The sequence below is a fragment of the Lepisosteus oculatus genome, chromosome 7 (assembly GCF_040954835.1).
Source record: "Lepisosteus oculatus isolate fLepOcu1 chromosome 7, fLepOcu1.hap2, whole genome shotgun sequence".
Classification (NCBI taxonomy): Eukaryota; Metazoa; Chordata; class Actinopteri; order Semionotiformes; family Lepisosteidae; genus Lepisosteus; species Lepisosteus oculatus.
In genome coordinates this window covers 44,043,801-44,600,756 of record NC_090702.1, presented here as the reverse complement: position 1 = coordinate 44,600,756, position 556,956 = coordinate 44,043,801, and the positions used below count along the sequence as shown (strand labels likewise).

Here is a 556,956-nt window from a genome sequence, read left to right as displayed (position 1 = left end):
GACATGCACCAAAGATTATACTTCAAGAAGTCTGAGACACATTATGCAGCATGTTCATTTCTGCAAAGTTATTTTTTATTACATCCTTATAGCAAATAATGAGCAGTCAACACATGAAGCACACATAATAAAATCAAAACAGTGCACAGACCTTCCAGAAAAATGAAGTCATTAATGACAGCAAGCAGTGGTGTAATGTAATCGAATGCAAATATTACAATTTTAATTAAAATTTAGAAGGCTGAAAAAATATGATTGTATACCTGAACTCTGTATATACAGTCCTGTTTGTGTATCACTGTAATTTTGTTCTACATTATGTCCCATAAAGGCATATCAAATTAATGTTTTTTCTTTCATGTACCTACTTTAAAATGTATTTTAAATAATAATGCATTTATTAAGAATATAGTATTTTTGTTATGTGCTGATTTTTGCACATACCCACGGAGGTTTCCTGGTACTGTAACTCACAAATGTAACAAAACAAATGCATCCAAAATAATCAGCATTATCGTCATACAGTCAATATGTTCATTTCTAGTGCTTCGATAATCAAATAAAATGTATATACCTTGTCTCCTGCTTAGAGCAATGGCTTTTATATACTGGTTGTATAGATGACCTTCTTACTAAAATCAATACAATACTGTCTATTCTGTACGGAGTTAAGAATGATCCATCTACATACTGCACATGAAAAGGCACATAATATAACAGCTCATTAAATTTGTTATTGACTATTGCATTAATGATTTAAAATGTGGCTTTCTCTACTGTATTGCCAGAACTGGATACTATTTTCCATAACATGCTTAACTTTGTCCCTGACAGTAATGGAACATCACAGTGAACAATAATGTATAGCATCCTATCTTATTGCAGAAAGCTTCCTTAACTTTCACTCCTTTACTTGTTTCCTTAAGTAAGTCAGCTTGTTTTATATCGCTTCGGTCAACAAAATTATTTTGCATAATGTTATAAATCCTACTAGTTTTGGCATATCTGAGGCATATTAGTAACTGTCACATCTAGTGTTTAGTTTGCTTTCTTAAAAAAACTAATCTGTTGTTTTGTACTTTTCAGAGTCTTATTCTAAAACCGGACAATGAAAACAGTGTTCAAGAAAATAACACAGACTTTGTGGTTTATTTTTGCCTCATTCTTAATCTGAATCTATGTTATTTGGACTGTCAATTAAACATCAAAATTACCAAGTGTAATTTTTGGTTATATGTAGGAAAGATGAAATAAAGCAAAATAAGGCATCCCTACATTACTGTAAATCAAACTCTCTCAATGCAACATTAAGCTAAATACAAACCGATGATTTTTAATTACTGAGTTGATTCAACCTACAGGTTTTACATTAATTCATTTCCCTTCACTGCCGAATATTTCGAGAATCACCTGCTGGATTGCAAGGAATTCCTCTTCAAAATTCAGACAATAGACTTAAACCAGACAAGCACATCAATCAACATTTAGTTTGGTCTTCAAAGAAATAGGTGCAGTATATAGCATAAGCAGCACTTTCAAAATTAATACAAAATTATGTTGTAATCTGTAAGAAGTAAAAAATTAAAGAGTACTATAAGTTGAGAAACAGCGAAAGGACAATAAGTTACAAAAACCAAGGTCTTTGCTGCATCCTCAAATCATGATAAACACAAGGAGTGTTACAGAGAAGAGAAAGCTCTTCCATCTTATTTGGTTGCTAGTAGCTAATTGATCCAAGAATCTCAGCCAGCCATTTCTTGAAGTGTGGCAGGGAGGGTATAATCTTTTCTTGTTCAAAAAGACTAGATCAATACAAGTATTCCCTCTAGCAAAGACTGTTCTGAAAGAATGAGTACAAAAGCTGTCACTAACTATCGCAGCCATTTCAGTTTCTTCTGCCTGTACTGGGTGGAATAGCTGAAATAACCTTTAAGTCTTTTTTGTTAGCATCATCATCTTTATTATTGTTGTTAAACCCTTATGCGCTTTAATTTAAGTCATTCTGCATCTGTTTAGATAATCTATCTTCAAGAGACAATACGATAGAAATTAAGTAGAAATTGAACAGAATCTACCCCTTTTGCACAGCTGATCCAATTATCTTTTCTTTCTAAAAACTTCCACTTAAGATCCATTTGAGGTCAAAGTGCACCTTCAGCATCTTCAGGAGGATCATTCACAAACAAAGCCAAGCTAGACAATAGAAGATTGTAGATTGGATTGTAATTAAATGTGAATGGCATAGACCCTAACAGGATCAATCAATTTTTCAGCCTGGCATCTTAACGTATGTAAAATCTGTAGACAGCATCTTTTCCAGAGCCCATTACTTTAAAAACAATCGGAGTGGAAAATGCAGTCATATGATTTCTTTCTCATAAAATGTATTCCTCATCGGTTGCATTTTTTACATTACATGCAGCAGCAAACCCGAGATGAGAAAACAAGAAATATGGTCACATCATATCTTATTCTTATTCAAGGTATTTTCCTTGGATTGCAGCATGGAAACATTGCATTGTTTTTTGTTGGGTGCTGCAGATCACTTTGATAACTACTGTAAGATTGGCTGCCCCTGGATGAGGGGTAAACAGCATCTGCCCACACTTCACCTTTACAACTAGCAAGCTCTATGAAAAGGAGAAAGATCCGCCCTGATTCTCTCCCTTACCAATGGCATTGATCCTGACGGAAAGAGTCTTCCATGTAGGAGAGACTCAAAAATGATTCTAAACACATGCATTTCATTGAAACAATTATAGGAGTGGGGAGTAAGCTACAATATACAGCCGTGTTGTTGAAACCTATACCCTGACTTAGTTTGTATTACTTTGCACAAAGAGTTGTAGAAATCTGGAACAAGCTGCCCAGTCGTGTCATTGAAACCCCGAAAGAGCTGGATGAGATCAATAAGCTGCTAACTGTGCATTCCTTTGTGTCTGTGATGGTGCAGATGGCAGGACAATATGGCCGGTGTGCTGTTCTGTGCATGAGTCCTGGAGAGGACTAGGCATGTAGCAGTTGTAAGGGAGAGAGCACTCATAGGGGATAGAGGATGTGAGCAGAGAGAACTGATACTGCTTTAGCCGAGGGGGGTCTCTCCTACATGCAATGCTCTCCCTGCCAAATGCCATTGGTAAGGGAGAAAATAAGGGCGGATCTTTCTCCTTTTCATAGATGTTGATAGTTGTAAAGGTGAAGTGTGGGCAGATGCTGTTTACCCCTCTTCCAGGGGCAGCCAGCCTTCGTTATCAAAGTTATCTGCAGCACCTGGGTTGATTAAGAAATGAATGATCAATACAGAACATTACTTGGCATGCTCAAAAAGTCCTGGAAATGACATGGAATCTGTGAGCCAATGATGACTCTACTCTCAGCAGTAAAACTCCCTTTTCTGTGCTTCCCCGCTGTACAAGTGGCACACTGTGTGCTGATGGAACTCAAGATTTGTGTCCTTAAGCCTATTCTGTCCTGAGAACCCACCAACACAAGTTTCATTATAATACCTTCCCTGGAGCATTCTAGTACTCTGTAAATATTTATTATGTTATCTCTTTGCATTCATGCTGGGGTGGATGTAAAAGATTCCCTGCTGAATATACTATGCTGTTTACTAAGATTGTAACAGACACTTCATTGTAGAGCATTTTAAAACCTATTACCAAGAGCAATAGAATTTTTGGTGTGTACTCTGTATGTCAGTGTGTATATGTATGCAGTGCTTACCTAACACCTTGGATTACTGGTTTCCCATTGTGAATACAGCAAATGAGAACCATAGAAATCGTCTTCTAAAGTATCAAGCAATAAACAACAAAAACAAGAACACCTTTTCTGGATGTTATCAACTCAGCTCATTTTTTAAATAGTAGAAATTGCTTTCCTTATTGAAACATAACTGACAAATAAAATTGGTTTTCCAATCTGTGCTGTCAATAAAGATGTCTCCGAGAATGTTATTTGTACACATTAGAAAGCCGCAAAAAATGCATTAGGTTCATTTTTTTTACAAAATAGTTTTTAAACTGATAGTTATTGAGTACTCAATATTTTAGAGACTAAGTATACAACATGTACATAATTGATTTCTCCAACTCAGAACAGAGGTGTGTCAAAGGGCAAACTTGGGATTTGACAATGGAAAGCAAAAGACAAATGACCTCTAATGTTGTTTTGCAGTCCGCTGACTTTGTGAAGCTAGTCTCCAACACCAACATACCCATGTAGTGTTTTCAGTTCTTGATATATAAAAAGTAAGGATGAGATGAAGGTTGAGTCAGGAACGATAAGAATCAAAATACATCAAAAACCTCTTTCCAGGACTAAAACATATCTGAGGATTGATTGGCAGAGCAGTACAATCATTGTATAATATTACAACCAAAATGTACAATTACAGTATCATAAATAAGGTATTGCTAGTGAATTATATACAGTAATTAAACATTCCTAGATTGTACATTTTAAATATATCTCATAACATTTTGGTTGTCTTTTTTGTTCACATTGCCTTTGACGATGACATTGATATGTTAACATAAACACTTCTCTACTGAAAGCCTCTTTCACAGGTGACTTATACTAATTGTTTAAAAGTACTGTATGTTTATGATAAAAGCATTTAACAGTTTGTACTTGTCCACATTAAATATCATATACCAGGTGTTTTTCATTCTTGAATTTGATCCAAATCTTGGAGGATTTAATTTGCTTCAATAGTGTTTCGGGATCCTACACTTTTGGTTATCAGTTTTAGATTTAGGTAGCTTACTACCTTCACATTTCTGGATTATTGATAGAGATTAAGAAACTCGGTAGCCCTAATACAGATCCCTACCCTATGATGCTTATTAAATCATCTTAATTTGAGCATTCATCCCCTGACTGTTCTCTCAGTTTTCTTTCAATTCCCTAGTTCTCAATGCGAAGACATACAGTACTGTACATTACCTTGAATACCTACTTCCTGCAATTTTAGAATTTACCTTTAATGAGAAGCTTTATAAAAAGTTTTTGAAAAACTTAAAGCACCATAACATATGTTCTATATTTATCCATTGGGCTTCAAAGTCCACACTCTTGTCCTCCCCATGGAATCTGGGCAATGAATAATATAAGGACAACATTGACAGAGAGAAATGTTTTACCCTGGTGTCCTGGCCTCATTTTCACCTGGCCTTTACCAGTCATGGCCTCCTAATAATTCCTATCTATGAATTGGCTTCTTTGCATTGTTCTCCTCCCCACTGAGATCTGATGTGTGGTGAGTGCCACAAAAAAAGATCAAAGGGGGAGATGATAATATTCCTGTTGACATTTTTCATGCAGGACAGGAATTAACACGTCACCTCCATGCTGTTATCAATCAGATCTGGAATGAAGAGATAATGCCAAATGAGTTCAAGGATATCGTAACTGTGACAATATTTGAGGGGACAAATCTAAAATCTGAAAACAGAGAGCAGATCGCCCTGCAGTCTATTATGGAGATCATTATTACAGAAATTTTGAATTGTCTCATTCCTCTTGTGCAGAACTTCATGTAGTGAGCCTTACTAATGGAACCATTATCCCAACTGATTTACCGAATACACAGAATAATATTTAACCTCCAGTGACTATGACTCAAAACTAAAATAACTCATGTATCCTAAAGTATGTGTCTTGACAAAAATCAATATTCAGACAACTGTGAACATATTTACTGAGGCATATGAAAAGAATAGACTTTTTAGCATTCAGAATACCACAATCCATCAGAAAACCCAGTGTCACTGTTTCACTTTCATGATGAGTGTCTGAAGATTGAATTTCTCACATCTTTCACATAAGACTGATACTGTCTTCACCTGACACCTCCTTTGGCCACCTGAAGTAGTGGGAGTTTGTGCCAACATCAAAACTGAAACCAAAGTGATGGTATAGCACGCAGTCATCTTTGTTATATTACTGTATGAGGCTGAAACATGGACAACATGAACAACAGAACGGAGATATTTAAATTAGATAGAGTCATTTCACTAGACACTGTTTGTGGATGATTTTATGTATCACATTATGGGACAGATGAACCAACATTAGTGTTCTCTCTCATGCAGGCACCATAAGTATTGATACTATCATCACTTATCCTCTGATGGGTTGATCATATTGTCTGAATTTGAGACTACAAGCAAGCAAAGAAGATTCCCATTTCCCTCTATAGCCACAGCAATCACACCAGAGGAGGCCAGAAAAGTGTTTGAAAGATCTGGTAAATGCAAATTTGAACAAATGCAAAATCAATATATACTCCACCAGGAAGACTGTGGTGCTTGACCAATCCATGTAGAGAAAGAACATCTAGGAAGAAGAGGCAAAGTGAGAGGGCAGAAGAGAGCTCACCTTGACAGGATCGCACGGTTAATTACCTAATATCTCCCGAGGCAAGACCTTACCAGCCTGACAGAGGGTTGTGGAACACATAGTGGACTTTTTAGTAACCTTCAAGGTCATGGAATACAATCATCTTTGATTGGAAGAGACAGCCATCGTGTGATGTATCCATCACTGCTGTGGCTTGTTCAAAAGAATGCTAACAATTTGGTTGAGCAAGATGAACCTTTTCTAATTCCAGGCCAATTATCTTCTAAAATTCTATGGTAGAGCTAAATTCGAATTATAATTTCATAACCTTACTTGCAATACCATTTACACGTGATTCCAATTACATGATTTTTGGTTTATTACTGGTCAGTTTTACTACCCTTTTCCATCATTCTGCATTAGGAATCTAATCCAGTCCATGTGTTATCCCTGCTCTGAGTCACTGTAGTTTTAACACACTGTAAAATATCGTTTTTCCTTAAACACAACTGGTAGAATACCAGCAGGCCCTAGAGATTTGTCTATCTTAAATGTTTTTAACATGTACAACATTTCTTCTGGTATTTAATACAGAACTTTGCCTTTGTTCAGCCTGAGGCTGATGGTATCTTGTGTTCTTCCTTGGCAAACACTTGGGTGAATTATTCACTTAATTTTTTAGCAATTTCCCTCTCATCGTCAAAAGTTTTCCAATTTTCATCTCCAAAACATGTTATTCTTTATTGTTCTTTTATTGTCGTGATACTGAAAATATATTTTTTTATTTATTTTAGCTTCCACAACAAAATTCTATCTTGCATTTTCTTTCCAATATCCTTTGATACAGTACTTGTGCTTTCAGGTAATTGTACTCTGTTTACAAATCAGTTTTGCTGATTACACACCACAATAGATTTTCAGGCAATCAGTCCTAATCCCACCTCACTTGTCAGACGGAAGGATCCTATCAGTTCAATTAGCGGACTGTTTGCTCAACAGGCCCAAGAATCTACCCTAGGTTCTACTCCAGGGTTAAGATGTTAATTATAATTCAACAGTATTACAAATAATTTCAAAAGAATAGAGAGGAAATGAGTCAAGTGGTTAAAGACGCTGACACCTTCATGGAAGTTTACGGTTTTGAACTGTAGATAAACATATTGCAAAACACATTGTGGTGTTCCACCCCTCGATGCTGGCCTGTCTTGCAACCCTTTACCCCTTAACTTTGACCAGGCAAGAAGGGGGAGCTTCTCCCTTCTTGTAAAGTTCATTGGAGGATTTATTTATTTTGCATTTGTTGTCTCAGTTAGGCCAAAGAAGAAAAATTTCCACTGTATGTGGACAATTATGTTCATTCTGATTCTCTTTGTCCACGTGTCCCTCCAGCGGATGACCCAATCTATCTGTCTCAAATCCAAACTCAAATTGAAAGAGCTATTTTGGCATGATCAATGAATTAGCGTTGCCAAAGCATATACAATTAACACGATCTACACAGACATATTTAGACTTAGAACATATTAATGGACGTTCACATAGGACATTGTGAGCTGACTTTGAATATTTAGCAGCGAGATGGCTGCTCTGCTACATACGACACTCTGACCCAGAATTAGGTCGTCTACATATGACTGAGCTCCGAGTTCCCCATGAACGTGCGATACGGCGATGGGAATGGGGCGGCTGCTCATCTGTCTGCATCCCAGCCCCGACGTGAACGGCGCTCATTGGTGGCCGGGTGGCCGGCTCTCCGAGCCCAACCAGAGTGTATTCCTCAGGCTGGGACAGGACATCACATCCTGGGCTGCAGCTCTGATGAGTTACCTCCCCCACCCCCAGTAAGATAAGAAGCTGTTCTGATTCTGGCAGGTGTGGGAATTCTGAGGTAAGATTTGTTGTGGTAGGGAAAAAAAAAAAGTGCAGCAGAAAGTGCATCTCTGTCAGTGTTCCCTGCTGGCAGTGGGAGCACAACCTATCCCCTCTGTGCAGCCAGATCTGCCTGTGGTGCCCAGTTTGTATGGCCAGGCAGTGGTCACTGAGCCTGTACTTCACTAGATTCTGTTTCTCGGTGTTTCTTACTCTGGTCAGATACCCAGTTAGTGTGTATTGGCTTTTTAGTGTTGTGTAGCATTCACATTTGTGTTGTATGTGTCCCAACTTTCCCCTCTGAGGCTAGCTGTAATGACTAGAGCAATAAGCCTCTGCAAGAGTATGATAAATATATTTTAATAGAGATATGCAGTTAAAGTGCAATGTGAACCCAATGAAATTTACATGGGGGCAGGCCTAAGCTGTTAATTGACAGTTCTATTCAGGCTAGTCTGTGCCACCAGGCGTAACGGTAATAGACTCAGGTAATCTTTCATCAACCTGCAATCTCACTCTCAAAAAATGAAACATATGTCTTACATTTCCTGCTGTACTGTTTTCTTAGTGGGTGATGTTGGTCTGTTTTTGTTGTATTGTTGTGTTGGACCCTGCTGTAAAACCAATTTCCCTCAGGGGATAATAAAGCTCGAATTGAACTGAAGTTTTTGCTTTGTGGCAGGGGTGTGATGTGCTATCTGCTCTCTTGAGAAGGGTGGGGGATTGCGATCTTGTACTTATTGTAATGCGATGGGTACGGGGAGGATAGACACAGGAAGTCAGGCGCTTCTTAACTGAGAACATGGCGCTTTATTAATCGGACTTGCGTCCGGCACAGCAACCACAACAGAGAGAGGGAGAAAGAGGCAAACGGGCTACAACACACTGGGGTTAATTCGGGTACAGTTACACAGATATAGTGTGGTAATTGGGTACATGTATAAAAGGGGTGCAAAACCAGGGAAACTATTAACATGAGCCCGGGCGATCTCGGGACTGTGTACATCTGTTCCGCAATTGGGCAGCGGCTCTCCTACTGCACCCTTCGGCCGCAGCGCCAGGCAAGGGCGCTACACTATCATTCTCTGAAGGGAATGTGGGGGCTATGACACTTTTCCTGATACTTTACAAATAAGGAAAATTACGTGAATTGTTTAGCCATGGAAAATCGTGGTAAATTGGAAAATTACCTTGCAAATTCAATAACGGACAACTGTTCAGCGATATTTTGGGTTATTTTAAACTTGTAATTAATCACTCTATTTGGCTAACACATTTTTTTCCTGGGACCGGGAAGGATAAACAGAGCTTAGAAAAAGTCTATATAAAGAAAACATTTTAGATACTGAAAACCTAACATATAGTCCTACATCCGTTGCTTATCGGGATATACGCCGGCTCTTCTGCGATCATGAATTGGATGAAGCGGTGGACGGACGTAATACTTGTCATCTCCCTGATAATATGACAGGAAAAAATACTAATGACTGGAGTCATGATCCAGGATCCAATGCACAAACCTTGAAAAAGATATAGCTCATAGATCATGAAGCGAAGTCAAGATTTGTTTTTCCACAGCCTTGTCTTTTCGAGTTGAGATTCTTTTCAACCTCAGCGCGATGAGAACAATAAATCACCATGTGCTTAGTGTTTATGGCAAGCAGATGTGAAATTTTAAACAACCAAAGACGTATTTTTTCGCTAACTTACCACGACCCACGACTCGTGGACTGCAGTTAATGCTGAGATGTCCATAAAGAAATAAATGATCAGAATGAACGTACGTTAAAAAATCTAAACATCTAGATTTAATTTATTTGCTTCTGACGGCTTCATATATGCGAGATATTTAAAATTAAACTATTACTGATCACGTTTTAGTAACCGTAACCATACACATGCTTTTCTAGAAAGCCTTAGCAATTCCAAATTGTATTAATTACTTCTGAACAGACATTTGCATATTTAACGTTCGGTTGGTACCTACGACTGGACCTCAACAAATTACTTAAAATCGGACGTCTGACACGTTGTAAAAAGATACTAAGTCTACTGCACCTCTCAGTCTAAGAAGAGAAGCACAAACTTTTACGGTCATACCGACACACCTGAGCTACACTGAATAAAACTCCAACTCCCACAATGCACTGGGAGCGCGTTGCAAGCTGTTGCCTGTTCCGAAAATCACATTGGCGTTTCCTTACTCCGACAGTCCGAAGACCGTATCTTTTAACCTGTGATTGAAGGAATGGTTATACTTTCCCAAAACTTTTCCCAGGGAAATAGTTGTATTCGTGTTGCCATGTCAACCATTAGCCAACACACGAGTGCGTTGAAAGAAGACGATGACTCCCTCACCCAATCAGGGCCCTCTTTGTTCATGTGCCGCGCAGTGTGCTGTGGGCCGGCGGTGAGAGTGTGGTGCCGTGTCGTGTGGCCTTGCGAGAGGGACCTGGTAATACCGTATTGTAGGCAAGAAAATCTTGTCTACTTTGTTGGGATTAATGACACCCCTTTTCAGCAGAGCATAGAAATCGTTTTCGCTGATTGCTGCCAGGTATGGGAGGCAACAGCAGCAGTCGCCGGGTCTCCTTTGAAGCAGATGAGAATGACAACATTACGGTGGTGAAGGGCATTAGGGTGAGTTAAGTCAATGGGACAGACGGGTCTCGGTGACCTTATGCTCGGAAGTTCTGTCGTGTTTAGTTATCCATCGTCTTTATCATGCTCATGTTAATTGACGGCCCAAGTTTCTAAAGTCCCCCATCACCTTTGGATGATTATTTTAAAACTTTAGAACACGTTGTGTCTTGGCGCTATTTCCGTCGAAAGCATTGTCAGTTCTTTACCTCAAAAGAAACGGAAGTTGTACATAAGGTTTGGATTATTAAGAAAGTCACTCGTTTCGTGACGTCTTTGACAGAAGTTTGCAGTATGGGGCAGTTGACATGGCCAATCAAATAAAACATAGAATCTTAAATGTGAATAATTCAGCGAAACACACAATAATATGAATTAACTCCTCTCGTCTGGCCAAAAAAAAGTTAATGCAGTTGATAGCTGAGACTTTGTCTTGAGACAATATAAAAACACTAAATTTTATTTTTAACCCTGTAAAAACGCATTTACATCCGAAAGTGTGTCCAGTACACATCCAATACTGATTGTCATAGAAAATAAAACCCTGGGACATTTTTTTTACTAGCATATTATAAGTATAAATTTCAAAGTTTTAAAACGAATACCATTCTGTGTTTCATTGAAATTGTCATTAAAACTATGAGCTTTTGGAAAAATGTACTTCAAATCGGTATGACAGTGTTGACTTCACATGAAGGTGACACTATCAGGTGACTTCATGGGAACACAGTAAATAGTAAATATTCCAGATCGTCACGTATGTCACTGGCGATTTGAAATTATGAAAATGAGATGGTCAAAAGAGGACATTAGACAATCAAGTTAGTGTTACTTCTGTATTCGCACTTGAGTTTTTAATCCATTATGTTAACTGACCTCTACCTGAGTATTAGGGCTCTTAAGAAGTTAGAGAGGGGGATGAATTAGTCTCAACTCTGAAGCAGTTTCCCACCACCACGTAAGTGTGTGAAATGTGACTAACTGAACACCTGCATCAGGACACTGGACACCATTAATTGGTAACCTTTTTAAAGTGTTCCCAGACAGGAGTAAGGCAGCAGCCACTTAACAAGCAGGTTGGGAAGAGAGTGCGATCAGAAGGTCCTGGTATGAATATGGAATCTTTTTGAAGAAAGCAAACCAGAGGAAATAGGGATACAACTTATCCTGTCCAAATGTCGATATATTCTGAGCATTCCAGAACATATTGGTGTTATATATTGGAATGACAGTAAGTTTGTGCATTCTTTATCATTGATGTAATGAGCAGAAACTTGTTTTATCAAAATGAATCTAGGGATTTGGGCGAAGACAAATTAGCACTAACCCCATTTGCTTTTCTGTTCTCATTTTCCTTTCCCATTCAATGACCTGTAGCTTCTGAGTTTCAGAAGAGTGAAATTAATTTCTAAGTCATGTGTTGCACGTGTTAATGATTCAAAGAATAACAAGTTTTAACTTTGCCCAAAATAAAACACAGAAGGGTGTTAGAATTAGATTATTATAGGAACAACATGTTGAGGAAAACTATTCTTTCCTTTCTGACACAGTGAATAATGTATTATCTGCCATGTCTACCTGCATACCTGTGAATCTTTCAACTATTCAGTTTTCCTTGTCACATTTTAAGTATCAAAACTCGGATGTTATCCTATTGTATGGAGTTCTAGAGATGAGCTTACTTTTGGACAAAAGTTCTTTCTAGGAACCCAAATTTCGTTACACTAGCTTCAAGTATTTTTAGAAATGCACTGAATGTACCTCAGGGGTATTTATTAGAGCTTTACAGCTTTCGAAATGATTCCATCCCTGTGCTGCTGGTCTTGAAAGTGCCAAAATTTGGTGTTTGTTTTATTCACCACGTAGCACAGTATTTATTTTTGTTTAATGTAGTGCATATTGCTTTCCTTAACATCCATCTGTTGTCCTCCGACAGTTGTCTGAAAATGTCATCAATCGCATGAGAGACTCCTCTCCAGCCCCATCAAGGCCACCGCCACGAGTCTCCGAGTCCCCCATCGCCCCCGCAGGTGAGCCGAGCAGCTGTCAATTCAGCACCATCCTTCAGTCACTTTTCCAATTTACCCAGCCATAATTGAACTTCCCAGCCTGTAGTATTGTATTGTAACAGCTCTTTCATTTGCTTTTTCTCTGCTTGATTGTACATTGAGCATTGGCCCTTGCAGACATGATGACTTCTGTTAATTCCTCCTGTATGGTCGTTTGTTCATTTAGAAAGGATTTTAGGAGCAGCAGGTAATAGAGGCAAGGGTTATTTTCGCTGAAGTAAATATTACTCTGCAATGTAATTAAGAAAATTGGTATTGATGTATTTTTAATGGTTGCCCACATATTGTGATTAAGCCCCTTAAGAAATGCGTTTTCTTTTATGATGCCTTCAGGGCAAACCGAATGAGAACGTGTGATGTATTCCTCTGCACAGTTTGGCACATTTGCTAAATTTTGTATAATGTCATATTTGGTACATTCCATGTTGTTCTTTGATTGAATTCAAAATATTCTTTATTTAACATTGCACCCCCTGTAGTATCAGGTATTATCAGCATTTGGCCTTAGTAGGTTGTTTAAATGTTGGTGTGCCTTTGTCTTCTTTTTTGCCTTGATTAACATAATACATTTTTGTACACATAATACATTACTAAACTTCCTGTGGATAGAGGCGTGTTTAACTGACTGTTGAGATTACATAGTGTTTCTAACATTGTCAAAAACAAACATTTTTTTTAGTTGAGAATAAAGAGACAAGTCTTCTAAATTCCTTTGTTTTTCCTTTCATTGTGTAGTTAAAAAAATAGTTCTTGTGAGTCTGTACCACCTTTGAATCATCGTGTTATTTCTTTATATAGTTAGCTACTTTAAGAATCCCATAATAGCAGAACAAAGACATTTATTTTAAGGAAAAAATGATTATACATTGCAAACAAACAAACTTATTTTACCATTTAGAATTACAAGACAAAATGTATTGGTAGATACATTTTTTTGTTTATTCTTAATTTAAAATGGTTTGGTTTCTTAGGCTTTTTTGGAAAAATGTAACTGCAATGCAGTTGTGAAAAGTGACAGAAAGGTTGAGTCTGACCTGGTTCATGTCATTAGCTGACTGTGAGCTGTACTGCCCAAGCAGTGTTGCACTCAGATAGCTCAGATGGGATTAGTCAGCCAAGGGTCTCTCTGCTTGCGATGAAACATCCACTCCTGTATGAAACCACAGCTTTCTAGGAGCCAGGAGGCTTGCAGTGACACAAGGGAGGGCCTCTTCACTCCTCCAGAGGGTGTAACTGAGCAGTGTGGAGCTTACAAAGTCTCAAAAACTACTAACTTTGATGGATCTGGAGGTCCTTAATGTGAATCAAAAAGTAAATAATTGGTAATTGCAAGTTGGGTGAAAATGAAATGAAGCCAAAAGCAATCTGTTACATAAATCTTCCAGTTTTGTGCAGTTTTGATAACTCATTTTTCTTATTAATGGTAAGGGTTTATATGCTGTTTTTTATTAGTCTGTATGAACTCTGTTGCATCAATGTTTTATGTAGTAATTTGTCAATATGGGCTGTTGTATGAACTTGCTTCTCCAGTCCTACATTTTACTCAGGTTACTCAGAGATGACATAAAAGTAATATTTAAGATACTTCAACATGGCTTTGTTGAAAAACATTCTTTCATGAACTCCTTGACAGTATATATTTCATTCGGGTTAGCTTAGCAATACTTTTCCCCTTTAGCAGCACCTAGTGTGAAAGATTGCAAGAGGACTAGGATTTGATTTTCAGGATTTCTCTGTGGTGAATTCGGTTCAAGTCCTCAGCAAAGAATGTAAATGCTTCTTGACTATCTGAGATCAGCAGAGATTGCAAATTGAACTGAAGGCAGTGGAAGAACATGCTGTTTATGGTTGGATCTTTGTATCTTCTCATTTGGAATGATGCAGAGGAATGGTTCAGTGCTTGGTTTCTTATCTCTAGCAGTCCACTGGAAGGCAGGGTTGACATCAAAACATTGTTCAGCGGTCATGTTGAAAACTGTTTCGAATCAGGTTCATCAGGGTGACACACATTTTTCATACAGAATGCACCCAAGGGTTCTTTTTTCCATTCATTGCTAGATATTGTTGTGAGCTTTTGGAAGAAGTAGAATGTCTAATGTCCAAAACTCGACTGAAGATTTTCTTTGTCAGTAGTACCTTGCTATTATTATAAATCTTGAGGGTCTTTGCAGGCTTTTCTTTGATTTAGCTAAAGTTACCAATTTCTTCTGATTCTAATTAAATTTATGTTCGGCAAAAATAAAGCTGATTATCTGTGGTGTTTATATATGTTTTTTTAATTTGTGAGTTTCAACATTGGACAGCCTTCTAGAACACCTGTACTGTGTTTATGAATGTTAGGCTATATTCATCACACCCATTAGGTTTTGAAGTTTTGAATAAAGAGCGTCTAGAGGGGAATCTTTTTTGATGTATGGGACTGTTTAATTGAACTAGAACCTTTTAGAAATAGTAAGCATAAGATTATGCAGAATTTTAAAATATAATTGTAGTTATTCGATTTCGTTGCTGCTGTGTGGTGTTGTAATTTTTCAAAATGCTTATCTTCAGAAGGTCATATGGATACCTTCTGCATCACTTTTACTTAAGTCCACTTTGTATTCAGCAGTTCAGTTTCACTGTTTGTTCATGTAGGTTTCAATGTTCTGAAGCCCCAATCTGAATGATATGCAAGACAGCGAATGTTTTTCGTGCTCGGTGTCCCTTGGAACATGCATTGTGTGATATAAAAGACGAGTTTCGGTACCCTCCCTCCACCTCAGAAGTGTTCTAACTGCTGACCCATGGATTGAGAGCAGATGTCGCAGGATGAATTGCAATTTATGTCTGGAAAACGTATTTCAGGGGACAGTTGGATTAAATGTTACAATGGCAAGTGGAAGTTTTATACATAAAAGGGAGATTGGGAACAATTACATGTCCCTCAACATTTGTGAGAGGGTTAATTATTTACCTTTTAGAGTTTAGGATTAATGCTGTGTGCTTACAGAGATCTAGAGTGCTCACTGCAGTGTACCATAAGTTTGTCCCCCAATGATTTGTGTGATAAAGATGTTGATTTTGTAGTCTTTGTTGGATGTTTAAATGTTTCAACCAGCTGAAACATAGCGTTTATAGCATCAGGGTTCAGATGGATGGCCAATTTTGGTCTTGGAAAACATGTTTTTGTAATTGGTGTTTTTTGTTTCAATAATATGATAAACTACATAGAACAAAACAAAAAAGATGACGTAATCATTTTTGTTTTATTTAGGATTTTAAAATGTATTATAAAAACTTTAATTAGGATTAAGATCTGTAATACTTGAAGGGTATTGGATGTAAAGGATTAGGATATTTCTTTAGTCCAAATATTTAATATCTTGCCATTATATTAAAATGTTTTTCTTACAAAGTGTTTTAAAATCTGCACCACTCATGACCTGAATATATCTGAAGTCACATCACTTTTTTTCTTGTCAGTTTTGTATAGATTCTAATTAGTTGTTTTAATCCTCGGTCTAAATGGCACTGAACAATTCTGGTTTGTTATTGAGTCCTGTGTGTTTATAAATATACCTGGATATGTGATTTTTTTCTTTTCTGCCGAGATTGAGCTGTTTTTTGTGTAACTATTTTCATCCATGAAGAGAGACAATCATAGAACCGATTATATGGGTAGCTGTACTATGATGAGCAGTCTTTGCATGATTATTAAATCAGAGTTCATGTTTTCAGAAAGACAAATTACAGTAGTCCTTATTGTAGTTCTTTATCCACTATCATCAAATGTCTTCTCATACTCCAAGATTCACCTTAACTGTTGTAACAGCTTCATTATTTTTTACGTTTGTCTTGAGATTGTACCATAAGTATATATCTATTTGGTATAAATATCTATTTTCAATTGATTTATGTTGATGTAGTAAGTAAGCCACAAAGGTCTACTTGTATTTCAGTGACAGAGGATTTTAAAAGTTTAATCACTATTTTAGTTTCAAGTATACCTGTTACAGAATCTTTATTTTGCCTTGATTTTAAACCTCATAAAACAGTTATTTAACTGAAATTGTAAATGAACTTTTACTCTGAGAATTAGTGAATATCACTTAGTGCAATGCTTTACTTAAATCTCCTCCCCTTATCCACATTTGCATGCTAGGAAGAGAAATGCTCTTTTCTGGTATCTTTTGGTATGAGAATGGAAAGGATTCAAATCAAGTACTATGCTCTAAAACAATGCTTAGTTGTGACACTTTACTGTATTGTAAAAGTGCTACAGAAACACAGTCCTGCAGAATTGCACTTTTCCTAATTTAGGTGTGTTTATATAGTTTTATAAGATCTGGGAGTGTTACATGACAGTCAAAAATGTCTGTGATCTCACCTCTTCCCATGCAACAAAGTGATGGTTCCTAAAAAGTTATTTCTAACATTTTACTCCTATTTACTGGTGTGAAGGGCCAACATATAATAAGGTTAATTTTCGTGTCCTGGAGTGTGCTGTGTTCTTTTAATAACATCTTAATTACTAATTGGTCTTCTGTAGTTGAGTTACATTTCTTGAGGTTCAGCAGGTGAAATCAAAACACTGAAGGAAAATGATGAATTGCATTTTATCCGATTGTATTTTGAAAATTCATTCCTTATTTAATGGAATCACCTTACTTGCCAGAAATTTTGCTAGGGTGACTTTGTTGACTTACATTTCCTTTCTGTGTAATTGCCAATAGATATTTCTACACTCTGGTTTTTAGAATGCTTCATCTGAAATTACAAATCCTTTCATCTTTTTCTACAGCACTCATAGTTGTAATCATTCAACACACTGGCTTGGTGCACAGACCAATTTCTTTTAAATATCAAAAGATGACATTGTACTTGAAGGGTCCTTATAAAAATGAGTAGTCATGGTTCTGTTTCATCCCCGCATAGAAACAAGACAGTGCTGCATTAATAAGAAATAGTTATTGCTAATGAGGTTTGCATTAAGGATGATTTTTATTCAACAAGGAGTCTCCTTTTTGCAGCATAATTTAATGCACTGAGGAAGATTTAGTGGTCCAGATCTGCTTTCCATCACGTCAGCACAAAAGGAAGAGACAAGGTTTATTATCTCACACCTGCAGCTGCTGCCTTTAAACAAGTGTCACTGAAGCACTCAGTCAGCTGTCAGCCCAGACAGAGTGGGTTATAGTTCTTTTATAAACCTTCCACTTTGCTGTCTATAGTGCTTCTTAAAAAAATCATAAAATGTTAAGCAGTGGATTAATGTTAAATATCAAACAGATAAATTAAGACTGCTATTAGGACACAGCATAGTTTTATTCATGTCCAGAATAACAAAATGGTTATTTAATAAATGAGACTACAACAGCACTTGTATTTGATCAAAATGCATGTTAGAGATAAAGCTATTGTCATAATCCTTTTCTTTCATTCTGTGACGGGTTGGTCCTTAGGGCAATCCACAGGTTTTATAGATAACCTTAAATCAATTTGTAAAGACATGATACACATGTTTTAATCCATTAAAATATTTTTTAGTTTAATTAGTTATGAATGTCCAGCTGTGGTCCTTGAGATCCTTCTTTGTGGTCCTTCAAAGAGCTTGGGTTTTGGAGTGTATTATTGCAATTTTTAAATTATATCATATTGTACTTCACATTCATGAATCATTTTTTTTATATATAGTAAATACAATAAATCATAACATGATTTGAACCTTAATTACCACAATTGTTGTAGTAATTAATGACTCTTAATACTTCAGAAAGTTTCACTGGTCCATGACAATTTCATAATGCACTTCGGGGATACCTACAGTAGCAAAGTATTTTAAAGATGGTTTGTGTTTAAAAAGTACTAGTTATTTAACACTTTATCTGATTGCAATGAGCTTATTAAAATAAGTGTTTATGAATGTCAGTGAATCAGAATGCTAGCATTAACTGTGACTGGCACTCGCAAAAGCAAACCTGTGATACTGTGCAGTGATTAGATAATGGTCAAGATGGAGAATTCTAAATCTTTCATTTATACCTTTATAAATATTCATCTGCAGGCTTTCAAAGAAAGGGATTGGAATTTGTCCTAATAAGTTGCCCAGAAATATTAGGAACATCCACACTTTCACAAAAATCCTGCTTTGTTTCATTTGAAGAATTTTCTATCTGGCAGCTATGATTTTTCCCAGTCTGTTAATTAAGAGTGAATATCAGCTATAGATCTTTCAATGCATCAAGGTTTTTGGATGACCAGTTTAATATAGTAAGCCGCAATGTAGACTTTATCCTTCCAGATCCCATAGGTTAATAGAAGTCCTGATAAGCAATATATTTCACTTAGATCTATTATCTCACTTTCTCATGCTCAGCTGAGATTGAGAGGAAAAAAGTAATTTGGAGACTGCAAGTAACTAATCTTTTAAGGCTTATGTGTCCTACTCAGCATTGACATTGGACCTGTTTGTAACCTCCAGTCTCTAAATTGAAGTTCCTTAGTTGACTAGATGTAGGTCATACAAAAGTCCTTTGCATAATAAAGTAATACTTAACAATATCTCTGTGTGTAGATTGTGTGTAGAGGAACTGAAATACAAGTAAGTAATTATGCATTTAGGAAAATTGCATGCAATCTTATGCTTTTTCTAACCAATAATTTACAGTGAGTAAAATACACTTTTGAAAGGTGGGTATAAACTGAGCTGAAGCATCAATGAAAGTTATCCATTTTGATGTGGAAGAAGATTGGAGAGGAAGCGTATTCAGCAATGGCTTAATGCTTTGAATTACTTTTGTAAAAGCATTGAACTGTTGCCTATCAGTGATATTCTTGCCTACCTCATTATCTCAAATTGAGTCAATTTGGCTTTTTACGTAAAATAAGGTAAACATTCTTTCTACAGATAGACAACATATATTTGCTTGGAACGAAAGGTGCTTGAATTGAAATGTGAAACAGCAGAAATGTTTTTAAAGAAAGTTGATCTGTCATGCCTTCTATTTCTGTAAAGTTCAGCACCATTTCTTTTAGTTTGGCATAGAAAAATGAGCACCTGCATGTATGGCTGTCGAAAAAAAAAATTAAACACAGGTTTTACCTGTGTTGTGCTTTTCATAAGCCAAAAAACATAGTCTCAACACAGACTTTGCTGGAAATGGTCTATTTATATAACCTGTGATGCCACAGGGGGTGTTGTCGCAGAAGGAACATATTTTCTGTGGCGGATTTGTTAGGCATGTTTGCCTGTACTAAGATGGTGGAAGAAAAATAACAGCACTCAAAATGGTAGCATTGCATAGTTACGGGAGCAGGGGACAGGCTTTATAAGGTGAAGACTGACTCAGTAGAGGAGAGACCTGCGAGAGAAGGTAGAGAAAGTTCACTATGCTGGAGCCTCTGTGCACTCTGTGAATAAACGGTTGTTTATATTGGTGAGCTAAGATTAGGGAAATACAGGATATGATGGGAGGAATAATAATGTATGTGGGGAGTACCTATTTGCATGAAAAGCAATAGCTGAAGCAAAGAAGAGAAATAAATTCCGCATAGAAACAAGCTGATGAAGAGAAGATAAATGGCATACAGACTGGGAGTGAAACAGCTACTGCTTTTTCAGCTGAAGAGGAGAGATGGCTCTGAACATAAGCTTTACCCAACATGGGGAGAAAAGGAGAAAGGCAAAACTTGAAAGATGAAGTAATTTGGAAAAGCATGAGGCAGATGAATTGGTTAAAAAAAAACATTTCTTTTTTATGTCTTTTGTTAAAGAAAATAACGATTCAGCATAGTTATTTTTCTTGAAGAATGTAGTTGGGGCCCTGATATCAATATAGGAAAAACCTAACTTAGTCAATTGTTCCAAAAGGGAGTTTTGTTATAGTTTTTCATTTTATGTTTGCATTGTTTTTTTTTAAAGATTAAAGACCAACACGATTTTACTTCAGTATTTTGATTGGGTATGTCTATACCTTGCGTTCCCCTATTTCAGTGCCCGTTGGAAGATCTTACCACCATGGCATCAAAAACTGCAGTATGTAAGGCAGTGGTTCACGACCTGCGGCCCGCCACACACGAAAGTGCAGCCCGCAATGTCCGACCCTTTTTTAATAAATTACATTGGATTGCAGTCGATTCCTTCGATAAAAAAATAATAAAAATAGGTCGAACTTGCAGCCCCACGAGGAGTGTGTTCTATTCACGTAAAAAACGTTTCTGAATAGATTCGCTGGTGATCAGATTAATTTTCCTTAATCTTTAATTTCATTAAAGTGCTGCACGTAGGCTATAACACGCGTCACTAGAACACACTTTCATTTTGCCTTCACCGTCGCGCCCAACATACGTCGGAGTGCAAAGAATAGCGCGCTCAAACCAGGGCCGGCTAGCCTGGTAGCCTGCTAGTTCGTATAAAAAAGAAAGAAAAAATTGATAAATTTGTTGTAAGGGGTGAAAAAAGACATGGGCCAGAGGAAGAAAATCTCAACGAAACAAAGAAAATGAAACGTGCAAACAGAAAAAAAGAGTCGAAGCATCAGCGATGAGGGCAGGAAAGTATTAGAAGAATGGAGGAGCAAATTTGCCATGATTGATAGAGATGGGCTGCCTTTCTGTTTGCTTTGTAGTAAAATGATTGGCGCTTGCAAAATGTACAACGTAAAAAGACTTTGATACTATTCACAAGAATTTTGACAAGCAATACCCACCTGATTCTAGTGACAGTGTCCTAAAATAATTGATCTTGAAAAAACTGCTATTGCCGAGCTGAAAATCATGCAAGCTACTTTAAAAGAGTCCCAGGCGATGATGCTAGCTAGCCATGTTAAACAGTTCATGGCTACTTGCTAAACATGGCAAACCAATCACTGCTGGTGAATATATATATATAGATAGAGGTTGGAAAATCTATGGTGTAGTACACAAAGATTCTTGAGAAATGGGAAGTTTCAGACAGAAGTCCTTCATCAGCTGTGCAACTTCAGAAGCACTTTGCTAATACATCTATACATACACTAGGTTAATAGATATTATAATATTATATATTACTACGAATATAATTACTGTTGTATATTAATATATAATATTAATATTATAATATTGTCTGTTATATACATTATAATATTATAGTAGCTATTATGCATGCAGATAAGGTAGGCCTAGTAGTGATTAATATATGCGGCCTGCGAGATTTGCTTTTAGCCATGGTTGTGGCCCAGTTGATAAAAAAGGTTGAGAACCACCAATGTAAGGTATGAGAGTAGAAGAGCCAAAATATATTAAATTAACTTTTATAGTGGTACCCTTCACAGGACTTACAATTCTAAGGCATTTTTTCAAAGGAAAAGACTCACTGTGACCAATATAAAACAGGGCACTCGCTAACCTAGGGTAGGCAGTGCTCTAGGTAGAAGCCTATGGTAGGTGAGCCCCAGGCTGGGCTGAGAGCTAAGAGCAGTTGCGTACTTAAATATTAACATTGTATTAAAAACAATGATAACCTTTAGGGTTTAACTCAAAAGATTTAAACTTCATTACTTAGTTTCAGGGCTTTTCAAGGGCTTTGCTAATTTTAACCACAGAAGGGAGAACGAGAGCTGCTGTTGGTTATATTGCTGAGAAAAAGTTTAAGTTCTCATTTTGAACATCTTGCATTATTCTTCTAGGAGTATGTTATCTTCAGCAGTAATGTCCAGTGCTGATTTCTCCAGTTTCACATTCAGTTCAATGTCTAATTGTTCCGTTTGTTGAACAACAACAGGTTTTAGTCATTGGCCTTCTTGTGTTCCATCTCACAATGCAGTGACTTTGAGTTTTCTGTGGCTCAGATCCAGTTTCAGTCAGAAATTGATCATAAGCATGCCAAGCACTTGTGCCTTCTTAAATAGTGAAGTGGGGTAGCGAAGGGTCAGCATTGTCCTGTTGCCAAATATAATTCTTCTGCCTGAGCTTGCTTTAATGTTGCAGCTAGACCTGTTGCAGTTGTGAACTGTTACAAAAGGTTGAAGGTGGTGGTAAAGTGTTAAATAAGTCTAATGGTTTTCTTTGAAAGGTAATTAGGTAAAGTTGTACATCACCATTTGAAATTAACTTGTTAATAAGACTGTATGTTTTTATTTAGTTTTGTGTTCTAGTACTGACTAAAATAACTTAAAGTATTGAGAAATACTGTGCAATTATGAGTAAAGTGTCAGCAGTCTAAATTCCATTGTAAAACTGAACTGCATTTCAGCAAATACTGTAATTTGGGAGCACATTAATGTGTAAAAAATCCCTATTGACATGCAGTTTTTCTAATTTGTAGTTTTTAATTCCACTTGTTAAAGGTTTGGTTTGGAGACTTCTGTAGTCTGCATTAATGTTAATTCTGTGGTTGTATAGTAGTGTAAGAAGACTTAAGATTGTGTATTTTAAAATGTATTTATAAATGTATTCTTTCTATATATCTAAGGTCCCTTGTATTTCCATTAGATTATCAGGGCTCTCAAATTTATTTCTAGTTTTCCGTTAGAAGTGCTGTGCTGTTGTCACAGAATTTGTTAGTCATTTCATTCATTAACCAGTAATGAAGTTTTTGAAGAATGGAGAATTGTTTTTAAAAGCAATGTGCACTCTAATTATACTAGCCACTCAGAAACTAAGAAATGGAAGATACCATGTGATATAAATTAATAAAAAATTGATTAGTGCAATTTCCTTAAACAGTACAATAAAGAATGTGTTTTTTTGTATATGATCAGTGTCTGAACCAAGGTGATAGAGAGTGAAGCAGCTACTGGATCTCTGTTCTAGGACCAGTCCACTGGCTCTTCTCTGATCTAGGAAGCAGCCAAAAGAACTGGCAAGCTTCTCTCTGACTCCCTCTCTCCCTGGATCTGGAGCTCGGCCAGCTCTACTGAACCTGCCTTATATCCACATTTTAATATCCATACTGATTCTTTGTCTATACATTTTTGCCACTTTTAAAATTTAACTTTAAAATTCTCAATATAGAAGTCTAAAAGAATTTGAGAACATAGAAGATTTCGCCATTTTTGTTATAACTTTATGTTGTTGGTGGGTTTACTACATTTAGGTAATGATTTGACATTTTAAGCAGTAACACTTTTTCATGTTTATTTGAATGATAACACAAGGCATGGTAGTAATTTATTTTTGTTTTACCCAGTGAATTAAAATGAGCCTAAATGAGTGAGTAAACCCAAAAATCTGATTGTGCAAAGCATTATTGTTTATGGTTTAAGATAGGAGTGTCCTTCTGTATGCACTATGCAAAATGGCAAGACAAAAAAAAATAATCGCTTTTTCATGTTCCATTTAATACAAAACAGTAATATGTTACAATAGACCCTGTTTAATTTGCAAATGCATTGCCAAAACTGGTATGTGAATTCGAAATTAACACTTAATATATATTTTAGGATATATATGAAAGCTTATCTATCAGAAATATATACACATAAACATGTATATTTTGGCCTTCTTTGGTCTGTGCATTTTTCTGTATTCTCCAATATAAAGATCTTTCACAGCACTGCCAAATTGTTAGATTTCATCTTTTTTTACTGAATGTAATTAAGAATCACTCATGTACAGCAAAGTGCAATGTGTAGTAAACTATAGTGGAGAAGACTCTCTTATTGTGTGAAAATGTCTGTTTCATGTTTTGGTTCCACAGATTTTTCCTGGTTGCAAGTTATAAAATCATACCAGTTCATTACATTTGGATGCTTGAGGAAAGTAAAATTGTAACCCAGGAACTGGAAGCATTCACACTACAGAATCACCTGCAGGGCAACAGAGCCTAATACTTTGTTAGAAGGTAGAATGTCCTGGGAATAGTCTGTAAATCCAGACGTATCCTATTGGTAACTAGAAATATTGCTTTAAATTTGGATAAAAAAAATTCATTTTTTTTTTCAAAGAAAATTTGAACTCTTCGTCTGTTATTTTGATTATCTTGCAGCCCATTTTAACAAACTGAATGTCAACTGAGAAGGTTTTTAGTATTGAAAGTTTTTTGGAGTCATTAATAAAATGTTAAGTGATATTGCAGATATTTCCCATCTAGAGTCATAGGTTAATTAAAATTTTGATTAGGCATGCTATTCATTTAGACCTATTATCCCACTATCGTATGCTCACCTGAGTTTTGAGAGCAAGAGTGGAATTTAAAGACAGCAAGTAATTAAATCTGAAGAATCAAGTGTCCTACTTAAAGCTGACATTGGACTTGTCTGTGAGCTCCATCTTATGAAAGTCCCATTTAGTGAACAAAGGAATTTTAATAGCATATTTTTGTGATTATAAAAGTTATTTACATTTATTTAATGGTCATTAAAATCTATATGCATCTAGCATATAGCACAGAAAATGTGTAATATCTGAGGAACAGAAAAAATAATGATTCCCTGTTAGAAAGACCTGGCATTAAAATGGTTATAGTTTTACCTTTTTACTCTAAAATGTGAAAAACTTTGATGATTTTGCCATGTGAAATGACAGCTGAATTGATTTTTTGAAAAAAGTAATAGTATACACAATGTCATGTCTTCCTCTTTAATTTGCAAGCTGTAAGTGCTGACATTTTGTGTAGTAGGTGATAAATAGGAAGGAAACTACAGACAACTACATCTGAAAGCAGTCTTCAAAAATGCTCCACTGACATATGAGCACCAAATCCTTTGTATGCTCTGATTGGCTACATAAATGTGAGTGAATTGATTTGACGCAAAATGTTGCTAACCTGTAACCATACTTTCTTTTTACACATAACACAAGACATATTGATCTTGTAAGGAATGCAGCAAGTCCTCTGCTTTAAAAGGTACAGTCACCTATATGAGATGGGTTCTTCAGCCGGGTGATCTGCTAAAAATGCAGAGAGCCGTGTCCTATGAATATTAAAGGTTTATTTGCTTAATTTCTTTGCTCAGACGGTTAATATATTGAGCATTATTTTAAATAGCCCAAATGCAAATATTTATACATACTCAATGAAGTTTTTTTGGAATTCAGTTTTTTGGACAGTACATGTAGACCACTGAAATTAAAAATAAATAATGTATAGACAGTTCACTATGATTTATACCACTTTCAGAAAATGGAAGTTTCCAAAGCTTTCTAATTGTTGCACTGCTACACCTTTAGTTAATTTGTATGTGTTGCACTTCTTTTAAAATTACACTAATGCAGATAGGATAATTGATCTCAACAAATTGATCTTGAGCAAGAAGCGTAGCAGAACTAAACCTAAATGCCACAATTATAGATAGCCCGAAAAATAAACACCATTTCATACTTATTGGCTTACTGACTGATTCTTTCACTACCTTTGCATCTTAAATGAAAGGTTATTGCACAGAAAAAAGATTGTATCCTGGAATTCCCAAAAAACCTTTATGCTGTGTATGTATAGTATAAAATGCATTGCAGCAAATGGGGCTATTCAACCTAGTAACAACGTTGCAGAAATGCACTATTTTAGTATGATAAAATAATAGTACAAAGTGCTCAACAGACATAGTTGAAGTTGTAAGTATATTCAGAATTCAATATGCAGAGTGAATTCTTTTTAAACTTAAAGTTGAACATTGTACTGAAAATTATTCTGTGGCAAATGGAAAGATGTAGCCTATCTTCTAATTATTTATGTTATCTGACTTAAATTTACACATTGTTAGTGAGGAAACTTGAATTCTGTCCTGAAAGTAGCATACATAGTCTTAAAGCGCCCTTTTTAACCCCTTGTGTTGTAGTGCTCTGTTGTACAATTTTGAGAATTCAATGGTTTAATTAAATATCTCAAATAAAGAGTATATTAGTCTAGTCAACAATAATGTTACATCTGATTAAACTTCTTTCATGATGGTATTTCTACTTTACAATAAAATAAATTTATTGTAGTTTCTATAAGTTGTTTTAGTTGTATCAAGGTGCAATATTCAGTTGTTAACCAGTACATTAATACAGGCATTTTCTGTGGTTTCCAGTTTTGTTGAACCTCCCATTTAAGCAGTGTTTCTAGTAAGAACATAAAAAGGAAGCAAATGAGGGACTTTTTATTTCTTCCATAAAATGTGTTGACGAGGACATAAAAAACTCTACATAAGCACCCAGATCCTTTTCATATGCAATTTCCTGATTTCCTGAATCACCCATCCAATATTTATAACGCATGTTCCTGCTTCCATTGTGGATCACTTTGCACTTATCAGTGTTAAATTTTCTTTACTGTGTGTCTGCCCACTAAAAGATTTTGTGTAAATCTCTTTGTATAGCTCTTGCCACCTGCCTGTGTTTGCCATATCCCCTATTTATGTGTAATATGAAATTTAGCTAGCTAACTTTATCTAAGTCTATTTTTTATATAGAATAGAGTGCCCTCCAAATAAGTCAGAACTATTATTTTGTTTCGTAAGCAAGCCATTTGTATTTGCGCTAGAAGTACAATATAATTTTTTGGGGGTATTTCCATGCATGGATTCATCACATCAGAACAGAAACATACTTTTTATCCAGTGATTTCAAAGGATCATAATACTAAATCATTCACTGAGTTCTTAGTTGCATATCCCTTCGAGACAATAACCGCATGAAGTCTGCAATCCATGCTCGATGCTCTGCCAAGCCTTTGTTGGAGTCGTATTGAGCTCTTGCCCATGCATAGGGTGCTCCAACTACAAGTTTATCATGTAAAAAAGCATGCTCAGTTAGATTTAAATCTGGAGGTCGACTTGGTCAGTCTTAAGGTTCTTCACGTTTCTTAAGAAGGACTCCTTGGTTGCATTGGGGATATATTTTCGGTCTTTGTCAGGCTGCATGGCAATCTTGTCTTCATCTACACAAGCAAGTGAAGTGATTCTGTAAACGACAGCTTTACTGATGGGTTACAGCATCAATAAAAATAGTTTATTCTATTGATGGCCATGCATATTAAACAAAAAATACAATTTTGATTCAGTACTTTTCACAGCACTATAGGTCAGAAAGAGAACTGGGCTTAATATAGTCCTGTTGCACACAACATCTTACATCTGCCCCTTTAGATGGTTTTTCTTAAAAGAGTATACACTGTTTTCTGTTTGATAACCAATGCTTGCTCCATGTGTGTACATTTACCTTTGAATTTGAAAATCAAACTTTCAGAAGGAACATTATCAAAAGCAGTCTGGAAGTCTAAATATGTCACAGTTTAGTTTTATCTACTATCCTTATTACATTTTCAGAAGTTCAAGAAAGTTAAACAGTACCTTCCTTTATCTAAATCTCTGTTAGTTGCTTCTTAAAATTAAATTTTCTAACCATTATTTTAATTTAGCTCTATATATAATTGGCACAACTTTATTTGTAACAGAAAAAAGACTGTTAATACAAAAATGTTTCCTTGTTCTGTTCTGTCACCCTTTTCCTGAATCTACAATTCTTAAATCTGCTCCTGTTCTGTGTGAGAGCTGAACTGTACTAGGGGTCTATGAATAACATCTCTCATTTCTGTGAGAATGATTGAGAAAAGACCATGGGGATATTTATTGGTTTTTAATTTTTTTAATGCTGTGATTAAAAGATATTGTGTTTTTACTGGTAATTTATTGAATTTTTTAGCCACCATAGAAGCTTTGTGTGAGTTGTTAAAATTACCCAATATAGTTTTGTTCTCCAATTTGGGCCATGTTATTGATGTTTTATAGTGTAAAACATATGTGAATTATTTATTTCACATCTATACTGTACATTTACCACCTTCTATTATTAATTTACTACTGTCTTATAGGTTTTGCAGTTCTTTTATTGTACTGGAAAAATGTTTTGTAATATTCTGTGCCTCAATATTATAATGCCTTCTGATTCCCTATAAATCTAATCCCCTATTCTCTGCACCTGTTGTTTACTGTAGATTGTATTAAATTTTTGTTTTTTCTTGTTTTCATGTGGCATCAGTAGAATTCCTTTGAAGACAACCATAGATGGTCTGCTCCTTAGTTTTCAAGCTAAAACTCAAATTGTCCTGCAGTCTTCAGCCTACCGTTCTATGTGATTTGTTCTAGTGTTGACCATGACACCTGAATCCACCCTGGCTCTGGTCAGAAATATGAAATTCCCGTTATTTAATGATATGCTGATTCATTACCCTAACTATAAGACATGTTTTGACTAATATGTGAGCCAAATGTTTATGAACAATTCAGTAGCTATGTGTGCAAAATGAAAATTGTATGAAAAATAAATGGTGTTACACAAGCCTGTATTATATGGAAAATGACCTTATAATAAAAACCTTTAATCTTCTATAATACTATAACACGGTATTTTTCAAATATGATTACATATAGCTGTATACTTGCGTCTCATGAAAACGTTTGCTCCCAAAAAGACAAAAAATATGAAAGCAGACGAAATTGCTCCTTGGCTGCTTACAGGCAGCCAGAAACCCAGGACAAAATGTATATTTTGCCTACAGAAACATACATGCAATACAATACAAACATACAATAGTGCATTTTCTCATGGGAAAAAATGGCCATGAAGTAAATGAAGCTCATCTGTCATGGGCGGAGCGCTGGCTCTGTGGCTAAGGACCTGCGCCTGTGGCTGGAAGGTTGCCGGTTCAAATCCTGCGGCCGGCAGAGGAATCCTACTCCGTTGGGCCCCTGAGCAAAGCCCTTAACCCCAACTGTTCCAGGGGTGCCGTATAAATGGCTGACCCTGCGCTCTTACCCCAAGCTTCTCTCCCTGTTTATGTGTCTGTGTCTCTCATGGAGAGCAAGCTGGGGTATGCGAAAAGATAATTCCTAATGCATTAAATTGTAAAGGGTTAATAAAGTGATAAGTAAATCTGAAAGTGGATCAAATATTCTGTTCTGCCCTGCCAAATTAGATCTCAACCAAATCCATTTGAAACTTTTTAATTCTTAAACTTAGGTCCTGCCAGGAAGATAATCAGAGAAACGTCCAGCATTGAATCTCTACCAGCAATTTCTGTACTGTCATTTACACATTAGATTTTATAAAGACAAAAAAGATCCATAAAAGTCTTCTTAAATATGGTGATTCTTTGTGCATGACAAATATATTCTTCATCGCCCCATCAAAATAATGTTGCCTGGAGTGCAATTCCTGTGTGCTGTCTCACTAACTGCTCAGCAGCTTCCTGCCGGCACCTCTGGCTTGACAGTTTTACAGAAACATAAAAATCAGTCTTTAAGGTTTCTGCCACAAAAACAAAGGGGATCTAGGATTGTGATTCCCAATGGGAGGACTATAATTTTAAGCATTTGTCACGTTTCTCAGATTTCAGACAAACCTGTCTTTTCCCCCCCTGAGTTCTTCCCCTGTGATATGTAAACTTCAGTGCACGTCCAGATCTCGTCGTTTATTGTACTTGACCAGAAAACTACTCCCAAGAATAATGATTTTCAGAGCAGCACTTGATAGATAATACTTTATGCCTATACTTGCCTAGTTTCAAAACTTTTAAAATGTTAAAAGTTCTTTGTGCACGTACGAGGACAAACTGCAAATATTACTTTTGGAAAGATGAAGAGAAGGTGTGATTTTAAATTAGAAGCTCACTAGACAGTTGAAAACCCACAACCAAAATTGACTGAAAATTGTTTTCATATGGGACTATAATGCTCAGTTTTGGACTAAACACATGGATATTAGGTTCACGCAGTGTTTATGAATATAATACAGGATGTGCCTATAGTTAAAAAAATTCAATGTTCCAATGGCCCGAGTACTGCCTGAACAGGAATACTCAAAGTCACCAGTAGCTGCGTTTTACATTTCAAAACAATAACTTCTGTGAATGAACAATAAGCAAAATGGGATGTTTGATATTTATAGGGCTGTTACTTTGTTTCCCTTGGTTCAACACTCCGGTGAGATAGGTTGGACATCAGGTAATGCTGTAAAATAGTTAGTTTACATAAATTTAGATATAACCCACCATCTGACAGCTCCATGATACTGACAGAGTGTTATTGGAACCGCCCTGATATAAATTCATTTTAAAAGGTGCACCAGTGGGTTCAGCCTAGCTATAAGCAGAAGAGATTATTTTTACATAGATAGTATGAACTAGGAAATAGTCACAGTACCTTTGAAAACTTGATTCAAAGTAGTCCTCCTCCAGCAGCTTCATGTGATTGAGTGATTTTGTTTTCAGCATGTTCATATGGTAGAAGACATCTAAAGGGGAAAGGCAACACTCAAGCAATGGCCGTGTATCATTCAGCAGGTTGTTGCTGCTTGTTGTGTTATTGCTTTTCTTCAGTGCTTTAGTGATCGCCAAAATGAAAAACAGAGAAACAAATTGAATCATGTCATGGTTGCTTTATTGTGTTTTGTATACCACAAGGCGGCTAAGCTTTTTATAGGATCTTGTTTTTTTATCTTTTTAACAGCATAAAAGGAGGTACAAGGTCAGTCTAATGGAAATGTGTGGAAGCAGCAAATGCACAACACTGTGACCTTTTGGAATAATTCCAAAAACATTTAGCACCGGCTATATTGCTTGTTCATCTTTTATGTAATCAGAATTATATTTCAGTTTTGGGAGAAAAAGGTATTTGGGGTCAACACAGCACTGCAATATATGAAGGGCAAATGTTGAAAAGCAAATACATTTCTGTTCTTCACTTTTTCTCTAAAAAGATTCCAAAGACGTTTTCCCTGTTCCTGTTAGTATTACTTTGAATACAGTGTTAACTATTTAAAAAATATTTAGGTATCTTTCTTGTACAGTAATCTTGTATTTACCAAGTCCAAATACCAAATGTCCTTTTTCTAGCCATGTTCCGAATACAATAAAATGAAACAATTGTGAAGCAGCGTAAAGGAATGGGAGCTCACACACAAAAACGGGGAAAAGCTGGCTAGTCACACAAGCTTGAAGATGAGAAAGTATCAGACTGATGTTGAAAGTAGGCTACAATTTTTAAGTGACTTTTCAGTCCATTTATCTTTTCAGAGTGCACTTGGCCTACGGGTGCTAAGGGCTTTCTAGAGAGTTCAGGTGGACAAAAATTCATATCTTCAGATATGGAAGCATTTGGTTGTGAATCAGCTTGTTGGTTAGGATTAATCCTTCTGTTCATGGAAGAGACCCGTAGAATACAGCAAAGAAAAAGTCTTTTAAAATATGAGAGTGACAAGTTTTTGTTTTGCAAGAACTGTCATATGCCTCTTTGAACACAATCCTTGCCATCTTTTGATTTTAAATTTTTATTTTGATACGTGCCGATTCTTATGACCTTTTCTCCAGAATTTCCTAGTTAGTATGCTGTGGAATTAAATTGAACTTGAATATTGTACAAATCTTTAAAATAATGCAAAATTAAAGAAATGAGTGGAAAGTGTATAATGTTTGTGGTTTGATCACATCTTAAGGGTTGGATGTATTTAAACAAACCAACACCTTTGATTTGCATTGTTAGTAAGTATTTCTTATTAAAATTCATGTTAATCTGTTTTTGAATTATGTACAGCCCCAAAAAGAAAGTGAACTTGATATGTGGTAAATTTAAATACCTTATGTCCAGGTATGTTTATGACTAATGTATTGTATGTACTACATACAGCCATATATGTTTTGCCTGCAAGCTTTTGTAAGTGTTCAAGATGGCATTTTCAAATTTCTTGAGTTTGATTGATTAATGAGAACACTTGCAGTAAATGAAAAAGTTTTAAGAAGGCATGTTAAGCAAGTATTAAGCCATGAAAGTGTTTATTATACTGTAATACCATAATTATCCAAATATGAGTTTAGCAGTTTCAGTACAATTCCAGCTTTAGGTTTCACAGAAATACCACTGGGATATTTCTGAGATATCAATCATAATTAAAGTAAATGCTATGGCATGTTAAAGAAGTCCACACGTAGCAATCCAACACAAGGCAGATGAACCAGTGTCGTGCTCCTCATCACAATGAATGATCATTGATTCCAATAATAGCGGTACAGTTTTCTTAATGATGAGAGGCTACTGAAGCCTATGGCAGCCTATGGTCCAGTTTGAAACACTATGGAGTTATTTTCCATCTACAGACGTTTTAAAAAGGGGGCACATGTGTTGTAAGAATAAAAAGCAAGAGACACATTTTGCTGATCCTCAAGCTTTGACTGCAGATAGCAAAGATCAATTACAAGAGCACATTTCACGATTGTGTAAAACATGACAAAATGCAACACAAATACGTTTTGTGAAAGCAATGAATACTCAATCAGAAACAAAAACTAACACACTATATATATCAGTAATATACCATTACTGGGACCACCTTCACCCATATTGGAGAGGGGAACAGAGAAAAAGAGGTCAGATGGATAAAGTGGAAACCGAATAATAGGCCAGATGTCAAATCCTGCCACATCAATTAATAACTATGAGCTAAACAACTCATAGGTGCAATCTTCTGACCAGCACTTTGCTACCACTGTCAGGCCCGGATCTTAATATCACTAGGAAAATGAACATCAAAGGAAAACTGTAATAAACCAAGATGCATGAGGAGAGATGATGAAGAGCCCACATGAATATGGACATCGGCAGTCATCAGTAGGGCCTCTAACCAATCTTGTATTACTACAAGAAGCCACAAATACAGTGGGTGTGGACATTTGTTTAGGATTCAGGAAATTGCTGTTCCGCAGAGTAGATGCACCGCAAGAGGAAGCGGATGGAAAGTGAAGGGTCCCTCAGAGGATGTAGCTGGACAACACAGAACAGAGAGAGAATAAAGTAGCAATGTTACATCCTGCAGCAAGCAACCAAAAAAGCCTAGGATAAAAACGTACATTTCCTCTGGGTGCTGTTGGGTAGAACATCGTGTCAAGAAAATAATTATTTACTGTGTTTAACAAGCAGATCCTTTTTTATATAATTTTAAACAATATGAAAGTTCCTATTAAAAGGAGATCTACATCTCACCTTGAAGCACATCATTGTTGTAGTGTTCTCTTTGCACATCGCCTTTCTGACTAATTAGACACCAAACAGTGTTTAACCTGAGCTGACAGCAGGTATGACCATCTAGGTTTTGCAAAATGAGAAAAGGGAATTAATTTCAATCACCTTATTATTTTTATATATGTAAATATTACTAAGTGTAAAATATTTTTTTTCTGTTCAGTGAGAGAAGAAGAACTGAGGAGAAAAATATCTGAAGATCTTGAAAATGAACGAAATAAGAGAGATTCAAAACTGCAAAAACAGTGAGTAAATTCAGATAACAGTATTACTGTTACCTTATTGGCTTGATGGGTATATTTTATTTTTAAAGTATATGTGTTTTTGTGTGCTTCTCAATCATTCATAAGGATCAATTATTCACAATGTTCAATTAACGGTGGTAATCTAGTTTACTTGGTTATTGTTTACAATGTTATAACCACAACGTTTAAAAATGTGAAAGTATTTGATAAATTAGTAGCTGCAATTGTATGGTCTTGGAGATGGATCAGATTTCGGTTAGGTAGTGAAGGCAGCAGAGGCAGCAGGTTGGAAAGCAGCATTAGGGCAGATGTGGTTCATAAAATGGTACAGGTGTTACAGAGCAAGATTGCTCATACACTTATACTCCAGGATACCATTTTCATGTTCCGTTACAATCACTAAGATATCTATGCCCTTATCCAAACCTATATTTGAACAGCAGGTACTGTGGAAAAAAATGATGAAGGGGAACCAAAGTGGTTCTTATCAAGGTTCCCTGAATTATGATGATAATCTTGTCATTTTTGTCCTTGATGGAAAGGATACTGTGAACTATCCAACCATGTCAAACACTAATACCACTGCATTGTTGTGTACTAAGTTCCAGAAAATACATAGCAACACTCACATAATCTTAACACCGTGATCTTAGTTCTGGTTAGAGTTATTACTCTACAGATATGTATTTTTACAAAAGTTCAGTGTTGTGTCGCATTAGTCCCAGGAAGAACTTGTGATTAGTCAGGATCACGTAGTAAGAGGAACAAAGCACTTCAAGCACTGAAGTAATGGTTACATTGACCTGGGATTTTAAAAAGAGACTGGTGCACTGAAACTGTAGTAATGAAGAAAAGTTAACTTGACCTCAGTCGTGTCGTAGGGCATCACATTCTTTGTAACATGCATTTTTTGCTCACAGCAAGGATTTTTTTGTACTGTATATACAGTGCTTGTAGAAGATCTATACACCTTTTTCAAAGTAACACACATTGTGGCCCAACAGTCTGACATCAAGACGCATTAAATCTAGATTTATTTTACCGTTATATTCACATCCTAACACACAACCTCCAAGTCAAAAACAAATGCTCAGATATTGTGACAAGTAATTACAAATGAAAACCTCGAAAAATAGGTCGGATAATTGTACACACCTCTGAGTTTGTTTGTGGTGGAAGCACCTTGTATGACTCTTCTTTTTTAGTTTAAATTACCTGATTGTTAGAGTAAAGTATTTGTGTACATCCCTATATCCTCATTACCTGTAAAGGTTAAATCTTTATGCCTATTGTCTACAGTTGCAAACTCAGCTTAAAACCAGTCACAAAAGGTTATATCTCAACACAGTATTACAATGAACCCAAAAGCATTTTTGACAAATAAATTATTTTTAAAACCCCCACCCCATTTTGAACCAATGATTGATTGTCTTATTGCTTAGTGTTCAATAAAATATTATTTTTATCCACAAATTTGTGCTTGAAGAAGGACCATCTGGATTATTTTGAGGGAGTTAGGAAAGCTTTTCACTTGACATCACAGCCATTGAGGGTTTCACTTTGTAATCCCTCAAGAGTTTGCAGGCGACAATATTCACTAGCTCCACAGACTGTTTGAGTTACATTTCAGTTCTGCAATTTCACAATTTAGCATAGAGTAGGCTTTTTTTGTGATTGCAGGCTTATTCTTGCCAGAAATTAAATGACACCTCCAGACAAATATTTTTTCAACAGACTGGCAATGTGCGGTGTGTTGTGTAAACGTAGCGAAGTGTTTAAAATCATTATATCTATCCCTTCATTTTCATTAACTGCTTAAAACTAAGTGAACGTGGTGATTTGGACCTAACTCAACAGGTCTGGAGTGCAAGGCAGGGCTTTGATCCTGGACAGAGCACCTCAGGCATGCACATTCACATGTGTTTGCTTACACACCTGAGTATATAAGTTTAGAGATGCTAGTTACCCTGAGCAACATACCTGGAAAAAGTTCATACTGATTAGAAAATGATTGTAAAATTAAAAGTCAGTGAATAGGCTGCTGTTACTTAAATTGAGATCATTAATTTGTGGTTTAAAGGATTAGGGGCCAAGTATTGGGATACAGGAAAACTACTGAGCTTTCTGATCAGTTACTGTTTCTCAGCTTTTGTTCACTGGTGTAAAACAGTGTGATAAGCTGGCAGCACAAACAAACTGTGGCACAAAACAGCAGAGAATATTAGAATGCTTACAGTAGGTGTCTGGAGTACTTTGACATGTGTTGTAACTTTTAATTTAATTTACAGTACATTACATTACAGGCCTTTAAACTTTAGCGCAAATTACTCTCATTACCAGGGAAGCTTTTTTGTAACCCCTGCAAAGAAGAATGAATATTATTATTATTGTTCAAGAAGAAATGTTACATTTTAAAATGATTTTAATGCCAGCTGCTATGCCTGGTTCTTGGTATTTAGCTGTTTCTTAATTTACAGATCGGCACCTTTAGTATTAATGTCTTTTGATTTTAAAATGTTCGTGCTGTGAATGTCATATTGTATATGCTAAAAATTACTGAAGCAAGGCTGTTAAAACATTTATCATGTTTACTCAAATGCAGGTATCGGTGCATTTTAAATGTGCACCTAAATGTGTAGCTTACATAATTTTGTAGGTGGGAAATAAGATGTCACACATCTAGTGTATTGCATTTTTGGGAAAGAAGTTTTTCCTGCGCAGATAAGATTTTTTGTGTGCTTTATATATACATAGGATCAAAGTTTGTTAGAGAAGAGAGAATGTGCAATCACATTTTGTGTTTTTTCAAGTTGTGAAGAATTTTTATCCATACCTGAGAGTTACAACTAAGAGAGAACTAATTAGGACAGGAAAAGTAAGTACACTTGTATTCACTCAAAATACCAATGAAAACTATTCATTTTAAGTAAAGAAATCAACCTTTATGCTAGAGCAGCATAACCCTGCTTTATTTTCTATGTGAGCTATTAAGTAGCTGTACCTCATAAATTAGAGTGAACAATATAACCAAAAAATGCAGTGACGGAGTGAGTTGTTGAAAAATGTGTATTGCCCAGCAAATGCCTGCTATTTAATGTTCAGTTAGTCTGAAATGAAGTAGGACCTGCCATCTTGTTCGTTTTAAAACCCTCTACAATGATTCATTTTTAAATTTGAACATGATGAACGACAGTGATTCAGAAATGACCCATTTTGAATTTTCATAGTGCAGCATAAAGTGGGCAGTGTTTAATGTTAGTTGTTGTAAATAACATTACAACAATAAACATTTTGTTTGTACAACTCTAAGTGCTAACTGCATGAATAATGTTCATTTGGCTTCCCTTGTCCTTAATGATTTCCCTGTGAACAGTCATCAGTAGAATATTCTTTGGAGATTTATTTCTTGCCTAATTTTATGTCCCATTGAGCACTTATTCACACCCTTTCATCCTTCAAAAGAGTCTATCAAATCTTATTTTTTCTTTGATAGCATTACTGGCATTTAGTTGTTCTAGCAGTTAAAATTTACATTACATTTAAATCTCAGAGTGGTGCCTTCTTAAGTTTTTGTGTTCAAGAAATGTATTTAATGGTCCATGGAGTCTGGGGAAGGAAAAATAACACGATACATCACTAACTTGAGAACATCTGCAAGAAGAAATGATTCAACAATGACCATCAGCAGTAATAGTGGGGAACGCGCATCACTGAATCCTACAAAATTAAAGATAATTGAGACTTAGCACATCTTACTTATCTTGGTACACGTCTTAGAGAGCATACAGAACCGCCATGTGGTCCTGCCTCAAAGAGGATATTCTCAAAAAGGTTCAGTGATTCATCAACAAAGCAAGCTACAATAAACTGAGCACCAACTGCTAAGAATCTATTTATGCAAATAGCTAACTCATTTTTTTCCAGGCATAGATACATTTGTGACTGTAGAATATTTTAACTTTTTTCATTGAGTAACACTGGACTTTACTGTAAATTAACAGGTATTATTTGTCAATAAATGGGTGAGCTTAGTAGTTCGTTATTCATTTTGTTTAAGGGACGTTTATGAAAGGAGACTGGCAGTGTAATCTGATCCTTCATCCAGATCATGATCCTAGTCATTATCTGCTGTTCATTTAACACTTCAACCCCCTCTAGTGGAATAAAAGAGTTTAAATTTGACTGCACTGAGAGAGAATGCTTTTGTTTCAGCTCTGCTATGAAGTCCACACTTTACTTAATTGGAAAAAAAAGTGTTACATCTATGAAGAAAAACTAAATTTAAAAAATATTTTGATTTGAACCATTTCCAGTATAAGGATTTAGATGATTTTTTATCTTGTACAACCTGAACTGGGATGAAGTATTGCTGTGGAATTAACTGATTAATGTTAGTGACCTCGGCAGCACTAATACCAGGCCAAAGTAAAGATTCTGACATCTGACGTTTTTACCTTTTGAATCAACATATGATGTTGACGATGAATACTTGGAGTTGTTCTTCTTCAAACTCTAGGGCCGTAAAACCACAAAAATTATGTATGGTAATCAGTGCTGAGCACTGTTTAGTGGACTCAAATTCCACACTTTTTGCTCTATATCCAAACATTATTTTCGCATTTTTGTTATTTTGACACTTTATTTTAATTATTAGAAGAATCTACATAAACAAGGCCACCTCTGAAACTGGCATGCTTATGTTTGTTAATTAAGTAACTACTGATGGCAGAAGCAAGTAATTCTGATGTTCACAGAAAAACACCTATTTAGAAGAAATGTATTCTGTATATATTGGGTTGTGTTCAGTGTGCCGCATGACATTGACCCAACGCATGCAGCTAATGCAAATAAAGGAGTGCATCAAGTGAAAAATGTTGAAAGTAGCCAAATCATTTTCCAGTTTTAAATCCAATTGAACATGCATTTTATATGAAATGTAAAAAAACACCACATATAGGCAAGATTTCAAAATTGCGGCAGCAGGCAATTAAAATGATTACACTGAGAATTTGGTAATGAGCTCCACATTGGCTGTCTTTTAAAATTCCATTGTAAAAAAAGTTGAGCTAAAATAGTTAAACTCCACAGCTGAAACATGAAATAAACCTTTGCTTTTTCCTTTTGTACCCTAGGCATGCTGATAATCAGTCTGTGAATGCTTTAGATAAATTGACTTTTAGTTTCTTGATTCAGGCTTGTCCCTTGTTTTCTGAAAGTTTTCATTCTTAGTGACAGTTGATGTGTGCTCACAAAAGGTCTATGAGTACCATCTGGTTTTAAGATGGCCCTAGCTCCTGCAGAACCTCAGTGTCATTTGTTCTGAGATTACCCAATGCTGACGGAGTCCTCATATCTTGTAAAGTATTTTCATTTAGTTTTAAGTTTTTTACCATTACTTTGCTTACTGTTATTTTAATTACTATTACTATTTTAATTGTTATTGATATTGAGGGAAAAAGTGCTTTGCATTCTTTCCTGTCTCTTTGCTGGTCATTCTGTTTTTTTTCAGCTACTTGATTTAATTTTTCAGAATCTTGGATCCCATTTCAGACTTAGACTCGCAGGTGTTTTCTACGTTATTTTATCTTTGCCTTTTAAGCTACCTGCCTAACCATTAAATATTATGTTCACCCCTGTCATCTTTCCCAAATCATTTTTTAGTTTTCTATAATATCAGAATTCCTTGTTAATGCAACAGCCTTGTGTTTTATTCGTTTTCTTTTCGCATAGAGGTATGAGTTTTGAAGAAGATATGATATACGTTTGGTTCTTAGTGTTTGCTTTCCTGATCTTACCAGAACCGGTATTGTTGTTTCCACCCTGTCTCCCTGCTTTCCTTCTTTAAATAGGTCTCAGCTATTGTAGGTGTGCGATTCCTCTATACATCACTGACTTCTGGACCATGTGCAACCCAGCTAGCGTATACAGGTCCCCTGTGTTCCAGAAGAGCCCTTAATGTACCTTACACCTGAAACTCTCTCATCTGCACCAACCTTTTATCCACATTAGAATTTAACCCAACTTCACTTCACTTCAGTTCCTCCTACTTCTGCACACGTGGCAGTGGAAGCACTACAGAGTAAACTCTGTGGATGTTTCTCTCTAGAATTCACAAGCTGAATCCTTGAGTTTGTCATGCAGTATCATCAACCTACCTTTGTTATTGAACTGCTGTATTTAGTCAATGTAGTTCCTTAAAAAATAGCACCTGTGGAATCCTTTGCTTTTTATGTTTTGGTGCAAAGTGTAAGCAGACAGCTCTGAAACAAAATATAAATTAAAGTGAAGTAACAGTGGTTTTTATCAGATCTGCCATCTTCCATCTTCCGCAGAGATCTGTGCTGCCGGCCTCTGTATAGCCTGGACAAATGACTGTTGATAAAGGATTTATTTTGTGTTGTCCGTTAAAATAATTCAGGATATTTGCGTTTTTCTTGATAGAATTGCTTGATGACACAGAAGCAAACAGCTTGCCTGTCATACTCTATCTCCTTGGTAACATCGCAGACGATCCCAGGGAGGTTTATTGACCATCATGTTGTGCTCGGATGGATAGAATCAATATTTTTATTAATGCTGTCTTCCACTTAGGGTATTATTATTTTTATTATATTCTTTTTTGACTACTTTTGTCAGACTGTCTTTATTTTGTCTTCTTTCAAGGCACATAAATCCTGACATTTTGAAGTAAGGTCGGCGATGTTAACGTGCTAAGATATTTCTTTTTAGTAAGGGTGCTTTATATAATTAATAATTAATAATGTACCTCAAGTAAGTTGATGCTGTTTTAAAAACGGATTTTCCAAGAAACCTGTAATACATCAATTTGCAGCAGGTCAGTGAAGTAGTTTGCTTTGCTGAGATTGAATACCTCAATGTGCTCTTTCCTTATTTCATTGAGAAAATTAAACTATGCACATATTATTGTGTTCATATTAGAAAAAAACAAATCCATGTTGGTATTTTAACTACATACAATGAAGTCGCACAATTTTCTGTTCAGATTATTTTAGGTGTTATTGATCTACAATATTTCTTTCTTTAGCCTAACTGTTTAACATTTGACCAACAGAGAAGTTTCTGCTGAAAAATCCAGTTGACTTACATGTCCAGTATATGGACGTAGACGTGGCTCAGGAAAGCAACAATGGGATATTTTTGTTCTTTGCTCTGATAGTGTTATTGTACTAGTGAGGTGGGTCTCTAAAATATACAAGTAATAAACAGCATTATTTGTAAGAGGAAAACAAATCTTTACTGGAAAAGCAATAGTAGTGAAGAAAGTGGGGGCCATTCTGGCTTAACCACTGCAGAACAGGAGTGCCACAGTAGTGTGGGGGCATCCTTACACAATGATGAACAATGCAATTACCCCCTTGCTGGAGGGATTATGTTTTTACAGGGTCTCGCAGCTTTGCAAATGCCGCTAAAAGATTCTCTGTAATGGGCTACATTTGTCTTCGTACTGCAGAGGCGGCTGCGTACAGAGCCAGATGGTGCCATGCCTCATGAACTTTAGAGATGAAAATCTGCTGCTGGTCAGTTCTGAGCTGCTGCTCTGTAGAGTTATGCTGTGTCTCAGCTCAGCAGACCTTCATGTACACCTGTATCCGCTGTACGGAGGAATTGATGATTTTCCTAGTCTTTTTTTTTTAAAGGTTAAAATGCAGTTCAGGTGTCAAATAATCAATCGCAAAACAATGTTGACTGCCAAGGTGTTTTTCTTTTGTTTAAAGCTGTTTAATGCTGTACACATTCAACTAGAATTACAGAGGTCAAATAATTACACATTTGAAATTAAATCAGTTTCCTTCCATTTTTTTTAACATAAACTTGTAAATGAAAAACATTATTTTATATGCCAATATTAATTTATTGCAATTAATATTGGAATACACATTAATATCTGTTTTAAATCTGTGCTTAAAAAGTGAGTTCACTTTCAAAATTACAGAAATAACAGATTAATTTGGATTTTTTTTCATTTTTTGGTCTTATTTTGAATAATTAATCATTCATATCGGGCTGTGTCACGGTCGAGTGAATGACTGATGCTTTAACACTAAATCGCTTCACTAGTGAGAAAATGGTTTGGGCATAGGTGATTTAACCTGTTGAATATCAAGCTTTGGGAAAATCTGGAAAGTTAACTCCCTACAGGAACCAGTATTAACAATTTCTTGCATTAGGAATTTCTTTTCACATACCCCAGCTTGCTCTCCATGAGACACACAGACACACAGATAGGGAGAGAAGCCTGGGGTCAGAGCACAGGGTCAGCCATTTATATGGCACCCCTGGAGCAGTTGTGGTTGAGGGCCTTGCTCAGGCCCTCCCAACGGAGTAGGATTCCTCTGCCGGCTTAGCCACAGAGCCACCGCTCCGCCCAACATAGTATATATTGTTCTGCTTGTATGTCCTAATAGTATGTCTTGCTTATCAAGAGAACAACACCTTTGTACAATCTGTTTGTTAGAAGCTGGCATAGGCCACCTCAGGTGTACTCATGTGTAGTGAAACCTAGTTCTCTTAAGTGATAAAGGTATATCTAGATCATCATCACCTGCGGTGAGTGTGCAGTCTCTATATCATTCAGCTAGTACTGATTGAAAGCAGCCTGACATTGATGTCGTCCTGGGTCCTCACCTGCTGCCATTCCTATGGGATCATCTTGATGTGACATCATTCCAGCAGGAAAGTGTCCTTCTGCTGTTTGTGTAACAGCTGCTTTCTAATGAGATGAGAATGTGAAAGTTATCCCAACTCAATAGATCTGAACACTTGTAGGACGAACCGGAATGATGTGATATTTAGGGTATTTAGAAACCAGTGAACAGACACTTGCATGTCTAGGCTCTACAAGATGGATGGTGCAAGACAGTATCTGTAGCCTTATGTAAAGAATGGGTACAACCTGTATTGATTCCAGTGGTGGACAAACACTGCTTGTTTTATATTAAAAAAAAAAGGTGGACACGCCCAAAATATTGAACATGTGAAGTATGAATATTATAAACAGTGAGGTTTGCAGGTGTAGTTTAAATCTATTGGTCTGCCGAATTCTGTGATTTTACTAAACTAAATGTATTGTCCAGCTGTTTTTCAGAGTGAAGTAATTTTAGAGTTTCTGGTAAAGAGAGGCTACTAGCAGAAAATATTTTTTTTATGATAATACATGAAATGTTTTCGCTCACCTGTACACAGCTTCTGTTTGGTTGCGATTTGCTGAAATCGTCTTCAAACCAACCAAGCAGAACTGCCTTTTTTCACAGATCAAATTAAACCTGCATGGGTGCATAGTCAGCAGAAAAGGGCAGTAAGTACTTATAGGGAATAAAAAAAAGTCATCATGGTCCTGAACGGATTACACTTTTTTGAGAAAAATGCTCTTCAGGTCACGGTTTCTAACCGCTTATTGATAAAAGGCAAAAGCGTGACTGTAGTTTACCTCAGCTATAATATGTTTTCCTCTTAGTGCCAGCTCTAAGTGAGGTATTCTGACCTTATTTTCTAGTATCTGAGAAGAAGAGAAATTAAATAGAGGCATGGTTCTTTGTCTTTTGATGTCATCCTGAAAATTGAAAGAAATTGGTTTGTGGAATATTATTAGTTTTGGTGCTGTGGAGCAGAGTACATTCATAGTCAGCTCCTCATGGTTTTTCGTGTTGGGTATTTTTTCATGTCATGTGAGATGTGCTGAATGATCAGTTCTCTAGGGTACTTGATGACAAACTTCTAATGACTGTACCAACACTGACTGTGTATGTTCATTGATAGTCTTTCTCATGGCTCATTGATTCCATCAGATTTAGGTAAAATTACATCTGCATTAGAAATGAAGCCTGTGAAACTATATATGTTATAACATAAAAGTGGATGTCATTCAGCCCATCTGGCTTATTAAGTTGGAGTGTAACACTTTTTCTATTAATTTACTCTTAACTTGAGTTGATCAATTGCACAATCTGCAGGATATCTGCTGAATTTATCACTAAATAATGGTTGTTTGGCCTTCAAAACTCTCTAAATTGTCTAAGGCAATGTTTATATTGCTTTACACAGTGAAACTCAGAGCCAGTGGACACAAGTGGAGACTACCTGGAAGTGCACATAAAACTGAGAGAAAAAGACAATTCTTTATCCAAGGAGTTCTGGGGATGCAGAACAAGCTACCTGGCTATTTGTTTGAAGCCGATATCCTGGTTTCTTGTGAAAACAGCTGGATGAGATCTTCAGCTCAATTAACCACTAACTTCTAAATGAGCTTGATGGGCCGAGGAACCTCTCCTTTGTAACTTTCTTATTTCTTACGGAATGTAAAGGGCAGTTACTATGAAGAGTCTTTCTTTTACTTTGCAGTTCTGCAGATTTGCAGAACTTTGGGTGCCCGTGTTAAAATACAGTATGCTGAAAATTGTGTTGCGATAAATTCTGCTCATGTAATATTTTTATGCAGCTGGTAATCTACACTACTTTTGTCTCTGGAGCATATTCTGATCTGCTGCCTGTCGTGCAGGTAATACAAGATCCGCAGTGCTTCCTCGCCATTTTTTCCTTTTTAAACAACAATATAGGACAGACACAGATGAAACCGTATAAACAAGCAACATATTTGGTACCTAAAGGAACAATATAAAATTATTTTAGGAGCAAGTAATAGGTTAATTCCATGCCAAAAAGAGAAGAAAAGAAACATAACAATTCGACTGCGGAGCCTTATTTGGGAGTGTCAACTGCTATTTGCTAACTATTCCATTAACAAAGTTATATTTTAAACTATTGGCAACTGGGCTGCTCAGTATCTCTGCTCCTATTTTGAGGGGCTAGTGGACCATTGAGACATGAAATTGGGACAGTACAATGAAAAGTCAAATACTTATATATTACAGACTATATAATATATAGTTATAGGTTGTTACATCCACTTACTGTGCGTCAATGCATGTAAATAGATGGGAAGAGTAGAACGGGAGACAGAGCTTTGTGCTTTGCTGCTCTTGGTTCCAGGGAAGATTGCAGAGTTGACTTCAATGGACTTGTAATGGGACAGGCAGACGCTTGTATAAAACCGTATCAAAAACAAGCTAATGTACTGTGGTTCAGCCCTATCCAACTCTGCACTCAATGTAAGAAAATTAAAAAGACTCAGAAGACCCATTCCTTCAGCCAGTAAGTGTTGGACATTCATTTAAGCCCCTAAATGCATCTGTGGTCTGATTCCAGATTTTTTGTAACATGGCGACCAAAATTGAAACCCATGTTCAAATGGAAGTTAAACATAACATAAGTGTCACAGGGAGATGCAAAATCCTCAAATAAACATGGAACATAGTACATTGATGCAGCACATTAGGACAAATTAACAAAATACATACTTTGCAAAATACATACTTAAAAGACTACTACAGTTCTCTCTTTATCTTCATCCCCAGAAAATACATTTTCACTGCCCTAAATGTTTTTTGTGGCAGTAACTTGTCCTTCAGTACTGCTGATTTATATAAACAGCTTGGGAATAATGTGATGGAGGCATTGACCTTCTAATAACAGTTTGTACCTTATAATCTTGTGATTTTGTTTCCTTATTATTTTTGATTAAGCCCTGATTCATAATTTTATTCCCTTGATTGCTTCTCTTGATTTAGTAATTGTGTATGCAGTGAGGGAGACTTTTCAGTTGTTGAAATGTAAGTTACACTATGGATGTGAAGTGTGATTATTGGTGCTGACTGTAATGCTGTAATTAACATTAGGCCTATGGTATGCAAATCAACTGTCCTTTCAGATATACAAACTCAATACCAGCAGCTGTTATTTTAATTTTTATATATGCTTTTATTGCTTTTCTTTAACCTTCTTCCCAAATAAATCACTTTATTGGCCTAGATACACACAAGAAACACACTACTATACAAGTAATTACTACTTCATTCTAGTGGTTTTTTGATCCACAACATTTTATGAAATGCTGTATTGTAAATATTGGGAGTCAAATGAATATTAATTTTTATGTATAAAACGTCGCCTGTGGCTTGACCGTATTGCTGTTTGTGGAAGGTTGTAAAAATAATGGCGCAGTCTGGTGTTGTACACAGTAATGTTCAATGGATTTCCAGCAAAGATGGAGGTGAAGTGTTTTCCTTGAGTGGAAAAATAAGCTCATATCAGTGTTGGGGTGAAAGGTTTTACTTGAAATGGTATCCCATTGCAGATTCCCATGTCAGCATCAGTGATTTTTTTTAAGTGCTACCTTAACTATCAACATCTCATCCAGGAGGCATTCAGCTTCATTAAATATTAATTCTCAGCATTTAGAAACATTATTCATTCATTAATATTGCATGGTGTCTTAAACTGCTTTGTTCAAAACATTCGGAGATGTTATGCAAGTCTGTCAAAATCCATTTACTGTGTGGCTCATATTGAGATATAATACTGTACTTAATAACAAGCACTGCTCGATTAATGATTGAATACTCCTGGATTCTGTGATGGCAATCGAGGAATCCTTTTAAATCAGACAGGCAACAAAAACCTAACATTGATAGTGTGATAGCATAAGTCGTGTTTGTCATCATTTAGACTAGAGCGTAATACTGTCAAAGAAAGGGGAAAGCAGCAACACATAACATTTTTAAGCAGTGACACAATAAGCTGGTTTTGGTTTTATCCTCCTCCAAGACTACAAGTTTATCTGAGCCCAGATCTAATGAAAGTCATTTGTTTTTGTTTTTATGTTCCTACAGCCATAAACAGCAGTACCTCTTACAAAGCACTGTTGTCTTCCACCCTGTAAATGGTTTATGTGATGATTACAGATTACAGAGCAGTTCTGTGTTTTTATTTATATCAGTAGTATCGAAAGGTTGGGGACCCTGCCCCACAGTCTGTGTAATTGTCCCTTACATGTATTGCATTTCAAACAAACCAGATTTTTATATAGATTTCCATGATCCCCATGGTGTCAAAATTAAGGGTTGTTATTAGCAAAAATGCTGCTTCAGTGCTAGCATTTCTGTTGTTTTTCAGTCATGTGTTATGAAGCCCAGCTTTACTGTAAGTCATCTTCATGATGATTCAAGTTTTCTTTATTTGCCATATATAACAACATATATTGGAATGTTTATTCATTCAGCTGTACCCAATCACATTAGAGAAAAACAAATAGGCACAAATGACAAACAGACATGGACAATAACTTTAGACAATAGACGTTATAATACAGCCAAGACAGGACATAGTGCAAACAGTGCAGTACTTTAAAGTGCAGGTGCTAATTTGAGCTGTTTATGATGCTATGATGCAGTTTCAGAACACTGATCTATTCTTCAGTGTTCTGATACTGCGATACCTCTTACCAGAACCCAGGGGTGAAAACAGGTCATGACCATGGTGAATTGGATCCCGAAGTATAGCTCTAGCCCAGTTGTAGCAGCGGTAGAGATATATGGCCAACAGCCATATCACTCTGCAACTCACGACTGGCAACCCACTGATGCTCAGCAGGTGTGAGCCTGGTCAGTACCTGGATGGGAGACCTCCTGGGGAAAAACTAAGGTTGCTGCTGGAAGAGGTGTTAGTGGGGCCAGCAGGGGACGCTCACCTGGCGGTTCATGTGGGTCCTAATGCACCAGTATAGTGACGGGGACATTATACTGTAAACAGGTGCCGTCCTGCAGATTGGACATAAAACCGAGGTCCTGACTCTCTGTGGTCATTAAAAATCCCAGGTCGTTTCTCGAAAAGAGTAGGGGTGTAACCCTGGCGTCCTGGGCAAATTTCCCATTGGCCCTTACCAATCATGGCCTCCTAATAATCCCCATCTATGAATTGGCTTCATAACTCTGTTCTCCTCCCCACTGATAGCTGATGTGTGGTGAGCGTTCTGGCGCACTATGGCTGCCTTCGCATCATCCAGGTGGATGCTGCACATTGGTGGTGGTGGAGGGGAGTCCCCATTACCTGTAAAGCGCTTTGAGTGGAGTGTCCAGAAAAGCGCTATATAAGTTTAAGCAATTCCTATTATTATATCCAGTCGATGGAGTGTAGTTCACTCCCACTGATTTTCTGCGCAGACCTCACAACCCTCTGTTTGCCTTTTCTGTCCTGTACCACGGCTCCACCATACCACACTGTAATTTACCATTCTCAGTGGTATTACAGTAAATATTGGTGAGTGTTGTCTTGCTCATCCCTAGGGAGTCTCATCTCAGGAAGTGAAGGCGCTGGGCGCTTTAGTGAGGATGGCAACAGTGGTCTCTGACCAGCTCAGCCTCTCAGTGATCTGGAGGCCGAGGAGCCGATGAATTTGACCACAGTACAGGTGGTGATTTTACTTTTAAAAAAACTCAGATTTTTTTAAAAGACCCAAATTTAATATTTGGATGTTAATGCACCACATTTAATTTTCTAGTGTTTTGATAATATGAAAAAATGGGACAAAGTTATAGAGGAATTTGGGCACATAAGTGTTGATGTTCCTGTACTTGAATCTGCTTAAAATGATAGCGGGCCTAAATAAACTGTGTGTGTTCTAGAAGACCAGGGGAATCTGTGTTAACTGAATAATGCTGTGCAGACTCCTATATATTTGCTTTGTATATCAAATTTACTGTCGTTATTTTTATTGGGTCCACCCTATTTGGATTTAGCCACTTGTGTTTTTCATGGCTCGGCTTGCGCCTACAAATTCCACGACCACACACAACGGAGGACGGCGCAGACTCTTCTGACATGCCCACCTCCGAGCTGCACCTGTACTGGAGGAACAGAGGCACGGCCCTCACATGCCTGCAAGGCCTGGGTGGCAGCAGGGGTTGATGTGTTTCTAGGAGCAGAGATAGCTGTGGCCAACTAATCCTGCCCTCCGCTTGGTAGCACTCAACCAATAGTGTGGGTCGCAAAACTTTTCGTTCTGTGTACATGACATCGCAATTAGCAGCCAACAACAGCTCTTTCACTCTTATTTGGACTCATCAGTGTGACATAGCCATCTCTGGTATGGATATATAGTTTATGTTAATTTCCATTAATATATAATATGATCCATTAATTAACCCTGTTATCATTTATTCGAGTTTCCATTTCTCGTGCTCCCTGGTGTTTACACATTACACCAATTTGCTGGTGTAATGTTTCTATGTATAGTAACATTTCTAGATTCTGGGAAAAGTATGAGCATCTGTCTAGGAGGTGAACAGACTGGCTAAGGTTTATGAAACAACATAAAACAACAGCCATGCACAAGCAGGAATTAGCTCTAATTACAGCAGTATGTCTCTCTGTGTCACAGCAGTAGTCACTCCCAGCAGTCATAGCAGCAGTTAAACAGCTGGCAGTCTCTTCCCATCCCACAGCCTACCAACCTTTTATCCGATCCAAACTCTCCCCTGTAGAGGACAGGCTAGGAATTCCCCACTCAGGCTGCTCGTTCATCAGCTTATCATGACTCCCCTCTGATGCCACACACCTGTGAAAAACGCAGCACATACGACTTCTGTGCCTAACATTCAGAATTCATACAGAAAGTGTAGAACAGACACAAAAACACTCTGATTTCTGACATCATGGAACAGGAGGTCATTCTGATGTTAGGACATGAAGTACCTCAGTTAAAAAAAGAAATTATCTGTTGGATTTGATAAATCATATATACTGTATATTCATATATATTTTAATCATTCAAAATAATAATTCACATAATATATCAAATAATTCACATTTTTAACTCTGTGTCTTCTGAGACCAAGACAAATAAAATCTGTGCATTAAACTATACCTTTGCCATTGATTCTATTTCAGCAGTCTACAATTGTATATAGGCATTTTTGCATTCAATATCAGTGCTTTCGTTACAAATAATAGTCTCTTTTGGAAATGTAAAGTTTTTTAACTTGATATGTTCTATCCACAGCACAGGTATGGTCACTTGTGCTGCACTGCCTTTTGCTCCGCCAGTGAGGTTTTTTGATTAGGTGCTGGTTGAATTGCTTTGACATGTTTTTGTTAATTCAAAGTGCCTGTGTGATGTCTTCCAGTATTTGTTCATTATGACTTGTCTGTGTCCTAAGGGGGGAGGTGAATGTCCTTTTATTACTTCCAGACAGTTGCTGTTTTAAAGGTATGAGCAAGGCATTGTTCACATTTTCTTTGTCGAGAACCCTCTTGGCACTGCATTTTGTATATCATGCAATGCTGGTCAAGTAGGAATTTCAGAAACTTTGTATCATCTTGTACTAAACGAAAAGGTGACTGGGGTGGGTAGAATGCCTTTCTATCGTGTAATTTTTTTAGAATTGATTAACTGGTGACGAGCATATTCAGCTTCCTTCTCCGGTTCCTTCAAAACACAGCCATTAACCCTAGAGACATGAGGGGAAACACCTTTGTTGACAACACTTAACTTAACACCAGCATTCCACCTGTGAAAGCACCTTGTGAAGGAAACCCTACCAGCTGTGACAAAATTTCAGGTGAAAGCGTGATCCGTTGTCCTTTTTTCTTAAGCCATTATATTCTGCACATGAAGGAAATAGCACATTCTTGTGTTTATTTTCACTTCAATATTCACTCCTGCATTGATGTTTAATTATGAATATGCGTGTAAGAACAATCTATGCTGTGGTGTTCATTTTCTTCTGACGATATTTTATCTGCCACTATGTGGTTCACAGATGTCTGTAAATCAATTCTTAGAAGGGAATTGAGGTTTTAAAAGCACATTGAATTTGACATGATGACCTCATCAGACTGCTGTTCTAATTTCAGACTCTGTCATAATGGGGCAGTTGATGGATATGGTTCCTGTTGGGAATGAAGGTGCTTACTGATTATTTTTTAAATTTATAAAGATAGTGGTCAGTGCTCATGCATCTGTTTGTGTGTGGCTACTGAAATGTAACTGTGGGGAAATCAATGTGCTTTACACTCTTCTAAGAAATAACTGCAGTTTAATCATGATGCAAATAATGATAGGAATCAGTGTTTAAATTATAAAGGAGGTGCAGTGCAGGCACATTGATGGTGAACTAAATTATTCATTTTGTTGGTATAACTTACAATGTTCATGCTGAGCTGAATCCATGGTTGCAACATGTTTTAATGTTTCGTAATTAAAGAGCCGCCCAAATGCCTTACCCCTTCTCTAAATCCCTCAACTATCGTACGGTCTTTGCTAAATAGCAGTTCAGAGATCTGGGTAATAAACGTCCATTAAAACACAGCAATTCTTTGTCATTCCAAAGTATGTATTTAAGACTGGCAACCTTTCTTCTTTTAAAGAAAATCCTTCATTGCTTTGAAATGTAGCTCTGAGAAGTGCAGGGTGGTTCCTGTAGATGTGAGTTTTTCTGGGTGTATAATCCATTCGCTTTAGAAATCCAGACTGGACAGTAGCTGCCACTTATCCTCCCAGAGCAAGTGAGTTTGTGTTGATCATGAGGAAGTGTGTATGTGAACAACTAAAAGTGTTTAGTTCCGAAGTACACATGAATTAACTGTATTTTTTAAAATAGATGAAAACTTGTTTGGAATAATTTACTGGGTTTAGAAAATTGCCTTCCAGCACGACTCAGTCTTCATTGAATAGCACCTGTATGGTCAGGATATAGGAAATGATTAAAAGGTCCAGAAATGCAAGCTTATGTAATTTCCCTGAGGAATAGAAAATATAAAATTTCTTTGGACATTAAAAACACTTACAATATTTTGAAAACCGTCTGTACGATATAGATTTGCTTAGACAGTCTAGACCTTTTTGATTCAGTTAATTGATTCAGTCTTTGATTCAGATTTAAGTGATGTGAGAAAATAACAGGCATGTAGGAGAAGAATGCAAGTATTAAGGAACAAACACTTTGAAAAGAGATTACTTGAAAAGTAAACCTTTTTAATTTGAATTATTTTAAGAAACGATTTTGCATAGAGTTTGTCATCATAACTTGTTCACCCTGGGAATCAAGGTGCTTGGGTTATGGAAAATGTGTTGCTAAGCAACTGTAGAACTTCATAGCAATAAAGTGATTTAGCTTCTTGTAGTTTGCTTACCCATATTTTAAATGAAAGCACTCTTTTGTCAGTAATTGGTATTAAACAGTGTTACATTTTTCTACAGTTTCCTAATTGCACATTTTTAAAATATATTTTTTTGTAATTTACAAGTTCTTGTGGTGGAAACAGCCTAGGAAAGGTTGTTCATGAAGCATAAACAACAGACTGAGATAACTTTAAATCTGGCTTGAATCTCATACATTTAATTAAACTCTTGTCATAAGAAATATGTAAGAGTAAATGTTCCTTATGTTTTGAAGTTAAAACTTTGTGGTCTTAAGTTCTGTATTGTTACACGTGTGTTTGTAACATGTGTTTGGTAACCTTATCGATGGCATTTCTCACCTGTTTAAATTCACCCCTCTGTGTTATTTTTAAGGTTAGAACAAGATAAAGCTTTTGTTCGTGAGGAAATTGGTAAAGCGCTGGAGAGGGAGCGAGCTGCTGCAGAAGAGAGCATTAGCAGGGCTGTACTGCGGGAAAGAGTGACTGCGGAGGACGAGCGTCTGAAAGCCAAGCGCTTTGTAAGTACAAAAAGGCAATTGTACAAAACTGGCATAGTCCAAGGTGAAAAGACCTATTGAACAGTGAAGTACATAAATGGTTTTACGTAAAAAAGTACCAGCATAAAAAGAGCATGTAACCATATACATGCTCTAGAGAATTCTCCCAAGTGTCCTTAAATCTTTTACATATAAAAATGTATTAAATATCTGAAAATACACATCTGCGGCTGCTAAATTGATGCCCCCATCAGCTTTTCTAATCTAATTTTCTTCATTCATCGCCAGTTTTGACTGAAAACTATTTGTAGGTTGGAAAAAAATTAATTGTTGTACTTCACAGTCACCTTTTAGATTTCTTGTCAGCTTTTGAACTTGGCTCAAGCCTCTGCCCCAGTGGTTTATCGGCATGCTATCCTTTGAATCATGACAAATGTCAGATATGTAGTGAGTAAAAATCTATACCTGAGTCTGAACAGAGGGCCATTTCTAATATCTCCTTCTAATAATGGGCTGGCATTTGCAGCGCAGGTAAAGTAGTTATTTCAGTTGAGGCCTTTAAAATGAGTTGTTGTTAAGGCGTTGCAGGGTGTAAGATATTATTTAGAAACTGGCATGTCACATTCTGTCATGGGAACAAAAAGCGCATGCATGGTTGTTTGTTTCTATTTGTTTGATATTTTCATTTTTCCCAAATCTGTGTATGGAACATATCATTAATTTTATAACAACAAGAGTGTTTTCTGGCTGCAAATTAACTTAATAGATATTTGAAAATTAAAACTCAAATCAGATAATATCCTGAAAGTATTACACGTTTTTTTTAGAAGAAAACGTATATCAGTGAAAATTATTTATAACTCCAATGCAGACGTTAAACAGTTACCGGCAGGTACTGCCCCATACTAAGCTAGTAAACATTGCAAGTAACTAGCCAGTTATGATATATAAAGCTTTGTTACACCATTTTTCAAGATATTTTATAACACTATACAATAACAAAATAGAAACAAAACAGAATTGAAAGAAATAAGGTACAGTAAATGTATTCTGTCTAATCAAGATTAAGATTAAATTACACAAAAGTACAAAGGCCAGAATCAGAAAATGAAGTTTAAAGGCTGGAATATGTTCATGCCTTATGTGCTGAGGTGGAGTACATAAGTATAGTGGAGTACAGCGTAATTTAGTACGCTGGTGCCTGGACATAATGAATCCTGCTTTAAAGTAAATCAGCCATTGCAGTAATCTTGTGTATCAGTATTTCAGTGTCCGGAGAGATGCTAACTGACCAGTGTCCTCCAGGGTAAAATAGATAGCATTGTGATGTTTCTAATGTGCGTCGTATTATACTACAGGGCTAAAAATAACAATGATGTTTGAAAAAAACTGATGTTTGAAAGCAGAAATCATAACCTCCTTTTTGTCAAAGTCAATTTTAAGAAAGTTCTACTGTATCTGCTGTATATCTTAATATCAGACGGATGTCTGTTACGTGCAGAAAACTTCAATGGTAATATATGATTTGGTCTACAAATAGAACAGAAGGTCTTTTGCATAGTGGTGAAACCCAAATCAATGATGTCAAATTATCTGGCTAAAAGGCTTAAGTAGTACTTTGTGAAACTTGCTAAATAACTGGAACATCATCAGATTTAAAGCTTCCAAGGTTTATGAATAACCTTCTGATTGTCAAATATTATAAACAAACAAAATTTCTAATAACCTTAGATCTAATTGTTCCAGCCATCATTAATGACAATTTTAGATGTTAAATTCATTTTGTACAAAAACATGATTCTAATTTCATGTATCTGGTTGTCATATTTTAAGGTGGCTTCAGTATGCTGTAATAGATGGCAGGTTTATTAGAGGAGGTAAAGAGTTCATCCCCAGGAGAGTTTAGAGTGTTTACAAACATATGATGTTGGTTACATACCTCATTTAGCACATTCATCATATTAATAGAAAATGAGTCATTTTTAGATGATTCTGAAATACCAGAGCAGACAGCCTGAGGTGGAATGTATCATTTCTCAGTCTATTGGAAAAAATAAAATCTCAAGTAATAACACCAGGAGTAATAAATATTTTGTCTTCACCTTGCTTTCATACCAGATGTAGAAAAACCTTTGTCAAGTTTTATTGGAAGCAATCCATTTTTTTTAAATTTATGGCTGAAGGTTCTTAAACACACCCTCAGTCATATTTACAGTGTTCATTTTTTTTTACTGTGTGCTGAGTTCATACTGATACTACGTAGTTACACTACATGGACACCAGGCCAGTCCCTGGAGTGGTATAAGACTTTGCCAAACCTAGCTGTGTCTGTATCTGGCAAGGCACCTGAATAGCCGTACTGTATGCCTGGGGCTTGCAGTAACTAAGGAAGAGTTGCTGAGAGCAAGCTCATCCAGAATTCTTAATTAATATAAAACTAGCATTAAGGACTTCACAAAAAACTTTTTTTTTTACGAGGGCAGGCAGGAATTAGAACATTTTATTAAAGAATCTCCCTATTTTCTTGTTTTGTAACTAAATGTAAAATGTAAATGTAACTAAAGTTAGGGTAAAAGTTGTAAATTATATATAAAGTAAGTCAACCTGAAAGTAGGATCGAACCTGGAATTTAGATACTGCTAACAAGCTGGTTACCACTGTTGCCGAAAAGACCCAGAGAGGTGTTATTTTGCAGCTTCAGTGCCTGTACTGTATGTAACGCTGTGCTGCATATAGGATGTTAATGGAGGGTAAGTAATAATAGCCCAATATTAGGCAGTCCCAATACCATATTGTTTGCAAGCAAGTCATGATAGTTAAGCAATGAAGTGTGGCCACAGTTCAGGCCAAATGTCTTCATGTTTAATTTCATATGAAAAGTTATGGAGAAATAAATAGCCAATAGTTGAAAAGTCAAGAATTTATTAATTAAAACTAACAAAAAATATATTATTTCCAGACATCAGTGTATACTGAGTAAGTTCTTCAGAAGGAGATGACCGTCCCATTCATGTACTAAACGCGTGACAAACATTGCAAGGCAGATTTAGAAATATTTCCACCGACATGAAAGATAAAGCTTGTTTCCCTACATTTAAGCTGAGTCCTTTCCATGTGCTACATCTGGTTGGTTTTGGTTTGCCAAATGAGGAGTCCAAGTATTGAAGACTGTAGTCATTTCATATACACTGCTGAGGAGGGGTCCCTTTTAAGATAAGGGGTAAATCGGTATAGGCTTTCCTGAGATAAACTAGGAATGGAGGTTTTCATTGTTGGTTTGTATTTGATGTTTGGAGAAGATAGAAAAATCTCTCTTAAGATGATATTAAAGTGATGGACCAATGGGGGTCTGAGAATTTGATTGTGGTGTCTATAAGTAGCCTAGCTACCTGGCTATTTATAGAGTGCCCATTTATTGAAGAGAAGAGTTAGACCTAGGGTGGAGCTAGGGTAGAGGTAGGGTTGTGTTTGTTTTTTTTTTCACCACACTGTAAATACACCACATTTTATCATAGAGCTGTGTTTCTCAGTTGTCCACCTATTTAAATGGAAGCTCACCACTGAACTACACTCCCGACAATGTCACTGTCCTTATAGTATAATGTTTTCCATTAAGCAGTATTTACGTAAGGATACTTATATAAACATATAAAGGAATGGTGTGCGTTTGTCATTTTTGGAAGAACTCTTCTGTACATTGGGCAAAATTCTCATGCCAGGAACATAATAAAAAAATTGTGCGTTAAAATAATTGGAAAAATGTTTTTACTTTAGTCGTTTTTGTTTTCCAAAAGCATTTTTCAGAAATTGAAAAAAATGTTTTCCTTAATGAAGGAATGGGTGTAAATATGTCAATCAATGTAGATCAATGACACCGATTTTTTCTGCTTTGTCTCCAGCCTGTTTAAGTATTACAGAGATTGAATGATTTCTGTCTACTGTTGGGCTCAAATGCCTATTATAGATGTGTGTTAGGAAATGTTTTCATATGGTAACTTTCATGACAAATTCATGAGTTGTTTGAATATATAATTCTCCTACCTACCATGTAAAACATTACAGTGCTTCTGCAATGTACTTGCAATAAAGCAACACAATAAATATAGAACATTTTGTTTTATTAATTTAGGTGTACAGCACACTAATATACATAAAAAATATGATTTTTTACTATTACACTTACTATTTATAATAAGTAGTATGCTGTAAATTGAATGTAAAAGTGGAAAGTTATACTCTCTAACTCTGCCATTCTTGTCTTTTATTAATATTATTACTTTCTTTTTTCAGTACTGTAACATGTCCTTCTACTGCTGTTTAAAGTGTGAATATAAGATGGACTTGATCAGCTTTTGTAAGATTTGAATAAAGAACCAGAGTTGTACATTAGTGCACTATCTTAATTTTAATTCTTTATGGTCAGATGTCAGCAGTATCTGGAGAAATGCCTCAAAATGCTAGTTTAACAAACTACTAAAGTTTTCTTAGTCTCAATGTTGGACTCCAGACTCTGTTTTGTGATCTGGCAATGATGTAGAACATCAGTTTTCATATGAATTTGCTCTGAAAACCCTGGGTTTTACAGACTTTAAAGTAATATGGGATGAAAAGAGGAAAACTGTGGAGAATAAACCTACACATTTCTTAAATGAGGTTATTATTATGTGGGGAATTCATATGTCTGAAGTTTTCTCAACTTTATACTTTTTCTTAAATCTATTCATAGTCTGTTCTTGTTTTTGCAGCAGAGTATTTTAAGCTTGTCTTCTTAAGTGAATATAAAAGTTAAAGTCTCTTGTGGGATTTAAGTACTTTTTCTTATCTGCTTCTTAAAAACCTACTTTCAGTTCATTGTTGGTAACTGGACTATTAGCATCTTTTAAACAGTAATAGCCTCAGAGGAGCTGAAAATGGTAAAATCAAGCACTGAAAGGAAACGCAAATATGCAAATTGGGGTCCCACACATCTTGGTGGTTTAAAGCAAAGGAGCTTGGAGATTTCAGGATGTCTGATATTTTTCTTTCTCTAAAAATCCTTTTCTCTTGTGATGTTTGAATACATTTGTGAGGTTCATCATTAACAGCCCTCGAGTGTTTTTAGTAAATGTCATATTTGTCAGTTCTTACATAACATCCATTGTTTTTATGTTCAGAATAGGCTTTTTTTTAATAAATAGTTTACTTAAATCATGCTTGATATTTTTTTGGGCAGTATTAACTTGAGAACTGCCTTTTGTGTTGGTAGAGCTTTGGTGAAAATTGCTACTGTGCTCTTTTCAAATTACCTTAGTCAACACAGCAGGAGAATTGTAAAAATTAAGATTTTATTTAGTGCAGCTAGAGATAGCAGCTAGGTACTGAGGGGAGGAGAGAGAGTGGGATAGAAATGGGGCAATAAAACAATTTTTGCTCATATGTCAAGCCAAGGTCAGCTATGAAGTTTGTATTTTTTTCTTAAGAGATTTGGTGGGTTTTTTTGCTATGCCCTTTTGTAGTTAAAAATATTTTCTTAGTTATTCCTGAAATGATTAGAGTAGTAGTAATAACATTTGTTTGGAGGCAAAACCACCTGTGGTGTAAATACAACTAAAGGTATTAAAGGTTAAGTCTTTAAGTAAGTCTGTTCAGTTTGCAGCTTGGTATTATTTTGATAGAAAGATGCACAGTTTACGAGAAATGTGTTGTTACTAAACTGCACTTTAACCATGCATAAAACAAGCCTGTTTAAAACTCCAAATGAAATAAAAGTATAAATTTAACTGTAATTTAAGTTCCTTTTCCAATCAAACAAACACTATTCACCTGTTAGTGATGCCATCTTAGTGATGGGCATAAAACTTCCGAATGCACTTGGGGGAATAGATAGGCCCTGCAGCCCCCGTAAAGCTTGTAATAGCAGATGGTAACATCCTACTTACCATATATATTGTAAGATCTAGCCAGACAGACCATCTGCAGGAGATGGGGTTGCATGGCTTGTATATTCTCCTTTATAAAAAAAACTGGAACCAGTCTTTTCTTTAAATGTGTGGATGCCTGGTTATTTTCTTTTTGCCGCTTCTGTGTGAAGTGGTATTTTACCACTAGCAATGGAAAAATTAATGTTTATTAATGTAATGTTTTTATCAAATTCAGATTTGTTTTACTTGCTACTCGATTATCAACTTATTCTCCATTGTAAATGTATTTTGTATTGTGTTATTTTTGGCTCCTGGCATGTTTCATCACATGTGGACTACAGTAGTCACTTTCTACTGGAATATGGTTAAATGACCAATAGGATAAAAAGTGAGCTGCTCCATTCTGGTCCGAGCAGAATTCATGCACATTCTGAAGACTCTTTTTGACATTTACAGATATAATAATATTGATGATTCATTATCAATCGTTCTGGATAATTTTATCAATGTTGTTGTTCATGTGGGGTTTTACGTTTTGAGATTTACCAGAAGCTTTCTTATCCCTTGAGACCTTATAAAGTGCATATTCAAAATAATTCAGCTGTGCATATGTAGGTTATTATATTATACAGTTATGATTTTTATTTCTTTTAGTGTTCTTCTGGGAATTTGGAAGCAACTACATTTTGCTTGTCTGGCACTACAGCAAAAGCTGAATGAGACATTGTCAGGTTTTGTACTTGTAAATGACAATTCAAAATTTCCCAGTCAGATTAAAATGACTTTTTCTGACAAAGCATTGTGTAAAAAAATTAAAGTCTTTTCATCTATGACAAGTCCACTCCAGAGGACCTGAAAGTAATTCGAACCATCTAAAAGTATTGCATTCTGATTCACTCAAGTGATGCTGCCATCAATATCTCTTGCACATTTCAATTAATTCTAGCACTTAATTTGCAGTGAAAAAATTATGCAGTATGCATAGTATGTGATATGCGATGGTTTCATATCTTGAGTTCATTCATCTTGAGAATACCTCTCCTGGCTCTTCTTTGATAAAATTCCACGACAGGGGCTTGAAGTGAAAAGAAGTAGCTGTATCCTGATAACTCCTTAGATAATAAGCAATTAATAGTTACCAATAAATAGAATAGTACTGTTGTCACATAACTGTAACCATTAAGGACAGAGATTGAAGAGCTTGTAGTGTACTGTTTTTTTTATTAATTGAACTATTCTCAATCCAGATGCACACATTTCCTAGAATGTCTGCTGCCTATATTTGGCGTAATAATCTTTTATGAAGAACTATATTAAAAGCCTTTGGAAAATCTAAACACACCATATTGTATGCTCTTTGTGTATCCATTACTGGTGTTTATTCACAAAACTATTTTGTAAGACAGGGATTCCCAATCCTGATCCTGGAGGATCACATGCCTACTGGTTTATGTTCCAGCCAAGTTCCCTGTCACACAGTTTAACTCTTGACTAAATAGGATTAATATGATCAGTTTCACTCTTCAGCTTTTAAACATATTGCCTTTTAAGTACTGCATTTCAAATTTAAAATAAAATCCCAAACTGTTGAGTAGAAAAAAAGCTAATATTCCAGTAAAGAATTCAGTACATTTACTGGTTTTTACTTGATTTCTGTGAGACAAGAGAGTTGGGTGATGTATAAAAGGTAAGAAATAAAAATGTCCTGATTCCATTTTCCGAAATTGAATAACACCCCTATTTTGAGGAATGTGAATACACGTGGTCTCTTTTTTTCCCCAGAACAATGAGGTAGCACAGGAGGGTAAACCTAGAAGATGAACAAATATTTATGGAACTCAGCACAAATGATTAAATAATTGTTTACAGAAGCAGTGAGTCCCTGAGCCCAGGTCTGCAAATGTCTAAAGCAAGGATGGGTAACCTATAGCGCATGTGCTTTATTGACACTCAAAGAGATTTTTAATGGCACTTGCAACGAAAATCTAAGAAGCCGCAAAGAAATTAAGTCTAAATAATTATTAAAAACGATGCCTGACTGCTGGGTGATTCTCTACAACATGCTACCTAATGAAAGCTAGGAAGAAATGTATTCAGTTGGTTTATTTCCAGCGTTATGTTTAGAAGGACTAGCCTGTTGTTTTCACAGGAAAGCTTGCAATCAGTGCTGCAGTGCTTACATTTAAGTGTAAGGTCAAACATTTTGGGTAAAATGCCGGTTGTTAAGAAAGCCAAGTTAGATGTTTTCTCACTGCATTTCTCTTTTTGAGAGATGCACCATTTACCGCACATCAGGTGTCAAATGACATTTTAAGACAAAGACGACAAACACTTCAAGGATGAGGTGGACACGGCTATCAGATGGGCCACAGCGAGGTAAGGAAAACAAAGCAGCATCTTCACTAATTTCCGTGTGAGTAAAAATCAAGCCACGGAAGCAAGTTACAAAATCGCACAGTGTATTACGAAACATGGAAATTCATTTACAGATGGGGCATGTATAAAAGAGCCTTTTCTCTGAAGAAAGGTACATTTTCACTGCTCTCAGCATTGAGGTCGACATACCTCTGTGAACAGGTATTTTCACAAAGGTCAGTTCTTTGTCTGTCCAATAGCTGGTTAGCAACAGAACCAGCACTGAACTGAACTGAATTAGCTCAGAGACTTGTGTGCTACATAAAGTTACAAGTCTGAGGTTGGAGATCTCAGCAGGATCACACTAAATGATAAGATGTGCGTATCCATTTATTAATTTGAGATATTATATTTTAATATTGCATCTGTATTAATCAAAATGTAAGTAAGGTATTATTGCCACTACAAAAGTATCAATGGCATGCAAATCCTTAAAAAGATAAGATCACTTTATTGACCGTATACAATTTCTTGCATTAGGAATTTATTTTCGCATACCCCAGTTTCCCTCCATGAGACACACAGGCACACAGACAGGGAGAGAGAAGCCTGGGGTCAGAGCACAGGGTCAGCCATTTATATGGCACCCCTGGAGCATCTGGGGTTAAGGGCCTTGCTCGGGGGCCCAGTGAAGTAGGATTCCTCTGCCGGCCGTGATTTGAACCGGCAACCTTCCAGCCACAGGCGCAGATCCTTTGCCACAGTGCCACCGCTCTGCCCGCATGTGGATGAGCTAACTCTTGGGTCGTCCCTGCTGAAAGGTTGCCGACCCGTGGTCTAAAGTTATCCTCCTTTGTCCCCTGAGATGGGCCATGCTGCGATTAAAAGAATCTTGACAGCTTACAAACATCATAAAACTCTACTCTCTAGAGCTGTGTAATGTTGAGAACTCTTTCTCTGTACCCATTCTTGAGATACCAGGGGAATGGTAAAAAAGGAAATGCATGTTTTTTCAACACTTAAAACAAACTCAGCACCTACGTTTTGTGAGGTCTCTTCTATGCTTAGGAATACCTGGACTTTTCCATTCCCCAAAAAGAGATCAAAATGTTGGTGTTTGTGTTGGCGCGCTATGGGAAAGTGGATATCACCAATGTGATTCCTATTATTGTTCTGATCGGCAGGAGAGGAAAAAGAGATACTGGCTTAACTCTCCACCTCATATACAGTACCTGAACTAATCCAGTAGGTTTGGTCAATCACCTGTAAGGCCATTTCCAGACCTGGGTTCCCCGACAACAGGCCTCTTATTACTGAATGGTGGAAAAGGCATTCTGAGCCACTCCCTGTCTCATAACACTCTTATTTAAGTAACATTGAACCCTGTGCTTTGGGGCAGTTATTTTTAATATCTACCAGTGTTTTAACAGACTTACTGTAAGCCAGATTCCACTTTATTATGGAAAATAGGCTCACTCTACACTGAATCTTTTTCCCAAATCTTGCTAAGAGCTGAGTTTTGACCTGGTACCAACTACTATTAGTAAATCTTTACAGATCTGAAACAACACACTTTCACATTAATAAAACTAAAAAGGCTGCCAAAAAGCATGTCAGGACACAAGTGCTAGTGTAAAGGGGGTCTAAGTCTGATTTATTCTACATTTCTTCATTTTCTTTTTCCTGTATTATGCCTTATTTCTCCTCTATTCTTTTTCCTTTTCCAAGTTAGCTAAAATCTGCTGAATTTCCCTCTCCTTCCTAATCTCGGCACATTTCCCAATCAAGCTATTACTGTTTTCTCAGAGTAATTTCTAAAAGATCTGGCCTTTTGCCCTACCTCTCAAAAAAAGAGTGGGTAAAGTCTGTCATCTTTTTCCACCAATCTTATCTCTTCTCATTCTCCTCTCTTCTCTGCTTGCTATTTGATTTTCCTTCATTTCTGCTGTTCTGTCCTGTTGCCGAACTGTCTTTGATCAGTGTTTGACACCTAATCAGAAGTCCACTATAAAATGTCTTTTTTTAGAGGCAGCAGTGTATCTTGCTGCACTCTGTAAACATTTGCCAGTACCAGTGTGCTTTTTCACAGTACCCCCACAACAAGTCAGCGATGTTAAGTACTGTGTATCCACAAAATCTTCAAAAGAGCATATTCGGTCAAAAGGTAGCCAGACACAATTTCTTTGACATTGGAGTATGCTGTTATAGAAACCAACATGTACCAATGCCATGGGTATGATATTTTTGGTTAACACTATTGGCTAGGGAAGGACTCTTGCCATTATATATTTTTTTTGTATTATTACACATTTGAATTGCAATTCATGAACAAATTCAAGTTCACAAATTTCCAAATTCACAAATATGCTTGATTATATTGTTTCTCTGCTTTGTACATTATTTGATTTAGTTTATATGAATGTTATGCTAACACTAATTATTGACTGTTTTCATTTACACAATCTACTGTTAAATTGGTAAATGATGTTTGTTTGATGTTTGCTATCTTTTGTGGTCCAACTATAACTAGAAAACAAATGAAGGGGAGAATCTCACATATGATACTGTTGTGGAATGTTCTGACCACATTCCCCTGTTCTATATATTAAATTTAAGCATAGTGCTTGATTATTAAAATCAATTTAATATTAAAATTATTTAAATCTGGTACATTCACCACTATTTACATGTAGAGGTCCCATTAAAGAACAGCTTAGGATTTTTAAAATTGTGTTTAGTATTTTGATGAACTCATTAGGATATTTATAGTTGTAATAGTGATCGACCATGGTTACATGGCAGTATGGAGCTCCAGCCACACCTGAATAAGCATCAAATAGGTATTTTAACACTGTTTCAGGTCAACATAACATACAAATAACCTCTGCATTTTTGAAGAATACTGTTTATATTTAATCAATATTTTTTATTCTTCAAGTTTACTGCCCTTATATTAAGAATTCTAGTTATATCTTCTTTTTATCAAGATCATATTTTTCTATCAGATTGCTATAAAATAAAATATTAAATTAAATGTGCATTTTAATGTTTACATTATATTATTTGTACATGTTATACAATTACCCAGTGTTATGATCAAAATAACTTTTGTTTTTAACATGTGTAAAGTTTTAAAATTGCTTATTTTAATAATATGCTTAGCTGGCTTTCATCTTATCACACACAGCTAGCATCATTTAGCCTGTGTTCCAATACCACTGGTCATCCTTTCATATATTTTTAGCTGTCTGTGCGGAAGAACAATTATGTTGACCACTACCCTGCTCACAATTCCAACACAACAGGTATTGTTTTAGGAGAGTTAAATGGTGGCATCTTAGACGTGGAGACATTTTTTCAAAGCTGCTTTTTTCCTCTTGGCCGTGTAGCATTAATAAATGGGTAAACCTGGAGCACATTGTGTTAGTTAATGGTTTTTGAGCATCAGCTAACTGGCACAAGCTGTGAAATATATTATGGATTTCTGAGCATCTGTCGCATTCATTCATCATTAGCATGCTTTCTGGACTGTTCAGCATTTGTTTCTCCTTAAGAAGTGAGTTCTAGCAGTAGCAGGTTTAATAAATAGTCCTCCATGGTCCTCCAAAGCTCAATAATCCCGACATATTTTTAAAATGGAAGAACCAGTACTAAAATGATAAATGATATGTTTAGAGAAAAAGTTCAAATTTAATGTATTCCTCATTCTTTAAAATTGTAATCTACTTTAATATAGAATTACTGTCAATATAACTTTTTATACGCATCCTATGATTTTTTTATTTTGTCTATATATATATTTAGTTTGAAAGCATACATTATTTATTTTGTTTTTAGGAGTGGTATGTATGGGAGAATTAATATTTCATTTAAATTATTAACTCTAATTGTAATAAGTGTCTAAATGCACAGTAACCCTTTGATACTTCTGGTGAAAACCAGAAAGTAAACCCTCAAATGTCAGTTTTCTTATTGGTTTTGAAGGTTCAGCATAAAGACAATCTATGTGGGACAGCTGCGCGACCAAAAATAATATTTCAATAGAAAGATGGATGGACTTTTGCTGGGTCTTGACAGCATTTTCAGAAAGTTGTGGTTGAAGGCCATGATTCACTGCGTGCATTAATGGAGGATAATGTGCCGCAGATGGTATCAAGAGATGAAAGGAAAGCAGCCTTAGAATGGGAAAGAGTACCTGCAGCCTGAACCACTTTGTATCCCTTCATTGCAGGGCAGAGCAGAGGTGTTGTATGGTATATACACTGAGGAACAGTGGGAAACTCGTACATTTTGTGCAAAAAAACTTATTTTTAATTTTGCTACAATTATTACTTTCTTGTATGTTATGTCAAAATATAAAATAGATTTTTCTTTGTACAGTATAAGAGATAAGAGAACTCTGAAATTTGAAACTTTCTCTTTATGCCCTAAACTCTGTATTGGTCTTTCTTTATTCTCATTAATTAACTTATAGTTTGCAGTTTTGGTTTTGACTGATACTGACCTTAAAGCTGGCTCACAGCTTGACATTGAATCAATCACCAATGAGAATGTTTTAGGAGAAAAACAAAGCCAGAGGCAGATATTTCAATCAAAAGGAGAGTGATCAATCTTGAGACACAATGATTTAACAGCTTTTACTGAGAAAGGGTTTATGATTTAAAATGGAACTGCTCAGATAAAGATTCTTAAAGTCTTAAAAAGCCAAAGTTTTAAATATGAGGGTAATGTCTTGTAGCACCCAGCTCTAATAAATGTGATGTAAAACACAAAGAATAATTTAAGGCTTTCCTTCTCAGTTTCTCACATAAATGTGGCATAATTTTTAAACAGTGAGTAATGTAGATGTATTTAAAAAAGGGACACATTTCGTATCTTTTAATATTGGTATGGATGTGTTGATGTCAAAGGCTTTGACAAATGTAGTCTGTAGCACATTTTCTTCTACTGTGCAATCTGCAGAACATGCTGTGAATGTAGGCTGTTGTTATCTGGAGTGATTGTTAATATTAGAGGCATTGCTACATATCAGAAATATAGGAGACCCTGGCTCCCCACAGCTCCACCAAAGACTGCATATGAATAGGAAATAAAATATTACATGTGGCTATCACTTTAATCCTGCACTGGACTAACTTCAAATAACCTGCTGAAACCGAACATCTCCCAATATCGAAACCTGAATCTAGAATTACATTTGTCTGCAGCTCAACCTGATCCACTCAAAAAAACCAGCACAATGTGGAAGACCTTACGCATAAGTACATATTCATAACCTTGCAATGGGTAAAGTGGCTAGAAAAGGAATGGCTGGAAAAACCTTTATTGGCATACTATATGCAGTGCCCTCCAAACTCTTTGTGTAATCCTTTAAGATGCTTTGCCTGTTCTTGGCATGTCCAGACTTTATTTTTTTCTTTAGTGTATAAAATGGAGGTTCAGTTTGATTTCAAACTGGAGATGACTTGACAAGAGATTTTTTTTTTCCATTTTTTTCTTCTGATCAACTTCTTGGTTGGACTTCTCCATTCGATTTGGACTGTTGTCATGCTGCACATGTCGCCCACATGTGTGTTGCAAATTTCAGGAAATTGTTCCAAGTTATTTTTCTAAACTTGACACTTCTTCGGTCACCATCTTTTGTTGTATTATCAGTAAAGACAAGTGAATTGTTCTGAAGGTGACCTCTGCATTGTAACACGTGAATGACACAGCCTAATATTTAAATCAATACCTTAAAACAGTATAGTTGAATTTTTAAATCTGTTGAATACAATCCATTTTCTCTTCACTTTAGAATTTGTGCTTTACTGAATGTTAATCTGATGTTTTCATCAGGATTTTAGGTTACAAATGATGTGTTAATACTACCTTAAACAATACATCTCTTTAGTTATGAATATAGAGGTTAGACAGGTGTAATATGGTTAAATCTTTGTAAAAAAAAAACATGAACATTTGATATATTGAAACTTTCCTTTTGCAGTTGTTGGTTTATATTCATTATAGTACAGCATCTAGAATGATGAGCTTGTCTAGGTCACAGTTTTACATTCCCCTGCAGAGTCTGTTTTATATCCAAATTTAGATACTTGTGGAAGACTTCAAGGGAAATCTGACATTGGCTTTCTTTTTAACAGCAAGGACAGGCTTCAAAAGCTTAATTTTCTCTAGAACCAGGGTACTAGCAAGCCCTTTCTGAAGCACATAAGCCATAAAAAGCAAAAAATAATTTGATTTGAATACTGTGTTTACAGCATCCACTGGATGCCTATTAGAAATATAACGCTTAAAATAATAAACTAGCTTAGCTTGGTTATTTTACATGTAATTCTACATTTGCTTGTGCTAACATGCATACCAAGATATGAACTTATTGCGTTTGGGACCATGATATGAAGAGTTTGTCCTTTTAAATGAGAAATGAAGACTAACGAACATGACATGTGATTCACTGTGGGTATGAATCATTCCTGGTCAAACATTTATTTATGGCTAACGCCATCTAAAACCGTTAGTTTTCCTCAAGTCACTCTGCAGAGGTTAGATTGTTGTATAATCCTAGCCATTTTGCTGTCTGCAATCGGCTTAAAGATGCTTCCCAATTACAAGCCCTTTGAAAGGCTACACACTGAAGCAACACCACATGCAGTAACTGCAGAAAATTGTAATTGTAATCCCTTTAATTTTTTTTTCCTTTTATGTCTTTGGCTGTATACACCCATTTTACCATTTCATCTATGATGGTCTATCCGCAATCTTTTGAACTTAATAAAGCTATTCATATACATTTAAAAGGGTAATGGCATTTTCTCCATGTTCAATAGATATTTTTGTCTTGTAATTAATCCATTTAACCACCATGGTCTCTTTTACTTCAGATTTACATTTGCTCACATTTTCAATGGATTTGTTCAGAAAAACCTGAACTGTATCCTTGAACTTTGGTTCCACTCATGTATAGAACTAAATTTTGCTTTTTGAACCTGATTTAGTCTTCATTCTTCACACCATCTACTTCTCATCAGCCATTGCTTGATTTAATATGATATGTAATTATTCTCTTCTTGAGGTGTGTACTTCTTCGCTGGCACCCTAAAATTGATCTTTTTTGGTTCTTAATTTTGCTTTGAAGGTTTTGTGTGTTGAAAATTACTTCTAACCTTAAATGAAAAGAAAATGAACAAAAAAGTGATACTAAATGTCTCTGGGAAACCTGTTTACTTCAAATGTTGTTGCACTTACATACGTGCAACTCTGGCTCTTTCTGATAATAGCATGCAATTCATTTCTCTAAGTATTAAAAAAGCCTTGCTGAGTTATGAATTAGATATACTCGAGGTGTCATTTTTGAAATAAGAACTTGAAAATTGAGGAACTTATGTGATTTCTCTGTCGTCTTCTAGTGTACCTTTTAAGCTTCTTTTAGTTAAGAAGTACGTGAATTCTCTTTTCTTTAAGTAACTATTGCCTGTTTCATGTAATGTCTTTTAAAGAGTTTTTAGTGTGCACCTAGTATTGTATGAATGAACAGTTCAAACAGAATGGATAGTTTTAGTGACTCATAGCTGCTAATTACTTGCCCATTTACCCAAACCTCAAAATTGTAGTTAGCAGTAAAGCATTTTGTTATCAAGTGAAACTTTTTTTTTAATTTGACAGATGTTAACAGAGGCCAAATTGTTTATCTGAGGAGATCTAAACATTTATTTGAAAGAACTTTTATTTTTTCTCTTAGGTCCACATTACACTTGCATACCCAGATTCCAAAACAGATTCTGTTCTGTAATAGTGGTTATACAAGAATGGTGTAAGGTGAAACAACACTCCTTTGTGAAGAGTATCGAAAGACGTGTGTGAATAATTCATACTATACTTAATTGAGCAAATGAAACCGTGTTTTTGAATTTTTATTTTACTAGTTTCCACGAACCAAACTTGTGAAACTGAAAAGTAATAAAGGCATTTTTTTTAATTCATACATGGCAGAAAATTAGAAAATAGTTATGTTTCAAAATGTAGTCTTAAATGCTTGTTATAAAAATTAAGCATATGGAAGGAATGTAGTATTTACCATTTTAGAAGATAGAATCATTAGTATCGTGGATGAAAACTAATAGATAAATAAGGAATTAATTTGAGTTTCATTTAAAGTGTTGAGAGATAAACTGCCCACAAAGAGAAAACATTAATGGTTTATACATTGTTAAAGAATGTAATGCATGCTAAAATGCTATATAAAGCATGTATGAGTCCTTGAGAAATACTTAGAAATACTGAGAAAGTATAGTCAGTATTAAAAAATGTTTGGAATATATTGATATAAAATAATTTTAGACTTGCACTTTTTTAGTTTTTTATGCTTTCCTGACCTTTGTAACAATTTGTCATTTTTTCTTTCTTATGAATAGGACCAGGATGCTTTTTGTTTGTTTTGATTTAATTGTTATCACAAAAACAGTCCTATGTACTGAAGTTATCTCAAACATGATTGTAATTAATATATGTTTGTTTTCAAAATATAGAAATGCTACAAAACAGCAGATATCTCTGTCAGTCCCACAGTGACAGCTGGTGCACACTGACCATTGTTCCATGACAACCACCAGCAGGGTCTGTAACAGCAAACAATTTAAGAGGATTAGAGGACGCCAGCATCCTTTCAGTAGTATTCATTTCCATTTTATTGTTGTCTCCTTTCAGAAAAGCAAGATAAATGCCACTTTTATAATTAGATACTCTAAGCTTTGGTCTTCAAAATATGTTCACTACTGTTGTCCAGACATTCTAAAGGTGCTATATGGAAGCTTACTGCTTTAACTTGACACTGTTTGTCTGCACTCTTAATTGCGTGTACAGTTCAGAACTTATTTCATCCTTGAGCTTTTTAAAACTTCTGGGTGTTTTTATTCAGACATTCAGAGCTTTTCAGACCAGTGCACAGTCCGGCACAGTGTTTCGGAGAGCATAGAAGGTATTTTTAATTGGCAGTGCCACAACCTGGCAGAGAAAGCTTGCTGCTCTTGGTCATTAATTGGCACCGACGGCTGCCAGTGCAGTGAAATATAACAGACTTAGATTGATGGATAGATACAGGTGTCAGAAAAGGCTGCTTTTTGACAGTCAATTTACAACTGTGAATAGGAGAAAATGTATTTTAGTGCATGATTGTATCATAGGTAGGCATTGTAGAGTAGCAGTTTGAGCCTTTGGATTTTGAACTGGAAGGTTGTGGGTTTAATTCTAATCTTAAACCCTTTAAGCTTATGTTCTGCCAAAGAACAAATTTGTGTTGCACAAAGACAAAGAGCAGTTAATGTTTTCTGAAAGAAACATAATTATAGGAGATTTAAATTATATTCCATAATCCACACAGTGAAACTGTCATTTGTGAATGCAAGCAATTCCAGTGATATAATCCAATAATAAATTACATTGAGACTAAGGGCCTTTTGTGTGATTTAAAAATCGGGGAAAGGTATTGCGTCACCATTTCAAGCATAGAATGTTGAATTTGTAGATTCTTGTTTTTTTTTTAGATGAAGGTTTTCATAACTTAGTATTTTAACTTAGTACTTGTTGTTAAATTATAAAATATAAAAAACAAAATCTGTGTTTCTAAAGAAAATGTTACAAATAAAGCCATTAGAGAGCTCACTGTTCTGTAATATAACCTCAATAATTACACCATGCATGATTAGTTCCCAACATTGTATTCTTAATTAAATAGATGTTAAAGCCCAAAGGTTATATATTATATATGTATATGGAATTTCAGCTGGGAACTGTTACTTTAACTGTGCTGTAAGAAATAATTCAAGCACTCAGTCATGTGTGCTGTATTAATTCTATTATGAATTAAGACTCCTTTCAACAATGCAACAATATATTATGAGAATAATAATAATCACTTGGATTTGTATAGTATTTTTATTCCATTTGGTTCTCAAAGTGTTTTACATATGGAAGGAAGCCTACTTCATCCACTACTGAATTGTAGTACCCACTTCACTAACTTGTGTCATCTATTTTGTGCCAGCAGCCAATTAGGTGGAGAAGTAAGTAAATATTTAACCTAGTATGTGGATAATTATATTCAGTGTTAGAAATGCACATGTAAATATATTATTTCATATGAATTTAACTTCGGTAAACTAAATCTAACTTATTTTTCGTTAATGTAACATTTTCTGTGAGGTTCCTTTCACACATCAAAAGAATAGTTTAGAAAAATGCAAGTAAAAATAATGACGTGCCTGTGCTTAAAGTCAGTTGTGTTATAAAGTGCTATGAACTTGGGTTTAAGTGGGTGACATACAGTAGACCAGAGTGAAGTGATCATAAAACAGCACATTTCTCCTCAAAACTGTCTTTGACTTTTTCTCATACATTTGACTGGTTTTTACTGCAGAGAGATGAACCTAACAAACATTTGCAGAAAGTTAACTTTCCTAACCTAAATACCCTGAAGGGAATTAATATGCATGACAGAATTCTCTTGCAATCGTCTTCCTAGAATCAGACACATGGAGTGTCTGCCAGCTGTGATGCACATTGCCCTTGGTCGCAGCGTGCAATTAATGTCAAAAGGACTTCCAAAGGGCTTCTATTTTTCTTCTTGCTTCTGTTTCGTATCTTTGTTTTAATTCTCTTCTGGAAACATTGGTTAAATAATAATGACTATTATTTTTGCTTGACACCAGTACAGTACACTTTTATGTACATTTTTGTAAATCCCTCCTTTTTACTCATGTATCAGAGTTAAATAGGCTAACTGGTTATAATTAGATTCATGTACTACCTGTAACCCAATTTGGATGCAATAAATGGTTAATATCTGTTCCAGAGTGGAGCACTTGGCAACAAACCACTATGACCTAAATTTGGCTGTCACTTCTTGCAATGATACTAGGGAATATTGTATTTTGGTTTTTATTTTAACCTTGATGTTAGTTTTAATTGGATGATGCTTTCATGCAAAGTGACTTAGATTGTACCCATTTATACTGCTGGATATTTTCTTAGAGCAAACTGAGTGCAGTACATTGGTATGGGGTACAACAGCAGTGCCCCACCTGGGATTAAACCTACCCGTAATAGACCTTATAGATCCTTAAAAGATTTAGAACGGGAAGCACAGTAAAAGAAAAAAAGTACAGAAACACCTTGAACCTTGAAAGGTACCTTGAAGTCTCCGCAAATGGCAAATTCACAAATGTGGGACTTGGGAAAAATAGGGTATGGTTCCATGGCTCGTAAAACAAGCATTTCCCTAGCTTTATTGTTTTAGAATTATTTCAGAAATAGTTCTAATATTTAAAACATTGTTTTCCAACTTCAAGTTAATGATATAACTTATGGAATTATAGCTTTTATAGAGTTATATTATATTATAGAGTTGTTTTTTCATTCTTAATGGAGTGCATTCTCTTTTTTACATCTTGTTTTTATTACTATTATAATGCAGCACTGCTGCACAGTAATAAAGTTTATTACAGCCCAGTAACTACAGACAAGAAAATAAATTAAGTATACTCACTCCCTTCCCACTCAACCATCTTATTTTCCTGGTCCTGTGATTTGTCTGATTCTCTTTCTTCTAATTTTTTTTATCCTTTTCTTCAAGATGTGCAAGAATTGAGACTGTGAGGCTACTGTTTTAATGTTTTATTTTTGCAGCACAACACTAACATTGCTCTCGTAACAGGTTTACACACCTCTACTTATTCAGTTCCCATCAAGAAAGTTTTAAAGCATAACATGTGATGCACTTTTACATTAAGATGTTAACTTTTTATTAACTTCCATTACTACAGAGTGCAGGTCAGATGAAGAGGATCCACAAGCTGAATATGCGCAGTGGGTGACTGCATTTACTCTTCTAGTGTGCAATCTCCTAATCTGTGATTTTGGTGTGCAAATGTGCAAAAAGAGTAAATGTAGTACTTCTTTTTGCAAATGCTTATCGCAGTTTGGCACACAACTCTGTCTTCTTTGAAGAAATGGCCAATTGAGAAACTAGTGGTTTCCTCTGGTTTGCCATCTTTCTGATAAGGTTATGCACAAATTTACCACAATTAAATCTGTAAATAATGTGGAAGCAGTTTTAAAAGATGCATGATTGAAAGATGTAGTCTTGTTGTCCCAGGCAGAAATTCAAGCCCTTTGTCTTATTTTCTATTAGTGAAATACTAATGAACTACCTGAAGAAGGCTCCACGGCCGAAACGTTGTGTTTTCTCTCTTCTATTTTTCAGCATGGAATAAACCTATTTCTTGTTGCTTTGTAGCTTACGCATGCTGACGCAGCTACCCACCTGAACTGCTAGTGAAATACTTGTGTTCCTTGAGTTAAAATGGTTATTGTTAAGTGTTATTTAACACAAAATATATAGATATATATAGATATTTTTATGAAACAAGTTATAGGTTTATTCCATGCTGAAAAAAGGAAAGAAAACACAACGTTTCGGCCGTGGAGCCTTCTTCAGGTGTGAGAAAGACAGGGCAGTAGGCAAAGGTAATACAGCAGAACAAAAGCTGGGAGAGAGGAGGAGCAAGAGGTGGGAGCAGGGGACAGAAAGAGAGGCCAATCAAGAGGTGTGAAGTCAGAATGGGTGTAGAGAGGTGTGAAATGAAACCTCCAATGAATGGAGAAAATTTAGAAGAAAAGCAGTCTGTCGTTAAGAGAAGGGGGAAGGTGTGATCCTAGCTGCAGGATAATTTTGGTTTCGGTGGTCCTTCTGATGTATGAGTTCGGAAAACCGTCTTTGAGAACACAGACGGAGAGATTAGAGTGGTCATGGCCGTCAGAGGTTAAATGAGAAACAATGGGTTTGGAGAGATCTTTAATCTTCACAGCCCTAACATGTTCTCTGAAGCGATCTCCGACTCTCCTTCCTGTTTCTCCAATGTACATGGCTGGGCATTTACTGTAAGAGATACAGTAAATAAGGTTGCTGGAGGTACAAGATGCCATCTCGGTGATCTGGAATTGTTCTGATGGGCCTTGAATGAGTGTAGTGTTAGATGTGTACTTGCATGTGATACAGCGGATATTTTTAGATGTTTTATGTTCAATTTGTAAATTGATTTTTCAGGAAAAATAAATAAGATTATGTGGTACCATATACAGTATAATAATGGCCAAATGTGAACAATCATCATGGCATGACAGATTGGTAGCTAAACAAACTTGTAAATCCAACAATATTTTTTAAAACATTCTTTAATACCAAACAGATACATTCCATTCTCTCCTATGTAGTGTTCAGAAACATTGTTTTTTATGGTACTCTTCTGCTGTACGTGTTTAATATGAAATAATCTTGGAATTATTCATTTGTAGTTGTAGATAGAGGAATTGTGTAATTTATGATTGAAACAAAGTTAATGAAATAAATAATTTCAGCCTTATCCCAATAGGTATAATCTTTATGAACCACAGCATATTTCTGTATTGTTATGTCATTTTCTAATTCAGAAATGTATTATGAGAAGACCCAGGATTACCCAGATGAGCCCAGGCTGTTGTATTGTAGCAATACAGTTACTTTATGGGCCATCGGTAACAAAGTCATCTTATTCAAATCAATCAGTTACACCTTATTAACAAGACCTAATCAAAGTGTACTTTCCATAAAGGACATAACTAATTATGGGCTATTTAAAAAGCTGAGTAAAATATTTGATTCCCAAAATACAAGAAGGTACAAACAGTTTCCTACTCTAGAGCATTTTTGTGTGGATGAATTTTGAATACTAGAAAGCATTGAGTACACAACCCACTTAAATGTGTAATTTCTCTCGCCTTTGTGATTTGCAACCTCATTTCTTAGAATAGTACTGCTGTATGCTGTAGACAAATCAGTAACGGACTGCTTCACATTACAGGTCTCAGTCAAATTGATTTTGTGTTAATAAAAACAGATCTCCCATTAAAACAGATGTTATTGAATTGCCGAGTAAAATTAAATAGTTTAATTAATGTTAAATTATTATAAAATATACTCTTCACCATCTTCATAAAACATAATTTCTTAATGTAAGTCCTATGAAAACTGACTTTGGCTACTGCACAAGCAAATTCAGGCCTGCTGGAAAACTAAATACGAATAGTTTCATAGTACCTCAAACTGTGCTCATTTTAAGTATCTAGTCCTTTAGCACCAAATCTTATTAAAACATCTCTCAGGAAGCATTCTCAAAGAAATCAGAAACATTATTTTCATGGCATCTTTGTTCTATCACAATCACAAACACCCAGTCTCACTAAAACACTTTTAAACTGCTTTCTCAGTTATTGACTGTAATGAAGGACTAATTTGCAAGCATTCTTGTAAATGACGAAAAGGGACTTACCCCTGTGTGTGAGGTCCCAGTGGCTGGCAGTATTAGTGGAATAATCTCAGAAATATGGTGTGGACTTACAGTACATAAACTTCAACCTTAAATCTACCACTTGAAGTGATTTTTTCCACATAGAATTAAATGAACTTTTAATAACTTCATTTTCCAAAATACACCAAGAAAGAAAACTCATACAAGAAAAGGGATCTCGCACACATTTAATGCATTTAAGCAAATTATAGAATGACTTAATAATAAACCTTTTATGAAATATAATATTTTTTTATAATTTACTAAGGGATAGTAATCTATTTTTAAATGGGTGTTCTCTGTGTAGTACTAAATTAATTCTGCAGAAAGTCATTACCATATTACTAACCATGAAGCAATGGATTTAACTGTAAATGTGACAAATGACATGCAGTTATATGCCACTTTATTTGACCTTGCTTAACCTCAGAAAATTGGATCATTTTAACCTTGAGAAAAAAAAATATGCAGTGATATTTTCAACCTTCACCTTTAATAAAGAAGAGACCTCCAAGTAAATGTCTTACATTTTTATCACAAGTATTTTTATTTATATCTGTTTTATCTCTGTATTAGTTATATCTCAACTACAAGTAGTTAACACTAGAGATGATGTTATGTGGGGACTGTATCAATAGACCAGTGGTGGTGAATCAGCTCAGTTGAACAGAAAACTTCATTTGTCTGTTTTTCTGCTTTTGGTGTACATGTTATCCCAGTGCTTAAAGAGGTTGCCCAGTAGTTTCAGCATATGGTTGGATTTGTTTAAAGACAGAAAACATTTGAAAGACAGAGTTTACATTTTCTTTAATGCGTAAGAAATGTGTTAAAAAGCATTTAAAACAAAAATGTTTTTTTTAAATGACCGGATTTTCCTCCACGTTACCATATACAGTATATATTCAAAGCAAAATAAGGTACAGTGTAGGTAGCAATTTGTTTAAAAAGCAATTCTAAAAAAGGTAATTAAAGTTGTATGTGTTCATGATTTCAAAATCCTCATGTTGAAAATAGTAGAAACATGCATTTTACATTTGTCCTCTAGTATTTTTCTTTTTATTCACCTTCCCCCTCCCAGGTGGGATTCACCAGTTATTAATCTTCCAGAATCGGTTACAATAACCCTCATAACTGTGTAGGTGAGATAAGAACAATGTGCGGTGTCCTCCAAAACATGCACTGTCAGAGCCACCTGCCGCTTATCCACACTCTCAGTCAGCTGGAAGAGTGATGCAGCTCTCATTGACAGCACTGCACTGCAGCCCAAGACACCTGGCCAACTGGAGCCCAAGATGGCCCAGTGACATTTTACAAATGTGCTACTACGTGCTACTACTAATCCTGATCACCTCTGATAAATATAGGCTATATTTGAATGAAACTCTGGATTGGATATAACCTGTGGTGTAGAAGAACACCTTTATTGGGGGAACCACTTCAGAAATATAAATGCTGGATTTTTCCGTGCAGCTTATACTATGGAGACATATGTTTGTTTTTGTATTTCAGCTTTCAAGTATTTGAAAGCAGTTATTTCTACTTTATTTAAATTATCTGAATTGATTTATTCAATATCATAGTTATAAATATAACATTATTATATTTAATTGAATAAATCGGTTTATATTGCAAAATATTTTTTCAAATATTTCACTTCACCTACAACCTCAGTGATGTAATTTATTCTTAGGTTGGTTAAAAAAGGTTATGCTGTTTCTTTAATATTTTAAAGACTCGTGGATCATTCAGATTCATCTCTGAGTTAAAAAGCTTTACTTTTTTTAATTGTGAAAAGTATTTTTAAAAAGTTAATTTGGCATCTTCATCAGTGTAGTTAATTATGTAAATCATTAAGGGCATTAAGTAAAAAGTTTCTTTGGAAATTACATTCCAAATTTCCATTTATTCATTTGCCAACTCAAATTAGGTAGTTCCTAATGCTTTTCCCACAGTTTCCTTTATTTTTATGTTGGTAGGATATTAAGTTTTTTTTTTGAATGGCAATAAAAATAAAGCATTTCCTCTATTGCAATTTGGAGTCAGTGAACCACACAGCATAATTTCACATTTACAGCTAAACCGCAGGACTCAGCTAATTAAAAACACAGCTACTGTTAATTATTCTGTTCCAGCTAATTGATATTCAGTAAGATCTTGTTCTGCAAACCATAAATTTAATTTGACCATCAAGTTTACACTTCATCAATGCATTTTCCCTTAATGGTGTGTAATGCTTTTTAAACTAACTGCAGTCTCATAAACTGCAAGGGACAATATTGCTCAATTTGCTCTTTAGTATTAGAGTACTGCTTATCTATATATCATTATCCAATCATTTTTTCCTTCTGATAGGCTAGCACTGGCAGCTTTAAAGAACTGAGAAGTATTTATATGCTTTTAATTTTTTTTCTGCTTGTGGTTAACACAGCCTTCTTTTTCTGAACTGAATTATTTTTAACAAGACAGCTTTGTTAGTAATTGGAGTTAAAATCAAAATAATTAATCTCTTGGATTCATTTGCTTTAAAGAGATTTGTCAGGTTTAGGTACTGTTATTTAAAAAAGTATTGAATTATTTTTTATCTTCTGTCATTTTTTTGTCTTAAGAATGGTCTGTATTTTTATTTAACAGCAAGCAGATGTACTTAAATAGATCAGATCAAAATAATGGCTAATGCAGTGGAGTACGGTTTGCTTTACAGTTTCAATGTTCTGTTGAACTTACATTTTAACATGCCCACAAATAGACTACAACAAGGACATCTAAATATAAGTAGAACCCTCAATCCCCATCTCTTCCACCTCAACCAATCCCATACTCAGATGTACATCATCAAATGTCAGACAAACTAAAAGACAAGTACAATAGGAAACAGTCAAGACAATGAAAGAACACCAAACAATATCTATTGTAGAATCCCAGATTTCAGTATTCTTATATAGTAAATGTATGTAAATCTCTTTTCTCATGTAATCCTAATAATGTATTTGAAGAAACTATTTTTAGCATCTGGTAATGAAGCCAATAGGAATAGGATCAGATTTTATTTCTATTTGCTAAGTTTGCATGAACATTGCTGGATTGAGTTTCTGTACTTCAAGATGGTACAGATGCTACAGTACAGCCTTTGGTTTGGTTTCCATCTTCAAAGTGATAGATTAAAAATGCTTGTAGTACACAATACAGCCAACCAGTAGCTGCCGCACCTTCATGTACACAAAGTTTGTTTTCAGCACATTCTAAAGCTAAATTTGTGTCCGTTTTTAATTATTTTGATTACATTATTGTTTTTTTTTTCTTTCATGCTTCAGGAAACTGAAAGTAAGGTAAGAAATGAAAATGTGTCCTTAATCCAAATTCTTTTCTCACATGAAAATATGTAATTACACTTTTTTAAATGTTAGCTTTTTATATATTTGCAGTCTATATAGGTTGTGTTCTGCAATACTCTGTATGCGTTAGCAGTTTTAATGGACATTTTGTTCTAGACCCTGTGGCTTTGTATACAAAAGTGCCTGGTATGTTTCACTCCTTGTGATCACATCTGTTTTATATACTAAGCTTGTAGATTGACTTAATCAATATCTTAGAATTTGTAAATCCTTAAAATGCGCTGATCACTGCTTTAAACTAGACTTTTTCATTAGTGAACTGTGATTGAGATTCCCAAACCTGCATTATTTAGTTTATCCAAAGGATACAAAAGCAAGTCACATTTATTCAGCAAAGCATTTCACTGAAGCAATCTGAGAGAAGTACATTTCTCAATGACACAAAAGCAGTGCCCATTTCGGAATTTGAACCCACAGTATTTCAACGACGTGAACAGAGCCCTAGACACTGCTCCACGTCCTGGCCTGTACCGGCCCCATACGGCTTGCCAGGTGACGGTGAGCTTGTAGTGTTAGCTGAGACAGCTGTATCTGTACAAGCCCACAGCCCTTCAAAATGTTGTTTCAGATGTTATTTTCATATACTGTGCTCATTTAATAGTTTCAGCAGTGGGTCAAATCAGTTAAGCATCTCTGATTCCAAATTGGTGGCTTTAAAAATATTTTCTTCTTAATTAAAACAAGATATCTTTGCAGGGCTCTTTTTTCTTTGCTAATTTTAGACATTTATCTTTCTGCATTCACTAAATGGTAGTGCACAGATTAAAAATCCTTTGTCATCTATACCTTGGACATCATACGTGAGTTTAGATTATACATGCTATCATCTTTCAGTCTGTTTGCATACCCCCCATTACCCCCTTGAGGATTTTCTTAAATAAGGTGAAAAAATGCTTCAGTCACCAAAGACTAAAGACAGGTTTCAATTAATATCATAATTGAAAGTCTTCTTTGTGCTGCAAATTCTTTGAAATTGAGTGTCTGAGCCTCATATATCAAGTGAAAAACTTCAGATGGAATTATCTTTTGGTTACTGTGATCCTGGGCAACTGTAAAACTATAATGTTTCAGAAGCTTTGTGTTCTTCTGTTTTCATTGGTAATTGTATCCATCATTAGTCAGTATATTTCCCCAGTATATTGCTTATTGGTTTATCACTCATAATGCATAATGTCCACTGAGACAACTGTACTAAACTATTGTTCTTAGTGTATTCTGATCTTGATATTTTATATCAAATCTCACTTTTTTCTTTGTGAAAAAGTATTTAATAGTTTTAAATCAGTGTCCATTTTAAATTCTTGGAGTTTTTTTATGATAGTGGTTTAAATAATATTTTAATGTAGGGAACCTTTGTTCATACCTTGTGTATGAGGTATGTAATGTTGACCTTCTCTTTTGTGTTTAAGGCTAAACAACTGGAAGAAAAGGACAGAGAGCTGAGAAAACAAGATGCCTATTACAAGGAGCAACTCGCCAGACTGGAAGAAAGGGTAAGATTAATTAATTCGTCAATTCATTTTATAGATTAAACAGCACCACCACTTCTGATTTTCATTTTAAAATATTCATTACAAGTAGTAGTATAAAGCAAATAAAAAAAGCCATTTGGTGTGTGACTGACCTGAGCCCAGTCACAGTGGGCTAGAATCAGACAACCTTCTGTTGATTTGAAGCTCAGTGTGGAGAGCTGATTATTGGTCTCAGTTCAATATTGTAATCTGTCCATAGCACACAGTACCTCATAAAAATAAAGTTGGAAGATATTTTCATTGTGTGTAAATAACGGAATTTGAGTTGTGTTATGGAGTCATTCAGTAGTTTCAGTATGCTTATTATACCATTAAACTACAAATTAAAGTCCAAAGCTCAAAAGAAGCAATACCTTATCTCATTCTTACAATACCTCAAACTACACAGAGCCCACCTTTCTGTATTCTGTATGTTCTCCCTACCAACCCGCTATTATATATTATTCTGGCTGTCAAGGATTATTAACCTCTGTGTGAGCCTGGTTCACAGTGCTCTGAGCTGTGAGTCAGTGGCAGCTAGAGAAGCAAGTATTAAACAGTATTATTCATCCCATTTGCTGCAGTAAATAGAATTCCACTGTTATGATGTGTCAGGGTTTTAAGAGAAATCCAATTTACAGGACACTAAACTGCCATTTTCACTGCAGAGGTGCTTTATTCCTGGAACTTGCTTTCATATTAATCTTATTGGGAGGAATTATTGGGACCAATCAAGCTGTGGAATGATAATTTAATGATCTCGTTTTGTATCCTCTTATACGCCTCGGAGGATAGGATGCTATGCTACATCTGTGGTAGCCTCAGGGTTCACAATCTGAATTAATGTGAAGTTTGCGTAGAAGGAGACTGCATTCTTCTCACATGTAAGATTTTAGAGAGAAGTGATAGAAATCAAATCCTGTTTGAGATGGGGGGATTTTTTACGTTTCTCTCTGGTTTTTTAAATTTCTTTACAATATTACTTCCAGGTCATACAGAGATAAGATAAGATCACTTTATTGGCCATATACGAATTCTTGTATTAGGAATTTGTCTTTTCACATACCCTAACTTGCTCAGGGAGGGAGAAGCTTGGGGTCAGAGCGCAGGGTGAGCCATTTATATGGCGCCCCTGGTGCAGTTGTGGTTAAGGGCCTTGCTCAGGGGCCCAACGGAGTAGGATTCCTCTGCCGGCCGCAGGATAGGAACTGACAACCTTCCAGCCACAGGCGCAGATCCTGAGCCACAGAGCCACCGCTCCGCCCCAGAGAATTAGAACCAACTGTCCTGTCTTCCAAAGAAAATAAACAGTGAAACTTCATGTCAGTATAGAAGTATTACTTTGTGATCCAGTTATTTTAAACTAGTGAAAACCTTTCTTTGATTCTGGAGAGCAGTGACTGAGCTGCATACAATATGAGTTCCTGATGTGTGGACCTCTTTCTTATCCTATAATAGTGTTTTACAGTACATGTTCTGGTTTTCATTCCATCCGAGTTGTCTTTAGCTTAAGGGAGTATCTACAGATTTCCACCTATTGTCGTGTTGAAAACTATTGAAGCCAGCAGACTGACCAGAACTGAAAAGCACTGCACAGAATTCTTTATATAGTATACTAAGTAGAGATTCAGTATTGTACTGTATATACTCATAAGACTATTCAAGAGATTGAATTGTGCTAGTAGAATGTTATTTACCATACATACATAATGTTCACTTCAGAGTATGCTATTTGAATACTTTAAGTGGGGGAAAAAATAACATTTATGGCAAAGATATATGTTGTGTGGAAAAGACAATATGGTAAGATAATCAGAATATTTGCAAAGACTGCTTTGTGTGACTTAGATTTAATAAAACTTGATTGTAAATAGACATTTTGACTACTTGTATAGCATTTACTGTATTTAGAATTATTTAAATATGATGGGTGAAAAGATAGAGCACAAATATATTACATTACAAATGAGAGGACCCCAAGTCGTCATAATAAAGGAAAATTGTGAAAAGATTTTTTTTTATTAAACTGACAATGCAGTCTGCAACAGCAGAAGTACAGTGTTGCTAAGTTCCTTATAAGCAGCTTGTGGAAAGCTGTGTCATTATAAGCAGGAGCACAGCGAGCGAATCAGAAGAAAAAAGTTCAATATATTACATGTCCCTTTCAATTTACATACCCCATTCATCACAGAACACATTGACAACTCATCAACCGCTACAGACACCATATTGCAGAAGTAATATTTTCATTGCCAAGTTCTGAAAATTGTTTCTGAATCTTATATTTTGTTCAATACGGTCCCTAAATCATATGGTAAAATTTCTGAAAGTCTTACATTTATCAATGCAGCAATCTTTTTTCTGGTTGTAATTTACGGTTTTCAGGATTGATAAAATTCTTATTCCTTTTAACAAGCCACACATTTTAAAATAATCTTACATTTCTCAACTTATATTCCTGTCTCTTAAATATCTATATGCTTTTATATTTTTATGAACGCTTTTTTACTCGTTTAAAATGTCCAAACAGTGACTGAAATAGGAACAAAAGTACATAGCAACATACCCCCCACCCTGCCATATTGGTGTATAGAGTTTAAAGATTCTGGGCTTTAATTGTAAATTAGTACTCTCAACTGCTTAGATCTTATTGCTATTAAGTTCAAACTGGATTTTTTTTTACATTCTCCATACTTAATATAATATATTAAAAAAAGGTTATATAACTGATTCAATAATATAATTCCCAGTAAATAAACATAGCATGACTAACCGCATGAACAGGTTTAAATCCATGGAAGATTAAAAACATGGCTTCTTGTTTTCTATGCATTATCTTGTTATACATGCATAATATAACATTTTGAATGTTTTGATTGTTTACAAATCTGTTGTAGTCACCTTAACAATGAATTAGCATTCTGAGTTACAGGGAGTGCAGATTTAAAGCCCATTGTAAGCATTATCAATACCTGGAAAACATAGTTTAACACAGTGAGTAATGGAGGAACTTTGTAAGACTAGAAAACAGAAAGCTCAGCAGCTTGGTTTTAAATCTCCAAAGGCCTGTTATCTTACATTAAAATCCTTCAAATCAGTAATGTGTGGAAAAACCCAAGCTTTGCACCGAGCCAGTTAATTCAATTAGTGGGATTTATCATCAGATACACAGTATGAGTCTCAAGTATACCACATACTATATCAAAGGTGTTGTCTTCTGATGTTAAGCACAGTAATTAACAAGCTACTGTATTTCCTTTTCCTTTCACTGTCATTTAAGGCTTTTAGGTTTGTAAACCTAGAAATGCATAAACTTATGTTAGAATTCACATGCACAAGCTTCATTTCTTTGGATTAACATACATTACCTTTCACTTATCACTTATTGTACACTGATGGCATAATTTTTTTCATTGTCAGACTAGACCTGCTTGACCTTCGAGCACTGTCGGCTTTCTTGTAGGTGAAATAATGCTATATCTATACTTCCTGTGACACGTGTGCATTCTGTTTGTGTAGTGCTTTCTTTGCTGCTGGTAGTCTATACTGGTCCTGTCTCTGAAGCATATCCTTTTATGCTTCTAACTGCACAGATCAGCTCCTTCACAGGTTTTTCGTTAACATAATAGCATGGGCACCAACAAAACTATCAAACAACATATTCATCAACTATTCTACAACATATATTACCATTTAATGAAGATGAAATGATATTCCAGTCTATTTATTTTCTATAATGTCCTTGTGTGCAGGGCTGCTGGGGTCACTGAGCCCTTTGTACTTTTCTACCTTTGCTGCAAGTTCTATGTCATCCATCTTTGAAATGACTCTTAAATTATATTTTCAATCGGATCCAAGGCGTGTTTGACAACTCATTGTTTGCTTGGCCCATGACCTTTGCAACTGGTTATCCACTTCAGGTACAGGGTTTCAAACAGCAGCCCAGGGAATTGAGTGGCATTTGAGCTTGTATGAGGCTGGTGGAACATTGGGATATGATATTGGGATGGTATAGTTAAAAATATATACATTGCATTCTATATTTAACTTACATGGTTTTATGCTCCACTTAAGAGCATAAGAATAGACTTGAAGCATAACAGCAGCAGGACAGAGAGCCTTGTGCTTTGCTGCGTTGCTGACTTACTGCTCAAGCCTTCAGTGTAGACTGAAGCATTGACTACAATAGGCATATAAGTGGAGCAACAGGCGTCAGTCTGTATAATATTTTGCATGTCATTATAAACTAAAAAATGGTTATGTGCAGAAAGTCCTGTAAGAAGAGCATCCTTTTACTTTTGAAGCAAAATGTATTACAGTATATCTATTGTATTGGGTAAAATGCATGTCTCTGGATGTTTTGTTTGTTTTTACACAACTGGAAGTGTGAATGTTAAATACAACACTACACCTTAATGGTTAAGCAGCAGGTCCCACAAAAAATGTGGTAATGAGCATTTTTTCCATCATAAATAAGCCTGAAATGATTAAATGATGGTGGAAAGAAACACATGCAGAGTCTAGTCTGAGTAAATAAATGACTTCTTAATAATTTGACCCGTGATGTCAAAGGTTTCTCTTTAGTGAAGGAAGAGGGTGGTGGTGTCAGCATCCAGAAATTTGACTGTTGTGCTTGAAGGTTTTCCAATTTGTGAATATTAAAGAATGTACAAGTCATACATAACAATAACACAATACATATACTTTGTGGGTTCAATATTTTTAAAAAGTCTTTTTAATAATTCTGTATTTTGCTTATTCATAGACTTAGCTATGTGATTATGCATTTTACGTTAGAATTGTTTTCAGTCACCCAGTGGTAAAATTGAAGGCATTTCATTTTCATTATTTCTTATATTTTTTTGGTTAATGAGGTTGTTGCTGAATGCATGAAACACTGAGAATCTGGAAATTTGAAATTTGTAAAATTTGCTAAGGAAGTGGAACAAAATGGTAAAGGCCTCTTTGAATTTAAACACTTTCAATAAGGATACTATGTGACACATGGTTAACTTAATTTGCACTTAAGGTCTTTATCTTTGTGTTTGGAAATGCTGTATTCCAGAAACTTTCATAATGAAAGTAATCTTATAAAATCATATCAATGTTAGTTACATCGTATTTATGTTACAACCTTGATCTACTATATTTTCTAAGCTAAATCAATAAAGTAGGTTTCAGAAAAGCAGATTTAATTCTGCAGTTGATGATTTCTAAAGTAATTTAAGTGAATGTTAAGGAACAAAAGGGACATTTCATATCCTGTTTATTTCAGTGAGCTACTTGCAAATGCTCAGTTGCATTGCAGATGAAGATCATCAGGTATTTGTAGAAAGTGTACCTTAGAAATATTTCTCAAGAACTGTTTGATAGTCCCTTTGGCCAGGGATTTTATAAACCCAGAGTGGTACTGCTATTGGATTACTCAAGTTTTATTTCAAGAAAACAAGTCTAGGACTAATACTAATCCTGGTCTATGAGACCAGCCCTAAATTTTGAAATGTCATTTTAAATTGTATTAAAAGAAGCTCCACTGAACTTACTCTATTCAGTCCCACCCAGTCTGCAGAGATTGGTATTGATCTAGATGAATATTCTTGGCAGTGTGCACTAGCTGATTATCAATAGACATTTTTCCTTGCATGTGGTTAAAAACAACTACTCAGCACTTCCTTTCATGCCTGAATACCACAACAGCTGGCTTTTCTGTGAGGTGACGGTATGTCTCGTCTGGGAATATAGCTTAATATGAAATAGGGTAGAAAAGCATTGTTCTTGACATTCATGTTTTCAGGTCCACAGCTTGTCAAGGTTTGATCCTCAGAAGTCGATAGCTCAGAATGTCGGTTCTCCTTCATGTATTCTTTCTTACAAGCCATCAGTTAGAAGTAAACATAATTTAACTCTTACATCGGTACCAGGCCAATCTGATATGAATATGTCCTAAGAGACAGCACTGGAAATTTCCGTATCACGTGTTGTTTTTAATTTTCACCTTTCATTGGTTGCTGGGAAACATAATTTGTCTCAGAAGTAAACACATTAGATGCCAGTCAAAACAACATAGAAGTGCATACTACTAAGACAAAGTAAACAAATCTTGAGGCAAATGTTTTAAATTTGTTTTTGAAATTCTCATAGCCTTGAAAATGCATTGGCTTTAGCCAGAAAAGTGACTCTTGGTTAAAGAGTTAACTTTGATAAGTCAAAAAAAATTAAGGTTTTATTTGACTTTGGTCTTGCAGTGTTATGCTTCTCCTATAATACAGCTGTCACTAATTCCTATGTAAACAACACAGAGATAAATGAAGGGCATCAACAGGATGGGAGATAAGGAATGTAAAGCTGTCAATATTGGCCTTTATCAAGAAGATAACCAACAGGAAATGAGCCAAATTCACTGCCCATCACCATCAAATAATTACCCTCCCCCATTGATCTGCACAATGCCATGACTTTGACTCTCTTATCTCTCTCTCAAAGACAGAAATGCATTACTATCGAAGACTGTTACGCAAAGTAACATTCAAGTTCAAGTTTATTGTCATTATACTCATATACAGGTGTATGGTATAACGAAATGCTATTCAGCTAGCTCTCAGACGATAAGTAGGACAAAACACAACAATACAATTGTATAAGAAAAGAAAGACAGACACAACAGGCAGTGTGCGAAAGAACAACAGATAACAGGTAATGTGCAAAAACAACATCAGATGTGGAAAAAGCATACATCAACAGAATGAAATAAAGGATAGAAAATTATGAGGAGTGAGCTTCTTGAAATGTGAGGTAGAGGTAGATTACACAATGTGTGTTTGAGTTTTTGATAAAGAAGGCACTGTGAGGTTTAGATCGTAGGTGAGAGAGGTTGGGAGTCATACAGTCTGTAGCTGGGGTGTGTGGAGTCTTTGATGATTCAAGCACTGTCTGTCATAAATGTCCTGGATGGATGGGAGGGCAACCCTAATGATGGACTGGGCAGTTTTCACCACCCACTGTGGGGCTTTGCGGTCAGCAATACTGCAGTTGTCATACCACACTGTGATGCAGCCTGTCAGTGTGCTTTCTGTAGTGCATCTGTAAAAGTTAGTGAGGATCTGGGGACATATCTTAGCCTTCTTCAACCGTCTTAGGAAGTACAGGTGCTGTTTCGCTTTCTTGATCAGACAGGTGGCGTTGAGAGACCATGTGAGGTCCTCGATGATATGGACGCCAAGGAATTTGAAGTTACTGACCCTTTCCATTCCAGTCCCATTGATGTGGATAGGAGCATGTCCATTTTGCAGTTTTCTGAAATCAACGATCAGCTCCTTGGTTTTGCTGATGTTGAGGGTGAGGTTGTTTTCGCACCATGTTGTAAGGAGATTGACCTCCTCCCTGTAGCCCTCTCATCATTGTCTGTGATCAGACCTACAACTGTGGTGTAATCGGCAAACTTGATGATGTAGTTGGTGTTGTGTTTGGCCTTACAGTCGTGGGTGTAGAGGAGTAGAGCAGTGGACTAAGCACACACCCCTGGGGGACCCCAGTGTTCAGAATTAGTGTGCTGGAGGTGTGGCTTCCAAGCCTGACAACCTGAAATCTGCCTGCCAGAAATTCCTGAATCCAGTTGCAGAGGGTGGTGTTGAGACCCAGTGCACTGAGTTTCTTGACTAGTTTCTCTGAAATGATAGTGTTAAAAGCTGAGCTGAAGTCGATGAATAGTAGTCTTGCGTATGTGTTCTTTTTATCCAGATGGGATAGGGCAGTGTGTAAAGCAATGGGGATTGTGTCATCTGTGGATGTATTGGGCAGGGAGGCAAATTGGTATGGGTCCAGTGTGTTCGGAATGGTGTCTTAATGTGCTTCATGACCAGCCTCTCGAAGCACTTCATGATGACAGGTGTTAGTGCCAGCGGTCGGTAGTCATTAAGACATGTCACTGTGGTCTTCTTCGGTATTGGGATGATGGTGGTTGTCTTGAAGCAGGTGGGGACAACCGCTTGGGCCAGGGACATGTTAAAAATGTCTGTGAATACACCTGCCAGTTGATTAGCGCTGGCTCTGAGGACGCGACTGGGTATGCCGTCAGGTCCTGCAGCCTTGCGTGTGTTCGCTTTTAGCAGAGATCTTCTCACCTCATCTGCAGACAGTGAGAGCAGCTGGTCAGCTGCGGAGGGTGCAGCTCTGTTGACTGGTTCTGTGTAGCATAGAAGGTGTTGAGCTTGTTAGGCAGGGAGGCATCATAGGCAGATACACAGATGTTCTTCCTCTTGTATTCTATGAGGGCCTGTATACCTTGCTACATACGTCTTGGGTCATTAATGGTGAAGTGTTCCTCTAATTCCTGTTTGAGTGTGTTTTTTGCATGTTAAATACAATTGTTTAGTTTGATCCTGGCTGACCTTAGTTCTGATTCATTGCCCAATTTGAATGCTACATCCCTTGCTTTGATTAGGATGCGAACCTCACTGTTCATACATGGTTTCTGGTTAGGAAAAGTCCTTATTTCTTTTGTGAGTGTAACATTGCCAGCACATTTCCTGATGTAGCTAGTGACTAATGATGCATATTCCTGTAGGTCGGTGTATGATCCCTGTGTGGCTGCCTCTTTAAACACATTCCAGTCAGTACATTCAAAACAGTCCTGCAGGACTGATTCAGCTCCTTCAAGGCCACACTTTCACAGTTCTGACCACTGGTTTCACTCGCCTGTGCAGCTGTCTGTATGGCGGGAGGAGAAACAGAGTGGTGTGGTCTGAGTTTCCAATGTGAGGGAGGGGTACAGCCATGTAAGCATTCTGAATCTTGGTGTAAATGTGGTCCAGAGTGTTTTCTCTTCTCGTTGGGAAGGAGACATGCTGATGGTATTTTGGGAGAACGGAGTTGAGATTTGCTTCATTAAAGTCGCCCGCGACGATAAAGGTTGCGTCAGGATGTGCAGATTCCTGTTTGCTTATGGCAGTGTACAGTACCTCTAGTGCTTCTTTGCCATTAGCGTCAGGGGGGATATAGACGGCGGTGATAATAAGTTGTAAATTCCCTTGGCAGATAGAAGGGGCGGCACTTGATCATTAAAAATTCCAGAGCAGGTGAGCAGTGTTTCGTGATGGTAGATACATTGTTGCACCACGCGTTGCACCATGCATGGACATGTTGTGTTTGTCTAAATTACAATAATGATCCTGACACTGGGTTCCAGGAAACTGATGTATTTAAGATGATGCCAAACTGGGACCTTTTTACTTGAGATTAGAAATATAAAATCTGCATTTTAAACCATGGTCATTTTAGCTTTGCTAAAATATTTGGATCCTGTTTGTAAACTGGATGATATGAACATGTTAAGTCATTATTAAATATAAGATATTTAGCAAAGTTATCAAATATTTTGCTTTCAAAATATTTTAACTAATAACATTCTCTAATAAATATATATAGTGGTTTAAAATCTACAGATGCACTGTAGAAAGTATTTGCACTGGATGCATTACAGTTTGGATGGCAATTGCTCAACTCATGAATGAAAAAATTACAGGAGGTGGTGGAGACAGCTGAGGTCATCACTGGTACAGAACTCCCTTCCATCCAGAACACCTTCACCACATGCTGCCTCAGAACAGAGGATGATATAATCAAAGACCAAAACCACCCTGGGAGTGTACTTTTCTCTCTTCCTTCTGTCAGATTTAGGCCAGGCCTCCAGGTTCAAAGAAAGCTTCTACCCCACAGCCATAAGACTCCTAAACTCCACCTCTTAAATCCTCCCCCCACTTACACCCCTCTGTTTTGCACTGAACTCAAAATACTGCCGCCACTTGTATTTTGAACTGAACTGAAAATACTACCACTGCTGAATTTTGCATACAGCTGCTTTCTAAATGCTGGTTAAATAATTGCTGCTACCCTGTTCCAGTCTCCAAGAATTATGATGTCATTTGTTATGTCATTTTCTACAACAACAAGTAATTCCTTATACTTATATAGTGCTTTTCTGGACACTCTACTCAAAGCACTTTACAGGTAATGGGGACTCCCCACCAGTACCACCAATGTGCAGCCCCACCTGGATGATGCATTGGCAGTCATAGTGCGCCAGCACTCTCACCACACACCAGCTATCAGTGGGGAGAAGAAAAGATCAATTAAGCCATTTCAGAGATGGGGATTATTAGGAGGTCATGATACCTAAAGGCCAATGGGAAATTTTGCCAGAATGCTGGGGAACCCCTACTCCTTTCAAGAAACACCCTGAGATTTTTAATCACAGAGACTCAGTACATCGGTTTTACGTCTCATCCGAAGGATGGCACCTTTTTACAGTATAGTGTCTCCATCACTATACTGGGGCATTAGGTCCCACACAGATTGCAGGGTGAGTGCCCCCTACTGGCCCCATTAACTTCACTTCCAGCAGCATCCTTAGTTTTTCCCAGGAGGTCTCCCATCCAGGTACTAACCAGGCTCACACCTGCTTAGCTGAAGTGGGTTTCCAGTTGTGAGTTGCAGGGTGATACGGCTACTGGCCATATGTCAATCTTATGTCATCTGTTATGTCATTTGTCATGTGAGGAAAACACGCAAGTAAGCATTTCATTGTACATATAACAATAAACGAACTTAAAACTCTTCTGACATGTATCCAAGATTTTCTTTAAAATAATAGTAAAATAGTAATAATAAGCCCTTGTCTCAACTATAATCCACCTACAAAAAGGCAAACTGCTGTTTACTTTAGAAAATACATAATTAAAAATGAAACTTTCTTCACAATGCAAAGTGATTCAAAGTCACTTTTCAAAAAGGAGTTGTTACGTAATGCTATAGCTTCCCACAGATGAAATGACTGTTTCATCAATTATCAGTAATTAGGATTATCAATAATGAGGATTGTGTGACCTCTTAAATAAGAGAAGCACGGGTGCAGAAGAAATTTAAGTTCCTCAGCGTCTTCAAATGCCCTAGCTAACCTTCACTGACTACCCAAAACCATACAAGACAAACAGCACTTATCCGTACTAACTAGTGTTACTAATTCAAAGATCAACTACTTGTGTAGAAATGTACACAACAACCTAAACTAATCCTATACACAAAAGCTCACACAAATACACAAGTGAACTACAAATACAAACGAGAGTAGACATAAGTAACAGGGTAAAAAAGAACACAGAGATTGAACATATAACCCGTTAGGGCAAGGTAATGGCAAAATAAACAAACACAAACAAACAAAAGTACAAAGAGTCGAACACAAACCAACAAAAGTCAAAGCTATACGAAAACAAACACGAACGAAGCGAAGCCGGAGCAAAACCGAAGCTGAGCCGAGCGGGACCGAAAGGCCCCCCATCCTTCAAAAAACCTCCAACTAATATACCGAATAATCTGCGTTCTGATTGGCCGAGAGATAATTGAAGATGATGTCACACAGAAAGAATGATGTAATGATGGACCAATGGGAAAGGGGGAACAATCAAGGTCCTCAAAAAATGGTGGCTTGAAATTGGGTTCATCAGCCAAATATGTTTGTCAGATACTACTATAAGCATCTTCATTACATTGAAGATTATTTTCTGTGTTCCATTTTATTTATTTGAAATAGAATATGTTTCTATTTTCAAGATACACATAATATGATAGACTAAGCATTATATACATCTAAGTTGCCAATCCCTCTTATTATGTATATATAATAGATACAGAGCATTAAAAGTTATCTGCTATATGCTATGTCGTTTTTGTCGTAGATGCATTGGCATTTTATTAAACACACACAAACACATGATAAATGAATTCATTATTCTAGTTAAAATTTGTCTTCAACAGTTTGATCAACATGGTTGTACAGTGCAAGTCTGTGATGCATATGCCTATTCACTGGTCTATGAGCCCTAAATGTCACATGTCCCAGCTCAATGTTCAGCACAAATGTTCAGTGGGGTTCATGTATATAGAGTAGGACATCCGTAGAAAATTATTACACGAGCATTTCATTTTAGTAGACAGGAGAAAGTGAGGTCACAGGACTTGCTTGATCAGTGTATTGCCAAGAAGGCAGATTGCTATAAATCATTACAAGCTACTAAAACCATTAAATGTGGATGATGACACTTGGAGATGTGTCATGATGCATGTCTCCTAGATCAAAGCCTGTAACTGTTGAACTGCATTTTGCTGTAACGTCTTGCCAGGTTACAAATTGCTGACTGTGAACACCTCAGACAGCAAGCAGCATTGCAGTCTCCTAGTTCAGCTGGACTTAGTTCAGTGTCTAATATATGCCGATGGCATGAATCTCCTCTAGATGAGCAGCGCATGTTGGTTCTTGTGTTTTTCTTGCTAGGTCTTCTCCAAGCCTGATGTTCAGCAGGTTAAATCAGTTCTTCGACTGTGGCCAGTCATCTCCCTTAGTAATAAGACGATTTAGTGTGTGTATAATATTCAAAGTCATGTGAGTATACAGTATTTATGGACAGGCATGAAAGAACAATTAAAAAAAGATACCACAAATGTTTAATCAGTATCAACAGTCCCTATATTTATTTTTGTAAAACGTACATGCACAAATAGTGGCTTATTTGGATGCTCAGCATCCGCAAGAGTATGTAGAAATTCTATTGCTTGGTCTTCTCTTGTCTAGATGAGTGCTAAATCATGACAGGTTTAATTGCTCTCAGCTATTAAAATACATTACTACCTGGCTTTTAATGTGTCTGATTTAAAGTGACATCAGCTACTATTCTGTGTAGAAACCTACAAGATAAAACATAAACTCTTATGACAATTGAAAGTATATAATTCAGATATTTGCCAAAAAATACTTAAATAATGTAATTATATATTGATAAATTAATTTTAGTATATTTAAAAATGACTAAGCTTTTGTTAGAGATAAGTAGGGCGTTTCTTGAGAAGAGTAGGGGTGTAACCCCGGCATCCTGGCCAAATTTCCCATTGGCCTTTACCAATCATGGCCTCCTAATAATCCCCATCTTGAATTGGCTTCATCACTCTGTTCTCCTCCCCACTGATACCTTATGTGTGGTGAGAGTACTGGCACGCTGTGGCTGCCATCACATCACCCAGGTGGGTCCTGCACATTGGTGGTATTGAGGGGGGTCCCCATTACCTGTAAAGCGCTATATAAGTGTAAGGAATTGTTATTATTAAGTAAACCGTTTTTAACACATTTCCAGAAACTGTTGCTAGGAAATAAATATGGTAGGTAATATGTATTGCAGTGACGTAGAAGGAATTTAGGCTAGATGTCCTAAAACATTTAGTTTAAGGAAAGAATGTACTAATCCCTTTTGCCAATGATTTAAGAATTATGCACAAACTTTCCCTGCTCTTCTCCATACTTTATTTTGAGGTAATAGTCAAATTTTTCTCTTGCTCAAAGAGCATAGATTGAAAATGTCAAGTATCATTTTTCCGAAGGCCTGTATGCAGTTAATACGTGCTTTTCCAGCGCAACTTGAAAGTGTTTTGGATTAGAGGAATGATCTAAATGTGTGATTTTTATCCACCTGATTGTTTTAAGAGTATTTGCCACATTAAGCAATTGGTAGTTTTGAGTGTATTGATTTTAATCTAAAACAGAGGATATAGTTGTGTGTACAGTATTTTAAAACCAATTTCAACCTGATTTTTTTTCTTGATTGCAAAGATCATCCATTTTCAATGCATTCCATTAAATACATTTTCAGTATTTTTATATAGATTTATTCAACCCAGAATTAAATCACCCAACATTATTTAATGTTTTGGAAACTTTTATCAGTTTTTAAGAAAACACTGATTTCGTAAGGTAAACTAATGTGGATAAATTTACAGTATAAAATATTGCAGAAGAGGTGGATTTATTGTGATATTGATGTAAGAGATCATTCCTCCAAGGAATGCTGCTGAATAGCTATCAAAGGCTTTTGTTTTCCTAAAAGAGTGGGTGAAGACCAAAGAATGAAAGGGTCACAAGTAATTCATAAAGAAGGTAAAAAACAAATTAAAATCTTGGCTGAGATGACAAACCATTTCTTGATAGCTTTGGTTAGCTATGAAATTAGAAATCCACAGCGTACAGAATCTTGACTGATCATTTGAACCGCAATCAAAAGGGCAAATCTGCTTTTTTCAAAAGAAGAGGCAGTGTCAGAAATGAGACTTTCAGTCCTAAAACGATAAAAAATGACTATTGATCCCTACAACTGTTATGTTCATTTCTATTGATCAGATAAAAGAAAGATAAATCACCATCCAAATAAGATTACAGCAGATGTTAGCATGCTGTAGATGACAGTGGGACTGAGCACCATTCATCATTTCCAAGAGTGACCTACCCCCTATATTCAGGTTCAGACATCATCCTGCTGTCTAGTCACGCATCCATTGATTTTGTTCCAACTGCCTAACTTGATCCTGACATTAATTTGATGCCCAAGATGGCTGCATGGCAAAAGGTTTCATAGCTGGCACAATTTTATATTCATGTTATTTATACATAGCATTCATTTATCTTTTTTTTCTCATATCTGTTCTCCTATTCTCCAGAGTGCACAGTTCTATAAAGTCACGACTGAACAATATCAGCAGGCTGTCAATGAGGTCGAGGCAAAATTCAAGTAAGTTATTAAATTCCTCTTTTACTATTGAATTTTTAATAACATGTTTAAAATGTACTCTGAACAACTTTTAAGTGTGATAAACAGTCTTCTTTTTGTACATTTAGTTTTGAATTTAGTTTTTGTGCAGGATTGTTCAAAATAATATAAGAATGCATATCCTTCCAACACGTAGTGTTACCTACCAATACACTTCCTATATTACTGTATTACTCATGGAGGCAAACCACTTAGCCACTCTCAAGCATGGTACAGTATATACAGTATATTTGTATGATGCTTAAAGGCTCGTCCTCACCTCTGTATTGCCATTTCTGTATATATCAAGGTTTATTATTTTTCTAAAAAGTGTTAAACCCCAGGTATTTTATGTGCTATTTTAAGATGTAATTTGGTTTGTGTCCTCATAATAGAGCCAAAGAAAGTCCCATTGTGAACAGTTAGAAATAAGGAATAATCTAATACATTGGTCAAATTGATAAACTAAACAACTGGGGTTTAGTTCCTAATAACTCGTGTAGGCATTTTAAACTTAAGTCTGAACAGTTAGTAATACAGTTCACATAAATATTTGTGGTAAATGACTTTTTCAAGGGAAACAGTGTTCCGAAGTCCACGAGAATTAGACCTCATAGAAGTGCAGCAACAAAAATTTTAAGATAGCTGTATCTTTACATGGGCATGTAGTAGTTTGACTGCTGTAAATTTTAATGATGTTTTTTAAAAATATCATACATTCTCAAAACCTCCGTACAGCCTACCCTTGTTTTCCCTTGTCTTTGCTTTGTGATCACCATTCTTTTCTGTAACATGGTGCATATTACACTTTTTGTGTTCTTCAATAAATCATGGCATCAACTATTACAGTTTAATTGTATGAAGTACATTATAAAATTGCATTCATAATTCTTGCTTTTAGAATATGAGGAATATATGTATGATTATAAGTGTTTTTATAGAAGTCTTTCAGCAGTATTGTTAAAGATACAGTACAACTGGCAGTATTTTTCCTTATTCTCAGCCAAGAGCAGTAAGCCAGACCCTGCATGAAACATCAGGTTTCTACTGTCAAATCCAGTAATCATGTTTGTAGATGTACATCTCATCCAAATGGCGAATCCGTGCAATAATTTATTTTGTTCACATCACCTTCACTTTGCAAGTGAAGTAAGCAGTAAGCAACCTTGCTTGCTGCATGCTGCGTGAGTAGTTTATACTGGGACAGTTTTTTTTTGATAATTCCAGAATACAAATAGCCAAAAGTGAGGTTACAGAAAACCAAAGAAATTGAAGACTTTCCGGTTCACGGATTATTCATGAATATCCAATGCCCCTAAATATATATACATGTAGTCACAGACAATTCGGTACTTAAAAGAACAATAAAGAAAGCAATTTCTCTTAATACCTTAATGCTCTATTGAAAAAATAAATTTAGAAAAAGTAAAATAGGAGAACAGGGTCATCCGCAGATTTTCTGGAAAGCATATTATTGCGTGATAGGTGGCACAGGAATTGCGAGAAGGTGGTCATGAAATGCACGAGCAAATAATTGGATTCCTTAAGATGACTGTCCTTTGTGAAAACCAAAATGTAAACCTTTGCTTAAAAATACACAGATGTATTCCATTGAATACGTGAAGGATGCTTATTATTTCTTCATCCAAAATATATTCTTACAGATTTAAAGCTAGAATCTAGATTTTAATATATTTGAATTGGAAAAGAGGAGGACTCAAGTAGAGACTGCTCATTATGAGCTTCTCTTCAACGAGGTTATATATATTGTATTAAAGGGTCAATGAACTTAAAATATATAAAGAATTGTGCAATTTTAATTGTTAGCCATTTCTAAAAGACTTATTTGGTGGAAGTTTGTATCCCAGCAGGACGGGTACCCTAATCCTAGCCTCGATCCCCCAGTCTTCAATTCCATACTATCGATTGTCTTAAAGACTACTCTTGTCAAGAAGAAAGTTCGTCACTTAGCTCATAGTTGTACACCCTTTAAGAGCAGGTAAATTGAACCTGAAAAATGTCAGAAATGAATTTTAAAACAAGAAAATTATTACAAGCTGAAAAGGTAACAAAGATGGGTTGTGCAAAATGGTATTAAAAATTTAGTATTATTATTATTAAATTTAAAAATTCTTACACTTATATAGTGCTTTTCTGGACACTTCACTCAAAACGCTTTACAGGTAATGGGGATCCCCTCCACCATCAATGTGCAGCTCCAACCTGCATGATGCAGCGGCAGCCATAGTGCGCCAGTACTCTCACCACACATCAGCTATCAGTGGGGAGGAGAGCAGAGTGAATTTATAGAGAGGGATTATTAGGAGGCCATGATTGGTAAAGGCCAATGGGAAATTTGGCCAGGACGCCGGGGTTACACCCCTACTCTTGTCGAGAAACACCATGGGATTTTTAATGACCATAGAGAGTCAGGACCTCAGTTTTATGGCTCATCCGAAGGACGGCACCTTTTTACAGTATAGTGTCCCCGTCACTATACTGGGGCATTAGGACCCACATAGACTACCGGGTGAGCGCCCCCTGCTGGCCCCACTAAAACCTCTTCCAGCAGCAACCGTTGTTTTTCCCAGGAGGTCTCACATCCAGGTACTGGCCAGGCTCACACCTGCTGAGCTTCAGTGGGTAGCCAGTTGTGTGTTGCAGGGTGACATGGCTGCTGGCAAATTAGTTGTTGCATTGTGCACATTGCATTCTATTTTGTTGCCATAACATAAAGGACAATTGCTAATGTACCTTTCAGTAATTTCACTTGGAATTTATGTAAGTCGCTGTTTTTTAACTGCCCAAATACGTTTGACAATACATGCTAGGAAAAATATATACACTGTATTAGACTTTGTGCATGTATGGTGATGTTGTAAGCAAAAATCAAAACAAAAGGGAATGATAAATACATCAGTAGTTTGGGGGAGACAGGGTTGAGAGGTATGATACTTTGACTGATCTTCCTTTCTTTCTGTCTACCTCAGTTTACGCAATTCCTGGATGCCTTGTATTGGATAGCAAGTGTAGTCCAGCATTCTCTTTGAGCTCTAAAGAATAAACATTACAGTGGCAAAGTCCCAGCCACATTACTTGTCTTGCATACCTCATGGTGTGCCCTCTCAACCATAAGGGGACTCTTCAGTCTTGTCTTTCTCACTGTCAGAAGCATATTTTCCACTTAAGTATTAAGATGACTTACACTCTAAAAATAGTTTGTCACTCTAAGAGTTTCACTATATTTCTCATAGCGTTATGTTGAATATCTGTTTTCTGTGTTATACTCATTTGATTAAGCTGACATTTAAATTAATATCTTCAGCTATGATATTGCCAGAAGTGACAGGATTCATTGTTGGAAATCTTTTGCAGTGTCAACCAGCTACAGTGTATATGTACAGTCGTGTGTGTTATGTCTGTTTAAATGGCCTTTACCACCGAAATTGTAGTAATAATGATTGTGATCATAGCTGAAATGTTTTTCCTTATTTAAATGTTTTTTACACAGAAAATACATACCAGAATACCAAAATACTGTATGCACCAGAATTATTAATCAGCGGCTGCCAGATGGTGTATACTTCTTTACATTTCTTCACTCCATCTGCATACTAAAAGAAATTAAGATAGACCCTGCAATTTACATACAAATGTGTATAATATTAAGTTCATTTCACAGAGCAGTTGTGAAGACTGATAAGAAAATACACTTTAAGTAAATGCATTCTTAGGAATCACAAAGTGTACACGTAAACATAATTGGAGTAATCTTTGGTACATAATTCTTAATGAAAATGACCATGAAAAATTATTTTGTCTACGAAGAACTGTTAAAAAATGGATCAAAATCTAAATGAGCAATTCTAGGAGCTCTTACAGTACATAAATTGTGTTAAAAGAACATTAATGTGACATGCTGCCTGTGCTAATGCAGGGCTTGTATTACAAGATGCAGCATTAAGAGTCAAGTGATTAGATTATAAAGATGTATGCTTTGTAATGAAAAGTTTACACAAGAATAACGGAGTCTGATATTACAGGAAGAGTAGGGCTGTGATCACTGACTTCAGCTTTTAGCAACTAATTACATTTTACATATATATTCTTTATTCTTTAATTGGAAGACTGGTACAAGGATATGTAGCAGCTACAATAGTGTTATTCCCTTCCCCTGGGTCACAAGGGCAGGGGAAATATTGAATTAAGGAACAGAAGGATTGGATTTTTCTCTGTCAAAAAAAAACTTTCATGCCTTCAGCTTTCGTGGGTGTTGAAACGTCCCAATGCATGATTCACAGTTCTATAAGGCAAAGTCTTTGTTATCATATCAACAGTGTTTAATATTAATCTTAAGAGACACAAAATACTGTAAAATCTAGTATGTTTCATGTCATTGTATGCTGTTTCTTTATTTACATTCAGAATATTAGCATATTTTCCACAGCATTTTATTCTCATGTGTCACATTATTTTAAGTGTAAAAAGTGAATTGAAGCAGTTTTGTGACGTATGCCCAGTGTCCTCATCTGCTTTCGGGACTGTTTCATTCACTTTCTTCCAAGTTCCCGAAGTTGCTGATGTTTAGAAGTGAAACATTTCAGCTTTCTTACTGAACATTCTGCCATGTGTCTGTACACAAAGGATACCTGTGAGTATATACAATATATTCTTCCTGCACTTTGCTTTCTATATACACCCCTCTGGATTGCTGATGACATCACATACATTTTGAAAATGTTTAGAAGTACACATTTTCAAAATGTTTTCAGAGACCTTCTCCCCTAATAGTTTGTAGTGGAGTGATCATGATGGACTTGTAATCTCTTGCTAGCAACCCAGTCACTCACTGTTCTGCAGTTAACCATTCTGGACCTCTTCATTTAAATACTTGCCGCAAATAATGTATCTAAGAACCTCTTCAGTCCATACTTGCTAACTACTCTGTTCGGTATTGTTCCCTGTGACATCTTATTGTCCCAGTGCTCAGTCTAGCTTTATGATCTTTGTCTTGTTAGAGTGTAATTATTATTTTATAGTTATGATTCATTTGTTGAATTGAAACAGTCTGCTCCATACAACCGTCTATATTGGCTTAAAGACTAAATGCACAGATTAGAGAATTAAAAAATGCATCTGTTGCGTTTCTTAAACTTTGATAAACATTTTAAAGTTATATCAAATACCTCTTGTGCTCATGGCATCCATGATCATTGTTTTCTTTACACCTTATCAATATAGCCACAATCATTAGGCACCTATCCATTTCCTGTTCTTGTCTTTTCTTTTTTATGAGTGGCAGAACAAGGGCAAGGTTATAGAGGTAGTTTAATATGGGCCAGGGGTGTTTGGAAGCCTGTACAGGCTATGAACTTGTTTTTACAATTTGTAGGTTTTACACAAAAGCTGGTCAAATCAGCTGCATTTCCTAGGTGATATTAAGAGTGATTAACTAATTTCACAGATTATGACGCACAGCTATTATCAATTGGGCTCTCAGTATAAAGAAACTTTTATTTGTCTTGTGTAAAAGATCTTATTTTGTGATTAAGCTTTGTTTGCCCTGCTAAAAATGAATGTTAGAAAAGTTAGAATAAAAAAGGACGAGTTAGAATAAAAAAGGACGAATCCCTGGAAGGGATTTTGGAAACCTAAATTACACATCAGCAATCATTTGCTGATTGGGAAAGCATTTAGCTATCCATTTTCAGCTATTTGTTTCTTAATCAAGGTCAGACTGTGTGGTGATAAAGCAGTTTACTTCTGTTGTCGTCTTTGGGTATGTTGACAGTATGTTTATTCAAATTGTAGTTCTCGTTTCATATACTACCAATCTATAAAAATGTAAAATCTTTAGTTTAGTAAAGTAAAAGGTGCTGCTTGTTAATTGGGAATTGAACGTAATTAATTCCTTATTTCTGGATTGTTTTTATACTGTATGTTGTAGAGGCAGGTAGGCAATGAGGAAACAATTCTTTCTGTTGATGAGAGAAGTCTTTGCTGTGGTATTCTGTGTGGTAGTTATTTTGTACTGTATTTAAGAACTGCATCTCGTAACTAAACTGAAGGTGAATTTATTACACAACCAAAGTAATTGATCACCTTTGTTTTTCACTGTCTCATTTAATGAATTCTAAATTTGTCAAATCTCAAATCAAGTTAAGAATCACCTTTCACAGTCAGTATCTTTCAGCTTTTCTTATGCAGCCACCTTTTGATTTGACATTTTAGTTTCACATACAGTTACAGGCCTCTTATCTCCCTTATCGGTCATCTTCAATAATGAAAGACCATCCACTACCAAAAGCAATAGCCAAAATAATACTATACTCACTCAACTAGCAAACACTATTCTAGCTGCATACTGCGTTATCAATGACAAGAATTTGAATCAGCTACTTGTGAAACAGATTTAGGTGTTTACGTTGACATAGGATATACATCTAGAAAATAGGGGGAAGCAAATGAAAAGGCATGCAAAATGTTGGGGGTAGTTAAAAGCGTAAAATTGAAACCAAGGGATGGTATGCTAAAATATATTTTGCTCGCTACTTTATAAAAGTAAGTTATACTTCTCTGGAATTGATCCAGATAATGGCATCCTGACCCATATCGTAGATGTAAATTAGGAAGAGCTATGGTCCTAGTACACATCCCTGTGGTACTCCAAGAACTCACCCAAATTTGAGCATTCACGCCTTGCTTGTGCCGTCTGTTTTCTATCAAACATTTCTCCATTCTAAAACATGAAATTACCCAAATACCTACTGCTTGTAATTTGATAATATGAAAAATATCATCTAAAGATAAAATCTAAATCTAAATAATCTGTTTCCCTACGGGATTAATAAAGTATTACCTTTCTATCTAAATGGAGGCACTATGTGCATCCATTACTGCTTGAACAAGACCTACCTTTTCTAAATCCATCTTGACTATCACCTTGGACTTCATTTTCCTTATAGGTTATCCTTGTGTTTTTGCTTACTAGAATTAAAAAATCTGAAATGTTTGGTTCACTGTAATACCCCTGCACAGTGTAGTAGTGAGGCAGATGGTTCAGCCAGCTGGGTGCTACGCTTCAGTAGTAGATGAACAGGATCCCCTCCTTTGTGTATGAGAAGCACCATACAGATGCAAGGACTTATTAATGTAATCAAAAAGTACAAAATGTGCAAGTCAGAAAGTTTACACAGAGCAGATTTTCACTGTTTAAGGCTATTACTACTAGTTTATCAGACACATGGTTTATTGTTCCATACTGTTTTTCACCAGTACTGTCTTGGCTGTAGTACAGTACATTACACAATAGATTTTGATCTGAGGCATTCATTTTTTTGTTTGTGTGCAACAATTGTTTTTTTACCGTGTTAGTGTTTTGAAGTCCACATTGTGTGTTTTGTTCTTCTCATCTGAATCTAATGCTTTCAAGCAAGTTTGTACAGAAATAGGGTGGGGTCATTGCATTTACAACTCATTCATAGAGACAGGATGGGGCACTGCACTGGAAAAGGTGTGAAGTCAGTGTAAACTGGTTAGTCCTGTTCTTCCTCTTTACGTCATGAATATTTTCTTTGTGTTTATCTCTTAAAAACCATCACCAGAAGCCCCAGTAATATGGTGTTTTTTTAAATGTTTTTGTAGGGCATTCATTGGTATTGTAAAATAGATAAATGTGGATTGTAGAATAACCTATGTTCACTGGAGGTTGGTAGTGACTGTAGTATTCACTCCTGACTGCTTAAATATAAGTTATTTTCCAGTGCCCTTAATTACCTTTGTTAACTACAAATCTTGTGCTGTTTCCAGTGCAGTGGAAATATGATAATTATACATTTGCCCTGTGTTAATTATGGATATCTTTATCTTAGTATGTAATTTTTTTTCCTGTTGACACACACTGCAGCCTCACAAATAATTTCCTTAGTTCTTTGTGGCTCCGTCAGTGGCATATACTCACATGTACATTATAACAGAAAACAAGGCAACATGTTAGGATCTTATCCTTAGGCTTCTCTCGCCAGACTTTTAAAGGCTTTTAAATGACAGTATGGCAATACCATTGAACATTGATTTTCCTCTCGGTTTAGCAGACACAGCACTGTATAGAAGCAATATTCTATATTCTTCGAGGTTAAGCACATCCTCCAGCAGATGAAAGGTAGCTCATTCACAAAAGAGGTATAAGATACATTAGAACAAGTAAAGGTTTATTCCATGCTGAAAAGAGAAAAAGAAAAACAAGGTTTTGGCTGTGGAGCCTTCTTAAGGTGTCAATAAGATACATTAGTTTCCTCAGGGTGAAACACCACCTGCTTGCATGAGCAAGAAACAGAAAGGCTTTTAGGTCTAAGGAACTTCCTGGGGTACATCACCGCTGGGCTGGACCTGTTTTCAAAGTAATGTCTCTCTTTGGAAGGTGGCCTAGAGTTTCTGCAACTTGTGACTCTTGTTGTGTGTGCTTTCATTCCAAGCTTTTTTGCATTTTATATGAAAGAAAAATGTGAAAGTCATGATTGCAAAGGTTTTCAAATCTTTGCTGTCAGATATCTAAATTAATGTAGGTGCACAAAATGGCCTCACCTAGCCACACAATTAGTTGCCTTTGTATGTAAAAACAGTGGTTCACATTTTATTACCAATAATTGATATTTTGTAAATTTCCAATAAATTTCATGCAATGCTGCACACAAAGCAAAAACCTAAACAATTGATGTAAAGGAAAAAATAGATTAATTTTGAGGTCACTCATGAAATGATTCATATGATTTCAGAATAAATATATTTGCTGTATCTCTGAAAGGTTCCACTGCCAGGCAGAAAAGTTCAAGAAAAGCTTCAACCATGGAGCTTTCAGAACAACTCGGGGGTAAAGTTGTAGAAAGGCACAAATCAGGAGAAAGGTATAAAAACATTTCAGTCTCTGAATATCTCTTTGAGCATGGTGAAGTTGATTATTATAAAATGGAAGGAACCCCGACACTACTACCTCTGCCTGGCAAGGTCGAAATTGGTTAAGAATCCCACTGTGGTCACCGTGCCAATGGCGACTTTGAAAAAGTTCAATGCCTGAGATGGGCGAAAGTGTCCATGTGTCAAAATATCCCACTTATTCCACAAAGAGGGACTGATTATAACTGGGGAAAAAAACTTCTCAACTCTGGTATGTGGTTTGCAAGAAAACACAGAAATTATACTGCAAACATGAGGCAAAAGGCTTTGTGGTCAGACAAGACCAAACTGAAACTTAATGGGCTAAATTCAAATATATCTGTTGCAGAACTTAACATAGTTCATGGCAGCATGATTATGTATATATGTTCTCATCAGAAGGGACTGGGAATCTCATTTAGACTCCTGAGAACATAAATGGAGCAAAGTATGGTCAAACAGTAAAAGGAAAACCAGTGTCTGACCTAAAACTAGGACAAACATTAATCTTTCTGCAGGATAATGATCCAAACCATAAAGTCAAAGTGACAACGGAGTGTCTTAAGAATAAGGCAATGCATGTTATTGACTGGTCCAGCCAAACACCTGATAACTGCTGTCCATAAGCAATCCCTTTGTAATCTGAGAGATCTTGAGAAACTCTGTCAAGAAGAATGAACATGAATTACACCAAGCTGGTATTGGTAAAGACTGACCCAAAAAGACTTGCGGCTGGAGTTTCTGCCAAAGTTGGTTCCTCCACATATTGAGTTTAATGGTCTTCATACTTATGCAATCAACATATTTCATTTTTTTTCTCTTCGGTTTTTTACTATAACTAAACTTACACACAGATGTCTCCAATTTGAGCATTCAGGTTATGGATAAAATATTAAGCTTAAAATGGGACACTATAGGAAGGGTCGGAATTGTTTTGCAAGGCACTCTTCTTGTGGCACAGTGTGACCCGCTAAGGAAATTCATATGTTCCTAGGAGCTGTGTATTTTTCAACCAGTCAGTTTTGTTCTTAGCTAAAGAAAACCTTTTTGCTAATAATAAGCATTATTCCTCTTAAAAGAACTTCAGCAGGCTAAGGAACTCCTAGTTTTCCTCTTCCTAAAAGAAGCAATGCTAATCTGTTGTTAAAAAGCTTCATGATGCAATTTAAATTTGTGTCAGAATCAGATCCCACTGATCTGTTAATTTGATCTGTTCCGTCTGTTAAAGTACATGATAATCCAAATAGGAAGGCTTTTAAACTGGGAACAGACGTGACACCCCTCATGCAAAGAGAGGCACTGATAGTTGAATCTCTAATCAGTTAATATTTGTGTCTCTGCATAAGTAAATCACAGGAGAGGGGGTCAGTGCAGCTGCCCCCTTGTATTCCCAGTAGAACATTTGGCATGATGAAGCGATCACAGCAGGATGCCAGTACATCATCACAATCTCATTACATCGCGAGATGCATGCGCAGATGCTGCTGTTGCTACATTAAATAGAATTGATTTAGACCTCTGTCACAGCACATTTTTATCCAGACATACAATTAACCTCTTTGTTTTTAACAGTTGTAAAATTGCATGAAGTTTCAAACTGCGTTACGTGACGAATAGGTGTTTGATCGATTTTTGGGATCAGAAAGCCACTGCAAGCCAAATGCTCGTTTGCTTTCTACAACAGTTTGAGAGACAAATGGAAGTTATTTTCCATATTTATCACGTTGTACCCATCACTTCTTGCGCACTCCCTGCCCTGACTCTACTGGGGATTTGCACGTTTTATTTGAAGACTTCGCTGCAGCTGACACCTGCTAGACTTGGTCTACAACCAGCACTAGATGGGTGTTCCTTTGGTTTTTGATATTTTAAATTAATGAAAGTCTTCTCTCAGCCAAGAGACAAAAACATAGAGAACTGTACATACATGTATTTGCTACCAAATACTTATATGTAGTCTGCCCTTTTAAAAATATAGTAATTATTGTATGTCTTCCTTAATGTCTACTGCTTTTGGTTTTAGTATTATAGATTTGTGTAACTAAACTACTTCTGTATTATCATTTAAATTTGTTGGAAGCAGAATTTACAAAGACATCAGATAGAAGCTGAAACACTTAAACCTATTACGTTCTAATGTATCTTTTATACAGTATGTTGAAACTGTGGTTGCGAGAATGATGCTATTCCCTTATTCTGTTCCCATTTCTGTGCTTCTGAAAACATGCTCTCTAAAGGCAAGAAACTGATCATTTCTGCAAATGTAAAACGATATAAAAAATATTTTTCTCATTGGCTAAGCACTTAAGCAAATTGAATTATGTAAACAAAATATCAGACAATATTCTAGGTATTTTTGAATTCTTGTGATGCTTGTGTATTGCATTTAAAATTACTTTGCAGACACAGCCTTTCTCATTTTGGAGAGAGACATTCTACCTTCTTTTCTTAGACGTGTGACCCTCAAGCCAAGGTTACAAGACCTCTAGTCTCACTGACTTTTCTGTACTGCCTCTTCAGAAGTTTGGGTGGCAGCAGGAAAGTCCAGACGACTAAGCTTATTTCAAGGGTGCAGGAATTAATGACTAGTTTCATGATAGCACTAATACTATTGTTTCTCTTGTTTCGTTTTTTTTTCTGAAATGCAGTATATGCATTATTAATTTTTAAATCTGTTTTAAATCAGCCATCCATCCCACCCCTACTTTCTTCTTTTCATTGATTTTAGAAAATCGACCCCCGTACTGAATGTGTGTTTAAATATACTGAGAGACATTGAAGAAATCCAAGAAAACTGTATACAAGAAATCTTTTGTTACCTGGAGAATCAGTCATTTAAACACAGTAAAGTGACTGTTTTCTTATGTGCAATAGTAGTTATATGGGCAGAGCAAAATGTGTGTGTATGTGTTGTTTTGTGTCTAAGACTATTGTTTGTTTTTAATGTGTTTGTTATGTTGTGTTATGTGTTTTTGTACTTTTGTATGCTGATGCCAAAAATAAGTTTCCACCTTTGTGGATGAACAATAAACAAAACAAAGTGTTGGAACCAAGCCTGTAAGTATTTTTTACAGAAAGGCTACTATTGCTTCTCCATAGCAATCTATAGCAATCTATAGCAATCTATAGCAATTTTACTATAGACCAGTTAAACGATTATAAAACACAATGTGAAGTAATTCTTATTACATTCAGTGACACTTAGAAACTGTTTATAATAGTTGTATAATTGGGTTAAGTGCCGTTTTCCACAATCTGAGTCACTTTTGGATTGAAAAGACATGGGTAACGAGGTCAGTTACAGAATCTGCTAAAACTGACATTTAATTCTCCTGTTGGCAGTTAAGTAATACTGTATATACAACAACTTTATCTTCTTTTTCGTCATAGTAATATTCATATACCTAATTATACACCAGTCTTTAGCTGCAGAAAAGACTAGAATTTAGACAGATTTAAAAACGGTTTCCATTTTTCTTAAACTTTTTTTTAATGATAAAAAGCGGCTGTGTGCATTTATTTTCAGTTTTCCTTTTTGCTTATAGTGGAGACAAATATGGCTGCAGCTCCTACAGGCGTTTCTCGCCAGATTTATTTCTACAGTTCTCTGCAAACAGAGATTCCCAAATTTTTTATTTTACTGTGGGATAAGATTTGTTGTGGCTACAATCCCAATTTTCCTCACACTCAAACTGAGTTGCATTTCTGCCTGTGGCTTTGTTAAAGGATTTGTAGAGGAATGATGTTAAAGAAACATCACTATTTCTGCACAGTCTTAGAAAAAAAAATTGGAATAAAGGTAGAAATGTTTTTAAAATTATTTTGATTAATTGATCAATCATGACAAACTGTGATGCACTGGAGAGACTTTTGACTGTTGCGAAAGCACTTAATCACCTCATTATGGGTGGTAATGAGAGTTGTTCGGGTGATCAGTTGATTTGACCTGTTGAACGTCAGGCCTGATGAAAATGAAGAAAGAAAAGTACAGAAATCAAGCAATATACCCTTCTTGTCAAAGGTAGTGCTGCTCGGCAGCATTGTGCTAAGTCCTCTATGAATCAGGATTTTGTCTAAAGCACACTCATGGATGCCAGTTAATTGTGGCACAGTCTTGCAGAACAGTATGTTAATTGTTGTGGACAACAGACCAGTCAAGGCAGGCAGGAGTGTCTCTCCCACAGGACTCCACTTGTAATTGACTAATCATAACCTAACTGCATGGAATTTCATTTAATATTTTTGTGGTCTTATCCTGAAATAACAATATTCAAGCAAGTCAATGTACAGTTGTAAGAAAATGTTTGTGAACCCTTTGGAATTACCTGGATTTACGCATTAATTGCTCATAAAAGTGTGGTCTGATCTTCAACTAAGTCACAGTAATAGACAAACACAATCTGCTTAAACTAATAACACACAAACAATTGTACTTCTCATTGTCAATATTGAACACATCATTTAAACTGTAAACGTATCAAGTGTATGTCTTGATATAGAGTGTGTAACAAAAGCTGTCTTGCAATGCAAGGCAGGAATGGTACAGTATGGACACTCTGTTGCCAGACTTCAGACCTATCAAACAATAGTGGAATGAGATGTATGGTCTCGGAGACCAGTGTACAGGTACATGATTATCCAGGTATAAATAGCATTTCTGACACATGCTTTGTAGAAATGACTTTTATTTTTTCCAGTGCTGGCCATATGTTTCTACCCTCGGACCGTCATGGTGACACCCCCTGTTCTGCAGCCCTTTTAATCACAGATATTAATCAGGATAATTAATTTTCCTTTGACGTCACATTTTTATAAAATGTGAGTGAACATTCCTGAACATTTTGTATTTGTTGCTATAAGTGATGTTAATTTTGATGCTCAGTATAAATTATTGCCATTAACATTGGTACTTGTCCTAACTTATCTTACATTCAGCAATGGGACTTGTGGTTTTGCACAGAGTAATTAACCTGTACATCTAAAACTACTTTACTAGCTATGTGAATCTAGTACGGTTTTGGAAAATATCTATCTCTATCTATACTCCTGCTACTTATAGACTGATGTTCTTTCACTTAAATTATATATTTCTGCTGTTTGGCTGAAGTTACTGTTAAAGATCACTTGTTTCTGTTTTCTCAAATCCTACTAATTCAAGAGGTTAATGATTTTTGTTGATCTTCTAAGTATATTCTTATTCTCATATCTAGCCAATGAAAAACATTTAGAAAAGTATTTTTTTCACTGAAGAAACAATACTGTTGCTGTAAGAGATGAAGGTAGAGAAAAATAAGAAGAGCCAAAAAGGATTATTTTGCTTATAAGGGTTTCTATTTTTACTAATAGATATAAGTAAATTAATTTAGGTTATTACCAATAATTGTACCAATTGGAAAGCTTGTCAAATATATATCAACACCAGTTGATATACTTCCAATTTGCCTGTCTGTCAGTCAGCATAATCAAGCTGTGGAAGAGCACTGCTTTGAAGTTAAAACTTTGTCATTTGTAGGAGTTATTTATACCTAAAGTGTTTTCTACACGCATGATTGCCATGGGTGTGATGAGAAATGTTAAACATAAAATTTGATTTTTGTATAATTCCCATTGACATTTAATTGCTTTTATACATTTTGTTTCAATCTAACATAAAGCCTTATTTCTCTGTTTTTAGTCTTAATATCATGTGATAATAGTAAAGACAGGAACCTAGTTTTATATTAACTCTGTTTTTAATCCCCATTAGGCTTTACGCATGCAAACTGCTTTGTACATTTATCTAACTAACATAAGATTTTAAGTGAAAAGGTATCATAATTGTCATTTGTAAATTATTAATCTAATGGATTTTGTGAAGTATTACAACAGGGCAGGAATTTACCAAACTATAATAGGGTTTATTAATGGTTTTATCTTTGATTACACTCAGTTTAACCTTTTAAGTGACCTTTTTATCTCTTTTTCAAATGACTTTCTTTTGCAAACATTGTTAGAGCCAAGTGATGACACGGTCATCTCTAAGCAGGAACAGTTACAGCCAAAAAAACATATGGTACTCTTTGAACATCCCAGTGTTATTTTTCTGTATCTTCTTGTACCTTTCCGAAAGCTGCTGTCTTTTGTAATTCTCTTGACACATGTGGAGCATTTTAATTGTACTTAAAAAGTAATTGTGAAAGTATTAAAATTAAATGTTAATTGCATTTATTGTCCACGTTGTCTTAGTTTAAGTGGTAAAAAACAGATTGTTTTCTAATTTATTTCAGATTCCTGATATTAAATTCATAAATATGGTCCTGATGTCTTCGTGTTTTAGGCATAATCCAACAATGTATTCATGCTGAGATAGAATTTAATTTCTGTTTTTTTTCTGAACACATGAATATCGCACCCCAGTATTGTTCATTTTTTTATTATTCTGTTTGTCTTTTGATATACTAAGTGTATGTTATAGACATTAGCCTTGACAAATGACAACAATATGCTCTCTGACTGCATTCATATCAGGAATCTATCTTTTAGTTTAAGCCTCTCTTCTGTTTACAATCCATGTTTATGTTAGAAATCCCTGTTGCTCAAATACTGGATCTTCCAATCCATTCAAGGTGTTTGTATAACAAGCTCTTTAACTGATTGATTAATTGTTGAATAACTTGATTAATTAAGGAATGTACCACAGTAGATTACAAAATTCACTACCTGAGTGCCATTGATTTAGACCATGCCCATTTCTTCAAGCAATGTTTGATGATTGGGCAGCTCTCTTGTATTCCTTTTTCTTTTACCAGTTGGCTCAAACCTTTATTAGAGGGTTATGATTAGTCAGGTGATCCACTACTGCTGTCTATCCCTGTTATTGACTGCAAAGAATGTGAACATTGAAGCTCTAGACGTAAGGGCATTTGAGAAAAGCGTTGGAGCATAAATTAGTAGTCTCTTCATGGGAATGAACTGTTTAGAAAGTGAGGCCAGTGACTCAGTGGACTGTGCTGTGTAATGTTTGTTAAATGAATTGTATTCTGACCAGATGTACAGGCTCAGAATCACACAAGGGATTCCTCAGGTTACCTCTGTGTTAGTGTCTCTTAATAGGCATCATTATTATAAAAAAAAAATTCCAAGTAATGCTTTGTGTTGTTCATTAAAGCAGTGTGATCTGCCAATGTGTTTAGGGTAATATATCTGTCATTTATTATTATTTTTATTTGTTTATAGTCTTTTATTATACTCTCTATTAAAATTATAAACAAAAAGTAAAAACAGTACAGTTTTGCTTGAAAAACAGTGTCAGGAGTTATATGAAAGGTTTTCTGTCTTTTCCAGTAGATGTGGGGAGTGTGTAATACTTTTCACATACCAAATGTGCAGCGAATAGCAACGTCCCTGAATGATTTGCCTAATTTGGGGGATTTTACCTAGAGCTGACAGGATTTTCTTCTTCCTCTTTTCAAATATTCCTCACAAGCTGCAAGAAATGAATACCAAAGTAATGCTTGACATTTTTGCCTACTTCTCTTTCATTTGCCCAGTTTATCTGAATTAGAATGTTCATTACTTTCTTTCATGTGTGTAATCCAGTGCAACACTTCCTGTAACTTTCAACAGCTTAGGTTACGAAGGATTTATATTTATTGAAGCAGACATTGTGTTGTAATCCATTTGTAAGTAAACAGTCATAATGTAGCGTTAATACAAAACATGATGTGACCGATTTTTGTGTGAACCCAAGAAGTGGCTAACTATTTAAGAAAATGAACTACAGAGCTACAGGGATTTATCATAGTTATATTAAACAAATGAGTAGGCTTAATTATAATTTAGCATTTAATATGTGCAAAAGGTTGTGTAAATAAATTAATTTATGTCTGATAAAATCCTGTTTTCTGAATCAGGTAAGGTAGCACTCAATTAATTAAGGGAGAAAATGTTTACTCCATTTCATCCTCAATACCATAGGAAAAAGAAAATGCTAGATCGTTTACTGAATGTTTGTTTATGCTATTTGTGGTCATTTTCTTTTTACTATGACATCCAGTCTGTATAGATGGTTGCCTAACAGCAGAAGCACCAGATTTTGTATCCATTTAAGACCGGTGAGACTAAAAATCATTTTTATGTGGCAGAAGTAAAAAGAGACCAGACATCTGCAGCTTAATATTAAGACAAACCCTCCTTCACCTTGGCAGCACTGCAGCTTCTCAAAGCTCCTACATGTCAAGGAGAGAAATCATGTTAGGAATCTGGTTAGTAGCTTTATATTGGGGAAAGATAATTACAATCTATATTAAACTGTGTTAATGCTGCACATCATTACTTTTTTTTAAAATGTAACTAGACTTTTGTGAGGCTTTGTGCTGCTCTTAATTTATAAAATAGTGGCTAAGAATTGAAATTTACAGTGGGAGCAATATATATATAAGAATTCTGAAAATGCATTGTTCAGTTTAATTCCTTCTTTTTTACATATAAAGATGCATATTCATATGTATTTTTCATGTTAGGCACTTGGCTGGCATCGAACTTTAACTTACTGTATTTGATGTGCATTTTACTTCACCGTGATTTATGCTGTATCACTTTTCAGTAGAAGCACTTCAGAACCTCTGGCTTTTGGCATCTAAAGTGCTGCAGTGAGAATGGCAAACAATAACTCTGATTGTACTGGAAGCAATTTTCACCCTGCTATCTATGCATCTCCAGAAGTGATAACAGCTCCTTGTGCATTTTGAAACATTTCTGCTGCATAAAAAAAGTGGAAGTGAATCTTCAGCATAAGATCACAAAGATTTATGATTGCGGTTCCCAGTAAGAGAACATTTTTTTCACACTGCCTTGACAACACCATTTGTTTTAATTCTCTTGAAGTTTCACTAAATATATTATGAGCTTCCTTAGAGGCAGTGGCAAAGTAAGCTGAATGACAGTGGCTCAGTTTGGCCTGAAAGTGTTTGACCTCAGTGGTATATTGCCGACATTTATAAAGGAGTCACTGGGTACGGCACATTGAGATCTATCGCATTGTGATGAGCCTTAGCAGAATTAATTTGACAAATATTTCAGAATTTAATCTTTTAAGGTTTCAACCATTAACTGACTAAATGTGCTTTCTATACAGAAGGGTGGGTTTTGAACTGAGATTTTTCCTCGGCTTTTTTAGAGACTCAAACTGGCATCAGTCTTCTTTCTCACCCTTATGTTACATCGTGTAAAGCGTGGATCATTGGATTAAGGGTAGTGTTTTTTTATCTCATATTTTGTTCACATGGTGAAAGTGTGACAGTTTACAGGCACTGATTTCCAAATTTCAGAACTTGTTTTGGCAAGGTATATAATCTCTATAGTCAGTCTAATCTAAGAGATGCCCCAACACCTCTCTAAATACTGGTTGATACTTTTGGTCCAGGACTCACAACAGTGGGACTTTTTATGCTGACTTAATTTTTGTAATCGTCAGAAATGCTCCTTTTATTTGTTGTAATAATATTTTGGCAACAAAGAGCACCTAGTGTTATGTAACTCAATCTGTATGTGTTTGATATAATCTTTTCAAACTTTTATTAGTTCTGTCTGTTTGGTGTGATAAGTAATTTAAAGTTTATCCACAAGGAAAGATTCAATGTCAATTATATGGATAAATCTGACAGGTAAACTAGCCTTGCATGTTATCTCAAACTCTTGCTTTTCGTTGCTGTCCAACAGCAAAACATTGGCATAGTTATTGCTGTATGACAAATACGTTTTGACTAGTGGGACATGTTGGTTTTTTATTGAGTAAACTGCATATTACTCTGCTTAGCATTAAAAAAACACACTTATAACAGCAATAAATTCTCAAAGTAATTCTGAAGGTCGTGAAGGTTATATTTTTGTAGCAGATGCCCTGACATTTTATTATATGTGTATTAAATGCACATAAGTAAATTAATGTTGGTTATTAATAATAATCGTACTCATAAACAGTATGTTTTTTTCACTGGCCTATCTGGTCACACGTTGTACCACTTCATCCAATAAATGTTCAGCAAAGCTAAAGTCTGAAGAGTGGAGTATCCATGAGGTGTCATTCTGGGAGAGACGGGACTCTCAGTCCTCTGTCAGGACTCCTAGATTGTGCCCTATTGTTAACAGTGTACATTTGGTTGTAATGTTGGGAACACCCCAACCTGTGAGCTTCAGTATATTAACTTAATATAGTCTGCAAATACCAATTTCATGAAATCATTCTCCTCAATGTAAGCAAGGCATGGGTGTTCCTCACTAGTTTTTTTACTCGATTTTTCACCAAGCTTGACGATCAACAGGTTAAATCACTTCATCGGCTCCTGCCTAATCGGAACTCCCAAATGAGTGATTTTGTGCCTATGCAACAGTCATGCAAATGAAACATGTTCAGTCATGAATGATCAATTAATCATGGCATCAGAAACATTTAATCATTATTCCAAACTGTATTTTTCTAAAAATGTACTTTTGATGCTCAGTATATATTCCCAAATAACAAATCAGAACCAACTAAATAGAACACACATAATCTATTTGAACTAACACAGAACACCCATTAATTAGAAGAATTATACTGTGACATCAAGACACAGAACACACAGAAATTAAAATGGTCAAAAATGATAATTTATTCACCAAGAGATTCCAAAAGATAAAGAAAACTGTGAAAAAAGCACCACTTGAAAGGAAATAAGTTATTCTTTGTTCACAGTAAAGAATATGAATACTGAAAGTTGTTTTTTGATGGTTCAACAAAAACTATGACCTGCTGTACAAAAGCTTATCTGGGCTTTAATCAGTGTTCACAACAGATGCCAATAAATAATTCTATGGGAAGCCCTGACCACCCACTTCTTCAGCCAGTGTAGTTTTATACATGCCTTTGGCTTTGCTTTTCGACACCTGCCTTTATTTATGGCTGAATTCCCTGCTGCTCGACACAATTCCTCATTCCATCCTGACATAACTAACGCGCTAACAAAAGCCATTATAATAACAGTGATGGTAGACAAGTCTAATTTCCTAGCTATTAGCAGCTGTAATCTTACGGTGATGAGGTAATATTGTATTAATGACTTCCTCACATGATGACCTTGAATACAATTTGTTCTGCCCAGTACCATAAACGCACCACTCATCCAAACGATTAGGTAGTGGGTAGCACAAGGGAGTTCACATCCACTGCGTTAAAAGGATTTTTAGATAGTGACAATAGAAATTAAAATTACTTTTATGCACGATTCATGTTTGCTTTACAGGATATATAATATTTTTGTTAGACATGCACAGGTGCAGCTTTGTATTGGTTGTTATTAATTTGGCTGACATTTTTATACAGAAAAGCTAACATTTATACCCATATATACAGTACAGCTGGGAACTCCCAAGATCTTTAATCGCTACAGCACGCTGCAGTTTCCTCAAACAGAGTTTGATTTTAAGAAGGAGATTTGTGCAAACTCTATATTCCCTTTGGTAGATAGAAGGTGACAGGATGGTTTGTGTTACATTTTCTTATGTCTTTCATATGTAGAGTTATTTCTTACTCGGTAGAACAAATCAAACACATCCACTGATTTAACACTAAGAATAGAAATGCATTCATAATTTTTCAAGTGGGGAACAATAAAAAACAATTGATTCTGGGAAAATTATTTATTGATATTCAAAATAAATGGAATAGATTATATTTATTGTCTTCAAAGGTTCACTCTATTGTGTTGTATGCAAGATATTTTCATTTGCATAAGCAGAGATGGGATATATGTGGATGTCTAGTATGTATCTGAATGATGTGACTCTACAGATTCAGTCATTTAGGTTGATATACTAACAAAGTGCGCTTTAAAACCCTTCAGACCTGAGCATATGAGTTCCAGTAATTTATGTCTATGTAATGCATGGCAGTAATCTCAATGGGAATTTTCACTAAACTGGAAGAATGCATTAGAGAGGTTGTACAACAAGTGAAAGTGATCAATATTGCCCCCGCTCACATTCCAAATAAAGTATAATCCCAGCAAATGGACAAGGCTCTCTCTGAAAAAGGAAAGGCATTTACTCAGAGAGATGAGACCCATCAGTGCTGTGCTTCAGTGTGCTAGATGGCATTGAAAATAGTGAATGGATAAGGGCTTCTGAAAGTGCCATGGATGATGTTCATAAGTAGAGTAGAAATGAGGAAGCGAAGTGCACAATTAGCAGATGAAAGCATTGTAACATGCAAGTTAGAAGAATAAGATTCATTCTTGGTTTCGAAGCACTTACATGAGGACATTTTGACTTTCAGCATGCCGTCCTCTATAGTTCTCATTTATCTTTTAAAAATTGTACCTCTGTTTGAGATTTCATAGTAAAACTGCAAATATGTTGAAATATTAGTTTTGTTTTTGCCCTGTGTCCTTCTAAGAAGGTAAGGACATTTCTGTGTCTTTCAATTAATGATATACTTCAGACTCCTTTCTCAAGTGCAACAAGGTTTTCAGAGCTTGTTATCTTCCTTTGCCTTCAAGCAACAGTACTTTAAAGGAATGTAAATGTGTTGTGTGAGTGTCATATTTTTGTACAGGGCCACCAGGATAAGTTATCCTCTTCCTAAATGTGTGGTAAATGCGTTTTTTTTCTTCTCTTTTTTTGGCAGGAAATACAGCTACAACCCAGTGTGTGCTGACCTGCAGAGACAAATCGTGCAGTGTTACAGAGAGAACCCAGGCCAAACCCTCTGCTGCTCCACACTGGCTCAGCTGTACCTACAGTGTGTCAATACTGCTAAACAGGTACGGCAAGTCCCAGACTGCAAAACTGCCCATTTCCTCTATTATATGTATGTTTGGTAGCAAGGATTCCTAATTTTCTCTTAAAGTCATGAAAATAGTTTGCCACTTTTTACTCACTCCTTGAGTTTTTAAACATCTTGAGAACAGCAGTATGCAAAAAAAATATCACAGATGGCAACAAAACCTGAAACAAATGAAATGGAATTTTAATGAAAGTGTCTTGAAATTTCTTGTAACTCTTGTTTATGAGAAAGTGTTATGTTTATTATACTTCTGCAATTAAATAACTTAAATAACTAAACAAACTATGTATAAATCTTAGTGACATTGTAGTTCCATGTTACAGTAAGACTTATCGGGTGAAATCACAGGTCATTATTATCCTGATATTTGCTTTGGCACCTTATGGGTTTTTCCAATAAAGCTGATACTACAGTGCTTTGCAAGAGTACTGTTTGGGATTTCACATTTGTTGCTCTAACGCAGTGGTTCTCAAACTGTGGTACGTGTACCGGCAGTGGTACGTGGCGTGCCGCCAAGTGGTACGCCAAATGACCCTGGAACTGTGTCGTGTGCGCTGAAAAATCGGGACGGGTTTTCATATTTTGTATTTTAATACGTGTCGAATACGCAGCTTACGTACTACGATACAGTGCGTGCTAATAGTTCAGTGGACACAAGAGATACTCTGTAATTCTATACCACTCTATAGGAATGCGTGCTACGGATGCAAATGACCAATTGTATTTAAAAAAAGCTACTGTATCTCCAGCAAATAGGGAGAAAGGAGAATGTGCGTGATTTTGGAACAATGCTAATGTTGTAAATACAGGAATGCATAGAAATACGTGCTACGAACGCAGGTAATCTTGTGAGCACACGAAAGCGTGATAACAGAAAAATATTTAAGAACTGTTCTAATTTGAGAAAAATACACCGAGCGTCTCTGTGTTTCGCTCCCATGCGCATGAAATGAAAACTTTAAATAAATACGGAAATAAAAACGGCAACGTGGAAAAATGCAAGCTTACGGATTGCTAAAGCAGGTAAGCTACACTATTTTTGAAGAACCTTATTTACCGTTGGCAAAAGAGCTGACACGTATTATGTGTAGAGAAAAGGCTGCTAAACAGCTCGACCGGCTGCCCCCCTCCCCCTGAAAGACACAGTCATTCATAGAATTATTGAAATGAAGGATTATATCAAAAGTACACTGATAGAGCGCATTAAGATGAGCAGATGTTTTTCACTGCAATTAGATGAGTCTGTAGTCGATTTGGCCAGTTTGCTCGTTTACGTTAGATACGAGTTTGAGGGCATGTCCCATGAAGACTTTCTGTTCTGTAAACCGCTACCAACAGGAACCACAGGAGAGCACATATTTCAGCTTCTGAATGAATTTATCGAAGATAATGGCCTCGACTGGATAAAATGCATCGGAGTTTGTACAGACGGTGCTAGAGCAATGACAAGCTGACATAACAGTGTAGTTGCACGAATTAGATTGGTTACTCCAGAAATTAATGTACGCATTACAACATCCACCGCGAGATCTTTGCCGTCAAGAAAATGCCTGACGATTTAATATCTGTTAGACTCTGTTGTGAATTGTATCAAGGCTCGAAAAATTAATTCACATCTGCTTTGCTCAACTAAACAGGCTCACCCCTCTCACTGAAATGGTGCTTTTTTATGAGTTGTTGTTAATGTTTTTTTTCTGTAAAACACTTTGAGAAGCCACTTTTAAAGGTGCTATATCAAATTAAGTTTATTATTATAATATTAATTATATGTATGTGTGAGTGTGAGTGTGCGAGCTCATGTTGGTCATTGAGAATTTCTGGGGTTCATATGAGAAGATGACTTGTAGGTGGTACTTGGACGCTTTGGTTAGATTAGGGGTGGTACTTGGTCCAAAAAGTTTGAGAACCACTGCTCTAACGCTTGCAGTCTAGCTTTAATATTTGAGTTAGCCAATAATTTATACTATACTTTGCAAATTTCAAATAAATAAAATCCATGGTTTTATACTGTACTTTGAAGTAGCAATTAAGATTGGTTAGATTACAAATCTACGTCACACATTGAAAGCGAAATACTCAATAGTCATTTGTGTGGACTCTGTCTCCAATTGTCTGTGATTTCAGAATAAATACACCTATTACTTTAAGGTTATGTACTGAAATTTCAACCATGAAGAGCACAGAGCTTTCAGAACAACAAAGGGATGGAACTGTTATAAAGGTACAAATAAGAAGAAGGATATCGAACATTTCAAAGACCCTTAATATTACTTTAATATTACTTTGAACATGGTGACATTGATCATTACGATGTGTAAGGCATCCAGACACTGCCTAGATCAGGCTGTCCCTCCAAACCGAGCAGCCAAACTGGTTAGGGATGCCACCATGAGGCCAAAGGCAATTTTGAAAGAGTTACAGAGTTCAGCAACTGAGATGGGAGAAAATATCCATGGGTCAACAATATCCCAGTCACTCCATAAAAGGGTCTTGTAGGGAACTGAAAAAAAAATCATCCACAGAGAATTAAAAGCTTGTCAAGACAGATGGGAACATGGATTGAGCAAATTACTGGCAGATCCTAAAGGAAAGTCTTGCCAAAGCTATACCAGAATGGCTTAAGAATAAGAAAGTGAATGTCCATGAGTGACCCATTCAAATACTTGAATCCTATTGAGAATCTGTGGAAAAACATGAAAACTGCAGTCATAAACTATCTTGAAGAAACCAGTGAAAATTTGCCTTGAAGAAAAGGCAAAAATTGTACCTGGTGTTGGAGGACACTTAAACAAAAGACGTATGCCTATAATAGCTGCTATAGGTGCTTCCACCAAAATATTCACAAATATTCATGGGTCTGATAACTTATGCAATCAACATATTTGTTTTTTTTCAGCCATTTACAGTAACGTATCTTACCCTTAGAAGTCTTTATTTTAAGTATTCATTTTAATAAAATATTAAGTTTTAAAATTGTATGTATTATTTAGTAGTTTCAAAAAGGGACTCAATAGGAAGGGTGGAAATACTTCTGCAAGGCACTGTATATTGTTTGTGTTTTTTTAGAGAGTATTTGACATTCACTCTGAATGTAGTATTTTCGCTTTCTAAGATACGTATTGAAAATAATGGTTGTCAGTCATTAGCATGTAAAGGCTTTATAGTCATTAAAGATACTTCCTTATACTAGTAGCTGTAAATGCAACCAAAATGAATGTAAATGATCTGTGTTCTAATGTTCCTGGAATTAAGAAATAAAGAGTACTTGATAGCATATTAACATGTAATTCTGCATAGTGAATGAGATAGTAGGGCAGAACTCTGCTATAGGTCAAGGATTTTATTGTAATGATAATTATGACTTTCGTTATCCTTGCATGTAGATAACATTTGGACCTGAGTGCTCTTTATTTCATTCAATGATTTGTAGACCTACAGCTCTAAAGTGTTATACAGATGATTATGTAGTTAATTAAAAAGTGTCTGCAAAAAGCTTTATAAAGTTCATACTTAAGAAAGTTGTGCAACATTAGCGCATTAATTGTGCCATTCAGAATTGGTGATTCTAAAAACATTTTTTGTCAAAATTGACTGACTTGGCATTTATAATCAATTTTACCACTGCCAACTACTGTTTTTTTTTTCATTTTCAGTTGCTGCACTCTATTTACTTACAGTTCCTACAGAAAGTCACCACCATCTTTCAAAATGTTCAACTTTTACAAATAAAATCAGACTTTTTCCAGTTTTATTTACAAATTGTATCTTGCAACATCCAAGTGAAAAAAGAAAGCAAAAATTCTGAAAAGTAAAAATAAACAAGTAGAATAACTGGGTTGGATAAGAGGACACCCCCTGAGTTAATTCTTGGTGAAAGCACCTTTTGCTTGAATTACAGCCTCGAGTCTGTTTGGATACATCTCTACCAACTTTGCACACCTAGACGAAGGAATATTTGCCCATTCCTTCTTACAGAATTGTTCGAGCTCAGTCAAACTGCGTGGTGACCGTTGATGGACTGCCCTCTTCAAGTCATTCCAAAGATTTTCAATGGGATTTAGGTCAGGGCTCTGACTAGGCCACTCCAGGACATTCACCTTCCTGTCCTTCAGCCACTGTACAGTTGCTTTGGCGGTGTGCTTTGGGTCATTGTCATGTTGAAAGGTGAACCCTCTTCCCACTTTCAACTTCCTGGCTGAGGGCTACAGGTTTTCTTCAAGAATTTGCCTGTAGTTTGTACCATCCATCTTCCCTTCTATCCTGACAAGTGCCCCAGTCCCAGCTGAAGAGAAACACCCCCACAACAGGATGCTGCCACCATCGTGCTTTACTGTAGGAATGGTGTTCTTTGGGTGGTAAGATGTATTGGGTTTTTGGCAGACTTACTGTTTTACGTTCTGGCCAAAAAGTTTGATTTTGGCCTCATCTGACCACAGCACCTTTTGCCACTTGGTGCTTTTAGCAAAACATAAACGAGACTTGATGTGGCTTTTTTTAAGGAGTGGCTTTTTTTCTTGCCAGCCTCCCATACAGGCCAGATCTGTGGAGCGCTTGTGATATTGTTGTCACATGCACACAATGACCAGCCTTTGCCATAAATGCCTGTAGCTCGTTCAAAGTTCAAACTCTTGGTATCCCCTCTGATCAGTCTCCTACTTGCTCAGTCATCCAGTTTGGAAGTATGGCCTGATCTAGGCAAAGTCTGGATGGTGCCATTCACCTTCCACTTCTTAATGATGGTCTTGACTGTGCTCCATGGGATATGTAAAACCTTGGAAATCTTTTTATACCCATCTCCTGACTTGTGCCTTTCCACAACTTCATCTCAAAGTTCTTTTGAAAGCACCTTTCTGCCCATAGTGGATTCTTTGCTTTGAAATGCGCTTCCAAGCCGTGGGATCCTCTAGAAAAAGCTGCTTTTATTCTGAACTAATCAAAATCACCACAATTGATCACAGATGGGAGCCGATTAGTTTGTTGTGTGATCTGTAAGGTGATTATAACTGAGCAAGTTTACAAATACAATTGTAAGGGGGGGGTGTTCACTTATCCAAATAAGGTATTTTACTGTTGTAATCTTAATTAATTTTCAGAATGTTTTACATTTGTATTTTCACTTGGCTAATGTAGGTTACTATGTGTAAATAAAAATGGAACAAGCCTAATTTAATTTGTTTTTATTTTCAGAGTGTCATACAACAAAAGGTACAAATTTTGAAAGGATGTGGTGACTTTCTATACCGATTGTATTTGCTACTGTTTTGCCTTGGTAATGGCTTCCTTTTATATTTTTCCATCTTTTTTGAGATTATTATAAGGTTGCTTTTTTTAGATTACTACTTTTTCTACTTTATGACTCCCATCACCCTAATAACTAAGAAGCAACTATTATGGTAGATGTTTGGCGTTTTCAATCTGGTAATCCCATTTGGATTCATTAAGACGCTGGGCCTTTCAGCATCAAGTTAAACCCAAACAATCTCCATTTGTGAACCACACTTCATAGTTAGCATGATTGGTTAGTATTTATGAAGTTGTGCCAGGTTTGAAGCCATGAGTTTTTCCCATTGGTTTTGCCATTGAAAAGGGCAACTGTGTGGTGCTTCCACTGTTGGTCCATGTGCAGATGCTGTAGTAAGGCAGTGTACTTGTGATTCACAAATTACTTAGTGTGCACTTAGATTGATAAGGGTGCTGGTAAAGCATTGCCAGCCTTCTCTAGGAATCTGAAGATTACGTTTCATTTCTTGCAGGTATTCCATCCTTCTTTTAATTGATAAAAATATTAAAAAATACTCCTACTACTGTATTTTATCCATTGTACATCCTTTCGTCAAGCCTTTTATTTCTGATCCATCTGTTTTTTTTACATCCCTGATGCAATGTTTTTCATCTTTTTCAGTCTTTCTTTGCTACTTTCCAGTTGACAGTAACAGTCATTTGTTACCATTTTCTTATCTGAGATTGAATCTTACTTTATGTCATAAAGCACAGCAGTCTTAGTGAGCGTACCAACTGACCTTTTTATTAAAAAGAAGCGAAAGTACTAAAACGGATTTAAGACCATGTAAGAAGCTGAATTTTTCTACTGCTACCCAAAAAACAAACACTGTTTATATAGGTTATTCCCTGGTGGTGGTGTATGTAATGAAAAACCACAGGTCCAGGATAAAACACACTAGGAAACAAAACACAACTCAGAACTGGGAATTCTGGATCCCTGACTGAAACAGACATATTACTGTACATACAATGAGGTTTGAGTAGGGGACAATGTGAGTGTGAAGGCAGCAAACGAAAGAAGAGGTTTATTCCATGTGAAAAGGTAGAAAATGTTTCAACTGTATAACCTTCTTCAGGAGTGAGGGAAAGCAGGAAGAGGAGGATAAGGAGGAGAAAAGAAAAACAACTTTGTATTCCTGTTCTCTCCCTTATTCTTCTGCACACCTGAAGAAGGTTGCACAGTTCAAATGTTTTTCTTCTTTATACTTTTCAGCATGCAGTTCGCCTCTCCACCAGTTCCAGGATATCAGTATGAGAAGCATAATTTCTTTAAAATCTGATTAATCATATATAATCTGATCTGTTTTGACGTCTGAGTGACCCTGTTATATCATTTAACTTGATTATGGAGGAATCCAGCGAGGCTCTGTGTTAGAATCATTTTATTATTCTGTCGGCAACTAATATGTGACTGTCCGCATAAATTTTTCTTACTGTATTTTTTATTCTGTTAGCGTTTTTTGAATCACTGATAAAATAATAAAAATAACCAAATAAAAAAATCTAATCGGATTCACTGAAAGTTCAATATAACTCCTAGGCACTTCTTCAAAGAACATTAAAACCTGGCACAGAACCTGGGGCAGTTGAAATGAGATCCCAGGTTAGTGCAAAGTTAGAGGAGTGGGGCCCTCTGAAATGTCTGATAAATATGACTTGGGGCTAGAAATATTTAAAAAAATATTTCAATCTTTTTTTTCTCAGATTCTTTCCACATAGTTTCAGAATCCTATGTCTGTATCAGTTTAAAATAAAATGACACATAATACTCTCTGTCTCAGAAATGTGTTGTTTACTTGAGTCCATAAATTAAATGTATCCAGGTTGTGTACACCTTTAGAATCATTGACTCGGATAAATTTAATAGTAAGCTAGAAAAATCAAAAGGTCGATGATAGTTAAATTGTTCTTGGAAACAAGAACTGCAAACTAATTTCCATTTTCCTTTCTACAATATTCCCATTAAGATGGATGGCATTATAGGTATTTTATTCCCAAGTATCAAATGCAATAGCCTGTATCAAATTAATATCGATGTGGAAATGCATGTGTGTAGAATCTGTAACTGCTCTTTCCAGGAACATTGAATTGCTTTGTTTTTTTTTCCAGAGCCAGTTGAGAAAGGGAGGTTAACCACCACCTTCAGGAGAAGAAGGCCTCCGCTTTGCTTTCAATATTATTTATCATTAACGAAGAAAACATCTGTTCAAGAACAGTCAAGAATGGCCAGAGACTGCAGCAGCCAGAGATTTTATTAGCATCTCATTTTCTACTTAACCGTCATTGTCATTTTTGTACCCAAATACCTTTACTATGAACGCTGTTAGAAGAGGAGAGGAGTTTGAACAGCTGAAGCTAAATAATGCATTATTTGCTCATAATGTATAGACCGGCTGGTTGCTTTAAAGATACAAGAGATAAATTCCTCATCAGCAGGGAAAAGCACCATGTTTTCTGTTTAATTCAAGGATACCCACGACTTTAGAAGTGAATTATGATTTTTTTACAATGCTGCTGGTTTCTATTCAAAGCTCCATTTTCTTTATGTAAGTTTAAAATGAAGCTTTGAGTTGACTGGCTTTGTTAAATTGGAGTTTCATTAAGTCTTGACTTGTCCAGAAGATTATGACTGTTTCTGAACAAATTGTATCAATAATATATTTTAAAATCAAACTTTTGTCTGTCATTTGTATAATGCCATTGATGTTACGCTTTCCTGAAAAGTATTGTTCAGCATGGAGAGCTGAAAAAACACAGACAGCTGATTTTTGTGAGTTGTGCTGATTTTCTTCCGCATTTCAAGGTGGAAGTTCAATTAAAATAATAGTTTTCCTAAGTGTATTATTTGGATTTCAGCTAGCATACAGCATGAGCTTGAACCTTCATTGCCTTTATTTTTAAAATTTTTTAACACTAGTTTTAAGATTTAAAATCTACATGTATAAATAATCCCCCTATTTAACATATAGGAAAAATACCACTCTTCATACGAGGTATCAATGCTTATGTTTACATTCTAAGTCGAAAATCCAAAATACTATATCAGGGTGATGATGATGTCCATTTTTAATTTGTTGAATGAATCCGCGAAAGTAATGTATTGTGTATAAATTATTTCTGTGCTATTAGATGCCTCTACAAAATTCATTCTAATGATTATTTTTAAGCTCAAATTATTTTGTAGCAATATAACACAAGGCACAGCTATTTTCATACGTGGTTTATTTCATTCGAATTATTTGTCCAACAGGAAGCTGTGACCATTATGAACAGCCTCCAGTGTTAAAAATATATTGTGCTTTTCCACTCAATAAAGCATGTACTTCTGAAAAGTTTCAAAACTAAAATCTGAAATCAGCTGGATTTCATGGGAATATACTGTAGAAAACAAATATCCATAGAAATATTCAGTATCTGAAAAGATAAAAATGGTTACAAACACGAGTAGGCCATTTGGTCTGTCTAGCTTATTCATTATTTAGAAGCTAATTAATCTTAGGATTTCGTCAGACTCCCACAATCCTTTGTGTAAAAAGGTGTTTTTTTCTCAGTTCCTAGTTTTGAATGCATTTCCTGTAATTTTTACCCATGTTGTCTCGTTATGTTATTCACATTTGTTTTACTTAAAATGTATTTTGTAAAGGAAAAGGGTGCAAATCTAAGAGCAGCTGTTTCAGTTAAAAACCATTTAATTTTATTACTTTTCATTAACCTGCCTCTTACTGTTGAAAAATGTGTAAGTGTTTGTCCTCTGCCAAGAAAACTAATTACTAATCCCTCTCCCCAATGCAGCGGTGTTGCTGGTAAACATCAATGGATCGCCACCATTACATTAAAAACTGCCAATTAAAATATTACACTCGACTGAGGTCTTTTCCTGTAGGTACTACAGTACATGAAATAGTTTAATTATAAGTTTTATGTAGTTTAAAAAATATTTTCAGGAATTAGGAAAACATATCCAGTACTGTTTTAAAGCTATCCATTCTGTCTACCGTGTAGCTCATATTTAAGCTAATTAATTATATTTTGTATATTAAAATATTTTGTTTTTTCTTTACAAATTCATTGTCAAACAAGTCCCTCATGCCCTGCATTTGCCAATGTTAATGGTTGTGTGAAAGGATCCCAGATGTCTGGGTTACAAAAATTCAGCTGCAATTAAAAAAAAAAAACAGCAGGTCCTGATGTGTAAAATTAAAAAAAAAAACAACTGAAAAAAAATTCAAATTTTAAACAAAATATTTAAATGCCAAGAAATGAGTAGAAATGCTCATTAAAATGCATCTGAACATACAGTAAGTCAAAATTGCTAGGAGAAAATGCAGACTGAACCAGCAGTGTACAGGTGAACTCAATGCAAAGGCAGAGATGCTTAAATAAAATCACATAAGAAAACTAAAAAAGCTGGTAACAAAATACGAAAGCTGGCAAAGGAAGTGTGGTTTAATGGAAGGCCTTCAGGATTTTCATCTCTCTGTCCAGCACCCTGGTCGTGTTTATCCTCCCTTCACAATCGACATGGGAATTGCTACCTTAATTGAAAACGGTCACACAAACATTAGCAGATATCAAGTTACAAAAATGGAACTCACAGCATGTGTGCTTCCTCTTAGTTTATGCTCTCAGGCAGTCACAGTGCACAAACGTACAATAGTCAACAAACAATTTCAGCCACACAGGTACATTTTATTCAATTTCAGTAATGGAATAAAAGCACAATTGGAATTGTGGAAAATATTAGAAAACCATTCCTTTTTCATTTGAATTGTAATTTGGTTTTATGAAGAGAAGGTAACATTAATTAAAATAATAACAGACCTAATCTGCAGTATTGTCTTGAATTCCGTCTCTTGTCGAATTAATCAAGAAAGGAAATGTGTTGCATATTTTGAGCTGTCACCACCTTTTGTCTTTTGTTAGCTTGCGTGCTTCGTTGCGGCTTAAGCTAATCCTAGGATGGATTTCTCACTGCCTTTGAACAAAAGTAAAGGAGCTGGCCCAATTCACTCTCTAACTACTATTTGATTGAGCTACATCATAGCTCGGGCTGGTCGATATATCCTGATGCAAAGAAATATTAGTAAGGGATGATGGTTGAAGAGACAAGTATAGAAGTGTTTTTTAACCATTCTACATTCTTGCATATCTTTGCTTTTTGCGTAGTGAGGTCCTCCAGTGTTTAGTCTGAATTATGATCTCTACAAAACATCCGAGGTATCCAAAGGGATATTTTTCCCCTTGTTCTGATTTGCACCAGCCTTTCATTTTGCCTTGTGCTTAATCTTCTGTTCTTTATCCATTCAGTAACTTTATCTGATCCTGAGCTGTGGCTTATCTCTTTCTTACGATTCCAAGGATAGTGTTGATAAATCAAAGGTGAGTTCCTTTCTCTCCATCGAAAGCTAATGCTCGTACCTTTCAGCTAGGGTTTTCAGATGCCTCTTTCCCAGAGGACTGCAAAGCCTCACTGAAATTTCTTTTCGTGATGCCTTTGCCAGTTTCCAGGCATTTCTTTTGCTCAGCAAAGTTTTCTTAAAAGGTTTTCTTCTCAACCCCAAGAGGATTTATAGCATCAAACTGCTAAACTACAAGATTTCCTAGTTGTTACAATCAAATATGTTTAACTTTTAACACGTCGCTGACATATTGCTAGCAAGTGACTGAATTCTGTGGGTTTTGATATGTCATTTTTGTCTTGTATGAATATTCAGGATACACTGAGCAGTATGCAGCTTGCTGTAGCAAACACAATTTAGCCCTATAGGCAGAATGCTTGATGTTTTGTGACTCTACAAGAGCCAACGATATTTAAAGTGTCCATTCAGTAAAGCTCCAAATCTTTGCTCTAGGATAAAACATATACTCACAAAAAAAACTAAATGCCTTTTATGCACTATTTAGGCATGCCATTTGGGCAAAAACAGTTCATTATTTTAATGACTAAACAGATGGCAAACTCTTCTATAGTCATAGCTTTATAGCTCAATCCATCACACTGTAACATCGTCAACCATTTTTTTTCAAGTCATTTATAAACTGGTTATTTTTTAAACTGGAGGTTTCCTTTATTCCTTTTAAAACTTAAAAAATATATTTTTATAAGAATGAACCCCGTGGTATGTAAGTGGGTATGAAGGTATTATTAACAGAGCAGAAACTGTATTCAGCACGTATCTACCATATGGAAGCTGAAATTATTTTTGTTGGATGTTATATAAATGTTTTAATTCCTGCAAAAAAAAAGAAAATAATCTTGATGTCACATTAACTCTGGCTGTACATTAACCCCCCATCTGTACACCATTAGACCTGAATTCTCACTCAATTCTCTGCCCACCTAATGATAAAAAAAAATCTGAACTTGATCAAAATAAGGACGATCTGAACATATCGTAGTCACAGCAGTCCTCAAATTCCCACAGTGATGGAGCTGGTTCCCTACTGTAAGGTATCTAGTGGTCAAGGGCAAAGGTAACATTTTCACACAGCAAATGAGTATCTACAGATGTGTAGCTCATGTGACAGAATGTTGAATGAACCTTTGTGGGTGACTGTCACAACTGGCTTGCGGGAGACACATATTTGTTGTACATGAATAAGCTACAGTAATAACGAATTCTAGTTGCAGTGGTTAGCATGGCAGCCTTGCAGAATCGGAGGCCCCAAGTTCAACTCCTGGGGTACTGTCTGTGTGGAGTTTGCATGTTCTACCCTGTTCACATGTCCATTTGTTCCGGTTTCTTCCCACAGACCAAAGACTTATTGGTAGGTTAAGTGAATCCTGGAAAAAACGATCCTGGGGGCGTACCCGTGTCTGTGATGGACTGGCCTCCACCCGTTGCTTGCTGGGAAAGGCTCCTGCCCCCTCACAACCCTGTACTGAATAAAGCAGTTAGATAAAATTCCCAAATTATGCATGTGGATTTTTAAAAACAAGCTTCATATTTTATTAAAAACCTAAATTCTTGAACTGGAGACTTTTAAGGGTGAGATAAGTTGCAGTAAATGTCACTAAATTGGAAAGAAAAAAATGAAACATTTTGATTACATAAGTATTGAGACCAGTATTTGGTGGGAGCACCTTTGGGAGCAATTACAGCGGCAAGTCTTTTTGAGTAAATTACTACTGAGTCAGCTAATTGTGTGTCTTGTTAACGTAATTGTGTGCATTAAATTAATTTAGGTTTGGCACAGTTGAGCTTTTCAATGCTTATGTAATCAGAAACTTTCCATTTTTTTTCATATTAAATATTATATATTAGGAATGTATGAAGTAGGTTGATATCTAAAAAATAATTGCTACTTCAAAGCATAAAAAACTTAAATTAATGCAAATTTAGAAAAGTATAATTTACTACTTCAAATAATAATTCTAATCTGCAAGTTTTAAAACAATGTGAAGGCTGTAAAATGGTATAAAAACTTTCACAGGGCACCATACATTACTGTGTTAGGTGTTTCAAAAATGATCCTGACTGTATCTGAGGGCTGCTTACAGTCATAAACAGCAAAGATTTCTTATTCAAACACATCCTTCATTAACTTACTTTGGATTTCAGTATCCATAAGAGGTATTTGCTCAGTGTTGGGTCCTGGAGATTCTGTCTCTTAAACAGCATAGACATATTTTACTCACCAATGGAAAAAGACCTGGTATTAATGAAAATATTGACCAATGAAACAGTTGTTTAAAAAACACTTTATACTTAATATTTTATACTATTTTAAAACAGAATATGTTTGAGATTTTTTAAATGTTAGTATGTTGATTTTTTACATAACTTTCAAATATGTTGTTCTCCCTACATGGATTTTTAGAAGTAAACTTCCTGTTGATTGTAGTTCATGTGGGTAGCTGCATCAGCATGCATAGGCTGGAAAGGAACAAGCAATAGGTTTATTCCATGCTGAAAAGAGAAGAAAGAAAACAGCGTTTTGGCTGTGGAGCCTTCTTCAAAGAAGAAGAAACATGTGTTTTCTTTTCTTCTCTTTTCAGCATGGAATAAACATTTACTTGTTTCCTTCCTGTTAATTGAACATTCAAATCTATTACGTTGTTATCTCTACATTTGAAACCTATTGTTCCAGAACATCGCTATGAATAATGTTGCGTTTAAATTTAAAACTTTGAGTATGATTCATTTTTTTTATCTTCTTAATCACATTGCATACGGTTTTTGGAAAATGATCCTTAAATTGCTAAATAAGCAGACTGATTCAATTGTCAGTGTTTGGATCTCTTGCTACTATATAATGATTAAATGCAAGAGAAATGGAAGATTCAGTGACTGAACTGCACCTGAGCTCCCCTCCCCCATCTTTTCAGAAGATAAAATGTTTTTTTACTTACATCACGGATAATTAAGTGGGTAATAAAAGAAAACGTGATTTTTATGCAGGAAAAAAAACATTCCATAGCTTCTAGTGCAGTGATAACTAACTTACTCTGCCCTTTGGTTGTAGGACAATGCTTTCATCCTTTCAGTTGCTTTCTGTTGTTTAGAAAATGTCTCTTCTAGGTGGATATAATGTAGTTTAGTGTAGTTTTATATCAAATCAAATTTCTTTAAATGTTTTCTTACTATTGAATTAAAGCCACAAGCAGCTCTAAAATATACTGTAACCTTATGTCATTATTCTTATGGTCTCATAAATAATACTAGTGTGGTTGCATTATTGTATGACATACAACTGAGAGTATTAGCCAACCAATTTTATGTCATACTTAAAACATTAATGCGGAGCCAGGAATGGTCAATTTGTGTTGTCATTTTCACCAGGAAAATGTTCAGATGGCTCAGAGATGCTTTAATTCCTTCATGTTGAAAATCTAAAAAACATTTTTTTTTAAAAAGTGCTTTTTCTTCAACCAGATGAGGCAATTGAGAACACAATTTGAATTTACAAGAACAAGTTGGAGACCCAACTCTACCATGGGACGTCTAGGGGGCGATTTGAGTGAAGTGGATTGCTCAAGGGTATCACAGCAACGTCTCACAGGAGATTTGAACTCGACCTTGCAATCTGGAGTCCAGACAGAGCCCCTTTCCACTCTTCTTCATACTGTCCATTTTGCCTTCAAGCACAATGGACCAGGTACACTGATTGGAAACACACATTGTTTTTAACACAGGAAAATGAACAGGCTATTTAAAAAGTAGCACTAGAACGAATGATGTGTCATAGTTTAAGAGAATCATTTTTAGTGTTTTTGGTTCTGAATGTCAAATGCAAGAAACCTCATCAGCTCCATTTTAAGACTTTGCTGGAAGATCAGCACTGTTAAATTGGTTTTCAGTGACCTTCTTTGGCATCATTATCAGAAAGGTTTAGTCCAACAAAACATCAGTTTGAGGTTTTCCGAGCCTGATAGGTAAACCATTGGAGGCTGTAATATGCTTCTCACATCTACTGTAGGTACTTTATGTACTTCAACCTGGAAGGACTAACAGTGACACAAAATCTTTTTTACAGTTTAGCTTATAAAAAACAATCCCCCAACAGATGCTATACTGTCATTGTAAATACCTTAAATTCAATTTTTTAGTATTAAAATATGCAAGTTACAGGATGTACGGTAACTATAAAATTCTACACATACAGTATGTTGTGCAATAGCAGATTGTAAAAGTGAAGAAGCATGTGTGGTTCATCATACACAAACCCTAGTTAGGTTTTGTGGATATTTCTCAGGTACAGTATGTGGATTAACAACACAGATAAGACATGACCCCTAGAGAGGTACACAAATACGACCTATGCAAAGGGTAATGAAATACTGATGTACCAGGATCCAATGACACAAACTGAGGTTTACCTTTTTGAGAGCTTTTTCTCTCTCTACTACTTCAAGGCCCTGGTGCAAGACAAAATCGTTTTCGATACTTTCATATTATATTCATCTGTGACTGTAATTAACAGCAATTCAATGTTCAATTCAATGAAAGGCAAATACAAAATAATTTGATATATTTTTAATGATTTCTAATTCTCTTACTTACCAGGGAAAAAAATATTCTTTTTTATGAGATCGGATCCATCAGGCCTAATAAAAAAGGCAAGAACTGTTATTTTTGTAAGGTGCTAGTGAAAAAAAAAATGAAATCATTTTCCCCAGATCTGCACAAGTGAAATGGTGGAGGATAAACATTTATATGCTTGTTGCACATATCACAGCATCTAAACTTACATTTTGTCACTGGAGGACTCACCTTCAGAAACACAAACAGCATCCCTGCCTTGAAGATGAGACACAATAACAGAAAAGTTATCTTTTGCTCATTTAAGTTCTTTCACTCAGTATGTGCTCTCTGCCCATGTAAAACAAACAAGCAGGCAGGAGTAGAAATGCCTCTGTTCTGAATTGCTTCTCTGATTTTGGACTTCACAGTAGAATCAGGCTCTATACCGAGAATTCTATAGATCTTTGCAATGCTGATCATCCAGAAGCATCCGGCTATCTTTTGGAGTGTCTTCTTTGCCTAGTTCTTTCCTTGCCAGTGAGATGATGACCCATCTCATTATCAATATAGCTGCATGTCCCAAGACTTGGATAGAGAAAGGCAGGAGCCCCCATTCTTTTAGTGAAGGACCAGCTGCACTGTGCCTTAGAGCTTGGCAGGCAATGCTGATAGCACATCCACATCTGCTGCAGCACTTGATAAAGGAGCATTAAGGCCTGGCGTGTTTATCGCACAAGTTTGTTTTATTTTATTACTGTCTATTACTGCGCTTTATGGGTTTAATAACCTGCACCAGTTCATCATTCATGCTTTTCCACACTTTTGAAAGTTTTCTCTTCTCCTCCAGCCAAAGAAAACACATCAGCAAGATTAATGCTTCTATCCCCATGACTAATGCTTGCGTTTCATTATTTTGCATAATTTAACAAAACACATTAGAGATCAGTGTGTGTGTGTGTGTGACAAGGCATGGCATAAAAACCAAAGGAGAAAATGTTATTGTGTTTTGGGCCAGCAAAGCAGGTCTCCTCTGTCAATAATGCTCTTTTATTCCACGCGTTTCTTTTTTTACTTTTGAATTGCCAGTTATTTTGGTTATATCCACTTCATTTGGAATAGCCAGTTTTGTTTTGTATGTATTGTATCAGCTAGCAGTTACAAACCCAGTGAGGGCACCCAGAGGGGGAAGGGGAAGTGTGGGCGGGATCCTCTGTTTCATCCGCCTTGGAGCCAATCCACTTTTAGCTCATTTGAGGCATCATGGGCCCTCACAGGAAGTGTCCGTCACCAACGGCACCACATGCCAACGACTACCCAAGAGGCCATGCAATTAGCCTGGAGCCAGTATACCTGCACTGGGGGGTGCAGAGGAGTATAGCTGGGGAGAATAGCTGGCGACGTGCCCCAGGTTAGAACAGTGCTATCATAGAGCTCAGCCTGCACTGCAGTGCTTTAACTGGCCGAGGTTCATAGACCCCTCAAAACTTTATTTAAACCACATTGGGATTTAAGTAAATATTTTTTAAATATTTTAAGAATAGTTGCATTTTCCTCAATTTATATATAAAATAGGGTGCATTTTAGATCCTTTGAAGACTTGCATTTTATATTTGTGATTTGATGTTAATACTCTGACAGTGTCCCAACAGACTGTTCAAAAGTTCTTGATATTTAGTTGTCTAGGCAATATGCTTCTAACCTGCTTGTTCAAAGTCCTGTAAAGTAAGAATGCACATAACCTTTGCTGAGGGCCGGATATGTCACATGTAGGAAAGGAATCTAAATAAACACTAATTAATTTCACCTGCTAGTATGTAGCACTGTCATCGTTTTTCTGAGTTTCAGCATCTTTATTTTTGCAATTTCTTATAAAATAGTCCTGATAAGTCTAAGCAGAGACTTAAATGACCAAATAGTAGCAAACAAAATTGAAATATTTGTAAATTCTGAAACAACTGAATTAACCACCTTTATTTTATTCATATAAAATGAACTCTATTGAACATCAAGATACATCAAGATATGTGTCTTGGATATTGAGATTTAATTGCGAAACACAATATCTATTTAAGCCTTAATTTTTTAGATTGTCTTTCTAGAACTTGACTTTTTTTCCACTTATTAATCACAGAAACTAAACTTTGCTATCACAATTTAGCACCTTACATTATCCAACCGAGGGCAAAAAAAACGAACATGAACAGGAGAGCATTAACAAAGTCTAACCGTAAAAAAGATGAAATTTTTCAAAATGTTTGTATGTTTTTCTGAAATGTGTAAAGAACAATAACAATTGTGGTGATCTCTGCCCAGAAGTGCCCAGCAAAAGCTGTCACATCTCAGCCTTTGAGCAAATTGAAAGCTATAACCCAAACCCTAGAGTCTAGACCCCAATCCAGACTGTGATCCCCATTAACCCTAAAAGTAATTGCACTCTCTGTCTAAAATAACATCATACATAATCGATGCAACATATCGCATACAGTAGCACATGGCTTGTCACTTGCTGTCAGTTATATGGAGAAATCCCGTGATATTGTTGCCACTACATTTGCCCGTGAGGGATAAAGCTATTTGTATTATGCATCTTTACGTCAATTTATAATTCAGACCCATTTATACAATTTTTCAGCTCTTTGCCTCAAATTACGTGGACAGAAATCATTTTCTGCTCTTTACATTTTAGCACTGTTTGTGGTGGATACTGATCATTCGTTTCTTATAGGCTCAGAAATAAAAACCCACAAAATCTTTAGTGTGGTATAATTATGATAGTATATAAATGCTTTTCAGGATCTGTTAGCAAGGTGATAAATCTGTGTTTAATCCTACAGTATGTAGGTCCTCTATTTGTAATATTCATACCTTGAATACAATTATCATCGCAAGCTCTCAAGTGCATCAAACACAGCTTAAGCAAATCTTTATATATACAGGAATATCAGGGAAGCAAACAATCTGTTTTCTGCATTGCTGTCATGCAAATATAGAGAGTCATGTGAGAATAACGGCATAATGTGTATAACTATGATGTGTTACATAACTATCTTGTTACAGTTCAACAAATAAAATTGTCTTTTTAAGATTTGAAATTATGATGCTTTTGGACTTAAATAAACTTTTTTAAATATTCATCTTTGAAATGCCTGAAGCAGGAATTACTGTAACAAAACTGTTGCAATATTTAGGGTATAAAAACACAAAGTAATATTTTGAATTATTGTTATGAATTGGACTTTGGGGATCAAATATTAAATCTGGTATAATATTGACGTTTCGTGTCAGATCTTCCAGAAATATTTTTTTCCATATTAAAGCCTATGAAACGTTTCTATGAATCACTTGAAACAGTCATTAAGACATATGTGTGGTGCTGTGTGGCTTAAGGTAGAGAAAGGGACTATATCCCTTTAATCACTGCCTGGAGGATGGACTCAGCCACCCGTAAATTGTATTATCTACTTATTTATTTCTTCTCACTCAATTGACTCTGAATTGCTCACAACAACCTCCTAGATTGCAGCAGGGTGTGATGCCACTTTATCGTCATTAACATGGACAGGAGGTGAGCTGGATTCAGTTCAGCTTTTATCCTCCCTGGTAGAGCCCCCACACACACACACCCCCCAGAAGAACTGACTTTGGATTCTCAGTTTCTGAATGTGTGTTGCGGAAGAGAAAGAGATTGTCTAAAACCAGGTTATTAGGTCTTTGGTTCTAACACAGTGAGCAGAATGAGAGCTACCCAAGGTCTCAGAGATGCACTGTTAAGTACATTGTGCCTGAGAAACCATAGTTCAAAGCAGAACACTCAAGAGGGAGCACTGAAACGGTGGGTTAGAACATTTAAAAAGCCTTCATGGCCCAGCTCTTGTTCCACAGGCCACTTCATGCCTAAACGTTGCCATCTTGCTCTCAAGATTGTTGAGCTGAGTGAGTTAATAATAGTAAAAGAACAAAACAGGGTCGGGTATTGCAGAATGAGATTTTTATGAATGGAGCAGCTCAGAATAGGTTTCTATACTGTAGATAGAACAAGCTACATTCTGTAAATAATATTAGGTCTTGGCTTTAATTAGTGTATTGTTGTTAACAAGCAGCCAGTTTAGAATGGAGTTATTAGCTAATTTATGTTACTCTATAAATACTTTATTAATATATTCCATTTATAAGTTCTGCATATCCGCCACCTGCAAATCTGAGGTGTTACTCCCCAAAAAAGTCAGACGGCACGTCAACACGTGATCGCAAATTATAGTTCATTGTGTAAAATGCAAACATGGAGTGAATCAAATTACATGACAGACAGATGTTTAGAGGCTGCAGGTTGTAATTGGAGATTGATTATTGGATGTTACTGGGAGATGTCAAAAGGCATTAACAAGGGGAAGTGGTTTTGAAAAACAGCTCTCCAAATCTATCACCCGACCTCTTCAGCTGAAAAGATGCTGAAATATTATGGCCCCTTAAGAACTGAGTGTTATTTACAGTTCATTAATTCTGTTTAAGCTTCCAGTACTGAGCAAGCACATGAACCGAAGTGGCAGAATACACTATAGATGGCAATGAAAGAATTAAAATGAAATATTCACAGATGTCACTGACTTCACAAGTGAAATATAAACTAGAATTAATTAAAATTTCATCCCAGTAAAAATGATCATTTTATATTCAAAATAAACAAAACATACAATATGAGCAGAGTATTAGCTTTCAAGAGTGGCTATTACATGTTTATTAAACTGTATTTCTTCTTAAAATTAAACACATTCATTTCCTTTGATGATTTATATTTGTATAACTGTAAAAAGACCTTGTATCAACAACGAATGAGCTGTCGCACTCCAGTTCAATACCCAGCTAGGCCATTGTTTTTTAAAGGATATTTTGAAATAATTTTTAAAATATTTTGAGTATAAATAAACTGCTTGCTTTCGATCCCAAATACAAAATATACAGCACACGCTTTTGCAAAGAGCAGCAATGTAAAAATCCTTTGCTGCATCGTGAACAGTGTGCTCTGGTAATGCAAAAAGAAACTTTTACAGGGACAAATCAACTGCAGTTCTACACACAAATAATACTTAATGTTACAGTTTACTTTTCCCACGATACCTGGACAACTGGGAAATTTCAGGTTTTGAATATACAAATATCGTAGAGCATACCAGGTCTAGTGTAACTGTGTTTACTTTGTGTGGTATTAAAAATCTTAAATGAAAGTAGTCCCTTTTTAATATAATAAAAAATGATTGGTTAGTTAGGGACAAGGAATTCTTTAATCATCACCACAAATTTCTTATTTCAAGGCACCTAGGCATCAGCTTGTGTCAAAGTCAACATATTGCAAAATTATCCAACATAAAAGATTTCTGCTCTCCATTTAATAAGAAAATATTCCACCTGATGCTTTGCCATCCCCGATATATATTTCAGCTTTATCTAATTTGTTTGGAGACAAGGTCACAGCTCACACAGCTTAAATAAAAGAAGACGTGGGAATAAAAGTCACAACATATATTAATCCTTTATGCATGAGAATTTAACACTTCTTTTCAAGAGGACCGTTCTCCCTCCTGCCTGGGCTTCTGATTAGATCAGCAAAGAGGCAAAATTCAATGGTCTAATGTTAAAATCCCAGATTAAAATTTTACCCCTCCCCTACCGCTCACTTCATTGTATTGTTCATATCTTCCTGTGAATATTTGAATTTATACTCAAGCATTAAAAATTGGCAATCGTATTTGTGACATTTTCTTTCTCACACCATGCAGGAATTATAAATCTGAGTGATTTAAAGCTATATTATAGGCACTATGAATAGTGCTTGAAAGATATTTCTTTAAATTATTATATGTAAATGATAGAAATCATACACGTGGAAATAGAAATACAGATTCATGCCTACATACATAATTATTCAGACACATGGATTTACACATACACTAACCCTAACCCTTAGTAAATAGACATACATATAAATTAATTACTGGACATAAATAAAAGAGGAAGTCGAGACAACAAAACCTCAGTATTTCCAGACTATTCTCTTTTCTTACTTAGGACCAAGTGCTACGGGGATGTCATTTCTCCACCACCGGACTTCAGCAGAAGACTCTTTTCGTTCATGAAGTGAGAACGATACACTAAATCCTCAACTTTCCATCCGTCCATTTTCTAACCACTTTATCCAATACAGGGGGTAAGTAGAGCCTATCCTGGCAAGCAATGGGCACAAGGTAGGATAGGTTGTTTCATCCATGATGTGCTGGTACTAATAATTGGTATTGGTGAAGTCAGAATGGGAGCAACTGTACATCAGTATGCATGCTGCAGAAGAAAAAGTCATCGCTTTCACACTAAAAAGTAAAAAGACTGGAGCCTTTATCAATTCTAAGCTTTTCTTTGCCACCTCACCTCTTCCCTTTATGTCTTCCAAGGCTCTTCACATACCAGAAAAGGCAGCCAAAGCCAAAACACTGTGAGTTTTATTGATTCCGTTTGCTTTTCATCTTGGAAAGAAATCTCTACCTGCTCCTTTGTGTTTTTGATAAGCTTCACGCACACTACTAATTTCTGAAAGCTGCCCTTTGATGTTTGAAAGGGACTCCTACCAAAGTTGTGTCACTTTTGATAAACAGAAGCTGTGTCATTAATTTCCTGAAAATGTTTTCATTCATTACTGGACATAAATAAAAGATGTAGTCACCTTTGCTGTGCTACAAGGAAAGTAAAGGCTGAACACACTTTTTGCAGTTTGTTGTACTTGAAAAAAATGTACATTTTCCAGGAAATCTGAGTTGGAAACGTTGTGGTCCTATGGTTGGTTTTTATGTTTTGAACTCTTTGACCAGGTGCTTTTTTCTATGCAACCATGGTGTAGAGCCACCATCAGCAGTAATTAGTCACCCGTAGCACTTAGCAGTGGCATAATGTTTGAGAATACTGAAATCTGAAAGTTTTACAAATAGTCAGCAATGGATGACCAATAGATTTCAATTTGTCAACCTTTAGACATCAGTATTAAAGTTTGGATTTTTTTAAAAATGTATGATCTACAGGAAGGCACTTAATCCTTGTAATGTAGTGCACAGAATTCACTTACTGTATCCAAATAGCAAGACTGTATAATTGGTAGTTTTTAACAACTCTATAGTCAAGCAGGTTTAAAACACATTAGTATTTGACTCCTTTGGACAGAACTATTATACCATGGAGTAAAACTATTCAATTTTGTTTTCTTTTATGCTTGTTTATTGCATGTAATCTGTTTAATTGACAGTTTTTTTTCTTACATTTTGTATAATTGTAATTACTGCACCACTAAGCGGTTTAATTCAGTTTTGATATGCACTAATAGTAGTGAATAATCTGTGGCTATTTCACAAGTGATGTCTCAGCTATTAATGCTGTGTAATCTAGAGGCAAGATTATGATCTCAGCAGAAAGATCATATCAGTCTCTGCTTTCAATCAATAGCAAGAGATTCTAATAGTCATTGATTGCATTAAACTCTGAACCTAAAGAGAAAATGCTGTTAAATAATAGGCATGTGCACTATATTGAATATAATAAAGGGGAAATTCAAAGAGATTAGTGTACATCCAGCACATTTCAAAAATTAACCTTCCTGTGTTAGAGTATAATGTGTCAATAAACCTTTTACCTATCACTTCATCAAAACTGTGCCTAGTACCTTGTGTATGTGTCCATGTTGTGGGCTAGCCTGGGTTATTATGCATTTGAAATACTGAAATGTTTTTCAATTTCATTTTGTTTCTTCCTTTCTTTTCAAGGTAGAGTCATGAACGTGTTTGAGATTGTTGGAATTTTCAATGCGATTTCTAAAGCAGACAAGGACTGAAGATGAAGTTAATGATAGCACTCATGAAGTAAACATTAGATGTCAGACTGTACTGTTTAAAGAAAGACCTGTCACAGAGCATGTCCTCTGACAAACTCTATCCTTTCTCCGGATCCCACAGTTCCATACAGTACCTTCCTGCCCCTGACTACCCACAGACCTATCACTCATTAGGCTGATTACGCTCACTCATTGTGTTGCCTGGAGGGAGATTAATTAACCTGCTGAGACAGCTCTTATAGAGTCTTGCAGAGCTGTGGCATTATCAATTTATGTATCCAAGGAAGTTCTAAAATCTTACCACTCTAGAATCAGGAAACTTTTCCTACCAATAAGGAAACAGTAAGCAGTGATAGTAAAAAGCTTGTGGTCTTTCAGCCTTTAAAAGGACTGAAACGTTTAGGTAACACATTGTATTGATCTCCTGAAATGCTAAATCTTCTGAAATAGTACTAGACTGGAGCATTTAAAGGAGATGTTTGGGGGGCAGAAATGGTATTTGTCCTGACCAGCTATTGATTAAAAGAATACCCTCAGCCTAATACTCACAGCTGTACAGAAGCTCTTCTATTGCATGGTTCTGGCCGAATCAGATAATCGGTTGATAAGGGATAATTAGTCCAATCATACAATCCTGCAGCTGGATGGTACCAAAGCTCTTTAGAGGAATGGATTAGGAAAGGTGATATTTAAGCTCGTTCTTTTAAGCTTCCATAACAGGGACACAGTGAGCGTCTGATTCACAGTGGGGTAGCAACCAGCAGATATCCCAACTCAGCAATAGCAGAGTCTAACATGGAAAGCTACTTAAAAGAAGAAAACTGGGCAGTGGTTCCTGAAGACTTTTTGGAGTATTTTGTATTTTACATAACCATGTCCTCTGGTAAAACCAGGGCAATTGAAGCCAGCAAGCAAGGCTTGGGCAATTTACTACAAACCCTGAAAACCAAATATACTGTATGAAGTATAAAGATCAGGCGCTGCAATGATTTAATTTACTCTCATAAATGGGAGGCATGGAGGCACAGTGATTAGTATTGCTGCCTCGTCACTTTGGGGCCCTGAGTTCATGTCCGGACCTGGGGTGCTCTCTGTGTGTTTGTATGTTCTCCCAGTGTTTGAATGGGTTTCCACAGGGTGCTCAGGTTTCCTCCCACAGTCCAAAAATATACTGGGAAGTGAATTGGCCTCCAGGGACAATTTGGCCCCGGTGTCAATGTGCGCATGTCTGTGTCTGTGTCTGCCCTGTGATGGACTGGCATCCTGTCCAAGGTGTACCCCCACTTTGTGCCCGTCGTGCCAGGAAGGGCTCTGGTTCTGCTGCAACACTGGATTGGATGAAGCAGTCAATGGATGGATAAGTGGAGTTTATTCTCAGAGGTGCTTTGTTATAGCCATGTTTACATATATGACAACGTGGAATTTGATAACTGTTTTGGTGCTTGTACTGTACTTTGCTGGTTATCTGATTACAATGTACTGTATGGTATGGTTTCCAAAAACTAGAAATGTTCCCAACAATAAAGCAACTGCATCTGACTTTCAATACCTTTTTCTTCTCTTAACCCAACTTTATGAAACAGAGGCCGCTATCATGTAAATGATAGTATTCAGGAGGCATTTCAGTTCAGCTAGCTAATGTCACTCACAGTGGACTTTTTGACAGATCTTTTAAACCATCCATGGCAAAGGCTGAGTCCCAAGGGATATTATTAATCCTGATAAAGCTATCTTTATGGGAAAGGCACTGGATTTTCTGAAAGATGCCCCGCAGTTGTTGGTAGACACACTACCACGCTACCAGAGGAAGGTATGCTGTGTGAATATGAAAGCAAGGAATATTCAGAAATCCATTTCAATTAGTATGCTTGAGAAGGCAGTGTCCCAGCAGAGAAATGGATGAGTAGACATACACAGTCACAGGCTATACATATTAACGCTATTGTTCTGTGGAAAGAAACCTTCTCTGCTGTAGCCACTTTGCATGATGTTTACTGAAACTTATTGTTATATGATCAAGCAGCACAATGAATTTACTATATTATTGGACTTTGGTATGAGAGCAAGAGTGTTTACTATTTTGTTTATTTTACAGAACTTTTGTTTTCCATCTGCTAATATTTACTGCCAGTCTGGGTACACATCACATGGCCTGCAAAGCAAGCCCTTACTGCAGAAAAAAAACAAAGAATATACAGTAGTAGCCACACCTGAGTCCAATGATCCCAAAACGTCTGTGTGTGATGGAGAGATTACATTATTTCTGCTTGTGTGTGTTTGTTACAAAAGAATAAAATTCTGCCTCCCTGATTTGAAATCCTGCATGGTATTGATATTTTGTCCTGCAGTATTTTCTGAATATGTTGGTGTCTTTTAATTGCTTACAGTAAGAGTATACTGTATATCTATATTCATTATTTCAAGACTTTAGTTTTTTTATTCAGAAAATGGTACACAGCTAAAGCATTATTGAATATGTTTATAACTCTAAGCTAAAGTATAAGTGTTACCACAGAGAATTCTAAAAAATTAACAAGTATAAGACCATGAACGTACCTTTGAGGTGTCTATTTACTACTGTATGCCATGATTTGACATATGTGTGACACTTTTCATTTGTTCATACAGATATGGACTGCGATATCTGTATGGTTTGTTAAAATGAATGGAAGTATCCCTGACTTACATTTTAGAAAGAAAGACTTCTAGCTGTTCTTTGGAGAGATGTAATGTTTCTTTTCTGACTCTTGCTCTTCTAATTTTAATTTGTTTCTTCACTGAACTGAAAATTGCTTTAATTCTCTCAACATAAAGTCTCTAAAATGGCTTCTTCCTATAGACAGTTAACTCAAACCAAGATGTTTGAGTTACTGCACAACTCAATAAACTGAACTTGAAATTGAACTGAACTCTTTTCTTGACCAGGATCATTATATAGCCTCGGGAGTTTCTGCTCTGTAATTTTCAAGACATTAGCTACCAATGGAGTGCCATGTACCGTATAGTACCATGTCCTAATACCAAACATCAAAGGTTACATAACATTTCAAAATAAATTGCATGATTTTTTCTAAGAAAACTATTCAAGGCTCTATTCAAGAAACACATTCAGACATTTATTAAATTGAATAATGAAAAAAAGATTACATACGTCTATTATACCATAATGAACTGACTTTCTGCCCAATGCCCTGTGCTACTGGGATTGGCTTTCAATGGATTACCGTGATAATCAGCTATTAATAATTGATTGTATTTATATAGCGCTTTTCATCCAAAATTTCTTCACACATATTGTAGCGTTCCCTCATCATCCATCACTGAAGTGCAACACCAGATTGGGTAATGTACAGCAATCTCTATGCGCTAAAGATCCCTCTAACTAGCAGAACAGGGCTTCATATTAGCACTGAAAAAGTAATGACGTCATAAGTCCAAAGTATAACACAACCACTCAGACAAGGTCCTACCGTGTGTATCGGTGGACAATTTTCAGGTTTGCCATTCTGTTAAAAAATGTTGAGAGAATAACAGATGAACCAACAAGGCATTACTTTTTTGGAGACCGAGGACCTTTGCTGGACAGTACTTTTGGATAGGCACATATAATCACAAAGGTCACCCAGCGATACTTTATAATGAATAAATGCACACTCTCAGAATCATCTCAAATGAGATTTAATTAAATATTGATATATTAGTTTGTGCCAGCATCACATTTAGTGCAGTGAGATCATCATGCATTTTATGGTAAAGCAGAACTTTGACTTGACAAATCTCTGACTTGTGATGTGTTCTAGTGTTATTTATATCAGATAGCAATCAGTTTCCCATAAGATTAATCCGTGAGGTAAAAGACACTTTTATGAACATCACCATAAATTCTGTTTCCCCTAACAGCTCATAAACTTAATGGACCTGTAGAATTGTATGTGTAAATTGCACAGGGCCCGAAAAAAAGAGATGCATATGTATATCCCAGTGGGAGAGAGAGATTTCTTTCTAACAGTTACACATCAGATGAATGAAGGATGCTGCCTGTGTACCTAAGCAAGACACTGTCACAGATGTCGGAAAGGACGAACCGTGGAATGGCAGGAGAGCAAAAATAGACCCTATGCGTAGCGGCGAGATGGGGGTTAGCCCAGGCTCAGCTGTTCAGGAAATGCCGTATAGAAACCTATGCCCTCAGGCCAAGGACAGGAGTGACCTGGTGCTGGGTGGGTCTCAGGACACCTGAACCTCAATGCTGAGCGAGGAGCAGGAAGTAAATAGGCTACACAACAAGACACACCAGAAAGACATGAACAATCACAAGGAACTAGGAACAGGAGAAAAGTAGAGCGCCCTCTAGGTGTACTGGACGTGACAGACACTTTTTCTAGAGCTCTAGGAAGAACTCTTGGACAATCTCACTGTCCCCCTGTCAACATCTACGACTTATAATTGGGAAGGAAGGAAGAGACTGAAGAGGACAGAGAAGGCTGGAAGCACAAAGCCACAATGTTTGGCTTTCAAAGAGCATTTTGTTGCATGTCTAAATTCTGGCATCTAGCTATGTAATTATTTGCTTTCCTGCCACAAAGTACTTCCTCCTGAAATTTGTGACAGATTTACATAGCAAATGAGGACATGTCTGTTCTCTCCCTCTAACTAATCAATACCAAGAGCCCTGCCATCAGAAGTATCCATCAGTAAAGCCAGGAGGCTCTCCTCCAATGCCTATGTTCACAGCCTGTCTTAATACAGCAATCTTACGCACACTGCCAAATGTAATGGCATACTTGTCATGGCAACTTTTTTTTGCCATTTTAGTGATTTATGGTTATTACAACACAGCTTCTATAAACAACAGATTCAAACATTCATGTTTTGGTTGCAAACCCACGTTAGTATCAGGCAATAAAACAGCACAAAATAAATAAAACAACGTTATACAGCAAATGAATACATAGACATTACTGTAAAAGTTTGAAAATATATTTTAGTATATTAGGTACTAAATATACTAGTATATTAGGTACTGCAGCATATTTTGTATTAATTCCATTATTTGTGTCTATATGTTAAGCTCCCATTCTAAATGTTAGCAAATTAGAGCCAGCATATCAATTAAGCCAGATATCATATTTAATGATCGTCGTATTTTTGTGCTATTAAACATTTAACTATCATGTACCATATACAGTTTGGTGAGTAACATAATCATGACATTCAGAGTGCCTACGAAGTGGAAAATTCTTGTATTTTTTCATAAAACTCTTCATTAACATACAGTAACTTACACACAGTGGTTTTAACATTCTGGTTGAGTGATAAGTTGTAAATCTCATCTGCATTTTAAGCATGTTCCATTTTCTCGACCATAGAGAAATCCATATGAATACATAGTGTACACACCTACTGTACTACAGTATATGTTCCTTTCTGTGGCTGAAATCCATATTTAATGCAGATGATCTGTAGCACTTGACAGGTGTACATCTGTCTGCTTTTGCTATCTACAGCGTACAGAAGTTAAAATTCACACCAGAAAAAAAATAAGCAAAGCAATTGCTTAGTCTGGCAGCTTTCTTTTAACACTCAGGTAGACGCTGGGGCTTTTTATTACATGGGATGACCAGTCACTAACAAATAATTGTTTTTTTTATCTTTTGAATTTGTCTGGATAGGTTTTTAATTCTTTATATAGATTTTAGATTTTACATCATGATAGGATTTTGGAAACTTTGGAATTTTTTTTCTGTCATCTGAATAATACAAAGCTAAGAAGGTAGAATACTTTTTAAAACAATTAAAAGGACGTCAATGTGACCATCTTACTCCTTGTGATGTAGTTAATTGAAGTGAAAGAGTTGATTAATATGCATTACCATAATCCAATGCCACTATCATTGTCACTGCTTTTAACTCCCACCGTAATCTGAAATGGTGTTCATTCTAAAATAATATACATCCCTGCTGTGTGTGCTTTTGTGTGCTTAGTCTTAAATTCAATTTGTTCTCTTTCCCAAATCCTTAAAAGAGACTGTATATTTTTATATTTCCTTTTATGGTATTTGCTGACCCCTGTGTATTTGTATTCATCTAAAATTCAACAATTTTAAAAATGCCTGACTATGAAAAATGCAAAAGGGTAAATAAAGATTTATGTGGTACTCCACAAATTATAACAGAAGGAGTCAGATTTTCCTAATACTAGTATTCTCTGCGCATTGCCTAGTTTTAAAAAAACAATGGCATATAAAATGAATTAAAGCATTTTATAAACAAACAAACAAGTGACCAGTTTTATTTATTGGATTAAACCTCTGCTCTACATGATTCAGTAACTTTGTGTTGTAACACATGTATTCCTAAAAATGTTTTTCTTGTCATAGTCCTGGAAGTGGCCTTTTGGTTGCTGTGCAACTAAGCTTCAGTTGCAGCACCTGTCCAGGATATGAGTCTCAAGGGACAAAGAAGTGAAATTTGGAAGGTTCAGACCATGAGGAAGATGGCGCAACAGATCAAAGTGAGATCTGTTCGAAGTATTGACTACAGACAGACTCCCAGGGTCCAATCCCTTGTCTGCTTCACATGGTGTGAACTCACAATCTCCTGTGTGACATAATTCATCCTGCAAAGGAGCCATCAGAAGACAATAATTTAAATAATGACATGGAAGGATGACATACAAATCCTGTTGCATGTGATGCGACACTTTAGATCGACTGCACTCCTTTGCAAGATATAACTTTCCAGTTATAATTTTCCTCTCTCTGAAACATGATCTCCAAGCTCAACCTTTCAGTGTTTTGCCACTCCAATGGCTGAGGAAGAGGGAGCCTTTTTGGGTGACCCAGTGACTTGAGCCATGGGGTTTCAAACATTCTTCAAGCATACTTTGAAACCACTCTGACTTGAACCTTTGCTAAGTGCAAGCAGAATCTCAGTGCAAGCTGATACTTTAGTGTTATTTTTCATGTAGAATTTTGTTTCCTTTCACTTATGTTCTCTTGCAACTTTCACTAATGTGCGCAATAACCACCAGCTCTTACTATAAGACTGTCCACCTTTGAGGCGGTGATGTCGGCTACACTGGTTACTTGTAGTCTGAGTGTTAGCTGCTTGTCACTTTGCTAGGTTTCTCCTTCCTTTCCCCACCTGGACTTTCTCACTGTTCTGTAATCTTTGTGCCTTCTTTAAAGTATTTACTAGTCATCCATCCGTTTCCTAACTGCTTTATCCAATTCAGGGTCTATCCCAGAGTTGGGGTGAAAAAATAAGAAGACTTATTATGTCCAGATCTCTTATGAGCCATGAACTTTGTACTCACTCTCTGTAAGTTATAAAAAGCAACTTTTCTACAAGCAAGCTGAGGTAGTAAGCAACCAACATAGCAACTGGTAACCACAAGCAAGATAAGAGGAAGTCAGCGACTACTTTTTAGTAGAGGAAAGTGTAGAAACTGAATAATTAGAAACAAGTGCATAGAGCTACTTGAAAGCAAAATCTTAACGAGTACTAATATGCATGCTCACCATTTACTATTCATTTCCTCCTGTAACAGAGATGTTATTAAAATATGTGAAACATATTGGTTGGTTTACTTTACATTATTAATTAATATTGAAGAATGCTTGCTTTCAAGCCCTAAAACTGTATCACCAGAGATACGGTACATCTACTTCATTAATCAAATGCTAGTCAATCTGATTCATCTGTATTGGATGATCATAAAGACTGAGAACAAATAAAAGCCTTCATGGAAGAGGTTCCAAATAACCTCAAACTTTCAATCCTGGGTGATGTAATTAGCCTGATGTGGCTGTAGTACCGCACACACAGCTATAGCATATTGACAGGACAGGGTGAGGTTGAGTCTGCTTGAATGTCCTTGGCTTCCTGTACAGCAGTGACCCTTGTTGCCTGACTGAAGCCTGTGAACTTGCAGGGATGTCATTGAGAGAAGTGCTGCTCCTCTTGTCCTGCTCATGCTATTTTTGATTCTCCCACTCCTGCTTAGTGAAGGCAGTTCTCATCAGTCATTACAGGAAAAATTGAACTAGCAACAGGCACATACACCAGACAGCCAAAAATAGGTAAGGGCCCAACTACAGTATGCGTACTGTACATATGTTAAAAAAGCACTGTAAAAAGTCCCATACTGGACTCCCATTATTGAGGTTGAATATAGATACTTGTTTTTTTAAAACAAGACTGAATTTCTTCTGAAAACACATGGAAAAGATCAGTAGCTTAAGGCACACCTACAGTACATGCCGCACAAGTATAAAACACTTTATAAATCCTAATAAGAGCTTTGTATCATCACTTGTTATTCAACAAATCAGACAGATGTAATCTTTGAAAACTGTCACGGTCTACACCTAGTTATCATATCTTACAATCAGCTTCCTCACGGATTTCATGGGAATTTTAATTCCCCATGGAATTGTTAATGGTTTTTTTTTGGTGTGAATGGATAAAAGAGTTGCCTCTAGCACATTATGTACACAATTTTACAAAGGAACTCGCCTCAGTCACTGCAAATCACATTGACCACTAATATGATGCATACAAAATGTAATTAATACTTTGTCTTTAATTATTTAGCTTCCAATAATGTTACACGGAGCTCTATTCACAATATAGACAACTGAAAAGCACCATTATCATACTACAGAATGTCTAATAAATTGATGTAGTTGTTCAAATAACTAAGTAAAGCAAAGTAATATTATCTGATGAAATGAATTTCTTAGATGCTTAAGACACGTTCTAGTGGTGTTCACACAGTATAGACTTTCAGCATGAACACGATAAAGTTTTCACCACTAACCTTCACACATTATTCAACAGCCCTGTTATTGAGTGGAGATAATGGCTGCTATGCATTTCTCATGAAGGACACATTTTTTGTAAATTCCAAGGTTCACCGAGCTGCTGTGTGAAGCTTACTGTCTGTGGGTGGCTTCTGCTGTTTAATTGTTACCAGCGAAATAACCCTGTTTATAAAAGTGAAATATTTGCAAGGCCAGGCTTTGATAAAAAAAAATCCTGGATATGGAGGTCATGTAATTGAGATGTATTAAAACAGAGATTCTGCAACATCACTTGTCTAAGGCTAGGTGTTTTTGAAATCCTTTTGATTTGATAGCATAATATTAACCTTGCACATATAAAAAGGTGACAATATTCCAATGACTTACTATGTAAGATTAGAAAAATCTCACCTATACTAAAGAAACCATAAATATTGTAGGTGCACACTTCGCTTAGCATCTGTAATTGAAAGGATATAGAATAAATTATATTTTGTGCTGTGCTGATATTATGTGCTGTATTTTGAAACCATTTTCCAACAAAACTGTTATATTCGACAAAACAATGTTTTTTAAATCATTTGATTAACATATTATTGACAGAAAATAAAGAAAAATAATTATATTAATTGTGAATACGCATGAATTATCACCTGGTAATACGACAGGGAGTTAGTCTTCCATAGTAATAATGGAAATACGCTGCAGTACTGAAGTTTCCTGCAGGTGGGGCTATAATGCAGGGTTTAGGCGGTTGTCATTACAAAGCACTCGGCAACAAGAGAAACGGACATACTGCAGTGCCTTCATTTCAACCTCAAAGGTCTAAAGGAAAAGAGCACCAAAGATCCGGGTTGTAATATGTAAGTTAGTGGGCTATAATTAATATTTTTCTGTGTTTTTGACCCACTTTAGTCTTAACAACTATCGCTTGATCTAACACCAGAATCTATTCGAGTGCATGTTAAAGTTGAATTGTACTTTAAAGTTCAAGAAGCTGTTCTTCCAAGTCTGAAGGAAATAGCAAAATATAACTAAGTCGATATATTTTAGCTATTACAACGGTGTTATCTTACGAGTGTTTAATTTATTTGTATATAAAATACATCAATCTAGGCAAAAATCACTTAATACTTATGATTATTTAAATACGGGACAAACGCCCCTACTGCGCTTATAATAATAAAAAAAAAATAATTCATGTATGACTGAATGAATGCAGAAGTCCATTTGTGTTCAAGATGTTGGAAAGTTTTCCATTTAAATAAGTCTTCTGATTAGCATTGGGTAAGCGGTTTTTTAAATTCTTCCCTGCAGTCTTTCCACGCTCTTCCACTTCATACTCAAAATGTGTGAAAACGACCGTATGTTTGAGCTGCGCATAAACCACTGTCTTTATCAACAAGCTGGACAAAAAAAAACAACATGATTTTTGCAAGCGGTCCTTTCTATTACCGTCACAATCACCGGGATACTTTTTAATATCAAAGTTATTTGCTGAAAGTAAATGAGATACCATGTTACGAAACTTTTTTTTTATCAATTGTATAAACAATTCTCAGTTCGCATACAAAAACTTGGCAGCCTGCCTTTGATTTCAACAGGTAAATGCAATAACAGAATATTTAAGAGGTTTTAAAAAATCCGTCTATAACAGTGTAGAACATTGTAACCCCAACAGCGCCTTAAAACACAATATAGCGAATATAAATCTTTCCAGATAGTGTAGCTCTGACACCTGAACTGTTTTATTAACGCTGTTCAGTGTTCAGTGGAGGAATTAGAAATAAAATAATTAACTCCTGAATTAAAGCATCGTCAAAACTGCGGCGCATATTTCTTAACATACAAAACAATCCTTCCATCAAGCTATTGAGCATTTTCAAAAAGCGTTGCTGTTTCTGTTCTCCAGATTACGTCGCGAAATCCCTGGTGCCATCTCTAGATATCTTTTTTAGACTGTGAATAAATGTATTACATAAACATAAAAATACATTTGCCGTCTTCAAGGTTCCAGCATATGTCTCTCATTCATTGAAACATTGCTTTCAGATTGCTGGCAATGAAATCTTACAATTAGCCCAATCAGCGTTTAGGTTCTAGATGTCACTATAGAGGAGAAGCACTGAAGGGCTCAGTGAAGTAAGGCAGTCGGTCTTCTCGCACTGGCAAAGCACCGATTCAGATCACAACATACTTGGGTGTCAGCTGCTACACTGGAAACTTTAAAGCACCTTCTCCACACCCCAAAGTGCAGACCATCCCAAATCTCCAGGAAGTTCCTTAAGCGGCAGAATTGCGGAATCGTCTTTGCGACGCTTACATCTCTTCAGGAGAGCCTGCGAGTGGGATGGGAGGTGTGTGAGCAAGCCGGGGTTGAGAGTGTTCAGCGCGGCATAGTTGTTGAAGAAGGACTCGCTGATCACAGCGTAGATGGAGATCTGCAGCTAAAACTGCACAGGATTCGGTAGCATTTTTTTTTACAGATTTCAAATTACTGTAGGAAATAAAGGGAGGCGTGTGTGAGTGCCGGAGCCGTTGGATTTGTTAAGAGCGCATTCGTTTTTTTTACACATCTAGATTGTGATTTTGGAGTATCTGAGAATTGGGATTCCTGTGAACAGACCATCTGCAGTGTCAATGCGGCTGTAGTGAAGTAGAAAAAGCAGCAATTACAGGTAAGGGGTGTCAAAGGGGGTATTTTATGCGCCGTCGGTGAACGGATTATGCAATTTTAGGCTAAAACATTATTTTGCAACGGATTGATGAATTGGTTTCAGGAAAGGTAAGGCATGTTACCTGTTTTGCCGTACGTTAAGTATTGCACCATCTTCCTTGGGGATTTTTTTAAGTCTCGTTGACAATATTCTCACCATCGCTACCAGCGCTGTTATCAGTTCTGTAATTTAGAAGCCATTCTTTTTCGACCTGAGGCGTTTTTCTTCAAGGTACAGTAAGTATAATTATTACCCAGTTTTTTAGAACTTGATTCAGTTTGGCCCTTTCTGCCCCAGTATGCATGTCAAATGTTTCAAGAGTGGCTCGACTGGTGAATAGTATGCGGTCTCAGGAGGGATGACAGCTTTATATGTACAGTATATATGTAAGTTAATTTCAGTTTTCTCTTGATCTAATATATGTGGGGCTGGACAACACGACAGCACTTAATTTTCCAACGCGACTTTGTGCATAATGACCACAGAAACAAAAATATAACATATGGCTCAATACAGTCTGTGGTACTCCTTAACAGTAGCTATAACATTTGAGCCGTTATGAACGTATATTGTATTCTGAAAACGGAAGGCGGTGACATGTAAGCAGTTTAAACATACAACACTTACTGTTAACTGGGAATCGTTTCTTCTCATGAAATTAAAAATATATTGTCGTTACCGATATTTCACGTTGGTAGTTTATTCAGTAAAACCCTGTTACTTTCTGCCTTCGATACTAAGTAGTAAGATAACGGCAAATGGAAATAACTTTTCCACATTTTGTCCGCATTTCTTCCCAGACCTCAGAGAGGAGGGATAGTAGCTGTTAAGAGGAATCTCTTCATATGAAGTGACGCTTGACGTTTCCGCCTGTGTTCTGACTACAATCTTGCAATTTACACCATAGAGGTTGGTGCGTTAGTTGTGAAAACCTATTAAACCTGCAGTGCACTGATTCAGTTTAAGTGGTGAATTCATCAAATCAGCATATACTATATATTGTTGGACACGAAACAGAAAATGTCTTGTTGAAAATGTGCACACACGTTTTATGAACACATAAATGATTTTACTGGCTAAATAAATGACGTATTTTGAAGCGCCACAGTCTATACTGGACGAATCTTTGCAAGATGCTCGTTTGCGCGAAAATTATTCGGAATAATTACAAGATAAAAAAAGATTAAGAACAATATATATTTTCTAACGTCAAATATTGTTTTTTAACCTAACGTCATTTTAATGTATACATTTGACGGCTACTTAAGTTATAAAGTACTATAAACAGTAAGCCACAAGGTACAATATTCGGGTACCTGTTAATAAACCGTGAAATGACAGAGAACGTAACATTTGACTTCTTAAAATTCTCAGGTGCGATTTATCGAAAAGTCGAATAGCAACATTATCACTCATGCTCTTGCTGACCAGATGAAGACAACTTTCTCAGATGCACGAAACTATTAAGATTCAATCTTTTAAGGACAGTATCACTGTTGTTACGTTGTTACTGCACAGATTCGGGTGAACACAAAACGCAACGATTATACCAGCTCTGCTAGAAATAACTTTGATAGGGACTTGCAAAACGAGTGGAGATGTTTTTAAAATCTTATAATAGCACCAATACATCATAGTTCCATTTTGTTCTTGCTTACCAGTACTAGACACACCTGAGAAACAGAAGTTAGCAGGAACCTCCTTTAACATGCTCTTAGGTGTCTTTTATATCTATATACTGTACTAGTGTTCATTGGATATGGATTGAAGGTTAACTGGAACAATGATCTTGCAAACTACACTTATTTAAAGGACTCAAGTGTCTTTCTAATTATAATGCCATAAAATTATATATAATATAAAGTAAATTATTATCATTTTTTAAGCAATGACTCTCAAATAGTACTTTAATGTCTAATGCCAATGTTTGAGTGGGTTTACAAAACTTTAATAATAAAAAAATCCCTTAACGTCATTGGGAAGGACCTGTGATGATTTTGCAACTCAGCATTAACAATTCTATATTAATTTCTCATTTTCAGTGGGCATTAAAACTACATATTGGCTATCATATTAATCAATTCTAACACTGTTATCTATGTTCCTTGGTCTTGGTTACCAAAGATGCCATTGAGAATCTTGTCTTATCTTAAATATAAGCCTCTGTCTAAATAATTTGTTGTTTGAACCAAAAGGTGTTAAATTAGCCCATCCCATAAAAGCTTATGAATGTATTTCCCTATTTGTCATAAAATCAGCACTAAGCTATTAGCACAGCGCTATGAAAGCTCAACAATCACTCTATGTCTATCCCAATAACAGACTGAGGCAGGGCATACAGCAGGTGTGGACAGGACTTTTAAATCAGCTGCTACCGATACATCTTTTCTTTGGAAACTCGGTTTGCTGATGACTTTCTTTTATCCTAACATTTGTCTCAGAGTAAGCAAGGTGTATGTCTGCAATACTTCACATTAGCACAGCCCCCACATTGTTTTATAGTTTTGAACATACAATGTGCTAAAAGTCGGGACTTCATACAGAGTTTCACTGAAATTTGTCCATATTTTAAATGTGTCCACATGTTAAATAAAGGTGCTGAGAGCGTCCATATTTAGATTGTTACCATTGGCTAACTGTACTGTTCATCTTGAACATCTGGACATCTGGATTTTACCTTATTTTTACTTAGGAAACCTGCATATAAGACTTCTTACTTAGATTATCTTAGACTAGAAACCTCCAAAGCACTACTCTGAATTTCTCTTTCAGTAGGAGATTCCCTTTTTTTATTTTCATCTTCGGTATGGTTTAGCAGAGTCATGAATTAATAATGAATTGGGTCTTTAGCAAAAAATGCGATTCTGAAATAACTGATATCTTTCTTGTTTTGTTATGCTTGCCATTTGAAGCATTTTGTTTTTGAAGCCTTTTGTGTGTGCTCATTCTTCTTTTTATCTGTAACTTCCATCAGCTGTATAAATATAAGTTAAGGGAGCATTCTTGCAGTTTTTAATGCACTTTCATGAGAACCGTTATAAATTAAAAATGTAATTACCTCGGTAAGAATGCTTTTAATAGCAGTAATACTAAACATGGGATTGTTTACATTCTTTGGAATTGTGATATCTTCTTGTCTTGAAGGTTATGTCTTACCAACCAAAGAACTAAGTAAGTTAGACTTTATGGTCTGGCCAGTGCTTGTTTCTACTATACAATATCTAAAAAGGGCTGAAGTTAAGAACTGAAAGGGAAATGCATGATATGCTTTGCCCATCCTTGTTTTAAAATGAGCCAATCTATATTATTCTTCAATAATAATTTCCTTTCATTGTTCTGCCCACAGCCCCTAAACCTACATGATGTATGTATGAAGATCGCATATGGAGCTCTTTAAAATAAAGAAAAGGCAGGGAAATGAACTGACCCTTCATCCCAAATACAGTCAAAACGTGATCTTCTTTCAAGATCAGCTACAGACCTCCTCAAGAGCTGAGCTCCTTATTATCATTAATAAGCTGTCATGGAGGGAGTAAGTGTTACCCTTTTTTTGCTTGATTCGGCACATTCAGGAAAGCCATAGTTATTATTTTCATAAATGTCCACAAATGAAAAGACGTCTCACATATTATTTTGTCATCTTTGACATTGAAATGTGTCGGCGACCTCCGCCAAGTACTGCTGTGTTGACCCTCGAGGTAAAATTAGCGCTCAGACCATCTGCTTTACAGACTGCATAATTCAAATGAAAACCGCATTTTTGTTCCTCGTCCTGGCTTCAGAGGCTTGGGATATGCTCGGCAACACTTATTATTTAAGCAAATATTGCTCTTCTAAAATATTCTAACCAATACTTTGGTTATTTTTACTTTTTATAGTAAAAATGTAAATCCAGTGTACTGTATATTTGGGAGAAGCTGCATAGTTCCATAGAGGCCACTGTCTAGTTACTTACAGTCAATACAGGGCTCCATGGCTGATATAATATGGTGATCCTAGAGCAGCATTCTACCTAAAGCTAAATGACTTCAGGGTATTTCTGAGCAATGGCAGTCAAGCAAGCCTGCAGAAAATCAAACTAAGTAGCCTGACTGATGATACGTAGCGAAACCGGGTTTTGCTATTACATCCTTATTCATGCCTTCCAATTGCACAAACATAGTATATGATCATTCTGTAGGATGCATTTCTTTGCCCGTTCTAGAAAACAACTTTTCTACAAGCTAGTGAATATGCCACTAACAGCAATGCTTATCTGAGTCGGGAGAGGCTCACGTGTGGTTAGAAGGGAGCCCAAAAGCCTGAGTGATGCAATGTCTGAAGATCTAAAAATCCCTGTGAATAGCTTGATGACCATATTTCTTATGCATGCCAATCTTTATAAATTACAGTACTAGTATCATTTATGTGCAGAATTATTGTTGTGGTTGATGAATTACTGAGAGTAGCGTGTAGCTGTAAGGATTTGACTTTAATTATGGGTTAATTATGCTCCCTTTGGCCTGTCTAGACATAGTAGAATTGGAAAGTAATCCTGGTGTTGTTAAACTTCAGAACTTCAGCCTGAATCTGAATTTAGAAAGATCACATTAAGTTTGTTTATAATGACATACTGTATAGTATTAGATTCTTCCCCAAACCTGGCAGTATTAAACACAAGATGTAACTAGCCAGTTAAGTAATGCTGGTGACTTGTTAAGACTTGGATTCAGTTATAAATATGTGAATTATGTTCTATGCAGAACATGTAAAGTGATAATAGATTTTAGGCAATTGTATAATACATGATTTTATAGTATTCATTTGCTGTGTCTCATTTAAAGTGTTGTAGACATATTTTTTATCAGAACAAAAAATGTTATGCCTCCATGGAAGACCCAGACAGTCATGGTGATTTTCCTCACTGTTACAGATCACACTCCCTGATAATAAACATCTCATTGTCCTCCCTTGTCCTCACCCTAAATATAAAAACGACAGTACATCCGTCAGCAATTAAGGCATGACGGTTGTTGTGAACATTTGACAGTGGTTCCTGTATTATTCTCAAATGGCTTCTAAATAGTAGTATTGAAATGGCCTTCACAATCTACATTCCTGCATGCACAATTACATGTGAGAATGCACACAGTTCAACCATACAGTGGTAGTGCCAAGAAAAAAGGCCCTGGAGTAACTGAATCTATTCTGCAAGAGCCAGGCTATTAACATGCTTACTGCATTCACAATTAGAAATGAGTGACAACATATGACCCAGACAGTAAAACACTGAGTGCAAATGCCCTTGAGTAGAATAATTAGTGCTTGGATTGTCAGGTGTTTGCACTGGACTATCCAGCATGTGGTAGAATTCTGCTGGGCTGGGTTGGGATGTAAAAAAATCTCTTTGGCAGTGTTGCTCAATGGAGTGATCCTTCCCAATTATCACTTCTGCAGATGTGTCAACAGCACTGTGTGGACTTATTTCTGGTTCTTTTCTTGCTCGCATGACATCTCACGCTGGCTTCTTAATGGACCTTAGAACTCACTTTATAGTCTATAAACTAAATGTCCAAGTGTTGTCAGGTTTAATTTTATAGGCTTCAAAAACGTGGGAGGCGTCAAAAGTGATATTAAAACCAAATTATCTGTAGGTTCTGCATATGATGGCGAATTCCATTGGTTTCAAGAAGTCCAGTCCAGTATTCACTGTTGTTTTTTACCCCCTTATCATTTAAGATGGCAAGAAAGCAAAGGCTTCAGATGCTCAGGGCAACTTTTCAGTAATTTAACTGTGACCTTTAGAAAACAGGATTTTCTTTTTTGTCTTGATGCGCGATTGTAAATCTAATTTCGCCATGTGACCGCATTGGAGGGGAATGAAAGGGTTTATTTTCCTCTAGCAAGCAAACTTCTTAAAGATGCAGTCCAAAGTATTTTTTATTACAGATATTTTGGAGCTTTCGTCAAGTTTCTGTTGTTTCCTTTTATTGCTGGTTTTGCTTTTCAATGCCAGTTTTTTAAAACGTTATAACGTTTTATTTTTTACAATGCGTACAAAATCCATCTCTCCCTTTTGTGCCCCTTTGTCATCAGTTTGTGAAATTCCTCTTGAAAATGCTTACAGCACTGTGCTAGCCTGAGCAATCAAATAGCTCTGTACTTAGAGTAATGTTGGTGAGAAGGTTGGTGATTTTCATTTCTAAACTGTAACTAAACCTGTACTAATGTCCTTCAACTAGCAAATTTGGGTTTTGTCAAATTCAGTGCAGTGAACTATACAATATGGCAATATGTCCCTGCTTACGTCATAATAATATCAAAAGAAATAAAACAGAAAAATAAAAGAAAAATGTAAAAAGAGACTGTAACAAAAATATGTACAACAATCAAAGAAGTGTTCTGCGCTTGTACCGCGAAGTCAGTTTCTTCCTAATACTATATATTGTATGTCCTGTATGTGCATTATAACCAGGGATTCCAGGTTTTGTCACATAGCTGCTGAACTGCCTCGTAGCTCATTATTACCTCATTATCCTTTCTAAAGACACAAACAGGTAAGTGTTAAATTCATATATCCATTGAGAGACAGTAGGAGGATCCTCATGTATAAAATGTACGTATAACACATAATTGTTATACATCATTTAGCAATGGTAATTGCTAAACTCAAACAATTATCTACTCGAATAATGGAAAGTGATACTATCACATGGGTTAATTGACAGCAGAATTAACTTAAGGAATTTTTATAATGCTATGCTTAAAATATGTTCTGTTATTAGCAACAAGGTTGATAGATTCAGGTATGGCCATATCATAAGTAAAAAGACTACATTTCCAGTTTGGGACAGAAAGGAGAATAATTTCTCCTAAATACACTTAGTCACTTAGATAAGGCAGATTCTTTGTCACTTTATATTATGAATGAGGCAGTACTTTGCAATGATATAAAAATACAGGATTGTTAACAGATTATCTTTCACTGTTGCACTGGTACACCTTAAGTAATTACCCAATTTATCTATGACATGGTTATTATTGCTTACAGAGTATCTCAGAAAAGCTATAGCTTTCATTACAAATAGTACAAAGTTTCAGTGAAAGAGATTCTACTACTGAATACTTAGTAATGTCCAGAGAGCCCCAACTGCATTGACAGACTGTACGATTAAGTCGACTGTGTCAATATCTATAAATAATATGCAGCCAGTATCTGAAAACTCTAAATTCTCCAGAAGATAAAATGGACGTTTTCTCTTACAGATAAACTGTTTTTTGCAAAAGCTCCTGATGTGCCTATGTATTAAGAGTAGGTTCTCATAGGGCTTGTGTAAGACTACAGTTTTATGAATTGAATGACTAGGGTAGGAAAATATAAGCCAATCTTTATATCACAATGAGTTTTCTCCCATTTTTTATGTGAATGAAGCAACATAGGATTGCCTGTATGTCTTTAAGACCTCTGGAACTGTATCAGTATGCAATCTAAAAGAGATCAGGTGGTTTAAGAATGTAACTTTCCATCTGGGTTGTATGTGTGAGGGTTTAATTGAACACAATATAGTACCTGCAGGTCTAGAAACAGCATATTTTGTTTTAGAATTTATGATTGATTGTCATGCCCACTTGCAAAGCCATTGGTTGGGTCATTGGGTTACTTTCTGTTTTAACAATGTGAAAGCCTTTAACAAAAATGCTGTTTTCTTCTAACTACATTTTTATGTCGTAAATCTGGTTGTAAGCAGTTTACTGAACTGTACAGTATCATATAATAACACTAAAATTGTGTAGTCACAGCTTTTTGAACGTTTTGTTCATTGCTCTAAAATGAGAATAAACATCATAAGAGGGATGAGTCTTTCAAGGATAAAAAAATTATTAGAAATTTTAAACATCTAAATTTGAAATATTAAAGGAAATGTATCGCAACCTTCTGTGAAAAAGTGTCCTGATAATGTATAGGTGAAACAAATGGAAGATCACCTTATTCTGTAATCTGAGACAAATCTATGGCCTTTGTATAAAGCTGATATATCAAGCTGAACGATTCTAATCGTCAGCTTTTAAAAAAATGGAAAGTGTTTCATAATCACCATAAAACCATGATGATCGGGTATTACCTAAGAGGTTAATCTAGTCTGTTAAGTAAGCTTACGTTCCTGATGTGTATTATCCACTAATCACTTGATCATTTACTTATGTTTCCTAACAATAATATAGTATTTTAGGCTCTTTAAGAATGATTTAAAACGAGATCTTTTATCTCTTTAAAAGTAACGTCAGACCAGAGCTGTGTCGGCTTGCGGTACCTCTACTGTTGTTTTCAGGAGCGATGCTTGCCCAACATTCTGAAAGTAGTGAAAAGCTGATGAGAAAGAAAATTGAAAATAAAAAAGTCTGGTGGAAATGAGTCACTGTGCAGTCTGCTTGCTGTTTCCAGCGTGAACTCAAGTCTCACTGCTGATGTATTGCGATGCAGGTGAAGTGATGGTTTTTGTGGGCTTTGTTTCGTGTCCCAGCTGCTGATTCTCCCTGGGTGTGCTGTATCACTTCTTCTTTTTCTGATTAAGACATGATGCTGTTTTTAGATTAGCCAGTGTATTATGTTGAGTCCAGAGTTTTTACGTGCTATTTCCACTTCTACTCACATGCTTTTGTGAAATGGTTTAATTATTTATGGGAGAGAGAGAATGCTATAGGACATATATTTTTTAAAGAACAAACCCATGTGGAACAAAGTAAAGCAAATGTGTTATGTGAATCAAACACCTTAGATACATCCATGTTGTGAAGTATTATTTTTGAAAGTTTATTTTGTTTTTAGCAATTTTCATCACCCACCCAGAATACAATATACAGTATATGTCAGTTTTGGAAGCTTAATAATGTTCTCAGCTTCTGTCATCTCTGATATTGGCACATAGCACATGTTTGGGATTTATGATGCCTGATGAAGCATTTTAGCCTAAGTACACATGTTCTGTATGGTCTTATCTTATTCCAGCTGCTTCCCATCTGAATTGTCCTTAGTGTTTCATCAAACACCTCACCACCCACCACCAAACAACTTTCAGAAAGAAAAAAATGCCAAGCATTGATCCGTAGTCTTTAAGTCATATACTCTGATTTCCCAGCTCGATGTATGCATCCATGGTTACCTTTGAACTTGTTTTTCGGCATGCGTTTAATTGCTTGGAGAAATGAATATACTCTTCAGCTCATCTGTAGTCATAATTTTGACATCTAATTTGGGGGATATCATCTGGGTTTGCTCCTGCTCATTTAGAATAAAAGGTTCCAGAAAGAAAATACATTTTGTAACCTCAGGGTGGCTATGTTCTTATTTATAAACCCAGAAGTAACAACAAAAATGAATCGAGTCTCTGTGATCTGCTAATATTGTGTGCATGACAGAGGTAACAATTATCTGATGCTGAAGTTGTCATTAGGAGTTCACTCACAATAGGGGGCAGCTTCTGTTCATTATAGTCTATGTAGATATTAAACCTTTTCAGGAAAAAACAGTTTGGTACAGTATAATGCCATTTTATGAAAGTTTGTAATGCACGTTTCTTATTATCACCCCAGGAGCATCCCCATATTCCTGTAGATATTGTTTTTTCCTCACTTTCTATTTCAAAGGCTAGTGAAAATAATTAATTTTTTGAAGCCAAAGAGGAGAGCGAATAATTCTGCTAACAGTACTTAGTCTCAGTTAATATCCTAACACCACAGAAATGTTCATAGTTTTGTTTCTGCCTTAATTGATAAATTCTGATATGAAAGTAGTAAAATCATCAGATTACAGTTCTGTCACAGTCTCCTACATCTTCAGATGAAAGCAGATTTTTTTTTTAATAAGAGAGCTGATGGGCTTTGCACTTTGCCAGTTATGCTTATTTTACAAGGTGATTTCAGGCATAATGCATTTTTTTTCTAAAAGGAAATGCTAATTGAAGAGCCATTGAGAAATTGAGTCGAGGAGACAGTTTTAAGCATTCGATAATGTGAAAAGGTTTCTTTCTGTTTAAGAAAATTGTGAAGATATAATAAAGTATGGAATGAAACTAGAAAGGTAGATACTTATATTGCTAAGTATATTTAACAGCTAATGGTGCAGACCAATGTGAGATAAAATAATGACTCTTTAGTGCTTTAGATTTATCAGAAGAGGCATACAGGTGCTAGGTTTTCCATTTAAAGAATGTATTGTTTAAAAATGGACCAATAACCACTGCATACCACATGAGTCCTGCTTTATATGACTAGATTTTTATAGGGGAAGTATGATGGTTAATATTACTGCTGTGCGGCACTGGAGCCCTGAGTTCAGTTTCTGAGGTGCTATGTGCATGGTGTTTGTACTGTATGCTCTCCCTGTGTTTCCCAGGGTTAATTGGCTTCTAGTAAAACTGGCTCTGGTGTGAGTCTCTGCCTGTGATTGTGTCTGTGTGTGCCCTGCAATGACTGCAGTCCTGTCCAGGGTGCGTCACACCTTGTGGCTGTTGCTTGCCAGAATGGACTCTGGCTCCCCTGCAACCCCTGATTTGGATTGGATTGATGTTTATGGACATTAAAGAAAACATTTAAGTAAAACTGATCTAACTAATTAAACATATCTAATCATAATAGCTATGAGGAACATCAGACTGTGTTAATCGTTGCTTTTTTACCTCATGGATTCTATTGCTCATCTAGGGTATAAAATACTGGTACAATGTTTTTAAAATATTGTGGTGTGAAGACAACATACATCATGATGACACCCTCGTCATTTTATTGGTTAATTGAAAGTAGCCTGTTTCCTGACACCTGCACGCCCATGGCCGTCCAATGCATTTGTTCATTTATCTGTGCCTGGGTGGGCTGTACATAGCAGAAACTGTAATTACAGAGTGTAAGCATTCCCATTCTTTTCACAGTAGTGGTGAGATTGTTTATGTGCAGCAAGTTGCTTTTTTGATTAAGCACACTCAGTGAGGTACTTTCTGCACTTAACAGCTGTCTGTCTGATATTAAGATATGGATGTATCCACAACTTAATTTAACTAAACTGCAGTAAGATGGATGTTATGCATATTGGCTCTCAAAAACAAATGTTTTTGGATTATGTATTATGGTGTTGAAATGAAACACCTTGACTGAATTTTGGTGTTGTTTTTCACCTTGTGTTATCATTTAAAGCCCATGCTAAAATGTTACAGGTGTATCATTTTTCCATCTGTGTAACATTTCCAGGACAAGGTACAGTACTTGTTCTTGCTGTTTGATGCTACAGTGCGTGCCTTTATTTAATCAGGATTGGACACTTGCCTTGCTGGGATATTTAGTAAGATTGTAAGATTGTAAATAGGCTTCAGGTCATGCAGAATTCCACAGCTCATGTGCTAACAAAACTATTCTGTGTTAACAATTTACACTTTGCATTCTGTGTAAATAGTGTTAGCTTCTTGTGAAATTTAGAGATTTGTAAGGTTCTGCTGCTTAAATATAAGCAGATGAAAGGCATTTCTACAAGTTACTATGAAGACTTAATGCACAAGTGACTAAAGTCCAATAATGAAGTTTGAGAACTGCTTATTGATATATTTTTTACCCAACATCAGTCTACACATAATGAGCAGTAGAGCCTTCACTTGGGTAGTTCCATGATTGTGAAACATGTGGACAATACATAATACATCCACCCTTCCATTTTCTAACCCCTTCCTCAAGTAACGGGCACAAGGCAAGATACATCATGGACAAGACGCCAGTCCCTTGCAGGGTACATACAAGCACAGACGTTCACACAATCACACTGGGGCCAGTTTTCCCAGAAGCCAATTAACCTACCAGTATGTCTTTGGACTGTGGGAGGAAACTGGAGCACCCAGCTAAAAAACATGCAAACACAGGAAATATACAAACATACAAACTCCAAGCAGATTGCCATAGGTTTACTCATTTTTTGTGGTGATTTTCTTTCGTGATTTTTTTTACTTTTGCTTTTTATATATTATCCATGTACTACAATTTAAGATTGTGGACATGCACATATAAATACAATATTTTTAATATTAACTTTGGGAAAACTGGATGTTGAACAAATGTTGGTCTGGTTATTCAATGATTCTAAGGGCACTGAGTACCTAAATGCTTCTTGTGTGATTGGCACATGGTAATGATTTACAGTAGCTCTGCTTAGACTCCCAGGCTGTATTAAATAAATATTTATAACATAACACTAGAGATTAAAATATTCTTACTTGCTCTGGAAGTGAAGTCTTAGAAAAAAAACAAAAGAAAACTTGTTCATTCCAATGTACAGCCCTAGCTATTAGGCACTGTATCTCTATTTACAGTTGCATATTTAAGTGCATTCAATGGATATTATTTTCTAAATTGGGCCACTCCATGCCAACTCATCCAGAAAAAACACATTGTGTTGCCTAGCCTCTGCAGGAGTATGTTGTGTTACAAAATCCTAGTTATATGCATCTACAGTAGGTGCCAAATGCCAAGTCTTAGCCAGGATAATATCTTTTTGTCCTAGTTCCTGTCAATCATATGTCTCATGTGCATGTGAGATTTTGATATTTTCAAAGATGCTGTTATCAAGAACTTCTCCATGCAAGTTCAAACCAGTTCCACTGGAAACAGACCCTGTAGCATTTTATTATATTATATCTCACCATAAACAAATCCAAAGTTATAGTCAGATCCCCGTTTGGTCAGAACTGTGTATTATCTTACCTTTGCCAAACTGGCTTTAAGCAATACCTGAATGTACAATACATTCACCTGTAGAATAATCCTCAAATCCTTAAAACCTATAATTCCAGGGAAACCAAAATGTTCTGGTTGATTTTTGTAGCTCCTGTGAAGACCCCCTTCCCATCCAACATGGTACAAATAGCAAAAATTCAATTTTCAGAAGGAGATAGGCTTGAAATCAATCTTATTTCATAATTTATGAACCACTTCATAAACCACTTCCTGAAACCAATACCAACACCATAAGGTCTCAAGCCCCTGCAAGGCAAAGTATTTTTCTAAAACTTGAATGAAATCATTTCCTGTGAAATAATAACTTACCAAAAGTAAGTTGGGGACTTCTGATATTTTCCTGTCATATCCTGTGTATCCTGTCGTCGGCAAAGAATATAGTGTGCTATAGAGGCTTGGTGCCACTGTGGCAATTCATAGATCAAGAGTTGCAAATTTGACCTGTGCACACATTGCAGTAACATTTTTGCATTTCTTGCACAGGCATTTCTTGTCCTGTGCTTATTGCCTGCCTTCTCAGTATCAGACCTCTTTGAGGTATCCATTAACTGATGCGGAGTTGTCATTAGTAATTCTAACACAACAGGAGGGCAGTTTCTGTTCATTATAATTCCGGCAGATGTTATAAAGTTATGCATTCAAATTGTATGGAAAGTAAATGCAGAAAATATACTGAAACTACAGCAGAAAAAATGAAGCAGGATGTGCATCACATAAGAAATAAGATAAGAGGAAATTGCAGATGATATTCATTACTGACTTAATGAACTACTGAACATACTTAATTGCATTAAAATATCATTCTGCACAAAAGCAAAATGACATTCACAGACCTTAAGCTCCAGACCTCACCCAGTTCATTACTTTCATGAAATGTCAGTGATCAAAGTATCATTTTTTTGTTTTCCTTGCACCTGATGAAATGTGCAGTATAGTCCAACTGAATTTTGCACAGTTTTGATTACTTGATTACATGTTATTTATGTTATGTTATTACATGTCACTGTTATTGCTATTGTGTTACTGTCTATTGTCTTATCTTCTGTCCTATTTATATACTGCACCTGAGTGACTAATGAGAAACACTTTTCATTATACTATGCACCTGTGTAAGTTTAATGACAATAAAGTTTAATTGAATTGAACTGAGTGATTTTGTGACTTTATATTAAGCGAAACAAGAAGTTGTTTTCATCTAATTGGACTTACTGACTTCAGGAACTGTTTTGCTGGTCTTAAAAACTGAGAAACTAAACCTTTTAACCTTAAATCTTCTCCACCTTTCCTAGCAGGACCTAGAGAAGTAGAGAATAAGGAATTATTTTTAATTCCAGTCCATTATTTTGGTCGTAGAATAGCAGTAGTTGGCAATTCGTCTTATATAGAGCTTGTTTTCTGCATTGGTGGTTTGGTGTATGGTTTTTATGTTGTGATATGAAATGAAAGATGATGAACTATGCCTGGGCAGAGCGAAGCCAGAGGAAATGGTGGTGGAAGTCTATAGCAGTCCTGATGTGCAAATTGGTTGGCCGGCCTGGGTATAGGGGCAAAAGACAAATGGAGCCAGCTAGTAGCTGGTTCTCTTCACGGATTCCCTCAGGGCAGTGTCACAGTTTTATCTGGTAAAGTGAATGACTATAAGTCTCAGACTTCAAGTGGGTAAGTAGCCCAGCCACTGATGTGGAATGCCAGCCACATAGTGGGCAACTTTTGGTAAGGAGAGCTGTCGCTGTGAGATGAACCGAAGGCTGGGTTGAGGCGCCTGATGCCAACGCTCATTAGACTCTAAAAAAGGTGCTGGTTGATATAGACAGGCCCTGACGGTGGCCAGGTACATCGAAAAAGGCTAAGGAGTGTGGAACACCTCGCCAGCCGTATCATCTAGGCCTAGAAATGGTTGGCCCATGCCCTACTTGTCACGGAATAGCCCGCAACTTAAGATTTTAGGGTAATTTAAAGTGCTGTGTAATTTCCTGAGCTCTTAAACTACACATGCGTCCTATCTTTACCCTGCTGTAGGCCTATTGGTGGACTGGTGGTGTCGCCAATAGGGAAATAAAGAGCAGAGCAGTGGAAAAATGTACTTTTTGCACTTCAACACCCATTACATTTTGATAAAACTGTGTACATGACAAATCAACCGTTTGGACTGACATTTAAAATTCACTGCAATTAGGCACCAATGTGTAAGTTGTGAAGCTTTAACGCGATTCCTTAATTGTCCTCAGCTTAAAGGTTATATGGATTCCTAGCAACAAAAGGCTGAATATTACATTTCAGTTTCAGTTTCATTATACGTTTTACCCACCGTGGATATGAATCTCACACAAGTTCACTTGGGATGACAAATTAAAATAGTTTTACCTCACTATCTAACCTCACTAACCTCACTACCTCACTGTCTAAGTACCTATTATATATATAATATCTTGTTTATTTACTGGCTGAATAGTTTGTCTGATGCTGATTTTCCATGGCACCAGTAGAAGGAAGGATATTAGCCTGCAAGTTTGTTTCTTCAGAGTAGACATTTCTGATACCTGTGCTGGGGTTTTTGGAGGACGACCAAGGTGCATACTATACTACACTACTACAAACAAATGTTTGTGTGTAATATTCTAAAATCATCTAGCTGTTGTGAGAGGAGTGAAACTCGTTCTCTTCGTTAGTTGATGCGTTATAGTAAAGAGGTACACTAATAGTATTGGAATGATGGTGAAGGTTTATCCCATACTGAAAATAAAAGAGACACAACATTTTGGCTGTTCAGGTGTAGTTTTCTGCAGTGTGTAGTTTTATATGAATGTATATGAAATTAGTGAAGTTTGATAATATTTGTGGGCCTTCTGGTAGCACTTGAGGCTGATCATGCATGTGAAGGAGGGTGGAGCTTTTGATATATAGGCACAGACTTGAGCCTGAGTGAGTATATTCCTTCCCAGATATCAAAGGGAGCAGAATCCCTGATGCTGAGTGAAAATAACACATTAAGAGCTTCTGTGATAACTTCCTTTTTGTTTTACTTGATATATATTTCAATTTGAGCTTGGATCTGCATTTCATCCACTACCTAGTCTGATGGATAAAGAAGAGGAGTGGGGTTCCTGGGACAGTAAAACTCGATTTGTAATAATATTCAGATGTTTCTCTCATTATGTCAGTTTTATTCCCCCTCTTGGATGGGTCTGGCTTCCTCTTTCTTCTGCTGTCTTTTAGTTCCAGTCCAACAGGAGAATGCAGGACCAGCCAATTACACAGAGCTCCAAAAGAGTGTGTCAGAAAAGCAAAGAAGGAGCAGTCATCTGTGTCTGGAGGGAGGACTGGTTGATGAGTTTAGCACATCTGGCAGAGGATGCTCTAAAAATAAAATAGAAGCCATGTTAAACAACTTCTGTTAATTACTGTATCTGAGGAGAATTAATCAATGTGATTACTCTTCAGCGAAGTTTTTAAGGATTAGAAAAGCTTGTACCATGTTGTCTTAGGTGGCTAAGTAGGCTATTCTTGTTTTCGTGAGGATACCGGCGTTGACAGCACTGCTGTAGAGGAAGCACTAGTAGTGACAAGGTGTGTCGAGTGTCACTCTTGCCAGTTATTATATCATTCAAATTTTAACTTCGCAAAATGAACAATTGCGACAAAACCAATAATTGGAAAAATGACATGTGAGTGACAACCTGGACCTAATTTTGAGGTTGGGTATCCAATATCTACTTTATACCTTGTGCAATGTGTTGTTTTTTTCTGTTAGAATGACAAAATACTATGGTCTGTTTCATATAGGTATGTGAATACAATCATTCTGTGAGGTGTTACAAATTGGTCTTAAATAGGTAATGTTGGTTCTATTAGTTTTTGAAAGAGAATTACTCTGGTAAGAAATGAGAGCTTGTTGAAAAAAATGAAATCATACAGAAGGTCTGGGTACCCAAATTACATAAAAGCTCTGAAGAGTGTCTCTGTGTATATAATTTACATTTATAATGACTTAAAGTCTCTCTCTAAAGTTGTTTTTACCATTATATATAAACAATGAAATATTGAAACTGTAGATGAATTAACCTTTTCTTGATTAGTTTAAACACAGATCCATTAATGAACACATGGTTATATCACAAAGGCCCTTTCTGCTGTGTTGATACATATTGATACAGACATATTTCTTCTTTATGCTTCAATTTGGAATTTTGAAATTGTAACTTGATGCTATTGTAGCAACACTAATTAAATGCATATGACTGTCTTTGGAGCTATCAGTAGTAAACCATTTGCTTTTGTTTGTTATTGCGCATTCACAATGGAAACATGACAAATAATGTGTCATGAGAAAGCTAGATCCTATGGGTACAGTCCCATGGCTGTTTGGTCATTGACAGGGCCTGGGGATCCCAGGGTGCTTTGCCATCAGTACGTGGCCAGTCTGTCTTTCTGTCACAGGGGACTCAAACACAGCAAGAGTGCAGATATAATCTCCAGGTTTTAGTCCCGCATTCTGGTTAGAGGATTTTTCTATTGCTACCCAATTGTAAGCTTACTTGAGCACCATGTTTTCCACCAAATCAAGATAAGACGGAAAAAGCAAATTAAATATAGGTAATGCTTCATAAGTATGCAAATTTCATCTTGAAAAGAATGTAATTAAAAAAATCCAATACAGTCATGTTGCTATGGGATTTTATACTTCTGCTTGGGGTGTATAATCCTGCTATTGGCATTTTGAAGCACATAAACACACTGAAAGTAAATAAAAAATGTTTGAACTAGAAACATGGAGTATAAAATGGCATATGCCCAGTGTGATTTGAAATTTAATTATTAGCACACAGTGATCAACAAGCAAAGACAAATAAAGCTGAATGCGCACTCCTAGTGGGAAGGATAATTAACTGTCAGTGACAAACTTGAGTTTGGTGTCTGAATGGTAAATCTTAAAGACATGAGTCAGATGGTATTTTTTATTTACTTTATTTCATGTACTTCTCTTGTGGTTGAGCTGCAGTTCTTATAAATTAAGGTACTGGATATACAGTACCTGAACAAACTAGCCGAAGGAAATAAATCTTGAAATAGATTTATCCTAAAAGTGTTGAAGCAGGCCTACGCAAAGCTGGCATGGACACAGTTTTGTGGTGTGTTGAGCATTGATGGTAGTTCTTGGCTTTGTCACAGCATATAAACTGCGCTAGCCAGAAAATCCATTTTTGCTAATGGAGTCCTCTCTGTGTGTAAGTGTGAAGTTCACTTCCATATGTAACAAGATTGTCTCTCTGTAGGTTTGATAAATGATTCAAAGATGAATAGCCAGGCTACTGCAGCATTCTATAGAGCTGGTGGTTGTGCATTTCCCTGGAAAATTGACAGTGAGATTTGACTTGTGGAATGTTTTAGGCCGGCTTAGATGTTCAACCTTTCAGTTCACATTCTCCCGGACAGTTTTATTGAGGAGCAGGCAAAAATAGCCAAGGCGGCAAGCATATTTTTGAACCTAAGAGAAAATGAATTAGGAAAAAAAGGCTTGCTGTGCTGCCGATTGCATGTGCAGCCTTCTTATATTAGTGTACAGATAAATCTCAGTGCAAACACATTTTAAACGCATTAAAAACACTGGTGCCCGTGTGGAAAGAGAAGTGAATATTAACAGCGTCCATTGTGGATGTTTTTTTATTTTGTGCTTTGGGGCATTTTATAGAACCAGTCAGGTTTTACACCTTATCAATTACTGTTTAAGGCAAGTGTCATCTTAAACAGTAATTTTAGAAAAAGTTAAAAGCTTTTCTAACAGTATGACTGCTTTTAACTGGAGTCTCCAAAACGCTGAATATGGAGACACGCTTCAGTGGCGAACTTTGTTCGGGCGTAAATAGATTGCGCTGTTTGTCCTGGTTTCAACAGCTGCAGTGCACGACGAATACTGAGAAGAAAACAATCTCTTTTTCACAGGAAAAAAGAAGTAGGATGACAAAGAACAAAAATGTGTGGAGCAGTTTTTAATGTATCCTATTGCATCGTTGGGTATAAGAGTGAAGAAGAAAAAAATCTTAACATCGTGTCGACTTTTACTTGGTGGCTGCATAAAAACTCAGCTTTTTGTCTTGTTCTGTGGCAGAACAGATGTCAGATTTACAACAGTCTTGTAGCTTGTGTCACACTTTCATAGAGTAATATAAATGTTAATCCATATGCATTAGCAGTCTTAACCATTTGATTGTTTCTTCACTTGTTTTGGCATCTGCTGATCGAGATGGGAAGATGATGTACAACCGGGGTTTGCAAGTAAAAACAAAAAATAGTATATTGTGACACATGGCATGTCTTATTTTTATTGTCCATAACATTAACAAAACAATAGGAAGTTACCTGAGCAAATGGCAGAGAAGCTCTTTCAAAGAAAACTACACTTACAAATCCCTCAAGATGTCTTCAAAATGATGAGGCAGTTATATTAATAGTTGTAAAAGTAAGCAAAAGTTAACAAATGTTCTAAATATTTTTCTTTTCCCATGTTTTTGCAGGTCCACAATGATTTCAGATGGAAAAACAGATTTTGATCAAGACCAGCTGAATCTACTGGACTGAGCATTCTTGCTGGGAATAGAAACCGTTCAGTCTTCAGAAATGGCTTCTTTTATGAGAAATTGGACTTTTCTGACCTTTTACATTTTGCCAATTCTGACAGCTTCATCAGCTTCCAGGCAACCTGTCCACATCAACAAGGAATTCAGCACTTTCCATTCTGAAAATTCTGAATGGACTTTCAACCACTTAGCTGTTGATGCAAGAAATGGGAATGTTTACTTGGGTGCTGTGAATAGGATCTACAAACTTTCCAGTGACTTAAAGGTGCAAGTAACCCACCAAACTGGACCGGATGAGGACAACCCTAAGTGTTATCCTCCAAGGATAGTTCAGCCTTGCCATGAACCATTAACCCTCACGAACAATATAAACAAAATGCTGCTGATAGACTATAAAGAAAATAGGTTGCTAGCCTGTGGTAGTCTTTACCAGGGAATTTGCAAACTTTTGAGGCTTGAGGATCTTTTCAAGCTTGGGGAGCCATCCCATAAGAAAGAGCACTACCTCTCTGGGGTCAATGACAGTGGCTCAGTGTTTGGAGTGATTGTGTCCAACAAAGACTCTGCTGACAAACTGTTTATTGCAACTGCTGTGGATGGCAAGCCCGAATATTTCCCTACTATCTCCAGTCGGAAATTAACAAGAAACTCGGAGGCTGATGGGATGTTTGCCTATGTATTCCACGATGAATTTGTAGCCTCAATGATCAAAATTCCTTCCGATACTTTCACAATCATTCCAGACTTTGATATTTACTATGTCTATGGCTTCAGTAGTGGAAACTTTGTCTATTTTTTGACTCTTCAGCCTGAAATGACCAGTCCCACTGGCTCTGCTACCAAGGAGCAGGTGTACACATCCAAACTTGTCCGTCTCTGCAAAGAAGACACTGCTTTTAACTCTTATGTGGAGGTTCCCATTGGCTGTATGAAGAATGGCATTGAATATCGGTTGCTTCAGGCTGCTTACTTGTCAAAAGCTGGTGCTATTTTAGCCAGGTCACTGGGCATTAGTCCTGATGATGATGTCCTTTACACCATATTTTCAAAAGGCCAAAAGAGGAGAACCAAATCTCCAGAGGAATCTGCACTTTGTGTCTTTATGCTGAAAAACATCAATGACCGCATCAAGGATAGACTTCAGTCTTGCTACAAAGGGGAAGGAACATTAGATTTGGCCTGGCTTAAAGTCAAGGATATTCCTTGTAGCAGTGCAGTAAGTTCACTTTTGTTATTTTTGCTCTACAGTACTCTGATTTGGAAAAAAACTATACATGTTATTTTTCTGTGTATCATGTTGGAAGAATGTTGGAAGCATGTTGGAGAGATATGGAAAAACTCAGTAGAAACATAGGTCTGTTTTAAGGTCTTGATTCCATCAGCTTTATGATGTTTATATATACAAGAATCTTTAAAGTTTTGTTCACCTTAAAATCATTTTCAATTTTTAAATTTTTAGGCAATACATAAGCCTTAACTTTATATTGAATATCTGTGTTTTGTGAAATAACTAACGATGCCCTGTATCAATATGAAAATAATCCCCAGTCTCTTCACATGGTTTAATTAGAAGATAAGCATGGAGCCTTTGTGTGACACTGGGGCTTTTAACATGTGCAGTTATTTTTTTCTTTAAAAAGGTAAATTATCTTTTGAGAGATTTTTTATCCCATTCTTTTTTGGTGATTAAAAACAGAACAGCTTAACATACTGCTCCTATTGATACACAAAATTATCTTCCATGGAGAGTCATTCTGTGAAATTTAATGATTTATAATTACATTTCATTTCTTACTAGTCTTGGCTTAATTATTCAATATTTTGGAATGATACAGCGCTTCATTAGTTCTGGTGTAAACAAACCAGCACTGGAGTTTCTACATGTGGTAAAACAGCCAAGCGACAACTGTTGGTTTTAAGGGTTTCATTCACCCACAGTTTGAATTTGTATGAATTAATGGGTGACGTTGATCTGTTCACTAATATTATTTAAACATTTGACAATAGAATGTAAACAACATGTGTCTTTAGTATTTTATAATTGTTTTTTTCTGTTATGACAATCAAAAGAAAATGATACATTTAAATCTAGCAACATTTTTTATATAATCTGTTACAATTAATACAGGTCGAAGGTACCCTGCAATGTAGTCATGGAGGCAAGAGTTAAATAAAAAGCAATGTAAGATAAATATTGCCTGCTTAGCAGTAGCTGTAACTATGGCTGCTAGACCTCCCTAGAGGACAGGTTGAGGCATTTAATTATAAAAAGGAACACATATTGTTTCTACACCTGGATAAGAAAAAAGAAATCTGGGATCAATTTGAGATTAAAATAAGCATTATTCCATCAAAGTAGAGATATCTCAGAAGTCAGAGGAATAGTTTTACAGGCAATTCTAAAGTGAATTCTGCCATCATTTAAATTAGTATCACACAACAAGCCAATATCTGAGGAATATTTCAATTTGAAATGGTTCATAATATCACACAGATGGTTTTACAAGAATCACCACGCAAGCTGAAGTCTCATAGCTGAAATCTAATATTGAATTATGCAAGAAGATATACTGCCTCAGAATACTTCATATATTTTAAGTTATTGTCTGTTTACATCACTCACTGACTCTAGAAACACAGTATCACCTCAATATCTGCTCAGGATACGTCTTATAAAAGCAGAGCTCAGAAAATGCTAAACTGCATGAGAAGTTGAGCATAGTTCTAAGATTTTCCAGAAGCAATACAGATAAAGTAAGAAAATTCCCTTCTCATATTATTGATGTTTTTTTTTGTTTTTTTTTTAGCAATCGATGTCCCAGATATTTCAGTTTCCATAGAGAAAAAGAGGACAATTAAGATATGGAAGCCAGTATCATAAGACTGGGAGAGTGCTTGGGCTGACACCCTGGGCTACAGGTTATGTACTCAGATAGGTTACACTGCATAACTAGTGCTGCCTTTCAGTATTCAGTCTTGTTTTAGAAAGGAAGTATTCTCCCAATTAAGACTCCCTCCTAAAAAGGTTACTAGTCATGCAGCCCATTAGGCTGTTCCTTGTTTTGATTGGCACATACTGTATACTGATACATGTTCTGTACAGCTAAATGAAGCCATCTACTATGTACTGTAAGGCAGTATATTCTAGTATTTGGGTTAATTGAAAACAATGTCTTGCGGTGTAGTCCAACTAGTAACATTGCAGCTACTACTTTAATGCTTTACAATATGTAAGGTTTGTTTCGCTGAGAGGTGAAAATTGGTTATGGTTGCAGAGTTAGGTTTGTGAATGCCTTATCCTTTCTGAAATGCTTGTTCAGCCAGACTGCTGTTTGCATCCAAGTATTGCCTTAGCTATATGTGCTCTGAAGATCCAAGGGCACATGGCAGACCCAGATTAGTGTTATTATGGTTGAGTGGTGAGGTTTCTTCAAAATGTACCCCATCTAATTTTCTTTAAACTTTGTGTTCTAAGACTATTTTTTGAAATAGTTGAAACCATTTTAGTGGCCAAAAAGAAATGAACCCCCCCCCCCTCAAACTGAGTCCCAGCCAGTGAACGTCTTCAGAATTGCCAGTGAAACCTGACCTGGAAATGTTTGGGAAGTGCATTTAAAACTGAAAACAGAAGGCACGATTTACAAGAGCTGTGGAAGTGTGGAACCGGCTACCCAGCCATGTTGGAGACGACACTCTGGTTTCTTTCAAGAGGCTTCTCAATGGGATACTCGGATCCGTTAGCCGCTAGCAGTCAAATGAGTTCGATGGGCCAAATAGCCTCAGCTCACTTGCCAGCTTTCTCATATTATTTTTTGTAAGCCACGGGCTTGAGTGAGTCATTTAAGTCGCTGCCAATTTTAAATTAAATGTATACTTTATGGCAGTTACAAAAGTGTGGATTATATCTTTGGACCCAGACTTACTGTCAATATTTTAAATTTATTGCATAATGTGTTCAGATGAAAGATTGTCTTCACTCTCTAACTTGCTAGTGTTTTTTTTTAAAGAAATGAAAAATACAAAATGTCTTTTCTCACTTATATAGCTAGGATTCATTTTATGCTTTCGGTGCTTTTGCGGACAAGAATGTTGTGGGTTTAAGCTACATTTAATTACAAACTGGATGGATGGATTTTATGATGAAATTTGATAACTTTACTGCATGCCGCTGAGACATGCTATGAAACCGCTTCACAGGTTTAACCCTTCCAAGTGGGCTCAATAGGACACACCAGCATTTGCCTATTAGAGGTGAGGGTGTCTGTTTTTGTTGACAAGTCAATTGAAAATGTTCAGCTATGAATTCTACTGTGTCTTTACACTCCTTTCTTTTGAAGAGTCTGAGATTTTGTTTTCTGTAAACTGAGAAACTGTTGCCAGGTTCTAACAAGTCAAAAACACCCAACTTTGTGAATATAATATGAAATAAAAAAAAACTTATAAGACATACTGGAGGTGTAGCAAGCTGATCTGTCCAGTATATACTATGGAATTTACCACGGAACCCTTTATGACTGAACCAGAAGCAAGGCTTTTTTTCAGTTACATAAAGGGCAATTTGTGTATTTTTTCCATAGTTACCACAGATTGGGTCATCAGTGTATTGAAGGGCTTTTTGTACAGGCTGGATGGGCACATGTCTTTGCTTTTCTTCCTTCCACTGTGCAGCAATCAGTGCGAATTCAAGCAGCTATCCCTTGGTCGACATACTAAACCAATCCAATCAGTGCCAGTTAGTGTCTCCCAGGCAGCCCAATTTGATCAAGTAATCAGGTTTTGCAACATTACTGTTAATTTCGATTTTTCATAACCACTGCTCAGTTTTCAATTTATCCTTCAATAACAGAAACACGCCACTATCAGTGATCAGAGTTTATTTTGTTTGTGCACAATAACTGTGTATTGCCTTCTTATTTTTGTCTCTTCAGTTTGACTGTAGCAAACACATATTCCATCTCAGAATCTAGCATAAATAAATTGTCTTTGCTTTTCTCCAAGAAAAACCCGGGAGTCATTGAAGTATAGCATATTAGAAAATAGATTTTTCTTCTTCTCCAAAAACATGTTTGTGTGCTAATAATCCTGAAAGTGAGCAGTTAAAAATTAAATATTTCTCCGATGTCTTTTTGTGCCTGGGATTTGTGATGGAGCTAATAAGCTTGTAACAGTCTTTCCAGCCATAAAGAATATCACAAAGAAAATTGGCAAAGGGACAACTTGAACATATTCCACATATTAAACAATATCAGGAGTGAAGATGCAGGAAAGGTGGAACTGGCGTGCATTACTTTAATTTGCTGTCAGAAAGTGACATATGAGGAAACCTGAATAACCTGTTGAAAATGCCAATACAAAACTAGATACTGTATGGCATGACAAAGATCTTTGTGAAGAAACTAATAACCTTTTGTAATGCACATGGTCATAGGATGTAAAAATAATTAATTCCTTACTATTAATGAATCCCAATCCCAGAAGATCCCACAGTGCTCACACATACCCAGACGTGCAACACCCACCAAAAAGGAAACACCAGTAGCCCCGCTACACAACAGATCAGGTAGAGCTGTGAGAAACTGCTCCATTAAGGCAATTAAGGTGGAGCATCTTGGAAAGTCTAAAGTCAGAAGAACTCTTCTTGATCATTTTTGAAAGATCCAAGTCAAATTTTAATCTACATTGTTTTAATTACAGTCAAGGGATATCTCTGTTCATGAACAGGTATTTTTCAGTACTTTTTAAAGCTTTTATGCCTGAAAATGACTCTTAAACTAGATTAATTGCTTATTAGTCTCCAGCAATTGATTTTTTCAAATCAAATTTAAGATATTTTATAAAAGTTTGAAAAGTATCATGTAGTCCTGGACACAATCCGTAATCTTCTTTGTAACATTCTTTCAATTGTGTACATAGAGTAAATTAATAAAATAGGTGTGTTATATCTTTACTAAAATTTATAGACTTGCAAAATTTAAATTTAAACATGGACAATGAATTGCTCTTGTATAGACCTATTTTTTATTCATTAACATTTTTTCCCAGCATTTATTCTGTACTGTAATTAAATCTCAGTACATAGAATAAAGAAAAGGTCATAATCCATCAAAATGACATTACACAGTAATTACTCAACTATCAAATCACACATCAGAAAATTATGAATTTCACAACTGTTTTTTTCACATAATTTTAAAATTATCTGTGCTACTGAGAGTTCTTAACGCTGTCTCCTTCTTGGGTAACATAACGTTTTATCATTACTGTCATTTTGGTTACATAATGCAGTTTTAATGTATGGGGTTTTGGGTGAGCTCTTCTGAAAGAAATTCTGAAGACACATTAATGTAATTAATTACAAAATGTCAAATAGTGGTATAATATTCAGATGGCTGTGAATCAATGTCTGCATTTATGTTGTTTACTACTCTCTTACAAAGGTCTCATACTTTTACAAATCTTAATCCTTAGCAGATGATTACTGGACTCAATAGATTTTTCCTGGCTCCATTTTCAGCTACTCCTATTGATTAAATGAGTGCAGTGACATGTCTTTAGATGATGACATCACTGCCATAGTTGGAGGATGTTTAGGACTTTCAGTCTGGTTTTCTGCAATACAAATCGCTTTTTATTCAAGTCTGGATTGATTTCTACTGGCAGTGTAACATTTACCCAACTAATATGACGGAGAAACACTCTTAATTCCTGTGCGATCACATCAAAAAAAAATTGTTGCTATCCGTTATTTGAAAGACTGTTTTCTTATTCATTTAGTTTAATAAATAGAGTTTGCTAAACTTTCCATATTTATCAGTGATGTCTTGAATTCATTCTAGCAATACATAGCAAAGTCTAGACAGCAGATAACAATGTTAATGTCTACTACTTCACAGATATCTTTACACTTTTCTAAGAGATGTTTTTCTTTTCAAAATAAGACAGCTTCAGGGTAAGGCTTACTGTACTGTATATCTTACAATCAATAAAGAACTTACAGTAATGAAACTATTAAATTTACTAGTTTAATAATGAAGAGCTTGCTTTTTAAAATGAATACGAGATAAACGGATTTCGTTTGGTAACTTAACATAACAAAAGTTTCAGTTCTGTGAATACTGATCTCATTCTTTAGTTTTCATTAAAAAATCTGGATAATTTCGAACATCCTGTTTACTGAAGTTTTTACTTCAGTATAACCAAACTAAACTTAATCCAACTAAAATCATATATATTTTCTAAAAAGTCAATAGTTTCATTGACCATTCTTGTTTTTATGTTTCTCCATATAGATAGAGTTCTAGCCAAATCGAAAAAAAAAATCATTTTTAATACCCATTGACTATAAATTGCATTTTTAACATTTTAAGTATACGACAAATCGTATTCATTTAGAGAGCATCATACATAATGTTATTATTATAGAACCTGATATAAAGGAGAAAATAATGTTACAGAGCTCATTAATGTCCAGGTTAATGGTTGAAAAGAGCTGGTAAAGTGTTCTCTGGGTACGGCAGGGAACCATAATATGGCACAATTTCATTTTGCTCTCATCTCTTTTATAGTGCTGTTGTTCTTGAATTCTTTGAGTATTTAATTGTAGTCCTTTGTCCAGGTATATGTGGCCGTTCTGCCAAATAGATTAGAGACATAAAGCAATTGAACTTCACTGGTTCGGGCTTCTTTTCCCAAGAAATTAGCAGTAGCCCAATTGCCCCACTTTTTGTAATTAGTTTCAGAATGGAATGAATGAAGAACTGGATAATTTTGGGACTGCACATTCCTGAACACTCCGTTCAAGGTTTTGTCAGTAAATACTAGAAGCAGATCCACTGCTTTTTTTGGGGGGTACAAGTGTTTATAAAAGTATGATTAGTTGTAAGTTTAGTGCTGGAATATTTAAATACTATATACTGTACAGTACAAAGATTTTCCAAAGTGTGTAGTGGTACAGCACTACTGCCGGTTATCTTGTAAGGTTAAATAGGTACTTTTCATCCCAAGGAAATAAAAGTGGTTTACATATAGGAATGGATCCACTTCATTCACCACTGAAGTGCAGCATTTATTGAGGTGACATCTGACACAATCTGCACCAGCAATACACTGCATTGCAGAATATGTGAATAAAGTAAATAGCTTAGAAATGCAGTCAGATTAGAGGATATAGGAGCTCTCCTTCATTTGTTAGTTTTGTTTATGAAGTAACTACAGTTTTCCAAGGTTCCAAAATGTATTGACAGAGTCTGAAGAAAAACAAAATTGACATAGGCCGAAATAATTGGAATGTGTGAGCCTGATTGCAGTTGAAGACTTGGAAGCACGATGAATCCTGACCTTTTAGACTACTGTTCCAAAAAAAGATAAACACTTGAAAAAGCCGTGGCTGTACATTTTTTTGAAAGGACCAGACAAAACTCATAACTCCAGTGGAAAGAATGCTCTTATCAGACTATAGAAGAGCATAGAGCTACTGCTCCATCATCCATGCTGAGCTTAATAGAGGGCAGCATGGATCACTGAATGGACAGGCCATAGATTTAAAAAAATCAAAAGCAAGACAAATAAAATAACCCTTTTTCCTCTACTCGCAATGTACAGTGTTTGTTTTTTAAAAGGGCATTTTACCTCAGTAATAATTTGAAAATATTTTTTATCTCTGAATACTGTGCTAGGATTTCAATTAAAATAGTTATTTTCCCAGCCTTTTGTTCCTACAGTATAAACAAGAAAGATAAATGATTTAAGAATGATTGCAGTCTTTCCTTGATGAGCATATACATACAGTACACAGTTAAGACATTTCAAGGAGTCATTTTTTGTTTATTGTATGTCCCGTTCACACTTGCTACCTCATTTAATGTAATTTCTTCTAGAACAATCCCAAATTGACATTTTGTATGTTGTGATTTATGGATGAGTCTGTTTGCACTCACAGGTTAATGACTTGGTGGCGATGAAGGAGAATGCTACTTTTAATTTCATGGTGGTGTATGTATGAGGATACTAGCTCTATGATATTGGTGATGGTTTGAAACATAAGCGTATTAAAAAAATTGCAGGAGCCTGAATAAGAAATGAGAGTTGATACTGCTAGGATTGCTAAAGTAGAGGCCTGTGATTGATGTGTTGCTGCTCTTATCATTTGGTTTGTGTCTTTGATTTTTTTTCTTTACTTGAGCTTTTTTTTTATTGCACTAATGTTCACGTACTTTGAAGATCCATATGAAGAATTGTATTTTCATAAAACTAGCCTACATGCTGAAAGCGGGGTGCTTTAAGACTTTCAGGCTGTAACTTGTCTCTTCACACAGCCATCAGGAAATTCTGTGTTTCCAAAGAAACACCCTCTGTTCCAGAAATGCCCAATTAAATTACAATGTACTTAGGGAAATCAAATTGCCTATAACCTTAGAGGCCCTATAATACTAAGAGCCAGAGAGTATGATTAGATAGTGAAAGCATGAAAAAAATCCTAAATATACCTCATTTAGCTTTGTTATCAAAATATATGTTACTTTGTGTTTGGTCACTAAATGATCAGTCAACATAGACTCTTTGTGTCCTAGAGACAGCCTGACTAATCTTATTCTGTTGTTTTGGACAATGAAAAATAGAAATGCCCCACTAAGGCTGTTATTAGAAGTTAAATGTCTTTAGTTTTTTTTTCAGTTTCATATTTAAGGTGTGGAATATAGTGTGGAATTATGGGTATGATGCAAATTTACATTTGTCTGTGATGTTTTCAGAACTCTTAGGACAAAATATGGAAAGCGTGTTCTAAGGTATATAGTGTTTTATTGCTTTTTAATGGAAAAATATATTTTTAAATATCAGAGGAAAATTAATATATGATCAAATATAGCAATCAGAACATATGTGCTAATTCAGCAGGATTTCTGATGACATGATGTTTGTTACTGTATAAAATGGTAAATGAAAGCAAATGAACTATTTTTCTGATCTGAGTATTAGTTCTCAGGTTATCTAATATCAAGAAAACATAAAATTGCTAAAACGTAAGACAGTTTTGTGTGCCAGGTGAATAACTGACAAAAGATCACCTTGTTTCACAAACCCAAGTCAGGCTGTTTTCCTCAGTTGTCTTCAGCCTCAGAGGTCTTACGTGTGGTGTGAACATTAAAAGCCACCTCTACATCAAGGGCAGTAAATTCATAGAGAGGGATGACTCCAGTCTAAGGTGCAGGATGAGATCTCAGTGAGCCACGATATTGTCCTTGCCAGGCCTTACTGGCTTTAAATGCAGCTGCCAGCATCATTTTAGAGCTCAAGTGTTCTGCTGGAGCTACCATGACAGCCCTGTTTGCAGCTGTGGAGCACCACAGCAGACCACAAGATCATCACTGAGTGCCCATCAGTACTGCGCTGACTGGAGAAGGAGCCACCTGGGCACCCCAGAGGGCTGGTTTCTGTTCATTGCTCGTGTTAGGTTACAATATGCTACATGTATGTCATACACAAGAGGAGTGAGCAGCAATCCAATTGCTTTGTGCAAAGACCTGAAATGTAGCTTCTAAAATCAGAGTAATGTGGACGAATCTGAAAATAAAATAAATTTTCTGCAGCTATATACTGTAAAAAGAAATGCACAGCTTTACTGCATACTGCAAACAATAGATCCACACCCTCTATTCACAAAGCTATCTTTTTTTTTGCTTTTATGGTTTGTAAAACCATAGACTTCATGTGGCTACACTGGATGATAATAGGTATATTCCAATAGGTTGCAGGAAAGGACTGTGATGACATGGCTGTGGTGGCCTTTTTCTCCAGGCATCATGTTTTGCAGTTGTGAATTGAACCCATTGGCATTATGAACCATGATCAGAAGACTAGATCTATGAAAAATTCTACAGAAATGTACTGTAGAATGTAATTGCATTACCTTCTCTGAGAATTGGTAAAAATACATGTCTGAGCATTCAGGGATTTTGAAGGAAGAGTAAAAAGAAAGGTTTTTCCACAAAGCGTGTTAAAACATTATTGAAGTCCCCATAAAGGTTAAGACTTCTGTTTTCATAGAACATACCCAAATGTATTACTGGCAAATAAGCCTTTTGCTCGTCAAATATTTTTCCTTGTCATATGCTATTCAAAGTTGTTATCCCTTGTGTACAGACTGCTCATTTTGGTACCAGTTCAGAAAATGTGCACTCACGGTACATACTGTAGGTTCACTACGAAACTTGTAGTGATGGAGATCATTTCTGTCCCCAATAAAAAAACCTTGAAAAAGCCAGGGGTGAACCTGAGACTTTCTATAGGAGTAAGCAAAAGCCAGTAATATACAGGAACAGCTAACGCAGAGCTGATCCATGGCTTCCACAAATGATGTAAGACAGCAGAAGAAAGACTAACATTGCAGAAAGCAGATAAATCATGTAGCAGTTCTTCTAACAAGCCCCCCACTCTAAATGAACACCATTAGTCTGGCTTGGCAGGCAGAGTCCACTGGGCCTAGCTGAGTCTGACAGGAAAGCATTTGTAAAGGTCAGACATTGGGATGAAAAAAATAATTTAAAAAAAATCACGAGTTTCTGTTTCCAAGTAGAAATGTGGAATTATTTCACTATCTGTTACAAGTTTCCACCTTACATTCCATGATGTTGTTTGTTTTCAACATGCCTCTTCCTTTGTCATACTGTACAATACATTTTTCTTTGGCTGTGTCCATTCACTGCTGTGTCCTGCTGTGACCAATAAAAAAATTGTTACAGCGGCCTCTGAGCTTCACAAACTGTGTCTACAGTTGCCGAAGAACTACTTTTACTCTGTACCCCTTTGGCAAATAAAACATTCTGCTCAAATTCTTTGGTTGAGGTTTTATGCTGTATTTTTGCTTTAAGTTATTTTGAGCTTTCCTCAATTTGAATCACAAAAATCATCGTGGTTTGAATTAAATGTCTTGACTTGTTGTCATTAATCCATCCACCCACGTTCAGAAGGCTGCCTGTGAGGGTCATGGGTATTGTGAACTTCTCCAGGAAGCTTAAGGCCCAAGACAAGGACTATACCTTGTATGGGAGACCAGTCCATCACAGGGAAAACACACAAGTACAATCTTGAGACACCAATTAACCTATACAGCTTAGCACTCAGAGGTAACAGCTGCGCATTCATCCTTCTTTACAAACCTGCATTCCATGAAAAGCATTATGATGAGGCCTTGAAAGATAAAAGAGGAATCAAAAAAATGTATTTGGTATAAGAAGTTTAAACCTCGTGTCCTGACAGTCTTGTAAGGTGATTGTCTTTCTACTGTTACAGCAACATTTGCTCTGTAGAACCACGTGGATTAGTGTAACCAGTCTTAGTAATGTAATCTCAAGAATATGTTCTCTCTTCTGTCTGCAGCTTTTAACAATCGATGACAATTTTTGTGGGTTGGATATGAATGCCCCACTGGGAGTATCAGAGCTGGTTCGGGGGATCCCTCTGTTCTCCGAAGAGTCGGACAGAATGACCTCAGTCATCGCCTACGTGTACAAGAACCATTCCTTGGCTTTCATCGGCACCAGGAGTGGCAAACTGAAAAAGGTAAGGCTATCTTTGTCTAAACATGGGACTGGTCTGGGCCTGGCTAGAAGGTTTCATTATAAGGAAGAGTTTTGTTTCTTATCAGATGAGTAGAAAAAAGACCTTATGCTTGGCACTTTATTCAGGCATGGTTAAGAGCATGGTAGCTTGTGTAAACGTTTCAAATTGGGAGGAAATCACGAGATCTTAAATTATTTAGTACCACTGCTGTTAATGTTTTTAGGAATACATTCCTCTGATTTGTAATTTGATTTTTGTAATTGAAAATGCAAAGTTTAAAATATACAGTATTTTAAGGACTGAATGGTGCTCATCAGCCCTCATAAATTCCTTCACTGTTGATGGTATCTGGGAATCCCAGGTGGATTTTGACTTTATTCTTTTGTTTGGAAAACTTTTAAAGAGCAAAATCTTTAAAGTTCAGTCTCAGGTTTTCAAGACACACCAAGAGAAGGAGGCAGTATAAAAGTACGTGAGAGTGGGCAGGCCAGTATGCCAGTTCTTTCGTGAGTATGTGCAATGGGGAGTAAAAAGGCAAAGAGGCCTTGTCACCGAGACTTGTGTAAGTGATGGGCATTTATTTTTGTGCCCTCGGAATAATGCTGCTCTTCGAGGTGCATGATTCTGTCATTGGAGAGTCATGTTTCCTCAGATCAATTTTAAATTCCATTCAGAAGAACAAATGTTCAATATCGTTGAATAATTAAAAGTTGGATTTTTTTCAAGAAGCCTGTGTTATGTTAATAATGTTTGGTTAAAAGCTAATGCGAGTCACACACTTGTTGGTTTTCTGTTTGAACTGGAACTGAATGGATGGAGTAAGATTTTGTATAGCACGTTTAAAATGGTAGTATTACCATTTTAAAGCAACCTGAGAAGGGTGAAAGGAAAAAGAAATTAGACCAATTTTTATTTCTCATTCATTTCAATTTTCACATTATCACGGAAGTGATAAAATGTAAAGTTGTGCTACTCAGTGTATAGTATAAAATGTAAATGCTGATAGAACAAAAGGAAAAAAAACATTAAGATGCTAAATGGGTGATCCTCCTTTCATTTGTGTGGTATGAAGCAATATTTACAATGAAGTACAAGAATTTCAACACCTTTTCTTTTAGTCATACATTGTCAATAATATCAAGATTATCTGGCTTTTGGTCTAATAAATACAAAGAATGTTTATCGTTCATTTGTTTCTACTGTGAAATCGAATACTATAGTATAGCACGGGGAAATAAATATTAATAGGTTATGACATCTCCAGAGAAATTTGCTGTGCTGCATTTTTATATGGATGTGGCATAAATGCAAGAAATTTGAAACTGTTGTGTTTGTGTAGTAGATTGCTTTCTATGTTGTATTGTGGCTAACCCCAAACCAAATGTGGTTTCAGTTTTCTAACTATTTCCTCTTGGATGACAAGAAGAACTTAAAGTATAGATATATGTTTTTATTGCTTTATTTGTGATCCAAGGAACAGTATTCCAATAATTATTTTCAGCGTGTGTCACACGAAGGATGGTCAATCTCTAATTTGTTTCTGATACTGCTTAATCCCAATTAGTAATGCTTGGGCAGTAGAAACCGAGTGGAGTGAGATGCCATGCTGGGTTTCTAATGTTCTGCGACAGTCCTTTGTAAGGAAACATATTCAGTATGATGATCAGTTAATCTTGAAAAAGAATAAAACAGGAAGCGTTGTTGTGGCTTTTTCTTTCCGCAAAGTCTTAGACACCAGTATTAAACAGGAGCTTTTTGTGGAAGTAAAGGTAAAGATGAATATAAATCTTTGCCTGCACATGCAAAAATTCCTTTTGAAAATGGAAATATGGAATTATATTAAGTGGCCAGACACAACAAATAGGGAATGAGATGGTTACGTTCCATTGCTTCTCGGGGGAAATGGGTAAATGAAAGCACATGTTTTTTTGAGTGATGTATGCAATGTAACAAAGAGAGCAACTGAATGGTAAACTATTGTACCCAAGCCATCATTACTAACAAATGGCCGCTCTCTCATTAAAGCACAAGATTCCAGTGACTCGTCCACAAGATATTCATCTCCATCCAGAAAAGAACCACTGTAATATAAAGCTCTTCTCCTCATCTTACAACGTTCTGTTGTTGATTTCAAAAATCCTATTGACATGGAGCTCTAAAATGCAAAATGGTGTTGCTTCTGGGGTCAGAATGTGTTTTAAGACATTACATTTTTCTTTTTCTCTGAAAATGTTAAAAAAAAAAATGTGACTGGGCTCATCTGTTGATGTGTGACGGCAGTGGAGAACCCATGATACAATACAGATTATTTAAATCGTTTCAGGAGCAGCCGTCACTGGAGCAGGGGATTAACTGCTAAGAGCTAATGATGAAATATGCCTTAGGACAGTTCTGTGTGTATTGCAACGAGAATGGTTAATACTTTGTCTGCTGCCTGGTGAGTTTCACAGCAATAAACAGCCATCAACACCACCAAAGCCCTGTAGAGTTCAGTGGTTATTGTTTTAAATTGTTTTTTTTTTTTGCATCCTAATACATACACATGATGTAAATTCATCCTCTCTTGTATTGTCAAAAACTGTCAACAGGGAACGGTGTTTTGCCGAGGGCATGCTGGGGTGGCAGGACATTAGGGCTGCTGCTGTTGCTATTTGTATTTAATACAATAGGGCCCATGTTCTCACTTAATTACTATCTTGACTTACCTAACATGCTTTTTGAGACGTTGGTTTATCAGTATTTTAGAACATAAAGAAACAAGAAGAGAAAACAAACATAAGGCCATCTACTACATAGTTCAGAAACCCTGGTTAGCCTCTAGAGGGCATTGGTTCAGTTCATGTTTTGCAATCATCAGTTTTCTCAAAAATTACACTTTTCTTCATATTTTGGTGAAGCTTCAGGCTCTCTGCTAAAGGAAGAAAATATAATCCACACATTCTGCTGGTCAAGGAGCAGGGTCATGTTGTCCGTCCAGGTGTTTATGTCATACTCAGGAAATGTGAGATTTATAAAACGTAGGCTTGTTTGCTAATATATTTTTGCCTAAACATTTTCGTCTGAAACGTAATACCAAAGGACAGATGTCTGTTGCTTCAGCTCACATCAAGTCATAATTCTCCACAGTAAGCAGGGATTAAATCTAAAGTTAGAGGTGGCCAAGTCAAATTGTACATTCTAGCTGTTTTGCTCTGTGTTTTAGATTGAAAGTATAACCTTTTTTCTTCCTGTTTTGATGAAACCTGCATCAAAAACATTTTTTACCTGGTTTTTCTCAGAGGCACTGAGACGTTTCTACGTAGACTGAAAACCAGCACTATAATGGAGTAATAGATGGCCATTCTTTATTTTTCCCAGTATTCATTACTTTCCTGACAGTCCTGTAACTGTATTGTGGCTCTGAAATATTGAAGAGGGGGGATGGGGTGCCCTCTATTCTCTTTGGGATTGCCTGGCATTTACCCTTGCTGGGCCTTTAGCTATGCTTTTGTTTTTCAAAGAACCAATGCATTGTTTTGCCTACATCTTGTTCTCATAATGACTTTGGGTGTGCTTAGGCCTCCATCCAAATTCCCAAGTTTTTTAGGCTTGTTATGTCAGGAGGCAAACTACAAATTAAAACCGAAGCGCCACAAAGGCCTGGGAACAGAAGTGCCTCAGCCCACAAAAGTGCCCACAAGCAAATTTTGAAGCTACGATTCCAAACAGCACTAATCCATCGCTTTGTTATGCCAGGCAAGTTAAAGGTTAAGAAGCAAGAAATTCTGAGTTGTTCAGTGCAAAGTACTGTACAGTACCTCAATTTGGCTGATCCGAAACTGCACAGTTTAGCTAATGAAGGATAGGAAAAAAAGATGCTTCTTCACTTGACTGTGTAGGGCTGTACCTCGAGACTTGGGGCTTATTTTTAGGAAAGACCTCCTGCAACAGGAAGTGCAAATTGGATTAAAAATAGCTCTGCACCTCATGACTGTGATGTCTTCAAGGAGTTGTTCAGCTGAGTATTTGTGGTTGTATTATTGTTTTTCTGCTTTCATTTTGCCTTTCTCACAGATTAATAATTAATATGAAATAAACAGCCAGGGAAATTGGATACTTCATGCTATATTTATTCTTAAGTACTCTTATCCCTGCCTAATCACTTTTTTACCCAATGCATAATGTGTTCCTATCCTAAACTCAGGGTTGTTTCCTTATTACATTTTTGTTTTAATTAACGCTAATGCTTAAGAATGCTCTGTAAGTCAGACTGCAAAGTTCACAGATTTAACCATTTATTGATATATACAGTACAGTACAATACACTACTCCCATGAAAACAGACAAATAGATGGGATTGTCCTCATAGTGAACGTTTTCTGCGATGGCACTTATAATTTTTATATATTTCTATATAATTCTGCTGTACTAGTTTATTTAATTTACTGAAAAGAAGGGATTTAACTGAAAAAATATTCAAAGTCTGCATTCATTCATAAAAAGAAGGCTTCTTAAAAGCTAAATCATCCTTTAATAATTTGACTGGTGTGACTCTAATCAGAACGGATTAAAATATTCTTATTCTGTGCTCTCATAAGCAGTGATATCTTAATGATAGAACTTCAAAAGCAGAACTACAGTATAACCATAACATTAAAAGGCTGAGTGAGCTGTATTAGACGCTTAATGCTTAAATCAGTTTAATTCAACTGTGCCAACGAACAAATGGTAGGGTGTTATGTATCAATGGGGATCAGCGCTTCATTCAAAGACTGAAGAGAGAGAGAGGAGCTGTGCTGCATCATTGCTGAGGGAGAGCAAAACAAACCATGACTGTTTAAATCACTTTACACACCACAACTACTTCCCTTCTTTCATTTCAATCGTAATTAGCGTGTCTGGGTTCTGTTCCAGAAGAACTGGCACAGTTTTGTTTACTAGGAAATTATTTTAGGGTTGTGAATGAGGCTGCCTTTTTAAGCATTCTTAAACAGGCCATTTACAGGTTTGTTAAACCAGCACTCTGTTGCCGGGAAATGACACCTACATTTTTAAATCGTCTTTTTGACTTTGTCTGCTCCAACATCAATGCTTTTTTGTTTTCTCAAACAGCAACCAAAATTCAAAAAGTCATACATACAGATGTACGTACGGTATTCAAGTGCAGTAGAGTGTGGAATGAGAACATTAGCCAGGAGATGCAATTGTCCTAAACTCAGGTTTTCATTTGTTATTATTTTTCAATCTGTAGGACTTGACATACATTTATGTTTTAGAAGCTAGCATTTTACACATTCTACATTCAACTCAAAGTCAACAGTTCTCTTTCTGGTACACTTGTGTGCCTTAACTAACTCAAACACAGACTCTTCCATGAGAGTCACAACCTCAACAAGGAGGTTGCGCCACTGGTTATCTGTGACAAAACATTTATGGAATATGGAATTATGGAGCATTGGCACTTTCCACCTTCCATTCCAAAGTTAAACCTCAACTGCATCCCTGAGCATGACTGTAAGTGGCAGCGCATTTCATTTATCATAGAATAATTTATTCCACACAAGAAATGCTCCTTTAATTGAAGGCATGTGAGCATGCTTAATTTACCTTTGGATGTATTGCAGTTTCTGAGCAGCAAAATCTATACAATAAGCCTCATTGCCACAAGCTTTGGTTGTGAATGTGGTCAATGCTTCTGTTTGGTAAATACAGTAGCTATCTCCCACTTGAGCACAAAAATAGAGAGAGCAATAGGTCTTGCAATTACTGGACTTGGTGGAGTATTTATTTATTGATTTATCTATTGGTTTTGCACTTTCGCCAGAGTTGTTTATGTACCATTACTCTAACATTGTGATAGGATTGCTTCACCTTCCTAGCTATAATGGTATTGCATTTTCAGGTGACAGCAAAGGAAAGTCATTTAACTGTCAAAGACTCAGTCTTACACCAAGCCTGATTGGACTGTTGATTGTGGTAATGTCTGAGTGCATTTTGGTAATGAGTTTCCACTAGGAGTGTAAGTGCTTCCTGCGTTATGCTTTAATGCCTGTTACCCTCTGACCCATCTCATGCAAAGACAGAGTGTATTAGGTTGCTCTAATGTGTTTTGCTTTCCCCCCTCATAAAAGCCCCTCTCTTCGTTTGCTTTAGAATATATATTTTTTATTTTTTCGCCTTAATTTTTTATCATGTGAAAATTACCTTGATTAATTTAACAGAAATGTGCTCTAAATGTAATAGTTCAGCATAACCATTCCTTAAATAGCTGCTTTAAGAGATGCATGCAGTAAAACCTCTGGAAAAAGCTAAGACAAACCAACCCCATGTAGGCACTATTTGTTAGAAAAATGAAAGATCCCTTTTTTCTGGTCATTTAAACAGGGAAAAAATTGCAGTTTATAGCTGGCACAATTACGGATACTTCCGCCTGAACTGCAGAGCTATTAATCATGTCAGGGGACCTGTTTAACTCAAAACCTTTTGCCATAGGCTTCACAAGTATAAAGAACAGGATTGCAGTCTCCTAAAAAGGGGTATCCAGTCAAAGCATCATTTAGTATCAATTTAGGTGTTTTTTTTAAATTAAGTTAACGATATTCAGGCAAACAAGCATGATAATAACTTGCATTTCCACTTAAAATATCGAATCAATTTATTTTCAGATTGTCTAAGAAACTGTATAATTATATGTTTCAAATACTCTTAAAAAACTGCAACCTTTTTCAGAAAAGAGATAACAGGGAGAAAAAGAAACACATTTTAAGTGCACATCTCCATGTCATAGACTAGAGAGCAATTATTTAGGTCAGGCTCATTTAACATTTACCATGTATAGTGACAGCTATGCAGGCACTGTGTACAAACTTTGGTCTGAGAGGAACAGGGTTATGATGCAGGTTTTGAATTTCAGGCCAGCTCAGTGGAGTGACACATCTGTGCTCTCTTCAACAGTAATGGTTCCATGGAATGAGGTAATAAAGAAAATAATGCCTCTGTTTTAACCTCCTGGCCTCATTCTTCTTTTTTGCAAAGGAAGACCTGCTCCACCATTCCAGAGAAATAAATTATATCATGTAAACAGTAGCATGGAACTTTAAATTCCAATACACATTTCTCATTGTCTGATATGTGTTTTTTTTGCCTTTTGAAATTAAAGCAACAAAATATCTTTTCCTATTTAAAAAAGCAGCATTAGGCCAACATATTTTTGTATTTTCTAAAGGATTGGCAATTATCAATGCATAATATTTATCACAGTTTTTTAAATTATTTTTAACCAGGGCACTATTAAAACACCAGATCTTGTTTGATTTTCAAAAGTGTAAGACTGAAGCCAATAAGATCTAATTTAGGCTAGAACAGATCATGTATCTTTTGGCCTGTGTAAAAAATATGCAGGGCACCAAATACATAAAAGTATACATGAAAGTAATACAGTATTCTCTAGTGATTTAAATATTGTTGCGCTGTTTTCATAGTCAAGAAGAAGATGAAAATCCTGAGGTGAGTTCTGCATATTTTTAACGTGCAGTATTGCAGAATATTTTTCCCCAAACACAAAAGTTCATATTTTCTCTTTAGTACTCTTTTATTACTGTAGGTCTGGAGTCTGTATCCTTTATCCCGGAGAGCTTCAGATTGCACAGTTTCTAAATACGCTTAAATACACACAGAGAACTAGAAACGTTACTTGCCTGCATTACAATAACTTCTAAATATTAAGCCAAATAATGAATATAATGTAAGGCTATACATATATTGATAGGGATGGATGAAAATATCCAAAAATGGACTGATTAAAGTTTCACGAATTCAATATGTGCTTTTTTAAAATACAGTCTTTACAATATTCAGCCTTATTGTTAAAGAGGCTGAGCTGGTAAGAAGCTTTGCTTTGAATACACTAGGCTTCTTGTAGTCTGTTTTTATTCAAACTCACTGTGGTCAATAGCTCTCCGTAAGCATAACTATAGCTGGGAAATCCTGAGATCACTGGGCACCAGTTAGACTTGTACCATGATAGCCTGTTTACTTACTGGTCTTGTCACCTATAAAACTGCTGATAGTTTAATGGAAAGTGTTTTCAAGAACACATGTAAACTGCCCTCTTTTCTCTCAAGGGGTTGTAGCAGGGAGGTGGGATGTAAATATTTGACAGTTCCCAAACTGGCAGACATTAAACTGAGAACAGCAGGTACTTTTTTATGCAAAGGGTTGTGGAAGTACTGTATGTACTTGGCTACCGAGCCATGTTGTTGATACTTGATTCCCTGGCCTTTTAAAAAAAAAAATGGGTGGATGAAGTTCTCAGATCACTTTGATACTAACAACAATGGATTAAGTTGCCTCCTGTCGTTTAAAATAATTCTTATCCATCCATTTCTAAACTGCCTTATCCAGTACAGGGTCGCAGGGGGAGCTGGAGCCTAACCTGGCAAATAGCAGATAGCAGGAACAAGGCAGGATACACCTTGAATGGGACACCAGTCCATCGCAGGGCACACACAGACACAAACACCAAACACTAACGTGGGGGATAGTTTTACAGAAGTCCATCAACCTACCAGAGTGGGTTGTAGGTACTGCAGCTGTGTCAACATGCATAGGTTGATAAGGAACAAGTAAAGGTTTATTCCACGCTGAAAAGAAAAGAGACAGCAATGTTTCGGCCGTGGAGCCTTCTTCAGGTGTCTTTGGACCTTGAGGAAGCCCACACAAACACGGGCAAAACATATAAACTCATGCAGAGGCATATTCCAAATCAAGCTCAACTCTACCTCTGAAGCTTCGTTCATGTTCACGTGTTACCTGTAAGCTTTCCTATGTTCTGAAAAATACAAACACATGTGAACATGAACGAAGCTTCAGAGGTAGAGTTGAGCTTGATTTGGAATATGCCTTGTAAACAACAAAGGAAGTGCAATCTTGATATATAAATATACTGTATATATCACTATATATTATATGCATAGTGATATATACTGTATATAAACATCTGCATAGAACATACACACATAAAAAACTAAAGTATCATAAACAAGTATTAAAATGTTGTTTAGAAAAGATGTAGCTCTTTAGTTGAAGAACAGCCGCATTACTTTATGCTCACTGCTCTGTGCTGTAGGCCGTGAACATTGTTCCAAAAATCAAATTAAAACTAAACTTGATCTACTATAATTAAGCAGTGCTGCAAAGGTTATTCATTGTATTCAGCAAGTAAAACTAGTGTTATTTTAATTAATCTGAAACCATGGTTACGTATGAGGGAGAAGAACTTTCTGACTATTAACATGTTTTTCCTTAGAATCTTTCCATGTGCTGCAATCAATAATAGTACACACAGTTGGTTTTTTTTAAGTTTAGATTCATACTGTAAGTTGCTCCAATCAGCACTTTCTATATTCCTTCCAGAAAGTACCAGATGAATAATCAGTTCATCTGTCTCCAGGCATGAATGCACCTGCTATTGTTGGATTAGGTTTGTGAACAAGTTAGGTAGCATCTGTTTTCAAAGATCACATTCTGAAGGAAGTCATATTTTTACCCTTACTTTTTCATATTAAATAAACACAAGGCTCCATGTTGGGTATATGAGCGATCTGGGAGTGTGGCAGGTCAAGGGGTGCTCACAATATGCTCAATGTGACCCCCGTTATTCTTAATTAAGCCATCCATCCGTGGGAAGATGTAGTTGGCAGCTGGTTAAGATTTTTGCAGGAATTGCACAAATATTCTCACTGAAAAGAAATTCCTGTAATTGGATGGGCGCAGCAGTGCGACCACGTGGTATTCCCAGAACCTTCTCTTTCAGATCTCAAATGCTCAGAAAGGCTGGACCTGGTCAGCCAGCCTAGTACTGGAAAGAAAGACTTCTAAAGACAATCAGGTTGGTTCTGTAAGATTCTTTAGTGGACCAGTAGGTGGAACTCTTCCCTCTAGACCGCAGATCCAAGCCAATGCCCCAGTATGGTGAAACTTAACCTTTGGATAAGTTATTAAATTGAAGTCCTCATTTACGATTGATTTAGCACAGGTACTGAGAGTATGCTAAGCTCATGTTGACTTCCATTTCTCTACCGGTATATTTTTCCGTATTTTTTTATTTTAAATTTTAAATTCTTTTTTCTATACATATATTGCTTTGTATTTTGTATATGTACAGTAAGGGTTGGTGAGGCAGCGACCCAAGATGTCATGGCTACTTGCGCCAAAAGCTGGCTTCCCTAACTTTTCCGCTTGATTCAGCTGGTCAATTTAATTCTCACTTCTCCGCCTACAGATCTCCCTGCCCGGATTTCATTCTTGCTTCCGGGAACATGCACAGCGCCACTCCTTAGATAGTAGATAGCACCTCCCAGATGTCCGGGTCATCACCTGCAGCAGTGTTTTTCACTGTTCAGATTTCAGAGGGCATTGATGTCACTTCTGTAAGTGGCTTATCGCCCTAGAGGTGTGCTGCGCTTCTGTGGAGGTGTGCTTCTTTGGAGTAAGAAGAGCTATTCATTGATCCTCTCATTTTCAGTCTGCTTTTCCTGGCGATCTTCACAGCAAAGTGCTATTCAAATGCAAGCATTATATGATTAATATTAATGAAATGAGTCTGAATCTTGCTTCCTCTTACCTAGGTGTAAATATCACGATTCTATCTTATCCAGTTGTGTATTTTATTTCTGTACCACACTCTATCTTTGGCCTTCCAGCAGCTCTCTGGCTCACCCAGTATAAAACGATGGGGCTCTGTCACCCTCATTCTCATGGCTAGGTTGTTGTCATCTTAGCCAGACAAGTTAAGCCAATAAACTAAAATAATAAAGATTATGCTTCTATGCCTAATTAGGGTATGACCGAAAAACTGAATTATTGTATTGTCAGATTAATGCAGCAAACCATATCTTCAGGTAGCCGCAAGACAGTAACAATCCTTAGGGCTAAGCATCATATAGAATGTAATAATATGTCTTGCAAATCCTATTTTGCATACTCTATGTACAGTATACAGTATATGTATCTAGCATTGTATTAAAAATATGTTTTTCTGTTAAAGCGGTTAGTGTAGAGGGGATTATCAGTCCACCCTTTGAATAAAGGGATTTTAAATGAAATTTCAGACTTATGTGTTTTGTTCTAAGTGTCAAAATTATATTTACAATGTCTTGTCGTGCGTGATTTACAATCCCCAGTTAACAGATGTCATCTCTCTCTGTTTCCCATATGTGACTAAGGAGGATGTGATCCATACCGCAGGTGTGCTTATTTTGGCCAATGCAGTGCCTTTGTAGGTCCCCTGAGAAAACCAGCAGCTTACTGCAGCAATAAAGCAAATTTCTCAACTGGGTCACTCGCCCTGCACACAATAAAGATTTATCAAGTAGGGTTCTGTTTTAAAATACACTTTGGAAACCTTTTTACCGCCTGAAACAGTTTTGTGGAAATTTTTATGTCTCTTTTATTCACTGTGCACAGAAGTGGATGAAACAACAGAGTGGAAAAAAATTTCACTTTCAGGAAGGCGCGTGTCTAGTACAGTAGCGTACCTTATTTTTCATGTCTTTGAAGCTTAAATATATGTGTGGTAGAAAAAAGCTACTAAGATTTGATGCGCTGCCTTGATATTCATTGGCGGGGGGTTCAGCCTTCCAGCCGGGGCTCCTAATGAAGAAGGAATGTGCAGTTATTTATATTTCACCCATTTTATTTTTGCTCCAACCTTAATAAATGAATTCTCATCTCATCACCCCTGGACCATTTACTTACAGTTCTGGGATTTACACTGTGCGGTTTACTCTATGTTAACAATGAACTTTATTTTTTTTACAGCACCTTCCAAGGTGCTTTATGGTAAGAAACAAGCACACGATGAGAGCAGACAGCTGAATTACACAATTAGAGTAAGGGTTTGGAATACGGCAGGAAATTGAAGGGGCAGACACAGAACCAGTTAAACAAAGGCCTTTCTTAAGAAGAAAGGTTTGAGTCTTGAATTGAAAGTACTCAGGGAAGGCAACTGATATCCTTAGGGACAGAATTCCAGAGCTTTGGGACATAACAGTCACCCATAAAATGTAGATGGGCTTGGGGGACGAACAGGAGACCAGAAATAGAGAAACAAAGGTTGGAAAGGGGGGAATAGGATGATAGTAAGTCTGAAACATGTTGTGTTAATTGCATATTTTCAGAAACACGCATTTATGTTTGTCTCATGAAGAAAAGATTTCAATTCAGCTGATAAATCGAGGCCATCCCTTCTGCAATTGAGGTTACTTTCCACCACTTGGTTGGTAACAATTGCGTCCTTAAAAACACCTATGTTCCACATAAAAAAAGTGGCCCTGACGTGGCTGTCTTGATGAGGGTGAGGGGTCAGTGGATGTAAGAGGTCCATTATTTTGATCGGAGCGAGTCACTGTCTTGTGTAACAAACATTATCTAGGCCCTTGCTGACAGCAGGGAGCTGTACACTCACCAACCTTTCCACCCTGCTGCTCCCTGGGGACAGAAAGGGAACGGATTTCATTTCACTAACTGGCAGACCAGACAGAAACACACACACTTTCACCTCCCAGAGTCAGAAGGAGACCCCTCTTGCCTGTCCCCATAGTGTACATATAATCTAATTGCAACTTTTTCCCATTGTCAAAAGTGTCTTCAGTTTGTTTCGCTGTATTATATTAATCACCATACACCTACTTTTTCAGTGTCAGCAACACTCAGGTGTATTGGATTTCATCCAGTATTTTATAGATGTCAAGTAAAATCACATCAAATGTGAACATAAATACCGATTAAAGAATTATTATATAAATCTAAGAAGGTTACAAAACACAGGAGGCCATCTGGCCTGTGTAGCTCGTATGGTTTATGGTAGCTAAGTGTTCTGAGAATCTCAATTGGATGTTTCATGAAAGAAGCCATGTTGACTTTTGACAAGATGGCTGGTTAGCTTGTTCCAGGCTTTTATAATCCTGTATGTAAAAACTTCAGTTTTTTTTGTTCTTAAAGCACTCTCTCGTAGTTTTCACTTGTGTCCCCATAGTTTGAGTCTCACTGTTGATTCAGTATAAAACATGACACACTGCAGATATGAGAGGCAGTATTACAAGTATTAGTATCAGGTATGAATTCCCTGAGGGTAATAGAGCTGTATGATTTTGGATAGTCCTCTCCCAAAATTTGACCTGGCCTGCAAGAATTTTAAATTTTTGGGCTCAAGGGCTTCATTGATTGCAGAACATTATGTTGCTCTCAGTCTGCACCAAAAAACATGATTGTGTTAAAAAAAGATTTGTCCTCGCATACTGTACTGTAGTAATTATTACTTCGCTTCAGTGGTTTACCTTCTCCCAGTGGCTAACATGTTATCCCTGGAGGGTCTCATAGCATGTAACAGATTATTTTCATCAGGATATGCATTTCATTTCTGCTGATGTGGGAATTTCTCATGCTATATGTGATTGTCCTGGGCTAGTGTGGTCTTCCCAGATGTTGTCTGTTCCTCATACAGCTGGTTTGAGCAGAACTGTCATTCAGATAGTAACCAGGTGATCACCAGTTCTTTCGCATAGTTGTTAAAATGACATTTTTGTAATAGTTGTTAAAACGGTGTCTTACTCTAAACAATTTCTGGCAATTTTAACTCAAATATCAACCACTGTGCACCTTGTGTTTAATGTCACTGACCCCGTATTTTGTTATTCCATCTCAAATAATCAACAAACATACTACTGTCACGGTTGTAGTCCCTCCTCCTTCAAGGCGCTCCGGCTCTTGCACTTCGGACCTGATTTTGTGCACCTGCCCCTTGTTCCAGCCTCCTTCCAGCCCCCCTGAAAAGCCAGACGCCCACTCAGTTCGGGGCTCTGCATTGATTCCCGTATCGTGCGAGCCCGGCACCTGGATGCGCCTGGCTCCGTTATGCTTTTAAGTTTCTGTTCCTATTCCCATTCCCCCCACCGGTTCTAGCCCAGTTCCCGTTTTTAACCGTCAGTCACGGATGGTCCACCTGGCTTTGGAGCTTTTGTCCTTGATTTCGCATTGGACCCTGTTTTAGATCGTTTGCCTCGGCCACACCTCCCCCGACCACCAGCACTTGATGGACATGCCCCCCTGTTTTCATCCCCGTATTCCTGCATGCCTTTTTTCCCTCATGTATTCTCACTCAACCCTGGATTGTGTCGTCCACATAGGGTCCGGAAAGAATGCCTTCGTTACACATACAGTTTCTCCTTTCTGTTTAAAACGTAAAGAACATTATGCATGTGCCTAATGGGCTATTTATGTAAAACGTAGACTTTTACACACTTTCTCTCAGCATAAGTACGGTGTATATCTTTAGAGACATTTGGTCTTAGGGAAGAGGTTTTTTGGTTTAGATAAATGTGGTGCAATATTCTGTACTTTTCCTGTCAGCTGACTGTATTCTTTGTGAGCTATGTGCCAACAGAGCAGTTGCATTATCACTGGGGTGCATTCTAATGGAATCTCAGTAAACACCACTGATGAACATTCCAATGGGAATCTGTTACCCTCACTCAAGTACTTGCCAGCACAAATTTCCAATAATGGGTGCCAGCCAACTGAACACTCCATTAATTGTTTGCAGCAATAATGCTGGGCCCAGAAAAAAAAAAAAAGTTCACATACTGTATCTCTGCAATGGAATTGCTTAATATAACAAGAGCCTTGAATAAAGCAGCCTATATTTTGATGTTCATTTAACTGTCATTACGTCCACAGATGCTGTAGTTTTCATTTTGCACTGCAGTGTGAGATCGGTAATTATAGCCATGTTTCTGGTAGATGCTCACTGAGCAGAATAAAAAAACAAAAACTTGCTTGTGTGAGGGCAATGGCTTCCTACATGCAGAGTTGACACTGAGACCGATAAACTACAGTATGCTTTCTCTTGGAAGTGCTGACAGTGATAGCAGACTATTACACAAACAAATTGTGAGAGTAATATATTGACCTTGTCATTACATTGGGTTCCTGACATAGCATGTTCATTTTGCAATTTGTTTGTAATATGATGAAAAATGTTATGCAATATTTCTAAAAATAAAAAAACTTGTAGAGATGTTTCTTATATATAGAGCTGTGTTATTTAATCATTTCCCCACAGACTAAGGTGATTTTAGCACAGTCCTTGATCTTGAAATATTGATGTGCCTCAGAGATTTGTATTCCGGGGACACTTTTGTGGTAGGTATGTTTTTAAAACAGCGGGTTCTTTTCTGTCATTTCAATCCAGGTGAAGGGAGTGCAGAGTTAATTCATGCAACATTTAATCTGACACATTCTTTCATTATGCCTAAGGAGTAAGTGAAGAGAATGTTTATTCATAATGCACTGAACAGCAATGAGCACAAAATAATGAAGAGTCCTTTCTTTCCTTTGAGAAACTAAAATGAAGCCTACAGCCTGGCATATCACAAAGCACTTTAGATTGGCAAAACATCGCCTTGAATTTCTCCCTATTTGATTACCTGTTTTTAGTTTTAGTTGTGAGCCCCGTGTCTCTTTTGTAGCGTGAGGAGAATTTGTGAAGAGGTTATGTTATTGGCTTGTTGCATTTTTTAAAACCGTGACTGCTGCAGCACTGTACTTTTCTTCAATTTTTATCATACTATAAGTGGAAGATATTTATAATAATGGGCGGTTTTGAATGCATACAGATGGATGGAGTGTAATCTCTGTTTCAGACTTTGTATCTGTAATTTACTTGATCAGTCCGATGAATACACTTTGACTTTCTTTTTATTGCCTCCTCCCCCCTCTGTCTGGCTGTTGTTTAAGTCCCCGTTTGACTACTTTCTGTGAGATTCAATAACATCAAGTTATTGACAGGTTCTGACAGTGGGAAGATTCAAAAAGAGCAAACACCCTTTGTCTCAAGGTGTAAGCAGACTTTTTTCAGATGTAGATATTTTGTCGGCAGTTTTCTTTTCCATCCAGCCATTTTCTAACTGCTTTATCCAATACAGGGTCTCGAGGGAGCTGTAACCTACAGTATGACAGCAAGCACCAGGCGCAAGGCAGGACACATCCAGGACAGGATGCTAGTCCTTTGCAGGCACACACAGACACATATTGATACCAGGTAGATTTTTCCAGAAGTCAATTAACCTGCCAGTATGTCCTTAGACTGTGGGAGGGAACCAGAGCACCCGGAGGAATCTCACACAAACAACATACAGACTCCACATGGATAGGACCCCAGGTCTGAAATTCAACCCAGGGCCCCATCTCTGCAAGGCAGCAATGCTGACCACTCACTCTTGTATTACTGTAGTTCATTTTACTTTTCTATCTTCTAAAGTCTTGAGAGGCTCTGGTTTCCGATGACTCACATATTATACATAGCATTTGTTACAAAACTTGTTCTAGAAATAAATTTTACATAAATGCTCACAGGTCTTGGCAATGATAAAGAAAATCTGTTGTTTTCCTATTGCTTTGGTGCACATTTTTGTGTTTTTATTATTTTTTAAAAGCAACAGTAGCATGTTGTAGCACAATGCAGCATAATTTTGTACTTTTTAAACATATATAAATTTCCACATGCATTTCACCAATGCTCATATATTAAACAATTGTGGGTTGATATTGTTCTGACATTAATTTTTATAACTATTACAGAATGCCTGTACAATAGATGAATTGTTGCAGGTTTTCAAAATTTGACAATGTAGTGGTTACACATAAAACCTGCTGAATTCTGTCTCTAATTTTGGCTGCTCTGGCGGGGACAGTATTGAACTTATCTCAATTGCAGAACAAGCACAATTTTTGCTACCTTGCCTATTTATCAAGCAATACTAAATTATAATGCACTTAAACATTTTTTTGATCAATTTATTTTTTCTTTAAAACTTTTTACCTTCATTTCCCCCATTCAGACAGTGTCTGTACATTTGATTATGTTCTGTATCTTCAAACGTAACCATTTGCTTTTACGGCTTCTTTTATTGTAAGCTTTTTTGTAACTGAATTTAGTTGAACAGTATATCAGGGAGACAAAACAGAACTCCGGTACAAATATAAAGACGGGCATTTTTCCAACCTCTCAATGCTTGGGAAAGGACAGATTGCACGAGAGTTGTTTGTCATTCTTTTGGGAGAGAGGCTGTTGGCTTGGTTGTGTGATTATTAAACATGTTTATTAATTTGACTGACAGGTGTAATTTTTGACTGGGATTATTCACTATGCTTCTCATGTGGAAGGATTTGCTCATTTTTCCTTTATCATCACCTTGCACATTCATCTCCCCTCCATAGGAGGTAATAAAATTTGAAATCAGCCTAATTCTGGTGTTGTCAACCCCATCTCATTAAGCCCTTCTCATTATTCGAGTTGTAAGCAGAGAGCCTGGCAGACCTTTAAGGCTTTGAGCATTGGGGCAGTAATAAAGACATTGCATTTCTTTCTGGATGATTACATTTCACGCTGCACACTGTACAGAAAATGGGCCAACACTGACTGAAAGATCCCCTGACCCCTCAATGTCAAAACTCTGTCCAGTGACACTGGGAAAAATCTGCCAGGTCTTAGCACAGAAAAAGGATGCCTTGTCAACTGCTCTTTTAAACAGAGGTTCAGGCTGTCACGAGGGTGCGCCATTGAAAAACCAGCAATTTAATTTCTACACTTAGACACGTCAGTGTTTTACTGAATTAAAATACATTCTTGGTCCATGACCAATAGAAGAGAAGTAAAACAGATCCCAGCGGAAAGAGTTTACTGTGCATTTGTCTGAGAAGAAAGCTGGGAAGATTGCAATAACCATCTTGTGTGCTGAGTCACAGTACTGCCTTCATAAATATGCAATAATATCGAAGGAATGTTTCTCTGTGAGATCTGAATGTTAGAAGAGGGTGATGGAACCAAAGAAATGCTGGGAAATGTGCAGTTCTGCCTAAGCCATCTTTTTCAGATCTGCAGGCCCTTTTGGGAGGAGCAGCTAGCTGCAGGGCTTCTATAATGTTAATTTACTATCACACCTCCTCTTTTAATTAATTGGAACTTCACTTATGAGCCTCTGGCAAGCCATTCATGGTTTTACTTATTGTTTTAGTAAAATGCTATCATATTCCAGTTTTAAATTGATATTTTGTCCTGAGATTTAAACAAAATTAATTCAATTGAATACATGCATAATTAATTTATGATTGAGGAGTGGAATTATAGTAGCTAGGAGTACCCTTTGTATTTTTCTATGGCTATTTGGGGTCATTGCTGAGTTTGCTGGGTTTCAATTAATGTGATTTTAAATCAAGAATTGGAATTGGAATGCAATATTCCAGTTAAATAGAACAAACCTTTTCTTAACAGCTTTGTATAGTATATGTATTTCTATTGTTAAAATAATACTCTTTGCAGCTGATCTTGAGGTGCATTGTTTTGTTCTAAAGGATTTCTGAACACTATATTGTGTGCAAAAACCAGTATTGTGTAAAATGGTCCAACATTTTAGGAAAATGTATGTGTTGTGTTGTATAGTACAAGGCTATACTTTTTAAAACTCAAAAACCAGTTCTGTAGGTACACTATAATTAGGATTCTGCCAGATCATTATTTAGAGATTATAGGTTATAGGCACCTTCAAGTAATCTTGCTACAATAGTCTCAAGGTGCAGAATGTATTATCTTCAAAGAAAAAGGGATCTTCATGGTCACTTTTATTTTAGCATTTTCTAAAACTGCACTCCAGAACAGAGGTCTAATCCTAACCCCCAATACACTTAGTCTTACTCTAAATCTGCCAATTTCTAAACATGAGTAACAATTAGAAGTTATCAATCAAGTCATTAAGCAAGTAATTTGTTCATTTAAGGGAACTCTGGTTCTTGAAGGCTGAAAGATAATCTGATTTCTCATTATTCCAAATGATCTTTTAATTCACTTCATTTACCCAATCCTCTGTTTAATTGATCATAGATGAATTGTTGCAGGTTTTTAAAATTTGACAATTTAGTGATTATATATAAAACCTGCTGGATTAGGGCTGCCTGTGATCAGGGTTGAAGAACCCTTGGCTTAGAGTATTTATCCCTTTGACCTATCACAAAATGACTTGTCCTGTTCCATCCCTACCACTGTAGTCTGTCACCAGTTGTGCCCACCCTAGTATTTTAATAGGAGTTTAAAGAGGCCCAATAATGATACACTTTCTTTGCAATCTTGTTAAAAAAGGTTGCAGATGTTCTTAGAAATTATGTTCCCTCTTAGTTAGAATCCCATTCCCCTCATCTCAAGCCTAATGGACAAGTCTAATGGACTTATTTTCTTAACTGTGGACTAATTTTCAGCTGCCATAGGGGTAACCTTGTGACCTCTCTACCCAATCCATTAGAGCGATCTGCAATTCAGTCCAGTTTCTTCCTCCTTTGAACTATTTCTGTTTCCAGAACTGTTTTCTGTTTTTTGGCTCTTCTGCTTCCATTGTCAATGTACACATGGCATTAAAATGGCCTGGGCAGTAAAGACTTCACTGCAGAAACACATATTGCAGTGGTGGCTGCCATATGGTGTTTCTGAAAAACACAAGCTCTTTCTAAGGATGAATCTCTGCTGTTTGCTATGCCAATAACAAAGACAGGTTCTGAGCACCAGCATATGCCAGTCATCCATATTCAAAAACCACTGGCTTACTCACGGGTAGGTAATTCACATTTTCGTTTGGTTTTTGACAGGGGTGATGCGGTGAAACATAAACTGCTGCAAGTGGAGCTATCGAAATAATACGTCTCTGGACCCCAATTAGAAAAGGAGCATATGGTTAAAGTGCTAGATTATTTTTGTAATCAGCCAGAAGTAGCAAAAAAGCATAATACTTAGAGGGATTTATTGGGCGGTAGCAAAGTAATGGGATGCAAACTAATCAGCTATAAATAAAATGTGAAATGCACTGTGCAGAAGGTAAATGATCCAATGGCAGACAGCAAATGAATGGTTGTGATAAAAAGTGTAAGCCGTCTGTTGTGTGTTTAAAATGTGCTTCTTTGCACATTGAAGAAAGCACTGCTAAGCGAGGAAACGTGTCAGGGTTGTTTTTTTTATAGAATTGTGCGTTCAAAGTTATGGACTGCTTGAGGCAATTAAATATACAGTAAAAGGGTACGGTAACATACAGTAAAGAGGGACTCTGTACTTACAGTTCTCCCTTTGGCCCGGAGAGTTGCCAAACTCCAGCTCTTCCCAGGGGAATAGTAACTTGTGCAGGCTGACTTATAACATTGATCCACACTACACCCAGCCCAGCATGCTCTTTTTATTTCTGCACTCTATTTTAAATTCCAGTTCTTCCCAAATTAACAGCATGTAATGAAATGTTTTCCACATCTTGACCAAGTGTTTCCCACTCTCTGTTTCAGGCTTCTCAGAACTCTGCAAGGGACTCTTTATGTATTGGAGGCATGGTGTTCCACGAGCTTGCCAAAACCAAACATAAAAGCCCCATGATCACAGCACTAAAAGTTGATTAATGCAGCAACAAGTGTAAATTGGGTCATTAATAGAGCTTTAATGGAAGCTGCTGTGTGTGATTAACAATCTTAAAGGTTTAACATTCTACACACATCGTTTCTTCTGTTTTGTTTTTTTTTAGCTGTGGCTTGCTAGTGATATGACTGCAGCTGAGTTGTTTCTTTAATAAGATTGTAATCTGCAGCGTGAAACAGTATGGATTAGTGGTCTGGGCTCCAAACCCATGCCTGGAAGGTGGCAGGCCTGAACTGTGGGTGGGGTAGTGCTGTGTTTTTCCCCTTGAGCAAGGGGTTTGTTTAGATTATTGCAATAAAGTGGCCAGCTGTACACATGGATAGAAATGTAAGTTGCTTTGGATAAAAGTGTCAGTCAGATAAATTGATAATAATAATTTTCTTTATGTTAATGTTGATTGCTGACAGCTCAGTGATTCAAGATTGATTTGGTCTTTTCAGGTTCAGTAGAGAGAGAGTGCGGAGCAAATCTTTACATCATTAGCTCTACTGATGCTGCATTGTATAGAAGCCAAAGATCAGTTTAATATGCCATGCCAAACAGAGCTAATTACTGTATAACCAAAGCATTATTGTTGTGCCTTGGTAACACTCTGTAAGCAAAAGTAATCAACTCAGATTTGTCTTCTCTAAGCTTATGTAAAGCATGAAACACTGCTGAAAAAAGGTTTTGTATGTAAATGCATAACTTAAACTTAATATCGTCTTTATGTTGTGTGTTGATGCCAGACGAACTTTAGGAAAATATCATTAGACGTAAAACATATATTTAGTATAATGTAAGTCTGTCAATTTCAAAGACAGGCTCTTGGCTTTTTATTTTTGCATTTCTTACAGTGACTTTTGTATTCGTGGCTCATACTGTTCATTCATATTACATATATGATGTTAAATATTACAGAATGCTGTCTGCATTACCTCATTATTGACTAGCAAAATGCCAACAGCAAACTGCAAAGCAACAATAATTTCACTTGTTTAATACTAGCAAATGGAAGTCTTAATAATTAAAATAATTTGAAGTTCTCAAAGTTCTCATCTACTGACAAGATGAATAGTATTTCCTTCATTCTCCTTTTAGTACAGTTTCAACATACAGTAATTTACCAGTGGATGCATCATTTGTGCTGCGATGGTTTTACCCAACTTTGCAGCATAATTCTGCCTTTATAGTAGTATACTGTCTTTCCCAAGAGGTCATCACAGTTTTACTCATTCAGTGATTCCAGACTAGGTGGCGTGCCCTGCGGAAAGGGGATGGGAAGGTAACTGAAATGCTTCCCGGGAATGTGTGAGGCCATGAGAAAAAAAAACCTAATTTTGATATTGAATTCCACTGAAATAAACATTTTCAGCTGCACTTAATCACCTCTTGCATTCGCATCCATTCAAATTGTTAATCCAAATGTTAAAAAGTGGAGTAGAACGTAATATTTGTTGAAATTATTCATTGCTGAAGAAAGAGCAAGAGCTTGCATACCTGAGTATGTAGAAAGAAATGAAAGAAAATGAATTTTAACGAAAGGGTGACCCAAGCCTGTGTGTGGATTAGCCTCACGTTCGACCGCCAGAGCACATACTGTAAGTCATCTGGCCACTTCTTGTCACGTCACGACTACACTCGCTGATGATTCAAATAGTCTAGTTGTCCTTACATACTGTACATGGGTGAAGGTTCCTTGTTTAATTATGGTTTTTGTTTCTAAATATTTTTCAAGAAATCTCGATAAAACTATGTAAACTATAAAAGGCAAAGAATGACTTAAGTTTGAAGCTGTAAGGAAGAAACAGAAGACCATCGCATCACTAAGATGCCATCAGAGCTTTCTTGGAGCTTTGAAAGCACGAACTCAAGCTGGACACGTTTTATCCTTTCCCCCATCTTAACAAACTCCTAGCTGCAAAAATCTATCTTGGTCAACATGATTAAAATAAGGTAACAAAATGATGTCTCATTTGGATTGCCTTGCTGGACAGTTCTTGCACTGTTTTCCAGATGCCACCTGAGAAAATCCTGTTTGGAACAATGATGTGGTGTTATATCCTTCATAGAAACAGACTGAAGTGAAGTGTAACTGAAGTGTAACTAAGTTCAGATAAATTGCTTCCCATGTTGCACAAGAACTGCGTTTGGCCATACCCTTTCTTCCACCTATCTTTACGAGCCTAGTTTTTCAGCTCTCGGTGAATTAAACAGTGGAATGGCCCACAAGTGTAAAGCAACTGGTGTTGTGCTCTTTCATCCTTAAAAACGGAAATTTCTGAGCTTGTGAAAACCGGAAAAAAAGGAAAAAAATCTATCACCCGCCTCATTAAATTAATTTGATTTCAATTGCTTCTATTTGCTTAAATTTCTATTTTATCTCCAAAAGTAAATGACTGGAAAGAAGTCATTCTATGCAATGCAGTTTAATCAAGTTAGAGTTGGGTTTCAATTGGTTTGAATTTGGAGCATTTCTATGATATATTGCATTAGTACATCTACATTGTAAGTGTTAATTGCAATATATGTATTTCCTGACAACATTGTTCTTAATTTGGACATTTTCAATAGAATAAAAATGTATAATTTTCATTCATATTTTCCAACACGTTATATCTATGCAACAGACATATGTGTAAAAATATGTGTAAAATATTCTCAGTTGATAGCCAAATTCAAAACTATGATAAACTATATCAAAATATATGACACAACATATAAAATACACAATGCCTTGCAAAAGTATTCAGACCACTTAAATGTTTTGCAGCATTTGAAACTTTCTTAATGGGTCTGAATACTTTTACAAGGCACTGTATAGTCCAAAGTAAAATACAGATGAACAATAATATAAGTATGCATGCAAATTATTACATTTATTTTCGATAAAACAAGAGGTTGCTGAAACAACTTGAGGTTGCAAAGTTTTGGACAACTTTCCAGAATAAGTCTGTTCCTCTTTAAGATACTGACCCAATCTAAAGTGACAATGCAACAATGCAAATATCCTTTCTGACTGATTAATCTCTGAGGAAATCTTTAGTAAGCTTCCCTTAGGAAAGTGCCAAACACTATTATTTAGCTCTCTGTCCATGAAAGAAAGTTTGCCATGTCTTCTTGGGCAATAGTGTTATAGTGAGATGGTGAGTGTTGGCAGAGAAGGGCAGTCAAGTTTCCTAAAGGGTACCAGGAACTGAGGAGGAATTCAGATGAGGAAAGATAGGGGAAAATGATGCTATTTGTTTGCATTTCTGAGACAATGAGTCAACACATTTCTTGCAAAATAACCTTAATGAAATGCGCATATTTTTTAATGGTGAGCTTGACAGCACACTGTGAAGTGTTCTGAAATGAAGGGTGTTTGGAATGTGAAGTCATACACTCCCTGTGATTAGGCAAAGCTATCTTGGCAGGGTACATGGCACCTTTTTTCTAAAGTACAGGGGCACCATGCAATTTAGATCTTCTCTAAACCATGCTGACTGATAACGGATTTAATTTCCCTTTACTACTGATTGTTTGCAATCATCATTTGTCAAGCAAACTTCACAGAGTAATACTGAAAGGAGATAAACATCATCTCTCTTAGTGAATGAGAAAATGAAGTTGTTTGAATCAAACAGATTATGTTTTTACTACTATGCTTCATTATTCATGTTTAACTACATATAGCCTTCAGTAATACCTTAACAGCACCGAAGGCAGTCTTGACAAAGCTACACACAGAGTACTATTTTTAGTCCTGTTTTTTTTCTTACAGTAGTTTTTTTTTAGGAAAAATAAAACAAAACACTTAAACAACAATTAGTGTGGATGAAGGTACTTGTAATTTAACTCCCTGAGGTGTTGCAGAGAATTATTTCCGTGAGGCTTTCTCATTTTCCTTTCAGAAGTGGTTCATAGGCATAAATGCTCTGGGAATATTGCCAGTTTTTTTGCATCTGTTTTTTACAGGGTTATGACAATAACATACACTTGCAGTATTTTGTTACCAGACGAGACCATGAACTGTTTCTGAAGAAATCATAAGGACGTTCTTGTGTAATCCTAAAAGTGGGATTCAAAAAGAATGAAAAAAAACACATAATAAACTGAACATTAAGTGCATTTTTATAACTGATATGAAGTTTTATGACTGGTGATTTATATATTGATGCCTTTTAAGGGATTGGAAAAACCATGTACAAATAGGCTAGTAGGGGGAGAAACAACAAATAATAAATATTGTTATTCTTCACCGTAATCCATAGATTTATTAAAGGTGACAGTGCAGAATAGTGGCTATAGCTCTGCACTCTTGACTGGAGGCTTATGGGTTTAAATTACAGGTGGGAACACTGATGCTATTCCCCTGAGCAAGGTACTTTACCCAGATTGCTACAGCATACCCAGCTGTGTAAATTGTAATCATAATATATTTTGAAAATGTGAACCTATGTGAGCACAGATCAAACATATACAATTTAAGGCAGCATACTATGAGCACATGAGGCAGAGCTTTAGAGAAGTAGAATGGAACAGAATAGATACGGAATCAGTAGGGAACGGACAGAAAGTTCAAAGATACTCGGCTTGAAGCACATAATAGAATAGTTACAAGACTATGTAAACCAAAGGCTTGAAACCAGTGGACAAAATGGTTTGTGCTATCAATTAAGAAAAATGAGGAGAAAGAAGGCGCCTTACAAAATCATTTAAAAAAGAGGATTTAGTTATAGAAATGAAATCGTTACAAATAATTCAGGACATGAGCCAGCCAACAATTAGGTTTCTAAAAAAAGAGCATGTGACATTGTACTGTAATGTATGTTTAGACTTTTAAAAGTGTTTGATAGTGCCCTTCATAAAAGATTAATGAACAAATTGCAGATGGTAAGCATTCAAGGTAATGTACAATTTGTATTTGGATAAGGATTTAAAACTGGCTGATGAATAGAGAAAAGTACAAGTAAGTGACGAAGGTTAAAAGTGTGGTGATGTAATTAGTGTGAGTTTTCAAGAAGACATGACTTTACCCAACAGGTTATGTGAGTGTGGAACACGTTACCTAGCCATGTTGTTGAAGCTGATTCTTTGGCTTTTGTCAAGAAAATTCTGGATGAAATCCTTGGTTCAATTAACAACTAATTACCAAATGGGGTAGGTGAGCTGAATGCTCTTCTCTCCTTTGAAACTGGAGCCCTTCCTCTTTGGTATTAATTTAGATTATGAATAAGTAGCAAACTACTAAAGCTTGCATGTGATACCAGGATAAGAGAAAAAAGGCAAGTAAATGGCTGAGCAAGATCCTTGGTTCAGTTAGTTACTAGCAAACAAATGAGGTTGATGAGTCAAATGACCTCTTGTTTATAAACATTCTTGATTTCTTCTGAGTTTAATCTATGGCAATATCTTTTGTTTTAAAGAAGACTGGAAATTCATTGCTGAATTAGCATAAGTGATAACTGATTACAGGAAAGTGTTGGTGTGTTCAATTGTTGCCCAAATAAATATAAATCATTTTTTGTCACTGGTGACATTCATGTTTTAATTGGTGAGTTCAAGGTTTGTCATTTATCAAATCTGTAGATCCCTCCTTTATTCAGTCTAATTATAAATGCTTACCTCCTTTATAGCAGGAACATTTTTCCATGGATTAGCAGTGACTCATTCTGCCCAATGTCTGATTGTGATTGTGCCTCAGTGACCAATAACTGAGTCACACATTGATTAAATGTCTGTATATTTACCACTAAATAATTTCAATTTGTATACACTTGAAATTACTTTAAAATGGACTAAAGAATCAGGAAATCACTTCAAAGTATTGTTGGGATTTGTTTACAGTAAATGTATTTTGAATATTTAGTGGAAAAAACACAAATTATAACATACAAAGAATAATAATAGCTGAATGTTAACATTGAGAAGTGCACACAGTTTTAATGGTATCATCTCTAGAATTCTTATCTGATGTTTGTTCTGTCAAAGGTTTCATAAGTTGATCCAACTACATATTTCCAGGGCATAATTCTGTAACATCTTTCAGATTTACAATCAAGTAGGTTCACAAAGTCATTACTTACTCTTGAATCCATTCAAGAACCTACCAGATTCTTACTTCTGAAAAAATAAAAGTAAAAAGTGATAAGTATTCATCTTTTTTTATCCCCTTGTGACCTATTGCATCATAGCCATATTGTGCACTGCCAGACAGATAGACTGGTAAAGTGAGATCAACATTTCCTGGAACACAGGAACACCTCACAAATCACGGATGAGCCCGGGACAATCAATCAGGCATATTTTTCCATTCGGTGTGAATCTCCAAAGGGAAGGTTCTTAACCTGGATGAAATTGAAAACCAGTGCTAGACTGTTTAGGAAGACTCAACAGTAGATGACAGAATGATTGTGTGACTTGGTGTTGACGCTGTTGGCAAAAAAAAAATAGCATGTGAGGATTGCTAAGCGACTTTTAAGGGAGATAATAGATCTTTGTCTGGCACTTATTCACATCTTATTGAGCCTAATGTTTCATTACATTAAATGTTGCTCTGTGCGTTTTAGAAAGCTGCAGCTGATGGGGGACTTCTTATTTTGAGCAAAGAGGCAGTGGATAGTTGGGACAGGTACAAAGATGGACAGACTTGTGGTATAGCACTAAAAATATGTCTTTTGTGAGCATGGAAAATGATGCATTGTTTTGTTTCATAAGTGTTTTGTCAGGATATTTTTTCTTCTGAGCTTTCAAAAAAGTAAAATAACTCTTTAGTTGCAAATGGTTTGCCTGAAATTTACACTTGAATACTTTGCTAAGTTATGTAATTATTGAAGTTTTTTCTGTCTGCTAGTGTTTGGCTGCTTTCCTAAACTATCTTATGTCTTCTTATTTCTTTTCTTTTCTGGGCTATTGTTGGGTAACCTGAAGTGCTTATGATTAGCTGAAAAGAATCCAATTTTGTTTGCTGCAATGATACTGCAGCCTCTCTGACATCCTGAAGTCTAGTCAGTGTATTTTTGTACTGGACCAGAAAGGAGAACTGAAAGAAAGGTTTGTGCTTTTTTCTTAAATTACTTTTTCTGGCTTAATTATTTGAGACATTTTTTACATGTTTTGAAATTATGTATTACTCTTCTTACAGTGGAAACATTTTTTTTCCTACCATTTCTTTTCTGTAACTGATTTTATCTGCTGAAAGGCATGTGTGTCTTTCACCAACATGTTATATGGCCTCAGTGACTATCTTTTTCTTTACCCTCCATTTTTCCACCTTTCCCCCTCCGTTTTTTCTGTTTCTAGCTTTTTTTATTTGGTTTCTTTTCTTTCAAGATGAAAGTCACACCATGGCTCCATTCTTGTAATATAAGTAACTTAAATAAAGGAGCTTATTAGAACTCCCATGGGACACTGGGGCCAGAGACAAGTGCATCACATGGGGTTTTCAGTACAGCATGGGTTCACCAAAGATTGGACGATTTATTGTTATAATACTATTGAGTGTTGTGTGCATTTTATATTAAACCATAATCCTGCAGCTGCTCCTGTAGAAACCTATTCTGCTATGGCCCTGTTTGCCTTTTTTGTGGTTGGAGCTGCCCATCAGAGTCCGTTTCAGTGGCATGCCACTGGTGTCACTTTCAGCATTAATGTGATGCACAGCATGTAACTCTTAACCTGTCATAATAAGGGGGTGTTGGTGTTAGTGGGGGTGTCTCTGTGCATCTGTAAGTAGAATGTCCCTTATTTTGAAACCCTGGCTTTGCCTGGCAAGATCTTATTAACCCTTATACCTGCAGCTGGTCTTCTTTGAAATCCTGGCGAGATGTGTTCCCATTGTGTTAATTAGTCTCATTAATACATCGATGCCTTTGTTTGAGTCACATGTATGGCGTGGCATAATGCCTGGTTTACAATTACTGTAGGAGATTAAGTCAGGAGACCAGCACAATTTAAGTTGTGAAAAGCAGTGAAATTCCATCTAGTATACGCCAGTTTTGATTCATTTTCAGAAGGGAGGATGGACCATTTTCTGTTTGTGTCATCTAGGAAATTGCAGCGAGTTCAATGTAAATGATTTCCACACGTCTTCAAAGACACTGAGGTGTGGTACATCAAATGCCAGTGAATTTAACCAGATGAATCAGTAAACTTCAGTACTGGATCTTTTTAATTAAATGTATTTTTATGCTAGCAATCCCAATCTTCATTTGTTTATGTCAGGAGTCAAAAAGGCAAAAGATGTACAATAATTTTAGAAATATGTATAGGAAGATTGCCAACAGAGTATTCATGTCTGAATTCTACCTTTAACTTGTTATTTTTTTTAACTTGAGAGAGAGGAGAAAGCTGGCTGAAGAGATTCAGACAGGCCAGTAATTCATTCAAAATACTCTGTGCCTGCCATATTCTGAAGCAGTTAAACGAGCTGAATTGTCAGGGAGGGGCAATCATTTTACAAGCAGCCTTGATAAATAAAAAGTAATGCTGGGTTCTGTCCTCATGGGCTTTGTAACCAAACCAAAGGCAAATGATTTTAGACAAACTGATGTGAAAAATTGGCTGTAGAGATAGTTTATATAGTGAAAATCTACTTCTGCCGTAAATATTTCAAATACTCTGCTAACAATGCAACTAAAGCAAAATGTAGAATCAAGACAGCACACTAAATAAAGTTCTTTAGTTTGTTTGACCACTTTCCACTGGATAGGCACAGCAATGTGGCAACAGCCATGTTAATTCTTAGTCAGCAAGTTTCTTTCCACCTCATAACAACACGTTTAGTTACAAAACATTAGTATTCAGATGCATCAGCTGATTTGTTTCTTTGCAAAAGTACTCACCCCCTTTTAATTACATCTCCCATTCTAATTACAAATGATGTAAAACCAGATTTTTAATACTGTAATTTAAACATGAATCCTCAAACGAATCAGTTTTACAAGAGTTTTTTTATATAAGATGTTAAATATTTAACATACGAACAAGTAATAGGTTTATTCCATGCTGAAAAAAATGTTTCGGCCGTGGAGCCTTCTTCAGGTGTGTAAAAAATATTTAACATATTTTAGTTGTGGATTTTTCTGTGCATTTTTTGCTGACATTGAACTTATTTCATCCATGCACGTGTTTAGTTTGAGCACGTCTTGATGAAAAAAATGTGCCCTTAAAAACATCATTCATCCTTTGTAATTCAGCAGAATTTGATTTCACTGCAAGGGGGTGGTCCCGTGGTTCTCCATTTCTGTCTCACAGCTCAGTGTGTCCTGGGTTTGATTCCAGTTTGGGGTGCCTGTGCTTTTGGGGTTTACTGTACTGTGTTTGTGTAGAGAAATAGAACGTGGCAAACCCGATGACTTCCTGTCATCTGTGGCCTTTCTGCTTTTCTGTGAAACATACTGTATACCTGTATTGGCAAAACATTGTTTTTGTATTCCATATTCTGTCATCACACTCAGCCTTGGTGGTTGAATTCCAGTAGTTCTGAAACCACTACCAATGTCTTCATGGGTGTGCGGCACCAATGAGCTGAAAATATTTTACATTTTATGCTGCATGACAGCAAGGTCCCAAAGGTGGCATGGGTAAACATTTCCTCCAACCGTCAATTTAGACACAGACCCAAAGAAGGAGTGATAGTATCTTATTAAAGTACTGCTCCGCTGTGGCTCCAGATTGTCACTTTTAAGAATTAGAGCTCTCCGAGGCCTGGCATTTGAACCCCTGGATGATCATCATCTCTTCAAAGCAGTGCAACACATTTTGGCACCAGCAAGGTTCAGCTTATGATACTCTTTCTTGTAAGGCTTGTTCAGATTAAAAATGAATGCTTTTACAGTATCAAAATGCCTGCTCATGTTAAGGTGCTGCGTAAGCTGAGTTAGGAATGAAAAGGGGGATAAACATTCTATGCCTTTGCTACTGGATTTCCCAAGTACTACATTAATTCCGTCGGTAATATAACAATATACTGCATAGCACTTTTACAACTTCAAGAATGCTTCGTAGGATACAAATATTTATTCATGATCATCAGAAAAAAATGACTTGTTTGTCTGAAGAGCGATTCCACATTGAATACCTAAATTTCGAGTAAGGTAATTTCTGAGATTGTCCTAATGAAGCTGCAGTAACAATGAAAAGGGTAACATCTATGGGATGTAGCCACTATTCCATTCTGAATCACTGGACACTTGACTGACTGAAAGGTGAACTAGTTCATTATCATTGCCTCTGTTTCCATTGTTCCCCAAATTTAGGCTGAAAGTGATCCATCCATGGACATTTTAATAAGCTCATACTTCCTTTTCAGGTTGTAATGGACAAGGAAAAACACTACATTGAATTGACCTTGTGAAATGTTGATTCTGGGCCATTTTAATTGAAGAATTTTCCATATCTCTATATTACTCTTTTGAAACAAAAAAAGACTCCTCAAGTTGCAAAAAAGAGATATATTTAAGTGTGACAGTGTGGAATTTTATTCAGTAGCTTTATTTTGTTATTATCTTGATTATTAAAATCTGTGTCGTGATGAAACATTTGTGATATTATTGTGGAATAGATTAAATATCAGTCTTTAGGTTGTTTTAATTAGTGTTTGATGCTGTGTCTTTTAAAAAGTATCTTTGTTTTGAACCTGGACACACTGTATGATTGCAATTTGGCCCATGTTGCTCATTTGGTGGTTTAATATCTAAGTGAATCTAAAATTGTATCCAGCCTGTTTTTGTCCAGTTATAATCCTGCTATGCCCCCAAGCTCTGGAACTCCTTGCCCAAGGATATTAGAGAGTCACCTTCTCTAAACTCCTTCAAATCCAGACTCAAAACCCTCCTTTTCAGAAAAGCCTTTACTTAACTGCTTCCATTCTTCACCCCTCTGCTCTTCTTAATACCATCTTCCACGGTCTCCTCTATTGTTATTGGTGTATTGTTGTAATTATAATTGTGTCCTGTCTTGTGAAATTTTCTTATTTATTGTTGTAGTCTTCTTATTTATTGTTATTGTCATCCTGTAAAGCGCTTTGAGAAGCCACCTTTAAAGGCGCTATATAAAATAAAGTTTATTATTATTATTATATTAATCCTGTATCCTTGTCCTGTAATCCTGAATCCTAAGAACTGGAATCATTCTTGCTGTTCTTCTTTGAAATCTTTCTAAGACTATAATACAGTATACATGTTTGTGCTATGATTAACCAGAACTGATACCCAAACATAATGAGATCTTAAAATACAGTTACTATGATATATGTCTTTCCACATATTGTCCAGATGAGCTCAAATATGTAACCTGTAAACATGCAATATACAGTACACAGCGTATTTTCCTCCTCTCAGTGTCTAAATCAGAATCAGATCGGAATTTAAATTATAATGTATATCATACAAAAACTGGTTAAGTTTTATCTCCCTTTTAATGAATTGGTGTTACACATGTACAGTAGCTCTCCAAACTGTGCTGTGCCCTTTCTGAGTGAGTGTTGAAATATCAAACCTGCTGTAGGTGGTCTGAGTACCATTGCTCATTTTCTTAAATATAAGTGGGAAAATGTGCAGTGACCACATTAGATTTACTGATTTTAATCTGGTTTTGATTTTGTAGAGCCTCAGTGTCAGCTTTTCTAAAATTATCCAATTCTCTTGGAGCTGGTTCTCACCCACGGGGCATGTTATTGAAGTCTTCCCTTGTAAAAACCTGTGTGACATATTAATTTAGCATGCTTATAGTTTTTGATCACTAATCCCCTATTATCCCATATTATTAAACTGTTTACTTCAAATGTTACAGTTCTTTTAGTGTTACAGTAACATCACCAGCAGAAAAAAAAATGGGTTAATTTTTATCAAGGTCTCTATCCAAACTGTTAATTACACCACATTTCTTGCCAGGAAAGCTCAGTATGCTGCAAGAGATGATCAGTGCTAGTTTTTAACAGTTTCTCTTCAAACATAAAAAAAATCCTGAAAATTAGCCTTTGGCATTGAGTACTTTATTTAATCTATGCAGACACATCTTGTCAATGTTCTTACACTCAGCATTTTTTAAGACAGTTCTCCTCACTATATTCTGCGAAAAGATTAAGAACTTTCTACAGTGAGAGTGATGAACTGATCATTGATGAACTGTTGGTGTAGCCTGGCAAGACCCTTAAGAGTGTTTTGAGAGCCCTGTTAACCTATTGATAATTATTTATGAAGCCTGAGCTTTTATTAATATAAAAGCCTCAAACCACAAGCGCAAAGTGTATTTGCACTGTAAATGAATATACAGTTCAGCACTGTTTTCTTTGCCTTGTAATGGGAGGTTAGTATGAATAACCCAGATGTGACCACCTCTTTCCCAACAAAACTCTGTTTATTTGTTTTTGATCCCTTGGTGGATAAAAGGCAATCTATTTGTCTTAAAGGTTTACAGAATTATGTGAATATTGGCACATCCCATTTTTTGGGATGTGGGAAACACAACCTTTCGGCTGTGGAGCCTTCTTCAGCTCCACAGCCAAAAGGTTGTGTTTCGTTTCTTCTCTTTTCAGTATGAAATAAACCTTTAACTTGTTCCTTATCTAGAGTATGAGGCCTCCTGTATATTTCCTCCTATGATGCCAGGCAACATTTACAGGGTACAAAATCTTGATTTGAAGAATTTAGAAGCAAATGAGTTCTTTTTTAAAATGTGGGGTGGGAATACAGTTCCCAGTATTGCAGTAAAGCAGTATTTTTTGCCCATCAATGTGTTTGAAGAGAAGTTGTGATTTGATGTAGTCGAACAGTGAACAGACACTTCAGAAGGTACTTTTGTTTCGCTGAAAGGACTCCTGGGTGATGTCACTCCTTGTGGTCCCTTACTAATAAAGATGGCACTGTGAGCTCAAATACTTTAGATGCTCTTAATTTAGCATATTATTAGTTTCATTGCACCAAGTTACCACCTCTTGTAGTGCTGCTTTTTAAAATTATCTGTCTGGGTCCTATTAGTGAACTAGATCCTAAGTGCATGACAAGGCTTGACAACACTCCAAAAAGGAAAGAATAAAATGAAAGGCTGAAAATGACACTTAACTGCTCAACACCCAGAATTTGCAAACTATGGGATTTTTCCTTAGGATACAGAAGAACACATTCGCCAAACCCGATTTAAAGTGTAACTGATCCAGAAAAAGTTGTCAAAGTTGTCAAAGTATCATACAGTATGCTGCATCACAAGTATATCCCCCAAAAAGCTTTATGCATTGGATGTGGACCTCACATTACCTGCCCTGTGGAGTTGTGCAGTACAGTATGCAACAAGTATAGAACAAATACTAAATAAGGAAAGTGCGCAGAATATGGTATTAGCCCCACTGTCACATAATATGTAAAGAAATGTCAGGTGATATATCCATATTGCTGACAGACTTACTTTTGGAGAGTTCTACAGTATTTTTGTGCTGCATTTTATTTTGGGAAGAACTCAAGGAAAGAACAACTACTGTAGTAGCAGAACTCTGTCTGGATAACTTAAAACAACAGGGCTTCAGTGGGGGTTGGTGTGTTGGAATGTGTAGCTCTTCAAAATGAACACCCAGGTTAAAAAGGTGTTGTTTTCTGATGTTTGTTCTTATGTAACCTAACATAAATGTAATTGTAATACAAGCAGTTCAATGACTGCTAAAGAATACCAATTGAGAAGAACAATTGAAAAAACATTCAAAAATCTTACACTTGTTGTGAAATTTATTAAAATATACAACTTTGGTAAATCTTGATGTTTTCAAAAAGCAAACTGAAGAAATGATTCTATATGGTGAAAAGGTGCTGTTATTGTGCATACAGTTTTTCGTGTAGGGAGAGGTTAAAAGAATGAACCTCTGTTCGTGAACCTAATGTACTTTTTGTTTAAATTGGTTACTTGCATTACATTTAATATACATATTTTTGGTCAATTAAAAGATTATTATAAATTCGTAGTGCTTTTATCTGGGAGATCACACAAGGTTTCATTTATTGTGGATTGTCAAAAGTCGTCTGGCTTGATAAGTGAGTCATGGTACAGTATGGAAGGTTTGGGTGCCTGAGTTTAAATAGCCAGAAGTTTAGGGAAAGGGGCAGAGATTAATTCAGTGCAGTTGATACAAGCAGGACTTATTGCTGTATTTTTGGACTGCAGATTCTACGTACAAACTTACTGATGATTTAAGTGAAAATGCAAAGACTATTCTTTTTTAAAAATGCATTTACCCTATCTCTTTTGTCTTCTTCCAAGCCACTTCATAAAGAAGTGCTCTACTGCTGTACTTTGTAATTCAGTTCCAGAGCAGGAAAGGCCTCATAACACGTCGATGTGTGGAATGCTCAGTTTGTGAGAGCAGTTTAACACAGCTGGGCTTAATTATTTGATTTCTTTGTAACTATAGGTATGGACATATTGCATTCAAGTAATTGTTATTATTGTTTCCTTATTCCTTTTTCCTAGATACTGGAATTCACATCTGTGTATGATTTTCTTGGCAGATTTGATTGTTTTCAGATCCAGACTTTATCTCATGTCCTGTGAGTGGCTAGACACAATGAATGATAATTTTCCTGCCTAGAGAGAGATCAGGTATAAATAATTTAACGTTGACTACCTCACAAGCTCTCCAGCCTGTTATACAGTTCTTTTTTTATCATCATGATGCTATTGAAGTGCGAGTCAGGGGAGGAGCATCATGCAAAGTGTTTTTCTGTAGGATTGCCTGATATACAGACCAGAAAAGTGGAGATAGCAGAGCAACCTTGACATCTGATCTTGGAGTTCCCAAATATCAATTTTGTTTAGCTGTTTGGGACAGAAGCCATCATAACGATATTGCATGTTTTCCTTAATTTGCTGTGATTCTGACCTTTTTTTTTTCCCCTTGGCAAAGGCGGCGTATCAATTTGTTTGACCTGTGAAGATTAAAATTAAATGCTATCCAGCTGTTACCCACCAGAATACGCACACTGCAAATTTCATTACACAATGACAAAACATTCTCTTTACCGAGTTACCAAGACATTAGCTGAAAAAAGGAAAAGCGTTGGAATGGAAATGCCGTGAAGGTCAATCTGGTAAGCACTGTCCCTGTCATTCTGGGCACCTGCATTGCTCAGAATAAGAGACACTGTCGCTTTTGAAAAACCTTTCCTTTTTTGAAGGTTAAAAGCTGTTCTTTCAACAAAAGAGCACATATTCGTTGGCTAGATTATGCTACTCTGATATTCTGGCATATTTTAAAGTATTATTGAAATATACCTTTGGATACCCTTACCACTCTTTGGAGCAATTATTAACTCCTAAATAAAACCAGTGCATAAAAACAAACTTTAAAGATTTTATATAGGTTAAATATTTTAACTTTATACTCTGTGCTATTCCCATTCTAAATGCTAACCAAAACTCAAACTGAACTCCACTGCCTTCTCACAGTCTCACCACACACGCTAAGTATGCTGCAGATGGTGCTGTCCTACGGATAAGACATTGGATTTAGGTTCCTTCTTCATAGTCTGAAAGATTCTTTGATATTAGTTTTAGGAATAGAGGTGTTAACCCTTGGGTCCTCGTTGAATTTTATTCATGGCTTGAATAATCTGGTCAACTGTGAAGTGATTTCTCGGCTGTATAGAGGGTCTGGTTGGGACTAAGAGCTGCAGCATATCCCCCAGGTGATATATGTGAATTACTGATTTGCTAAATTAATATCAACATCGTCATTCTTCTTGTTGTTGTTGTTTTCAATCATCACCCTAATCCTGAACAGAACATCAAGTGTCACGTTGTTAACCTCAGCCCATTCCCTGAAATCCGAATCAGTGTAAGCATGTCCACTGTGCAGTGTTTAGTTTTGATTGTTCTTTGATATAACCCAGTTAAAAAAGTATATATCCTTCTACTACCTTTATGTTTAATCTTAAAAAATCATCAATTGAATTGTTCTAGTTTAAACCTACAGCAAAAAGAAAAAAGTTATTTTGAACAGTGCATCTGTATTGGTGTTTACATTAAACTTATCAGATTTTGTATGTAATGTGCAAATACATTATAAAATACTTTCTTAAAGCATCAGTTGGCAAAATGTAATCCTGCCATGCTATACAAATATCTTCCAAGACCTATCAAGTGATCCAGAATTAACTTAGACCTTGAATTACCTACCAAGATGAATGGCTGCAAAGTCTTTCATTATAAGCAACCATGTATTTTGAAGACCTTCCTTATCTGATGACATGTTATCATCAACAGAAGCTCAAATAATTTGTTGCACTGGGCAAAGCAAAAGGACTAGCTTCCTGTCTTAATTGTTTTCTTTCAGAAATTTCACAGGAACTTTTGTCGGCTGTTACTTTATGTAATAACAATAATAATAAATTGCATGTATGTTGTTTCTATTTAGATTTTCATTTTAAAAGATGTATATGAACTTAAATATTACAGATCAAGACATTTTCAGGAACAATATATATTTTTTCTTCTAACAAGCAAAATTATCAAATGTTTTGCTTATAATTCTTGCAATGGAGCCTTCTCCAAGTGCTCTGTCCATGTGGCTCCCTAGATGCCTTTTTTCATGAGTGTCCAAATATGGCTTCTTTTGGGAAATAGATCTTTTTCTTCGGTGTTTACTATTCTAAAAATGTGTAGTGCATCCTTTTTAGCAGGTGCACCTGTTAAAGGAGGGTTCCAGTCCCGGTTTTTCACAGCAGTGGAAACAAACATGTTTGGCTGGCCCTCACAGTGCTTAAAATGTTGTTAACGCTGAAAATCTCCCCTTTCCCTGGCATCAGTGGATCTTGGCATTTCTATACATTATCTATATGGAAGTATCATATAGGAGGGGACAGTGGAAGCATGGAATGTTTTTGTTTACTTTGTCAGGTCATTATTACACTGTACTTCCACTGTTGTTTTATCATTTAATTTCTGGAATCCTTAGGTGGGAAACACAGAAGTGGATAGCACTCATATGGGGAGTGGTGGTTTATAGGCATGGATTTGTTTAGTCATGTTATTTACCAAACTGCTTTCTACAGTACCAAACGGTGTTGTGGGAAGCCGGAGCCTACTCAGCAAGCAACGAGCGCAAGACAGGGTTCACCCTGGACGGGGCGCCAGTCCATCGCAAGCCAATCATACATGGGGACAATTTGGAGGCCATAGTATAAGCTGAGAGGGAAATTTGGCCCGGACAGTAGGTATAACTCTCTACTCTTATCGAAAAATGCTCTGAAATCTTTAATGACCACTGAGAGTCAGGACCTCGGTTTAACATCTCATCCGAAAGACAGCGCCCGCTACAGTACAGTGTTCCTGCCACTATACCGGGGCATTAGGACCCACAGAGACCGCAGGGTGAGCACCCCCCGCTGGTCCCACAAAAACCACCTCCAGCAGCAACCTTAGTTTTTCCCAGGGAGGTCTCCCATCCAGGTACTGACCAGGCTCCACCCTGCTTACCTTCAGTGGGTAGCCAGTTCAGAGCTGCAGGGTGAAATGGCTGCTGGCTGCATTTGTTAAGTATTCAAAAAAGTATTGGACACAAAAAAGGAGAGGCTCCAGCGGTGGCAACCCAATTTCTTTTTAATCTGCTCTAACAAAAGGAAACATCCATTATGAAAGAGCGACCGTTCACGACATCAGACGACCTGCAAAGAAGAGTCAGGAGCAAGAACTGCTATATATGCAGCCTGCTATATAGAACTGTCAGGAGATATAATTGTGCATTGATTAGAGGTTTTCTTTAAACCCTTTAATGGCTTTCTGCACAGCAAAGTCAAAAGTTATCAGTTTAGAGGAAAATTTAAAGGGACACTACTTATCTCTTTGTCTCTCCTTGTGTCTGAGGTTATGCACATATTCTGAAGGCTGAAGGTATTTACTCCGCAAAGGCAATGTAAGCCATAATTCTCTCTTATTATGTGATAGGATCAGTGGCTTTATCGAAGTCCATGCTTCATGCATTAGTTTCCAGACCAGTACACATGGGCAACACAGCTCCACCTCTTAAAATGTGACATTGCTTGTCTCCTCAATGAAACCTCAGATATGACACAGAAATATTTATCAAGCCAGTGATGTAATTTAAAACTCGAAGGCCTTATTGAAGATTTGAATTTTTGAGACTGGGATTATTCAAGTATATGAGCTACAAGAGTAATAAAACCTGTGATGTAACAAGCTTCATTAAAAATTAAACATCATTTTAATTAATTCCAATACCTTGAGGACTTTTAGGTAAATGTAAGTATTGCTGTTTGATTTATTTTGGGGAGTTCAGAGGCTATGCTTATCAAAATACCCTTTTTTGATTAATAAAAATGTTAGCCAGAAGTTTAGGGAAAGAGGCAGAGGGGCAATTTTAATACAATATATTCTTATTCTTACAATCCCAAGAAAACAAAGGTAAAACCCCAATAAAATGAGAGTTAGAATTTATTTCCTCGTTACCATGAAACCAGGATATCTGCATCAACAACATGGCTGAGTAGGTTGTTACATACTCCCACAATTCTTTGATGAAAGAAATGTCTTCTGCTTTTGGTTTTTAATGCACTTCCCCATAGTTTCACTTGTGTCCCCTGATTTGTGTTTCATTATAAAATCTTGAAGACATCCATAGATAACCCCTTACAGGTACAGGCTGGTATAGACCTTTATTTTAGTTAGCTTCAGTTAAAATGATCTTTGATATCGATTTAAAGTTGTAAGGTGTTTCCCACTTGCTAGTACATCAATCAATGTGATTGATTTCTTTAAAGTGATTTCAAGTTCAGAGTGACCCAGAACAAGAAAGTTCTTTCCACTGACATAAAGCACTTTTCAGAGGGACCATTTTCTTTGCCCTTCCCTTAATTCAGCTTTGTGTGACAGTGCCATTTTCTAGACCAGAATGGACAAGGAAGAGATTCAATTATTAAATTTGATTTGGATTTGCTCAAAAAAATAAATAAGGATGCATTGCTGTGGTATTCTGTGACTTGTTGAAATTTCATTTGGAAATTGTTTCACTATGACTTAGTGTAGTCAAAGATATAAAAACAGCTTTTAATTTGCTTCATGTTTTGTTCTTTGAATCAGAATACTTGCAAAATATTTAAGCCACCAGACCAGATGTAAGTCAGTTTAGCTTTGTATGGATATCCTTGTAAGTTTTTGTGCTTTGCTTTAAAGTGTTAAGAAGTGCATTGGCCTTTTGTTTTGAAATGGTAGGAGATACAATCTAAATTCAGAGGATAGATGTCGCTTCCCTTTTTTTCAGCTCTGTGTCAGCACACTGGGAAGAGCTGCAGACACGTCAAGTGCAGCATTTTTTTTTCCCCGGTGGCAGATTGCCAAGTTACTGCTTCAGTGAGGAAATGGAACAACACTTTCACATAGCTCTCTGTATGACAGTCTCAATCAAGGGCTTGCCTCAGACACAGGGGAAGCAGGCAGACAGGGAAATTCATTGAAGGATGTGCGCAGGTGATTATTTAGGAGAACCCTAGCCCCAATGTCCCTGGTGCTACTTCTTGGCGGCACTCCAGTGACGTGTGTCAGGCCCTTAGGGTATGTTGTGGTGTAACGTTCTGGGCCGGCAAGGATGCAACACATTATATCCCTGGTTTAGTATATGATAGTGGAGCAGGTGGGAAGCATGGAAAATCTACAGCTTTATTTTTATTGATTAAGACACTTGATCTACGAGGTAAATATTTAGCTCAAGCATGCAGCACGCTTCCAAAGAAATATAATTTTTTTACACTCCTTGCATCAGCCAGAAATTAAATTAATTTTGATTTGGTGTTCATATGAAATCTTTTCTTTCCAGCGCTCAGTATTTTCTGGGGGGTGTTTTTCACAATAGATCGCAGGTATTTCAAAAATGATTTACAAAGATAACCAAGTTATACGAAAGATGCCAAAATGTGCAAAAAACTCCCCCAACATTTTTAGTCATGTATTGCTTGCCTTCATCTTAATGCTAAGTGTTGGACATTCTGTATAATGACTTTCAAACTATTGATCACCTCATATCTTAATTTAAGCTTCAGTAAATCATGAGCAATGGGATTAATATTTTGTAATGTGCTTGCATCTGTCTTGATTCCAAGGCTTAATTTTAACTGGGTTGCTTTTCAAGTGCACCCTTTTGATTTATTATGCTGCTTCTGAATCTTTCTGAAGAGGCTCCATGGTTTGAATTAGAATGCAACTTGATTTGTGACTATGTTTCCCGCCAGCAGTCACACGTCATTCGATATGAAAAATGAAATTGCTTACTTATGCTTTCAATAGACATTACCACTATCATGATTTTTCTTCCTAACAGCTACTGTGCATTTTACCAAATATACACAGCTACAGTACTTTGCGCTTTAACAAAATCAATTCAGTACACATTTGTGCAGGATAGTGTATTAAAGCAAAAAGGTTGTTTCTTAGATCTGCCATACAACGAAGATAAATAATATTAAAATCAATAGGAAAACCATTAATTAAATTAATCAGACATTGTGTGTTTTCATAAAACACGTACAGCCATTTTGTTCAGTACTGTTCATAACTGAATGCACCTATAGTGTGTTAGATGTACACAAACTGCACTAAAGGTCTCTATAGACTTCTTACAAAATTACTTGCTTTGTTGTGAGCTTTGTCTTGATAATTCCCATACTCCTTCTAATGAGATAATATTTATCTCTAGCTATCATTAGAACTTGATTTAAAATTATTTGTATAATTTGCAATTATCTAACTAAGACCCTGAGCAAATGTTGAGAGTATTCGCAGTTCTCCTGATGTCTTTTCGTGCAGCCCTGGGTAAATATCAGATGTAAGGATTTTCCAGAGTTTAAACTGGAAGGAAAGAGGAGGTGGAAAGACAGATCTAGTCTGGAAAGTGTGCTGTCATTTGGTATTGTTAGATTAAAAAATGAACAACAAAAACTCAGAAACCTGCAGCCTGTATTCTGTCATGCCTGCACTATCACAGTGACATTCCCCTAAAAGATAGTTTTTTCAGAAGAAAGAATTGTTTAATGCGCTGCATTTAATTATGATGGTAATGCTATAATTAAACATTTTGTTCTGTGTTTCTAAATAATGAAGAGCCATTTTTAAAAATTAAAAATCAATTATTTTTCTACTCTTCTACTCTTCATGTATTTTTCTTCTTCTTTGGATTCTTTGGATACTTTCTTCTACTTTCATTTTTCTCTTCATTCTTCCCTACATCCTTTAACTGGAATTTCACTTTCTATCTACACAATGTGAGGAGTGTAATGTTGGAGCAGTACTTTCACGGTAGTTCTCGAATCTGCACATTCAATGAAAAGCCTACCAGGAGAAAATTATCTAGAGTAATATTGTGTGTTTTTGCTTCAAATGTGTTCTATTAAATTCACAAGAAAAACATTTGTGAGTTACTTTGCCAAGCCTTATTTTATAGTTTATGCAATTTATTGTTCCCAAGGTTGATGAAATGCTTCTTTTATTTGATATACAACTCAATGCACTTAAGTTCTCGTGTATGGCCAACCTCAGACTCTCACATTCACAGGAAGCACTAACCACTTTTTTGCATTAAGGTGACCGTAAAACCACCACTCTTTTTTAAACTTTCTTTCTTTAGTAAACAGAGTGATATTCTGCCCATGATATTTGGAAAATCTTAATTGCTTTTAGATATTTTGTTTCAAATTTGAATGTGTTCATTATGTAAAATTTATACTTGGGTTGTAATCATACCGGTATTGTTTATTATGTCTTTCTTTTATTGTTTTATTATGTCTAATTGAAGAGGCACTGTGCCGATGAGACCTTGCACTCATATTCATCATAGTAATGATTCAAAACTCATTTCCTACAACTCCACCTTTCTCATAATATCCACTTATAGAAAAAAATAGGCTGACACTTGTGATGCCTGAATGTCATTAGAAAGCTTATTAGTAAACAGATGTCATGGAAATCAAAAATTAATTATAAGAGTTAGACTAAAGTGAAAAATGAAAAGGATCAAAGAAAGATAATCTTAAAAGCAATCTAATGTGGATTATTTATTACTTTTTTCTCAAATAGTTGTATACTGTATATTAATCTCATCTATAGTATTGTATTCATTAACAGTTTTCAAAGAGACACAGATAATGAAAGTAATGAGCATTAGTAACTGAAGGAAATAGTTACCTTTCCAGTAACAGAGGCATAGTCTGATAGAAATTATAAAACGGTTTTAAATTAACATAAACTCTGGGATTTGCCATTGTTATTGTACACTCAATTGTACATTGTACATTCAAGTATACTCAAAAGCCAGTTTATAGATCACTTGTACTGGTTAACAGCTTGTTAAAACAATCATAATGAAGTCGTTATGATTAAAGTGCTTTAAGCAGCCGCTTTTAAAGGCACTGTATAAAATAAAGTTCATTATTATTATGTCTGTGGTATAATGTGGGAAAGCACTTGCCAAAGATATCAATAAGAAATTGAAGATTAGTGTTGGGAGTGTAAAAACCAAACATAAATCTTCAAGATAAACTCTAAATTGAATGTTTTTTTCTTTCAGAACTCTGCCTTGTGAGTCAATTCCACAGCTTCTGTTTTTGACACAAGGAATTGTCCTTCCGATTTAATCTGTTATAGAGGATATTTTAAATAAACAGTGCAAAGGCTAGTGAGGAATGCTTCCTGGAAAAAAAAAGTCACAAAATCAAGGAGACCACATATTCGTTTACAGTACATTTGAAGGGATTCAGATTGTGAGACACTGCAGCTCTGATTTTCAGGCCTGGGAAACAACGTACCTCATCGCAATCGACTGGAAGCTTTTTTTTCTAAATGAAAACAGAATCCTTCCTTTTCTACTGTGTGTTGGAACACAATAATAATTATTTCGGAGATGATAGTATTCTGAACCAAGTGAGAATAATCTGCAACACTTAACACAGGCTTCTGACTGATAAGTTTTGACCTTCTGTAGCTTGAGCATTTCACCCCCATTCACAGAGCTGTCAGTAGTGCTATCTTTGACACAAACTGGCTATACATCAGGACCCAAATTAATTAAACTCTTATAAAAATCACCTTTATTATAACACCCACATCACAGTAAGTACTTGGATTGACAGATCTTGATGGCACTCTGGGCTGGCTCTTTTCAAATTACATATTTCGTTCACTTCTCATAATAGGATTTATTCTCATTACCGACATTTCTAAGCTTTTTTCCTCAATATTTTTCATCCAATTTCTAATTTATTTTGCTAAATGACTATGAACATGATACAGAAGATATGATGTAGTGGATTAAAATATATAATTATACATATATATTTAAACCAATTTTGAACATTCCTGCTGATAATTTAATTGTTAAAACATTGGATTTCACATTTTTCTTATGACAAGCATCACAGCCAAGATATTTATACAAAGGCTTTTGTTCAGATTATTATATTGGATTAGTACATGGCCATCCACATCCTATTTCACTTGATTCAATAGTTTCAAAAATTACTAGTGTTTGTAATTTTCCCCTGTCATCTAGAAAGGGTTATCCCAAATTTCTGTTTCATGAGTGTTTTGTTTAATTTTGGTTTTTCACTATCTTGACTAAAGTGCCCTCCTTATTTTTATTGAGTATAAGAAGTGTAGCAGTTTCGAGCACCAGAGCTCTTAGGGACATTTCAAAAGGTCTCCAAGACTACTTAAAGCTCAAGCACCACAATAATTAAGGTGTTCCTTGAGTACACTGAAGAGCATAGGCACATATTTAAATAGGCCAAGAATAATGACAATAATATGAAAAAATCAGCCATGTAAAATAGCACTGGAACATAAAAAGGCTTTAAATGAACTTACTGAGATTAACATGAAAGAAGCTATTGTTTCTGTATGAACTACAGGAAGGTAAGATCCACTTGAATAGGAACAGTGAATTTACAGAGAATAGACATACTGCAAGTAAATACATAGAATTCATGTCTGGGATTTCTTAGATCTCATTCTGCAATCATACATAACACCGTCAAAAGAGTGATCTAACGCTAAGTGGTTCCACTCTAAGCCTTTTTGGAAACCAGCACCACTTCTTACCAAAGAGTTAAAAAAATTAAAAGCAATTCCTAAATAATACAAACAAGTGACTCTGTATAATTTATCAGACTGCATAATGTCTCCTAGCTGTCGTATTTTGCACCACATGTACAGCATTCTGATGACTCACAATAACATGAGGAATGCTACAGCATATACAGTAGAAGAGGCCATTCAGCCTCTTCAGATTTGTTTCATGGCTACTAGGTCCGGAGGGTCTTGTTCATCCATTTCTCAAAGGAAGTCAAGAGAAGGAACAAGCCACGCCAGCATTAACGGTTTAGTTTGTTCCACGCTTCTCACAATCCTTTGTTTAAAGACATTCTTCTTCTTCTCAGTCATAAATGCACATCAGGTTTCTTAATACCATCCTGACAGCAGCTGCTACTGCAGGAAGGATTAGTGGCTGTCTGGACAATGCTGTAATCTAAAGCAAATCTCACTCTGCAGTTACCATTAATGATAAAACATTTCAGGGGTACTTCATGAATCTGTGTTTTCCCCCGAAATAAACTTATTTTTTTCTTATTTATGCTTAAGCTTCTTATTCTGAGCTTTTAGATCATTGATTTACTAGTAGCTAATTGAGATCTAAGCCTTTATTTTTGGCTTAGAAGCTAGGATATCATCTTCAAGAAAATGGCTGGGTTGCTTGTTCCAGACCCTTTTATTCCTTTGGTGTAAAAGAAGCGTTTACTTTCATTTTTAACTTGACAAACCATTTACCTTTCATAGGACTTTTAAGCAGGTACTTACATAAATGGTTTTGCCATGGAGGAGTATTTGTGTGTATGACTACTGTACTACATACTGTAGTAGTCAAGTTTTATTTTAAAGACTTTACATTTGTAATATGTTTTACTTCAAAATCCCCCCTTACTTTCTTTGGCCCTGGAAGTAAAATACTGTATATAACCTACAGTATGGCATCCTGGAAACCATTTTTATTAATTTTTTTTGTTTTATTTAAAACAATTCAATAACCCATTAGAGCTGCTTTACACTAATTCAGCATGTAATCAGACCATAGACAATACAGTATGTAGCTGATTTTTTACTAATAAAGAGTTACACTAATCAGAGGCACACAGGAAGTCTGTCTGCCTTAACTCCTGTCAGCCTGAATGAGTGCCTGGACCTGAGTCATTACAATACAGACAGGGTAAACATTTGTGGTCCACATCTTCACCTTTTCATATGAGCTGTTTGCTTGATTTTAATGTTCTGTTTAAGAAATCGGCTTTTCTTGCATAAAGAACTGTGATCACAGGACAGTAGGAGACTTTACAAATATTGCTGGGGTCAAATGGCGCAGCGATCATCAACCATGTTACCCTGAGAGTTTTGACACAGAATTTAACATTCACGGTTGTCAGAATATCTCTGGTACCCTTCTAATTAACCAGTGAAAAGGTTAAAATGCCACAGTAGGTGTTGATAGCATTGACAATGTTTTGAACAGCAACTTGTATTCAATTGTATGCAAGTTAGTGTATCTGAAGGGGTACTACCACCTCCAAATAAAACTGGTTTCTGCACACACAGAATGAAAATTGCTCAGGTACTGTGTAGGGGTTACGGCAGTTTATTTTTTTGTGGAGGGTCCTTATTATATCATTTGGGAACTGAAAACATTGTTAAGGAAAATAGGTATTATGAAAAGAGGGGTTGAAAATTGAGTTGCTACATTTCCAAACAAAAACACTTCATATGAGAGGTGGTAATTTGCCTGATCAGTGCTTGTATGCAACTAATTAGCTCATTGATCCCTTAAGTTTGCCTACTGCATGTTTTCTTTCAACAGGTTCCATTAATGTAGCAACATAGCTTGGTGCCTTGTTTCACACTGGAAATACCAAAATGTTACAGTTCGTTTTTGAATTCATTCATCTTTCCTTGCATTTTTTAGTAGCCCTTAATAATGTGAAGAATTTATAGAAAAAATATTTGTGGCTCAAATAATTGTTTCACAGTGCAGCAGTGTTTATCAGTTGATGAATAGAATAACTAAGAATAATAAAACGAGCAGAAAATTAGTCTTGAGATGCTGAGAGGTTTAGTTATTTAAGATTTTTAAATGAAATTGTTCTTGAGTTTCACACCGAAGACAAAAGAGTATGTGAACTGCAGGCTTGTTTACATCACACAGAGCACTGTGTAGCCTAATGATTTTTATTTTCCATGTCATCCCAATGGAACTCCAATATGAGCCTTTCATTAAAGCCTTAGGTTGTTTCTCCCAAAACAGTATCACCTGATCTTGTGTTTATTTAACTAGCAGAGCTTTCTGTACACGGAGGAGTTACCTCAACAAATAAACAACTTGGCACAGTTGATCTGAATTATTCAAAGTTGTCAGCTTGTGCAGAGAAACAAATTATACGTCATGTTTAGCAGAGTGGAATGACAGACTGCTTCTAACAAACAGGCCGTTGTAAATTAAAGGTAATTTAATAATTTTCAGTTTCCTGCAACATATGTTTGGTTTGGTTTTTTGGCATGTTATGAAATGAAGTAAAGTAGACTTTTGGGCATTTTACATTTTGTTACAAAATTAATTGGCCCAGTGACTCATGCATTTTCTCATTACCATGGGGCAATAGCATAGAAAAAGTACACTATTCCAAGCAAATTGCCTTGGTATTATGGGTACCTTTCATCTTAGTCTCTTTCACACCAGGAACATAAGTGCTGTCTTGTGGTGGCCAAAGAAATTCAGGTCGGATTTTAACTCAAGCTTTGGCGCAGGGATGGTAACAGCATGCTAAGGAATGGAACGTTCCAGCAAGTCTCTGTTTAATCCTTTCCTTCAGAAACTGCTGAAACAAGCAAACAGCAACAACAAAAAACAAAACACTTCTCACAGTGGAAGAAAATAGTTCTTCTTAGTGCAAGTGAAAGTTTTATTTTTGACTTTACAGAGTTGTCAAAATGTCTCAAGATCCCTATCTCTTTTTTAAACCAAAGGCATTAAAATGAATGAACTCAGTGAAAGAAACTTCACTGAATGTGAATTCCCAAATTTTGTACTATTTGCGACTAATAGTGACGAAGCTCACCGGACTGTATAAAGACTCTATTATATGTGATGTACTTATAAATAAACAACTGGCTAAGTAACTGACTGCGTGATAACTTATGAGGCATCACTAAACAAAAGGATAATGAATTGACCAGCGGCAATTCCATAATGTAGCCTTACTGGAATTCAGGCCCACTTCAGAAGAAATATTTTGTTCCCTCAGTTTAGTAATTTAAAACTACTGGTTTCTCACATTTAATTTGGTCATTCCTTTGGTATTGCCTGGTAAATTCTCTTGTGTACTATGTCCTCTAATGTATTGTCTGACTCTATTCATTTTCATTTGATGTGGCTGATGCAATGTGGATTGATTGAAATTATATTTAGCAAAACATCAGGGACATAAAAAAACCTCTTGGAGAGCTTGTAGACTGCTATACATGAAACCTGGACATAGTAAAAGATGTAGTCAATTAAAAAAAAAGAACTGAAGGGTATTATTTGGTTGCTGTTTATGATGTGCTGTTATGTTTGTACGAAAAACAAGCATAGCATTTCTTCTGTCCAGTGCGAGATCAATGTAATGCATGAAAGTTGACTGAGTTTACTTCTTGTGGATCCACACCAGCCCATCAGCTGTCATTGAAGATAAGAGCATTGCTTTAATTCTCCCTGACAGCAGGCACTTCATCCTGCAGACCAAGAAAAAACTATGAGAAGTTCTATTCCTGATTCATGTTGAGATGACTGGACTCCCCAGCCTTTATGATTTTATTCTGTTGGGATTGAAAGTGCTTCCTTTGTTTTCCTTTTTTGCACTTCAATTATTAGAAAGTGACAGGTTCCACAGAGACACAAAATCTTCTGGTGCATTGGGTCAAAAACATCGCAGAGTGATAGGGTTGTTGGAGGCTTTTAAACATCTGTCTGCATATGGTACAGTACAGTATATTGCATCTCATTCCACAGAGGCAGGCAGCTGCAGCAGTGCCTGCCCTCTGAGGCTCCACTGTCATGGAAGGGGCATTAGGCTTTAGACAGCCCCCATGCAGTGTCTACCCTGCATTATTCATTAACTGTTCCACTCTGCTTTTCAGAGATACATAAATTATTGTTTGATTTTTATATTCTGTTTTTTCTTTTGCAATGTGTGGTCATCTGTGGTTATTAGAATTATTATAAAGTGCATAAGTCTGCGTTTGCAACTATTTTTCTACAGTACCAGTGTGTACAGTATGTAATAGTTTTTCAAGTTGGTAAGGGTCAATTGGTTGATTTCAGGTTCAACTCATCTGTGCTCTCCTGCAATATCACTGTCCAGTGGGAGCATCAACCCATCAGCCATGGGACATGCAGTAAACAGGAACTAATATAGCTCACCCAAGAAGGTTACTCTGGGAAGCCATTTGTTTAGCTGCTTCCTCTACAGTTTTCTAGGAAACCACACTTTCCTATGTGGATTATGGAAGCTAGAGAGATAGAGATCATGTTATTGGCCATATATAATTGCATTAGGAATTTGACACACAGATGCTTGGGGTCAGAGCACAGGGTTAGCCATTGTACCAGCACCCCTAGAGCAGTTGGGGCCTTGCTCAGGAACCCAATGGAGTAAGATTCCTCTGCAACCTTCCAGTCACAGGCGTAGATCCTTAGCCACATAGCCACCGCTTCACTCGCTCGGCTACACCGTATCACAGAGATATTATCCAGTCCAGATTCTTTAAACCTGTTTTGTACTGTATGAATCATAGCTGTCAGCACATGTGAGGAAATCCCGCTAAAGATCAGAGCAACTGTGAATTGTTTAGGATGGTACTGTAAATGCATACCTCTTCAAAACAGGGAGATTCTGTTCTGAGTATCCACAGAACGTGGTAAGTTAAGCTGGTTCCAACAGTTTGACAGAGATGGGGCAGCATGTTTGATTATTTCTTATCCCCCAGCCAACTGAGCCACACTACATTGTATGTACTGGCACTTGTGCCAACAGTTAGAACAATTACTGCCAATTATTCCACCTGAGCCCCCCGAAAGGCAAAGAACTCTATGCCAATGTTTAAAAGCTTGGGAATGACAATGCCTTCTGTTTAATTAGAACTGAGGCAGGATTCTTCTAAGCTGTCCTTGAATATATAGATTTTTTAAGCATGAGGCTATGATTAAACTTTTTAATTTTGATATTGTTTTTATTCACTGGAATGTATCTTCTACTACAAAAGCTATACTGATAAAAATCTCTCTGCCCAGAGACATTTGAAATGGGTTTCCATGGTGTTGGATTCTGGCGTTGGGTTGAGGTTGAATACTGGTTTACTCTGAAACTGTCAAATTTCATTTCTTTCATTTTGATCTATTCATAACACGACCAGAAGTCTTAATGGTGGGAACCCCATACTGTATTTTAATAGTAATTGAATGCTGTAATTAAATCGGAATCTAATCCTGTATCGTCTCATACATCTGTTTGTGAAATATAACATGGGGTTATTTATAGTATGGTATCTGAAAGAGACAGAGAGCAGTCATATCATGGAAACAGCAAAGGCAGTATGGATAAGAAGTACTACAACCCATTTATGACTTTTTGAGAGGGAAGTCTATGATGAATCCTCAGTTTAGCAATACTTACAGTTATTAAAAACAAAACACTAACAGTTCCTGTCTAGGCTTATCTTTATCCCGATAAATTCCTTGTTCATGAAATCTGCTATTGCTGTAGATTGTTTTAACAGTTATATGTGAAAGCTTAAACATGCAGGTTCAAGGACTGCTTTTAATTTTTTTTATTTTGTTCTATTTTATTAAAAATGGTTAATTCTTCTATCCACATTTTCCCTCACCAGAATTATAGCACTGTACTGTATGTATAATTTTGTTGAGAGCCATTTGAACACAGCATATTTGTAGTTACCAATGCAGTGAGCACTTACAGACTTTAGTACAGCTGTTTTTTTAATAATGTGTTCTTCGTAATCAAACAGAGTTGCTTCTATGATGGTACTGTACGTCAACAGAATTCTACAGTGAGTCTGAATGACCTTGCTTGATTTATTTAGTAGAAATGATTACGCTTAGCACAACCCCATTGGGAGGCAGCATCACAAAACGGTCCCTTGGGCTAAAAATCAGTGCTTTCAATAATTGTATAACGCTGTTAGCTCAAGGTGTTCCAAAAAGCAGTGCATTGTTTTGCTATTAAAGAACAGAAAATCTTGACTGTTTGGCTTGCTTAGTCACATTGATTATAACTATTATTATTGATTATTATTATGCATTGCTTTTCAGGAGAAAAAAAAATCAAAGGTGCCGCTGCTCTATAAAGGCAGGACACAAAATTGATTTAGTTGCACCTCTTAGTGATTTTTTCAATTCAGGTGTACATACAGTACAGTATAGCCTAACATACCGTGCACGGATAACTCCTGTTTATTTAAATATGCTTGTTTCACATCGTAAATGAGTTATTATAATTCAAGCAGAAGGACTTTTACAGGAGCTCAGCGTTTTATTGCTTTATTACTCAGAGTGGTAAAATGTGTTGGCGTTATTTTGATTTCTTGATTTGCCACTTACAGTATATTCAGTCTTTCTTCGGCATTATAAAAACTCAGTCCACAGGTTTTGCTAGCAACCGATCCCCTGTGACGTGGATTTGTCACTGTGTCATGTCCCGTGGACAGAAGACCCTGTTGTACTGACATATTGGAGGAATCGGCAAAGGTCTTCTGCTTGAAAAAGTGATAGAATTCTATACATCTGTGGCCATGAAACTCTCCCTTCAGTTGTTTTTCTTTTGGATGCCTTTTCTTTATAGGTTCATCAATCATCCGTTCATTCTCTGGTGAGCAGCATGTGTTTTCAGGATGGTGGTATAAAGTAGGGGTCCACCTGTGTCGATTTAGAAGGCAACTCCCCTCCCCCCCCCCCCACTTTCCCCAAGCTTTCACCTCTAGCTCAGTGAAGCCGGCTAATTACTTTCAGGCATGTAGACTGTTCAGGTTGAATTCAGGCACCTAACACAAGGGAACATTGATCTGCTGATACTGCAAAGCATGTGGTGAATAATAATAATGATAATAAAAATCAAGATTTGATTTTTTTTAAGTGTAAGCCATTAAAGGTATAGTACCTTTTTCAGTTTTTTACCTTTCATATGCTTGGTGTGTATTCATTTTGCTGTACTGTATGATCTTGTGGTCATTTTCATCTGTGCTTGGCAATATTTATCTGGTTCATCCATTTTAATAAGTAAATAATAAGTTAAATAATAAGTTGAAAAGATGGATTTGTAAGATGTAAGTTAATAATAAGAACAGATACCACTTTTAAATCAATATTCAGTGGTTATATTCATTTTTACAGTATATGGCCAGTTGAAAACAGCAAATGGTATGATTTTCTTTCATAATGTAGAGGATGCAGTATTTTGTGCTTTCTGTATAATATTCATGCCAAAATAGATGCTTTTGAATCCTCAAGTGTTCATCAACAGGTTTTATTTTGGAGGTAAAATGCAATGACAGTTTAAAGCACCATGGTCTCTCTCTCCCTTAAGGCTAAGGTGTGAAGAAAATTACATAATTAGAATACGTCTATTCCTCTTTTTGCCCTAAGGCAAAAGCTCAGAGTTACATTTGAGAGTTGCCGTTATTACTGTATAAAACCAAGGAAAATACAGAGAGTGCCTCTGTAGTTAATGGGTTGATTTGAAGGCCATAAACATTTATAGATCTCTGCTGAGAAATGCCACTTTTTCACTTACCTTGGAAACAAATAACGCATGTAAAGCGTCTGACTCGGTCTATTCTTTGTACTTTAATGATTAATGGTTGCTTGGAGTGCAGCAGACTGTTCTGAGAATCAGACAGCTCTCCTCTCCCTTTCACTCCCTGTCTGTCCAGGAGAAATCCCTGCCTTGCTCTGGTCTCTCTTGCCTTCCTTCCTCACTGCCATTTAGCAACACTCCTGAGTGCTAAAAGCAGACGTACTGCTCCTTGCAGCTGGGGCTGTGAGAGACCATTTGGGCTCATAAAACATTTATTATAGAAAATCTCTCTGTGTAGGAAGCTGCTTGCCATGTTTTAAAAAATGTTGCAGACATTTTAGCCTTTTGTAGATAAGAGCAATGATATGAACTGTAATTTTGCTTGATCTAAGAATTTAGTACAATGTGGCTGAAATATACTACAGTCTGTCTCTCAGGAAGATTTGTATTTCACATTATTGTGTCTACTGCAATTGCCTGTAAATGGAGAGCAGGATTGCAGAAAACATTTCATCTTTTTGGATGAATATATAGAAATGAGATAGATGGGCCACACGGCCCTTTGTCATTTGAAAACTTGTTAGATTTCGTACTATATGTTTCATGTTAAATTCAATTTCCTCTTTTATTACTTCCCTTTTATAATTCTAAATTTAGTTTTTTTTCTTTGCATCTTTTGGAATGTTTGCTATCATTCATGAACCTGACTAATTTACTATACTAAGATCGGGAAATGGTCCTAATACAGTACCCTACGGTACTATACTAATTACATCACCCCGATCTGTGCCTTCACACCTTATCTCTACTTTAATCTGTATTTGTTTTCTATGTGTTAACCATTCTTAAACCAAATGTACACATTAACTTGAATGCCTATAGCCTGCAATTAAATAATATATTTTTTTATGCGGAGCATTTTCAAAAGCCTACTGAAGATATAAATCTAGTGTACTATACTGTATCATATGCTCTGTTTGTATCCATTACTGTCGTTGATTATTCAAAGAATTGTAAGAATCTAAAGATAGTTAAGAAAGACCTGTGTATCTGTGTATTGAAAATTGGTGTTATCCCAACATATCCTCCAAAAGCTTATTGCTCTACATACAGTTCTGTGTGATTATATCAATGAATGTACTTTACTATGCGTAAAGAGAACACAAGTGTGCAGGTAAATGTTTCAAAGATTATCTTGCAGCTGTTTCCGATGTGGAAGTGGTCTCTTGTGCCATTTGCCCTGTCAAACTCATGCATGTTTTATGGGGTTTATGTCTGGAAGATGTGAGGAGGGGTAACTATGCCACCATCCATATTGTCCATTTTAGGTATATTATGCAGAATATGTCTCTACTGTCCCAAAGGAAGTGCAGTTGATATTTAGGCATGCCTTGTTGACACACAGGATGTTGGCTGGAGAATATGAAGAATCCTTTTTTTGTACCCATAAAAGCCAGAGACGTTTCATGCTCATTTCTGGTGTATAACAATCCCTGATATGGGTGAGATATTGAAAGGGACTGTCTAATGTCATACTATCTAGGCAATGGGAAGTATATGTGAAAAATTGTATTTGGTATTAGATTCTCGGGTAGCATCACCAAACGTTTTTCATTGTAAGACAGAATCATGCTGGTCTGCATTTTATGGCACCTTGTATCTGTTTCCAACATGTTTATGGTTTAAACATTACAACATTTTTATCAAACTTTCTCTCAAAAAACAGTAAATATTTGTTGTTAATTGTTTATTTTGTTTTCTGAGTAATGGCTCGATTAAGGTCTCAGAAATAGAATTATTTTGCTCAACTGAAGTAGAATCATAACATAATCTAATACTGCATAAGCAGTTACTGCTGCATACTGTGATACAAGCACAGGATATCTAAAAATATTTATTTTTATTTTTTATAGTTTATAAAGGTTTGCAAAAGTATCCCCAATCCATTATTCTCCCTCCCAAAAGTATAACACAAGATCGATATACAATTTGATATGCTCTTTCTGTAGTTTGTTTGCTTTTACCGCGACTAAGGTAGTGCATATTTAAAAGTTATTTAATTTTGTTATTGATTTTAGTTTTTCTCATAATGTCTTTTATTGATGCTTGTTTTGGCTTTTATAAACTGATTGCCAAAGCATTAAATGTAGTCAGATAAAAAAAAAATTCTCAAAGAAGATTAGACTGCCTTTTGGGTCATATTATAACAACTAGAAATGTTTCTTTTAATTAAGCATTTTAAAATATTAATCAAATGTATCCCACCCAAGAGAATGTGCTGTGAACAGATAAAGGAATATGTGAACTGATCCTCTTTACAGGTGAAGGCGAATCTTGGAAAAATGGTTTGAAGTGGTTTCCATTGTAGAGGAGAAATGTCATTGATGAAAGAAAACATTTCAGAAACTAGATGATCAAACTTCTTTCATCCCAACAATCTCACATTTAAAGGAATGTTTTCTAATATTAGCACATAGTACAGGTTATACAGATACAGTAGTTACTGATACACTCCTGTATAGACATCTGTGTGCTTTTTCTCACCAGCATATTTCCTTATTAGTTAGCTGTAAAATATTCAGCTTACAGATGTGATGTAAATTAGGTAAATATTTCACTTAATTGTACTTGTGATCTAAAAATGATGCTTTCAAATTCTTATAACTCTTTGTGTACCTTATTGTTGTGTTATTCTTTCTTTGTGAGCAAAAATTATGTTCTGGGTTAATTTAGAAAGTATCAACTCCATTGGTGCTTTTTATTAACTAATGATATTGGTTTATCTCTTTTAATGTTACTTGAGACATATAATAAGCTGTTTGTGCATATAGACTACATGTTTGTTTATGTTGCATTAAAAGGCAGAAATAAACATTTTGTACCAGCATCTGTCAGAAACCATGTCATTTGTGCCTGGTACTTTTTTTAGATCCAATCAATACAGTAGTCAAAGTGTAAAACTCATACTGAGGTTTTTAATAACATTATGTCTTCTTTTGTTCTGCAGTGGAAACTGTTTGAAACTAAATGACACTTTGCTTAATTGAAAAGGACCTACAAGGTCATCTGGCCACCACTGCAATTAAACTGTAAATAAGAGTAGGAGAGCTAGGCTGAAAGGTCATCCTGGGTCAGCTTTAAGGATTTCGTACTTTCTGTACAGGGTTTGGCTATAAGTCATATCTGTCCAACAGGAGACCAAATTTGGTACAGGAAACCAGTGCAGGGAGTCTTTTGTAGCAGGAAATAGTAACTTTGTTTTTTTAATATTTAAAAGGGTCAAGTGCTCTTTTCAACACAGTACTCGGTAGCTCTCACGCTAATCTCATTATGTATGCATGTGTAGCTCTGTGTGATGCTCAGCTTTCTCAGTGGTTTCAGAGGGAGGGTACTTTTAAACTCAATGTTTGAAGAACCATTCAGTTTGACTTGATTCAGATAGTGATTGCTGTGATTATGTGGACACTGATTGCTGTGATTATGTGGACATTGATTGTAGGTCCCAAATTATGCTTTTTAAATATACCAAGAAATATAGCAAGAAAAAGAAATGCTAGAAAGCTCTATGTTGCCAAGAAAGGGATGTGAGAAATATTGTGAAAAAGTGAACTAACTGAAGAATTAGTTAGTGAAAATATGAAGTTTTAATTAATTAATAACTGCTTACACTTATATAGCGCTTTTCTGGACACTCCACTCAAAGCGCTTTTACAGGTTATAGGGTCTCCCCTCCACCACCACCAATGTGCAGCATCCACCTGGATGATGCGACGGCAGCCATAGTGCGCCAGAACGCTCACCACACATCAGCTATCAGTGGGGAGGAGAACAGAGTTATGAAGCCAATTCATAGATGGGGATTATTAGGAGGCCATGATTGGTAAGGGCCAATGGGAAATTTGGCCAGGACGCTGGGGTTACACCCCTACTCTTTTTCGAGAAACGCCCTGGGATTTTTAATGACCACAGAGAGTCAGGACCTCGGTTTTTACGTCTCATCCGAAGGACGGCACCTGTTTACAGTATAGTGTCCCCATCACTATACTGGGGCATTAGGACCCACATGGACCACAGGGTGAGTGCCCCCTGCTGGCCCCACTAACACCTCTTCCAGCAGCAACCTTAGTTTTTCCCAGGAGGTCTCCCATCCAGGTACTGACCAGGCTCACACCTGCTAATTAGATTTGACCACATCTGTTTTTCTCAATTATTGTGGCATTCAAAAAACTTGGACAGGTAAGTATTTAACTTCCCCATTACCTGCCATGTGTTCAGGTGCTGTCTACAGAGAACACTGACTATGCTGTATCTGTCGATTTTGCATTCTCAGATCATCATAGTTATGGCTAGCTTGGCATCTATTTATGCTAATATTAAATTCCGTTCCCTATAGGGTATTGTAGAGTGGGAGAACATAAGTGCAGATATCCCTGATTTCAAATTAAGGGCAGACTTAGTCATAGACAACAGATGGCACAGAAGTCTTATGCATGGTGTGTTCAGCTTTTTTTTCTTGTTTTTTTTTTCAGTTCCACTGCTGCTGGTAAGATTGCTAGCATACCCTGATTATAAGGTGATGCTCAACTGACTTTTAATTTGCATAGCCTTGTGAGACTTTCAATCACGTTTCTGATGCTTCTTTTAAAAGTAGTGTTAGGTAACACTTCACAGAAGAAGACTTCTGAGTGTACAGTACATTAACTTAGTCTTCCTTTGGAACTGCATACGATTCTTCACTTTGTTTACCTGGGCTTATTTGATGAAGGATGTAGAAAGTGTTCGCAAAAATTAATCAACTGTTCTAGGTAGTGATGAACAATCTCTTTATGTACAGTACAATAAAGCACCCCTGTAATAAACAGGTTACAACCATTAATGCAGCCCAGATGATGTATTACCCTGGTGGAGTCAGTGTGGCCTAATGGGAGGACTGTTTGGTACCTTATAACATGATATTGAGTTGTTTACAAGATAAATGATTAGCAATAGATGTTTAACATTACAAATTGACCATTTATACAACATCAATAAAAGTCCTAACCTTTGTCTTAAAATAAAGCTGTACCACCCCGCCTCTTTGCTTTCTCTAGGGGGTAACTTCTGTGCGGAGAACAGAAACAGAGTGCCCTGATTCTGGAGAGGCAATTGCCTCTTAAATACCCTGAAATAAAACATGACCCCTGCCTTTGTCTCCCTGGAGGTTTAGAAAAACCCAGTCTCTCCGTTTCTTAATCAGTAAGGCTCAGTCTCAGCTCTCCTGCAAACCTAAGATGCTTTGGTCTGATTGTGGAGATGACTTTGATCTTTTCCAGAAGAGAAAGAGATTCAAAGATGTGTTAAAAAATAACAGTAATCAGGATGGAAGATTTCCATGCCCTTGCTATTTGGAGCTTCCTAAAACTGATAAGCTTTTAGCTGATGAACTCATAATTCCGTGCATCTTCAATGCTGCAGCAAAACATAAGACAATATTTTAGAAATCAAAGGGCAGGGTAACCCATGATTTGTGTGTCTTTTGTTGCAGAGGCATTAGCAGGCATTCTCAAAGGAGTGCTGTTTTTTATGCCCCTGTTCTCGCAGTGCTGTGCGGAACAGTGGATTACTGAATTAATGCATTGGTCTTTCACCTCTGAGAAGAAGGTCTGAGCGAGTTCAGAGTAAAGTGACTGCAAATCAGTTGGCTCTGGCAGCTGTACTGGTAGCAGGTGTGACTGTTGCAGTCTGTGATCTGCAGCATAGGAGTGAGCTTTGACAAAACTCCTGTTGTCAGCACTGTTCCTAGTTATGCATCTGTTCTGTGGTAGCCCAGGCAGGATTAAAATTATCTTACATTCAACCTAATTTCTTTCTGTACATAACGTGTGCTTTTAATAGCTATGCAGAATGCAAAGTAGTCAGTTCTTGTACTTGTACTTGGGCATTCTTGAACGTTCTGTGTATGAAATTCTGCTTTACCAGAAACTTACAGTACTCTGAGAATATAAAACCAATAACATTTTAATGTACACATGCATTCAAGGAAATTAATATGATAACTATCCTAATCTTAATTACATTTGAACATATTTTTTGTCAAAACAAATATGTATAATAATAGCATTCTGATGAATTTTAAAGTGTTATATTATTCCACTCAAAAGTATTGTGTTATTCTGCCTGTTTCTTGTGTTACAGGCAGTAGCATGAAGGAGAGGTTAGGGCTCTGTATTATTAACATGAAGAAGTTTTGGGAATATAATTCTGAGTCAAAACCTTCTGTTGAATTATTGAACGAGGTATGTGACTGACTCATTGCTTTAGTGAAATGCACAGAGAAACCAGTTGTATAAAGTGTACATGTATAAGTTGTAAGTTTTACATGAAAACATTAGCCAGATAAGCTTATAATAATATAAACTTTGAAAAACACATAACCAAGGCTTTGGGTTCAAAGGTTGGGCTAACCTGTTTTGTTTTTTCTTTCTTTTGCAGCTTTAACTCCTGTATGGTTCACAGTATAATATTAAGAATCTCAATAAATGCAATTCAATTTATTATTATTTTTTCTCTCAACATGAACACTGATCACAACCATTTTCTACTTGTCCTGGAATGTAAAAGTCTACTCTGTATCACCATACAAAAAGGAAAATGGTTTTGCCATTCAAAAAATGTGTACAACAGACTTTTCTGAAAGAGAAAAGAAATGAGTAGGAAGATTATGGTTCAGTTATTTATTTTTTTAGATCTTTTGTGTCCTTATCAAAGTAAACAATGCTGCCCAACACAGACAGAACACCATTTTACAGGGGATGCAGAGGAGAAGACAAATAGTGGCAAAATAGATACGATCAGAGTTAATCAACCATTATTTGAGTGCATAGGGTGAAAGACAGTACATTAACCTGTTAGAAGGTACAGAGTATATACTGTATATTTTGCAGTCCTGTATAACCTGTTCACACACCACATTGCTTGGTTATTCCTTTGAATATGATTGCAGTTCAGTCTTTGTGACCTATAGTTATCTTATTTACATGTTTCTTCAAACCACAACAACTTGTGATTTGTTAACACTTTTGTTAATCATTTTGTGAGTCTTAAATATAGGTAATTAGACTAAATAGCTTAATTAATTTTAGGAATTTCTCCTCTTCCTACTGTTATATCCCAGATCTAATCGGAAAAAAATGTACCTTTTTCACATGATGTTGGGAGTGATACAAAACTTTGCCTTATTGATTATCAATAAGATCTTTCTTAGGTAATCTCAAACAGAAATTATTTGTTAGAAGCCTGAAAGATCCTAGGATCTGGTATTTAAAGGGGTACTAAGGGGGTTCACTAAAGATGTGAGTTTGTTAATTCCAAAACTGCTAACATAAATCTTGAAACAGTTTCCTCCTACTGTTTCTTAATATATTCATAACCTAAACAACAGTAAGAAGATACCTCTGTACAGAATGTAATGTCATCTAAAAAGCAGTCTATATTTCTGTAGTAAAACATGGGATCCCTAGCTACATTATGTAAAGCTCTCTTGACAATGTCATCCTGTGACTATAAATAATATGCTTTTTTGTCCTTTAGCCACAAATGTATGGATAGAATCAAGACAGCTTCAGCTGGGCTTATGCTGTACTGTATTTTAATGTTGTGGTTTTGAAAGTCTAAGTAAGAATGGGTTTACTGGGGGGTGTTATACTGTAAATATTCTGTATATTTTTCTGGGAACAAGAAACAATTTGACATTTTTGCAGCAGAATAAAATTCCTTCAGAATAAGGAAAGTAGATTTGGCTTGAAAGTGGACAGTACATTGTGAAAATGTATTCGTAATGTGTTCAGGCCCCTGCGTATTAAAGGTAGCTTATCTAAGATACTGTATACAAAGGTTGAAATGAATATAAAATTCCATCTATTTACCATTTCCTATGATACGTGTTGAGATATCTTACCCTTTTCGAATTTTCAGGGGAGTATCCTTACTTTAATGCACCACTTACCGGAACACTATCCATTATTCCTTGCTCAGTGCAGACTGTCTCAGTGGAAAGACTCCTCCAAAAATCACTAGGAGCTTCCAAAGCACTAGATGTTTCTGCTTACTTTGGTTTTCAAAATGTCATAGTGTCCGGACCCAGGTTCAAACAGCCTCTATGAAACTGGAGAGTATACCTTGTTTAAGGTAACTTCTATAATTTCCAAATAAACACTCATAGCATTTATTCTGCAATGAAATACAAGACTGCAAGATCTGTATTTCATTATTAAAATGTCTTAAATAGCTACAGTGGGGCACATTGTGCTGCCTTCAGCCAGGACAAACAAATCCCCTCTCATCAATAAATAATGCCGTGTAGCTGGATTTAACAGCTTGACTGTGTGAAGGTGGTTGAGCACAATGAGCAGTATGAGAACATACTGCTGCCAGGCACCAGAGAGAAAGAGCATCTTAAAACATTCCCTAATACTAATCCAGTCCTCCTAATGTCTACGTACTGTACATAGCACGTGATTGTGGGGACTCCTGGTTCATGCTTTTAGATGTTTCCATGGCTGGGATCAATTACATTTTCAATTAATTAATTAAGTAATTCTCATCATGTAATCACAATATCAGCTTGGGTGAAGTTGCTAATTCTAGTTTAAATTAATTTCTCCTCCATTTGGGTAATTGCAACATTAGGTTGCCATAGATCTTTATATTCTTCTCCTCTAAATCTCCAAGAAATGAAAAAAAAGGAGTAAAACTAGTCCATTAAAATCCTGTATGGCATAATTTAAAAAAAGAACATTCTCCTTTAACTTCTTATATAAATTGAATTATACAGAGGTCTGTTAAGGGAACATTGGCACAGAAATACCAGACAGGGTGTTCTGAGAAGAGTAGGCCCAAGTGTCCTTTGAGGATTTTATAGATTTTTTTTCCCCACAAACTATTGTTAATCCAGAGTAAATACAGTGAAAGTAATCAATGAACATTCAAGCACACATCTAATAATGGATGTGGGGGTTGATGTGTTGTTCTAGTAAAATTGCAGTGGCAGTTAACTTTGTAGCTGCAAACAAATACATCAATAATGCTCCTTTCTTATTTCTGGTACTTGCCAATATGACTGTGGCTTATTTGACGATAGTCATTTTCTTTAAATGCATCAGTAATGGCAAATGCAGTGCTGAAGCAGGGAATGTCAGTAGGTCTTTGGTTTTTAAAATTGAAATATTCATATGGCTGATTTATACCCATTTTTTAAATGTTACAGTTGAAAGTAGGTGTTGGCTTCCTGAAAAAGAAATGTTTCGTTAAAAACACAGGATCGTATTATGATGACCTGAAATTTGTAAGGCTCATTTGTATCACAAGCTTTTAGAATATTTATTAACACTGCCCACAGGTACCTAGACGTACCTGTTTGGTTAACAAAGTGTGAACCTAGTACCTTTTTATAAAAACTATAATTATATAGAAGCTATTAACTTTACTTGGTTTATGTATCATGGTGTTCTCTATCAATTCAATAATATTGACTCTCTTGTAACTTCAAGCTTAAACTTTTAAAACTTTTTTCACCTTCAATTCTGATTGATTGTGCCAGAGGGCATTATGATATGGTATGGGTCTGACTTTATCCAATTTTAACAAATTAACATTCCTGTAATTTGAAACCTGTGTGCAATAATTCATGTACATAATGCTGAAGTCTAAAGACTCAGCATTAATAAAATTAATACATTATTTTACCTGAATTCCAGTGAATACACATAGCTAGTTGTGCATCTCATTCACGGAGTACATTTAAGATACTCTTTAAATCTGCCAATGATTACGCTGTCTTGTGATGTTTTTTTCTTGTGTATTTGTCAAGTAGAAATTGTGGAAAAGTGAAAGGATCCCTTTGATATTCCTGTAGGCATCTTGGTAGATAACCAAAGCAACATAATAGCAACATTGACTAGAGCATCTATTGAGGCTGAAATAAATATACTAGCCAAAATTGGAATCATATGGGGATTGCAACAGACTGAGCCTGTAGATGTATGCAACATATTATAATAGTCACAGACAAAATGCCAGATGAGATGCATGCAGTATCACTCAAATTTTGATAACTCAAAAATATTGAAGACCAAACATTTTTGTATTATTTTTACTATATACAGTACACACTCAATTTGGAATCGCCAGATGTATTTATATTGTATGTCTTCAGCGACAACACTTGCATAACAGAGGGCAAATGTACAACACATGGAGAATGAAGACAGAGCACACAACCCGCTTGCTCATTGAGTCTTTTAGCTTTTCACACGCAACAAGTTCCAACACTGGGGTTAGAGTCGATGGGAGGAGTGGCACAAATCTCCTCACAGATGTCATTGCCAGCCTGTATTTGGCAAGGAGATTGCTCACATTGCTGTTTTGCAGGGAGAGACTAATTCAAACCCTACCTTTGCAGTTGTTGTGCCAGTTGTGTAGTGCTCCTTGGCAAATCTTGGTGACAGTAAGTTAGTGACATGGTCCAGGTTCGAACTTCTGAGCTGTAGTGCTTATACTGCACTGTAATGACAAAGCCATTTGCCCTAGTAGTAATATTTTCTGTATAAATAGTATAAAAAAATTCTGGGTGCATACAGATAATAATAATTTTCTGGACACTCCACTGAAAGCACTGTACAGCCAATGGGGACTCCTCTCCACCACTACTAATGTTAAGCGCACACCAAAGTGTGCTAGTATGCTTACCACACACCAGCTATCAGTGGGGCAGAAAACAGAATGATAAAGCCAATTCATAAATGGGTTTTATTAAAGAGGCCATGAGTGGTAAAGACCTGGGGGATATTTGGCCAGGACACTGGGGTAAACACCCCTACTCTTTTCGAGAAACGCCCTGGGATTTTTAAGGACAACATCCCCAAAACAACAGTGTGCTTTCACTTCAGTTTAAAAGAGTTATGTGTACTTTGAAAATCTGCAAATTCATAGAACCTACACAGTTTTTACACACAACATCTGAAATTCTCATAAACATTTCAGAATCAGTGCTTCCTGACATCTAAAAGACAGTAGACACGTATAATGCCGTGATGGTTATTTTTCTTACATGTAAACCTATTGAGTTTTTTTTTTCATTGAAAGCAATGAGACGAACATGATGCTCTTGCTTCACTTATTTTGTCTCGCAGACACTTAGTGCATTAAATTTTAACTGAGAGGTTGCACGTATAGTATACTTTTGAAATTCTCTTCGCTGGTGGTTTTTAAAAAGGCAATCTCTTCATTCCATAGCTCAGTGTGTTTCTTGTCTTTTCTGCGAATAATTCTGTTAATACATGACTTTGCTTCTCCCCATAAGGCATCCATTAGAAATGCAAAGTATCAGTTGTAATTGAGTTAGACAGGCTTAAATTGTGTTTTGACATACCTTCCCTTGTCGTATGACTTCATATTGACTTTTAAAATTCCTGAAAGGAATACAAGAGGACAGCCTGTGTCAGGAGCCTTCAACACGTTGTCATGACCTCTTTCATTCTCTGGCCACTGTTTTCGTAGTCTTTTCTCATGGCTTTTATTTCAGTGCTATAAATCATATTTCAATTGCTGTAATCAGAAAGGGCAAGTCTTAGGCATTTAGAGTACCTTTAGTCAGAATAAATCTGTCTGTGAATGTGTTCTGAACACACGGAAAACAAGCTCAGTAGAGAATAAGTGGTATGCCTTCTTTAATGGGATCTGTGTATACAAGAGATTGTGAAGCCATGTTTTCTGAATTTAAATCCATAGTAAGCACGTTATACCATGCTTCATTTATTAGTAGAGCAGTACCTTGAGCATGCCTCTTAGAATTGCTTATCAAAAAATGTTTTAAATAGATTTATGTAATTTAAGATAATAAGTGTTATGTTGCATTCTCCACGTGATCTACGTGGGTGGTTTGGTAGCACAGTGATTAGCATTGCTGCCTCACAGCACAGGGACCCTGGTGTGCTGTTTGCGTGTAATTTGAATGTTCTCCCTGTGTTTGTGTGGGTTTCCTCCAGGTGGTCAAGTTTCCTCCCATAGTCCAAAGACATACTGGTAGGTAAATTGGCTTCTTGGGAAACTGGCCCTGTTGTGATTGAGTGGTATGTGTGTATCCTGCGATTACCTGCATCCCATCTAGGGCGATATTGGCTCCGGATCCCCCATGATCTTGTACTGGTTAAAGCTGTTAGAAAAACTGAAGAAAATACAATAGGATGTATTTTCTTCAGTTTTGTAAGACCACAAGAAAGGCTACAAATTGCAGGAGGACATTAAGCACATCTATTTCATTTGTTTCCCGGTAGCTGACTGACACAAGGAATTCATCCAGCCATTTCCTGTAGAAATCCAGGGTATTGACTAATGAGACGTTTTTGCTGGTTTTCTCTTTTGGTCAACAATTTTGTGAGCATACATGTTTGAGGCTACATAAGCTTAAATGTAATTGCATTCTTTGCCTTGAAAGCTAAGAAAATTCAGAAAAATATTTTACGTAGATTGTAACTAAAATCAATAATACTAAAAGCACTTTGCAGAAGGTATTACAAATATATTTTTTGCAAAATGATCAGAAAATTACTTATGGACACAGCCTTGTAGTATTTTTGGTAAAGGAAATAATACCAGACAGGCTTCTTAAATGCACAATGACATTAGTTAACTCAAAATACCTAGGACTCCTTCCATCCCATAAAGCAAGCAATTATATGCTAGGTCCTATCATTTCAGCCAGTGATTAATAAATCGCTTATGTGCAAAATAGGGTTGCAAATCATAAGGAAATGCAAAAAGCTTAAAAAATGCTGCAGCTTTTAGATAAAACTAGGTTGTGTAACCTAATTAGCCTCCGAACCTTGTTTGGCCTGAAACAAGCCTGATTAATTTTAGATATTTTTCCCAAGAGACAACCACTGAACATGCATACATATTTTTATTTGTCAGAAGACCATTGTCCTCTTGCTGGAGGAAATAGAAGTGAAGCTTTGGTGATGTATTGAAGTGAGAAACTCAAATTAACTGCACATAAGAAATGGCCAGGATGCCCTAGAGACGTTGAGTGTGCTTTATGGTGACAGACATAAACAAAAAGAGTGAAGGGAAAAAAAAAGGCGAGGAGCATTTGAAAACAGTTTAGCTGAGTGTTTTGCAATTTGAAAGCTTTGGCTTCTTAGTGTTCATTCTGTTTTTTTTTTTAAAAAGTAATGCATAATCTGATCAATTATAAAAATCTGAAGACGCATAAAAAGTGAATAGGGATATGTTTTGCAGTATGTGAAAGACAATGTTTAGCTCTGAAACGTCTGCCTTGTGAAGTATCCTCTTCACTGATATTGGATCAAACTCTATGAGAAAGGCACTCCTGGCACTTCATCCCAGCACATTTAGGCCACCTGTGTTCAATCCATGCACAGAGAACTAGATAAATATTATGTTGTTTCAACAAGGTGCATATTGTGCTGGATATGTCTATCAATTACATTACCATGCACCAGCTGTTATTGGGCTTCAGGGTGTCTCTGTTGTTTATTTTAAATGTTTGAATTCGGATATCTTGCCAGGATTTGTTTTTTACCATTTTTGCAACTGAATTTTATAATTATCTGTGTCATATCATCTCTCTTTTGCTTTTTTTTTCTTTGTGTGGAATGGAATATTAAATGGTATCAAATTTCCTGTCTCAAAAGTAACTGCTGCGGTGTAATGAGATTCATCACAAGCTAAAGGCGATGTACAGTATTTAGGTTGTCTCGACTAATGCAGGTTGGTGGAAGGGTATGCAGATATATGCAGCCAACAGATTGCTGAATAAATAATTTCAATAAGGTGTGTGTTCTGAGAATTAAGAAAGAAAAACAATCCATCATTGTTGCTGTCTAATAGAACAATATTTTCTTGCTGCACCCAGTATTAGGGTGTCACAGCAACTTTGCATTTCACTGGCATAGTGTGAGCACCATCTGTACCCTGTTTCCTGCTCCTGTCACAGTGATGGATGGTGATACAGGTGATGTGATATTGACACCTGCCAGTAGTTACTGGAACTGCCTACTAGCTCAAACGCTGCACGTTAATTAGTTTGCATCTGTCTGCATAGCTGTACAGCATCTGGTGTCTGTTAACGCTACTTGGATCGAGCTGTTTAGACTGGCAGAATGCAAACTGCAGCACAGTTGGAGCAATTTAGGGTTATGAGCACTAAATGTGTTCTTGGATTGATTTGTAATTAGACTACCCTCTCCTGAGAGTACTGGACATCTGACTGGCTACTGGGTTACTAATGAAAGTGGACTGAGTGCTTAGTATATATATTTTTGGTGTTTTGCAGCATAGCTGGTTTAGCCCTTTTAATTTCTCATCAGTGACTCCTAGTTTTGTAAATTTAAATACAGTAGCTTTTCAGGCACTTCACAGTGCTCTAACAGAGATCTCCATGCAGATATGATGGGAAATAACTTCCTCCCTTTGTTTGCAAAATTGCAGGAGGCTAAGAGGCACCTTTTACTTTACACAAAATAATAAAGTGCAAAGCAGTAATCAGATATCTCGTGTTAGAATTTGTTTTCTATACAGTTTTTAACATATACATCATTGTTCTCCTCTCATTCCTTTCCTTGATTTGGGCATGTAGATGACAGTTAGGTCAGTCTCTTGCCAGGAACTTTTGATTTAACATATTTTTCTCTATACACCTTTTAAAATAAACTTGGAGCTTTGTCACTGACAGATACTGTATATTTTGTAGGTCAATTCATTATTATAAACTGTATCTACAGTTAAACTGTGGAGATCTGGATCCAGACTGAATGCAAGAACATAGTTTTGCTGGCACAGCAGAACTGCCGTATAACATATAATGGTTTAATAAACTTCCACTGGCGGGATTTTCACGAATTGTGCACCCTGGGGATTAAAAATGCCTTCATGTAAATTTACTCTGACATTTTTCAAAGGCAGTACAACAATGCTAGCAGCTTGGACCAGTCAGGTATAGCGAGACACATAACAAAGAGCTTGTTAGAAAATGTAATGAAATATGATCAGATAGATTTGAAAACGTAGGCAGCATTGTGGAGTTGTGGTTAGGGCTCTGATCTCCAGACTGGAGGGTTGTGGGCTCAAGTCCCAGGTGGAAAACTGCTCTTGTACCCTAGAGCCAGGTATTTCACTCCAGCTGCTCTGGTAAATACCGTGCAGGAAAAATGGATACTGCCCAGGTCATCATTGCAAATGAGAATTAGTTCACAGTTGACTTGTCTCATTAAATACAGGATTTAGAAAATTAAAGATGCTTTGCAGAAACATTTACTCATGTAAATGTCTGCATGCTCTTGGGGCAGCCTGGTGGTTAGCACTGCAGACTCATAAGTGGTGCTTGATCCTGGATTCAAAAGCACTTACATATTTCCAAGGACTTAAGGGAATGTTCTACACTGATAAGCTGAAGGAACTGGACCTGTTTATTCTTGAACAGAGAAGACAATGAGGTGACATGATACAAATTTTCAGAATCCTCAAACACATGGGCAAAAGTCAACCCAGCAGATACCTTTCGAATGAACAATAAAAAAGGACCAGTGCACACACGTGAAAACACAAAACTGGAGTCACTGGAGTCAGTCTTACAATAAGCATCCAGACCTTTACATAACATACCCCACACGTTCAAAGAAACAAAATAAAAACAAGTAGACATATAATTAATATGAAAGAAAAATGGAAAAGCTAAGATTGCTTAAGCATTCAGACATGTTGCTGTTAAGTAAGGTACACAGAAATAACTTTTAACGAGCCATGTAGAGTTGTTGGGTGACCACTGTGTGCAATAGTGGTGGTTCATAAGATTTCAGAATACAGTATATACTTCTATCCCTGAAGGAGGAAAATAACGGGCATTTCAGCAGAATGTCTGTAGCTTACCATCTGCATAAAAATGTTCTGCCTGCTTGGAAGCTATTCAAGGGTAACATGTTCATATCTGTTCAGAGCTGAGAGGTGAATTTGCTGTCTTCTGTGGGTCAGAAAATGTCTAAGGTGGCAGCAGGAGGAGTGGTCAGTGAGCATCATTCATCAGTGAATTGTCAGATCTGAAGGAAAACTGCGTGTATGGACATGTCATGATGAGCATTATGTTGACTGTTGTGTTTTTGCAGCGAACCAGTTAGTGAAAGTGTGACGACAGGGGTACAAATCTCCATTAACACAAGAAAGCCTTTGGTGCCGATTGATGGCAACCTCGCTGCTCAGTAGTAGTCAGAGACAGATTGACAAAGACCTTGAGCCATCGGTTTTCCCATCAATCCAGTCAGGAAATGGTGGTTTTCCAACAAAGTAAAACCACAGAGTACTAGGATTTGAAAAGTGCAACTTCAAGAATATAATATTAAAGTCTAGCTACGTCCAGCTTTTCTCCGATTCTGATTTGTTGGACCAACGTAATGTTAACCAGCTGGCAGTAGAGGCAGAGGAAGAGAAGGGGAACATCCTACTGCACTCTGTCTGGGAGCTGATCAGGTCAATGCATCAGAACTCCCAGGATTGCGTCAATAGTCGCAGTAGGCCAGGCCCGCTCTGAATCTGGTATACTTTCATTTTGACAGTATGTGGCATTTCATACACAAAATATATATCATGATGCTTTGATCTGTATTTGTTCACATTTTATGTGATTTTTGTTTTATTGTTTGGTTATTTGTTTTCAAAAATGGATTAAATCGGTAAGACCAGGGCGTTTCTTTTCTTTTGTATAGTAGCACAGTATGTCGGCAAAATACTATACATCTGATTACAAGAACTTTAATTGTAGGAAACGGAAAGTTAAATGTAATATGCAAATAAAAAATGTAATATCCGAATGTCACTTAAGGATGTTGGTTTTTTAAAATGAAAGCTGGCATGGAGAGATTGCAACTTTGTAATTGTCCTAATCTTTTATCCAGTTTTTCTTTTCCATTATAAGGAAATTAATAGCTTGCTCATGGCACTGTGGAAGGTAGATCATAGCTACTGTAGCAGCAGTTCACAATAAACTGAATAAAACAATTTAAGAAATATTTAATTTAATTAGTATAAAGATATATGTTTATTTAAATCAGTGACAACAGTGACAACAATCTATAATAAAAAGGTCAAGTATTGTAAATAACAAGGCTTGACTCCATTTTCCCACTCATGTTATGCTGTCATTTAGAAAATATTGGCCTCATCTCATTTGGTACATTTCTTATGTTCTTGTGTTCTGTAACACTGTTCTTCAAGGCTTTGCAGTATCTGAGGACTATCCTATGCCAATGAGACCCTTCAGAAGTTTCAGATTTGCAAGTATTAAATTTAAGGGGATCCCCTTCAACACCTGTACAGCTCAGTTTTCTTAGCCTTTATTGTTACAGATATTTTAACAACGTTTTACACATTATATTTCATTACAAATTCACTGATTGAAAGTGTTCCCTGGTGGAGTTCTATTGATGTGTCGAGATTTAAGTTGGATTTTTGTCCATACAGTACAGCTTTTTTACACAATCATTTTTTTGTTACAGTTATCTTCGTAGTTGTGCAGTAGAAAATATTTTCTTCGTTGATACTGTCATTTCACGACTGGCACTGATGCTCGCATGTTTGTTTTTCACAGAAAGGCTAATAGTTACTAACTGAAAATACGTTTGACACAGCTGAAGACAACTCATTGGCTCGTGCAATGCAATGAGTATCTCTTCTGGGCATGTGTGCCAGCAGAAGAATGGTATGACATGTTTTTCTTCTGTCTGGTTGTTCTGTTGATCTTTGTAAAGGAATTGCAAACAGCTTGGAGTTTGAACCCGAAACTGACTGAAGAAATCGCCTTACAGTACAGAAGTAAAGTATTCTGCACTTTGTCACAAATCTTGATGAGTACTCAGTAATCTTCATCTCTGCAGCAATAGATGAAGAGACTATGTCAGTAAACTTTCCTTCTTTGGAGTCTTGGCTTTCCCACCCATGTGCCAGTCTTGCTGATCTGATTTGAGTTCAAAGTGAACTGCCAAGAAAACTCATTGGATAGTGAAAAGTAATTGAAGAAAGTGCAAATGTCGTAACTCTGCTTCTGCTTCAAAACACCATAATCCAAGTTAACACTTGTGTCCCCGGGGAAATGTTTAAAAAAATAACAGTGATATTATAGTAAAAACATGGTAGGCATGGGAAAAATAAACATTGGAAAACAGCAAAATTATTATATGAATTTACACTACCTTGGCAAATCTCCTTTAAGGATAGCACATTCTTAAACTGTGATTGATACGGTCAGTTTCCTCATTCCTGAGCAGCATTTAATAAAATGCTTTTCCTTATTTTTTTGCCACTGAAGTTCTGCTAAAAAAATGTTAAATCATTGTTCTAAAAATGGCATTCACAATTTTTGGACAACTGTCATTTCTTCAGTGACAGTGTGCTCCACTTGAGATGTTTTGTAAAGTCCTCAAGTCATCAATCTTCTACTGTCTGCTAAGGAAGTCATACAAATGAATGTAGATGAGCTGTGTCCTGGTGCTGTAACCATAGGGACCTGCAGCATGCATACAGTATACATACAGAATTAAGATTAATTATAAACTGAAATGTTGATAACTTCAAAGTTCCTCAGTTTCTTGTCTGGATACTCATTAAAATTCTGCTGAGGTAAATGGAACTCAGTTCTTGAAAATTCTTAACTATATATTGCTTGTAAAAACAACCTTTTCTGTTCAGCAGGTATTTCAGTTGGCAAATATTTCAACGCAATTTTGTTTTTAAACAATATAGGTGGGTTTTTTTTTAGATTCTTGTGTCAAAATGACTGAACGTTTTACATTTTTCAGGCTGAATATTTTAAAAGACATTGAATCAGGGGTCACAACTGTCAGAGCAGAACATGTTTCTGCATAACTGTATTACATTTATTTTTGCTTGACGTGTATGAATCCTTAATATATTACAATATTTTTCTGATATATTTAAATAAATCTTTTTCCTCCTAGAAGAGATGAGAACATTTTCTGTGATTTAAAACTCTTTCCTTATCAAAGAAAATTGTTTTAATTTCAATGTACTTGTGAAGATGCCAGATCAGCAAGCATAGATTATACAGTCATTTTTAGTCATATAATTTTACACTGCTATCATGAATATACTGTTTTTGCTATTATACAGTCCTTACATAATCAAGAAAGGGCTCAAGTCTATAGTCTCATTCAAGCAATAAATAATACCCTCTTTAGTTTGTAATGTGGTATTGTGATTTCACATTTCATATTTAGTATGATTTTCTTCCAGAGGCACTGAAACATTCACCAAAGACTTGTTTACTTGATTTTTTTTTAGTTTATAACTTCTACAGTATGTGGTTTTATGAACAAAACTTAAAAACACTACGAAAACCATCTGCATGTTGAATGTTCTGTGCATTCCCTAAAACATTGTTGTTTTTTTAACTAAACAACTTTTGTCATATACTGTAACTGTTTTGGTTATATTGCTACCCAAATACATAGAAATGGTAAAGTCTGTCTTTGCTGTTTCGGCATTTCTAACACCAAAAATAAATCTGTGCTGTACCATATTTTGCCTTTATTCTATAACTTCCATATTGCCTTTGTATTGACTTTCCTCCTCCTTATTAACTCTACACATCTGTCTTTCCATATGCTCAGAATTAAGTAGCTGGGTGGCACGGTGGTGCAATGTTTAGTATTGCTGCTTTGCTGCGCTGGGGACCTGGGTTCAATTCTTGGGGTGCTATCTGTCAAGAATTAGTTTTTTCTCCAGTGTATTTGCTATGGTTTCCTCCAGGTGCTCCAGTTTCCACCTACAGTCCAAAGACATCATGGTAGGTTAATTGGCTTCTGGGAGAATCAGCCCTGGTGTAAGTGTGAGTGTGCCCTGTGATGGACTCATGTCCAATCCAGTATGTATCCTGCCAAACGTCCGTTCTTGCCAAGTTAGGCTTCGGCTCCCCGTGACCCTGTATTGGATAAGGCAGTTAGAAAATGGATGGATGGATGGATGGAATATTCCCAAGTTCTGGGTAATACAAAACCATGCAGCTTGATAAACCTGGAATGACCCACATTGCTGTGCAATAGCGGTTTTATAGCTATCCTGCATTGCAATAAGACAGAGAGAAGGCAACATCATTGTTTATATGAACTACAATTAAAGGCCATGATTATTAGAGAGAAGCTCTTATGTAGTTCACGTGGCATTTCATCGCTGGCCTTCTGCATGGTTGACTATCACAGTTGCATTTTGTTTGACCTCTATGGTATGTGACCCTTATACTGCCACTCTGTGTCCTGTGATAACCTTATCGTTCTAAAAGTTTAAGTGTCGCAGTAATGCCACACTGGACATGAAAATCAAATAATATAGTTTTTTTTTTAAAGTCTTAAGATTGGTGCTCACTCACTATTGGCAGGGACTGTTAAACCAGTCAGGCCTGTACAATGCAAAATCAGGATGTACTATACTTCAAGGATTTTGGAAGCAATCTCTAATCAATAATAGGAATAGGGGTTGTACTGTAGGTATGCAACAGCCATTGGATTTCTGGTGAATAAATTTCACATTATTTTAATGTCTTTTCTCTCTTTTGAGATTTTCACACAGAAAGAAGGCCGATGCACTACATGAATCTAAATGATGCTAGAAATGATGTCTTTCTAGTAGTTGCACCCTAGTTGTAAATTCTGGAATGCCCTGCAGCCTGAAAAAATAACATGTCTTGTGGCTTTCTATATTGAAGATGTCTCTTCTGTTAATTATTTACAACTGTCATTTCATAAACATGCTTATTCAGAAGGAACAAAAAGTATAAACTCTTATGCATTATGCAGTATGAAATAGTAGCATTGCCTAGCATGCAAAACAGCTGTAAAACATAGTTTCCATGGTAATATATCATGGCTTAAAATGCCTCACACTTTTTCTATAGTATAATGTGCAGTGGAAGTATGTAGGTGCCGCTAGCAACATGGCCTTCTTGTTCCCTTTCAAATTAGCTTGCATAAGGCAAGTCTGATAAAATACAAACCTTACTTAGTATAGCTTTGAAAGAGACCTTTGTGGGGGTTATATGCCCTTCCAAGTTATGGCCTTTAACCATTTTTCTGTTGTTGTGTTTTGTAGATAATTCTATGAGACATTACTTGGACTTTGAATTTATATTTGGACTACTAAAGGGAGTTCTAGTGAAAGTAACAAAATATTTTATAAATAATGTATTGTACTATAGCACTATACGTTTCTTTTTTAAATCTAAATCGTGGACCCATCTAGCACAGCAGCAAAGCTGTTTCCTCTGTCATGTTTTCTAGAGTGCTTTGTGACACTTTTAATTTGGGTTAAGTTGATGACACATGTTCTAAGACAAGAAGAAAGCCAGAAGAGGTAGCCAGTTTAATTACATTTATTAACAGTCACTACATCCTCACCTGGAAAAAATAGATTTATCAGTGAATAGGAACCTTGTGAATCCTTTATGAGGGAGGAATAAGCCCAATTTGCGTTGAGAGAGGTTAGCAGTGCCTGGCCTGCTGCCATGGTTTCTGCATTAACAATGCAGTTCAGTCTTGACTGCAAGGCCCCAGTAGGCCTTCAATGCACTGCCTCTGTGGACGACAACACAAACCTATACCAGCTATACTTGTCTATACTAATGATGGTGAATGCAGTAGAAAAAAGATGGTAGGCAAAACAGAATATTGCCTGTTGTTTTTCCACTAGTGATATTCAGTCTGGATATCCAATGAGAACACCTCAGGTAAATGGTCATTTGTTTTGCTATTCAATAACTTTCCTATCACGTCAATCATATTTATTTTCCCTCTTTTAATGAAATGCATTTGATAAAGCTATGATACACCTTTCATATGAAACTGCAGAATGTTTGTCACAGTACTAGTTTAAACTAGAAAAACAAGTAGAAATGTTTATTTTAAAAACTCACCCCTGCTTTAAACTATAATTGCAGCTGAAGCTGCAGTAAAATAATTGCAACACTTGTGCCTTTTTAATTCAAATGTATTTCACCATTTCCTTTAAAGCTCTTTCTCTCTATGTGAATATCAGAATTTAATAGGCCTAAATGAACTGAGACAATCTCCCTCTAGCATTTTTATAAAGGGCTTTTTGTCTGGCCTGGGTATTTTTTAGCTATTCTTTGCACAGTTATGCTTTTGAGCATGATTTGTCACAGTAACACAGTGAAAATGGCTTTTTTAACGAAAAGCACAATAATAATAAAGAGTCAGTGTTAAATCTTGCAGGGCAGTGTAACTTTCAGGAACATATGCTACTGTTAAGAAATGTTTCTCTGGCAACAGCTATGCCGGGTCTTGTGATTATGACCCACAGTGGCACATGTTTTGTTTGGTAATAGTGAATGCCAATGCCAAACTAAATATTGGAGGGCACATAGCCTATATGTACAGTACAACACAATAAATGGGATTGTCTGTTGTGTGTAATATTTCCTTTTCAAAACGTTTTGCTTCCCAGCTACCTCTTTATTTTTGGAATAGCAAATATTTTATTGTTTCAAGATAAATAAAATGACCACTGAAAATCAGTTGTCCCTGTAGTTTTCCTCTGCTGGATAGTGCATCTCAAATTAAAGAGTCAAGTATGGGCAACCAGGAGATATCAAAAGACCTCCAGGATAAAGTTGTGGAATGGCACAGTGAAAGAGATAGAGAGAAAAAAGGGTGGCATGAAAAACATTAGACATTACTCTAAAAAGCCCACATTTAGTCGTTTGAGCACTGTAGAGATTCTGAACCTACTGAATGTGGAAAAAAAAAGCTTTGTGGTCTTATGAAACAAGGATGGAACTAAATGCAAAATGTTACATTTTGTGAAAACCCAAAACACCATGTCCCCCTTCACTGTAATGCACGGTGGAGGCAACGTTCTCTTATGGGGATGTTCCTTTGCAGTAAGGACTTTGACACTGGTCTGGATTGAAGGGAAACTGCATGGAGCAAAATATGGACAGATTCTTGGAGAAAACCTGCTGCCCTCTGCAATTTCCCAAAGAAATTGGGAAGGTTTAACGTGACAACTGCTTTAAGCACACAGCCAAGTCAACAGTGGAGTTGCTAAAGAACAAAAAGGTAAATGTCCTCATGTGGCTCAGTCAGAGACCTGACCTCAGTCCAGTTGAAAATCTGTGGAAGGTTGCAGGGGGTCAGTGGTCCCTTTACAATTTGAATGAACCTAGACAGCTCTGTAATAAGGAATGGGAACCTTATCTTGGTGTGCTACAGTATGTTGGTACAGAGCTAGCCAAACAGCATTGTGCCTGTAATTCAAGCAAAAGGTGCTTCCACTAAGTCGTAACTCAGGGGTACATAGTTGAGTCCCATTTTCTAATTTTTCATTTGTAATTGCTTTTCAGAATGTTTTAGCATTTGTTTTTCACTTGGAGGTAAAATGTTACAATGTGTAAATAAAGGTTAAATACGTTTTTATTTAATGGCAGGCTGTTAGGCCAGAAAATGTCTTAGCTTGGAAAGGGTTTGCAGACTTTCTATAGGCACTATAGAAATGAATATGTGTGTTAGGACTTGGCAAAACCAGATTCTTATTCCTAGGCATAAAGAGCTTTCTCCCTGTCATTTCAAGTCATAAAAGGATATGAGGTGCTGAAAAAGGGATGATAAGGTAGACAAAAACAAAGATGTCAGTTGTGTTTCAGCTGTAAAGCAGAAGTGTGGCCCAGAGAGCCAGATCCTGGAGGTTTGTGGTTTTGTGTGAAAAAAAGGAAAAGCGGGAAGCAGACTTTCTTTATTAACATGCATTCTTTTCAAATAAATATTGTACCAAAGCTGTACTGTGTTTTGTTTAAGGCATTGCACTGTAAACAGGCCACTTTCAAATTATTACACTCAACGATGAGCATGAGCATGAACTCCTTTCTGAACTCCAAGGTTCTTGCTGTTTCTGCCATATAAATTCTGGATTCTGTTGAGCACTTTTTGTTGTGACTGTTCTTACGGTTTTCAAAAGGAGAGAGACTGTCTTCTTAACAGACCCCACAGACACACTTGAGATGTAGATCATTTTAAATCAAACAATCACCTGAAATGTGTCAATCAATATCATTTTAACATTTGCACCTTTCATTAAATTATAATATTTTAGTATTAATGTGTATTTAATTTATAGGAGTTTGCAATTCTTGAATTCTGAACACATAGAAGGTGCTGATTATTAAAGGAACATACAGTAAGAAAAATAATGAATTGGAGGAGGCCATTTTGCTTATCTGGTATATTTGTTTGCTTATTTCTAATGGATCCAAAGATTATATTCAGCTGTTTCTTGAAACAAGCCAGTAACAGCATTATGTAAAAGGCTGTATTATTGATTAATGCTCTAGTATTGAATTAAAGGTTGTAGGTTCTAAGTTAGAAAGAGTAGTGGTTCTAATACAAATACCTGTGGTACTACACCTCCTCAGTTTAAGCATTTACAGTACAACTTATTTGTATTGTCAGTTTCCTAACCATTAGGAAGAGACGTGGTCCTAACACAGATCCCTGTGGCACTATATTACCTCAGTGTCAGCGTTAACCCCTTACCTTTACTCTGTTTTCTAACCATTAGGCAGTTTTCGATTTAGATACTTGCAATACCTTGAATCCTAAAGTCTTCAGTGTAGGAGTCAATCTTTTATATATTATATCATTTCATATGCTCTGATTGGATGCATTACAGCTGTAAACGATTGTGCCTAATGTGGAAACTAAATATAGATGAAAAGCTGTTATTTAACCAGTGTTCTCTTGTGTGTTTAAAGGTTCTTATAAATGGGAAACTAATTATAAACTTGCTATTGATTTTTTTTAATTAAGAATGTTTGTAGTTAGTCATTCTCTCCTTGCCTGGAGTTTTACTTCTGTAATTAGGATCCGAGGTTTTTATGTGACTGCTGGCAGAACCCTTACGATCACCAGCTTTGTCATAGATAAGGAAAGACTGTGATCACGGACAGTGATTTACTGTGCACAGTGGACTCATTCAAAACTAAATGATTCAAGGTTTCAGGTTCTATTTTCTGACTTCATTTATTGTAATCCTTGATTTCCTGCTGTCAAGAAACAAAAATGCTGGTATTTATTGTCCCACTGATGTGGCTTGTCCAAAGTGAGGTTAATGGAAATCCAGATGACAAATTCCGATTGGCTTGGCAGCCTTTTCAACCTGGTGTTTGTTTCAAACGGTAAATAATTACTTTCAGGGGTAAAGCACATCTGGGCTGCAGTTACTACAAGAAAATGTATCTTTTTTAGGCAGGAGCCCAGAGTACCCCCACCCACCTAATTTTTGTTGTAAAAGCACTAAAAAATGCTTCACACTGTCTCTCTGACTGTAGATAGAAAAATGTTGGTGTCGGAGAATCTGAAAGACCCGTAAGAAACATACAGTCAAGAAAGTGCTGAATGTTTATTACTTTAATGAGATGTTATAGAAATGCTTTTAAGGAACCTACTATTTTTTCAAGTCACCTTTTGAAGGCATGGCCGTACCACATTTATGAAGACGTGGAGGAGGGGTGGAATAAAAATAAAATGCTAACAAATTAAAATTAAATAGCACCCTTGGGAATCATTCTGCTTTATAGCTGTCATTCCACATTACATTGACCACAGTTGATTTATCGACAGTTCTCTGCATTCATATTACAGTATTTGAGGATTTTTCAGAATAAATTATAACATTGGAGATATATTTATATATTCTTATCTGCAATGAAAAACAATAATGAAATGGCTGAGGCAGTTACTTCATACTGTATAATCCTGTTCTTTACATTAGCACAATTTAGATGAAGTGCCCTGGAAACCCATAATAACACACTCTGTACTGGACAATACATTGGATGCTAGAACAGCTGCCAACATTAGTTCAATTGTATTAATTTAATTGCTTTTATATTTCCTGTACAAAACATGCAGACACTATTATAGAGGTTAATTTTATTTTTAAAACATTGGTTCCAAAACTGCGCCCCTCCAGATTTCATGCAACAAAAGTAAATTGGCCATCTGCTGTATTTCGCTTCCTCACAGAGATCACTGAAACTGGAGTCTGTGTGATGGATGGCTCCAGAGGCATAAAGATACTATCAGGCCTTTGGGGATTTAAACTACAAGAAGTAAAGTACCATAAGTTGTGGAGGTGTTGCATATTGTTTTAGACACTTTTTTCACAAGGACCAGAACAAGCTCCTGTATATTCTTACCTGCTTACTCAGGAATTGTCACCACAAAAGTACAAAACATTCAGAAATTTCCATTTCACCTCCTGATGAGAAACATAAGCTCCTAAAGGTCTCCTATTCTCCCTAAAATAGATGTGACTTTGTGATATACTCTTCCTTAGTTCAGCATGTGCCGTATGTGTGTTTTTTGTGTTTATGGTAATTGTATACATTCAGTATGCAGTGACCTCCTGATGAAAAAGGGAAAAAAATTACATTACGTAAAGAAATGATTTATGGATTGGATGATGTATCCTGCGTTAAAAAATAAAAAAAATGTCATACTGTAACCTTAAAACCAATCGCACGGGGCAAAGTCATATTTGGCAAGTCCAAAAAACACAAAGGTCTCTTTCATTTACACCCCTGTCGTTAGTATTTTGTAAACCTTCATTTGGCAGGGATTGTACTGAGAAGATCTCTTCTGTAATACGCTAAAGTTGTGGACTTTCTCAGGGGGGTTTGTTGACCACTCCTCCAAGCAGAATTGCTCTGAGGTCTTCAGATCCTCTAATTTCAGTTTGTGAACTGCCTTCGATTTTGAACCTTACATGGTTTAATTGGTTTGAGGACTGGGGATTGAAATGGACAGATTTATTTGAGAGCATTACTTTTTGACTTGTGCTTTGGATGATTGTTATGCTAGAATGCCTATTATCAGCCAAGCTTGGTCTTCTTTGGCCAAATTTTCAATAATATGTATTGGGAGTTCATGTACTGTATCCCTCTAGGTTAACAAGGGCTTCATGACTGTACAGTAGGTGCAAAACAACACCAAAATATAATTAAAGCCCCTGTTATATTTCATATTGTGCATGAGTGTTTTCTCCCTTTTTTGTATGCCAAACACAACACTGGTGAGCATGTTTGCTCACTTCTCCTTTTATCTGGCCGTAAAACATAAAACATTGTTCCAAATGTCATTCAGATATTCAGATGTTTAGCCTTTTTTGTGGTTCTTCCTCAGATAGGTTTCTTTGAACCCACCTATGAAGGCTGCATTCATAGATGCTGTATGACATTGAATGGTAGACCTCGACACTTTGTATTCTTATGATGCCAGTTTGTGTTGGAGATCTGTAGCTACTGCCTTTGGAGTTACAGTATGTTTGCCTCATGAACCTCTTGTCTCACAGCCTGTGGAGGCAAGACACACTTGTCTTTTCTTCCTGAAAGAGCTGACCCTGTACCGGTAGCCTTACATTTCTTAACAGTGGACTCTACAGTGAAAAGTGGTAGATGCGGCTTATTTGTGCATTCTTTTATAACCACGCCCAAGCTAGCGAAGATCAATGACCATTTGCCTGCAGTCATCAGAGAGCTCTCTCACCGTAATCATGGTGATGTATGCTCTTACTCAATGTTTTTGTAATGTATTTCTTCCTTTTATACCCTAGGGAACTAGGGAACTAGGAAGGCTTTGGAAGCCTCTTCATTGAACTTCCGAAAAGCAGAATATAGTTGCAGATTCGTTTTTGTTGGATTTTATTTAAAGGGATACTTTGGATACTTAGAGCTGTCAGTGCGGACCTGTGGTAGCATAGACAGCAAGGATGTCTAGCTCCTGACAGGAAGGTCCCAGGTTCAATTCCAGGTAGTTACAAGTGATGGAGCTTGCTCTAATTCCTTCCAGGTGCCTTCCAGGGTTCACTCAGCCTGCTTTCCAAATGATTACCCAGGGGGTAATCCTTCTGTGAGTAATAGGCCGGCTGGAGTATGATGCTATGATGTATAGTATGATCCACATCACCTCCACCTCGAGTGTTGAAATGGTCAAGAAAAATGGTGGCTCTTACCCCCCATTCCCCCATGGGCCTTTGTGGTCTGAAAAGGGGATCTAACCTACCTACCTAGAGGTGTCAATAAATGTGACCCATGTGTTTTTTGGAATTCAAAGAATTATGTACAACCAATATCACTTTGCTCTGTGCAAGCCTATTATACTGCAATGTTTTTAAAATTGTCTGACATTACCCAAACTGTAACTTATTCAGTGTTACAATGCCTTTTGTTCCTATTTCATCATCAGGGGTACGAATAAAACTGATGGGCCCTGTATACTGCTTATACCCACACAGTATGTACGGTTTTAAATAGAGCATATACAGATAAATAAAGTGGTGTATAAAGATGACATTTATCAGCATCTCATTTGACACATAGAATAGACTTGAAGGGCTTCAGAATTTTCCCACATGATAAACATTTGTGGTTCTCTCAGAAAAAGTAGGTCAAAACTGAGGGACTATATAGGCATAAATTAGAGGTAGCAGTTGTATTTAGGTTCACACTTCATGATTGTAATTAAGTAGCAGAGAATTTATGTAGAAAGTGAGAGGTACTCTGCTAAAGTTGAACTTTAATTGGATTATGCTCTTTAAAAAACATGTTATTTATTTATTAGAAGTGCCTCCTTCACAGATGTCACAAGTGATATTTATATATGTGCTATAAACCCTGTTAATAGTGCTGGGAATATGTTAAGAAGTCCTGTGTGGATGATATGAATTCACAACTAGCCAGGGGTCCACAGTGCCCTCAGTCAGACCTAAATCATATTTTCTTGCATAAAAGTCATCAAAACGTCCACACATGGAAAAGCTTTATGGAAGGAGTTTTTATTACATGCAGTGCTTGTAGTGGGTGCAGCTAGATAGGGTGTTGATTTGTAATATTCTTATTGCAGATAAAAGTCATGGCTTTCTGTGGGGAAATTTTTCAGCTACCTCAGCAGAGTGAAAACATGCTATTCACTTATTTGGCTAAAGCTGTGGATACCATTAGGGAAAATATAAACTTTCATTTGCAGTATAGCCACTGAACAGCTGATTTTAAAGTTCAGCCATGAGGTAAATTGCAATTACGTTTCCAATACAGCCACAGCCATATCATTTCATCTCAGATTTTACAAAAAATGAAACAACTTCACTGGAAGAATGCAAATTCGATGGAGGGTGGGTTCTGTATTAATAGCATGAATTAGTATTGTCATTATTTTGTTGCATATTTATTTTCAGTGGGCAATGCATGTGGTAGACTTATCATGAGGAAAATTCAAGCAAAATATTAATAAAGCATTCTAAATAGATGTATAATTTTAGCTGCTGAAAAGCTGAATTGTAATATACCAAACATTTCTTATTCACTATGCATACTGTACTAATGCAGAGCAATAAGTCAAATTACACTTTGTAGTATTTTAGAAGCATTTGACTTAAAATGCTTTTTTATAGTAGAATTTAGTCATATTACTTTCTGCATAAATAGGAAGTATGAAGTATATAAGAAGGTGATGAAGACAATATTCATTGCCTGAAACCATCAATAACCCCTTTGCAATGTTCATTAATATTCTGTGATTTACTTCATACTGTAGCAGCATAGTAAGTTAATGTTTTGCTACAATATTAGAAAACGACATAAGAAGTAAGAATACTTGTATTTAGGCAGAAATATACTAAGAGTTTTTCACCTGAAAAACACAAATTCACCATGGAATTCTTTGTGCTTGGTCAGTAGCAATGCTACTAGTCTTATCTCCTACAGTAGCTCATAAAAACTGTGAAATGCAATGTAATCTTACTTAAGTCATTAAAATCCAGTGTTAAAATTAAAACAGAGCTTTGACATAGTAATGCTATTGATGGAATTGGTGTTTGGATTATGACGCTGCTTAGCACAAATTCTGACTTTTCTCGAGCATGGAAATGGGAGCTCACCAAATGGAGTATTTACCTACAGAAAACAATGTGAAAAGCCAGATAGTCTTTAGGGATTCCTGTTGCTGACAGGTTTACAGCTTTTTGGAGTTATTGGAGGAACAGTGTGTTTGGTTTGGAGTCCAGTTGTGAGTCATTGGCTGTGATTATGGGTTAGGGTCTCCAGAGTTATGTTGGAAAAAAAAGTGTTTCTAAATGTAGTAAATGTAGCCAAAAACTGTAGTTAATGTAGTAAAGAAATAGTACATACCCATAACTTACATGAAGATTTTCAGAATTGGATGGTTGTCCAAACTGTGAACTGGGTTCTTGTAAATACATACAAATGTCCATGCATTCATGAAGAATGCGTGGTTTTGCATAATACTATCCAAATTTTAGGATTTTAGGTTTTGCGTTTGCTTGCATTAAGAGGTTTCAAAATGGCACCATTTACACATAATAAAGCAGACAGACTTCATGTTTTAGAATGTTTACTGTATCTTTACCCATGCCCCATTATTGAATGACATCTATTGAAAATCCCCTTAATAGGATGCAAAACAGTCTAGACATACCTTGTTAGGACGAAATAGTTGATTAAGTGATTGACAAAGTTAGTGGAAAGCATCACAAAGATTAATCATGTGTGGATTTGCATTTTTTAGTTTAACCCTTGCACAAATGCTGTTTTGAGTTGACCTAAAGTGAATTTGACATTACTGAGCCTTCATTTGACTTGACAGAAGAACATACTGCAAGTCAAGGAAATAATATAGTATTTATCTGCACTCGACAGTCCAGAAAATAGTACTTTTTTACAGTGTACAAATTCCAGGCAAAATAACCTGGGTTTTCAAGAAGCTTCCTGTACCATAAATGTTATTGTCATTTGAGCAGAGCCTTTGTAGATTTAAGGCAAATGACATTTTTATTTCCCTCTCATATCATTCCTGTTCTCCTCTGTGGAATTGCCTATATCATTCATTGTTTTTCCTCTTCTTCTTAGTTTACTGAATTTGTAATCAAGAGTGGGTATGCATCTGGGATTGTATTGTGGTAGTGCAGAAAGCAGAAAACACAAGTAAAGCTTTGACCAGAATGAAATTAAAAAGCTATTAATTGAACTGGGATTTTTATCACCACCAGACAGGAGACTGATTCTGGATCTCGGTTTTGCTGGCCTGGGGCTAATTTCCCTAGATGATTGAGAGGTGTTGAGTGGATTAGGGTTTAAGTTTTAGATCTCCTGGTCTCATGGCCCAGTGTACCAGACCGAATTTAGAATTCTTTGATGGGGATTATGCTATTTCTGAGCTTGCTGGTTCTCTAACCTCACCCTTCCCAGAAGGTGTAACACATCAATAATTGGATGGAGTGGGAATATTTTTACTGTAAAAAGGGCAAATAGATATTAGTTAATAATACAGGTATGTCATATTTTAGGTTTAGGTTTACATTCGTGCTGCACCCAATCTCTGATGGCAGTGCTTAGGGACTACTGTACATAGATTGGAGTAGCCTACTCATCAGCATGCTTGTTTTGGACTGTGGTATAAAGTACTGTTCATTTGATCAGGTTTCCTAGCCATACATGGCTTAATTAAAACTTTTCCTTTCAACAGCCTCAAGCTGCTGTTAAGATTGGGTTCATCAATTACCACGAAAAATACACTTCATGCCATTTTTCTATAAAATATTTCACTTCAAGAAAATCCTACTGTACTCCATCTGTATCCCTGTGTTGTCTCTTGCTTGATGTACGCCTTTAAACAGTTACCAGTGTTTCCAGAAAGTGGGGAGAAGAAACTATTGAAAAGCTCCCAATGAATTCACAAAATTCTGAATATCACCCTCTGCTCTTCTTGGAAGGAACAGTCTGTTGATATTTTATTTGTGTTTTGTACTTAAAACTAAGACGAGATAAGAAGGGAATAGAATATATTGGCTTGTGGATTAAGCGGTTTCATAAATGGTATAAATGATTGGAGTCTCTCAATTTATCTCCAGTTACATGAAAAAGGCAGGGCTCTCTGGACCTCGCTAATTCGCTGATTTGACTCTGGGCATGCAGTCAATTATCTAGTAGGCAATACATCATACCCTTCAGTGGTTTATTAGTAAATAAATTGACCCTTGTGCAATTACATTTTGAATGTACTGTTACCAGCACTTCTTCTCCCTGTTTAATTCCCAAAAAGAAAGGGCACTGAGAAAAAGGAGTATCCTAGAGATTGCTGCCATTTTGCCAAGGAATTCCTGTAGCCTTCATAGATACCCTGCCATATACACAAGAATGAGCTAGAAAACCCTTTAAGCAGCTGTTTGTTAATTTCCTTTGGACTCTGTTTGGTAGCATCACATTCTGCTGCCATCATAATGTCTTAGTTGTTTAGCATACATTATCGTTAAACTGTAAAAGGGAAAGCAGAGCTGATAAACAAAGCTATCTAAACCACAATTGTGACTTGGCTGCATCCACTATATTCACAATGTTATTTTCACAAGTATGTTCACGATGGACTGTAAGTAGCAGTAGCATGAACAGTCCATTTTTTATTGGACATTAAGCTCAGAATTTTTCAAATCATCTTCATCCACATAATCGCTTGTTGCTTCTGACAGACGTACAGTATACATTTTATTGGAACATCTTTGATATATACAGTTGCCATGCAGACACTGTCAGATTATGAAATTTATCAAACACCAGTCACGCATGTACCTTAACAGAGTTCACTGCAGCATATAAAACTGACAATATAAGAAAAAATAGAAAAACAATCTCCAAAGCTGATGCTTCTTTCTGCTGAAGTCTTTCTCTCTACCTGATAAGCCCAGGAGTCAATGCTTTTATCTTTGAAATAGCGTCCCCTGTCTACCTTTCAATACACCTTCCTCTCCTCTGTGTTGTCAGTAGGGGCATAAACATTATTAAAATAATTAAGAAACTGTTTCTATAGGGGAGATTCTATAACATTTTGAAACTTTAATAGAATGTGCCATCTCAATTCTATTCCAGTTACCTAAAAAGTACTGTACATACTTTTTGTTTTTGTAAATGTAGTTTTTGAATTTAAGCTTAACATAGGTGTTGAATTTAAAGTCTTGAATTTAATTTGAAATGTCTTCATTTATCTACCTGTCAGAGGGTTATGATACAGATAAGAGTCTTATGTATGTATTATGTTGACTTACTGTAGATGTAGTTTATTTATTGTGCAGTCTTTAGACTATATGAATCAAGCAAAAGAACTCCATGATGGAAAAATCTCGTATACCAGTATTTGAAAAATCTTGGCTTTTTTTCTTTGCCTTTACATTCTCAGCTTAACCAGTGGAGAATATACAGAAAGTCATTTTTTTAGTCCTCTGAGTAAAGTGACTTTTTGTTCTTTTGTCAAGAAGTTGACAAGAACACTCATTCTGGCTTGTGGAGGGATCACAACAGGATATTTTTGCAGAGTTGTCTGTGTGTCATGCCAAGAACTAGGTTATAGAGAAAATGTAACTTCATATGATGGGAAGAAGAACAAACATTGTTTTCTCCATCACAGTACTGAGATAGCTTACACTTTAAATGATGTTTTAATGCAGTGTGCAAGGAGGTGTGGTGTTGTAGACGCAACAAATAGAATTATAAAGTCATGTAGAAAAACGTAGATTCTTAATGAGGTTGTTGCTTTCTTTCTCTGACGTTTACCAGACAGCTGTTACTGTGTTCTGTGATTAACTTTTTTTTCAGGAAAACCAAGTTTTTCCCCTTCCTATATTTGGGATCCTGACATATTTAACTACTTTATGTTAGATTAATACGCACAGTGGTCTACTGTATATATACTGTATAAACAATTGAAATGCAGTTAAATTGAAAGATCTTAATAATTCAACTATGAAACAATTTTTAGGTACAACCCTAAGATGTACGAAGGTGTTCTATATTTTGATTTAAGTCAGGTGTATGTTTGACAAAGGTGAGAAAAATATACAAAACCTTATTAAAAATAGTTGGACATCACCTTTTGTGTAAATGTGTAAATATAGATAAGTCTTTTATAGACTCTTTAATTCATCCTTACTTAAATAATTGTGATTAATTTAGCATCTTATGCATTACTACATTTGGTGTTAACTATATCAGGATCAATATCATTGATACAAACCAGTAAGAGCAATGGTCCTAGTAAAGGTCCCTGTGGTACTCTACTAATTATATCAAGTCAATTTAAGCATTCATCACTTGTCTATACTCTTTCTTTTCTATTAAACAATTCTCAGTTAGAGCATGTACAGTACATACCTGTATTTTCAAATGCCTACAGCCTAAAGTTTGATAATTAATCTTTTTTTAGAAACTTTATCAAAAAGCATTTGGAAAATTTAAATGCACCATATCATATACTTTGTGTGAATCCATTACTATTTTTACTTGTTCAAAGCACTCTAACAAAGTGTTAGGCAAGACCTACAGTACATTTTTCAAAATCAATGTTGACTATTCCCTAGGATCTGATTTACATATAGGTGAGATCTTTAAGTTTAATTCTAATAATTGTTTCCATAACCTTACATGTAATGGAAGTCTGACGTATTGATCTATAATTAATTGGTTCACTTTTGTCACTCTTCTTACAGATGTGCACTACATTAACTGTTCTCCAGTCCTTGAGTGTTACCCTTTTAATTTAGTCAGAAACTGACAGTGATAACACATGAAAGGTTAAAAGCTGTTGGGTCTGATTGAGGTCAGCTCTTTCCCAACTGCACAGAATGAACTTTCTTGCTAGATGACACGTGAGTCCAATGACTTATCTGGAAGCAATACGTCTATCCTCTTGTTACCATTTCAATTCTAGTGTTGCTGTTTCAGGAAGGCAGGCTGAAAAAAAGGTTCAGTTAAGTAAACGTATTGTTTAATTTAAGTATTAAAATAAAACAGTCAATTCCAAGATTATTTGCACTCTTGATAAAAATGAGCAAAAAGGTTCTGTGAAATAAACAACACAAGTAATGAGCTACTGTATATTGTAATTTTCCAACATGTGAAAATATTGTACATAATTTAATGAGTCAATGGAATTAACGTAAATTATACATTTCTCAAAGTATACATTTATAATTTTAAAATTAAGTGCCATAATTATTGGCACCCGTTTCCAGTTCTTTGTGGAATGATAACAGCACTAAGCCTTTTTTTTAATAATGTTTTATGAGATTGGAGAACACATTGGGAGGGATCGTATACCATCCCTCCATAAAGAATCTTTCCAGATTCTTGATATCTTTCAGTTTGTGTCTTTGGTCTGCCCTCTTCAAACCTCAGGTTTTTTATGGAGATCAAGTCTAGAGACGGATATGGCCTTTGCAAAATGCTGAGTTGTTAAAACCTTTAAGTTCCTGCCCTAATAATGGTCAGTGGTACTATATATTTACTCTACCATGTGTCTCTTTTCATTTATGACTTCTTTGCCTTACTCCATGGTGATGGACAACAAAGGGATTTTATATGTGTGTTACGTCATTTTTATACCCCAGTGAAGCAGAAAGCCATGGAATGGCACAATATAGTGTCTTGACAGTGAGATGCACATTAAAAGTATAATATTAATGCAGATTTATTATTTTTTGTTTTATAAGAATCTTTAGAGGTTACCAATAATTCTGACACCTACAGTAGCTATTGAGAAATAACATTATTACTTTGGGAGGCATGGTAATGCAGTGGTTAGCCTTGAGTTCAATTCCTGGGAGGCTATCTAAGTAGAGTTTGTATATTCTCCCTAAGTTATCTGGTACTCCGGTTTCCTCCCACAGTCCTAAGACATACTGGTTGGAAAATTGGCTGTGGTGTGACTATGTGTGTGTGCCCTGTGATGGACTGGAATACCATCTATAGCTCCTCTATGTCCCTTTATTGAATGGATGAATTATTACTCATTAACAAAAACATTTTTCTCTGGGCAATTGCATTAACATACAAGAACATTTAGAATATGTTTCCATATTTTTTAGCATAAAATCTAACTAATTTCCTGTTTTGTTTATTATACAGCCGTTTATGGTCATTTTTATCAAGAGTGCCAATACTTTTGGAGTAGATTATGCGATACCAATCCAAATGTACTACAACAGCTATATGGTAATTGCATTACAGTACATGTTAATTCAGATATCAAACTGAATAAAAACTGTATTTCATACACAATCTTGACTCATAGGTTGTAGCAGCTAGTGGCAGGATACATTCTGCACCGAAAGAAAGTTCTTTACATAGTCTTTTATGAAATAACTCCTCTTACCTTCTTTCCTCTTTATGTGTGGTTTTATCTTGGTCAGAATGTGTGTGGAGCTTGAGAGGAAAAGGTGAAACTGCCGGCAGTTTCTCAGATTCAATTTGATTGCCATCATTTCCATTGTTCGGTGTTCTGCATTCAATTTTTGCCCAGCTGAGATGTCTCAGCAGATGCCTATTTCTGTATTAAAACCGTTTACTCAATGCATTTATCAAAGGTAGCCCATCTCACTCCAAAGTGCCATCAGACTTAGCAGTGGGGGCTCATGTATGAAAAAGGGAATCATTTTGAAAATGCTGAGTGCTCAGTCAGTTAACAGCTTCCATCAATAAACCACCACAACCTACAATACATTTTTTTCAATATTATAATTAACCTTGAGGATTTTAGAAATCTGCAGTCATTTGGGTTTATTATTATTACAGATAATAAATGGCTTTTGCAGTTAGGCAATCAGGGTTAACTGTCTCTGGACACTCTAAAATGAAGCAGCGCTATTTGCATATGCACGCTCTACACAAATACATATATATCTACCCATTTTCAAACTGCTTCTTCCAATTTAGGGTCACTGGGGAGCCAGAGCCTATTACAGAAAGCAATGAGTCCAAAGCAGGGTACACCCAGATCCAAACGAACACGCTGTTATATCAATTGGGCCAATTTCCCCAGAAGCCCATTAACCTACCTGTGTTTTTGGTCTGTGGGAGGAAACCAGAGTACTGAGAGGAAACCCACACAAACAAGGGGACAACATACAAACTCCAGGCAGGTAGATTGGTAGGTCCAGAATTGAACCCAGGGCCTCAACGCTGCAAGATAGCAAGGCTAATCACTGTGCCATTGTGCCATATGCACCGAAAATACGTAAGCATCATATAATTCTGGTATCAATTTGTAACTTTGTTTACATTTGGTAAGATTATTTCTCTGCTTACTTACAGGAGCATTTTAAACTGACTTTAAAGCATGTTACAACGTTTAAAATGACTTCAAAATTCAATAGCTTAAGATGAAAGTTTTATGGGTTAGCTTTTATATACTGTTAATAATGTGTAATAGATTGTACATCCGATCTTTTAAACAGCTTTCAGAGATACAGTTTCTAGATAAGTGCTTTTGTTCATTTTAGATTTTTCACTTGCATTTTTATTGGAAGATACAGTACAAAGGATGATACTTTCTAGCATCTTAATACAGGGCTTTCTGAGCTTCAATACATTTCCACTTTTTTATATGTATGAAATGTGAACTAAAAATGTCTCGCCAACACTCATGCTTTATAAATGAAGTATGGAAACCATGCATCTATTTGGCTTGTGTAGGAAGTCATTGATATCGACATGAAAACAGAGTTGTGAGATGAGAATTCCTGTAATGGGACAACTCTGTCACGCGCTGTACTGCTAGAGGGCGCTCCTACTCTGTCCTGTTCCTTGTTTCTCTGTGCTTTGCTTGTCCTTCCGGTTTATCTTTGTGTGGGGCTATATATTTCTGGGTCACCCTTTCCTCCTCGCTCACCATTGAGGGTTCGGAAGTCTTGAGACCTGCCTAGCACTTGGTCGTGACCTGAGGGCATAGGTTTCTACCCGACATCGTCTGACCTGCTGAGCCCGGGCTAACCCCGTTTTGCCTCTATGCTTAAGGTCTCCTTGTTCTCCTGGCCTTTCCACGGCATGCCTTGCCGACATCTGTGACAGAAAGCTGAGCCATACTTTGACCCCACGAGCAGGTCATTCTAATCGTGGGATCCCACTCCCGACATCCGTACCTGTGAGCAGGTTATTCAGTGGTATGCATTCCCGACATCCGTGTACGAATAACTGGCTTTCCTCAGGTTGTCACTCCTGGCATGAGTGTTTCTCGTGTGGTTTGTTGCCCTGCTCTCCCAAGTTTATTTTTGTTGTGTGTGCTTTTGTACTTTTGTACTGTGCTTTTGTATGTGTTTTTTTTCTTGCTTCCCGGAGCCCCACCTAGATCCCCCTTCCTCTACTCAATAAAGGTTTTTACCCTGGGGGAGGGGGCAGCTCTCAGATGTGGAGATTCCCAGAGGTTTCCTTTCAGTTAAATGAGGTTTTTTCCTCCCCCCAGTGCTGTGCAGCTCTTTTTTTTGGGGCGTCTGGAGCCCCCCAGGAGGGGGGGGGGGGGGGGGACTATCACGCCCTCTACATCTAGAGGGCGCTCCTACTCTGTCCTGTTCCTAGTTTCCCTGTGCTTTGCTTTTCCTTCCGGTTTATCTTTGTTTGGGGATATATATTTCTGGATCACCCTTTCCTCCTCGCTCAGCATTGAGGGTTCAGATGTCTTGAGACCTGCCTAGCACCAGGTCGTCTCCTCTGTGGCCTGAGGGCATAGGTTTCTACCCGACATTGTCTAACCTCCTGATTCCAGGCCAACATCTGTGACAAGCTGTTATTGTTCCACATGGACACTGCTTTCATAGTCTGATCATACTGTAGGTTATAGGCCCGGGAAATACAGTGGGCTCTTAATAATCAATATCTGTTTATTATAAACCAGTAACTCAAGAGAGAATTTCTCATTTTTAATGAACACTGAACTTTGGTTTTCCCACAGAGGAGGCATAAACAGTTATTGTTGATTTAAGCCTGATTATTGAAATAGCTTATGAAAAACATTGTTCATAACTGAACTGATTCTCTGTCTTTTTTGCCTGTGGCCGGAAGTAAAAAAATTGCCTCAACCTGATCAAATTTATCATTATAAAAGTTACTTTTCCTTAAACTCTAAAATAATACTATACTGTGGGGCTTCTAGGTACTGTAGCTCTGACTGTAATTGTCCTGCTTTGATTGATTTAATGCACATCTGAATGTAAGATTAATTTGCTTCTCAAAGTCTGCCTGCCTCTTGCCCACCAACAGCTGTGACAATGAAATTGTGACCACTCCAAAGTCTACACATGTAGAAACATCACAGGGAAAAATTGCTTTATTGTCAAAAGTGCACAAAACCAAGCTTACAGAGTCAATGGGGTATCTCGGCCATAAAATATCTATAATAACAAATATACCAACATTTATACTTGTATTGTTCATTGCACTGAGATGTGATTTTTTGAGACATGGAGCTCTTGTGGTTTGCTTTATGAAATGGAAAGTGAAAAAGAATGAGTTAGAAATGGCAGGACAACTGTTGAAATTGGTTTATTGGTGTGGCTTGTAAAGGGCACACCACTTATAGTATGTTGGTCAATTTACTTTGCAATTGCAAGTGAAGGAATAAAATGCATTGAACTGCATAGAGACAGGTGTGCGCCGACACAATGTGATGAGCACCCAAATTCTAGTGTTTACTAAAATGAAACATCCAAGGCGTTCCTGTAACCCTTTAGTTTCTCAGTTATGTGTCTTCTACTGTATAACAGTAGTCTACAACAAGTCTATGTGGTTTAAACTACTGTCCTTTCTTTTCTCATGAAATAGCTGGATGACATTTTAAGATCAATTGGCTACTAGCAACCAAACAAGCCATATGAGCCCGATTATGAGCCTGTTATTATTATAATGTTATAAACAGTTACAAAACCTAACCTTAGACTATTAATTCTTTATTAATACACGTATGTCCCATTTATGATTTTTGTCATGGTAATTGCAACCAATAATTTGAAATCTGAAGTCCACTAATTGGATTAGTTGTCTATAGTTTGTTCGCCAATTATAACATGATACATAATTCTTCTTGATTTTTCTTAACATGAGGTACCATGTTGTCCTACAGCAACATGCAGCAGCAATCATTCCAAATTTGCATGAAACTCTATTTTGTGTTTTTTGTGACCAGAGGACCCATCTTGCACCTTGCGCTAATAAAATCACTACACACAAGGATTGCTGTCTGATCTCATTAATGTTTGCTTTGTTTCATTCATGTAAGTCTCCTGAACAAATTGATTTTTAAGCATAATCAGTTGATCTTCAGGCCACTCCTTGAATGCTTCATACAGGATTCATTGCTAGACCACCTGAGATGTTTCAAGGGTTTTCAAAGTGCGGAGCTCACAGGGAGGATTTTTAGATGTTCTGCAGGCTCAAGGACATGGCTTATGCATTTCAAAGGCAGTCAAGATTACAACATACTGGCAAGTGTCATATAAACATCACCCAAAGTGTTTCGTGTATTCACCTATTGGTTGAAGTAATGGCTGATGTTTATCTATAATTCCCAGACATTGTTGGAATTTAATCTCATTTATGAATACATGAATTTATAATAATCTTAATTTAAATAAAATCTCTCAAATTAATGTTATATACATCGTAAGGTTCTAGGTTCACAAGCACTTAAAATTAACTTTTTAAAATGAACTAAGAAGTGTATATCTTATTATTGTTATATGTACTGTATACAAACACAAGCCATCATCATCACCATAAGCATCGTTGATTCACTTGTTGGATGATTGTCTCTGGAATATTTATTCACAGACTATCTGCTCTTGCCATGTGCCAAAAGGTCTTATTGGTTAATTTTTCTCTTCTGTATCATTGGTCTTTGTATTCAGTGTACTGTATCATTGGTGCAGCCGTGATCTATTCTTTTTGTTAAGTGACTGGGTTTTCTTGGGTCTTCATTCTCACATTGATCTCTGTCTCTTCTTGGTATTCTGCACATACACATTGTTTGGTACTCCTCTGGGTTGTGTGGAATTTTGGTTCGCTTATTGCATTCAGGGTCACATCCAGGCACCACACCCTGACACTGACAAACATGTTTTGTTAGAGGCACATTGATAATTCCTGCTTTAGAATTATTCTAAACATCTTCCAAAAACAATCTGGGCTCCAGTTAATGCTATTAAAGATTATTGATTTCTTCTATACGGAGGATAGTTATTTCATGTTATAGAAATGTACTGTTCAGTCTGCTCAATACACATCCCCTTAGATTTCTTTGTATTTATTTTGAGATATAACCTGTTCTTGAACTAGTTATAACAATTATCTTGCATTTTGAGCAAACCTCTGTTCTTTATATTTCTATATAAACTGGACTCTTGAAATCTTCTTACAGTGTAGATCTAAACATATTTAGGGATACAAAAATATTCATTTGGGTTTTCAATAGGGAGGTCAAGCAACAACAGTAGTGGATACATATAGTGAATATGATGGAGTGTATTTACATTTTTGGCAAGCTTTTGATAGTGTCATGGGCGCTATTAATGACTCCCGTGTAGTGCCTATTTAGGACCCTGTGCAGACGGTATAATCCAGAAGTGACTGGAAAAGGGCTGCGGGGAAAATTCGGAGAGGAATGGATGGGAGGACTAACAGGGGGCGGTGCTGACGGTGATCCAGGTGCGAGGGGAGCACAGGAGAACAAGTCCAGTGGGAGTCCAAAAGGGAAAAACAGGGTACAATCCAAAGTCCAGGGAGCTGGGAGATCAATCCAAGAGGAAGACAGGGAAAAGGGATCCAGGAACATAGAAAATAAAACCATAACGGAGCAAGGTGCTCCGGGCCCTGGACTCAGATGGTCAGGATGCCTGGGGAAAAGGACTTGCCCTCGGGCTTCTCCTGACCCCGGTGGATAGGCGGGCCTTCAGGCATCCGTCTTCCAGTACTGAACCTAGAGCTTAGGAGGCATGTAACTTATATAGTGATGGGTTAAACAGGAGACAGATACATGTAATAATGAAACCAATAATAAAAGATTGGCACGCCCTCTAGAGGAGGGATGATGACCATGGCAGATAGAGTTTCTCATGAACAATTTATTCTCAAATAGCAGGTGGTAGGCACTCAGGGAAGCTGGTTACTAACCTCTTCTTAATTTCTGTCATCTATGAAGATTCTGCTATAGTTAATAAACTAGTCAACGTTTGGAGATGGCACCAAATTAGGAGGATTAGCAAACACAGGAAAGACAGCAAAGGAAATTCAAAATTATTTAGATAATACTGGCCAAACATCTAAGAGATCTCATTTAATGTAGAAAAGTGTAGGCTTTTGCATGCAGGTACGAAAATGTAAACTGTAAACACAAAATGGGAATCTCCTACACTGGCACGATGAAGGAACTGAACTGAAAATAAAGAAAATTCAGAGGGGACCTGAAACAAGTATTCAGAATCTCCAAAGCATTGACAAAGTCAACCACCAAATGTTTTCAGAATGAACAGTGAAACATGAAGCAGAGAATGAATGGAAACTATGGGGAAGGGCATACAAAACTGAGAACAGGAGGCCCTTCTATGCCCAAAAAGGTGTGGGAGTATGGGCCACACAACTCAGCCATATGGTTGAAGCCAGTACCCTGACTTCTCTCAAGAAAGTCTGGATGTGGTCATTGAATCAGCTACTATCAATTAACTTCTAAACTTAACTTCAGCTTGGTGAGCTAAATGGCCTACTCCCATTGGTAATTGTACTTACTGAATGTTCTTCAAAGGAGATTGTTAATCCCATTGTATTGTATTTTTTGTCTGTACACACTATACATACATTTGTCAAATGTCATATATTTAAAAGAAATGTTCTGAGAAAGACAAAAACACTCAGCTTGAACCTTTATTCACCTAACAATATAAAACATTCCTAAAAGTGGTCCAACAAGCCTTGCAGGTAGGCCATCTTATTGGATAGGGTTGTTGCTATGGTAACCATAAAGGGCCTATCTTACTGTGAGCTCTATTCATTTTACTAACTACTCTTTAGATCAAAGGCTTATACGTTTTTAAGGTTTGGGGTCCCTTGTTTCAGTGTAACATTCTGTTTAATCCAGCTCCCTGGTTCAGAACTGATCAAATGCCAAACTGCTTTCTCAAGCTTTTTTTTTTCAATTACCCAAAGTGGTGAAAAGCAGAACAAAGGATTTGAAGGTCTCTTTATAATGCCAAAGTTATTTGTCTTTAATAAGATCTGAATGCTTAGTCTGAAGATCAGATAGGTAGTTTTATTTTCATTATTTTATGAAGCTTCTTTTTTGAAATCATTTAAAAAGAAAAAAAAGTCTACGCATCTGTCTTTCTATCAGATGTTAAAAGCACATTTTTATGTGAAGAACATATCATTATTTTAGAAATTATTTGTGTATCTGTGTACATCCATTCATTTATTTTCTAACTGCTTCTTCCAATTCAGGGTTGTGGGGGAGCTAAAGCTTATTCCAGCAAGCAACAGGTGCAAGGCAGGCTACACCCTGGAAGGGACACCACTTTGCAAGGCAGACAGATGCAAATACACACTCACACCATGGCCAATTGTCCTAATAGCCAATTCACTTACCAGTGTTTATTCAGTCTTTGGGAGGCATTTGCAGCACCCAGAGGAAACCCACATGAACATAGGGGGAACATCCAAACTCCATGCAGGTAGAAAGCAACCTCAGCTGACCATGAAAAGTTTTGATTCAGCACAAAATTGTGAATGCCTTGAGACACAATCACAATCAACCACCCTTGTGGTACCCATTCCTAACCCTAGAGTTACCTCTGCTTCTGCAGGACTTTGTTTTAATTGGACCCTGAAAGAACAGCACTAATTGCTGCCTGGAACTGATCTGCTTGCTCAACTGCCTGCTGGTTTAGACATTAGATTTTTTTTTCTGTGCTTAGTCCTGGGAAAGTGCAGAGGAAATGTTTTATGATAAATGTTCAGTTATACCATTGGAAGGCAGATTACATTGCAATAATTATTTGTATATTTCTCAAAAGTGGAAATAATAATCTTTTGATATTTTTAGATGTGAGAGCATAGTGAGCAATGCATCACATAAGCACCCGCTATTGTAATATAAACTTGTGTATTAATATAATGAGGCCAACTTTTCTTAAAACTATACAGTAGATTTACTTTTTAAATCAATTTAGACTTTCTATTAGGACAGTTTGATCAAAAGCCTTGTACACAACTTTGTTTATTGTTAACATGTTTACTGTGAATATGTGTTTCCTGGTTACATTCAGCTAAATTGGAAGGTGTTAACCTGGAAAGTAAGAAAAGACAATTTTGGAGGAGGGGGTAATTAGAAAAGCTGTGTAATCAATTTTTCACATTCTGTTTAACTGTTATAAAAGAAAGACACAGGGAAAGTGATTTTTATGATGAATTAGGAATCCATCAAATTAATTACACGCATTCTGTTTTCTGTTAGAAATATACTAAATGCATCAGATGCACATGTGATCCTTTTGACATTAGTAAAACATAAATCAAATTATATTTGTACACAAGTCAACAGATTACATTTTTTTCGGTTATAGCCTGGTAACTGACAAGTTACAGATACAGTACACTAAGCGTGCTTGATTAAAATCTTGAAACAAAGCAAAATAGCTGTGTTTCTAGTGAAGACTGGCTAATAAAATCTGTTCTGCTCATTTACTGTAATGCTGCTTGTTTTCAACTTACAAAAATATAGCTCATCTGTCCTTGTGGATCTTAACTGAGCAGAGAACAACTGCCAAGAATGGCATCACTATTACTGGGGTCAGATTGTATTTCTAAAATAATGTTATTGACTAAATAAATGTATCCCTTTCTCTTTAAGACTACCATACATAGAAGTCTCTTTTTTGAATGTTTAAAAAGTATAAGCTTTTCTTACTTTTGGGTCATGTAGTATTTTGTTGCTTTTACAGTATCTGTTTAAATTAGGTGTAACTACTGTAGCTTGTTTCAGGGTGGCTTGGATTCGTTACTCTCAGTTTTACTGGCTTACAAATATTGGGTTCAGGGGTGCCTTCTGTGTGGAGTAAAGTATGTTCTCTCCATGGCTGAATGGGTTTGTGTCAGGTGCATTGGTTTCGTCGCACAGTCCACAAACACACTGTCTTGGTTAGCTGGCATTTCTAAGACTGCGTGTGAAGACACTGCAGTGGGCTGCCTTCCCATTCAAAGCGTATACTGCCTTGCACCATATATTTGCCAAGTCTGGCTAAAAAGCAACAGCCTCTCTGCTTTACGTGATAGCAATGCGGTGAGCAAACAAGTTATCTATTTAGACATATTTTTGATTTAATCAAATTTAATCAAATATGATTCCTCAAAAATTTCAATATTTTATCATCACAAACTTAGAAACCTCTCTTTTAATTTAATTTTAGGATAAAGAAAAAAAATGGAATAAATTAACATTTTGAAATATGTATAAACCCTTAAAGGGATCCGAAATTCACTCCTTTATCTTTGCTTAGGCCTAGTCAGAGATGTTGGATCAGCAGCAATGGAAGGACTTCTTCAGTCCTGGAATCTAGTCCTGGTTCCAGTGAAGGCATGTACAGTACATGCAGACAGGTCCCTTGCACTAGAATATCTTAAAAGCAAATAAAAGGCTGCAACAGAATGGGATATCCACTCTTCATTCCATTGGATCAAGGTTGCATTCTGTTAAGGTGCAGTACTATGTGTGAAATCTGGTGGACAGTGGTTCCTCCACTAAAAGATATTATCTATGGGTGTCAGACTCCAGGCTCCCAGAGAAGGTTCTTTTCTCCTGGCTTACCTAAGGCAATCAAACCAGAGGAGTACAGAAGACGTGTTTCAGAGATACAGTGAAAGCAAGTATGAAGAAATACAAGATCCAAGTCACCTCAGAGAATATGCTTCTTGACCTAACCAAATGTAGTGAAAAATATCTGAGGAGGAGCTCCGTATTATGAGACTCAAAGGCGGAAGGAAGAACGAGTGGACAAAGTGAGATTGTCAAAGACCCACATATAACCAGATCCTATAGTAAATGAGGAGCTAAATTCCAAGACAACACTTGCTAGAGATGGATCCCATATTGATCTTATCACTCACGTTTGGGTTCATAAATGAATGAAACCCTTGAAAAAGAAATTAATGTTTGTATTTGGTCGTTTCAATGGATGCAACCTACTGCTTACCAGTAATATTGTTTTGTTAATTCTGAGTGAGTTCTTTCTGCTTTTGTTTAAATGGAATAATTATGTGTTCAATATAATTATATATATATACATTTGTAAACAACAAAACAATGCACTTTTAATTTACCTTAATTTAGCTTATTAGATCAAGGTTGCATTCTGTTAAGGTATTGTACTGTACAGTATGTGTGTAATCTGGTGTACAACGGTTTCTCCATGTTTTTACACTAGACATATTAAGCCGGTGTCTTTGCTGTTGATTTGAGTGACACATCAATGCTGCTTTATACAGTCAAGAAGTAAATCTTTCCTTCCATGAATAGTATTTTGTTGTTTCTGCTACCTAATGTTTTTTCCTCAATTGTTTTAGTTGAAGAAAAAACTTGTTTCTTCCCAAGTTGTGGGCTAAATAGAAGATTGTATGTATGTACTTCCCTAAATATTTTTTTTTACAAAGCTCCTAAGATTGCAAGCAGAAGTAAATGCTGGTATTTATCACTGTCGGAAGGATATATTATCCGGAGAGGCAGTCAGTCTCTTTTTCTCAGAGGCAAAGGTAGTTCTGTCACCGCTTTTCAATTATCTTGGCATTTGGAAAATGGAGTTCACAGAGGTTCCTGTGGGAATTGTAGGGCAGTTGTTTTTATTTAGTATTAGTTGCGTCATTTAATTTGGCTCAGATATGTGAAGGAGATTGCCTTAACCAGCATTGGTTAATGTAAATGTTTGAAAATATGATTGTGTTTAACAGATTATAGCAAGAATAGGCATACAGCATGCAAATGCACAAGGAATAAGAAGGGAGCTTTTAGTCATATGCAGAAAATTCCTAATTAAAAATAAGCTTAAATGTTGGAGGTTGTCCAGCTTTTTATTGCAAAAAGAATTTTAAGGTGTGAATTGTGAATGAACCGAAATGCTTCTTTACTAGAAAATCATTGAAAGACTCAACTTGTCCCATGACATCAACAGGCCTGTGCAATAGAATAAGAATTGCTTCTCCTTGTCAAAAGAGCTTAAATACTTTTCTTCCTCTCTTTTTACTCTTCTTCATCACTTTCGACATTGCTCTTTCCTTCTTGCTTTATTATTGGAAGTTTGCTTCCAATGCCACCTGAGCGTATACAGTTTGACTTTTGTGTTGTAGACTCTTTCCATACTCAGTTCAATGCTGATGAACAGAATAAGATTCCACAATGTATGTTTATTAGTTATATGTCCTTCTAAGTAATGTTTTAACTTAAACTTTGAAACTCCAGTTTTAGGCAAGCAAAATGTCACTTAATGTTGTTATATGTCAGAATAGTTTTGCTTCATGATTCCTAGTCACTTTAGATGTGTACAAGGGGATGAAGAGAATGTGGGAGTTTGTTTTCCTTATGGATCTGACAGTAAAGGGAAAGAATAATTGTGTTTTCACTAAGGATAGTGTGATGTGTGCCACTTGTCTTTGTCCTTTAGAGAAACAGTATTTAGTAGCCCTGTATGATTCTAACAAGGCTGTTTACCACACCACATTAGAATGTCAACCGACAGGCAGATAAAGATTTCAAAGAACACAGCAATGATTTAGATTTTAGATCTTTATATGGCAGTCTGTTTTTTCAGTTAATAGATAAATCTCCATTGCTTTTAAAACCCAACATTTTGATTGTAATTTTCAGCATTAAAACTCCCTTTTTGCTTTCACAGGGTTATTGTTTATCGTAGTAACAATGAACTCTTAATTTACTGGATTTCTATTAAATGAATTTGGATACAGTTATTACAGCTAACATTTGTCAGGTTTGTAGCCTGTGAATACAGAAACCTGATTTATATGTTAAGCTCCTTATTTCAGGCTGGCCTAAAGCATGTTTTATTGCTTGTCTTACAAAAGAAATCATTTCCAATGGCACAACTGTGCTAAGAAGCAAAATCACCAGTGGATTGTTTTATTTTTATTTTGTTGTGAAGAAAACTGGGCCCCTTCATTTGAAGATAAAGAAAATAACGGAGGGCCAAGTTATTCTGGTGTTAACTTGAATTTTAGGGATTTTTATTTAATACAGTAAAATATATTTACTACAGTATACAGTATGTGTTTATTTTCAATATAGAAGACCCCAAAGGACTGAAAGCATAAACACATAGTGCACATTTTACATTTTGAAGATATCAGGTTGATAATTTAATGCAAATGCTTCAGCTAACTAGTGATTTTGTTTGTCAGCGTATTGTATGTCTGACAAAACCCTTCTTAAGTTGTAACAGTCAATGCATGTAATAAGCTTGTTAGTATCCGTCTGCAGCTGTTGCAGTTCCCTCTGCATCCCATTAAGCACACTGGGAGCCTTATATTGCAATACTTCTAAAAATGCAGTGCATTATAGAGTACGTGAAAAAGGCATTAGTATAAATTGAACTCTTTGTACAGGTGGAAAGATTGATTATATGAACAAATGTTGCTTTGTTTCAATAAATACAAATCAGTTTAAAACAAATTTTAATATATTCTCTTATGTATTCAGATTTACAACATTGTGGGCGTGATCTGTGACTCACCACCATAGTGTTCACGGTGGAAACAAATTGGGTGGCTAATTGTAGTGTAAAGGTTTAATGAGTGGAGGAGTTTCCTAATTCCCAGCTTCTCAGGTTTCCAGTTGCTTCAGAACAACAACTACACTATGCTCCAGAGGTAATGCCAAATATGAGCCCATCTGCAGCTTTCCTTGAGGACCGAAAGCACAAAAGTTTACATCACGTATCACATTTTCCTTGATTGCATTTTAAAAAGGTTTAAAGGTTTTCCAACAAAGCCACAAATTGCTCTTTATTTCCACCCCTTGTTCCTAATTTAGAATGTATCTTTGTGCACACAAAGCTATTCTACATTATTAATTTCCCTCACTATTGACTTCTGCTACCGTTATACAGTTGGGTGATGCAGAATAAAGCTTCTCATTAAAATGTTAAGGAGTTATTTCAAATAATCCAGAACCACTGCATCCTTAAAGAGATACAGACCTTATTTGGCCCTGGGGCATTACAGTTCTAATTGCACGGCAAGTCCATATCACCGACTGCAGCTACCCACGTGCGGTGTTGCTAAGAAAATGAAACCTCTGGTGTGAAGCCTTACAAGCCGAATCAGCATACTGTAATTAGAGCAGTTTCCAAAGAAATGTGTTTGGAAATCATTTTTTGGTAAACTTGCTTAGGTAAATAATACTCGAAGTTAAATACTTTTATTTTTAAAGACAATGCATTACTAGAATATTTTGTCTTCCAGAATGTCCGTATACTGTATGTAAGATGAATCTGATACTGAGATGTCAGATTAGATGTAGCTCATTTTCAGACATGTCACAAAGAAAGGCCTTAGACTGAATAATTAATGTGATACTTGTTTTTCCACATCACAGATATGTACAATTAGGGGGGAAATCTTATCATAAGGCAGTAACTTAAACCTAAAATACTTTGGACATAGTTTCTAAGACTAAACGAATACCCTGAAAAACCTGTGTTACAGTACATCATTAAAACCCACAGACATTAGAAACTGGCACTAAATGCCATTCAGGACCATGTCTTTCACCATTGTAATGTTTAGAATTCAGGTTATTAACCTTGACATGCATGCCAGCTTGCAGATGGATCTCCTTAGTGGTGCCTATTTCACAGGGCACTAAACCATGCTGCTCAGTTTAGAATGAATGGAGAACACAGGTAGCTTGCCAAATATTTCATTGCACCTGAACTCTGCTTCCTCAGTGCTTCGGCCTCCATCTGTGAGCATTCAAGAGTTACTTCATTGTAACAAAGTGTGCGTGAAGGTAATGGAAATGGCCATCTGTTTGAACTCCAATTGGGTGCATAGTACAAAAGCAACTGCACCAGCAGTTTTGGAAAGAGAATTAAGTGTTTACAGTGCATGCAAGTTCATAAAACATTGACGGGAGTACAGATCTCTTTTTCTTGACTTTCATGATAACGTTTCCCCTTCTTATAAAATGAAAGCTATGCATGCATGTCAGCTCAATAGATAACAGTTTGCATTTTGCCGAGAAGAGCATTTTATTTTCTCAAGTTGGAAGATACGATTCAGTGGTATTAGGAAGGAATGGATTAAAGTGATACCATCATATACATGAATTTCTATAAACTGTTGAAGACAAGAGTTCAGAAACCAAATGGATTGTAATTGACATGAGCTTAATAACATATAGAAGGTTAGAGTTGCTTTTAAACGCCAGATGCAGTCAGGAGAAACACCGGATGTGTATAGAAGCATGTAAATATGATATGCACAGTTTAATTTTTTGTTGTTCTGTTAGCATTTTGTGATACAGATCTCAGAAAAGTATTGACTTCTTTAAATATCTATACTGATTTCCTCTTCCTCCACTGGACTTGTGAATGAATTAGTCAACACATATGTAAATACAGTAAGTTCTATGATTGATTTTGTGTTTGAATTAGCCTTTTAATTTTATGTTTCTACTTGAACCTGAGTATTCGTTACTCAGAGCTGTAGAAAAAAGTATTTACCTCTTGAAGTTTGACAGTTTGTTCTGTCTTCCAAATGTACTAAGTGGACAGAATGGCCTTCTGTTTGCAATTATTGTTATTTTATGTTAAACTGCTTTCTGATATTGCAAATTTAGCTTTTGCATTCATATGTGTCAGCAAAGAGTTGGGCCAGTTTGTGCTGCTACATTATATTCTCAAATCAATATTGAAATAAGCTGGAGTTTTCAAAAGACTACATGTAATCTTCTAGTTTATAATGTGTTTTGTTTTAGGATTTGCATGTATTTTCATTTTTATTGCATTATAGGGAAATACAGAACTGAAAATTGGGAGTATCAAAGTACATTTAGATAATTTGGTAAATGCCTGCCTCCATCTAAAGGAATGAACATGAGATATTGAAGATATTAATAGCTTTTTTTCATTCAATAAAAATGGAATTGGATGACAAGCTCATTTCATATCATTGTATATTAAAGGAAAATTCTCAGAAAAAAGAGAGATAAGCAAAATAGCTTTACTGTAGTAGATAGGAGATTTACTTTTATTTTCTATGCCCTTTTCACATTTATTTATTTAAGTCACTTTAATTGCAAAAGCACTGTACTAAACCCAAAAACTGCTTCAGCAGTAAGTTTTAATACAGGGATAAAAATTGCTTATGATTCTATGACTGTGAATGCCTGTGCTTTGATGTTAGATTTTTAACATCCTCAGCAGCAGAAGGTAGTGTCATTAAGTAGTTACCTGTATCTCTAGCACCAAGGGATCTAGCACAGATTATTGCCAAATTTTAGACAGAAGTGAGCCTGAACGAAAAGAAGACTAATTAGTCTAAAACGTGAAGGTAATTGATGAAATTTTAGGACATTACTATAACTAAGGATATTACTGTTTATTTATTGAAATTAAACATTTATTTAATTTTCCGCTTCCTATTTTTTTTTTACTAATGTAGTCTTTGTTCATCCAGAGTAATTTAGTTGCTTCAACCCAGAAAGCTTTTTGTCATAATTTACTCCGTGTTGTGGGACAAGTACAGTTGTTTTTGGTAACGCTTTAGTTTAGGGGTTTCATAAAAAACAAGCTATTAACATGCAGTTGTCAAGTGATGTAACGAGAACAATCTAAACTTTATTAATATGCATACTATCAATCATTAGTTGGTAATAGTTAATATTAGGCCTTTTACTCTCTATTAATGCTCTGTTAATTTATTTCAGGTTGCAAAGAATAATTTTTTATGGCATTAGTTATTATAGATATATGGTCTCCAAAAGCTTTCAGGAGGTTATGGACCATTTGTTACTGTATATGAATGTTATTGTTGTTTTCACTGGCTATCCAAAACCACTCTTTCAGCATTCATTTGCATTACCTACTGAATGTTGTAAAACCTAAAGCTTTTCAGGAGCAGAACCTTAAGCTTTTTCTCTGCATTTTATTTTTAAAAATACCCTATAACTGGGTTGTGGTGAAATAAAATGACTGTGGATGACAAAATTGTAATAGTCTTCTGACAAAGCAACTTGTAAAAGCAACTACTAGATGCACTCACCCTAGTACTTATGCTTGACATTAAGGATACAAAATATTTTCAGAAGTACTAGGATTCTGTACGAGGATGCTGTGGTCTTCAGTGAAAAATTATTTTACAGACAAGAAAATCTCTTGCCTACATCCTTTAAGTTTTTTTGTGTCTTGCCTCCCCCTCATTTTATAGCCAAGTACTTTGCAGCGTGCCTACTAGTTGACTTAAATTAGATGAGAGACGGAGACTGACATTTGAGAGTGTTGGGAATCGCCCCAATATCAATACTCTCTATTGAGCGATGAGACTACACAGGCCTGTGTTGTTATGATATGAGCTCTAGGTGATTTTCTTTTATTAATGTGGTGTTGGCTGTCTGCCATGGCACAGGTACTGTTGGAGGTGCTTGTGAGGAAGTTTTTTTTTTTAAATTTATACTGCAAGGGCAGCAGCTGCCCTTAAATATTGCCTGCTTTCAAGAGCACGATATTGGAGCACTCTGGTGCAGGACAAACAGGCAGAGGTGATGTAAGGGGATCTCCTCACAGGCACATACAGGTCTCTTTCAGTAATTGCTGAGCGCAAATCTAACATTTGAATTGGTGTTCAAAAGTAAGCCTGTCTTCTTTCCACTCCTTTTTTGTTTCTGAGGAAGCCAAGTTAATTCAAAATACCGCTTATACTGTAGTAAAGTACAGTAGGTAGAAATAAACATTTCACTCTACTGTGAACGCCTGGTCAAAAACTCCCACTTTTTATTATATATAAACAGTTCTCTATGTGAAATAGTCTTTAAGGTTTATGGGTTCTGTTCTTATATGCTAGATAGCACCTTCAAAGTCATGCTAGAGTTCATCTTTGTAATTCCCTGTTCATTACCTTCATGTCCACAAAAGTCCTTAGACAACTAGAGAAACAGCCGGCTTTGTTTAACTCAGCTGGATGACTAAGTTTTCTTACATTTTCTTTGAACCTTTGATCTTAAGTACAGGTTGTACTGAACCGAATGTCTTCCAGTTTGTACTGTATGAATAATTTTCTTTTCATTTTATGAATCTTCACACTGACCTCAAAAACTGTGGCTATTTAGTTGAGGTATATACTGTAATGTGCTCTGTTTTTACTTTTGCTGTTAGGGTTGATGGATAAAACCTTTTTTTTTATTTGCTGCAATGTCTGGCTTTACCAAAGGCTTCAGAAAATTCCCATTGGTACTAGAAAGGAATGAATGATCTTATAGACTTTAACCTTTCCTTTACAGCATTACACCTACATGAATTACAGTATAATATAGGAGTAGTAATTACCCCCACTTCATCCCACATGCCTTATCTTTAGTGAAGAAATGTCATTTGAGTTTAGACATTTCAAGAAAAATAACAATCAGAAAATATTTCTATTTCACTGCAAAGACAACCACCTTAGTGTAACTCTCCCCCTCTAATGCAATTCCATTTAATTCTGGTTTGTAGTGTGCTTTCCTGGAAGGGCACTGCCTGTAGTGCCTTTGGCAGATCAGTGATTGACAGCTACAGGAATAGAACCCATTTTCAAAACTCTACAGCTTATGGAATCACAACACAGATTACAGTGCTGTTTCACTGATGTGCCTCATCCTCTAAAGAATATTCTTCTCTACAGGTCACTATCCTTTCCAAAGCCACTCTAGACATTCAATTGCATTGAGACTTGGTCCATAGTAGTGACAGGAACAGCGTGCTGCCCAGACATGTCTAAACCAAGTGGTTTCAGGAATCATCTGAGGTCTGCTATTAGAATTGCATTTAAAAACAATATAAAACTGTAATAGGCATAGCAAAAGCAGAGAATTTTCTTGAGTCCTTTGCTAGTCAAAAGCAGAATATTGTTTGTAAGCTCAATTCATAGGCTAGTTGTTTGTTTTGTATTTTGTCTGGTCCTGATTTTGGTGGCCTAAATACTCAACACAGTAAATCCTCGGTTTAATGGGAAAAAATTTGTCTGTTATTGCAGAATGGTGTTTAAAATATGAATGACATTTTTTCAAAACGCACTATTATAAGAAAGTGTATATAAATACTGTATATACTATGCTGTATGATTCCTGGACCTTTTTCTGGAATTTGACTTTCAACACAGTCAATGAAAATAGTTCCTGTGCCCTTGTTAAATAAATATAATATACTGTATATTGCTCTTTATTTCATGTATTGTAAATATACTGTATAAAATTTGCTAAAGCACAGGAAACACAAACAACATGCATCGTAAGAGTTTGATTACTTAATCGTTTTTGCAGCGAAAGTCTGCTATTTCTGATTTTGCAGACAAAATTTCCCTTTAGCAGATTTTGTCCATTAAATCCAAAGTCCTTTAAGCAAAGTCCATTAAAGCAAAAGTTTCCTGTATTGTCTGCATACATATTATGTACATATTACCCACTACATTTTCAGCTGTCAACTGATTTTCCATACAGTACTGTATATGTACACTGTATATATCCATATATTGTTTTACAAATACATACAGAATTATAAGGAAATTGATGAAAGCAATTTGGTTAAAGTCTGGGTTTTACTTCCCTGTCATGTTTGCAGGGAAGTGCTTTGTATGTCTTTTGTTCTTTATGTTAGTCACATTCTGTATGTTCTTTTATTGTTCAATATATTCATCTAAACTCAGCAATTTAAATGGCCGTTAATGTTTAGATTTATTTCCATGAAAGTCAATTCTATACATCACATTAAAGAATGATTACTTTTTTGTTTATGTCTTATTACTAGCTTTCCAATTACTTTAAAACTCTCATGATGGTGTATTAGATTAATGTTTTTATGAAAGCACTTGTTGAGTTTGTTGCATGTAGTTTAGTCTGATCTCAGAAGCTAGGCATGGGTGGTCTTGGAAGGACTGGTAAAGGAGACCTCCAATTTGCAACAAAGTTGCTGCTGTAAGTGGTGTTGGTGGACCATTAAGCAGCACGCTTCCTTCTGAAACAGAATTTCAAATCCCAGACAGATGGCCCAGTTCAGCAATCTGGGACACTGTGTTGTAGGAGGTCCAAAACTGATTGCTTGGTCATTAAAGATTCTCTGATACAGTTAGTATGAATAGGGATGATCACCCCAGTTTCTTGGCTGATGCCTAGTCTGGATTTGTACACTCTGACCCACCTTAATTTAACTGGTGATTAGATTCCAATCTGCTGTGTACAGTAGGTGGGCTGTTGCTACATAATGGCTGCCTTACATCACTCAGTTGGGTGCAGCACTTCTGCGGTGGATGATATGTGTCCACTCCTCAGATTCATTGTGATGAAGAACACTATATACAGTACAGTAAATACAATTGATTAATTATACTGTAATGTGTGGTCATTTTAATACTATATTAAAGCACCAATATATTGTTAATAATATTATCAACATTGAATTCTAATATTATTATGGTTATCACATTTATGATATTTAAGTACTTATAATTATTTAATACCAATTAGCCTTGCTCATATATGACCTTTGGTGTTTCAGCCTGAGTTTTCCACATTTGGATTGTTTGTTTTATTGTCTTTGAGAAAATAAAAATGTTCTTCCCTCCCAATAAAGAGAACAGTATTCATTCATCCTTGCCAATTTCAAAAGAAATTGAATTAAAAGTGTTTTTTCACTTTTAAAGCTATGCAGGAGTTACTATACGAGTAAGGTATATGTGTTGGAAAAGATGTATTTGTATGTACACAGAGGTATCCATTGTGCTCTAGAGTCTGCACTCTTGCTAAGTTGTGGGCCCTATTCCTGGGTAGGATGCTGCTGTTTACATCCTTCAGTAAATGTGAATTGTTCTTATTGCTTTATTTAAAACCCAGTTATGCAAATATAAATCACTTTGGGTAAAAGTATTGGCTGCATCCATCCATCCATCCATTTTCACTCTGCTTTTCCTGGTGAGGGTCGCGGTATTGGCTACATTATTAGTAATAATATACTACTACTAATCATTTTCTCAAAACCCTAACAGTGGGTTTTTCCACCTCCAATAGCAATGAGAGCAGAAATATGTTAGGAGTATGGGATAAGCTATTCAGACATGTTGTTGAAGCCAATACCCTGGTTTCTTTCAATAAGCACCTGGCTGAGATCCCCAAGTCAATCAACTACTAACGACTGTAACGGAGAAGAGGACCTGGAGAAGAGGACTCTTGCATTAGACTGCTAGGGGCAGTGTACTGTATAAACATTCCAGAGACTGAATGAATTACCGCGCATTCAGCATGAGGTTCTTTGAGAAATCAGCTTCAGCTGTAGGTAAGCTGATTTCCTTCTATTAAAAGGAATGACTTTCATGAACAGAGGTTATCTAATCCTCTGGGAGCAGATTGGTAAAGTCTCAGGTGAGACAGACAAACTGCTTGTTGATCAGGTTATGCCACAGGGAAAAGGCTTAATACAACGTGGTTGGTCCGTCCTCAGCTGATTAGCTGGTTTACCTTCTATTAGTAAAGAGTACAGTTATACAGTATGGACTTTCATCCTCCAGACCATGATACCTAGAGTGGAGGATCTACTACTAGGCTGGCTGGATGGGCTCTTATTAGTTACTGTTTCTACATTCTTATTGATTCCACTTGATGTTCATCAGCAGCTGCAGCACTTTTCAGCCCACTGCTGGATGAAAACTTCCCCAAGGGTCCTCAACAGATTGTAAATGCGCATCCCTAGATAAAAGTGGATTACATATGTAAGAATTTAAACAGAAACAATTTGTTTTATTTATCCTGTAGTTATTATTTTAAAGAGATTCAATATGCACTAATGGGATTTGAAAATCAGAACCATTGTGTAGTCTCAAACAATTAGGTGGAGCAGTAAAGCACTGCGTTAGGAATTCAGTGTGTATTTCGTTCTTTTGGAATATACATAATCAGAGCGCAGCAAGGCTCTTTGACGTCCTATTGGTGAAAAAAAACAAAAGCTATGAAATCTAGTCGGAACCTTTTTGAACAAACTAAAGCTGAGATAAAAAGATCTTCCGTGAATCCTGGCAGAGAGTGCTTTATTGTAATATAACCTGGGTGAAATGAAAGCCTAAAAGTGTTTCACAAAGTGTAGAAAGGAGAGAGAGATGTACTGTAGCAAAAGAGCCCTTGTTTTATACACTACTGAATGTACTGCTACTGTAACTGTTACAAATAAACTTTAGAAATACCCTGTGTACATGGACATCAAAGGTCCCTCTAAATAAACAATAAACAACAAGTGCAAATAACAAATAAAAATATATTTTAAAAATGAAGTATAACTTTTTTTTGATTAACTACAGTTCTTTTTCGAAGTGTTTTACAGTTTTTTCCTCCATAACACAGTTTGTGGTGAGAACAGCTGGTTATTTTCCTGGTCTTTAGTGAGAACTAGTTGCATGTAAAATATATTGGTTCTCTTTGTGTTGTTACCAGTATTGGTAATAAATTATTGCTATAAAAAGCTTTGAGAAGGCAGTTTTTCCCCAGATGTTACATTGGCCTTTGTTTTTCCCATATTTATACATCTGTGGCACATTCATTGTGTCTTTCATTGCTTTCACCTTTTCTTGGACACAGTCAAATCCTGATTGCAATGCAAATGATGGCAATTTAAATTTAATTTATAACTTCAAAACGCCACTGGGGACAAAAAGCGACTGCTTTATAGTGAGAACAGAAATTGCACGAGATGTACATAAGGAGTAATTTGTCAAATCTAGAAACTACATACCTTAACTTTCACATGAACCCCCCAAAAATCCCTTTCATCCTTATCGGCATAATTCTGTTTCTGAGTGGCTTTCATAGTATTTGAAGTTTTGCTTTTTGGTATTTTTATTTCGAATTCGGATTACAATTGCCTTTGTTGTATTTTAAAACTGGAACTGCCATTATTTTTTTAATTTTGTAATTTGGAAATGCCTGTTGCTGATGAATTAGACATGCTGCTATGACTCTGCTACTGTATCCGCACAGTGAGAAATGAAGACTGTCAACTTTCTCCTCTGTGCATACAGTATGTCAAACCACCTGCCTTTTGACATGGTACAGTCTCCACAGTGCCTTGCAGAAGAATTGGTGAATACTGGGAGGAGGGGCATGTCCCTTGCTGTTGATGGTGCTTAGCCGTACTCTACATTGCTGCTGGGGAAACTGCCCAGTCATAGCCAGATAATAACATTGCTTTAGCTCTCAAGACTGGAATGTCGGTACTGTGGAAATCAGCTCATGCCTCATGCTAGTGCCTTTTTTCACTTTCATACACAAGTTAAACATTACGTGTAATGCTAAGCCTTGATCAACTAGTAATTGTAAATTGTTTTCGATACCATGTCTTTTTCGTGGCACTGTGGTTTGGAAATGCTTGACACCAGCATGTGTTTGGCTTTGTGTTATTGAGTTTTGATCACTACTCTTGTTCATTCTTTCTGGAGGTACAGCATTATTAATATTATATTTTTTATATTAACAGCATAAAACAGTAAGAACAGTTCCTGTACGAATGAAAGGAGGCCCTTTGTCTCAGCAAGCTTTTTTGTTGTCAGTAGTTAACTGATCCAAGGATCTTATCCAGCTGTATCCCGAAAGAAGTCGGGGGAATTGGCTTTAACAACATGGCTGGGCAGCTTGCTCCCTACTACCAAAACCCTGACAATTGTATTTATGTGCTTCAGGCAATTAAAATAAACTTTCTCTTTAATTTATTGCACAGAGTTGCTTTATTATATGTTTGTGCATTGTTTTGGCCCGGCTCTCAGCAGCTAGCAGTTGGCCTTGGGCCTGCCTGAAAAACACCTTGAGGTGGAGATTCTGATTTTACTTTACGGGATGATTGACATTTATACAGTAGTTTGGTGATCCCTTTTACTACTCTGTATACTTGCAACAGGGTTGAGTGTTTCAGAAAACTCTTTCAGAAACCAACACAGCAGTTCCAATTCCTGTTCAATGGCTGGGGCGCTAGCTGTGTGGCATTTGTACTGTATGTTCTCCCCAGGCCTGTGTAAGTTTCCTCCAGATTCTCCGATTTTCTCCCACAGTTCAAAGACATACTAGTAGACAAATTGTCTGCTCTAAAATTGGCCCTGTTGTAAGTGTGTGTATGTGTGTGTGTGCCATGTGATGAACTTGTGTCCCGTCTAAGGAGTATCCTGCTTTTGCTGCTTGCTGGGATAGGCTTCGGATCCTCCTATGAACCTGTACTTGATAAAGCTGTTTAGTAAATGGATGGTCGTGTGCATGTATTTCTTAAAACATGTGAAGACTAAATTAACATCTCAAAAAAAGTATTGGACTGCTGACACAAACTGTGTTCAGAACCTAGTACTGTACATGTACAGTACAAAAGATAATACTATTAGCAATACACATTATGAAACAAGAATGGAAGAAGTGGAGTCCTCTGGTCCTCAACAGTTTGGAATCAAATTGAACCCTTTGCCTTACTGGCTTACAGTATGTTCAGCAGAGAACAGCGTGACTTGTAATACCTACTCTAATTGAAATTTAGGCAGCATAAGAGGATTTCTGAGTCATGACAGACAAATCAGATCTTCTGTGAGAATTTCGGTTTTTTGCTTTCCTTTAGAACATGCCTGACATTCTGTGCAAGACTTAAATGTCTGTGGTTTGCAGGAGACTCGTCAAGATATAGTTAGGTGTCTCATTGTGAGAGATGCAAATAAAACAGCATTTCTCATGTGTCATTCAGGCTTACTGTATTCCAGGTGATTTCAATTCTATAGCCCATTTCTATCTCTTTGAGATGTCATAAATTCACCTTAGATGACAAACACTATCAGAACTCAGCCTCCCACAAGAGAATGTTGTGTAAGTGGAAAAAAAAACAATTCCAAAACAGACAAATCAGTTTAAATACTGTATTACCAAAAAGCAATCTGCTTAATTTACCTTTTTTCTTTTTTACTGTCAAATTCATATGGAATCAAAAGCAGAAGAATTTTCCTTCGGTGTGTAAAATGAGCCATAATTTCAGTTTATATGATAAGGTTACTTGAGGTGTAAGAGCAAAAGACTTTTGCATTATTTAAAGCATTTTTTAAATGAAACTGGAGATTTGTATTAATCAGTGTTATACAAAAATACAAATACTATTTGGGTGAACAAATTAATAAGTTAGGAGAAATTGACTTTTAACCTTTTTATTTGTTTTAAAATATTCACCTTTCTGGTACCACATGAATCTTAAAGTTTTTCTTCAAAACAAGAATTAGTGATGGGTTTAATATTTGTGCAGACAGTTTACTTTGGCTGATTTGGATCTCTGTCCTATATTTATGTAAGTTAAACAATTTAGCATCAGCTAAATATGCTATATATAACAGTTTTTGTCTAAAACATTTATGTATTGAACAAATCAACAGCAGTTGCAGAATTTCTTTTTATGTATTTTTTAGAATGCAGCTGCAAATATAAAAACATAACTTAGGATTTAGAAACTCATTATTTTTCCTTTCCAAAAGTCAGATACTGTAGATGCATTGAGGGCACAATGAGAAGATTGTGTACAGCAATAATGACAATAGAAACCTTTTAGGAAAGACAGCTACTCATAACTCAACTGTAAAGTAATGCATTTTTGAGAACATTAAAAATGTAATATCCTACATCAGACTGTGAAATTTACAGAAGATGAAACAACACTTTAAAAAGATGTGCATTTTGCACAAAGCTCTTAGAGTGCTTTGTTATCTTTGTTTCTGTGCTTTAATATTTTTAAAGAAATAATTCTGTTTTAAATATTAATATATGGTTATATCTTAGCTTTGGAGTTGCATTTTGATTAACATTCCCACTTGCTGTTGGACTTTGGGAATAGATAGAAGAGACTGAAATGGTGATTTTATTATTCAAGTGTGCTGTTTTTTTTATTTCAATAACAATAAAATCCCATAGGCTTGTGTATTTTTTTTCTGCCTACCCATACTGCTATTTTATTCTGGCAAAAGCTTGTAAATAGACTGGAATCTGTCTCCTTGCCAATATTAAAAAAATAGCCATCGGCCAAAAAAACTGTTGATATACAGTACAGTTCCTGTTACAGTTCCTGTTGGGAACCAAAGCCTGCTGCAAAATGAACTTGAAAGTGCAGTGTGAACTTGTTTTCCTGGTTCATTTGCTGCAGACCGGTGTGAGAGATGAAATGTAATTTGCCTAAAGCTTTTAAAACCTCTCAGTATTTCCCCACTGGTGCCCTTTGTTGCCTGCTTGACTGTCAGGGCATGGACGCCTGTAGTCATCTTACTGTGATGACACACAGGCTTCAGAAGAAGCGTTTGTAAACAGAAATCTGAACCCTCTGTTAATCAGACGGCGGTCGAAATGTTAATTTGATATCACAGTGTATTCTATGGGTTTAAGGTGGATGAATTGGTTTTGAACTTTTGACCTTAGGTTCTTTTACTCTGACCTGTTTTAGCCAAAATAAAATGAATCTGCTGTTTACTACAATATAAGCCACTTTTTAAATACACTAACATTTTGGTTTAAACCTACAGTATGTGTATACAGTATGAATGCACAATAATGCAGCGCAGTCTCATTTTTACAGTATTTTAGTAACTCATTGGACACATTAATAAGGTTATTTCTGTCTCAAATAGTAAATATGAATGTTTGCCGATTTGTTTAAGCAGTATTGTTATTTGGGATCACTAAATACTGAGCTTGTCTTGTTATTTCATGGAAACACATGGGGCTCAGCTTTTGGAATTTCAGTTGAATTAAAATGTTCAATATCTGTTGTTTCAAGTTCTGGATAAATATTACGAAAGTCAGTATTTTAGTTAATGCTATGAAAGATATGACCTTGCCTCACTTTAGTAATGAAGATATTCTTGTTTTGTCCAATTAAGCTTGGCAAAAAGATCCCTTTAGCATGGGTTTTCCAATCACATAGATTGAGAAGAAACATAACAGTAGTGTATTTGTAAAAATGATTCCCCAGCATGGACTTGTGATTAGGGATCTGTGTACATTAAAGGCAAAACTCCAAAAGACACAAGCATCATATGTCAAATTTAATTTGTATAAAGAGCTATTCAATAAGATAAGATGTAATTAATGCCAAAACAGTGAAATATACAATGACTTTTTGGTTACTTTTAAGGTGATCTGGTTGCTGTTAGTATTGTTGATAATGTCTTGTTTGTGAGAGGGGTTACCCAGGGAGTAAGATGTTCTTGTTTAAAATCATTGGAATAGGCCTGAAAAACCATTAAACTAATTCTGTGAGGGATAACCCACATCTTAGGAAACAGAGCACCAGATTAGCTCACGACCAATTATCCATCCGCATAATTGCTTCAAACTGCAGTGGCTATGGTATGAGAATAGTGAGATGAATGCCCATAGCTCACTACCTGCATAAATATATATACTTCCATGAATAGCTGTATGCTGGGAGCTCATACAAGAATAAAACAAATATTAGTAGCTGAGCAATGGAATCACCATTTTCTGTGGCCAGAGGTGGCAGAAAAGAGATAGGTGGAGTGTTTTACTGTATATGCCTGTGAAAGACCTGATGGTAGACAATGTGTTGAGAAGTCTAAAGGAGCATTGTGCTGATTAATTGTTCAAACCGATTACAATTGGCTAGCCTTCAATGGTTGGCTGCAGCTGCACAGAACAATTGGCCGAACATCCCACAGCAGTCTATCCAAAAGCTGATCAGGTCTAAATATCAAACATCCCTGTACCAGAATTTAATTCATGCACAGGGAGGTATACCCAATGTTATAATGCATTATAAATGTTATCCTGTATGTCATGTTTAATACTGAAGATTTATTTTATAACCTTTGCATTTTTTGCATCTGTATACCGTATATAAATGTACTATAAATAAATCAGACTGTAATAGGGCAACAGGATATGGAGTGTTGGTTAAAGAGTTAAGCCACCAGAGGGTGTGGGTGAGACATCCTAGATATATGCAGGAATTCATTTATATAACATACAGTACTGTAGGCATGAGCTTATTCAAGAACGTGACTTACTTCACTAGTGTGAAGCCAGACCTGTATAGGGGCAAGGGAGTAATCACTCTAGGTCGACTCAAAGGGAGTTGGACCCTTGCTGATTACGTTTGTCAGCGAAAGACAGAGCTCATGGGAAGTCTCTGCTGGTCTGCTCACAGGGAGCTAGACCAAATGTGGTCTTGCGGTGAGGTGCTGGGAAGCTGAGATCCTCACTGTGGCAGGGACAGTGAGAAACCATGTCCCGTGGTTCTCATCCTGAGATCAGCTCACGGGGAGCTAGACCATACTGGCAGGTGTGTCAGTAAGAAGCAGGTAAAGGTTTACTCCACGCTAAAAGAAAAGAAAAGCGCCACAACATTTTGGCTGGGGAGCCTTCTTCAGGTGTGTGTGTCAGTAAGAAGCCAACCCTCGCGGTGAGAGGCCGAGTTTCCACCTCAGCCCTGGTTTAACATTACAGCCCTGGAAAGGACAGGTTACATCACGGTCCTAGTACAGTCTGGGGGGGATTGACTAATGTTTGGGCAGACTACTCCAGGGAGGGAATAGGACTGTCTGGATAACAGACCCTCAAGGGGAGGCGTCTGTATGTGTCCGCTCCAGTTGAAGGAGCTTCAGGGGAAGCACTGTCTGGTGGTGAGACATAATATATAGTGGAAGACAGTTAAACTCCCAGCTTAGGAGCGAGAAGACTAGGAGTAGGGAGATTTCCTGGGCTTAAATGGTTGAGGTTGTTGAAAGCAGTGAAAAATCTCAGCGGGGTAGCGGCCTCAGTCGTTTCTGTGTTGGCTCGCCAGTAAAAAGACGATGGATATGAAGAGAGATTGGCCAGACAGAATCGACTGGGACAAGTTTCTCGCCACTGTTACTCAAAACTCAAGGAACAGTTTACTTACTATAAGGTTACACTGGGGGTTAATGTGGCAGATTTTGCCCACTCTCGGCTAACTTACAGGGGAGGGATGTGTTACATGGTCCAAATATCTTCTTTAATTTGGACGATTTATAATAAAGGCAAAGAGTCCTTTTTTCACAACATGTGTGAAAGTTACATATATGTTTGTAAAGAGGAAAAATTGTTTTTTTTTGTCTGCATATCATTACCAACCTGCAGTACAAAAAGCATATCTACAGTAACTCTTCATAATTATGGGAAAACATGCAGCATTGCAGGAGTTTTTACATTATATTTACATTAGTTACATTAGTGTTAGTTTGGAATCACAATTCCCCCATTCGTTTCTGTATCCTTTTTTATCCCATGTTTGCTTTACTCTATTAAAAAGCAAACAGATATTTACATCAAATGTGTGTAGTTTGTAATACCCTGAGATATAAAAACCTAATTATTTCTGGACAGTAATTGCCATTCACAAACTGATAAGCCATGGCACAGTGACAAACTGTTAATATAGAATGGTACACTTAAATTGATTCTGCAACATTTCGTTATTGTCCTCCATGTATAATTTCTGTCCTCAATATTTAAGAAATGACATTTCTGTCAGGATCATGGGATTCAGCATTCCTTATTTATAAGATTGAGTAATTGAGTTTTGTGTTGTAGAGCCTTATGGATTGCTGCTGTTATTTACTCTGTGTCATGCTATTTAACTGCCTTATTGTGCACTTAGGTTTTCACATTACATTCCTTCGTTTATTCCTTCTGACAGATTTCATAATTTCCATCTCCTCATCACTCCCCTGTCAAACTGAAATTGATTGGATTAAGTTTCTCATTGTACATGCATATTTTTGTCTTCTCCAATCAGCTAACCACCACCCTTTGACAAGTCCCCCTTAGTATGAATTTTCAATCACAGAGCATTGATAAGAAATATTACACTAACTCAATAAGATAATTGTAAAATGCTTCTCTAGCATGGGCCAGTGTTTGGGGACTTGGATGGCCCTCCTGAAACTAGATCTGTCTGCATCACAGACAAAGTCCCACCAGGCACAAGCACCAAATACATTATTTATTCCTTAAAGGGACCAAGAGTGTATTAGTAATCTGGAAATGGAAGGTAATTCGGTTAAACAATGAGGTCTAATGCAGTAGGTATTAGCTCTTAAATGTGGGTAGGCTTTTGTATGGAATCTAAAGATATACAGTATGTGCATCATTATCTTAATATAGCTACAATATCACCTCAGAAACAGATTGTAAGTCAAACTTTCAACCGTATATACTGAACATATTGTCTTCAGTTACACTATGCATATACTGTATTAAAGATTGTGGTGAAAGGTTTTGTTCTAATTATGGTGAAGTTTAAGAAATTCTAGTAAAACATGATGTTCTGTTGAAGATTCTCAAATACAGAAAGTATATGATGTGTGACACCTAGTTTAAGTCTATTTAAGAAAGAGCTACAGCAACATACAACAGTCCAGCTAATGGTATAACAATGTATATTATGTAATCAAAAATGAATGTGTAAACATTGTAATTTTTGTGATTAATTAAACATTTTATTTTCACTTGTTCCCAAAGATTGGCCGACTCTGACATCAGATTTGGGTTAGGAAGTCAGTTCAGGACATTACTAACGTGACCTCTGGAAACTCAGCAATAGCAATTGGGACTGACAATTAGCTGTGGGGATTCTTAAAAAAGTGAATCAGGAAAACTTCAAGCTCTGTACACACATCACCTGCTTCCATTGTGACTGTGTGCACAATGTTTTTTTCTGCTCAGGCAGGAAACAACTGTCTCCCAAGTCATTAAATGATATTAAATATTAATGATATTTAAATATATTAAAAATAATTAAATGTTCCCCAAACACCCATCAGTTGTGCTTATTAGACTTGTAAAGGCAAGATACGCTGTGAAGAGACTGAAGATAAGAATGAAGTGTGGTCCGAAGTGAGAACAGCAGCCAGGCATGCTTTATAAAGAAACAATAGTGGTTCTGTTCCTGCCAGGTTTCAAGTGCTCTGAATTGGGAAAAGTATCTCTCTAGTAGGCAAACTCACTAGGGTGCGCAAAGGTAAAGGTCTGCTGTGCAAAGATTAAACCTAATTATCCTGGCCTACCTGTACTGCAGATACTGTGGGTACTGTTTTCACAGTTGTTTTCAGCTTGCTTTGCTTCCCTGCGAGCGGTTCGTGTTCTGTGGCATTATTGGTGACAGCAGTGCCGAGAAAGCCAGGACTCACTGTATCTCGCTCCCTAGATTTTCACTCTGACTTCTGTTCTGCTTTGCTATGAAAACAGAAGATTCCCTGTGTTTCAAAGGATCACAGGAAAACCAGAGGGGCTAGCACTGGGGTACAAGTTTCCTTGCCATCCAAGATTCATTGTGGGAAGGGATCTCTTTCCCTTTCTCTTTTGAAACTCGCGATCACTTCAAAGCTTTGATAATGTGCCTCTGTGCACCATGTGTCTACCAGTCTGGATATCCTGCCAGGAATGGTAACTAGTTAAAAAAAGGCTGTATGTAATTCGTTATTGCTTCTTGAGTGGATAATTAAATCCATTAATCAAACAGGAATACACAAACAAAAAAGGGAAACACTGATAATGTCAGTATTCAGATTTCCTTTTTAACTTGGCACTACATGCATTCTCATCATTATTTCACCCAGAGACCGGAGTATTGTTAACAAACCTCTGCAGTGAAGATTAATATTGTGATACTACAGGAATGCTCCTGGGATGCGTCTATGCTAGTATTTTTTTAAATGAATGCACTTGAATGCACTTTCCATTTTTTACATCAAGCATTTTCACCTTCTGTCTTCTTTTTGTGGTTTTGTCACATATCGCAATCATGTGAATGCTGATTTGAATTATAAAACTCTTTTTTTCTAAGAAGGGTTCTGTTGGACTTTATTGATAAAAAAAAATCATAAAATGAGTGTTTCTAAACTGAAAAGTTAACCAGTTAGCTTTTGGAACAGTTGGCATAGGATTATAATTATTATGATCTATTAAAATATACAGGACTGCTGTAAGGCTCTAGATGAAAGATATTTATACTTTACAACTTTACTTTAAACTTCCCCCAACTTACTCTTATGAAAGGCCTTGTCTGTGAAAACTGCGCAGATACTGAAGGTCAGAATTTCCAGAGTTGATATTAATAATCATTCTTTGCAAAGATAATAATTGGACAAGGCCTTTCAGATGGAAAGCATTCAAGATGGGGAGCTTGAGCATCGGTGAGCGCAGAGTTAGGTCTGTCTTGGCAAACCTGCTTTGCTAATGAATGTGAGCTATGAGTTTTTCTGTGTAGATGCTGTGAAAGCTGAGGTTCTGATACGAGGCTGTGTATACACTTCTGAGGCTCTCCATGAGCTATAAGTAAAAGTGTTGCAGTTTTGTCTCTATTCTGAGTTGCTTTTATGCTGGTTTTGTTAGGAAGGAATGCTTCTATTGGTGAAAGGCCAGGGAAAACAGACACTTTATAAGGCAGATATATTTTTGGCTCCTCAGTGGTTATGTACAGTATTTTTATCTCTAAATGAAAGGATTGTTCCCCTTTTTTCCATATATTCATTTTTCTTTGTCAGTTAAGTTTGGCTGAGTACTCAGTCCATGCTGCTGCTGTCTCCGTCCAGACCAGGTCTCTTCTGCATTACTTTGAAATCACCTTCCTGTATGGAGATGTGCACTGAATGCAATCAATTCTGTCTTCCCCATACTTCGCCTGTACCTACCCAAACCATGCAAGCTCCAGTGGGCTCAAATCAACAGGTGTTTGTCTGGAAAGAACTCAACATGATTATTATGTTAACTTGGAGCTTTCACGCTGGCAAAACAATATAATTATATATAGTATATTTATTTTAGAATAAAGAAATATTTGCTAATTTCAAAAACTGTTCATATTCCCTTATGTTCAACAGACAAGGCATTAAACATTCACAACATGAGCAAAACCTACTATAAATACCATACTCAAAAGATAATACTGGAAATACCAAAAGTACACATGCATATTACACTTTTAAATAAAACAGGTTAATATGAAATTGCTCTTTTTTGTGCTCTTTTTTGCATGCCTTATTGTATATTTTAATCAGAAAAGAGTGAAGAATGAAGAGAAATAATCTGAATTGTAGTACTGTATATGTATTATATCAGTACTGTGTATGGCACCTTATCTGCATAAAATGACAATTTTTGAAATATCACAACTTGGGCTTTGATAACTGGATTGATAACTGGGGCTGTTCCCACGGCTGGCTCTGTCTTTCTAGTCATTCTGTGGAATTATGTTTGACATTTTCTTGTGCTGTAGCCTTATGTGCAGAATAACAGCAAACATGCAAGATGTATATTAAGGGAAGTTCTTTGTAAATCATACCATCAGTTCCTTTCAAGTGTTCCAATTCAACATTACCATAATACATTGACATATTATGTCCTTCATAGTTTTGGAATATAGCAAACGTTTTACTACCTGTTATATCTAATATGCTTTTTTTGGATACATTGTTAAACTTATTCTTGTTGCATTTCACTTTGGTACTGACTTGCTGGGAGGTTAAGCATCTCGTCTTGCTTTAAGAGGAGAATGTCCATTTGATACACTCAACCCTAAGGCGACCGTGGAGAGCGGAAATTGTATCATATCCCCCGGAAAGGAATGTCTGATTACTCATTCAAACCGGGATCCTTATGGCAAAAACAGACAGTCCATTGAGTCAGCTGTGTTAATCCCTAAGCCTTGAAGCAGCATAAAATCCTGGCCTGTTCAGATAAAGCTTGGAGGAAATCACAAAAGATCATCACCCTTTAGTTTCACACTCAGGTGTTTTCAGACACGGAAGACTGATATGAGCGAAGCTTGACACTGAAAGAAGGGAGCTGGGGGGTCTAAACATTCAGGTTAGGCTTGTGGATAACTGTCCCCTTTCATATGAAGCAATATTGGAAAGATAAGTCCTTTTTTTGCTTAAGGATAAACCTAGATTATCTAGCCATATGAACCCTGTGGATGGTTTCTATCAGATATTAACTTCTAAATAGGTCATCTTTGCTTAGAATCCCAATGGAAAGCTTGTGAAGAAGTTGAATTGCATTAACCTTTGTGTTGGGCAGCGCTGTCTCTTTCCTGTCTTGTCTTGGCCTCTTGATACCTGTCTGTTTCTCTGCCCTGGCATGCACTGACTTTGCCCTTGCTCTCTCTCTCCCATTGTCCCAGGGGCTATGAGCAGAATGGTGGAGCTAATTGAGCCAGTCCCTTGTGAGGCCATGTGTGCATCAGGTTGAAAGTTTTCATGGTTTTATTCTGTGTAAAAGCAAAAGAGATTGGCACGTCTGGCCTTTTCTGGTAGCACACAGAGAGTCGTAAGGATTTTGGACACCAAAAAAGTCTTTAGTGAGGGAACAACTTTATCTGCTGTGCAACCAAAGTTTTTTTTTTTCCACTTTTTTCATTGGGAGCTGAACAAATTGCTTTTGAACCTTGCAGAACTTTGAGCATGGGACTGGAAAACCTGAAATTACACTATAAAAATAGAAAATACTTTTAATACATGCTGTTTGACAGAAAAAAAGTACATGCAAAGTCTTATATAGTATCCCTGTTCATTATGCTGCATCCTAAAGATAATTTTAATGTGGAATAGATGGCAACAGCTACTAAACAAGGCCTTCATTTTTAGAGAAGAAATTGAATAATCTGAATAAAAAAGTAAATGTAATGATTTGTGAGCCTTGATATTGGCTTGTAGTAGACTCATTTTAAACAATTTTCTTAAGTGGGTGTACAATTCATATTTGATTTTTATAAATGTTTGATTTTTCAAAATGTGCACATGAAATGGTAGTGTTCTTAGCAAGTGCTATTATACTTTTACACGGACTTCAAGATTTTTTATAATGGTGTAATTCATAAATGACCTTCATAAATTAATTGTGTTTGGAGGTACAGCACTTAAAGAAATGAATTAGAACACAGTTCTTTTATACTGCTTTAGATTTGAGAAGGGGCCTGGCAGAGTGAAGTGATCAGGGCTTTGAACTGGAAAGTTGTGGATTCAAGTCTCCTCTGGAGATCCTGGCACTGTACCCCTGGGCAAGGAACTCTACACTCAAAGGCTCATACTGTACTTTCCAGCTTGTATAAATTACACGACTGGGGTCCTAGCTACAGTAGGGAACAGTCACATTCACTGTCGCTGAGTCCAGGATTACCTTTTGCCTGATGAACTACAAGACTCAAGTATTGAGTTTTTACAATGCAGAAAGCAACTCAATGCTTTGTATAGGCTAGCAATGGTTAGAGTCCTTGTTTCTTTTAGTATTCCGTACATTCCTCCAATATTTTTTTCTTGTCCTGCTTTTTTTCTTTTACTTCTGTATTATGTGCCATACTGTGTAGATTCTCATGCTGGTTGAATGGGCCAGTCAACACTATTAAAATCCAGTCTTTTTCAAATGAGGTGATTTCTGCACATCTCCCTGAAATTAAATTTCCATTGTGGCATGACTAACTGCCCTGTCAGTACTGATGTCAGTCACTTGGTCTGTCTTCCAATGTCTGTAATAATCAGAATCATTAAGCAAAGGATTTCTGTCTATCTCAACTAGTTAGTTCAATCCCACTGAACATCAAAAGAACAAGACATACCAACCTGACATCCTGTGATGGGCAACAGAAAAGAAAAATCAGGAAGCATTATTTTTTCAATAACATTGAAATAAATCAGTGGTGGATCACTGCAACCAAAACTTAAGGCAGCAGTACTGTGTTGTGGGAGTGAATGCACTCTGACATTAGTTCTGTCTCCTTTCAGCATTTATAAATCCGGTTAATGTACCTGCTTCTTGAAGCTTATTGACTCATTCTTTGGATGGTAATGTACACAACCTCTGTTATTCTGAATATAATAAATTGAGTGTTACCATTACAAGACAGAGAACTACACATTTAACTGTGGGCAAATTTCTGACAAAGTTAAAGTGGAGCATTCTCTTGAAATCAATAGTTACATAGTTTATCTAAAATCAATGGACAAGCATAGGTAGATCATAATAATGGATAGGCTTTAGGCTGTACCATTTGTCTCTTAACAAACAGAAAGAGTGTCAATAATCTTTCAAACAGCCTGGGATTATACGTGCATAATGAGAAGGATAGATATTGAAAAACTGATAAACCTGTTGCACCTGCCTGCAAATTCTATCACTCTTAGTAGTGGTTTTCATTAAGTATATCTCATATTGAAGAATGAAATACTGCATTATCTTTGCTTTTGTGAAAAAGTATGTTATGTTGTGGTGTATTCTAATACGTTATCACATGTCTTAGTATTTATATCTGCTTCATATTGTACTATTGAAACTACTGAAATATACTATGAAATATATCTATGGTAGTAGAGTACAAAATAAAATAAGTAATTTATTTCACTCCCACTAAAGTCCTTCTAATTCACTGGACAACTTTTGCTGTGAAAAATATGAAACCAATAAAAATATGAAATATGAACATAATATAATATATGTAGAAAAAAGACATTTCATATTTATCATGCTACTAAAAAACCTTAAAATATTTTAAAAGGAAAGCCAAACAAAATGAATTAAGTATTTACTAAAAGTGCTCAGAAACCTCACAGTAGGGGTTCCTGGCCAACTATGAACATACAACATTAGTGAAAGTTTTAGGATGCTTAAATTTCATGTCCATATGTGTTTTATTATCCATTTCTATTATACAAGCCACAGTTCAAAACAGAAAATATTTTATAGTTCTCTTTGATTTATAGGCAGAATTCCACACGAAAAACAATGATGTTTTGCCACATATCTAACATTGTTTAATGATGGAGTAACTATAAAGTCCCATTTAACCAACTGAGATATTTTCCCTGTCAGCCTGTATTAAAAATTAAATAAAGGGAATAGTAACCCACATCAGCAGCCACATTTGGAGTATGAGAAATAACTGGTTGTGTGATCTTTGTCAGGCCTGAGGTTTCTGCTCAGCAAAGGAAGGGGGATAAATTCTGTTTACATGTGGCTGTATTGTCACTACATGAAAAGGTGGTTTTTGTATTGCATTCATTGTATCACTGTATCTTTTCTGAAGCCTATAATATAGACATACTGTAATAATACAGTTGCAAAACTTAATAATTACGGGAATATTACAAAAGTCAAATGCTTACACCTGTCTCAAAAACTTTTTCCAGAATGCTCTTGCATAATTATAAAATTCAGTTGTATTTACCGTACGTAACATGTTGCATATTTCTACTGTTTATTGTTTAAAAATCAAAAGAACATCACTAAACTATGATAACATATTTGTTACATCATAGTTAACATTTCATTTTCAGTGTTTTAGTATGAATTATGTACTCTGTGTGTATTAAGCACGTTGGTTGATACTACCACAGGTTATTTCTACCAATGTCCCTAAATACACTCTTTACCATAAATAATGACTTGCCACAGGGAGAAGATGTCTAATTTTTATAATTTCTCAAATAATGGAAGCGGACCAGTACAATAACCTGAAATACAAACATGTACCTGTCAGGAGAATCACATGGCAGTCATTCTCTGTGTTGCATTCAGCTGTATTTTTTAAATAAAAAACAATTCCCCTTTAATGTGTCTGCAAATCATTTCCCTACATTACTATTGCTGCCTTAAGGTTTTGACTAAGATGGACTGCTTTTAGAAATGGTGTTCAGAAATGAGAGGGAGATAGAAAGGTAAATGAGAAGCAAAATATTTCAAGTTAGTCTTGCAGTTGCTTGCTGTGGCCACTAGGTGGATGTGATGTAAAATATGAACAAACTGTACAGTAACGTTGTTACAGCAGGAGAACACTGTAGCCAGCAGCCTTATGTTTTAGCTGTGTTTTCATTTAGCTTGGCTTTATTTATCTGTGATCTCCTGTGTCTATTACTCACATACACTGTACAGTGGGTACAATGGGAAATGTTTTGCTTGTTTTTCAATAAATATTTATTTATATATACAGTATTTTTAAATGACTTCAATGCAGTAGTGCAATAGTTTTACATTAAGTATACAGTACAGTGCCCTACATGAATTTTTGTTTTATATTCAAGCAATTTGTATTAGTGATCATGGGATTAATATGAATAATAAGTATGATATACAGTAATGTCCATTGTATTTCTAGATAATTCTACGTGTAGCTTTGATCATATTAGAATTATATATTATATATTAATATATAAGAATATACAGTATTGGGACACATTGACTTTTAAGTGTAAAATTCAGTATTTGGTTACATATCTCTTTGAAGCAATAACTGTATGAAGTCCGTGATTCATTGAGTTATCCAAGCTCTTTGATAAATAATTTCAGATGCTTTGCCAAGACTTTGCTAAAGCAAACTTTGACTTTGAGTTTTTGGCTATTCTTGGGATCTTCTGGCTTCAGTTGTTTGTTCGGGCTGTTAAATACAGTTCATTCCCAGTTGGATTGGTTTATCCAGTCTAACACTATCCACTTATTTCTAATAACGAACATCTCGGCTGCACTGGCTATAGGCTTTGGGCCATTGTCCTGATAACAATGACCTCCAGTAATTTTGGAGGCATTTTCTTTCACAAAAACTGAAGACAAGTTTCTCTAAGATTCATAATTACTTCTGAAGCTGCCATCGTAAGTTAAATCATAAAGACAAGTGAGCCGGTTCCAGCGCCCGTCCATGGCTTCCATTCAGTTTCACTCCAGTTTCAGATTGTAGCTTTTGTCCAGATATTGAAAGAAAATTTCCTGCTGGCTCAGGGTTTCTGTCTCCTTGTGCTCTGTTGGACCTTAGTGCTGCCTTTGAGAATTATACAGTGTAAATAATACTGTTGCCAACCAGACTAGAGACGTTTCTGTTTTATGGGTTCTATGGGTTTTAACAGTTCTTTCATAGTTTGAGGTATAGACAACACTTCAAAGCAAATGTGCAATGCTCCTCCTCTACAGTTGGTTATGTCTAGTGCATCCCAGGGCTCTGTTCTTAAATTGTATTCTGATTATATATCAATGACAGCTGAATTTATATTGGTACGAGACCTAGTCTTAATAAAGCAGTCTCTCAAGTTATTTTGATGATAGTAAGTCAAAGATAAAGCAATAGTTCACTACTTGGTAATTCTCAATCTTAGCTTATGTGCTTGTGGTACTGAAATGAGTGCAAAATGTCCTGTTAGGAATTTGAGTGCCACATTTGAATCAGTTCTACCATTTGAGGTGCAGTTTTACACTGCTGTTCTTTTTCACCGTAATAGCATTGCCGTTGTCCACTTGTGCCTTTAATAATCTGATGAAGTGATGTGGTTATCAGCATTAGCGTTTTCCAGGCGTGTTAAAATGCCTCGGTTGCTGTTATGTATAATCATCCTTAATTGGATGTACTGTAGTATGTTCACAATTCAGCTGTATAGGTTTTTAGCCAAAGCATATTTCTGTTTTCAGGACCAAGCATCATTCCCCTGTGGAATTCAGAGTAAACTTTAAAATGTTTTTCTAAACTTTAATGCCTTAAATAGAGGGCACATTTTACATGAGCTTTTCTCCAGTTTAAATTATTGTAATTGTAAATTGAATACATTGCAGATTATGTACATATATTATAATTAAAATATTTTGAATCCTGTGTATACAGTAAGTTAAAGGTTAAGTATATTGTAGTAAATACATCCTGTACCTGATTTTACCATTTACAGTTTACAGTAACACTGTAAATCTTTGCTTGACATTAAAAATGTATTTGAAGTTTATAGGAACGTGACTGTGATGTCTATGTTAGAGATGGCTTCTGCATTAATGGCAACACCTGGGAGAAATTAATAAAACCCTGTGGGATATAAAGACACAAAGTCCCAAGGACAATGAAGTTTAAATTTCTAATCCCATTACAAATAATGCCATTGTGTGTTTGTATAGACTGTGTACATGCATGGATTTGTGTGGGAAAGAGTAGTACACTGTCGTACTGGCTATTGAGGCATAGTAGTTCTTAAAGTGAAAAACTTCTCAGCTGCTGAAAGATGGCCAGCTTAGTGCATTTACTTCCTTGCAGCAGCTTATACAGTGTGTGCAAGTCAAAAAAAGAGTGAGCTTAGAAGAAAGGCTACAGGACATGTTCTGTGGCAGACACGACATGTCTAAATGAACATAAAAGGACTGTTTCATAATGGGAGGACAAAAGGATATCCAGCTGCACTGCTAAATGTCTCATAGGCTCACAGTAGGTCATCGACTGTTTATGGTCTTGGTTCCAAGGCACTGGAAATGTCAGTCATTTATACCATAATAGACATCTAAGATGAACTTCCTGCTGTCTGGATTGACTACTGCTTACCAATGCACGGCATGGCACAGCAGAAAATGCAATACAAATGCTACAACTGCAACAATCCACAGGGGTGTGCATCCCAATGCAACCATAATTATTTGCACCGTGATCCTGAGACTCATGAACCATGCTTGCATTGTGTCTATAACTGACAGTCACTAGCAGGTTCATCTACTGTATATTGAAGTGGGAAAAATAAAGAATGAGTTGTGGTAACTTGCTTACTTGAAATGTTCTCAGTTGTGTTAAAGTTCGTGATGGGGTTCATGCTGGTGTTGTGGTATTATGTGAGTGAATTTAAATCAGCTTCCAAAGAGGATCGACGGTGCACTGTACTATATCTACTGTATGATCTACTGAACTGACCTCTGCATTTGTCATAGACATGTCATATGTTTGTCTCCCTATAACTTTATTAAGATTTTAAAATACTTTGCACTCTTAGGAAACTGTTTTTCTTATTTTTTTCCTCCGTGTATATACCTTACCTTTAGTATTTATATGCTTCCTGCAGTCAGTGAGGAGTTAAAACACCAGCATTATCAGATTTTGTGTCTAATCGCTAAGAACATGTGGAGACCCATTAATGTTAATAGATGTTATGTGTTTCCATAGGTAATTTGTTTAGCAGAGTTGTAATATTCTTAACTGTATAGAACACTTGCCTAAAATCCCAAGTGGCGCTGGATTTTGCCTGCTTAGGTTTCTTGCTTCAGTATTAAGTTCACAAAGCCTGTCTCGACTCTGCATAGTTCCATGTTATTAATCTAATTTCACTGATACAGATACTGCTAAATGTATATGGCATGTTGTAACGGAATACTTCACAAATTACTTATCTGATTAGGGAGATAAGATAACTAGTGTTGAATGAGGCATGATCTTGTACTGCATTTTTCTTTTTACCCTTTTTTCTTTTTTGCTTTCAAACATATTCTTTGAAAGTGTTTTTCTTTTTTGTTTCTGAGCTTTGGTAGTGTTTCACTTTGAGATTCAGATCTCTAACCAGTCGTGGGTCTCATGCTGAACCTGTGCCATTGCTTGAGATCTATCAAAGGCAAAAGCTCCATGAAAATACAGAGCCTGATTATTTGGAATTCCTTCCTTTCATGGAACAAGATCTTTTCTGTATGGTCTGAAAAGAAATGGTTTAGTAATACCTGTGAGTACTATCTGTCTTACATTGTGCTCCAAAAAAAGTAGCAAACAGATGTTTCATCAAGGAAATAAAGTTAAAGTCATAGTAAGTATTCATATGAGTACAGTATGTTATTTCTTCATTGTGAAATACTGAAAAGTGGTATCAACTTCAAAATGTCAGTCAGACTAATTAAACACAAAAAGTATATGTGTGGGAATTAAGGATTATATCTGGCATACTTTATAACACAGGTTAAGAGGTGGAATATCAGAAGAGAGTTTGAACTGACCATTAGGGCACAGTGCCCAGAAGCTACTTTGGTAAGGTGCAATATGAGAACACAAACATGAAACCTGAACAGATGTTTACTTGTTGGAATTATTTGTCACAAATTATTGTCTGAATCCATATTGGAAACAAAGAGCTGCCAAAGCTTAAAGCTATTACAGTGTAAGGCAATAATAGTCATATCGGAAGTGATCTAATATGATTCAGTGCAGATACTTCTCTTAAAGGTCAAATCTTTTTTGCCATACAGAGCTGAACTTTCCGCACTCTAATGGAACCAGTTGCACGCATTAGTGTAATAGGTACCTAATTTGAACTATAATGATCTCTTTTTTTAACAGATCAGAGTGGATGGACCTTCCCATGGTGCCTTGCAGTATGAGACAGTTCAAGTGGTTGAAAATGGTCCAATTTTGCGGGACATGGCCTTTTCAGCAGATCAACACTACCTGTACATCATGTCTGAAAACCAGGTGAGTCATACACTATCTTATAGCAATCACACAAATTACATTTTGTTTTTGAATGGACAAAAATACCAATGCCATTAGAAGGACTATATCAGTTCTAAATGCTATTGTGTGAGGGGTTTGAACCAAAAATAAAGAACCATGTTACAGTTGAAAGAATATACAGCAAATGCTCCAGAAGTCTGCCCATTAGTTGTTTTTATACTGAGCACCTGTTGCAGTAGAGACACAGATACCTAATTGGTTGAAATGGGATCCTTCAAACAGTCTTTGTGTTTGGAACTATTGTGTCAAGAATTCATTTTACCCACTACTTTGTCCCAGTAGTACAATAGTTGTTCATTGTGCAAAGAGATGAGGAGTCTCAGCAACAATGAAATAAAGAAACCAGTTCTAATTAAATCCAGTAATGAAACAGATTTTAATTATTATTCTGTATGTAAGAAATACAGTGGATTAAATGATAGTCACAGTTGATATAAAATGGACATTTACATTACCCTCTACACTAAGCCAACTTTAAATGGTGGATACTTTATTTGTGAAATTAAGTATTTAGGTATAATTCATAAAGCATTTTGTACCTAGCTGCCTGTTAATGTGCCTCTACAGTTACATCCAGTTTCAGTTAAACTGAAAGCTTTTATGTATTCTGTTAGAATCATATTAATTCAGATAATCTAGTATTATATTCAGATCATGATTTGAAATAAAATGGAATAACTGTACAAAAATGTTCAACTGGTTGATGCAATGTTCAGTGTCCCAGGACTGTGATTGGACTGGAGGCTGTGTTTTTACTGGGGTACCCTTTATTCTTATGCGAATGGACGATTATATCAATGAATAGTGGTTTTCAGGCTCACCAATTGCATTCATTTGAGTGCATCCTAAATGAACGTCCAGTGCCTTTTGTCACCAAACTATTATGTGCGCGAGCCTGCATTGGCTATCATTCTAAAAATTAAAAAAATGCCCCTTCACTGAACATTGGTACTCAGAAGCCATGAAGGCTCCTGTCACAGAATAGTCAAAGTGGTGACATGATTCTGTTGGGAATTCTGTTGTAGAATCACCTTTGCCCTGGAGACTTAATGTTTGCTGCTAGCAGTGGGGTTACTGCCTCTTTATTCTTGACAGGTGCTGTATCTAGAACAGGTTTAGGTTTTTATTCTGAACTTATTATCCGAGATATAAATACACCCATTTCCGTTATTTAAAAATGTTTTTTAGATATTAACTATGCTTGTCAAGGTATGGTATTATATACAAAATAATAAATGTTATGTAAAAATGAGGAAGAAACTGAGGAATTATTTTTTGTGCTGGGATGTTGTCTGAAGACCTTTTTAATAGTATGGATATTCATTATTTTGTCAAAGATTGTTAAAAAATCATCTTGATTCTCTGCAGTGGCAGTGGCTCACAAATTATACACTCTCTCAGATTTCTGACAAGGTAGTACAGTATATCGTTTTCACTCTAATTCATGTCTCATTTCGATCAATTCTTACTTCTGAAGAAGAGGGATGTTTTATTTTTCTTCTCAGACACATAGAAAACTGTTTGCTCGAGTACTAACAGATTCTTCCCTTCACTGTTTCTCAAAACTTCATTCAGTGCAAAATGACACTTAGAATACTGCATGATTTTTGTTACCTGAAGATTTGTGTTAGGAATGGATAGCTTAATGAGCCATGAATGTTGAGTATATACTGTATGTGTGTTGTCTTCTGCAGAGGTTAGATTAATTAGGATACCAAATTGGAGGACAAAGATCAGAAAAGTGGCATTTTATTCTAATTGTATTTTTTTCAAAGGGAATAGGGCAATTAAAAGCTTCACAAGGGATTGTTAAATGCATATAACAACACTGTACCTAATGGCTGTTACAATATAGAGAACACAAAATAAATTTTTCATGGTGTTCTGGAAAACAGAAAAATATGTAAATAGTGTTTGTATATTTTGTGTTAAAAAACACAGAAATATGTAACTGATACACAGAGAACATAAAATTGCCATTTTAAATGCTGGCCATGCTCGGTTTATTAAAATATTTACTAATGGTACTTTAAATCTGTTAATTTGATTTAAGGTTTTTTTTATGCAATTACACTTACATGTACTGTATACAATTATTATATATTGTACCTACAACATCACATTCTTCTTTATAATTTTCCATTTTTATTTAATATAAATTATTGTTAACTGATTTGAACTTGCAGAGAAATGTTCTGGTTTACATGCACCTGCTCTTTCCTGGACTTAAAAATAGCATAGACAACATCTTTCCCAAAACAGACCAATAAAGCTTTAGAGTTGGATTTGTACTTCATTTTTAGCTTTTGGCCAGTTATGAACTATGACACAATCCAATTGATGATTTGCAGTTTAAAGTTTAAAATTGCAGTTTTTGTTATTATGTATTGTACAGTATACCGCATATGCAAAGGATGTCTGCAATACTGTAAGTGGTTCTTTAAGTTGCCCTGCAATTTCCACTTTTAGACTTACTCCTGAAAGTGCAGTATGCTTGCTTTCTGCAATGATTAAATGTTCCACTGAGGGCACTACCTAAAAATAACATGAAAAAAAAACAATTGAATTGCATTGAATTGAAATCTACATTCCGTTACATTAAAATGTACTTCCCAGATTGACCCACAGCTGGTTGGTGATCCCTTTAACCTTAAAGCTCAGAGTGTAGGTCTGCACTCTTTAGTGGAAAAGCAGCAACAGTAGATTGAATGAATGAATCGGGTGCTGCTTGAATTGTTGTACTTGTGAAGTACATACTCCCGGGTGGTCTTACAAAAATGCTTTCACTGAATGTTGTGTGGTCCAAAATGGTTCAGCTAATAGCTGGTTTTTCAAATGCCAGTGCTACATTCTCTCTTGGGTTCATTGGATTATTCTTGGAAGGCAGTTGATAATTTTGTTACTCAGCCATGTACTGTACGTAAATACCACATTCAAGGTTTACAGTACCTGAAAAAATAACTTCATCATTCTGTTGCAAAATGACTATACAATAATGTGGGTTTGTGGGAGGATATGCCGTAAATAAAAACGTATTCTACTATTCTGTGTATCGTCTCCGGGTTAAATTTGCCCCAACATTGAAATCAAAGTTTTATATATACTGTAGTACGTAAAGTGAGCACACACTAACAGTCCAGTGGTAAGCAAGGTTCGCAGTGTGAAGCAGTTGTAAATTTCACTATAATTCTCCTCAATCATTTTCTTTTTCATCAAAACAAGATTTTGTAGCAGCTGTAGATAAATCTAGAGAAACGAAACATTTTGGTCAAGGCACATGAGAATTTTTTGTGCTTCATAATGAAATATAGCTACTGTAGGTCCCTTCGTTTTTCCATTTTTGTCGTGGGAATGTGGTTTGGAAAGTTTGTGCTTATTTATTTAAGGGATCTTTAGTACAGTACGTCAAGAGGAGATGTGGAAAGTGCTAACTAGTTTGTGAAATTGGCAGTTCTGTAATTCAGGAATTGGTCTCTTCTGTTTATTGTATTGACAGCTGGGCACTGATTTCTTTAATCCATACAATAAAAAGTGTTGAAGCCGGATTATCTCATATACTCATACTTTCAGTGCCCCCCTAGTTCAGTCAACCCCTGAGGTTCATCATTTCTTTAAATGATTTTTTGTCCCTTTTAAGATGTTAGTTATCGATATACCTTTATGGAAGGGAACCATGATAAACAGTGATAGGGACTTCGCTATACTGACACATTCGGCATGTTAACGAATAATGATATTCCATAGTGTATATACTGTATAAGACATAGTATCATATGCATTATAGCCTGCACTTTATACTGTATGTTCAGTATTTGTTTTATCCTTAAAGAGTTATCAGATATTAAAGAATAAATGTGGACACATGAGTAACAGAAGCATTCTGAACAATTACATGATGTTTTTGTTTACAACTTTGAGGGCATGTCCAATAGGAAGTGTTTGAATCTGGACTGGAGAAGACAAACTGTAGGATAATAGAATAATAGTAAGCTCCTACTAATAAAAGTAGGATGATTTTTTTTTATTTAAGCTTAAATAGTCAAAATTGAAAAACCTTATAACCTCAAGGTTATTTTTTTCTTTCTGTGCTTATTGTGTTTTAAAGTAATCTTATATATATATTAGATTAATACTATATTAATTATTTAACATTATTTTGCCTCCATTTACATATTCATCCCTTGAAATATGAATTTTCAGTCTAATATGATCATTTTTTAAGATGTCCGCTATAGTGGGGCAAAGCTTCAACTGTATTCATATTTACATTGTTGTTTTGCTTTTAGTTTTGTGAGTAACCCAATGGATTTGTTTTGTTTAGAAAGCGATGCTAATACATTTCAGTCTGTAGTTTTTGTTATACTGATTTATACAGAGAGAGAAGGTTTTTTTTATAGTGAAATACAGTAAGTAGTTTGTGTCTTCTTAAGACCATTTCTATATTATATATATGTTTTATATTTTAATGTGTATTTTATATGATTAAGTTCATTCTTGTCTCAAACTGTGACTGTGGAAACCATTTAAATTTAAACAACAACATGCTCTTTGCCACTAGCTCTGACCAGCTACTAACACATGCATTAAATGTACTTTTTTCCTTCATCATCAAGGGCTTCAGTTTCAAAAGAGTTTCCAGGCTCTTGGTGCTGCACACAGTTGATCTGTGATCATTACTGCAGCATACATGAAACTGCCAGCTGCTGTCTAAGCATCTCACCTCTGCTGTACAGGTAGTGTGTGTTTCAGTCGTGCCCTGGGGTTGGCTTCTCCAGAGAGAGGAGAGGGCAGCTCACAGGCCACAGTAATACAGCCCTAGCACTGTCAACAGACGTGATTATTAGTGTCAGTTATGTTGATTGCTCTAACCTACAGTGTGTCATATGGGCATCAGTTGTTTTAACATATGTAGCCATTTCAATCCATTACCACTACAGAGGGAAGCCAGAATGGATTGGAATTAGAGTCTCTGCTCTCTGTGATAAGGGCATTCTAGCTAGAAAATACTAGATCCAATCCAATTAAAATGTATTAACATTTAAACATTGTACAAATGTTTTTTTTTACAATACAAGTGTATGAAACTTACATGGATTAAAAAACAACTTTTATTTGTATGTACAGTGTTTATCTGCACATGCATGAGCACACAAAGTTCAATAATTGTAATCTCAAATAATAATCTATAATAATAATAATAATAATAATAATTGCTTACACTTATATAGCGCTTTTCTGGACACTCCACTCAAAGCGCTTTACAGGTCATGGGGACTCTCCTCCACCACCACTAATGTGCAGCCCCATCTGGATGATGCAACAGCAGCCATAGTGCACCAGTACACTCACCCAGCTATCTGTGGGGAGGAGAACAGTGTAATGAAGTTTTTTCATAGGTTGGGATTATTAGGAGGCCATGATTGGTAAGGGCCAGTGGGAAATTTGGCCAGGATGCTGGGGTAACACCCATACTCTTTTCAAGAAACCCCTGGGATTTTTTAATGACCACAGAGAGTCAGGACCTTGGGTTTACATTTCATCCAAAGGACAGCGCCCTTTTACAATAACGTGTCCCCATCACTAATAATGGGGCATTAGGATCCACACAGACCGCAGGGTGAGTACTCCTTACTGACCCCTCTAATACATTATCCAACAGCAACCATAGTTTTTCTCAGGAGGTCTCCCATCCAGGTGCTGGCCAGGCTCACAGCTGCTGAGCTTCAGTGGGTTGCCAGTTGTGAGTTGCAGGGTGATATGGCTGCTAGCTTTAAATAATTATTATATTTACCCGGCTGATTGTGTTGTATTGCATATAAATGGTCAGTTCCTTTCAAAGACCAAGTCTTTGCTGGGTGATTATTCACAGTTCCTATTGAAGGAAAATTGCAAACGATGTTCCCATGTAAAAACTGAGAAAGAGGTTAATCAAGTAAAAAACAGAAACACTCATAAATGAATGGATAATACTACTACTGTATATTTTTTCTGTCTTGCAAAACAAGTAACAAAACAAGAGCCTTTTGTCACTGTTGTTGATGGCATTTTATGACCATTAATATTCATCATCAATACTTAGAGTATTTATTTTTATGAATTAAATTATTTTTTTATTAATGATAGTTCTGCAGCGTGTGTTGCTTCTTGCTCACATGGTGCATGGTAATGCGTTTTCCATATTTTTAACAACATGTAAATATTAAATTAATATGGTGGAATCTTTGTACAATAAATAGCAGTGTGATTAAAACAAAATAGTAAATGCATTTTTTTTCACAAGAATATAAGAAAGGATAGAACTCCAGCCCAGTTGGTAGTTAGTAGCTAATTGATCCAAGGATCTCATCCAGCAATTTCTTGAAAAGAGCCAAGAGTTTCAGCTTCAGCAAGATTCCTGGATAGCTTGTTCCACTCAATAACAGACTCCTGTGTAATGAAGAGCCCTCATTCCCAGATTTAAATGTGCTTCCAGTGTTGGACATTTCTTTAAGCCCCAGAATGTGTCTGGTAGTTGTTCCTTGGACTGAGTACAGACCAACAATGTATTTTTTGTAACATGGTGACCAAAAATGTACAGTACACAGTATTCTAAATTAAGCTAAATGCTCATGCAATGATCGTAACATTGCTTCATTTCAATTCTATTTTTAACTATATATCCTAATATCGTCTGTATCTTTTTTTCTTTTTTGTTGTCTAGAAAATATAAATTATGTGTTAAACAAAACTGAAGACTTTTTCTTGAGCAACATTGGGGTCAGCATTGCCCCCTTTTGTGAGTTCGTATTTGTTTTTTTCTCTCCCAGAAAATATAGTATTCAGAACTTACCTACATTAAAGATATCTGACAGATGCATGCAATGACTTAAAATGTATCAAAATACAGTGTTTACTAATCTTCCCATTTTTGTATTTTAAGGATATTTGATTAGTTTGTAACTAAACCAGAATCTGGATCATTGACATAAAAATAGTAAGAGCAGTGGTTCTAATACAATACAATACCCTGTGGCAGTCCACTAATTACATCACTCCACTCTCTCTTTATGTTTACTGTTTTCTATCAAACCATAAACTTGATCTTTTATGAGGAACTTTATTAATGCTTTTGAAAACCATGTCACATGTTCTGTGTTCCCATTACTATTCTTGCTTACTCATTCAAAAAATTCTAAAAAAAAAGTTATATCAGTAATTTAAGACCTACAGTACCTTTGCCAAATCCATGCTAACAAAATCCTATGAATTAGATCTAATTATTGATTTGGTTCTTTAGTTTAGTTCTAATTATTTGTTTCCATACAATTATACACTACAAATGTGAGGACTGTTCATATTGTATAATTGTATACATATTGTAAAATTGTATGTCTCAGTTTTTGTCACCCTTTTATGTATGTGCACTAAATTAGCAGTTCTCCAGTCCATGGATACTATTGCATCAATAGCTTCTGAATAATATGTCTTATTTCCTTAAGTATAATTGATCTTATACTATCTGACCTTGAAGATTTATTAATTTGAGTGCTTATAGGTACCTTAAATATGTTTGCCTTTTCTATAATCGTTTGATCTGTGATATTTTGTGATGTTGTGTATCTGATCTTACCTTATAAACATGAATTTTTGAGTAGATGCCTGTGTTCATTAGGAATTGTGTACAGTACATTTGCAAATGCTGGGAGCATTGAAAGCAAAGTTTGAGGTATATTAGTATTTGATCAAGCCTACTAAAAATATCTTCCTGCAATATATTTCTTTCTACAATAAGATGTGAGCATTAGAGGCTTATCCGTGTTGTAAAATGAGATTGTGCATGTAATGAGGAGCAAGTCTGGTCTGAAACACATTTTCAAAGTTCAAACAAGATTAGGATGGGTCAGTGGTGCAAACTGATATTGCTTAAAGAACTGAACAGGAGGAGCTGTTTTGCAGTTTGAATATCCTCTACTGTCCCCTTAATTTCTTCCATACATCAATTTTCTAACCACTGTATCCAATTCAGAGTCACGGAGGAGCTGGACTCTATCCCAGCAAGCAACAGTGCAGGGCAGGATACACCCTGGACAGGACGCCAGTCCATCACAGGCATACACAGACACCAACACACACACACTCACTCTTTTTCCAGAAGCCAATTAACTTACCAGTATGTCTTTGGACTGTGGGAGGAAACTAGAGCACTTGGAGGAAACGCATGCAAACACATGGAGAACAGATAGCACCCAAGGAACTGAGCCCAGGGCCTCAGCACTGTGAGGCAGTAGTGCTAACCACTGCACCAAAGTGCCCCCCCCTTAATTTTTTATCTTTTGTATTTCCCTTTCCATGCCTGTCTCTAAAGCCAAGGGCATATTGGAGCTGTTTCAGTATCTATGATGAAAAATGTTACATGAGTGTTGATAAGCATTAAAAATATAACCTGTGTCAATAGGGTCCTGAATAATATTTCATTATAAACCGCTGGCCTTGATAAATCCTCTTATTTTCTGCAGTTAATTAAAACACAACAGAGGAGTTTCTCAGTAGATCTGTTTTGTGTGTCTGAATGTGCATAGTAATTTACCTCGTCTCTGCACAGATAATTTATTTTATCCTGTCAAAGCAGTGAGTACCAGATAATAGCATTCCGGGTAGGAATCCTTTACTGAGACATCATTTTTTTCGTCTGCAGAATGTGAAAAGATTATGTCCCCAGAATAGTAACAAAGAGCTCAAGCGCATTTTATTTTTCATTATTTACAATTCTTAGTGTAATCTAGGCATGCGTTCCTCGTCTTGGTGTGTACCATTATTAAAAGAGGATAACTAAAGTGCAGCTACAGTACACGTGTGCATGGTCATTCTCGGGTAAATACCAAGGTGAACTGCATTTCTTTCAACATTTATTCAAGCTAATTTTAAAGTTCTTTTTTTAATTCAAATCTCAAGATATGGATATGACAGTTGCGCATTTTGTCCAGCACCTGCACACGGGGGTGAATAAAGTCTAGGCAGAAACATTTTACCCATCCCCTTTGTGGTGCTTGGCATTTAACCTGTCGCAGGAGCTACGTCCCCGTACTGGAGTCTCAGCACTGATTGAAGGAGAGCTACATCTATCACCAACAGCACTGCAACCCTGCAAGGGCCGAGGGGACAGAGCCCAGAGCAGAGACAACCCTTAGCTAATCCTGCTCGTAGTCAGCTGGTGACACAACCCAAGCTTGATTACAGAGCTCAGTCTGGGCTCTGGCAATGGCCTTTAACAGTGGAGCCATTTAGGAGGTGCTGTGGAATAACCATAATGAAGATGTCTGACATGGCTTAATTTTACAGGTCCCATATGGCACAGCTCTATGTCAGTTTCTGGCCAAAAGCACGACTCATACAGTTATGTGCACCATCTTACACTGCTGGAGCAGCTCTCTGTATTCAATTATTGAGTATAGTTAGGCACTCAGGTTACATCATTTCAATGCCTTTGTTTCTTAATAACAATTAATTGCATCCATATAGAGCTTTTTAACTCAAAGAATCCCAAAGTGCTTCACATAATGGAGTGGACCCACTTCATCTACCAGTGAAATAGCAGCACCCAGATGGATGCTGCATCTTAATTATACTTCATCTGTTGCAGGGAGACCATAATCAGTTCTGCAATTAGAAGAAAAAATATTTCACTGTAGATGTTTTGGTGCTTAAAAACATTATCAGCATATGTGCTTAAAATGTCTTTTGTCAAGTGTCAAAATTCTGATAAAACTCTGATGTTGCCAGTTGTGTATTTTCTTTCAGGTGTCCCAGAACATTTACTGTAGGGTCAGTACGTACTGTAAATTGGGTGTTGAGTAATGAAGATCTGGACCAATTTCATAAAGTAAAATTGATTAATTTAACATTAAAGTAATTGCTGGCAACCCTACATGCTGTATGTGGGTTCAGGGTTCCACACCTTATTTGTGAAGTACAATTAAGCTACCACTGAGAGTTCTATAAGCACTGTTTAGCATTTTCGTATGATTTGAATATCAAGCTGTAAAGGCAATAACTGACCCAGACAAAGTCATTAGAGGCACCACAGGGCAGTGGCTTCTGCACCTCAATCCTCAGTTAACCTTCATTAGCTTCATTCTTCAAGATATGATAAATGAAACAAACATTTTACTGCATGTATTTTCCACATCAGTCTGATTATGTATGGTCTTTATTTAGCATTTTAGTTAAAGTTTGTATTATGTGCCTGTTACTTTTTAGAGAAGGGCTACACATTATTCAAAGGGTTATTACATTTGCTTCTACACAATATGATTATTTTAATGCATCTTGCTTTAGAACAGACATGTCACAGCCTCACAGCCATCAATCTGTCAAACTTTGAATATATGATAGATAATTTGGTTCCCAGGTCTAGTAAGATGAAAAATTAGGGTAATATAACAAAGGTTGACTAATGTGTTTCCTTCTTTTATTTTTTATGTATTCACCACATTCCAATATAATGCCGGTATTAAAACATTCAGAATTAAATTAAAAAAGCTAAGATAATTTATCAAATATATAACAATTATGAAAGATGTGAATGCAGAGGTCTCACAATTAGCTTTATGTCAGATGCCGTGCATTGGCTGTCTGTTGCAGTCAAGGATGACTGTCTTTCATTAACCCAAAGGTGAAAGATAAGGACAATAGAGGATCTCTGGCCAGTTGAGCAGGTGTTTTGTCGGGAGATATCAGGTTGTGTATCGTGCAATCCAGTCATGGTGAGCTCCATGCTCTTCAGACAAAGGTCACATCTCTCAGGAGTTGATATTGATGTTGTACTTCTTCATGTTAGCTTCTACTGTATCTTTGAAATGCCTTGTTTGCACTCCTCTGGTGCAATTGCCTTGGCTAAGCTGGGAGAAGGGAGCTATCTTTGGAAGTTTGGAGTCTGACATCCAGACAACATGTTCAGTCCAAGTGTGCCGATAGTTTCAGTGCTTGTGGCACCTGCTTGTGAGAGAACACTGATGCTGTCAATGATTTGTCCTCTCTATTAATACATCAAATCTTCTTCAAGCAGCATTGATAATATAAGAGATTCTCAAATTTAATTGCAAAGTAATTGTACTTATTCCCTTCACTTATTAGTTACTAATCTTGGATGCTATGGGACAAAGTTGTAATAATGTCTTTCATGATATATCATCTCTAGGGATTTTTCAGTTAAACAATTAACAAGAGACACATATATAATAATTGAAAACAATACAATAAACAGAATTGAAATAGTAAGCTCCTTTTGTATATTATTTAACTAGAAAACATGATCACCATGGGTTTACAGTACAGTGGACTCCAAATGTTTATTAACAATATCTTTAGCCTTTTGTGTCTAGTAGGTCTTCATCCTTGGATCCATATGGATACATATTTATTTAAGGTACTCTGGGTTATTTCAGATACAAAACATGTTCTCATCGATTCCCCTGTCAAATTAAGACTTTTTGGGAATGTTGTGTAATGTCTGTAGGAAATGTTGCAAATAATGTCCAATTTTAGAGTATTAAATAAGGTATCATGCAAAAACATGCTTCTTGAAAGAAAGAATATCATACCCTTTTTTGGTGCTAAAACATGAATATTAATATTTACATATTAACATTTTGTAAATCATTTTTATTAATTATCCACATTGTAGGTGAATGTCAAGGAACATGCAAAGATTCTCTACCTAAACACCCCTTTTTTACCCTGAATTAGTTTCATTTTGCCCCTGTCTGCCTAGTTCCCATAATGCATCAAGGACACGGCTGCCTTTCTTGGATCTGTTGTAAACTACTCCTGTACACTAAGTAACTAAGTCACCTGCCAAGCCACCAGGTTTGGCTCAAAAGAAAAGAAACTCCCAAAGAGCGTCTTCAAATGCAAACAAAACTGGATTTATTGCCATCAAATAGGGATAACAAACAAAAACCCTCACAGGAGTACTCTCTGCACACCTGATTTTAGGGAAACAAAAAAAGGTAAGTATCATTCACACCATTCGTACCACATACCCTCAAACATACCAGCAGGTTACAGGGGAATATTGGAGTATTTCATATTCATCAAAAGAAAGAAAAAAAAAGCACTCTGTGACACAGCTTCATATGTCATTAACTCCTAAATGACATTTAAGAGTTCATATCATGTCAAGCATTAGTAGAGCATTCTAGATTTATTCTAGAACAAAACAGAGGGGCAACATGCACATGATAAGAAAATGAGACATTGTGAATTTGTGTGTCTCAAGTATTCTTGTTTAAGTTCTTCTGAAATGTTGCTGCAGACCAGGAAAAGAATAAATATACTGTACAGTACTGGCTGTGAAGGTTGCAGTGAAAACATCAGAACTTGAATTCACTAGGAAGCAAATACGATTGACCAGGGAATTCATTTACTCGCTGACAAACCTACAGCTGCTAAAGCAATTGGGCATCATGGGAGAACCAAAATCCAGTCTATTATAATTTTACATCTCTGGGCTCTATGACTAGTGCTCTTTTATGTACATTGTGTGGGAAAATACTAAAATAGTCAAATACCTCACCAAACAATAATTCAAGCCTTTAAGATTCTAACTTCTTCAGTCCCGCTACAATAAAATTCGATGAGCTTATAAAATTAGAAAACAAGTCTCTCTGAAACTTCTACCAAGCAGTTGGAAACTCTTGGGAGACTCTTCAATACAAAATAATAATAATAAAAAAAAAATCACACTCTTAAGTCTTTGAGTCCGTCCTTCGGTTGTTTGATCTCTCTCTTCTCTTCTCCCTGTGCTGCCATGCTGTACAGTGAATCTGGCCTCTGTCCTCAGACTGGTGCCTTAATGAACTGAAATTCAACCTACTGTATTTGGACTGTGGGAGGAAAACAACCGAACAAGAGAGGAACATACTGTACAAACTCCATGCAGATAGCACCCCAGGTCCGGGATCAAATCCAGGGCTTCAGTGCTGTGAGGCAGCAATGGTGACCACTGTGCCACTGTGCCACCTGTTGGTCTGGTGGCAAGCAGTAGATATTGATAATGACATTGATTACTGTTTCTGTTAAAACTGCAGAAATTATGACGTAACATTTTCAGGACTGAAGTGAATAAATTGTTGTTGTGCCTTAGACTAATCTTCAGTTTTGACCGACACATTAGAGTGGGATTTCTGTTTCATATAAGGTTTCCATCGTGATAAAAGATTGGGCCCAGTATCTTGGTACAGCTAAAATCGATTGTGGTCCCATTATTTGATTCACATAAACATCGGAATCACAGAACAGACAGAGATGTGCTAATGGACATGCAGGCAGGGTAAACACAATCCTACAGTTGAGTGTTCCGAGGCTTTATGAACCCCGTGGTTTGCAGCAAAACGAGAAAAAAAAAGGCATTAATGACCATGGCAGAGTCCAGTTTTAAATTAAACAGCAGTTTGCATGTATGGGTTTTAGAAGAAAGGTTCCAAAAATAAAACTAAAAATGGAAGAACAGCTGAACATGATGGCTGGTCGATTGTAAATGTCCTGCTGTTCCAGAAGTAAATGCACATGTTCCCTAACGAATTTTTGATAGCAGGACTGGTGCCATAGTGAAGGATAGCACTTTGCATTAAGTAGATTAGAGTTGTGTTGGGCATAGGTTGAATTTCAACTCATTAAGGCCCCTGTGGTTTCTCCACAGTTGTATTGTTGGTTTAGGTTACCAGGAAGCCAGCAGGGTTACTAAAAAGCACAGTTGTTTTGGTAAGAAGCATTTCCAAATGTATGTCAGCATATGAAGCAAAATGGAGAGGCAGGTTCTCAAGATGGCCATTCTGACTCAGTCCTGCTGAGAGTTTAGCAGGACGCTGCTGTGCTTGTGAGCCTTTTGTGTCTCTAGATGGTAGTTAATTGTGGAGGGATGGATAACAACTCTTTTTTTTTTTGCTTCAGACTACATTCTGAATATCATAGATGTACTAACCTATTTTTTTTTTCAGTTTTTAAGTTAAAAAAGTTTTTTAAAAGGAAACTGTAAAGGAACATAAAGGCTGTTCAGTAAGCCATGTTCATAATTCTGTCATATAGTGCAAAATTGGAAACCTAACAGAAACAACATTGCTGGTGGTGTAAAGTATCCTTACAATACTGGGGCTGAATCATCTACGTTGAACACTTTCTTAGAATCCAAGACGTGCTGAATAAATTATGTACTGTTGTTTTTATCCACTGTAACAGACTAGTAGATCACAGTATAACTTAGTTCCATTAATTTACTTGTCATGCTGTTACACACTTAGAACTTTATAATGGTATATGAATCAATAGCTGCAAGGTAAAGAAAAGCATTCGAAAAAGTAGAATGAGGCTTTTCTATTGAAATGACTTTAAAGTTAAGGGGTAATTATATTTTATATGACTTCTGCAGTTGTGGGTGTTGAAAAATCTTTGTATTTTGACAGTGAAAAATGGTGTTTTAAAAAAAAACAGCAAGGGTAATACCCAGAACTAGACGTACGTAGTACATGCAAAAGTTTAACCTCAGATTATAAAATTCTAAAAAGGTTACAAACAATAAGAGGCCATTTGGTCCATCTACTGTAGGTTATTAAATAGGTTATTCTACGTTTCTTTAAAAAAAAAGTCAGGATATCAGCTTGCTCGACATAGTTACCGTACAGTAAGTAGTTTGTTCTCTTAACTCTATTAATGTAAAAAAGTGCCTCTTGTTCTTGGTTTTAACTGCACTTCCCCCAAAAAATGGTTTTAATAATCACCATCATTTTCACTAATTGATTATCCAGTTCAGGGTAGAGTGACCCAGAACCTATTCTGGAAAGCATTGGGCACAAGGCAAGATACACCCTGTGCAGGGTACCAGTCCATTGTAGGGTGGCTGTGATGAAAAACATTTGAAATATTAACCTGGGGTAAAGCTCTTTGAATTATTTCCTAATAATATGGAATCATACATGAACTATGTGTAAATGATTGAAATTTAAATATTTTAAACTCTTTTTATCTAGCTTTATGCAGTGTATGGCACTGTTATAAACCTTTCATTGTATCCAGTAGTGACTTTCTGAACCATGTTCTCATATGGACATATGAGTCAGAACATTAGAATGTTTAATATATTTCTAAAATGACCATATTAGTATATATCATTATAGATTATATATGAGATACTATTATGCCACTGTAGCATATATTATGTAAAATGCCTTTTTTAGTGTTATTAACTGACACTCTAAAAACACTTTTCTTGTGTTAATTCATGAACTGTGTCTGACAGAGCCACATGACAGTTGTTCTCTGTCAAGAAACCCATTCATTAATCAACATGATTAGGCAGCTAATTGTACATTTCTGGCTACCAATATAATTAAAGCTAAATAAATACTTGCTTTAAGAAAGATACCAGTCTATCATTACAAAATACCAGATATCATGGAAAATGTTTTGGGAACAGCAATGATATTGTGTCCACTTTTGTTTTTACTTTGGAATTTGAACAAGGACAATAATGTTTAAATTGACCTTAATATCAAAGAAAAAAGTATCTTTTTCCATTTAAAGTTATCTTGATTTTATTTCAAATAATCTTGATTTTATTTGAAATTAAAAGTGTATTACACAGTAGACATAATTATCTGCACTCCTATTCAGGATAAAAGAAAGATACAAATATCAAATATGATTAAAAACTCAAAGCCCATTGTACCTGCCTATGGGATTAAATGTTGAAATTATCATCTCTTTTGTTAATGCCATATTTATATCAGAAAATGCATTCTGAGTACAATGTGGGACTCAGGTCAGTCAGTAAAGAACTGGGGAGGATGGTCTTTTCTTCTGTTCATTTTCCTGCTGTCGTTCTGTCCATACTGTGTATCTACTTTTCTGTTTCCAGCAATCACATCACAGGTGGCTTTAATAGAGAAGGCTGTTTAGTCAGATATTGTTTCTAGCAGGCTCTGTCTCTAGAAATTACCAAATTCTCTAGACCACTGATATTAAATCGCCTCCTTCCTGTGTCTGATCTTCTCCCTTGCTTTTTACAGCGCTATCACTATGCTTCTTTGAAAATATATTCTACTGCAGATCATTAATTATCAGTGATATAAGTAGGATGCTTAATACAATCACACACAGTTCACGTATTTCCAAATAGAAAGTGCTACAAACAGATCAAGTGCATTTCCATATATTACATTCATTGTGCCTATAGTACTGCCATTGGGCTGCAAAAGTCTCTTAAATGCATTTGACAATACTTGGTCCTTCCAATGGTACTGACTGCATATGAAAGGATTTGTCAGCTCACACATGCACAAAATGACTGATTCTGATTATAAAACATTTTTAGAATCCACCTCTGGCTATGCAATCTGAAACAAACATCATAAATAGCTATTCACACTAGAAATTACTCCACCTACCTTGGCCTTATTAGATTTTTAAGTAGCCCGTTTTATTTACAGTTACACCTTTTTATTCAAATACAACACTTGACCTGGATTATAAATTTAATCAAACTCCTTCAGGGTGTCTTGAAAGTATGCAAAAGAAAGAAATAAGTAGCTGGGTAATATCAGATTTAAACATACACCCATTTGGGCCTTACCGTTAACATACAGTAAACAATCCTTTCCTGAGTTTCCAACCAAAGTAAAAACTTAAAGTATACATACAGTGAAAAATGTGTTCGATTTTTCCGTATGAAAAGAAAATCCAGTAAAACATATGTCTATTGTATTTTATTGCTAGATTGGTTGCCCCAAGGTTTTCTGTTTTACTGAAATGCCAACTGCTGTATGAAATTGCAACATTGTGTTTGGTGTGTTTTCTCTAGAATGTCGTACAGTTCTTAATAGAGTACTGTATATACACTGCATTAGGAACAGTATAAGCTTTTAACAGTAACTTTTGTTTAATTTTACTGATTCTCTTAATTTAGTAAAAAACAATGTACAGAAAGTCAAATTTGAATTTTGGGGGTTTGGAGTTTCCCAGTATAAATTTGACACGTTTCAAAATTCTTATTCTTGACTTTTCAGTGCATGATGTGAGCCAGAATGTAGTAAATCAGTGAACGTGGCCCTGAAAAGCCACAGGGTCTTTTGGTTTTTCATTCTACCTGAGCACTTAATGACCTAACTGAATCCATTACTGACTTAATTGGTCTTAATTACAGCTGTTTCCAAGTCTTTAGTCGTTGTGGAGTTTGAGTTCTATGTAAAACCTACAGGGCTGTGGATCACTGTACTAAATGATCCAGTAAAAACACCTTATGCCCTCGTAGCATACAGAAGATATGTCAGTGTGTCTGTTCTTTACTGTTTGATACCCTTTTTTTGTTAAATATGTTGGAAGGAAACCTGAAGGACCTCTGCATATGACATTAGCTGTATCTCAGATTTTGAAATTTATTCTGGTGACTAGGGATATAGAATGGAAATTAATAGGATTTTCAAGTGATATATCTCATCTAGCATGCTTATTATAAGCGACCTTTAATTTCAGTTATACTCATATGTTTAATGACAATCACTAGGGCACCTTGTAATCCCCACCTGCACAGCAGAATTTATGAAATCTTGCTATTTAGATACTTGGTTTTTGCTAGAGTGAATTTCTGTGTATTTCAGAAGAGGCAATACAGTTTTTCCTTAGTACAGTTTTGTATGCAGCATACAGAACTTGGTTGTAGAAGACGCATCAACACCCAAAAACATGTTACCAAAGTAAAATTTAAAACAAAATGTTTTTTTTCAAATGCAAAGGCAACAACAAATTCACTCACTCAAAAACACAAGCAGCTACACATCTCAAATATAGCCCTGTATACAGTATGCATTGCATGAAAAGGAACACGCTGTTTATTTATTTGCTTCCGAATGCCCCGAGGGCTGGATAACACAGCTCTGCAAGAATTGGTTTTGAAACGTTTGTGTGTGCTTCTGTAACTGAACATCCGAGGCAGAATGCAAATCCAGTTAGAACAGAGAGGGTAGGGGTTCAGGAACGACATAATTGCATTTTCATTTCTCTCCCTGAGGCCTAAAGAGGTCTTACTCATCCCCCACTATACATTGCTGAATCGGTGTAAAATTCAGTTAAAGGACCCGCCTGGGCACCAGAAGAGGAGTTTAAATTGTGTAAAATTCTCCCTTGCTGATGTTTTCTCCACTTTTGCTATCGAAAGGAATAAAGTCAGCCATATTTCATGTTCTTACATTCCCTGCTTCTAATTTCTCTTCGCTTATCTCAAGGTGTTCATCTTGTAGTTAAGCGTGTCAGTTCTCCAGTTTCAGCCTCCACAATGGATCTTTTTTATTGCAACAATATTAAATTGATACTGTTGATTAGATTAAAAGATTCCAGATTTATTATGCTTCAGCTCTCTGGAACCACACAGACCTCAATCTTTATAACGAAAGAGTATTATAAATTCTCATCACTGTAGCATTATTTTCTGCCACTCTCTAACCAGTCGTACAATGTCATGACAACATAAAGGAGGTTTATAGGACTTGTATGATATATGTTGTTACAAATGGGGGGTTACGAAACTGGTGAAAATCAGGATTTGACCAAGCTGTTAAATCAATAAGTAAAATAATTATTCATAATCCCTAATTTGTAAGTGCTTTTTCCAGAATATACCCAAGCATCTGATATAATTGTGTTACAAAACACAAACTACACTACACACAACATACAACATAAAAGTTACTTACAAACAAGGCATTTCAGAGGCCTAACATTCTAGTCATCCAGAAAACCCCAGACTGCTATTAAGCATTTAACTCTTAATATCCTACAGAGGCCACATACTGTAAAAGCAAAGCTGCCTTCTAACTAAATATAAAGCAACCTGCAGTTAAATCTCTCTATCTGCACCCCAGATGCCACAAAATAAATGGGAGCCTATATCCCTATCCATAAAAATGCACCCTAAGCAGGAAAGAGGTTTCTAACTGAGGTGTCTTTTACCCAGGAAACCCAGGTTCCCTAAAAACACAGAAGAGCACGCTTTCTCTTAACAAGGTTCAAATACTTAGCTCCAGTCAGGTTTTGTTTGGATGATCATGAAGGCGCAAGCTTCAAGTTCCTACTCCTCTGGACTCCTCTCTCTTCTCCTTGTTGCCTGCTTCTTGTTTCTTCCTTCATCCTTTCCCCATATAATGTGTGTGTCTGTACTGCTCCTTGACAATCATTAATCCACAACGTGCCTAGGTATAGTAAGGTAAACTTTACAACTGTTTCTTTTCCAGGGAGCCCCCAGACCTCAGCAAATACTATGACTGCTTTGAAGTTGGAAGTGTTTACTCTTCCCAGTGTCACAAACTTTATCTAAAATCTAAGAGACACTTCTAAGTCACCTAAAGCATTATATTTTTAAAAGTTGTTTAAATAGTAAACCCATTAGCACTTTTTAGTTTGCAATAGTAAATTTCAACCTACCAAAATGTATTTTTTGTTCTTTTGCTAATGGATTCTTTACAAATTGTGGCATACCTGAGACCATAACAGGATTTTTCAATAGGCGGGTCTCTAAAACTCTTATTAAAAAAAAGCTTTCCTTCACTACCTAAGGTCAGGAACTCTTCTCATAAACTCTTTTCCAGAAATAACAAACTTCCTATAATTTACACTTCACTGCGCCTGCATGCTTCCTTCCCTTTCTCCCACTACTGCAGGTGCAGAATGGGGGATCTGCTCTCCTCTTGGACAACAGATCAAGACTAACAGTCTCGGGAGCCTCAGCTTCCAGGTTTTAAATGTCACACAGCCATTTGACTTCTCAAGTGTCTAAAGACAGCAAGTCATTATCCATATCTTTCCGGGGACTGCATTTCAGACAAGAGCTGCCATCTTGTCCCAACCAGCTGTTCGCTTACTAAATCACCTGTTCACACCTGGCTGTGTAGTAGGAGAGCAAATGCAGGCACCCGCTTGTGCATCTTCATCTGGTGAATTTACAGTACATCCCCCGACCTGCATTGCTCTCTGTAGTAAAGGCATAGTCACCCTACGGTCTGTGTGGGTCCTTAGTGTTGTGAGGGGGACACTACTACAAATAAAGGTGCCGATGAGACATAAAACCAAGCTCCGCACTCTCTGTGGTACCAGATTAGGGGTGCTTCCCCAGTGTCCTGGCCACAATTCCACCTGGCCTTTTCCAGTTATGACCTTCTTATCATCCCCATCTATGAATTGGCTTCATTACTCTGTTCTCCTCCCGACTGATAGCGGGTGTGTGGTGAGAGTAATGGCGCGGTTTGGCTGCTGTTGCATCATCTAGGTGGGGCTGCACATTGGTGGTGGTGGAGGAGAGTCCCCGTTACCTTCAAAGCCCTTTGAGTGGAGTATCCAGAAAAGCACTATATAAGTGTAAGAAATTGTTATTATTGTTAATATGAAAGTAATGCCTGTATGCTAGCGTTATGCGCTGAAATAAAAGAAACATTAAATTATAAGAAAAAAACATTCAGTCCCCTAAGTGGGCATGCTCTCATATACTTGAGTCTCTTCAGGAGACGGATAATGTCAGAAATGAGAAGAAGTAACAGAATTAGCCTAACCTCCACTCAGTAATAGCCAACAACCCCACTATTACGTCCAGCCTCTGATGTTTCCACTGAAACATTTATACAGTGCAGTGGTACTGTATTTTTCATAGTAATAAAACATGTAATGCTAAATGAAAACATATATTATACAGGCTAAGTTATAATATCATAACAGTGGTCTAATTAAGTTGTTTGCATGTGTTAACTTGAAATATGGGGGGACAGCAATGCTTTGTTTTAAGTTTACAGTATTCATTTTCATAAAAAGCACCCACTGCCATGAAATACAATAATTACAATAATAAATACAATAATCCTGAAACAATCAACAGTTATAACAAAAGTAATACTACTGTACAAAAATGCTTGTTTTACAAGCTGAGGATATACCAAATAAGATATTAAGTCTGCATTCTCAAATTCACCATTTGCAGAGACTTCAAGATTCACTTGGAAATACTGAGGTTTTACTGTACATGATTTTTGGACAATTTTCTCCTCAGTCCTCTTGACATTTTTGCCAGTGTAGTCATATTTGATACTTTACCATGGAAATAAAAGTATGTGGCTTTATTGGCCATATACAATTTCTTATATTAGGAATTTGTTTTTTTTCACATACCCCAACTTGCTCTCCATGAGACACACAGACAGGGTGAGAAGCTTGGGGTCAGAGCGCAGGGTCAGCCATTTATATGGCACCCCTGGAGCAGTTGGGGTTAAGGACCTTGCTCAGGGGCCCAATAGAGTTGGATTCTCAAATACATCATGAAAGGTTCTCATGGATTTTTATGTAGTTTTCTAGAATTCACATCCTACCTACTCTTGACTACAATGGAAAGACCTCTACACTGCGATGTTCAACATACTAACTCCTTCAAAATTTTCAAACTCACATGTATTGCACTGGTTACAGCTGTGGAACATACAGTACTCTTCATATCCAAGGCACCAGAAAGAAGAAACACACTAAGATATCCCAGAATATACTTTTGAACTGTATAAGAAGGACCATAAATACAGCAGTACAGTTTATCATCTGTCTTCACAATTTTTAATTTTGAAAATGAAACAACAAAAAATGTACAATTAAAAACTAATTGGGACTATTTAAAAAATAGCTAATCAGTGCGTTCCAGATTTTGCACTAGCAAAAGGGAATTTAGTTTTACAGCATAAATACAAGTGTGATTTAAGGGCATCTCAGTCTCCAACCAAACACATAAAATAAAAATCTGTCTTTACAGCTGATAATTTAAAATGTTTAGACAAGCAGTACAACAATATCCAATTACAACACTCTCATTTGCTCTTGGAGGGATGTCATTATAAACTATAAAAGTTGATGGAAAGACATTATATCATTCTTTGGCCTGACTCTGTTGTTTGTTCAGAGGACAGACCTGGCTGAGATACAGTATCTGTGTACTCTTAGACAGGAAGCATTGTTCTATGCTGGACACAAAGCTTTGTTTCCTGAACGTATTTGTTAATTTTGGGGTAGCCAGAGTCTCCTGCAAACACAGCTATGAGTCTGTGATAAGAAAGATGATCATGCAAATGTCTGGTGGCAGCAAGGTTAAACACACTAGAGGGAAGCACTTCTATGACCTTTAAAGAAACCCAATAGAAATGTAAGCACTTCTAGCTCTGCACATCGTTTACAGTAAGTAATTGTGTGAAAGTCTTAATTGCAGTATTTAATTGGTGTTTTTTCTTGAAAAAACTAATGAGATAGCAAGGAAAACCTTAACCAAAGGCTGCTTTATGTTTGATTGCATTAAATATTGTTTGGTTACTGTGATTTCCGTCTCTTGGATTGGAGAAGCTTTTCTGGAGCCGGAAAAATGGCTTACTGCTTCTTAATTATGAACTGGAAGCAGTAGAATAAAGGTGAGCTTTAAGGATTACAGTTCAGAACAAATATATATCCTAGGTTATTGAAAGCTCCAGGTATTAAGCTGGGCTTAAGATGGAGAATGTTTGAATAGGATTTTGTCATATCCACACCCTTGTGGGAGAACTGCTCGTTAAGAAGATGCGTAAGAAGCTGAACATTTAGGACAATCTATATTTATCTCAGAATGTAGGACATCTCTTGCCTTGGATCAGCTGAGCTCCTCAGATATTATTAATGAACCCCTTTTCTCTAAGCCAATCGTAGAAGAGAATACAGAGAATTCGTGATAAGGGACCAAAAAATTTCCTTTGAATCTTAAGAGCACTTTGCTAAGAGAATGTTATTGACTTGTGACTTGTAATGTAATCAGTTATACACAAATGCCTGGTATAAAAAGTGGCATTTTATTTCCCTCATCTGCTGTTTGTCAACTGCCTTCATTATCTACCAGAGCAAATCCTCTTAGACTGCAGAAAGATGAATGAACAATAATCTAATGGATTTGTGGGATAATGAGTATCATATTTGCAGTTTTTCCACACTGATGCTCCTGCTATTCCAATAACAGCAATGTTGTCCAGATTTGTCTTGGCCTTCTTTTTCACCTGACAGATTTAGTGTTCTTTGGCATAGATCTCCACCCCTCCAGGCTATTGGAAGAAACTGTCCAATTTTCGTTAAAACTAAATTAAAACTTACAGTAATATAACATGGACACTGGACACATGCGTAAAAATGTATATTGAAAGCAAACTAGAATCTGCCCCTCAATATGAAATTATTGTTTTAGTGATCATCTTCCAATGCATTGCAATTGCAATCAATCATCTACACAATCTGTTTCATGCTAAGGTTGCAGTACAACTTTTCTTTTATGTTTCTCTTCTTCTGCCTCTTCCTTCATCCATAGTGAAAGTCTCCATTATTTTATGATCCTCGGCAAACCTGTTTTGTTGCATGTATATGCTGCCTTTTGTTTGATTGTTCAGTCCTGGCAAAATCAAAGATTAGCACGTGTGATCTTGTTTTGGAAGAGCTTGCAAAGAGAACAGAGAGTGTTCCCTCCACTCTTCAAACCGCAGGAACAAATCCGTTATAGTGTACCAAACACAAGCAAAAGACTCCATGGCTGGATTTGTTTTAATTAGAGTGGTTATGGTACCCATGGCACTGAGTGCTAGTGTGTCTTTCCATGTTGGGTATAACGCGGCTGTTAATTAATCGAACCACAGGAAACGTGACTTACACATTGACATTTTAGCGTTTTAATTTCTGTTTACAATGTGTTGAATACTTAGGGATACCAAGGCCATTTTTATATTATATTATATTTTGGCAGACATGATAATGTACAGTAACAATAGTGGTATATTAAAAATATGTGTTGCAACTCTGCATAGATTCCAAGCTCTGATGCTCAGATTTCTGTGTTAGTGTCCATATCCTCTACTTTGCTTTGTACTGTAGATTGAAGCCTCATCTGCTGAATTAAATCAGATATATTAATATGCTATATTTTAACACTTAGGCATCTAATCTGCAGTGTATAACAATCTCTGGTCAAAGAGCCATGGCATAAAATGTAACAGGCTAATGAGTGTATTCTTCTGCCTACTGTGACTTTGATGACAGATATGTACAATATCCTGGCATTGTATATCCACATACTGCATAAGTAACCAGGCTCTGCCTGCATGCTGTTCTTCTTCACAGGACTGTCTGAAAATATTACAGAAAATTCAAGCTAGACAGAAGAATACATTTAAAAAAGCCAGAAACATCCCTTGTGTGAAAATTGGGCTACAGACTGCTTATTTTTTGTATTTTGGCTGTTGTTTTTCAAATCGATAATACTACTAATAATACTAAGCTAGCAAGTTTGAGGCCTTCCTGTTCTTCCTAATTAATACCTGACCTTATAAAGCTGAAAAATCACACTTACGTTTATGCATCAAAGTTTCATCATACCAGAAGAAAATAGTTGTGTTATTATGCATAGTTCCAATGTAAATAATGTGGTTTCTTTTAAGCGACTGTACAGTTGTTATTTCAAAATAAATGTATACTTACATAAACAGATAAAAGAAATTGACATAATTACATTTTAGCTACTGTTTGTGTATGAATATCGTACAAGTTCATATGTATTTACTAAACAGTTACTATGCAAATATTCAGTAATATGAGACACAATGAAATTGACAAGAACATCAAATAAACATAAGCCCTTCTTACAGCAATATGTTGAATATGTTTTTTAAAAAAGAAGCTCTAGAATATTATATAAATATATAGCATAGAATATTATTACTGATAAAGTAATAGGGGTGGCTAGTGCTGGTATGTATTGTTCATGATGTACAGTAGTGCTCAATAGTCTTTTAATTACTGTTAAAACAAGATCGGAAGCTTCATGGATCCAATGTGTGACCTGTCCCTTGTGAGCAGATATTCACAACTAGTAAAACTGCTCAGCATTCATCACTCATTATTGTAAATGTATCCTTAAAAGAATATGTACATCACACAATTGTGTTGTATCTGAAACATTTCCGCAGTTTCAATGATAATAAATCAATGACATCTAGAGTATGAGTACTCCCGTGTGGTACTGAGAGAAACAGAGTGTTCTTCTGTTGGAGATTTTCATAAATCACTAATATCATATTACATTGCGAAAAGAGCAAATTGAAGAATACACATTCATGACACTATTGCACTTGTAATTGTGTGATAACGCCTTTGTTTTAGATGTTTAGGTTTAATTAATTTCTCAAATGGGTTTAAGTGGTGAAGATTTGTTTTCATTTATCTTCATTTTTACTTTTCATTTCCTTTCTTTATAATGTATATAACCCTTTTAAGTTAATAGCTTTGCAATTTTTACTCTTTAATTCATTTCTAACTAACCTAGCAAGTTGGTCTGTACATGTATCTTTAATTTAACATCAAAATGCCTAATCTACTGAATACTAATGTTAAAGTGGAAACGTTTAAAAGTTAAATATGAGTGAGATGAGTGGTCGAACAGCCAGCCTTTCCACTTAAATTGTGTATTTATTGATTTAAGTGGTGACGTTTTCAGAATGCTTATAATGAGAGAGTGAGAGAGCTGCTGCAGTCCAACCTACAGGTGTGCTTTAGGCAACAGTCACTAAATGAATTACAATTTAGCACCATCAAAATGCACAGTAACTGTGAAGGCAGCAGAATCAAATCCTCGTAAGAAGGAATTGATGCGTGTTAGACTTTTTAGCTGAATTTGATTTGAAAGCCACATGTGATGCATGTTCAGTTAGCATCAGTCACTTACAGTTGGTTCTGAATCTCAGTTTTACATAGGATAGGTGATAGCACAAGCTATTGGTGAACAATGCAATGCTCTGTTTTCCCAGCATTAAGGCTAGAACCTCTTCCCCTACTCGCTCCTTAGTTTGTTCTTCATCTGCATGTATTTTAGTAATTTATTAATAAACAAATGATTAAAAATGCAATGAGAAACAGCTTAATTTTAATTAAAGACAAGGGAGCTTTCAGTTTTAAGTGAATGTGTCAAAAAATGCCAAATGTATATTAATTGCTGCCGGGAATCCTTGAAGGAAAAATAATTAATTCCAACATCTGGCAATACCTTGAGGTTCTAGATGGGATGCAATTTTAGTTCATTTATTATTATAATTTCGCTGCCTTTCAAATATGTGGTTTCCAGCTCAAGAGCATCAGAAATGAATGTGTCTTCTTTTCTGTTTGCTGAACAATGGCACAGAGATTGAAAAATGTTAAAGCTTTTCTAGAGGAAACCCTTAGGAGTTCACAAGTGAAACTTTATCAGCTGTTGACATCTGTAAACGTTGTAAGAGAAGCCCTTAAATGTAACCTTGATTGAATAAATTGAAATTAATTCTTAGAATTGTTTTATTACTATATACTGTACTGTATGTACTGTATATTTCATTATTTAAAAAACATGAAATGGAAAATTGAACTGTAGGTAAAACTCTAACTTACTGTAAATATTAATTGCTTTTCACTTGATGAAGGGTGTTAAAATATACCTAGGTTTTGAAGCGCTTTTGAAATGGCATCTCAGTTTCAGCATAAACTTTAAGTGGAATTAATTTATTCTCTGTTTGAGGCATTATTTCAGCATTCACCAATAAGTTTATGTTAAGTGTAAAAGGGACTTACAGGGGAACTGGTCACAGGGTACATTCTGATGGCTTTTATCGCACTTCCATCGCACAAAAAGCAGAATATTATTCTAGATACGTTTTTGCTTATTTTTATTTAAACATGTAATTTCAACAAAATGTCACCCTCTTGTTTTCTTGAATTTAGTTATACGAAATATGACTTTGCTCTTTGTCATGCTATTATGATTACAGAATATCTTTATTAGATTTTTTTAAAGTGAGAGATATCACCCCATTCATAACACATTCTGCTGTTTTATGTTTTTTGTTCCTACTGTAGTTGATTGGAGGTATGAATGAATCTGGAGGGCTCTGTAATTGATCAATACCCAGTGTGCCCAAGTCACTGTGCCCAGTGTGCCTCAGACCATAGACATATTCCAATTGGACATAATTGATGTTGTCATATGTGATATCTTACCCATATACTATGCTAATAGAATATAGAATACTAAATTTTAATTATATTCCATTTTATGATGTTGAAGGTATAAGTCATTGTAATATTATGTTTTCTAAAAAAATGCATCTGTTCCTTCAGATTTGATATAGGTGTTGAAAATACTATTATTGGTGTGCTGTTTTTAGATAATCCTAAATTCCTGCATGTTTGCTGTCCTAGCACCCAACTTTCTACAAGAAAGTATTTTGACCTGTTTTCAGTTAGAGAAGCTAATATTAACTGTGCATACAGTGCAGCTTTCTTAAGCAATAAACCCTTACTTTGCACTTTCACACAGGTGTTCAGAAAGAAAAATGCATTTTTCATAGGACTACTGTAGAGAAATGCTTGGACTAAAAACTATTTTTAAATGTTCCTGCTCACATACAATGACTTACCTTTTCTTTAATTAGTGGCATCTTTAAAAAGCAGAACAAAATGAATACAGTATACGTAATGGTAAAGCATGCTACCCGCTCCAGATGCAATGCTGTTAACACTGCATCAAAGTTTTCAGCTTATAGATCTTGGCCAGGATTCTTTTAAAGTTAATATTCCTTCTATTCTGGATGGAATCTTATCCCGGCAAGAAAAGGATGCAAGGGAGGATATACCCTGGATGGGATGCCAGTCCATAGCGGGACACACATAGACACAGACATGCTCATATTCGCCATGGGTCAATTTTCCCACATGCCTTTGGAATGTGGAGCACCCTGAGAAAACCCAGGCCAACATGTGAAGAACATACAACCTCCATACAGATAATACCCCAGGAATTGAACCCAAGACCAAGTGCACCCAGCGCTGCAAGACAGCAATGCTAATGACCAAGCACCACCGTGCCTCCCTGGGTGGAATCTAGTTGGTATTAATAGGACTAAAATAGAAATATCACAGTTATGTACAGTATCAATTAGTATGGTATTGTGTGTGAATAAATATTGATAAGCAAAGCTTTGAGTTGACATGATTACTTGTGAAAGGCGGCAAGGTGTCCTCTAAGATACTTGTATTGAAAGGCTAGGACTTTTATCTGGCACTTCATGCTTGAGAAAGCAAAGATATTGAGTGCCCTTTTAGACGACAAATTAATTAGCAATCACAGCAGTATTCAGGTATAGGCAGGCAGAAGCGGCCTCACTGAACAATTATTCAGCCACTTAAACAATATGTGTGGTGTGCTGTTGGGGTTGGTTTAACCCTTTGGAGATGTAAAATTCTGTGTTGCTTTGTTAGCTTTGCGAGAATGGTGTCCTTTCGCATTGAGCCATTTTGATATGTGCTGTAGTTTCACTAACAATTACAGCTTTTTTAGAGATGCTTTGCTTTTTAATCTGGAAGTAACATCTTTTTTAAATATAGATGAAAAGAAAGAACACACAGTTATATGTGTAGGTGGAGAAGGGTTGAACATTGCATTGCATAGTGTTCTGGACTGCCCCTATTGCGTTCAAACATGTAATTAACTTCATGCCTGGATGCTGTAGGTGAATGGTGGATTACTGATTACTCTGACATACAGCAGGAGATAGATGGCACAGAAATGATTTTCAGGATTCTGACACCTACATGATATAAATCTTTCTGTGTTGAGGTGTTCATTTGTTAATGCCGATGTAGTATATTTAACCTATTTTATGCTCTCCCTCCCTTTTTATTTGCTGCTTTCAAGTACACAAAGAAAATAAAAAGATAAGAAGCACCACCATATACGTTTCTATTTAAATTGATCACTTGCACTGATTTAGTCCACAGTACCATTAAATCCTATTTAAGTGTGAAACTAAATACAGATGCCTAAATGATGAGTTTCTGTTGTCTACAGATCATACCGTGTTTAAGTGATGGCAGAGAAGAAAACAGCATGCCTATGTGGGCACTGTATTTTGTGTTGAATGTGTATTAAAATATGTTGGTGTATGTATTGTCTTTGCCTTTTAAATGAGGCTTTGAATGGCAGAGTAGTGCATAAAATGAAAGGAAAGGCACAATGATTTAGAATTTTACACCTCAGTGGTGCAACAGAGTCTCTGGTAAATAAAGAACATCCCTGCACTCTTCCGTACTTCATGAATCTGCTAGGACCTGAGATAACAATCACCCCCTGAAACCCTGACTGTGTACTCCTTTGCTTCTCTGGGAATGGTATTTTCACAAGACAGGCACCACTGCTGCTATTCCAGTGCTGTGGTAATATTTTCCATCTAAAAATAGCAGGTATACAGGAGAGCTCTGATGTGTGCCATTGTAGTGGCTCTTATTTCACCTAAGTCTATCCAGACGTGGTAAAGAAAAAGTAAATAAAATGCATGAGTCAGAAGTGCACGACGTTAATGTTTTTGTGAGGTAATTACAGCCTAAAATGCATCATTACAGGTTGCATTACCTCTCGTGGAAAAGATCTAGAGCACATTTCGAAAGTGCACGACTGTGCCTGTTAATAGAAATGATGGTAATAGCTTTATTTTAGGAGTTAACATGAGATCAAAAGTGCCCTGGTAAACTGCTAAAATATCTTAACTCTTAAAAAGCAAAGTTGAGGAAGCAATTTCATTCTGTCAAAACCTGTTGTTTTAAAAAAGCAGTTTGATTTATAACTACCTTGGTAGTGCAGGCGTACTGATTTAGTCCTCACTGGTTCCTCGAGATAAAAACCTGCAAAAACACATACAGTAACTAGGTCATCATCTGCTGCCTTTCTGGGCCCTATGGGTCCCTTGTTTAATGTGCAGATCTTTTTGTTTAAAAATCATTCCACTGTTCATTTTATTTCATATCATTGGAATCATTCTATTTATACAAGATCTGTTATCCAATTGAGAGTGTCACTTTCTGAATATTGATAATATACTGTATATGCATTTTATTAACTACATAGAACAGGTCCTCCTTATTCACGGTGGACATGTTTCTGTACTGTCCGCAGATAATGGAAAATGTGTATACTTACAGCCCAGATTTCTGTTACAAAAAGAATATAAAAATGAGCATAAAGCACTTACTGTGTCCATTAATGTTCAGGAAGTTGTGTTTGGACAACAATACTATAGCTGAATATGCATGTCAACAGAGACAGGAGAATCCAATGGTGTGCAAGGTTTGAACTAGAAATGTTCTAGAAATGCCAAGAATGCCTCTTAGACCAGGCATGGCCTGACGTCTAAAGTACAGAACACAATGGATGGAGAAACAATGGGTGGGGAGGAGGGGTTGTGCTGTACACCAGCATTGTGGATTAAATTATTTTGAATGGTGACAATATGAGCATCTGTTCATGTCTGTCCTAGCTTTGTTATGCTGATTTGTCATAGATTTCCCAACTTTTGAGTGCTGGATATTGGATTTCCAAATACCTTAATTTAAAAGTTAAATTTAGAGAAGGAAAAAATACATTAGAACTACAGTATCACCTAGCGAATAACAAACTTAACACAACAGAAATCATTTGGAGGTCTGCCCAGAGAAACTTTTGAGATTCTCATTGTCAAAAATGATGAAAGTTATCTCATTTTTTTGACAGACACTGATAATTGTCATGTGCCACACTTTCTTTCACAGTATCTCCGGACCGTCAATAACCAGCTGTAGCTGAACAAAAAGGGTCACCACTGTAAAAGATCTGTCATTTATCACCACTACTAAAACTGACGGTCACAAAGTAATTTCTGCAGAAAAACTCCCACAGCTGAATCTCCTTCTCTGGAGGTTTCTATTATTGATATTCTAGCAAAGATCTACTAAATTATTTTACTTTTTAAAGGAATACCTGATAACTTGTTTAACTGTGAAATAGAATTTTACCTTTCACTTTCTTACAAGAACAAAATCTTAAATGTTGCATCTGATTTCCATGTTAATGACTACATTGCGGTTGTTTTCAAAATGTTTCATCTAGATGGGATGAGAAATAAGGAAGAAATAGTACTAAGTTACTGTAAGTATTAAAAAATAATAAGTAAATATTTTCTTATTTTTAAAGCTACAGTATCTGAGCTTCCCTTGATAAAGTTTAAATGAGTAGGGTTTGACAAAAGAATTGTGGCAGGAAATTTCAGTTGGTGAATAGTAAATTAAGACATTATAAGAAAATAAACTGTTTTTATGATGGAAAAATAGCACTAGAATACCACTGGACTCAATACTGACAGGTTGTGGGTTCATGTCCTCACAGCAGGGACTGCTGTTGTTCCCTTGAGTGATGCGGTGTACCCCAGTTGCTCTAGTCTACTCAGGTGTATAAGTGGGAGACCAGTGTTACTGGGGCAATCTTCGTGATGGACTGGTGTCCTCTCCAGGGGGGTGTCACATGCTTGTAAACTGCTTCACACTACAGAAACCAGAAAGAGCTCTGGTCCAATGTGCTTCTCTGTCCCTGGCATGGGCTTTAACTCCAGCAACAGCAGTTACCTAATTCCACAAAGGAACAGTCCAGTGTTCCCTGGGTCCACCTAAATTGTCTTCTGTGAAGACCCACATGTAATAACTGTAAACATACTGTGTAAACATAAAATTATGTTTAAACATAACTGTAAAAATACAAACAAACGTTAATACTTTCATATTTAGATTGTGCAAAGGCAAATGTACTGTATGAGCATTTGGTCCGGTCATTATAACCTTCACAAAATAGATGGCTGGCTCCTATGAAAACATTAGATTTTCATTGTTAGGAGGAAAAAAAAAAATTTAAAAGAAAAAAAAAACAGAGGGCACGTTGTAAATTAAATCAGAAACTTGCCGAAAGCCCTCTCCCTGTCATTCTCCTTCTCTCTCCCTGCGAGACCCAGACAGATCAGACTGTGTGAGGTTAAAACTCCGGAGGAGATTGCAGCACTTCCAAGTGTAAATGGGTTCACGGCTTCGCCGGCCTGCCGCTGACTTGAGAAGTGATGCGAAAGACTTTAATTTTCTCCTCTTCATCTCCTAGCTGACCCGGGTGCCGGTGGAGTCCTGTGGACAGTATACGACCTGCAGCGAGTGTCTGGGCTCTGGGGACCCCCACTGCGGCTGGTGTGTGCTGCACAATACGTAAGTGAAAACGGAATTGTGTGTAAGTGATTGCTCTCACTGTTTTTAGGTCATTCCGATGTTTTAAAATAATTTGTGGCGTTCTAGATTACACCACAACCCTGCATTGGACTAATCGTATAGTTAAAATATAAAGATGCACGTCGAAGATTAGCCTTTGGTGTTCATCAGTAATGCTTAACTGGTAGTAAACACTCTGTATACTGTGTATATATTTTTATTTGATTTAAATTAAAAACTATATCATACTGGTGTCACGGTGGCACAGTGGTTAGCTTTGCTGCCTTGTGGCATGGTTCAGTTCCTAGGGTGCTATCTGCTCGGAGTTTGCATGTTCTCCCTGTGGGCTTCCTCCTGGTGCTCTGGTTTCCTGCCAAAATTCAAAGACATGCTGGTAGGTTAATTGACTTTTGTAGGTTAATACTGGTAGGTTAATTGACTTCCCTTGTGTGTGTGAGAGTTTATGTGTTTGTGTCTGCGTGTCTGCCCTGCGATAGACTGGCATCCTGTCTGGGGTGTATCCCACCTTGCATCCAGTGCTTCCCTGGATAGACTCCGGGACACCGTGGCCCAGAATTGGATAAGCATTGAATAAGCTATTGAAAGTGATGATGTGATGTGACTGTTTCATCCAAGTGCAAACAATTGTTTTTTCCATTCTAAAATGGCCTTTGATTAAAAACCTTATTAGCAATTTGATCATCTATAAAAACATACTTTTGTATACTCTTTCCGTGGCAAACATTTAATTTGAGGTCATTGTGATATTGCTGAATTTGAAAAAAAAATATGATGGACGGATTGTTCAGCATTTAGCTCAAAAGCTGGAATGATTTAACTCTTGCAGTCACTATTTTTCAGAAAGGTTTGACTCGGGGGCATGTTGCTGCTCTATAGACCTGTAAAAGTAGCTTGGTCCTTGAAGGACCCTGGTGACTGTTCTGTGATCCATGGATACTTTTTGATATTAAGTTCCTGGTGAGAGGCATGGTGCCAAGGCCTAGGGATAGATTTCCACAAATCCCTGTCCTAATTTTTCAAGTAGAAATTCGATTCCATTGAGCAAGAGCCATAGAGAGCATTGATTGGTTCCCGCTAGTGTGGCAAGAAGTGGGGCTCCAGATCTCCCGTTGCCATAACGATTCTCTTTCCCACAAGCCTAGATCTATGTCTGATAGGAGAGGGCCTCAATAGGCCCAGAGAATTACTCAGTTGGTGTAAATTGAAAATTGGTAACTTGTCCTCTTCTTTGGTCTCGGGGGACTTCTTGCTAGTTTGGCCTGGCTTGTAAATTCTAGAACTGGTACAGAGGAAATGTAGTGCCCATACAGATCTGTTAGCTTGTGAAGGTCAAAGATGTAGCAACAGACCACAGCATGAAAATATAGGGGAGTTAAAAGATGAAACCTGTAAGCTCAGGAGTTGCAGTATTTCAAAGCTATGGTCCTTGTCCCTTTTATTGCTTTTCTGAAGGGCAAGAATGTAGGAGAACACAAATATTTATAGTACAAACTAATAGCTTAAAGGCACAATTGTTTCATTGTATAGTATGTTTCAATAAAAGAGTTCAAATAATAGGGGAGTGACTGAGTTATTAAAGCATCTGTGGTTTTTATTTTTTATAAAAAATAAATATACTGTATTTTAAGACCAATTGATTTATTTTTGATGTATGTTTAGCATGCTGTGCAAAGTAGGCATAATTGTTTTAGATTTACATGCAATCCAGAAATACTTACAAATGTGTTTGATCTGCAGTGACATTAAACACACAATCAAAAACATAGTATCTGTTTTACAAAGCGCTGGAAGTGAAATGTTTCTTTCTTTTAAAGAAAATTATTAAAGGAGGTTAACTTCTGCTTTTAACTTTGAGTAGCCGATGAAGAAAATAGCTGATTCTTCACCTTTCACTCTTAGTGCAAACAGTGAGCCATCTCTCCCCTGCTGTGAAGAAATTAGTATCCAGGGGCGAAGACAAAAAAAAAAGAATTGTGTTGCCCAGTGAGTGTCCGTTTGCACAGGGGGCATGAGTGGTGGATATATGAAGAGGATTAGTGTCTGGAAATTGAATAATGATGAAACAATAAATAAAACCTTCAAGCCTTTCGTTATTGGAAAGTATTCTACACATGACTGGCCTTACTTGGATTTACTTTACTTGGCCCAGTGCCGAGAGCCAGGAATAACATCTATGTCTCATCGAAGCAGGCAACTTGATATGAGATAAACAGCTCTGCCTAATTGATTGGCCCCGAGTTTACCTTTCTTAGTAAAAGTCTTCAGAATAGTTAATAGACCCCAGGTAATCCTAGACCTCTTTTTAGAAGGCAGGCCGGGGCATGTTCTTGTTCTTTTTGGCTCCTTTGTATTGTAAGATACTGCTGCATAGCAAAAGAAACAGTTCTCAACCATAATATTTTTTTCCAGCTGTACAGTCTGTGTTTTCAAAAGAATATGAAACCTACTGTGCAACAAATCAATAAAGAGAGGCTGGAAAATATAAGGCTGGAAGTCTTGTCACAGGAAATGTTAGATTGGAGTAGCTGTGTGTGTTATGAGATTCTCTCACTAGAGCCAGAGATTTGTTTCAAAATACTCCAATATCTCAACAATCACACTCCAGCCCAAACAAAAAAAAAGTGTTGGGAGCAAAATTCAGTGACCATTCCATTGGACTAAGACATCCAATTTCAAATCGATCTAAAGTCATTTATAACCCAGAAAACACAGAAAACAAATCCATTTCTCCTCTGATTTGCGACATGTGAAGGAGAGCACAGATTTCTCTGAAAATTAGTCACCAGTGTAAATATGAGCCAAGAGAGACACATCGAGAAACCTTTGACACTTTCCAGACATCTTGTGGTGAAGATGGTGAAATCAAAGTGTGTATTAGTAAAATCAGTGGTTTCACAAATCTTCAGAGCTGACCCTGTGTTGTACGGTCTTCTTTCTGTTTGACACATAATGCTTGATATAGTTTACACTTATGTATTGTTGTTTACAGGGGATACAGCTCTTAGCTACTTCTTTGGATCAAGCTCCAGGCCTGTGGCACAATTTCAGAGTGTCACATTTAGCCCCTCAGGAAAGCAGAATCAGAAAAGCTGGAACAGAATAGCATTTAACGTCATCAGGAATGTTGACACTGCCTGACCGCATGCTAGCTCTAGAGGAAAGGTCAGGGTCTCGCATGTAGCACTGACGACAGAAATCAAAGGGCCACGCCATCCATTTCAGCTTCACAATACTTATTGATTAAAACATAAAAGAAAAAAGGGCTTAGATCGCCGTTTTCAGCACCACTGTGGGAAGCAATTCTACAGGGACTGTGTGGCTAGGGGAGTATCAGTGCTGTTATTGAGTGCTACAGTTAATACAATATTGATCTTTTATAGCTGATGTTAAAGCACATCCCTCACCCACCTCTCGAAAACATAAAAATAAAAGTAAAAAATTGCTCTTTTTATTTTGGTTACCTAGCCTGAATCAGCTCCAATGTGTCCATTCTGGGAAACCGATGTGTATCGAAACGCTTGAATGTGTCATCAGTTTCTGGTAGCAGTAGCCGGTAGGTTTTAATGAGCTTACATTGTATAGATAAAAGTGGCAGGTGCAGTTTATTCATCGGGATCAGCTTTTTTTTAAGAACCAGATCCAAAAATAAAACAAACAAAAAGCTCTCGGAAACTCTTAGCTTTTTTGTCATTGTCAGAAATGGCATTACCTAGGGAATGGATTGACCAAAGAACTGTGATTGTGTCTTGAGTACTGCAATCTTGGCAAAATCCAGTTGTGTGAGAACTACTTCTGTTACCTTTTATAACTTTTTATATATATACACACATTTCCCAGTTGTTCATAATGTGGAACAATTCTTTCATTTCCCACTGCAGGATATTAGAGTGGGAACTCATAAGAACAGGAGGAGTTCAGAAACACATGTGGAGTATGTGTGGGAATATGCAGCGCTTGCACCAGCAGTCAGTCTCATATCCTCATACAGACTTTTCTCATTACTCCTCAGGGTTTATATGATTGCTTCATGCATCTCAACCAGGTCCAATAATGAACTGTCTGTTGGCTTGTACAAGACAATGTGTGCCTACTATGTAAATCTTTTCAAAAGGAACAAAACGTAGACGTTAAAACATTGAGCTGCAAAACTCTGTCTTGATATGGAATCTGCAGCTCGCAGAGAGAACATGCTGGATGCTGGAGGGGAGAAGAAGATGAACTCTACTATCTAAGAGTAGGTTTGATTAAGCACAGTTCTAAAGAGACATCTTTGAAGGTCAGCAGAATGACAAAACAATAGTTCCACAGTTGTGTCTCAGACATGACCTCTTTTGAGTGAACTGTGTGCCTTCTTAGAAATACCACTTCAAACCATACCAAAACCATTGTTAGCGTACTTGTGCTTCAGAAGTTACAGGTCTCTCAAGTGGCTGTTTTAATCATTAATCCAATTAAATACTATTGCATGTGTGACTCACTCATTGAAATGTTAGTAATAACTATTTCACTAGTAACAGTATACTTCCTGCCTTTATATTAAGTTGCTTTCTGCAATGTTTGCTGAATTAATGAAGACAAAACATATCCAGAGTATTTACAGTCTTCCTGGCCGCTCAATGACTGTGTATTAGAAAACAATGCATGACTAAAATGATATCTCAATGCAGGTTTATGGAACTGGAGCATTAATGTTCAAAAGTGCTCACAGTGGGAATGCCATGGGCTTTTATTAGTGTTGTGTGAGTGAATAAAGCAGACTAAATATTAATTAAAATTTTCTTTGAAGTCTATTTGCTTTCAGGGGTGACTTGCGTCTCAATCATACAAATGTGATTTTTAATAATGCTGTTTAAAAAATATCATCCTTAGGACTAGTTTCTCTCTGTTTCTTCATCTGAGTGACTAGATTATAATTGCAGAGCTTGATGTAAATATTGTGGGAACCTACTGTACCTTGTCTGGTGTCTTAATAGTGTTAAAAGTACATACATGCTCTTAACTGTGAATGCACACAGCTTTGATCAGTGTCTCTATGTGTCTACCATATGGCAATGTGTAGCTTGATGTAAGGAAACAACAGGGGCCAGATCTAAGCTTTGGGTACAGTAGGGGTTTCAGCTGCAACCTGTTACTGGAGGAAACTTATGTCATTGATTAACAAGCATCTGTTTGTGCTATTTTCCTAAAATGTTGTTGTGTCCTGTTGGTATTCTTTAACTTAAACTAATAATGATTTCTTATAATAACAATCTGTAGACAAAGTTTAACTTTAAAAAAAAAGTATCATATTGTATGTTCCATAACTTCATTAAGGCAAAGGTAGAAGACTGCATGGAAATCACCCTTGTATTAAAATCTCAATTCTTAATCACCGATCAGGATGCTGATACTGTATGATGTTTTTATTTTCTGGGGTGTTTATGTTCATAAAATGTGCAATGGAAAATGAATTGCAGAAAAAAGAAGCAATTACAGTATACACTTAAGGGTTTCTCTGCCGGAGGATTAATTTTCTTCAGAATTGACTTTTGAAGAAAGTGGTGCTGCACAATCAGCACTTACAGTACATGGATGCTTTCTGAATCCCCATATACGCCACGAACAGCAGTAACTGGTAAACGAAGAAGACATCTAATTTCATTAACACTAGCACCAACTTTAATTCCTTTAATGCCTTCTAACCTCAGCTCCAAGCCATATCTTAAATGTTACCTTTTCGCCACATGCTTGTCTCTCCCACATTTAGAAGGTTTTCCCCTCACAATGGATAACATGTACTGTATGCAGATATTATGATATGATGCTCTCTACAGCGTGAAATTAAGTAATTGTGTTTTATCGTCCGGCAGCCCTTACTTTAGTTGGGAGACTCAAGAGGTTTTCATCGTCGTATGGGAGAGCAACTACAGTATATGTGAGGCACTGATGATAAATAAGGTTTGCTGGTAGTATACCAGATTCAAAGCAAAGAATAAAGAATCAGTGAATAGAGGAATAGAATAGAAAGCCTCTTGCCTTATAGAAAATATTTGGATAGAACTACAAGAACATGAATATTTCAAATGAAGATTGCCAAAATGGATGATTTAGAAATTAAGCCTTTGAAATATGTGTACCTGTCTATTCTTGTAAGAAGGTTTTAGTTAAAATTTGAACTGTCTGAATAATGTCAGCTGTAGTAGTTTTCCCTCTGGACAATTATAACTGTGAAATAGGGAGAAAATGCCTTTATTCTCTTTGAATATCCATCTTGAATGTTCAGAGGTATCACTTGTAGTGTATGAAACTAGTTTAAACTCAACATGTTTTCAAAAAAATAGAAACGTCTGTGACTGCTGTAAAGTTTGGGATTTCTGCTACTTTATTTGTACATAATTGAAGTTTTAATTATACTGTAATGTGTAGTCATGAGGACAAACAGGTAAACAATATTCAGTTACCATGTGAGAAATGGGTGGCAGGGTGCTTGGATTACAAGCATTTGTGAGCATGCCTTGAGATTGTGTAAGGCTGACTTGGAGCTCAAGAGCTATCCTGTGTACTACATTGTTTCATGTTCCTGGATTGCTCTTACAGGACACTTTCAAGCCGTAGAAGAAACGTTTGAAAGTAGCTACAGCAGGACTTTCAAAAGATTATGTTCTGGATCATACAAGAGAGCCCTGTATCATCTGAGAGTGTGACTTGCATGAAATGTACATTAACACAAACTCCCTTTAGACAGTTGACTGCCTTTTGACAGACAAGGACACTTGTGATTGACAGACTGCATCACTTTGAGGAGTGTAATCGTTCACTCGAAGGACCCTGGCTTTGTCAATGTTATTTCAGTCGTTTTTAATAATGCATGTGAACACAGACTCTTGTCCTGGATCTATTTGCTCCTAGTATCCTGTTCCAGACACTCTACTTTTCTAACTGCAATAATGGAGAATGCGCGCCACATTATGTGCTTATTATCGTTATCATTACACTTAATTATACACTACATAGAAACAAAGAGATTTTCATGTGCATTCAGCCCATTCAGTCTCAAAATTCAAAGGTAAACAGCGTTGTTCTTAATGCTACGTTTCTTTCAACATACAAAATCATTGTTTAAGCCTAGCCATCTGTGCTATGTTTTCTTTATCTTCTGAGCTAAACACACATAAATAAAGGAGAGAAGCAGTAGGAGAGGGAGAGGAATGTTATTTGGTATTTCTGCAGCCTGTGCCTTTTCTAATGAGCCGTTTGCATTTGGAATCAATGAGAATTTATCACATCAGAGAACGCAAACAAGCAATTAAGACCTTCCAGAGTTTTAATTAAAAAAGACCAAAGAAAATGAGCAGCCTTTCTGGATTTCATTCCACAACTTAGGGCCAGTATTCTCATAAATAAGAGCATTGACTTCCCCTACACACACACTTACACCCCTCATTCCCCTCCTACCTCCCCATTGTATCGATTTAGCTTCTCTTTCCACCTCTTCTTAGACTAACAGCTACTCTTGGAAATCTATAAAGTGAATAAAAGCACAAAGTGAACAGTCTGCCCTTGTGGGGCTTTAGTGCACAGAAGTGAATTGGAGATGGTTAATTCAAGGTTGTAGAAGAACAGCAGATCTCTTGTATGCAGTTACGTAGTTTTTTGAGCTACAGTATGGATTCGCTTCCAAAATGATCTGTCTTTTTAGTATGCCATTTGTACAGAGGAAGGGTGAAATACATTTCTTCATGCTAGCCTTTGACCTTCTTTTGCATATGCCGTAAATGCTGAACTTTCTTAAACCCCTCCTAAAATAATTTTATTTGGCACTAATAATTATCTTATGCTGTTTTTTTTTTAAAAAACACACATCTAAATGGCTAATTGTTTGGAGGTGCTTGTTTCAGTGTGGCGGGGTTGTATACCCTGTGTGGTTGGAAAAACAAACAGCCTTTTAATTCCTTTTAATAATAACAGCAATAGAAATAATTATACTTTTCAGTAAGATATCTTGTTGCAAGACTAAAATAAACATGAAAAGAGTGAGTTTCTTACTCTGATAATATAAGAGGTGCATCTATGAACAGATTCAAATTTATACCAGAACAGCCAGAACTTGGGGTAATAACAGTACTACCTTCTTCCCACCTTTCATTAGAAACTCCAAAGTTATCAATTCAGTACACAGTATAGTATATGCTTTTGTGAATGCCGTATAAAGCATGACGGAAGGGGTTTAAGTGTCTACTATTAATATGTTTTTTAATGTGAAGCATATCTTCACATTACTATTAATATCTTGCTTCATGACTATCTTCTAGTCAAATTACCTAATTTATTTCCTGTATCTTAAATACCCACTAGATTTTTGGTTGAAGGAAATATTCACAAAAAGGTGAGCCACAAGAACCTGTCATCTGGTAACCAAGACATTCTTTCATTAATTTGAACTTTATGAGAAAAAGCACATATTATTCTAATAAAATGGGATTTAAAATAATTTATTGTCACAGTGTAGAAATCTTGGTTTCTGCTAATGAAATATAGAGAAAGAATGATCCCATTATTTGGACCTTTCCTGCAATCACACAATCCTGACTTTATTTGGAGCTTTGGAATCCAATCCTTCCTTCTTTAATTGGAATCTGTGTTGAGAAGCTCTTGGCCACAACTGTCTACTAGACAGACAGATTAATATACAGTGGCCTTGCTGATCATTAAAGCTGACATTTATCCAGGACATGAGAGAGATTGCTAAATGCAGTTTCTCTACCAAATTGTCAGACTCCTCAGTTTAATCCTGTTGTCACACATGCTTATATATATACCAAAAAAAAAAGATTTTAATCACACCTCAAAGCAGTGCTGGTTTTTTTATGGCAAACTCAGAAATAAACAAGCAGCCAAATCATTAATAGTTGTGAGTTCCCCAACTGTGCAGAGCAGTGTTGATGTACATTTGTTTATATTTTCACCTAGTCTTAATACAGTATGAAAAATCCAGTTATATCACTGAGTGCAAAGATACTGATAGCAAAGCATCACATGAGACAAACACTTTAAATAGTCACTGAATTTTTATGTTAGGTTCTGTGCTTCTAATTTCTGAAATCTGAAAGGCAGCAAGACTAATTTCAGATACTTTTCAGTTAATTTGCAATTACTGTAAGTGAGTTTACTCTTGGAGTTAGATCTCCGGTAGGTTTTCCTGATGGTTGTTCACAATCCTGAAAGGCCCTGCCAAGCCTCTCCTAATGTTTTCTGGACAATGTACATTACTCCTGCTCTGGAGTATTCCAGTGGCCTGCCATTGTATTGGGTGGCTTCCATATGAACCATGTTTGATCTTGTGTCCCCTATCCCTTTTGTGTATCCTCACATCCTCACAACATTTTACATCTGTTGCATGGTCTGTTGCTGCAAAATCTTTTTCCACTTGGTGAAACTTCAGAAGGTACTCTGATCCTTTTTTTTGGTGGCTAAATGTTTTGTCACTTACCATGTAAATATGGTATAACCATATATTCTATAAGTACAGTCATCATGTCTATTTCCCACTGGCAATTACATTACAGTTCTATTCATGTGCCAATTTGAAATGCTGTTTTTAAACCTTACATCCACTACTTTTTCCGAGAGCTATATACAGACTTTCCTGCTGAGCCTACACATTCGGTATTAATCATGTGTCATATTTTCTGAGTAATTTCAGAAATGTGCTTGATTGCTGCTATGGAAACCCACCTGAGCTTTATGAACTGATACATTTAAACATGAAAGATAAATGCCATGCTGTATTAGTACAAATTGTGTTGCAATCGATGTGTAGAGGGATCCCTTTCTGAGCCTATGCTGAATTGTATTAAAAATAGGCACTTCTCGTGCTTGGACCTGATGTTTTTGGATGACTATTTAATCAGAAGGTCATTGACAAGTGCTAAGATACTTCTACAAACTAAATGCATTGTTAATTTATTGTCAATGTGTCTCTAAGGGCTGTTGACGTTTTTAACTATCACTGCCAGGATGATTGACCTGAGTTCCTACTGCTTGTGATATCGTATAAAACTGTAGTGTTTTGCCCAGAGGGTTTGGAGCTATCCACTATAGTACCAAAGTCTGTTAAACCCAAGCCGGATCAGTATATTCATGGTTCACTTGAAAAACTATTGATCTTACAAGACTTACAAAAAAATCAAGGAAAAGGGAAGGAGAAAAGAAGAAACCAGAAAAGAAAAGTACAAAAAGTTGGAAAATGTTTAGATGCCTTCTTTTAGAGATTAAATATACCTCTATGAAACGACGTAATTTTTGTGGGACTATATGTGCGAAGCTATTCACAACACACCCAGAAAAACAAACAAAAAAGTTTAATAACAGCTTTCAGAAATCAGTACTGTAGAATTAAAAATGAAATATACTATCTCTCCTATACTGTACATATTGGATTTGTGGTTCCAGCAGATTTGTGATTCTAGACTGAGTTACTTTAGGAATTGGAACAGCTGTAGAGCTTTACTGTACCTTATGGGTTAATTATATAGAAATTAGTCAAAGATCTCATTCCCAAACAAGTTTCTTTGAAGAGGTATTGGTTAAACTCTCTCCTGGAGCAAAATAGCTCTGTTACCACCCCCCGATGACTGCTGCTGCATCCAGTTCATAATTTGCATTTGGAATATTATAACTGGGACTAACTGTGCTTTGCATAGGAATGTCTGAAAACTGAAAAACAATTCAAAGCAGTATATTGGAAACAACTACTGTACCAAAAAGTAAGAAATTCACTTGAGCTGTTTCTCAAATAGAAATGCATAAATGTAAATATGGTTTACTAAGAAACAAGCCTAATGTGGTCCTTTCCTTTATGTTGACAGTGATGTTCATTTTTTACACTATCATTAAGGAAAGGATGGACCTTTTTTTCAAATGAGCAACATCGAGCCAAAATATCTCAGTTTATCTCAACAGTTCATCCTGAGGAATGTGAAAGTTATATTGCACGCTTCTGTGGGCACCTAGCCCAACAGAGATAGGCATTGTGGAGTAAAAGAAACACCATGCTGATTGCCTGTTTTCTCCCAGCCACTGTGGCTCAGCATGGATTCAACTGCAGTCTCCAAGGTGTAGGTTCGTTCTGCTACAGTATACAGGCAGAAGCTATTACCAGATGAACCACCAGGGACAAAGAGTGCTGAATGCAGGTTTTGTTTCTGGTATTTTGGAATAACCTAAATGTTTTAAAAATCACTTATAAAGCAGAAGAGGAGTTTCACTAAGCTGAAGTTTTCATGCACCTACCCGAAAATATAATGTTGAAATGTCTGTTTGTGTTATGTTTTTATGTATTCTGATCTCAGTAACTCAAATAGAAAGTGTTTCATGCTGAGGTCCTCTTTGGAGCTATAATTCACCTCCCTGAAGGTGATTCTGTAGAAGCCACATAACACCATCTGTTTATGCTACCATTAGCAGGCATCAGTCTTGGGTTCCATAAGTCCTCGGGATCTTCTGAGCAATTGATAATTCCATTTTCCACAATTTTATTGTACCGCAGCAGAATTGTAAAGTGGTATTAAAAAAGCAGTTGGCAAGCAATATTAATCTGGGTTCCAGCCTTACAGATACAGTACATGGAGTGCCATGTAAAACCACATTTGAATCAATCAGCATAATTGCTTGTATGAAAGACAAGCTAGGGCGAATGTGTGATACTTATAATTGCATGTTGTCTCTCGAAAAGTGATTTGTTTTCATCTGCCTATAAACCCAAGCTTCTCTTGCCCTTTTGTATAAGAACAAATAAAAATTGATTATCTATTAGTGGACATTATTGAGGAAAGAAACTGCAGTAACACAGCAATCATGCAGACCAGTGAAGCTGTAATAAGAATTATAGAGACAGCGTATTTTTAATGGTTAGTAAATCTGCACTCCAAACGTTTCTATTGATAAATTTTATTTATTTTTCATAAAAAGCTCCATATGTATCGTCTTCAGTTTTCTACTTTATCCATAGATAATTGCAGTAATACCAGTAGTGAAACAAAGCAAATGTCTTTAAGGAAGTCAAAATTAAAATGTGAAATAACTATTTTAAAATAAAATACGACTATAAGCATTTATAGTTGATTTTGTCTGTTTTTTTCTAACAGAGCGTAGTTTTAAATTATTTTCAAAATTATTGAGACCAGACTAATTATAGACTGTTTATTCAGTACAATGAATAAAATGCATTTTTTTTAGATTTTTATCAAATACAATATCTTTCAAATAGGGCTTATTTTTATACAGTGTACTAATCAAAGTACATTAACATTTATATCTCCAGTGCCAGTTTTGAGTGGTTACATTTATGTACTGTATAATTCAAAGACATTTTTATGTCTTGAACTACATAGTGCTTACTTGTTAACAGAGACCGGACTCTTTCGGTTATTTGTAGTGTTCTATCAATTGTGTCTTCTCATTGAGAAAACCTTTTGGAAGATTTGAACAAATATAATTTGTTCGCTCTTTCACAGTGCCCAAGCCCAAACCTGAACCTCACGTATATTGTTACTTTTATCTGCAAAATGAAAAGCAGATTTTCTTTTAAAACCTTAGCTCTTTCAGTCGCAATTAAATTACAATAAGAAAAAGACTAAATCTAAAAAAGTATTTTATTAGTTTATGACATGGGCTTAGAGCTGCTGTAACGGGCGTATAAAAAAAAAGCTTTTAAAATATGCTAGGGTGCACCTCCGAAATGTCAGCACCCATCTGTAAGGCACCCCAGCACCCTGTGACATCTGAACCCCTGGGGGATTTACTTCGTTGCTTTTGACCGGGAACTGAAGAGGTTCACAGGTTCCGGCTTGAGGAATCTGTTTATAAAATAAAACACGTTACAATTTCCATAAGCTGTCAGGATTCTGTCTCAGAATGGTTGATGTGAACACAGCCTGCCTGTCCCAGACTGCCATCCCTATATCACCTGGATGGGCATTAACACCAAAAGAAAAGTTAGCATGTCACAACCTCTTGATGCAAGAATCAGCATCACTGAGTGAAGCCAGACTGTATCTGTTGGCTTCAACTAATTGATTCACAGCAAACAGAAGGAACGTGACCTACTGTTCCTACTATACTAATATCATGTTTAGTATACAGTATATACTATAATATACTTAACACTGTTTTATGTTTAGTGTATATACTGTACTAAAATATACTACACAAAATTTAATATAGTTCCTACTATATTAAACAAGGCACTCATGCAATTTTTGGTTTATAGACAAGTAGAAAAAAAGTGAATGAAATACAGTACTGAATTGTTAAATAAAGTAAGGTGTTAAGTTCTAAAAATCAGTTCTCGGCTTCAAGAATGTGGTATACGTCAAGCATGCCAAAATGAGCTACTAGTGGCATTGTTTTGTGCAAATGACCAGGTTTATTAATGTTTCTTACATATACCATTTGAAAATCTTTGTATCATATTACTCAGTATAGCAAAAAGGAGGGGGTACAGTAGTGTAGGGATTAGCTTAGGCAGCTGCTTAGAATAAAGGCTTTTTCTAGAGTATATTAATGGGTGTCTGATAACATAAACAGGGACCCTGCAATACAGATTATAAATCTATAAATAAGTTTATTAATTGGTAAATATAATATACAGTAGCATGAACATGTTCCATTGATCAAAATGGTGAAATCCTGTTTATAGTAGCAAAAAAGAAACGCTACTGAGAGCATGCAGTCCAATCAACTAAGGAGAGCAACAATACAGTATATTGTAAGACATATTCTTAATCTTGGCTCCAGATTGCTGTACTTTTCTCTTCATGATATTTCCTCTCAGGAATAAGTACAGTAAACTTAAGTCCTTCAGTTAAAAAAAGGAATTGTGCACTGTGGTATAACTGTGAGTAACAACTGGATTAACCATAAATGAACTGGCTGTTATTTTCTGCCTGTCATTAAAAACAGGAAATGAATGAAGAAAACCTTACCCGCAGCTCAAACCTAGCTCAAACATTGCTAAAATGTAAATTCTGACCACCATTCACCAGCTACCTACAGTATTTAATGCATGCTTAACCCTAAGTTAAATGTGAGATTGTGTTTGAAGTGTAGTTTAGAATTGCAGACATACAGTAGATGACAAATCTATTTGTTGAACAAATGTTGGTCACAGTATTAACTTCAGGCATATTGGGCCCAAATTGGGTCCAAATATTTATCTCGAATCTGGTCTTAATGGCTGATTGGAACAAGGACCTCCTGCCTGACTCTTCAATGTTATTGCATAATATAGATGCAAACAAATTGCCGCCATTTTCCTATAAAGGTTCAGTATTACAATGTCTGGAAGGGACTCAGGGAAGAATATGGAGACTTAATCTTTCTAGGTAGCTACTTGTTTCGTAGTGTGAACAGATCTACTGAAGTTGATTTTTCAGCAGAGGGTGACTCGGTATGTTGCTTTACATTGATCTGTTACGAAAAATCCTATCATTTTTCTCCATCATTGTGTCAGTTTAGAACTGCCATGTTGTTGAAAGGTGAAGTAACAAAGTGTATCACATTGAGAAAAAAACTAGTGCCTCTACTACCTTCTGTTATATTTGTTGTGTGCAAGAAAATCCTAATATTGTTTGGGAGGGAAAGCTTTATTTGGCACTGGGATCAATATATCAATATCTAGATAACATTAATGAACTGACTTACAGTATCTCCCAGAAATGAGTAAAATGTTAATACATGAAAAGGCTTAAATCAGTAGTTCTTTATGTAATTGAGCCAGATTCACAAGATTATTTAAAGGCTTAGGCTAGTGTGTTACTATCCTAGTATCACAGAAGCACACGTGAAACAGGTTTCACAAAGGTTGTTTCCTTTATTTTTTTAAGGACATTATGCCCATTCTTCTTTAGAAACCTCAGAGAATGGGAATCCAGTTTAAGGTTTGAAGTTTCCAAACCTTTCAGAAATCATTTTCCACAAGCTGCAATTGCTGTTTGGTCCAGTGATGCCTGTTAAGCTTTGCCTTAAGAAGCATTTTTTCAAGTAGTTTTTTTTTTAGAATATAATATCATAATAATTCTTTTCTTGAGGTATAGCAGCAGTGGTATCATGCAGGGCAGAATTGTTTTGAGGAAAAAAAAAACACTGGTGTCCATTTACATTCACAGTAAGGTGTGATTACTGCAGCGAGGGCTACACCTGCTAAGGTTTCAATTGCTTTCCAAAGGAAATACTGTTAACCTTTAACCCACAGATTGCCAGCTTCTTTTCAAAGAAGTAATAACATTTGGCGTTACTGGAATGATACATTCCTGAAATGACAGACAGATAAACCATTTAATATATGCTACGGGTGAAGTGTGAGGTTTGGACCAGCAGAAAAAATTGAAAAAGTCACTCAAGACATTTTTGATTTGCGAGAGATGTTGCCAAAATACAATGTAAACTATTTAGGATACGGTGCCAGTGGCCAGTGTATTTGTTTTTGCTGTTCACAAAATAAGGTGAAAAATCATTTTTTAAAGTTTGTTTCCTTTATTTTTATGCTCCGGTGTTTGGGTTATTAACCAGAATTTTTATGTTTATGTCTTTTTTTCTTATCCAGATCCTTTTTTGGATTTAGAAGAAGACTTATTAGGTTTATTATTGTGTATTATACATAACAGTCTAAATTGTGAAAAAAGAAAGATGTTGTAGTACTGAAATATCTAGAGGGAAAAGCAGTGCTATGGTTGCACTGTTTCAGCTACAACCATTTTATTATTTAGTACTTTAAAATGTGTTGAAGAAAAAAATACTAATTTCTTCTTTATTTGTTTCTCCATTTATTGCTTCTTTTACTGCTCAAGAGCTACATAGTTGTATGCTATATCAGGCCTGTAGAGAATGCGAGTGAAAAGTGTTATTTCTTCAAAACACGTTTAACCTATTATCCCTATACCAATAAATAAAAAAAAAACTTAATTTGGCGACAATGCCAGAACACATAGCATGCAATGAGTCTTCAGTGCCCTTTTCACAGACATCTTAATTAGCTCTTCTTAAGAATAGCCCATCCATTTCACAGACAGAGTCTCTCAAAGAAATTCCCCTAGACACCAGTGACTAAGGACTGTCTAAAATGCTGGGTCATACAGGTACTGTATGTTCAGAAGACTAACATGAATGGTTCTTTAAGCATTTCAATGTCTTAAGTATAGGGCCCACTTTCTTTACTCCATGATCTCTAAGCGACCCTCTCCACAGAATGTATTTACTTGTAAACAGCTCCCATGAGTCTCAGATAAAATGGCTGCATGCGGCACTGAACCAGAATCACACAATAAACCACATCAAATTAATTAACTTTCAAATGAACACAAATGTAAAGTTCATGGAGTGTCGGGCTATGGCAGCACACCAAGGTGGGGATTTATGATTTCCATATTACTGTCATGAATATATTTGAAAAGGGTTAATGCGGTTCTGCTTTCCTCTAATTTTCCACATGGATGGGTATCCTCCTGCAGTAAAGGTTCAGGCCTGAGGGTGGTCCCGCCATGCTGCTCTACTAGATTGGATAATCTCATTGGAACCACTGGGCTGAGTAATAACACCTTTGCTGACTCCTAGCTTCCATATTTAAATGACTACTGCAGAGTCAGAGTTCTGTATTCAAATGACTTTGAATCACTTAAAGGAATGTTTTTATATTTCTTTTGTACTTTGGAAAAATCGGGTCTATAGTAGTTTTTCACAACTGTGGTTCCCATCTGGCTCCTTGAGGAACAAATGTTGCTTCATATCAGACACAGCCCCTGTTTCTAACGTTATTACTCGTTGTACAAGGTTTTTATATAAAATATAATATAGATTATAGAACAAGCTGCCCGGCCATGATGTTTACGATGATACCATGGCTTCTTTCTAGAAACAGCTGCATGAGATCTTTGGAACAATTACCTACTAATAGACAAAATAATGTGGATTGGTCAAATGGCCCTTTTCTCCTCTGTAACCATAGTTATGTTCTCAAGAGCACTTAAGGGACATGTACTGTATACTACAGTGATGATTCATTTAACTGTTATCAAACATTTGGATTTAGAACAAAATCATTTTGATAAAGTTTTATCTATTTCTTTCATTATAATAAAGTTATTCCTTAAAAAAAATTAACAATTCTATCAAGAGATGAGGTGTGAAAAAGTAATGAAAATCTTTGGAGTTTATATGACGTAAGGGCATTTTTATGATCTTGTTGTTCAGCCAGTCTTTACAGTATGTCACGGATGTCGGAAAGGCATGCCGTGGAATGGCCAGGAGAGCAAAAAAGACCCTATGCATAGCGGCAAATAGGGCAACACAAAGGGTAACCCAGCTTCAGAGGGTCAGACGATGTCGGTATAAAAACCTTTGCCCTCAGGCCACAGACAGGAGTGACCTGGTCCTAGGGCAATATGTACCCTCGATGCTGAGCCAGGAGCAGATTAGACACAGGAAGTAAATAGGCTGCACAACAAGACACACCGGAAAGACATGAATAATCACAGGGAACCAGGAACAGGACAGAGAAGGAGTGCCCTCTAGATGTAGAGGATGTGACACTTTAGTTGTGGAAACAGTATATCTCAAGCAGAAAATACAGATTTTCCATTGCTTGAAATTTAAATTAAATTATGTTTCCTGGGGTCATTTTATTCTTGTATTGACAGTGCAAATTTGAAACAATAAAACCTTGCTTTAGTATCATAAGCATATTTGACACATACTTCAGAACTTACCAGGAAGAGGAAGAATTTGGAAATTATTACCTTTGTGGTTTATATTTTATTCATTAAAGATTTCACTGAACCTACAGTAAATGAATAAATATCAGCACAAGACTTGTAACATGATTCCTCCTGTCAAAGTTTCTGCTCCATCTTGAGATAGCGGGCGTGTAAAAGCATTAAATCACTCTGTAAACCTTCTGTTATTTGGATTGTACTCTGGTGTTTCAGGAGCCCATTTGACAAACTCCATGTACTGTATGTCATCCAATTAGCTGTCTTGTGGAACAGGATATTTTAGAGTAAAATTAGCTTGGAGTCTTAATATAAGCTGAGAGAAAGCTCTTCCACAGCTTAGGTGGTGGTGCATTGATAAAGCAGTGCATTTCAGCTGGCCTTTGAAAAGTTAATAGCTTTCATTTCCCAACCCAGTTGACCTTTCTCCTGTGGGCATTAAATATGCATTACTGCTAAGTCTCACAAACGCTGCTACATCTGTACTGTTCTTAAGGTCTCAAATTTGTAACCAGGATTCTAGAAATGATTTGTCTTCTGTGCTTTAAATTTACACTTTATAGACTTCCTTCAATTGATTTTATTAATGCCAACATTAAGGATGTGCCGTTAACAGAGGCAGAGGTATTAAACCACTATAGGAGGAGATGATTGCCATCAAATTCAGTTGTGATTAGACCACATCAGTAAATGCAACAGAAATAATATCTGTTGGATTTCATGCTAATAAAAACTCTTAATATTAATTTATTACTGTTGCAACGGTGTATGACATTAATGGTTCTAGCTAAATACTGGCCATATAACATAACATAGATTTAAAACTTTACAAATAACAAATTTAATGCACAAGTAATTTTAATGAAATGATTATTTGATTTTAAAAGTTGCATATTTATATAATGCATTTATAATACATTATTGTGGAAGGTACAATTCTTGGTACAATACTCAGTAACATTTTTAGATAATTTTGGTAACCTTTCTGTCAGATTATATCTTCATCTATTCCAACATACAGTACATTCCAACATACGTTAAATAAATCAAATTATCAGAAACTAAGCGAGCACACTGAGGTGCCGTTGGGTATGTCTTCTGAGATATACAGGATAAGAAAATTATAATGTGCACGAGACAGGTTTACCACAGAGTCCAAAATACTCACCATGTATCTGAGGATTGTTTTAAGTAATTGATGGGTAAATAATGATTAAATTTGCTTTCATTCCTGCAAACCAGTCTAAACTGGAAAGTGTTATTCTAGGTTTGTGGAGGAAAAACACTCAAAGCAGAAGCAATGCACTTGAAGCTAATACAAAATGTGATTCCATTGTCTAGGCACTGACATTATGCCTGTTTCCTGGTCTCTCAACTCATTCCAACACATAGTCGCAAAGCAGCATTTCTATTTCAAGTGTGCTTTGATTAGCAACAGAGATAGCCTGAATTCAGTGTTGTTTGGTCTGTCAGCCATCATTGGAAAGGCTCCCAACCCTCTGAAATTAATTCCGAGAAACTCTGCGCAGCAACATACTTGTGACTATAATCAGCACTACCCACAAAGCTATTATTTTTTAATACAAAGATCCATACACCTATTTGTCAAGCAACAATTATCACTATAGGGTAAAATGTTTGGAAAATAATTTAGAGCTAACATACACATCACAATTTTAACACAGGATTAAAATCGTTTGTAGAAACATTAAGGCCGTAGTGTGGTCTACGGTATCATGATTTTCCAATTTAGTTTTGTGACCCCCATATGAGTACTGTATATTGTCGTATTTAGTAAGAATGTTTTTTTTTGTAAACTGGTTTACACAAAAATTTTAAAAATAATGAGTTGGCGTGCTGCATTTAATATGATTTAGTGTAGTTTTATGACGCTTGTTTTATAGGGCTAAATTTGTTTTTGTTGTTACTAGTAACTCGGGACAGTTTCCAAGTTTATCTAAAATGCTTTTCTGGTTTGTATCTTTGTCACATGGTTGCAGCCCTAGAGCGTCCTGCCGCAGTGGATTCTGGCTACAATCTGCTTTCTTATGTGAAACATATTGAGCCTCTTAGTTCCCACTAAATTCTTATTAAACCACGCTGTTCATATCCTGGGGTCAGTGACCATATCTGAATTGCTGCCAACTCAAAAACAACAGTTTTCATAAACAGTGTAATCAGTATAATTTTGTGATAAGTACCATCTCGCTGCACTTAAAACAGTTCTTGATTTCTGGTGCATTCATGAAAATTGAACATTGTGGCGAAAACATTTATGTAATGAGCATTTTTTCCTCTGGGGTAAAGCTCCACAAATTAATATATTTTTGTATGTTGTCATTGTAATGTAATTATCTAGTTCAAAGTATCTGCAGTGTATAATGGCAGACAGATTTGCATACCGCCTGTACCCACATACATTTCTAAAAGATCATTTTAGATGATGCTTGCAGTCATTCAATTGAAACCATTTGTCCATGAAAACAACTGAAACAAGATCACATCATGTATCCATGTTTCTGGATTGTGACAATGGCACATATAAAAGATTTATAGGAAAGATTTTTCCTACACCCACCGATAACCCCCCCCCCACACACGCTTTTTTTTCTTTCGGTTTTTTCTCACTCTCTCTATTTTTATTCCTTTTTTATTTTCTTTTTTCTTATTACTTGACAAAAAAAATTCTTACATTCACAAAAAACAATTAAAACGCAAAAAAAGATTAATTCAAATATTTCCTACTGATATTCTTAACATCCGGTGCCATTCAAGTATGTCTGTAATGGGCCCCAAACATTCCTACTGTATACTCATTAAGTTCCCCTGTAAATCATAGGAAATCTTTTCAAATTTAAGTTATGATACAGCCTCTTTAATCCAATCTTGTACGATGGTCCTGTTCTGTCCACCCATTTTTGCAATATTATTTCTTTAGCAATAATACAAAGATATTTTTATATTGAATTGCTACTTTAACCTTTGATAAAACACCAAGGTTACATGTAATGGGAGAAAGTGGAATTGAGATATTTAGGTGCCTGAGAGCTTTCTCCACTGTGGAGGTCCAGAATGACTGTATGTGCTGATAATACCATAATAAGTGCAATAGTGATGCTTTATGTGTGTTACATTTTGAACACATTCCTGTATAATGCCACTTCATCTTTTTCAGTTTTTTGGGGGTATAATAAAGTCTATTTAAAATGTAAAAACTAACATTGGATAACTCTAAATGGATAACTAAAGTTGGTAGAATTGAACATTTTTACACTGATGATACTCAAATATACATCCATACCAAACCTGATACTGATGTGGCTGTCTCTATCCTATCTAATTGCGTCTCTGACATAAAAATTTGGATGACTCAAAGCTTCCTTCATCTTAACTGCGACAAGACTGAAGTCATGCTTATTGGCACCCCCCATCAACTTCGTAAAGCCAGTCCTGTAACCCTATCTGTAGATAGTTCTGTACTTGTAGGAAAAAGTAGGAATGTGGACTCAAGGGAATTCAGAGGCAGAAGTTTGGAACTGGGCTTGAAGCCCTCAGTGTCGAAACTCAGTGAGAGAGCCCGAAGCTCTGTCAGGTCTGAGTGTCTATCTTCAAGAGCACCTGGGACGGTCATGGTCATAAACCAACTCCAGGTGCTCCAAGTCTCCAGGTGCTTAGTATCCGTAGCAACTGGTGTAGAGAGGTTGATTGTGATGTAACCAGCTGCTGTAACACAGCTAGCCTACCCCACAGAGCAGCAGCAGAGACTAGCATGACACCTGTTACATACAGTACAGTAGTTGCCCAAACTGGTATCCATATTGTTTTAAGTATTTCTGAATTTAGTGATACTTGGCTTTCTTAACACTATCTTGTACTGTAATTGCAAACTGGTTGTACTAGTTCAGGTGGGTAGCTGCGTCAGCATGCGTAGGCTGCAAAGGAAGAAGTAATAGGTTTATTCCATGCTGAAAAAAAGAAGAAAGAAAATACAACGTTTCGCACGTGGAGCCTTCTTCTCCACGGCCGAAATGTGTTTCCTTTCTTCTTTTTTTTCAGCATGGAATAAACCTATTACTTGTTCCTTTGCAGCTCCACTGGTTGTTTACCTTAGATTTCTTAGATTTGTATTTTGTGGCGCAAATTCCTAATTTGTACTTCAATTTCCTATTTTAAAATGCCCTTTTAGCTTGAGTGAGATTTGAAATCAGTATCCAAATTTCAGAGTTTTTTGCATCTTCAGTCATTGCAACATTGAAGTAGAGCATGCAACTGAAGATGGTCCTTCGATAATATCAACCTAACTAGCCCCACTTGGTACACAGCCCCATACCAACTGCAGAAGTCCATCGCAACTTACTTTATTTGACCAGATGTGACATGCAACAAAATCGCCCTGTTTGTATACACAGGTATAGAGTTGTTTTGTGCAGAGAAATAGCACGTTAGAATTTTTCAACAAGGTTTCAAATCAAAGGATGCAAACATTTACAGTTACTGAAGTATTACAACATAGCCAACTCCAAAGAAAGTTGACTAGCAGAAATGCTTGTGTGGAGCATAGATTGACCATTATGTTGCTGGTTCAGGTTTGGGCTGCGTTTCGCCATCATAATTTGGGATTCCTGAAGTGGTGGGGATTACGTCTGCCAGCATATCCTCAGTTTGCTGCAGTGACCCCTGGGGCTTGCCAGCTGTCTGCAAGCATTGCTGTATTGTCAGCGAGAGCTGCATCACTACACAGTGCCAACAGTCTTGCAGGCACTGGGCCTGTTGGTGTTTCAATAGAGGGAAACATCTGCAGGTGTCATTCGCCTTGTGCTTTAAGCCAGAAAAACAAGTTAAGTAACAACTGAGTACAAGGGAAAACGTTAGTATGATCCTGACATAGGTAAAAAATGGAAAAGCAAAAATATGAGCTTTTTTACTATTATATAACCCCTCAAAGTAATTTTGATGCTGAATTGAGTGTTTTGATATTGAATTTTGATAATGAAGTAATGGAATTATTATATAAAGTACTGTATAAGTTATAATAGAAATGTGGGAGGAAGGTTAGAAGGTTTTGTGTTTGTCTACATACAGTATATAGTATAAGCCTCGCACCCAGAACTTCCTTTTGCACATCTCTCTCACATTCAACCCCTCACCCCCCACTTTCACACACACCCTTGCTTCAGTGTCCCTAACTCACTCCTTGCAATCGTGAGTGGGGGTTTGGGCTGTCTGACCATCCTTAGGTAGGTTGCCATTCCTTCAACTATGTGAATCATGCCAAATACTTATACATATTCATCTTCCCCTGCATTCAATTTGTCTTTTTCATTCAAATTGTCAATTTGTCCTTCCAAAATGATATATTTGAATAATCATAATGAATATAAACTTTCAGGCTGATTACAATTTTGTTGATAACTTCTACATTTTAGAAACTCTGTTTAAGCATGGATTCTTATACAGTATATTTATTTTTTCAAGCACAGACTAAGAACATCAAATGTATCTTGCACTATTTAATTTGAATTAACTGAAAAAACACAAACCCATGCTTCTAGGTTTTGAATCCAAACAACGAAGTTTAGGTTTCTGCATGGATTATTTATGCTTTTGGGACATAGCTAGTACTTATAGTACTTATAGTACACGATTACAATAAGAACATCTGAACAGTATTCATCCAGTATTAGTACAGGGGTTGAAAGTTCACTCATAAAACTCTTATAACGCATAATTTATGATGGCAACATTGATAAACTTTAAGTAATCTGGTAATGATCATTTGCAATCATATTAATGAGATTTTTATATTTGTCATATACTGTATGCACACTTTATCAATAACTGTTGGTATTGGTTTACATTTGTTATGCATGTATAAAGTATGATTTGCACATAAAATTACCATTAATCCTCACAATCAACTCAAACATCTGAATATCACCATTTCCTCAAAAAAAAAGTAAAAAGATTTTTCAACCAGCTGCAGTAAATAGCACAAGATTGTAGTGGAAAATATACTTAATAATTTGGAACACTACTGGAATGCTGAATAAACTTAAAAAATAGTCTAAACCACAATGTGGTACTGGAACTTAATTTGTGAGTGTCTGACTGCCAGCAGGAGCAGGTAATTGCCTGAAATGAAAAAAAAAAGTGATTTATTAAGGAACCGTGGTAAATTGAAAAAAGAAGCTTCCTTTTCAATCACCTGCAAAGTTTATTTCACATGATAGTTAGACTCTAGGGTGAACTATATAAGATTTCAGTGACTGACTGTGTTAAATTCTGTTCTGTTTCTTCAAAAAAAGGCACCTGGGTCATGTGAGCCACGTACAGGCTTTGAGATTGTATATTGTAACGTGTTCTCAACTCGTTTAAAAATACATCCTGAAGTTGGGATAACATGTGATTCAAAAAACAAATGTAACAAGCAGTTAATATACCGTAAGCACCTCGTGTCGCACTGGGAGCCAAGTAAGACATTGTGGTGCTATGTTTCAAATAGCAAATTGGGGGGTAATAGCTGAGCAGTGACAGAGAGAATTGTATATCATTGAAGCACTTGTCCAGTGTTGGGCTTTGCATCTTTCCAATTTATTCTTTAAATAGAAAATTCTGCACTCATAGACTGCTACTGTAGTTTAGAGGTTAAGCCCCAAGGTGTTGTTTGGTCATTAAAATATTATTTTATTGCAAATACTTTTGAGAGTAAGGAAAGGTTACTGAATGCTGCAGCATCATCTGTTATTTTTATTTAATGTCTCCAAAATGAAATAAAATTAAATTAATCACAACAATGTATTTAAAAATAAATTAGCAACTTAGTCTTTCTGCATGATAATGCATATGTGTAATGAACTACCACGTAAGTAATAAAATAGTAAATGTATTAACTGGGTGCATATTAAATGATGATTATTGATGTTGTTTTCCTTACAATTTAATAAATACTAATGCAGTCTCAGTAGATGAACAGCAGAAAGAAGATAACCTTATCTTTATGGAAATGTAATTCTTGTTGTGTGCTAGTCACTCCTTTTAGACACAACATACTGTGCCATGAATCTAAATCACCTGCCTTTAGTCTCTTAAAACTGTGACCCCCTTTGGTTCTATTCTAATGTAAAAAAAAAAAGATTACTGGAGGCAACAACATAATCAGAAATTTTCAAAAAGTCCCCGAGGGCAGCTGCATTAATGCCTGATAGATTAGAAGTACCTGGAGGTTAAAGATATCAGAGAAAATGGTTTGAGCTGAAGGTGGATAAACAGAGAATTATCTCTTCAGAAAGTTGTTCTGTTGTTTGTTTTATTACATTAGCAGATGTGTCCATTATACTTTTGTCAGAATTAGTAAATTGACTTAAACAGTTTTAAAAAATATGTATTCGTGATACAGTATTTTTCACTATTTGGAACTCGAATCTTTATGGTGTTTCAACACAACTATCAATTTGAAATACAAGATTGGCTAACTACTATTTAAATCATTTGGTTAAATGTGTGTACTTGCCATAGCACTTGATTCTGAGAATAATCTTTATAAATTACAATAGGAATATATGTAAATAGTGGGCGTGTTAGATTTTTGACTCATATTTTTTTATCTTTGAGAATGCCCCTAATTAATAATACGATACATAAGCCTGTCAGTGGTTTGCCTTGCAAAAGTATTCATTCTCTTCCGATGGTGTCTCATTTCATTGAATTACTGTACTAACAATGTGTAGTCAGACTCCTGAATCTGACAGAAAATCTTTGGCAAGACTTGAGAGTTGCTGTCCATCATTAGCCCCAGCATTGACAGAGCTTAAGCAAGTTTTCAAAGAATAATAATGGGCAAAGACTGCACCATTGCAGCATGAAAGGTGGACAGGAACATCAAAAGTCCCCAAAAACTCAAAGTACAAGTTCTTATTAAAACTATTCACTTGAAAAAAATGTATACATCATTTATAATAATTGGGTATCACCGGAAAGGGGAGGGTTACTTTTGCAAAGCATATACAGTGAAATAATTGGATTCGGTTTCAGAAATTTAAAATTAAAAGTTTAAGAAATACAACAAACTATTACATAACATGCATAGTACAGTATTTTTGACACCACACTGACTGGAAAAAATGTAGAAAAAGAATGTATGAATTGATTTGTTTGTTTCTTATGTTGGAATATATTTTGCTGTGTCACATCATCACAAGTCAAAAGTAATCTAATAGTTTGATTTCCAGATACAGTATCTTGAAACTCCATCCATTATACAGTGGTGTCAAGCTGGGCTTCACAATGGTTTTTGAAAAGTAAATTAGAGGTTTCTCTGTATTCTTAAGCATGAAACTATGTATCGTTCTGTTTTCTGACGAACTCCTCTACAAATAACAGGAATCTCTCTAAGAACAGATCTTGACGTTTTCATTAATATGATACAAGTCCTGGTAGGATGTAACATGGAGCAATGAAATGAAATCATGTTACACAAGGGATTTGCTTGTACAGTAAAAGAAATGCCTTGATTGAAGATACACATTGATGGCCTGGGACACAGGGAGTCTAGAACAATATATTCCTGCACAACACAATGCTGTCAGTGGTGGAGGAGAAAATAAATCTAAAAAAGGTTGCCTCATTGTGAGTTACTGTCATGAAAATGCCAATGTCTTGTGTGGGTGAGCCTGTTCTTGTCTTTTGGTCTCTACCAGTTTATACTGTATGTTAAAACACATACAGTATGCTAACCATATTAAGCTAAACTTAAAATATCTGTATTTAAATGACAGATAATTAAAATATTTTGTTTTAAAACTGTAAATGTTATTTCTGTTATTATAAATGATGCATTTAATGATAAATTGATTATTGGACAAATGTACATTTTGTTTTAGTATCAAACACCACAACGCATAAACATACTGACTCAGAAAAGAGCTTTAGTTCAACAAAGCTGTTAAAATGTTGACATCCTGCATATTATTATTGTAAGTAGGCTTTTACCCCAGAAATGCTCCAGATACTGTCTCAACTTTAGAAACTGTTATTAAATACTTGCAGTAATTTCCATCTGTTTTGCAAAGAGCTTTCAAGTTAGCTAATGTCATCAGAGATTGTTAAATAACCAATAAAAGTGGTAGAAAAAAGCAGACAATTTTACAATGAGAAGGAGACTGATTAAAACATCATTTCCTTTGTTTAATAGAATTGAAGAGAAAGAAAATCACCCCTGAGTTTTAAATCCCTTCTTCCCAGAAGCAGATTATTTTTTTTTCATTGAATTTGTGTTAAGTTCTTTATGTTAGGCAGCTTAACTTCGTAAGTACAAGCTACACATTTAATGAAAAGGAAGTATTATTGCAAGATGAACATTACTTGTGATGCCTCAGGATTAACTTGCAGTTTCAGATATTTACAATTAATGTATGATATTTTTTTGTAGCTGGTTTAACAGAAGAGTTTTAAATGTTAATCAAAACTACAGTTTGGTGTCTGCTCTTTTAAAACGAAAAAAAAAAGGCACAATCCCATAAATCATTCAGGAAACATTTTTTACATTGGCTTCTGCTTTGATCTCTCAGGAGCTGTGGATAACACCAGGAGTTTAAAATACTGAACCAGGAGACCCAAGCACCTGCTAATTTTTTTTTATTCCAGTTCAGCTCTTTACTTAATTGGACCATTGATGAAATTTGCACATTTCCTTAATTGAACACACACGTTTTCTATTTGAAACAATGTGATTTTAAGTAACCAATAAAACACCAAAGATAAACTATATAACTTATTGCTTGACTAGAAGAAATCCCACAGGTGTGTTTGCGCCTCGCTGGCTTGGTTTGGGAACTGGTTCTCAATGGACATGAAATGGTGCACTACCGTGAAAAGATTTTTTTCCTCTAGAAACATGGACATATTTACTAATTCCACGCAGTCAGTTTAGAATTTTATTAAATGGTGTAAAGAACAATCTATATTGCTGAATCATTTCATAAAACTGTAGTATGAATTTAATATTAATGGCATAGATTAGATGATGCTGTTCTGAAAGAAGCTAATACATTATGTTATTACTGAGTTCTGGCTACTGACGTTATGTAATTCCAATGGCTTGTGTTTTGCAGGTGTACCAGAAAAGAATACTGTGAGCGCTCGACCGAGCCCCGAAGATTTGCATCTCATATCAAGCAGTGTGTCAGACTCAGTGTGCACCCAAACAATATTTCAGTGTCTCAGTACAGTGTACTAGTAAGTGTGCATTCTATTCTTTGCTGTCTTTGCCAGTTTATCCCATTTATCCTGCTAGGCACATGATGAGTGAAACCCATTGTAGATGAAAGCTTTTTTTTTTTTTTTACTGGATCACTCCAAGTGGTCTCTCTTTGTGTTTTGCATTTTTCTAATTTAAGCCATGCACATAAAAAACATAATTGGGCTTTTTTTGGTCAATGATAGCCTGTTTTGTCTTATTCACTGGACAGGAATGCAACTGTGCAACAAACCTTGTTGCTCAATTCATTACAAATGCTCTTGGTTACTATAGAAATGCATTTGGCTCCTAGATGTGAAAACGAGGGCGACTCATTTGAGAGGGGAGCATTCAGCTCTGGTATTACCTTACCATCTGGAGAGCAAGCACCTGTGAAATTGACACTGAAAACATGAAAAATAAGCAGCACTCTGAATTGGAATGAAAAGTGCATATACAGTATGGGACCTCAGCATTGCTGAAGCAGGGAAAAAAAGTATATATTGTGCTGCTTGCCATTACATGTGTGTCAGAATGGAACTTAAGCTCTGGAGATTTTTTACCTTTTCAACAATGAAAGAACATACACCATGTATGTAGGACATACAAATGTTAACGTATTTCATTTTAATACCCTCATTTACAAGACCTCTCTTATTTTTAACTGTTCTTTTCTATTGTCGGTTATCATTTTATTCAAAAAATATTTTGAAGTGAAATTGCCAATGCGTTCTTCCAGTGAAACTGAATTGAATGCAGCTTGACATTTCACACAGTATAGTGCTTAAGACCTTAGCACTTCCCTCCATTTCCCCTACAACTAAATATCAGGATTTATGTTTCAGGTTGATTTTTCTTATAACTTCTCATTCTGGAGTTTATGTGTTTATGTTTTTAAAATGCACAGAAAAGCTTGTAAATGGAGGAGTATTCTTCCTAACCATAATATTTAGAATCCTACTGACTAACTTGTTGTGCCACTGGGAACAGCCAAAACATCTTGTGCAGAATGTAGAATGTACTGTATTTGACATTGACATTTCTTCAATATCTACACCCCAAACCCATCCTATTCGTCTAGCAGGCATGCTTTCAGATAAGGTTGTAGGTGTGTGTCAGAATGAACTGTACATTCCACTTGTTCCAACAGTTTTAGGTAGGACTTAGGTCAGGGGATTGTAGTGGCCTTGAAAAGGTATGGAAATCTGCTTCACACTCTTCAAGACATACATTACCTGCCTCTGGCATCGTTTATTAATAATATGTTGGCCGATGAATGTATCTGAGTCTGCATATCCACAGAGTATGTTGTCACTCACACTAATGAATGTGCAATAAAAAGGTAAGAATCCAGTTTTCTTCCATGAAGTCCATTCATGTTGTATTTTTTTTTGCCAAAACATCTTATTTCAGTTTTCATATTAATGCTTATGGAATTTTCAAGCTTAATTGTTCTAACTTCCCTGGGTGAGGCTGCGATTTATTAACTGAGAGATATTCATGCTGTGAAACATGACTGTCATCATAAGTGACTTTTAACATTAAATATAATACAGTAAGACTAAAATACTGTATTAGTTTTGGAATCTTACAAGATAAGGTAGTGGAAGGCATAGAGGAATAGCACTTATTCATCATACCTCTGGGATTCTGGGTTAGATGTGGGCCAGGGACACTTTCTGTTTGGAGTGTACAGTATATGCATCCTCAATCCACCTACTCCAGTTTCTTCACACAGTCACACAAGACATGCTGTTCAGGTTATTTGGCATTACGAAACTGAGGAGGAACAAGTTACTAAATAATGATGGATAAATAAGCTAGTAGTTACAGTAGATACTGTAACTTTGGTTGGATACCTTCAGAGTACACAAACTGTACAGTATGTAAGCTTTTCTTTTATGCTCTTTTTCTCGGCTGGAATGGAAATGTAAAATACTTGTTACCTCACAGCTCTAGGGAATAAGATTTACAGATGTTCAGTAGGATTGTGCAGATGTTCAGTAAGATTGTCGTGCTTTACAGTGCCGTGTTTTCATGTTTCTGTAAATTTTACATAAACTTGATACACTTTTTCATGTTCGGAAACTCATTGTCTGGCCCTCTTTTAAAGGTCTCTGCCCCATCTTCGGTCATTTTAAGGAACTTTATTTTAAATGTCTTTTATTATCCTAAATAATAAAAAAGGTGTGTCTTTAAAAATTCCTGCCTAAGATATTGTACAGATGCAGCCATTCAAAGTGCACCGTACAAACCCGTACTGCATGCAGCTACAGTACCTATGTCATACCATGGTACGTGGTTGGCTGGCCAAAATGACCGACAGGGACACTCGTGGTGCATTGGAAAGATTTAATCATTTAATCTCTTTACTGTGCAGATTTTTATCTGCTTAGTATTGAAGATTTATTTGGAATTTTACAACTAAAGGGAAATATTAGTTGCTGAGCATAAAAAGAAGAGGAACATAACGCTGATGATCATAAACGCTATTAATTTAGGAACATAAACATATCATGTAAACTGTATATGGCTGGTATTGGTAGTTTAAAGACAAAATACACACCAGTATATGGTTATGACGCGTTTTGCTGCGACACGCCCACCACGGTCTACCGCAGCGTACCCCGCTCGTTTTGAATGGCTGCATCTGTATATTAAGGCCTTATCTAATATTAATAAAGTACACCAAACAATTAGGCACATTGTACTTCTCATTTTCAAAAAACATGAATGTGGAATATACTGTAATAAGAGATTGATAGTGTATAATGGAGCCAATTTATTATTAGATATTCTTATGAAGAAAGAAATCTGTTAAAGATTTAAGTAAAAGTCAAAACTTTCTATATATAAAACATTAACATAAAAATACTCTCTTGTTCGGTCTTAAACTCACTTCCTTCTTCCTCTTCGTGCAAGTTCATGGACTAATGCATCAGTGTTGTTGATATTCAGTTGAATATCACTTCTCGTTAAGGAAAAAAATAATTGATCGAATTCCATTCATTCTGATAATCATCCAATAGTAGTTTCACCTGGTGACTACTGGAGTTTGTTTACTTCCATATTACTGTAAGCGCAGTTATAAATGTAGACCACATGAACAAAACAGGAATTTATTAAACATATTAGTTTTGTACTCTGATGCCTCCCAGTGTCCCTTTTAACATGGCAGTACTGTATGTACATGTGACATTTTCTGATAATGAAAAAGTCCAAACATACTGTTTTAATGCAGTTTTAATAGTATTTGTTTTATATTGTATGTTATTTCAATGGATATTGACTTAGAATTCTTATAATAGTCACAAATTGATATAGTAGAGTATGGGATTGTGGAAAGAATAAAGAATATTTCCAGCACAGGATAATGGGGGAGCCAGAGCCTATGCCAGCAAGCAACAGGCGCAAGGCAGAATACCCCCTGGAGAAGACACCAGTCTTTCACAGCGAACGCACGTACAAACACACTCACACCAGAGTCAATTTTTCCAGAAGCCAATTAATCTACCAGTACTGTATGTCTTTGGACTGTGGGAGTAAACCCAGGCACTCTAAAGGAAATTCACATGAACACAGAGAAAACTCAATACAGATAGCACCCAAGGTCCAGAATGGAACCCAGGGGCCCAGTGCTGCAAGGCAACAATACTAACCTTTGTATCATCGTGCCACCCCTGTTATTACAGTACATGTACTTTCAACATCCATCTTTTATATAAGTACATTTCACTTTACATTTTTGTTTTACAGTTCCAAAGTGTTTTACCTTCAAAAGAGTTTTAGATTAGATGCGTGCAAACCAAATTTGAACTTTATCAAGTACAAAAATAAACGTCCAAGCTGGGCTGAATAAAATTCTGTCTCCTAGCTCCAAAAGTGAAAACGAAAATAAATGTTTAGAGTTATGATGGCACAGCTTTTTGCATCCCTGACTCTAATGGGAAAATCTGTATCTGCAGTGAAGGTAGCTTTTTTCATTACACAGCACTATAAAAAACAGCCGAGTTCAGCTTTTCTTTACAGTAAAAATGTTTCATCCTATATCACAAATTCAATGTTGTGAATGCCTAAATCAATGTGAAGCCTCCACTTTCAATAAATATGTATATTTGATCTTGACCCTTGGCCACCTGTATCTTTGTTAAGGGTAATACTTTACATAATCTTCTGCTTACATTCAAGCAAAGTTTGAGTTTGACTAATATTTTATACTGTACACATCTATAATATCAATAAAAATTACGTTAGTTATTTATATAAATTTTCTATTTATCCCACCCCCAAATTGGAATACTGAAATGTGTTTTATAAAAATGAATCCATTATACTTTCAAATTAATCATGCAGGGGATTACCATTTTCAATTAACAAGACTTGGGGGAAAAAATATCCCAGAAAATCATCCATTATGGTGCTCTTTGTAAGGTAATGCATTACCTCTTAAAAACAGATTTCCCTATCTTCTTATTAATGGAAAAGACAAAAATCCAGATTAAAAATTAATATTTTATACTAGTAATTTATAACTATAACAAATTACGTTTTAAATGTAATATTCCCTAGCACTGGATCCTAATGACAATATGCACATGTACTATCAATCTACTGTATTTTCATAACGCTTCATCCAGTTCAGGGTCACGAGGGAGCTGGAGTGTATCCTGGCTAGCGATGGCCACAAGGCAGGATATACCCTGGGCTGGATGCCAGTTTATGACAGGGCAGATACATGCAAACAAAACACAAATTCACGCACATCCACACCTATTTTTCCCATAGCCCAATTAACCTGCCAGTATGTCTTCGGGCTCTAGATCAAACCAGAGCACCTGGAGGAAACCCATGTGAACACAGAGAGAACATGTAAAAACTAAATGCAGATAGCACCCCATTTCCAAAACTGTGTGGCAATAATGCTAACCACTGCACTGCAGTGGCACCCATATACCGTGATGTCAGATGGAAAGAGATCCACATTGCCCTCCAAAAGTTATGGGACAGCAAAGTCAAAACTTATTTTTGCTACAAAACACTTTGTGTTCAGTCCTGTGATTTCTAAAAGGCTTACATTTTGGAACATATTCACTTTAAATTTCTGAGCGTAAAAGTTATTTTTTTGGTTGCAAAGTCATTGAGCTCACCAAAGCCTTTTTGTAATAATTGCCAAGACTTTGGCTGTAGCCATTTTCAACTGTTGAATATTCTTGGGGTATTCCAACTTCAGTCTTTTCTTCTTTCAAAATTGGAGATTTAATTAACCAGTCTAAGATTTTCCACTTTTTTTTTCTGCTGATGAACTCTTGGTTGCATTGGGCATATGTTTTGGAAATATTACTCTCATTCATTCTGCCGCTGCCATCATTAGTCACATTGTGAATAAAGACAAGTGAACCAGTTCCAGAGGCAGTCATGTATGTCCAGGCCATAATATTTGAATTTTGGAACAAAGTGTTATGGACTAATGAGATCAAGATAAACCTTTAACCAAAAGTGAGGTTTACCAAAAGAAAGACATGAAATGCAGATTTCAGCACCAAAGGCAGCACCACCTCTTCAGAAATGCATTTTTATTGTACTTACTGTATCATTTCATATCAATCTACATAAGCTCCCTCATCGCAACTTTGCAATACATTTTTAAAAAAATGTTTAGCTCCGAGATCAACAACATCTGGCATCACGTTCTCTCCACAACGCATGTCACTTTCACACCTCTCCCTCCTTTACATACTTTTCTGGTCCCTTCTCTCCAACCTCTCTATTCTTGGCTCTGTATCCTTCAGTACTCTAGTTTTACACATGAAATCCATCACATCTATAGTAGATCCCGTTCCCACCATTTTATTTCAGTCCTGTTTCACTACTCTCTGCCCCATTGTCCTCAGTATAAAAAATGAATCCTTGAGCACTGGCGTTGTACCACCAGTGTTTAAAACTGCTGCCACTACCCTCATATCAAAAAAGCCTAACATGGCTCTGGACAATCTAAACAATTTTCATCCCATCTCCAACTTACCCTTTCTTGCAAAAATTCAAGAATGTGCTGTCTCATTTCAATTACATAACCACCTCATTGTAAATAACCTTTTCGAGCCCCTCCAAACATGCTTCCGTCAACTTCACTGCACAAAAACTGCCCTGGTAAACGTTACTAATGATCTTCTCGTAGCTTCTGATACTGGTTGTCTCTCTATCCTTATTCTTTGCATTCTTCAGCAAATAATCACTACAGCTAATCATTCAAATAATTAATTTCAAGTCTTGACAAAGAAAGTAAATACATTTAGTCATAAAATATAGTATTTTTCATTTCTTGAGAAATGTATTTAATTCAGTATTTATTTCATCCCATATTAATTTACACCACAATTACATTAATTTACACCTCCGAGGGGAAAATGTGGTTTGACATTCTTTGCTTAAGAATAATACTATTAATTGAAAGTCCACACAAGTACCATGATTCATGTACCTTTGCTCTCACACACACTTTAGATTTTTAGAAATTTAAGCCAGTTTTATTTTCATATGAGGAAAACTAGGTACTAAAATGGCAAAATGTTAAGAGCATTTTTTTCTGTACTTTAAATGGTTAAAAAAATGGCTTAGAGTGGCTGAGTGCCTCAAAGTACTCTGCTTGTATAGATAAATATTTGAGTGATCTGAAGTGTGATAAGTTTTGGATACTCTGGCACAATAATAAACTCGGTTCAAGTCTGACAGATCCACGGAATTTAATCATTCTTCTTTTCTGAATCAAAGACTTCTGGGGTGTGTTAAGATCTAGATTTAAGCATGCAAGCATGTGGTTTCCTCAATCTCCATGCCAGCACAGAAGAAATGGGATCATAGAAAGATAGCTTAATTCTCCTGTTCTGGCAGGTCCTAATGTCTGGAAATGTCCTTAGAGTAAAGTTATGTAATAATGTAAGAAATAATAAGAATGAATGCATATGTTGAAGGTAGAATGTTAGTCTTGAAGAAATATCCTTGCAGTTTGTGAAGGGGGAAGGAGCACACAGGTCAAGAAAATGTTCTATATATGGGCCGGGAAAAAGAGAAAAATAAAAGCATGGTGTACAGTAAGTGTTGAAGAGAAGCCACCCTGATTAATTGAAGATGTTTGAGTGGGGAGCTGTGTCAGCACATATGGGCTGCAAAGATGCCAGCTGAAGAAACACTGTGTTCCTTATTTTACTTTTCAGCATGGAATTAAACTTCACCTGATCCTTTACACACTCATTAATACTCAGTATTTGTAAGGCATTAATTCATTGTTAGATTTAGAGCTTTTTCCTCTGTGTATTATGGCATTATATGTACATGTACAGTACATTGCTTTTTTCTCTGAAAGCAAAGGTGATCTTAACATCCGACTCTAACTGTGCTTTTCTTCAATTTGCAGCTGATCCTGGAAGCTCACAATGTCCCAGAGCTCTCAGCAGGAGTAAACTGTACTTTTGAAGACCTGGCTGAAATGGATGGGTTGGTGGAAGGGAATAGGATTAAATGCAACTCACCAGCAGAGAGAGAAGTACCTCAGATCATTATTGATAAAGGTGAGGAAATCTTTGTGGCCACTTTCACACATGGGTCTACTCTTCTTCTTTTTATTATTATCATTAGTAGTAGTAGCAGTGGTAGTTGGTGTAATAATAATTTATTAATAATAATATAATTTTAATATTCCTTCCATTTGTATAGTGCTATTCATTACCTTTTAGTAAACCTAGCAGCACAGCAAATAACTTCTAATATGTATGTATACTTTTTTCCTTCCTTGACTTACATGAAAATCAATAAAAAGGACCAAAATAAAAGTTCCAGTTCATGAGGTGCCAGGCTTTGACGCAGCCTGACAATCCATTTATAGTAAGTCCGTGTGTGAATGAACAATAGGCAATAAGGACAATAGATGGGGAGATCGCATGAAATACCCATTGGAATACCATACACATTTACTGCAAGTTAACATGGAGAGGCCCCAACACATGTACCAATTTGTGGCCTCTTAGAATGAGATGAAGTGTAGTATTATAGACAAGAACATCAACAGTGATAATAATAATAATCTAATTATGTTATATATTTAAAATTAATAATAATAATAATAATATATTGTAACTTCTAATCCCTAACCCACCCCCATTTCATTAATAATAATATTAGTAATAATAATAGTTTACATTTGTATAATACTTTTTATTCCAATGGATCCCAGAGCACTTCACATGAAGTGTTTGATAGGATCCCCTTTATCTACCTCTGATAGAACTAAAAAGCATAAACTGTTTGGTCTAGTACAGACACCTGTGATCGTACACATGAATTCACCAGAGATTACTGCACAAAGATGCATCTTAATGTGAAAATTCTTTTGCTCTGTCATTCACCAAAGTATCACCAAAAACCGTCATATCTTTTTATTCCCACTGATTTCTTATTCTTTTTAACTCTTGACTTATTCAGATGGATTCACAAAATACTTGATATTTTGCAGCTACATGTTGATCAGACAAGGTTCCTAAGATTCTCTGTCTCCCCACCTCTTCTACTAGCTTCCTGTTCTATTAACTCATTAGTGCATTATGTCAAAGTAAAGCTCCTCAGGCCTGAGCTGTACTTTGCTGACGGACAGGTTTGTTTCCCTATTTTAGTCTCTGTAATCCATTAAGGAAGACATGCTTTGCAAGAGTTGTCAAAAAGAATAGGCACAGATGCGTAATAATGTGGAATATCAAGGCAACATTTAGTTTGACTAATTTAGATAGATTAATTGTCAGGCATGGTTTACTGTGATTGATTAATGAATCTTTCAGGTAGAAATAGGAACATCATGCTCCTTTTGAGTGGCGTGACCTGAGTTACACCTTTGCATTAAACATGAGTCTCTTCATTAGCTAAAACAAAAGGAAATCGCAAATGCCTGTTTTCACTGCATCACAATTAACATTTTGTTTTTTTATCTCCCTCTTCAAAGGGACTTAAAAGACTTGGGAGACCTATTCATCTTCCTCATTTTGCAGAAATAACTGTTATTGTTTCACATTGTTAATGGAATTCAGAATTCTGAAGAACGTTTTCTTACCAACCAGCACCAGACTATTTTAATGACAACTGAAACATACAAGTATGTGTAGTATGCTTATGGCTCTGAATCTCCAATTATCAGAAATACAGAAGGAATGCTATAGTCAAATTACACTTCAAGTAAGACTTCTTTATAAATCCCTCCAACCCATTCAATGTGAAATTAATTAAGTAAACCAAATTCACAACAGTTTTCGCATGGATTGAACATAAAATAAAGTTATGTCAAGTTTGTTACATTAGCTGGAAGTTCAATGATGATGATGATGATAATAATATTCCTTGCATTTGAATAGTGTGACTTTAATTTAAAAGACTGAACTATCAAAAATAGTTTTGGTGTTCTGTAGTATAGAGTGGTGTAACTTAAGCACTATGCTCATTGAAGGGGACCAACTACATTTACCACTGAACAACAACAACATGCCTTTAAATCAGAGAACAGTACAAAGAACAGTATACTGTTCTGTTATTATTATTATGATTATTATTAAATGGGATTTGGTTAGGGATTGGCAGTTTGGGTAGGATTCTGGACCAACAGCTGACAGTTGGTGAGTTCAAGTTCCTGTGGCAGGCTCTGTTGTTGTGCCCTTCAGTGAGGTACTTTATCCCAGATGCTTCAGTCCACCCAGCTGTATACTGTAAGTGGAGACCAGCATTGCAAGGGGTAATCCCTGCAATGGGCTGCTGTCCTTTCCAGGGAGGGAGTCATATGATCTTAGTCCTGTTAGTGCTATGGTAACCAGGATTATCTCTGGTTTAATGAGCTACTGTACTTTGGTATGAGCTGTGTCTTTTTGTCTAGCTAGGGATGGCAGTACGTTCCATACAAAGCATGTATGACAGTTAAACAATAAAACATCACCATTGTTCAGCGAAAAAAACAATCAAGGTTGCATTACTTTTTTTAATTTTCAATGAACAAACCGAATACAGACAAGTAAAGAGGCATTGTCTTACAATCCTCAGTTATTACACACATTTGCAAGGTACAAACACACACAAACTTATATGGACAGTTGGACTGAGCACCAGAGTCCATAGCATTACATTCTGTCTTTACACACTGAATTCCTAATCGTATTGCACACAGAAATAAACAGAAAACATTTTTCAGGAGACAGTAAGATTGTGCTCATAAAAAAACTAATGTTCCACAGGTGAGTCTTTCTTCTAAACCGATGCTAAAATAATGCAATCCATTGTCTCTATACAAAAATCTTTCTATATAAATCGAGGGAGCCAGGCAGATTAAAGAGACATTAGAAATGTTTTTAATAATGTGAAGGGTACTGATCCTTTCCTGAAATGAAGTTCCTTCAGTGCATTATTCAGTACTTCATGGAAAACATTCCATAATAATTCAGGTGGGTAGCTGCGTCAGCATGCGTAGGCTGCAAAGGAACAAGTAATAGGTTTATTCCATGCTGAAAAAAAGAAGAAAACACAACATTTCGGCCGTGGAGTCTTCTTCAGGTGTGGAGCCCTCTTCAAACCTGAAGAAGGCTCCACGGCCAAAACGCTGTGTTTTCTTTCTTCTTTTTTTCAGCATGGAATAAACCTATTACTTATTCCATAATAATTACTATAACTGTAACATACTGTACCTAACTAAATCCTAATTGCAGTAATTTAAGCACCAATCCATGCTTAATTGCTGTGCAGTATCTCTGGCAGTCAGCAAAAATGCCTGTACCAATTTATAATTATGTTTCGTGTCAAATGTAGTATGGGTGCTACTGTACATTTGATTGAGGAACGGCATAGAAACAAAGGAACATTTGCTCCTCTGCAAATTAACAATCTCCTTAGCAAAAAAACAGATAATAAATGTTGATTTTATAATACCATAATGAATGCTTCTGTTTCTTATATGTATGCAGGAACCCTAAAATTAGCAATCTATTATTTTTATATTCACAGAGTTGACCTTCTTCCACCACCTCTGTTATTCAAGGGGTTCTATAGCTACTATAGATATAATAAAATTCCATTTTTTTACTTCTGTCTACTTCAGCTATCTGGTTTACGGGTGTTAGGAATTTAATTTTGTTATCATTTGTTTAAGAGTGTACCTCCAGAGAAACCTAAAGTACTGTACATTGGGCCTCATAAAATAAAGGGCAGCAGAACTGCATTATCACAGTGTGGGATGGGGAACCACACTGCATGTGAAAATTAATCAGTTACTTCCTTATTCATTAAGGTAATGGTATGCATGATCAATGCATGCTAAATGTGGAATTTGCATATTTCCACTACACTGGAAGCAGCACGGGGTATGCAAAAAGCAAAGGTGCATAAAGATGTTAGAAAGCAACCCAGAGTTGAGTAGTTTAAAAAAGTGGCCCTTTACCAGCCCAGTGGGGACAGCTGAAATCGCAAAAAAATAAAAATAAAAACGTTCTGATCATTGCAGGGTCAGTAAATGTCTGTATTTATTGTCTGTCTCTGAATGTTCTCCAGACAAGTACACTTTAACTAGAGTTTCATATTTTTTTAGAGTAACAGAAAAATACAAACAGATTATATCCTGTACCCAAAATATTATCCTATAGCAAACTCTCAACCTCATCAGAGCTGAGGATGATTGACTTCCATCAACCCAGAGTTGACCCAAAGGTGATCCCAACATGGGATCCGGACTCTCTCTGGTAAGATGACTAGTTGTTATCTTGGGAGATATCTGGTCATGTACTGCAGTATGTGGTCATGGTGAAGCTTATTCTGTGTTCTCACCTTGCTTCTTTATTTTCACACTTTCGGGACTCAAAGTGCCGGGCTCCTTGCCAGATATTCTTACCCCATCAAGCACTATCAGGTGCTATTTGTCACAGGAGTCAGTTCTGATTCCCTTGAAGTCTGTTGTAAAGACCCTATGCGCGATGGTATAATCTGGAAGAGCCTGGAGACAGACATCAGGGGAAATACATCAGGGTTTAATCAGGGAACACATACAGTGGGCAGAAATAGTGATCCAGTGCACAGGGGAAAACTCAAAAGGCGACCAAGTGCAAGCAGGTCCAAAAAGGTGGTTATCAGGCTGCAGTCCGTGATCCGAGAACTGGGAGATCAATCCAAGACATAGACACAGGTAACATCTTCGGTACGGGAAGTTAGACTAGTAACATAAAAAATAGAACCCTAACGGGACCAGGTGCTCCGAGCTTGGAGCTTGCTGATGGACACTTTGATCTTCAGAACATGAAGTGCAAGTCCCATCTTCTCATGTGCCTCAGCAAATAAGATGACAATTGTCTGGAGGTCCATTTCTATGAATTCACGCCCTCTAGTGTCATCACCATACTGGAATTCAATAGCTGAAGTTTGAGTGGTTTTAGTTTTGGACTGGAATTGCTAGAGATTAAATGATTTACTGTCCATTCCGTAATCAGTTGCACTCCAGCAGGAAACTTGCCTGTAATAAGTGGATCACGAGCCTCGGAAGTATTGAAAATAGAGATGAGGTGATGTCATTGTCACGGTCGTCTTCCCTCCTCTAGAGAGCGCTCCTACCTTTTTTGTTGTGTTACTACAGCTATTAGTTTCACCTGCGTCTTTTTCCCTTTTTATTTAAACCCGGTACTTCTGCAGCTCAGGGCTCAACTTTTGAAGACAGACGGAAGCCTGCCTACCACCGGGCTTAGGAGTAGCTCGAGGGCATAGGCTTTGTCACTGCATCCTGACCACTGTGCCCAGGGCTCAGAGTGCCTTTCTCCGTTATGGTTTTAACCTTCTATGTTCCTGGATTCCTGTTCCAAGTGCTTGTCTGGATGGATCTCCAGGTACCTGGACCCTGGACTGCACCTGATTTCTCCCTTTTGGACTTCCTCTTGGACTTGTCCGCTCTTGTTTCCACCAAGCACCGGATCACTGTCTACACCGTCCCCTGTCCATCATCCCGTCCATTCCTCGCTGTGTTTTCCCTGATGTCCTTCTCCTGCCATAGGGTCTTAAACTAAATGCTCCATGGGAGTCAGATTCTGCATACTGTATCCTTTTATGACTCTTGTCCAGACAAGCATACAGTCCAGATCTGTATTGGGTTCATTACTGAGGATACAGCATACAGTACATATAATGATGAAGCAGGTAATTTATATTGCTGAATTTTGGAGGACATCCATATTTTAAGAAGTACTATTCCAGATTGCCTCAAGAATGCTGATCTGAGGGTTTGGTGGACCCAATATATTTCCTTTAATCCCACATTGAGCTTTCCGGAGAGCTTGTTTTGCAGGAATTAGACAATTAGGGATATGTTTTGCTATGATCTTACATGTAATAGTCAGGAGCTTGATCACTTGGTAATTTCTGTAGTGAAATTAGTCCCCTTTCTACATATACATTTCAGAATTTTATGTGAAGCATCACTTTTGGATGGAATCAATTTCATTTTTGATTTCTGTAAATGTATCGTGATACATTTTACTGTAAATATAGTTTTGAGATTTAAAACTGGTGACTGTATCACTACCCCTTGTGATCTTTTGGAGGTCATTCCATAGCAATGCTAAAGAAGAGAAGGCAGAGTTGCGAGGGGAATAGTGCTTATTTTCAGGTATTGCTAGAAACATAGAATCAAGAGAATGAAGGCTAGACTTAAGAGTGCATGGTGAAAGAAGTTTTCAGATGTAAATAGGTTCTAACCCAGGCAGAGGCTTATGAGCCAAGAATAATATTTCCAGTTTGCCTCTGAACTCTACGGGGCACAAATGCAGAGAAGGTGTGACTGGAGGACTGGAATATACAGTATGTTTATCTAAAAAAATAATTTGGTACTCAAATGTACATTACACAATGCGTGCCTCTGTTGTTCCCTAACTGCAGACAAAAAATAACTGATCTCTTAAAGATACAGTAGTTGAGACACATGTTAAAGAAATACAGGAGTGAAATGTGTTTCATAGCATATTAATACATTTGTTATTCTATCCATTTCTGTTTTTGTTGTTGTTGGTTATGAATTAAGAAAATACTGACTCAGACAAAACTACAAGAACCCTTAATTTTTTTTGCATTTGTTTGTCTCTATTGGTATTTGTACACTATTTGATAGAATTTTAACACTGATAGGTATTGCATAATTTTGAGATATAACATTCTTTGAGTTGTCTTTAAGGTTCTGTAGAGATGTACACTGTTTCTGGCATATGACAGGTGGAGTCTGACACCTCTTTCACTAACTCTCTTTAACAAGAAAATCTGTTCCGAAGCATGAAATAACCTTCCAAAGGTAGATCTGCATAATCCTCTAGAGAATTGTTTAGGCGGATAGGGCTAGATATCTAGACAGACACATTGAAAAATCAAGCTAGAATAATTTGTGGTGTCAGATGTGTGATATTTAGGAGGACAAAAAAGCTTTTAAGGAGATAACTACAGCTATTTTGAGAAGAATGGTCTGTGGGTTCAGCATCTAATGATAAAGGTTCACTACCCCAAGACAAATCTTAATAGAGTGTTATTCATTGTTAATGGTCAGCTTGATTTTACCAAGTGTCATTGCTCTGAACTGACTGCAGAATTTGTTGTACAGTTAGGGCAAACCACCTAAAGAAGTCACAGTTCATCACAGTCTTTCATCTTATCTTTAGCATGAAATAATTCCATTGATAAGGTGGGTCACTGGCACACCATGTTCTTACCCTCAGGAAAATATATTTTGTGTGTCACATCACAGCCTTGTACTGTTTTTCCAACTATACTGAACATTATGAACATTCAAAACAAGATTTTGAGTTAAGAACTATTATAATTTGAATTTGTGGTTTGAGAAGGTTGCATTCTGAGGTTTAGCATTCTTGTTTTATAGTAAAATAAATCCATCAACCTATTAAATATCAGCAGCAATGATGGGCAAGAACAGCAAACATTCTTATAATTGTAAATATTTGAAGTCTGATGTTTTTGATCAAACAGGCTGTATTTGCATACTGCTAAGTTAATTACACTTAAAAGCTGTTAGCTGTAATAATACTGGTATAATAATGATATACTTATTTAAAAAAAAACATATTGGCTTCAGGTGCTTCCTTAAATGGATTGTGTACACTGGGCAGCTGCTTCCCCAGCAGCGCTGTGGACTCATTCGATTAGACTGCAGAGCCAGTGCAAGCTTGTGAATATTTATGACTTGATTCAGTCCCCTTGCTGACTGCTGGAGTTGGTGTGCTGGAGTGCAGAGAAGTGCTTTGGCACATTCAGCAGTCTAGTCAACATTTATTTCATTTTAAAACTTAATGAAACAGCAAGAGTCTTCAAGCCTCTGAAAGTTAAAGCATTTAAGTAGACAGCGAGGATCTTCATTAGTTGCAGGAATCCTCAAGTTTACTTCATGTGCTGGCCACCGGCCACAGCAGGCTGTTTTAAATTCTGTTCCTTCTGCCTGCATTGAAATCTTATATTTGAAAGGGATTTTGGATCACCGTGATATTAATGTCACTTTTCTCTCTGTGTCTCTCTAATTGGTAGAAAACCCCAGGCTAGGTAAGGCTAAGCAGGGAGTCCTGGCCCAGCTGGGAAAAGCTGAGTGGTAAAAATGAGCACTGCATGGGCTTTGCAGTGTGCTCTCTGGGTACAGACAAAAAAAAAAGATGAGTTTGTGTTCCAATAATGTAATAGCTGTTTCTGTGTGATTTTGATCTGTTTTTTGACAGGAGACCATCAGATTGTTCAGCTGTACCTGAAGTCCAAGGAGACAGGCCTGGCGTTTGCAAACACAAGTTTTGTCTTTTACAACTGCAGTGTTCATAAATCGTAAGTTTCGTTTACGGTTCATCTTGACAGTGATGAGTGCTGGATTCGCATGAGATAGACCACCTTCCATTGACCATTACTTTAGGTGTGTAATAATGCATCTTTGTTCACAAGCACTTTTCAAGAAACTCAGTGACGTGATGTCTGACGTGATGTCACATGATATACATAAAAAGTAAAAAGAAATAGAATTCATTCTTTAAAATCAGCAAAACTCAATTATACTTTACAAACTATAGTGAATGGACAGGTATTGACTAATGTTTAGTTTTTAAACTGAATCATCAATAGTTGAAGAATCTCTGACATGTTTGGCCATTGACTAGGTGTTGTACTGAAGAAGGCCCTGTCACCCATTTTTTGTTGCCTGGTATTTGGCTGAGTAAAAAGGGCAGAATCAGCAGGTCTAAGATTAAGAGCTTGAATATACGCATGCTTACATGAGCAGGAGAACCTTAAAGTAAATTGTAAATTTCACAGCGAGCAAGAGCAATTTACAGAGGATGGGAGTTATATGCTAATGCATAGTACTGCACTTAGAGTTAGCACACAAGTCACAAAAGTCTTGACATACTGAAGCCTGTTTCATAATGTTTCTAAGAAAATCCTCAGTGAGACATGACAGTAGTCTAGTCGTGAGGAAGTATCAAAGTATCAGCATCAGACAGGCAGAGCATGGATGGAAGAAAAATACCCTTGGGATGTTTCTAACACGCACTTCAATTGATAACACTATATTAAAATTGGTTGGATTTCATCACCAAATACTATACTGAGCATCAAAATAAATATTGGTTGTTTTTGGTGTCAATTTGATGAATTTATCCATCATACTGTACTGTACGTGATATTCCTGAGTGACTCTGACTGTTGCACAAGACTAAATCACCTCATTAGACAGAAAGATGATCAGGCACAGATAAAGATATGATTTAAAATATTGAAAGTCATGCCTAAAAATCAAGAAAGCTTACGTTGAAAGTCAAGTGAAGAAGAATCAGAATGGTCTGGTTATGCCTTCAGAGAACAAAGCCTTCAACCCATCACAGGCACGAGGTAAGCTGTAGACCCGACTGCGTCATCTCAGGTGGATTCAGCTGCAATGGAGTTGTCTTCTTTAGTGATTAATCAAGGCTTTGTGTAGACCACTTAATAGACATCATTAAGTGTGTACAGATGTGCAGAAATCTTTGCTAATTATTTTGTCCAACACACAAATCAATGGGGGAGCCCTAGTGTGATTGCCTGAGAACAGGAATATCTAGTCACAACGTAACTGCACAGGAAGAGACTGATGGCTGCCTGTCTACACTGCACAACATCAATGATGTCCTGGATCCTCTCACTTGCTGCCTTCTCAGTTTGGGCTCATTGCCATGTGACAACGTTCGGTCAGGACACCATGCGTTGTCATGTTGTTTGTGTAGCAAAATCTTTCACACACTTATGAAACTGTGAAACACAAACCACATGACACTCCGTTGAATGGAGAGAATATGAAGCACTTCTTTACCAAAAAAGGTGTAAGAGTATTGAACAAGCCATAGGGGATGAAACATATACTTTGACTACCTTCAGGATTTAGCTGGATGAGGTCTTTGGATTAATAAGAATCTAACAAACAAGCTAGATTGGCCAAATAATTATTTATTACTGTTCTTATGTTATGCTTTGGAGACCCTAGTCACCAGACTTGAGAACCACTGATCATTTGCAAGTTGAGCTGAGACACTTTGTGACATCTAGTGCAAAGGCACGGATTTTCCAAGATTTGGAAGAGGAATGGGGCAGAATCATGGAAGATGGCAATTAAAGACTAATCAATGCATAACTGCAGATGTAGAGCCTGGATTGGTTCCAGCAGTGTCCGCACATTTTACTACAGTAGCTTGTGACTTTCAAAGTATACTCCCTGTTGACTGGCACTATTGATAAAAAATGTTGATCAGCAGAATGAATTTACCTATGTAAAGGCCGCATAATAATGTGTGCCTTCCCTTTTTTTTTGTTATTTTCCTAATAACTGTGAATGTGTTGCTGTTATAAGGTTACCTTTGATGTTCAGGATATTATTATGAACTAAGATTTAAGATTTCGAGTTAGAATTGAACTTGAACTTGAACTTTATTGCCATATGTAACCGGTACTGGTTCAATGGAATTCTTACTTACAGAAAGTCTCTCGATTGTAAAACAAGTGTAAAAAACAAAACAAAGTGCAAACAGTGCATCAAGACAATATACAAACAAACAGTAGACAGTTTGAATGTAAACAATACAGACGTGTAAACAATGACTGGAGATGTGCAATACAGTAGATAAGAAATCATAATGAGGTAGATGGTGATGGAGTAGGTGTGGTCCGAGGGGGATGGCTAAATATGTTCGCCAATCTCACTGCTTGTGGATAGAAGCTATTGAAGAATCTAGTGGTAAGTGTCCGTATGCTCTTATATCTCTTGCCTGAGGGAAGTGGGGTGAAGAGCTCAATAGCTTCTATCCACAAGCAGTGAGATTGGCAAACACATTTAACCATCCCCCTCGGACCACACCTACACCATCACCATCTACCTCAGTATGTGTGATTGTGATACAAAACTGACGAGAAATTTGAACTCAGACTATAATCCATCTATGGGCTTTACTGCTCCATATTAAATTTGAACATCTAGTTCATACTGTAAATTCATATGCCATTTAATAGAGAAACTTCTATCTGAAAGTTGTTACTAATATCTCTGTGGAATGAACATCTTTTTGTAATTGCAAGGTGATGCTAGGTACTGTAACAATTCTAAATCCAGCAGAATTTAGTAGGCATTCGGTACCTCAGCTGATCCTCCTTCTCCTCCTAATGGGATTTCCCCAAGGCAGGAGACTTTGTACACATTTTGCTGCCTTAGGCTAACTACCAGTCTGAATCTTATGTATGAGAATATCTATAAAACAACTGTTGTTTGGAACAAATAATCATAATAATGCCCAATGTGAAATCCCACCTTAGTATTTACTCGCTGTTTAAAACTTTGTAGGTGAATGTTTTAAAGAAGTAGATAATGTGTAGATTTCTGAGGAATATAGTTTTTTCATCAGTGTTTGTGTTTCTGTCATTTCTTGTCTACCAGGTGCCTGTCTTGTGTGAATAGTCCCTATCAGTGCCACTGGTGTAAATATCGCCACATGTGTACCCATGACCCGCGGTCCTGTTCTTTTCAGGAGGGGAGAGTCAAGCATTCAGAGGTGAGTGTGTTTATTCTGTGGGTGTTTTCTACTGTATGTCTTAACCTGTACAACTGACAACAGCAAAATCAACTTCTCCTCCAGGCCTCTGCCATTCCACAGCCTCTTTTTGAATAAATAGCAGTGCAATAAGTCTGACATCTTTAACAAACATCCTTTGGAAGAAAAAGTAAGAAAAACTGTTTTAAATTAAGACAATTCTGCAAACTTGCAGATACAAAAATGCAAAATTTAAACAAAAAAATGGGCCATGTATACATACAAAATATTAAATTAAGACTATAAGCATTTTCCTCTTAGCACAGCAGAGAAGCCACTTCTGCAACATAGACACAAAACCACAGCTGGAATGTACAACAGGTTTTCACTCCCCATATGATTTTTAGTCTAGTAAGCTAAATTGTTCACGCCTGCATTTTATTGTGATGATCCCTCTCCTCAGGAATACATGATGATAGTCTGTCTAGGGGAAGGGCACAGCCTTACAATTATACGACTAAAATAGCTTCTTGTTGAAGTGTATGTTTTAAGTATCCTGAAGGTGAAGAAATCTCATTCATCTTATGTGGAATCTATTGGGACAACAGAGCTCAAATTGGAGTAATTTGTTCTGACATACTGGTCCACTTCAAAACTGTAGAAAATGCATTTTGTTCTTTTAGCATCTGAATACTGTAGTCTTGGGAACATGAATGAGAAAAGTAATTGACATGAAACAATGTCAGCAAACAGATGAAATCTGTTTTCACAGCATGGGTATTAAAAAAGTGGCACTTGGTCAGAGAACAGAGATCCTTTGATGCTCAATTGCAATGGAGTTGGCAGGTCTGGGTGAGGTGTACTTGAACATGTCCGCATGCTTTCCAGCTGCATTTTGTCAAGTGTAGTTGAAACCTTGATTTACAATAAATGGGGTTTCTAAGAAACACATTGCACAAATGTGAGAGAAACATGATTTTGTCTTGTAGTCTTTTACTTCTATCACCTGAATATTCTAGTTATTTTTTTTTACTTTCCATAATAATTTAAAATATGGTCTTAAGATATCATATTTCAATTCAATCACATAAAAAAGCAATGTAATTAACGTTACATTTTGTTTTTTGCTTGGTTAGAAACCAAACTGTAATATTTATAAAATATTTAGAAACACAATAATATTTATTAAGTTTACCTGATATGACTTAAATAATGAGTCAAGTTTAAAAATTAGAGAAGGAAAATGTGTTAAAATATGTATGATTTAGATGAGTTAAACATACAGACTACATATATTTAAGTTTATACTGAATTCTTAAATTCACATACTACTCCTTTTGTTTACTGTAGGTTTCAGGTGATACAAAACATTCAAAATGTATTTATAGTTTTTGCATGACAGAAAGACAAATATTTTAAGTGGATGTGTCCTTTTTAAGACCTGTCATTTTTAGTACTCTAGGATGGACAATTTCTGGCAAATGTTCAATTTTTTCTACTGAATTTCGTCATCATCAGGTTCCTGTCTAACATTTAATCATCATCTGAGTCTGTGAAACTAGTGAATCAGTGTTTCCCCTCTTTTTGTCTAGCTTCTTTTGCCTTGAGGACCTGAGTGTATTTATTCAACTTACAGGATCTCTCGAATTTCCTGTGCTCACTGATTCATAGACTCAATTTAAAGAAAAAGTCCTGCACGGGGCTGTGAGGTGCAATTGATTGGATCTGTAGCCATATTAGCTAGGATATGCCGAACAACAGATAATGGACGTTGATATGTTATATAGTGCTTTCCAAAATAACTAACAAGTTTCTTTTCTGTTTGTCCACCCATCCATTATCAGAAAGCTGATTATTCTATTGAGGTTTAGCAAGCCTGATTGACAAATCAAGGTTCAGAAAAATACCTAGAAACATAGGAAGAAAGACAGAACTATGAGTTCATGACTGCCCTTGTCTTGGATGGGCTACTAGTCCATCACAAGACCATGGATGAAATGGAAAAAGGGACAATTGAGAATAACGAATCAAATGATAATAAAATATCTAGCAAATTCCATACAGAAGGTGTCCCACATAATAATCAAACGCAGGACTCAAGAGCTATGAAATAATAGCACCAACATCCCCACTGTAACACCCTTGCTCCATTTATGTAATTATCAATCACCTACTGGCAAACAGCATTTTTGCATCATTTTGCCTTAATGTTGTTTCAAAGTAGGAGTTTAATTTATCTAAGTCTAAGTGTGTAAACCCTTAAACCAAAGTATATATACATGCTGTTCAGATTTAATAGGTTTGGTTGTTTATCCATGGCTGAAAGTAAGCCTCTAAGAAGAATCTGATAAATCACTTTGTAATGTAAACTTAAATGGCCTTCTGAATGTCCCTCTTTTAAATTAATGCATTCCTTAAGGGAGTTTGCAAGTAATCCAAATAAATCCCTACAGTTTTTTTTGCGTTTTAATTACATGTTCTTATCAAAAATCTGTTCAGTTGCAAACTTGCTAAAGTCACAGTGTGCTCAAGTTTGACCAGGCACTGTCAAGTATGAGTTATTGGTGGAGGCTATGGGGGAGAGTTGTGTAAGACTGAAGTATCAGTGGTTGACTAGTGGTGTGTGAAATTTATAAAGCTCACTTTCAGAAACTGATGTTGTTGACTTAGACAAATAATACTATCACATCAAGAATTTATTCTTGCATACAAAACATAAGAACGTAAGATAACATAGTGATTTACAAACAAGGAAACAGAATGACCCAATGATGTAATCTAGCCGTTTCTTGGTCCAGGGTCCAAGGTATCAGCTTCACCAGCATGGCTAGTCAGCTCGTTACTACCTAAAGCAGCACAAAATTACAAATGTGATTTTGCTGTATATGGTAGGGACAGGCTATTTAAGTGACATGGTGTAATTTAATCCTTAGAATGGCTTGTGAGCTCTTTCTTTAACTGTAGTTGGGAAATTTATAGTAAAGCCCCTTGTTATTGGTGCAAATAATCAACTGAAAACAGAACTTAGATCATTACTAAGAATGTCAGGTGACCAAAGGAAACCTACAGTATGTTTGTCAGTGTTTTATTAGGAATGAGCTATTTCAGATTTAGCTGTAAGATTTAAGCTGTATTTAGTTCTGGTCTAGTATCGTACAGTAAGCAATTACAATTTTCTAATTTAAATGGAATGAGTTCTATGTAAGACCGATGATTAGAAGAAAAGCAGGATGTAATATGAAGATGAAGAGAAAATTACATTCTCATCTCATGTCTGTTTGCTGTCTACCTTATTATTCACATTAGTGGAGTCTGAACAGTACTTTTAATAAGACTACGATTAAGAACCAGCCTCATCTTGCTGTTGCTTTTTCGTGAGACAAGCTATCATATGGAATCCAGTTACTTGGTGTTTCCTGTTCTTGCTTTTTTACATTGAGCTGCTGTATTTATTATTATGGAATCTGTGGAGGTCTGAAGAAGATTGAAGTATTTTTTGTTATAGACATGTTAGAGGCATTGTTTTCCCAACTGTTTAAATCATTATAGCCCAGTCTGAATAATTTTAAGTCTTCAACTTTAAAAATAGTATTTTATTAGAGATTATTCTTCCTTTGGTTTTAGTTTTCCAACTAATTCAGAGTGTTGAGTATGTGAGTATCTCTGCACATTTCAGGTTTTCAGTTATTGACTATCCAAACTTAATTTATCTTGAGTTGTCATTTCTGACTACACTCTCTGTCTCCATATTAGTAACTTCAGACATTTTATCTCCATCTGATGTTTTTCTCTTCATAAATTGATTCATCCTGGTAATTTGGTAAAGATAAAAAATCTATGCTTGTCTTCTGCCTTCCAAAATTCAAAGTGACAGTAATGGTAATCACACTTGTCACTAATTGATCATTTTCAAACGAGGCATGCGCAGTGCTCTTCGAATCCCAGAACCTTGTCTTTTTCATTAGCACAGGTCACTGAGAGGCCAAAAGAGAGTTTGAGTGCAATTTATCCTGTTTTTATTGTTGCAGCCCAATTATGGACAGTGATATGCAATTACCATTATTATTATACTTTGAGGAGCATTTATTTTTGGTCTTGTACTTCCGGTCACTAGTGGGAGGCTCATTACCCACTTCTTCTCTATTGCTGATTCCTACCTTCAGTCTGACAGATTGCTCGGTACTGTTGCACTGTTTTTCCACAAATGAAGGAAAAAAAACATTCCCTGTACAGTCTTTAGCTCTTGTATCGATAGAATCCAGACATTACCAAGATTCATCAGGGGATGAAAATCTTACATCCAGTCATTGAAATTCCTCCTGACATTATCCTTACCCTATAATAAATGTTTCAAGATTTTTCTGTTGTCAGGGGTGCGATGGATCAAACTCTTCTGGATTTTATACAACTATTATGAAGCTATGTCTGAATCATCTGTGTAAAAAGTCTAGACCTCACTACATTTTAAAGGTCATTTCTATGACCTATTGGATAGTACTCACAAAAAGGTTGCTTCCATGACACATTTTGTATATGAGATTCTTCTAAAGGAGGTTTTCTGTGTAACCCATCAATGCTGTCTCCAACCCAGCTACCGGTCTTTGTGTACATTCTTGAGACAGGCACTCACTTCTTTAAGTAAGTGAGCCTAATTTTCCTGCAACTTGATCAACATGTGCTAATGTTTAGCTACAAACAGCAATATATTGGAATCGTCTTTTTTTGTAGCAGTGAATAGTCTAAATTTTAAAAACTCCAAGTAAACTATATATGTGAGCAAATACATCATTTTAACTACCTTCCATAAAAAAAATGAAATGAAGAAATGTGAAAATGCAAGTACGGTTTCAAGTGTGGTTTCAATACATCTTGGGGCTATGTCCAATTGTAATTGAAAAAAGCACAGATCAAGAGATTGTGACTGATCAATTTTTTGAACTGGCTTACCTTATTAGGGTTTTTAATTGACAGTCCTAATTAGCACACAAGGGTATAGTGATTGAACACATGGACAGTAATGAGGATATTGTTAATTCAGACTTGGCGTCAGAGCAGAACATTACCTTCAGCACAAAGGAACCGGCGTCAATCTCACTGTCTGATGATCGGGAAAGTGTGCATGGCTTTGCCTCAAGCTGGAACTAAACATGAAACACAGCCAGTCAGGAATGAATCCCTGATTAACAACCACAAGGTTTGTTGGGAACTCTGATGTGTACTGAAGATTTATCACACCTTCAAAAGAAGCTATTAAATGACTTTAATTACAAGTTTCTCTTGAAATAACGCTTGCAAATTGTGGCACATCTATTGCAGGTATTTTCCAGTTTCTTTTTGGGCTGGTAATTATGAAATAGAGTTCCCATTTGCTAGAAAGCAAGGAATCACTCTAGCGGTATCATAATTGTAAACATTTGTGATAATTAGTTTGCTCTATTCTCACCATTTTCAGACATAGTGTCAGTATTCTGTATAGTAAATATATGTAATCATAGATGAGACATCATAATTGTGGTTTCTATTGCTGATTAAAAACAGTGGTTTCTTATCCCGTAGAAAAAATCACTTTTCTTTTGGTTACTTTTTGAAGTACTCATATCATTTTTTCATTTACACATCTGAGGACATTAATACCTGTGATTGAGAGGACTGGAGTTTTTCACACTATTTGGGATCTTTGAAAATGTCTTTACATATTAAGTTAACTTTCTCTCCATAGGTGCAGTTACAAAATCTGTTTCTTTTGACCCAGGGGCAAGTGTGGTACTACATTTTGTGCAACAGACCAGTGAAAGTCTCATTCTAGAATCTGAGTGCTCCCTTCTCCGTCGAATAGCCTGAAGGGATCTCTGACAGCAGAGACCTGTTTTTACAAGGTGTCACATATTTTGCCAACTCTGGGTGAACTAGACCACTGAAAAAAAATCTGTGTTGAAACACAGAGCCAAATGTCTGCAACTCATCATGTCGCCCAAGGCAAAGTACATTATTAATAAGAGCACACCCAAGGATTTACTTTGATCAGTGCATATGGTTTTCCAGTGTGTCGTGATTGTAGTAGTGATTCACCTTGCCCCTGGATTGTAGTTCCTAAACATTTTATTCACTGTTTTATCCAAACTATGTTTACTAATCTTAGTTGGACATGTTATTCATGCTTTGGTAGACTAAACGGTAGTGTGATGAGTCTGACTCATCATTGGTTTAATATCATTTTCCCCAGCAGGACATCATCAGTGGGATTAAAAGTGCAGTTTCTTTTCTATTCTTTTTTGTGCAAAGACAACAGTTTTTTTGTGGCAATGAATGAGACGTAATACTGCTGTTTTTCTTCTTCTTTTGTGGCAGCAGTAGTACTGTAGGTGGTTGCCTGCAGGGCTGTGGCATTAGGACGTGTTTGTACATCCTCTGAAGTCTCCTTGATGATTAGGTTTTAGCTGAAAAAAAAACAAACAGGGAGTATAAAACCACCATGTTCTCAAAGAACCCTCCTCCTGTTTTTTTCAGTATTTATTTCTAAAACAGAAAAAAAAACTTTTAAGCAGACAACAGCTTGGTCATAAATTAATGCCCAGTCTTAATACGTCAAGGAACTAGTCATTTGCTTTGCTAACTGTTGATAAATATGGCAAATAAATAGGGTTTCAAATTGATGGGCTTCTTTTTGTGTTGCTGTTGTGTTATTTTTCTACTTAATATTGCAGTTCAGCACTCACTATAATTATACAGCCTTCTTTGTTTTTGAGGTCTTCTCTTGCTGTTTTAAACGTCTGTTGTTTCTTAGTCTGGTTTCATGTGCTATTTTCATAATGAAAATGAAGTAGCAGTTTTGCATTCCACATTTTTAGACTGCATTGATTGAAAAATGTCTACATTCAAATCCTACATTATAGTGTAATATAGCATATTAAATTACTTTGACCATCTAGCAAAACATATCACATATAACTGCATTACATTCACAAAGGTATTAATAGGAAAGTGACAAAATCTTTTATGTAGCAAGTGCACTGACATTGACCAGACATGACATACTGCAGGTAAATGTATTACTGTATGCTGATTAACATTTTTATTAAGAGCAGGTCTATTGTGAAAACAACAGGCCAGTAGCATTTGTGGCCACAGTTGGAAACAAAATAAGATATGCATCTGCAATGTATGCTTTTACACCAGGTTGCAGATGCTGGTATGTACTATAGGATTCTGTACCTTTCCTGTTGTACATCCCAGACAAGCATGAGACTATTCACCGGTCTCTGAGACCTAGATGCCACCTGTTGTCCCAGATTATCCCACAAATGTTAAATGGAGGTAAAGTATGGCAAGTAAGGTATCCACATAATAACAGCCGGATTTGGAAGCTCAGTTTTTCAGTTTGGATGAATAATGGTGTTGCAGAAATAGTATGAGTACATGCATTGTCCTTTTGGAAGTGGCACATCAGGGTGAGACCATAGGAAGGGGACCAATTAAGGTCCTAGGGCTTGATTCGTCAGATTACCATCACGCTTGCCAGATTACCATCACAGTCTAACCTAGACCATCACACTCGGACCTTCCATTGCTTGAGAAGTTGTAAAGAAGCATGTCATTGTATAGGTCTGTACCACACATACACAAAAGTCTGTGTTCAAGTCACTGAAGAGGCTGGACACCATTGGCACCTGCAGTACTGTACTGTACATACTGTATCAACAGCCTTTTCCTCAAAAGTATAGGAGAGTGTCAACCAGCTACAGTTTCTTCCATGCTGCTAATGTGAAGATTAGAATATATTTACTTGAAAGCAGAATATAAATGAGCAACGGTGATCCCCTCTGAACTGGAAAGAGTAAAAGGAGCAAGGGCGGCTCACAACAGTTTCTATTATAATTTATTTGTGTGGCAGGTGCCCTAATTTTGAGCAACATTATACTTGAATGAACAATCAATCCAGTAAGTAGGTAAAAATCTGATACCATAATAAAGCAAAGAAAATGCAGTAAGTCACAAATGTACAATCTCTCAGCATAAATAAAACCCCATGAAGGAGCAGATGCGCTATGTGCCGGGACTAGTACAGCAGTAGTTACAGTGCAAGTCTAGAGAGAAGAATGAAATTGTAAGTGCATTTCATATACGTTTAAAAACATAACATACAGTAAATATGCTAAATATTGTGTGGAGAAAATAAAAATTGAAAAATAAAATAATTAAGGGAGGCTAAAGAATCCAAGGACAAATTGTCTTAATGCAGTTATTTGGGAACAGTCACTAAAAATAGGAAACTTTAGTACAATATCCCTGTTGTACGTAATATTCTAAATGTGGTCATACTACTGCATTGTACACTTTACTTTTCTATAAACAGAGATCTTCATAATAATCATTTTTATTGATAAATATATTGGTATTAAAACAATTGTAACACTATGGATCACTATATCTTTAATCATCATTCATTCTCTGATACTATTTTATAAAATATCTGTCCCTCTTATCTCTTAAGAAAATATCCATTATCTCTCTAAAAAGCTCACAATGTCCTGAATATGTTTTTTTAATGCTTAGTAGCAAAACCTATAAGATTTTTGCATTAAGAAACAGTACAACAAAAAGTTGGTGCCATTTCAGTAATAATACGTAAATTACCTATTACATGGTGAGTAGTCAGGATTTGAGATGTAATAAAAGAAAATTGACAGAATACTGCTTTTAGCTTTTAAGTTTCCAGTTAATGCTAATAGCTTTTACACTACTGCACAACATTTTTTTTTCAGATTATAAAAGATTTATATAACTTTCTCCATCCCCTACACAAATTTTCTGGTGACACTGAAAATGACCAAGCAAAAGATCAGTTGGTGCAGTCACTCTTAGTATATTGCCATGTGTGGCAAAATGTCTTCGTGAATTTTGTTACGACAAGGGCATTGTCCCTATAAAGACTTAATAACCTGGTTTGACAAAACAACTCTTGCAGAACAGCATCTCTGAAGATGCCATAATAAAGCCTGCGAGCCCTCAATTATTTTGTTGTTATGTTTGGAGTCAATCACTCCTAACATAAAACCGCCAGCTTTAACTGAGCACCCGTCAATAAGGAGATGTGAGAGAAAAAATGGGATAGGTGGAGGTCTTTTTCCATTATTATTTATAAGTCAGTCTAGAGCAATAAAAGTGTGTACATTATATCAACATTATAGAGAAATAAATTGTACCTAGATTTGGGAAATAAATGATGCATCCTAAAGTCTTTGAGCACATTTGGCCTCAAAACACTCTAGTGTTTATGGATGTGTTATAAATGTGCCAGACCTCTCTGAGATTGATGGTGCCTGGACCTTATCAACATGGTTGGCTTTATTGGCCTGATAACGTGCAGTCTTAAGATCCTATCAGTCTTTTAATGTTGCCAATACAGTTGGTGTTTGCTGCTTAAAGACAAGGGATTTGTGATTGAAATATGTAGTTACAAGTTTTCAATACACTTTATAACTGTCATGATGAAAAACGATAAAAGCAGTTTCGTTTATGTGACAGATGAAATAAATTATTGCTGTTGGGTCTTGAGTTTGATTCTAGATAAGGATGCCTTCCTTTTTTGAGCTTGCATGTTTTTCCAATGTCCATGTAGGCTTTCTACATCTACTGTACATGCACTGTAGTTTCCACAATCCAAAGACAAGCTGTCCAGGTTAATTGGTATGGTATCTCTCCAGTCTAAGTGTGCCAGTGACCGCCTGTGTTTGCCCTGGCATCTCATCCAGGGTCTAGTCTTACCCTGTGTCCTGTACCTGACAGGTTAGGTTTCTGGTTCATCATGACCCTCTAAGGATAAAGTATTGTAGTTACTGAGAACGAATGGATGAATAATGGATTTTATCAGATGTTATTGTTAACTGCAAAGTCTTTAATAAGGTGCCAAAATCTCAAATGCATCCTGATGCTATATTTACATTGGCTGAAACAATCTTAAATCTAACTATACTATCTGAATATGTACATAGAATCACTTTTTAAAAATAATTCTGCCCAATGTAATTTCTGCTTAGCTTATGTGTACTCTTTATCAAAGTTTACATTGCTACATCTGTGACACTGCCAATTGAAAAGGATAGAGTAACAAAAATTAAGACATCCATGTATGTTAAGTTTCAGCTGTAAGCGCAGGAGTTTTACAAACAGGTTATGTCTATTGTATGTGATATCTATGATAAAATATATTTTCTATCTGCTCCTTGACAGCTTGTTGTGAAGTTCACTATACAAGAATAAAATTGAATTGAATTGAATCCTTCTGAGCACAGGCTTTAAAGAAAGCATTCATTACACTGGATTCAAATTCAAATCAAATTACATACCTGGAGGTAGATTTTCACATTCGAGAAGCATTGCTCTGGTTTACAATCAGAACAATGCTCCATATTAAACAACGTGCTAATTCATTGCATCATTAAATTTCTAGAGTAGGGTTGTGTACCAGCCAGGGCATAAATTAATGCATAAGTTACAGTAGCTGGTGCATAAATATATTTTGAATTTTATATTGCAGCCTAATTCTTTCCCAGCACAAGGGTTTCCTGAAACACATGCTTAACGGCAGTGACTAGTAAATCTCAAGTCATCTCAAACATGTTAGTATAACACCAGCAATCTGTTAGTTTTCTTTATGTGGCACAAATTTACGTCAGACTTACTCAAGGTGGACTCACAAGCCGTAGAACTGCACCCTCTTTAGTGATGAATGAAGGTTTTCTGTAGACCATCCTGATTGATGTGAAGGGGCGTGGTGCAGATGTACAGAATGATATGCTAATTATTGTTGAATGGACCAGTTCACGTGTGGTGGTCTGGGCAGGAGTCTCTACTCGCTACAGAACTTCACTTCTCTGATTGATGCAACCTGACTACATGGCGCTATAATGAAGAAGTCAGCAGACGGACTCGACAGGTGATAGAGTGTAGTAGAGCAACCAAGAGCAGTCTGCCTCAATGGAAGTCTGAACTAAGCACCAGCAGTACAAGGATTGTGTTAATACTTAGGGAGGTAGTGCCTCCCTTGTAATACATTTTTTATTTTGACTCAGTCACATTTTATACTGAAGGCATGTCATGATTCTTTGATTTGTATTTCCTGTTTAAAATATTTTATTAAATTCAATAGAGCTGAGATGATTGATTGCATGTCTTTTGTGCATAGGTATATATATTGTATTTTCTTAAGGATTTGGCACAAACCTAAAACATGAGACATGTGAGCCTCATTTACTGAAAGATCATGATAAGATGTAGTATTTTTATTTTAAAAAAACAACACTCTGTTGCCTTTTGAGAGATTAATGTTGAGAGATTTAACACAACTTTTGTTCTTCAGCATTTTAAATGGTAGTCTCAGGTCCTAGATTGAGTACTGCCTGAAATGATATATCTCACTGACATACTTTTGATCAGTTCCAAAGTTGATTTATTTTCTTGGACCATTGCTGAACCTAAGTCCTAGATCTGAAGCCCCCAAAACCTTTATATATTGTATCACCTACTCTCTAAATAAAATAGGTCTTTAATTTTCAATAGAAAAGAAAATTATGTCAATATGATAAAGCACACATTTGGACACTTCTTTTTTATTTGTACACACAGCCTCTTCAATTATCTATAATGACTTTTTTTTTAACAGAGTCATAAACCTTTTTATATGCAAACCAGTTCTTCATTCAGAGTAATGCAATCACATTGCATTAATGAACTTCAAACAAGTGTTATCATAAATTTAACAGCCTGGAAGAAAGAAAATTGTAGGTCCAGTTTTTATTCTGGGTAAGAAGCACCTTATCTGAAGTCTTCTAAGCTCTGTCTACTCCTTATGCTGAACAAGGAAAGAAAATCCAGGTGGAAATTTGTTTTTGGAAAAGGGAATACGCTGACTCCTGTTTTACTCAGCCTTGTCAAGCATTTTTGTTATGTTTTCCAAATGTATTTTTATTGCATTTTCTTGCAGTACTTTAGTTTTTCAAAGTCCAGAATAAGAGAAGATTACTTACGTAATAGTGTTTTATGACTGTTCAAAGAAATAAAACTTTTTTGACATAACTCAGAATTCAGCCTTTATCTACTGTATGTATTTTTAATCTGCCTACACAGTGAAAGTGAGAGAGAGATTATGAATATCGTTCAGAATTTAAATGCTTGTCCCACTATGGTTGTCTCTCAGGCATGTATATCATCCCATTTGTTTTGCTACCAGCTTGTCAGTAGGTTTTTTTGCTTCAGCTAACAGAACAAAACGATCAAAATGCAAACTTCTTAAACTACGCAGCAGAGTTTTATTTTGAATGTCCTTGGTGTTTTTCAGGACTGTCCTCAGCTGCTCCCAGCAGAGAAGATACTTGTCCCAGTTGGAGTTGTAAAGCCTATCACACTGAAAGCCAAAAACCTGCCCCAGCCCCAATCTGGCCAGCGAGGATACGAATGCATTCTCAACATCCAGGGCACAGAGGAGAGGGTGCCAGCTCTGCGCTTCAACAGCTCCAGTGTGCAGTGCCAGAACACCTCAGTAAGTTTCAGATCAACGCTTCACGACATCCTTCTGTGCATGCAAAGAATGCAAGCCTGCTCAATGACATGACACCAGTGGATTTAAAGCTCCTTCCTTTACCAGCTTAAATAGTTCAGCCCTGTGACAGTCGCTCATTGAAATAGAATTTAGAAAGTTACAAAATGGAGACTCCTTCAACTAACACTTACTGTAGCTGAGACAGAATAAGGAACTGACATTTACCCGTGCAAGTAATGCTACTCTATAGTCAACCTTTCACCCAGTTAAGCAGACAAATGATTAATCCAACCAACGTAAGGGACATTTAAGCTTTTCAAAATATAGTTTGCACAGATTCCATTAGCTGTATAAGAATATTACACATAAGCATGAACAATATAACATGTTTGCTTCAAATACGATGCACAGATATACTAAAGTATCATAAAATTAAAGATCTAAATATTAACTGAATGTAAAACTTTGTCTAACTCTGAATACAAAACACTCTGTTTTGTTTCTCTATAGAAGCACTATACTCACTGGCCTTCTTTAAAGAGCAGACCTATTGAAAGCTTCTAAAACTAAATTCCTGGTATTTTTATTTACTGTATAGTAAACAGTTGAGTTTCCACTGCCTACAATGATAACTGGAATACTGGAATTATTTCTACAGCATATAAAAATAAGATATTTAATATGGTGAAAATGGTTCACAAAAGGTTTCCTTGCCTGTGAAGTATGAATAAGGATATCAATAGCCTACTAAATATGGATACAAATTTAGTTTTGCCCAAAATGCTTTCTGAGTTCAACTCTCGGCTGGTATGCTCAGCTTCCTCTGTTTACTTCTGCCTGAATTAGGATGGTGGGTATAGAGGCTGGCATAACAGAACTGCTTCTCATAATCCCACTGATGCAATGAAGCAGAAACATTAATAAAGTAAAGGTATCTGTTAGTCAGGTTCCCAAAGACAGCACCAGCTATTGTTCACCTGGACACTTCAAGCATGGCAGTGATCTGCTCCGCCAAGCCTGCACAGCCTCCCTCTGGCTTTGTTTTTTTCACTTAATTGTTTTTCCCAGCTTAAATGAGTGAATGTACAATATACAGCCTGAAAGATATTTAATTCATGAATGTCCTGCTAGTGACATGAAGGTAGGTGATTATGGCTAATTGTTTTCCTCTGAGTAACTTAAAAATTAATCAATTGGAATAAATAGAAAAGTATTCCTGCATGGCACAGGTGGAGCTCTGATTATCAGTCCTGTCCCAAGACAATCCGAGATGCTTGTCGACTTGTATTTCAAGTTCTAGTACTACACCAAATAATTTGCAGAGTACTGTATATCTGTTCGTATGACTCTTATTTCCAGTTGTGTTTTCCTTTTTGGTTACGAATTTGTAGATCCCATCTACACAAAAGTCAGTTTAAGGTTTGGAGGTGTGACGTTTCTCCAGTTACACAGTTGTCAGATTTCAGGAGATGTATGCACACTTTCAACTGCAGCATTTTCAGCTAAACTGCCTTTAGTTTAAAATCTACATTAACATTCATTCAGCACATGACTGTATAAACAAGGCCTTGCTTAAATAAATAAGTGCCTTATCTTCTACTGCTGTTCACTCTAGATTGGCAGAGACAGCTGCAGAATACATGTGATCTAAGATGCAGTTCTTTTCATCCTCTTGACATAAATACATGTCCTGGGTTCAAGGGGATTCAGGTGCTTGTTCATCGTGTAATAACAGTGATTTCACTTGTATTTTCAGTGCCAACCCAGCAAAACACCCTGAATTGGCAATTTTGATAAAACATCAACTCATCATCAGCAGATAGTGAGCAATGCCTTGCCAGCAGGTGCCTAATAAATACAAGTAGTACAAACTCTCAAGAGTCCACACACCTTTTTATCAGATCTACCAAGCAATATAACAAATCCTGTTACAGTACATGGCACTAAGCAGTAATAAATACTGTACATTAGCAGAAAAATAATGCCACTAAAAACAAAGAAGAATGTTTAATCAGGACAGAAATAATTCCAGAAATAATACAGAAATAATGCCTACAACACAGTGCACATCCTGTAATTATGCGTAGCAGGTTGAAAGATCTGAGTAAAAAATATGTTGCAGATTCTCAAAAAAACAATACATTTCGGGGAAATACAACAGCTGGACTGAGAACACTACCTTGTTCCAGCAGTGATTGACTATGGATATGCTTCTGTGAGTACATAGCTTAAGGAACAGGGTGGTGGATTAAAAGAGAGCAAAACTAAGTGCCTGGGCCTTCACTGATGTCGGAACATACTGTAGGAAATTTAACAAACGTAAGGAGGTCATTTGGCCCACCTAGCCCATTTGTTATTTAGTGGCTAATTGATTCAAGGATTTCATCCAGCTGTTTCTTGAAAGAAGGCGAGATATGTAAAGTACTTATGTATGCTATTTTTTAAGTACATTCAGACAGTCTATCTATAAGTGAAATCATTTTTAAGGCCTACTGTGCAATCCCTATGATCCCTCCTGCATCTATATTCCAGTTGTTATGCTTGTTATTGGATTTCAAAGTTGATTTTTAATCTTTGGTGCACATTGTATGTACTGTAGTTGTTAAACTGACTGCTTATTTTTGCAATATAGACTATTGTGTATCCTCAGCATAGTTCTAACTATGCAAGCAGTTATCTAATCCATGATCTGTAGTAATTGAGCCTTTTGCCTTGTGTAAAGAGTGGTGTAATTTTGTTCTGAGATTGGTGAAGAGCAGCTAATTTATTTTAAATATACACATTTTGTCCTGCTGACAAAAGAGCTTTTTAATTCCAAACACTTGCACATTTTAACTACAACATGCAGCAACAAAAGAAGCATAAAAAAGTTAGGTAAAAAAAGAGTCAATTTTACCTATCTAGCTCATTGGTAGTTAGTAGCTAATTGATTTGTGGATCTCATCCAGTCATTTCTGCTTCTTTAACAACTTGTTCCAGATACCCATTGCCCTTGGTGGATGTATCAGATATGGTTAGAACTACAAACCTTTATAATACTTCTTTGATGGCTGGGAGTGTAAACAACATACTCATTAGAAATAACAGCAACAGAATGCTGGGCTTTTGTCTTTCTTGTCCAGTCCCTACTGTATATTTTGTCTTTTTAATGTATTCATGTAGTAAATGAAGCTTCCAAACCTCATCATTCGTCTTTCAACTGTCACAAGTGAGATGTGTTTTGATCTGTGCTATGGGTGATGACCCTGATGCAAATCCACCTAGAAAAAATGCATCAAACAACAATTTTTAGGGGATTAAATAAGTCTTGTGCGGCCAAATCCTGAATCAATTTTTTTTCAAAACCCTAATTCCCACCCAACTGAATTGTTACATTTTGTAGTAGACTCTTACATTTGAAAATAATGTTTTTTAGAATTGTAATTAATGAAGCAGTGAGTATATTAAATATTGCTGTCTGATTAAAACTCTTGTTTACCTTCATAATTGTTACCTTATTCATTTTGAGAAAAGGTAAAATACTGCTTTGCATCCCACAAAACAGTCTTGCAGTCCTGGTAGTCTTTAATCGCTTTTGTTGCCCAGACACTTATCACAGATCTCACAAGCCCACAGGATGTCAGTTCAACTGTATTACCTGCAAGGCATAACCTAATATAAACTAATGCTCTAAAGCTGCAAAACAAAATCATCGTTATCCCAGTTTGTAATCTTCTAGATAAAGGATTGCTAAAATGGAAAAAAAAGACAGATCAGCCCAAGTCACATATATTAAAAACATCAATCTTTTCACATTTTCATTTTAGTTAACTGTTCCTTTTTTCTTTTGAAAAAAACCTGGCAGCTGGGTAAGAACTGTCATTTTGACTTTGTAATTTCTATGGAGTTTTGAGAACATACAGTATAGGTGGGCAGGATGAAACTTGCTGAAAATATCCTCTTCACTGTTCCTTCCCATGGGACACAGTATGTAGGCATCAACAGATCAAACTGCAACCATCAGCGTATTAACTTAACTTTAAGGATAGCTTATGTCCTACTGCATTACTGTATGCTTCATCTAAATGTACAGTATCCTTCATCAGCTTCTATTAATTTAAAGATGCTATTAACCAGTGTTCTTGTCACTGTAGCTTTTGCATGACAAGAAAAAGTTCATAGCATTACTTGTTTTTAACCTGTTTCTGTCTGTCTGTGTTCTTCCCAGTACTCCTATGAAGGAATGGAAATTAACAGTCTCCCAGTAGATTTGATGGTGGTATGGAATGGTGACTTCAGCATTGACAATCCAGCAGATAACAAAGGTAGGGTCTACTTCAATATGTCCTTGAAACTGGTAACTATGGCAACAGGCCACACTATCCTACACTTAACACAACAGAAGCAGCAGATCCCCTTCTTAACTTCACACTTTCCTTTTTCCTGTCAGGGTGTCATTAATACATATCCCTCAGCATATCTATTTGCTGTTTATTCTTAAAATCCTCATACATCTAATTACTCATGCTTTAAGTGGACTGCCTGAACAGAAGACAGGCTGAAAGAGTTACAAATAGTGAAGATTTCATTTAACATATATATATATATGTAACAACATATACTGTACAGTACACATATTGGTGAGACTTAAAAAATGATACTTTGGCATTATACAGTAGATGTAAATGGAGAAGCCCTTGGCTCAGACTACAAGACTTTGAAAATATCTGGATCAGATATTTTTTTAAGTCTTCATTTGAATTTATTTATTTATGATTTGTGAGCCTTACTCAGTCTCCAAAGTGGTTGTGGTACACGTAGTTGGTTTCTTTGTGAGCGCTCTTCATGTCCCTTTTGATATCTGAAAATTAGTTTCTGATCAAATTATTTGAATCGGGTGAGAATAATAGTAAAGTTATTGATAAGTACTGATAAAATTTAAGACAGCCTGCTCTGAATATTGTAGATTGTGGAAAACTCTACTTTAACCACATAAGATCCACAGTGGCGGGTTTTACTCTGTTTAGTACACAAAGATTTTATTTATTTGCTTCTGTTTTGCCTCATATTCTGCACAGTAGAAAGTAAGATTGCATGTCTTCTGTCTGTGGATAAGAATTTAAAATAAAAAGTGTCAGGCAAAAAAAAAAACATGCACTTTACACAAAGTATTAGATCAGGAAATGGTGCTCTGGGAACATAATTTGATGGACGGATCACAGAAGCATCTAATGGCAATTAAAAAACAAACGTCTGTCTGGTTTCCATGGCAATAGAATGTTAAACTAGTTGATAAAGAGAAGCAGAGCACCGTAGTTTAAGAGCTAAGTGCCTAAGAAAAGAGCAAATGTCACCTGTAAGGCTGCCTCTGTTTATAAACGGATGAAAATGTGAGATACAGCAATTAAACGCCAGCCTCTTACTATGCAGTCCTTATATGAGCTAAATATTTTGCTCCCATATTAGCTCTGTTGGAAAGGGTTCAACAAATTCTCTTCAATAATTTCGAAGTGGTTTATGGAAAATCTATTTTTCATTCTGTGTAGCCATGACTTGGTTGCTTCTTAAGCCATTTTTATAAAATGCTATCAGATTATTTGCCATTCACCTACTTCACTTATGGACCTAAGATGGAGTGATTGCACATTTTATTTCTGGTGGACATAATTTGTAAAGCGGAACTAAGGAACTATGTCATTGTCGTAGGCGGAATGATTGGGTTTCATTGTGGAGAGAGAGCTACAGTAATGTGTACTGTATAAATCAATCAGGAACCACAGTGATTAATAAGTTCCTAAACTCTCAATAAAAGAAAAAGAGAAGCTGTCTAAAAGGGGCAGAAAAGCAGCAATTTAATACATTTACCTTGTAAACCTGCCTTAAAATGTTAAAAACTAAATATGTGAAAGATTCTTCAGATGAAACAGAATTTATCCACCTGTCAGTGTCTGATTTCATAAATTCTAAAGGGGCCAGTAGAAAGCCCATTTGTCTCCATTCCTCAGAGCTGTCTTGCTCACATCATTGCACAGAATCTTATCTTACTTCTGTGTACTCTGCCCATCTTCCCCCTCAGTGAAGTTTTGCAAAAGTAACTTCTCAGACATTATGTTCTCTGATGCTAATGCCCATTTATTGTGACGTACTGTATAAAAGAGAACCAATGGACTTGACCATATCTAGATAATAATGTCATCTAGTTCTGTTAAAATACAATAAAGCACATAAGAAATATTCTGTTTTAGATTGACTATTTGTATTTCTAAATACCTCATGATGAGAAAAATAACCTTAAGCATATATGGAACTGTGAAACGCCCATTCTTACACGGTATAATATGCACCTTTGGAAGTCTTGGTCTGAATAGAAAATGTAACGTCTGCCCAATGCATCAGAATTCTCTAGAAGGAGGGATCCCATATGGTATCCCAGGAGTCAACCAGTTAATTTCAGCCAGTGCTGTTCATTAGGAGTACAGGTTGAGCACTACAGTTGAATTCCGGTCACTGCACATGAGAGACTTCTGTGTCTTAGCTCTAGCCCTGTGTTTGCATTATTGTCACTGGGAGCTGCATCACTCCTCCAGTGAATGCTGACTCTTCCTCAGGCACCATGCGACTGTTTTGAAATGTATTGTTATCAAAAAAGGTCCCCATTCTTCCTGTTCCTCATTGTGCTCATGTGAGCAAAGGCTAGTGTGGCTAATACCGTAGTTGATGATTCCAAACTGAGATTGTGGTTGCAAAAGTAAAATAGATCAGACTGCCGATTTCATCCAAGCAGAGCATAAGCTCATTTCTCCCTTAAATTACAAGACAATAAGCAGTAATGCATAGTGGGAACCTTTACCATATATATAACTATATATGAACCCTGCTGTATTAAAACACGTCCCCACACATAGTGGAAGTGTTAATTTTTCTGCATTTCATCTGTACGTGTGGTATAAATAGAGGATATCTGCATAAATATCTACATAACAGTCTGCATTATACACATGGGAAGGCTATGAGATACTTGTATTGGTATAAGAGATTGATCTGAAAATCTAGAGAAATAAGTCAACTGCAGTGACATAAAATATTATTTAACATGAGCAATGGTTTAGTTTTATTGCATATTGCATGAAAATAGAAAAAAATGATACACATTTTGGTACTAACTGACGTAATATGAATCACAATATTATGGTAATATCCAAAAATTGCTTTCAGCGTTTGTGTATTGGCTCATTTGAATGTGTTGTTTCCTGGTAAGATTTGTCTTTGCTTTCTGATTTTCTTTTTTTCTTGTGATGTGGCAGTTCACCTGTATAAATGTGGAGCTATGAGGGAGAGCTGTGGACTGTGCCTGAAGGCTGATCCTCACTTTGGCTGTGTGTGGTGTAAAAGGGAGAACAGATGTACACTGAAACAGCATTGCCCACAACTGCAGAACCAGTGGCTGGAGAACACAGGGCTGAACAGCAAATGTACCCACCCAAAAATAACACAGGTAAAAAATCTGTTATTAAAACAGTTGGTGCTCATCTTGTTTCATATGTTAGTACTATGAAATGAGTACTCTAGGTATTGCTAATATCTTTTTAATAGAACTGGTTTGAAGAGCTTTTAAGTGCAACATAAAATCATGTGTGAGTGGTAAATTCACTAATGGTGATATAAACTTCAAATGCTGTTTATTGTGGTGAAGGTGAGGTTGTGGTGATGGTGGATGGTGTGGGTATGGGGGTTCCTAAAGAAACGTTTGCATTGACTGAGTTACTGTATGTCGTGTAGTAAAAATGATATGAAAGTTTGTTTAACTGAGGATAAGAAAAAACAGGTAGCAGTTTCAACACCGTTTCCATTTGTAACATGTTAGATACAGTACATGGTTTTAGTTGTGGGAAATACCCTTACCATTCTGAAACATGATGGATGTAGAGAGCTTAAACATATGCTTGCCTAAACCACTGAGGGTGTCTTCAGGTTAAACTTCACACTCACTATAAATACAGACAATACAAGTCTGTGAAAATTTTCCTTGTCTTAATACAGCATCTCCTTGATGCTGCATTAAAAGATTCTTGTTGGAAAGTATTTTGTGACCATTTAATGGAGCAGAATCCTCTGGTGGTTGGATATGTATTGCAGCTAGTGCTCTGTCTGGATCTGTAGGGGAGTTTTGTCTTGCTGGCTGCTCTCCAAAAAGACACCCAGCCACATTTTAAAAACCACATAGAAGTTATAAGAGCCTTCATATCAGTATAGCAAAGAGGACATGAAAAATTAATTTTACATGATACAAGAATCTTTCCCTTTTTAACGAATATCAAGTGTAATTGAAACATACAGTACTGTACTCCAGCAGACATTTAATTTTTTTTTGTCACTTTATGACTGCATTCTCTTAAGATAATAAACTGCTGTTTTGTTATATTTCCATATATAAAATTTCACATTGTTTCACAAAGCTTTACTGAGAAAACAGAAATTATGGCACAGTTGAATATTTCCCTACCATATCTGTCTAATGCACATTTTATATTGATTCTAAACTCTCATTAACCTAACATCTTTTCTAAACATATAAAAAATCTTTAATAGGTGTTGTAAAGTATAGTTTTGTATTATGAATGAAAACATATAAAATTAGAAAATATTGATAGTATACTGTATATGTTGTTGCACAATGTACAGTATGCTATTGATTTTATCAGTCATGTAACGTATAACCTTCCAGCATTATTTGGACATCTGAATTTCTTAGCCATACTTGTGCTTTCATATTGAGTTTTTTTTTTTAATGCAGTACACACAGTATTAATGGTCTTTGAACCAATTCTGCTACATTTACGGAAGTAAAGCTTTTTTCTTCTTCTTTTGGGTAAACCATTGGAAGCTTTTCACAAGTGAGAGTCAATACCTCTTTAATCTGGTCTACTGTTTCTAAAGCAGGCAGTGACAGAACTACAAAAGACACTGAGTCTGTTCATTATTGTGCATGTCTCTATCAGGTTTTGGACTTGCCGATATAGAACCATAATGAATTAGCTACATGCAAAAAGGATCTTTAAAATCTTAATTTCTTCCAGAACAATACAGATGACTAGAAGACTAAATTTCCCAAAGTATTTTTTCCATTTACACAGCAGATAACTTTATTGATTCATTTTTTTCAAAATGTATAGGATAGTGTGTCCTGCACAGGGTTACTAAATGTGTTTATTAGCACAGCTGCAGGGGTTGAGCATGTTGACTTGACCTGCTTTCCTTGAGTGGTGGTCTGTGTATGCATCACAGAGATGCACCTTGCACTGCATATAAAAGCCCAGTAAGGGTTTTTATGTGGCAGAGAAGAATGACACTGCAAGTTCTGGTTTCAATGCTGAGACTTAGAATACGCAATCCATTTACTGTATTTAAGGCAGATGGTAACTGAGAAGTGATGGTTAGCTGAACGTTTGAAAACCAAGATAAATCAGACTGCCTGTAGCTGGTGTATTGGTGTATTCTTAACCATATGCAGACCCTGGAATTAAACTGTACATTTTACTGAGGGATTGTATAGTGATCAACTTAGGAAAACAAATGCAAATCTTTGTATGAATTTTAAGCTATCCACCAATGTTGCTGCCGTTACATAAATAATTCATTGTATCTATCACAACATCTATTTAACGTAATGAAAATAAATACATTTTTGGAAACGTTGTGTTTCATTAAGGAAAATCATTGTCACACATCATAAAGCACGTTCAAGAATGTCTCTGATCTTGCAATTTCTTGTATAGCATTAATTTATCAGGCTAAAATTAACAACTGAAAGTTAATATGGAAGCTAGAAGCTCCAATGATTAAAACACCCTGAAGCAAAGCACAAAGTGCTGCAGAATATTTTGTAAGTGCATCCTCTTTTTTATAATGCTGTCATTAAGTATTTTGGCTTCTGTTTCCCTGTAGAAAATTATTTTACATTGATGGTGAATAACAGACACTGCTGAAACAAACTAGTAATGTTGTATGACTGAAGGCTCTCAGATTTTCTTCTACAATGTTCACATTACAACTACATTCCTGCGTTGTCAGTTTAAGTCATGCTATGTGTGTGTCCTTGCACACAGAGAAGACTAGGACATCCTTACCCCAAACCCCATTCTGTTTGAAAGAACAGACTCAAACTGTGTGTTATAATAGAAAAGAGTGTTTTCTCAGTTCATACAATTACCTGCCACTGAAGCCACTTATAATCAAAGCTTAAATGAGGAACTATTGTATTCAAACACAGCACACTGCATACTGTATATCTTTGAAGAGACTGCAGAGTTCTGAACACCATTATTTACAATGTGATAAATATGAATAAACACACACACTTTAATTCACATGAAAAAATACATCTCGAATTTGAAGGTGTATTTGAAGATTACCTAACCACATGGTGATCCTTGGCCACATTATGTGTTACACATTGTAAAGAAACAAAAACACTATTCGTGAAGTGCTACAGTATGAACTTTTTTGTGATTTAGATTTGACATAAAACACTAATACAAAGCTGGAACTTCACAGTCATTACTTGCAGTGTATCAGTAAAAAAGGCTGAACAGGAAAGTCCAGCATGTGCGTTTAGGACTCTTTAACTTCTTATCCGAAACCATTGGTAACCATGCAAATAACACATACTGTATAATGTGAAAGCTGACACTTTTACAGTTTGCCAACCTCAAAGTTTATGGACTTAAGATACAAAACAATGCAGCATTCAGGCATTTGTGCCATGTTTCATCCCTCTCTTCATCAGCAGAGACAGACCGTGAGCTCTGTATTGTTTAATTGGACTTGATTAACTATAAACTGAACAAATATCCAGTGTGTATCTGAGCTGAACTCTTCACCCTCCTCTGCATAATTGAGACTATGTGTTTTCTGGACTACTTTTCCATTATAAAAAAAGTCAGTGTGGAAATAAACCTCAAGAATCGAGAAACACACAAACCAGCTGTATATTTGAATAATGTTTTCATATTTACATATGTTGGTAGACCTTTATGAGTTTTAACACAGATAATTCAGTTTTTCTTTTTCTTTTTTTTCTTTTTAACTTAAAATTGTATAGATTTTTTTCAATATAGGTAGAATGCCTAAACGTCCACCACTGGTCTGATTGTTTTCAATCATACAGTAGATTTACCTTCTGTAAATCATCCATCTCTGTTTTTGTTCTGTGAATGTACTGCTGTCTGAATGCATGCTATTGTATGGGCCTTAGTCCCTTAGCAACTCAGAACAATTTTGCATGTTAAATCTGGAAGGAAAGCAATATCTTGGTAGTTGAAATGTTAATAGGGGCTCATAAAGCACTTAATTAAAGAAACAGGATTAAAGTGTCAATAGTTAAACCCTTAAATAAGGGGCATCTGGGCAAATCAGTGAATACCCATGGCTATTATAATTATGCTGAGTTTTTTTTTCCTCTGGTGACAGCACCATTTTCTTCAGAGAATGATACACTGCAGAGCACACGGCTAAAATAGTTCTTTGAATCTGAAGTTTATAAAATATTTCACTGCAAGTCGAGGATCAAGAGGTCACAGCTATTTTCCTTAGGGTTTAGTAGTTTAATGGTGCAGTCATGCATTGAACATTCATATGCAACAGCTTCAATATATGTAATAGTAACCTGCGTCTTGTCCCTCAACAGTGTTATAATTGAGATTAATACCCCAAATATGTTCACAGTGCTTAAATAAAATCTGACAACAACTTAATAATAATGTTAACATTATAAGTTTGAAATGAACAACAGAGGTTCTAAAAGCTGTTACAAAAATACTTTAAATATTTTAAGACTTCAAGAAAATGTTCTCTCTGAGACATATTTTCCTCACGACAGATATTACAATTTGAATTTTATGGAGTAGTTTCATAGGTTGTGATTAGCAATAATCTTTCAGAATTTAATTTGTGTAAAGTAGTCCAGTTTTTTTAAGCCAGTCTTGTTTGTTTTGGTATTAATGCTCCTTATGTAATTGTGAAGCTTTGACAGAAGATATTTTCATAACACATTACTACAATCATTCACCTTATCCGAGTGAAAATTTAACCACACACAAATGTAATACATACTGTAGGAAATTAAGTAGCACTTTTAGCCATTTTAAAAATACAGAACACAACATTGAATATAACAGCTTATTTTTTTTACAAAATCAAAGCATTCTCTGTCTCGGAAATTAAGGTTGGACTCTTAAATTGGATCTCTTGATCTTTTTTTGCTCTCTGGCTTTCTCTCGTTCCCCCACTCTCTGTTTTGATTTGTCTGTGAACTGATAAAAAAATGAAAATATACCTGAGTTCACAGGCAGCATTTTTGGTGACCTACAATTTTCATACATAAGATGAATAGGATGAAGAGCCAAATTGGACTCATTTTGCAACATTTTGCAAATATGTGCCAACACTGCAGGATTCTGTGAACTTGTGTGAACCAACCCTATCCGCGAGCACTGCAGATACAGACAGAATTATTCTCACTTTCTTCATCTGGATACTCCTTGCTAGGGTATTATTAATATTTAATTTGTCTTCTGTGATTATTTCAGATAACTCCTTTAAGAGGTCCAAGGGAAGGTGGTACATTGGTAACCATACGAGGGGAGAATCTTGGCCTGGAGTTCAGGGAGATAGAGGGACATGTAAAGGTGGCAGAAGTCGATTGTACACCAGTTCCAGAGGGGTATATCCCTGCTGAGCAGTAAGTAAAATGGCATTGTAAAGATTCGTCTGTTAATCTGAATTGCAAAAATATATATATATCACCATTTCCTTTTGCAAGAGTAAAAAAGGATCTTCACTTGATTGGTTGCACAATGTTAAGAAATTCTTCTTGTGGATGTGTGATGTACTGTATGTGCTCTCAATATACTGTATCTAGATTTGCATACACAGTAGCTGTATAAAAAAATAAAATAACATGCTTAAAATCCATTTGCACTTGAAAAAATCAAAAGCACCATAGGTTGATAGATATCACTGACCGCAATGCACAGAATCAGAAAGTTGCATGTCCTGATGAAGGAAGCAACAATTTGTCTTCTGCATTACAGATAAGAGCTACAGTGAAGTGCATTGAGGATCTTGGTTTTGAGCTGTTACCTCACACACCTTATAGCCCATTAACAGAAAAATACAATATATTACCACAAACATGCACAAGATTTCTGGAGACATTTTACTTCAGGTGGTACTTTCATAATCTTGTAAATCATATCCTTTACATTTTTAAATGTTCCCGAGGTAAACTGTACTAAAATACCACATGGCAGATATAGTTGTATTAGTTCTGTTGTAACATTCCTGGGGTATTTATCATGTAATTGTAAGCTCGTATGTAAAATATACTTCCATCCATCACATTATTTCCTCCATATTTATTTTGCAATATCCTGGTGCTGTACCTGCTCTGCAGAATCAATTGTGCTAGTCAAGGCAACTAACTGTTGTAACTTTCTGTTATAAAGCGTGTTCCTTCACATTATGTCTACCGTATGTGATAGTTTACCGCTGAACATCTCGGAATATTTCAATCATATTGATTATTCCATTCACACCCCTTGTCAGATCTTTTGGTAATGGGATAACGTGATTTCCTTGGAAGTGAATACGAGTTCAAATCTTTGTGAGACCTACCTACATAATATAATAATTATGGCATTTACCAAAGAAGAACCTAATACATTCCTGTAGTAGTATGCTGTTGCTGTTATGTTCCACAAGTTATATTTCTGTCATACTTTTAGCTGTTGTGATAATCCTGTGGTAATTTCTGTTATTCTTAATGATTACCACCTTGGTATCACTAGATTGCCACAGCATATTTTCATAAGGGAGTCCAGATCTTAGCCTTATGAAGGAAGCTCTCTGAGGTCTGAAATTCAGTGATGACAACAAGACCAAAGTGGTAATGACTCAGCGCATCAATTACCTTGTGAAACAGTGGCAGAAGTGTTAGCAGGGGGGGTAAATGGAAAACTAAAACAATTTGCACCAGCTGTGAAGCGTATTTGGAGGATTTTATTTTTTTTAATCACTTTACTTACTAACATTCATATGTATCTGTGCTGTCTTATCTTTTTACCAGAGTTATATCACAAATATAAGAGCTCAGACTGAACTGAAGAAACTGAAGAAAAGTGGTGGCAATTTATTGTGAAAATCACCCCTCTTAAGCTTCTTAAATATTGTGAGAAAATTCAGCATTAGACAAGTACAAAGCCATCTTAAAATCTGTGTAAACCTACTCTATCGGTTTCCAGTTGAATGTCGTGTATTTACTCTACATTTGACATTTGGAAAGACATGCCCAAATAAGCATACAGAAAACTGTTCTGAGTAGTGTATTGCTTTACAGTTGAGAAGATTTAATCTTTTCTGACTAGCATTAAGTTCAGTAATCATAGTTGGTTCAGATTAAACATTTCTAAAAGTGGCTTTGAAAAGAAGTGAAATGATCTATAAATATGCCATTAATAAAACATTATTGCAGATAATGCATGACACAGTCTACATTATATTCAAAATGTATTTTGTCTATTTGATATAGGCTTTATACAGTGCCTTGAAAAGTATTCACCACCTATCAATAACACTGTATTTCATTTTGCTGCTTTACAAATAATGTATATTTCCGTATGAGCTTATATTAGTTGGTGATCAAAATGAATACTTTCATAGGTGAAGGAGGATGATTGTCAGCAAAACCTTAAAAGATATATAATGTGAAATTGACTGATTGCCTAAGTATTCAGTGCACTAAGACAGTACTTGGTGGAAACACCTTTTACTTCATTTACTGCTGTCAGTATTTTTGGATAGCTCTCCATCAGTTTTGCACAGTGGGATGGTGTAATTTTATCCATTCTTCCTGGCAAAAGTCTACCAGTTCTGACAAGTTCGTTGGGGACAGTTAATGGACTACAATTGTCAAGCCTTGCTGTAAAATTTCTAATGGATTCAAGTCAGGATTCTGTCTTGACAAGTCACTATCCTATTCGGACCACTTCAGTTTGTCTTTGGTCGTGTGCTTCATGTCATTGTCCTGCAGACTTTTTGAAGCAGACATAAATCCTTGGGTTGCTCAAGTGGGTTTTCATTCAAGATTTGCCTATACTTTCTAGCTTTAGTTTATCCCACAATCATGACAGGCTTTCTAGTTCCTGTTGATGAGAATCATGCATACAGTATGGCATTATGCTGTTACAGCCATGCATCCCATGACAAGTGGGATGGTGCTTACCTGGTGATGTACCACAGTATGTTGCATTACATGCAACACTTTTCATTTAGATTTAAAAGTTTAGTTTTTGTCTGGCCTGACCATAAAGCCTTTAATCAAAAGTCTGCAGTATCTCATACAAGATTTAAGATTGTTTTCAGCTAAGGCTTCTTTTGTGTCACACAAAATGGGTGGGCTTTGTGTGGCGATTTGGATATGGTTGAGGTACGAACCCTGACTCCCATCTCAGACATTTAACTTAATCGGTATGCCACTGTGAAGCCAACACGACACAAAAGAATATCAAAACGTTCTGCAGGACAAATCCATTTCTTTTCATCTTTGTTTTCAGGATAGTATGTGAAATGGGGAAAGCGGAGAGAAGTCAATATGCAGGAAGCGTGCAGGTCTGTGTGGGAGAGTGCAGACCTGAATTCATGGCAACTTCCTACAAATATTATTTCTTTGTGGTGAGTATCTTTTTGTTTCATGTTCAAGTACATTCCGATGGCAGCCAATTAATTCTCATGAGACATCAAGGCTGGAAGCACAGAAAGGCACTTAATTAACACAGGTTTTTTGAAAATCCTATTGAATCAGGACAACATCTGTATCAGAAATGATCTCTATTAGAATGACGAGGGCCAAAGTGACCAATAAGAAATATATATAGTCTTCTTGGTGTCAGAACAATGAATTAGGAGATTTCAGTAGGGCTCATGGTGCAATTATACTGTAACTGCATTATACATACACATAGTGCATGAACACATCTATTTTAATAATTTATTTTTAATAGATATTTTTGTTTAATTTTCACAAATATGAAGACATAATGAATATCTTAGAAGCTTTCTAGGTTTCCAGGGAGGATCCTATTGAATGCACTCCTGGAGTTGTCATATTTTAATGCTGGTGGTGGCACTTGTGCACTAGAATGCTGGCTTGGCATCCTTTACTCTTTTTTACTGTAAGCATGTGTAGATATCGGTTGTGTCAGAGATGCCTTTCACTAGCAAACTTGTTCTCCTAGAGTACATACAGTAGGACTGTTTTCTTTAGTAATGATTGAAATGTAAATATTTCCTTCTATGTTTCTTTACCATTCGAGTGATGAGTATGATTAAAAATATTTGTTTTAGAAAACACGTGAAATTTACATTGAATGATACAGATTACACAATCTGTAAGAACGTGTATTTTCTTTGTTTTAATAGATGCTTAAGAAGCAATTTTACTAATATGTTGTATGCTGCTAAGATGCAGTGCACACTCATCTGCGATTTCTCCTTGTTATGAAACGCATTCTGAAATGAAACTGCGTGGGTGTTATTATCCAATTAACAAGAAAATTTAGACAGTATGTCTGACAGACAAAAATGTAATGCATTGCATAGTATGTTCTACCAAAATCTGAAAAAACATGTTGCTTTTCTTAGCTCATAGGTTTGTTATGTAGGGAAAAATAGTTAATTTTTTCCCAATGCAGTACATTTTACCTTTTTTTACTTTACAGGTTCCCAAATTAATGTACCTGAAGCCTAATCGTGGTCCTGTGTCAGGGGGCACTATTGTCAACATCACTGGGAGCAATCTAGACGCAGGTAGCAATGTGTCCATCATGTTTAAAGACCAGAAGTGTATTTTTCACAGGTAAAGGTTGCCTTTGTTGCAAATTAATTCTTCTCTAAGTTTTGTTTACTTTCAGACCACATACAGTACTGTATTGAATCCATTATACCTCTTTCATGATGTTGTTCACTGTAATAAATCATCTGAGTGAACCGTATAAACCATGCGGTACATTTCTCTATACATCAGTCAGAACAAGGAACATGGAAATTATATTACTTTTGTGTGTGTTTGTTGGGAGGCATTCTGATGTGGTAGTGATAGTGAACTTTTTCTAGGAGCTGTTTAGTGCCTGCAACACCTTAACATTGATCGCTTTAATTTGGAATATATTAACCTGGCTGATTTCACATAAAACAAATGACCTCTTTCTTCATTTGTGTTAGAAGAATATTCTATTTCTGCCTGAGGGAGGCAGAACTACAGTATCATCTTTGGGTATTTATTTCATTAACAGGAGAGGTGCTCAGTGGATTACATGCAAATCCCAGGCCTCCCTTCATGGCTATGGGAATGTCACTGTGTCTGTACGAGTGGACCGAGCCGAGCTTCAGAAAGACTTGAGGTTTGAATATGTAGAGGACCCAATAATCACCAAGTTAGAACCAGAATGGAGCATCTTCAGGTAATACCGGGAATAGACAGTTGAATTCTCCAAGTGAGTTGTTGCTGGATTCGCTGAGGAAGTTTCCTACAAATATATGAAATTATCCTTAGTGGTGTTCTTTTGACTCAGTTAAGACTAGAGAATCGCTTATTACAGTTTTCTAAGCTGGCATACTTTAGTACATGGAAGGGTGCCATCCTAGCTGCTTAGAATTGAAGCGTCCCAGCAGTTTCTATTAATTGGACATGTGGTAAGACCTGGAGAAACGCATAAGATAAACTGGATGTTTTCATATGAGTTTCACTGATTAAATATCAACTGAACATAGCATTATAATTAAGAATATTTAAAATATAAGTTCTAAATCACTAGGAATAAACAACAAGCCTAATGAATAAATTACCTTTAAATCCTTGTGCTTCAGTGCCATTTGCTTCCCTCTTTTTTTGCCATGATCCAGCTGTATTTTCAAAACATTTCTTTTTTACCTGTTGTCTGGTTTGCACCATTAAACTTCTGAATTACTGTGAGGAAAGAGGAAGCCAAGCATACTCTGGAGCACTAATCTTTGACCTACCCATGTAATATGTTGGTTTCTTTCTCTTTGTTGGAATAATGCAGTGGTAATACACCAATAACAGTAACGGGAACGAATCTGGACATCATTCAAAACCCTCTAATCCGAGCCAAGTACAATGGAGTGGAGACTGTCAATGTAAGTATTGTTACTGGGAGCCTGGGAACCTAGAATGGCACATGGCTAAAACAGCTCAAGAAGGTTTTCAGGGTGAAGGAGCTCTGAAAAGCTATTGTTCAATGTGGAAAACCTACACAGGTCCTGGCACAGGGGTGGTAATGTTTTCCTGAAGAGAAATGAAATATAAAGCTAAAAGCTAAATATCAGGTGTACACTATTAAATTCCCAATGAAACAGATTTGAAAGGTATAGGAGCACGCCTAAGGAACATAAAAAGATTTTTCAAAGGATTCTGAACAATATTTAATTATTTCATATATCATATACTGATTCATCTTGACATACTGTAGTGGTATAAAAGTATCTAAATATTTTCCAAAAGGGATTCATCCCAAAATGTCCCATGGCAAATATTTTGGAAGATTGCATCTTTTATGGGTTCTACCAGTTAAAATGTTTAAAGATTATGAAATTAATCCTAACAAGAAACTGAAATAATTCACCAATTCACTGTGTTGAAAAGAAACACAAAAGACTGGAGCCTTCTGGTTTTACTGTGGGAGACTTCATATTGCCTAGTTTTCCTGTATTACAGTACTGTATGTATCTCAGACTCAGCCCTTTGTGTCTATGAAATATCGTTGAACACCACTTTATTTTTTCACTCAGTGGCTGATCTAGTGGCTTCAGCAGTTACTAGAAAGAGATCTAGGCTCTGTTCTCTATCAGTTTCTTCTCCTGCCTAAAATTAGTTGCTACCCCATTTCATTTATAGGGAATAGGAAACTAGACCAGCTAGATGATAGATGACTTCACTGGTGTCTGGGAAAGTACTTTAATCTTCTTCTGAAAACCTGGCTCAGTATCTTATCTGTTCTAACCTTGCACATTGAATATACGCAAACCATACTGTCAGTTTCAGATGAAGATTGCTCCCTGCTGTCTCTGTCGCGGATGCATGCAGGGAGTATCCAAAACCTAACTTTATGTTTTGGAAGTATGCTGCGATAGAGCACTTTGGGGTGTATGTGACTAACACAGTCTCAGATGTGACTGTATTGACTCTACTGATGAACCCATGACTGTTCCTGAAAACTGATGCCTCCCAGGTTACTGTCAATACTCAGGTACAAGGACATTTATATCCTGGGTCTAACTGCAACCAAAAATCTATTTTATGAGGCTGGGTAAAGACCAAACTTCTGTACCTTCTGTGGGTCACATCTTACATTATTTTACATTTTGCTAATGCAGTTATTGACTGAGTGGTCAGATGTTCTCGTTTTCAAAATTTGACTGTTCGACTTTTTTTTACTATTTTTTCTTGTCTTCTATTTGTCATGTGTCTTCTTCTTAAAATATGCTTTTAAAATGAAAAAAATCCAAAATGCGAATTCAATGTGTCATATTACATTTCAAGGTGTCTTGCTGCTGCAGTGAATGGATGGTCAAACATTATATTACAAACTTCTAATCATATTGATGTGTGTAAGCATTCTGAATTACATACAGATGTGTTCTGCAGTCACAACAATCTGCTTTTATCATACCTGAATTTATTTATAGATAGTCTTTCATTTTCATATTTCTGTATTTACTGGGAATATATCTTTATTTATTACAGCAACGTGTAAGAAGGCAAAAACAGTGCAAGCAAGAAGCCCAGGTGTTTCAGTGCTGTTGTGAGAGTTCATTTCTCCACATTGTCTGGGCATATACTATAAAGAATGGTACATGCAAAAGAAAGTAATTCCAGAGATGTTATTACAAAGATCTAAATTATAATTACCTTCAGCATCAATGTTCGATCTCATACGAAATACTTTATGCAGTTCGTAGCTCAATATCCTGAAAAGGATATGTTCCAGGAGAAATAATGCAGAGGCACATCAGGGTATGTGTTAGTACAGTACAGCTACATTTCAGGATACAAGAACATAAGGAAGTACATAAAAAACCTGTGAAAACATAGTAAAACAACTGAGAACCGTGAAAATAAAAGATTTCCTTCCACCAGTATCCTTCTAGAACATGTTAGTTATGGTATAAGGACCAATTCAAGCAAGTTGCAGTGAGCTAAATGTCCTGTCCTTCTTCAAGTTTCGTTAACTTAATGGTCAGTGTTTTACTACACTGTATTTTTTTTTTCTTATTCCAATTATAATCCCCCTTTCTGTTTCAGACATGCAAAATGCTCAGCTCAACATCAATGGTCTGCCAAGCTCCTGAGCTGGCTGTGAGTTCAAGTCACCAGGGTGAGGTTGTGGAGCGTCCGGATGAGTTTGGGTTTATTCTTGACAATGTCCAGTCAGTGCTGTCCTTGAACAGCACCAACTTCATCTATTATCCAAACCCTGTATTTGAGGTTTTAAGTCTCTCAGGAGTGTTGGAACTAAAACCTGGCTCACCCATCATACTGAAGGTATATTGAAACATTAGAAATCAAGACAACAGTGTGTGTGATAACAATGTTAATTTGCATTAGGTCATTTTTCCTCCTAAAATATAAGTAGATGTTCAATATAATATACTTACATCAGTGTGCGAAATATCAGAGACTGACACAAAAGGAATGCATAAGACTCCACTAATATATTGTGTTTGCTTCATTATTTTAATACTAGATTGTATTTGCAATCAGTGGTTTAAATTGTTTCTTATTGTTGTGTCATAGTTCTTTGTGAGCAGCACAGTGCAATCACAGTTATCGCAATTGCCTGAGGGCTCAAGGGTCCTGGGTTTAATTCCCCATTCATGCCTCTGTCAGTGTGGAGTTTTCAGCTTCTCCTCATGTTTACATGGCTTTTTACCTGGTGCTCCAGTTTCCTCCCACCTCCCAAGGACGTGTTAGATAGGTCTGATTGGCTCTTCTGAATTGCTCCTTTATCCTCAGCCCTGACTATGACTATGTTTCTCGAGTAAGGGGCTTACTGACAATGGATCAATATTTTCCTTCGTGGAAATACATAGCTTAGATAAGGAACAGAACAAACTAGAATTTTGTGACATTGCCTTTTTTATGTCAGGCATGACACTTCAATAACAATGGCCTCTGGTGTTTCCTTCTATAGTGGGTTCAGAACTCTTCTTTAAAAAAATGCTTTTGTTAGTGGGGATTCAGCTGAGGTGCTGTTCATTTGACTTCTTTTTATCATTGTGAAATACAGTATGTTACTGTAAGTCCCCAACTGTATGTCCAGGAAATCGCTAAGTGTTTGCTATGGAAAATAGTTCACATCACAATTATCCTTTTCCATTTTAGGGTAGGAATTTTCTGCCTCCAGCACCAGGGGGAAATGCCAAGCTAAACTACACTGTGCTGATTGGAGAAAAGCCCTGCACTTTAACAGTGTCTGACACCCAGCTCCTGTGTGAATCCCCCAACCTCACAGGACGGCACAAAGTTCTGGTGAGTGCTAATAGGCAAGCAGGTAACATTTTACTAGGTGTGAAGAGCTTCTTGTGCTTCTCCTTGTTTTTTTTTTTATTTATCCATGTTACAATGGCCTACTGCAGCATTAGAAACTACTGTATAACATCCTTTGCTACAATAAATGAAATAGCATGCAGCCAAACCAAAAGGATTTTAGTACTGAATCTTGATCATGAATAAATTTTTTGTAGGGCACACTCCACAGGATGTCAGAATAAAAATACAACAGGTGCTACTTTTGCTTGGTGTGGTTTACTGATTGGACTGGGGCTGTCAATGTGCCAGTTAGAGCTCTGCAGTGCCACCTGGAGAGTTGAATGATTCACAAGATTCACTATACCTTTTAATAAAAAGGTGCTTTTGCACCCACTAAACAAACTTGGCTCTACTGGGTTGAGATCATTACAGTTTATCCTTGCCCTTACTTCTTTACTTCGTTATGTTACTCTTTTCTTATTTTTTCCAACGGACTTATGGATAGGTAGCCCATTGTCCTCATCCAGGTGTTGATGATTGTAATGGTAAAGCTTGACTTTGTTTGCTCAGGCTCGGGTTGGTGGGATCGAGTTTTCGCCTGGTGTGGTTCACATTTCGTCTGACAGCCCGCTCAGCCACACAGCCATCATCAGCATCTCCAGTGCAGGAGGCCTCCTCATCATCTTCATCGTGGTGGTGCTCATTGCCTACAAGCGCAAGTCCCGTGAAAGTGATCTCACGCTGAAGCGCCTCCAGATGCAGATGGACAACCTTGAATCCAGGGTGGCTCTGGAGTGTAAAGAGGGTAAGTATCCCCTGCAGCAGGGCAGAGGTTTAGTGGTAACTTGGCACTTGAGGTGGTTAGCTGAAACACAGCTCTTCGGATGTTCAGATTCAGGATTTATTTGACTCTCGTACATTATATCGGGGTTCCCCATTTAATATGCAGATAAAATATAGACTCATTGAGTCTAAAGTGAGCTCAGAGACCTTCAGCAGAAAAAATCAGCAGACCTAAATTTCCCAGCCAGTGCCCAAGAAACCAAGCTGTGAGAAACCTTTCCGACACGAGAGTAACCCACAGTCTAGATGTCGGATTCCAATGCACGTTTTGCAAAGAAACATCTGGCAACTGGGTTTAACAACAGGCTGTAAATTTGACCTACAGTACCTTAAATGTGTCTGTTTCTTTTTTTCCTATTGTATCGTACCTCTTTGTGATAACATCTTTTGATTCTGACTTGTACCTACTCGTACTCTTATGAAAAATTAAAGATGGTGATGAACAGTTTATAGAGGCAATCGTCTACAGACTGCACAAGTCTTTATTCTTTTGGTTAGTCTGTCTGTGTTTTATAGCTTCACTAGACCGGATTTCTTTGTTGTATTTAATTATAGCAAAATAATATTACAGTTATATTTTTATAACAATTCTATTTCTGCTTGTTCGTACATACATATTCATCCTTTTTTTCTTTTCTTCCTCAGCATTTGCAGAGTTACAGACTGATATTCATGAACTAACTAGTGATTTGGATGGAGCTGGTATCCCATTCCTTGATTACCGTACCTACACTATGAGAGTTCTTTTCCCTGGAATTGAAGAGCATCCAGTTCTGAGGGACCTGGAGGTCAGGTTTTTATGTTTAGACATTCATTTTAAAATGTAAATATGCCAGATTCAACCAAATCTATACCCCTGGGGCAAAGAGCATTTAGCCGAAGGTTAATTATTATTTGGCATTGACAGTTCATTAGAGTAAATGCACTAACAGGAACAACAGGGCTTCCGTGAATAATTCCATTGTTGTTGCAATCTGATGCTGGATGACTTTCTGTTGATATTCAAGCTCAAACTCTTGGTTTCCTTTTCTCATTTCCTAAATGCATTATAATATTGTAGCACAAATAAAGTAGAAAAAATAGTGATCATAAATAGTGATCCTGAAGAAAGCACCTACGAAGTCTATACATAATTTAATGCATGGTGAAATACAAAACCTTCCATTCAGCATTGGTTTGACAAAGGTAGATAACTAATACCTACATACAGTAGGTATGTTTTTTTTTTATTAATGCTTGCTGTTTATTGAATTCATTTGTCTACTCAGACAGCTACAACATGATTACAACAGATGCGCAAAATAGCAGGAATTAGAAATTGCAACAAACATTGTGGCATAAGTAGAGTAATTTTCCTTATTTTTGGGCCTCCACATTTTTAACATATTTAATGTGTTTTTAATTAACTACACTGTAGGGGTGTGCGTCTGAAAGTGTTGTAATTACATTTTTACCTTCAGGCTCTGTGCATAACATGATATCTTGAGCCATTTTTGTAGAATACTTAGGTAGAGGCTGTTTGGAAATTCACTTTCCTTCTTAATTAGAGACTTTAAAATCACAATGAGCTTCTTGTTAATAACTGAAATGACATGTGGCACAACTGTTTATGACACTGCCTTCAGTGCTAGATAGAAATCAAAGCCTTATTTTGTTAAAGTGACAACATTTCACAAATTATTATTTTTAATGAAATGATGGACATTGAAAATTCAATCCGATGCTGCAGCAATTTGCTAAATATAGTTTACCATTTTAGATGTAATAACTCTTTTATGGCAGCTATTAAAAGAATATTAATTTAATTAAATGAGTAGCTGCATGAAAGCCTAACGCGGAATTATATTTAAAAAGCCATGGCTGACTTGTTTCTTGCTGTCATTCGTAACAAATTATTATTGATGCAAAAGGAAACAGAGAGCACTGTGCTGCATGTGGATGAACTGGCAGTTTTATCACAAAAATAAACACAGGGGAAGGGATCTTTTGGATTCGTCGCTTTTGGTGCTTTTTAACAAATGTGTGTTCCAGTCTTATTCGTGCAATGAATATAAAAATACATTTACATTTAATATATGGATATTTTTTCCAAAAAAAGGCTTTTCCAAGAAGGAAGTACAGTTATTTTTCTGTTTTGGTTTGTTGTGCATCCCCATTTTTGTAGCAATGCTGGTATTGACGTCATCAAGGTCTTTCAGCCACACGGCTTTGAAAGACCATTTTGAAAGAAAATACAGTACAGAATCAAAAAGATCATAAAGTGGTTAAACAGGATAGGATTTTCAGCATAAGTTTTTACAATTCTGACAAATTTTCTATTTTACCCAACTTTTGTTCACTGCACTTAATTTTGGTTTGCCTACTTCCCATCCTTCAAAGCCACATTTGGGTAAGTTATTTTAAAACACAGGAGATGAGAAATTCAGTGATTTCTCGGAGATTGCTTAACACCTACAGTTTCTGAATTCAAATAGAAAACATTTATCACTTTCCCTGTTCGGCAAAGAACCTCTCTCTGCCAGTTTTGCCCTTCACTTCAGTATAATGCATTCATTTTGTCAGAACTGCTGTTTGAACATTGGAATTATACTGTATATCTTACAGATAACATGAATAGACAGATGGGCTTAACACAGAATGTTTATGTATAGTTAAAGTACTCTTTGTCTTTGACTTTGCAATGCAGTTATTGTTCTGTATAATGCATCAAATTAATATATACACCATATTTTACCTACCAAACCTGGACAAAAAGTCTTTCACAATGTTTAGGCAAGGGAGCAGTGTCATTGCATTTACAATGCAACATTTTAGGGCCTTTTAATTTGCAATGAGCATATACATGTAAAAGTAAAATAGACACTCATTGGATACTTCATGTGTTATGACATAAAATGCAGTACTGTACTGCATTTGCAATGTTCTTGCTATAGAATCAAATTAGTTTTTCTTAAACAGTGATTGCCCATTTCATACATTTTATTTCCCTCTTTTGGCTCTACAGTTAGAACTGAAATACATTAAATGCTGAGGGCATTCTTTCCCAGACATGAAACAGTTTTGATGAGCAAGTTATCTTTATATTTTTATATTCTCTGATCTCTTCTCCTGACAGCATGCCTCTGTGACCATCCACCCAAATACCATTCTAAAATATTTTAAGCACATCTCAGCAGGTTGGAAAAGTGGCTTGGGCTCTGTACTCTGGGCCAAAGGATCATGGTCCCAGCTCGTGAGGGCAGGCACCTGCTGTACCCTTGATCGAGTTACTACACACCCATTCATACTGATAATGATACTTTCCCACTTTTCCCAGACGATTTTTGTAAAAAATTGCTTAAATAAAGTATTAAAAAATCTCTACTTCCCTACTGTGAATTATTATTGGTGCCAACTCCTTTTTTTTTGTTCGTTTCAGGTTCCTGGATACAGACAGGAACAGGTAGAAAAGGGATTGAAACTGTTTGGGCAGCTCATCAACAACAAGGTGTTTCTGTTGTCATTCATCCGGACTCTTGAGTCTCAGCGCAGTTTCTCCATGAGGGACCGGGGAAATGTTGCCTCGCTGATCATGACAGTTCTGCAGAGTAAACTAGAGTATGCTACAGATGTGCTGAAGCAGCTGCTGTCAGACCTCATTGACAAAAACCTGGAGAGTAAAAACCATCCTAAACTACTGTTGAGGAGGTAAGGAATCATGTCTCAGTCAGCGTGTTGCAGTTCACTGCTCTACTAACCAAATGCAGTAAAGTTGTTGAAATTAGTTTTGAAGGACAAGAGTATTCAGACTGGGTTTCTCAGTATGCTGAGCCATTGTTATAATTCTCTCCTGTGTCCTTGATGTTCAGATTTACTTCTTACTGATTTTTACTGTGCAGAACCCAGTGGTGGAATTTTCTTCCACATGTATGGAGACAGCTGTCTTACCAATGAGCAAAATACTGTACATCGGTACACATTTTCCTCACAGATTCAGCGACAGAAGGCAATAAATCATCACTGAACGATTATCATCTCCTCTTGTGCCCTCCACTGTTTTTACTTCACAATCTAATCTAGCCTTTTGTTAATAATGCAACAAAAATCCACTATTTTGAAAAAGTTCAGAAGACAACAAGGTATATAAAAAACAAGAGGCTGAACTCCTTTTTTATGATTTCACACTAAATCTGTATGTGCTTATTAACTACGAAAGCTGGTTTCACAGTACCTTCCAGCCATCCTATCACCTCATTATATCTCACTGTAGTTCTTTCAGTTTTTCTACCTCCGGGGAGTAACGATTGACATCTTGCTAACATAGTGTTAACACATTACAATTCACGGAGGGTGTTTTTTTTTTCTTCCTACTCTTGATATGAGGGAAGGTAAATGAGTATACTGTAGTAGAAAGCAATTATTACAACCCTGGGTTTAAATGACAAGTAATCTCCGTTAAAAATAAACCCTTAGTAAGCTGCTGTTGTTTGAAATTAAAGCAATCATAGCAGGTTAAAGTTCTTTAATGTTTATTGACATTGTTGACACTGTTAAATGTAAACACTTGCAAATCCCTCAGTTGTGTTTAAATATATAGCTGTGCTCTGCAGAGTACAGGACTGTAAAAGCCCAAAATGTAAATGCCATTGCTTACTGGTTCAGTTTCCTCTTATGCTTCTCCTCCTAGCCAGGTGGTTGAGGCCAAAACTCTGACCTTCCTTGAGAAATGAAGGAACACACTTTAGATTCTGATCAAACAAACAAGATAAGACAAACAACCTCCACTTGACGGCAGCCTTTCTTATTTTCTTATGCTTTTATTTGCCTTGGAGTTCAAAACAAAGTTTAAGAGGGAGGACTAACACTCCTCCAAGCCCAGCTAAGATTAAATAAAGGACATAAAAAAATAAAGTATATATTGTATGTATAATGTATAGCATAGCATATAATATATACATTATATAATATGTAATGGTCAATAATGTATAGTATATATATATCAAATATATAAATAAAACATAATGTAACAAAACACCTTTCCTAGTGTTCATCACTGTGATCCCACCTTCCAACATTACCCCTGCAGCAGTTCCTCGGCTCAGTCCACCTAATGAGGGGGCTCCAAACTATTTTCCTTATGGTCAGATCGTTGCGCCCTTGGCCAAGCTGGTTAAAGCCAAATCAGCATCTCAATCACTTATAGACTAATTCTATAAAAACTAGGATATGGTCAAAACCATGTATTCTACTGTATTTCAGCTTTAGATGGTTTTAAATATGCAAATGGCCCTGTACTGAGAACTGGATATTGGGCAATTACTCTTAACACGGCACTCACTCAGCGCAGAACACCGTCAGCATTTCTCAATCTACATTAATTTGCAACTGTACAGAAAGTGTTTCTTGTGAAACTCTGATATGATTAGTCTTAAAAGGATTAAAAATAAAACATCTTGGAAATACATTAAGCTCCCTTATTTAACAAAGCATATAAGTGTCTATAATTGAAGCATTATAAAGTTACAATAGCAAATACTGTACCATTTACTGTATATCTTATATAATTTATATCTTATCATAACTTATATCTGAAGAATCCTGTCCTGTAGTATTTATCCTATGCCTTTAATGTTGAGGCCAGATGTACAGTATGCATTAGGAATCCCTGTTTTTTCAAGAAACAGGATCTCCCAAATGATATTTCAGTTCACTTTTTTATTCAGCCTTTTTTAGCAGGGCAGCCACAGCACTCCCCAGAGGATCCATCCTTCCTTAGCCCCTTCCCCTTGTACTGCTTGCGACATAATGACACACTAAATTGCTCCTTATTACTCTGTCTTCTGAAGGTTGAAATTTGCATAGACTCAATAGACATGGTAATGCAATGTGGCACCTCCTAGACAACCGATGAGGAGCATATTCCATTCATTAGAAGTGATTTAATGACACCTTAGATGAAAGTGATTATTAGAGTTTGGTATAGCAGAATTAATCGGGTCCTGCAGTCTTTTGGAATTGTAAGCATGGACTGGAGTGACAAGGCTTGTTGTGGCAGGGAATGTTATCAGATGACGATTACATGGAAGAAGACAACAACCAAGTATGCCAGCTATGTTTTAGGGAGCATAGGGAGAACTTGGTGCAGTATAATGGATGTACAATTAATCCATGATTACCCCCTTTGTGTTTGGTGATAACGGTATGTTTACGTACTATGGCTAATAGTAAAACTAAACTAGTTTTAATGTAATCTTACTCCAGGATAGAATTAATTTTGATTTATCAGCAACTCCAAAATCTGGATAATGTCCACATTCTGAAATGATTTTATGTTACATTTTTGTCATTAAAACTACAATTTGTTTATATGGAAAAATTCCCCAAAAACTGTTTACAATAGAATTTTGAACAAAGTGTAATTCAGTATGATTATGTAACTCAAGCTGGAATGCACTTATTTAATGTAAAATGTGATGTTGACAGTTAATTGTGGTCTATTTAAAAAACAAATGGAATTAGAAATGTAATCACTTCTTACAGTAATTAAGACCGCTGGTTTTAGAGGGCATTAGGGGTACAAGAGATTTGTAAGAAACACTCAACTCTCCCTTGCAAGGGCCTCTGTCACGTATGGAAATAGCTGAATTCTTTAATTGTTGCACAACATCTCTCCGTGTTGCCATCATGAATTGTTCCCTGTATTATGACTGCTTCACTTGCATACTGTTCAGTTGTCTTACAGTTAATTAGTAAAGGTTTGAAGTAATTTAGTCTTTCAGATTATAAAAAGTTAAACATTTATTTTTGGAACATATGAAATGGAAATCAAGAACAACAAATGTATTACTCTGCTGTGCTTTATAAAAGGACAGTATTTAGCAGAAGGATTTTGATGTTTGCTACCATTACGACAGTACTTAGTTCAACTAACACACTAGAAATAATGAAAGTATGCACGTGTAAAAGTTCTTCAGTCAGATTCCTCTAATATATATTTCAGTTGTTTTAACCTTTTATAATTTATCTGCTTTGGCAAATACTGTTTTTTTTTCACACATTATACAGTTTTGCATTTATTACATATTTGTTACACATCCCAGTTAAAATATAATAAACATGTTCACTGTATATATGGTACATACTGTATGTACAAGGTCAAGTAAATAATACCATGAGAAAAGTGAAAAGAACAAGTAAAATAAAACATTTCAACTTTGCAACCTTTTTCAGGTGTGTGCTGGAGAGGAAGAGAATGGACATAGTTTTGTGCTTTGCTCTTTCCTTTCTGCTTTTCAACACTGAACAAACCTCTTCTTGTTCCTCTGTGGCCCACATGCTGATGCAGATACCCACTTGAATCTCTTATGAATAGAAAGCCTAAAAGCATTTTGCTCCATAGGAGTATTTGCTCCACTTACTGTATATCATACATGCTCTATATACAGTACAATACATTGTATTCCAGTTTATGGTGACATAGCTAACTGTGTGCCACAGTGTTTCTGTATACAAGTTCATCTGACTCTGTTTTCTTACAGAATGTGCTAATAAAAGTTTGAATACACTGCCTTATGCTGTATATATATCTAAAATTGGTCGTCTCACCTTTTTCAGTGGTGCTCATTTTATTCAGGCAGTGTATAAGAAAAAAGGAAAACAAAAACAGCACTAAAAACCAGCTTTCAAATAATGCAATTTGAAGACAATGAAATGTTTAGCGTGGAATTGGAAAGCTTGTGGTGAGTGACAGTGCACTGAGACAGCAAGTGTGTCTGGTGGAGGTTAGAGATTTGCATGTTCGACTGAAATGCATGTTCCCTGCCGAGTACCAATGAAGCAGAACCCTCTGATATTATGACTGAACATGAATTCCCTGTTGTGGCACAGAGTTCCTGAATTTGAATGAAGGTGGTTGCTCATTCTTCTGAATTCTGTACCATCCCAGCTTGAATTTTAACCCGTTTATTTGAAGTGTTGTCATAGCAGAGGAGGAGAAAGCTCTGTGTGTTGGAAGGCTAGCCCAGAAACATTTAGGAAAAATTGCAAAATAGCTATCAAATTGTAATTCAATGACTTTACGTAAACAAATAGACATCCCCATTTAAAAACTGTTGGAAACATAATTGCTTTTTTGTCTTTTTTTTCTAAAATCATCTTCCATTCCAGGTTCCAAGAAGCATTCATTCTTGGGACCCATCTGGCCTTATTCCATTAGCAATGTAAAACGGAACCCAGCTAACCACTTCTGCCAGAGCCATCTGTCATATTTATGTAGCAAACTCACTATGAGTTTACACTACCCTCCTACCCTGTTGAATAAATAATACTTCTTAAAAAATGAAAATCGAGTCTTTTAATGTGTCTGTCAACATCTAGTGCTTGTGACAGATGTAAGTTAGTTTGTATTGTATCAGGGGACAATTATGTTGGCAGATCTGTTTTGCTGATTTCTTACTTGAAATTACTTGTATTTAAAACCAAATGTACTTTTTCAATAGGCATGTGCTAAAAGTGTGCTACAGTTTGGTGGCAATATTTTGGTGTGGTACAGTATATATACAGTATGTGATATATCCACATTTACTGTTTGTGGATATACCAACATTTATTTTTTTCATTTATTGAAGAAATTCGTTTCATTAATCAAAGGCAACATGTTTTCTTCTGCAACACTGATGAGAGGTGTCACATAGTCAGCAGTTAATATTACAGTCTTTACAGAGCTTGTAAATTTAGACATTTACACAATTATTTAGAAGTTGTGAACTGTAATTGCAGGGATGCTAAGGGTGCCAAAAATGAAATACAGATGCAGCCATTCAAACTTTGCGGTACAAACCCATACCACCCGCAACTACCCACAAGCCACCACGGCGATAAAGGTGGTAGGCGGCGATATCACCTTTATGATAAAGGTGGTAGGTTGTGTAGTTTTGTCCAACTGAGCAATCTTGCTTTCATAAAATATACCAACTTTTTTAATGTATAATGACTAACATGCTGTAATACACAGTTTAAATTTAAAAGTCTAAAGAGTATACATCTTAAATTCTTAATTGAATAAAGATTGTCTCTCAGCAGTGATCAGGATTCGAAACCGGGTGTTTTCTGGTGACAGCTCAAATGCTGTACATGAGAGGTTAAGCTTTATTAGCTCCACCTGGCGGTTTTAAAAGGTGATACCGGATACTTTTAATATAATCTAATTTGCATACGGTAAAATGTGGTATGACATGAAATGACAATATGACACGTTTTGATGTGATACGCCCATTGCGTTGTACTGCAGCGTATCCCGCTCATTTTGAATGGCTGCATTTGTATATTATGCTTCTAACTCCAGACGGTAACTTTGATGAAATTTACAAAAGTTTTACATTGAAAGATTAACAACGCACTTAAGCCTGGTGTACGAACTTGAACAAAATAATATGTATTGTTTTCTTTCAGTACTTCAGTGTTAAATGCTGCTATAGCACCTCTGTTTAACTGCCATGGTATCTGGATTGCTGTCATTCAAGTACACTGATATTTAATCCAACAGATATTTAGGGAAAAAGGCATATAGAAACCATGAAAAAATATTTATGAAGGTTAAACTTAATTCCTCAAACCTTTTATGCTACAAAGTAGTCAAATTATACTACTTTTTACGTAAATTAGTGTTCACATTATTTGGTAAAACTCAAGTACATACTGTAGTTGTGAAGATGTATGACTAGTAAAGTGCTTTATGAAGTGTGCAGAACATAATACCCTTTTTCAATCCTCTGTCTGGGAACCACAGGGTATATTTTGTTGAGGATTAAATTGCATTTAATCAGGAGGAACTACTGTAAGTTCCAAATTTCTTGATCCTCAAATGTGGAGCAAGAGCAGCATTTGTGCCCTCCTTCTCCTGAATCAGTGCCAATGGGCATCTTTAGATTAAATCATCTGATGCTAATCCTTTATCTTTCCCCTTTAGCCATAGTTTAAATGAGGATGAGAATGATACAAGCTTTGCCAAATGCATAATTACAGAGGTTTAGAGACGCATGGTAAAAGCTTAATTGTAGAATCAAAAAAGAATAGGGCAGTAGTTTAATTTATTTTTTTTTTCAGAATTGTAGACTTAATTATTACATATATCAAAAAGACAACATGTGCATAACTTGACTATCTCTGCAGGTGCACACAAAATTGCTTAAAATGTAAGAAAACAAGATACCCCTGCATACCACAAAACATAAATTGTGAATATGCACAATTCATATTTTATTTTAGAAAGACAGGAAAGCTGACAATTCAGTCTGAGACCTTCATAAAGACATGTTCCTAATTAACCACTAATCTGTATTCTCAACAAATAAATTAATAACACTTTTAATCAGTCAACTTTAATCAAAAATGCATGTATAGTGTATATACAAACATGAAATGATTAGCAAACTTCAGATCCTTGACTGTCTTATAGTCTCCAGGCATTTGGAAATCTGTTGGGTTTGGAGAAAAGTAACTTCTTTATGATCAACTTGTGTATTTTCATATAGCTGGAGACAGACCAATATATATAATTGCAAATTAACCGATTAAAAGTGTTACGACTTCAGTGAAAACACTTTGAGAATACTGATTAGCAGGTAATTAGGTACCGTTTGTAAGTGGGCTAAACAGTTGGTTTGTGAATTCGGTGCTCTCATTAACGTCTCTGACAGAAGCATCACCCTTATTTTCAATCTATAATAAAATGTGAGTTCTGCATATGTCAGCGTTCGTGATTTTATCCTTTTTTCAGAACCAAGGCATAGTATTTTGAATGTAACATGTTCAGAACGGTATAGATGAGAACAAAAAAAGAGAACTTGAATTTGCACTGAATGCTGAAAGCAACCATTTCTGACCTCCAGCTTCAGCGGTCGGAAATCATGAAAAGAAAGCTGATACATTCCAGGTGTTATGCCAGCTCATTGGCATAGGGTTTCTTCCACTGTCTCCCATTGGCAGTACGGCTTACAGAGAGTAAAGACTTTAAATGTAAATCTACAGATGGTAATCTGGGTGCAGTCTCTCACCACCAGCACATTGGAAAGACTCTGGAGTGACTCTAAAATATTTATAGTCTTAACAGTAATTTACTATGGTGACTTTTATCAGATTTTTTTTTAAAGACGAACATTACAATTAGTGAACGCATTTCTTTCTTTGCTTACATTAAAAAGATAATTATGTAAATTGCTGTACAGAATCAGTACTTATCTCACTGAAAAGTAATTTATGCTGGCTGATATGACAGGAAAAATAGTTACACATTCTATACACATTCACATTTTTATGAATCATGATAGATTGTTCAAGTTCATTTCTAGCAGAATTATGGAGATCACTGTGTTACACTGTGTAAGTGAATAATGAATAGGATTGTTTTATCAGAGCCACAGGTGAAAGGGCAACGCTTTTAATTACATCAATTCAGTTGGATCTTGTAGGGTTTAATTTCATTTCTACATTGTATTAATCCCAGCAATTATATGCTTTGAGAATTTCTAATCAAGGTGCTCCAGTAACAAACGCAAGATCAGAAGGATTCTCTGTGCTGCTTAACTGTATTTCTCAAAGCCTAATACAGATATTTACTCCTTTTGTTTGTTTTAGGACTGAGTCTGTTGCTGAGAAAATGCTAACCAACTGGTTTACTTTCCTGTTGTACAAGTTCCTAAAGGTAAACTGTTTATTTTATTTTTTTATAATAACAGTTTCTTTATCCATACTTTTTGGTGTCTTCATTATTGATTAATTCAATAATGGTCATTCCTTGGTGATCCCCTTATTTTTTTGTGATAAGAGGGGTGGGAGAAAATCTAAATATATACTGTACATGAAATGTATGTATTTGCATGAACCATTGCCGTTAAAGCTTTTCTGATATATGGTATTTACAGGTATATGTAACACAGCTTTATCATTTAAAGGTATAAATACTTATTTTATAACCACTCTTGGCAAACAGATGGAAGAATAGCTTTGTTAACACAAAGCAAATGTAAAGTTTTGGGTAATTTGTAAGACAGATACATGTTAATATTTACACCCTCTATTGGAAAAACAACAGCGTAGTTAAAACATTACTGTTAAAAACTTTCCTATTTTCCTGTGGTGAGTACATTTATAGAATAAAGCACCACCTCATACTGAGCATGTTTGTTTTTTAAGAAATTTGTACAAAACTTGTTTTAGCATGCAGTTAGGATATGCTCTGAGTCTCTTCAGAAATACTCTTGAAGTGATAAGACTTTAGGTGAAAATTGGTATTCCGTGTCCTTTTAAAATGACTAATCACCTGTAACATCGGTGAAATTAGCTTTGTGCTCTAGCTCCATACCTACAGATTCCTGTCTGTCAGTGAGCACTGAATCTTCAGAAAGTGTAACAGCAATAAAGGACTCTCCACCATCCTGCCTCTATAATAGCCCTTTTTCCACTCAGTTGCCTTTCCTCTTGCCACAGTCCAAAAGCCAGCCTGATAAGAGTGAATAGACAGGTACAAAGAAGCAATATGTGGATAGGAGATAAGCTAATTAAGCAGCAGACAGGTGTAGGAGCTGAGGAAAGGCCACATTTCTTCAGATTATTGACTTGTTTTCTTTTAGGTTTTACACAGGGGGAAGCTGGCCTTTTACAGTTTTTAATTTAGCTTCTGAAAGGTTGGAGGGCAACAGAAGTAAAGGAGAGAATTGTTTTTATCCGATCTCAATAATGACAGGATATTGAGCAGTAAGAATAAGAAGAAGAACAATTATTGAATAAGATAAATCAGTTGAGAATAAATTCTTGTTTTCAAAGATAATCTGGCCAAAACGCTTGTGTGATTGTTACTCTGAAAACATTGAGGTGAATGAAAGGAAAGAAAATCAGAAAATGTGAATAATGCCAAGGCACTTTGAGTGTCAACAAGTGCAAGTATCAAGCAGAGAACATGTAAGCTTTGAATGGAACACAACTTTAAAGGGAGATATGCAAAGTTTTTATTTTATTTTTGCAGATTATTGCAGATTCTGGCAGTTGAATAGTGTTGAAGTTGAACCCTCTTAGGGGGTTCAAAAACAATGAAAATAAAAATGCTACAACTTTGATTGGAAGATGGCACCAATTCCTAAGCTGTTTTCCCAATTAAAAGGAAATTGCAGTCCTAATTTCTCAGAGTGATTATTTAATCTTGGTAACAAAATAATTTAATTGACAATATAGCAACATTTTACAAATTCCAAATGACATGTAAACAAAATTGTGAACTTTGTGAAAATACAGTATAGTTGTCATGTTTTCGAGAGTTTGCGAGAATTGTAATTCTTTTTCTTACTAGTCACTGTAATGACTAATGTCATGCAATGTGTGAGTGAATAAGTACAGGTTGTGCAGCAGACAATTCACTACAGAAATATAACAATGTGATCTGCATGCAGAGTTAACAAGCAACCTTGAAGATGAGAGCTATATTTCTCTATATTTATTGGATTAAAAGAGATGTATTCACATTGTTTAAAGAATAATAGGGGTACTCCATGGCACCAAAAGATTTGTTGCCTCATTCTTAATCTCATACAATGACGGCATAATGGCGCTGTACATACTGTACTGTACCTGGAAATTTTGTCTGTTTTGTGATGTAAATTAGAGGTTTTACATGTTACTGTGTACATTTTACTTTTGTTGTGGTTTCAATGCCGATTCTTTCTAACCCTAAAATATAAAAATAACGTTGCACTTCCTCTTTAAAGACCTGTTAATTAACTTATACAGTGAAGCACTTATCTAGCATGCAGAGTGCCAATCAAATCAAAGCTTAAAAATCACTATGATGGATAAATTGAATTAAAGGCAGCAGCAATATTATATAAGAATCGTATTATTTTATATACTCAGTATTAAACCAAGATGTTTTCATTTTTTTAATTGGTTAGAATTGTATCTCTTCTATAAAAAGCGAAAAATGCCTATCATACATTCTGATATGTCCTGTCTCCCTTTATTAATGTTAGATTAAAAATCAAAGTAGCATTTCAAATGCCCTCACTCCCCACTCCCATTTGCATTGGCAAATTCTAGCATGAGCTTGCTGCTGCCAAAAACTGATGTGAGCTGAGGGGAATGAAGGCAGACGACCGTCTACTGGCAGCCCTGTCCTGAAGGACTGAACTAACACAACAGTCTCCCTCTGCCCTTATTGAGCATCAATCCAGACAGGATTGCAACTTGATTAAAAAAAACCTTTAGATCAGTGGGGATGCTAGTGTTGTGTTTTCCCTGTGTACCCTGCCAAGATATACAGTAGTCCCGTATTTCTCATGTGATGAATCACATGATGTGTTAGTTTAGTGGGTAGGCTTAACAGGAACCTGTGCTCTATTTTTAACTCAGCACCCTCTTTCCTGAGTTTTTATTTCAACTCTTTAAAAGGTCTTACATTCAATGGAATTCCAGGTGCTTGTAATTGTAATTCAAAGGGTTTATACTCAGGTGATGGAGACTTATGTAGACCTTTTTCTTCTACATTATAAATAAGAAAATGGAACTGAAACTCAAGCAACAACAAAATGCATACACATAAGTGTAGCTTGTTCTAGCATTTTATAATGTGTTTCCATGTAGGTCTTTCAGATCTACTGTATATTTTTGGGAACACACTAAAAATTACATTACTTCACAGTAGTAGTAGGATTGTAGGCAAAACAACGTATTGTTTATATATATATATGCGTATTTGATGAAGCGCTAAAATACAGTGTGAAAAATCAAACATAACATATCCCAAGATACAGTTCAGAACATATTAGTTTGTTTAGAAATCTAAAAACAAATCCAAGATGAGAAGGACATAATCATTTTGGAGATTAATACCACTCTTTGACCTGTATTTCTACTGTAGTTTTATTTATCTTTTGTCCATTAGTTTGTTTGCTATATTATGAGTTCATAGTACAAAGATGACCTTGTTCTGAAATTGAAATGTGGTCCACTTTCAGAGATATTCTGTGAGTAAGTGTTGTAGGGCATAAAATCAATTCTATAGTACAGTATGAAAGGGATGACATTGAGGTTCTGTGTATAATGAGATGAGTATGCTTTTCCAACTCTAACATGAAGTCGCACGTAGAAGTTTATAAAACCCTGAAAAATTTATGAGGAAAAGGAGGGAGGAAAGGGTTAGTGAAGGTCATTTTCTTTAATGTGTCCATTGAGCCCAGTGAAATAAATTAATGCCTAAATTATGTATGCTTATTGTGGAGTAATCCTGTAAAATTGATATTGTGTTGAAGTATCTATGTGGGAACATGATTTCATTAAAATAAATCTGCTTTCATAAATTTGTTTAGCACTAGTCTACATCTGCATAATATTAATTTCAATAAGAAAATCCTGGATTAGTGGTAATTAGGGTATGTGAAGACATCAGAAATTGTCTTTGGCTATGCGTGGTGATATGAATAGCAGATGAAGATTTATCTACAATCTTGAATTGTATTATTATTAATGTAAAGCAGGGTTTAGATTTAATTTCAGAAGTTAACGGAAATCTTTACTTGCTACACAGGAATGTGCAGGAGAGCCTCTGTTCTCACTGTTCTGCGCCATCAAACAGCAGATGGAGAAAGGACCCATTGACTCTATCACTGGTGAGGCTCGCTATTCACTCAGCGAAGACAAGCTCATCAGACAGCAAATAGACTACAAGACACTGGTAAGTTCAGAGGTCTGGGGACATACAAGACACCTTACTGCAGCATTTCATGCGTCACGGGAAATGGGCACGAAGTGATGTTAAATGGGTGGTGTTGCCCAAGTGGCTTTTGAACTGTTTTCTGCAACCATCCACATACAGTACATTTTTACACTGACATGCAGAAAAACAAATCCAAAAATGTACATATACAGAAAGAAAAACACATAGAAAAAGGAGTTTTATGTGCGAACTGTTTCAACTACATAAGCAGTATTTTGTAGTAGGAAAAAAGCTTAGGGTTAGTTAATTAAGTTTAGTTTCCTTAATTAAAAGAAAAGTTCATACTTAGGGTTTTAGATTTCAGAATTTTTACTTAAATTACAATGCCGGCTGCATATTGAATCGTAGCAGTAAGTAGTCCAAAAATATTGTATACAAACTATAAATTACTTCGTACACCTGTATAAGGATGTTTTGTTAGTGTTGGGTTTTTTTTTCTATTTGAAATTAGCAGTTAGAAAACATAGACAATTTCACACCCCTATTCCCTGCAGAATCTATGTATTCTGTACACCATGTTTTAAATGATGACCCAAGGGTGACTGGACCAAAAAATAGAGAAAAGTCATAAGTGAATGTGTGATGACACATTACAGTTTGTGCCGTGGTGAATAAAGTGATATGATAATATGGGAAAGATGGGCAAAGAAGGGCCAAGTGCTTTACAAATACAGAAACTTCCATTCAACTTAAATAGAAAAATCAAACACGATATTTCTGTGAATTTAAGGTACTCCTGTATTTAAGTAGCATGTGAGTATCTCAGAGAGTTTTTTGCTAGAGCAACGGAAACGCTCTTTGTTGTAGACAGCGTTTAAACAGCTGCCTGATAGCCGCTAAAATTATTAGGTGCTCTTGTGCATTCAGTTTGTGAAGTGCGGTCTAGACTTCAGAGTGTTCCATCTCCCTTATTTTCTTCCCCTAAGTGCTTTGTCATGTAGATTGTCTTTTCCCTTGGAATATATAATCTCCTCAATGATGACTAGGATGATGAAAACTCGTTCATTTTATGACAATTTAATTATCACCTCATGAGATAATTCGTTCTAATGACTGGCCAGTGCTGCCTTTGCCTTAGGAGGCAGGTTGCCAAAATGGCTGTGATTAGAATGATGGCTGGGGAGAGTGACAGAGCTGCCACTCTAGGATATCATTAGCACATGTTTTGTCTTCTTTGAATAAAGATTTATCGTTACCGTCGTCAGTTGCGATTCCAGTTTAAAGTACATATATTAAGTGCAAAGGAACAAGTAATAGGTTTATCCCATGCTGAAAAGAGAAGAAAGAAAACACAACGTTTCGGCCGTGGAGCCTTCTTCAGGCATACATATATGAAGTGTATGGAGAACATTGAAAAAACAAGACAAAATATCCTAATTGAACTTTAGTTTATGAAATGTATGAACTGCAGTCTGGTTGAACAAAATAAGGGCGACATGACGATGCCGAGGTTAGAATGGCTGCCTTGCAGTGCTGGGGCCCTGGATTCAATTCTGGACCTGGGGTACTATCTGTGTGGACTTTGTATGTTCTCCCCATGTTTGCGTAGCTTTTCACCGGGTGCTCTGGTTTCCCACGACAGACCAAAGACGTACTGGTAGGCTAATTGGCTTCTAGGAAAACTGGCTTACGTGTGAGTGTTTGCGTGTTTGTGCCTGTATGTGCCTTGCGATGGAGAGGCATCCCCTCCAGGACGTATCCCACCTTGCACCTGCTGCTTGCCTGGATAGGCTTTGGGTCCCCATGTGATGAAGCGGTTAGAAAATGAACAAAGTAACAAAAAGGCAATATCCTTCATTTGCATTTAACTCACGTTTTGTCCATTACTTAGATCATTATCAGACAATTAATAAGAAGTCTGTGTCTTCATTTTGTTCCTTCATTTATTTCAAGTATTACAAACAAAGCAATGAACACATACTAGATAGTAAAACTCTTATGATTGGTTAAGTATTGTGTCAAATCATCCCCTACCCACTGGGAAAATTAGTCTAGATCCATTTCACTGTGCCTTGTACCTCAGCTTTTCATAATTGAGTGGTGTTCATCCTTTGGGGTTACAACATTTTCTCTCAACTTCAATTATCAATGTTGAGAATGATCAAACTTGAGAAAAGTTTGTTAGAACATCTGACTGTCTGAATGTGAGAGTAAGATCCAGGCCTGAACCTCTCCTGGGTTATGCTTGGCTTACTGATATGAGGAGTTATTTTTTGTGTTGAGGCTGAACTGATACTCTATGATTTTTTACTGTATCCCACAGATATTGAACTGTCTAAACCCTGATAATGAGAAGAGTCCGGAGATCCCAGTGAAAGTCCTGAACTGCGACACTATTACCCAAGTCAAAGAGAAGATTCTTGATGCGATTTACAAGAATGTTCCCTATTCACATAGGCCAAAAGCTTCAGACATGGACCTAGGTAAAAAGTTTAAAAACCTTTCATTAAAATTGTCTCCAGTTCATTATGTGATGTCATCAAATCGAATTGGTTTTTATCTTTGATTATGTTATCCTGATTTTATCCACTCCAAGAAACCTGAATTTAACTGAAATGCGACTAGGTGTTACCTTATTAAAATGTGATGACAATAGACTATTAATGTTTCCTAATTTTATGACAATCTGAGAGTTCAGAAGATGGAATATTTGAATGAAAAGGTTTGTAGCAAAATGATAACAAAACATGCCTTTGATGCATTGTATTTTGAGCCTATTAATACTGTACATGTTGGTACAAGTTAGAACCTTGTGGAGACTTGTTCTGTCTTTTCGTTGTTTCAGTAAGATCTGTTGAGGAAAATTAATACATTTCATTGCCTAGGTTAAATTTATGTGTCTTGAATACAGAAATATGGAACCATTTCTGTAGCCACAAAGATAAAAAAAACATTACCCACAGGGGACTAAAAAAAAGCTAACCTTTTGAAGAACACCACTTTCAGAAGCCAGTAAAATCACAGCAGGGAGTGGGAAAATGTGTATTAACCCAAGACATCTAACCTCATCCAAGTATTCAGGACAACTTAGAAGACTGTTTTTATGTTTTAAGTAAAGAATCGGTTCTTTTTTTACAGATATTGGTGCATTATCCATAACTGAATTTACCATTTAAATGAATACATACAATTTATGCATATAGTACAGTTTTAAAACAGAATTTGAAACTCATTACAATTATATCTATACTTCTGAAGAGATTAAAGTTTTTGATAGGTGGGTTTTTTAGACTAATAAATCAAGTGTGCTTTTTTACAATAGTGGTTTCGATAATAACATTTATACCACTATACAGAGTTTTGATAGGCTTTCCATCGGGAGCACCTTATAGATAAGTGAAGTAATTGTTTTAGCTTTGACAGTTGTGTTATAAAATTGTTTTATAGGCCCCTAGCTATGTGCTGTTTTATTATTGAGAATTGTTTTGTCTGGAATAATGTCTGCAGTTGCAGCCCTAAAGGTTTAGGATTTGTGTAGAGTAAGACAAAATAAACAATATAATACTTTGCTCTATGAGAGGGATCTTTGCATTCAATAAATGGAGCTCCAGTCTCCAGAGTTCAAATTCAATACAGGTCCAGATTGCAAGGGCAGATAAGGATAATGGGATTTTACCAACTTCTATCTTCCAGGCAGTCATGGAACAAATTGGATTGGAGTGTTTCTGTCCTTTGTTTTTATTCTTTAGTGAAATCTCAGAGGTGTGATGAGAGGGGACAGTAGGTGAGGGCAATGCCAGTGATTTTCACTTTCTGATATCACACTGAATACCAGGGTCACCTTTCCTGTAGGAATATTCAGTCATTGTTATCTCTTCCAAATCACACCCTGCTCCTGATATCACAGTTTAATATACCTGAGATTACAACTTTGTAATGTGAAAAAAGTGTGTCTTAATGTGTGATTTTCGTTTTTTTTGGAAGAGATCTCTGTGCACTTGGATTTTTCTTCATATCTGTTTTACACTTTGTCGTAAAGTGAGCTGCACTGATGGAACATTATTCAATTCATTGGAGTAATCTTGATCATCAGTTGTAAAAGCACAAGATAATCTTCAGTCCTGACAGTGCTCTTATAGACCTAATTTGACATGCTGATACATAACCCACCTAAGTGCTACATGGATATGGCATTTTAACTGCAAAGATTGAAGGTCTGCATGACAGTGGATAGTTAGCACACTCTTCTTACCTCTGTAATCTGTCACCAGCACAAAATTAGCCTTGTATTAATTGCTAAACAGACACATTTTTGTTATGGATTTTTAAACCACCTCTTTGTGTTCATTCTGCATCATATGTGACAGATAACACCAATATTTTAATTTTTCAATTATTTGTTCAATGTGAATTTCACAATTTGTTTCCATTTTCAATCAGTTTTTAATTTTCTTATGCTTGACTCAAGTTGCTCCTTCAAGGGCTGTTTCAAAAGTATGAATTTAGCCCTTCATGCTAGAACGTCGTTTAAGTCCTATAAAGCATGTGAATGTAAGTTTGCGTCTTTTTAACATGAGTGTATGTTTACCCTTTAATAAACCACAGCCCTTACAGAGATTCACAGCTCTTCATTTTAAGCAAAGTTAAATTGTCAAAAGATGGTACACAAGCTTGTACCACCTTCTGACAGTCATTGTGTAATATGTTCGCTGGGCAAGTAAAAAAAAAAATGTGTCTCTCTTTTGAAAACTACCAGCAGCTTCCAAGATGGCATTTCTGATTAGACAAACATCTAAATATGATCTCGCCAAATAGAAGGGCGATACTTGATTTTCCTGTATTTCATAACATTTTTTCAATCTGGAAGAAAATAGGACCAGTAGTTTCATCTTCTACAGTACCTGCAGTTTTCAACCTGTATTACTCAAAAGTTTGAATGTTTTCCACACAGAGTGGCGCCAAGGAAGGGGATCGCGGCTTATTCTCCAAGATGAAGATGTGACTACTAAGATTGAGAATGACTGGAAGAGGCTGAATATGTTGGCACATTATCAGGTGAGCCCAGCTGTCTGAGAAACAGACCATAGGCTACTATCTGTAGCCTGTCTTAGAAGCACTCACTCTTTTTCACCTGATATCATTTGTAACCTCTAGTGTCTGAGATGCACTGTTTTTACTTGTTTCAGTAATCCATTGATCCCCATGGTTGGTGTTGTCTGTTGTCTGTGTTCATGTGTGTTTCTGTTTTAACAAGTCCTTTCAAAAGTAATATCGAAAAAAAATAGTTACTGGTCAAGGTATATTCTTTACCTGAGATATTTAGTAGGCTGTGATATATTTTTTCTGAACGCAAGATAATTTTAGAAATTATTAAAAGTCTATTGATTCAAAACATTGAGCGAGTTCTGAGGGCAAAGCTCTCAATTCAAATCACAGCTTATACCACCTTCTGAGAGTCAGTACGACTAAAAGAAACCAAATCCGCGTAGACTTCTCTTTCGGTATTCTTGGCATCATTACGTTAAATAGTTACTCATAGGTTTTTGAGTGTCAGTACCCTATTTATTTGATGCTCCTGTATTTGAAAGTGAGCATCAGTCTATTTTAATTATTATAACAAATATAAATAATGACCATTCATAACAGAAGCCTATTTGTCTTATTTTGAAAATTATGTTTATGTTTATTTAGAGATTACAGGGGAACAATGACTAAATATCTTTTGAAGTTCACTTGCTTTAACACATAACACTACTATTAATGCATCTTTTGTTAATTAAAATTGTGTATGAGAAGAACAGGATATTTTATTGCACGAGAAGATTGTGTAATCATCCAAGGAAACACTGAAGAGAACACTCGCAAGAGTTGAGTGTATGACTTTAAGCATTCATAAATCACCAAAAAAAGGTGATGGAGTTTAGTCTAAGCTAGAAATCCACCTTTATCCAAGTACCTTTTCTAGGGCTTCACTTGTGCTTTTGTGTGCCCTCCAAAGTCTTACCTCATAACCCTGTGACATTTTAATAGATTTTGCAGCTCCAAAGCTTCCAGAAGCATTTAAAGAAGGGAAATGAATGATAGGGACCAGCAAGTTAACAGGACAGAGGAGAGCTGATAAACAAAGTAAATTAAGGCAGAGAGATGACCAAAGCATAGGAGGCCAAACACACTGTCAGACTGTCAGACAGTAAGATAAGACTGACTTGTCATTCAGGTGTCAATCAGCCACAACTCCTCACACACCATCGGCATTGTCCATTCTGGAATCACATCCAATCAGACTCTGATAAAAATCTCCTGCTGTTCATTAACGTGCAAATAATTTGGCAGATAAGCCGTTGCCCTCTAAATGAGAGGTTTGACTGGGGGTCCACACTGGTGCTAAATTAAATGTCATGCTGTTGACTGTCAGTGTGGAGGAGGGAAGGAAAAACGGATTAGAAGTTGATTGGAATCGGAGATGAGATAATGAAGACAGAAGTTAATTCTTTTCAGCCAGGGAGGGCGAGTTATCCTTGACAAAAAGCTATCAACAACTCAAAGCCTGTTAGAACATTTGAACAGCATTGCAAGATGATGGATTTTGAGAGCTTTATTTTTTTCTATTGTATTTTGAAATGTTCCACTGAGAATATTGCACGTTATACCTCACAGTATTGTACTTATACTGTATTGTATCACACTTAAAAATAAGTCGATACGTGAAAAATAAATACCATACAATTATTGTGTGGTTAGGTTTTGTGCTGTTATGTACTGTGGTTATCAATAATAAATGTGAAATAAAGATGTAAGCTGTTCCTTTTGAACATACAGTATAGGTGTCCGGAACTTAACTCCATTTGTATTTCTTTGGTTGTTTTTAGCTGAAGTTTCTGAATTCTTTTTATTTTGTACTATGAAGTTTTCTATAGCATGTCGTATAAGAAGGATCTGGATTGTTATTTGGATTTCATGACCCACTCAAGAAATTAATTTAAGTTTAAGAAATGGTGGTCTGCCAAACCTAATCAGACTTTTCCACACAACAAATCAAGGCCTTTGGAGTCCCTGTCACTAGCTCATAATTTGTAAATTAAATGTTTAATTTTCTGCTGGGAACAATTAGACCTTAGCCTTAAGGAACATTCTGACATCTGCTGAGCCAAAGTGTTTTTCCTCTTCTATATATAATTCTGCTCTTCTATTTAATTAAATATTTCCTAATCCATGTCATCTCGGGCTTACATTTCCTCCAGGAACTTCTACTCCTCTCTCCTTCCTTCAGTTTATTCCTGTGCAGGGGCAATCTCTGCAACTCTGAATGCAGCATACCTATCTCAAGGATCAGCTCAATTAATTTTATAACTAGAGGGAAGCTTTAACAGAAATGATCATCTTATGCAAACCAATTGAGTTAATATGGGGACCCATTTGTTTGGAAAACAGAATCATTCGTCTACTAATTGAACACATTTTGTTCCATTCATTTATTTCAGTGCTTAACATCAGTGATATTTTTGTCATTGAGAACTTTAGCCAAGTTCTTTTCTACTGTAGCATTATCTTTTAAGGCAATAGTTGAACCTAGGAATAAACCTAGAATAGGAATATAAAAGATGTAGTGTTTTATGAGAACATTACCAAAGGAAAAGTCAATAGCATAGTTAATTCATTTGATTTTTATACAGATATAATACAGCAATTTATAAGCAGTGAAATAGAGTATTCTTATTGTTGTAGAAGGATTTTATAAAACAATCCATATAAAATAATATTAGATAAATACATGTTATATACTGTATACAGTACATACATCTGCAGTGAACTGGCATCCCATCCAGAGTATATCCTGTCTTGCGTCTTTTGCTTGCCAGGATAGGTTAGAAAATGGACAGATGGATATATATACATTTAAATATGTAATAAGAAGCTAATACTTTTAATATTGGTGTTGGTGTTTTTTCATGTATCTTGTCCCTCTATCTGCAGGTGCCAGATAACTCAGTGGTGGCCCTTGTTCCCAAGCAAGTTATGGCCTACAATTCAGTTAACAACTCCACCGTCTCCAGAACCTCAGCCAGCAAATATGGTACTACTGCATTTTCCCTTTCCTTGTTTTTCTGCTCTATCTGATTCTCCTACAGAGCAGGTGGAAAAGCTGTGGAAGGAGTCATTACAAAGGAATCTGAAGATGAGACCAGATTTGCGACTGTAGGGCAATGGTGCCCTTCAGATACAAGCGCAGGGATTGAAGGGCAGCTGCCAGGCAGCAAATGAGAGCAGTAGGAACTGCAACAATAACACTGCAGGGAGAGATACGGTCACTGCCTGTGCCAGCAGCCCTCACATTTCCAATTAGCTAATGCCAGTGTTTCCTCATAACTCTAGCCATACATCTGTCTCACCAGCTTTGCTGAGCCCATAATGCTGCCACTTTGCAGGAGTGTAATCTTGTTTTTGTAGGGAAGCCCAAACATAAAGACAAACACAAAGACAAAACAGAAAATCATTGTAAGTTGAAAACCAAAATATGCTACTGTATTTGATGTTAAGTATTCCCCCACCACCAGCAGGAGTACTGTCTACCTGAGAAGCATTCATCTTCCTGCATGAAGAATTGCAAAATAAGGAATTTTGCAGTATACCAAAAGTCAACATCACGTTTCTGCTGCTAAATAAAAATGTACAGTATTGGAAACATAGAAACCAACACATCACACTTCCTATTAAATAATAAACTGCAAAACTGATACTGTGGACAGGTATTGGTTGCCACCAGGCCTTTTTTATGTCAACCTTATTTCTTCTGTTGGGTTTAAACTATGTGTTTTTCCCATGTATTTTGTTTTTGCTTTCTTACATATTTCTTATTCATAAACGGTCACATACTTTCGTCCTTATGTGCACCGCCATGATGGAAATCACTAAACACGTTGTAAAACAGAAAATATCTAGAAATCTCTAGCTCCTGCCTGTGGACTCTGCACATTGGAGTTAAAACTCAGTTCGCCTCTTGTACAGGGAAATAACGCAGGCAAATGTAGAATAATCACTTTCACTGTACACCTTCAGCATGACCGTCCAAAAGGAAATTGTATGAAGCTTACATTCTAATATTTCAGAAATCTTGAAACACAGAAACAAATGAAAATTGATTTTTAGTATATACTCAAGATGAAAATACAGTACTTTGAGGAATCCTTCATAAGTACAGTATAACCCCAAATTAGAGTGCCTAAGGAATTGCTGGTCTACATATACAATAAATTGTCTTACACATCAAACCCACTTGAGAAGCATTAGAACATACACTACCGCACCTGAGATAATTAAGTATGACTATACAGTAACTGTACTTCTTTAGCTTATAGCATTTAAGGTGTGATATAAGCACAGGTGGAGAACCGTGAACCCGTAAACGATAGCACCATGGTTTTAATTAAAGACATTGTATAATACTTTATCATTATCAGTTATCACTATCTTGAGCTGAAAAATATTTTGAGGTGAGCAAGGAAGTTTGCTTCAGATTAAGAAAAAAACAAGAGCATAGGTTAATTATCTGGTAAAAAAAATGTTAGAAATAATTTGACATATAGAACTTCATTGAAATCACTGATACTCTTGTTCGCATATTGTAGATCCCTTGGGTCTCCTGTTTTTCACTCCATCTGAGTTCTAAATGACTTGAATTAACTATCATCTTGGTCAATGTTAATTAACACTTTGAGAGATTTTAACAATCAAGAATATTAAAGATCCCTTTAAAACGCGATTTATAGTAATTAATGTGCTACAGAGACGTATGTATGTAATGAATGTAACAACATTGTCGGAATGTATTTGACACTCACTCTGAACCCATGTGGCAAAGCGTTTTCTGCATAATTTTAAGGCTGTATCAGCATGAATCCCCATCAAGTCTGTGTGTCATGTTTCATGCTTACAATGTTTACCATGACCCACAGGTCATGTTATGATGTCCCATGACAGGATAACAAGGAGAGAATAGAATAGAATCTTGCTTTTATGCTGTAGGTCATTCCTAGAATGGAACAGAAGCCCATCCATCACTCTAATATGAATCACGTCATTTAATTGTACATGTGATCAAATTAAATAGGACTGAAGTCGATTAACCAAGATCAAAGGAACTATGCCCACAAACCCTTTTTTGCCTAAAATGCACCAAACAATATTAACTGTTTTGCTTCATCATAAAATGAATTTGATCCAAAGGCAAACCACACATCACTGCATTTTCTTTGGAATAAACTTCAAACATAAACCTCTATGAAACAGAGATGTGGTTTTCTACTTTGAACTCATGTACAGTACAATGTAAAAAAAAAACGATAGTGTTAATACATCTTAAAAAACTGGCCTCCTTTCTTAATCAAAACTACAACAAAAAAAATGTCAAATAGTATTTCACTAGGGACATCAGTCTTATGGAGTTTTTCTTCTGTGGACGGTTCCACTTGACAAACCTTGTCAGGCACAATTACTCTGTCATGAAGAAATACGACACACTCAATAACCTGCTGTATGAGCACACACCATGTTTCCTGCACTATTTCCCCATCACTTCCAGTGCCCAAGGTTGGGTTCAGAAAATCCATTTAGAATATCAATCACAGAAGTTTTACAGTAATTGTGACTTCTGCTTCTCTCTTTCGTATGCAGTTTTCTTTTTATTTCTTATGAGATTCCTTTTCAAAATGCCATATTGATAAATTCATCCTGAATGTTTTAATGTCAGTTTTCTTTCTGTATAATGCACATATTTTCATTTTTAATTGAACACCCTTTAGGATGTCAAAATAAGTGTAAGTTTCATTTTCCGGACTCTGGAAATGTCAAGTTGGTAAAGTTTACTGTTTGTTTTTTTCCACTATTGCATTTTTACATCTTATTCCTTTTTCTGCTTCATCAAACAGAAAACATGATTCGGTACACTGGAAGTCCAGACAGTCTGCGCTCCCGCACTCCAATGATTACCCCTGACCTTGAGAGTGGGGTCAAAGTGTGGCACTTGGTCAAGAACCACGAACATGGGGATCAAAAGGAAGGCGACAGAGGCAGCAAGATGGTATCAGAGATATATCTGACTCGGTTGTTAGCCACCAAGGTGAGTTTAACCACATCTTAAACTACCAAGGATAATAAATGCTCTTTCTGTAAAAAAAATCAAATTATGGAAATTCAGTTGACTATATTTTATATAAATAATTCTACTAAACCTGCTGTTTTTCATCAATTCATTCTTAAGCTGACAGAAGAATCTGGAAACGTATTTATTTTAGTAGTAAAATACTAAAAAGTAGAAAACAAATTCATATAGGGTTCCACTACTCAGCTTTTAATTTACTAATTTGGTTTATCAGTGCAGTAGATTTAGTTTGGCAAGACTCTTTAAATGCAACCAGAAGAAAGACAAAGCAGAAGAAAAGTAAGTGGGGTAAAGTATCTTACAATGTACTGGCATATAGTGAGGGAGTGTAACTGACCAGCCGTTTCCCAGAGCTGTCTGTGTCAGATTGATCTAGGGTTGTGCAGTTCACAGCTCATTTAGATAGAAAATAAGTGTAATAATATTTCTCTCTATAAATAGGGAATGAACACAAGCCTAATAGTGGTTGTCTCAGACTAGACATGCTGACAACAGTCTGAGGGTTATGTTTAGACTATAGAGAAAGGCTTAGATTTCCCTTAGGCTTGAAGAGAGAAACAGGTTTGCTTTTCTGTATGCATTAGGTTAGTATGGAGAAGTACAGTACACTCTCAGATAAGGTTAAAGGTGTATAAAGGGCGAAACTGTTTCAGACAGCTGGCCCGTCATGATGGTTACAACTACAGAAGAGTCCAAAGGCTTATGAACCGTGTCGGGATGGGATGGTTTAATTAGATTTGGATTGGTCTTGTCTTGATACCCCACAGAATTATTAACTTTTCATTACAGCAAGTTGCATGTAAGGACCATGATAACAGGAGATTAATGTGCATGGAACATCCAACCCAATGCTAGCACTTAAGCACTTGCCACAGGTAACAAGTGCATCATTTATTGGATAGGTGTCAGGAAAACAAACACAAACAGTCTTAAGGTACAACAAGTGCTCCTTGTATTTAAAGCGCATGGAAATAAGCAAACACAACGAAAACAAAGGCCTCACTCATCTTTGAACTATAGTTTACTTCTTGTGTCCCTCTCTATAACTTTTTGGGCAGCTAAAATGCTTACTTGCTTCAAAACAGACTTTTCCAAACTGAAATACTAACAAGAATGCAGGTCACAAAGACTTAACAGTTTCACACAAGAATCTTCTACAGACCCACAAAGGGACTGTGCACTGTCACACAAGGTTTCTCTCTCATGCTGCTCTTTTTGTTTTATTGCTTCTTTGCAAGTATCTTCTAACAACTGGTCAGGTAACTGAGTGCAGGAGCACATTTCCCACTGTTTTCTGGGAAATGTGGTGGAGGCAAGGTCTGCCATCTTTCCTTATACTGCTGTTCTCACACAGAGATATTACTGATATGATAATACTGTATCCCAACATCGTTTTCAAAATTTACAGTTTCAGTCCCCAAATGGAATACTTTTTTTATCCCTGAAAGTGTATAATACATTTAATTCTGTTAATAATGGAGATCTTATAAAAGAGAATCCTGTCTAAGGAATATGAGCCCATGCAAGTGAGTTGGTTACTTGGCAGTCATTTTTCTGGGTTTACATGTCTTAGTGACACAAATTTGGAGTGTGGAGATGCGGAGGGAAATTACAAAGGAGTCTAGAAAGTGACATATAATTAAAAAAGAGGCTTCCCGCATTACACATGAGTCATTTCCAAGTGATTACACAGCCCAGAATGTTGTCACTTTTAGAGATAGATTGTTTTAGTTAAATCACCAGTTTATCTTCCAGAATATCTCTTCATGAAAAATGATTGCCCTGACAGCAGTGTAATTTACTACTTTTGGCTTTCACCCCACCAATAAATAGTCAGGACTGCTGTTTACGTTGACATCTTCCGTATTACACCCATCAGTGTCATTTTGCAGGAGGGCAATTTTTTACCCGTGAATTGATTAGGCTGACATGTCTGAAGCTCTGTTTTATGTGTATAGAAGCAGTTAATTCATTTGGGTAAATGACCGGGCTTATTTACAAGGCTTTAATAGCTTTTTACTATAGGGAAACTGGTCTAGTTTGCCCAACCAGGCTATGAAACCTGTCAGGAATTTTTATTAATATCATCACTGCCCCAAGCAGCTGCTGAAAAGAGAGAGGTGATATATAAATATATATTCGTTTCTTCATAGGCAAAGATAAGCTGTCAGAAATCTGGGACACCCTAGAATTATTGTGATTGTCAGCTAACAGGATTTTGTTCTTTTGCCATTTGAATGGAATACAATTTTATTTGCAGTGCTGTGAACTTCATGTGGTAGTGTTAGACAGCTTGCTCGATATGTGACTGCTTTGCAGTGAAATCTATAATTTGTTTCATTACAAGTGGATTAGATTTTCCCTTTAACTCAACAATATTAAATAAAATTATGATCAGTGGAATGGTATTGGAATTAAACCTAGCACACAAGAGGCTTACAAGATATTTTCCATGCTCACTGCTATTATTAAATGTTAACTGTGTAACACTTTCTTGTTCACCTAGAAATTGCTCTAGTGCTTGTGTCATTCAACAAGGGATGTGCTAAATGAGATATAGCTCCTCGTTTTTATATCTGTAAGGATTTATGATTTAAGTAGAAACATACCTTTCTCTTTTAAATTTATTAATGATTTTATCTGCTACAAAACGCCTACATTTATAACCAACAGATACAGCACTTCCATCTCTTTCATGTGCACCATTATGAATGACCAGGCACGAGATGGTGCTTTGTAATTGATTGGCCTTGGCAGTACTGCAGTAATCCCCTTTGATGTCATTGAACGTCTCGCAACAAATTCTTACCTTCTTCTCACACAGTAGGGAATCCCTCCCATACTGTACCCCTTTGCACTCAGAAGTGATCTGCTGCCATACTCGATCAAGATCTGTTCTCTTGGGAAGAACACAGTCACCCATACAGAGAAGGGTTTCAAGCTCACAGCAGCTTGGATATAGAGAGAGTCAACAGAAACTCACTTTATGTTTTCAAATGCCAAACCTCATAACAGCAATTACTCCCTGTTTTATTCAAGCAGCTGGGTGAATTCAGTTGTAAAGTAACAGATCAGTAAGTGGATGCAGGCAACACAGGCCATATCCCAGAACTGTAGCACAGCACTGTGGAAGGTAGAGTGTGCAGTATAATCAGGTTCATTCTCCAGTTGTGGGGACCATCTGGTTTAAGAGAAGTAGGTCATAGCTCTCATCCTGCACACATAAAAAAATAAGAACGGTAACTTCCAAACATAGCTTAACCATTCTAGAATTTGGGAAATACTTGCTAAACCATTCTAGAATTTTTGTACACACAGGTGCATATCTGCGACACTGAAAAAATAAAATACACGTTTGAGATATGGGTCTTTGAAAATATTCACCACACAGCAGTGTTTTGGCACAGTTCAACACCAGAGATGGCTAAACATCAGAGTTGAGATTAAAATGTGCACACCTTGTTTATGATTTGTCCACAGGGTACCTTACAAAAGTTCGTTGATGATCTCTTTGAGACAATATTCAGCACAGCACACAGAGGGAGTGCTCTTCCCCTCGCCATCAAATACATGTTTGATTTCCTAGATGAGCAGGCGGACAAGCACAGTATCCATGACCCTCATGTCCGGCACACGTGGAAAAGCAACTGGTAAGTTTTCCCTCCTCAAATATTCATCCTGTTGTGCTTTTTATTTTGTATCATCCTTTTTTTCTAATGTCATAAGAATTTCTTTGAGTTCTAAGGTAAAGGTAGGTTTTAGAGAGACAAGAACATAAGAACATCCAGCCATTTCTTGAAAACAACGAGTTTCAGCTTCAGCAAAATGGTTGGGTAGCTTGTTCCCTTTGACCTTAACCGTCTGAGTAAAGAAGTGTCTCCTGTTCTCGGTTTAAAATACAATTCCATGTTGTTTCTGCTTCTGTCCTCTGTTTCTTGTTTTATTGTTCATTCTCAAGACGTCTACTAGGTTGACTTCTTCAGAATGAACAGAGAATACTTGGATCAGGTCTCTTCATTGTCCTCTGTTGCTCATACTTTTCTCTGGATGTATTCCTGGACAGGACATTAACTATACTGTGATGACCAGAATTGTACATACAATATTATTCTAAAGGTGGTTTTAATGGTGTATTATACTGTATAACTTCACATAACATTCCTAGATTGTAATCATTTAACATCATTTGCCAGGTGTTGCCTTGAATTTTATCTACTTGCTTTTAAATTTCTTCTGCTTATACGGTGTTTGCTAATCCCCTGTTTTTGGTATAATCTGCAAACTAGACTAGACTAACTGTAGCAGAATCTGGATCATTGATATGCATTGTGAAGACCAGTGATCCAGGTACATTTCCCTGTAGAACTCCACTGATAACATCATACCAAAGTGAGAGTTCACCCTTTATCTGTACTCCCTATCTTCTATTTATTAACCAAATCTCAATCAAAACATGTGTTTCCTGAATAAATTAAGTCAATTACATTTTTATAAAGTCAATTCAGTTCTGTTCTCTAGGGTCAATTATACAAATTGATGATGTTCAACCTATTTTGAGCAGTGGCTGACAGATGTTTCGTCTTGGTCAGATGTTTGCTTCCTAAAAGATCCTATCCATCTGTCTTACTGTGATATACAGTAAGTGTTTGAAGTTTATAGTCAAAATGAACACTACTAGGTTAGGGTTACAGCAAAACACTTAAGCAAGTAGTTGAAGATGAAAAAAAGAAAAGCTTAACTAGAACTATAGCAGAAATCAAACTGATAAAATTGTCGGTGAAAACACCAACAGCTTCAGTTTTTTGTTCACCTAAATCAGCTTGCAGAGGGCAGAAGACAGAGGAATTACAAAGCTTACACTGCAAAGTCTAAACTAGTCTCTCATCAGCACCAAGAACAGAAAAGCCAGGTGAAAATTGGCTTGGAAGTATGAGCCAGGAAAGTTTTAGATCAAAGTTTTATTCACAGAAGAGACCATAAACACAAACCTTTAGCTGTGTGATTGAAAGGTCAAAGCATGGAGGAAAAACAGGAATTGTAGATGCTCCAAAGAAAAGCACTTTATCTGTGCAGTATGTTGAAGTTACTGTCATACCTGGACATGAGTGGCCATCTTTAGAACAGGCTTATTTATTTGTGCTGATGTAACTGATGATGACAGCAGTAGATTGAATTAAGTTTACAGAAACATTTTATGTATGTTATTTATAAGAGGATCCCATATATGACAGGTCCCAGAATACACAGTACAAACTTTACAGGGAAGGAGTTGTTAAAGTACGGAATCATAGACTGGCCAAGTTAATCTCCAAGTGCACATGGAGAAGTGCGCATATATTTTGCATTCTAAGGAAAACATTGAAGTCAAAATATCCTAAAGAACTGCAAATGGCTTGGTGAAGCCTTGTAAATGATAACACAAATCATGCGGTGAGTTCAGTAGGACTTAATGCAATTATTTCCTGAAAAGGATATGCAACCAAAGTATATTTTTAATTCTAAAATGATCAAATGTATGCATAGATTTACCTAAAAATAATTAAAATTATACTCTTTGATGTATTTATCTTTCATATTAATCTCACAATCATACAGTAAGTATGAATTGCCTGATAAGGCAAAATTATAGTTTCAATTTTTCTTTTTTAATTTTTTATTTGGATTGCTGTCTTTTCCTTGGCACTCCTAGAATTAACTGTCCTTGAGCAGAGATTGTTGGACTGACATAAGTAGATGAGTTCTGCTTTTGTGCTGCAAAGGTGAATATTCTGATTACCTGTTAATTACTGGCAATACTTCTTTTATTTCCACCTTTCAAACATTGTAGCAACCTGACTTTAGGGTGTTTTGATTAAACAACAGTATTCAGTGTATAGCACATTATCAGTGAATTACTGCAGTATAATCCTCACGGGCACCACCGAGCAGGGGAAGATTGATGGCATTTATAGCTATGTGTGATGGCATCTCACTGCTCTTGCTCCAATGCAGTAGCTGGAACAACGAAATAAAAAGCAAATACAAATATGCAAATAAGATAAATTACATCTTAGCCTTTAAAAAGCTTTTGGCTGTTTGTTTACAGAATGCAATTTGCTTTTTAGTGTTTTTAATGATTTTAAGTTTGGATGGCCATTCCAGTTTCCATTTTGCAGAAATGGAGGAAAATAGCAAAGTAATTTGTATGTACAGTATGTGAGCTATATTGTTAACTGCATACGTCTTGCAATTGTATGCGTTAATTTGAGCGATGGCGCAAGAGCGATTGCTGCACTGAGAGACATACAACCTGTACCATGTAGCCTGATACATTCATCTCAACCACTGCGATCTGGTTGAAAAAGCTTCTCAACAATCACACTGCTCAATGAGACAGTTCAGAAAATACATATGAAAATAAACACGTGAGATGTCACGTACCTGTAGGTAATTGGTTTAGAATGGGAAATGCCCTGAGTTCTTCATGCTCTTTGACTGTCCCTCCTGAATGATAGAGAGCAATGAGCCACTGTACTTTTCAGCTGGCTTGTTTTATGTACATCTGTAGTCGGCAGCACTGTGTATCATTTGCTCCTTTGAATATATACTGAAAGCCATATTTTTATATTTTGACAGAATAGCATGCCTGCCAGTGTTTCTGTAATCTTTACAATACTAAACATGGAGTCCTGCATTAAAAACAGTGAAGCACACAGCAGCAGCTCCCCTGGAAATTCTTCATCTTGCTCGCTGTGTGAAAGAATTACACTTAAAACTGCCCACTGCTGTCTCGGTTTAGCCTTTCCATTTCTGCCATACTGCTCTGTGTGCTACTAACTGCATCAAATTATCTTCATCAGATAGCTGCGTCAGGACTGACATAAACCCAAGAGGTAATGAGCTTTGATATCACAGAGTTATTAAGGGTGCTGTTGTGATAGGCTGTGCCTTTGAAAGGAAGGTAAAAGGTTGAGAATCGCCTCCAAATTAATTTAAACTGATTGACCTGTGGTTCATTTTTTAGTAAATAAACTTTTAGTTCATTACTGAGAGGAGATGCAATCCGCTCCTGACTAGTGACTCAGTCAGTGTTAACGATATGCTAATGTTTTCTAAGCCAAAACACTCTGTGATGGGGACTGTAATAATATACTGTATTGCTCACTGTCAAGCAAATGCAAAGGGAAGCTGAGTGGTGAACTGGGATGCAGGTCTTTATTTGCTTTTTCTTATAGTCCTCGTTTTTATGCATTTGGGTTATTATGCTCTCCTACAGTCTGTTAAGTGTTTAAAAGGTTACAGTAGGTCACACTTGCATTAGACATCATTGGGATTGCTTTCAAAAGATGGTGGTATTAAACCCCAATTAATTATAAAACGTTATCTGAGGCTGAATTTATATGTTCAAGTTTAGTGCTCATTTTTGTTTTAGTTTATGAATATCTTGTATTCTGCTGTATTTAATCATTTCCTAAAGTAAATTAAGATTCCATCTCATGACTAATATTCATATTGTATGACAAAAAATGGTAATCTTTTAAAATAAATGTTTTTTTTCCATTTTTGTACAAATTAATTAAAATAAGCTAAAAATGTATTTTTCTGATTGCTATTACCCCTTAAAGTTAGTTACTTCAAGAAACCAAAAAGCTGTTTTCAAGAGATATTTATGCGATTCCCTTCATTAAAAATAAATTAAAAAATAATCTTACTGAAATTGATGTAATATTACAGATAGAAAGATCTATCACGGTAATCATAGATCTTTTATTTTGATTTTGCATTCTCATAGTCATGTTTAATAGTGAAATATAATGATTGGTTTTCCAATAACCTTTTATTGTGCTATAATGTAAAAATAATTCAAATAATTCAAATATTCTTAGCATAAAAAAGAAAAATATTGTGACTTTATTCATCCATGGCATTAAATTAATATTTCTTTTGAAAACAAGCACTCTATGTATGGCCTTATCCATTATTAGAACATTGTACTCCAAGAAGCTTTCCTAACTTTTAGCCAAGACATGTCCTAAGCAAATGCATGTTGATCTTGAAAAAGATGTTTATGCAGATACATCATTTTTGTATTCAGGACAGTTTGGAGAAGTAATGCAAAACGCTAACAGAATGTTGGGATTTAGTTAAAAAAAGGTGTTGAATTTACATCAGGGAATGTTGTATTAAAGTGTACTAGTAAAATATCAGAATAGAATATAGAATAGAATTTAAAATATCATGTAAAATTTTGGACACCCCAGTAATTGACTTTGACAAAAATGGCAATAGCTAATAAAAGGTTAATGCTGATATTAAATCAATCCAAAAACGAGTGGCCAGCTACAGTACATCTCTGTCTTATGTCTTACATGGATAGAATAAAAGAAACGTTTTTAGCCTTATGTGGAGACGATTGTGAGGGAACCTTGTTCAATTATTCAAATCCCCAAAGGACTGAGAAAATCAGCCCAATGGTCATGTTCAGAATCAACAGTGAAACACAGATGTAATCTATAGGGAAGTGCCTTTACAGGAGAACAGGAGGCAGTTCTTCACATAGAGGGTTGTGGAAGTATGGGCCATGGTGCCAAAGCTCAAACAGTACCATCGCTTATGTCAAGAAAAAAAGAGAAATGAGCTTGGTAAACCAAAATGCCTTCACTCATTTGCAAACTATTTTATGTGATTAACTTTTTGACCTCCTGTATAATATAGGATAAACCAAGAAGACAGTTGTATTGTAAAAGATGTTATGAAAACAGTAAAGCTGTAAGAAATTGATATCAATATGACCAATACGGTGCCCTCCAGATGTCTTTAGCTCCCCAATGAAACCGGAAGAAAAACATTACAAATGAAATAATGTGTGATGCTTAACATTGCTTAAAAAACTTTTAATAACTATGTACTTTGAAAAAGTTATATTTGATACGAATAATAATTCGAATTAAAAAAAAACAAGGGTCAAGTTCTTCCACAGCTCTTAATTAAAAAAAATAATAATGTTGAGTAAAAAGAAATCCATGACAACATTTTGCTGCTTGGAAACACAAAAGATACCATGTGAAATATGTAGAGGCCTCAAACTCAGTGTAATAAAGGAGGCAACACATACAGTAAAAGACATTCAATAATAGCAAGTGTAACTATGGATAAGGTTAGAGAGTCTTTCGAAGACTAAGGCCAATGGTCATGGGGATGGGGATGGCAGTACAATCCAACACAAAAAGTTGCATCAACAAATTTCTACTACTGTGTCCCATTATTCAGAAATATAAGTATGCTAGCTGTGGTAACCCTGCTAAAAAGGGGACATTCAGTACTGTATTACAAGGCAACAGTTAGAGGTCTCCAACAGAAACTGCTTTTTTCAGGATACAAAGTTTTAAAAACTTCCATTAGACCTTGCTTACATGAATGTGGCATTTATATCAAGGTTAGAAGCAAGAAGCTTTTCCAATGGACCACAAAAAAGACAATGCGTTTTTCTTAAACTATATCGAGATGAGAATCGGAGCCATGTCTTATTTTTGCATTAAGTTTGCATTCATCATGTGGTGAAAACTTGCCCAAACCTGTTATAGAATTGTGGGTGTTGGAGCCTTTAATCAAATTTGGGGAATCATGACCTTTTTAATCACCTTATTCCCTCTGCCAAAAAGCACAAATCTGGTTGTAAATGTATTGTACCATATAGGCATGACAGGACCCAAAGCATACATCCAAATCAACATACTGTGTGAATAGTTCTCCACTGGCCACATTCTCAATTTACAGACTTCAATCCAATCAAAGATTTGTACAATAGTTCTTACTCAAACAGGTAGAAAGCAAAGGAGCCGAGATTATATCTGCCTGGAGGAATAATCAGAAATATTCCCTCAGAAGTGCCAGAACCTTACAGCATACTACTGGAGATGTCTTGGTGGTGTATTCACTGCCAGAGAAGGATTTACAAAATGCTAGCTACAGAGGTGGGAATAATTATGACCTTTGGACATATATTAATTAAAACAAATGTGACTGCTCTCCGTTAATAATATGATTCCTTTTTTCAGTTTAACCAATTATCACAAAAAAGCATATTTATGCTTATTGCTAAACGTTTCTGAACTTTTGGTGTTTGTCTTTGGTAGATGTGAATATAGTGTTTTGATTTCAATTGCTTCAGTTCCTAATGTTTCAGAAATTTTTATACATATATTATATGGTTTAAGTAGTTCAGGTGGGTAGCTGCGTCAGCGTGAGTAGGCTGCAAATTAACAAGTAATAGGTTTATTCCTTGCTGAAAAGAAAAGAAAAGAAAGAAAACACAACGTTTCGGCCATGGAGCCTTTACAAAAACGTTGTGTTTTCTTTCTTCTCTTTTCAGCACGGAATAAACCTATTACTTGTTCCTTATATGGTTTAATACGGTTTCCAACTGCCATTTTAAGAACTAAAAGAAATATATTTTAAAACAGAGAACTTGTATACTGTATGTAAACTTATTCGCCAATATGTAAAGAAATAAAGAAATCTGTAATCACAGAAGTTTCATAGTCCATCGTTTTTTTAAAGTTCAACAAGCTACTTAATCCATTAGAAAGCACCTGATTCATTGGATTTATTCTCATATTTTTGGTCAACTGGTACCAGAAAGCAAAAATAAAAAAATAGAAATGAAGAGAAATGAAGAAGGTGTTAATCGGTGCTTTGAAAGACCACAGTAATGAAGCTTATTAATGCACTGACGCTTATAAATACTATATTGTTATCTCCCAGTTGGAACAAATTAATACTGACTTGAAAAACATTAAAATGTCTTTATATTTGAAAAAACACAAGCCTTGGAAAATATAAATAAACCTGAGGTATGTGTTTTGATTACATTTATCCCAGTGTTCGGGTGGCTGCCAGGGGGTTTTAAAAGCATGATTACAGCATGTACTGCAATGCAGACTACTTCACTGCAGATTAGTACACCAGGGATATCTCATTCTAGCAAATGCAAAAAAAAAAGAAAAACAAGGAAAGTTTCTTCTTTGTTCTTATGACTAATAGTGACATTATGGTTCTCATAAGCTTGTCTCATACCATGTTAGCCATTAAATTCAAGTACAGTACATGCAAAGAATCAATACACATATATTACATACACACCACTATTATATGGTATTATATGGTAAAATAGAATAGCATGGCATGCAAACGTTTCAGAAAATTATCCACAAGGATAATAACATGTGATATTATATATGATATAATATCATTATTATTAAAAAATATGTTCATTAAAATTATTTACGGCTATCTTATACTCTCAGTGTTTTATCAAAATTCCTTCCTCAAAATCTTGAGCAGTTACTATGAGATATACTGTCTATAAGGTACTTTTAAATATCTCAAACAAAATAAGTTATTTGACAGTATTTGACAATTTTAATGCCAATTGTTAATTATCCTGGCTCATTGTTTTGATTCCTTTACCTTCTTGTGGAGGAAATGAGATCAATCTTCTACTGTACATCACCTGTTGTAGTTTGTGAAGCAAGGATGCAGGAAGAAAATACAAAAACAGACGGCATTTTTCAAGTCTTATGGGAGAGAATCAAATTGGTTGATGAGCCTGCAAGAAAGGAATCATGCATCTGTTTTCTTTGTATATAAAACTTTCTATTTTTAATATTCTCTCAGTCAGTCTGCATTATGAACAGACTTTGTGAAGTGGTCTTTTATGCTTATTTTATTTTTCGTATTCTTATGCTCATGTAATACACCTTACAAGTATATAGAATAAGTGCAAGTTACAAAAAGAAAAAAGTGATATATGACAATAGAGGTAAGCACATATACTGTAAGTATAGCCTGTACAAAGCAATGTGCATACACAAGTTGTGAAAAAACCACAAGACAAGTTGCAAGCTGGTGTTAATTCAACATCAGGGTATGGAATGCAGTGATGAGTTAAGACTAAAAACTTAGGGTCCAGGGAAAAGACAGAAGGGAACTATAGTTCTAGGCCAAGGCTGACTGGTGCTGTCCAGGTAGATGAGGAGGTTCTGGAGAGCTGTCAGAGAAAGCACTGGAGACCTAATAAGATGAGCTTGGGAAACAAAATCTACCTCCTGTCTGGTAGGGCAGATATCAGTGCTTCCTTCTTCTTTTAGTGAGAAATAAAGGATTGAAACTTTTTTTGAGAGCTATCAATTTTTTGTAAAATTTGCTATAATACAGTTTTTGTAAGAACTGACAGAAATTCAATTGTATGCACATTTACCACTGCAGCTTTGTGTTTTAATTAAGCCCTTCAACAGAAGAACTAGTATAAATTTGTTGGAAAGGTATCTGGATTCTGAAAGTTCACCAACTATGACTATGTACCTGCACAGATTCTACAATTATTTTATATTCTACCATTCTCACAGGCAGGTTTACACTGATATCCTATATTCAGTGTTGCACGTTTTCTGCGTTTATTTTTTGTCACATGATATCTTAGTAAAACTGCTTTTGGCTGATTCTGGTAAAAACATGAAAATGGAAACACTGCTAATTACAAAAAAAGGAACAAGCTGTTTTTTCCAGCTCAGTGAGTGTTTTGCTTCTCCTGATCTCTCAAGCACAGTTTACAAGTGATCACTAAACCTGTAGTTTGTTTTAACACCTATTTCAGTCCTGAAGATTACTAACTGATACTGTATATAGTATAATATGGATGAAGATTTTCAAGTCGGTAGCTGTGTCAGCATGCGTAGTCTGTAAAGGAACAGGTAAAGGGTTATTCCATACTGCAAGGAAAAGAACCCTTCTTCAGGTGTCCAGAGCTCAAACATCGTCTCTTTTCCTTTCATTATGGAATAAACTTTTACCTGTTCCTATGATATGGATGTGCATTTTATTTTTACAAGTTATTGAGGATGATGTCTAAGAATTGTTCTTATCAACAGAATAGAGGTGCCTGTGGCAATGTATATAATAATCAAAATATATTTAAAATATGTTTAATAATAATAAAACACCCTATTCCCAGAGAAAGTAATTAATGAATTTCGGTACACCAGGATCTAGTGCAGAGGCAATATCTACTAATTGCTTTTGAATGGAGGTACGGCATTGTAAAGTAAACCCTGAAAATGTTAAAAACACTGAAAAACCCTGATGATGCTTGACCAATTCAAGGTTGATGACGAAGCATATGAATGATATGAAGATAAACACCTTAACTAACCTTAACTGCTGGAAAGTAGCACAGCATTAAGATCTGCACATCCAAAGTCTTAAGAGCCTACAGCAAAGGTCTTGCAGTTGCTGATATAAAGAAAACCCATGATTCTTAGGTAAATTTGCACACATTTTTAGTGTGAGAAAGGGATTTATACTCCTTTTCACATGTGTCATATTTTCTTTACACACCTCCTGTGTCACAAATTTGGGATTTGTGTGAGCTACAGTACATCATATTCCCATGACAATGGCAAGATAAGATAGAGATTAAAGTCTGTGTGTTGGCCCAGCACTGATACTTAGCATATGCACTGAACTAATCTGGTAACATACAACAAACTTTTATGTTAGATCTGGGAACATTCCTAGATAATGATGTCTTGGAATTTCTGCAGACTTAATGTTAAGAAATGCAAAATATTAAAATAGTCCTCGTTCAAAGTTTTGATGCCTGGCAGAATCTAGATAGCAATATTGAGAGGCTTTAAGAACAATACTATGTTTACCAATAATAATTTGTTCTGTTTTTAAGGCCTCTTAATAAATACAGTATGTTATGAAGACAAATAATTAATATTTCTCAACTGTATTAATACCATTTTGATTTATTTAGTCTTCATGGAGACGTCAATGGTTTTGTGTTTCCCAATGTGCATTTAATACTCATTAGGAATCATTCAGATCTATTTGGCCTTTCAGCAACCAAGCAGACTTACTATTTTTGGACAATAGAAACCGTTTCTCCAAATAGAAGTGAGTTTGGAAACCCAGCAAGAAAAATAAACAGACATTTAAACACTTCTATAACATAGAAATAAAGTAGAATTCCATGTGAAAGTTGCATTACTCAAAGACACAGATCTTGCACAAATGAAAATGACATGCTAGTCACATATTAACAAATACAAATGGACAGCATGTTGAAAACCCATGGTAAGAGATGTACTTTTTTCTGTTTCAAAACAGAGCTTGTTTTTTGACATTACAAAAAATCTGAAAACTGTGGAATGTTTTGTAATATACAGTATAGTAATAATTCATAGATATTTCTGTTTCTTGTGATATAGCATGCATTTGTGAGCACATAAGAAACTAAGAAACAGCTGGATATGCAGAACATACTGTAGATATCCAGTTTTACAATTGTTCTTATGGGGTCAGTGGTATTTTGGACATTTAATGATGTCAATGGTGTAATTAAGAGGATAGGACTGTGATGTTAACCTCTGTTTCTCTAAGTACTGGATTTAGGACCTGTTAAAATCTTATAGAAGCATTTGTCTTGAGAGCAGTGTTCCTTTAATAATCCACCGAATAGGACTCCCAAGAGACATATAGTTTGTGTCTGCACACAAGAGCGTTGCTGCTGAACTAGAGATTCCTAAAGGGTTTCACCAGTACAATTAAATTTAGTACTCTGCTATGGATTTTTTCTGTTTATATTCTAATTAAGATAACCAGAAAGTCAAAGGGCAACAAGGTAACTCTGAATCTGTAAGGAAAAAATTATTTCAAGGAAATCTCTCCATTCATATAGAAATCACATCTCATGCAAAGCAGTCTATGCAAATAATTCAATGATGTCCAATAAAACATTGAAATAAGCACTCAGGCTTTTTGGGAATAATCATAATCATAATCAGCAAACAATGCCTGAACTAACTAAATTCATGCAAAAGTGATATTAAAATAATTTAAATGCAAATTGTGATACCAGAATATTTTAGTTTCTAAAGAGCATTTGATGCCAAATAGATGATTATTATACATAATAATACACATGAGTTTTAAAGTAAAATGTATTAAAGAGTAGCAAGTGGTTTCTGAAACTTAAATATACTGTTTCATGTCATATTTCCTACAATTAAGTGATGTACTCATGTATTTTAATTTAAATATATTTTAATTCCTAACACTCTGATATCCTTTTACTGTAAATGTACACTTTTATTGTCCAACAGGGTCAGTCTGAAATATTGTCCAAATACAGTACCTCTGATATTTCATTGAATTCTGCTTAAAGTGTGGGAGGAGACACAAAGAAACGACTTGTTGATATGTATGAGGAAGAAAAGAAAAATATATTATCTAAAGCATATATAAATGAGAGAGAATTTTCAGTGAACAAAAAAGAACCACAAATTTCAACACTGAAATAAGAAGCTAGGTGTATCACAAGCTGCAGTCTTTAATATTTTCTCTCCTTTACATTAATGCAAAACATAGGCATTACATATAACTTACAAGTGTGTTCTCCTTGAACAATTAACAACAAAATATTTCAGTTTTATTGTATTTAGGCATTATTTTATATTTAATTGTCAGATTTTTGTTATTGTAGAACCTTTGCCTTAACTCACTGCAAGAATGAATGTGTTAAGTAAGGTGATAATTGGTACATTAACCTGGCTGTGTTTCCAAAGAGAACACAGCTGCTTATTAGTCCTGGTGTGCAAATCAATGCTCTGTTCTTCAAAAGCTGGAACAGTACATTTCTCAGAACACAGGGTACAAGCAGGCAACTGAACTGAAAATAGTAAGGATTATTCTGTAAATACAATTTAACGTGCGAGATCGAATTTTGTCTTCTTCTTCATGGTAGTCTGTTTGAGAAAGTTGATGAGTACAAAAAAAGTCAGCAAATGTATTACAGTAGGAGTAAAGTAAACTGAAAGATTTGTTATTGTTGAGAGAAAACGACAGTGGTGTCTGAGGTATTTCACAGTTATTGAAATAATCGAGTCTTTTAGGCCTGTGTCTGTCTGTGTACTTAATTTACTGTGCTCTTAATTTCCAAAAAGAGACTTAAGGGAGGAGAAACCTCTTAGACGTTTATTTAACTAACGAAAATCTTTTAAAAATATTCCTTTTTTAATCCACAGAGAGAGAAAATTCTGCCAAACAGCCTTCATACAACATAATGTAAATTAGTTCCTATTCTGGAGAACTAGTGTTTCAAGGAAGCTTGTAACATTAAAGTTTACCAGTTACATTAATATTTATGTGCTTGTAATTTTACTTCACAAACATACTCCATGTAAATGTATTGGTACAACTTAGGACCTCTTAAGAGACTGGCAGTTCAGCCCCCCAGTTTCCCTCAATTTTAACTTTTATCAGTGTTAACTTGCAACAGCTGAATTTCTCCACCATGGGTATCTTATTTATTAGTGCTGAGCACAGATGAAGCATGGCTCTGAGACTTGATAATCCATAATTCACATATCTGCACTGTTTTGTTTTAAAGGTCAAGTGATGTAAAATACATTGTGACCTTTTTATATCGGTGAAAATTGTATGGCATAATAACTTTTACAGCCCTGTTTGGCACGATCAGTGTTTTATGATGCTCTGTTTAGAGATCTTAAATCACAGATTTTGATGATATAAAAAAGAAAGCATTTTGTGTGTGAGGTTTTGTTGTGAAGTTTCTGTAATCATGAGTTACATTAATGATCTGGTTAGTTGAATAGTTAGATTACACATATTGAGTTAGCAAAGGCAAAGTGAAATCCTTTGTGTGTGCAAAGAGTATATTATGGAAATACTCATATCAACATGACACTATTAGCTTTTGCAAGTATACAGTATATAATAATATATGTAGCATGATCCAGTGATTTTTGGTGCTAATGACTTAAATTGACTTAAACCTGTTAACTTTTCTTGACTAAGTTCACAATTGTCCATATTTGACAATGTGTAGTGTACTGAAGCGATTTTTCTAATCACCAATGCAGAGCATGAACCACTGAATTTAAGTTGCTTTAACAAAGGAAACAGTAAATTGTAGCTGCGATGAAGTTTTCAAATTCTGATGTTAATCTGGCATGTCATGTAGGTTTAAAGAAAATGAAAAATTACTCCCCTAATAATTTTGATAATAAATTGGTGCTTGTGCATGTGATTCAGTCAGACAGGAGTGTGTACAGTATTTCAGTCAGGAGAGTTCCAGTAGTAAAAAGAAGTACTGCAGAGTGGTTAAAAACTTTGGTATTACAAAATAAATGTGAGATCAAAGTAACCTAATATACTGTATCTGAACCTATGTTCTGGTGTATGGTACTAATAAAATCCTGAGTTAAGCAATACTAAGCCTACAATCCTTCTTGAAAACAAAAGATCAAGAGCTTCATGAAATCTAATTGAAGAAGGAACGTCAAGCCCCCTGCATATCGGTTCTTTAGTGCAGAGAATTAAGTCCTTTAGTGCAGAATTTCAGGAGGTAGCCTAACTTCTAAGCTTCCCCATTTCCATTCTCCAATGCATAAATATCTTGCTTGCTGAGTTCCCCTATCTGTTTCCATCTCACACCCTTCTTCCACTGCACCTTACCCTTGCAGCAGCTCCCTAGCTCATTCTTAATGAAGAGAGCGGGAGTCCTGTCAGTCTTCTCCTCACATGCAGCCCATTCCCTCAGTCAGGCGAGTGACTGCAAATCAGAATTTTAATACAGTTAATCACTACATCTAATTAATTAGAATTTGGCCAAACTGCTGAAAGAGGTACTATGATTTGAATAATCAGGTTTGACCAATGGGCTCTGCTTGTTTGTACCTTTTTTTCATCTTGATCTTCTCAAAGTTTCTTTGCCATTCATTATAGTTTTTGCTTTTGTTCATTTTTTTAGGGTGGTTTTGCTAACTTGAGCATGAACTTAAACAGGTATAGTATTTTGCCACAGGGTGAAAAAGTGAAAAGTTTTTTAATTTAACGAAGTTTGAAAAAGTGAAGATACTGTTGTACACTGTGCATTGTGACGGAAGCGTACAATTGTGATGCATATTTAATGAGAAGTATTTGTAAACAAACCTTTGCTTTGGCTGTAGTAGCTTGGTGATTATGTCCCATTGATTGAATCAGCCTTCACATTCACAATTTCTACTGTGAACCCTAAACACAAATGTGTCAAAATGTCTATTAATTCTGGAAATATTATCCTAGGTTAGCTGAGCCAGATTGCAAATAACAAGGCTCTGTAGTTGCAATGTTAATATCCTTTTGATCCTCACAAATCCCTGTAGATTCTTTCAGATTAATTTGAAAGCATAATACTGGGTTTTCCCAAATCCTCTTTTGTGCCGCTCACAGATGCATGACGTTTGGGGACAAAAATGATTGTTTTTGTTTTGTTTTCCCTTTGATGTTTTAACATATCATAACTATTAAGCTAACAGGAGCATTTTACCAACATGAATGTTTCTGTTAAAGTCTTATTACCCTAAGTAAGTCATTTAAGCATCTGCAAAAAAACACACCTGTTATGGAGATACTCAGTAATTTAAAAAACAAACTGGCCTATATAATGTGATATACATAACTTTTTAATTCATCTGATATCTTTATATGAAGCTAAAAACACGTTGATGTACTTTATGCTGTTTTGTGTTTTATCAGAAATCTATTGAGTTAGTTATTTTAGTTAGGAGTAGTATAGTAGTAGATAGTACTTAGTAATTGCTTCTTTGTTGATTTTTTTTGCTGTAGAGCTTAAACAGATCAGGGTGGGTTTAAAGAAGGTCATTGCACTGGCTGACAAAAAGATGATTGCATTTTTTAAAATCTTATGGTACATCCCTGATGATTTTCAAAATGTAGAACTGACATTTTGTACTCCTGTTCCCAAAATAGGAAAAACCAGCTGCTAATCAACATTGGTATGATTCTCATTTAAGCATACCTGAAAATGTCCTGTCTCCTGATAGTTCTCCATACATTGATATTTTTCTTATTCTGCATTTAATACACAGATGTCTCCAGGAAAAATGAGTTGGATAATGAAACAAATGCTACATAGGGTAAAATAAAAATTTTAGAGTCAGATAAATTATATTTTAATAGAATTGTATTTTAATAATTATAATCTTAATAAACATATGTCCATTAGAGGAAATGCTGGTTTCAGTTTAAAGGTCAGATCCATTAAAAAGAAATTTGTGCTGAAAGCAAGAAAAAGCACATTAAAATATTATTTAAAATTAAGATAACATGATCAAAAAGCGTTGTTTAATGGGAACATAATTGTAACACTTGTTTTTCTTTTAACAGCCTGCCCTTACGATTTTGGGTGAATGTGATCAAGAACCCCCAGTTTGTCTTCGATATCCACAAAAGCAGCATCACAGATGCCTGCCTCTCAGTAGTAGCACAGACCTTCATGGACTCCTGCTCGACGTCAGAACACCGGCTGGGCAAAGACTCACCCTCCAACAAGCTTCTATATGCCAAGGACATTCCCAGCTACAAGAGCTGGGTGGAAAGGTCAGTGCCCAGCACATATACCCCGGGAACTCACAATGAAGAGCCTATCAACAGATTTTAAAATGCTTTTGATCACTAACATTTCTTACTGTCTGACTTGTAGCTGTTAAATGTTCATAAAAGCGAAAGCTGAAACAACTACTATGAAGAATCTGACCACGCAGTAATACTGTACATATACTGAGAAAAAGGCATCCATATCAGAGCATTGTAACCATAGGTAGCCAAATTTGTTGAAGAGGAACAATACTCAATTTGAATTGTTCATTTTTTGTTGTATCAGTTAGATATGATTTAAGCCACAACAAATAGTTCTTGTCAGACCAACAGTCTTTTCACCAAGTCAGTATCATCAACAGTATCAATGACAGCACTGAGGTCCAATAGTATAAAAATAATTAAAACAGTTATCAATCTTCAGCATATCATTAGTAACCCTAAAATGTTTCTGTTACTGTACTACACTTCAATCTGACATTGGCTGAAATAGTGTCACGGACGTCCAAAGGGACTAACCGTGGGGAGCAGGAGAGCGGAAAAAGACCCATATGCATAGCGGCGAGATGGGAAAAAGGCCCGGGCTCATTAGTGCAAAGAGTTCAGGAATGCCGTATAGAAACCTATGCCCTCAGGGAGCGGACGTGGGGCGCCCTGGTGCTAGGCGGGTCTCAGGACATCCGAACATCAATGCTGAGCAAGGACAGAGTGCAAGACCTGGAAATATATAGCCCAAGGGAAAGAGAGGGACAGGAAGGACAGCAGACTGGAAACTAGGGACAGGAGAGAGAAGGAGTGCCCTCTGGCTGCAGAGGGCGTGACCAATAGTTTACACAGCTTGTTTGAAAATATATAATCTTGTTACTGAACAGCACCAGCATGCTGTTAAAAGTTAGATTTAGACCAATATTTACTGAACTGGCTGGGGTCTAAGTTCAGCTATTTCAACAGAGAAATAATAATGTCAAGTTTAATGACTGATGGAAAAATGCAAGATATTATTGACTAACAGCATTTAAGATATGACAATGGCACAAAGAAGAGATGAGATTTGCTAAGATTTGAACACCAGAAGGCAGTGGTAATAGGATCCAAGGAAATTATTTTAGTGATAATTTCAGGTATTTGCTGGGTAGAAATTCAGATGAGATATATTAACCTTGAGATTACATACTGTAATTATTCTCAGGCAGAGAATCATAAAATACAATTTGATTTAATATTTTATACATTTTTTTTAATTCAACAAGTTTAGCGAGTCTACAGTCTGCATTTAAGAGGTAATGAATTGTATGAAAAAGCATTCTAGAATTATTCTTCTCCTTTTCAATTAGCTTTCCAAAAAAAAAAAGACCTTGAAGCAGTCTGTGCATTACTATTGGATTGTTGATGTTGCTTGAAAGCCATTAAATGAACAGACAGGCCAATGTCCCTTTATCTATGTTTTTCCATGGTATTTCATGCAGTGAAGCTAATTTTAGTACCTAGCAGAGGTATTTCTTCTAATTTTTATGTATAATGGAGACATCAAGTCAAGCTACTGTAGCTGTGGGGCACTGACGTAACAATGGCTTGGGAACGCATATTTGAATGAATATCCTTGATGTCAGGAACTTAGTTTTTGAGCAGTTACTAGAACCTACAGATCAAGTGATTAGATGCTAGGTTTAAGCAGGTCACTAATGGACAAACTGCATGTGATATCAAGGGCTATTATGTGTTCTTTGGCATGAGTGGAAAAATATACATTTTAACAAAAGAGAGGGAATCTGGGGTGTTGATCTTGGGTTATACCTGGGGGGGGGGGATGTTTACAATCTTTTGGGAATGAGACAAACAAAAAGATTCATGCTGAAACACTTTAAGTTGATATGGTTAGAGCTGAGGGGAATATCACTAAGAGTGGCTATGTCAGGAGAATGTGAAATCACAGGTTTGATACTGGTCCCTGGCCAAACAGGATCTGCCAGTAGGCAAATGAAAGGAATCTAGACCAGGAAACTGGAACATGTAAGTTTAAGGACTAAGCAATGGTGGGTCCTTTCTAAGTTGATTTACTACTTTTCCATTTATTACAGAAAATATGGTTATATGTAAATAGGTCCTCCAGACTAATCACTAATGCACATATTTTTATTAGTACCTTTTTCCAGCTCTGTGTTTCCCACTGTATATTTACAATTGATATCTTAGCAGCTCTTCTCTTGTCCACATAAATGTGATCTTTTTGGTGTTTAGCCATTCTTCAATTCTAGCAATATATTATTTTTCCTTTGCTGCTTCCGTAGTGCCTTCAAATCATGTTACTGTGGCATCATTTTTGAATTTCACTCTTTTTACTGACTCTGCCAGAATCTAGTTCATGGATATAAATTAGGGAAAGCAGTGTCATTAATAGATATCTCTATGGGACACCATTAACTATATCACTGCAATTGGAGCATTCACCACTTTCCTGTCCATTTACCAGTTCTTAATCCAAATATCTGCATTTCCCTGAATGCCTGCAAAAGTTACCTGGAGTTTGAGAATTAATCATTTTCAATAGACATCCTAAAAAGCATTTTGGAAATCTAAATTTACCATATCATCTCCTCTGCCTGTATCCATTACTGATGTCACTTGTTGAAATAACTCTATTTATATATCATGTAATGCCATGAACAGGTATCATAGGACAATCCTAAGAGAAATTAACAATAGGAAAAACCTAGATAGAAGCCTTGACAACAGAAGGTCTTAAGTTAAAAAGAATGTACAAGAAGTGTGTAAAGTTTTCCAAAAAATGTTTATCGTCATTTTGTCTGTGCTTTCAGGGTCAACTTTGTTAAATTCATTAACCTAAAGACATTACAGTTTTGATTGCAGTATGAAAAAATACCCAATAGTACAGTATATGCTTGAAGTTAAGGGACTAAATTTAATTGCATTCCTTTCTGAGCAAAGGACTTGATTGCTTTCAAAAAGGATGACTACTGAAAAAAGGTCATTAAAGATAATTGAAAGACGACAGCTGTATAATGATGAGTGTGTACAATGCTGAGTTATCGGTCTGACAATTTTCATTTTAATTGAAACTTTGTTGGCTTAAGAGGAAGTCACAGATACTCTCCATAATATGGGATAGTTTTTTTAATGTAACCAGAATAACACCTCTTTGACCTGTTTTGAATGATAAAGAGGTCGTCTTCTTAGTGTTAAAAGCTTAGCATGCCTCTCATAGTTACTCTGGAGTTCACTGCACACTAGAATTAAGCAAGCTTGCTTCATTTTTATTTGGTGCACCATTTAGACCTCATTATTAGCACTAATAAAAAATTGCACCAATATACTTTTTCAGAAAGTAGGACAGCTGTTAGTTTTCCATAGCCCAAGGTAGCAAAGTGTGATTCTGTGATCCATTTCCCAAACACTAAATTTCAAATTAAAATACATTATAAATAAATGGGGCTCCTGAAATGCTTGAGGCTCTCTATGTTTAATACACAAAATGTGTGGCAGTTTATGAAAATGCAAGCAGTAGTGTTGGTAATTTGTTAAAATGAAAGTTTTATTAAATTTATTTGAGAGCAGTACTGAATAAAAAATGATTTGGTTTGTGGAAAGGTTAAAAAAATATTTATTTGCTGTCAGTGTATGAGATTGCAGAATTTCCTATAGTGAATAAATACATATTTTTGTCATATTTATAGACGAGAATGAATAATGATGATAAAGTAAATCAAATAAATTTGTTTTAAGGGCTTCCATAGTGTTGATCCAGTATTGCCATCCGCTTGAAGCTCTGATTGAGCACTATGCTTCAAACCAAGATTCATTGTTATTCATTTGCTTTATGGATTACAAGTTAATTACAATTACAAACTGTTCTGTCACAATGTTTACGTTGGAAAATTCCCCAGCTGTTCAGTGATGTTACAGGGTCTATAACAAATACTAATATGTTTTCTGGCTGTTCAGAATTGTTTGCCCCAAGGGGTTAATAATTGGACTTTACGAATACTGCTTAATGCGGTTCTTCCTAATTTCATGCATTGACCTGACATTCCAAGCTGAATTGTTTATGTCATTTTGCATTAAGAGTCGTCAATATTGACTGCTTCTGGCAGCTATATTAGACACTTAGTTGATACCATTCAAATCCGATATGAAAAAACTGAACTTCTGCTTCTTCTTTTTATGAAAAGATGGTTGTTGTATAGCAGTGTTCCTTCATTAATATGCAGTAGTCACAAGATGTAGTTAAGGAACCGTGATATGTTTGCTTCACCTTACACTGGGAAGTAAACTGGAGAAGATTGGAACACCTGCAGTACCTCCTTAAAATCAGACTAAAATGTAATGACTCATCTTATAATAATGGAGCTTATTATAAGTAAGTAGATATCGATGTGGCTAAGAAATAATCACTACAAAACCCAACACAAGGCTTAATATAGGAAAATAAGCACCCAGAGCTCATTTTTCTTGTGTTTGTTTTTCCTCAGAGCTGCATAAAATTTCTATGAACTTTTGTTCCTGAAGATGAAGCATATTTTTCTCATTTTGTGCTTCAGTCTGCTTTCATTCATGTCTTAGTAATTACACAGTAAAGCTTAAAAGACCTTTGGAGTAAAATGAACACAAATGACCTTGCCTGCAGTCTTTTAAATCCAGCAAAAAAAATCTTACTGTAGTTCACTTTGAGTACAATAATGATGAAAGAGATCAGCAGTGAAACTTTTGTCTGAAAATGGCTTGCCGTGCTTCACGTTGTCACAACCTGCAATTTTCTATGCCTTGTCAATTACAAAGAAGAATGAAGATTTACTGAGTTTATAAAATAAAGAAAAATTTTACAATTTGCGTTATTAGTGAGACAGTCTTGAATAGAATCCATGTACTGTTAGTGCCTGCAGGACATGTTGAAATGAATGGTGTAAGTGCTTCTAGCCATACAGATATGCCTGGTTCACAGAGCTGGGTCTCAGTAAATTAAACTGTCATGCATTCTCAGGTTCTCACACTTGATGTCTGCAGTGCCACACAATTTCCACCTCTGTCTGCCTGCTGCCTCACTCTTCAGGTCCTTATGACAGATATGACATGTGGTGAAATGAAGCTGACATAACATATGCTCCAACTGACTTTACTGTTGTAAAAACTATTGTGTGTCGCTGTGAACACCATGGACTTCTGTAGAACCCTTTATGGAATTCAGAAACATATGCGATGTGTTTTTGTATAACTGTACACATTAACAGCATGGCACACATTTTAGTTAGAAACTCACTGTGCTTTTCAAACCTTGACTTCAAGAACAGCCAGATGTGCTGTATTAAATGTTGTTGCCAATTTGCATGTGTTTTGTGGTTTAGTTTTCCTCATACAAAAAGTCATATGAAACAATTATTTAAAGACAGGAATTGAAGGATATTTTGAATATAAGTCTTAAGAGGAAGGACTGAGAGTTAATGGCTGTGGCAAAGTTTGGAATGGATGATCTTTTGTCCCTGACTTTATCTGAACCTCATCAGCAGCAGATATAACAAACAAACAAGCATCATGATTTATATATCCTAGGGGAAGTCATGTAATTGTAAAATTACAACAACAGCAACATTCGTAATGCATCAATATAGCTTTCTAAGGAGCACCTCTCTTCTCTTAATGCACTGGTTATTTCAAACATTTTTTTCCATAAATAACTGAAAAAGGATCTTAGCTAATGATAAGCAAAATGAAATTACACTTTCATGCCTTGCTAACAGAGCATCAATTATTTTCCTCTTTGCAAATGTGCTGAAAATGTTAGCTTGAAAGTCATATTTCCAGTATAATAGTATTCAACCATACTGCTGAAACCACAGGAGTCTGATCTAAAAAAATGAAAAAGAAAAACATCATCCATCGACCTTTCCCATTTTCTTGCGAAAACAGTTGGCAACTTTTTCCTATCAAGTTGTCTTGGGGTACTTTGGAAACTGAGGATTTAAAGGAACATGCCTCTGTCTACTTTGTCACTCTGTGACAAACATATGTTTATTCAGACAGACAGCTATACAGTAGGTCTTCAGGGGTTCAGGTAGTATACTATTATTTCAAGTATAATTTATACTGTTACAGTTTAACTTCTCATAATTTATCTTCTCTTATATCAGTTTTTAACATTTTGACAAAATATGTAACTGCTTTTTGGGACAGTATTTTATAAGGAATGAACTACATATGAAGTTAAATAGTAATTTTAAGTAAAAATGGTTTAACCACATAGCTTAGGCATTTGAAACACTTCTTAAATTAATTTTGGAAAGCAATAAATGATAATTCAGTAGTGAACTAAATTTTGCAAAGTATTTTTACTATAAAATGTTATTTAGACTATTCTTAGGCAAAGGATAAAACTGCACTTTTCTGTTTAAAAACAGATAAAAGTCCCTTTTATAGTCTTAACTACTTGCAGTAGTTATAGTCTTTCCTAGTTCTCTGTTTTCATAAGAAAAATGTTAGGATACGAAGAAAAGCTAAAGAAAATACTGTATATACTAATAAAAATTGCTATGTGTGTTTGTTTAAATGTACCGTCTAGGCCTTGACTGGACTAAAACTTTAGCCCACCCACCAATCACAAGTTTTCGAGTTTGATGCATTCAAAAGGTAGAAGCAAGTGTAAGTGTCTGACAAACAAATTCCATCAAGTATTGTGTTCAGTTTTTAGGTAGTCTGCCTTTCAGTTTTTTAAAGGTCACTTATGGGCGGTGTGGTGGCTCTGTGGCTAAGGATCTGCGCCTGTGGCTGGAAAGTTACTGGTTTGTATCCCATGGCCGGCGGAAGAATCCTACTCCGTTGGGCCCCTGAGCAAGGCCCTTAAACCCAACTGCTCCAAGGGCGCTGTATAAATGGCTGACCCTGTGCTCTGAGAAATTGATTAAACTTGAAATTTTCTCAAGAGATTGTATATAGCCAATAAAGTAATCTCTTAGGGCCTAGAATCCTAGAATCCTTAGGGCTTAGATTTAAGCTTCAGAGTGTCTGATTAAAATACTTGCAATGTCACATTTGACAAAAATTGTTCACATGCAATACTTTTCCTGTTGACAAACTGATTTTCTTGACTGTATAACAGAAGATGAATTGCTGTCAACACAGAAGTAAAGACTTGCCTGCAGCTTTACTGAACTAATTCGGAATCTCTGGCAGAGCCATTTAATACTGCTTGACAATTTACCACCATTGTTGTTATTACCATTAAAAAGCAAATTAAACAGTGAATGATAGTAAACAAAGCAGACCAAATAAAATATAAAACTCCTTGATCTGCTTTACTGAGTATTGTGAGAGTCTTTTGACAAGCTGAACTGGGGTGTGAAAGTTCCCAGTAGGCTTCAAGATGACATTTCCTGGTGGACAGTCACATTAAATGTTGCTGATGGCTTTGCTTCACCTCCAGTGAAGTCCATGCTGTTGCTCATATTTAGAAGAAAACTTTCCTTCACTGTTGGATTCATAAGGCTGCTTTAACATGACTTGAAATACTGAATATAAACTTCACTCAACCTATACTGATGAGTATAGGAGTCATGGTTTGACAATTTCCACAGAGTAATAACTTTGCAGCTTTGTGATTTAGTAGCACTGTGCCTATCCTTGACTGTCACTTATCTAAACTTGACGTGGAAGCATTACCTTCTTTTATTTCAGATTTTCTTCCCATTAAATGCAAGGGTCTTGGAGAAATTTCAGACTTTTTACCTTGGGTTTTATTTAATATTTTCCTTTCAAACGTTTAGTGAGGCGATTAAACAAGTAAGAGAGGCCCCCTGAAGAATTTACCTGAGGCTGTCAAAGAATAAGACACCATAGCAGAATCCAGCACATCCCTATGAACACTGATGTAGAATTGACAGTGTTTTTTTTTTTTGCACCGCTTATGAACATCTGAAAAGTGTCATGTAACACAAGCCATGTCAGCTTAGCCTGACAATTTTGCACTGTACCATCTAACCCTTAAATATGGAGCGGTCTTTCAGAAAACAAACGCAGAGCTCTGTTCACTAAGTGGAAACAACCCAAACAAAGTACCCCTGCCTAGCTTTTGTTCTGAATGAAAAATTACCTCAGCTCCTAGTGGCTTTCTAAGTGCTCCCCACATCAGCAGGTGTGTTGTGCCCTGGCGGTGAGTCATTGGACACCTGTCACTTACCCTGGCTTGGCAAGCTTTTGTTCCTAATTGTATAATAGACTATTATCAAGTCAAATTTTTATGTCCAGAAGATGTCAGGTTGAAGGAATTAAAAATGTAAATGATTGAGTTTAATTAACAAGTTGACAGGGGTGCACAGCTGCAGTTGACAGTGACTGATTGTCTTCCTCCAGCCCTCTTTATTTTGAAGCAGTTAAGACCTTATACAAGAGTAGGGGAGGGGGGGTACAGCAGAGAAGCCAGACAGGTGTCCTTTATAGTGAGGAGCTCTATTTAAAGTACTTTACAAGGGCAAAAGCCCATTAAGAGCCATCGCGGCTCTCTAATGTGTTGCATTTACATTCTGGAACCAGAGGAGTCGATTTACGGGTAGCAGGAAGTTGTTTGTCACTTGAATGAGGAAAGTGCCGGTAACAATGGCAAAAATGAAAACCCGATGAGAAGGAGTGGGATGGGGCCTCCAGGATGTACAGTAATTATGTTATTGGCCTTTATTTTCAAGAACTGTATTTTTCCTGGAATACGCAGTAGTGATGAATGGATATGAATTTTATGGCATTACTACAAACAATAATTTTATGTCATTTTAAAGAAACACAAAAACAGAAGTGGTTGTTTCACAGATCCTTATTTGTATAGATATTCCAGGCTTAACAATAAAGCTTGTCTGTGGAAAATTAGCAGACTGCAAAGTCAATCCTTTGTTCACAATACTGAAGAGAATAGGAAGACCAAATTAATGAAAGCCTATTTTTCAGCCCAGGCTGTTTTAAGTAATGAGTCGGTTTTACATTTGTGAGCATCAGTATTACTTTCTGAAATGTTTGCATGCCAGTAAACAGTACCCAGAACTAAACCATTACTATGCTTGCCATGTTACAAACGCAGTCCAGCAGTCTCAGTCCTCAGTTGGCAGGTATGGACTGACCAGGAGCTAGAGGCCTGTGGCAAACAAAAATCCATCAGCTACCTGGCTTGTTATTTCCAGCTGACAGCTAGGTAAAAAAATATTCAATTGGGAGGTAAACCTCTTTTACATATTGAAAATTATTGTGTGAATTATCCAAAGCTATTGGATAATTCAAAGCTATTGATCAATTATAATATATGCAACAAATTTGCTTTAAAAAATGATCAATTTGTGAGTTGTTGGAATAACAGGAAAAGATTTACAGTATTTTGTTTTCAAATCATTTCCTTTCAAATTAAAATTAAAAAGTAATTTAACTTTGTTTTACTGTAGACTTTCCAACCTCCTCATTTTCAGATCCAGAACTATTCATGTATCACTTTATAATTAAATGTGATAGTTATCATTATGAAAAAGACACAATTATGGTTATTTTGTATGTTCATCCTTATATCCCATGATTGTACCCTTTGAAATGATAACCTTACAGTTTATATTAAGCATAGTAGAGCTTTCAGTACTGCACTCAATAACTGTGTTCTAGAATCTAGATAACCTCAGCAGATACTGTATACTCAGGTAGGATCCTAATCTTTTTGTTTTATATTTTAATCAAAACTACAGTATACTCCATATCATAAACTAAAAAGTAATGGAGGAGCTGTTTGTTCTACGCCTGCACTTTCTATATGCTACAATATAACATCTGGAAGCTTTTAAGGATTTTGGAATACTGATGTCAAAGAGCAGTGTCACTATAAAACACATTCTTTTCTCTCCATTATCCTGTATCGTTTTAAATTGTGTACCTTTAAATCAAACAATGATATTATTCATTCCAGTTACTTATACATTTTTAGTCACATTAATGAGGGTGTATCTCAGTATTGCCAGGTTTTAAAAGGTGCAGTTTTAGTTACAGTGTCACATTCTGTATTGACAGTATGACTCAAGAACATAAAGAACAAATGCACTCCTGCATTTGGTTACTTGAAAAAAAGAAGGATATGAGCTTTGACAACATGGCTGGATAGCTTATTCCAGACTCACATCACCTTTGTGTAAAAAACTGCCTCTCAGGCAATTAAAATTCTTCTCAGCTTTTAATGCACTTCTCCCGAGTTTCTGCTTGTAATAATATTTTTTTATTTGACATTGTGTCTCAAGGTATACATATATTAAAACTGTAAATTAACCGGAATTAAAAGCTGGTGTATAAAGGGAGCTGACTGATGTTCAAAACTGAATGTGGAAGAGGTTATTCAATAGTCTTGGTGTAGTACAATAGAAAGCAAGCAACAGATTAAAAATTATACCAAGATTCCTGCATTTGGACTGTCCTCCGGTTCATTTTTCAGTTATTCTGAAGAAGTGCATTTGATGGACTTTGTCGGTGCCTTTGATGACTTTGAATACTTCTATCAGATCCCCTTGTAGACATCTCTCTCAATACAAAAAATATAAGTTCAGTTTGTCTAGCCTGTCATTGTAGGACATTACTCTAAACCTGAGAATGCACTGTATCTAGTCACTCTTTCCTGGATTGATTTCAGAGGAGCAGTATCTTTTTTCTAAGCAAATTGTAAACAATATTTTTCAGCAGTTCGAATGAATGTGAGAGATTCAAGATTTAACCTTTTTTTATTTGCCATATACAACAAGTGTATTGGAAGGCTTACGCGTTGAGCTGTACCCAGTAATAGTAAAGGTAAAAAATAGGCACAAATGACAAACAGACGTGGACAATAGGTGTTATAATACAGCCAAGACAGGACATAGTGCAAACAGTGCAGTACCTTAAAGTGCAGGTGAAAGACAAATATACAGTATGCATATGGAAATGTTTTGGCAAAGCTCACCTACTGTAGCTAAAGGAATGGCATCCTTTCTGAGGCAGAAACCCCCTACCCCTCACAATTGCAAGGATTCAGCAAGGGAGTCTGTCGCAATGTGTGAGAAAGATTCTTGAAAGGATGTCCTGGACGAAAGATGTGTTTAGGTAGGTAAATCGGAGTGTTCAAGATTAGGATGTAACCTTCCTTGCGAATATCTATTGTAACTTATACTGTATTACACAGTAGTTATTTTAAGTGAAGTCTTATTCATGCTTTTTACGTGGCTTTCAGTTTTAGTAAAAGAAAGTATGAATAATGTGATTATTATATTTGGTCAGCATTGCTGACTCGCAGCACTGTGGCCATGTGTTCAATTCTGCGTGGATTTTGTACGTTCCCCCCATACTTGTGTGGGTTTCCTCTGGTTGCTTTTGTTTCCTCCCACAATCCAAAGGACATACTGGTAGGTTAATTGCATTCCGGGAACATTTGACGTGGTGTGAATTCGTGCATGTCTGTCTGAGTGTGCCCTGCGATCCCTGCGATGGACCCATGCCCCATCCAGTGTGTACCCTGCCTTGTGTCCATTGGTTGCATAGATAAACTCCAGTTACCCTGTGGTCCTGAATTGTATGAAGTGGTTAGAAAAATGGATGAATGGATGGAAAGGGTATAGTTCATAGAGCAAATTGCCTTTTATTTTTATGCTGCTGAATACACATTCATGAGATGTTTGGAAACTCAAAAGAAAGAAAACAAAGTATTCTGAAAGACAGACTCCATCTTTTTAGCAATATGTTACACGTTTCCAGGTTGCAAACAATATAATGTGTGGTGCGATAGCAGCAAATTAGTTTTTCATTGTGCAGTGCTCTGTTAGGACCTGAAACTAATCATGTCTGGACACAGTAAGCTCAAGTAAATTACAAATTTATTAGCAGTGTGGACACTCTGAGCTGGAGTAACTATAACAATTTTAAATCCTATTTTCAAGGTCAGTTCTTTAGCATGAACAAGGCCTTTATCTCATTGGGCAATTCTTTAAAGCCATGGTTTCTAATCTTGCTTTTTGTGGTGTTTTCAACAGGTACTACTCAGACATCGGTAAGATGCCTGCCATTAGCGATCAGGATATGAATGCCTACCTAGCGGAGCAGTCCCGCATGCACATGAATGAATTCAACACAATGAGCTCACTCAGTGAGATTTACTCATATGTTGGAAAGTACAGTGAGGAGGTAAGTACAAAAAAAGCGTTAAAGTGAACACCCGAAGAAGGCTCCACAGCCAAACCGTTGTGTTTTTCTTCTCTTTTTAGCATGGAATAAACCTTTACTTGTTCCATTAAAGTGAATATAGAAATTATGCTGCAAGTCAGTTTGTTCTCCCAGGTTTGGAACATAATGCAGTATAATAATTCTAACTCAAGGAGGCAACTCAGTACATAGGCAGAAGACCAAACTCCAATGTCCATATGACCCCTTGGCGTATTAACTTTGATAGATGTTATACTGTATAATGGTTCTCCAAAATATTCTAAAGGCACACTACTCATTTACTTCTGAATGCTTTACATCTTTAGCCCTGCTCTATGGTGCCACTTTCTAAGGAAGAGCAATAAGCAATTGAAGATTGCTTTGAAGAGCCAGTTCTGTATTTCGAAGACAGATAAACTGACCCAAATCAAATTGTTTTATATTGTTTTTGTGCAGATTGTCCAGCCTGCCTGTGAGGCGAACCAAACTGAAATGATTTAAATGCTTTGAAAGCGCTTTATAATGTACTGTACCATCTTTTGACTAAATTGAAATTGTAGATGGGAAAGCATTTACAGGGACAAAGCAGAGCGTGTTTGTCTGAGCAAAGAACAGAAAAGCAGTAAATTGAAATATTGCTTCATTTTGTCAGCCACCAGCCATTAGAGGAAATACTCTTAGGGATGGGATGAAAATCTGTGTTGCATATGTCATGCTTGTTTTTTCCCTCATTCTCTCTAACTATAATTTACAGTTAGAGGAATGTGACCAGGCTCATTTTTTACTCTATATAAAGACAAAGGGATTAATAATGTCATCCAGCTATAAGAAAAGCGATCTTTTTTTACTACATTTTAATTCCTTATTATTCATTCATAGAGCACCCGAGCCTTCTCCATGCACGGCTCAGAAACATCCCATTACAAAGAGTGAGATGAAATAGCTGCAGCCACTGTGGCGGACTTCCTTTAATCTGATTGGCTTTATTGATGTGTACTCCTTTCTCCGGCACCTCTTCCTAGCCTGCTTAAGATTGCTTTCGGCTGGAAAGATTAAAAGAAATCATACATGGCAAAAAAAGGTGAAACTGCAATAGTCTCCCAAGGGCATAGCTGCTGTTTTCATCTCTGGAGTTCTCCCTCCGTGCCTTTCAGCTTCGCTACTAAAGACATCCTTAGTATGGCCTACAAAAATCAGCATGCATGTATGGTAATTTGTAACACTCCTGGATTTGTGGGTATATCGGGGTTTTCAAGGATTTCTCAAGCTGTTTGATGTATAATGTCATACAATGAAATGCCTGCTGCATTCTAGCAGAATTTGCAGTTAAAGACTTTTCTTAACGAAAAATATAATGCATTTGATTTTTTGGAAGCCATCGTGTCATATTAGTTTCTTTATGCTGATGTTTTATAGTGTATACTTTTTATTTTTATTCTGAAGAAGTCTTTAATCTGGACCTCCATCCCGAATTCACATTTATTTGGGGGGTATTTGTATGTAAAGTGAAAGGTACAGTGCATGAATAGCTTTTCCAGGTTGTACTGGCCTTGTTTTTCCTTTTGTTGGTTTATTGCAACTTGTACATACATGACCTCTAACTGTAAATTTCATACAGTATATATATTATAAGTTGTCCTGGATGCCTACTAGTAAATGTTATAAAGTAATGTGTAATCTTGGGCCTTTAACAGATTACAAAATACGCTGTAGGTTGCCCATTCATTTCTTTAAACGGGGTGATACAGTGAATTTTAAAAGGTACATTTGGGAGACCTACAAAGATCTGTCCGTGAAATACTGAGCAAATCAGAACAGCCTTTTGTCATCAATGGTTTCTTTGACAACTTACAGGTCAGAAAATGATGTATAGCATAAAGCAGTTTGCTCATATCAGGTCAGCTCCATTCCCTGACTCATTGCGAGCCCATGTGTTTTACTAAAGCTATAGTTTATACAGAACTGTGAATTTCACCTCCACAAACCACAGCTTCCACTTGCTTAATAAAAACAATGTTAATCCTTTAGTTGCTTCCCGTTTTTTCCAAGGTTCAATCTATTCTTGGCACAACCGTCTTGGGCAAGAGAATACAATTTTGTTTTTGTTTCTGTTCTCACAGATTGTGTCTGCACTGGAACAGGATGATGCTGCAAGGAAACAGAGATTGGCCTTCAAGCTCGAGCAAGTGGTCACTTTGATGAGCATAGACAGCTGAAAACCACTGCCCCGGTGTGTGCTAGGAGAGCAGAAACCGAGCCGTGCCTGAATGAAGACCTGTCATCTTTTCACCATCAGCGAGTTCCTTGTAGCTCAAGCATTGTATCACTATGTTAGCTCTACTTACAGAAGAATGAATGGGGATAGAAGAGCTTGTCGGACTAGTGGATTTTAATTAATCCCCTGGTAAAGTGTTGCCTTGTATATACTACTGATATAAAAAAAATATCTGAACCAACGTTTGGTGTCAGTTTGCTTTGATTTTTCAACAGAATGGAGATTAATTCTATAACAGAGGCACATCACATTTAGGACAATATGCAATGTCATAAAAAAGGTAAACAAACCAAGAATCTTTTGGGAGATTTACAGGCCAGAATAATTTATATTTAAGCATACAGGGAATAAAGAAAGCATTTGTATTGTTAGACCCAAAAAGAAGCAGAAGAGAGTAAGACAAATAATGTATCTGTAATTTGAATGGACAAATGTTTTAATTGTGGGCGAAACTTTTCCTCACCATTGTAAGGTGAAAAGGCATTTGAATAGAACAGATAGGATAAAAAAAAAGAATTCAGCTGATGTCTAATATATCCTGCAACCTAAATTTCCAAATTTAGAATTGTGCTGATAACAAAAATGGATAACTTCGAAAAGAAGATGTTTTATTTAAAATATTCAAGACCTGCAGATGAATGTTTGGAAAAGGCAAATCCTCAGGCATAAAGACGCTGAACCTGACTCATTTACTGTAGAGCTGATAATGGTAACAATGCTTGTTTCTTCATATGTGCCACCACTGCATTTTTTGATGAAGTGTTGCATAGGTTTGTGAATAATGTCCCTCATCAGTCGAATGTACCGTCTGTAGTGCTACAGAAGTCCAAAATTATGTGGCGAGGACTTTTTTTTTTTAAATGCCTGGAGAAAAAAAAAGAAATTGACAACTAAGAGATGTGTAGTGTACTTTTTTGACATGTACTGACTTACTGTATGTGAAGGCTGCAGACTGCAGAATGGGGACTTCTAAACTGCCACTTAATGCACAGTTCTGTGCCTAATTGGTACAAGCAAGTTTTGGATATCCCAACTTTGTTGTGAAGAGTTGTAGACTTTTATTTCACTGGATGTTCAGTGAGACTCTGGAACAAGTGGACAATGCTGGCCAGCAGAAAACCAAAGGAGTCTGATTTTAAAAGAAAAATAAAGTGCCACATTGAAAAGAAACAAGAAAATGATATTTTATTTACAGCCTCAGTGTGTAAAATAATCTGCGGGCAAGCTGGCTTTTTATTTTTGTCCTTTCCATTTTTGCACACTGTATCTTTTGCCCAATCCAGTTACCATTTTGCACAACCGAAGAATTTGGAAAGAAAGTGAATCTCGTCTTTGAAGGTACAGCTTTCTTTGAGGTTGATATCGATCTCAGAGTTTTTAACACTGAAAAGAGCAACAATACAAACATTTGGATGCGAATATTGTCAGATGACAATAGAGCTGCCCTCCTTTTCTTTTACCTTCAAGCTTTCTTTTGCCTTGAAACGTGCCAGACTTGTGATGTGAATGTGTGGATGCCTCAGTAGATCCACCTTGGATCTTTTGGCTTTTTAAGCGCATGTACTACAATTAAAAAAAAAAAAGAAAAAGAAAAAAAGCCTTGCAATGACGTGGATGTGTTTTTTTTTTTATTTGCTTGGAAGCATCAAACAGAGTGGTTTGTCATGTTATTATATTACTCTGTTAAGGTGGAACCTTTATCCAGTAATCCATGTGACCATTCCATGTTTTATAAAATATTAGACGCTAATGTAAGTGGTACCTTAAAAAAAATATATACCCTGCATGTTGACTGGATGTTATGAAATGGAACTGCCTTGCAATCAAAATATTTATCTAATATGCTAAAAGCTAATTCTAAAAACTGGAGTTGGATTCTCCCATACTGTTCTTTTCAATTGTCTTCAATATAATGTATTATGATTATCATATATCATTTATTAACCTCACAGAGATTTAATATCTTTACAGTTTGGTAGACTGTCTTTCTATGAGTAGACAGCTTCTATAAATGGTTGATGTAAGTTTCTCCATTGAGATTATAAGTGGACTGCGCCACAAAAACCAGGCTGATGGCAAATATCCACAGAAAGGATAAATGTGCCTTTTAATACAATATAAAACTTAATTACTACTGTCATTTACTGCTACTGATGTATGGCAGTGTCCTTAGGCCACGATTCTAGATTATGAGCTATATGGGCATACAATGAGCTTTTCTGCAGTGAGCCTATGAAAGCCTGGCACTCATTTTATGTGAATAAGAAGCAAAAAAAACAGTTTTAAATTTAATGTGGCTTAATAAATCCTGCATAGCTCTTTACGATATATATTTTTTCTATGCAGAGGTTTTGTTCTATTTTTTTTTTCTGTTGAAGAAGTGAATATTAGTTCTGTCAACAAGAAATTACTAAAATGTAAGTTGCAGTACATTTTCCAAAGAAAGATTTTGATAAGTCTTATCAAGGAATTTGCACCTGATTGCAATTTGCTGTATTTATTGGAAAAGAAAAATCTTGGAAAACATGCACACTTTAAACTCTAATCGCAAACACATTTTAGTGTTTATCAATTTACCAAATGGCTTTACATTCATTTAACACAGTGATTTTTCTTTTTAAAATAAATTGTGCAAATAGCATATTGGTGCAAGCTTGAATGAAGGAAAAAAGTCCTGTAGTCTGTTTGCTTCCCTTAGGAACCTCCATTAGGCTCTTCAGGTCCCTCTGAGGAATCTGTATTGGTTCTGGGGGCTTAATTTTCAGAGTGAGATTCTGTATTGGGTTTGAGTTTGTGTTATCATGTGTTTTATGTTGTTTCTTTTGTTCCAACATTGCTCTTGGTTTAGGTTTCTGGCTTTTGCTTGTTAAGTGTTTTGTTCTCATTACTAGTCACTTAGTACTAAGATAAACACCCAGTGTTATTTGGTTTTTGCCATTAAGATCTATTAAAATGTAGTGTTCAGTGTTGTACTACTCTTGCAGGAAAATGTAATTGTTTCATGCTTATCTACAATGAATGTTGTTCAGAGGATGTGAAACCTTTCAAAACTGCCTGATAAAGATTCCACCTTAAACATTTTGTAAGAATATGTCCTTAGAGCTCAGTGTTATTGCAGGTGTCAAAGAAATGTTAGAAAAGACTTTTAATATTATGATATTTGATGAAAAAATTAAATATGCTGTTTGGGGGAAAATGAAACTTGGAAAAGGCAAGCTTCTCTAACTTTGTTACAATTAATTGTATACCTGTGTATGTAAATATAATGCATTCCTATTTTGCAGTCAAGAACAAAAATACTATTTGTAATATAGAATAAACTTTATTATGAAACAAAATGGGGTGTTTTCTTATGAAAAAAGAAACCAAATGTCTAGGACAAACTATTTAGACCAAACTATTTAAAATACTTACTGCCAAAACTGTTAAACCTAACAGAATTGTATGCTATGGGAATATTTTGAGTTCTGCAAAAAAAATGTTGTAACACATACAGTATCTGCAATACTACCTTTGCAAATACAATAAACCAAGGTCTTAAGTAACTCATCTAAGAAAGGGTAGGAAGAGATGAGATGCAACACTGCCTGTTTAAGGAGAGCTTGACTCAGGTCCAGGTCTACTGTATGTCAGTTGAATTGACTTCCAAGCACAGAGAATCAGGGAATTGAGAAAAATTGAAATCTCAATCTTTTATCCCCTTGTTTTAAGTATCTTCTGTACATACAGACTTTCAGCAATTTTATCATAAGAATAACTTTTTTCATACTGCGTGGCAAATCAAAGGCAAGAAAACATGAATGTAGAAAATATCATTCTAAAATCTGTTGATAGAATTAACATAATTTTAATAAATGTTTGCTAGAAATATTGAAACCAGATGAACAGTACATTAGTTCTGCAACTGACCAACAACTGTGTAGAATAATATCCTTGATATACTCTCTGCTGGGAAATTTACAGTGTTCTACAACTTTTTACTAATAAAATAGAACTTAATGTTATTAATTATGCATTTTATCTTGTCAGAAACCATAATTAATGACCCCACATTCATGTTTACGAACCAGGCATTTTTATTGTGCCCGTTTTAATAACATTTTGAAAAATTAGTAAAAATCCTGCATGTAGAATTCTTCATTTCTGCCAACAGAAAGAACATTTCTTATACTGCTTCTTTATGTATTTTTAAAAAAATCTATCAGAGTGATAGTTAGGGAAACTATTGTATGTATGAGCCAATGGCTTGAAAAATAGAGATTCCCACTTTAACAGAGAACCACATTAACTATAAAAAGTGGTCCTTAATCTACAGTATGTACAATACAAAGAGGCATTAGAGTGCTTTAATCTGGCTCAGGCCTGGCTCTCACTGTTGATTAAAAACTTCAGTAGGATAAAGGGAGTGAACAAGGCTATAGAAAACACTATGCATACAGTCTTGAGAATCTTTAAAACAATAAGAGCCTTGGCCATATCTGGCAACAAAGATGCATTAAATGCCAGATGAAAGAAAGGATTATCAGAATTTGCATTGGTCCTTGTGAAAGCAAATCCTCAGGATGGAGGTTGTTGTCTGGATTTGTAAGTCTTGATCTACACAGTCCAAAATGTACTGTACTATTCTGCCCACAAGTTTCCATGGCCACCTTAAATTTCACTTATAATAATAATAATGATAAATGCTTACACTTATATAATGCTTTTCTGGACACTCCACTCAAAGCACTTTACAGGTAATGGGGACTCCCCTCCACCACCACCAATGTGCAGCATCCACCTGGATGATGCAACGGCAGCCATCGTGCACCAGAACTCTCACCACACATCAGCTATTAGTGGGGAGGAGAGCAGAGTAATGAAGCCAATTCATAGATGGGAATTATTAGGAGGCCATGATTGATAAGGGCCAATGGAAATTTTGGCCAGGATGCCGGGATTACACCCCTACTGTTTTCGAGAAACACCCTGGGATTTTTAATGACCACAGAGAGTCAGGACCTCGGTTTAACGTCTCATCCAAAAGACAGCACTTGTTTACAGTATAGTGTCTCCGTCACTATACTGGGGCATTAGGACCCACATGGACCGCAGGGTGAGCGCCCCCTGCTGGCCCCACTAACACCTCTTCCATAAAGTCATGAAGTTTCAACCATGATAAAGCAAGCAACCACACCCCTCCTACCAATAATTCACACAGGTACTACTGTGATAAATGTCACAGGGAGGGCAGGAGTGGTGCCCAAGCAAGTTCTTTCAAAATAGAATGATGGCTCAGCTTTGGGCACAAATGTGGGGGATTTATTTGGACAGTGCTTCCCACAAAACAATAAGAGAGAGTGCAACAAAATAACAAATTAAAAAAATATACAAACCCTTCCTCCAAGAGTCATAAGCCTAGCAACCCTACCACACTCGGATCCTGTTTGCTAACTCTCCTTTGGACTACCAAAGGAGCCTCCTAAATAGGTACAGTATAGCCCTGCCCCCTTGGACCCTACCATTATCACATTAAAATTATTGACAATTACTGAATTTCTCACAATAATCTTCTTATTTTCCACAATCCATAACCATCCATTCATTTTTGCAACAATAGAATATACAGAATGTACAATTAAAACAAAGAATCATGAACGAAACATTTTAGCCTTTTTACCGTTATCTGTAAAAATGGTACATCCTATACCGGAAGATGTGCGCATGTACCACTCAGCGTTGACACTACAAAGCCAAGCTGAGAAGAGGTTTCGGGTTTGGACCTATGAGGCCACCATACCCGGAAGTCAGGCCGCCCAGGATGCGCAGTGACTTCAACACGGAAAAAAGACAGAGCGCTCGCTCACATAGGTACGTACTGTACAAATAAACAGAAAAGATACCGTTATCCTTGAGAGTTTGTGACTGATTTTCCACGAATAACATGAACTTATTTCGAAGTAAAATGTAGTTATGAAATGGGAAACTGCTAGCCGAGCCCCGAGTGTGCACCCTCGGGAGCTAGCTAGCGGACAAGAAAATGGATGTAGTGTATTAACGCGAGTAATTCAGATTTAGGTGGGATAACGTGTGTGGTGAACTGTACTGTCTGCGGACGGTGACGGAGATCTCTGTCGCATAACTTTTTTTCTGTTAAAGAGAAAAACTACATCTAATAAACAGATCTAACTTAAATCATTTAAGATCTTTTTTAATATTAAAATTCTGTTTTTTGGAAATACCGAGATGTGCGTGCTTTACTTTTTTCACATTTTTTTATTACTTCAAACATGAGAACAATGTCTCATTTGTGTGTGCATAGGAATAGTGTAAACTATTTCTTTTCTGAGGTGAAGAGGACATACAGTTGAATTGGCCCCCTGTTACCATGTTTTCTACCCATTCAGCTGAGAGTAATAGAGTGGAATAAGGCTATACTAACAGGTTTTGTGTGTAATTACTCATGTTTCTAGGTGAACATTTTTCACAGAAGCAGTCTCATACTCCATTTCGTAAGAATGCAGAATATAAGGGAAAAAACTGTTGATCCAGAAAAAAAGAAAGATTGATGGAAAAATTAGACCTTAATATAAAGGCAATAAAGTGCAAAGGCAGCTGGGTAGTGTACCTATTTATTGATCACTGGGCCTCTTTCTGCAATTGTCTCATAAATAAAAGAAGTCAACTTGAAGGAACCTCCAAATTAAACATAAAAGACCGTGGTATAACAACAGCAATACGGTGAATATAGCTGGAAATTGATCAGCTCTGTGACAGGGTATTGAAATGTCGAAACTGGATGCAAATACTAGTAGCGAGACCCACAGCTTTTAGGTCTGAAGTATGAGTGTATCACCACTTTCATCTTATTCTGCGTCTCTTGAATTGCTCTTTTTCCCTCAGAAGTTTTGGATGTGTGCGCTTCAGATGAGAATCGGGAGTGACAAGAACACTTTAGTTTGAAAATTTGAAAAATTCCCCTGTGAGGCATCACACATCTTAAGTGCTAAAAGGTTTTAGACTTGCCTTTACAATGTTATGTTAGGCTTCATTAATTTGTTTTTCCCAAGTCTTGTCTCATGAACATATTGTTCTTGCATGAATATGCTTTGTGAAGGTGGTTTGAGCAAAACTCTGTGCATAGGATATTTCATAAACATTTAGTACAAATCGGGGTAAGTGTTCAGGTAGACCTAAAAGAGTTCTTTCACCTTTAGCTTTTTGATAATCGCCTAATGTAGAAAAATACAGAATTAGTATTTCTGTTGTAAGACAGTTGATGTGGATGAGGGAATACATGTTTAGTTCATTGAACATGTACAATTTTAGGGTAATTTTCAATTTTTTATTTTTTCTGTCAGTCTTTTGGATTAGAAAACAGGATTATGTTTGGGTTTCTGATTTACTCCATTTTTTATTTAATTTGGATAAATCATTTGTTTTTATAATGTAGTATAAATAGATTTGAAGAGTGAAGAGCATCTCAGTAAGGTTGTCATCACAATTTTAGTTTTTACAACAACATAAAACTTTAGTTGTTTATGAAGTATCTGTTCGTACATGTTTATATCCACATAGCCCAAGAGCACAGCACGCTGGGAACATTCATGATATAATTTCCACGGTAATGTCTTTGCAGTTTGACTCATACAATACAATGTGAAAGATTTGTTGTTGGTTCATCATAATTTTTGAAATCCCTATTATCAGCTGTATAGGAGTAGATGGAACAAATAAATGGCATTAGTAGTGTATCAGCTACCTTCATAACATCTACTGTTGAAACACTTTATCTTGAATTCAATAAAATGAATTGTTCATACACAATGGTCTAACTCTGCTACAGTGCCAAGACAAGGGACACACTTCAAAAAGGAGGGCTATGGCAATCAATCCATATGTTCAAGAAATATAGAATTAGTGCTTAACGACAAATAAAACCCAGAAGTGATAGGCACCACAACATTGTTGATGGAAAGTACAATATAGGTGCCATAGCATAAAGCTATCTATAATCAAATACAGTATACATTGGCTAAGAACTTGAAACCCTCTTGAAGGCTCTGGACAGCATAAAGGAAATGATGCTGAAAATAGCTTGAATGTCAGAAATTATTCCTTCTTTTCAGCTTAATTCATGAGATAGGGCTATAGGTGAAAGAAATACAGCCATCAGCCCATCACAAGAATTTCAAAGTGTTTGCTAATTTTTCTAATTCTTTTGCTAAGAATCAGCTTTAGAATGCTAGAATCTCACAATATACTGTAAGTACTGTTAAAATCCAGCTATGTTTTCTTTATAGTTCTTGAGTTTTGTTGTTCACAGCTTAGCTTAGATTAAGGGAAAAGACCTAGTTCAGTACAATAAGCCAAATTATATCACAAATAGTAATTTCCTGTATTAACATAGCATTGGAACCTGCCTGTAATTTCAGATTCTATTCATTACATACCCTCCAATTTAGGAATCACGAATTCACTTCATGTCTCAGCACACAGCTATGGGTACATCTCCTGTACCCACATAAGGAGAATAATGAAGTGCAGACAAGCTATTCGGATTTGTACATCCATTGAGTTTGTGTTGTAAACTCTTCAGTGAGGTACAGAGTGAGCTATTGTAGAGATGTATCCCTCTCTGCAGATGCCCAGGACTTGTCTGGAGGTCAATACTCGTCTTGGAGCCAAGACAGCTCAAGCCAATTAATGGCCACCCTACTGTGACAGCATTCCACCAATTACTGTATGTGCTGCCACCTGGGAAATTCCAGTTCCAGTTGACAAGTACTTTTCCCAGGCTTAATACATCTGGATCATCATGATTGTTATTGACATTAAAATATTTAAGGAACAAGTAATAGGTTTATTCCATGCTGAAAAGAAGAAGAAAGAAACCACAACGTTTCGGCCGTGGACCCTTTTTCAGGTAATAGAGTGGAATAGGAGGCTCCACGGCTGAAACGTTGTTTTCTTTCTTCTTCTTTTTTCGGCGTGGAATAAACCTTTTACTTGTTCCTTTGCAGCCTGCGCATGCTTACGCAGCTCCCCAGCTGAAATAAAAATATTTAAGCCTACTCATGATCCTGTGAGGGGGGCACATCAGTGCAGTGGTGAGAAATGCTGCCTCAAAGTGCTAGGGCCCCAGGTTTAATTGCTGGAGTGAAATCATCATGGATTTTGTGTTATCCCTGCTTGTTCTCCCCATGTTCATGTCAGTTTTCTCCAGCTGCTCCAGTTTCCTCTCACAGTCCAAAGACATCCTGGTGAGAGAGAGAAGAGTATGTTTGTTTCTGCCCTGTTTCTCACCAAGGACCTTTCGTGTGTTGAGCTAACATGATAACCACTACAGACAAGGTTCTGGCGCCCCTGCAGCCCATTAATGTAAAGCAATTAGAAAATGGATGGATGGCTGATCCTATGAATACGTTTGTGTTTACCATTTTTTTTCCAAATAAACCAAGGAATATAATAAAAGATAGTATGCAAAAAGGGAGGTGATTCAGTCCACCTAGCTAATTTGGTAAAACCAACAACAGATAGTTGATGCAATTCTAAATTTAATGTATTATTGTGCAACTAAGAAGGAAAGGTTTGTTCTATTGATCTTTGTGAATGTTGTGTTGATCATTCTTGAGAAGGTCAGATGAAATTTTATGGAGGGTTGTGTACTATGATTTACCCATATTCAATATGCAATTGATTTATATAGAAACATCTAAGCACTTAATATGAAATGATGAAAAAATGAATATACTGTATGTACAGTCACCTCCAGTCCAACTTTATTTCATGCAGCCTTTTTCATCTTTATCAAGAGTGCCAATAATTTGGGTTATTGTAATTGACTCTGTTATTAGAATCATTCTAAACCAGTTACAATGCATACTGTAGGTTACTATAAGTTATGACTTATCTAAGTGATAAAACAGCAGGGCTTAAAACAATTGAAAATCTAGTATAGAACAATCTGTGTTGCATTTCTGATCATGCATTTATCTACTTCATACATTAATTATGAATATAGGATGGATCATTTTTATATGATGGAAATATAAAATCCAATAAAATCTCCCACATTATAAAGAAAGAGTATGTTTCATTTGCTCCTATAATCCATTCACAAATCATTGATATGTTTAAGGATGTTAAATACATTTATTCTAGAAAAATTATCAGATTCCTTCATCAGGAGGAGTGAACAATACAGAATTTACACTTACAAGAGTGAGCATTATATGGTAAAAACTTACTTTTAATATAAAATTCAGTTAACTGAACTTATCTGACTAAGCAATACATTTTTTTTGCTGTATTTTACCAGGTACGGTATGTCAAAGAAGAACATATTCTCATTTACAGTGACAGCCTCGAGACTCATTCATACAGGAGGGCATGTCCGGAAGCAAACTGAATGAATTACCTGTCTCAAGGGTACAACAGTAGCAGTGTACCAGAGATTCAGGTCAACATTACTATAGTTTTAAATTAGGAGCCAGTACTCCACACTGCTGCTCATTTTTATTATTTTCATTTAAGAATAGCAATACAAAGAGGTCCTATGCAGCACACAAAACACTACATTACAGTTTTGAGGAGATGCACTCTGCAATGTGCATACTATGTCAACTAGTGTGATGGTAATGCGTGTGTGTGTGTGAGAGACATCTTCACTCAAGTAAGAAGTCCCTGTGTATTATCTTCTTACTCGGCTCTCCACAACTTACACTTTTTATCTGTAGTAGAAAATACACAAATCTTTATTGACTCCACACTTGGAAAAAAGACTCCCAGTGCCTGAAATGATTTTGATGTTACTGGCAGCTGTAAGTGGGACTGAATCTCCTGATGTGCAGCTCTTACACATTCTTGCCATTTGGCCATTATTGGCTTCATAATTGCAATCATTTCCTAAAAGCTGGAAAGCAAACAATGGGTAATAGTTTGTCAGCTGTGGTCTTCTTCTCTTGTGGTTTAAACTGCTTTCTGTGGTTAATGAAATTTAATATCCAAACGTTGACAGACAGTGCTAATTTAAATCATAATCCCGACATTAGCATCTTTAAGCCTTATATGTCATTTGTATTAATTTATTTGGTTGGTGCTTTTATCTAAAGTAACTTAGTGGTTACCATAATCTATATTTGTTATAAACTGATTTATACAGCTGGGTATGTTGAAGCAGTGTGGGAAAAGTACCATTCTCAAAGATACAGCTGAAATAGGTTATCTGTGTGATTATCACTAGGCCATCAGAACATATAATGATCTTGATGGGTGCATTGCAGCATTGCTCTTTTTTTCTGACCATTTGGTGTTTCAATTTGTATATGTGAATTATTTATTTAATGTATATAAATGTGTAGAATCATTTGAAAACCCCCAAAATACGTACAGTAAAATTTTACTGACTAAAGCCTAAAATAGAGAGCAAGATTCCCGTTTGATAAAAAATAACGATGAGTTGATCCTTTCAAATAATGAGCTTACTGTTGGCAACCTATGTTTTAACTTTAATAAGAATGCTTTTTTAATTATTCATTTCATCACCCCATTGATCTATAATGGCTGCAGGGGCACACAAACACTCCATTCTGACTTTTTTTCCATGATCCGATACTGCAGCAAGCAAAATCTCTTTGGGATGACTGGCACAGGACTATGACTCGAACACTCTCCTCTGAAAAAGAACAGTTTAAAGGGTGCTGGTAAGTCAAATGTATCAAATGAGGGGATAAAATATTTTGCAGGAACACCCATATAAAGAAAAGGGATGAAACATTGACAAGCATTTCTTACAATATATTTACACAATATTTTTAGTTCAGTGGTCCTATAATTTGTGTGATATCATGATTACAATGTTTACAAATTATTTGCTATCTTGTTGCATAACACAATCTAATTTACCTTATATCCAATTACAATTCATATTTCTCCAGCCAAAAACATGTCGTAGCAATTAATTTATCTCTAAAAAATGTTTAAATTCAAAGATCCACTATTGTGGATTATCTGAAGAATCACAGGTCTTGAATGTATGGTCTGCAGCTCTGAGTGAAAATGAAGAAACTACCTGAAGAAAAGATCAAACAAGACTTCTCTGTCAGTATACTTTATGCAAGACAGCAATCTCTTCTAAATGTCCCATTTTGAAACAAACACAAATCACCTTCCATGAGAATCTTGTGGAGCAAGAATTAAATATCTGAATGCCTAGCTTAAGAAAGAAAAGAAGTTTGGAAATAAGAGGCCATTTGATCAATTTAATTTGTGTGGTTTTTAGTAGCTCATTTGCTAGAAGTGGGAATGCTGACACCAATGAGCCACAAACTGAGCCAGCATGTCACCAGATTACATGTGCATGTTTGGGAGATCTGCCACTGTTGGCTTGATAAATCCCTCTGGGCTCCTATGATGTGCCAGTGGTCTTCTTTCAGAGAGGCCTGCTCAGTCCCAAAAAACAGTTCTTCACAGAAGTATGAGTCAGTTAAAAGATCTTCAGTTCTTCTTCACCTTCACTCTACAGTCCACTATTCCACTGCAAGAGCTGGAACAGGCAAATACCTGTAAAACTCCTCTTAGTTCTGCATTTCTCTTCTTTACAAAATATAAACTCTTCATTTTCACTTCCTGGAACACACAACTGGACTGTCGCATCCATGACAACTCTTCCTTTTAACTGGAAAAAACTTGTCCCTTTCCTCTTCTGGGACTATAACTGGGTTCACCTATCCAAGGCCGGTCTTCCCTTCACTGGAAAATACACGTTCCCTGTCTCATCAGAGATGTACTGGAATGCCATTCCTGCTTATTCACTAGTGGCCTGTTTCCTAAAAATTATAAACACTGTTTTCAGTTTTGTAACCATAGTTCATATCAATGGATCCCAACCCTGCACCTCTAAGATGACTATCTTCTGTTTTTCACTGTGGCCAACTTCTGTTTTCTATTTGGGCACTTTTTACTTTCAACCCTTAAAATGTCAAATGGAATTTGTCATTGGTATCAATCCTGTACCAATTTTTGAGCTTTAGAACTGTCCTCATTCAGGAACTCTAGCTGAAATGTAACCATCTTTTCATCTGCTGAAAGAAACGCTTATGGGAGTCTGTGACACACCGTGGAGCGATGTCTTACAATGGGAATTTGGACAAGTGGGTCATCGTGAAACCAACACATAGTAGCTGTGAGCTACAACCCAATTGTAGTTTATTTACAGTGCAAGTAAGACAAAACAAACATCAAAACAAAGCAAAAACGTAGGGGTTCTATGAACTACAACCTAACTTCTTTAGGTCTCTACCTCTTTCTGTGAGGCAGCTAAGCTGCTTACCTTCCTCAAAAGTATATAACACTCAGAGACTCTTTATAGAAATCAAGTTTCACCCTCAGACTCTTCATAAACACTTCCAAAATGTGTATACAGTATGCTTCACTTGTTCATTTGCTTGGTTAGTGAGTTTATGGATTACCCCCCCGTCCTCATTCCTCTGTCCTCAAACACCAAATAGAGACAGACACTATCTTGCTTTTTAAATTGTCACCTGATCAATTGTCTTGGCCCAAATGTTCAGGTGACTGAAGGCGGCAGCACATTCACCACAGCATTGTGGGGAATATGGTCCAGAAGACAATCTCCATTTTGTCTAAAGTCCTCTAACAGAGTGTCAGTGTCCTTGATGAGTTAATTGAGTCACTGTATCATTCCCACCCATGTCTTTACATCTTTGGCTGTTGATCAAACAATAAGAGCTGCGTAGTCACAAATAACAGTGGGCGAGGTGAAAAGAGGTAGTATAAATATTTATATGCTGAAGTTCATGGAAAGCGTATAGCCAAAGTTGGGTGTTTTTACAGCATGACCTGGAGCAGAAGAAACTAGGATCCTGGCTCAGTTGTTTTCTTCCTTGTCAACAGGATGAGCTTAATTTTCACACTACAAACTTCTTTATCTTTTGTGTTGATTCATTTCAACTCAAATTTATCTGTTGATTTTTGAAAACTTATTATTACACCTAATCTAATTCAGGGAAGTAAGGGAGCAGGAGCAATTAATGGGCACAAGGTGGGGTACACCAGTCCATTATGGGGCACAAACAGACACAAACATGCACACGTTCACAAAAGGGATAATTTTGCTTATGTAACCTACATGATATTTGATAACTAATAATTAATCATTCCTTTCACTTATATAGCACTTTTCTGGACATTTCACTCAATGTGCTTTACAGGTAATGGGGACTCCCGTCCACCACTACCAATGTGTAGCATCCACCTGCATGATACAATGGCAGCCATAGTGCACCAGAACAATCACTACACACCACCTATCAGTGGGGTAGAGAACAGAGTGATGAAGCCAATTCATAGATGGTGATTATCAGGAGGCCTGATAATGGCCACCGAGTCAGGACCTTGGTTTTACATCTCATCTGAAGGATAGCACCTTTTTACATTATAGTGTCCCCGTCACTATACTGGGGCATTAGGACCCACACAGACCGCAGAGTGAGTGCCCCCTCCTGGCCCCACTAAAACCACTTCCAGTAGCAACTGTAGTTTTTCCCAGGAGGTCTTCCATCCAGGTACTGACCAGGCTCACACCTGCTTAGCTTCAGTGAGTCATCAGTTATGAATTGCAGGGTGATATAGCTACTTACATCAGAAAAATTAAGTTTTGACCTTGCTGTCCCAATGCCTTTGCAAGACTGCAAGATGTTAGCATTTTTCACTCAAAAGCAAAACCTTTTACAAAGTGGATTTGAGTTAATCATTTCTACACATTTTGTTCAAAATAAAGCAATTCATTTCAATTTTGTTACCCTTTACTTTGAAGTAAATCATTAATAGTTTTGGCAGTTAGTAGAGTACTCATAAGTTAGGGTGGGTAGCTGCGTCAGCATGCGTAGGCTGCAAAGGAACAAGTAATAGGTTTATTCCATGCTGAAAAAAAGAAGAAAGAGAACACAAGGTTTCAGCCGTGGAGCCTTCTTCAGGTGTCAGGTGTACTCATAAGTTATAGTTCGAGTGATAGGTTCTGTCATCACCTTGAGCCTTTCAGTCTACCTTTGTTTTGTTACATTAGAAGGCAGAAGACATTTCATTATCCCTCAAATAATGTAGTGCAGCTCAACTGCTGAATTGATTTTTTTAGGTGTAAAGGCAAGCTTCTTATCACTGCAGGATGCACTATGCATTAGAATGAATGTGTACTTAGCTCTCGTTCTCCATTATTGAGAAGACACTGCACTTTCAAATGGTTAAATACGTTTTTTTTTACGTTTTCATTGTGTTACTGTTCTCATTTTGCAAATGAAAGTTATTTAGATATCTCAAGACTGCTTTTTAAAATAAAGTTCTTGAAAACAGTAGGCACTGTTGGTTCACAGTGCTGCTTTATCATTTCGTTTTATTCTGCAGTGTAAGGATGTTTTAAGAAGAGGCTTAACCTTTGAGGTTAATATGCAGCTCGAATAAAGAAGATGAAGGATCTGAGCATCAATCTTTTATGTCTGGACCACCTGCTGCACACATGACAATGCCTGTGAATGCTGAAAGTCAATGAAAAATATCGCTGCAGGTACTGCTTACACAGTAGGCGAGAGTGAATCGACTTTAGCCAAAACAGTCAAGGAAAAGTATGTTGTTTAATACTTTCCATCAAATTTCCATTAAATGTATGTTCCTCCTGCCAACAGAAGACATTTGCTTACACAAGAAGCCTGTTAGAGAGGTCGGTAATGGAATAGCAGGGAGCTATCAGGAGACCTTAAGAAACTGCTAAGATTCCTGCCTGTTTCTTTAGTCCTTCATTGTGCTTATGCAAAACACCAAAGTAAAATTTAAAAAAAAATGGCCAAGAAAGCTCCCCGTACAGGCTGTTTCCTTTTGTCAGGCCAGTGTGTTGTGTGATGACATAGAAATGGCTGGTCGTGACTCACCCTAGACAGGACCTCACTTCAGTCTATACTGCTTCAGTTGCAGTCTGTGTTGAAGTGTGCTGTAGAAGCACAATATGTTCCTCAAAATAATTATCTTCCAAACCTTTTTAATGTAAGGATTATAATTCACATAGTGATATGTTATTTCGATTTCCTGTTTGAAAAGAATGATAGTACTTTTTCTTGTTCATGAAATGAGCTCAGCTTTATTTCAGTAGATTGTAGAGGTATCAAAGTAGGATTTATTGTGGGTCTCTACAATTACACCCTTAAAACAGACATGGTTTGTCCTGAACTTTCAAATTGATTAATTTAATCATATTCATAATAACTTATTCTTTGTTTTACTCTAGAAGTTATAGCTACTTAATGTGCTTGTTTAATTTTTAAGACAGCTATTGTTAAGTGATGGGGTTTTAGACTGTACCAACTATTCTTTCAGAATAATTTCTTTTGCATACATTTATCTGACCCTTAACATTATAACCCTCACAGGCAGATAGTTGAAAGTCAATAAAGGAAATTTGCTTATGAGTGAGACGTTTCAGTAAAAGAAAATGACAGATCGTAATTTCATAATGTAAGGTCCGACATTATTACAATAATAATGTTAATTACAGAAATGAAGAAATCCGTAGACGATGTAGGGTGGTGGATGTGGTTGAGAAGATGCGAGAGGCGAGGTTACGGTGGTATGGACATATCATGAGGAGGGACGTTGAGGAAGTAACAAAGAGGGTAATGGAATTTGAGGTGGAAGGTAACAGAGGAAGAGGCAGGCCTAGAAAGAGATGGATAGATTGTGTGAGAAAAGATATGGAGGTATGTGAAGTGAGTGAGGAAGATGTGCTTGACAGAGACAAATGGAGAAGAGCAACCAAAGCAGCTGACCCCAGGACAGTCTGGGACTAAGGCTGTGAAAAAGAATAAGAAGAAGAAGACATATGACCAACTCCAATCCTCAAGAATTCATCGATAGGAGTTCAGTGTTTTCTACATGTACTTTTAAATTAGCAGCTGATTAAGAGCTAAAAGGGGTGATTTGACTTGCTTTCCAAATAATTAGATTACTTAGTTAATTAAAATTACAGAAATGAAATGTAAAGCACTGAAGCTCTTGAGTGCCCAACCCTAATCTAAATATTGTGTGTTGTAATATATTTGGTTTTACAGGCTTTCCAGTTCTATGGCTAGACATTAGTGATCAATACGAAAACCCAGTAGACTTATCCAAGGTCGTGCAGTGGATCAATGAATGTTTATAAATCCATTTCTTTCTGCCAGCTGCCTTTAAGATAGTTTGACTGAATCTTGACATGCAGTGCCCTCCAACTGTATTCATACCCCAGTGAAATAGCAACAACAAAACATATTTAGGAATTGGATAATGTTCTTTTGCTTAAAAAATCTAAAATGGTGCACTGACCATTAGTTACAGTATGTATTTAAGTTAAATTAATACAGGTCACAATTACTTACACACCATTAATTAGTAGTATGCAATCAGGTTCAGGTATTTCTGGGGGGAAATTGTGACCAGGCAGAATTGCTCTAGGTTTTTCAGATCCATTGGATTCAATTTGAGAAATACCTTCTTGAATTGTATTACGGTCTGTAGGTCTCAATCAAGAACATTTCTTTCATGTGCAGTTAACCATACTTTTGTTGATTTGCTTGTATGCTTTGTATCTCTGTCATGTGGGAATATCCACTTACTGTATAGCCCAGATTGGGATTCTTGGCAGAGGGAACCAGGTGTTTGGCCAAACTTTCTGGATGTGATTCCCCTCCTTCTTACCAAATATTCCAAACAAATAGATGCTTAACAACTCCGAAAATGTTCAGAGCGAAGTTGTTTTCTCCACACAAGCTTCACTTTTGTTACAGCAAACATTTTTCATTCATATCACGTTAAATCAACGTTATTTTTCGTGATTTGCTGTCAGGATTCTTCCTTGCAGCTTAGCTATGAATGCTGTATTCATGTACAGTAGGTGACACCTGCTGATGCAAGTGTCTGTTGAACATGTCCAACTGTTGCCTTTGGATTTATGGTTACTCCCACTTCAGTTGTTTCACAGCTTGTGGTGTCAAGATACACTTGCATCCTCTTCCTGGGACAGTTGATGCTGTACTTAGCAGCCATAAATTTCTTGTCTTCTGTTTTCTACCGAAGGCTTAATATATAGTAGTTCCAGGAACGTCCATTGCACTTCAAAGAGCAGATTGTAGATTTGTTTTTATTGGGACGTATTCAAAAATAAATGTGACGACTCTTCATCTCAAAGGATCCCTTTTACAGTATGTGCGAGTCCCTTTCTATGGGTAAGTGCTACACAAATAGAAGGAGATCCACTTCATCCACCACTGAAATGCATCGCTTCGCTCATGAAAAGCAGCCATGATGCACCAGCAACCCACAACACAGCAGTTCAGGTAGAGAAGAGGGAATGTTCTTCATCAACTGAATTTAGGGGGATCTTAAGGGAGACTGTGCAAGCGCAGAATGGACATCGTAGACAGGAAATAGTGGTTAAAACCCTTACTCTTGTCAAAAGAGACCAAGTAGTTAGGATGTGGTTTAAGACGTTTTATAGGATTTAATAACATTTGTTGATAATAAAGTAAATTCAATTCAATAAAGGTTTGGGTTACAATTTTCATATCTTAGTTACCACTTAGGTGATGTTATTGCATCCCAGTGCTGTAGCATTGTTCGGTGTACCAATACTGTGTCTGAGTTTGTATGTGAAATGAAGTGCTTTAATCTTTGATCCTGGATTGATTTATGAATCCCATGTGCAGAACATTGTAAATACATCATTTCTACACCTTAGAAATAATGCCAGTCTAAGTTTGATACCATCTGTATCAAAAATGATTTATGAGTTTATCTTTTTGAAGGATTAATGTATGTAAGGTTTAATGTATTGTCATTCATATGCAGTTTGTAAAATTAGTGTAATTACTTTTTGTGATTTACTGTCAGGGGGTTCCCAAGAGACTTGCAGGAGTCTCTTAAACTACACTTAATACACTACAATATATTTAGATGGAACAAGTAATAGGTTTATTCCATGCTGAAAAAAAAGAAGAAAGAAAACACAACGTTTCGGCCGTGGAGCCTTCTTGACCCACCTGACACACCTGAAGAAGGCTCCACGGCCAAAACCTGAGGACGGCTCCACGGCCAAAACGTTGTGTTTTCTTTCTTTTTTTCAGCATGAAATAAACCTATTGCTTGTTCCTTTGCAGCCTACCCATGCTGACGCAGCTACTCACCTGAACTAATATATTTAGATGCTGGCAACTTAAAACCTGATCAAGTCATGTGCAAATGATTATATCACATCTCGGAGTCATGAAGTTTTTGAAATTCTTTAATATTCTCTATCATCTAGTCTTTGTAATCTGCCTTAAATTACGTAAATTTAAGCTTTTAAATGTACTATATAGTGATGATCTTCATCATCTGCTTATTGCAAGTAGTGTTTAGTGTAGTGTTTGAAACAAACATGTATGTTTGCAGTTCTTGAATGCAACACCTTTTATTTTTCCTATCTTTTATAACACACTTGAGGGGTCCTCAGCTTTCACATGTTGTAAATGGAGACTGCTAATGACATATTCCAACAGAGATTTGATTCTTCCAATTAGGCTGTGCTGTGCTGCTCACTACTTGTCTTTAGAGAGCTAGATAAAGAAGAATATTAATTGTATTACCGTGTCAACAATCCCACAAGATTTCCACAGAGACAATTTTTGTTCATTTTAGAAGCCTATAAGCAACTAAGTTTAAATGTGGGCCAATGGGCATTCTAAGTAGTGACTGCATTCGTTACCACTTTGCAAGCGAGATAAGAATATATTTTCCTTTTTATTGTAAAGGGACACTTGGGAATAATGCTGTAATGGAAGCTAAAAGCTTTGTGTAATGAACAAACATCTCATACATTACATGCAATTTGGGTATTAAATCAGTGTGAGTGTAAATCAGTTCAAAAGCATGCTTCACTGCTTTGGTTTTATGTACGTTCAGGTGGGAAAACAGAATCCTTGAATGTGATCCAATAGGTGACATCTTATTAAGTATTAAGTAGGCCATTACTCCATTACTACAGTAATGGTACTATTATTAATTGCAGCAGTATTTACTGCTAAATTATCAGATTTGTGGCAAAAAAACCCAACAAATCTTTCAATGTTTAGAAATTAATCATGTTAACAAAGAAATGTTTTCCATCCTTCATGAAAAATAAAAAAATATTTTTTTTAGCATGTAAGTTCCTAATTTGAACTACAATGTAAATCATTGTATTTTTTTTTTACTTAACTACTGCTCTAGATGTTCACTGTTTACCCAATTTTCTGGTCCTGGATTACCACTGTAATCTTCTAGATTTCATTCCAGCTCAATCTCTTTAGCCTGGCACATCTAATTCTTAAATTGAACGGTTTGCTTGTGGTTTTAAAAACAATCCATTCTTAAATACTGCTGTAGAGCAAGGTTAAAAAATTGCATAAAACGTAGAGAACATGCTGTGTTTCAGCTCTCTTATTACTGAAGTTTCTTTTTTCAATGTTTTAGTTGAACTTAACAAATAGGCCACTGGAGCAATAAGAACACTTAGTCAATGTATTTGCCAGTGTAATTTCCACTTGTCCGTACATCGTTTATTCATAAACATGAAAAGTTGTATGGATAGCTAAAGGAAAGCAAAGGTTTTAAACCAAGTTGACGCACAGATAAGTTTATTGTATGTATTGGAAATACAGTTGGAAGACTGTTTTGTATAACAAAAGAGATACTTTGTGATACTAAAGGCCAATTCACACCGAATGCGTTTCTGAAGCGTTTTTTGGTCGTCTGTCTTGCGTCCGACTCACAGAGCAGATAGGCTTCCATTTTAACTAATGTTTTAATCCCCACCGGCTCCGCAAAACACGTGTCTCACATCCGTCCCCTCCGTCCTCCAAGGTTTTTTTATGCTCCGAGTCAATTTTCTTTCGAATTGGCGCGCGTGAGTGAAGCGGAAACCCCATAGACATCCATTCAAATCACACAAAACTCACACTTTCTTTGCCCTGTGAACTACTGTATATAAACACAATCTACAACAGTATTATGATCATGCTGGCCAAGAGTGGTCCATTGATACAGTGGAACTTTTCACTTTGTTGTCACGAGCACAATAACTAACTGATGACACCGAAACGGGTAATTATTTAAATAAAACAATTTAAATATTGTTTAGCCACAATAAAGAGAGATCTGTTGTTTGCCCACCTGCTCGTGTTGGGTTTTAATCAACTACACTACAACCGTGTTGTAATTGCAGGTAGTCCAGAAACCGTTGAGGAATTACCACAAAATATCGTTTTCCAGAAAACAAACGAGAGCTGCTGTTCATAAATTCCCGGTTTTAGCATTTGAATACGAAACGCAACTGTCGGAGTTGGTGTGGATTGGGAAGATGGTCGCTTTTGCTATGCTTTCACTGCACTGACGTGTTACTTCTAGGACGTACCCCGAATTCACACCAGAAAATGGTTAAAAATCATTCATTTGGTTTAAGGGATAGGTAGTTTTGCTGCAACGGGAATATGGGTACCCCATGACCAGGGCTAAGAAACATTATTCTAAATTCAAAATAACACTTGAGTGTCTTCATAATTAAAAAAGACACTTTATAAAACTAAGTTCTAAGACAAAATGCATATAAAAATATAATGCACAAAGTAATTTTTAAAAGTATTGAAATTACTTTGAAAAACACATATTTGATCCTAATATATATTATACAAAGCATTCATCCTCCATTTTGCTCATTTGAGCAGTTGTAATTAAGATAAAATATTTCAGTATTTGATTCAATTAAATCAGTTAAAGCCACACTAGAACAAAAATTAGAAGATTGTGTTGCTCTTAAGAACCAGAAGCATGTTGCTAGAAGTGGGTTGAGAATACTAGAAATATACAGTTTTCTTGTTTAAACACATTAAAGTAGTGTCTTTGGGGTGAATCAACATGATGTGGAATGATGTACTTTTCTTTTGCTTGAAAAGAAAAACATGAAAGATTCTTTCCACCAAGGGAGATTTAATCAATAACTCATTTCTGCAGTGCTGTATAAAATGTATAACAAATAATTGAATATCTAATTTCCATGCATTATAATGCATATGAAAATTGCTGGATGCTTTGCTTTCAAAATATGCATTGCTCTTTCTGGTACCTCTGTAATATCTTCATTTCTTCAAAGATTCTGAAAAGAATGCAATTAATTCATCTGGGATAAAAGCATTCAATGAAAGCAGTTTGCTAAGATAAAGTTTAAGAGAATAACACTTAACGAGGTACATTAGGCTAAATTAACTTTTCACAATACAAAGTTTCGTATGTCACAACAGGGGTCTGCAGATGTAATATGAATAATTGATCAGTCTTTTCATGAATACACTGGTGGTGATATGAGACAGTTAAGTGCCAAGGCGTTGTGACATCAAGCATTTTAAAATAAGCTCTGAGCAGGATTTAATGGCATAAAAATGATTTGGTGATGGGGGTAGTTAATGACCTTAGACTGCTACTGTGCTTTTAGCCACTGCAGCAAATTCAGGCTTTAAGGTAGTTTCTCAGCACTTCATAACAGTCATATGAGATCACATTCAAAGAAGTCAGTCACGGATGTCTGAAAACACGGGACGAACCGTGGAGAGGCAGGAGAGCAAAAATGACCCTATGCGTAGCGGCGAGATGGGGAGTTAGCCCGGCCTCGTTAGTGCAAAGAGTTCAGGAGTGCTGTAAAGAAACCAATGCCCTCAGGCAACGGATGTGGGACGACCTGGTGCTTGGCGGGTCTCAGGACATCCGAATGTCAATGCTGAGCCTCGGCAGAGTGCAAGACCTGGATATATATAGCCCCAGTAAGAGAGAAACACCGGAAGGACAGAAAATAACCGGAAATGAGAGACAGGACAGAGAAGGAGCGCCCTCTGGCTGCAGCGGGCGTGACAAAGTCACTGATTTCATGATGTCAATCTTATCTTTGAAAAGAGCAGCTCTTCAAGCCTTGCAAGTAGTAGAATATACAGAAAATGTCAGATTTTACTACTTTCAAGGACACATAAACAATTTACCCTAATGTTAACTCATTTCGGTAAGTAGAAGTATAAAATACCTTGTTTCTTTGACATTTTAAAACATTACAGCATACAGGTCGTCACCTGAGGTGAGTCTAGGATTCTTTCATGCATTTGTTTCCCAAACTCTCTGAACCAGTTAAAAAATGGTTAAATTGAATAATTCAGTTGTGTCTTTTCTGATGTGTAATACACAAGTATGAACTATGAAGATATCACACAATCAGTATTTACGGGATAATGTTGTCTAAACAGCACTAAAAAAGCAGAGACTTGGCCAAGAAAAAGAGCAGGCTTGCTCTTTAAGTGATTCCAACCAAACTGAACTGAGCATGGCATTTAAGAAGAAAATAGTCGGTGCTGATACGTCAAAGCTCATCTGGTCTGAGCTTACACTGGCTTCTGTAGCATTAAATGAACTGATGATACGTAACACCACCTGGATTGACGTTGTTCCATCATTGCTCTCCCCACATTTTTATTATTTCATTTATATCATAGTATTTGTACAGCTGAGTGAACTGGAGCTACTGGAGTAAAGTACATTTCTAAAGAGTATGATAGCAGTACCCACAGGATGGAATTGAGCTTGGCATTTAAGAAAAAAATATGAAGTCTAATCTGAAACATAGAGGCTCATGTGGTCTGAGTTTACCCTGGATTCTGTAGTGATAGATGTGTGACTTCAACTTGATTGATGTTAGTCCATCATAGGGCTGTCCCCTAAGCCAATAATAGACATATTTGTATAGATGCCTGATTACAAGCGACTGGAGTAAAGTACTTTCCTCAAGTGAATGACAGTGTATTCAGAAGCTGGACTTACGTTCAGCTCCTGCCAGCATAATATGGGCTCAGAGGATTTCCTCTGGGTGCTCCAGTTTCCTCCCACAGTCCAAAGACATAATGGTAGGTTAATTGTTTCTGTAAATTTGGCTCTAGTGGGATTGTGTGTTTGTGTCTGTGTGCCATGCAATGGACTGGTGTCCAGTCTAGTGTGTATCCTGCCTTGCACCTGTTGCTTTCTGGGATAGATTCTCAGAAAGGATAGGCAACCCTGTACTGGATAAAGCAGTGAAGATAGATGGATAGATGATTATATTGTGAAGTCTCTAGGTGTTTAATATTTGATGGGCAGCCCTTAGTTAAGCACATCATGGATTGTTTTTAAACCTTTGACTGAACCAAGCTGATTGTTGAAGGAAACTGGCATAAAAATGGTGTTGTGACATAATGCCTGGAACAGTGTACAGGTGGACCCTGTTCCACACAGTACAAGCCACTGGAAAACTCTTCCCCTAATAGGAAAAACTCTGAGCCAAAGTGGAAGATGCCGAACTGAGATTGCTGTTTTGTAAATAATATCATTCCTTGTTTAACAACCTGGGGGGAAAAAAAAAAACATAAGACCAGAAACATATATGATATCAGTAAATTAACTTTTTAAAGTTATCTTGGTGATTAATTTACTGTGTAAAAGCATGAAGCAATGACAATGGAAAAGCAAAACTGAAAGGACTTGAAAGGCAGAGTTAATTTAAACTTGATAAAAACCTAAAGAATTTAAAATGAGGAAGTATGGAAGAAGAATAAAAATTTAACTGGAAACGGCTAAACGCCCCAAGAGAAACCATAGGCTAGAAGAAAGCTTCTTAAGAAAACATGGCGACTTATTTTTCTTTTCTAGTTTTCACAATGGGAATAGACTAAATACCCTAGACATTTAGATAAGAGTAAGGTAGATGCTCAACCCATTAGCTAACTTTTGTTTTAGTTTGTTTTAGTTTTCTTTATTTAATTAAAACACTGTGTTAAACTTATATCTTTGTCTTGGTAATCAAATGATCTATGCATGTGTGATTTCAGAAAAATTATGTTTGAGTTTTGTGTATTGTGTAAATGTTTTCAGATACCTCTGTAAGGTACCATCTACCAGAGGTCAAATAAACTGAGGATGAGGCCATACATTCTCCCCTTGAATTATCTTATAGTCTTTTATTCAACCACGTCATTACAGATCTAGCCCTCTTTCTGACTTAAGTAATATCTAAAAAATTTGCAAGTGCTTTGTCACACTTACGTCAGTTGATTTATGTAGGATATGGCTGCAACGTCTCTGTTATTTTGGAATGCCTTTTAAAAATGAGCAAACAGTACCTCCATTATGACATCTGTGCATTCGGTACAGGATACAGTTACCTCACAAGGTTTTTTTTTTGCATGGATCTGTTAGATGATTGCACACAAGAATAAATTTTCTGCCCTGTGACTACCATTCCTCTTAAAAATGTCCCTGTTTTTTTGTCAGACTGAGTTAATTAAATAAGTAATATTTTACAAAAGGAACATCACACTACAACATACTGTGCATCGCTATACCTGTGTTTGCCCATTGTGAACTGTGACCATGTTCAATGGTTAATTTGCACCTTGCAGTGCACTTTGTGTAATAAGACTTTGTCTAATATCAATAGAATATTAATCATGTTTGACAATGTTTACTGATACTGGGAAGAGAAAAAGAGTGGACTTTTTTATAACTGTGTGCTTAAACAGATTTGTTTTTTTATTACGATTGCTTTATTATTACATTTTTAGATTGATTTTTATAGAATATAGCTGTGAAAACTTGTTTAATTTATTGTTGGTTGTTTTGCCACTTATGTTGTCTCTAAGTAAATTAAAAAGTCACAAAGAACTTAGTGACAAAGTAACCAAGATGGCAATACTGCCGAACACACAGTGTAAAAAAGCCTGAATTGCAGCTGGCAGGCTTTAAGCTATTTAAAAAATGGAGCAAAGCATATGGCCAGCCCCAACAGCAGTAGTGCCAAAACCAGGAAAGTCATTACAGATAAGTGGAGATTATAAAGTCATGGTGAAAATGCTTTACAGAGAAGGAACCTAACCCATTTCCTATAGCAGTACTCCGTTTGACACCTGGCAGATGGAATCTTTTTACAAAATTGTACTTGTTACTCACATACCGGCAGTTAGAAGTGGAGCAACAAGCCAACAAAAATGAAAAAAAAACATGCCTAAAATGGCCCAATTGTGATTGTGTGCTGGATTTCGCTTTGAATGTCTGACCAGGCTGAGTGGACAATTATGTTCCGTACTCCTAGGCATGAATTATCACAGTACACGAAATTACGTGAAGAAATTCCAAATTACTTCACACTCTGCGATAATTATCAGCAGCCCTTACTACATGGCATATCAGGCAGAGAGACGAAAAAAAATGCTGTGCCAGTTGACTTAAGCAGAAGCATTAATAAGGCAAGATTGTGGAGGTCCAAAGTGGAATTTAATAGAATACTGAGGCTAAAACCTCTACTCTTTCCAAAAGTGCAATAGGGTCTTTGATGGTCTAGTACTTAGGATCTCAGTTTAATGTCTGCTACAGCACCTACTACAGTGCAATGTGCCCTATTACCATATAAAGCACAAACAATACACAGCACAAGAAGTGAAAACCAGAACAGAAAACTGACTTGCTGAAATGAAGAGAAAGACAGAAAGACAAAGAACACACTGAAAGCTTTAATGAGAAGATAAGACATTAAGCAAGTTTTTAAAATGTCAACACTGCCCCATATCTACTAGAGACATTGATGGATTTGGGCAATGATATCCGTGGACATGGAGTGTGTGGATTGTGGTTTTCAGTTAAGTAAGAAGGTCAGAATCTGCAGATCTAAGATTAAGAGGTGGATTGTAAGTATGATTTGATCCAGTAAATCCTTAAAATATCCTGGCACTAGAATATTTAATACTTCATACACGAGCAGGGGAACCTTAAAGTCCACTCTAAATTTCATATAGAGCCCAAACAATATACAGGTATTGGGAGTGAAATGCTCATTGACTACTATAAATAGGCCAAGTAATTTATGGAAATAAAAGCCTATTTATCACTAGAGTATAATCCATTAAGAAAATCATTAAGGTAGTCCAATCTGGATTAAACACAGGTATCTAATAATATATCAGTATCAGAAAGGTGTAGCAAGAGCCTTAACTAAGCAATGGTATGTAGCTACAAAAGCTAAAATGTTTAGAAATGAGAGTGGCCGATTTAATCCATCCAACTCACGTTGTTTTTGAATTGGCTCCTTAATCAAGGACATCATATAGTCATTTCTTGAGACGTGTTAGGATATCCACCTCAACAGCATGGCTGAGTAGAATATTCCATTCTGTCCCAGCCCTTTTAGTAAAATAGTGCCTCTGGTCTTGATTTAAATTACACATTCAAAGTTTCTATATGGAATAAAGTGGATTTAAAGAAGCTCTTGTGACATTCTTAATGCACTACAAATGATTGTAAAAGGTAAAAAATAACAAAGGTTTTAAATTTCCACCCTAAAAAGACCATCAGCACCATCAAGAACATTAAAGCATTGAAGTCAGAATCACAGTTTAGGTAAAGAAAGTTCTGTTGCAACAGTGTCTTAATATCAGACATCTGTTGAGTCAGAAACTGAAGCAGTAGTATCCAATTAGATAAGCAAATAGATCTGAGTGTCATGAGTGAAACCCAAATCCATGATAATAGTCAGACAAAGAAGTAATGTAAATATTAAAAATAAAAGACCCCAAAGGGCTCTGAATGGCTGAAAATACAATGAATGAAAACGCTTTTCACCAATCAGACCAGCTTTTTTGAGGTGGTCAGTTTCAAAATTCAATTCCAATATCCAATATCTTTCAATTTCCTCAAGGTCTGGAGATGAGTAAGGTTAGCCTTTTGTGGATATATGACTGGTCTTACGGATGCCCTGAACACGGTAAAACATGGAATATATTCTTTTTTGCTGTTTTTTGCTTTTCCAGTCACATTTTTATGGCTTATCGATTACTTATTGACACACTTTGCTGAAGTGCATCATCAGATAAAAAGTGTTATTGTGATTGATTGCCTTGGTGCAATTCGGTTCTGAAAACGTTTTTTTGAAGCTACGGTTGTCTATTTTGAATTGATAAAAGGTTTTCTGTAAAGGTTTTTTGGTTTTGTTGGTGAAACATGAGACAAAACATGAGATGAAATGAGACGTGTCTCATAAGTCAACATTGACATAGCTCGCACCCGCTGGCAATGAGGTTCAATCTTACACGGTACCTGTAACCATGATTTTCTGCATGTAGTGACATCACCAACAAGACATCCGACCTCAAGAGAGGTTTATGTGCAAATTGTTATGCCCAGGAAGTTCTGAACTCTCTGCCCCTGGTCACCAAGGAGACCGGTCACATTCACGCAAGGATCTCAACCACACATGGTGCTTGTTATGTCGCACAGAGTGTCCATTTGGGTTTACGATGTTGTTGCACTTTTGTTTGGGGGTTACAGCTTTACGGCACTTAGGTGCTTTGGTGGGTTTTTGCCCTCCTGTGTCAGTTAGGAGTTAAGCACAATAAAGAGCAGACTTCTGCGAAACCTGCCCGCATCAGTCCCTGGTTTTCCACGGTGAAACGGTGCTTGCCCATTAATTGTGATTAATACAGTAATTTAGCCCCCAGAGAACCAATACCGTGGCTCAGTTATTGAGCTGCTCTTAGGCCTGCTCTGTCTAGCATTGTGTCATCTCCTGACTCCTCAGAAATGTTTACATTCCTTAACATGCCCATAGACCACACATTTGATCTGCACATAGAATAAACATAATCTTCTTGGTAAAATAGGTGTATGATAAGACAAAATTAAATTATTTGAATAACTGGCATAATGTCATACTGTATATAGTAAAAGATTAAAAGTTGGAGTGAATAGCAGAGGAATATCCTTTGAATATATGATGCAATTCCTCTGAACACTGCACTACTTCAGTTTGAATTTTGGCCTTTTCATGTAATTTCCTTTGACAAGAAGCAAAGATTTGTTACATGAACGTCTAACAGCATGAACAGAGATGAATTCAGAATGAAGTAGTGCTTGCTCAGATGAATAATGTAAGATATCCTTGCTCTATCCCTGTGCTGTTCTCATTATAAGTATGGGCATTGTTTTATGGTATTATCTATTATTTATTACGGATGTTCTACATTTACACAAGACATGTAACATCACATCAAGACTGGGCAAACACCTGGCACATTTTGCTTAACACAGACAAGTGCAGGGTATTACATGCAGGTACCACAAATGTAAAGTACAGATACAAAAATATAACACTGATCTTGAAGAAGATACTTACTGTATAAAAAAACACTGTTTACATGGATGGTTGCACAATAAAGGCAAACAATATTAAGATATATAGTCAAAATTCAATGCACTAAGAAGAATATAGGTATTGCTGTTCAGGTGTCATTTCTGAATTCTGGGGCTTAAAGAAAATTTAATTGTAATCATGAACTGAGAAGACTATGAGGGAATCTAGTTCAAGGATTCAAAATTCTTGTCAAGTTATTGACAAAATTAACTCAATGGACTTCTTTGGAATCAACAATGAAGTAAAAAGCAGGGGACACAAATGGAAACTGCAAAATGCAGTTAGAAATTATGGCAATCCGGAACAAGGTTAACATCCATGTTTTTGAAGTATTGGGATTTTGTGGCTTTAGTTTAATGTAATCCTCAGATTAATTAACTACTAAAAAGCAGCTAAAAGGGACAAATGTCTTCCAAAGTGAACTTTTGCAAATGTTCTTAGTTATTAAGCAAGTCACTCAGCCATGTTTTTCAATCTGATATTCTGGCTCCTTTCAAGAAATGGCTTGATGAGATCCTTGGATTAGCTACTAGCAACCTATTGGTTTAGATGTGCCAGGTGACCTCTTCTCGTTTGCAACCTATTTTATGAATGAGGTGTTAGTCCCATCACTGAGGCCTTATCATAAATTCCGTGAGGTCTGAAAATGTTTGGAAGAAGCAAAAGCTCTCCCTCTCCAAAAACCATTCCTATTAATTTAAGGTAAATAAGGATTTTACTTCTGCTGATAATATTGCTAGCAATTATTATAAAATTGCAGTAAAAAGCCTTTGTACTATGAAACCACATTTTATTCCGAATCACTGTGTAGATTCCATTAGGAGTGGTAAAATAAGAAGACATCTGAGAGCCAGAAGTCTGAAAAAGTTGAAACTGCAGCATCAGAGTCTTTTCTCCCACCAGTATCAAGGTGTTAGAAACTGTAACTAGGTCTTTGACCTTTGTGAACAATCTGATATGATCATATAAAAAGATAAAAATGCACAGCAAAGTATTTTCTTCTGCTTCTTGCAAATATTGCATGATCTCGAAGTCTTTACTACTGTCCTGTCAATAGAACATTAAAATATGGTGCATTAAAGTCCACAGGGTCTGAGAGCCAATAAATGAGAATTGCAACAGCGTATCCTCAGTGCATATACAGTACAGTACTCTGTATTACGTTTTCAGAAACTGTTGACGTATGGTGTCTCTTTGCTTTAGAAATTACCTGACATTTTAGCTCTTGAAGATTAGTGTTCCATATTAATAACATTGTATTTGCCATTTAGTAATAAATAAAAAGTAATATAGCCTGACCTGAGTGTATCGAACTAGCTTACCCTTAATTTAATAAGGGAGCTTTCTCTCAGCAATTGATATTGATACATTTGAGCAGTGTATGTTAAGTAAAGGCATCCCACTTTAGGAAAAAAAAGTCCATGTGTCTTTGATGCACACGAGCACACAGTAGTTGCACTTTCAAAAGCAAAATCCACATCTTTACCCAGTAAAACAGGTTTTCTTACAACTTTTGGTGAGAGTCAGTTTAGAATAATTTACTGAACATTGCAATGCATTATATGAGCAGCCAAACATATCAGAAAAAAAATGAAAATAGAAGCAAATTATCACTCATCCTAAAGATCACTTGGGTGCCCAAATCCAGTACTGAGTGTAAAAAATCTCTAAGGAGTATGGGAATGCTTACCCCGACCATAGCTGGGGATTCAGCTGAGCAATTCAGCAATATGTCCTTGTAGCCCTCCAGTCATGAGATTTAAGAATGTTCCTCAAGCGTAAAATATGAGTCTAAAGTAATCAAAACCTTTGAAAAAGGATCTTGGGAATGTGTCTTCTTTAAGAATGTGTCTTCTGTAGGCAGATTTACAATCAGATGAAAAAGTGATGTGAAAATTGAACTTAAATGAGTGTGTATTTTAGATCAGTGTAAGGGTAGGGTTACAAGAACCTAGGCTGTTCCCTGTAGGTATACCATACATCTAGTTGCACTTTAAATGGCATAATCAGTAGAGTTTACCCAGTAAACCAGGTTTTCTTTCATCTTTTGATATGACAGTTTTGGAGAACAATTGCTGAACGTTGCGGTGTACAATATAAACAGCAAAAAGTCTCCTAAAATAAAGTTGAAGACAGGAGTAAATTATTACTCATCCTAAAATTCACTTGGGCCTCCTAATCCAGCACTGAGCGTAAAAAATGTCTAAGTAGTATTGGAATGCTAACGCTAACAAGGGATTTATCAATATTTCTCAAACCAGCATGAGTCAAAAATATTCAAAACCATTGAAAAAGCTCTTGGAAATGTATCTTCTTCAAGAATGTATCTTGTTTGACAAAGTTTCAATCAATTGAGAAGTAGTGTAAAAATGGTAATTAAATGAGTATGCCTTTTAATCCATTGTAGGGTTAAGGTTACCAGAACCATAAAATGTTAAAGTTTTATTTAAGCTTTATGTAAAAGTGTTATTCTATGGGAATTGAGTTATATCCTCCAGCTAGCTAGGAAAAAGATTTAAACCCAGTGTTGTAGTTCTGTAATAAAAGAAGCCCTCAAATTGTTCAATACCAGACAGCAGAAATTGCTAAAGAATTACTTAGTACTGCATAGTATTAAGATCTCAAAGGTTCTGTAGATGTTCAGGGAAATGCTTTAATTGCTTTATTCCTACCTATCTCATCAGCATCAATATTGTTGATTGGTTGAATTTCATTTTAGAGTGGGCACTGTATAGACTTGGGTTGAACTCTCATGTTTTAGTGAATGTGAGATACTTTTTGGTCATTTGGAAAACAAATATTGGTTTAATTGTTTCACAAATTATTTAAAAAATTATGAAAAATATCTGTGTCATATCCTGCACAAGTAGACATGGTAATAACTGTTCTTACAAAATATGTGACTGAAATTCAGTCATACTGGATATGAGGTTCAAACTTGACTAGCAATAAACTACAGCAGAACAATAACCTATGAACAGGGGTTGTCAAAATAATAATAATTATAATAATTGCTTACACGTATATAGCGCTTTTCTGGACACTCCACTCAAAGCGCTTTACAGGTAATAGGGACTCCCCTCCACCACCACCAATGTGCAGCATCCACTTGGATGATGCAACGGCAGCCAAAGTGCACCAGAACGCTCACCACACATCAGCTCTCAGTGGGGAGGAGAGCAGAGTAATGAAGCCAGTTCATAGATGGGGATTATTAGGAGGCCATGACTGGTAAGGGGCAATGGGAAATTTGGCCAGGACGCCGGGGTTACACCCCTACTCTTTTCAAAAAACGCCCTGGGATTTTTAATGGCCACAAAGAGTCAGGACCTCGATTTTACACCTCATCCGAAGGACAGCGCCTGTTTACAGTATAGTGTCCCCGTCACTATACTGGGGCATTAGGACCCACATAGACTGCAGGGTGAGCGCCCCCTGCTGGCCCCACTAACACCTCTTCCAGCAGCAACCTTAGTTGTGACCCTATTACCATTATTCTTTAATTTTTCCACACACCAGAGGAAAGAACTAAGTTTTTTATAGAACTTAGTTTCATGTTGATCTACATATTTTATTTTGTTTTGGCTTTGAAATATTTCTAAAATATTTTATTCTTGTGTGTTATGATGTAAAATTCTTAATATTACATTTTATAACTGTACTGGTAAACTGTGCTTTATTCACAGCTAAGCCTAAATAACCTAAAAGAATCCAGATTTGAATACAGCTTCTTTTAATTACTCATGCTTCCACATTTGATGTTGTGCCTCGGCATTAACACACCCATAGATTTTTGCACTGATGTAACAGAGGATATAATAACATACATGTACATTCTTTTTATGGACTAGGGTCTTTCTACCATCTGAGGGGTTGTAACTCCATCAATCCTAAATCACTCTCAAAATATTAAGATATTATTAGCTATTGTCAAAAAAACCCTCTCCATTTGAGATTAGGAATGCTTGAACTGTAGATTCATGTATGTATTGGTCAACAAATGTGTGTTACAGTCTGCTTTTTCGTACTCAAGCTCCATTGTCTTGGTTTTAATTCAGTTCATGTTAAGATGACAACAAGCCATCACAATGAAGTGCAATGTAAGTTGTTGGTTAAAACAAAGACATTTTTAATCATTCTGTCATACCATTCTCAAGGAAAGAAAATGAAAGTGGTCTAGGCACAGGAGAATTGATGGGGAAGAGGAGGAGTAAAGAGAATGAGATCTGAAGAGATTATGAAAGAATGAAGAAACAGATATACTGTAAGGTAGGAGATAATTTAGAACTTTATTACTTTCTGCTGAGCACGTACTGTATACAGTATACAGTAGTACATACTGTACAATCCCTTTAAAATAAGTATTCAAACACTTGCATAGTTCTCACTTCTTGTTACTTTTATAATTGAAGTCATTATTTTGAAGCACTTAATATTGATTTTTTTTATTACCTGCTGTTAATTAATATGATAGCATTGAAAATTCATTATTGTATAAGTGAAGTTGACCTGTGTAGGAGATTAGGGGTTTTAATTTGCTGTAACAATCTGAAATTGTAATAGTAAATTGCAAGTGTACATGATGACTTTTAGTAACCGACCAAACATAATAATTTACAGTCTCACACACGGATCCCAACTATACAATTTATTGATATCCCCAAACAAGCATAACAAACAACAACATAATAAAATATATATATATATCTGTGAAACAATCTACTGTGCACACAAACGGCTGATTATTCACTCAGGGATTTCAAAGAGTTAATAACTTCAGAGTGAAAATACACATTTACTGTCTTGTTGCACAGTTTAGCTGGTAGGTTTTATCAGTCTCATATAATTATAACACATTTAGATTCTCAGAAACAAGTACATATTCATTTACTCTCGTGAACCAAACATCAAACATGCGTTGTAAAAAATACTTCTAGAGAATTATGTGATTAATGAAGTTATACTCAACAATCCATTGTCCAAACATCCTTAATGAGTTTAAACTTTGCGCTGGTAAAAGCTGGCTGGGTTTCTTCAGCAGCTAGAGGAGAGAGCAGCTTGTCCTTGCACTGGACTCGGGCAACTCTGCCAAAGAAGCTTCCTGCTGGCTTCTGCCTTTAAAACAGTCTGTGCACAGTCTGTATATTGATGTTTACAAGGTAAACAAATTGGGACCTCAGTTCATTCCGTGCTATAGCTTTTTGTTCAGAATATTCGAGGTATTCTGAATGTCAACAAAAAGGAAGAGTCCGATTGTCTAATTTCCTTGTTCAGGGGAAAATAAAAGTGGGTAAGTGAACACAAGATTTCTTCTGTTTCAGAGAGAATATCTTAGAAGGAATGCTGCTCTTTACTGACTCACTCTCTTGGTCTGGCTTCTTGAAGAAACGTTCAATTCCTAACGTGGATTTCTTGCCTTTCAGTAGATCAGCTTAGTTAGAGATCTTCAAGTCAGTGAATTAACTGGAGAAAAATGGGGCGGAATCAAAGTTGCAATCAGATTTGTTTCTGGTACCAACCCTGCAGATCCCCAATCGGTGGATCTTCCTTTGTGTGATGGATAGTGACCTTTGGGAAGAAACCTGCCTAGAATGTGGCTGAAACCCCATCTGCACTATATATCATTAAACATACAGCACTGATACAGTTTTACTATGTCTTTTATCAGGGAGATCTTATCTTACCCTTATAAGAATTCAATTTGAGCATAAATGTTTTGAATAAAATATTACAACTTAAAACAAAGTGTATGCATTATTCTATAGTGTCACAACATGGGACACCATAGGAAGAGTCTGAATAATTTTGCAAGGCACTGCATATACTGTATAGGCTTTGACTGTTTTTATAGAAACATTTAAATGAATGCAGGACTGAGTGACCAGATGGCTTCACATTGATTTTCAGGAAAATCTGGGAATATAATTGCTTTGAATACTTCTCAGAACAGACATAAGATGGACTAATGCAGTAAGTGGGAGTCACTGACTCTAACTATACCAAACGTGAAGGCATCTGGTTAGTGTAGATAATAAAATGTTCATTAATGTAAATATACAGTATATAGAGAGATGTGTATATATAGAGAAGGATTTAACTGAATAATAGACTACTGAAACAAACGTGTTTATGCCCTTTGTTTGAGCACAGAGTGTGATAGCCATTTGGTTAAAACAAATAACTTTTTTGTAAAATAAAATACTAAAGGTTAAACACATTTTTAAAAAATGTGGTTTAAAATTTAAGAAATCATTTACAGACTCACTTCTTTCTTTTTTGTGGGTATATCTTTAGTCAGTGTACACAATAGATTTATGCTCAAAATTGTAGGAGTTTGTGACTGATCAGAGTGGTATTAGATTTTTAACTTCAGGAAAAAAAAAGAAAAACTAAAAAAATATTAAGAAATAGGATACTTGTGTAGCCTATATTGTCACTTCTGTCCTTGGAAATCTCTTCCTACCCTCAGACTGGACTGCATTAATCCAGATGGCCATGAGGCAGAGACAAGTGATTATTAGTTTTCAATGATTGATTTTTAATACATTCACATTGAAACTACTAGACAGTTTATATATGTGCCTTTGATAAACATTGAGGGGAAAAGAGATAAGTAGTTTTACTATAACAGTCACAAATGCTACATAAAGTAGAATACACTTTTAATAAATGTTAACTGCAAAAAATGACATAGATAGGTCTTGTAATCTGCTGGAAAAATGGCTCACTCTCTGGGGAGAAATGTGGTCAACAGTCCATATTGTCTTCCCATTTTTCAGTGACATATCAATAATGTTGTGTAAACTGCACATTATTACAATTCACACTCTCTTTAGATAAATGGCTTCATAAAAAAGGTTGTATACAGCAACAGTAACATCTTCACTGGACTTTTGATAAATAAAATGCTCATTCTGTTGTGTGATGCTTAGAATGTGGTCCTATCAAAACAGATTTTCTTGTTTCAGGTGGCAGATTTCAGTAGTTGTTAGTATTATAATTAGAAGTAAATGCTTTAAAAGAATATAATAAAGATTAGAACAAAGAGTAGGTCATTAGGACCATCTATCCCTTTGGTAGTTATGAGCTAATTGATCCAAGGATTTCATCCAGCCATTTTTTAAAAAGAGCAAGGATACTGGCTTCAGTATGGATCTCTTAGCTTGTTCCAGACTCCTCAGACCTTCTAGATAAAGAAATGCCACCATGTTATTGGTTTTAAATGGACTTACACATGGTTTTCTCTTTTGTCTCCTTTGTTGACTTTGTCAATGCTTAGTTTTCTCTTTTCAAGCTTAAACATTTAGCTATACTAGCCTGTCAGTATATGACATTCAGTAAAGCCTCAGAATATATGTGATCAGTCTTCTCTGTTCTGGTTCCAATGCTGAAATATTGTTTTTCTCCAAACATGAATAAAAAATGATACACTATTCTAAATGAAGTCTAATTAGTGCATTGTACAACTATAACATAACATTACTTTGATTTCACTTTTATGGTATAATCTAACATTTATTTTTCTTTTGATTGTTGCCTTACATTGTGTAGAATATATAAGTATACATTTTAAAAACCTTACTAACCTTATTCAGAAGTAGCCTTATCAAAATCAGCATTTCCAATTTCCCCAGGTTCTGCAAGAGTTGACTTTACATTTAAACACCTCCCATCGGTCCCGTAATCGGATTTCCTAGAGAAGGTAAGAAGCGTTTACGTTGCATGCATAAAGAGCAAGTACTGTAGTGTGGTAAGTTCCTTTGGCAGATGAATAAAACAGAATAAGCATTATGCAATCCCCACCAGGGCTGTTTTACACTTCAGTCTTGCTTTACTTTCACACAGGTGTGGTAACCTCTGCATTTTATCTCACTTTTTCATTAAAAAAACATGTTTTGTTTTATGTACCTCAGTGTACTCAATGTATCCATTTGTACCCAAATTACAAAACTGTACAGTGTAGGGAATTGGAATGTACAGTACTTATAAAATCGTTAAAATGTAATTCACTCTAACATACTGTATATTTTAAGTGTATGCTATATTTGGTGTTTTTTTATTCTAATTATAGTGTTTTAAAATGTTTTTCATTCAGCATTATTTCACTTCTCTCCCTTTATGAAAAGGAGAAAGTTTCCTTTCCTTCTCTACCTCATGGACTGCTCCCTGCTGCTTCTTTCTCTTGCTCTCTATCTTTCTGTGATTTGCTCATACACCTGTTAACCATTGAAGGAAAATAAACAGTAATGAGCCTGCTATTTTGCACTTCTGACCCTCCTTCCTCACTAGCAGACACAGCTAGAGAGGAGATCACGGCAGTATCATGAATGGTATTTCAACTGTACAGTATACAGTATATGTATTCAAGCAATGTGAAGAAAGGATCACTTCTAACTTATGTAAGATGTAATAATAATAATAATAATAATAATTGCTTACACCTGTATAGGTGCTTTTCTGGACACTCCACTCAAAGGGCTTTACAGATAATGGGGACTCCCCTCCACCACCACCAATGTGCAGCCCCACCTGGATGATGCGATGGCAGCCATTGTGTTCCAGAACACTCACCACACATCAGCTATCAGCGGGGAGGAGAGCAGAGTAATGAAGCCAATTCCAGATGGGAATTATTAGGAGGCCATGATTGGTAAAGGCCAATGGGAAATCTCTTTTTGAGAAACACCCTTGGATTTTTAATGACCACAGAGAGTCAGGACCTTGGTTTTACATCTCATCCGAAGGACAGCGCCTGTTTACAGTATAGTGTCCCCGTCACTATACTGGGGGCATTAGGATGCACATGGACTGCAGGACGAGTGCCCCCTGCTGGCCCCACTAATACCTCTTCCAGCAGCAACCTTAGTTTTTCCCAGGAGGTCTCCCATCCAGGTACTGACCAGGCTCACACCTGCTGAGCTTCAGTGGGGTTCCAGTTGTGATTTGCAGAGTGATATGGCTGCTGGCTGATGTGGGTGCAGAAGATGTGAGTGAAGAATGTGGAATTCTTAAGTTATAAAAACTAAAGATAAAATGTAGAGGAGCATGTGATAAGCAATACAAAGACACAAGAGGGCATCTTGTAGAATTTCTGAATTGACAGGAATGAGAAGGTTCAGGTGCTCTAGAATTTAGTGTCTGAATGATGGTTAAGAAGGATAGCAAATGAGATCCTTGTAATACTAAGGGAATCCTAAAATCAGAAGGAGGTAAGCAAACTTAGAGGGCTGGTTTTGTATTAATGTGAAACTTCTTTACTTCAGAGCAGAAGTGCTCAAGGGAATACATTTAATGATGGGAAATCTTCTATCAGCACTTCAGGATCAATCCTTAAGTGCCAGTTGAGAACAGTTTGGACAGATTCTGGATCCAAGTGGAATCACAAAGATGATCATAAGAAGTGCAAATGTCTCCAGCCAGAAGAATTGCAAATGTTATTCAATCGAAAAAGTACGAGTCTGAAACAATCAAAATCATTGAAAAAAGCTCTTGGAAGTTTATGATATAAAGAACACCAGGATTTCTTACAACTTTTGATGCAACTCAGTTTTGGAATATGTTACTGGGCGCTACAATATGCAACAAAGCCAGCCAAAAGTCTCAGAAAGAAAAGTTTCAGATATGAGCAAATTACCAGACATCTTAATTATCCCTTGCGACCCAAAATCCGGCAATGAGCATAAAAACTGTCTGTTTAGTGTGGAATTGCTAACCCTAAACCTACCTGGGACTTTGACAGAGAGATCCTGCAATCTGACTCTAAAGCCTTCCAGTCACAGGATTTGCAAATGTTTCTCAATCCAAAAAGTTTGAATCTCAATCAAACAAACTCATTGAATAAAAATCTCGTTAAAATTCATGGTCTTCGGTAGAGAAGGTTTTCTTAAAACTATTGATCTGACTCCATTTTTTAATGCAATTCCTGAACACTGCAATATTCAACAAAGTCTCAGAAAAAAAAAAACGTTTCTCCTCCTAAAGTTCCCTGGGGCCCAATATCCAGCAATGAGGATAAAAACTGTCTATGTAGTGTGGAAATGCTAACCCTAACCCTAGCTGGGACGTCAACAGAGCAATCTTGGAATCTGTCTATGAAGCCCTCCAGTAATACGATTTTTAAATGTCCCTCAAACCAAAAATTATGAGTTTTAAACAATCAAAACCGTTGGAAAAAAAACTCTTGGAAATTGATGGTATTCAGTTCAAACAGCTTTACTAACAACTTTTGATCTGACTCCGTTTTAGGATACAATACATGAATGCTGCAATATACCAAAAAAAAGGCAGCCAAAATTTACTATAATAATGTTTCAGATAGGATTAAATTACCATTCGTTGTAATGTTCACTTTGGATCCAAAATCCACCACTGAGGGTAAAAACTGCCTAAGTAGTGTGAGAATGCTAACCCTATTCCTATCTCCAACAGAGCAATTCTGCAACCTGTCTCTAAAGCCTTCCAGTCATAAGATTTGCAAATTGTCCTCAAACCAAAAAATAAGAGTCTAAAACAATCAAAACCGTTGAATAAAGCTCTGAGAAATTAATGGTATTCAGTAGAACTGGTTTTCTTACAACTTTTGAGCTGACTCCATTTTCAAATGCAATTCCTGAGCACTGCAGTATGCAGCAAAGGCAGCCAAAAGGCTCAGAAAAAAAAGTTTCAGATATGAGGAAATTACCAATCATCCTAATGTTACAGGGTTGCAGAGGATTTGAAGCCTATCCCAGTATGCAAGAGTACTAAGGCAAGATACACCCTGGACAGGACAGGACAGGTGTATGCCATTGCAGGGCACACACAGACATAAAAACACACTCTCCCACACTCATAAGCAATTTTTCCAAAATCTAGTTAACCTTCCAGTATGTCTTTGGGTTAAGGGAGAAAACCTGAAGCACCTGGCGAAAACTCATGTGACTACAAGGACAACGTACAAACTTCTTGCAGATAGCAACCCAGGAATTAAATCCATAGCTCCAGCCCTACGAGACAGTAATGCTAACTGCTGTACCACCATGCTGTCCTCATCACCTAATCATGATATAGCATTTCAAAGTGAAGTATAGCACTATACAAAACACTTGATGAATCAGTAATCATCCTGTAAGATTGTGGTGAATGAACTATTTATAAGGAGACAACATAAAGTTCCAGCAGAAACTGTTATGGATATATATTAAACAACTTTCATTTTTATGCTGAAAGTATATTTTCATTTAAAAGTGGCTGTGATCAACAGTGCTGTTCTTATGGAAGAGGTTTTGTCCCTTTATGTAGTAAGTAAGTAGTACCAAGTTGATCTTACATAACACGTCTCCTGACTTTCTCTCATTATCTGCTCTCTCCTGGTGTTCCCCAGATTTTTTCCCCAGGTCCCAGTCTATTGTTTCTCCATATCTACTACCTTGTTCTAATTTTTTACTCCTTCCTATCACTCCTTCCTCGCTTTTCTTTCCATTGATACTTGCATCTCCTTCCATACTGCAACTTAGCCTTACTCACAATCCAAACTAAAACCCAGCCTCTCAAAGCAAGATGTCCTTATTCCTATTCTTCTACCCCCTCTCTACCCCCTCCTCAACAGTCTCTCACTCTCTGCTTTTCTTCTTGTTCAACAGACATTCTGTTCCTCCCCATCATTTTTCCCACTTTCAGAGTCAGTTTCATTTCATTTCCAATAAGTCGATTCGGGACTACCCAGTCCTTCATCACCTTTCCATGCCGGCTTAAGACTTATCTGTTCTGCTGTTAAGACAGCACCTCTGAACTCTCAGGTCTTAGTTAGATCCTTCAATAACTCATACATGGTATTGAACTAATGCTTTAAATTCCAGAGATGGAATAACAAATTAACAGGACATTTACATCCTGTATCTGTATGCTCTTCTTAGTTCTTAGTAAATCCTTTTATTCTGCTCTTCCAGTTTTCTGTTAGCTTTATTGTAATATTTTATTAATTTTGTGTTTTTAACTGTACTTGCATGACTGTTCCTTGTACTTGCATAAGATCAAATTGTTCTCCATTGTAAGTGCCCTAGGATAATAAAGAGGTCTGCTAAATAAATAAAAGGAAGCTAACAATTTAACCATTGCTGATACAAATCCACTAGACGCTAGACATTACCCTCTATTTCACAGCCCATTTACCCCAGACAAGAACATGCAAAATGATGCCAATGGTTCATGATTAAAAAGACGCTTATAATCCTAGACAACAGAAACTTAGAGTGCAAATATTGCATGTAATACTGAATACTTAAAGATTAACAATTGAGATTGTATTGTGATTGACATCATCATTGAAAGTGCTGGGGACAACAGATATAGTAAGAGGAGTTTTAATATATTTCTTTAGCTATCACATGCATGGTACAAGTCCGATGAAGCATGCCCGGTTCACTGAGCCTCAAAGAAAGAAAGTCTAAATAGAATAGAGACTTACATGGGAAATCTGATTACTTGAAGCATTCCACCAAAAGCCCTTAATCCCCTCCTCTCTAAAACAGAATAGAAGACATAGCTTGCTTACCTCTCTGTCTTGTGAAGTGCTTAAATGTTCCAGTTGGGGCCATACTGTACTTATCATTTCAAAGAATTACATTGAAATATGCAAAAGGTACACTAATACAAGGCATATACTTTAAAGTTTTAGTTTTGGATTGGATTTATTAAAAAGGGATGTAGAATATATGGGTTTAGTGCTCTCTGATTAAACAAAAATATGTGAGGTCTTAACTGCAACAAATATTATACATTCAGATTTTCCAATTTTATGTCTGCATTTACAATTTATTGTTAAAATTATTTTATAAAGTACCTATCGGATGCTGAAGAAATATGAGACTTTCTCTCAAAACACAATTACAATAATATTGGCCTCATTACAAACAATCATGTCTTCTATTTCTCTCCTGTGATTTCTTTAGTGCTATACAAAACATATGAATATGATTGTATCATGCACATTTTCCCTGAAGCAATTATGAAGCTGTAATAACAATGCACTGCAATGAATGCTATAGTACATGTAACACCTAAGGCTAATTTTTATTTTTCCATTTATATGCAGCACAGTAGTATTATAACCTTATAAATATTGTAAAACAAGTAAAAAGACTGAAATTTACAAGCTTCTTCTGAGATGCCCTTCAAAGAGAAAAAGTCAAGTTTTGAATTTTCTTCTGCAGTTATCTAACTTGCTCACAACATAATGATAGGGGGATTGCTTTTTCTCTGTAGGTGGCTTTCTTCCAAATCTCTAGATAATCTTACTGTAATTGCACAGAAAGCCTGCGTAGCTCTATTCTGTCTGCAGTCTTAATACTGTGACTTCCACTTGACCTTTTACTTTCAATTGGATGAGAGTGGATGAAAATACTATTCAAAACTCATATTTCAGATTTGAAGCTCTAGTTAACAACTAGCTTTTTTAATAGAAGCTGAAAAGTAATAATAAATTTGATCTAGGCCTTTTACTTACACTCTGTTGTAAAATAAAATCATGAGAGGCTTAAAGTGACTTATTTGACTTGATATTGTTAACCAAAAAGGTTACTTTTCAAAACAAAAATAAAAGTGATAACAAAGCTATTGAACTGAGTTATTGTAAAGCAAGTAAAAGACAATTTTAAGATATGCAAAGCCCATGAAAGAAAACATATAAAAAGAAGCTGCAGATATGAAACTAATTGGCAAGGGGGCAATTCTTTGATCCGTATGGTGAGTTGGAAAACTATGCATTTCAAAGCGACTCTACCAGGCATTGCAATGGTATTATTCATTTCAATGAATGCATACAGAACTTCAAGCTCGTATAGACGTATTTTAAGCAACATTTAATAACCTTTTTCAATTGATCACATACTAGTATATTTATATAAACTAGTTTATTACTTTAATAATATCCATAAAAAGGCTTAAACATGAGCCAAATTCCAACACTGGATTCAATTGAAAGAAAAAGGACCATTCATGTCTGCTGAAGACACCTAATCTACAGAAGTTTATACTACAAGTTTTTTTTTTTTTGCAGAGGCTTTGGGGAAAACACATTTTCAATTTTATACATCCACAAAACTTAAGCACAAAATTATTTTAAAAAGTACAAAAAAGGAATTTTAAATTGTCAGATGTAATTGGTACTGTATGTCTTTAATGAAATCGCATGTGACCTGCAGACTGGATCTAATCTTTAATAGAGCTCCTATTACCTGAGTAGATACCCATATTAAACAGGTTCTCTGCCAATCTTCAATCTGTTTTTGTTCCCTGCCGTTCTATAAATTTACTATAAACATGGTTGCTATGGTAAATTACTAACTGCAGGTATCGACAGTCTAATGCACTTTTAATTTCAGCTATAATAATTAATAAATAAATGCACCAAATTCAATTAATTATAATCTTGTTACTTTTCATTCTGTTCAATTCAGGTAAACATGAAAATACTGTATATGAATAGACACAAAAGGCAAATCATAACATAATAAAGTAATTTTGATGAAATATCACTGATGCGTCTTATTGATTTTGCCTACGTTTTTTAGAGTATGGAGACTTCCAAAATGTAAGCTTGCCCCTGATCAACATGTATGAAATAAAGGAATTTGTATAACTAGACATTTAACTTAAAGTTCATTATTTTATTTCTTCATAACACTTTATGAGGTAGCATTTTATTGTTACAAAAAACAGTACAATTTACATGATATGCAGTTACAAACATTATATTTTTATATCCAATACTATATTAATTTAATGGTTTTGAATCTAAAACTAAAATTGTCATCTTTTGCTTTATTTAGTGAAAAGAGAAAGTTGCATCTTTGTTTTGTCGTAACAAAAGGGAAATTATATTAAATCCTTAAATTTTCAGAATATATTGTAACGCTTACGGCCAACAGCCACTGTGTAAGAGCTGGCTTACCAGAGCGGTGACGTCACCGCCCTTCCCTGTGATAGCAGGACTACAGCTACTGGGCTGGGGCGAGATCTCTCTTTAGCTCACCGGGCTGGGTCCCTGCTGAGTGACGCGGGAGTCCTGGGTTTGACCCCCCGACGGTGGGGGGCCGACCTAATGCGGCAAGGGCCCCCGCCTGAGCTCCCGTTATATTACAATATTTACTTCTCAGTCTATGTCATTGGATGGTGCCCTCAAATTTTAAAAGGTAGAAAAGGTGCATAGGTTAGTAACAGGTTGCAAAAAAAATAAATTAACAGAAAAACTTCAGATTATAAAGTCCTTAACATTAAATGTGTTATGGTAATTTCTCTACATCTAAAATATACACATCACGAAGGGCCCAAGTTACTTTTTTTAAGTTTACTTTATTTTAAAGTCTTTAGTTGTTGGTGTAGGTTTTTCTTTTAATCATTTACAATTGTTTTGATTATCATCTTCATTATCATTATCAGGACCAACTGACTATATGCTGAAATTAAAATGAAAAGGAAACTTTTTTTAATTCCTTATACTTTTCTAGCCCATTTCAGTCTATGAAAACCATTAGAATTAATCCATGTCTGGAAAGTTTGTTCTGTCCTCAGAACTTCCATATGCTGCAGACAAGCTGTGGTGTGAAATACTCAATAAAGGAAACCATCCAGTCCCCTCAGGGCTACCAGGGGCCCTGTGTCAATCTGTAATGCCTCGAGTAAAGGATTAGAGAATATCTGTGACATCTGAAGGCCCAGACGACTAATAAGAGACAGTACTCTACCCTGGGCCTAAAGCTCTGCAGTGGCCTATTCCAGAGTTGTTAATTGTACCTTGCATAAGATTAAATGGGATATAAAGCCAGCAAATATGTGTTGCATTTACATCAGTTCATTTTGCATACTATCTTATCAAATGTTTTAAGTTTGTGTGACAATATAGAATTTTATACTGTTGTGATTAAAGTGAAACTTTTGTCTTACAAAGACGTAGATCTTATAGAGAGAATAAAGGTTTCGCCCAGATAAACCATGAATATACAGTATTAAACCTGTCTTTGGACTGTCTAACTTTTTAATCATGTCTTTCTGAAATTGTTAACTGAGCTGTGGCAATAGTTGTCAAATATACACCTCAAATCATGTCTTAGGTTATTATATTCAAACAAGCATTAATTTGGGGTTTCATTTTTCCGTTCTATATCTTCCTGAATTCATCATGTTTCATGGCACATCGTTTCTGTTTACACGAGTCCAGACAATATAACAAGTAAGATTTGAATTTAAAACTGTTTTGAAAGTGGTCCATTCAGTAAATCTCAATTCACAATTAATTGTATTAAAACATTTATACTGCAGTGTTACATATTAGTATTGGAATCTTTGATAAAGTCATTTTTTTCCCTGCAGCTTACCAAATGTAAAATTAATTAAAAGCTTTTTTTAAAAACCTATGTCAGTCTTGAAGATAATGTTTGAAAGTGCTTTATTAAAGAGCCTTATGAATATTAAGTTCAATCTCCATGAAAAAAAATATTTTTTTTAAATACTACTGTTTAGTTTCTACAAATCCATTGACCAAATAGGTTTTATGAAAAAAAAATAGGATACAACTTGATCTTAAGAAATCAGAAATTAAAATTGAGAATTTTTTTGAAATTATCGGGTAATGTAACTGATGAAATTTAGATTGATACAAAGGCGAATATAAATCCTAATCTTAGACATCCTTAAAACTGTTTTTGATTTATTTTTACAGTACTGGTGTATACATACAGTATATGAAATCTATAGAAATTATACAGTCAACCAAAGGAATGTAATTATGGCTCACAAAACTGTACTTGTCTTATTTAGAAGTGTTATGCCTATATACAAAAAAACAGTAAAGTTGATAGATTTACGTTGATGCTCACTTAAATCTTACAATTGTGGATGCTGAAAAAGGTTTGGGATGCTACCATGTTTTCTCACACGTTGGCGTCAGTCTTTGTCCAAGATTGAAGTCTTTGGAGATTGAACTTAATATTCATAAGGCTCTTTAATAAAGCATACAGCAAAGCTGTGTATTTGTGCTCAGCTAGTGTATTTTCATTCTTGGGAAACTTTGATGAAAGATTGCTGTTGCAATGAGTTGCAAGGGTATGAAGCATTCTGTTAGTGTTAGTAAAAATGTTAGAAAAACAAAAATTATAATCATAAAGTGCTACGATAAGTGAAAATGTAATATCATTGGCAGTACTGATCTTACCGAGTCCACACTTTACACTATTAGGTCCAGTGCTGCAAAAATTAAGGAAACCTGTCTTTCTGCGACAAATGTAAGTGCAAGTAAAAGTGTTAGGGCAAGTCCCAATATAATAGAAGACACTGAAGGCTGTTGAGTTTGTGGATAGAAGGCCAAATGAGGAAGCTTTCTGGTACTAGTTTGAATAATATTTTAAAAAGCACTTTCAATTCATGAACATTCGAAGATGATTTATGAAAAGTTAAAAATTATAGTTGTGTTTATTGTTAAAAAAATCCTCACGAAAAAAAAGCTTTCTCAGCCACCTCAACTTAAATTTGTATTTATTTTTCTTTGTTTTCTGTTTGAAATGATCACAAAAACACATATTATGCAGAAGCAATACATTTTGACTAAAAAATGTGACCAACTACTTTAGAAAAAATACCTTTGTTATTGTAAATCGAAATTCTCTTCCCCCTAACCTAACACTTAATTCCATTGAACCAATGGTTTCTATAATGCAGTTTTCCATGATGTGATGTTTTCCAGCAACACAACAATTGCCTTAGCAGTACTGGCTGTAAACCTTTGATATTCATTAATTTGATATTCAGATTATTTGTGTGCTATAACTAACAATACATTAAATTCACAAAATTACACAATTTTGGCTTACAAAATGGAATAAAGGAATAGAGAAAAGAAAGCACCTTGATCTACAATTTATATTTTACCTTTAAGCACAACATACACAGCTTATAAAAGACACCTTGTATTCCTATCTAATTTTGAAAGTTGTAGGTTAGGAAACACACTTTTCTGTTTTTATGCATTTTTGTGCTTAACTCTACAGTGAAGAATAAACCTAGGCTTGTGCCGTAAAAAAAATCAAAAGCAGATTTCCAGGTGGAAAACAAGGAAACAAGGTCACACAAACCTAAAAACCTAAAAAGAATTATAGATGCTCTAATAGTATTTAGATCAGATAAGATCATTTTATTGGCCATATACAATTTAATGTATTAGGAATTTGTCTTTTTGCATACCCCAGCTTGTTCTCCATGAGACACACAGACAGGGAGAGAGAAGCTTGGGGTCAGAGCCCAAGGTCAGCCATTTATGCAGCATCCCTGGAGCATCTGGAGTTAAGGGCCTTGCTCAGGGGTCCAATGGAGTAGGATTCCTCTGCCGGCCGTGGGATACGAACTGACAACCTTCAGGCCACAGGTGCAGAGTCACCACCACCACCCCCACTTCGTATTTTGCCCATGTCTCTTTTTCTGATTTACATACCTGCTTTATATTTTTTTCTTTTTTCAGAATTCAGTTTAGCTTTCCCTGTAAACTTCTTTTAGAGCAACATTCTTTACAAGATATAGCCTACACACAAAATACATCCAAAGTAATAAGCTGAACTCATCATGAAAAGCTTCATTTAATATTATATCCCCTAATAAGGAGTATTAGTAGTAATACAGCATTGAGAGTTAGACATTGCAATTAATAATTGGGAAAGGAAAGTAAGTATGGCAACAACGGTTTGAACTGACATTTCTAGACGGAACTTTAAAGCTGAAAAGCTACACTGCTGGAACTGAAAAGGCAGGCTTGCCCATGCCCATTGCTCTAGGGTGACAAACCTCAGAGTTTTATAGAATTATTTGACTGGCAACCATGCAAGACCAGTGTCCAATGATGCTTAAAGCTCATTCAGTTAAGTGTGAGTTTATGTACAATAAAACCCCGAAGATCCTAATTCATTTTATTATGTTTGTTTTTGTTAGTACTCTTATTGCTCATCTGAGATGAACTGGTGTTCTGTCCACAGTGTATCCTGCCTTATGCCTGTTACTGTGTCTCCTCCATGCGCCTGAATTGGATCAAGTGGTTAGAAATGGATGGATTATGGATTATTATTATTACTGTTGTAAACAATTAAGTGGAGCATAGAAGATCTTTAGATTATATACAGTAAAAGACCTTAAATTCAGGTGTCAAAAATGTACACACCATATACTGTATATTGTTTCCTAAGCTTTAGAAGCATTCAGTGTATTCTAGTGTATTTTCTTTTTAGCCTAAATTGTATGTTTCTGTTTTATAAAACTATTAGGAGACATCATTCATTCTATTTATTAATAGCCTTTGAAATTAATTTCCATAAAAAAGGAAAACATCGCACCAGTCAAGGTAGAGTTATATTTGGCACTAACAGAAAGTAAAATATACAGTCTTAAAAAAGAACATGAATAGACATGAATAGATATCACAATAAAGTAATGAAAGAGCTTAATTTCATTTCATTTAATGATGTTACTTTAATGTAGTTTGTTCTCTTCTTCTCTACTAAATTGAAGATAATGTTGATCAATATCAATAGTTATAACACTTTATGGACCTAATTCCTAGGGAGGCTAATTGTTAAGAAGATTAATTCAGTTTAAATCATTTGCATATGTGCAAGAGCGAATTTAATTGATTGTATTATTTTTTAGGAAGATGCTTGAGCTCTATGGAATACTCTCAATCATTTTATTTGAATTATCCAGATCTCTTGAGACAGTAAAAAATAGTAACACAATATTGTTTTACATCTGTATTGTGTACAATAGAGCACAGTGCATTGTTTTTTAACAGTGATATATAATCTTAATTGTTAGAAATGAGTTGTAGTGAGAAGGAAATTATTTTAACCATATCTGGTACTTTAGCCGTAATGGCACAATATTCCTGATTGAAAAAAAAATCGTACCTGGCCTTTATGTAAATGTATGTTTAATATATGTGTGTAGAATCCTAGGATGTTTTACATAATGACTAACGCATTTTTTCTATTGTAATTAATTTTCTGCACATTTCTACATTTAGAATTCACCGGCTTGTTTCCATTAAGTTGTAGTTTTCAGGTGACTTCATGAATATTACGAGGGACAGTAATACCTATTGTGTTTTCCTGCTGTTAATTACATATTGAGAGCTAAACCAATGTATATGCTTCAGCACTAAGCATGGTAATTTGAGATGTCCTTGAATGTACTGTCATCTATCAGGCGGATCAATAACCACACTGCCATTCACTATTGACACAATAATTACATGGAAAATTGCACAGGAAAGTTATAAATATATGATGGATTTCTGTAAGAGGAAATTGTATTCCTTTGAGGATAATACCATTATTTAGATTGTTATGCCCCAGATATAAATGCTATACCGCCTCAAGTAGAAAAATATTGTTGACAGATCATACCTTTAATATCTATTATAAATACAATTGTTGATATGGATGAATGTTTTGTTTTGTGGTGCAAAGGGAGTGGTTTATAAGAACAAAGAATAATCTCATTTCCGGTTTAAAATCGTAACAGCAAGTACTTGTATAAGAACAATTGTCAGAATGATTATCGCAAGTGCATAGCGCTGCCGCTTCACAGTTCGTGGTTCCTGGGTTCAGATCTAGCTATTTCTGTGTGGAGCTTTTATGTCCTTCTGGTGTTTATGTAGTTTCTGTCTCCTGCTGGACTAGGCTACCTGTGGCAATGACACTCTGAGTAGTACACACTTACTGAAAATGGATGAATGGATTGAACAACAGCAATGCACAATGAACACATTTCTGCCTATTGATGATCCCATGCAAGTGTTTTCCTGTAGTGTACAATTCACTGCTTGCCCTTCTTTCTAGTACTAAAGTGTGTTTAATTTACTTGTCAAGCCAGCTTGAAGCTGTCTTTCTTAACACTAGAGGCGCCGTCTCCTGTGTGAGCTAACATCTTTCTCATGGAAAGCAGGTTCACTTATCCCTATATGTTGAATTAAAGCTCACTTTGTATTGCTTTTCTTTGGATTTGACAAATTCCTAATGCAAGAAATTGTATATGGCTAATAAAGTGATTTTTTCTCTTACTGGTGAACAAGGCAAAATCATTCTCCCACAATTCTCTTTCAAAATCTGACAGCTTTCAATTGTTGTGCTCTCCTGATAATATTCTTCAGAAGTCATATTAGAACAGGGACATTTCTGAAAATACATCAGATGTTTTTTTTTTTCCTAGGGTATAGTCTATTTAAATATAATCTCTGCCTACATTTGCATAAGACAATGACAAAAATGGGAGTTGTTGCATAATCTGACATGTTAGGGTAATAGAGTGAATGTACATTTGGCCTGACCTAAAGTCTTAAGCGCAACACATACTGTATAAAGTAGCACACAAAAGCATCTTCACAATTTAGTACTAATTCTAGATTTTCCTAATGCTGAGACTTGAATCAATGAGTGTGCTTTTTATTCTTTACAGCTGGCTGACTGCTCAATTGAAAATTATAGTAGATAATAGACACTATATTCCATTTTATATTGGTATATTACTGTACAGTCTACTGTGCCTAAAATTCCACATCTATATTTTGTATAAGCAACACAGAACAAAAAGGTAGTGATATTCTCTTCTAATTTTAAGGTGCTATAATCAGCATTTTAGTTTCTATGGTATGTAATTGGAAATAAAACGCCTGTACTCTATACAGCATTTAAGATAATGTCATGCCCTGTACACCTAGAGGGCGCTCTATTTCTGTCCTGTTCCTAGTTAACTGTGATTATTCATGTCTTGCCGGTGTGTCTTGTTGTGTAGCCTATTTACTTCCTGTGTCTGCTCTGCTCTTGGCTCAGCATTGAGGGTTCGGATGTCCTGAGACCCTCCTAGCACCCGGTCGCTCCTGTCCGAGGCCTGAGGGCCTAGGTTTCTTTCCAACATCGTCTGATCCCCTGAGCCTGGGCTAACCCCTGTGTTGCCCCTTTTTATCGCTGTGCATAGGGTCTTTATTGCTCTCCTTGTCATCCCACGGCTTGCCCTTCCGACATCTGTAGTAGATAAATTAATTGAAATTCTAACCTGGGACATTATTTTTCAATACTTAAAGTTGGAAACCCATACAGTATATTCATCTAACATATTATGTATTTTTTGTATTATTAAAAATTTTGAATTAAAAAATAGAAATTTCATTCACAAAAGGAAATCGACTCTTTTGCAACATTTTCCAGACTTTTAAAAAATTTCAGTTTCAATTCGTACATTTCTTCTCCACCAGTGACTATGCAGCATTATCAGTTCTGAGCGCTAAAGGTAGGTCCTGGCAATACACCATGAGATCCTCCTTAGAAAACTGTTTTTTAATATTTCCAATATCATGCATAAAGTCAAAAGTATCAATTACATGCAACTTATAAAACCTCTCTTTGATGGAACTTATAGCTACATCCAAAAAAAGATGGAAATGTTCAACTTTAAACCTTTCTTTTGGATTGAGAATGGGACCATCATGAGAGTCTCAACAAAACTGTCTTTTCTTCTTTCGAGGATTAATGGATTGTTGAGGTGCAAACATCTGTTCAAAATCAAAATCCTCTGCTATTGTTTCTTCAAATCCTTCATCTGAACATCAGTATTAAAGGAAATTGACGATAATATCATACATGTTTTGCAAGGTATAATACTCCTTCTTGTATCCTCAGATAAGATATTTAAAAATACAAAATTATATTTAAAATACATGTACCAAAATATTAAAATAGAACTGTACAGCCCTACCCTAATAAGCCCAGTGAACTGTCATGGCTTGTGGAAATCTGCATTGCATTTTTAAATATATTAGCTAAGGATGCAAGGGGAGTATAAATGAATTCTTCACTCCCCTTTCAAATATAAAATTCAGGGAGTGAATATAATTTTCTTGGAAGCTGTCGATATTGGTCTTTGTTAGAAATTCCCAGTGATATTGAATTAGGTACTTAATTGTTTACTTAAGGTTAAGGTTTTAATGAGAAATTCATTTGAACTTGACTGCAGATGATGTTTACATTGGAATATTTTAAATAATTATCTTTCTGCAAAGAGAGCACTAACACAAGTACCTTCTTCACATCATATTCAAATATTCAAACCAAACATGACAGGCACAGCACCTCTTTGTCACATTTTTTAGTGTTTAGCTGGATTTTTCCAGAAAAACACAATGATTGCCATTATGTCACCCCTGTTAATATGCCAGCTCAAGCATGTGTTTGGTTTGCTGGTGCCTAGAACCGGTTCACATATGCATAGTAGTCAGTCAAATTTAACCACATCTGGGATGGGGGAAGAAGAGCACTAAGTGAAAACAGACACAAAAACATGCAAATCTGAGAGCTGAATTAAATCCTGGATCCGTAAACTGGGGGGAAACAGTGCTAACAATTGTGTAGTACACCAATTGTCACAGCAATCTAGATAAAGCATCTTGCTCAAGGGTACAATATTCTGAGACTGGAACCCACAATTCTTTCTTCAGAAGTCCAGATTTCTTATCACTTTTCCATGCTAGCCTTTTTGAATAAATCATATTTAAAACTGGAAAATATTTAGTTGTTGATTTTAGAAGTCAAAACTTGGTATTGAGAATGTTCAGATTCTTAAACAAATACAATATTGAGTTTAAATATGACCTTTATTTTAAAATGTACTCATAGACATATTATTTCATATACAAATTTTCTACTTACCTATACATTGTTTTCTCTTTCCCTGTCCTTATTGCAGAGCTACTGCATTTTTCAATTTAATTTCTTTGCAATTTTATTCAAAATACCATCAACAGCTATAATTGTATAATGAATTGTGGAACTTAATACAGTATATACAAACTTAATGACCTGTAAAAAAGACATTTAAATTACATGGACCTGTACAACCCATGATTTAAATACCTATTATTTAATATGGAAAGTAATTTTCTTCTTGCAATCTAATAAGAAAAGCTTGGGATCCTCACATACTGTACTTATTGTGATGTTTGGAAACTACACCCCACTATATTAATTCTTCTTTCAAAAACACAATAAGTTGCAGAAAAGCTTAAAAACAGTAAAATAAATTGAAGTAAACGTTTATGGTGCTTTATTGTTAATATTGCAATTGATATTATTGAGGTGTCTCAAGAATCTAGTGACAGTGATTTAAACCTGCTTAGTGTCAACACTAACAGTTCTTGGGAGCATCAAAGCAAGATAGGAAATGAAGTGTTCACTGAGTTGAATTATGTCTGAGATACAAAGTAATCTGGTTTCCTTAGTCAATTAAGTTCTGGCTAAATGATTAAGGGCAGTGGTTCTCAAACTTTTTGGACCAAGTACCACCCCTAATCCAACCAAAGCATCCAAGTACCACCTACAAGTCACCTTCTCATAGGAACCCCAGAAATTCTCAATGACCAACATGAGCGCGCGTGCACACACTCACACATACATATAATAAATATTATAATAATAAACTTAATTTGATATAGCACCTTTAAAGGTGGCTTCTCAAAGTGTTTTACAGAAAAAAAAACATTAACAACAACTGATAAAAAAACACCATTTCAGTGAGAGGGGTGAGCCTGTTTAGTTGAGCAAAGCAGATGTGAATTAATTTTTCGAGCCTTGATACAATTCACAACAGAGTCTAACAGATATTAAATCATCAGGCATTTTCTTGACGGCAAAGATCTCGCGGTGGATGTTGTAATGCGTACATTAATTTCTGGAACAACCTATCTAAATCGTGCAACTACACCGTTATGTTGGCTTGTCATTGCTCTAGCACCGTCTGTACAAACTCCGACGCATTTTATCCAGTCGAGACAATTCTATTCGATAAATTCATTCAGAAGCTGAAATATGTGCTCTCCTGTAGTTCCTGTTGGTAGCGGTTTACAGAACAGAAAGTCTTCATGGAACATGCCCTCAAACTTGTATCTAACGTAAACGAGCAATTTGGCCAAATCGAATACAAACTCATCTTATTGCAGTGAAAAATATCTGCTCATCTTAATGCGCTCTATCAGTGTACTTTTAATATAATCCTTCATTTCAATAATTCTATGAATGACTGTGTCTTTCAGGGGGAGGGGGGCAGCAGGTCGAGCTGTTTAGCAGCTTTTTCTCTACACATAATACGTGTCAGCTCTTTTGCCAACGGTAAATAAGGTTCTTCAAAAATAGTGTAGCTTACCTGCTTTAGCAATCTGCAAGCTTGCATTTTTCCAAGTTTAAGTTTTTATTTCATACGCATGGGAGCGAAAAACAGAGACGCTCGGTGTATTTTTCTCAAATTAGAACAGTTCTTAAATATTTTTCTGTTATCACGCTTTCGTGTGCTCACAAGATTACCTGCGTTCGTAGCACGTATTTCTATGCATTCCTGTGTTTACAACGTTAGCATTGTTCCAAAATCACGCACATTCTCCTTTCTCTCTATTTGCTGGAGATACAGTAGCTTTTTTTAAATACAAATGGTCATTTGCATCCGTAGCACGCATTCCTATAGAGTGGTATAGAATTACAGAGTATCTCTTGTGTCCACTGAAGTATTAGCGCGCACTGTATCGTAGTACATACGCTGCGTATTCGACACGTATTAAAATACAAAATATGAAAACCCGTCCCGATTTTTCAGCGCACACGACAGTTCCAGGTTCATTTGGCGTACCACTTGGCGGCACTCCACGTACCACTGCTGGTACGCGTACCACAGTTTGAGAACCACTGATTAAGGGAAATCAACAGTCAAGGAATAAAGGATAGAACAGGAAATTAGGGTAAAGAAAAGAAACAAGAAACAGGAAATTAGGGTAAAGAGAAGGAACAAGTTGAAAGCAAGACACAAGGAGAGAGGAAAAGAGACAGTGCCATGTAGGACATCATTGTTCTAATCAGTCTTTTAGACCAGATTCGAGTTAAGCATTTGAACCTTGTTAAGAGCTTGCCATTCTGTTGTTTTAAGGAAACTCTTCTTTCCTGCACAGAGAATCCCTAGGTTAAAACAGTCTCTCCTGGTTTGTTGATGCATTTTTAAAGTAGGGAGATTCTACAATAGGGAGATTTGTAGCATCCAGATTTACAGAAGAAAGATCTAACACTTAAGTTGTGTGTGTATTTGAATATACTGTAGGTTAACAAAATTAGTCTTAGTATGATAAATACCAAATATAGTGTACATTAAGGATTAAAGTGTTTTTATAAATATTTTAGGTTATACTTTTATCCAATGCTGTTCAAATTGAAAACAATCAATGAGCTGTAAAATTTACAAGTTTATTTTAACATGCTTCATTGTATACAAAATATCTGACTGTCCTTTTAAGTTGCATTGCAGCTCATTGTTGAAGATGCTTTAAATAAAATATGTATTTTTAATATGTATTAAATAAAGTATGTGGACAATCTATACTGATAGCAAGATAAGAGAAATGGTTGAATTATTGAGAACAGAGAACTTTTGGAATTGTTACATTTACAAAATAATACTTTTTAACAAATAAGAGTTGCTACCCCTAGTTATCTGTGCTTAATAATATTTAATCTGTGAACTTAGGTAAATTATTTTAACAATTTAAACCATTTTCTGTTCAACATCAAAATCTGTCTCATAAAATACTAAATACTTCAATTTAAAGGCTATCAATTATAGTTGATAATTTTACCAATATTAGTTTTATTGAGTGAAATTGAAGAAGTAACTTATGTTCAAAAAAGTAATACAACAAACCTGAAACAAAATAATATGCGATGTTTCTCCCCCCTCAATATGTTTCAGTAAACACCATAGTCTGTGTTAGACATATATGAACTAAATGAAATATTCTTCAATTAGAGGAGCAAGCAAAAAATAAAAAGCCCCCATCTTTTTTCACACAAGTGGGAATGTTCGATTTTCTCAGTGGCATTATTTAATATCCTGTTTCTGAACAAAGTGTGAATAGGTCTGGAAAGGGGGATCATTCAGAATAGCACACCTTTCATCAAAGCCTCTAGTGGCATAGCATATTACTTATAACAGTTGCCTTTAATTTAGTCAGTCGTCTTTAAGTTCTTGTCTTTAATTTAATCATTGTCATATTGTAGACTTGCATTTGAATACTTACTGAGTGTGCCCTCCTTCCCATGGGAGCTCTGAAAGTTTCAGCTGCTTATTTATTCTTCCAGCATTCCAGTCGGCACTACAGAAGGACAGATGAATAGGTATTGAACCTGCAGAAGTAAATTAATATTTTGTACAGTGCTAGAATAGAAAGTAATGATTAATGGTCCGTTAATGTGATGACATTTCACACAGACAATATTTTCCTTCAAATGGGTCTTCTGAATACAAGCACCTGCATAGCCTGGGGGTGATTTAAAGTATAATGCAGCAAAATTATATATCCCATTAGGGTTCTTATGCTTTGCCATCATCTCGCTGCTTCTGTGAATTTGAAGAAAATTCTTTGCTTCAATATCCACTGTATACTTTCTGTACAAAAGCGTACTTGACAGTAGAGCTCCTTGAGGTCCATCAGGCAAAAGCAATGAAAGTTACCTACTGTACATAAACTAACACATATTCAATTTAAAAATGGTCTGAAAGAAATAACTTTGCATTCTTTGATTTTTTTTGTTGTTGACATGCTCGGGTCTTACCTTTGTGTAAGACGATGAGAAGGTCAGGGTAGTGAATCATTGACAATTGTAGCATACAAAGGTGATTTGAGGTGCAAAATGCATTGTGTGGTCCATTAAACACAAGCCACCACGGCCTGTTTTTCTTTTTACAATAAAACAAACAGCATGTACACCATTCCCTTCATTATGAACCCAGAACATAAACTCAAGGACAGGTTATTGTGCAGTTTATTTTAAAACTGCTGTTTTTTATGGGCAGCATGGTGGCACAGTGGTTCGCTTTGCTGCTACTCAGTGCTTGGGCTCCGGGTTTAGTTCTGCACGGAGCTATCTGCATGGAGTTTGTATGTTCTCCTAGTGTTTGCATGGGTTTCCTCTCGGTGCTTCAGTTTCCTCCCAGTCCAAAAACATACTGGTGACTGTTAACTGGCTTCTGAGAAAATTGGTCTCACACAGGTGGTACCTTGTCTTGAGTCTGTTACTGGCAGGGAAAGACTGCAGATCTGCCACTATCCAGAGCTGGATGAAGTGGTTAGAAAAGGGATGGATGTTCTTTTTATTTTTAACTCTTCGATAAAATGCTTTTCCTTTTAAAAGAATTAGAGAAACTGCCAGCACATTTATATGCTTGTATCACACCCATGTATCACAAGACATTTCTCAAGCAGCTTTGACCATTGTTAGAAGAAACAGTAGTCTTGGAGACACTCTTCTGCAATGCTTAAGAGACTCTTAAAAGCTGTGGTGCCTCCAGCAAAACAGAGGGGCAATGTAATGAAGGTCTGAGGATTTACTTGTGTCAAACAAAAAAATAGTGAATACATTTGGACATGAATAATCGCATGCCAAGGAAGTCAATCTATGGGCATTACTAGCATACATTTAAACTGTCATAATTATAGTATAAAAGAATATTGAAACTTAATAGTTCAGGTGGGGAGCTGCGTCAGCATGCGTAGGCTGCAAAGGAACAAGTAATGGGTTTCTTTCTTACACCTGAAGAAGGCTCCTTAGCCGAAATGTTGTGTTTTCTTTTTTCTCTTTGCAGCATGGAATAAACCTATTACTTGTTCCTTTGAAACTTAATATACCTGAAACCAAATGTGATGGTTTTCCTGGTCCCCACATCTTTACTTGTTGAATCAGATTATCAACAAAGTGAATAAAGAGTGCTGCATGCTCTCTTACTTTGGAAGATAACACATACTGAACAACAACAATTGCACAAACTTCTAAAATTTAGTGATTGTGATTGCAGCAGTGATTGTTAGAAGAAAGGTGATAGTCTGGTAGGAAACATCTGCAGTAAAATCCCAACAAAACATCATCTTTTGCATTCTGTTTTATTTAGATGGTAAATCAGTCATTCATATAAATCAGTGGTTTAATGCAAGATATTTTTTTGGGGATATTGTAAATATGATTAGATATTTATAAAACCTATACTTGAATTTTAATAGACTAGAGTGCTCTGGAAGGAAAGAGCTCTTCACAATAAATGGCACTCAAATTAAAGATTGATTTGTATATTTGATTGGAAACTGTTTCTTCCTGTCCTCCTATAGATACTGTAATTACCAGCAGATTTTAAATGTATGTGGAATTGACACAAACTACTTTCCCCCATCTTAACACCAGTCCCTTGGAGAAGCAGCCATTTCCTGTTTTCTTCTTCTTTTGTAAAGTGAGAAATCTTGCTTAGCTAAGACCATTGCTGCCAAGGTGTCATAGGGAAATTATAAAAACACCAATTAAAGCTAAGGGTGAAGACAGCAAAGGGGGCACCTAACTGAAATTTCTAGCTTGGAAGTGTAAGACAATGCTAATTAATTTGTCACAAACGTGATCCAAAACATGCCACTCACATCTTGAATAATGAAACAAATACCTTTCATTAGTTTAATCCCAATTGACAGAAATTGTCCCCTGCCAAGACTAGCATAATGAGTACTAACTTCAGTGTTGCACATATGCCCTGTGCTAAGAAAGAAAGGAGTATAACTAGTAATTGTATGATGTCCACTCAGTATACTTTGATATATGCCCTTCTAGATTGTCAAGTTGTTCTGTAACAAAAAAACAATTGACAATCCCATTTTATACTAATTGAACTGCATTTCTTTTGTCTTCTGTTCTGTTATGCTCCTCTTCCTGTGCATTTCCTCCCACTTCATTAATAAAAGCATCTGCAGTGCAATTATCTCTCAACTAGGAATTAATTTAAGCTATCTGATGTTCACATACAATAGCTTAACATTTGTAAAATGTATTAATGTACGCATCAGATTTATTAAAGAAGAAAGGGTCATTGAGGTGTTTTTTTGTTATCACTGCATAGACATATACAAAGTAATTAAGGTATGAGGCCCCTGGTATTTAATCACATTTTTTATTTTGGTGGTATAAATTGAAGGCCTGAGATTATTTAGGTAACATCCAAGACATTATTGTAGAACTCTGTATTCTCAAAGTTGGTCTTGAAGGACATGTGTGACTTTGTGAGCAGGTATTAAGTCTAAATGCAAAACAGATTACAGAACAGTACCACTGCCGCATATACTGTACAGGTAGCCTAGATTTAGTTAAAACAAATCTCGTGTTACAGGGAGAATATATTTTTACTGTCACCTGTAAATCTATCATTTCTTTGAGAACTTCATCTTTTTTAATGTATACTGCTCATAATTTAGGTTTTGCTTGTTCATTCTAATAACACTTCTCAGTTTCTAAACTTTGAAAAACTGTGGAAGATGCTAATTTTGGGAGCATATCAGTAAATATTAGTAAATAGTCAGAAAATATTCCGGTTTGAACTACAGTGTAACTCAATCACAGTATTTAGTGGAATTGTTCTCTTCTTGTAGAACTCCTCCAATTAAAACTGACTAAACACTTTTAATATGTTGTTACTTAAAAGTCTTTGCTTATTCTTAAAAATTGTTTCTGAGAAGGTTCAGTTTCAATTGCGAGCTGTCTGAGCATGGAAACTGCACAAATACAAGGGTAATTCCACACTCAAAAGCAAAATGAGAAAACAACATCGTTTTATTTTGTAAAACATTTGTATTTCTTTCTTTATACTTTTCAGTACGGAATTACCCTCTGCTTGTGTCTTTGTTTTATATTCTGTTTACCCATCTCAGAAATGCTTCTTCAAGTCATAGCTGATCTGAGAAATTCAATCAAGAGTCTTTTGATTGTACTGCTTTAAAAGCTGTTTTCAGGTTATTGTTGTCTGAATACCAAAACGCTTTCTACGCAAACAGAGTTTCTGCTTTTAAATCTTAGTTTGGTGTTATTTAAGGTACAAAATAGTGGTTTCTTTATGGCAACATCTTATTTTTCTTGTAACTGCAATTTGTATTTTCAAATTGCATCACAAGAATATGCTCTAAACCAGAGTTAGTCAAATGCCAGACCTTCTAATGCCAGAAACCTTGAAGAAACACAGGTATTTAATTAGATAACTGAGCTAATTAGAATGTTAATCAAGCAATTAAAGAACTGATTATCCAGTACACACATCCTTACAGGAATGAACTAGAAGGTCTTGTGCTTGTGTACCCTGGTCTAAAGCATTTATCTAGTTATAAAAATTATTCCCAAGCCTGATCCTGGTTCCTTTATTGCTCAAGCATAACTTAAAATCTGCAACCATTTTAGAACTACTGACCAAAATGAACCTGTAAGAAGCACTAGGTACAGTACATCTTAAAAAAAGGCAAATATAAAGAAGGGGAGTGTACACTAAATGAGTGTGAGGAGATTTTACATGTAATGTTCAGTTTATTTGCACATTGTGGTTTTTTTTTGTCAGAAGTAAAGAATGTGGAGAGAGAGGAGTGAAAATAAACTACAATCTTAGTACTCTATATCCTCAGTTGCTGTGGTTTGGATAGGATGATCCACATTGTATTTTCTCAATAAATGTCCCCTTTCCCCATCTATGAGCTTATTTATAATTGCAGAATATGAATTCCAATTAGAAGGCAGATTCATGTAGGTGATTTACTGCCAAATGACATGGCAGAGATTAAACAGGCAATTAAAGACAGCAATAGGTTTTTGAAATTAAAAAAGTTTAAAACAATAAACGCATCTGCAGAATACAGTTGTGACTAGAACTCAGAGATTTTAATTACTTACATTCATAGTCTTGAATTTATTGCAAATAAACCAAACAGCCTTCACAGAAAAGTCAGTTTAATTTTTGTATTGAGTTACAACACTGCTGTTTGCACTGCTGTTTGCAAAGCCTTCTTTCCAAAGAATTTTCTCACAGAAAATATTTTCTTTTTATATGCATCCAACTGTGTATATAATTCTAAGGTCCATATATTAAAGGGTTAGAGAACACCTCATAGTGTTTATCACTAATAAACTGCTTATCATTGCTGTCCACCATGCTGCATGTATTCTTTAAATATATCATTTACGTAAATACAACCAGGGAGCTGTTTCACATAATAAATTCTCAGTCACAAATTCAGATGAATTTGAATCATTGATACTTTCTTTTGACATATAGTAAACAACTGAGAAATCAAGAAAGTGTATCATTAAACATCCTTTTTGCCATCTTGAAAATGTTCAGGTTCCTCTAAACAACTGTAACCAAAAATGTGTTTTTTCCACAGTTAATTGAACATACAGTATTGAGAATTAAGGCATCCAATGAGTATTATATCCATGAAGAACAAAATATAGAAATGTTAATTCATGTGTGGAATTTGATTTCTAACTCACGTAAAGCATATTTTTTTCAAATACTAGATAATTTAGTCAGAAAAAAAACATTTTTTCACTATGGGCTTTGGGTGGCTGCAGGAACTCAAGCTATTGAGACATAAATAGCACATGGATGAGGAGACAATACAATGCAAATCAATACCAACTACAGAAATCTTATGTATATTACATTAATACCTAAATCAGTAGTCTGATCAAACCCTAATTAGGGGAGATAACAGGTCATGTGATATGAACATTGAACTTTATTGGGATAACTTGACTTTCTGAGAAGAAAGACAACCTATCCATAGGGACTGGGCTGCTGAAATTCCCTTCACTGCTGGATGAACCAGGGAGCTGCTGCATCAGAACAGATAGGGTTGTACGAAGGATCTGAAATGCACAAGTAATTAAGCAAGATACTGTATGTGATATTTACATGCACTGTAAGTAGACGGAAGTGGGTGAGATCAGAATTTGACGTGCCCCTAAACTTTTGTTTTAAACTCCATATACTGTAATACCATCTTGTACTACTGAAAAAGGTGCTACATTCACATTGGCCCTTGTCCAGTTTGGCATCCCAGGTCCCCTTACAGACTGTACATTTTGCATTACTGCCAGATGTATCACAGCTCATATCCTGCTCCATGCTTCCATGCAGTATTTTTAAGCAGATTTAAAAGCAGAAACAAATACCAAACTGTTAAAAATTCACAATCCAGCATTGCTGCATTTTCAAACATAAATTCAAAACAAAATAGTATCCCCACTGAATGAAAAATAAAACTGAACAAGGCTATGAGGAAATATTCAGCTGAAGTAAAAGATTTTCGATTTAGCAACCTAGTAAAAAAAAAACAAGGCACTGTAATCCAATTACAGTATTCTTTTTTAATCTATGCACGGAAGGTATTTAGGACAATAGAGCAGAATGAAAGACTGCACTATGTGAAAGAATTATAATAATTATTCTAAAGTAGGCCAAAAAAAGGGATTTCCTGTCTGCATAATGTGGATGCTCTGATTATAATTACATGCTGAGGCTGGATGTCATGAAAGTTACATTTATTTCTCTAAAATATGCCATAATTTCCTGTCATGGCATATCTTTCTTCCATTATCAGCGTCCTGTGTATGTGTGATAAACCTCTTAAGTGAACAAAACCATGACCAGAGTTTTCTCTCTTTTTGACTGCGCTTAAGTGCTGTTTGGGGGCAAGGATATATGCCATCTGCCAGAAGCTATTTGTGCACTGAAATTCTGAAGATTTTTCTCTTCTTTCTTCCTGCTCTCTCTTTGATTTCTTTTTCCAGTAGACTGATTTCTGAATAATGCTTGACACTTGGAATGAGCACAGGCAATGGATTATTATATGATCTCCATATGAATTGCAGGACAAATGTATAGGGGCCATCCATTGAAAACAAATTCTAATTCAGTCGTGGATGAAATAGAAAGTCAGTTCTTAACCTCTTATGCTGTGTTCTTTTAACTGCACTTTCCATGTTGCTCAGATAAAAAAAGAACTAGAAATTACTTTTATAAGCACACTGAAATTTGTACTAATGTTTTCTGAGACTGAATGCTTATCTAAACTTTGTATTAGGCAGAAAGAAAAATCGAGACATGGAAAAGGTTTCTGTTTGTTATGTATTAAAAATAGCCATTGAGGATGAATGGCAGATCTGAATGAACCCATCCTAAACTTGAATATGTTATTTACATTTTTGTTGCAAACCCACATTTTTTGTAGAAAATTAACAAATAAAGTGCAGATAATACAGTGTATTAATTTGTGTGCATGCAAATTACTTATTTTGGCTATTTGGATATTTTATCCACACTGTTTGTTTTAACCGTTCAATTCACTTTTATGCTTGACATTAAGAATTTACCTGCTCATTTTTGAAAATTATACCAGTTTAATCTGTTGTACAGGATTTCCTGTATGGTAGTATAATGAGCTTCTGAATATTATTGTGTTTATCTTTATAGGTACAGTATATGGGCTACAAAACATACCTGAACCACTCAGGTCCATCTACAATAGAATAGATGCTTATCCAATACACCTGTTTGTTGCACTTGTTCATTTGCTTGTTTCAAGGTCTAAGAAAAACAGAATGAAGCAGGTTTCCAGAATGGAGAAGTATCTGGAATAAAACAAAATGTTAATGAAAGTTTCTTGTTTGATTGACTTCCAGGGCTTTCATTAAATTAAATATTCCATGCACAGTGGCTTCACCCTGACAACTGCGCACCACTTTGAGGCATTTTTAATTAAAATGAAGTCTAGAATTAATTCAAGTTCAATAGAAGATTTGCTTTGACAATATTTTAAAATTCTAATTCAGAAGGGATGTATATCCTATATCTTATGACCAACAATCAGCAAGGGTTATTAAGGCTTGTTTTAATGAGTCCTTTATTACTGAGAACTTTTATCTTTTACTTAAAACACACCTTTTAAGTTAGGAGTGGGTGAGTTGCGGATGCCATAGGTTATGTTGCTTTTATTAACTCTTATTATTCGAATTAAATAGTAAAACTGAACAAAAGTAACTGTAGTATTGAGCTGTCCTTATATGTCATGGATGTCTGTTTTTATGTTTCTCCTCGAGTCAGTATCAGAATATATTATCAGTCCCTGATGCAGTGATATGGGGTCAAGCAAAACAAAATAGTGTCAAAATCAGTGTTTCCACTTATAGGAAAAATGAAATCTAAGTATATCTAAGAATAATTGTAGCTCACCATCTGCATGAAAATGATTTACATACTGTGGCGTAGTCAGGGGTAATATACTGTAGATGTCGGGGAAATAAAAGCCACATCTTTTGTGGGCCAGAGACTGGTGGAGTGATTTGAATCACCAATGAATGATGCTTGGGTGTGACAGACTTGACAGAAGACAGTGTGCAGAAATATTATTATTATTGCTTATATACTTATAAAGCACTTTTCTGGAAACTCCACTCAAACCAATTTACAGGTAACGGGGACACCCCTCCACCACCACCAATGTGTAGCACCACCTGTATGAGGTAGTAGTTCAGGTGGGTAGCTGCGTCAGCATGCGTAGGCTGCAAAGGAACAAGTAATAGGTTTATTCCATGCTGAAAAAAAGAAGAAAGAGAACACAACGTTTCGGCCGTGGAGCCTTCTTCAGGTGTGAGAGAGACAGGGCAGTAGGCAAAGGTAAAGTAGCGGGAGAACAAAGGTTGAGAGGGAGGAGGAGTGAGAGGCGGGAGCAGGGGACAGAAAGAGAGGCCAATCAAGAGGTGTGAAGTCAGAATGGGTGCAGAGAGGTGTGAAATGAAACTTCCAATGAATGGAGAAAATTTAAAAGAACAGTAATCTGTCGTTAAGGGAAGGGAGAATGTGTGATCCTAGCTGCAGAATAATTTTAGTTTCGGTGGTCTTTCTGATGTATGAGTTCGGAAAACCGTCTTTGAGAACACAGACGGAGAGATTAGAGTGGTCGTGGCCGTCAGAGGTGAAATGAGAAACAATGGGCTTGGAGAGATCTTTAATCTTCACAGCCCTGACGTGTTCTCTGAAGCGGTCTCCGAGTCTCCTTCCTGTTTCCCCAATGTAGATGGCTGGGCATTTACTGCAAGAGATACAGTAAATAAGGTTGCTGGAGGTACAAGATGCTGTCTGGGTGATCCGGAATTGTCCTGAGGGGCCTTGAATGAGTGTGGTGGTGGCTGTGTACTTGCAGGTGATACAGCGAGCTCTTTTGCAAGGGAAAGTGCCTGGTGTGGATGGTTGCTGAGGGCGGTCAAGGGAGCTGTGGACAAGGAGGTTACGCAGATTAGGTGGTCGGCGATATGAGATGATAGGGCGATCAGAAAAGAGGGCCCCAATGGAGGGATCATCCTGTAGGATGGAAAAGTTCTGGTTAATGGTCCTGGGGATAGGAAGTGTGTTAGGGTGGTAAGGAAGCACCAAAGGAATGCGGTTGTTACGGCGGGAGTTCCTGATCGGGTTGATGGTCCGGGGGGTGTTTTTGGCTCGGGCAAGGGCCCTGTCAATCACACTGCTGGGGTATCCTCTGTTGATAAAAAATGAGTACATTTCGAGGGCTTGGTTTTCGAAGTCGATGTCGTCGCTGCATAATCGTCGTAACCTAAGGAACTGTGAAAAAGGAAGAGAGTTTTTAGTGTGGTTGGGGTGAAATGAGCTGTACAGGAGGTAGCTGTGTGAATCCGTGGGTTTGTAATAAACTGAAGTGGACAGTCGGGGGTAGTTGATAGACAAGTGGATGTCTAGAAACGGAAGAGTGGTGGAAGAAATGTTAACTGTATATTTGAGGGACGGGTGGAAGTTGGTGAAATGGTGCAGGAAAAATTCAAGCTGATCGTTGGAGCATGTGGTGGCACCGACGCAGTCATCAATATATCGTTTGTAGAGGTCAGGGACATAGTGCCTTTGGATGAGATGTAAAACTGAAGTCCTGACTCTCTGTGGTCATTAAAAATCCCAGTGCATTTCTTGAAAAGAGCAGGGGTGTTACTCCAGCGTCCTGGCTGAATTTCCCACTGGCCTTTATGGCCTCCTAATAATCCCCATCTATGAATTGGCTTAATTACTCTGCTCTCCTCCCCACTGATAGCTGATGTGTGGTGAGCGTTCTGATGCTCTATGGCTGCTGTTGTATCATACAGGTGGTAAAGGAACAAGTAATAGGTTTATTCCATGCTGAAAAAAAGAAGAAAGAGAACACAACGTTTCGGCCGGAGATTCAATGGGCTGCCAGTTGTGAGTTGCAGAGTGATATGGCTGCTTGCATTAGGTTGTGATGAACTTTATATTTGCAGGGCAATCTTACTATTTTACAAGACATGAGCAAGGACCTTTGACCAACAGTTTTTCCCATTCCTGAAGATAAATGCTGCTGTAAAACCTCAAGAAAACAAAGCTGAGGTATTTTCTAGGACAACTTTTCCCCATGACCTGAGTCCCATAGTCAATGTTATCAGCAAGAGGTGGCCTTGATCGGCTAGCCTTCACCATCTGGCTGCAGCTGCACAATAAAAGTGGTGGAAGATCCCACAGCAGTCTGTCCAGAGGCTGATCAGGCCTAAAAGCCCCCACTATCAGGACTGATTAATGGTCAGGAAGGTCGTACCGATACTGAACTTTTTAATGAGAACTTTTTTTTTTATGGTGTCTGGTTTCACATTCAAAACATATCACGATTCTTTGATCTGTAATTTTATTTCCGTTTCTATGATTTTTAGATATTTATGTTTATTATAGAATATCATAGCCCTCCGTGTTGCATTTCTTTTGTGCAATCTATACACAAAAGAAATGTAACTCATTAGGCAGCAGCATAGTAAAAAGATGGAGTCACAAATTTGATCAAACCTTTTTAAAAAAACGTGGTATTTGCAATGGTGCATACCCTCCATTACTTTATTTTTATTTAATTTATGCAGAAATTCCTACACCAGCAGTAAGACATTTTCTGACTTTTGTGAATAAGGGATCAAGTAAGCTATCAAAAAAACAAACAAAAGCAAGATGTTGCAAAGAAGTACAAATCAAATTTCCTTTATATATAAACCTTCCTGAAACAATTCTTTTAATTTCTTAATGTGATTCACATATTCTTTTTATTCCAAATAGCTAATAAGAGTCTGTGCACTCATGGAATCAAAGCACGATATTAAAGCCCTCAATCATGCCTAGAACTTTATCTGTTACTCCCAGATGTCTCTCATTGCTATAGGCTAACTGCAGGTCCAATGATTTTATCTAATGTACTTTAACTATAGCTTTAGGTTTAATGAAATGGAGATAAATGTATTAAAATTCAGACAATGAACATATTTTATGCATGGGTAAGGGTTTTAATAGACAAGATAAAATTCTGCTGATTTTTACAAATATTTCCATATTGTTTTTAATTTGAATTCATTTAATATTTTGTCTGTAACGCTCATTGCTTTGTTTATTGCATTTATTAATTTGTCTCATCTCAGTAATAAATACATACTGTAGCTTTTATTTTCTATGAAAACTAACAAGATTGTAGTTGTAGTTGATTGATAGATTCTTAAATATTCTGTGTATATATACTGTATGTACTCTATATCAAGGAAAACTTAAATGAAATGCTGTGAGCAAAATCTAGATACAGTACAGTGTTAAAGATTGGTTATGGCATAACATATATCTTATATATGCAGAGGTCACTGAGGTATAGTTACACCTGTCTGGTTACATGCCTAAATTGTGCGAAGCATCATTGACTCAGACATCTCACAAGACCTTCTGAGAGAGTTTTCCAATGATACTGCAAAGTTGAGGATATTGTTTTTGACGGTGACGAACCACTCATTGCACAAGAGATCTTCTGGTTTTATATCTAGCGATCATAAAGGCCAGTCCAACAACACCTGAACATTGTGTGCACAATAGTGCTCAAGTAACCCTGGTTGTGTTGGTGTACATACTGTCTTATTGAAAAATGACCCAACTGTGGTCTCTAGGTGGAAGGAGGATTAGTCACATGATGTGAATGCCTTATACAAGTACAAGTTCTGATCAGAATTGAATTTTAATAAGAACTCTACCCTTCTGTTTCTCTACCCTGATCAAGGGGGATTGGAGTTACTTCTAAGTTATTTTCTAGCCCATTTCTTAACTACAAGCTAATTGATGTTCTGTTTGAAGCACATTTTTAAATATATTTTTAGCTTTGAAAATGGTGCAAGGCATTTATCGTTCTAAGCCTCTACCATGTTCAGAGTTTCAGAGCTCCCTCTCATTCAGGTGATTTGTCTGAAATTTAACCAATTGAACCTCAGCTGAAGGATAAACTGTTTACCTTTCAATCAGCTATTAATATATGTTTAGTCAGAAATAAGGGTAAACAAGTTCATTTAAGACTGCTTTAAAGTACTGTATTCTGAAGTTGTTGGAAACAATGTGCTGATGTTGATGAGTAAGGATTTGGCCATGATAAAGAATAAGGCATGGCAGAGCATAATCTCCAGACTGTTCCATCACTAGTTGGTTTGTTTCAAATCCTGATGACAACATTTACTGCAGCTCTTGCTGATTGAATCTGTGACAGCGAGGTACAGTACCAGGACGATCAATAGCACAACACTTTTCCTAACACAGGCTAGCAGACTGGAAATGGTTGCTGGGTGGACATTGCAAAACTACTCTCCCCCTTCCAAACATCTAATTGTGTTGAATTACTATCATGTATACACATTTTAAAATGACTTTTAATGGGTGAAAGAAATTAAATATCAGCAAAAACATTTTTTTTCTAAATTCAGATTGGCAACACAGTTATCCTGTGGAATTATTGCATGCTTTCCCTTAAGAAGGTGTCATTGTGCTTTTATTACCTTTAAATGCAGTACACTCCAAATTAAGCCAGTCATCATTTATAAAAAAATGTTCAATTACAGATGACCACAAATAAGAGTTAAAAAACCTGATACAAATGTATTACTCATAGTCTATTGTTCATAAGCAGCTTTTTAAAAAAGGTAGGGGTTTTCACACCAGCAGTACAGAATCACAGAGATCTACCCCAGATCACAGTTACTGGATATACTT

General features: G+C 36.2%; 2 protein-coding genes and 1 long non-coding RNA gene across 6 annotated transcripts; all 3 read left to right on the top strand.

Annotated features, from left to right (window-relative positions):
* The first annotated feature begins 10,597 nt into the window (after window positions 1–10,597).
* chchd3a (coiled-coil-helix-coiled-coil-helix domain containing 3a) lies at window positions 10,598–124,519 on the top strand. Of its 2 annotated transcripts, none has more exons than XM_015352454.2 (8): window positions 10,598–10,854; window positions 12,791–12,884; window positions 34,038–34,119; window positions 52,547–52,691; window positions 80,105–80,188; window positions 94,742–94,812; window positions 116,405–116,540; window positions 123,387–123,527. In XM_015352454.2, the coding sequence occupies exons 1-8, from the start codon at window positions 10,774–10,776 to the stop codon at window positions 123,510–123,512; spliced, it is 819 nt and encodes a 272-aa protein (XP_015207940.2). In that variant the 5' UTR covers window positions 10,598–10,773; the 3' UTR covers window positions 123,513–123,527. The 2 variants fall into 2 exon arrangements, with proteins under 2 accessions (XP_015207940.2, XP_069048645.1); XM_069192544.1 differs by lacking the exon at window positions 123,387–123,527 and adding an exon at window positions 123,956–124,519 and having other exon boundaries at window positions 10,601–10,854.
* A 24,781-nt stretch (window positions 124,520–149,300) lies between these two features.
* Window positions 149,301–491,056, top strand: plxna4 (plexin A4). 3 transcript variants are annotated; one of them, XM_069192542.1, is made up of 34 exons: window positions 150,593–151,160; window positions 152,000–152,108; window positions 154,546–154,731; window positions 170,462–171,740; window positions 182,900–183,082; window positions 312,647–312,778; window positions 344,841–344,941; window positions 372,816–372,939; window positions 380,352–380,505; window positions 388,699–388,798; window positions 391,923–392,037; window positions 404,354–404,554; window positions 408,762–408,858; window positions 411,838–412,028; window positions 417,121–417,272; window positions 420,145–420,262; window positions 421,309–421,445; window positions 421,882–422,049; window positions 422,653–422,746; window positions 424,911–425,150; window positions 425,991–426,137; window positions 426,708–426,942; window positions 427,626–427,768; window positions 430,399–430,667; window positions 438,594–438,660; window positions 442,531–442,677; window positions 444,983–445,142; window positions 447,611–447,714; window positions 450,634–450,733; window positions 453,585–453,775; window positions 457,298–457,467; window positions 473,051–473,263; window positions 485,275–485,425; window positions 487,564–491,056. In XM_069192542.1, exons 4-34 carry the CDS (start codon window positions 170,565–170,567, stop codon window positions 487,657–487,659), a joined length of 5,676 nt encoding a protein of 1,891 aa, XP_069048643.1. In that variant the 5' UTR covers window positions 150,593–151,160; window positions 152,000–152,108; window positions 154,546–154,731; window positions 170,462–170,564; the 3' UTR covers window positions 487,660–491,056. The 3 variants fall into 3 exon arrangements, with proteins under 3 accessions (XP_015207910.2, XP_069048643.1, XP_069048642.1); XM_015352424.2 differs by lacking the exons at window positions 152,000–152,108; window positions 154,546–154,731 and adding an exon at window positions 149,301–149,345 and having other exon boundaries at window positions 151,063–151,160; XM_069192541.1 differs by lacking the exons at window positions 152,000–152,108; window positions 154,546–154,731.
* A 2,427-nt stretch (window positions 491,057–493,483) lies between these two features.
* LOC138240769 (uncharacterized) lies at window positions 493,484–528,161 on the top strand. The gene is made up of 3 exons (XR_011190007.1): window positions 493,484–493,568; window positions 524,634–524,701; window positions 525,449–528,161. It is a non-coding gene; the product is annotated as an uncharacterized lncRNA (long non-coding RNA).
* The last annotated feature ends 28,795 nt before the right edge of the window (window positions 528,162–556,956 follow it).

Excerpts from the sequence above, each read along its gene's own strand:
- chchd3a (XM_015352454.2), top strand. The coding sequence starts at position 10,774 with ATGGGAGGCAACAGCAGCAGTCGCCGGGTCTCCTTTGAAGCAGATGAG. Across the intron at positions 10,855-12,790 it reads CGGTGGTGAAGGGCATTAGG|TTGTCTGAAAATGTCATCAA; the intron begins GTGAGTTAAGTC and ends GTCCTCCGACAG. Across the intron at positions 116,541-123,386 it reads GTGTCAATACTGCTAAACAG|GCACTTCTTCAAAGAACATT; the intron begins GTACGGCAAGTC and ends TATAACTCCTAG.
- plxna4 (XM_015352424.2), top strand. The coding sequence starts at position 170,565 with ATGGCTTCTTTTATGAGAAATTGGACTTTTCTGACCTTTTACATTTTG. Across the intron at positions 392,038-404,353 it reads GGAGAGTCAAGCATTCAGAG|GACTGTCCTCAGCTGCTCCC; the intron begins GTGAGTGTGTTT and ends GGTGTTTTTCAG. Across the intron at positions 485,426-487,563 it reads TTGGAAAGTACAGTGAGGAG|ATTGTGTCTGCACTGGAACA; the intron begins GTAAGTACAAAA and ends CTGTTCTCACAG.